General features: G+C 44.3%; 2 protein-coding genes and 3 pseudogenes across 2 annotated transcripts; 3 read left to right on the top strand and 2 right to left on the bottom strand.

The window, feature by feature from the left end:
- Positions 1-27581: 27581 nt before the first annotated feature.
- LOC134967175 (5S ribosomal RNA) lies at positions 27582-27699 on the bottom strand (annotated as a pseudogene).
- Positions 27700-187668: 159969 nt separating this feature from the next.
- Positions 187669-188031, top strand: LOC134965248 (uncharacterized). Its single transcript, XM_063941744.1, has one exon. It carries the CDS (start codon positions 187669-187671, stop codon positions 188029-188031), a length of 363 nt encoding a protein of 120 aa, XP_063797814.1.
- A 12482-nt stretch (positions 188032-200513) lies between these two features.
- On the top strand, positions 200514-428214 carry LOC134965131 (claudin-16-like). The gene is made up of 5 exons (XM_063941660.1): positions 200514-200671; positions 326734-326836; positions 349647-349811; positions 426798-426989; positions 428123-428214. The coding sequence occupies exons 1-5, from the start codon at positions 200558-200560 to the stop codon at positions 428212-428214; spliced, it is 666 nt and encodes a 221-aa protein (XP_063797730.1). The 5' UTR covers positions 200514-200557.
- A 6903-nt stretch (positions 428215-435117) lies between these two features.
- LOC134968161 (5S ribosomal RNA) lies at positions 435118-435235 on the bottom strand (annotated as a pseudogene).
- Positions 435236-438957: 3722 nt separating this feature from the next.
- On the top strand, positions 438958-439076 carry LOC134967056 (5S ribosomal RNA; annotated as a pseudogene).
- The last annotated feature ends 47797 nt before the right edge of the window (positions 439077-486873 follow it).

Below are 486873 nucleotides of genomic sequence, written 5' to 3'. Positions count from 1 at the left end.
TATTCCCTCTGACGTTGGGTGGGATGGTAGCGTTTGACTGCAATGATTTTTTCCCCCTCAGAATGAGTTATTCACTCTTACGCCTATTTTTGTAATGGCAGATTCATACGAACAATGTTCTGCTGTGAAGCTTTGTTACCTTTTGGGGAAAAATGCGGTGGAAATGGTTGTTATGCTACAAACAGCATAAAAACTGCCTCCAAAATTTGTGCCTAGCGTTCTCACCGCTGACCAGAGAGACAATCACCTGGCCATGTGCAGTACTTTGAATGAACACTTGGAAGCAGCCCCTGATATATTTTTTCCCCAAAATCATAACAGGAGAAGAATGTTGGTGCTACGGCTACGATCCAGAAACAAAACAGCAATCCAAGCAAAACTAAACAGCAGCACACTGTTCATGTGAATCGGCCATCACAAATATACAGTAGGCGAAAGAGTGAATAACTTGTTGGGGAAAAAATCACTGCAATCAAACACTACTGTCACATGCAATGTCAGCGGGGAGACTGGCTCAGAAGGGTTTTCACAAACATTCACCAAGCAGCAGAAGCCCGTACTACAAGGTCCCCGCCCTCTAGAACACAAATCTTTTGGGTACCCCCTCGTAGAAGAAACAAGAAATTGTCAAGGTAACAAATACCAATGTTTTGCTCAACATGAAAAGAACATACATAAAAGTAAAAATTTAAAACTTTAATTGCAAAGTAAAGTTTAAAACCTCTAATTCCACTGCAAATTATTAATTAAAAACACACATTTCACACACACACACACACACACACACACACACACACACACACACACACACACACACAGCACACACACACACACACACCTCACCCTGCCAGTGTGTGAAAGCGTAAGGTAAGAGGGAGGAGAGGGGCACACTATATGTATAATATGTGTTTAAGTGTGTGCTGATTGTACTGTGTGATTGTGGTATGTGTATATGTTTATGACTGTGTGTGAGAAATGTATGTATGTGTATAAGTGTGTGACTGTATGTTTGTGGATGTATGTGTGTGTATGTGGGACAATGTGTGTGACAGTAAGTACCGTATATACTCGAGTATAAGTCGACACGAATATAAGCCGAGGCACCTAATTTTACCACAAAAACCTGGGAAAACTTATTGACTCGAGTATAAGCCTAGGGTGGGAAATGCAGCTCTAGCCGTACACAGCCCTCAGTGCCAGATATGCCCTCATACTGCCAGATATGCCCGCACAGTACCAGATATGCCCTCATACTGCCAGATATGCCCCCACAGTGCCAGATATGCCCTCATACTGCCAGATATGCCCCCACAGTGCCAGATATGCCCTCATACTGCCAGATATGCCCCACAGTGCTTGATGTGCCAGATATGCCCTCATGCTGCCAAATATGCCCCACAGTGCCAGATGTGCAAGATATGCCCTCATGCTGCGAGATATGCCCTCATGCTGCTGCCAGATATACCCCTCATGCTGCTGCCAGATTTGCCCCTCATGCTGCTGCCAGATATGCTCCTCATGCTGCTGCCAGATATGCCCCTCATGCTGCTGCCAGATATGCCCCTCATGCTGCTGCCAGATATGCCCTCATGCTGCTGCCAGATATGTCCCTCATGCTGCTGCCAGATATGCCCCTCATGCTGCTGCCAGATATGCTCCTCATGCTGCTGCCAGATATGCCCCTCATGCTGCTGCCAGATATGCCCCTCATGCTGCTGCCAGATATGCCCCTGCTGCTGCCAGATATGCCCCTCATGCTGCTGTCAGATATGCTCCTCATGCTGCTGCCAGATATGCCCCTCATGCTGCTGCCAGATATGCCCCTCATGCTGCTGCCAGATATGCCCTTATGCTGCTGCCAGATATGCCCCTCATGCTGCTGCCAGATATGCCCCTCATGCTGCTGCCAGATATGCCCCTCATGCTGCTGCCAGATATGCTCCTCATGCTGCTGCCAGATATGCCCCTCATGCTGCTGCCAGATATGCCCCTCATGCTGCGGCCAGATATGCCCTCATGCTGCTGCCAGATATGCCCCTCATGCTGCTGCCAGATATGCCTTCATGCTGCGGCCAGATATGCCCCTCATGCTACTGCCAGATATGCTCCTCATGCTGCTGCCAGATATGCCCCTCATGCTGCTGCCAGATATGCTCCTCATGCTGCTGCCAGATATGCCCCTCATGCTGCTGCCAGATATGCCCCTCATGCTGCTGCCAGATATGCCCCTCATGCTGCTGCCAGATATGCCCCTCATGCTGCCAGATATGCCCCTCATGCTGCTGCCAGATATGCCCCTCATGCTGCGGCCAGATATGCCCCTCATGCTGCTGCAAGATATGCCCCTCATGCTGCTGCCAGATATGCTCCTCATGCTGCTGCCAGATATGCCCCTCATGCTGCTGCCAGCTATGCCCTTATGCTGCTGCCAAATATGCCCCTCATGCTGCTACCAGATATGCCCCTCATGCTGCTGCCAGATATGCCCCTCATGCTGCTGCCAGATATGCCCCTCATGCTGCCAGATATGCCCCTCATGCTGCTGCCAGATATGCCCCTCATGCTGCTGCCAGATATGCCCCTCATGCTGCCAGATATGCCCCTCATGCTGCTGCCAGATACGCCCCTCATGCTGCTGCCAGATATGCTCCTCATGCTGCTGCCAGATATGCCCCTCATGCTGCTGCCAGATATGCCCCTCATGCTGCGGCCAGATATGCCCCTCATGCTGCTGCCAGATATGCTCCTCATGCTGCTGCCAGATATGCCCTCATGCTGCTGCCAGATATGCCCCTCAGGCTGCTGCCAGATATGATCCTCATGCTGCTGCCAGATATGCCCCTCATGCTGCTGCCAGATATGCCCCTCATGCTGCTGCCAGATATGCCCCTCATGCTGCTGCCAGATATGCCCTCATGCTGCTGCCAGATATGCCCCTCATGCTGCTGCCAGATATGCCCTTATGCTGCTGCCAGATATGCCCCTCATGCTGCTGCCAGATATGCCCCTCATGCTGCTGCCAGATATGCCCCTCATGCTGCCAGATATGCCCCTCATGCTGCTGCCAGATATGCCCCTCATGCTGCTGCCAGATATGCCCCTCTTGCTGCTGCCAGATATGCCCCTCATGCTGCCAGATATGCCCCTCATGCTGCTGCCAGATATGCCCCTCATGCTGCCAGATATGCCCCTCATGGTGCTGCCAGATATGCCCCTCATGCTGCTGCCAGATATGCCCCTCATGCTGCTGCCAGATATGCCCCTCATGCTGCTTCCAGATATGCCCCTCATGGTGCTGCCAGATATGCCCCTCATGCTGCGGCCAGATATGCCCCTCATGCTGCTTCCAGATATGCCCCTCATGCTGCTGCCAGATATGCCCCTCATGCTGCTGCCAGATATGCCCCTCATGCTGCTGCCAGATATGCCCTTATGCTGCTGCCAGATATGCCCCTCATGCTGCTGCCAGATATGCCCCTCATGCTGCTGCCAGATATGCCCCTCATGCTGCTGCCAGATATGCCCCTCATGCTGCCAGATATGCCCCTCATGCTGCTGCCAGATATGCTCCTCATGCTGCTGCCAGATATGCCCCTCATGCTGCTGCCAGATATGCCCCTCATGCTGCTGCCAGATATGCCCCTCATGCTGCTGCCAGATATGCTCCTCATGCTGCTGCCAGATATGCCCTCATGCTGCTGCCAGATATGCCCCTCATGCTGCTGCCAGATATGCTCCTCATGCTGCTGCCAGATATGCCCCTCATGCTGCTGCCAGATATGCCCCTCATGCTGCTGCCAGATATGCCCCTCATGCTGCTGCCAGATATGCCCCTCATGCTGCTGCCAGATATGCCCCTCATGCTGCTGCCAGATATGCCCCTCATGCTGCCAGATATGCCCCTCATGCTGCTGCCAGATATGCCCCTCATGCTGCGGCCAGATATGCCCCTCATGCTGCTGCAAGATATGCCCCTCATGCTGCTGCCAGATATGCTCCTCATGCTGCTGCCAGATATGCCCCTCATGCTGCTGCCAGCTATGCCCTTATGCTGCTGCCAAATATGCCCCTCATGCTGCTGCCAGATATGCCCCTCATGCTGCTGCCAGATATGCCCCTCATGCTGCTGCCAGATATGCCCCTCATGCTGCTGCCAGATATGCCCCTCATGCTGCCAGATATGCCCCTCATGCTGCTGCCAGATACGCCCCTCATGCTGCTGCCAGATATGCTCCTCATGCTGCTGCCAGATATGCCCCTCATGCTGCTGCCAGATATGCCCCTCATGCTGCGGCCAGATATGCCCCTCATGCTGCTGCCAGATATGCTCCTCATGCTGCTGCCAGATATGCCCTCATGCTGCTGCCAGATATGCCCCTCAGGCTGCTGCCAGATATGATCCTCATGCTGCTGCCAGATATGCCCCTCATGCTGCTGCCAGATATGCCCCTCATGCTGCTGCCAGATATGCCCCTCATGCTGCTGCCAGATATGCCCTCATGCTGCTGCCAGATATGCCCCTCATGCTGCTGCCAGATATGCCCTTATGCTGCTGCCAGATATGCCCCTCATGCTGCTGCCAGATATGCCCCTCATGCTGCTGCCAGATATGCCCCTCATGCTGCCAGATATGCCCCTCATGCTGCTGCCAGATATGCCCCTCATGCTGCTGCCAGATATGCCCCTCTTGCTGCTGCCAGATATGCCCCTCATGCTGCCAGATATGCCCCTCATGCTGCTGCCAGATATGCCCCTCATGCTGCCAGATATGCCCCTCATGGTGCTGCCAGATATGCCCCTCATGCTGCTGCCAGATATGCCCCTCATGCTGCTGCCAGATATGCCCCTCATGCTGCTTCCAGATATGCCCCTCATGGTGCTGCCAGATATGCCCCTCATGCTGCGGCCAGATATGCCCCTCATGCTGCTTCCAGATATGCCCCTCATGCTGCTGCCAGATATGCCCCTCATGCTGCTGCCAGATATGCCCCTCATGCTGCTGCCAGATATGCCCCTCATGCTGCTGCCAGATATGCCCTTATGCTGCTGCCAGATATGCCCCTCATGCTGCTGCCAGATATGCCCCTCATGCTGCTGCCAGATATGCCCCTCATGCTGCTGCCAGATATGCCCCTCATGCTGCCAGATATGCCCCTCATGCTGCTGCCAGATATGCTCCTCATGCTGCTGCCAGATATGCCCCTCATGCTGCTGCCAGATATGCCCCTCATGCTGCTGCCAGATATGCCCCTCATGCTGCTGCCAGATATGCTCCTCATGCTGCTGCCAGATATGCCCTCATGCTGCTGCCAGATATGCCCCTCATGCTGCTGCCAGATATGCTCCTCATGCTGCTGCCAGATATGCCCCTCATGCTGCTGCCAGATATGCCCCTCATGCTGCTGCCAGATATGCCCCTCATGCTGCCAGATATGCCCCTCATGCTGCTGCCAGATATGCTCCTCATGCTGCTGCCAGATATGCCCCTCATGCTGCTGCCAGATATGCCCCTCATGCTGCTGCCAGATATGCCCCTCATGCTGCTGCCAGATATGCTCCTCATGCTGCTGCCAGATATGCCCTCATGCTGCTGCCAGATATGCCCCTCATGCTGCTGCCAGATATGCTCCTCATGCTGCTGCCAGATATGCCCCTCATGCTGCTGCCAGATATGCCCCTCATGCTGCTGCCAGATATGCCCCTCATGCAGCTGCCAGATATGCCCCTCATGCAGCTGCCAGATATGCCCCTCATGCGGTTGCCAGATATGCTCCTCATGCGGCTGCCAGATATGCCCCTCATGCTGCTGCCAGATATGCCCCTCATGCTGCTGCCAGATATGCCCCTGCTGCTGCCAGATATGCCCCTCATGCTGCTGTCAGATATGCTCCTCATGCTGCTGCCAGATATGCCCCTCATGCTGCGGCCAGATATGCCCCTCATGCTGCTGCCAGATATGCCCCTCATGCTGCTGCCAGATATGCCCCTCATGCTGCTGCCAGATATGCCCCTAATGCTGCTGCCAGATATGCTCCTCATGCTGCTGCCAGATATGCCCCTGCTGCTGCCAGATGTGCCCCTCATGCTGCTGCCAGATGTGCCCCTCATGCTGCTGCCAGATATGCTCCTCATGCTGCTGCTAGATATGCCCCTCATGCTGCTGCCAGATATGCCCCTTATGCTGCTGCCAGATATGCCCCTCATGCTGCGGCCAGATATGCCCCTCATGCTGCTGCCAGATATGCCCCTCATGCTGCTGCCAGATATGCCCTTATGCTGCTGCCAGATATGCCCCTCATGCTGCTGCCAGATATGCTCCTCATGCTGCCAGATATGCCCCTCATGCTGCTGCCAGATATGCCCCTCATGCTGCTGCCAGATATGCCCCTCATGCTGCTGCCAGATATGCTCCTCATGCTGCTGCCAGATATGCCCTTATGCTGCTGCCAGATATGCCCCTCATGCTGCTGCCAGATATGCCCCTCATGCTGCTGCCAGATATGCCCCTCATGCTGCTGCCAGATATGCCCCTCATGCTGCCAGATATGCCCCTCATGCTGCTGCCAGATATGCCCCTCATGCTGCCAGATATGCCCCTCATGCTGCGGCCAGATATGCCCCTCATGCTGCGGCCAGATATGCCCCTCATGCTGCTGCCAGATATGCCCCTCATGCTGCTGCCAGATATGCTCCTCATGCTGCTGCCAGATATGCCCCTCATGCTGCTGCCAGATATGCCCTTATGCTGCTGCCAGATATGCCCCTCATGCTGCTGCCAGATATGCCCCTCATGCTGCTGCCAGATATGCCCCTCATGCTGCCAGATATGCCCCTCATGCTGCTGCCAGATATGCCCCTCATGCTGCTGCCAGATATGCCCCTCATGCTGCCAGATATGCCCCTCATGCTGCTGCCAGATATGCCCCTCATGCTGCTGCAAGATATGCCCCTCATGCTGCTGCCAGATATGCTCCTCATGCTGCTGCCAGATATGCCCCTCATGCTGCTGCCAGATATGCCCCTCATGCTGCTGCCAGATATGCCCCTCATGCTGCTGCCAGATATGCCCCTCATGCTGCCAGATATGCCCCTCATGCTGCTGCCAGATATGCCCCTCATGCTGCCAGATATGCCCCTCATGCTGCGGCCAGATATGCCCCTCATGCTGCGGCCAGATATGCCCCTCATGCTGCTGCCAGATATGCCCCTCATGCTGCTGCCAGATATGCTCCTCATGCTGCTGCCAGATATGCCCCTCATGCTGCTGCCAGATATGCCCTTATACTGCTGCCAGATATGCCCCTCATGCTGCTGCCAGATATGCCCCTCATGCTGCTGCCAGATATGCCCCTCATGCTGCCAGATATGCCCCTCATGCTGCTGCCAGATATGCCCCTCATGCTGCTGCCAGATATGCCCCTCATGCTGCCAGATATGCCCCTCATGCTGCTGCCAGATATGCCCCTCATGCTGCTGCCAGATATGCCCCTCATGCTGCTGCCAGATATGCTCCTCATGCTGCTGCCAGATATGCCCCTCATGCTGCTGCCAGATATGCCCCTCATGCTGCTGCCAGATATGCCCCTCATGCTGCTGCCAGATATGCTCCTCATGCTGCTGCCAGATATGCCCTCATGCTGCTGCCAGATATGCCCCTCATGCTGCTGCCAGATATGCTCCTCATGCTGCTGCCAGATTTGCCCCTCATGCTGCTGCCAGATATGCCCCTCATGCTGCTGCCAGATATGCCCCTCATGCAGCTGCCAGATATGCCCCTCATGCTGCTGCCAGATATGCCCTCATGCTGCTGCCAGATATGCCCCTCATGCTGCTGCCAGATATGCCCCTGCCAGATATGCTCCTCATGCTGCTGCCAGATATGCCCCTCATGCTGCTGCCAGATATTCTCCTCATGCTGCTGCCAGATATGCCCCTGCCAGACTGGCCCCTCATGCTGCTGCCAGATATGCCCCTCATGCTGCTGTCAGATATGCCCCTCATGCTGCCAGATATGCCCCTCATGCTGCTGCCAGATATGCCCCTCATGCTGCTGCCAGATATGCCCCTCATGCTGCCAGATATGCCCCTCATGCTGCTGCCAGATATGCCCCTCATGCTGCTGCCAGATATGCCCCTCATGCTGCTGCCAGATATGCCCCTGCTGCTGCCAGATATGCCCCTCATGCTGCTGCCAGATATGCCCCTCATGCTGCTGCCAGATATGCCCCTCATGCTGCTGCCAGATATGCCCCTCATGCTGCTGCCAGATATGCCCCTCATTCTGGTGCCAGATATGCCCCTCATGCTGGTGCCAGATATGCCCCTCATGCTGCTGCCAGATATGCCCCTCATGCTGCTGCCAGATATGCCCCTCATGCTGCTGCCAGATATGCCCCTCATGCTGCTGCCAGATATGCCCCTCATGCTGCTGCCAGATATGCCCCGCATGCTGCTGCCAGATATGCCCTCATGCTGCTGCCAGATATGCCCCTCATGCTGCTGCCAGATATGCCCCTGCCAGATATGCTCCTCATGCTACTGCCAGATATGCCCTCATGCTGCTGCCAGATATGCCCTCATGCTGCTGCCAGATATGCCCCCTCCCCAAGTGCCAAATATGCTCCCCTAGTGCTGTTACTTACTCCTCCGTCGACCCCGCGCTGTCTTCTGAAGGAGGGACACGGAGCGCACAGCGCACACCTCTCCTGTGTCCCTCCTGCATCTCCGGCGGCTGCGGCGGGTCTATTAAAGGAAGTGCCGGTTCGTGATCAGAGGTCACGAACGGGTACTTCCTTTAATAGACCCGCCCCTACCACCGGAGATGCAGGAGGGACACAGGAGATCCGCGCGCTGTGCCCTCCGTGTCCCTCTTTCAAACTGCATTCCTGTCACTGCACTGACTCGAGTATAAGCCGAGGTGGCTTTTTCAGCACAAAAAAAAGTGCTGAAAAAGTCGGCTTATACTCGAGTATATACGGTATGTGTATAAGTGCATGACTGTATGTATGTAACAGTATACTTGCATGTGTACTGAATATGTGTGAGATTGTATGAACAGTATGTGTACGTGTGTGTGTGTGTGTGTGTGTGTGTGTGTGTGTGTGTGTGTGTGTGTGTGTGTGTGTGTGTGTGTGTGTTGAATATGAATGTATGCATTTCCCGCAAACCATCACATTTTGGTGGGACAGTACTGCTTTTCAGGTACTGTCCCACCTGTGGGCTGGAGAAAAGGTAGGTAGGGAACACTCTCATCTGCTGTGCACATGAGGCTGGGGCAGCACAGCGACTGGAAAAGCAATGTTTTAAGTCCCCAGCATGAAGTGAAATAATTGCATGATGTATGGCCATGCTCCCTGTTTATGTGCATGCAAGAGTCTTGGGCACTATGGCCCTCATTCAGATGTGGATGGAGTAGTACTTTGTGTATGGATGTGCAGCACGTGCAGTACGGGTCTTTGGTGGTGGACACAAGGCGGCATCAGACTGTCAGTGATTATCAGTCTGATGCCATTTGGGGGCAGTTATGGCCTCCATTTCTCTAAACAACAGCATGTCTCCTGGGAGAGAAGTGGCCAAGATCTCTGTTGGAGGACGGAGATTTACTGGCCTTTTGGTAGGTATTGTGGCTGCCAGCTTGTGCATTCCCATCGGTCATGAAGTCGGCCAATGTTTCCAGGGAAGATCAAATACTGCATACTTGGACATGGATCAGATCAGTAATGCAACAGGAGACATGACGCCTCCTACACCATTACCATATTAGTATTACTTCTATGTAAGCAGCAGCGATAGCAACTCTGTCCACATCAGAATGAGGGCCCATCCCTGTATCCCAAATATTGGTCTTTAGGGCCTCCCAGTCTTAAGTGCACAAGGCCCCCAAAGCCTTAATCCAGCTCTGCACACACATATAAAATGAAAGTGGTAAGGGAGTGCCCCATAATTCTTAAAAGTTTTATCTACCAATGGATAAAAAAAACAATAATGGTAAGATAGTGTTTGCACCAAATCTAAAACTGTGTGGGATGATTACCACATGAGACAAACACATGGTATAAACAGCATACTAATCCCTGCACGAAATCCCAGGCACACACACCACACCACCAGCCACTAACAGAAGATGTGTCAGAGCCACACTACTCTCGCTGCAAGAGGAGGTCCAAGACGGTGGAGAATAATGTCACAAGGCCACCTCCTAAAGTGGGTTCATCATCAACTTCATCAGAGGGCTGGTCCGTGTGATGTACAGTCCCTTATATCGGCACTTGTGGCTGGTCCATAATGAATTAACAGATTGTGTGCTACTATACAAATTAACACTTATCCTGTTCTCTTGTGGGGCTGAGCTTAACTGGGCATTCTTCTCTACAAATCCAGAAGCTATAACATTCCTTGTGAAAAGTATTTAAATAGTATATTTACATACTTCATTTTAAAGAAGAAAATTTCGTTCAGACCTGCTCAGCTCCGCAAGTTAATAGTTTATAAAATCAAAAGTATAGTAAATCTACATAATATATACAAGCAAATTAAATGCAGTAAAAATAAAGATTTTTTTTATCTAAAATATTAACGTCAGCATGTTTACTAATAATTGCCCAGATTACATAGAGACTACAACCTAATCTAATTATGCCTATTTTGAACTACTAAAAGTGTTCCATATTACTTTAAAGTCCTTTAATCCAAGTCTTATGTTCCTCACTGGCCAGAATTTAGCACAACTCTATCTATTTTATTACAAAGCTCGAGGCATATCTGCTAGATATACAGTATGGATAAAGTATAACAAGGTGTCCACCCAAGTTGATACATATTCTTAACTCATCCAGACAATGTAGCAATCTAAGCCCTCACCAATCCATGTAAATAGGAGTGTAGGTCAAAAATTATCCGCTCTACAGTTATATCAAGAAGAGCAGTGTTAAGTGATTTGTTTTTCATTGTCTGTGGTTGTGTCTGGTGCCGAGATTTATTGATGACTTAGTGCACAGTATGGAGAAAGTGTTTTGTCAGGAGGAAGTTTTTGTGAAATGAATGGATAGAAAAGTTCATAGAAGGTCGCACAAGTGATGAAGAAGGAGCCAGACGCCTATCCACATCCACGACTGATGAGACCATTGATTGTGAACTGATTCTGTTGGATCGGACTATCACCTGTTTGGTCCCCTGAAAGAAGCCCTAAGAGGATGAAGATTCATGTCTGATGAACAGGTGAGTCAGCAGTGCATTTGTGACTCGCAGATCAGCCTAAAACATTTTTAAATGAGGGATTTCGAAAGCTGGTTGACAAATGGACAAAGTGTATTGAAAAACAGGGAGATTATGTCTAAAAATAATGTATTTGTCTTTTCTGAAAGTTGATTAAATACATTCTACAGCCAGAGTATGGATAATTTTTTACTTACCCTCATACTTACATGCTCAAATGAACTATGTTGTATTACACTAATAATAAGTCCTTACTCCCTCCACACACTACATAGCTGTATTTCAAGTCAGATATTTTTCAAGCAGATTTCAGACCTAGTCTACCAAAGAGGACGTGATCTCAAACCTTTTGGGACTACAGTATCTATCCAGTAAGGCTCTCATTCTTTTCTCTATCTCTTCCTATTTTATTAACCACTACGGGGTAAATTTACTAAGATTCGTATTTTCCCGTTTCAGGTCAAAGTTCAATCACGAATGACATCGAAAGTGTAAAACTGCAACTTTTTGAATTTGTTACGATGGATTTACTAAGCTGTCGTATTCGGGTTTTTCTTTTCTTCCGATGTCGATGTCATTCGTGTTTTTTTTGTGTTTTTTACGGCAGTGATTAGCAAAACACTGCCGACTTTTTTACAATTAATCTCGGCCGGATCTGTGTGATCCGTGCTGGGGTTCTATTTTTTTTTTTTTTTTAATTAAACACTGTAAAATAAAAAAAAAAAATTGCGTGCGGTCCCCCCTCCTAAGCATAACCAGCCTCGGGCTCTTTGAGCCGATCCTGGTTGCAGAAATATGGGGAAAAAAATGACAGGGGTTCCCCCATATTTAAGCAACCAGCATCGGGCTCTGCGCCTGGTCCTGGTCCCAAAAATACGGGGGACAAAAAGAGTAGGGGTCCCCCGTATTTTTAAAACCAGCACCGGGCTCCACTAGCTGGACAGATAATGCCACAGCCGGGGGTCACTTTGATATAGTGCCCTGCGGCCGTGGCATCAAAAATCCAACTAGTCACTCCTGGCCGGGGTACCCTGGGGGAGTGGGGACCCCTTCAATCAAGGGGTCCCCCCCCCCAGCCACCCAAGGGCCAGGGGTGAAGCCCGAGGCTGTCCCCCCCCATCCAATGGGCTGCGGATGGGGAGGCTGATAGCCTTTGTTGTAAAAGAAAAGATATTGTTTTTAGTAGCAGTACTACAAGGCCCAGCAAGCCTCCCCCGCATGCTGGTACTTGGAGAACCACAAGCACCAGCATGCGACGGAAAAACGGGCCCGCTGGTACCTGTAGTACTACTACTAAAAAAATACCCAAAAAAAGACAAGACACACACACCGTGAAAGTATAATTTTATTACATACATACACACATACATACATACTTACCTTAAGTTCCCACGCAGGTCGGTCCTCTTCTCCAGTAGAATCCAAGGGGTACCTGTTGAAGAAATTATACTCACGAGATCCAGGGGTCCAGGCTCCTCGGGAAATCCAGGGGTAATCCACGTACTTGCATAAAATAAGAAAACGGAAAGCCGAGCCACGAACTGAAAGGGGCCCCATGTTTTCACATGGGACTCCTTTCCACGAATGCCAGAAACCCACTCTGACTGATGTCTAAGTGGGTTTCTTCAGCCAATCAGGGAGCGCCACGTTGTAGCACTCTCCTGATCAGCTGTGTGGTCCTGTCCTCACTGACAGGCAGCACACGGCAGTGTTACAATGTAGCGCCTATGCGCTCCATTGTAACCAATGCTGGGAACTTTCTGCCCTGCGGTTGACCTAAAGTGACGTCACCGCTGAGCAGAAAGTTCCCAGCATTGGTTACAATGGAGCGCATAGGCGCTACATTGTAACACTGCCGTGTGCTGCCTGTCACTCAGTACAGGAGCACACAGCCGATCAGGAGAGTGCTACAACGTGGCACTCCCTGATTGGCTGAAGAAACCCACTTAGACATCAGTCAGAGTGGGTTTCTGGCATTCGTGGAAAGGAGTCCCATGTGAAAACATGGGGCCCCTTTCAGTTCGTGGCTCGGCTTTCCGTTTTCTTATTTTATGCAAGTACGTGGATTACCCCTGGATTTCCCGAGGAGCCTGGACCCCTGGATCTCGTGAGTATAATTTCTTCAACAGGTACCCCTTGGATTCTACTGGAGAAGAGGACCGACCTGCGTGGGAACTTAAGGTAAGTATGTATGTATGTGTGTATGTATGTAATAAAATTATACTTTCACGGTGTGTGTGTCTTGTCTTTTTTTGGGTATTTTTTTAGTAGTAGTACTACAGGTACCAGCGGGCCCGTTTTTCCGTCGCATGCTGGTACTTGTGGTTCTCCAAGTACCAGCATGCGGGGGAGGCTTGCTGGGCCTTGTAGTACTGCTACTAAAAACAATATATTTTCTTTTACAACAAAGGCTATCAGCCTCCCCATCCGCAGCCCATTGGATGGGGGGGGACAGCCTCGGGCTTCACCCCTGGCCCTTGGGTGGCTGGGGGGGGGACCCCTTGATTGAAGGGGTCCCCACTCCCCCAGGGTACCCCGGCCAGGGGTGACTAGTTGGATTTTTGATGCCACGGCCGCAGGGCACTATATCAAAGTGACCCCCGGCTGTGGCATTATCTGTCCAGCTAGTGGAGCCCGGTGCTGGTTTTAAAAATACGGGGGACCCCTACTCTTTTTGTCCCCCGTATTTTTGGGACCAGGACCAGGCGCAGAGCCCGATGCTGGTTGCTTAAATATGGGGGAACCCCTGTCATTTTCCCCCCCATATTTTTGCAACCAGGATCGGCTCAAAGAGCCCGAGGCTGGTTATGCTTAGGAGGGGGGACCCCACGCAATTTTTATTGAAAAAATAAGCACTTTCCCACCCCTTCCAACTGATATACATGCACGGATCTCATGGATCCGTGCATGTCTATCCAATCACGGAAAAAAAAAGCAGGTCTGTTTTTTTTTAGCACTTTTTTACGAGTTGTAATTTTTCACGGCAGTGTTTTGTTTTTTTTTGCTTTGCACTTCTTAGTAAATGACCGAGATTCATACTTAAACAGCCGCGTTTTGACCGATGGTGTATTCATTCGTAATTTTTTACTTGGACTTGCAAAAAATTACGAATGCCCTCATCACTGCCGTGATTAGTGTTTAGTAAATTACCGAGATGACACTTTGATGAAAAAACGGCATCTCGGTCAAAATCGGGAGCTTAGTAAATTTCCCCCTACATGTTCAATCCCCATGAATTTCAAACCCTCAGGGTTACTATAGTATTATGGTATTGCTGAATGTTTAGTGGAAGGCTGATATTAGAACATATTTTTTTATATGTTCTAATATCTGAACTTTCAACACTCTATTAGTTTTTCCAATATAATGTAGTCCACATGGACAAGTTACCATACATGTAACCCACAAAAGTTGAAGTGTAGTTATGTTAAATAGTCTGATTGTTACCCTTGAAGGTTTTTGCTCCTTTCTCCATGTGTCTACATATTTTGCAACCTTCACACGGGAATCATCCATTCACTTCACCTAGAAAAAATATTCTTAATAGATCCCTGTGGATCTATAAAGGTGGTTGAGGTGGGAAGAGAGGAAAAAGAACTGCCAAAAAGAGAATAAAAATTAAGAAATCTGCAATAGCTAATCTCGAAATATGTACTTTTAACCTCTTAAAAGTTTCCTTGAAATCAAAAGAAAAAATAAAATATTGAAAAAGGGTTTACATTTTTCTCCTTATTGCCATGTTAATTTATGTAAATTATATATTGATCTTAGCATGTACTTTAGGAATTTAATCCGTAAGAAGCACTTTATTAGAAAAGGTGATGCATCCATGAGAAATTGGGAAACTACTGAAAAAGCAAACCATTTATCAGAATTAAAGCCTAAATCCACATATTATCCAGTGAAATCAAAATGACCTTAAATGGAGATGGTTAAAAAAGAGATAGTCCCACTAAGTACTACAAATAGCAATAATAATTTGACTTAGGCAAAATATCAGGCACTAAAAAGCCTGTCTGAGAATAAAAATATAGTAATCAAAAGGGGCAACAAAGGTGTAGGAGTTGTAGTACTAGATTGTGAATACTATATGAATGAGGCTTATTAAGTGATGTACAGTAACATCCTATAACAAGTTGGAAAATTATCCTCATAAGGGGGGCTACTGTCAGGGCCGGTTCAAGGGCGCATAGCGCCCCGGGCAGGAAAGGGGGCGTGGTCTAATACAGGGGGCGTGGTCAGTTACGCCCCCTGTACATTCTAGCGCCGCTTGATTGCTGAGCGATGCGCAATGACGTCATCGCGCACCGCACAGCAAAAGGTCCTCTCCACGAAGGGAAACTAGACGCTATGCGTCTAGTTCCCTTCGTGGAGAGGACCTTTGCTGTGCGGTGCGCGATGACGTCATCGCGCACTGCTCAGCAAAGTTACTCTCCACGAAGGGAAACTAGACGCATAGCGTCTAGTTCCCTTCCCAGGGGACGGCAGCGGGCATTTGAGGCGGACGGGGGACACAGCGGGCAGCAGTGGCGGATCTTGCCACGGTGCAGCGCCCTCCGGAGGGCGCCAGCGCCCTCCGGAAGGCGGCGCCCCGGGCAAAAGTCCTGCTTGCCCGTGGCAAGATCCGCTACTGGCTACTGTGTAAACTGATAGTCTTTTGTATCCAGGTTGCGGGTCAATCCTGGACAGTGTACAGCTCCCTTCCCCACCAAAAGGCAAAAACTTGTATGCCCTGTGTCCACATAAAAAATACACTTCAGAGGGTAATAGCAATTGGCCTATACAAGTAATTTCAGTGACCAAATATAACAAAAATTAGGCTCTTTGGGAATACAAGTACCATAGTAATGAGTAATGAAGGAACACCTTTTGCTCTTCGGTACAATTACAGATGTGTCCACTTACATCTTTGCTATTTTACACAATTTGGCACAATATGCAAAACATGGCTAAGCTGTTTTTCATGAGTAGCGAGTGGATGAATTTGAAAATTTTTGTTTGCCATCATAGAATATGTATAAAATAACATATTAAAGAAGAAAATTAAGAAAAATTACAAGGCATGGCTAAATCTCTGAGTCTATGGCATGCAAAACTGTGCCATTCATGGCAGGATAAAGCAAAGATAAATGTGGACACATCGTAGGTTCCTGCATCATCACATTGGTCAATATCCTTACTGCCATTAAGGTAATTATTCCATGGCTTAGTTGCATTCCACAGTAGGGAAGGATATGAAGCTGTGGTAGAACTATTAGTTAAATACCTTTTACCATCTCTAAAGGTAATATAATCTTTTCCCAAACAGTCCGGATTCACCTCAGTATTGTTAACCCATACTGATCTTACAAACTCTATAGGCTGTTGTCTCTCTGCTTTCCACCATGTGACTGCCACCCCACAATGATATAACTTAAAACACTCTGGTTATAACTGTCCCCTGTCATTGGCTGATTGCTTTAGAAGTGGAACTGAAATATTGTTAACTCAAAGTCTACCCAAGACACAGGCAAGGCAATATATGGTATAATTCTTGCAGAGATTGGAGAATGTGTGCAAATCCAGCAGCCAGTACTATTGATACCTTTAACCAGAAGATTATGCATCTGTATAAATGTATTATTCCATGGATCCTGTACATGTTTCTGAAGCTCAAGCTTACTACGATTATAGTGGAGAAATTACTGAAGATGGGCTGTGATTGGTTATAAGGATCTATGAGTAAAGCCCATACCATCACAGCCAACCCAGTACAAAACAATTGCCCATCATATTATACAGGCCCACAGACCTTTGCCTGGTTCGGAACCAATACATTGGTATCTATTAAGTGTCATGCTGTGAAACAATACTTCCCTTCTTGACTGAGATTGTGGTAGTGAGTAATCCTAAAGGGGCGAGTAAAGGGGTAATCCTTTTCTCATGTGTTTCTTTATGAGAACCCAGTCACCAGGCTACAGATCATAGGTTTCTCCTGAGAAATTGGGATCAGAAATACACATTTGTTGTGTATTCTGGTTAGTTCTTGTTGTAAGTGGGGTAAGTTTATGCTTCCCACTGGGACTGTGTCTGACTAAGAACAGGCCATGGGCAAGCATTCCAACCATTTCCTATGGGTTTCAACCATTAGGTTCTGCAATTTTCGTTTAAGTGTCTGATTCAGTCTCTCCATCTTGCCACTACTTTTGGGGCTGATATGGGGTGTGTAGGGCCTGTGTGATCCCCAGGTCTGCCAAAATGTGGTTTAAAATTTCCCCAGTAAAATATGTACTTCTATCACTCTCTATTACCTCAGGTACCCTATATCTGCAGACTACTTCAGCTATCAGTTTCTTTGCTAAAGTTTTTGTGTTTGCTGACCTGCAGGGCCAAATCAGCCAGCCAGAAAATATGTCCACGCACACCAAGACATACTTATATCCTGATACTTTGGGAAACTGTATAAAGTCAGTCTGTAATCTCTAAAATGGAAAGTATGTTTTAAGAGGCACAGAGACTGTTTTCCATGGGTTATGTAGGGCACAAATTGAACAGCCCATGGTATAGGCCTATGCTGCGTGCATGATCTGAGGAGCTACCCAATGTTTGTACAAGGTATTAATCATAATGTCTCTGGAATTATGCACTTTCCCATGAAGTGTCCAGGCCATGCCCGGGCACAGTGAGTGGGGCAGGTAAAGGCATTGGTCCATCATCCACCTCCCTTCTTTTTCCTCTGCTCCCAGTCTATTCAAGACTGCCATTTCCTTCTGTGGTGCCTGCACTTGCATTTTCTGCAGTAAGCTAGGGTTGTATAGTTATACTGATACCATTAACATGCTAACTGGGATTGGCTTCAGGGCAGCCTCTTTGCTGCCCTCTCTGCTAATGCAGTGTCTCTTACCTTCTGTGCTTTTACCTTTATAATCGCCACCTGCCTAGGCAACTGCAGAGCAGCAAAGACCAAATGCAGTCTGCATGTTTAATAGGCTTACCAGATGACCCCATAAAATCTCTACTGTTTCATATTGGGCTATTATCATGAGGGATCCCAAATGAATATCTTGAGTCAGTATGAATGTTCACTGTCTGCCCTGCTGCATAAAAACAGGTAGCTGCCAGGGGCCACAGCTCAGCTGCTTGTGCTTAGCTGGAAGTCAGTAGAGCCTCCTGTGTAAGAATATTAGTCTCTGTTGTTACTGCATAACCTGTGTTTGGCTCACCCCCACATAATAATGTGACCCATCAACAAACAGGTGACGATCTGCATTCTGAAGGGGCATATCACCCATGGTGGGATTGCCACTAGCCTCTAGTTTCATTAATTCAAGACAATCATGCTCATCAGAGAGAAAAGTTGGGGTATCTGACTCTCCCACCCCACAGCTATCTCCAAAACTATCTCCTTAACTGTCATCTGTATCAGCATCAATTGTCTCCTCTTTTGGACCCAGTGGCAGCACAGTAACTGGGTTCAAAACTGTATATCTTTTAATGATGATATTGGATGTTGTTAGTAATGCCACTTCATACTTGGTGAGTCTGGCTGCTGAGAGGTGTCTGGTTTGGGCCAGAATAAGTATTTCAGTGACTCCCTGTGGTACCTGTATTGAAAGTGGTTACCCTAAGATAATATCTGCCACTTTATCTATAAGTACTGCTGCAGAAACAACAGCGTAGAGGGTGTTGCTCTTCCTACAGGATCCAACTGTAAAAAGTATTATCCAAGAGGCCTTTGTTTTCCCCCCATGTTCCTATGTGAGTACTACCTGGGCATGGCCAGAAAAGTGTAAAGGGCGTACTTTAATCAGGGAGTGTCAAAGCTGGGGCATTACAAATATAATTCTTACATTGTTCAAAGGTTTGGCATTGGTTCTCTGTCAGATCTATGTGTCCTGGCTTAAAATCTCCTTTTAAAGCAAAATACTCTACTTGAAGCTACTGTGATGCATTTGGAATCCACTCCCTACAACAGGTTATGAGGCCTAGAAATGCCCTGAGTTGTTTTAATGTTGTTCTCATTAAAGCTGTAATGTGCTTGGAACTAGCTAATATACAATGGCCTAAGAACTGAACTCGAGTTTGTACCAACTGCAATTTGTTTTTGGATGCTTTGCATCTTTTGCTAGATAAAAATGTTAGCAATGAGATAGTGTCCTGTATACAGTCTTGTTTATTATTTGACTAAAAAAGGTAATCCACATATTGGATGAGCACTGTACTTGTATTACAAGGGTGCCATTCTTTAAGAACTAGTGATATGGTTTCTGAAAAGGCTAAGGGTGATGTAGCCCCTCCCTGTGGTAGTCTAGTTCAACAATACTGCTTGTCTGAATATGTAAAGGCCAATATAAATTGGATGCCCTCTGTCAGGGGAACTGAGAAGAAAGCATCTGCCTAATCAATGACTGTGAACCATTCTGAGTCAGTAGGAATTTGATTAAGCAGCTTGTGACGATTGGGCACGAGAGGGCTACCTATCACCATCCTTTTATTGACCTCTCTAAAGTCATGAACCATCCTGTAGGATAATGGTTTGCCTGGCTTTGTTTTCTTTTTTATTGGGAATGGGGGGGTGTTCCAAGGGGAGTGGCAAGATTTCAATACTCCAGCCTATACATATTCTTGTAGCTGCTTGCCAATTGCATTGATTTGATCTGAATTAAGAGTATACTGTTTCATATGCACAGGTTGGACATGGGTTTTGAGTTGAATAGGCACTGGTGAAATGGGAGAGAGTCCCACATGAATTTTACTTGTGGTGCAAGTCAGAACTTCAGCTACTCCGGAGTCTACCTGATTAATGTGTGCATCTAATGTCTGAGCATACATATAGACAGGGCTGGTTCTAGATCTTGTGGCACACAGGGCGAAAGATTCCTTTGGCGCACCCCCCCAAAGAAAAACAAAAGACCATAGGCAAAAAAGGGTTAGTGTGCACCACAGGTGCGCACCAAAGAATAGGGGTGTGGCTTCATAGGGAAGGGGTGTGTTAACAGTTATGCCCCCTGTAGTTGTCCTCCAAGTAGATTTGCCCACTGTAGTTTTGCCCCCTGTAGCTGTGCCCTCAGTAGTTGTGCCTTCAGTAATTTTACCCCCTGTTGCTGTACCCTCAGTAGTTGTGCCCCTGTAGTTTTTTCCCCTGTTGCTGTGCCCTTAGTAGTTGTGCCCTTGTAGTTTTGCCCCTGTTGCTGTGCCCTCAGTAGTTGTATGCCCTGTTGCTGTGCCCTCAGTGGTTGTGCCCCATTTTGCTGTGTCCTCAGTAGTTGTGCCCCTGTAGTTTTGCCCCCTGTTGCTGTGCCCTCAGTAATTATGCTCCCTGTTGCTGTGCCCTCAGTAGTTGTGCCCCTGTAGTTTTGCCCCTGTTGCTGTGCCCTCAGTAAATGTGCCCCCTGCTGCTGTGCCCTCAGTAGTTGTGTCCCTGTAGTTTTACCCCCTGTCGCTGTGCCCTCAGTAGTTGTGCCCCCTGTTGCTGTGCCCTGAGTAGTTGTGCCCCTGTAGTTTTTCCCCTGTTGCTGTGCCCTCAGTAGTGTTTCCCCCTGTTGCTGTGTCCTTAGTAGTTGTGCCCCTGTAGTTTTGCCCAGTTGCTGTACCCACAGTAGTTGAGCCCCTGTAGTTTTACCCCCTGTTGCTGTGCCCTCAGTAGTTGTGCCCCCTGTTGCTGTGCCCTCAGTAGTTGTGCCCCCTGTTGCTGTGCCCTCAGTAGTTGTGCCCCCGTAGTTTTGCTCCCTGTTTGCTGTGCCCTCAGTAGTTGTGCCCCTGTACTTTCCTCCCCTGTTGCTGTGCCCTCAGTAGTTGTGTCCCTGTAGTTTTGTCCCCTGTTGCTGTGCCCTCAGTAGTTGTGCCCCTGTTGCTGTGCCCTCAGTAGTTGTGTCCCTGTAGTTTTTCCCCCTGTTGCTGTGCCCTCAGTAGTTGTGCCCCCTGTTGCTGTGCCCTGAGTAGTTGTGCCCCTGTTGCTGTGCCCTGAGTAGTTGTGCCCCTGTAGCTTTTCCCCTGTTGCTGTGCCCTCAGTAGTTTTGCCCCCTGTTGCTGTGCCCTCAGTAGTTGTGCCCCTGTAGTTTTGGCCCCTGTTGCTGTGTCCTAAGTAGTTGTGCCCCCTGTTGCTGTGCCATCAGTAGTTGTGTCCCTGTAGTTTTGAAACCTGTTGCTGTGCCATCAGTAGTTGTGCCCCTGTAGTTTTGCCCCTGTTGCTGTGCCCTCAGTAGTTGTGCCCCTGTAGTTTTGCCCCTGTTGCTGTGCCCTCAGTAGTTGTGTCCCTGTAGTTTTGAAACCTGTTGCTGTGCCCTCAGTAGTTGTGCCCCCTGCTGCTGTGCCCTCAGTAGTTGTGCCCCTGTAGTTTTGCCCCCTGTTGCTGTGCCCTCATTAGTTGTGCCCCTGTAGTTTTGCCCCCTGTTGCTGTGTCCTAAGTAGTTGTGCCCCCTGTTGCTGTGCCATCAGTAGTTGTGCCCCTGTAGTTTTGCCCCTGTTGCTGTGCCCTCAGTAGTTGTGTCCCTGTAGTATTGACCCCTGTTGCTGTGCCCTCAGTAGTTGTGCCCCCTGCTGCTGTGCCCTCAGTAGTTGTGCCCCTGTAGTTTTGACCCCTGTTTCTGTACCCTCAGTAGTTGTGCGCCCTGTTGCTGTGCCCTCAGTAGTTGTGCCCCTGTAGTTTTTACCCCTGTTGCTGTGCCCTCAGTAGTTGTGCCCCTGTAGTTTTGCCCCCTGTTACTGTGTACTCAGTTGTTGTTCTGTATTGTTGTTGTTCTGTGTCCTCAGTTGCTGTAGATTCACCTGCACATATAACTTCATCGAAATCAATACACTGTATACATTGCATCCGAAAAGTATTCACAGCACTTCACTTTTTCCACATTTTGTTATGTTACAGCCTTATTCCAAAATGGAATACATTCATTTTTTCCCTCAAAATTCTACACACAATACCCCATAATGACAATGTGAAAAAAGTTTTGTGAGATTTTTGCAAATGTATTAAAAATAAAAAACTAAGAAATCACATGTACATAAGTATTCACAGCCTTATCTTAATACTTTGTTGATGCACCTTTGGCAGCAATTACAGCCTCAAGTCTTTTTAAATATAATTCCACAAGCTTGGCACACCTATCTTTGGGCAGTTCCACCCATTCCTCTTTGCAGCACCTCTCAAGCTCCATTAGGTTGCATGGGAAGTGTCAGTGCACAGTCATTTTCAGATCTCTCCAGGGATGTTCAATCAGATGCAAGTCTAGGCTTTGGCTGGGCCATTCAAGGACATTCACAGAGTTGTCCTGAAGCAACATTTAAGACAGAAACATTTACGACAGATTTCTTGACCCCAGGTGCCTCATGTGGGTTCCAACAGGACACTGCAGGAACTTCTTTCCAGAATTAATGGGCAGCTTTATGCATAGTTACTTAAGCCAATTGACCCAGGCAGTCCATCAAATTATTTTACCAAGGAGTTAAGGGCACTAAAGAACCTGCTGGATAAGACAGTCTATGAACTGTGTTATTCTTTGCTTCAAGGTTTCAAAGGAACAGACACTGATCAAATTTAGATCAAATTCCTGTGTGCTACATAAATCAATCAATCACTCATTTATACACCTAATTAAACAATAGTGGATAAAAGCACAAATCAGAGTCTAGATATTGAAACTTGTGAATTCCTGAGCTTTGCCCAGAAACAGACTGACTACCTGGACAAAGGAGGACAGAAATCTTTGTTCAGAGCTGACAATAATTCTACTCACTGTGGTTTTGCGATTCTGTCGTCCAGTGCTCACCAGACATGATATCCGTTCCTGACCAAGAACTGGGGATCTCGGTGGGACCTCCAGATGACAATGGCAAGTATTAGTAAACCAGGCTATCTGTAAAAGAAAGGGTTAATTTTGCCGCAGAGTAATGGACACACACCAATAGTGAATCAGACAGTACTCTGACATTTATTAGAACCACAGGGGTTTATAAAGCTTCTCAAACACGTATCAGATCATATTTTGAGCATGCGCAAACTATTGCCAAGACATTATTAAAATCACATACACAGTCAGTATTAGCAGCAGGGGGCAGTGTTGTCCTAATTATTAATGAGCAAATAATTATAATGTCTAGAATTTTCTAAGAGCTTAACAGATATTAAATGCAGCGCAAGTTTTCAGTTAAATTCCAACCCGCACCTTCTCGCATTTTGAGAGGGTATGAGTTGGCACCACAAATCACAAATTGTTACATTGTGAGATTAAAGTAAAAAAAAACCTTACCTGCATGTGAAAACTTGTGGTAATACAGACCAGGAAGCATGTGAGTTTTTAGACCAACCAGAATGCAAGTTTCACATTGTGATTTCAATCATTTGAAAGGGCCTCATTCTTGGCACACAAATGACCCATGACTGCTTCCTCACACACCTTATATAAACACCTAAGCCACCATTTTCTCTTTGATAGGTAGTGAGGCATTTTTGAGAGAAGGAGCTATTGAGAGAAAGAGCGATAGAGAGAGCTAGTGAAGTATGTCTGTCAGGACCCTTGGAAAGCAGAGGAGGATGGAGGAGGAGGTAATTGTGGGTGAGGCAGTAAGTGAAGGAGGGTGAGTTAGATAGTGTGGAGGAGGAGGTTGAGATGATTTCTGGTGATGAGATGGAGGAGGATGCTTCTGTCTTTAGGCCTGGCAAGACGCACACTGGGCACAATGTGAATTTCTCCTACCAAGATAATTGGGCATTAGCACATGTGATGGTGACAGTTTTTCACTGTCTATTAGGAGAGCATGTACACCACACCTCAGTGGATAGGAAGAAAGAGATGTGGGTGGGCATAACTAATGTAGTACATGAAGTAAGCACTTGTAGACATGATGTCTCCAATATTAAAAAGCGCTTCAATGACGTGAGACTTGTGCTTACGTATAAGATGGCAGATGAGGTCATACAGGCACACAGGACCAGTGGTGGGCATCAAATCCCAGTTCACAATACTTTCTATGAAGAGGAACTGAAGGAAGTGATCCCCCCAGAAGTGCTGCCTGGAGTCCACATTGAGGACACTGACAGGCCACCATCTCAGGCACCATCTGGGGAGTAACCAACAATTAACAGTCCCTTTTATAAGCCTAACATTTTAAAATTAAACATTTATTTTTCTATGTGTTTCAACATGGGTCAGCAACTTCTGTGGAACAGCACATCCCAGCATACCCTCACACACGTCATACAAATCTGTTACTTTTGCATTTTAATTTTATTCTGAAAGCTGTTGTCCCACAGTACATGGATACCTGCTAATTATAGTTTCCTGTGTAAATGTAAAATGTGTGTGTATGTCCATTTTACATTCCTTAATTGAAAAACAATTATGTTATGGTACAAATGTTTTATTATCTTCTTTGGCCTAGGCCACAAAATGAATTAGTAACATGACTATACTGTAATTGTGATTTTTACTAGAAAACAATCTTTGTAGCTTAAAGTATGCACATACAAATGAAGTATATTGTTTTATTTATGTCAATACATTGTATATTGTGCATGAAATTTTAATGTTTGTTTTTTTACTTTTAAAACAATGCAGCTCTAGCAGCCAGGCAGACGGTACCTGCTAAAATGAGATCTTAACGCCATCAACAGGATCTTGCTGGCAAGTCCTAGAAAGGGAGAATAAAAAATATTACTGTAATTACTATATGTGCTTTTTTGTGATCTATAAAACCTTTATTAATGTGTCACTTCATTTGTTACCCAATTTTGGTTTGTATTTGCAACATACGTTTTAAACAATATGATGTTGCTTCATATATGTGTTTTTTAAAATGACTACAAAAGTATTTTTTAATCACAAAGCAAAAAATATACACAGTAAATACTTAAGTGTCTTCTGCCATCATATAACATCAAAACCAGCTGCAGGTGTGTTATTGTAGTGGAGTGTAAATATGATGCAGTGGTGTAATGCCAACTGCCACAGAGCACCCACCACTGATGTTTTACATTGTTCCATTTTGCAGTTGTTGTCTCTACCAATGTTTACTTTTTACATGCAGTGTACCTCAAACTCTTTACCTCCTACTGTTATTTAGTAATGCAGGAAATTTGCCCCAATAGTGCACTTATGTAACATTTTTAGTTTTGAATTAAACAAACATGCTCTTTATTTAAAAATACCATATTCTGTGTTACATATATTTTCATGTTATTTTCCTTAGAAAACTTAGATTACTTACCTTTAAAGGGGAAGCAGTTAAAATACCGCCAGTCAGGATCTCGGCGTTCATAATACTGATGCCGGAATCCTGACATGCGGTGAAATGCCGCTGCCACAATACCGGCGACACAGGCTATTCTCCCTCTGTGGAGGGAGAATATAACCTGTGGCAAGCGCAGTGCAGTGAGCCCGCAAGGGGCTTTCTAGCATTTTCCCCGCTGCCGCATTCTGGTGGATGGGATCCCTGTCAAGATCATGACAGCTGGCATCCCATCCGCCGGCAAATCATATGTATCCCCTTTAATGTTTATGTTGTATTGCCATCACATCCATGACCACAGAGACCACCGGTTGTTGAGGGTGAAGATGCAGATGCCGACCAAGAGCTGGTGTTGACATCCATACGCATGCTTGACCTCCCAAATGTGGGTAATGTTGATACCCAATAGCAACACCAAACAGAAGGACCAAGCACACCTAGAAAACACTGCACTCCACTCCATCTGTGGAGGAATTTACACTGTCATTAGACTCAAATTGACTGCATGATGCGGCACATAAGGAAGAAAACTATCATTGCGCGAGCAACCCAGGGTACTATTATGTGGGCGGGCCATAATATAGAGTTACAAATAACGAGTTTTATGGTAAGAACTTACCTTTGTTAAAACTCTTTCTGCGAGGTACTGTACACTGGGCAACACAAGGAAAGACATAGGGGTGTAGAGTAGGATCTTGATCCGAGGCACCAACAGGCTGAAAAGCTTTGACTGTTCCCAGAATGCATAGCGCCGCTTCCTCTATAACCCCGCCTCCCTGCATAGGAGCTTAGTTTTTAGTTAACCAGCCGAATGCAGTAGCGGGAAAAGAGACGACAACGGTTAGTAGCCACATACACCACACTCTCACGACAGGAGAACTGTCAGCGGCTAATGCCATACCAACCCAAAGAAGCTAAGTGCGTCAGGGTGGGCGCCTTGTGGAGCCCAGTGTACCTCACAGAAAGAGTTTTAACAAAGGTAAGTTCTTACCATAAAACGCGTTTTCTGCTGCGGGGTACACTGGGCTCCACAAGGAAAGACATAGGGGATGTCCTAAAGCAGTTCCTTATGGGAGGGGATGCACTGTAGTGGGCACAAGAACCCGGTGTCCAAAGGAAGCATCCTGGGAAGCGGCAGTATCGAAGGCATAGAACCTTATAAATGTGTTCACGGAGGACCACGTAGCCGCCTTGCACAATTGTTCAAGGGTCGCACCACGGCGGGCCGCCCAAGAAGGTCCAACAGACCGAGTAGAATGGGCCGTAATGTGAGCAGGAGCTGAGAGACCAGCCCTCACATAAGCATGTGCAATCACCATTCTAATCCATCTGGCCAAAGTTTGCTTGTGAGCAGGCCAGCCCCGTTTGTGAATTTCAAACAGCACAAAGAGAGAATCAGATTTCCTAATAGAAGCAGTTCTCTTCACATAGATACGGAGAGACCGTACCACATCCAAAGACCGCTCTTTGGGAGACAGATCAGGAGAAACAAGTGCCGGAACCACAATCTGCTGGTTAAGGTGGAACGAAGAAAACACCTTAGGTAAATATCCGGGACGAGTCCTAAGAACCGCCTGGTCACAGTGAAATATCAGATATGGGGAACTACAGGACAAGGGAAAGTGTATGGTTCTTGTATAGTACAAGAGCCAAAAGGAGAAGAAAGACTACGAGTCTCTTCTGGGGCACACTTTTGTTTATGAAATATATGGTCTTGTAATATTTAAAATGTAACTTTTATTTGTATTCCTCTAAAAAAAGGGGAGCTATAAGGCGAAGGATAAAGAAATGATGAGGATAATATAAATTATCGAAAAGCTAATCCATCCAATTTGAACATAATTGATTGAATCTGGGTGATACAAATCAAACTTGATGGCTCTGTTGGGCGAAATTATATGTGTGTCTCTGATGTTAGAGAGAATAAATAATAATATAACAGTATGTATACTGTATTGGTCACCTTCTTCCGAAGAAATGAAATGTACTTATAATAAAAATAACAATATGCCGGAAGAAAGGGGTATTATTCTGTCTATCATACCGGGCTCCACCCTGATATTTAGTGAAATATAAATTTCCACAATCTGAGATAAATATAGTGATTAATAATAACAATAACAATACTTTGGCTCCAGGTCCTGTGTTCTAGGTTAGGATATAAATACCGGCAGTACCAAGTATTCTCTGGTGGTCTCCCAACCAGGTACTGACCTGGCCCACAGTGCTTGGCTTCCAAGATCAGACGAGGTTGGGCATACTCAGTGTGGTTTGACCGCAGGTGAATATATCCTGCTTGATGATATCTGGAACCAAGTATATTGTTCTGAGAGATCCCAAAAATTTTTGATGATGAGATACTTGGGTGCTCTTTAAATCCAGACACTGGCGTCACCTGATATTCCCTGATATTCCCTACAGGACAAGGCACACAAATCCGACACTCTTCTAGCTGAAGCAATAGCCAGCAGAAACACCACCTTAAGGGAAAGCCACTTAAGATCAGCTGAACCGGAGGTTCAAACGGAGACTCTTGTAACGCCTCCAAAACCACTGACAAATCACAAGGAGCCACAGGCGGGACATAGGGAGGTTGGATACGCAACACACCCTGAGTAAAGGTATGCATATCAGGTAAGGTCGCAATTTTTCTCTGAAACCACACCAACAAGGCAGATATTTGAACCTTGAGGGAGGCCAGACGCAGGCCTAAGTCCAGGCCCTGCTGAAGAAAAGCCAACAACTTGGCTATACTAAACTTGGAAGCGTCATAATCGTGAGATGCACACCAAAGTAAGAATGCCAGACACTATAGTAAATCCGAGTCGAAGCCGGTTTCCAGGCCAGCAACATAGTTTGAATGACCGCCTCAGAAAACCCTTTAGCCCTTAAGACGGAAGCTTCAAGAGCCATGCCGTCAAAGACAGCCGGGCTAGGTCCTGGTAGACACAGGGGCCCTGAACGAGGAGGTCTGGGCATTGTGGAAGTAGAATTGGACGCTCTGACGATAGGCCTTGCAGGTCTGAGAACCAGTGCCGTCTGGGCCACGCCGGAGCTATGAGAAGCAGATTTCCTTTTTCTTGCTTGAACTTCCGAATCACCCTGGGCAGGAGTGACACCGGAGGGAACACGTACGGCAGCCAAAACCTCCACGGCACCGCCAGCCTACCACGAATGCTGCTTGAGAATCCCTTGTCCTTGCTCCGAAGACCGGAACCTTGTGATTGTGTCGAGACGCCATCAGATCCACATTTGGAAGGCTCCACTTTTCCACGTGAAGTTGAAACACTTCTGGATGGAGTCCCCACTCGCCGGCATGTACATCCTGACGACTGAGAAAGTACGCTTCCCAATTCAGGACTCCCGGAATGAATATTGCCGATATGGCCGGTAGATGGCGTTCCGTCCATTGAAGAATCCGTGAGACTTCCTTCATTGCCAAGCGGCTTCGAGTACCACCTTGATGATTTATGTAAGCCACTGTGGTGGCGTTGGCCGACTGTACTTGAACAGGACGGTTCTGAATTAAATGCTGGGCCAGGTTCAATGCATTGAAGACCGCCCGCAATTCCAGAATGTTGATCGAGAGGAGAGACTCCTCCTTGGTCCACCGACCCTGAAGGGAGTATTGCTCCAGCACCGCGTCCCAACCTCTTAGACTGGCATCTGTTGTCAACAGGACCCAGTTGGATATCCAGAATGGACGGCCCCTGCACAATTGTCGGTCCTGGAGCCACCAGAGCAGCGACAGACTGACCTCCGTAGTCAATGAGATCATGTGAGACCTTATCCGGTGAGGCAGGCCGTCCCACTTGGCTAGAATCAGCTTCTGGAGGAGGCGAGAATAGAATTGAGCATACTCCACCATGTCGAATGCTGATGCCATGAGGCCCAGCACCTGCATCGCCGAATGTATCGACACTTGCGGACGAGAAAGGAAGCAATGAATCCTGTCCTGAAGCTTCAGGACTTTCTCCTGAGACAAGAACAACCCCTGGTTGTGAGTGTCCAATAGCGCTCCCAGGTGCACCATGCTCTGAGCAGGGACCAGGGAGGACTTCTTCCAGTTGATGAGCCACCCGTGGGCTTATAGAAACTGGACAGTCATATCCAGATGACGTAGGAGAAGTTCTTGGGAATTTGCCAGGATTAACAAGTCATCCAGATACGGCAGTATCCTGGCCCCTTGACGACGGAGTACCACCGTCATCACCGCCATAACTTTGGTGAAGACTCGCGGAGCCGTTGTTAAACCAAAAGGTAATGCCCGAAACTGGTAATGGAGGTTGCCAATCGCAAACCTCAGGTATTGCTGATGTGAAGCTGCTATAGGAATATGCAGGTAAGCATCCTGTATGTCCAGGGAGACCATGTAGTCCCCAGGTTCCAAGGCCAGAACTATAGAGCGAAGGGTTTCCATACGGAACTTGGAAACCTTCACAAACCTGTTCAATGCCTTGAGGTTGAGAATGGGTCGGGAGGACCCATTCGGTTTCGGGACTAGAAACAGCGGAGAATAGTACCCCTGGCCCCCCTGCGCAAAAGGCACCTGTACTACGACTCCTGTATCCAGGAGGGTCTGTACCACCGAATGTAGAGTGTTTGCCTTTGTCTGGTCCAACGGGATGTCTGTCCAGCAAAATCGATGAGGGGGTCGGTTTTTGAAGGCTATGGCGTAACCTCCAGTGACGATTTCCCGTACCCAGGCATCTGTAGTTGTCTTCAACCATTCCTGGGTATACCCTAGAAGCCGGCCCCCCACCCTGGGATACCCCAGAGGGAGGCTCGCCCTGTCATGCGGCAGGCTTATCGGTCTTGGAAGCTGGCTGACGGGCAGCCCAGGCTCTTTTGGGCTTCGGCTTACCAGGTTTGGAAGTGCCTGACCTTTTGCTTTACCTGAAGGACGAAAGGGGCGAAAGGAAGTACCTTTAGCCTTCGACACAGAAGGAGCGGTACTTGGCAGACAGGCAGTTTTGGCAGTGGCCAAGTCAGCCACTATCTTATTTAAGTCCTCCCCAAACAGAATATCTCCCTTGAAAGGGAGTACCTCCAGGGTTTTTCTAGAGTCCAGATCCACAGACCAGGATCTCAGCCACAATATCCGGCGAGCCAGGACTGATGTAGTAGAGGCCCTGGCTGCTAGGATACCGGCATCAGAAGCCGCCTCTTTAATATAGCGAGAAGCTGTGACAATATATGACAAGCATTGTCTAGCATGGTCAGATGAGATTTCAGCTTCTAACTCCAAGGGCCATGCTTCAATAGCCTCTGCAGACCATGTTGCTGCAATAGTGGTCCTTTGTGCAGCACCGTGAGGGTGTAAATCGCTTTCAGACAACCCTCCACACGTTTATCCGTAGGCTCTTTTAGAGATGTGACGGTAGTGACCGGTAGAGCTGAGGAAACCACTATCCTAGCCACATGTGAGTCTACTGGAGGAGGCGGTTCCCAATTTTTAGACAGCTCTGGCGCGAGGGAATAGCGAGCCAGCATCTTCTTTTGAGGTGCAAACTTCTTACCCGGGTTTCCCCAGGGCTCCTGACGTATATCCACTAGGTGGACCGAGTGAGGTAAAACTTGTTTAACCACCTTCTGATGCTTGAACCTTTCTGGTTTCTTAGGAGGGACGGATGGCTCGGGATCATCCGTAAACTGTAAAATTAATTTAATAGCCTCCAAAAGATCAGGAACACATGTGAACTACCCTCCCCATCAGCAGTATCTGAGTCAGAATCTGTGGGGTCAGTGTAAGTGCCATCTTCATCAGACGAGGTGTCAGGGACAGCAGTGGATTGTGAGGAGACAAGAGCTCGCTTAGAGGACCCCTTGAACTTAGGCGAGCGAGGGTCAGACTTTTTAGTAGTCAGGGACTGGTTCAACTTCTTCAATTGAGCAGATAAATCGTCCGCCCACGGCGGATTAGCTGCAGGGACCACATACGGTTGCACCGGCATAGGGGGTCCCATAGGGGGTGTTAGTTTATTAACTAGCGTATATAGAAGCGTGGAAAAAGCAGCCCACGGTGGGTCATTATGGACCTCCGTTGCCACAGTCCCACTGGGGGGCAAGGAGCCCCCAAAACCAGAGCCCACAGCTGCTATATTCTCCTCATATGGATCTGTGGCTTCAGCAACACCGGCAGTGTGTTCAGCCCCAGAACCTTTACCTTCAGAAGCAGACATGATATAACTTGCAGTATCAGGTAACAGTACAATTGGCAGCAGCACAATACCTCTTACCCAAACCCCTGCGCAGTGTAGTCAGCACAAGCAGAGATATAAAAGAGATATGGTGACTAAAATCACAGAGAAAAATACGTATCAGAGTATATCTTGTGAATATCCTATATTATTATAAAACCTGTTGCACCAAGCCTCCTCAGGTTATAGAATATAGGGATAGCAAGTTGAGTGAGAGACACGAATGGAAACTACTCAGCAAGCTAATGCACACACATACAGAATAGCCACAGTTGTACAATGCAGAGGTTATTACTAACAATAATACTGCACTGGACCAGCATATATAGCTATGTAGTCAATAGATATAACACTGCACAGTAAGAACTGGATGTATATCACAGGGTAATTGTACTAGAAAACCCTGACTAAATGCACTCTTTCTTAACTAACACTGTCTAAGTGAGAGGTAGAATACTTAAGTGTCATGTAAAGTCAAAGCGCTGACAACCAGGCGGCTTTACACAGGAGGATTTGCCCAAGCAGTCCCAGGAACAGTGTAGCTGAGAGAAATAGCGCCCAGACACTGACAGGGAGTGAGGAAGAGAAAGATATGCAGCTCCAGGGCAGGAACATTTGTAGGAAATGGCGCCCTGGGGCTGGGGAAGGGGCTCCAGGTCTAAGCCTTATCCCCCTGCTGGCAAAACCACCGGGTACTGTCGGCTACTATTAAAATGGTTTTAAGAGAAAACCTGACCTGCACCCATGCCCTGGTGATCTAGTGGGATCGCCTGTACTGCCACAGTGTCCACCGCCTGCGCGCGCGGCCTGCCTTCCACAGACCGCGCCGGATCGCGATAAAGCACGGGTCCCGCAAGCGGGACCCACTCACCACCTCCCGAAGCATGGCCACGGGATCCCGGAGAGCCCCCGTGGTGTATGCCTGACCATGGAAGAAAACCGGAGCCTCCTGCTGCAGTTACCCGGCAACCAGGGCTCGGGAGTGTACAGCGCTGCTGGGGAGAGATGGAGCCGCAGCAGTGAATGTCAAAAGACATATACACACTGCTGCTGCCCTTGAAGTCTTCACTTTTCTTCTAAAAAGCTCTTCTCAGGGCTGCCTAGCGGCGGGGTTATAGAGGAGGCGGCACTATTTATTCTGGGAACAGTCAAAGCTTTTCAGCCTGTTGGTACCTCGGATCAAGATCCTACTGTACACCCCTATGTCTTTCCTTGTGGAGCTAAGTGTACCCCGCAGCAGAAACAGAGTCTTAACCAAAATCTAATGGGCCAACTACAAAATCTGACTCAAGCTATTCATGCCCAAACTTATGCCCTGGTCAAAGTACACACTGAATTGGTGGCAAGGGCTTAGATCTGAGGCAGCTTCAAGTAATACAATTAGTAGTGTCCCAACATCATCTTCGTCAGTGTCATCAACTATTCCACCCCCCTCACCCTACTGTAGCCTACATACTTGTGGTGGGAAACTAAAAGGCCAGTATAGAGGCAGTGATAATGCAGGCCAAAGTGACTAATATCTTTTTTATATAAACTTAATTTTGTTTTTGTTAATTTTTATAAATGATGTAATGCTACAATGTTGTGTATTCCATACATATATCCAACAATTTGGAATACTTTTCTGCAGAAAATTAGATATTTCAGTAAAAATGTGTTTTGGTATTCTTTAATATCTATAAAACAAAGTGTAAAATTATTAGTTGGTGAAATGTTTGAAATTAAAGTTACATTTTTTTTAAAATAGCAAGATGGTCTATATAGGATTACACCAAATAATCATCTGTGGTTTATGAAAACACACAGCAGGTAATGTTTTCTGCATTATTTTCAAAACATTACAAACACTTACCAAAACAACAGAGAACAAAATATGTATGTCAGTCAATTTATGCCAGTATTTTCCAAGGCCATTACACCATTTCTGAAAATTTAAATTGACACATATCAATAGTGTAAATAATTTAGTCAATAGTGTTATATAAAACATTCAATTTAAGCACAGTTACAGTGCCTGAATAATACTGCCGTATAATTCTCTGACGAACCTCATTCCCTCCCTGTGTATTTATCACACCCCCTGGTGTTATTAGGTCTTTCTCCTCTACAACAGCTGCAGTGTCCCCAAAGTCAGTATCCTTGACCCAAGGCAATATTATGGAGGATGCAGCATGTCTGGATGACGTCAGCTACTGTACTTTTCTTGCATTGTAAAGTAGGGTTCCAGACATGCAGCGCAAACAACGATATCTGCTCTTCAGCATGCGAAATATACGCTCAATTACATTTTGGATGGCAGTGTGAGCGCTGTTGTACCAGTGTTGAGAAGGACCTTGAGGTTTTGACAGAGGTGTCATGAGCCAAGTCTAACCCCATATCCTTAATCACCTGTATTTACAGAAAGGGGAAAAGGTATGTCAATTCATGGTGTGAATTTTTAATGGGAATACTTTTTCAAACCCCCCAAAAAGTTTTGATATACACTTAAAGGAACAGTAGCATGTATAGATGCATACCATTTAAAGTTACAGTGCATGTTTGTTTACTGCTTAGTAATGTAAATGGCAAAATATACACATTCCAGCATCTCCTATATATTTGCCTACATCTGTGACTCTGTGCCTGCCCGTTACGCTGGGCGGAGTCACAGATCTGGGCGGAGTCACAGATCGAGGAGAGGATGCAGGGCAGAATCAGGAGATAGCTGCGCTGGATGCAGGGCAGGTAATAATTATTACACGTCCTGCCTGCGATTCCCCGTCCCGGCACGCTCCTCCTGGCTCCTGCACACGGTGGGTACTGGGGTGGGGGGCAGGGGCGTCGGAATGGGGGGGCAAGGGGGCAACTCGCTCCCCCCAAATCATGAAAGAGGCGCCATTCACCTGGACCCACAACCTGTGCCGAAGCCTCAGCGCTGCCTGCGCTGTATTAGCACTGCAGCGGTGAAGCTGCCTTCCCCGTGTGCTCTGGCCGGTACGACGCGTACGCGGGCTTTGCAAGCCGCGTAGAGCGCCGGTCAGTGGAGGGAACCGCTGCTCAGTGAGTGAGTCACCTTCACTCACTGTACAGCGCGCCGGCGCCCGCCCGCCAGATCCCGGCGGCTCAACCGTGATGTGCCTCCTCTGCCCAGCCCTCCTCTCCTGCCTGCCTGCCTGTATGTCTGGCCACACGCCGCGGCTCCCAGCAGCTCCATGATGACAGTCCCCCTCTGCCCGGCCCTCCACTCCCGTGGCTCACACTGACTAGACACAGGTTAGAGGGGTCTGGGGGAAGGGAACATGAGATGACCTGCTGTGGGACACAAATTCAAAGAGCTGCAGGAGGGACAGGGAGCTGGGACCATGCCAGAGAAGATCTCTCTCCCCTCTCTCTCACCCACCCCCCCTTCACTCTCTCACCCCCCCTCTCTCTCTCTCTCTCTCTCTCTCTACCCCCTCTCTCACTCCCCCCCTTCACTCTCTCACCCTCCTCTCTCTCTCCCCCACCCCCTTTTCTTTTTCTCTCTCCCCTCCTGTGTAACGTGACGGACGCTACTGTGCTGTGTAACGTGACGGACGCTACTGTGCGGTGTAATGTGACGGACGCTACTGTGCGGTGTAACGTGACGGACGCTACTGTGTGGTGTAACGTGACGGACGCTACTGTGCGGTGTAACGTGACGGACGCTACTGTGCGGTGTAACGTGACGGACGCTACTGTGCGGTGTAACGTGACTGACGGACGCTACTGTGCGGTGTAACGTGACGGACGCTACTGTGCGGTGTAACGTGACGGACGCTACTGTGCGGTGTAACGTGACGGACGCTACTGTGCGGTGTGACGTGACGGAAGCTACTGTGCGGTGTAACGTGACGGACGCTACTGTGCGGTGTAACGTGACGGACGCTACTGTGCAGTGTAACGTGACGGACGCTACTGTGCGGTGTAACGTGACGGACGCTACTGTGCGGTGTAACGTGACGGACGCTACTGTGCGGTGTAACGTGACGGACGCTACTGTGCAGTGTAACGTGACGGACGCTACTGTGCGGTGTAACGTGACGGACGCTACTGTGCGGTGTAATGTGATGGACGCTACTGTGCAGTGTAATGTGACTGACGGACGCTACTGTGCGGAGTAATGTGACGGACGCTACTGTGCAGTGTAATGTGACGGACGCTACTGTGCGGTGTAACGTGACGGACGCTACTGTGCGGTGTAATGTGACGGACGCTACTGTGACACCCTCCAACATCCACAGCCCACCTCTCCACCACACGCAGCACCTTGGACACCATCCGCAGCCGCTACCAGTGAGTCCCTGAATAAGGGGTGATCAGCTGCACGGAGAGGCACCTCCACCTCACTGCACCCACCCTCTTTTCAAGCCCCTCCATTCCCACACTGAACTTACACCTACATTCTGTACATCGTGCCCTGCAGCCACTGTTCACGCCGTCGCAAGGGGCTACGCCCTCTTCACCATCGCATGCCCTTTTGTTGTGCAATATTTAATCACTAACAAAACTAGGAATGCTGGTAATTCTCCATATAATACAAATATTGAACACCAGAAAGGCGTGCAGGGGTTAAGGGGGCGTAGCCCCTTGCGACGATGTGAAGAGCGCCCGTAGGGCGCGATGAATCACCCAGTATGGAGATATAACATCATAACAGCATTCAGTGTGTGTGATAGGCATTAAGATACATAGTTCAAATATGCAGTCAAGTAATTACAACTGTTGTTAAAAATACATGTATAAGGGTACATCAAATGACACATACCAAGTAACCACCTCTCCACTATGTTCCTTTCCCCAAACTTCTCCCACAAGGCTGACTGGTGCAGGATATAGGAATCATGACAAGATCCTGGGTAACCTGCAACCACACTGTGAATATGGAGGTTAGCATCGCAAACCACCTGCACATTGAGGGAGTGGTAGCCATGTCTATTTACTGTACTTAGACATAGCGCCTCAAGTGCATTGATTTGATCTCAATGTGGGTCCAATCTATAGCTCCCAGCATGGGTTGGGATTGGGTGACCAGTGGTGGTGATCCCGGTGGTCAGCATACCAACACCTGGATCCCATCTGCCAGACTGATGGCAAGGGAGGCAAGCATAACGAAACCCCTTGAAGGCCCACTGCCCTCGTCATGCAGTGGGCTCGGTGGCTCGCTGCACTTGCCACAGGTTCTATTCCCACTCTATGGGTGTCATGAACACCCATGAGTGGAAATAGTTCCTGTTAGTCGGCATTCCGACTGTCGGAATTTCTAGCGGTCGTGATTCCACCGTCGATATACTGACCGGCGGGATCCTGACCACCGGTGACATGATTACATGATGAGAGCCTATAGAAAGCTACCTTCAGGTCCTGACACTCAGACTCATGCATGGGAAATGAGATATATGTACTATCACAACTGCTTCAAGGCAGCTAACACTTGAGTTGAATGCCTAGAGAAAGTGGCTTGTGTAATCTCCAACACCAAAGAGCTCACAGACTGATAACAGCCTGTAGCAAAAAAAAAAAAAGCAGGGCAGACATTAATTTATGCAGCCCAGACACTGCTTTGCTGCTGCCAATCAAAGGATCCAAATCATCTCTCACCTGCTAACATAAGTTCAGGAGGTTTGTGTGGTTGAGCCTAAACAGCTGAACCACATCCTGATCTGAGATGGAATCCCTCTATTTATAGGTACGCCTGCCATGCATCCTTATGGGGACCTGGATCTGGTGTCACTCCTGTCAACACAGCACCCCTGGGGACGGACAACTTACAGTTGGAGTACCACCTACAGTGTCACAATACGTGTATGATTATAATACACTGGGTATAGAACAAAAATAAATAAATATATATATATATATATATATATACTATAATCACTCTTCACATCGTCGCAAGGGGCTACGCCCCCTTAACCCCTGCACGCCTTTCTGGTGTTCAATATTTGTATTATATGGAGAATTACCAGCATTCCTAGTTTTGTTAGTGATTAAATATTGCACAACAAAAGGGCATGCGATGGTGAAGAGGGCGTAGCCCCTTGCGACGGCGTGAACAGTGGCTGCAGGGCACGATGTACAGAATGTAGGTGTAAGTTCAGTGTGGGAATGGAGGGGCTTGAAAATAGGGTGGGTGCAGTGAGGTGGAGGTGCCTCTCCGTGCAGCTGATCACCCCTGATTCAGGGACTCACTGGTAGCGGCTGCGGATGGTGTCCAAGGTGCTGCGTGTGGTGGAGAGGTGGGCTGTGGATGTTGGAGGGTGTCACAGTAGCGTCCGTCACATTACACCGCACAGTAGCGTCCGTCACGTTACACCGCACAGTAGCGTCCGTCACATTACACCGCACAGTAGCGTCCGTCACATTACTCCGCACAGTAGCGTCCGTCAGTCACATTACACCGCACATTAGCGTCCATCACATTACACCGCACAGTAGCGTCCGTCACGTTACACCGCACAGTAGCGTCCGTCACGTTACACCGCACAGTAGCGTCCGTCACGTTACACCGCACAGTAGCGTCCGTCACGTTACACCGCACAGTAGCGTCCGTCACGTTACACCGCACAGTAGCGTCCGTCACGTTACACAGCACAGTAGCGTCCGTCACGTTTCACCGCACAGTAGCGTCCGTCACGTTTCACCGCACAGTAGCGTCCGTCACGTTACACCGCACAGTAGCGTCCGTCACGTTACACCGCACAGTAGCATCCGTCACGTTACACCGCACAGTAGCGTCCGTTACATTACACCGCACAGTAGCGTCCGTTACATTACACCGCACAGTAGCGTCCGTTACATTACACAGCACAGTAGCGTCCGTTACATTACACAGCACAGTAGCGTCCGTCACATTACACCGCACAGTAGCGTCCGTCACGTTACACCGCACAGTAGCGTCCATCACGTTACACCGCACAGTAGCGCCGGTCACGTTACACCGCACAGTAGCGTCCGTCACGTTACACCGCACAGTAGCGTCCGTTACATTACACCGCACAGTAGCGTCCGTCACATTACTCCGCACAGTAGCGTCCATCAGTCACATTACACCGCACAGTAGCGTCCGTCACATTACACCGCACAGTAGCGTCCATCACATTACACCGCACAGTATGTCCATCACATTACACCACACAGTAGCGTCCGTCACGTTACACCGCACAGTAGCGTCCGTCACGTTACACCGCACAGTAGCGTCCATCACGTTACACCGCACAGTAGCGTCTGTCACGTTACACCGCACAGTAGCGTCCGTCACATTACACAGCACAGTAGCGTCCGTCACGTTACACAGCACAGTAGCGTCCCTTACATTACACAGGAGGGGAGAGAGAAAAAGAGAAGGGGGTGGGAGAGAGAGAGAGAGAGGAGGGTGAGAGAGTGAAGGGGGGGAGTGAGAGAGGGGGTAGAGAGAGAGAGAGAGGGGGGTGAGAGAGTGAAGGGGGGGTGGGTGAGAGAGAGGGGAGAGAGATCTTCTCTGGCATGGTCCCAGCTCCCTGTCCCTCCTGAAGCTCTTTGAATTTATGTCCCACAGCAGGTCATCTTATGTTCCCTTCCCCCAGACCCCTCTAACCTGTGTCTAGTCAGTGTGAGCCACGGGAGTGGAGGGCCGGGCAGAGGGGGACTGTCATCATGGAGCTGCTGGGAGCCGCGGCGTGTGGCCAGACATACAGGCAGGCAGGCAGGAGAGGAGGGCTGGGCAGAGGAGGCACATCACGGTTGAGCCGCCGGGATCGGGCGGGCGCCGGCGCGCTGTACTGTGAGTGAAGGTGACTCACTCACTGAGCAGCGGTTCCCTCCACTGACCGGCGCTCTACGCGGCTTGCAAAGTCCGCGTACGCGTCGTGCCGGCCAGAGCACACGGGGAAGGCAGCTTCACCGCTGCAGTGCGCAGGCAGCGCTGAAGCTTCGGCACAGGTTGTGGGTCCAGGTGAATGGCGCCTCTCTCATGATTTGGGGGGAGCGAGTTGCCCCCTTGCCCCCCCATTCTGACGCCCCTGCCCCCCACCCCAGTACCCGCCGTGTGCAGGAGCCAGGAGGAGCGTGCCGGGACGGGGAATCGCAGGCAGGACGTGTAATAATTATTACCTGCCCTGCATCCAGCGCAGCTATCTCCTGATTCTGCCCTGCATCCTCTCCTCGATCTGTGACTCCGCCCATATCTGTGACTCCGCCCAGCGGTACGGGTAGGCACAGAGTCACAGATGTAGGCAAATATATAGGAGATCTATATCTATATCTATATATATCTATATCAGATCACTTCTTACAGCCTTTAATACAGAAACAGCCCAGATTTTTTAAGGACACTACGGCATTTATTTCTCATTTATTAGCAGCCACTCCTTTACCAACTAAATGCTTACTATGTACAGTTGACGTAGTCAACTTATTTACCAGTATCCCCCATGAGCGGGGATTGAATGCAGTGCATGACTTTTTAAGTTCACAGCCTGAGTATGAAGGTCCACAAATTGATCTTTTTTATCACTTTGCTTCGTATAACCTTATCCAGAAATTAGTTAATTTTGATGAAAAAAAATTCTTTTGTCAAAAAAACGGATGTGCGATGGGTTTTTGTGTATCACCTAACCTAGCGAATGTCTTTATGTGGAAGGTTGAAGAGGACCTATTTTTTTCTGATGAGTCAATACAACAATCTATCAAAATGTTCCATCCGTTCATAGATGATATTTTCATCTTATGGGAAGGCACACAAGAATCTTTTGAACAAACTATGCTTCGGGTTAATACCCATGATGATGCCATAAAGTTCACCTATCAGTGTCATCATCAAGAAATCCACTTCCTAGACGTTCTAGTAAAGTTGGATGAGGAGTGTATTATCACAACTTCACTGTATCATAAACCGACAGATAGGAACGCCATCTTGGAAGCTAGTAGCCACCACCCTCAGAGTACTAGATGGGGCTTACCCTATTCACAGTTTTTTACGTATTGTCCGTATTTGCAGCAATCCTGAAGACTCTAAAATACAAATGGACTTGATGTTCAAACAATTTCTGCGGAGAGAATACCACCCTAAACAACTATGCTTAGCTCTTAATAAAGCACAGACTGTGACGCAACAAGAAGCACTTATGCCTACAGAGAAAAAAACTCAAACTGATAGGATTGTATGGACTTAAGAATTTAATACTGCCAGTGTAGCATTTAACAAGAGACCCTACAAATCTGGCCCATTATTTCTAGGGATAAGGAAATTACATAAATGAGATCTGTATCTATTTTGTTCTTTTTTAAACGTGGTAAAAACATCAAGGACCATGCCATTCATAATGACATTTCTTATTTTAGACAGCCAGGACCTCAACATTTCCTTTCTAGGAAACCAGGCAACTATAAGTGCATTGGATGAAAAATGTGTAGTTGTTTGGAAGTGAGGGATAAGTTCTATCACCCCAGATCAGGAAAAGCATATTCCATCAAATTCCCTGTGACTTGCTCCACAACATATATAGTGTACTATATCAAATATCCTTGCGGCCTACTATATGTAGGCAAAAGTATTCGCCAACTTAAAGAGCATATAGCCTTACATAGGTCTAGCATAAGGGCAGCACTGGAAGGAAAGGGAGCAAAACAACCAGTTTCTCGCCACTTTAGAGATTTTCATCACAGTCTCGCTTTGATTAGGTACAAGATTATAGATTGGGTACCGCCGAAATTACGTGGAGGAGATAGGGCCAAAATTTGCTCCAAAAAGAAGCTATATGGATACATACCCTTTAGACTATCCATCCTTTTGGACTTAATGAAACTTTAAGTTTTAACTGTTTCTTATGAGATTCGGTTAGGTGCCTCCATTCTCTTTTGATAGCAGTTCCTTTAGATAATATTATGTTTTAACGCTTATACCTAGCTTATACTATACATTTAGTATACCTATCTGTGCATGTTGGTATTATATTTACAGAGTCAAACGATCTGCGTCTATAATGGTATTCATTGTATAATACTACAGAGTATACAGTTTTTGATAACTTCTTGGGAAGGAATTTTTATGTCTCCTGTTTCGTTCTGCACTGGTGAACTACATACGTAGTTCAGTTTGTTTATGTTGTTGCTAGGTAATGGTGATGGAATGGAAGCAGCCACACCTACCCGACCGTGCTGGAGCTCCACTGCAGAGTCGCATGTGAGACATGAAAGGTGCCGTACGGGCTAGTGGGTGGCGTCCTTCATGTGGTGGTAAGTCTATTTAATGTTTGTTCCTTATTGTACAATGTATGTCTTCATAAAAGGGACGGTAGTCCCTGAAACGTTAACCCGATATAGAAGGTGGTTTCTGTATGTGTATATATATATATATATAGCAATGGACAAAGACAGCGGCACTCCGGGACTTTGAAAAATCAAGTATCGTGTATTTACAGCATCAAAAGATACAGCTGAAACCGACGTTTCAGGGCGCGTAGCCCCTTCTTCAAGGTGTATGTGCTGTGCAGTGTGAAAATCTTACCTTAAGTACCGTGAAGAAACCCGCCATCCGAGTGAGGAGAGACGCGCCCTGGACTTACGGGGTCTGCTGCGTGTGACGTCACGCGTTGTTGCGTCGGGTTGCTATGGTAGCAGCCGGCCCTTCCAATCGCGCTGGCCGTGGCTGTCAAAATAGAAACAAAAGAAAGCAGTGCAAAGTGTCACCCAATGTGTATAGTCACTATACCAGAAAAGGCTAAGATTATATGGATCCAGAGAAAAGAACAATCAATTCAGAAATATGTAGTCTAATGACAAAGACTCCCACAGTGTGTGAATGAGGGCAGCAATAACGTCACCAAAAATAAACAAAAAATGCAGATAGACCACATGCACAATACCGTGATGGGATAGTATCAGGTGTGCATATAGGCTCATTGAGGATACAGGATATAATTATCATACAGCTGCCAGAGCTTTAGATGAGCATAGTGTCTCACATAAATGCATAAGGCAAACTGGTGGGGATCATTTCTGGTAATCAGTTAACAAATCACTGTAGTTTAGAGATAACGATCATGTAGTAATGGGATGAACTACAAGGGAAGACTGATTGAAAGAGGGTGAGTGGGAGGAGGACAAAAAGGAGGAGGTGTTAGGGGGGATAAAGGGAAAAAGACGAGAAAACAAGGGTAGTAGTTAGTCCCAGATATATGTTCAACAAAAGTCCAAACAATTGGGCATGACGCTCAATTGTCTAATGTAGAGAATTCCAAGAGATCTTCTCGTTGAGTCCAGCTGGATTAATCGTATTGAGTCTAAAAATCCATCTTGCTTCTAATTTGAGGAGTTTCGCTCCCCTGTCCCCACCACGGATGGACTCCGGTATGTGGTCTATGATGATATGTCTGAGGGAGCTCAGCGGATGTTTCGCCTCTACGAAGTGTCTGGCGACCGGCTGGTCCATTTTTTTTACCTATAAGTGCTTGATTGATGGCTGATCTGTGCAGAGCCATCCGCTCTCTAGCAGTTCTGGTGGTCTTGCCCACATACCCCTTGTCACAGGGGCACATTATTAGATAAATGATGAATTGAGAGGTACAGGTTAATACGTGCCTGATGCGGCCAACTTGGCCCGAACGAGGGAATTTGAACGTGGGACCCATTAGCATGTATGAGCACGTGGTGCATCCTAAACATCTGTAGCACCCAGGCGCTTTAGTGAGGAAAGTCTGTGGAGTGGTCCGGTTAAATCCCGTAATGTCCGCATGGACTATGCTGTCTTTTATGTTTCGTCTCCTGGTGAAACAAGGCATTGGTCTCTCAGAGCCGAGGCTCTTCAGATTGTCATCAGTAGTTACTATGGGCCACAAGGCCCTTACAGCAGTTGAATCACAGGACTAGACGTGGTGTATTCAGTTTTCCATGGGAGAATCTGTTGGTTGGTAGTTTTTGCTTTTGGGGTCAATAAGGATCGCCTCTCCATCGTCATCACCTCCGCTTTCTGTTGTTTCAACAAAACCATGTCATACCCTCTCTGGGCAAATCGGTTGATAACCAGGTCTAATTGATCACTTAAGGTGGACCGGTCGCTGCATATTCTGGCTGTTCTCAACATTTGAGATCTCGGGAGGCCTCTAATCAGTGATTTGGGTTGATGGCTGTTGGACCTCAACAGGTTGTTTCTGTCCGTCGGTTTAGCGTAAACCTTCGTCGAGATTTCTTGGTCTGTACAAAGAATCTGCACATCCAGATAGTTGGCAGATCTCTCATCGCAGGAATAAGTGAATTTAATTGGTGAGTTGGATGCATTGATGTAGTCCATCACTTGTATGAACTTTGGTAACCCACCTGTCCATAGCATGAAGATGTCATCGATAAATCTAGTGTACAGGAGTATATGCTCTGATATCTCGTTTTGGCTAAAGAAAAATTTCCTCTCCTCCTGGAACATAAAAATGTTCGCGTATGACGGGGCTACCGGGCTTCCCATCGCACATCCGGACTGTTGCTAAAAGAAATCTCCATTGAATAAGAAGTAGTTCCTCCGTAGAATAAGTTCAAGTAATTGCAGAAATAACGGATGGTCAATGCATCCTACATTCTCTTGTACCAAAAATGCCTCCATTGCTGCCAGTCCCTCTGCGTGGGGGATGCTTGTGTATACATTGCAAACGTCCATTACACATAATAAAGTGCCTGAAGGAATTGCTGATATGTTGTTGAGGGCCAGCAAAAAATCGGACGTATCTTTGATGAACGTTGGTTGTCTGTTCACCAATGGCTGCAAAATGGAGTCTAAAAACTGGGAGACGTGTTGATATAAGGAATCTCTAGCAGAGATTATAGGGCGTCCGGGAGGGTTGACAAGGTTTTTATGTATCTTGGGAGTGGTGAAAAGAATGGGTACCACCGGGAATTTCTGAGTAAGTGCCTGCAGGAGCTTGTTAGAATTATGACCAGCTTTTTTGGCTCTCTGTAATAATCCATCTAGTTCCGTCTTATATTTGCTAGTGGGATCTACATCCAATCTCTTGTAAGTGTTGACATCAGCCAGTTGGTTGTCTATCTCCTGGATGTAGTCTGATAAGTTTAAAATCACAATCCCCCCACCCTTGTCGGCTGAGCGGAAAACTACATCTGTGTAGCTACTGAGATCTTTCAGCGCCGCCTTCTCTGCTCTCGACATGTTGTGATGTATTACTTGGGGTGCATTTGAATATTTATCAACTGACGCATCCAAGAGTCGTGTGAAGGTCTTTATAGACGCGTTTGTGGAGGGGGGATCGAAGGAAGAGGTAGATCTTCGGTGTAAAAAAATCAGTGAAAACATCCGGTGTCGGTTCAGGTGGTTTGTTTTGGTAATATTCCTGGAGCCGCAATTTGTGTGAGAATCTATGTAATTCATAGTTCCATGTGAATTTGTCGTGTGTATTCGTAGGGATAAAGGAAAGACCTTTGTGGAGGACTGCCATTTCTGTATCACTAAAAATCCTTGATGAAAGATTGATAGTTACGTCTTGCTTTTTTTGAGATTTCTGTTGCCTCTTGTTTTGGCCGCTCCGACGAGTGGGGGTTTGTTTGGGTGGCTTGATGTAGATGCCACCTGATCTTGCTCTAAAGGGACATTGGTGGTTTTGGTGGAATCCTCCGAGTCACCTGCCGCAAATTCACTATCACTAGTGGTTGATGCTTTTCTCAATTGTTGACCTTCCCTTCGTCTCCTCCAACTTGGATTAAATCTGGGTGTTCGGTGCCCTGCAGCAGAGGGTTCACCGCCCACCAGCCACTTGTAGACCTTATTTTCATCGTAATCGGTTCTAACGATATCTTGTTTATTACGCTTGAACCGGATGAGCTCTCTTCTGTATGTATCACATTGGTTCTGCAATTTGGCTATCCAGTCTTGGGAGGGATCTTGCTGAAGGGTTGGTAAATTGATGCGTTCAAAGTTCTCAATCTTTTCTCGTGTGACTTTCAACTCTCGGCCCACCTCTTCCACCACCAGGAGTATGAGGTCCATACTACATTTATTAAGTATCCCCACCCATTTGGCGCAGAAATCTGGATTATAGCGTCCCAGCGTGGGAATGTTCTTAACCCTGAACCCTCTGGGGATCATATGGTCCCTATGATAATCGGACAGGGAAATTCCATGTAATAAAAAAATCAGTCTCTTTTTTCCGAAGTTTTAATAATTGCTGGAATGCGTCTTTGGGATCCAGTTTCATTTCCAGAGGAGGGAGGCTGTTTTTAAATAGTAGGCGTTGAGAATCCTCATTATTGAAACTGTGTTGGAATCCTTTGTCAATAACTATTCCTCTGCATCCCTTGGATTCCATTTTGGTATGGAGGATATTGGGTACAAAAGAATAATAAAGTGCACCGTGCAGTAATAAAGTGCTATAGTGTCCAGTGTTTTACTGGTTAATCGAAACAAATGCAGTGAGGTGCCTTGACTCAGGAGAAGCAAACTTTGCTTCTAAAGATACCATGTGATGTATAGTCTGGCACTCTGTCTTAGAGGGAGAACGGCCCAGGTGCCTTCCGCAGGAACAATTTGTATAGCAATGGACAAAGACAGCGGCACTCCGGGACTTTGAAAAATCAAGTATCGTGTATTTACAGCATCAAAGGATACAGCTGAAACCGACGTTTCGGGGCGCGTAGCCCCTTCTTCAAGGTATATGTGCTGTGCAGTGTGAAAATCTTACCTTAAGTACCGTGAAGAAACCCGCCATCCGAGTGAGGAGAGACGTGCCCGGCCACTCCGTCACCGCCGCGCGCCCTGGACTTACGGGATCTGCTGCGTGTGACGTCACGCGTTGTTGCGTCGGGTTGCTATGGTAGCAGCCGGCGGTTCCAATCGCGCTGGCCGTGGCTGTCAAAATAGAAACAAAAACAAGCAGTGCAAAGTGTCACCCAACGTGTATAGTCACTATACCAGAAAAGGCTAAGATAATATGGATCCAGAGGAAAGAACAATCAATTCAGAAATATGTAGTCTAATGACAAAGACTCCCACAGTGTGTGAATGGGTCTGGGACTCAGGGTCAACAGCAAAAAGGTCGACACACCTTAGGTCAATGCGAATTGGTCAACACACCTTAGGTTGACATGGACAAAAGGTCGACAGGAACAAGGTCGACATGGAAAAAGGTCGACATGAGTTTTTTATGTTTTTTTTGTGTCGTTTTCTTCGTAGAGTGACCGGGAACTCCAATTAGTGCACTGCGTCACCTCGCATGGCTCGCTTCGCTCGCCATGCTTCGGGCATGGTGCCTTCGTTCCGCTACCACTTCGCTCGGCACAGATTACCGTTCCAATCGTAGTCCACGTGGATCGTTAAGTATGAAAAGGTTCCAAAAAAGAAAAAAATCCTGAAAAACTCATGTCGACCTTTTTCCATGTCGACCTTGTTCCTGTCGACCTTTTGTCCATGTTGACCTAAGGTGTGTCGACCAATTGGCGTCGACCTAAGGTGTGTCGACCTTTTTGCTGTCGACCTGGAGTCCGGATACCGTGTGAATGAGGGCAGCAATAACATCACCAAAAATAAACAAAAAATGCAGATAGACCACATGCACAATACCGTGATGGGATAGTATCAGGTGTGCATATAGGCTCATTGAGGATACAGGATATAATTATCATACAGCCGCCAGAGCTTTAGATGAGCATAGTGTCTCACATAAATGTATAAGGCAAGCTGGTGGGGATCATTTCTGGTAGTCAGTTAACAAATCACTGTAGTTTAGAGATAACGATCATGTAGTAATGGGATGAACTACAAGGGAAGACTGGTTGAAAGAGGGTTTGCTTCTCCTGAGTCAAGGCACCTCACTGCATTTGTTTTGATTAACCAGTACAACAAGTGTTTCATTTTTATAACACTGGACACTATAGCACTTTATTACTGCACGGTGCACTTTATTATTCTTTTGTACCCAATATCCTCCATACCAAAATGGAATCCAAGGGATGCAGAGGAATAGTTATTGACAAAGGATTCCAACACAGTTTCAATAATGAGGATTCTCAACGCCTACTATTTAAAGAGATCCTCCCTCCTCTGGAAATGAAACTGGATCCCAAAGACGCATTCCAGCAATTATTAAAACTTCGGAAAAAAGAGACTGATTTTTTTATTACATGGAATTTCCCTGTCCGATTATCATAGGGACCATATGATCCCCAGAGGGTTCAGGGTTAAGAACATTCCCACGCTGGGACGCTATAATCCAGATTTCTGCGCCAAATGGGTGGGGATACTTAATAAATGTAGTATGGACCTCATACTCCTGGTGGTGGAAGAGGTGGGCCGAGAGTTGAAAGTCACACGAGAAAAGATTGAGAACTTTGAACGCATCAATTTACCAACCCATCAGCAAGATCCCTCCCAAGACTGGATAGCCAAATTGCAGAACTAATGTGATACATACAGAAGAGAGCTCATCCGGTTCAAGCAGCAAAGTTTGGATGGTGGCAAGCTGCGCTCAACTCTTCCTAGATGTTTGGTACAAAGTAGCTGCTATTGGAAATGTAGGGTTGTCAGGGGTACTCCTTCCCCTAAACAGTTTGTGCACTATAAAAAGAAGAGAATTTCCAGCGCTTTTCTTTGTATGAGCCCAATAAACAATTTTGTTATAACCAGATTTGTAAATATATTTCTTTTATTATCATAATTATAAACACTTTATCAGATAAAATAATTTAACTTTATGCTTGTGATCACAAGAAAGTATTAATTTGTAAAAATACTGGTACATCTATTTAATTCACATAGACAATACATATACACACACAAACATTTAGACACATGTATCTATTCTTGGTAATTGTTTCTGATTCTGAGGGAGTTGACACGCTTTGTAGCGATTTACTCTTCTCCTCTATCTTATTAAGGGTGTTTCCAGTTTCCAGTTGTCAATTAGCTAGGACTATTATTGCTGGTTTCTTTGATTTGATGTTAATATATTTTATTTGTAGTCTATTTAAAGACCAAGTTCGGGAAGATGTCCCGTGATGATATTAGTGTAAGTTTAAAGTTTCAAATGTCATTCCGCAATGCAAATTATCTTAGTCTGCCGGCAGACTTTTTCTTCCGCTTACCGCGTCCTCCTCCTTGGTCCTGGGCTCCCTGTTTTCGGTGTCCGGCGTCAGGCGGGGATCTGCGGGCTCGGCGGCGATCAGTGTTCTCTACAATCTACGCGTTTCGCCTTACGGCTTCGTCAGGATGGTCGAGATGGTCGATTGCATTACGGGGCTGCTTTTTATCTCTGATGTGGTCCGTCTTTAATTGACACAGCTGTCTCAGATGATTGATTTATTGTTCTCCACAGTGTCTCGTTGTTGTCTGTTAGATAGTTAGTGCTTTGTTGCATTGGTTTGTATTTAAATATTTAGATAGGTTCCGTGTTTAATTCCCATCAGTGTCTTTGATATTTAAATATTCAGCACGGTATCCCGTAGATGCTCCGGGAATGGTTAATTGTTAATTTATTGGCCTAACTCTACAATTAGATTAATTTAGTGTGGGGATTCAATGAAATTACAATTGTGATATAATTATATTACACTAAAAATTATTTTAATAAAAATTATTATATTAAAAATTCATAAGAATTCATCAAAACTAACAACACATAGACACACATATAACATAGACGCACATGTGGTTAGTTTTCTTGCAGGACGTGTGCAGCATGCAAAAAAGTGGGTACCAAATCCAACAATGCAATAACAACAATCACAGCTCATTCAAATAAAAAAGTTTATAGGATCAGAGATAAAATTACATGCCATACCAAAGGGGTAGTCTATATGCTATCCTGCCCATGTGGCCTTCAATATATAGGGAAGACCTCAAGAAAACTAACCACAAGAATCAAAGAACATCTGTGCAACATTAAAAACAAAAAAGAAGACCACAGTGTACCGGCGCATTTTTACAAATATCATGGAGGAGACCCTACACTAATACAATTCATAGGACTCAAACAGATCAAACAACCGTGGAGGGGAGGAAGTTTAGAAGATCTCCTGATAAAAGAAGAAACTAAACTCATTTATGAACTGGGAACATTAAGCCCAAATGGACTCAACTTGGATTTTGAATTAAAACCTTTTTTAAAGGATTGAGAAACTGCTGCATAATCTCTTCTCCAAAAGATTGAGAAATCATATATTATTTATTTATTACTATTTCATAAGTATTTTTTATTTAATTTATTATTTATATATTATTTTCATGATTGAAATAATATTATAATATTTGTAACATATATGATTTCCTAATAATTTTGTTATACCAAATCAGATATAAATAATTAATGAACAACATGATCTACGTTAAATGTGCGTCTATGTTATATGTGTGTCTATGTGTTGTTAGTTTTGATGAATTCTTATGAATTTTTAATATAATAATTTTTATTAAAATAATTTTTAGTGTAATATAATTATATCACAATTGTAATTTCATTGAATCCCCACACTAAATTAATCTAATTGTAGAGTTAGGCCAATAAATTAACAATTAACCATTCCCGGAGCATCTACGGGATACCGTGCTGAATATTTAAATATCAAAGACACTGATGGGAATTAAACACGGAACCTATCTAAATATTTAAATACAAACCAATGCAACAAAGCACTAACTATCTAACAGACAACAACGAGAAACAGTGGAGAACAATAAATCAATCATCTGAGACAGCTGTGTCAATTAAAGACGGACCACATCAGAGATAAAAAGCAGCCCCGTAATGCAATCGACCATCTCGACCATCCTGACGAAGCCGTAAGGCGAAACGCGTAGATTGTAGAGAACACTGATCGCCGCCGAGCCCGCAGATCCCCGCCTGACGCCGGACACCGAAAACAGGTAGCCCAGGACCAAGGAGGAGGACGCGGTAAGCGGAAGAAAAGTCTGCCGGCAGACTAAGATAATTTGCATTGCGGAATGACATTTGAAACTTTAAACTGACACTAATATCATCACGGGACATCTTCCCGAACTTGGTCTTTAAATAGACTACAAATAAAATATATTAACATCAAATCAAAGAAACCAGCAATAATAGTCCTAGCTAATTGAGAACTGGAAACTGGAAACACCCTTAATAAGATAGAGGAGAAGAGTAAATCGCTACAAAGCGTGTCAACTCCCTCAGAATCAGAAACAATTACCAAGAATAGATACATGTGTCTAAATGTTTGTGTGTGTATATGTATTGTCTATGTGAATTAAATAGATGTACCGGTATTTTTACAAATTAATACTTTCTTGTGATCACAAGCATAAAGTTAAATTATTTTATCTGATAAAGTGTTTATAATTTTGATAATAAAAGAAATATATTTACAAATCTGGTTATAACAAAATTGTTTATTGGGCTCATACAAAGAAAAGCGCTGGAAATTCTCTTCTCTTTATAGTGCACATCCGGTTCAAGCGTAATAAACAAGATATCGTTAGAACCGATTACGATGAAAATAAGGTCTACAAGTGGCTGGTGGGCGGTGAACCCTCTGCTGCAGGGCACCGAACACCCAGATTTAATCCAAGTTGGAGGAGACGAAGGGAAGGTCAACAATTGAGAAAAGCATCAACCACTAGTGATAGTGAATTTGCGGCAGGTGACTCGGAGGATTCCACCAAAACCACCAATGTCCCTTTAGAGCAAGATCAGGTGGCATCTGTTAGGTTCCTGGCGCTCAGAACAAGGGAGATGTTGCGTAGTGAGTCCAGAGCACCAGAACGTGACGCTGAAATAAGGTGTGGTGTGGAAATAGCCCCTAGCACCCTACCTCCATTGTTTCACCCGTGTGGTCAGTTCACGCCTGAGTGACTATGGTTTCTTGGGCCCACGGCAGCCGCGTTTGAAGGGCGGAATAGGTCTGCCCAACTCCGATGCCCCCAGGTCTTAGAGTGAGACAAGGCGTGAACCGAGACAGGATAATAACAAGGGGACCTCTAACTAAAGCAAAGAGAAGGCTAGGGGCTAGGGGCTACTAACAACCCTAAAACTAAATATATGTGCGGCACGCCGCCAAAGGAAAAGAACAACAAAGGAAATGCTGAAAAGAACAACAAAGGAAATGCTGTCCACTCGCCGACACAATACTGTTGTGTACCGGCGGTGACAGCATAAGCAGAACCCTCTGCAAAACACCAGTAACAAAATATAACCAAAGAATACTGCGGCCTAGGTCGACAGACGCGGCAAAGCCGCTATTCACGGAACCGGTACCAATACTGGCAAACGGACAGGAACCCCCAATGTAGCCGACACAGACTCTCAGAACCGGAGGACAGGCAGAATCCCAAACGACAGACCGGTGGACACCAAGAAGCCAGATACTCGACCAGGCACAGACAAAGCCACAGGACTTCTGGACAGGAACGCTTCACGGCAGGACACTGGAACCGACACTGGAACCGACACTGGAACCGACACTCGAAGCAGCTAGACAGACACTGCTAGACAGGAGCTCAGGAACTGGCAGGGACTAACTCAGAACTCAAGAACTCTGGAACTCTGGAAATATCACCAGCGTCTGTGAATTGCACTGAGCCAGAATATAACAGAGAGTCTTAATTAATTATGTCGTGCAGCTGCCCTGCTGCACAACTGAGAGGTGCAATCAACAGACAGGTGAGGCTGAACACATGGGAACAAGCTGCAATCACACAGACTCACCACCGGCAGCAAACAAGAGTCTTCTCAAACCAGAGCAACGGGAAATCCTGGCCTGCAAGACAACTATAAACATAGAATAGGAATGAACCACTACCTGTGGTTCATAACAGTACCCTCTCCTTAAGGGTGAGCTCTGAACACCCCATGACACCCACAGGGAACATAAACAGAAGTATAACATAAAATACATGACCAAAATGGAAAACAGGAATGAGCCACAGCCGTGGCTCATAACAGTACCCCCCCCCCCCTTAGGAGGGGTCAAAGGACCCCAAAATTCAGGTTTTCCAAAACAAGGTATACATTAATAAACCTGACACTGGAACGGGAAATCCTGGCCTGCAAGACAACTATAAACATAGAATAGGAATGAACCACTATCTGTGGTTCATAACAGTACCCTCTCCTTAAGGGTGAGCTCTGAACACCCCATGACACCCACGGGGAACATAAACAGAAGTATAACATAAAATACATGACCAAAATGCAAAACAGGAATGAGCCACAGCCGTGGCTCATAACAGTACCCCCCCCTCCTTGAGGAGGGGTCAAGGACCCCAAAATTCAGGTTTTCCAAAACAAGGTATACATTAATAAACCTGACACTGGAACAAACTGACAAAGACAAGAAACAGTAACAAGCTGTGGCAACAGCTTGTAACAGTGCCCCCCTCTTGACGGTGGCCACTGGACACAAGACAAGGAAAAAAAATCTTTTTTTTTTATATATGTCAAGGCAAGAGTCAATAATTATTTATTTTTCTTATTATTATTATTTTTACAAAGTTCTTGAGGTCTGACCAAGGTAATTCCCCAAACATTGCCTGAGCTGATGGTACCTCCCAGCAAGGCTGGGTTCAAATCAGAGATTGGTTTCTTAACCTTGGGAGCTGAACTTTCAGGCAAAGTACTACTATTAGAAGAAGACAGAAAAGCACATCCTGCAGTCAAAACAACGGGCTGAGACTCTTGTGCCGAGTTTACAGTATACGGTGAACTCTCAGCAGATAAGACGGGTGACCTAGAGGAACCTGAACCAATTTCTTTGGAACCATATCTTTTAATAACTGCATCACTGAATGCTGGGGGATCCTGAAGAATGGGATCTTCAGTTTTCATTAAATTGGATGCCCACTCAAAAGGCTCCCCTCTAAAGGAATATATCAGATATAGCACAAGGTTCTCTGAAGTGATGCCCAGAAATGGTCTAGACAACATAATGATGTAATAGTGTTTGTAAAGTGCCAGAAATTGGACTAAGTCCCCATCAAAGATTATAGATGTTGAGATATCAACAGAGTCAGGATCTGCTTCCTTCCCATCTGACTGACTAGAGTGCTTTGCTAGGACCTGGTCACTATTGACCTTACTCGAGGCAGAGACTTTCTGAACCCCACCTGGGGTAGTGACTTTCTGAACCCCACTTGGGGCAGTGACCTTCGGGAACCCCGCTGGGGGCAGCACCTCGGATTCTTTTACTGGGACCAGGCCGTCAGCCTCCCTCTCTGGAACCGGGCCGTCAGCCTCCCTCTCTGGGACCGGGCCGTCAGCCTCCCTCTCTGGGACCGGGCCGTCAGCCTCCCTCTCCGAGTCGATAATTATCGAAACTTCTCCCGGGACAACGACTTCCGGGACTTTTGCTGAAGCTATAACCTTCAGAACCTCCACTAACGCTATGCCTCGAGTCCTTTCCTGGGGAAGCGACTTCTAGACCCTTCTCTGGGACTGTGTCTCTCGAGACCCCACTTGGGGATATTACTTCAAAGATCCCTTCTGGGGTTTTGTTTCTCGAGTTCCCTTCTAGAACTATGGTTTTAGACACCTTCTCTGGAGTTGCGCTTTTCAAGTCTCTACTTGGGGTAACAGCTTCTGAGACCCCTTCTGGTATTGACACCTGAGCTATAATATTTGATGTCCCTCTATGACCCTGGGCATCGGGTACCGCTCCAGGACTCTGGGCATCGGGTACCGCTCCAGGACTCTGGGCATCGGGTACCGCTCCAGGACTCTGGGCATCGGGTACCGCTCCAGGACTCTGGGCATCGGGTACTGCTCCAGGACCCTGGGCATCGGGTACCGCTCCAGGACCCTGGGCATCGGGTACCGCTCCAGGACCCTGGGCATCGGGTACCGCTCCAGGACCCTGGGCATCGGGTACCGCTCCAGGACCCTGGGCATCGGGCACCGCTCCAGGACCCTGGGCATCGGGCACCGCTCCAGGACCCTGGGCATCGGGCACCACTCCAGGACCCTGGGTATCGGGCACCACTCCAGGACCCTGGGCATCGGGCACCACTCCAGGACCCCGGGCATCGGGCACCACTCCAGGACCCCGGGCATCGGGCACCGCTCCAGGGGTTTGCAACTCTGCTTCAACAGGAAAATCAAGAGAGGAGAGAAACATTCTCCTTTGGTTCCTGAATCTATAATGGGGCTCCCTAGCCCAAGGACCCCAATTATAGGACAGAGTGCTTTTTAGTGTGGGTTGTGTGACAAGTACCTCTGCCACAGTAGAGACAGGAGTAGGTCTTGTATCCTGACTCAACTTGGCCAGAGGGCAGGACTTGTCGCCACACTTTGGCTTGCGCAACTCACAGGTCTGCAGATAGTGGCCTAAACCCCCACAATATAGGCATAAATTTAAATTTCTGCGATGCAGACGCTCCTCTTCTGAGAGCCTGGGCCGCAGAAAACTTTTAAACTTTTTCTCTCCAACTGAACCTGAGGATTCTCTTGTCACCATATTGTGAGCAAGAGTCTCTTAAGAGGTAGATGAACTCGCAATGACTTCTGGCAAGATAAGCAAAATTTTAGTCAGGAGGTTTTGCAGTTGCTTTAAGGATTGCTGCAAAACTTCCAGTCACTCAGGTTTCAAAGCACTGAAAGCAGAGTTCAGGGCTGAGAGAGACGCCTGCAGGGCTTGCATAGTTGGCATAGGAGGATTTTAAACTAGACAAGACAAGACTAAACTAGACTAGACAAGACAAGACAAGACTGGATTTTTTTTTTTTTAAACTAGACAAGACAAGACTGGATTCTGCACACCGGACTGGATTCTGCACACCGGACTGGATTCTGCACACTGAATTCTAGACAGGACTGGATTCTAAACACCGGACTGGATTCTGCACACTGAATTCTAGACAGGACTTGATTCTAAACACCAGACTGGATTCTGCACACTGAATTCTAGACAGGACTGGATTCTGCACACTGAATTCTAGACAAGACACTGTACCTAAAAAGAAAATACTACTATTTAGCTTTGTTTCTTTTTTGTTGTATGGCTGGTGATAATGTTAGGTTCCTGGCGCTCAGAACAAGGGAGATGTTGCGTAGTGAGTCCAGAGCACCAGAACGTGATGCCGAAATAAGGTGTGGTGTGGAAATAGCCCCTAGCACCCTACCTCCATTGTTTCACCCGTGTGGTCAGTTCACGCCTGAGTGACTATGGTTTCTTGGGCCCACGGCAGCCGCGTTTGAAGGGCGGATTAGGTCTGCCCAACTCCGATGCCCCCAGGTCTTAGAGTGAGACAAGGCATGAACCGAGACAGAATAATAACAAGGGGACCTCTAACTAAAGCAAAGAGAAGGCTAGGGGCTACTAACAACCCTAAAACTAAATATATGTGCGGCACGCCGCCAAAGGAAAAGAACAACAAAGGAAATGCTGAAAAGAACAAAGGAAATGCTGTCCACTCGCCGACACAATACTGTGGTGTACCGGCGGTGACAGCATAAGCAGAACCCTCTGCAAAACACCAGTAACAAAATATAACCAAAGAATACTGCGGCCTAGGTCAGTAGAGAGAGCACCACTTTCCGTCAAACTCAAAAGTGACAGGTGGGCTACGCCTACAATTAGGCAAACCACGCCCTAACCACAACTCTAATTATGCAAATCACGCCCTAACTACGCCCCTTATCACTCCTCCGACACTCCCACTTTTCCTCCCCTTCTGATGTTGTTTTATAGGAAATAAGCTTACAAAAGGAGTTATAAGCGTAGTTTAATCATTGAAAAGCCTCCTGTTTATTAACTGTTAGATGATGCAGCAATGTATATTATTTCCAGTTGATTTGTGTGTTGTTAACTCTTAGTTGCACCAGTAAATGTTATATCGAATTGATTTATAAAATAAGCCTGCAAGCTATGAGCTTTGTGACAGATAGCTGACCTATTAATGGCAGGGCAAACAGACGTATGTGTGCATTAAGAGTTCACTATATGTGTATTTTAAGCTATGGTGTTTGTGACAGATTAGTAAACTAATGACCGGTACAAATAGACGTGTTATTTGTTTTAATTAGTAGTTGACATAGATGTCTAGGATGTCCTTACGTTGTTTACATTGTTACAGACAGATTAGCTAATACAATATTGTACAGTACACATAGACGTGTAATTTGTTTTAATTAAGCGTAGACACAGCGGTCTAGGTGGCCCTTATGTTTGTTTATATTTACAGCTATTTGACTGATGCAAGCAGACAAGAAAGTTGCAGGGGTAATTAAGTTCTGTTACTAGGGATATGATAATTTGTAAGACTGGGGAATTTGCTAGTGACCAAAGTTTGAACTAATAGGGCAAACAGACATGACCAGACTTGTCTGGTCATTAATTAAGGTCTATCAAGAGTGCTATGAGAACACGAGTTTGTAATTGACTGGTTGTCGGATGTAAAATGGCATACACGCTTTGGATAATGATATATTATCAATTAGCAGCGGTTGGTGGTTAAGAGATATAGAGAGAGAACCATTTTAACTGCGCTGCAGTAACACGACTGGTAATAAGCATAATACTTAATTGCCGGTTTATAGATGCTAACCAGTATTGATAGAGCCTAATGGTTAGCAACAAGTAGTACAAATTGGTAAAAGCATTCTGCGTCATATAGGAACTAAACTGTTTTTATCATTTGACGAGCGAGATATTTTAAACATATTAATGCCGTTTCACATTTGAAATGCTGTGGCTACAATAACAATACTTGACAGACATGTCTATTAAACCTACATGTTGCTAAAATATAGAAGCGAGATAGCGCTAATTGTGTATATATATATGTATATATATATATATATAACCTAATATCGCTTGTAAAAACATTGCGTGTTTATATTCAAAATGTTGGCAATGCTTTATGTAAGATAAAGCCTTATAAATTAATTGTATAACATAATCAGGTGTAAAATTATGTGTTTATTAATAAATAAGCTGTTTTTTGAAACCCTATTTGTACATGACCCCTATAGCTCCACCCGTAGGGTCTGAGTTTTGCATGTGTCAACAACATTTCAGCTTTATAAGGAGAGTCCTGTAACCATTCCATAACAGCGTTGAAATCTATCACACAGAAGATACTGAGTCATTGCAACTCAAAAAAGTGCACTTGTTCTGCATGCTGATGCTAATAATAATAATAATAATAATAATAATAATAATCAGTTTTATACATTGGTAAATGCACCACACTGCATTTGTCAGGAGGTATTAACAGTTCCATGCCTCAGTTGTGGGTTTTGGTGTCCCCGTCCTCCTCTAGGCTGGAGAATAGGCAGCTGGTAGAACGCGAGCATTATTGATTGTCTCGATGCGTAGGAATGGCACGGTATTGGTAGCTTTGGATAACCAGTTTCATCATACAGCGGGCTTAGTTATTATTCATGCATATTAGCATTTCCCTATGGCACGGTATTGGTAGCTTTGGATAACCAGTTTCATCATACAGCTGGTTTAGTTATTATTCATGCATATTAGCATTTCCCTATTTACTTTCAAAACACTTAATAAAAATAATAAACAATTAGGTCTAAAACATATTTGACTATCCCTTCCTCATTCTGCCAGAGACTACCTGAAATAGTAGCAATCTACATGATCCCCTGAATGGTTACTCAATCTACCTGACAAAAAAAAAAAAAAAAAGAAATCAGCGATACATACATTCAAAAGGGATCAACTGCGACATTTCCCTGTATTGGAATAAGGTAAAATGATCCCTAGGGCTACATGCATTTTAAATAAGGTGTTATCGTGCCCACTTACAGTATATGGAATATCATGTCATAAACAATACACAAAGAAATACTGCAAAATAGCAGTGTCTTTTCTTCAGCAAGTAGATCTTGCTAACTTTGGGTATTATTTACATTTGGATGTAAGTCATTTTCACGACACGACTCTCAGATGTAACAGTACGTGACCGCGCTGATATGTGTTAATTTTACAGTATCACTGAAATGCTTTTTCAAAAAGTAGGAAAGTATGATGTAAAATGAAATATTTGTTGTCTACACATGGCAGTGGTATCTACAGATCCCACACATCGCTGTGTTTAGCATTCTGGGATATTCCATGTTGATAGACCCCATGTTAATTTGCTAACAGTATTAGCATTGGAAGCCCTGGATTTTTTTTTTTTTTAAATAACAGTTGTCGCAGTAACGGGTTTACCAATAATCTGGCGATGGATAAGTATAGCTGGTGAAATGTAGTTCAAAGGGGGTTTGTATTCTAATCCTACCTTTTCAGATTTCATAAGGCATTAGTGGTTTATCTGAATGGGCATAAAATTAGTTCTTCTTGTTATACAAGGCAGTGTGACTGTATAATGATATAAACCCGCAATGATGTGGTTGCGGGGATAGGGGCAGAAGTTCAGCAGGAACAAGCTTTGCAATTGACATCACGTGCATCCTGAATACAGAATGCCTCATGAAAACATTATAGTGGTTGCTGAAATGTTCAGTTTTTACTTTCTAAACATTGTAAATGTTTTTTATTTCAGACGTTCAGTTATGCAGAGGTTTGCTGGGAATTTTTTTCTTTTTCTTTTATTTTTTTATTACCAAATGTTTTTAATAAAATAGTGTAATCTGTTGGCCTTGTCATCATGTCATTCAATTATTCTACAACGGGCCTTTCTGAGAATATAGATAAACATATAAAGATACTTAGACCACTTTTTAACACTACTATAACACGCAAGTCAAGTTAACCTATAAATTCCTGCGACTGACATCTGCATGTTATTCAGTGTAATTGTTGATGGCTTGTCGATATAGCGGCCACCATCATGAATAGTCATAGTTTCTGATCTGGACAATGCTTAAAATGTTTTTTTCTTAATTTATGAAATTATTTCACTGATCTCGGCCTGTATCCAGAAATAGTTATAAGAATTAATAATTAATCCAAGAAAAAAGATGCTCATACTACGTCCCATTGAGTACCAACAGAAGTAGACCATGGTAATAAGGACCTTCGCCATTCTCCGCTCTCGGCGCCACAGCTCATACTGTAACCCAATGAGTGCCATCAGAAGCAACATAACTGTAACTATGCATATAATTTGCAATAGTGTTTAAATAGATTTTAATCTGTGTTTCCCCAAGGATATGCACATATATATGGCTAATATTATTTATAGCACATTGAAAGTTATTGATTTATGATTATTTGTATATCTACATTTACTGTTATTTATAGATGATGAATCAGGGTCGTAGCCAGAATTTTGTGGGACCCGATAGCAACATTTGAAGGGTTCCTGTCCTAATGCATCTAGAAACACCTATCCACAGCAATTGTTAATTTTAAACCCATAATAATATATTTATTATTTATTTATTAATTACCAGTTTATTTATATAGCGCACACATATTCCGCAGCGCTGTACAGAGATCATTTTCCCATTTATTTCAGACCCAGCCCCAGTGGAGTTTACAATCTATATTACCTATCACATGTACACACAGACACATTCACGATAGGGTTAATTTTGTTGAGAGCCAATTAACCTACCAGTATATATTTGGATTCTGAGCCATACTGTTGCCATAGTAAATGTTATGCCCCATAGTAGTGTCCTAGTCTATTTTATGAACAACAGTAGTGCTCTAGTTCAAATTCATTGTAGGGCTAGCAGTACACATTATCCAACACTGTGACATCAATTCACATTATGACATACAGTGTGCCCAGTTCATATTATGCCACACTATATTGCCGCCACTTCATATTGTGCCACATTACAGATGCCAGTTCAGATTATGAAAAATTATAACGCACAACATTTCTTTTTATATCACATTACAGTGAACAAGTGAAGAGGCATAAATACATATATTGAAGGCCTGATGGCAATGGTTTGTAAGAGACCCTGCATAACAAACAAAGTGTGCCCCTCTTAGCTCTGGCTCCATAGCAGCTGCACTTAAGGCATCTATGGTAGCGATGCCCTTGTGATAAATCCATGTTATACACCTGGAAATAGTAAACTTTTCTTACATTTGTTATCAAAGGATGTATAGTGTAAAGGGCCTATCAAAACTTTCCTTAATATTTGCATTTAGTAATAATACTGTGCTGTGCTTTACTGCGGCAGTATGATAATATATCACCCCTACACTATGAAAGTGATGTTGAAACGTTTTATAAATTAGATTGCTTACATTTAAAAAGAGAGAATTTGTGAATTAATCCTCTCATTCATGGGACGGTTGTGTTTAATTTTTGCATAATGTTATTTTACAGATTTTTCCAGTAAAACTTAATGTTAGCGTTGTAAACATCTGCTGTCCAATAGGCACACAGACATCTGTCCTCAGGGTTTATCTTACCAGAGGTCCTCCACAGATGGTTGTATGACTTTCATTCATTATACTGTGTGTGTATTGATAAACTTATAACGACTGTGCTTGTATAGACTGTTACTATATTAATGGTTGTGTTAACATCAGTTTTTACTTAATCACAGGAGCAGCATGGGCATAATTGATGATGTATTACCTTTCTGTTTTATAGAATGGTACTGAAGAGCCCGATGCAGACCGTCATCACAAACATAGGGAATGCTTCAAGAATCCTTTTGTGATCAACAATGATTTAACAGGTAGGATTATCGAATTAGTCATACAGTCAATGGTGGGGGTGGAATCCTGGCAAGGTATTGGAAGTACCTCACACGCTTTGATTTTACTGTATAAACCGTTGATGCTTATTTACTGAGGATTATATACCACATCCTAACAATCAATAAACAGGCAAGAGTTACCTTTTAGAGCCACATTACAATGGGACATAAAGACAAATCCTCAAATTGAATGGGAAAAGACACCTTGAATCTCGCAGAATGTATTTTTAAGCGATTATGAGACACATAAAGATACTTTAGTTCTGTAAGCAATCCTGCAAAGTATAAATAATATAATTGAAATAAATGATAATAAGAATTTACTTACCGATAATTCTATTTCTCGGAGTCCGTAGTGGATGCTGGGGTTCCTGAAAGGACCATGGGGAATAGCGGCTCCGCAGGAGACAGGGCACAAAAAGTAAAGCTTTCCGATCAGGTGGTGTGCACTGGCTCCTCCCCCTATGACCCTCCTCCAGACTCCAGTTAGGTACTGTGCCCGGACGAGCGTACACAATAAGGGAGGAATTTTGAATCCCGGGTAAGACTCATACCAGCCACACCAATCACACTGTACAACCTGTGATCTGAACCCAGTTAACAGTATGATAACAGCGGAGCCTCTGAAAAGATGGCTCACAACAACAATAACCCGATTTAGTTAGCAATAACTATGTACAAGTATTGCAGATAATCCGCACTTGGGATGGGCGCCCAGCATCCACTACGGACTCCGAGAAATAGAATTATCGGTAAGTAAATTCTTATTTTCTCTATCGTCCTTGTGGATGCTGGGGTTCCTGAAAGGACCATGGGGATTATACCAAAGCTCCCAAACGGGCGGGAGAGTGCGGATGACTCTGCAGCACCGAATGAGAGAACTCCAGGTCCTCTTTTGCCAGGGTATCAAATTTGTAGAATTTTACAAACGTGTTCTCCCCCGACCACGTAGCTGCTCGGCAAAGTTGTAATGCCGAGACCCCTCGGGCAGCCGCCCCAGATGAGCCCACCTTCCTTGTGGAATGGGCCTTAACAGATTTAGACTGTGGCAGGCCTGCCACAGAATGTGCAAGTTGAATTGTGCTACCAATCCCACGAGCAATCGACTGCTTAGAAGCAGAAGCACCCAGCATTGTTGGGTGCATACAGGATAAACAGCAAGTCAGATTTCCTGACTCCAGCCAACCTGGAAACTATATTTTCAGGGCCCTGATAACATCCAGCAACTTGGAGTCCTCCAAGTCCCTAGTAGCCGCAGGTACCACAATAAGCTGGTTCAGGTGAAACGCTGACACCACCTTAAGGAGAAACTGGGGACGAGTCCGCAGCTTTGCTCTGTCCGAATGGACAATCAGATATGGCTTTGTGAGATAAAGCCGCCAATTCTGACACTCGCCTGGCCGAGGCCAGGACCAACAGCATGGTCATTTTCCATGTGAGATATATCAAATCCACAGATTTGAGTTGTTTAAACCAATGTGATTTTTTAGGAATCCCAAAACTACGTTGAGATCGCCCAGTGCCACTGGAGACATCAAAGGGGCTGTATATGCAGTACTCCCTTAACAACTTCTGGACTTCAGGAACTGAAGCCAATTTCTTTCTGGAAGAAAATCAACAGGCCGAAATTTGAACCTTAATGGACCCAATTTGAGACCCATAGACACTCCTGTTTGCAGGAAATGTAGAAATTAACCTAGTTGAAATTCTTCCGTGGAGCCTTCCTGGACTCACACCCTGGCACATATTTTCACCTAAGTGGTGATAATGTTGTGCGGTCACCTCCTTCCTGGCTCTGACCAGGGTAGGGATGACCTCTTCCGGAATGCCTCTTTCCCTTAGGATCCGGCGTTCACCCGCCTTGGCGTCAACGCAGCTGCGGTAAGTCCCGGAACAGACACGGTTCTTGCCGAATCAAGACCCTTCTTAGTATCTCTTGAAGTTCCGGGAACCAAGTCCTTCTTGGCCAAACCGGAGCCACGAGTATAGTTCTTACTCCTCTCCTTCCTATCATTTTCAATACATTGGGTATGAAAAGCAGAGGATGGAACACATACACCGACTGGTACACCGACGGTGTTACCAGAGCGTCCCAGCTATTGCCTGAGTGTCTCTTGACCTGGCGCTTCAGGTGGGACGCCATCATAACCACCTTTGGTCTTTCCCAACGGTTTACAATCATGTGGAAACTTCCAGATTAAGTTTCCACTTTTCCGGGTGGAATTCATTTATGCTGAGGAAATCTTCCCAGTTGCCCACTCCCGGAATGAACACTGCTGACAGTGTTATCACATGATTTTCCGCCCAGCGAAGAATCCTTGCTGTCATTGCCCTCCTGCTTCTTGTGTCGCCCCGTCTGATAACGTGGGCGACCGCCATGATGATGTCCTACTGGATCAGCACCGGTTGACTTTGAAGCAGGAGTCTTCCTAGGCTCAGAGCATTGTAAATTGCCCTTAGCTCCAGTATATTCATGTGGAGAGAAGTCTCCAGACTTGACCACACTTCCTTGGAAATTTTTTTCCCTGTGTGACTACTCCCCAGCCTCTCAGGCTGGTATCCGTGGTCCCCAGAACACAGTCCTGAATGCTGAGTGTGCTGCCCTCTAAAAGATGAGCACTCTGCAGCCCCCACAGAAGAGACACCCTTGTCCTTGGAGACAGGATTATCCGCTGATGCATCTGAAAATGCGATCCGGACCATTCGTCCAGCAAATCCCCTGAGATCTGCCGAATGGAATCGCTTCGTAAGAAGCCACCATTTTTCCCAGGACTCCTGTGCATTGATGCACTGATACTTGGCCTGGTTTTAGGAGGTTTCTGACTAGGTCGAATAACTCCTTGGCTTTTTCCTCCCTGAGGAACACCTTTTTCTGGACTATGCCCAGAATCATTCCTAGGAACAGCAGACGTATCGTCGGAAAACAGCTGCGATTCTTGGAATATTTAGAATCCAGTCGTGCTGTCGTAGAACTACTTTAGATAGTGCTCTTCCGACCTCCAACTGTTCTCTGGAACTTGCCCTTTTCAGGATATCGTCCAAGTAAGGGATAATTTAGATGCCTTTTTTCTTTGAAGAAACATCTTTTCGGCCATTACCTTGGTAAAAGGCCCGGGGTGCCGTGGATAATTCAAACGGCATCGTCTGAAACTGATATTGACAGTTCTGTACCACGAACCAGAGGTACCCTTGTTGAGAAGGGCAAATTTGGACATGGAGGTAATCCTTGATGTCCAGGGACACCATATAGTCCCCTTTTTTCCGGTTCGCTATCACTGCTCTGAGTGACTCCATCTCGATTTGAACCTTTTATGTAAGTGTTCAAAGATTTCAGTTTAGACTATGTCTCACCAAGCCGTCTGGCTTCAGTACCACAATATAGTGTGGAAAAATAATACCCTTTTCCTTGTTGTAGGAGGGGTACTTTGATTATCACCTGCTGGATATACAGCTTGTGAATTGTTTCCAATGCTGCCTCCCTGTCGGAGGGAGCCGTTGGTAAAGCAGACTTCAGAAACCTGCGAGGAGAAGATGTCTCGACTCTCCAATCTGTACCCCTGGGATAATACTTGTACTATCTAGGGGTCAACCTGCGAGTGATCCCACTGCGCGCTGAGACTCTTGAGACTACCCCCCCACCTTGAGTCCGCTTGCATGGCCCCAGCGTCATGCTGAGGACTTGGCAGACGCGGTGGAGGGCTTCTTTTCCTGGGAAGGGGCTGCCTGCTGCAGTCTACTTCCCTTACCTCTATGTCTGGGCAGATATGACTGGCCTTTTGCCTGCATGCCCTCATGGGAAAGGAAGGATTGAGGCTGAAAAGACGGTGTCTTTTTCAGCTGAGATGTAACTTGGGGTAAAAAGGTTGGATTTCCCAGCTGTTGCCGTGGTCCCCAGGTCCGATGGACCGACCCCAACTAACTCCTTCCCTTTATACGGCAATACTTCCATGTGCCGTATGGGATCTGTATCACCTGACCACTGTCGTGTCCATGACATCTTCTGGGTGATATGGACAACGTACTTATCTTGATGCCAGAGAGCAAATATCCCTCTGTGCATCTCACGTACATATATATAGAATGCATCCTATTAAATGCTCTATATGAATAAAATATTTTCAGTCAGGGAATCCGACCAAGCCAACCCAGCACTGCATCTCCAGGCTGATGGCGATCGCTGGTCGCAGTATAACCACCGTATGTGTGTATATACTTTTTAGGATATCTTTCCAGCTTCCTATCAGCTGGCTCCTTGAGGGCGGCCGTATCTGGAGACGGTAACGCCACTTGATAAGCGTGTGAGCGCCTTATCACCCTAAGGGGTGTTTCCCAACGCGCCCTAATTTCTGGCGGGAAAGGGTATAACGCCAATATTTGCTATCGGGGTAACCCCACGCATCATCACACACTTCATTTTATTTTATCTGATTCAGGAAAAACTACAGGTAGTTTTTTCACTCCCACATAATACCCTTTTTTGTGGTACTTGTAGTATCAGAAATATGCAACACCTCCTTCATTGCCCTTAACGTGTGGCCCTAATGAGAAATACGTTTGTTTATTCACCGTCGACACTGGATTCAGTGTCCGTGTCTGTGTCTGTGTCGACCGACTGAGGTAAATGGGCGTTTTTAACGCCCCTGACGGTGTTTCTGAGACGCCTGGACCGGTACTAATAGTTTGTCGGCCGTCTCACGTCGTCAACCGACCTTGCAGCGTGTTGACATTCTCACGTAATTCCCTAAATAAGCCATCCATTCCGGTGTCGACTCCCTAGAGAGTGACATCACCATTACAGGCAATTTCTCCGCCTCCTCACCAACATCGTCCTCATACATGTCGACACACACGTACCGACACACAGCACACACACCGGGAATGCTCTGACAGAGGACAGGACCCACACTAGCCCTTTGGGGAGACAGAGGGAGAGTTTGCCAGCACACACCAAAACGCTATAATTATATAGGGACAACCTTATATAAGTGTTTTCCCTTATAGCATCTTTATATATATCTCAATATCGCCAAAATCAGTGCCCCCCCTCTCTGTTTTAACCCTGTTTCTGTAGTGCAGTGCAGGGGAGAGCCTGGGAGCCTTCTCTCCAGGCTTTCTGTGAGAGAAAATGGCGCTGTGTGCTGAGGAGATAGGCCCCGCCCCTTTTTCGGCGGGCTCGTCTCCCGCTATTTAGTGAATCTTGGCAGGGGTTAAATATCTCCATATAGCCTCTGGGGGCTATATGTGAGGTATTTTTCGCCAAAAAAGGTTTTCATTTGCCTCCCAGGGCGCCCCCCTCCCAGCGCCCTGCACCCTCAGTGACTGCCGTGTGAAGTGTGCTGAGAGGAAAATGGCGCACAGCTGCAGTGCTGTGCGCTACCTTTAGAAGACTGCAGGAGTCTTCAGCCGCCGATTCTGGACCTCTTCTTACTTCAGCATCTGCAAGGGGGCCGGCGGCGCGGCTCCGGTGACCATCCAGGCTGTACCTGTGATCGTCCCTCTGGAGCTGATGTCCAGTAGCCAAGAAGCCAATCCATCCTGCACGCAGGTGAGTTCACTCCTTCTCCCCTAAGTCCCTCGTTGCAGTGATCCTGTTGCCAGCAGGACTCACTGTAAAATAAAAAACCTAAGCTAAACTTTCTCTAAGCAGCTCTTTAGGAGAGCCACCTAGATTGCACCCTTCTCGGCCGGGCACAAAAATCTAACTGGAGTCTGGAGGAGGGTCATAGGGGGAGGAGCCAGTGCACACCACCTGATCGGAAAGCTTTACTTTTTGTGCCCTGTCTCCTGCGGAGCCGCTATTCCCCATGGTCCTTTCAGGAACCCCAGCATCCACAAGGACGATAGAGAAATTATTTTACTTAACAAAATATTTACAGCATGATGCTTGTCATCTCATGTAGAGAAACCAGACATTGCTTGTCAAGGTGCTATATCTCCGTATTGTATGGTATCGGGCAGATCCAATGCTATAGCATATTTAATTGAGTTGCAGTTTCCTAGGTAACAATAAATGTTTTGTACAGGCTGCACATTGATAGATTCATACGCAGATAAGACATGCAACAGTAATCATACATGTGTAATGCTTCATTTAAGCTTCTTCTACTATTGCAGCACCACTTTTGGAACTTTTTTAAATCGGGAGGAATGGCGGTCATTGTTTATAGTCGAGAGAGAGGGAAACCTATACCACAGTAACACATAGGAAATCATTTTACTATGGGGCCTCTCCCTTAACCAGAGCATTTAGGACAGTATATAGCCGTATTTCCTGATAGTAGAGAGAGCACCACTTTCTGTCAAACTCAAGTGACAGGTCGACACACCCACAATTATGCAAATCAAACCTTAACCACGCCCACAATTAGGCAACCCACGCCTAACCACGCCCCTAATTATGCAAATCATACCCTAATCACGCCCCTAATTATGCAAATCACGCCCTAATCACGCCCCTAATCACTCCTCCGACACTCCCACTTTCCCTCCCCTTCTGATGTTGTTTTATAGGAAATAAGCTTACAAAAGGAGTTATAAGCGTCGTTTAACCATTGAAAACCCTCCTGTTTATTAACTCTTAGTTGCACCAGTAAATGTTATATCCGGATGATTTATAAAATAAGCGTACGAGCTACGAATGCTGTTTATTGGCTTCAGAGTGCTATCTATAAACTTGTATAAACCTTATAGCAGCCTTAATTTACCTTCTGTGACCAACAGTTGAACTCGATCTTTAAGTTTTGTTACAGATAGCTGACTTATTAATGGACACAGCTGTATGTGTGCATTAAGAGTTCACTATATGTGTATTTTAAGCTATGGTGTTTGTGACAGATTAGTAAACTAATGACCGGTACAAATAGACGTGTCATTTGTTTTAATTAGTAGTTGACATAGATGTCTAGGATGTCCTTACAATGTTTACGTTGTTACAGACGGATTGGTTAACTAATGACCAGTAAACATAGACGTGTCATTTGTTTTAATTACAGAGAAGTAATATATTATTGATATTAGGATTTGACATTGAGGTCTAGGTGGTCCTTATGCTTTTTATATTTAGAGCTATTTGACTGTTGCAAACAAGAAAGCTGCATGGTAATTAAGTTCTGTTATAGCTAATTGTCATGCAAACAGTACACATAGACAAACCTGTTTGCTTTAATTAGGATTTGACATTGAGGTCTAGGAGGTCCTTATGTTTTTTTATATTTAGAGCTATTTGACTGTTGCAAACAAGAAAGTTGCAGTGGTAATTAAGTTCTGTTACTAGGTATATGATAATTTGTAAGACTGGGGAATTTGCTAGTGACCGAAGGTTGAACTTTGATTGCAAGCAGACATGACCAGACTTGTCTGGTCATTAATTAAGGTCTATCAAGAGTGCTATGAGAACACAAGTTTGTAATTGACCGGTTGTCGGATGTAAAATGACATACAAGCTATGGATAATGATATATTATCAATTAGCAGCGGTTGGTGGTTAAGAGATATAGAGAGAGAACCATTTTAACTGCGCTGCAGTAACACGACTGGTAATAAGCATAATACTTAATTGACGGTTTATAGATGCTAACCAGTATTGATAGAGCCTAATGGGTATATAAAATAATACATACAGTATAACAAGTAGTACAAATCGGTAAAATCATTCTGCGTCATATAGGAACTAAACTGTTTTAATCATTTGACGAGCGAGATATTTTAAACATTAATGCCGTTTCACATTTGAAATGCTGTAGCTACATTAACAATACTTGACAGACATACGTATTAAACTAAATGTTGCTAAAATATAGCAGCAAGATGGCGCTAAGCAGGTATATATATATATATATATATATATATATATATATACTAATATCGTTTGTAAAAACACAGCATGTTTATATTCAAAATGTTTGCATTGCTTTATGGAAGATAAAGCCGTATAAATTAATTGTATAACATAATTAGGTGTAAAATGATGTGTTTATTAATAAATAAGCTGTTTTTTAAACCCTATTTGTACATGATTGTCTCGATGCGTAGGAATAGCACGGTATTGGTAGCTTTGGATAACCAGTTTCATCATACAGCGGGCTTAGTTATTATTCATGCATATTAGCATTTCCCTATTTACTTTCAAAACACTTACTAAAAATAATAAACAATTAGGTGTAAAACATATTTGATTCCCCCTTACTCATTCTGCCGGAGACTACCTGAAATAGTAGCAATTTACATGATCCCCTGAATAGTTACTCAATCTCCCTGACAAAAAATAAATAAAAAAATCAGCGATACATACATTCATTCTGCGTCATATAGGAACTAAACTGTTTTTATCATATGACGAGCGAAATATTTTAAACATTAATGCCGTTTCACATTTGAAATGCTGTGGCTACATTAACAATACTTGACAGACATACGTATTAAACCTAAATGTTGCTAAAATATAGCAGCAAGATGGCGCTAAGCATGTATATATATATATATATATATATACTAATATCGTTTGTAAAAACACAGCGTGTTTATATTCAAAATGTTGGCATTGCTTTATGGAAGATAAAGCCGTATAAATTAATTGTATAACATAATCAGGTGTAAAATTATGTGTTTATTAATAAATAAGCTGTTTTTTGAAAATCGATTTGTACATACCCTCTATAGCTCCACCCGAAGGGTCTGAGTTTTGCATGTGTCAACAACATTTCAGCTTTATAAGGAGAGTCCTGTAACCATTCCATAACAGCGTTGAAATCTATCACACAGAAGATACTGAGTCATTGCAACACAAAAAAGTGCACTTTTTCTTGCAAACTTGGTGTTTTTTAATGCAAACATCAGCAGCCATTTTCTCAGTCTGGATAAGGAGGGGTGGTACTGGCTTTGTTCTGCATGCTGATGCTAATAATAATAATAATAATAATAATAATAATAATCAGTTTTATACATTGATAAATGCACCACACTGCATTTGTCAGGAAGTATTAACAGTACCATGTCCCAGTTGGGGGTTTGGTGTCCCCGTCCTCCTCTAGGCTGGAGAATAGGCCGTTGGTAGAACGCGAGCATTATTGATTGTCTCGATGCATAGGAATGGCACGGTATTGGTAGCTTTGGATAACCAGTTTCATCATACAGCGGGCTTAGTTATTATTCATGCATATTAGCATTTCCCTATTTACTTTCAAAACACTTACTAAAAATAATAAACAATTAGGTGTAAAACATATTTGATTCCCCCTTACTCATTCTGCCGGGGACTACCTGAAATAGTAGCAATCTACATGATCCCCTGAATAGTTACTCAATCTCCCTGACAAAAAATAAATAAAAAAATCAGCGATACATGCATTCAAAAGGGATCAGCTGCGACATTTCCCTGTATTGGTTATAAGGTACAATGATCCCTATGGTTGGGATTCCGGCGTTGGTATTTCTACCGCCAGGATTCCGGCCGGCGGCATTTAGTACTGATCCCCCCCCCCCCCCCATTGGTACATGCATTTTAAATGAGGTTTTATCGTGCCCACTTACAGTATATGGAACATCATGTAATAAACAATACACAAAGAAATACTGCAAAATAGCAGTGTCTTTTCTTCAGCAAGTAGATCTTGCTAACTTTGGTTATTATTTACATTTGGATGTAAGTCATTTATATGACACGACTCTCAGATGTAACAGTACGCGCCCGCGTTGATATGTGTTAATTTCACAATATCACTGAAATGCTTTTTCAAAAGTAGGAAAGTATGATGTAAAATGAAATATTTGTTGTCTACACATGGCAGTGGTATCTACAGCTCCCACACACTGCTGTGTTTAGTATTCTGGGATATTCCGTGTTGATAGACCCCATTTGAATTTGCTAACAGTATTAGCATTGGAAGCCCTGAAAAAAAAAAAAAAATGTGTATATCGCTGCATACATACTACATATTACTGTGTATTACAAGGTGTATAAAAATGCTTACACCAACAATGTTGTCAGGCTGTGCTTAGTCAATCGGTAATACGTTGGCAGTTGTTTACTCTAACTCTATATCCCTAGCGCACTGTTACCAGCCTACCTCATGTTCCCTGCGCTGTTTGCGCTTTCTCAAACTGGTTAATATTGATACAGACTGTTACACCTTTACACGCCGGAATAAATGTGAGATTTTGTATGTTACACAGGTTTAATTCGTGGTTTTTTACAGACAATTCAATTTAAAACATGTTTCAAACGTAGCCGATTATGCCTAGTCATGGATCGGTTTTAATTATTTCTGCAAAATGATGTATGTTGGCTTTAATAAAAGCAGTTGTCTTAACTGACCGATCTATGTATTTTGGTAGGCCTTTCATATACGGCTCAACAACTTCTTTAATAATGTCATGTTTACATTTAGCACTGTGGCTCACACCTTTAATGGGTTTTAACAAATATCCGGTATTTACAACCCAATGTTCTCAACATCTTACCGTATCTTACCCCATCAACGCATAAAATTGTATTTCAGCGTATTGGTCTACTTGTTCTGTATTTTGAATTACAACAGCTATGTCGGTCGTCCGTGATAAAAATATTGGGTGTTGCTGCTACACAATCAACCGCTGTAGTATTACCGGGGATTCCTGCAACAAATATTAACATTTCACCAGAACTATTCTGCTGTTCTTGTGTCATTGTCTCTATTTTGCTGTTACAGCGGCCACGTTACTAACGCTTGATACAGTTTGTAACGCAATCCTAATCCGTTGAGGCGCATCATCTTCGGAATACGACAATTTCTTTTAAGATCGGTAAAATATTGAATTATAATCTTTGTCGTTCATTCTTGGTCGATGCGGTCTGTGTTTGTTCGGGTTGATACAGTCGTGATGTATCCCCATAACCAACGGCCTAGCATTTTTCTTTAGGCTATGTCCGATCGAGGGCGTTGCAAAATGTTCATTCGCCGTTTCAGCGACTATTGTGCGAATTGTTGTTTTGCCCAATTATGCCAGGACAGTGCATTAGCGCATCTGTAGCATTGCAACTTGGTAAGCTAATGTGATTGATTGATATATATGAATGGTATTGAATGTGAATTAAAAAAACAAAAACAAATCAACTCTAGGGAATAGGTTATATAATAGGTAGCATGTATCATCATATCAAGGTTGTTATAATCTCCAGGGCAATTCCACTGGATATTTATCCTATAATTTGGGTATAATTTTTAAACACATAATACTATGTGATCATGTGCAATCTGCCTATCTACACCAGTATTATGTGTTCCGGAATCATAATATATATGATAAATATATAGCGTTTAAATAAGATACAGTATTCTCACACTGACATACATATGAAAACCGATAATAAGCAGTTCCGGCTGCTGTAATCCTTTACATGATGATTTTGGTATGTACACATGTACTACAGGTCACTACAAAGATATGAATCATGATATATAAGATCGCTAAACAAAACAAAAGAGATCTGTAATGATTTTTGACTAACTAGTTAACTCAGTGTACAGTAATCATATAGGTCCCCGTTGTCATATAGATATGTGCTTGGCATAAATATTTCCAAACGTTCCTAAATCTAAGATGTTTCATGCATGTTGTACCACTAAATATTGTAAATAGAATATCAACATGACAGATGATATAACTGAATTTATCATGATGAATCTTATATATTCCTATATTTTACTAATGTAATACCATTATGGGGTATAATTTTTCAACAAATATTACTATGTGATCATGAGCAATCTTCCTATCTACACCAGTATTATGTGTTCCAGAGTCATAATATATTTGATAAATATATATCGTTTAAATAAGACACAGATGAGTTAAATTTAATAGTAACAATACTCATATGTTATGTTGGTAATAATGTAACGGGCTATTTTAACATAACAGATCGTATTTAGGAAAATTATGACATGATATGCCTAGTGACCCAATAGTTATTAAAACCTTTTACTGTAAATATAATGTTTGTGCATGCATACCCCATGAGATATGTACTACTATTAAGCACAAAAAAGCATATTGGCATTCTACTCTAACATTTAGAGTAAAAGATTAGAATGGATCAAGGTAGCATAGCTTAAGGACTGATATAGGTTCAGCGGCCTCTTTGACAATCCATGTTATGGATATGAAGTAAACCCACCATTAATAAGCATTAAAAAGGATACCAAGAATATGATTTTGACATATGGTCCCAGATTTTCAAATAAAGGCTGTGTAGTGTATCTCCTTATTTAATCCTAATGGAGTCATAGTATTCAACAGGCAAATGTATCTAGATTTTTTTTCTTTAGTAACTACTTAGTAATGTTACAAACACTTATCCCTAGCTCAACCTATTCTAGATCATACATTTTCACCTTTTTGGGATTACTAGCGTGGAATCGTTGAAAGTGTCTCGCCAAACTTGTAATTTTCTTCATGTTGCTTATATCTCTTTGTGTATTTTTAATGATATATACATGATCCAATATTCATTTTTAAAAAGCATCTTAGTCATGCCGTTATATTTATAAACACATGAGCCTATTAAACAGTAAATTACACCAAATGTGTGGAGCAGTTAATGAAGCTTTTTATTTCTGTTTTATTGTTATTTCTGTCAGAGAACTTCTGAGTGATATGAATATATTGGCATGCTTGACATTGTCCACAGGGATAACAGACAGATAATGGTGGATTTTTCCTCTGATGATTGGAAAAGTGACTTCTAAACAAATTATCCCGTAAATTTGTTGATATCTTCCAGATGATCTGTATGTTCTTATCAAATTCTTTCTTCAGATCATCATCCATGTTGAGTATATATCGGTATTTGTGTAATGACGCATTGATGTGTATCTATTCTTTACAGTATGTAACGCTGTATCTTATTTGGCATAAGGTGGGTTCTCTTGTCTTGGGTATAAGTAAGGATATACTTGAGGTTTTATTGGTGGCATTATAAGCTTTCTGTAGGTTCTGTTTTTCATAGACCATCTTAGTGTGTATCTTTAACTCCTATTGCTCTTTTTCTGTAAATTTCAACATCCGATCAATTTCTTCTGGTTTGGATATATTCTCCTTTTGGAATTGATCTCAGAGTGGCGGGATAATGGGAACTGATGTGATGTAAAATGCTGTTGGCGGACGTGGTCTTACGGAAAACATCGGTGCTGATTTATCCAACAGCTGTTTTGGAAATCTTCAAGTCATGAAAAGTATTACTATTGTGACTTATATCCGATGTAAGTTGCTATTATTAAGAAGTTGAATAATTTTTCTAGAAAGGATGCTATTAACACTCTACGGGATCGGGCAGAGGAAGGTGAGGAATCCACCTCAGATGTTATAGATTACTCCAGATCAATCCTACGAAAAAAATAAATCTGAAGGAGACATACAGTCAACTAGCTGACACCACTACGTACTAGAGACTCTGGTTTAATCCTACGTCCAAATTACTTATATTCTATGAAAAGCTCATTAAGTGAGCTTTTAATGGTGTAACTATAGCCAAGTCTGATTTTGATATCGTCAAAGTAATTGATCCTATGGTTTATACGCTGTGCTTATTGCCGAAAGTACATAAGTACTTTACATGTCCACTCCGGTAGACCCAATTGTCTTGGGTATTAAAATTATAACGGAAAAAGCCAGCATTTTTGTGGTTAAGCACTTACGAAAATTTGTATTAAATACTCCATCGTATGTGCACGATATCATGTACATACTGAATAACATGTATGGGATTACACTATCATCCAATAATTTGCTATGGTACCCTTTGTGCATCTTTTGCACTTTGTGTTGATTAAATAACATAATAATTATTGGTCTGTATCTACATTTTGCTTAATAATACAGTTATGCTATCTGCTACATATTTCATTTGTGTCTCTTTTGCACTCTGTGTAGATTAAATATCATATTAATTAATGCGCTGGTTGGAGAATAGTTCAGTGAATAGTTGTACTTGGGTTCATATTTGAGGGCTAGGGAAAAAGTTCGATTTTTTGTAGGATTGATCTGGATTAATCTATAACATCTGAGGTGGATTCCTCACCTTCCTCTGCCCGATCCCGTAGAGTGTTAATAGCATCCTTTCTAGAAAAATTATTCAACTTCTTAATAATAGCAACTTACATCGGATATAAGTCACAATAGTAATACTTTTCATGACTTGAAGATTTCCAAAACAGCTGTTGGATAAATCAGCACCGATGTTTTCCGTAAGACCACGTCCGCCAACAGCATTTTACATCACATCAGTTCCCATTATCCCGCCACTCTGAGATCAATTCCAAAAGGAGAATATATCCAAACCAGAAGAAATTGATCGGATGTTGAAATTTACAGAAAAAGAGCAATAGGAGTTAAAGATACACACTAAGATGGTCTATGAAAAACAGAACCTACAGAAAGCTTATAATGCCACCAATAAAACCTCAAGTATATCCTTACTTATACCCAAGACAAGAGAACCCACCTTATGCCAAATAAGATACAGCGTTACATACTGTAAAGAATAGATACACATCAATGCGTCATTACACAAATACCGATATATACTCAACATGGATGATGATCTGAAGAAAGAATTTGATAAGAACATACAGATCATCTGGAAGATATCAACAAATTTACGGGATAATTTGTTTAGAAGTCACTTTTCCAATCATCAGAGGAAAAATCCACCATTATCTGTCTGTTATCCCTGTGGACAATGTCAAGCATGCCAATATATTCATATCACTCAGAAGTTCTCTGACAGAAATAACAATAAAACAGAAATAAAAAGCTTCATTAACTGCTCCACACATTTGGTGTAATTTACTGTTTAATAGGCTCATGTGTTTATAAATATAACGGCATGACTAAGATGCTTTTTAAAAATGAATATTGGATCATGTATATATCATTAAAAATACACAAAGAGATATAAGCAACATGAAGAAAATTACAAGTTTGGCGAGACACTTTCAACGATTCCACGCTAGTAATCCCAAAAAGGTGAAAATGTATGATCTAGAATAGGTTGAGCTAGGGATAAGTGTTTGTAACATTACTAAGTAGTTACTAAAGAAAAAAAATCTAGATACATTTGCCTGTTGAATACTATGACTCCATTAGGATTAAATAAGGAGATACACTACACAGCCTTTATTTGAAAATCTGGGACCATATGTCAAAATCATATTCTTGGTATCCTTTTTAATGCTTATTAATGGTGGGTTTACTTCATATCCATAACATGGATTGTCAAAGAGGCCGCTGAACCTATATCAGTCCTTAAGCTATGCTACCTTGATCCATTCTAATCTTTTACTCTAAATGTTAGAGTAGAATGCCAATATGCTTTTTTGTGCTTAATAGTAGTACATATCTCATGGGGTATGCATGCACAAACATTATATTTACAGTAAAAGGTTTTAATAACTATTGGGTCACTAGGCATATCATGTCATAATTTTCCTAAATACGATCTGTTATGTTAAAATAGCCCGTTACATTATTACCAACATAACATATGAGTATTGTTACTATTAAATTTAACTCATCTGTGTCTTATTTAAACGATATATATTTATCAAATATATTATGACTCTGGAACACATAATACTGGTGTAGATAGGAAGATTGCTCATGATCACATAGTAATATTTGTTGAAAAATTATACCCCATAATGGTATTACATTAGTAAAATATAAGAATATATAAGATTCATCATGATAAATTCAGTTATATCATCTGTCATGTTGATATTCTATTTACAATATTTAGTGGTACAACATGCATGAAACATCTTAGATTTAGGAACGTTTGGAAATATTTATGCCAAGCACATATCTATATGACAACGGGGACCTATATGATTACTGTACACTGAGTTAACTAGTTAGTCAAAAATCATTACAGATCTCTTTTGTTTTGTTTAGCGATCTTATATATCATGATTCATATCTTTGTAGTGACCTGTAGTACATGTGTACATACCAAAATCATCATGTAAAGGATTACAGCAGCCGGAACTGCTTATTATCGGTTTTCATATGTATGTCAGTGTGAGAATACTGTATCTTATTTAAACGCTATATATTTATCATATATATTATGATTCCGGAACACATAATACTGGTGTAGATAGGCAGATTGCACATGATCACATAGTATTATGTGTTTAAAAATTATACCCAAATTATAGGATAAATATCCAGTGGAATTGCCCTGGAGATTATAACAACCTTGATATGGTGATACATGCTACCTATTATATAACCTGTTCCCTAGAGTTGATTTGTTTTTGTTTTTTTAATTCACATTCAATACCATTCATATATATCAATCAATCACATTAGCTTACCAAGTTGCAATGCTACAGATGCGCTAATGCACTGTCCTGGCATAATTGGGCAAAACAACAATTCGCACAATAGTCGCTGAAACGGCGAATGAACAATTTGCAACGCCCTCGATCGGACATAGCCTAAAGAAAAATGCTAGGCCGTTGGTTATGGGGATACATCACGACTGTATCAACCCGAACAAACACAGACCGCATCGACCAAGAATGAACGACAAAGATTATAATTCAATATTTTACCGATCTTAAAAGAAATTGTCGTATTCCGAAGATGATGCACCTCAACGGATTAGGATTGCGTTACAAACTGTATCAAGCGTTAGTAACGTGGCCGCTGTAACAGCAAAATAGAGACAATGACACAAGAACAGCAGAATAGTTCTGGTGAAATGTTAATATTTGTTGCAGGAATCCCCGGTAATACTACAGCGGTTGATTGTGTAGCAGCAACACCCAATATTTTTATCACGGACGACCGACATAGCTGTTGTAATTCAAAATACAGAACAAGTAGACCAATACGCTGAAATACAATTTTATGCGTTGATGGGGTAAGATACGGTAAGATGTTGAGAACATTGGGTTGTAAATACCGGATATTTGTTAAAACCCATTAAAGGTGTGAGCCACAGTGCTAAATGTAAACATGACATTATTAAAGAAGTTGTTGAGCCGTATATGAAAGGCCTACCAAAATACATAGATCGGTCAGTTAAGACAACTGCTTTTATTAAAGCCAACATACATCATTTTGCAGAAATAATTAAAACCGATCCATGACTAGGCATAATCGGCTACGTTTGAAACATGTTTTAAATTGAATTGTCTGTAAAAAAACACGAATTAAACCTGTGTAACATACAAAATCTCACATTTATTCCGGCGTGTAAAGGTGTAACAGTCTGTATCAATATTAACCAGTTTGAGAAAGCGCAAACAGCGCAGGGAACATGAGGTAGGCTGGTAACAGTGCGCTAGGGATATAGAGTTAGAGTAAACAACTGCCAACGTATTACCGATTGACTAAGCACAGCCTGACAACATTGTTGGTGTAAGCATTTTTATACACCTTGTAATACACAGTAATATGTAGTATGTATGCAGCGATATACACATTTTTTTTTTTTTTTTTCAGGGCTTCCAATGCTAATACTGTTAGCAAATTCAAATGGGGTCTATCAACACGGAATATCCCAGAATACTAAACACAGCAGTGTGTGGGAGCTGTAGATACCACTGCCATGTGTAGACAACAAATATTTCATTTTACATCATACTTTCCTACTTTTGAAAAAGCATTTCAGTGATATTGTGAAATTAACACATATCAACGCGGGCGCGTACTGTTACATCTGAGAGTCGTGTCATATAAATGACTTACATCCAAATGTAAATAATAACCAAAGTTAGCAAGATCTACTTGCTGAAGAAAAGACACTGCTATTTTGCAGTATTTCTTTGTGTATTGTTTATTACATGATGTTCCATATACTGTAAGTGGGCACGATAAAACCTCATTTAAAATGCATGTACCAATGGGGGGGGGGGGATCAGTACTAAATGCCGCCGGCCGGAATCCTGGCGGTAGAAATACCAACGCCGGAATCCCAACCATAGGGATCATTGTACCTTATAACCAATACAGGGAAATGTCGCAGCTGATCCCTTTTGAATGCATGTATCGCTGATTTTTTGTTTATTTTTTGTCAGGGAGATTGAGGGACTATGCTGAGAATCAGGAAGATTGCTACTATTTCAGGTAGTCCCCGGCAGAATGAGTAAGGGGGAATCAAATATGTTTTACACCTAATTGTTTATTATTTTTAGTAAGTGTTTTGAAAGTAAATAGGGAAATGCTAATATGCATGAATAATAACTAAGCCCGCTGTATGATGAAACTGGTTATCCAAAGCTACCAATACCGTGCCATTCCTATGCATCGAGACAATCAATAATGCTCGCGTTCTACCAACGGCCTATTCTCCAGCCTAGAGGAGGACGGGGACACCAAACCCCCAACTGGGACATGGTACTGTTAATACTTCCTGACAAATGCAGTGTGGTGCATTTATCAATGTATAAAACTGATTATTATTATTATTATTATTATTATTAGCATCAGCATGCAGAACAAAGCCAGTACCACCCCTCCTTATCCAGACTGAGAAAATGGCTGCTGATGTTTGCATTAAAAAACACCAAGTTTGCAAGAAAAAGTGCACTTTTTTGTGTTGCAATGACTCAGTATCTTCTGTGTGATAGATTTCAACGCTGTTATGGAATGGTTACAGGACTCTCCTTATAAAGCTGAAATGTTGTTGACACATGCAAAACTCAGACCCTTCGGGTGGAGCTATAGGGGGTATGTACAAATCGATTTTCAAAAAACAGCTTATTTATTAATAAACACATAATTTTACACCTGATTATGTTATACAATTAATTTATACGGCTTTATCTTCCATAAAGCAATGCCAACATTTTGAATATAAACACGCTGTGTTTTTACAAACGATATTAGTATATATATATATATATATATATATATATATACATGCTTAGCGCCATCTTGCTGCTATATTTTAGCAACATTTAGGTTTAATACGTATGTCTGTCAAGTATTGTTAATGTAGCCACAGCATTTCAAATGTGAAACGGCATTAATGTTTAAAATATTTCGCTCGTCATATGATAAAAACAGTTTAGTTCCTATATGACGCAGAATGAATGTATGTATCGCTGATTTTTTTATTTATTTTTTTGTCAGGGAGATTGAGTAACTATTCAGGGGATCATGTAGATTGCTACTATTTCAGGTAGTCTCCGGCAGAATGAGTAAGGGGGAATCAAATATGTTTTACACCTAATTGTTTATTATTTTTAGTAAGTGTTTTGAAAGTAAATAGGGAAATGCTAATATGCATGAATAATAACTAAGCCCGCTGTATGATGAAACTGGTTATCCAAAGCTACTAATGCCGTGCTATTCCTACGCATCGAGACAATCATGTACAAATAGGGTTTAAAAAACAGCTTATTTATTAATAAACACATCATTTTACACCTAATTATGTTATACAATTAATTTATACGGCTTTATCTTCCATAAAGCAATGCAAACATTTTGAATATAAACATGCTGTGTTTTTACAAACGATATTAGTATATATATATATATATATATATTGATAAAGCTGAATATTTATCGTATATAAATCACTTTAAGAGGTCTAGGAACACTGTACGCTATCTACGTAAGAAGTACCGTAAGGGTACGCAAGTTGTGTAGCGATCGCTCAACCGTAGTCGAGACGCTCAAGCGTCACGTTCGCTTACGGCCCAGTGATCACAGGCAGGGACGCTATTGGCTGCCGACTAACGTGATGATTCGCTATAGCGTAGCGTACGCTCGGGACCACGAGGAGATCACCAGCGGTGCAGACGCTTACAACGTTTAAACCTTTATATCTATACCTTTAATGATGAGATACACAGTATACCTTAGTGTAGAGACAGAGTGTAAGTGCAACCTGGTGTAACCTGATTAACTACAAAGCTGCTTGAGCGTCACCGACGCTCAGAGAATACTTAACACTATAAAGAATACACAGATACCTGGGCTAAGGGTCCGAAACCTATTATATGTATTATGACTATTATACTTGCAAAAAGAATCACAGTACAAAGCATACACTACAATATAACATAAACCAACTAACCAGATAAACTACACAGGAAATACAATACAATATAATTCAAGGAAAATACGAGAGAAAGAGTAGAGAGAGAGAGAGAGAGATGGCTCACAGTAAGACAATGTGATTACGGAGAAAACTTACGCACAAGGGGAACGATCGCATGCGCCTCGATATCCAGCTCCCGATTATCAGCAATGAGAACCGTTGAAGAGAGAGAACTGGATACGGTCGGCCTGCCTATTTATGCCCCACACACAATACAATTCAATGGTCCCTACAATCTCATTGTTCATTGGACATAGGAATTCGGCTTCGTATTATAACAAAAGGTCATAGGTTGATTCATACAGGTGGGCTGTGACTATTTCCAACTGCTCAGGTGGGAGGGAAACTGGGTTTCCCGCCGCATGGGTAATAAAGTGCAAATAAAGTAAATGTTCATAAACTTCTTATGTCCATAACTATTCGCACGAGCGATTGATCTGCTTCAAACCAACACCGGAATATTTCTAATTAAATATTCTTCCGATGGATACTAAACACCACTGTATTACTCCTGTCTGACCCTTCGTATCAAACAAAGAGGGATTCCTCTGTTCATAAACATTCTATATTAACCAAACTTTCAGAATCTATCAAAGGGACCATGATCTACAAAATACATTATTAGTGAAAATATGTAATGATTGAGTCGCACGCTACGATCGCATAAACTCTACCGTAAATACGCATACCATGCGCCTGCGGGTGCCCGCGACTGTGAGTATGCGCACGTACGGGAGAGCGTACGCATGCGCAGCACGGACCTGTGTGAGGTGCAAATATGGTAGTGTGCATAGAGATATTTTTCTGACTTTGACAATATATACATGCTTAGCGCCATCTTGCTGCTATATTTTAGCAACATTTAGTTTAATACGTATGTCTGTCAAGTATTGTTAATGTAGCTACAGCATTTCAAATGTGAAACGGCATTAATGTTTAAAATATCTCGCTCGTCAAATGATTAAAACAGTTTAGTTCCTATATGACGCAGAATGATTTTACCGATTTGTACTACTTGTTATACTGTATGTATTATTTTATATACCAATTAGGCTCTATCAATACTGGTTAGCATCTATAAACCGTCAATTAAGTATTATGCTTATTACCAGTCGTGTTACTGCAGCGCAGTTAAAATGGTTCTCTCTCTATATCTCTTAACCACCAACCGCTGCTAATTGATAATATATCATTATCCATAGCTTGTATGTCATTTTACATCCGACAACCGGTCAATTACAAACTTGTGTTCTCATAGCACTCTTGATAGACCTTAATTAATGACCAGACAAGTCTGGTCATGTCTGCTTGCAATCAAAGTTCAACCTTCGGTCACTAGCAAATTCCCCAGTCTTACAAATTATCATATACCTAGTAACAGAACTTAATTACCACTGCAACTTTCTTGTTTGCAACAGTCAAATAGCTCTAAATATAAAAAAACATAAGGACCACCTAGACCTCAATGTCAAATCCTAATTAAAGCAAACAGGTTTGTCTATGTGTACTGTTTGCATGACAATTAGCTATAACAGAACTTAATTACCATGCAGCTTTCTTGTTTGCAACAGTCAAATAGCTCTAAATATAAAAAACATAAGGACCACCTAGACCTCAATGTCAAATCCTAATATCAATAATATATTACTTCTCTGTAATTAAAACAAATGACACGTCTATGTTTACTGGTCATTAGTTAACCAATCCGTCTGTAACAACGTAAACATTGTAAGGACATCCTAGACATCTATGTCAACTACTAATTAAAACAAATGACACGTCTATTTGTACCGGTCATTAGTTTACTAATCTGTCACAAACACCATAGCTTAAAATACACATATAGTGAACTCTTAATGCACACATACAGCTGTGTCCATTAATAAGTCAGCTATCTGTAACAAAACTTAAAGATCGAGTTCAACTGTTGGTCACAGAAGGTAAATTAAGGCTGCTATAAGGTTTATACAAGTTTATAGATATCACTCTGCAGCCAATAAACAGCATTCGCAGCTCGTACGCTTATTCTATAAATCATCCGGATATAACATTTACTGGTGCAACTAAGAGTTAATAAACAGGAGGGTTTTCAATGGTTAAACGATGCTTATAACTCCTTTTGTAAGCTTATTTCCTATAAAACAACATCAGAAGGGGAGGGAAAGTGGGAGTGTCGGAGGAGTGATTAGGGACGTGATTAGGGCGTGATTTGCATAATTAGAGGCGTGATTGGGGCGTGATTTGCATAATTAGGGGCGTGATTAGGGCATGCGTTGCATAATTAGGGGCGTGGTTAGGCGTGGTCTGTCTAATTGTGGGCGTGGTTAAGGCTTGATTTGCATAATTGTGGGCGTGTCAACCTGTCACTTGAGTTTGACAGAAAGTGGTGCTCTCTCTACTCCTGATGCTGCATCCACTTGTAGCCTTAGATGAAACCCATGGGGACTGTCAGCGGGAGGACCAACCAAAACGTAGTTTGTACTTATTAGCACTGATCACTCATATCTTTTCCCTACGCCGACATATAAAGTTGGTAAAATAACTAGATTTGATGTAATTATAGAAATAATGCCATTCAAAATGTAAATCTGAATGTAGAAAGTTTTTGTTTACATTGCAAGTAACAGATATACCCCCATCAAACTCTCTAATGGTTTTGAAGGGCCTGCCCAGACCCTGACTGTTATATGAAAACATTATTTACAGTATATGGTACTGCCAATCACGTTAAAGGTTAACATCTTTCTGCATACGTTATGTTAACCGCTTCATTAAAGCAATCCTAGCAAGTGCCATTTTATTGCACAGTGCACTAGTTCCCAGCAAGGCAGAAAACTGTGGTATCACAATAGGTGCAAAAACAGCTGTAAGCCTGACACACTTAGTCTGCAAGTACACAAACCTGGCAACAGGCAGTACAGGCTTTTTAAGGATATACATATGGGGATTTCATTTATTTATTTTGTCATATATTGTGTCTGAGTAGGAGGGTAGCTATATGTTTCTGCAGGCAATGCCATAATTTAATGTGTGGTATGGTTGTTATCCCAGCTTTTGTAGAACTACAATGCCCAGCAAGCCCTTCCATTCATAGTGCTTTCAGTTTCACAAAAGTTGTAGAGCCACAAATCTACACTCTAGGGACTGGCTTTTTTATTATTATTGTTATCAGTTATATGGCGCCACAGGGTTTCTAAAGCGCCTAACAAAGAACATAAACAAATGAACACAGCAAGACAATGTAGGACAAATACATGTTATATAAACATTGCTGCATCAGGGGATAGGACACTGAAAATTATTTGTATCTCAGATGTAATAAATAGCTTTTGCAATCATTTTCTATACATGGATTTATGCATGTTGTGTCTTACACAGTGGGTAAATATATATATAAAAAAACAAATGTTTGTTTAGTAACAGGAACAATTTATTTAGTCTTTTTCCTATTACAGTCATAGTTACAGGTGGAATAGTGTATATAAGAATGTTATGCGTGCTGCACTCCGTACAGATATTTGTTCCTGGCAATCTCCTTCAACATTTCGATTTAATTCTCATGTTTCATTTTTTGTTTAAATATTACATTTACAAACACCCAAAGAACTTAAGACCATATACCAGGACTGTTTGACCAGCTTTTACACTGAAAAACCTAAATGTTTCTCATAGCATGTAACTGTAAGTCATTTTCTTGCTGTGTTCATTTGTTTATGTTCTTTGTTAGGCGCTTTAGAAACCCTGTGGCGCCATATAACTGATAACAATAATAATAAAAAAGCCAGTCCCTAGAGTGTAGATTTGTGGCTCTACAACTTTTGTGAAACTGAAAGCACTATGAATGGAAGGGCTTGCTGGGCATTGTAGTTCTACAAAAGCTGGGATAACAACCATACCACACATTAAACTATGGCATTGCCTGCAGAAACATATAGCTACCCTCCTACTCAGACACAATATATGACAAAATAAATAAATGAAATCCCCATATGTATATCCTTAAAAAGCCTGTACTGCCTGTTGCCAGGTTTGTGTACTTGCAGACTAAGTGTGTCAGGCTTACAGCTGTTTTTGCACCTATTGTGATACCACAGTTTTCTGCCTTGCTGGGAACTAGTGCACTGTGCAATAAAATGGCACTTGCTAGGATTGCTTTAATGAAGCGGTTAACATAACGTATGCAGAAAGATGTTAACCTTTAACGTGATTGGCAGTACCATATACTGTAAATAATGTTTTCATATAACAGTCAGGGTCTGGGCAGGCCCTTCAAAACCATTAGAGAGTTTGATGGGGGTATATCTGTTACTTGCAATGTAAACAAAAACTTTCTACATTCAGATTTACATTTTGAATGGCATTATTTCTATAATTACATCAAATCTAGTTATTTTACCAACTTTATATGTCGGCGTAGGGAAAAGATTTGAGTGATCAGTGCTAATAAGTACAAACTACGTTTTGGTTGGTCCTCCCGCTGACAGTCCCCATGGGTTTCATCTAAGGCTACAAGTGGATGCAGCATCAGGAAATACGGCTATATACTGTCCTATATGCTCTGGTTAAGGGAGAGGCCCAATAGTAAAATGATTTCCTATGTGTTACTGTGGTATAGGTTTCCCTCTCTCTCGACTATAAACAATGACCGCCATTCCTCCCGATTTAAAAAAGTTCCAAAAGTGGTGCTGCAATAGTAGAAGAAGCTTAAATGAAGCATTACACATGTATGATTACTGTTGCATGTCTTATCTGCGTATGAATCTATCAATGTGCAGCCTGTACAAAACATTATTGTTACCTAGGAAACTGCAATTCAATTAAATATGCTATAGCATTAGATCTGCCCGATACCATACAATACAGAGATATAGCACCTTGACAAGCAATGTCTGGTTTCTCTACATGAGATGACAAGCATCATGCTGTAAATATTTTGTTAAGTAAAATAATATCATTTATTTCAATTATATTATTTATACTTTGCAGGATTGCTTACAGAACTAAAGTATCTTTATGTGTCTCATAATCGCTTAAAATACATTCTGCGAGATTCAAGGTGTCTTTTCCCATTCAATTTGAGGATTTGTCTTTATGTCCCATTGTAATGTGGCTCTAAAAGGTAACTCTTGCCTGTTTATTGATTGTTAGGATGTGGTATATAATCCTCAGTAAATAAGCATCAACGGTTTATACAGTAAAATCAAAGCGTGTGAGGTACTTCCAATACCTTGCCAGGATTCCACCCCCACCATTGACTGTATGACTAATTCGATAATCCTACCTGTTAAATCATTGTTGATCACAAAAGGATTCTTGAAGCATTCCCTATGTTTGTGATGACGGTCTGCATCGGGCTCTTCAGTACCATTCTATAAAACAGAAAGGTAATACATCATCAATTATGCCCATGCTGCTCCTGTGATTAAGTAAAACCTGATGTTAACACAACCATTTATATAATAACAGTCTATACAAGCACAGTCATTATAAGTTCTCAATACACACACACAGTATAATGAATGAAAGTCATACAATCATCTGTGGAGGACCTCTTGTAAGATAAACCCTGAGGACAGATGTCTGTGTGCCTATTGGACAGCAGATGTTTACAACGCTAACATTAAGTTTTACTGGAAAAATCTGTAAAATAACATTATGCAAAAATTAAACACAACCGTTCCATGAATGAGTGGATTAATTCACAAATTCTCTCTTTTTAAATGTAAGCAATCTAATTTATAAAACGTTTCAACATCACTTTCATAGTGTAGGGGTGATATATTATCATACTGCCGCAGCAAAGCACAGCACAGTATTATTACTAAATGCAAATATTAAGGAAAGTTTTGATAGGCTTTACACTATACATCCTTTGATAACAAATGTAAGAAAAGTTTACTATTTCCAGGTGTATAACATGGATTTATCACAAGGGCATCGCTACCATAGATGCCTTTAGTACAGCTGCTATGGGCCCAGAGCTAAGAGGGGCACACTTTGTTTGTTATGCAGGGTCCCTTACAAACCATTGCCATCAGGCCTTCAATATATGTATTTATGCCTCTTCACTTGTTCACTGTAATGTGATATAAAAAGAAATGTTGTGCGTTATAATTTTTCATAATCTGAACTGGCATCTGTAATGTGGCACAATATGAAGTGGCGGCAATATAGTGTGGCATAATATGAACTGGGCACACTGTATGTCATAATGTGAATTGATGTCACAGTGTTGGATAATGTGTACTGCTAGCCCTACAATGAATTTGAACTAGAGCACTACTGTTGTTCATAAAATAGACTAGGACACTACTATGGGGCATAACATTTACTATGGCAACAGTATGGCTCAGAATCCAAATATATACTGGTAGGTTAATTGGCTCTCAACAAAATTAACCCTATCGTGAAAGTGTCTGTGTGTACATGTGATAGGTAATATAGATTGTAAGCTCCACTGGGGCTGGGGCTGAAATGAATGGGAAAATGATCTCTGTACAGCGCTGCGGAATATGTGTGCGCTATATAAATAAACTGGTAATTAATAAATAAATAATAAATATATTATTATGGGTTTAAAATTAACAATTGCTGTGGATAGGTGTTTCTAGATGCATTAGGACAGGAATCCTTCAAATGTTGCTATCGGGTCCCACAAAATTCTGGCTACGACCCTGATTCATCATCTATAAATAACAGTAAATGTAGATATACAAATAATCATAAATCAATAACTTTCAATGTGCTATAAATAATATTAGCCATATATATGTGCATATCCTTGGGGAAACACAGATTAAGATCTATTTAAACACTATTGCAAATGATATGCATAGTTACAGTTATGTTGTTTCTGATGGCACTCATTGGGTTACAGTATGAGCTGTGGCGCCGAGAGCGGAGAATGGAGAAGGTCCTAATTACCATGGTCTACTTCTGTTGGTACTCAATGGGACGTAGTATGAGCATATTTTTTCTTGGATTAATTATTAATTCTTATAACTATTTCTGGATACAGGCCGAGATCAGTGAAATAATTTCATAAATTAAGAAAAAAACATTTTAAGCATTGTCCAGATCAGAAACTATGACTATTCATGATGGTGGCCGCTATATCGACAAGCCATCAACAATTACACTGAATAACATGCAGATGTCAGTCGCAGGAATTTATAGGTTAACTTGACTTGCGTGTTATAGTAGTGTTAAAAAGTGGTCTAAGTATCTTTATATGTTTATCTATATTCTCAGAAAGGCCCGTTGTAGAATAATTGAATGACATGATGACAAGGCCAACAGATTACACTATTTTATTAAAAACATTTGGTAATAAAAAAATAAAAAAGAAAAAGATAAAAATTCCCAGCAAACCTCTGCATAACTGAACGTCTGAAATAAAAAACATTTACAATGTTTAGAAAGTAAAAACTGAACCTTTCAGCAACCACTATAATGTTTTCATGAGGCATTCTGTATTCAGGATGCACGTGATGTCAATTGCAAAGCTTGTTCCTGCTGAACTTCTGCCCCTATCCCCGCAACCACATCATTGCGGGTTTATATCATTATACAGTCACACTGCCTTGTATAACAAGAAGAACTAATTTTATGCCCATTCAGATAAACCACTAATGCCTTATGAAATCTGAAAAGGTAGGATTAGAATACAAACCCCCTTTGAACTGCATTTCACCAGCTATACCTATCCATCGCCAGATTATTGGTAAACCTGTTACTGCGACAACTGTTATTTAAAAAAAAAAAAAAAATCCAGGGCTTCCAATGCTAATACTGTTAGCAAATTCACATGGGGTCTATCAACATGGAATATCCCAGAATGCTAAACACAGCATTGTGTGGGAGCTGTAGATACCACTGCCATGTGTAGACAACAAATATTTCATTTTACATCATACTTTCCTACTTTTGAAAAAGCATTTCAGTGATACTGTAAAATTAACACATATCAGCGCGGTCACGTACTGTTACATTTGAGAGTTGTGTCGTGAAAATGACTTACATCCAAATGTAAATAATACCCAAAGTTAGCAAGATCTACTTGCTGAAGAAAAGACACTGCTATTTTGCAGTATTTCTTTGTGTATTGTTTATGACATGATATTCCATATACTGTAAGTGGGCACGATAACACCTTATTTAAAATGCATGTAGCCCTAGGGATCATTTTACCTTATTCCAATACAGGGAAATGTCGCAGTTGATCCCTTTTGAATGTATGTATCGCTGATTTCTTATTTTTTTTTTTGTCAGGTAGATTGAGTAACTATTCAGGGGATCATGTAGATTGCTACTATTTCAGGTAGTCTCCGGCAGAATGAGGAAGGGATAATCAAATATGTTTTACATCTAATTGTTTATTATTTTTATTAAGTGTTTTGAAAGTAAATAGGGAAATGCTAATATGCATGAATAATAACTAAACCAGCTGTATGATGAAACTGGTTATCCAAAGCTACCAATACCGTGCCATAGGGAAATGCTAATATGCATGAATAATAACTAAGCCCGCTGTATGATGAAACTGGTTATCCAAAGCTACCAATACCGTGCCATGTCTACGCATCGAGACAATCAATAATGCTCGCGTTCTACCAGCTGCCTATTCTCCAGCCTAGAGGAGGACAGGGACACCAAAACCCACAACTGAGGCATGGAACTGTTAATACCGCCTGACAAATGCAGTGTGGTGCATTTACCAATGTATAAAACTGATTATTATTATTATTATTATTAGCATCAGCATGCAGAACAAGTGCACTTTTTTGAGTTGCAATGACTCAGTATCTTCTGTGTGATAGATTTCAACGCTGTTATGGAATGGTTACAGGACTCTCCTTATAAAGCTGAAATGTTATTGATACATGCAAAACTCAGACCCTACGGGTGGAGCAATAGGGGTCATGTACAAATAGGGTTTCAAAAAACAGCTTATTTATTAATAAACACATAATTTTACACCTGATTATGTTATACAATTAATTTATAAGGCTTTAGCTTACATAAAGCATTGCCAACATTTTGAATATAAACACGCAATGTTTTTACAAGCGATATTAGGTTATATATATATATATATATACATATATATACTAGTGATGAGCGGATTCGGTTTTACTCGGTTTTACTCGGTTTTACTCGGTTCTCAAAACGGCATCTTATTGGCTCACGGATGTCACGTGTTTTGGATAGCCAATAAGATGCCGTTTTGAGAACCGAGTAAAACCGAGTAAAACCGAACCTCGCTCATCACTAATATATACACAATTAGCGCTATCTCGCTTCTATATTTTAGCAACATGTAGGTTTAATAGACATGTCTGTCAAGTATTGTTATTGTAGCCACAGCATTTCAAATGTGAAACGGCATTAATATGTTTAAAATATCTCGCTCGTCAAATAATAAAAACAGTTTAGTTCCTATATGACGCAGAATGCTGTTACCAATTTGTACTACTTGTTGCTAACCATTAGGCTCTATCAATACCGGTTAGCATCTATAAACCGGCAATTAAGTATTATGCTAATTACCAGTCGTGTTACTGCAGCGCAGTTAAAATGGTTCTCTCTCTATATCTCTTAACCACCAAACGCTGCTAATTGATAATATATCATTATCCAAAGCGTGTATGCCATTTTACATCCGACAACCAGTCAATTACAAACTCGTGTTCTCATAGCACTCTTGATAGACCTTAATTAATGACCAAACAAGTCTGGTCATGTCTGTTTGCCCTATTAGTTCAAACTTCGGTCACTAGCAAATTCCCCAGTCTTACAAATTATCATATCCCTAGTAACAGAACTTAATTACCCCTGCAACTTTCTTGTCTGCTTGCATCAGTCAAATAGCTGTAAATATAAACAAACATAAGGGCCACCTAGACCGCTGTGTCTACGCTTAATTAAAACAAATTACACGTCTATGTGTACTGTACAATATTGTATTAACTAATCTGTCTGTAACAATGTAAACAATGTAAGGACAACCTAGACATCTATGTCAACTACTAATTAAAACAAATAACACGTCTATTTGTACCGGTCATTAGTTTACTAATCTGTCACAAACACCATAGCTTAAAATACACATATAGTGAACTCTTAATGCACACATACGTCTGTTTGCCCTGCCATTAATAGGTCAGCTATCTGTCACAAAGCTCATAGCTTGCAGGCTTATTTTATAAATCAATTGGATATAACATTTACTGGTGCAACTAAGAGTTAACAACACACAAATCAACTGGAAATAATATACATTGCTGCATCATCTAACAGTTAATAAACAGGAGGCTTTTCAATGATTAAACTACGCTTATAACTCCTTTTGTAAGCTTATTTCCTATAAAACAACATCAGAAGGGGAGGAAAAGTGGGAGTGTCGGAGGAGTGATTAGGGGTGTGGTTAGGGCGTGATTTGCATAATTAGAGGTGTGGTTAGAGCGTGGTTTGCCTAATTGTAGGCGTAGCCCACCTGTCATTTTTGAGTTTGACGGAAAGTGGTGCTCTCTCTACTTAGGTCGACGGACGTGGCAAAGCCGCTACTCACGGAACCGGTACCAATACTGGCAAACGGACAGGAACCCCCAATGTAGCCGACACAGACTCTCAGAACCGGAGGACAGGCAGAATCCCAAACGACAGACCGGTGGACACCAAGAAGCTAGATACTCGACCAGGCACAGACAGAGCCACAGGACTTCTGGACAGGAATGCTTCACGGCAGGACACGGGATCAGACACTGGAACCGACACTGGAACCGACACTCGAAGCAGCTAGACAGACACTGCTAGACAGGAGCTCAGGAACTGGCAGGGACTAGCTCAGAACTCAAGAACTCTGGAAATATCACCAGCGTCTGTGAATTGCACTGAGCCAGAATATAACAGAGAGTCTTAATTAATTATGTCGTGCAGCTGCCCTGCTGCACAACTGAGAGGTGCAATCAACAGACAGGTGAGGCTGAACACATGGGAACAAGCTGCAATCACACAGACTCACCACCGGCAGCAAACAAGAGTCTTCTCAAACCAGAGCAACGGGAAATCCTGGCCTGCAAGACAACTATAAACATAGAATAGGAATGAACCACTACCTGTGGTTCATAACAGCATCTACATCAAGCCACCCAAACAAACCCCCACTCGCCGGAGCGGCCAAAGCAAGAGGCAACAGAAATCTCAAAAAAAGCAAGACGTAACTTTCAATCTTTCATCAAGGATTTTTAGTGATACAGAAATGGCAGGCCTCAACAAAGGTCTTTCCTTTATCCCTACGAATACACACGTCAAATTCACATGGAACTATGAATTACATAGATTCTCACGCAAATTGTGGCTCCAGGAATATTACCAAAACAAACCACCTGAACCGACACCAGATGTTTTCACTGATATTTTACACCGAAGATCTACCTCTTCCTTCGATCCCCCCTCCACAAACGCGTCTATAAAGACCTTCACACGACTCTTGGATGCGTCAGTTGATAAATATTCAAATGCACCCCAAGTAATACATCACAACATGTCGAGAGCAGAGAAGGCGGCGCTGAAAGATCTCAGTAGTTACACAGATGTAGTTTTCTGCTCAGCCGACAAGGCTGGGGGGATTGTGATTTTAAACTTATCAGACTACATCCAGGAGATAGACAACCAACTGGCTGATGTCAACACTTACAAGAGATTGGATGTAGATCCCACTAGCAAATATAAGACGGAACTAGATGGAGTATTACAGAGAGCCAAAGAAGCTGGTCATATTTCTAACATACTCCTGCAGGCACTTACTCAGAAATTCCCGGTGGTACCCATTCTTTTCACCACTCCCAAGATACATAAAAACCTTGTCAACCCTCCTGGACGCCCTATAATCTCCGCTAGAGATTCCTTATATCAACACGTCTCCCAGTTTTTAGACTCCATTTTGCAGCCATTGCTGAACAGACAACCAACGTTCATCAAAGATACGTCCGATTTTTTGCTTGCCCTCAACAACATACCAGCAATTCCTTCAGGCACTTTATTATGTGTAATGGATGTTTGCAATCTATACACAAGCATCCCCCACGCAGAGGGACTGGCGGCAATGGAGGCATTTTTGGTACAAGAGAATGTAGGATGCATTGACCATCCGTTATTTCTGCAATTACTGGAACTTATTCTATGGAGGAACTACTTCTTATTTAATGGAGATTTCTTTTAGCAACAGTCCGGATGTGCAATAGGAAGCCCGGTAGCCCCGTCATACGCGAACATTTTTATGTTCCAGGAGGAGAGGAAATTTTTCTTTAGCCAAAATGAGGTATCAGAGCATATACTCATGTACACTAGATTTATCGACGACAGCTTCATGCTATGGACAGGTTGGTTACCAAAGTTCATACAAGTGATGGACTACATCAATGCATCCAACTCACCAATTAAATTCACTTATTCCTGCGATGAGAGATCTGCCAACTATCTGGATGTGCAGATTCTTTTTACAGAACAAGAAATCTCGATGAAGGTTTACGCTAAACCGATGGACAGAAACAACCTGTTGAGGTCCAACAGCCATCATCCCAAATCACTGATTAGAGGCCTCCCGAGATCTCAAATGTTGAGAACAGCCAGAATATGCAGCGACCGGTCCACCTTAAGTGATCAATTAGACCTGGTTATCAACCGATTTGCCCAGAGAGGGTATGACATGGTTTTGTTGAAAAAACAGAAAGCGGAGGTGATGACGATGGAGAGGCGATCCTTATTGACCCCAAAAGCAAAAACTACCAACCAACAGATTCTCCCATGGAAAACTGAATACACCACGTCTAGTCCTGTGATTCAACGAGCTGTAAGGGCCTTGTGGCCCATAGTAACTACTGATGACAATCTGAAGAGCCTCGGCTCTAAGAGACCAATGCCTTGTTTCACCAGGGGACGAAACATAAAAGACAGCATAGTCCATGCGGACATTACGGGATTCAACCGGACCACTCCATAGACTTTCCTCACTAAAGCGCCTGGGTGCTACAGATGTTTAGGATGCATCACGTGCTCATACATGCTAACGGGTCCCACGTTCAAATTCCCTCGTTCGGACCAAGTCGGCCGCATCAGGCACGTATTAACCTGTACCTCTCAATTCATCATTTATCTAATAATGTGCCCCTGTGACAAGGGGTATGTGGGCAAGACCACCAGAACTGCTAGAGAGCGGATGGCTCTGCACAGATCAGCCATCAATCAAGCACTTATAGGTAAAAAAATGGACCAGCCAGTCGCCAGACACTTCGTAGAGGCGAAACATCCGCTGAGCTCCCTCAGACATATCATCATATACCACATACCGGAGTCCATCCGTGGTGGGGACAGGGGAGCGAAACTCCTCAAATTAGAAGCGAGATGGATTTTTAGACTCAATACGATTAATCCAGCTGGACTCAACGAGAAGATCTCTTGGAATTCTCTTCATTAGACAATTGAGCGTCATGCCCAATTGTTTGGACTTTTGTTGAACATATATCTGGGACTAACTATTACCCTTGTTTTCTCGTCTTTCTCCCTTTTTCCCTCCTAACACCTCCTCCCTTTTGTCCTCCTCCCACTCACCCTCTTTCAACCAGTCTTCCCTTGTAGTTCATCCCATTACTACATGATCGTTATCTTTAAATTACAGTGATTTGTTAACTGACTACCAGAAATGATCCCCACCAGCTTGCCTTATGCATTTATGTGAGACACTATGCTCATCTAAAGCTCTGGCAGCTGTATGATAATTATATCCTGTATCCTCAATGAGCCTATATGCACACCTGATACTATCCCATCACGGTATTGTGCATGTGGTCTATCTGCATTTTTTGTTTATTTTTGGTGACGTTATTGCTGCCCTCATTCACACACTGTGGGAGTCTTTGTCATTAGACTACATATTTCTGAATTGATTGTTCTTTCCTCTGGATCCATATTATCTTAGCCTTTTCTGGTATAGTGACTATACACATTGGGTGACACTTTGCACTGCTTGTTTTTGTTTCTATTTTGACAGCCACGGCCAGCGCGATTGGAACCGCCGGCTGCTACCATAGCAACCCGACGCAACAACGCGTGACGTCACACGCAGCAGATCCCGTAAGTCCAGGGCGCGCGGTGGTGACGGAGTGGCCGGGCACGTCTCTCCTCACTCGGATGGCGGGTTTCTTCACGGTACTTAAGGTAAGATTTTCACACTGCACAGCACATACACCTTGAAGAAGGGGCTACGCGCCCCGAAACGTCGGTTTCAGCTGTATCTTTTGATGCTGTAAATACACGATACTTGATTTTTCAAAGTCCCGGAGTGTCGCTGTCTTTGTCCATTGCTATACAAATTGTTCCTGCGGAAGGCACCTGGGCCGTTCTCCCTCTAAGACAGAGTGCCAGACTATACACTACATGGTATATATATATTATATTATATATATATATATTCAAAGTCAAATTGCATATTTTGATATTTAGATTATGCTATGGCATTTATTGATGGATGCATCTACGATGCCTGCGTCTATTCGGTAAGGCGTGAATGACCATAACGGCAAGTTACTGTGTGCATTACGGTAGAAGATGCATCTCCTATATATTTGCCTACATCTGTGACTCTGTGCCTGCCCGTTACGCTGGGCGGAGTCACAGATCTGGGCGGAGTCACAGATCAAGGAGAGGATGCAGGGCAGAATCAGGAGATAGCTGCGCTGGATGCAGGGCAGGTAATAATTATTACACGTCCTGCCTGCGATTCCCCATCCCGGCACGCTCCTCCTGGCTCCTGCACACGGCGGGTACTGGGGTGGGGGGCAGGGGCGTCGGAATGGGGGGGCAAGGGGGCAACTCGCTCCCCCCAAATCATGAGAGAGGCGCCATTCACCTGGACCCACAACCTGTGCCGAAGCCTCAGCGCTGCCTGCGCTGTATTAGCACTGCAGCGGTGAAGCTGCCTTCCCCGTGTGCTCTGGCCGGCACGACGCGTACGCGGACTTTGCAAGCCGCGTAGAGCGCCGGTCAGTGGAGGGAACCGCTGCTCAGTGAGTGAGTCACCTTCACTCATTGTACAGCGCGCCGGCGCCCGCCAGATCCCGGCGGCTCAACCGTGATGTGCCTCCTCTGCCCAGCCCTCCTCTCCTGCCTGCCTGTATGTCTGGCCACACGCCGCGGCTCCCAGCAGCTCCATGATGACAGTCCCCCTCTGCCCGGCCCTCCACTCCCGTGGCTCACACTGACTAGACACAGGTTAGAGGGGTCTGGGGGAAGGGAACATGAGATGACCTGCTGTGGGACACAAATTCAAAGAGCTGCAGGAGGGACAGGGAGCTGGGACCATGCCAGAGAAGATCTCTCTCCCCTCTCTCTCACCCACCCCCCCTTCACTCTCTCACCCCCTCTCTCTCTCTCTCTCTCTCTCTCTCTACCCCCTCTCTCACTCCCCCCCTTCACTCTCTCACCCTCCTCTCTCTCTCTCTCCCCCACCCCCTTCTCTTTTTCTCTCTCCCCTCCTGTGTAATGTGACGGACGCTACTGTTCGGTGTAACGTGACGGACGCTACTGTGCGGTGTAACGTGACGGACGCTTCTGTGCGGTGTAACGTGACGGACGCTACTGTGCGGTGTAACGTGACGGACACTACTGTGCGGTGTAACGTGACGGACGCTACTGTGCGGTGTAATGTGACTGACGGACGCTACTGTGCGGAGTAATGTGACGGACGCTACTGTGCGGTGTAATGTGACGGACGCTACAGTGCGGTGTAACGTGACGGACGCTACAGTGCGGTGTAACGTGACGGACGCTACTGTGCTGTGTAACGTGACGGACGCTACTGTGCGGTGTAACGTGACGGACGCTACTGTGCGGTGTAACGTGACGGACGCTACTGTGCGGTGTAACGTGACGGACGCTACTGTGCGGTGTAACGTGACGGACGCTACTGTGCTTTGTAACGTGACGGACGCTACTGTGCGGTGTAACGTGACGGACGCTACTGTGCGGTGTAACGTGACGGACGCTACTGTGCGGTGTAACGTGACGGACGCTACTGTGCGGTGTAACGTGACGGACGCTACTGTGCGGTTTAACGTGACGGACGCTACTGTGCAGTGTAACGTGACGGACGCTACTGTGCGGTGTAACGTGACGGACACTACTGTGACGGACGCTACTGTGCGGTGTAATGTGATGGACGCTACTGTGCGGTGTAATGTGACGGACGCTACTGTGCGGTGTAATGTGATGGACGCTACTGCACAGTGTTATGTGACTGACGGACGCTACTGTGCGGAGTAATGTGACGGACGCTACTGTGCGGTGTAATGTGACGGACGTTACTGTGCGGTGTAACGTGACGGACGCTACTGTGCGGTGTAATGTGACGGGCGCTACTGTGACACCCTCCAACATCCACAGCCCACCTCTCCACCACACGCAGCACCTTGGACACCATCCGCAGCCGCTACCAGTGAGTCCCTGAATCAGGGGTGATCAGCTGCACGGAGAGGCACCTCCACCTCACTGCACCCACCCTCTTTTCAAGCCCCTCCATTCCCACACTGAACTTACACCTACATTCTGAACATCGTGCCCTGCAGCCACTGTTCACGCCGTCGCAAGGGGCTACGCCCTTTTCACCATCGCATGCCCTTTTGTTGTGCAATATTTAATCACTAACAAAACTAGGAATGCTGGTAATTCTCCATATAATGCAAATATTGAACACCAGAAAGGCGTGCAGGGGTTAAGGGGGCGTAGCCCCTTGCGATGATGTGTAGAGCACCCGTAGGGCGCGATGAATCACCTAGTTTGTTAATAAATATCATAATGTCACAAAATAGCAAATCTCTCTTACACACACTCAAATATGGTATCTCCAGGAATACAAATACTCATAGGATTTCTTTGTTGGGAAAGTAAATACCTTATGTGTGCCTGACTGTAACCACGAACAATTGAGAGTAGTGTATTGAGTCAATAGATACTGGACTGTAATTGTTACACTAGAGGTCAGAACAAACAAGAACACAATATAACATACACAAACACAAGCCAGAACCTTGTTTGCCTAAAACCTTTAATGATCTAAAAAAGAACACCAAAAGGTGACATTCAATATAGTACAGGCTAGACATTGATGTATGATATATTAAATGTATAATATTTATATTCTCCTACACATAGTTTTAAACACATCTAACCCACGGTTTATATATATTTCATAACGTAATTGTAATACCAGAAAACTATATATATATATATATATATATATATATATATAGGTATTGTTCCATTAAATATCAAGGACACCATGTAAGGATACCGTGTGTGGGATGAAATTGTTCAGGGTCACATAAGTAATAATTTGGTGGTTGCGAGAATATTGTTACATATTGCGGCAACAAGTTATTAGCAATACCGGATTCATGTATATTACTGTATAATAATGTGTTGGGTTTGACTGGTCTTGTGGCGGGAACTCATAGGTAAACAACAGTAATCACATCTCAGGACTTAAGCGTCACCCACCGTTTGAGCCTACCAATGATCCTACAGTGTACTGGATATGTCCCACCCCCGGACCAATTGAAGAAAAGCATACATTCCCTATTGTGTACATTTTGAACTATTGTATAAAAGAGCACACTCCTGGCCCAGGGGAAAAAAAAAATCACTTTTTCTCAGAGGTCATCTTGTAAGATGACTGGAGGCCTGGATCCAGGAGCGCTCGAGATTTAAACGTATGTATTATTGGTTGTAGCTCTTCTCTGTATATTGTTGTACCTTTTACCTGTATATTCTCAAGTAAATACTTTTGATGCGTTGGACCACAACATTACATTTAACTACTGGTGTCGCATTCCATTCCTGTTTGGGGTAAAGGGTATTCAGCCACACATATCGCTATATTGGGCGCATAACGTGTCGGCGTGTATACGCAACTTATATACACAACTTAGCGGTTATATGTATATGATTAGCAGCCGCAGCGGCTCAAACCAATGTGTGCATATGTATTGCTTTCTCTTGTGATTTCATCGAATGTAACTATATATATATATATATATACATACATACATACATACATATATACATACATACATACATACACACACAATCAGCACAATACCCGGCACTCCAAGATGCAGACAACTAGTCCCGGTGCCGTCACAGAAGCAGCATATAAACAGTACAGAGGATGGATTAAGCATGGAGAGCACCCCTGAAGGACAAAAACAGCCCCAGCCCCTTGATGGATAACACTTCAGCATCCCTGGATGGACAACACTGCAGCAACCCTGGATGGACTCGGATCCAGTGGTGAATTTCTAATTAGGCAGTGCCTAGGTGCAGCACTTGTTGGATGCTTATTGTTTGTAATGTCAGCACAAAAAGTGCCAGTAACTGCAAAATATTTCCACTGTACCATATGCCATCTTGAATGGAGTGTAAACAGGTAGGACATGCACATAACTGTAAGCTGCCCTACTTAGTAAATATATATATATATATATATATATATATACATACATACACACACACACACACACACACACACACACACACACACATAGTTAAAATGTCATAGGTTGTAGCTTTTTGTTATTATCCTATTAAATTGGCTATCTTGAAATGAGGGCTTATAACCAATCAATAAAAATAAAAAATGTAAACAGGCAGGGGAGACCATTACTGTTGTGCCTGGGGGCGCCCTCACACCTAAGTCTGCCCCTGCTCGGATCGCAATGTTCTGGTGGGTCTGGTTCTCATCAGAACCAGACCTGTTCATCTCTAGAAATAATTGGCTTTGCAGTCTATGATATAGAAACTTGTTTGATACTGTATAATGCTGTTAAGATAATTTACTTATTATTCTAATAAAATGTTTATCAAAGTTAGACAGAACTACAGTATGATGGTGTACCAAAAGAAGTTCATAATGTGTTTCTGAAGGAAAAACAGAGCTATTCTGTCATAGAAAATAGCTCGGACAATATGAGAAAATATGTTTTGCTCCTTATAGTTGCAATTTAAACCCTTCAAAGTGTCTACAAAACTAATCCTGATTGTTTAAGTATTATGTACTTTCCTAATTGGAAAGCTTAGACAAAAGAAACACTGAATTTTAAGATGACTGAGTGTCCTCAGTGATCTACAACATTAATAAAATGAAACCATTTAAACGCCAGAGTCTTTCATTCCCCATGTGAAAATTCTGATTCATGTCTGCTCTTTTACTATCAGATGGAATACAGTTTGTGCTCTATACTATTTAAATCTGCCACAATAACATGAGATAGCAGCAATTACTGAGCCAGTTGTATGTCCCACAATAACAGTCTGTTCTGCAGCAAATGAAGGAAAGCTTTGCCCTGCATTAGCCAGAGACTGCTGCTGGGAATTCCAAAGGTGATATATTAACAAGGGAATGCTTGGCAGAGCAATGTTATTCCTTGTGATAGTGACTGAACTCTTAATTAGAGAGATCTAGTCCACACAAATCAAATATGCCTTTGTGCAGAACTTATTTTTTACACTTCACTGCTAATAGAGAATGTATTCAAGATACTTATTAACATAGTTCGAGAATACATTTTATGATATATATATATATATATATATATATCTCCTATATATTTGCCTACATCTGTGACTCTGTGCCTGCCCGTTACGCTGGGCGGAGTCACAGATCTGGGCGGAGTCACAGATCGAGGAGAGGATGCAGGGCAGAATCAGGAGATAGCTGCGCTGGATGCAGGGCAGGTAATAATTATTACATGTCCTGCCTGCGATTCCCCGTCCCGGCACGCTCCTCCTGGCTCCTGCACACGGCGGGTACTGGGGTGGGGGGCAGGGGCGTCGGAATGGGGGGGGGGGGCAAGGGGGCAACTCGCTCCCCCCAAATCATGAAAGAGGCGCCATTCACCTGGACCCACAACCTGTGCCGAAGCTTCAGCGCTGCCTGCGCTGTATTAGCACTGCAGCGGTGAAGCTGCCTTCCTCGTGTGCTCTGGCCGGTACGACGCGTACGCGGGCTTTGCAAGCCGCGTAGAGCGCCGGTCAGTGGAGGGAACCGCTGCTCAGTGAGTGAGTCACCTTCACTCACTGTACAGCGCGCCGGCGCCCGCCTGCCAGATCCCGGCGGCTCAACCGTGATGTGCCTCCTCTGCCCAGCCCTCCTCTCCTGCCTGCCTGTCTGTATGTCTGGCCACACGCCGCGGCTCCCAGCAGCTCCATGATGACAGTCCCCCTCTGCCCGGCCCTCCACTCCCGTGGCTCACACTGACTAGACACAGGTTAGAGGGGTCTGGGGGAAGGGAACATAAGATGACCTGCTGTGGCCACAAATTCAAAGGGCTGCAGGAGGGACAGGGAGCTGGGACCATGCCAGAGAAGATCTCTCTCCCCTCTCTCTCACCCACCCCCCTTCACTCTCTCACCCCCCTCTCTCTCTCTCTCTCTACCCCCTCTCTCACCCCCCCCCCTTCACTCTCTCACCCCCTCTCTCTCTCTCTCTCTTTCTCTCTCTACCCCCTCTCTCACTCCCCCCTTCACTCTCTCACCCTCCTCTCTCTCTCTCTCCCCCACCCCCTTCTCTTTTTCTCTCTCCCCTCCTGTGTAATGTGATGGACGCTACTGTGCGGTGTAACGTGACGGACACTACTGTGCGGTGTAACGTGACGGACGCTACTGTGCGGTGTAACGTGACGGACGCTACTGTGCTGTGTAACGTAACCGACGCTACTGTGCTGTGTAATGTAATGGACGCTACTGTGCGGTGTAAAGTAACAGACGCTACTGTGCGGTGTAACATGACGGACGCTACTGTGCGGTGTAACGTGACGGACGCTACTGTGCGGTGTAACGTGACGGACGCTACTGTGCGGTGTAACGTGACGGACGATACTGTGCGGTGTAACGTGACGGACGCTACTGTGCGGTGTAACGTGACGGACGCTACTGTGCGGTGTAATGTGATGGACGCTACTGTGCGGTGTAATGTGACTGACGGACGCTACTGTGCGGAGTAATGTGACGGACGCTACTGTGCGGTGTAATGTGACGGACGCTACTGTGCGGTGTAACGTGACGGACGCTACTGTGACACCCTCCAACATCCACAGCCCACCTCTCCACCACACGCAGCACCTTGGACACCATCCGCAGCTGCTACCAGTGAGTCCCTGAATCAGGGGTGATCAGCTGCACGGAGAGGCACCTCCACCTCACTGCACCCACCCTCTTTTCAAGCCCCTCCATTCCCACACTGAACTTACACCTACATTCTGTACATCGTGCCCTGCAGCCACTGTTCACGCCGTCGCAAGGGGCTACGCCCTCTTCACCATCGCATGCCCTTTTGTCGTGCAATATTTAATCACTAACAAAACTAGGAATGCTGGTAATTCTCCATATAATACAAATATTGAACACCAGAAAGGCGTGCAGGGGTTAAGGGGGCGTAGCCCCTTGCGACGATGTGAAGAGCGCCCGTAGGGCGCGATGAATCACCTAGTATATATATATATATATATACATACACACACACACACACTGTGTATATATATATATATATATATATATATACTGTATATATACTGTATATATAATATATAGCAGAAATATAATTGTCCAACCAAGATATTTCAATAGCACAATAGTGAAAGAACTTCACAACTTTTACTCCTCTTACACCAGATTAATAATCATGTACAAGACAAACATCTTTGATAAAAGGCACAATTTGCATGAATGTATACTTAAACACCAGCGCTAACCAGCTTCCTCAGTGGCCATGCTTTCAGGTCTCCTGATCGTACTTTCATTGGATTAAACTATCCACTGGTTCAAGCCTCGTCCAGGCATCGGGAAACTGCATGTGCCTCAATAAACTAAACCTCGGATCAGTTTCGTCATCAGAGACTTCATCGGGGAGTAGTACTCTGTCTCTTAGCATTGCAATAAATAGCCTACACATATCTCTAATTGCTCAAACTTCACATGAACCTTATTAAACTGATTAACTCTTTCCATATCAAGAAGAAAACAAGGGGGGGGAAAAAGGATAATCAATAACAATATTACTCAAACTAGTACAGTGCTCCATAAAACTTTTACATTTATTAACAATATTGTATATAATCTTTATCTATAGAAGGGGGATTTTCTAAAGATAAAAATTCTTTACTACAAATAAACCATTAAAATTACAGTAGTTTTGTGTTATACAGCACTCACATAGAAAACAAAGTGCAGCCTCCAAAGAAAAATAGAGAATACCAAAGTTCTCAAGTATACAAATACACACAAAAAAAGGTTCCTTCGGTTACAGCGCTCTCTATTGTCTATAAGTTCCTCAAAGAAAACTGAAAAATTCCATCATAGTGTAGACTTTTTTTCACAAAAATATATTTCACCATAAAAGATGTTTTAAAAAATATTTCACCATAAAATATTTCACCACAAAAGATGTGTATACAGGATAGCCTCCTCCAAACAGCAATATGAATGCACACCTTCCTTAACACCTTTTGGTATTCAGGTTACCTTAAAGATTTCCTCAATAATGAGCATGGGTCTTCAACCTGTGGCCCTCCAGCTGCTGTGGAACTACACATCCCAGCATTCCCTGCCTCAGTTTTAAGATGCCTTAATAGCAAAACTGTGGCAGGGCATGCTGTGATGTGTAGTTCCACATCAGCTGGAGGGCCACAGATTGAAGACCCATGATATAGAGAATATATCAGCATATGATCTTTTCGATCCAAGGCAATCAGCAGTGTATTTTCCACAAGATGTCAATCTTTATTGAACCTCCCAGGTGCAACTCTCAGATCAGAGGACAGGATGGTCTGAGTGAGTCAGACATGCACATATATAAGAGTCCCACTTACTCTCCTACAGGTCAGAGATAGTCAGTGCGGGACCTGATGTGGAGTGGTGCACGGCCTATCTCTGGGAGCGGTTTGCCTGTAGGAAAGTAACCAGGACTCATTTTTTTCGCATTAATGTTTTAATGAAAAAAAAAATGAATCCTGCTTATTATATTAATACTGTGAAACATTGTAATGTATTAGAAACTTTGATCAACCATGTTTTAATGCTTTCTAACATTAACAATCCAAAGTTATTAGGCTTTGATATGATTGATTTTTCCATAAAACCAATTTATTTACTGGCTATTATTCCTATTACATCTCAATATATGTAGATGACTAAACATATTGAAACATACAACGTACACTCAGAGGCATCTCAATGGGACTGAAGGTTTTGAATTGGAATGGACATAAAGATTAAACTATGGAGATGTTTCTGTGCATATTGCCTCTTTAAAAAACTATGGAGGTGTTTCTCTGCATATTGCCTCTTTAAAAAACTATGGAGGTGTTTCTCTGCATATTGCCTCTTTGTGTTGGAATTGTTCACCCTTTAAGATTGAGAATGTTAGTTGTGGTTTTCTCCTGTCCTATAGGATTGCTAGGGGAGCTGATGCTAGGCAGGTTTAGTACCTCTCTGATCTGGTTCACCCTCCAATCCTCTCCATTTCTCTGTTGGGTATGTGATTTTGTAAATTTACTGCATTCCCCTATAATAAGCTTTTTTAAAGAAATGATGGCACTATGCCTGTAGTCAAAGCATAATAAAAAAAAACCAGTGTATTTTTAAGGTTAGGAAACCCTGGTCTGGAGAAAGGTGCGGTATGAAAGGTGCGGTATATGGAAATCCTGCTGCCAGAAAAAGAATATCCCACTAAGGTAACTCTGACTTGTACCCACACCATATGATTTGCACCTTTATAATATCAGGGCATTACACTACTGGGAAAGTAGCACTACAAAATAACAATAACAAATGGTGTCCTGGCGAATCAAGTTCAGTATCAGGTTTTTGAGAGGCAACAGTGCACCACTTATCAATCACTTAGAACCCCCCCCCCCTCCCACACACACACACACACACACACACACACACACACACACACACACACACACACACACACACACACACACACACACACTTAATATAATATTAGGTATAAACTGTAGCTAGATTCCATAAGATTCTCAAAAGGGAGCAGAACATTTACATATTTTGGGAAGAATCAGATAAATATTTGTAATTATGACATTTGATCGATGTTTCCAGTTAGTTGTTTAGTTTAAAAGAAGGTTTAGGTTATTATAAAGCATTAAAGCTTGAAGTAGATGCAGGTTTAGGTCTAGTGCTATTATCAGGTCTGTGAAAGGGCTAGGATGACGATGATTAGGATAGTTTGGACAGGGCCGAAACTAGGATTTTTGGCACCCGGGGCAAGTCAGTAATTTGGCGCCCCACATGTACACACACACACACACACACACACACACACACACACACACACACACACACACTTTGGAAGTGTGTCAAAAACACAGTAATAAACAATTGGTAAAGTGACAACCAGCACCGTCAGGGTGCATCCAGCACACATTCCCTAGGAAAATGGGTAGGAACACAAGAAAACTAACATGCACCTCAGATACAGTATTGTGGGGGACTCTAACTGGCCAGCTTCTGTAGGACTACAAAGCCTAGCATGCCAGTCAGTACCTAGGACCATTTAAAGAGGAGTAATACCAACTTTCTGGGGAGGAGGGATACAAAATGTGGTTTATTGTGGCTGCAGAGAGGAGTCCCTAGGACTGGCTGGTGTTATGTACACGATGTGAGCCATGCAGTCACTGTATCACAATGGGGGAGGGGGAACAATGACTCCGGCTGGCTAACTGCTGTAGGACTACAAAGCCCTGCATGCCAGTTGGGACCTAGGACCACTCTTTGGGAGGCAGCAGCTGTCCTGGCGTATAAAGACCTCACCTCAGTGCCCAGACTAATTATTGGCTGCTTCTGCTTCCTCTCGCCCTTTCATCCTCTGGTAGAGCTGCCGTGCAGGAAGGGGGAGGCGCTAAGGAACAGAGCCAGGGGCAGACATAGTTTACACAGGCACAGGAGTGTGTGAACGGCCATAAGTGTTGTAGTTGCTGGGGAGGGGGGGGGGGTTTGAGTTTCCCAGGAGTCCACATTGGTGGTACTGAGGAGCTGGGACCTGCAGCGAGGGTTCTGTCTGGGACCTGGCAGTAGGTTGCCCTTAGGTCCCTGTCCTCCTCTGGTGAAGCTGCATGCGGGAAGGGTGAGGCACTGGGGAACAGGCCTGGGGGCAGACATTGCTTACACAGGCACAGGAGTGTATGAATGGCCATGGACCAGCCCGTGGGAAAATGAAAGGGGGCAGCTGGAGAGTCCATGGTCACCGCCCCTGCCCCATTCATTAGCATTCTAGTTGCTGGAGAGGGGGGAGTTTCCCAGAAGGTCACATTGGTGGTGCTGGGGAGCGGGTACCTGCAGCAAGGGTTCTTGGATCTGGCAGACGGTAGCCCCTTAGGTCTGAGAGGAAGGAGGGGAGGCAGAGTACCCATCTCTGCACCCTCTCAGATGCGGCCATGGTTTGGAAGATTTTATTTTTTTCTCTAATACATTTTTTTTTTCAAATTCAGCATAATCAAGCAATACAAACTTCATAAACTCAAAATTATTTACATACAGAATAGCAGAGCAAGAAAATAAGAAAATGTAACAGAGTTACTGAATTAATTTTGACATTCAATGGATGAGAGGAAGAGGAGTAGCACAGCAAAGCAAACTGTAATGGGAGGACAAGGTGAAGAAAAGAAAGGAGGTGACGGACATAGCCCAGGATGGCACAGGTGCACTATAAGCAGACTGTGCAGCAGGGTCATGCAGTCAGGGGAGGCAGGGAAGGCAGAGCCTCACCTGTCATGCTCACTATCATAGTTTTCGCTATAAAAATGATTGGGATAACACAAAGAAGATATTTATAACTTATAAGCATCTTCTTTGTATTAATGCAACCATCTTTAGAGATAAAATTTACCAGATTGCCTGTACAGTTGGGCAGGGTTACACAGCGGCCAATCAGACCGCATAGAACAGAAAAATGGGAGGCATGCCTCACAGTGGGGGCGTGCCTCAGCTCTAATGGACAGCTTAGATTGGTCATGTGACCAATCCAGGAAGTGCAGGAAGCCAGGAAGACCAAAGCTGAGCAGCATGGCAGGGGAGGAGGGAAATGGGGACCCACAGTGCCAGCAGCAGCCACACGTGCACAGTGACTGGAGTGAGTAGCAGCCAGAACCTGAACTGTATGTGTGTGTCAGGAATCTGTGTGTCTGGCATCTGTAGTGAGTGTGGGGACAGGACTGTGTGTGTGTGTGTGTGTGTGTGTGTGTGGCATCTGTAGTGAGTGTGGAGACAGAACTCTATGAGTGTGCGTGTGTGTGGGCATCGGCAGTGAATGTAGAGACAGGACTGTGTGTATGTGTGTGGCATCTGTAGTGAATGCGGGGACAGGTTTGTGTATGTGTGCAGTGGCAGAACTCTGGGAGGCAACGGAGTCAGCTGCCGCCGGGCTCCTGCTTTGAAGGGGGGTACCTCTCCTCCTGTTCCGTGTGTTCAGCAACATTAATCAATTAAGTTAATTGACAGCAGCCGGTATCTCTTCCGTAGCCGACTTCCCCACTAGTCACTACACCTTACAAATCACACCCTCTTTATTATAGATATACTGGAAGCAGACACCTTACTGATGAAACTATTTGCTCCTATAAAGGAAGCATGAGAACTCTAACTATATGCAGTTTTTTCTCTGACAATTGCACGTAACTTCATATAGTTAGAATTCTCATACTTCCTGTGCAAGAGCAGATATCTCCATCAGTAAGGTGCATGCTTCCAGTGTAATATGTTGTGGGTTCTAATCCTGGATATGACACTTGCAAATTAATTGTCAGAGAAATAATCAGCATTGTGAGTGACTGAGCAGATCTATGTAGTGTGTGGTTGGACCCCTACATAGATCTGCCTAGTTGCAACGATTTTGTAGTAGCTTCATATAGTTAGAATTAGAGATGAGCGGGTTTGGTTTTACTCAGTGTTACTCAGATCTCAAAATGGCATCTTATTGGCTCACGGATGATATATAAGGGGGGGACCGACCAATATTTTTCTTGCCTCTGGGCAACTGGGATAAACTTACGCCACTGTATGTGTGGCATCTGTAGTGAGTGTGTGGACAGGACTATGTGTGTGTGTGGCTACAGTAGTGAGACGTAGTGTACAGATATGTTCCTGCTCTCCCTCCCCAGGTGCTGCTGACTGTATCACTGATGACTGTATTGTCCTGTGTAACCTGCTGCACCAGGCCAGCGGTGTTCTGCAGGTGAAGGGGCAATGGGGGGGCATCTCACCCAGAAGTTAGTATGCACTAGTTTAACACTAGGGTGATGGCTGGGACCTGGCTATTATTGTATGTTCTCCCTGTGTTTGCATGGATGTAGTGCAGGGACATAAGAGTTACATTGTGTAGGTGGTGAGACAGGCTTGTAGCACTGAAAGCCACCACCATTTGTGCCTCCCCAGCCTCTGACCTCACCGCATGCCACTGCTGTGCAGTGAGGTAGTGAGGGCAGTGTAGACTGTGCTATCACCCAGCGTGCAATGCCGTGGGGGTAGCATGACCACTGTCCTGATTATAACCATGCCCCTAACCCTGTGTAATGAGAGCTGAGTGCTTAATGTTGCAATGATGAGATGCACTGAGCGCAGTCGACTGCTATGCTTTAATTGAAGCTGCAATGGAGGAGGCATGAGGACATTCCTTGACTCCTAGTCACTGTGCACTGAAATTGTAGGAGGTGGAGCAGCAGCGCAGACAGTGAAGAAAAGCCGTCCATGCATTGGGGAGGTGAAGATAAAGAAGAAATTTAACAAGAACCGAGAGGATCTAAAAATAAGAGAAAAAGCAAAAATGGCACTCTGTGACATCTGTACTGGTGGGGAGGGGGGCTGTCTGTCACATGTCCACTTCCCCTCTCCTACAAACTCTTCACTGGCTTCCCATCCCTTTCAGAATCCAATTCAAACTTCTCACACTCATTTACAAAGCCTTCACCCTCTCCCCTCCTATTTACATCTCTGACTTTATCTCCGAGAGGAGTCCTCACCCACTCCCCTCCCATTTACATCTCTGACTTTATCTCCCTCTACACTCCCACCCGTCCTCTTCGCTCAGCTAATGCATGCCACTTCTCCTGTCTACTGATTACTTCCTCCCACTCCTACCTTCAAGATTTATCACGTGCTGCTCCCTTTCTCTGGAATTCTCTACCTCTCCCACTCAGACTCTCCACCTCTCTACAAACCTTCAAAACAGGATTTGAAGACACACTTCTTCACCAAACCCAGCCAAATCTCATCCTAACCCTTTGTTTCATGTTCACTGTCTACCCCATCTTTGTCACCCCTGTCTGCCCTTCTCCTTTAGAATGTAAGCTCTCACAAGCAAAGGGACCTCAACCCTCATGTGCTTATTCTTCTCTCACTTTAACCATCTTCGACAGCACCAAATCCCACATTTTTCTGCCACCCTGATACTTATGGTGTTTTTGGAAAGTGGTCCAGACAACGCAGTCAAGGCCATAACTAGGTGTGTGCCTAAGGAGCCTTGCACACAGCACATATACAGTGCATATGCCCCGTGGGCAGATAACTGGTCAGCAGAAATCTCAGGGCCGTGCCTTTGTACATTCACGCCCTAAGCCAGACAGCCCTACTGACTCTGACGCTATCTGCAACGTTGCCCGCAGAAGGATTGCCTGGCTCATTCTTGCATGTTACATACAAGCTAGCCGGTCAGCACTGCATTGCAGTTGCCTGCCCGCAAGCTCCACCGCCTCCCATCTCCCCGCTCTCTGTCCGTGGTGCACTGATCACCCAGCTCACAGCCATGTGCCATGGTAACAGCGGCCAACACAGGAAGAAGAGCCAGAGTGATGAGCGCTGCAGTAGGTCAGATTTAAGAAACATAAATTGACTGCACTCCCTTGGGGGTGGGGTAAGAAAACATTGGTGGTGTATTGCAGGGTGTCCTATGTAAATGCGATGGGGGATACAGCGCAGTTTAGAGGAAGAGAAAGGGGGAAACTGGAGGTTGGGGAGAGGGGAGGACTAAACTAGAAGAAGCCCAATGAGCAGAATGGATAAAGTTGAAGAAAAGGAGAGATAGGGAAAACAGAGAAAGGGGGGAAGTAAGATGGGAGTATGAAAAGTCAGGGATGGGAGAGGGGATGGCATGAATGTGAAAATGTAAATGTGTATTGGATAGGTGTCTAAAATATTTTTACCCCACGTCCAGTTTCCCTCTTCCTCTGAGCTACACTGTGCTGCAGCAGGTCAGCTGGAACCCAGAAGGTGACAGGATGTGGGTCCCCTGTGTTGTGCAGAGCACATGTAGTGATGACCTGCAGGGTTGGTCACTGTGCTGTGCTTTGTGATGCGCTTCAGAGCTCATTCTCCCGCTAGTGGTGGCCTCATTTTCATGGCTGACCAGCAGGCCTGGAAGCCTTCCTGTGCTGCTTTTCTGTCACCTGTGATGCTTCTCTATCACCAGCCTTTCACACCCCTACTCCCTTGTCCACTCACTGATACCTGTCCCCAGTCATTCACACCCCTTTTTCAATGTCCCCTGACTAATACCTGTCCCCAGCCATACACATTTCCAAGTTCCAACCCATTCTCCCTTGTCCATTCAGTAATACCTGTACCCAGCTGCTCACATCCACACCTCCTTCCCTTATGTCCCCTCATTAATACCTGCTCCCAGCCACTCACATCCATACCCCCTTCCCCCATATCCTCTCATTAATACCTGTCTCCAGCCACTCACATTTACACCCTCTTCTCCCATGTCCCACCACTAATACCTTTCCTTAGCCACTTACATTCACACCCCCTTCCCCATGTCACCTCACTGATACCTGTCCCCAGCCACTTACACCCCTTTTTCCATGTCCCCTCACTAATACCTGTAGCCAGCTGCTCACATCCACACCCCCTTCCTCCAAGCCACTTGATTAATGCCCGTTCCCTGCCACTCACATCTACACACCCATCTCCCATGTCCCCTCATTATTACCTGTCTCCATCCATTCACATCCACACCCTCTTTCTCAATGTCCCCTCAATAATACCTGTATGGAACTCGTAGCAGCAATGTACCTCCCCAAACCCCATTTGTGTTTCTCCAACATCCTTCAGCAACAGAACCAACCACTCACTCACTCCCAACATAATCCCACTGCCATGACTCTTACAATATAGATTAGCGGAGAGCATTGGGACTTTATAGATGAAGAACCACAAGGGCCAGCATGCATTCAAAGTCAGCGATGAATGAGGAGGAGGAAGAATGAGATGGAGGTGCTCTACCTGGCATAATGTGTATAAGGGACTCTGCATGGCATAATTTGTAAAAGGGGCTCTGCCTGGCATAATGTGTATATGAGGCTCTACTGTGTGGTGTAATGTGTATAAGAGGTGCTACTGTGCAGTGTTATGGAAATAGAAGACTCTACTGTGCAGTACAATGTGAATAACAGACACTACTGTGTGGTATAATGTGACTTACATACACTATTGTGTGGTGTAATGTATATAAGAGGACTACTGTGTGGTTTAATGTGACTTATGGCCACTACTGTGTGGTGTAACGTGTAAAAGGGGACCAGAGCTATAAGTAGACATTTTGGTGCCCTGTGCCAGAAAGAGAATTTCCTAGTTGACCTGCTGGTGGTGATGCATGGCAGTCAGGGGCAAGTTTTGACATCTGGTCCAGACTGAAGGAGCTGCCAACAATTACTGACATGTCTACTGTCACTGCACATGATGCTGTCACCATTGAAAGAATGGTGGAGGATTAAATCGGTGACAACATCCAAGTAGGCATGTCTGACTGGCAGGAAAAAGAGGCAATTTGGAGGCCCTTGCACAAACTAACTTTATTTAACTAAGTTGCCCCCTCTCACCTCCAGTGTGTGCTTCGAAATAGTGTTTAGTGCAGCTGGTATCCGGTAACCTTGTCAACGATCGGCATAGGAGGTTACTTCCACAAAATGTGGAGAACATGATATTCCTCAAAATGAATTATAAATTCCTCCAGGAAGACCTTTATCAGCAATTGCCACCAGAAAGTACACAGGGACCTGTGATGGTGGATTCCAGCAGGGACGAATTAATAGTCTGTGAGGATGAGGATGTAAACACTGCTGAGGGTGAGAAATCAGAGACATCTTGCCTCTGTAGAGCAAGTTTGTGCAAGGAGAGATTAATTGCTTCTTTTTTTGTGGGGGCCCAAACAAACAAATAATTTCTTCCACAGTCATGTGGTAGACCCTGTCGCTGAAATGATTGGTTTGTTAAAGTGTTCATGTCCTGTTTATAAAACATAAGGGTGGGTGGGAGGGCCCAAGGACAATTCCATCTTGCACGTCTTTTCTTTGTCATATCATTCCAGGCGTGCTGTCCTATATGGCGTGCGGCCAACTGCCCTATAAGTCCAGGGGTGCTCTCCCTTTGCCATTTAAGTCTAGGGGTGCTTCTGACTGTCTGCTGTGTCTGTGTACCTAACTAGTAAGCTGGTTGAAGATGTACTGGAGTACAACCCGGACAATTGTGAGATAAGGGCAGAAGTCCGTAGTCCTGGAGCAAAACTAAAGGGACAGGGGTGCTGTCCTGGGGTGCTGTCCCTCTGCCCTATCAGTCCAGGGGTGCTGCCCCACTGCTGTTTAAGTGCAGGGGTGCTGCTACCTGTCTGTTGTACTGTGTAATTCTCCTGGGGTGCCCCTATCTGCTGTATAAGTCCGGAGGCGCTGCCGTCTAATTCCAGGGGTGCGGCTGTACTTGATCCTAGGTTTAAAATAAAGCCTAGAGCAGAATATGAACAAGCTTCAACATCACAACCAGATGTGTGAAAACATATAGCTGCAACGGTAGAAGTGGAAGTTCAAAGTTTGATAAAGTGTTTTCCAATAAACATACAACTCTGAGTACAAAATGGGGAGAGACCACAGCTGTGGCCAAAGTCAGTCAGAAAAGACAGAACCATAATCCAGTGTAACATGACATGGCAACATCTCTACTTCATTTTCTCTTATTAAGGTTCCACATTTTGGGATTATTTTGAAGATGCACATTTGTTGTACAGGGTTCTTTTCCTTTATGTTGTAAATGTTTTCTCCTTAATAATTGTACAATGTAAGGGCTGCGTAGGGTTATCGCAAGACCTTACAGTGTTAGAACGGAGTTTTAGTGATCTTTCCTTGCAAAATGAAATCTCATCTTTCCATTGCACTGCAGCATTAGATGGGCCAGAAGCTCCTGTGATCCACAAACAGTTACTGAATAAGGGCCCAGTATGGAGTCTCATGGTGGCTTACAGCCAGGAAGCTGTCTGGCTTGCCAGGCTGAGGAATGCTGGTGGCACAGAGGTTAGCATTGCTTCCTCCCACAGTCCTACTTGTAATATGAAATGAGTTTGGACTGTAGAGTGGTAAGCTCCACTAGGGCAGGGGCTGAATAACAAAAAAAATCACTGCACAGTCCTGCTTAGTACTATACTGAACACACCCAAACTCAACTTACCCATTAGGGCAGGGGCTGATTAACAAAAAAATCACTGCACGGTCCTGCTTAGTACTGTACGAACTCACCCAAACTCAACTTACCCACTAAGTGCAGGGGCTGAATAACAAAATATTCATTGCACAGTCCTGCTTAGTACTGTACCGAACCAACCCAAACTCAACTTACCTGATCCGGGGCTGCAGTGGGGGCTCACGAAGGGCTGCGAAAATATCTAAGGGGCTGCTTTATTTAAAAATAAAATATGTATAAAATAAACAAGACACACAGGTATGCTCACATGCGTACAACTGGGACACACAGGTATGCTAACATGCGTGTAACTGGGAGCTGTGAAAAATGAAAATAAGGCATCTGCCACAAAATATGTAAATAAAAATGCAATTTAAAAAAAATGGAAAAAAAGAAACCCACGAGATTTTCACAAAATAAGTCTCCAGACTCCGTGGAGGGGAAAATATCCAATCTAGATCCTGTGGTATAAACCAGTGTATTTGCATCCCAGCATTAAATCCGAGATTATCGTAATCCCTGAAAATGGAGAAGGGGGTACAAATTTGGAGGCTTTGGCCCCTAGTTTTTTAGTTTTTCCAGTAATGTGGTAATTATATATTTGCTTGGTTAAAGTCCTTTCTGTTCTACTCCAAGATAGGAGTGGAGGTGAAAGCCTGTGTGTTGTTCCTGATTGCGTGTGACTCTCTAATTTTTAATCACCTTCTTGACACTGTCCTCTTCCTCTTGCCTCTTTTCATAATGTGAAAAGTCATCAAATATGGAGGTGGTATGTGTGTAGCTAGCTATGATTCGGAGAACTTGGCAAGCTTTTTCCAGAGAGACCACCTGTCGTTGAAATGATGGGTTTATTAACCTGTGCATGTCCTGTTTAAACAACATAAGGGTGGGTGGGAGGGCCCAAGGACAATTCCATCTTGCGCCTCCTTTTTTTTCTTTGCATTATGTGCTCTTTGGGGCTTAAAACTGCCATCCTGTCTGCCACTGCAGTGCCACTCCTAGATGGGCATGTGTTTGTGCTGCCCACTTCTGTAGCTTAGCTTAGTCATCCAGCTACCTCAGTGAAACCTTTTGGCCTAAAAACAATATTGTGAGGTGTTCAAAATAGACTGGAAATGAGTGGAAATGAATGTTATAGCGGTTAATAATACTGTAGGAATAAAAAAAAAACATCCTGTGATTTTAGCTGTTTTATGGGTTTTTTCAAAATAAAATACAGGTCCAAAACCAAAACCAAAACCTGAAGGGGTGGTTTTGGCAAAACCAATTCAGATCCAAAACACGAAAGGAGATCCAGATCCAAAAACAAAACCCAAAAAGTGTCCCGTGCACATCTCTCAATAAGAGCTGTGTAATCTCCTGCTCCACTGCAAATCCAGGTGCACGGCAAAGTATGGCCCAAATATAATAGCCTACACTTTGCTTTTACCAGCGTCATTTTGGTGTAGATTTAAAAAGACACAAAATGTTAAAGGAAAAACAAATCTGGTTAGCCGTTTAAATTATTTAGCTTTAAATCTAATTTATAAATCAACAAAATTCTGCTTTTGGGGCTCTAGGTGCACCTGTGCAAATTCGGTATTTTTAGTACCACACCTCACTCATTTTGTTACATTGTTTCATTTGCTCTGGATATTGCTGCTATTTTAGACACACATTAGAAAAGTAATGATCATAAGTTGCATAACTAGTTCCTTCACAGAGTGTAAGTGGTATACATTCAATTTGCCGGCTATCAGGATCCTGGCGGTTAGATTACCGATGTCCAACAATGCCGCCAGCCGGAATCCTGGCAAAACAGGACTATTGCCACTCATTGATGTCCATGACATCCATACAGTTGGAATAGATCCTGTGGCTAATGCAGCGAGCCACCAAGCCCGCAAGGGGACTCTTTGCGCTCGCCCCACTGCCAGCATTCTAGTGGGTGGGATATTGCTGTCGGGATATGGACAACCGGTAACCCACCTGCCGGTAAATCATACTGATTCCGTGTAAGTATACTGTAGGTGTTGTGATTGATAAATATATATATATATATATATATATATATATCTACACTGTGCCGCAATAACACCAACATTTAATGCTGACCACACACGTCTTCTTAAATACTCTGCTCAATTTTAATTTAAATTTCAACCACATCACTGCGGTAATTAGAATAGAAATCACACTGTAAAAAGCAAGGTACTGTATATCTTTACATGACTTGGAGAGACTTAAAATAACACAAAGTATACTGGCTGCCACAGCTGCCAATCCGCACAATTTCTCTTTATTTCCAGCACTCAAAAGGTAATTTGTGCCCCACAGTTGGGTTTCCGGGATTAGTCTAATTTTTCTTTTTTGGTAATTTAACATTTTCGGAAACAAAGTCTGTTATTACGGTTCTCAAACCTTTGAGAGGTCAAACAGATTAGTTTTCTGCCATCTCACCCGCATGGAACAGCGACCCTAAGCCCTGCAAGGAGAAAGTGGAGGTAACCTCACACAATTGTTGCTTTAAAAAATTAATCTGGCAAAAATTTTTTTATAAAATAGAATAATTTAGGATGAAGGGGTAAAGAAAAACCCATTTGATATGCAAAAGTGATTTATTTTTAAGTCTAGTAACTGAGCAGGCAATTAAATGAATTATGAATGTTTTATATGGTTTATTAACTTGCATATTATAGTTTCAATATATGTGCCATTATTTAATTGCATTGCACATACAATTTTGTTGGTCTATTTAGAAGTCCATGTTTAATATTATGCTTGTGTGTATGACACGTAATAAAACTTTATCACAGAAAATGTTTATAATGTTAAATAGTAATTACTAAGGAAAAATATATCATTAAATCTAAGCACAAAGAAACTTTATTGCATAAAAACTAATACATCAATAGCATGGTCCATGTTTTAAGATTAGTTTTGTATATATGTATTTTGCTTAAATGTATTCTAATGATATTATTATATTATAAGACTGTAATATTATGTTTCTACTAAGAAAACTGTTTAAATAGTAGATCATCTTGCAAAACCTTTTCATACTGTATCTGCTGCTATGTCAACAAATGTAAGGAGGAACATTTACTCATGTACTGTCTCAAATACTCAGAGCACTTCATGTTTATCAGATTTATTAGCTATTAGTTTTATAACACCAACAAAAATGTCACAGTACTTTACAAGGAACATTTAATCATCTACATAAATAACTAACTCAGTGAACCTTCAATCACAGACTAGATTATATCCCACTTAAATACATTAATGCTAGAATTAAACTGAAAATATGTTTTTTGGACCTAAAATGTATGATAATATGTAAAGTGTATATAAGATCCTTCAATGTAATCTTATAGCAGCTTTTGTGTAGCCAATAATAAACTTTAGGTATTGTAGACAATTATTTGGTGTCAGTAAAATTGAAGTTACTGTAGAAAAAAATTAAAATATGCAAATTGGATTTGATACCCCGGGATTTAAAATAGTTTTCATGCTTTTATTTCTTTGCTAAGGCAAATACCTTAGTAATTAAAATCGGTCCTTTAAGCAAAACAAATTCGGAATTTGAAACATGACAAATCAAGGCTTACAAATTTGTGTTGTTTTTTAAATTTACTTTTTATGATTAACTTTCTTTTCACAATTTTATTGATAATTCATTTATGACTTGTGAATTTCATTATAGAAATCTCTATATAACTAAAGTTTTTTGTGAGCTTATTAACAAATCTATGAGAAAAAAATAGCAGAATCGTACTAATTTCATAGTGTTATCTGTAATGTCAATACACTGTATTAAATATTATTAGACATGCTTCGTGGTTCTGAATTAGCTCAGGAAATGTTTATATAATATAAATATACATCTTTATAATCCTTAGCATACATAGGGGCATATTTATCATTCAATATTTGTGGGATATTCCCTGAAAACAGCAGTTCATAGGGGGTACCTGCAAATATTAAGGATCCTCCAGATGTACCATGGAGGGATCGCAGCAGATATCTCCAATAACTGCCGCTGTCCCTCCATTTCCGACCACAAACATAGCCCACATAGGATTCAATGGGTGCTGCTTTCTTGCAGGATTTACCAAGCTCCAGAATGCAAAGCATTCAATGCTTGACCCTCATAGCTAAAGCCACCGGCAAATGGCTTTAACTTACAGTATCACATCAAACTAAAAATGGCGGATTTGGTTTTCAGAAAACCGAGCTCAACCAAATTTGCTGTTTCCAACTAGCTCCAAACCCAGACTCTGGTTTTCCCGCCAGGCTGAAGTTTTAAAATGAGGCAAAACATCATCTTCCCCGCATCAGATCTCACGTGTTTTGGATTAGATAAAAGTTCCTTTCTCATGATTCGGGTGTCATTTCACACAGGATGCCAGAGGCCAGGGTGTGGGGCTGTGGGCTGCAGCACTCTGACTACGTCAGTGAAGAACTATGGTCTGCTGCACTACTTTGGCACTATTGTGACTATGTCAGACTGTGAAGGACTGTGGGGTGCAGCACTGCTGTGACTGTCATACTGTCAGTGAAGAGCTGTGAGCTGCATCACTGCTGTGACTGTGTCCGTAAATGGCTGTGGCTGCAGCATTACTGTGACTGTGTTATACTGCCATTGAAGGACTGTGGGGCACAAAGGGATGGGTTAAGGCCAGTGGGGGCCCTGGGGCTACAAAAGTATTGGGGTCCCCACCAATTGACTCTGCCCCCTCCTCTGTCACTACTTTGCCCCACAGGGGAGCAAAAGAGAGAGGGGGAGTGAGACAAAGAAAGTGTCAGGGAGAGAGAGAAAGAAAAAGGGGAACAGATGGGAGAACAAGAGAGAGAGAGTATGAGGGAGAAAAAGAAAGAATCAAGACAGAAAGAGAGTGTCTGAGAGATAGGGTGTCTGGTGGAAAGAAAGAGATGGATAAGAGAGGCAAGAGAGAGAGAGAGAGAGAGAGAGAGAGAGGGTGTTGGGAGAGAGAAAGAGTAAAGGAGAGAGACGGGGGAGAGGGGAGAGAGATATATATAGAGAGAGGGAAGCAAGAGAGGGAGAGAGACAGGATGTCAGGGAGGGAGGGATAGGGAGGGGGAGCAAACAGGTAAGGGACATAGTGTGTCAGGATGAGTGAGACAGACAGGGAGAGAGAAAGGGGAGCAAGAGAGAGTGAGAGTGTCAGAGAGAGAGAGAGAGAGAGAGAGAGAGAGAGGAGAGACAGCAAGACAGGGAGATGGGAACGAGCGCGAGAGCTAGAGGGTGTCAGGGAGGGAGGAAGAAAGGGAGAGTCAGGGAGAGAAAGAGGGAAACACAAAGAAAGGGAGAGAGACAGAGAGAGCAAGAGAGAGAGAGGGAGATAGTGTCAGGGAGAGAAAAAGGGAGCTAGAGGGAGGGGAGCAAGAGAGGTAGAGAGAAAGTCAGAGAGAGAGGGGAGAGAAAGAATGAAATGGAGGGAGGTTAAGCGAGCGGTAGAGAAGTGTCAGTGTGCCACCTTCATTAGGTGTCAGTGTGCCACCATTTCTAGGAGTGATACGAGTTGCAGTGTGTAAGAATATAAAAATAAAATGTGTGTTCAGGTTCATTCATTGTGTTGTGAAATAGTAACATTCATGAGATGCCAGTATGCCACCATTACTAAAAGTGCTGTGAGTTGCAGTGTGTAAGAAAATAAAAATAAAGTGTGTGTTCGGGTTCAGGCATTGTGTTGTAAACCAATAAAATTCATTAGGTGCTAGTGTGACACCAAAACTAGAAGCGCTGTGAGCCACAGAGTGTAAAAAGTATAAAACATGTGCGGTGTTCAGGTTCAGGCTTTCTGTTGTAAAATAACAATGTTCATTAGGTGCCAGTGTGCCATCATTACTAGAAGTACTGTTAGTCGCAGTGTGCAAAAAAAACCAAAAAACAACTTCTATGTTTTTCTTCAGGATCAGGCATTACAATGGTGGAGGATTATTTTAATGACAATGTACAAACTAGCATGTCAGATAGTCCCTTTGACAGGGAAAGAGAGAGGGGAGCAGGAGTGAGAGAGTGTATCAGGGAGAGAGGGCAGGACAGTGAGAAGGAGGGGGAGTGAGAGGGAAAGAGAGAGACGGTGTCAAGGAGAGGGAGAGAACATGTCAAGGAGAGAGACAGAGAGAGGGGAGCAATAGAGAGAGTGGGTGTCTGGGAGAGAGATAGGGAGGGGAAGCAAGCAGGATAGAGAGAGGGTGTCAGGGAGGGAGGGAGAGAGACAGAGAGGGGAACAAGAGAGAGGGAGAGAGAGCGTCAGGGAGAGAAAGCAGGAAAGACTAAGAGGGAGAGAGAGCAAGAAGAGCAAAAGAGATAGAGGTTGTCAGGGAGAAAGAGAGACATGAAAGGGGAGAGAAAGAGGGGGTGTCAGGGTGAGAAGGAGCCCAGGAGAGAGAGGAAAAGAAAGAGGGGGAGAGAGATAGAGAGGGAAGCAAGAGAGGGAGAGAGACAGGGTGTCAGAGAGAGAGGGATAGGGATGGGGAGCGAGCAGGAGAGAGACATATGGTATCAGGGAGAGAGAGAGACAGACACGAGAGAGTGAGGGGAGCATGAGAGAGAGTGTTAAGGAGACAGTGAGAGGGGAAAGACAGTGAGACAGGGGAAGGGAGCAAGTGGGAGAGAGAGGGTGTCAGGGAGACCGTGAGAGCTTTTCAGGGAGAGAAAGCGGGAGAGACAAAAAGGGGGAGAGACAGAGAAAGAGGAGGAGCAAATGAGAGAGAATTTCAGGGAGAGACAGGAGAGAAAGAGAGATAAAGGGAGGTTGAGCAAGCGGGAGGGAGGTGCCAGTGTGCCACCTTCATTAGGTGCCAGTGTGCCACCATTACTAGAAGCGCTGTGAAGTCACAGTTTGTAAAAAAATAAAATGTGTATTGTTTAGGTTCAGGCATTGTGTTGTAAACTAATAACGTTCATTAAGTGCCAGTGTGCCACTATTACTAGAAGTGCTGTGAGTTGCAGAGTGTAAAAATAAAACTTGTGTGTGTTGTTCAGGTTCAGGCATTAGAATGGTGGATGATTATTTTAGTGACAGTGTACAAACTAACATGTCAGACAGTCCCTTTGAATACTGGGAGGCAAAATAGGCAATTTGGAGCCCCTTGTACAAAGTAACTTGACTTTACTTAAGCTGCCCTCTCTCCAGTGTATGCTCTGAAAGAGTGATTAGCATAGACAGGAACCTTGGCCCTCATTCCGAGTTGATCGCTCGCAAGGCGAATTTAGCAGAGTTGCTCAGGCTAAGCCTATGCCTACTGGGAGTGTATCTTAGCTTCTTAAAATTGCGACCGATGTATTCGTAATATTGCGATTACAAACTACTTAGCAGTTTCAGAGTAGCTTCAGACTTACTCGGCATCTGCGATTAGTTCAGTGCTTGTCGTTCCTGGTTTGACGTCATAAACACACCCAGCGTTCGCCCAGACAATCCCCCGTTTCTCCGGCCACTCCTGCGTTTTTTCCGGAAACGGTAGCGTTTTTATCCACACGCCCCGAAAACGCTGTGTTTCCGCCCAGTAACACCCATTTCCTGTCAATCACACTACGATCGCCGGAGCGATGAAAAAGCCGTGAGTAAAAATACTATCTCCATTGTAAAATTACTTGGCGCAGTCGCAGTGCGAATATTGCGCATGCGTACTAAGCGGAATTTCACTGCGATGCGATGAAAAATACCGAGCGAACGACTCGGAATGAGGGCCCTTGTGATCAGAGTCGGCCCTAACTAATATGATGCCATAGGCAAGATTTTGGCTAGTGCCCCCTAGCACTGCAGCTAGTTCCGCTTCCGTTCCTGCACCCCTTTCCAAGCACCATCACTGCTCACCCATAGCAGTCCTCATTTTGGTGTTCTTACCCCCTATTTTTTAAATAGGAACAGTGCAAACATTCAGCACACAGACGAAAAAGGGTGTGTTCCTGCTGGGAAGGGGAATGACCACACAATAGTACCCCCAATTCAAATTACGCCACACAGTAGTGCAACTTTATTCACATTTTATCAGGCGGTAGTGTCCCTTATTCACGTTAGATAACACAGTACTACCACTTGACCTTATATACGTTACCCCTCACAGCAGTGCCTCTTATTCACATTACATCACACTGAATTGCTCCTTATTCACATTACACCACACAGTAGTACCTTTCTATACATTACACCACACAGTAGTACCTTTCTATACATTACACCACACAGTAGAGCACCGTAGTAATGCATTTATACACATAATACCACACAGTAATGTCCCTCACATATATGACATTATCACTTACTAATTTCTTTAACACTATTTCTCCATTTCAATTACGTATCACTTCCTTTATAGCTTCGGTTTCCTAACACTAACTTATTAACACTACAGTTTTTTCACTGGTATGCTGCACTGGGCTTTCTGGCTTATGCTGATTTTTTGGGGTGCCACACCCTGCACCTAGATATAGCGCTAGGGACCCCAAATATACAGAGAGGCCTTGACGCGGCTTTGGGGCTTATTCATACATTTGCGCAAATGTATGTAACTGAAATCTCTGAATTCCAATATTGTGTGGGATTTAAATCTGGTTACTGTTATCATTCAGGGTGCTGGGGGAAACAAAATGCCTTACACAATATGCCAACCTTTATTAATGCCCTTATACACATAATGTCCCTTACACATATGACGCACATTATTATTGCCCTTATGCACATAATGACTCACATAATGTCCATTTCACGCATGCCGCACATTATTAGTGAATACCAGAAAATCTGATATATGGATCCACTGCGCCACCAATAGCAGCTGGTAAAGGGGTATCAATCCCTTCAGGTAAGTAGTACTACAAAAGCAGATAATGAACCAGCACTGATGCTTGGTTTATCTTAAAAAAAAATATATTCATAAATACAATTAAAAAAGACAGATAGGATTAAAAATTATAACATGGATTTATACAAATATGTGAACAATTAATAAAGCAAATGTGACTCTCTATTATTATTATTATTATTATTATCACCACCACTGACATACATAGTAACATCATTTTTGCTGCTGAAAAAGACAATTTGTCCATCGAGTTCAACCTATTTGTGGTCTCCTACACTGTATTATTTTTAGGACTAACGTTATTTGTTGTGAATGTCGGCCGTTGTGTTTATTCCTCTTTTGTTAACTATAGTGCGTGATCTACCCACCATAACCCTGTATATCCTTATCCATTAGGAATTTATTTAGCCCATTCTTAAAAGTATTGACCGAGTCTGCCATTACTACTCTCTCAGGCAGGGAATTCCAAACATGTATTGTCCTTACTGTGAAGAAACCTTTTCGCCGCTGTGTGCGAAATCGCCTCTCCTCTAACCTAAGCGGGTGTCCACGTGTCCTCTGTGTCGATCTTATCAAAAACAGATCCTCCGCAAGCTCTATATATTGTCCCCTTATATATATGAAAATATTAATTATATTCCCTCGTAATCTCCTCTTTTCTAAAGTAAACATGTCTAGCCTAGTAAGCCTTTCCTCGTATTTCAGCGTCTCCATCCCCTTACTCAATTTGATCGCTCGCCTCTGAACCTTTTCTAGCTCCAGGGTATCCTTTTTATAGTATGGTGCCCAAAATTGTGCACATTATTCAAGATGTGGCCTCACGAGGGATTTATATAATGGGAGTATAGCACTCTCACCCCTTGCATCAATTCCCCGCTTTATGCATGCTAATACCTTGTTTGCCTTTTTTGCTGCAATCTTACGTTGGGTACTGCTGCTAAGTTTGCTATCTATGTGAACTCCTAAGTCCTTTTCCAATACAGAATCCCCTAATTTTACCCCATTTAGTGTGTAGGTGGTATTTTTATCCTTGCTACCAAAGTGCATTACCTTACACCTGTCTGTGTTAAACCTCATTCTCCATTTTGCTGCCCATGCTTCCAGTTTAAATAAATCATTCTGAAGAGACTCAGCATCCCCCACTGAATTTATAACCTTACACAATTTGGTATCATCTGCCAAAATTGACACCATGCTCACTAGAGCTACTGCTAGATCATTTTTGAAATGTTAAACAATAGTGGTCCAAGTACAGACCCCTGAGGCACACCACTACTTCAGTCCAATTTGAAAAAGTTCCATTTACCACAACCCTTTTATCTAACCAATTTCTAACCCAAGTGCATATTGTGCTCCCTAGCCCCAGTTCTTGTAACTTATAGGTAAGTCTCATGTGTGGTACTGCGTCGAAAGCTTTAGCAATGTCTAAAAAGATTACATCCACCTTCTTACCCTGATCTAGGTTCACACTAACTGTTTTATAAAAGCCTAGTAAGTTTGTTTGACATGATCTATCCTTCACAAATCCATGTTGTTTCCTATAACCTTATTGGCTTCAAGGACCTTCTGTATACTATCCCTTAAAATACCTTCGGTACTTTCCCCACTGTAGATGTAAGACTAACTGGTCTATAGTTACCTGGTTCAGATTTACTTCCCTTCTTGAATATCGGCACTACTTCTGCTATACACCAATCTTTGGGAACCATGCCTGATGGAAGTAAGTCAATGAAAATCGAATATAGGGGTCCTGCTAATTCGGAGTGTAGGTCCATGAAAACCCTTGAGTGAATTCCGTCGGGACCAGGTGATTTGTTCATCTTAATTTTTTTTAGTCAGTCACTGACTACTTCCTCGTAGTGGGACATTATTGTTGTTGAGGTTATGTGATGATCCCGCCATCTGGTCCTCTATTGTGAATACTGATGAGAAAAACTAGTTTTTCCGCTATGTCTTTATCATTTTTGATTAAGATGCCCACCTTGTCCTTTAAAGGGCCTATACTTTCCTTCTTTAATCTTTTTGCTGTTGAATGTATTTAAAAAAAATTTGGGGTTTGATTTACTTTCCTTTGCTACTAGCTTTTCAGCTTCTATTTTAGCAGCTCTTATTTCTTTTTTTGCATATTGTGTTACAATCCTTATAGTACTGGAATGAATCCACTTTCCCGTCTGATTTATATTTTTTGAATGCTCGCCTCTTTTTGACCATTAATTCCTTGATCTTTTTGTTAAGCCACATTGGTATGGAATTGATACTCCTTTTTTTGCTGCCCAAGGGAATACATTTACGAGTATAATTATCGAGCAGCATTTTTAATACCTCCCATTTCTCCGTAGTATTTTTACCTTGAAACAATATTTCTCATTCAGTGTCCCTTAACCACTTAACTGACAATTTTTCCCTTCAAAACCATTCATAACATTGTTAATTTTTGGGGGGAGAAAGTTTAAAAAGTATTTTTTTTTAAATAGTTAAATTTTATATTATGCATATCTGCAGAACGCATCTCCTCATCAAAACGGGTGGGGGGAGGGGGCGGACAGTGGTTGGGCGTGGTCCCCTGTAATTTGACCATGCCAGTTAAGTGGTTAAAGCTTCCTTCATCATGTAAAAGTTGGCTTTGCTAAGGTTTAGAGTTCTAGTTGAGCCTATATAGGACTGTTTATGAAAATTGATATTGAATGTGACCATATTGTGGTCGCTGTTTCCCATGAGCTCCCCTATTATAATATTATAGCACGGTAATAATAGGACTTTCAAGACCTCCCAGTCACTATTTCAACCAGTTAATTCAGCAGGATATTACCCACATGTGGATAGTTCATGGCGATCCCTTGGCAGATATATGCAGATTTGCCATATGTTAAGGATTCCACTTTAATTATAGTATGTAAAGGCAAGCTGGTATAACTGGAGATATGGCTCAGTCCAAAGTACTGATAACATGGATTCCAAAGGGTAACTCCGGTGGTGGTGACTGGAGTCAACTTGCTGGCACAGGCTTGACATGTTTCTCCTGGCAGATAGACCCTCAGTTTCCTCAGAAGCATGATTTTTTATTTTAGATAAATCAAGCAACAGTGCAGGTTCATTATTTGCACATTATTAGTGCATAATGACACACATAGTGCCTCTTACACATTTGCCGCACATTATTAATGCATTTATACACATGACACACATAATGCCCCTTACACATATGCTGAACATTACTGCACAAACAACCCACAGCACTCACATGGCCGCTAACACTGTGACCTCTGCCTCTGCTTGGATACAGATGTGCCCTCATATATCTTGCCTCAAAACACCATGCAGCAGGAGATGCCTGGCGTGAACCAGCTGGCATCTCTGCTAACATCAGGCGCCTTTTTTGATGAAATGCATCCTATTTGCATTACCATGTGGCTAGTATGCACAAGCAGCTTCTGCTTATTAAAATGATATGCGGCATGCCTATATTCTGTGTACGATTGTGACTGTATCTGTATATGAATTGCTACATTACAGTGATATTCAGGAATACACTGTAACGTAGCATTTCATATGCAAATACAGCTGCAGTCACACAGAGAATATAGGCATGTGTCATATCATTTTAATCAGCAGAAGCTGCTCGTGTCCCTAGGCATTTGCCTAGTTTGCCCATGCCTAGGGCCGGCTCTGCTTGTGAGCAAACGTGGTAGGAGGCTACAGTAGTAATATGTGGAAAAGCTGATGTTCATAAAAATGAACTACAAATTCCACAAGGATGAACTTACATCAAAGTACAGAGACTTCTATAATGGTGGATTCCAGTGGAGATAAACTAATATTGCGTGGTGATGACGATAGTAACACCGATGAGGGTGATGAACCAGATGAAAATGACATGTTCCAACTGTAAAGAGGATTAACAACACTGTTAGCTGCCTTAAGCCCAATGGTAGCTTCGTTGTGGGGGCCCAAACAAACCAAGCACTTCAGAAACAAAAGTGGCAGTTTTCTGTCGCTGAAATGATTGTTTTGCTAAACTGTGCTTTTAATTTACAACATAAGGGTTGATGCGAAGGCCCAAGGACAAATCCATCAAGCACCACTTTTCATTATGGGCTGTATTTTTGGGTGGTACTAGTGATGGTCTTTTAAACATTTTTGTTGGTTATTGCTAATACATTACTAATTTGCAACATATTTTTAATAGAGATGAGCGGATTCGGTTCTCAGAGAACTGAACCCCCCCGAACTTGACCACCCGAGCCCGGATCCGAGTCAGGCTCGGGTTTTCCAGCCTGACTCAGAAACCAGAACGAGGTAAAATGTCTTCATCCCGCTGTCAGATTCTCACGGGGTTTGGATTCCATATAAGGAGCCGCACATTGCCACCATTTTCACTCCGGCATTGGAGAGTGTAGAGAGAGGACGTGTCTCCATCCTCAGTGTCCTCAGTGTCGTGTCTTGTGCTGCATCTGTCCAGTCACAGTGGTTGTGTCCTCTGCTGCCATATGTCCAGTGCTGCTGTATAAATCCAGTCCAGTGGTGCTGTGTTGTGCTGCATCAGTCCAGTGGTGGTGTGTTATGCTGCATCAGTCCAGTCACAGTGGTGGTGTCCTCTGCTGCCATACTGTATGTCCAGTGCTGCTGTAGAAGTCCAGTCCATTGCAGTGGTGCTGTGTTGTCCTGCATCAGTCCAGTGGTGCTGTCCCTGTGCTGCCGTATATCTCCAGTGGTACTACCGTATATATGTCCAGTGATCCTGCTGTATATGTCCATTGATACTGCCGTATATGTCCAGCGCTACTGCTGTATAAAGCCAGTGATCCTGCCGTATAATTCCAGTGATCCTGCCGTATAATTACTGTGATCCTGCCGTATAATTCCAGTGAACCTGCCGTATAAGTCCAGTGATCCTGCCGTATAAGTCCAGTGATCCTGCCGCATATGTCCATTGATACTGCCGCATATGTCCAGTGGTACTGCTGTATAAACCAAGTGATCCTGCCGTATAATTCCAGTGATCCTGCCGTATAATTTCAGTGGTACTGGCGTATAAGTCTAGTCCAGTGGATACTGTCGTATATGTCCAGTGATACTGCCGTATATGTCCATTGATACTGCCATATATGTCCAGTGGTACTGCCGTTTATGTCCAGCGGTACTGCCATATAAATTCAGAGATCCTGCCGTATAATTGCAGTGATCCTGCCGTATAAATCCAGTGATCCTGCCGTTTAACTCCAGTGATCCTGCCATATAATTCCAGTGGTACTGGCATATAAATCCAGTGATCCTGCCGTATATGTCCATTGATACTGCCGTATATGTCCAGCGGTACTGCCGCATAAATCCAGTGATCCTGATGTATAAGTCCAGTGATCCTGCCGTATATGTCCATTAATACTGCCGTATATGTCCATTAATACTGCCGTATATATGTCCAATGGTATTGCCGTATAAATCCAGTGATCCTGCCGTATAAATCCAGTGATTCTGGCGTATAATTCCATATAAATCCATATAATTCCGTATAAATCCAGTCCAGTGGTGCTGCCATATAAGTTCAGTGGTGCTGTCCTGTGCTGTATATTATTTACTCCAAATGAAGGGGTTATTAATATTTAATCCAAATAATTTTCACAGGGTTTGCCCTGTGTGGTGTAGAGGTACGCTCTCCTTTTCCGCATATTGTTATATAACTCCAGAAAAATAATGGAGAACAAAAATTTGGAGGATAAAATAGGGAAAGATCAAGAACCACTTCCTCCTAGTGCTGAAGCTGCTGCCACTAGTCATGACATCGATGATGAAATACCATCAACGTCGTCTGCCAAGGCCGATGCCCAATGTGATAGTAGAGGGCATGTAAAATCCAAAGAGCCAAAGTTCAGTAAAAAGACCCCAAAAAATAAATTTAAATGGTCTGAGGAGAAATGTAAACTTGCCAATATGCCATTTACGACACGGAGTGGCAAGGAATGGCTAAGGCCCTGGCCTATGTTCATGACTAGAGGTTCAGCTTCGCATGACGATGGAAGCCCTCATCCTCCCGCTAGAAAAATTATAAGAGTTAAGCTGGAAAAAGCACAGAAAAGAACTGTGCATTCTGAGATGGTATCACAAATCCCCAAGGAATGTCCAAGTGTGTCAGCGGTTGCGATGCCTGACCTTCCCAACACTGGACAGGAAGAGGTGACTCCTTCCACCATTTGCATGCCCCCTGCAAGTGCTGGAAGGAGCACCCACAGTCCAGTTTCTGATATTCAAATTGAAGATGTCACCGTTGAAGTACACCAGGATGAGGATATGGGTGTAGCTGGCGCTGAGGAGGAAGTTGACGATGAGGATTCTGATGGTGATGTGGTTTGTTTAAATCAGGCACCGGGGGAGAGACCTGTTGTCCGTGGGAAGAAGAAGCTCATTGTGATGTCTGGGCAAAATACCAAAAAAGCCACCTCTTCGGTGTGGAATTATTTCTCCACAAATCTGGACAACAGGTGTTAAGCCATGTGTTGCCTCTGTCAATCTGTAATAAGTAGGGGTAAGGATGTTAACCACCTAGGAACATCCTCCCTTATACGTCACCTGCTGTGCATTCATCAGAAGTCAGTGTCAAGTTGTGAAACTTTGGGTAAGAGCGTAAGCAGTCAACTGTCACCTAAATCCCTTCTTCCTCTTGCACCCAAGCTCCTGCAAGCCACACCACCAACTTCCTCAATGTCAACTTCCTCAGTCAGGAACATCAGTAGTCCTGCAGGCCATGTCACTGGCAAGACTGAGGAGTCCTCTTCTAACCGGGATTCCTCCGGAGGATCCTTGAGTGGTACGCCTGCTGTTGCTGCCGCTGCTGTTGTTGCTGCTGGGAGTCGATCGTCATCCCAGAGGGGAAGTCGGAAGACCACTTGTACTACTTCCAGTAAGCAATTGACTGTCCAACAGTACTCTGTGAGGAAGATGAAATATGACAGCAGTCATCCTTTTGCAAAGCGGATACCTGAGGCCTTGACAGCTATGTTGGTGTTAGACAAGCATCCAGTATTCGCCATTAGTTCAGTGGGACTTAAAGAATTGTTTGAGGTACTGTGTCCCCCTTATCAAATCCCATCTAGGATCCACTTCACTAGGCAGGCGATACCGAGAATGTACAGAGACGTCAGAAAAAGTGTCCTCAGTGTTCTAAAAAATGCAGTTGTACCCACTGTCCACTTAACCATGGACATGTTGACAAGTGGAACAGGGCAGCCTAAGGACTATATGAATGTGACAGCCCACTGGGTAGATGTATGGCCTCCCGCAGCAACAACAGCAGCGGCTCCAGTAGCAGCATCTCGCAAATGCCAACTCGTTCCTATGCAGGCTACGCTATGTATCACCGCTTTCCGTAAAAAGGCACACCGCTGGCAACCTCTTACGGAAACTGTTGGAAATCATTGCACAATGGCTTACCCCAAGTAGACTCTCCTGGTGATTTGTGATATCGGACAATGCCACCAATATTGTGCGTGCATTACATCTGGGAAAATTCCAGCACGTCCCATGTTTTGCACATACAAGTAATTTGGTGGTGTCGAATTTTTAAAAAAATGACAGGGGCATGCAGGAGATGCTGTCAGGCATTCAGCTACTGCGTGCCGAAGACTGGAACACCATCAAACACACCTGAGCAAGAAAAGTGGCTGTGCTGTGTGTCAGCAGCTATATAAAATAGAGAGCACAACGTATAAAATGTAAAGAATTTATTCTCTTAATCAATATAGTTATAAAACATGTAGGTTAATAATACACCTATATCTGTCTCAGGTGATATAAAGGTTCAGCCGTGTGATAAAAATGGCTATCCAATATATTAAATCCTAATTGTGCAATAGGGAGGGAACAGGAGAATTTGTAGATGTAGTTCCAGATAAATGTAAACATATACTACCTCTCCGGCAAGGGCTGGTATAAACTTGGCCGGGCGTCCCCGGCTAGTGAGTCCTGCGTTGCCCGATGTTCTGCACAGAGGAGAGGAGTATTGCGGTGCCCAGTGCCGAGCACCTCCCAATAGAAAGAGATGTATAATCGTCTCCTGTATTCCTGATCGCCAGCCGGCGATGAAGCAAGCTGCTGAAATGCACAATGGGATTGCACAGCGGAGCGGAAAGGTGGGTAACCCAATGCTGAGTACCTGCCGCCAGGAGGAAATGTGCGGTCGTCTCCTGTTCTCGTGATCGCTGGCCGGCGGTGATAGCAAGCTGCTGTCGAAGAGTCAAAGGCGGTTTCTTGCCGCGGTCAGTCGGTCAGCTGGATGGAAGAGAAGCGGTGTGGATTGCACAGGATTAATTCACCTGGACCAGGTGTATGGAAGGCGAGGTCCTGACGCGTTTCGTCACGATCACGTGACTTTATCTTACCTTTGATAAAGTCACGTGATCGTGACGAAACGCGTCAGGACCTCACCTTCCATACACCTGGTCCAGGTGAATTAATCCTGTGCAATCCACACCGCTTCTCTTCCATCCAGCTGACCGACTGACCGCGGCAAGAAACCGCCTTTGACTCTTCGACAGCAGCTTGCTATCACCGCCGGCCAGCGATCACGAGAACAGGAGACGACCGCACATTTCCTCCTGGCGGCAGGTACTCAGCATTGGGTTACCCACCTTTCCGCTCCGCTGTGTAATCCCATTGTGCATTTCAGCAGCTTGCTTCATCGCCGGCTGGCGATCAGGAATACAGGAGACGATTATACATCTCTTTCTATTGGGAGGTGCTCGGCACTGGGCACCGCAATACTCCTCTCCTCTGTGCAGAACATCGGGTAACGCAGGACTCACTAGCCGGGGACGCCCGGCCAAGTTTATACCAGCCCTTGCCGGAGAGGTAGTATATGTTTACATTTATCTGGAACTACATCTACAAATTCTCCTGTTCCCTCCCTATTGCACAATTAGGATTTAATATATTGGATAGCCATTTTTATCACACGGCTGAACCTTTATATCACCTGAGACAGATATAGGTGTATTATTAACCTACATGTTTTATAACTATATTGATTAAGAGAATAAATTCTTTACATTTTATACGTTGTGCTCTCTATTTTATATAGCTGCTGACACACAGCGCAGCCACTTTTCTTGCTCTATAGTCTTCCAATCCATTTCACATAGTGGTGTGGCAAGCGCAGTGTCTCAGGAGCCTGTTGTACCTTAATTTGTTGGTTTTATTTAAATTATTGATTTGTTTGAGGCGCTGAACAAGTAGTTTCTTTTGTTGTTCCATCAAACACACCTGAACCTGTCCTGAACCTGTCCTGCCATTACCCGAAGCAAGAGGTGGTAATGAGGTGGAATTCATCACTATATATGCTTCAGAGGATGGAGGAGCAGCAATAGGCCATTCAAGCCTATACATCCTCTGAAACTGAATTTGTTATCCTGCACCAGATTATTAATACTTAGTATCCAATATTAATCATTTTACAAAAACCAGCTAATGTTGATCCAATGGCAAATCCTATATAATCATTACCAAGCTGGAGGTGCTCCTGGAATTATGAAGAACTTCACATACATACGTTTTGTGGGGACTAGCCCCGAAGAAAAATTCCTTTTAGGAGCACTCTTTTAAAATATGTAATAATGTGTTATTAAAAGAAGTGATGAGTAGTTTTAAAACGTAACTTTTATTTCTTACCTATATAATATAAATGTGAGAGAAGGGAGAACAATAATTAAATGTTTACAACAATACACTGAGGTGGTTGTGACTGTTCAGTGAATGTCGCTGTCTCCCTTACATAGATTAAAATATTTCCTATTATGAAGTGAGAGCAATTCAATTCTTAATCCTGGCAGTGCACGCTTAGTGCGTGCTATCACAACTTTTAGGAAAGGTAATTGGTGGCTTAATATTCCAGGGTCTATAATTGTCTCCTGGCAATGCCAGTCCTGGAAATCATGTCCATATAGATTAATCTTAGCCAACAATATACTATATGGGTCTGGGACGATACCCAGATTGCAATGCTGACAAAATCCCCACAATTTATGATGTATAAATAATACACTATTGACCCTCTAAAATTGTATTGGGTTTTTCCTTTCCCTATTGAGTCACCCACGTTTTTTGGGGTATGACCTCTTCCTGTTCAAATAGGTGGCCCATGTTTTTCTACACAATCAGTTTATGTACTAGAATTCTCTCAATCGCCACAAGGTGAAACAATATTACTCTGTGGTATAACAATACAAGCAGAGTTTTACTTCATTGTTGTTTCCTTATAATTTGTAAATAAGATCACAAGCGATCTCCCAATTGGGCCACACACGAGTTTGGCACACATACCAGTTTATTTTTTATATCATCCACAGAAAACTTTAAATATATTATTCTCACTCAGAACATATATATAGCCAGTTGCAATTTAAAATATTTATAATATGAAATTAGGCAAATGTTACTGAGATAATCACAGATTCACCCATGTTAATAAGATGTTAATAGCCGTGCATTCAGACATGGCAGTTTATGCATACCGACCCCAGACACATATTCAAAATGGTTTTCATAACATTGGTACCTATTGACTAGAGGGACACACAGTATATCAATGCGCATATCATTAAGTTAAATTGCATAGGGCTTAAACCTCTTCCTTTTACAACATTGGCGCTTATCGCCTAATAAGGCACATAGTATAACCATGTACATATCATTATGTTAGGTTGCATTAAGCTTGAACCTCTTCCTAATAAAGTGATTTTTACATGGCAATTTTTTTTGTGTCATCCACAAGAAGCATTGAGTATAATTTTCACAACAATTTTTACAAGTCATCCACAAAAAGCATAGGATACCATTTTCACAACAAAACATATATATCACCATTTGATCATAAGTGTGAATAACATATTTATACTCATGAAATAGAGCACATGTTACAGCAAATTATCACGTTAGCCCATGTTATTGAAATAATCATCAATGGTGTGCGGTGAGGGACGAATCATCTCCTTTTTCATCACCGTCACACCCAGTATGATCAGTATTGTTATTTGTTAAAAATAGGACCATAGGTGCACCTCTATTAAATATTTTGTACAATTTATTCAGTTGTCACTGAAAAACATATCAGAGTTCATGTGGAATATTGAAGAGTAGTACAGTCCAATTTACAGTTACCCCCATCTGCTGCCCATCCTCATCATCAGAGCGGAAGAAGGGTTAGAGTAGGAGCACTGTTGGGCTGATGGAAAAATAGCCACATTATCCCTCCGTGTTTCCGTCTCTGGTGTTAGAGAAGCCCTGTAACCATAGGCATTGCAGGGCTGCAATGCGCCACAGGGACCGGAGGAATACCTGTGAAGAAAGATGGTGTATTGACAAGATAAAGAGCCACTTTCCGTGTTTTATGTGTGCTGCCAGGAAATTATAAACCCGATGTACATGGCACTCAATAAGAAAACACTTCAGAAATCAAACTCAGCAACTATCCGCGGTAACAGGTACTATTGGATATGCTGACAGACATCTTCTATATTCTCATGAACAGTTTCTAATAAGGAGCGGAAAGGGAGAGGTGACCATTTGTTGCCTGGTATGTTTTCAAAAGTAACATATATCGTGCTGCCAGTAAGACACTTATAAGTAAAGATGTCAAATCCAGCCGCTATCCTTGGTTGCAGAATACTTATTTGATGTGTATTTTTTAAATATATTGACCATCCCCCTATATATTCTCATGAGCAATTTCTAATGGAGAGCAGGAAGGAAGAGGTGACAGTTTGCTACCTGATGTGCTTTTAAACATGGTAAATACCGTGTTGCAAAATAGAAGAGAAAGATAGCCCAGTGGAAGTCATATTACCGGGCCAGGTTACCAATCATAATTATAGATTTTGATAAATATGGGTGTTAAACCCCCACACTTTACAAATACGGTTATTAGCAATAGAAATAATTAGAAGAGGGAAAGAGACAGGGGAAAGTGAAAGGGATTAGAGGTCATAATACCAAGCCGCCGCCCGCGGCTGGAGCACTGCCAGGTACGTTCCCCAGATCTCAAATCACAGTTCCCGTTCTCATAAGGGCTGACCTCCTCCTGTAGAGGGGAGTCTTGCAAGTCTCAGCGGCTTGATTGCCGGATCTCTGATAGCAATTTTACATGCCTTCAGATACAGCGTCCTCCTGCAGAGAGGAGCTGTTAGTGGATCACAACGACTCAACTGGACATACGTTTCACCGGACGGCTTGATCACCAGCCTGAGGGCTGTAACACACTGGCCGGTTTCTCCCGGATGGCAAAAGCCGGACAAACTTTGTCCGGCTTTTTGCCATCCGGGAGAAACCGGCAGAGTCTCGCACACAGGACGGCTTTGAGCCGTGTGTGATGCTGTGCGCATGTGCAGCATCAGACACGGCTTCAGAAAAAAACGTTGTGTGTGAAAGCTCCCCTTCACACACACGGTTCACTGGCTGCAAAGACGGCCCGGCGGCCGCCCGGCCGCCGGACCTTCCAGTGGTGAGACCCGGCTGCAACCCAGCAGCCGGGGCCGTGCAGTGTGAAGGGACCCTAGCCCTTACACTGTTAACTACAATGCCGGCACGGGAAAAAGCCGTCCGGCTTTTTCCCGGCCGGCAAAAGCCGGGTAGTGTGTTTTAGCCCTGACGTTGTATCTCTGTATCCACTGTTTTAAACATCACCACCCCACTCAGCTGTCAGTATTCCTGTTTAATTAAATTAAAGGCACCTGCGGTTTCCTGTAGATAATAGCAGTTGAGTGGATGTGAGTTGGGTGTGTGTTTTTATTAACACTAACTTAGTCAGTATTATACTGTGGTTTAGATAAGGTGAATTTATTTGAAAACAATTCAATTGTGGCCATCTGCACTATACATATCCCTAACAGCAGGATCACCACTTTTTACTTTCTTCTGAACTTTAGCATATATATTTAAGGACATTTATGACATCTTTTCTGAAATAACAGGTATTATCAGCATTGTGAATCTAGTGAGTGGGTCTTCCCTCACACTGACTGACCCAGCAGGGTATTATTAATACAAACTTACTTTGTACTGATCCAAGGCAGATGGAAGTAGTATGATATGTAGCTATCTTCCTATCTGCAATCACTTCTTGTGCTCACGGATCAGAACATTTTTTGTTTTTTTAGACTTGAAGTACTTTGGTTGCCTATTTTATCTTTTAGGTGAAGAAATAATAAAAGTTACGTTTAAATTTATTGTTTAATATCATCTTGTACTGCTACTACTATTAAGAGTGCGCCCAAATAAGAGTCTTCTTTTTCTCTTTTGTTTTGGCATTTGTACTCTCTGACTCAGGGCGCACCACCAAATGGACATATAGTATAAATTTATCTACAAATATTTATCGTCCACTTTTGGTGTCTTTACTGTTTGTACTTTAATTTATTCTAGGCCAGTGCAGAATCACAACCCCTTTTTTTCAACATTAGGTTTTATATAGTGCAGGTTGCATACAGTGCGGGTTGGCTATAGTGCAAGGTCAGATGCAGTGCGTGTTGGATACAGTACGAGATACACTGCAGGTCAGATACAACAATAGTGCTCTTACTGTGGCTGGGAGTGTCAGTGTCCTCAGTGAGGGGCTGTGCACAATGCGTGGGTGTCCTCAATGCAGAGGTGCCAGAGGTGTCGGCAGTGTGAGGGTGCCAGCGGTGTCCTCAATGTGGTTATGCCAGCGGTGTCAGCAGTGGTGGGTGAAGTCGGGGTCCTCAGTGTGGGGGTGTTGGTGGTGTCAGCATTGTGGGATTGCCAGCAGTGTGATGGTCCCAGTGGTGTCCTCAGTGTGGGTATTTCAGTGATGTTGGCAGGCATTGTCAGCAATGCAAGGGTGCCGGCTGTGTCCTCAGTGCAGGGGTGCCAATGGTGTCCTGACTGCAGGGGTGCCAGCAGTGTCAGCAGTGCGGGTGTCCGAGTGGTGTCCTATGTGCAGGGGTTCTGGCTGTGTTGGCAGTGCTGGGGTGCCAGTGGTGTCCTTTATGGGGGCTGCCAGCGGTGTTGGCAGTGTTGGGGTGCTGCTGGTGCCTTCTGTATGGTGGAATTTTGCGTCTTCTGTGTGGAGGTGATGGCAGTGTCAGCAATGCGGGACTACTGGAGGTGTCCTCAGTGCAGGAATGCCGGCAATGTCTTCACTACAGGGGTGCCAACAGTGTCGGCAATGTGAGAGTGCAGGAAGTGTCCTCAGTGAAGGGGTGCAAGCAGTGTCCTCATTGCAAGGGTGCCGGCAGTGTCGACAATGTGGGAGTGCCAGAGGTGTCCTCAGTGCAGGAGTGCTGGCAGCAAATATCCCCTGTCCCTTGGGCCTAAGCTGACTAGAGGGGGTTACTGAGAAAATACTCCCATGTCGGCAGAAAGGAAGTATATCAATCAGGGAGGGAATGGCATATTATAGAACTGTATGATGGATAGTCAGGTCCTGATGGTAACTGGATTCAGTGGAGTCTTGTATACTCTGGATAATGTAGAAATGCTCAGGCTTCTGGGAGAGGTACTGAACCAGGTACTGAACCTGTCACATATTGCATCCAGAGTCCAGGGGGTTTATTTACTAATATTCGTGTTTGTGCCTTTTTTAAGGGAGTTTGATCTCGAATTTTATCGGACGTAATTTACTGGAACTTTTTGAATCTATCTACGGTAATTTACTAAGCTGCCAAGTTTTCTAGTTTCCTTTTTTCCGATGTCGATGTGATTCGTATTGTCCGGCAGTGTTTTACGGGAGTGATTAGTAAAACACTGCCTGACATAACACAATGAATCCCGGCCGGATCTGTGAGATCCGTGCAGGGCTTCATTGTGTGCATGATGAGAAGTGATGAAAGGGTTAAAAAGCTAAAAAAATATTGTGCAGGGTCCCCCTCCTATGCGTAACCAGCCTCAGGCTCTTTGAGCCAGTCCTGGTTGTAAAAATACAGGGAAAAAATGGTGTAGGGTTCCCCATATTTAAACAACCAGCACCGGGCTCTGCGTCATAGTGTAAAAATAAAGAATATTGGTTTTTGTAGAAGAACTACAAGTCCCAGCCAGCCTCCCCGCAAGCTGGTACTTGGAGAACCACAAGTACCAGCATGCGGGGGGGGGGGGGGGGGGGCGCTGGTACCTGTAGTTCTACTACAAAAAAATACCCCCCCAAAAAATACACAAGACACACACCGTGACAGTACAACTTTAATTTACATACATGCACACTTACACACATACATACTTACCTATGTTGACACGGAGCCCCTCAGTCCTCTTCTCCAGTAGAATCCACAGGGTACCTGTAAATAAAATATATACTCACAAACAATCCTGTGTAGATCGGTCCTCTTCTTATAATCCAGGGACTTGTAGAAAAAAATAAAATGAAGAAACCGAACCACGAACTGAAAGGGGTCCCATGTTTACACATGGAACCTCTTTCCCCGACTGGCGGGACCCCCGTGACTCCTGTCAGTGAAGGTCCCGCCAGCCAATCAGGGAGTGCCACATCATACCCCAGCGGGCCGATCGGGGTGCGGGGCCGCCTGTCATAAGTGGCACCGCCCCCTCCATGTTACCTGCCAACTTGTGAGTGCCGCGGCCGCTGTCAGGAGAGCCAGCCGGCCCGCCCTCCACGTCACATGCTTATTAGTGAGCCAGGCAGCGGCCGCTGTCAGGAGAGCCGGCCATACCCCCTCCTCCCCGTCACCTGCTTACTGGTGACCGCTGCGACCAGCGGCTGCTATCTAGAGAGCCGGGTCCACCGTGTTGCAGGCGCAGCCACTCCTCCACTGGTCACAGGAGCTGTACTGCGGGGAGGATCACCGGGGAAGGCTTCCTGGATGCTGCATCCGCGCTGCTCTGGCGGTAAGTCCCGTCATGTGGGTGCATGACTGTGAGAGGCCTCCTGCCCCTCTTCCCAGCACCAGTGTGCCCCATATCCTCCCTGTCAGCATCAGTGTGCCCCCACCCCCCCTGACAGCGCCAGTGTGACCCCCTATCTCCCTCTGCCAGTGCCAGCTTGCCCCCGCCCCTATCTCCCCCTGACAGCATCGGAGTGTCCCCATCTCCCCTCCTGTCAGCAGCAGTGTGCCCCCTCATCCCTCCACCTGGCCAACAGTGTGCCGCCTCATCCCTCCCCCTGGCCAACAGTGTGCCCCCTCATCCCTTCACCTGGCCAACAGTGTGTCGCCTCATCCCTCCCCCTGGCCAGCAGTGTGCCCCCTCATCCCTCCCCCAGGCCAGCAGTGTGCACCCTCATCTCTCCCCCTGGCCAGCAGTGTGACCCCTCATCCCTCCCCCGGCATCAGTGTGCCCCCTCATCTCTCCCCCTGGCCAGCAGTGTGCCCCCTCACCCCTTCCCCCAGCAGCAGTGTGCCCCCTCATCCCTCCCCCCGGCATCAGTGTGCCCCCTCATCCCTCCCCCGGGCATCAGTGTGCCCCCTCATCCCTTCCCCTGGCCAGCAGCGTGCCCCCTAATCCCTCCCCCTGGCCCTGGGTGGTTGACACCCTTTACCTGGCTGGTTGGCACCCATTCCCTTTCTGCCCCAGGTGGATGGTTCTAGTCTGTCTTTGTTCTTCTAAAGACCAAATCACATCAAGCTTAGTACTGCATATAGCAGGTGTTTATGTGTGTAATGACGCTGACTACATATTTTTTGGTGGGGTTGTTTAATATATGTCTATGTGCTCTACCTGGTGCAATGTGTGTAACGCGCTCTACCTGGTGCAATGTGTATAACGTGCTTTACCTGGCGCAAAGTGTATAACGTGCTCTACCTGGTGTAATGTGTATAACGTGCTTTACCTGGCGCAAAGTGTATAACGTGCTCTACCTGGTGCAATGTGTATAACATGCTTTACCTGGCGCAAAGTGTATAACGTGCTCTACCTGGTGCAATGTGTATAACATGCTTTACCTGGCGCAAAGTGTATAACGTGCTTTACCTGGCGCAAAGTGTATAACGTGCTCTACCTGGTGTAATGTGTATAACGTGCTTTACCTGGCGCAAAGTGTATAACGTGCTCTACCTGGTGCAATGTGTATAACATGCTTTACCTGGTGCAAAGTGTATAACGTGCTCTACCTGGTGCAATGTGTATAAAATGCTTTACCTGGCGCAAAGTGTATAACGTGCTCTACCTGGTGCAATGTGTATAACGTGCTTTACCTGGCGCAAAGTGTATAACGTGCTCTACCTGGCGCAAAGTGTACAACGTGCTCTACCTGGCGCAAAGTATATAACATGCTCTACCTGGCGCAAAGTGTATAACGTGCTCTACCTGGCGCAGTGTATATAGGAGGTTCTACCTGGTGCAATGTGTATAAGTGGCACTACTGTGTGGTGTAATGTGAATTGGCACTATTATGTGGTCACGCCCCTTCCCCACAAAGCCACTCCCCTAAATTTTTTACTGTCCCTTCTTTTGGGTATAGGAGGTAGAACACCAATTCACTTTCTGCCAAAGGGTGCCAAAATGTCTAGTTACAGCTCTGGTGCAGGGTGTCCTGTATGCTGCACAGCCCAGCAACACTGTCACACCCCCCCCCCCCTCCCCTTGCAACACTTTTGTACTGTCCAAATCAACTCTGTGTTTTTATATTTGAATCATTAATAAGATTAATAAGAACCTTCATTCCGATGGGACCCAGAATAGGACAGGTAGGACCCCAATTTTTAAAAGTGAGGGGTCCCTGGGACCCACCTTCTTTTCGGCTCAGCGTGATCGCTGTGTTATGAGGTGTAATATTAATTTGAAGTATTAATCCCGCCTACTTTGGTATTGGCTCCGCCTACAGTTGGTTTGGTGCCACCCACATGAGGCCACTTTTAGAAATTATTCCAGGGCCACTTTTGTTTCCCAATCCTCCCCTGATCACTACAATTATCCTTCCACCTGAACTATAGGGGTCATTCCGAGTTGTTCGCTCGCAAGCTGCTTTTAGCAGCTTTGCACACGATAAGCCGCCGCCTACTGGGAGTGAATCTTAGCTTATCAAAATTGCGAACGAAAGATTGGCAAAATAGCGAATAGACACTTCTTAGCAGTTTCTGAGTAGCTCCACACTTACTCGGCATCTGCGATCAGTTCAGTGTTTGTCGTTCCTGGTTTGACGTCACAAACACACCCAGCGTTGGCCCAGACACTCCTCCGTTTCTCCAACCACTCCCGCGTTTTTCCCAGAAACGGTAGCGTTTTTTCGCACACACCCATAAAACGGCCTGTTTCCGCCCAGAAACACCCACTTCCTGTCAATCACATTAGGATCACCAGAACGAAGAAAAAACCTCGTAATGCCGTGAGTAAAATACCTAACTGCATAGCAAATTTACTTGGCGCAGTCGCACTGCGGACATTGCGCATGCGCATTAGCGACTAATCGCTCCGTTGCGAGAAAAAATACAGAGCGAACAACTCGGAATGACCCCCTATATACATAAAGGATCCAGTTTTAGAAATCACCTTACTTGCTTGCCATTTGTCTGCTCTGAAATTATGAACAAGCTTGTCTTGTCCAACAGCAAAATCTCGAGTGGGTTGTTTATAGACCTGTCGGAACTGTCTATTCTGTACATCTTTTCTCACATCCAGCTTCATTAAGTCCCACTAACACGTCAAGTTCTTCTGTAGAACAATATGGCAGGTGATTGCCCAGTAGTGGAGTGTATGCGTGTTGTGGTAGAGAAACAGAAAGTTATAAACCATAAGTACTGCTGTTTTTTTTGTAACCCTGAATTCAATGTCATACTAATGATCACTCAAAAAAAGGGACCATACTTATAACTGATTGTTGCTTTAAATTAAGCGGCAACTTCTCTGAAATCCAACCAGTTCCCTAAACATTGAATATATTACATTACATCCTTAAGGTTCTTTTGCTCTAATCATTACTAATTCAGGCAGAATATTCAAAACATGTATTAAACAAGGGTAGTTCAATAAGTAAGGTACAGTAACAAGACCTTTCACGTGCGCAATGTTTTCATTCTAATTTCCTGCCAAGTAGATCACTGTTGCCCCTCATGACAATTGTAGTGCACCGCAAATCAATTATACTGTCCCATAAGAACCTGGCACTCACTTGAAGTTGAGGCTCTTGGACTTGCTTAGAACGGTGGTTCTTGGACCTGATAAGGTGTTGAGATACTTGGACTTGATAAGTGTGCAAATACTTGGACTTGATAAGGTGAAGATACTTGGACTTGACATTCTGCTGTTCACTTAGTGCTTGTTGTGCACACTGGTGCTCAGGGGGTCCCTGGACTTGATACCTCCAGCAGTAGGAGCTCACCCAATAGACTGAGTTGCACTGGGTAACTGTTGAGAGTGAGGCATATGGCTGCCCAAAGTATGAGGCATGAGCTGGATAAACCTCTGTCTGGGCAGGTGTTTTAAGAGTGCAGATGGTATGCATGCTCCCATCCTGGTAGTTAGGGTTGGCAGATGGAGAGCACCACACCAAGCCTGGGTAATGGCAGGCAGAGCAGTTTACAGGATACTGACAGGCAGGGATAGCGGCAGATTATCTACAGGACAATGACCAATATAGATAACAGGGACCAGGGGTCTACACAGCAAGGGTAAACTATTACCAGCTCAGAGGGGGTGGCCAGCAAGGATTATAAAGTGTAGCTTGACCAATCAGCAGCTGAGGAGTGACTGGAGAGCATTTATCCCTAAAGAATGTGCAGCTGTATTTCTACATGTCCAGCACGTCCTGACTGTCAGCCTAGCAACCTGGAACAATGTCTGCATCCAGCGTCCCAGTTGCCAAGTGCACAACAGCTCCTAGTGGGCAATGTGGGCACCACATTGTTAGGTGCCGTGCGGGGACCATCAGCCCAGGCGGCTGGAAGAAATGCAGTGTCCCGACCACCTGCCAATGACCAGGACCTGTGTGTGACACATTAGTTGTAAAATGGTAGGGCTGGTGGACACATGCTTAAACATTGAGGTGAGTAGCGTGATCATACTTCTGCATCTCAAGGGCACATCAGCAGCTGAAATTTATCCCCAACAGGTGGAGGTGTGTGGTAATAACATCATATCAAGGAAAGAGGTTTGGGTTTGGTGTACTGCCTTTGATAACAGCAGGAAAGACATTCATTATGAGTAAGGAGTGCAGTTCCTGCAGCATGTTGTTACAGGCGATGAAACGTAGGTGCATTATGAGCCACAGCAGACGAAACAACCATCCATGCATGGAAACACACATGGGGGGGTAATTCAGACCTGATCGCTTCTGCAAATTTTTAGCAGTTGGGAAAAACCATGTGCACTGCAGGGGGGGGGGCAGATATAACATGAGCAGAGAGTTAGATTTGGGTGGGGTGTGTTCAAACTAAAATCTAAAATTGCAGAGTAAAAATAAAGCAGCCTGCACCGAAAAAAATAACCCACCCAAATCTAACTCTCTCTGCAAATGTTATATCTGCCCCCCATGCAGTGCACATGGGCCCTCATTCCGAGTTGTTCGCTCGCAAGCTGCTTTTAGCAGCATTGCACACGCTAAGCCTCCGCCTACTGGGAGTGAATCTTAGCTTAGCAAAATTTCGAACGAAAGATTCTCAAAATTGCGAATATAAATTTCTTAGCAGTTTCTGAGTAGCTCGGGACTTACTCTGCCACTGCGATCAGTTCAGACAGTTTCGTTCCTGGTTTGACGTCACAAACACACCCAGCGTTCGGCCAGACACTCCCCCGTTTCTCCAGACACTCCCGCGTTTTTCCAAGAAACGGTAGCGTTTTTTCGCACACACCCATAAAACGGCCAGTTTCTGCCCAGAAACACCCACTTCCTGTCAATCACACTCCGATCACCAGAACGAAGAAAAAAAAAAAAAAAAAACTTCTTAGCAAATTTACTTGGCGCAGTCGCAGTGCGAACATTGCGCATGCGCAATTAGCGGAAAATCGCTGCGATGCGAAGAAAATTAACGAGCAAAAAACTCGGAATGAGGGCCATGGTTTTGCCGAACTGCTAACAAATTTGCTGCTGCGATCAACTCTGAATTACCCCCATTGTTCCCACCTTCAAAAAAATTCAAAACAACTCCATTAGCAAAGAAGGTCAAGGCAACCATGTTTTGGGACCACAAGAGCATGTTTCTTTTTGATTACCTCACCAAGGGAGATACTGTGAAGGCTGACCACTATTATAACACATTGAGCCAGTTTCAGAGGGCAAGTCATCTAAAACGACCAGAATTGTAGCGAACAGGCATCGTACTACTGCACAATAATGTCTGGCCACACTCACAAACCACAAACATGAGTTGTTACGGCATTACCATTGGGAGGTTCTGGACCATCATCTTACCTGGCACAGAGTGATTTCCATCAGTTTGGACCATTGAAGAAGCACCTGGGTGGAAGGCGATTCACAACTGATCGTGAAGTTCAGCGAGCCGTTATATCCTGGCTTCAGGTGCTTGACACAGATATCTTCTATGCTGGGATAGATGCCTTTGTGTACTGTTGGAACAAATGTTTAGACAAGTACAGTATGGTGAATATGTGGAAAAATAATCTGTACCAAGGCCATACTATTGACTATGGTGGTCATTCCGAGTTGTTCGCTCATTGCCAATTTTCGCTATGCTGCGAATTGTTGCTAACTGCGCATGCGCATAGTACGCAGAGCGCATGCGCTAAGTTATTTAACACAAAACTTAGTAGATTTGCTGGTGTTCGAGCGACGATTTTCAGTCGCACTGCTGATCGGTAAATGGATTGACAGGAAAGGGGCGTTTCTGGGTGATAACTGAGCATTTTCCGGGAGAGTGCTAAAAAACGCAGGCGTGTCAGGGAAAAATGCGGGAGTGTCTGGAGAAACGGGGGAGTGGCTGGCCGAACGCAGGGCGTGTTTGTGACGTCAAACCAGGAACTAAACGGACTGAGCTGATCGCAATCTGTAAGTAGGTCTGGAGCTACTCAGAAACTGCAAAGAATAATTTAGTAGCAGTTCTGCTAATCTTTCGTTCGCAATTCTGCTAAGCTAAGATACACTCCCAGAGGGTGGTGGCCTAGCGTGTGCAATGCTGCTAAAAGCAGCTAGCGAGCGAACAACTTGGAATGAGGGCCCATATGTAGACGTATGAGTAAATAATACATTTTCACAATGAGAGGTCTTGTTACCTTATTTATTGAACTGCCCTCGTACATTATTATACTTGTGTATTTGTGTAAGAGGCAACGAAGGGAAACATAACAAAAATAATATAATTTTCCTATTTGAAAAAAATATTTATTTTGCTGATAATTTGCATACTGTATTTCCACTGAATTTTAACAAAACATGTTACAAAAAGCAATGTTGTTGCCCGCACAGTCAGTTAGTTATTCTTTGAGTGCTCAGGCTTTCTCTCATGTTCCGGAGACATACAGTACTTTGATTCTGTTGTATGTCTGTGATAGGTATAATAGTTTGTAAGCTCCACTGAAACAGGAACTACAACGTGCAAATACAGGGCCTAATTCAGTAAGGACAGCAAATTCTGCTAATTAGCAGAATTTGCAATCCTTTTGCTAGAATGCTAGGGGCGGATTGGGAACAAAAAGCGGCCCTGGAAAAATTTGTACTAGTGGCCCCACATGGGCAGCACCAGAGGTGTAAGGTCTAGCCATGGGCCATGGCAGCAGCACCCTCCCCCCAAGACTTTCCAGATAGTGGGCATGTTCAACATCAAGGGGGAAGTTAAAAGGAAATAAAATTAAATATTATGAGCACATTATATGATACACATTTAGAATTTAGGAAACTATATAATTCTTTAGAAAGATATATTTTCTTGCTTATTACACCAACCGCGTATCCCAATTACTATTCACTCAATCTTATATGTCAGCCAAGCAGGCAGACAGAGCATACACTAGATCAGTGATTTTCAACCTTTTTCAACTCGCGGCACACCTGCAAGACTTAAAAATTGCCAAGGCACACCATCAGTGCCCCACGGGATAAAAACCCCATACACACACATTGGCCTCCACGGCAATTAAACAAAAATGCAGGCCCCAACAGAAGTGCAAACACATTGGCCCCCGCAGTATTAAAACTAATTTATAATAATGCCACACACTGTCCTCCAGAGTAATTCAACCACACACTGCCTCCCCAACTAATTTCACCTGCAACTTAACCTGGTCACTATTTACTCCTTATTTATAACTATATAATGCAGAAGGAGTCATCAGGACCACGTCTAAAATTCCCCACCAGCAGTACAAAATTGGCACTTCATATATGCACAACTACATATTGCATAAACATTGTCCCCAACAGTAATGTCACACTGCCCCCCCAATAGAAATTCCACTCACTGCACCCCCCTAGTAATTCCACTCACTGCCCCCCCCCCCCCCATAGTAATTCCATGCAATGTCTGCCCCCACCCCACAGTAATTCCACACATACATAATGGAAAAAAAAAATATAAATAACCTATACCTGTTAATTCTGGGAGAAGTGAGGAGCATTGAGTGGATGGACCAGGCAGCGGCAGCAGCAGCACGGAGCAGCAGCAGTGGGTGGGCCGTGCGTGACCTATGACTCGGTGGGTGGGTAGCGGAAGTGCACAGCACTGCCGAACCGGCTACTGATTGCAGCGGCAGCTGTGCTGGCATCTCTGGCGGGCGGCGCAGGTCTCTGGCGGGCGGCAGCAGGTCTCTCTGGTGGGCGGCAGCAGGTCTCTCTCTGGCGGGCGGCACAGGTCTCTCTGGCGGGCGGCGCTGGTCTCTCTGGTGGGCGGCAGTAGCATCTCTGGCAGGCAGCAGCGGCATCTCTGGCAGACAGCGGCACACCTGGCAACCGCTCACAGCACACTAGTGTGCCGCGGCACAGCGGTTGAAAAACACTGCACTAGATCATCTGCAATCACAGGCTAAGTGGCAAAGTAATTTTCATATATTTTTTCATATATGCAAATTATTTTGCATCTTATTCATTATGTCTATAAATAGGACCACATGTCCTCAAACAAAACAGGCCTGGCGGGTGCAGCGGCCCACCGGGAATCTTCTCTGTAAGCCCTATGGCCAATCCGCCTCTGGGGCCGCCCATCGTAGGGAAAGGCCGCTTAGCATGCTGACTGCCGCCTCCCCCACTGCAACAAACAGAAATTGCGAATGCATACCAATTTCTGCTTGTTAGCAGAAATAGAGGATGCCTCCTATCGGCGCAGCCTGATCGCAGCGGCTGCATGTGATGTCATGCAGCCACCGCAATAATGCCCCTGACACGCTCACATTCACGGTGCACTGCCCCCCATTCGCACCACACCACCCCCGTAACGCTCTGTCTCCGCCCTGGAAACGGAGCGTTGCCACCCCGCGACCGCCTCTGTCTGATTGACAGGTAGAGGTGATTGCATTTTCTGCACTCCCCCGCAGAAAGTGCGGGTGCATACTCAGGACAAGTGATCGTAATAATTCCGGTTGGATCATGATTTGCAATCCAACCTGAATTATCCCCACAATCCACTATACAGTGCTACAGACAGGGGCGTAGACATAACTCTGTGGGTGACATAGCAACATTTTGAAGAGGCCCCTGTCCCAATGCATCTAGAGAGATCCCTGGCCCAGCAGTTGTTCATTATATACACCATAATAGTGCCCTTCTTCATTTCTGCCGCAAAGCAATACCCTAATTTATGTTATAAACCATAGTAGTGCCCTAGTTCACATTTCTATCACATTGTAGGGCTGCCAATATACAATGAGGCTCATTCAGGTATGGTTGTAAAGCGGCTATTGTGTGCATATCGGTCAATATTTTCATACTGCACATGCATCTGAGTGCAGTGCACATGCGCAGTGAGTGAATTGTGATTGCGGTCACGCCAAGGAATTAGTCACGAAGTGAGTGACAGGAAGACAGGGTTTGGGGTGGGAACGGGGCCACACACTTCATAATGTGCCACATTACAGTGCCCTGCCTCCTGCTGCATCACCATATTCTATGTAAGCAGCAGCGATAGCACCTCCAACCACATCTGCAAGAGGGCCAGTATGTTAGTGAATACCAGTACCAGCTGCCTCACTCATTCACAACCCAATGAGAACGTTCATGAGATGCGTATGCATTTGTTTTCTATCAAATGAACAGCAACCATTGACATTTTCTATAAATTAAATTATACTGAAACAAATGAACCTCTGAGTAAAATCCTAAGAGAAGAACAATACAGTCATTTTCTTGTCTGCCTTCTGCCTATGTGAATGTCAAAATTCGAATGATCAGATAATCTACTGTATTAATGTAATTGACTCTGAATGAAAGTTATTTGTACCAATAACAAGTGTATATTGTCAGATTCTATTTGTAGGTTTCCTGGGTCAGGAATGAGAAATTGGATTCAGATATCAGACAATCCATTAGAATAGTATGATAATTTATTGGCATGTCAACAGAATGGTAATAAACTAACACAGGTAACTAAAAAAGAGTGTATAAGCCTCGGTGCTTCACAAATTCCTAGAAATATAAATCTTTGAAAATACCTATCCTCCATGGTAAAAGTTCTTTATACACAATTTCCACATTTCAGTGCTCTATGTATCATGAAAAGAAAATATACAGTGTACTAATTCCTGCATTGTGCTCCTAAGTTGCACTTAAAATAATAAATGAAAGATCTGTATTTATATATTTTTCTTACTTCCAACACAATCCTTCAATTGTCTCTGTGATCTCCAGCGCTCAAGAAAACAAGAAACAATGCATTTGTAGATAGTCAAGTGACAACTTTGTGATGAAATCATGCTACTACCACATTAACTTACAGTTGCAAGATATCCATAAATATCAGACCAATCCAATGTCTTACTAAACCCAATCATTAAGTGCAAAAAAAACCAACGAGTTTTATGGTAAGAACTTACCCTTGTTAAAACTCTTTCTGCGAGGTACACTGGGCTCCACAAGTCTGGACAATGGGGTGTAGAGTAGGATCTTGATCCGAGGCACCAACAGGCTCAAAGCTTTGACTGTTCCCAGAATGCATAGCGCCGCCTCCTATATCACCCCGCCTCCCAGCACAGGAGCTCAGTTTAGTTAACCAGCCCAATGCAGTAGCAGGAAAAGAGACGACAACAGTTAGTAGCCACATACACCACACTCTCACGACAAGAGAAGTGTCGGCGGCTAATGCCATATCAACCCAAAGAAGCTAAGTGCGTCAGGGTGGGCGCCTTGTGGAGCCCAGTGTACCTCGCAGAAAGAGTTTTAACAAGGGTAAGTTCTCACCATGAAACTCGTTTTCTGCTGCGGGGTACACTGGGCTCCACAAGTCTGGACAATGGGGATGTCCTAAAGCAGTTCCTTATGGGAGGGGACGCACTGTAGCGGCCACAAGAACCCGGCGTCCAAAGGAAGCATCCTGGGAAGCGGCAGTATCGAAGGCATAGAACCTTATGAACGTGTTCCTGGAGGACCACGTAGCCGCCTTGCACAATTGATCAAGGGTCGTACCACGTTGCGCCGCCCAAGAAGGTCCAACAGACTGAGTAGAATGGGCCGTAATATGAACAGGAGCTGACAGACCAGCCTTCACATAAGCATGCGCAATCACCATTCTAATCCACCTGGCCAGGGTCTGCTTGTGAGCAGGCCAGCCACGTTTGTGAAATCCATACAAAACAAAGAGAGAATCAGACTTTCGAATAGAAGCAGTTCTCTTCACATAGATACGGAGAGCCCGTACCACATCCAAAGACCGCTCTTTGGGAGACAAATCAGGAAGACAAAAGCTAGAACCACAATCTCCTGATTAAGGTGGAACGAAGAAACCACCTTAGGTAAATATCCGGGACGAGTCCTAAGAACCGCCCGGTCACGGTGAAAAATCAGATATGGGGAACTACAAGACAAGGCACCCAAATCCGACACTCTTCTAGCAGAGGCAATAGCCAGCAAGAACACCACCTTAAGGGAAAGCCACTTAAGGTCAGCTAAACCAATAGGTTCAAATGGAGGCTCCTGCAACGCCTCCAAAACCACCGACAAGTCCCAAGGAGCCACAGGTGGGACATAGGGAGGTTGGATATGCAACACACCCTGAGTGAAAATATGAACATCAGGTAAAGTCGCAATTTTTCTCTGAAACCACACGACAAGGCAGAAATATGAACCTTGAGGGAGGCCAGACGCAGGTCTAAATCTAGGCCCTGCTGTAGAAAAGCCAAAAGTTTGGCTGTACTAAACTTGGAAGCGTCATAATGGTTAGTCAGCCGGAGGGGGCGGGGCGATGACGCAGCGAGCCGTGATTGGCTCGCGGCGGCCATCTTGAATTTAAAAAATTACGCTGAGGCGCCATTTTTGAAACTGGAACCGCTCCGCTGCCAAACTCTGCAGATAAAGGTAAATTTCCACCGCCGCCGCAACCCGCAACCCGCACCGCCGCCGCCCGCACCACCGCCGCATCCCGCCGCCCGAACCATCGCCCGCATCCAGCCGCCCGCACCTCCTCCGCCAGCGTCGCCGACACAGTGATTGACAGCGGATTCAGTGATGGATCCGCTGGCCAATCACTGTGGCCTCACTGACAAGGACGTGCTTTCATAGGTTGCTCTAATGGTGCCGCTTTCCCATATATTTTCAATGGGCTTTTACAGCCCATGGCTAGTCCCCGCCCGTGTTCGCCCCCCGCTCCCCATACTTTCCCCAGTGACAGCGGGAGGCACCACGATCGGTGCCTCCCAAACACATACAGAGGGGAGCAATGCAAAGAATAATATTAAGAAGATACATATGACACAGAATATGTGTCATATGCATCTTCTTTGTATTAACTTAATCATTAATGAACTTGGAAGCGTCATAATGGTTAGATGCGCACCAAACAAAGTAGGAATGCCAGACCCGATGGTAAATCCGAGCAGAGGCCAGTTTCCTGGCCCGCAACATAGTTTTAATGACCTCTTCAGAAAAACCCTTAGCTCTTAAGACGGAAGCTTCAAGAGCCACGCCGTCAAAGACAGCCGGGCTTGGTCCTGGTAGACACAGGGGCCCTGAACGAGGAGGTCTGGGCGTTGTGGAAGTAGAAGTGTACGCTCTGATGATAGGCCTTGCAGGTCTAAGAACCAGTGCCGTCTGGGCCACGCCGGAGCTATGAGAAGCAGATTTCCTTTTTCTTGCTTGAACTTCCGAATTACCCTGGGCAGGAGTGGCCCCGGAGGGAACGCGTATGGCAGCCAAAACCTCCACGGCACTGCCAGCGCATCCACGAATGCTGCTTGAGGATCCCTTGTCCTTCCCCCGAAGACCGAAACCTTGTGATTGTGTCGAGACGCCATCAAATCCACATCTGGAAGACCCCACCTTTCCACGAGGAGTTGAAACACTTCTGGATGGATGCCCCACTCGCCGGCATGCTCGTCCTGATGACTGAGAAAGTCCGCTTCCCAATTCAGGACTCCCGGAATGAATATTGCCGATATTGCCGGTAGATGGCGTTCTGCCCAACGTAGAATCCGTGAGGCTTCCTTCATTGCCAAACGGCTTCGAGTGCCGCCTTGATGATTTATGTAAGCCACTGTGGTGGCGTTGTCCGACTGTACTTGAACAGGATGGTTCTGAATCAAATGCTGGGCTAGGTTCAACGCATTGAAGACCGCCCGCAATTCCAGAATGTTGATCGAGAGGAGAGGTTCCTCCTTGGTCCACCGACCCTGCAAGGAGTGCTGCTCCAGCACCGCGCCCCAAACTCTTAGACTGGCATCTGTTGTCAACAGGACCCAGTTGGATATCCAGAAGGGACGGCCTCTGCACAATTGTCGGTCCTGGAGCCACCAGAGCAGCGACAGACGGACCTCCGGAGTCAAAGAGATCATTTGAGACCTGATCCGGTGAGGCTAGAATCAGCTTCTCGAGGGGGCGAGAATGGAATTGAGCATACTCCACCATGTCGAATGCTGATACCATGAGGCCCAGCACCTGCATTGCCGAATGTATCGACACTTGCGGACGAGAAAGTAAGCAACGAATACTGTCCTGAAGTTTCAGAACTTTCTCCTGAGACAAGAACAACCTCTGGTTGTGAGTGTCCAACAGCGCTCCCAGATGCACCATGCTCTGAGCAGGGACCAGGGAGGATTTCTTCCAGTTGATGAGCCACCCGCGGGCTTGTAGAAACCGGACCGTCATATCCAGATGACGCAGGAGAAGATCTGGGGAATTTGCCAGGATTAACAAGTCGTCCAGATACGGCAGTATCCTGGCCCCTTGACGGCGGAGTACCACCGTCATCACCGCCATAACTTTGGTGAAGACTCGCAGAGCCGTTGTTAAACCAAAAGGTAACGCCCGAAACTGGTAATGGAGGTTGCCAATAGCGAACCTCAGGTATTGTTGATGTGACACTGCTATAGGAATATGCAGGTAAGCATCCTGTATGTCCAGGGAGACCATGTAGTCCCCAGGTTCCAAGGCCAGAACTATAGAGCGAAGGGTTTCCATACGGAACTTGAAAACCTTCACAAACTTGTTCAGTGCCTTGAGGTTGAGAATGGGCCGGGAGGACCCATTCGGTTTCGGGACTAGAAACAGCGGAGAATAGTACCCCCGGCCCCTCTGAGCAAGAGGCACATGTACTAAGACTCCTGTATCCAGGAGGGTCTGTACCACCGAATGCAGAGTGTTTGCCTTTGTCTGGTCCGACGGGATGTCTGTCTGGCAAAATCGATGAGGGGGTTGGTTTTTGAAGGCTATGGCGTAACCTCGAGTGACGACTTCCCGTACCCAGGCATCTGAAGTGGTCTTCAACCATTCCTGGGTATACCCTAGAAGCCGGCCCCCCACCCTGGGATCCCCCAGGGGAGGCCCGCCCCATCATGCGGCAGGCTTATCGGTCTTGGCTGCTGGCTGACGGGCAGCCCAGGCTCTTTTGGGTTTCGGCTTACCAGGTTTGGAAGTGCGGGCCTGCTTATGGTACGCCTGACCTTTTGGTTTACCTGAAGGACGAAAGGGGCGAAAGGATGTGCCTTTGGCCTTCGACACAGAAGGAGCTGTATTAGGCAGACAGGCAGTTTTGTCAGTAGCCAAGTCAGCCACTATCTTATTTAAGTCCTCCCCAAACAGAATATCCCCCTTGAAAGGGAGTACCTCCAGGGTTTTTCTAGAGTCCAGATCCACAGACCAGGACCTCAGCCACAATATCCTGCGAGCCAGGGCTGACGGAGTAGAGGCCTTGGCTGCTAGGATACCGGCATTAGAAGCCGCCTCTTTAATATAGCGAGAAGCTGTGACAATATATGACAATCATTGTCTAGCATGGTCAGAGGAGATTTCAGCTTCTAACTCCAAGGCCATTGCTTCAATAGCCTCTGCCGCCCATGTAGCTGCAATAGTGGGCCTTTGAGCAGCACCCGTGAGGGTGTAAATTGCTTTTAGACAACCCTCGACACGTTTATCCATAGGCTCTTTTAGAGACGTGACGGTAGTGACAGGTAGTGCTGAGGAAACCACCATCCTAGCCACATGTGAGTCTACTGGAGGAGGCGTTTCCCAATTCTTAGACAGCTCTGGCGCAAGGGGATAGTGAGCCAGCATCTTCTTTTGAGGCACAAACTTCGTACCCGGGTTTTGCCAGGGTTTCTGACGTATATCCACTAGGTGGTCAGAGTGAGGTAAAACTTGTTTAATCACCTTCTGACGCTTGAACCTATCTGGTTTCTTAGGAGGAACGGATGGCTCAGGATCATCCGTAATCTGCAGAATTAACTTAATAGCCTCCAAAAGATCAGGAACATCCACATGTGAACTACCCTCCCCATCAGCCATATCTGAGTCAGAACCTGTGGGGTCAGTGTATGTGCTGTCTTCATCAGACGAGGTGTCAGTGACAGCAGTGGATTGTGAGGAGACAAGCACATTATATGATACACATTTAGAATTTAGGAAACTATATAATTCTTTAGAAAGATATATTTTCTTGCTTATTACACCAACCGCGTATCCCAATTACTATTCACTCAATCTTATATGTCAGCCAAGCAGGCAGACAGAGCATACACTAGATCATCTGCAATCACAGGCTAAGTGGCAAAGTAATTTTCATATATTTTTTCATATATGCAAATTATTTTGCATCTTATTCATTATGTCTATAAATAGGACCACATGTCCTCAAACAAAACAGGCCTGGCGGGTGCAGCGGCCCACCGGGAATCTTCACTGTAAGCCCTATGGCCAATCCGCCTCTGGGGCCGCCCATCGTATGGCAAGGCCGCCCAGCATGCTGACTGCCGCCTCCCCCACTGCAACAAACAGAAATTGCGAACGCATACCAATTTCTGCTTGTTAGCAGAAATAGAGGATGCCTCCTATCGGCGCAGCCTGATCGCAGCGGCTGCATGTGATGTCATGCAGCCACCGCGATAATGCCCCTGACACGCTCATATTCACGGTGCACTGCCCCCCATTCGCACCACACCACCCCCGTAACGCTCTGTCTCCGCCCTGGAAACGGAGCGTTGCCACCCCGCGACCGCCTCTGTCTGATTGACAGGTAGAGGTGATTGCATTTTCTGCACTCCCCCGCAGAAAGTGCGGGCGCATGCTCAGGACAAGTGATTGTAATAATTCCGGTTGGATCATGATTTGCAATCCAACCTGAATTAGCCCCACAATCCACTATACAGTGCTACAAACAGGGGCGTAGACATAACTCTGTGGGCGACATAGCAACATTTTGAAGAGGCCCCTGTCCCAATGCATCTAGAGAGATCCCTGGCCCAGCAGTTGTTCATTATATACCCCATAATAGTGCCCTTCTTCATTTCTGCCGCAAAGTAATACCCTATTTTATGTTATAAACCATAGTAGTGCCCTAGTTCACATTTCTATCACATTGTAGGGCTGCCAATATACAATGAGGCTCATTCAGGTATGGTTGTAAAGCGGCTATTGTGTGCATATCGGTCAATATTTTCATACTGCGCATGCATCTGAGTGCAGTGCACATGCGCAGTGAGTGAATTGTGATTGAGGTCACGCCAAGGAATTAGTCACGAAGTGAGTGACAGGAAGACAGGGTTTGGGGTGGGAACGGGGCCACACACTTCATAATGTGCCACATTACAGTGCCCTGCCTCCTGCTGCATCACCATATTCTATGTAAGCAGCAGCGATAGCACCTCCAACCACATCTGCAAGAGGGCCAGTATGTTAGTGAATACCAGTACCAGCTGCCTCACACATTCACAACTCAATGAGAACGTTCATGAGATGCGTATGCATTTGTTTTCTATCAAATGAACAGCAACCATTGACATTTTCTATAAATTAAATTATACTGAAACAAATAAACCTCTGAGTAAAATCCTAAGAGAAGAACAATACAGTCATTTTCTTGTCTGCCTTCTGCCTATGTGAATGTCAAAATTCGAATGATCAGATAATCTACTATATTAATGTAATTGACTCTGAATGAAAGTTATTTGTACCAATAACAAGTGTATATTGTCAGATTCTATTTGTAGGTTTCCTGGGTCAGGAATGAGAATTTGGATTCAGATATCAGACAATCCATTAGAATAGTATGATAATTTATTGGCATGTCAACAGAATGGTAATAAACTAACACAGGTAACTAAAAAAGAGTGTATAAGCCTCGGTGCTTCACAAATTCCTAGAAATATAAATCTTTGAAAATACCTATCCTCCATGGTAAAAGTTCTTTATACACAATTTCCACATTTCAGTGCTCTATGTATCATGAAAAGAAAATATACAGTGTACTAATTCCTGCAATGTGCTCCTAAGTTGCACTTAAAATAATAAATGAAAGATCTGTATTTATATATTTTTCTTACTTCCAACACAATCCTTCAATTGTCTCTGTGATCTCCAGCGCTCAAGAAAACAAGAAACAATGCATTTGTAGATAGTCAAGTGACAACTTTGTGATGAAATCATGCTACTACCACATTAACTTACAGTTGCAAGATATCCATAAATATCAGACCAATCCAATGTCTTACTAAACCCAATCATTAAGTGCAAAAAAAAACAACGAGTTTTATGGTAAGAACTTACCCTTGTTAAAACTCTTTCTGCGAGGTACACTGGGCTCCACAAGTCTGGACAATGGGGTGTAGAGTAGGATCTTGATCCGAGGCACCAACAGGCTCAAAGCTTTGACTGTTCCCAGAATGCATAGCGCCGCCTCCTATATCACCCCGCCTCCCAGCACAGGAGCTCAGTTTAGTTAACCAGCCCAATGCAGTAGCAGGAAAAGAGACGACAGCGGTTAGTAGCCACATACACGACACTCTCACGACAAGAGAAGTGTCGGCGGCTAATGCCATATCAACCCAAAGAAGCTAAGTGCGTCAGGGTGGGCGCCTTGTGGAGCCCAGTGTACCTCGCAGAAAGAGTTTTAACAAGGGTAAGTTCTCACCATAAAACTCGTTTTCTGCTGCGGGGTACACTGGGCTCCACAAGTCTGGTCAATGGGGATGTCCTAAAGCAGTTCCTTATGGGAGGGGATGCACTGTAGCGGCCACAAGAACCCGGCGTCCAAAGGAAGCATCCTGGGAAGCGGCAGTATCGAAGGCATAGAACCTTATGAACGTGTTCCTGGAGGACCACGTAGCCGCCTTGCACAATTGATCAAGGGTCGTACCACGTTGGGCCGCCCAAGAAGGTCCAACAAACTGAGTAGAATGGGCCGTAATATGAACAGGAGCTGACAGACCAGCCTTCACATAAGCATGCGCAATCACCATTCTAATCCACCTGGCCAGGGTCTGCTTGTGAGCAGGCCAGCCACGTTTGTGAAATCCATACAAAACAAAGAGAGAATCAGACTTTCGAATAGAAGCAGTTCTCTTCACAAAGATACGGAGAGCCCGTACCACATCCAAAGACCGCTCTTTGGGAGACAAATCAGAAGAGACAAAAGCTAGAACCACAATCTCCTGATTAAGGTGGAACGAAGAAACCACCTTAGGTAAATATCCGGGACGAGTCCTAAGAACCGCCCGGTCACGGTGAAAAATCAGATATGGGGAACTACAAGACAAGGCACCCAAATCCGACACTCTTCTAGCAGAGGCAATAGCCAGCAAGAACACCACCTTAAGGGAAAGCCACTTAAGGTCAGCTAAACCAATAGGTTCAAATGGAGGCTCCTGCAACGCCTCCAAAACCACCGACAAGTCCCAAGGAGCCACAGGTGGGACATAGGGAGGTTGGATATGCAACACACCCTGAATGAAAATATGAACATCAGGTAAAGTCGCAATTTTTCTCTGAAACCACACCGACAAGGCAGAAATATGAACCTTGAGGGAGGCCAGACGCAGGCCTAAATCTAGGCCCTGCTGTAGAAAAGCCAAAAGTTTGGCTCAGTGACGTGCGGTGAGGTCACTGGTTGGGGTGGCACTGGCAGCTAACAAGCCCTCCCCCTCCCCCCCCCCCCCGAAAAAAAAAAGTGTGGTGCCCCAACACATCAGTAAAACCAGCACTAGGCAGAACCAGCCAGGGGGAGTAATGCCATAGCAGGGGAGACACTCAGTGTGGTGTCCCCCTGCCATAACATTAATCTGCCCCCCCAGCCAGTCAGCCCAGGGTTGGAATTCCCCGGAAAGTGGGAACCCCAAAAAATAAAAATGGGGTCCCCCCTCCCGAGCAATAACCAGCACTGGGCTGATAGCCCAGTGCTATGCCCCGCACCCCTGGTGGCGGTGGGTGCGGGGTTCATTGTGTGTTAATATTGTTCTTTACAGGTGGCCTACAGGTCCCAGCAAGCCTGCCCCAGCATGCTGGCACTTGGAAAACCACAAGTGCCAGCATGCCCGGACATAAAGGGCCTGCTGGCACCTGTAGTCCACCTGCAAAGAATAGTAATATTGTTCTTTACAGGTAGCCTACAGGTCCCAGCAAGCCTGCCCCAGCATGCTGGCACTTGGAGAACCACAAGTGCCAGCATGCCCGGACATAAAGGGCCCGCTGGCACCTGTAGTCCACCTGTAAAGAAAATATTAAAATAAAACACCACACAAAAATAAGCTTTATTAAACTGGGTCTTCACCTGGGGGCGGCGGCCTTTAAGCTCTTTTGCGTGGCCACTGCCTTCCCAGGGCTTCCGGCGTCTTCACCTGGGGGGCGCCACCCCCCCCAGGGCTTCCAGCGTCTTCACCTGGTGGGCGGCGGCTGCTAAGCTCTTTTGCATAGCCGACGCCCAGCCAGGACTTCCGGCGTCTTCTTTCTTCAGGAGCTCTTCACTGCTCCTCCTCCGCCGTCGGACTGACTCTCCTCCGCCTCTCGCTGACTTATATAAGTCAGCCGGAGGGGGCGGGGCGATGACGCAGCGAGCCGTGATTGGCTCGCGGCGGCCATCTTGAATTTCAAAAATTACGCTGAGGCGCCATTTTTGAAACTGGAACCGCTCCGCTGCCAAACTCTGCAGATAAAGGTAAATTTCCACCGCCGCCGCAACCCGCCACCCGCACCGCCGCCGCCCGCACCACCGCCGCATCCCGCCGCCCGAACCATCGCCGCATCCAGCCGCCCGCACCTTCTCCGCCAGCGTCGCCGACACAGTGATTGACAGCGGATCCAGTGATGGATCCGCTGGGCAATCACTGTGGCCTCACTGACAAGGACGTGCTTTCATAGGTTGAAAGCACGTCCCTGTAGGAAAGCGGCACCTCTAATGGTGCCGCTTTCCCATATATTTTCAATGGGCTTTTACAGCCCATGGCTAGTCCCCGCCCGTGTTCGCCCCCCGCTCCCCATACTTTCCTCAGTGACAGCGGGAGGCACCACGATCGGTGCCTCCCAAACACATACAGAGGGGAGCAATGCAAAGAATAATATTAAGAAGATACATATGACACAGAATATGTGTCATATGCATCTTCTTTGTATTAACTTAATCATTAATGAACTTGGAAGCGTCATAATGGTTAGATGCGCACCAAACAAAGTAGGAATGCCAGACCCGATGGTAAATCCGAGCAGAGGCCGGTTTCCGGGCCCGCAACATAGTTTTAATGACCTCTTCAGAAAAACCCTTAGCTCTTAAGACGGAAGCTTCAAGAGCCACGCCGTCAAAGACAGCCGGGCTTGGTCCTGGTAGACACAGGGGCCCTGAACGAGGAGGTCTGGGCGTTGTGGAAGTAGAAGTGTACGCTCTGATGATAGGCCTTGCAGGTCTAAGAACCAGTGCCAAAAAGTGGTGTAGAGAAGTCCTGCGTGGCGCTTCTAGTATGACGGTGGCTGCCCGCAAAGTACACTGGTACCCTATCCCAAAGGGTGTAAATGATAGAAAGATCTGTGGTTATGTGGACTAGATGGCGCTACCGTTCAAGTGGTGAAGGTGGAAAGAGCGAAAAAAAGCTTAAACTTAGCTTATAGTTGAGGTCTGAGATGTTCTGCTCCTGGTGACAAAACAGGATGCTCCAGTATACGTGTAGAGAAAAAATTTGAAAAAACAATGTGTAGTAGGGTTTTTTTTAGAACAAATGGTAAATATTGAATATATTGTAAAAAGTTTGTTCACTTCTATCGTGAATGGTTAACCCAGGGAATGTATATTACGAATAATAGGAGGCTGATGAAAACACACCTTACTTACACAAGCAAAGGTGTGAGAAAACCTATAAAGGTTTCTTTCTTGGTATCCTCCCAAATATATAGACCAATACAGTGGAAGCGTCGATAGGTCAATTATGTACCTGGCACTCACAGTTAAAGCTGTTATGATCCTCATATAACGGTTTCTTTGACCGGCGATCGGGGCACGTAGATTCTCTCTCCCTGATGCGATGATTTGATTGGACGCTCAGATATATGCGAAAGAATATAAAACACGATATGTGTAGTACTGTTATGATTTCATAAAATATTTCTGTGGAACGATATTTACGCTCACTTGCAGTGGTGCCGGTGAGCAAAATATGGTGTCTTTAAGTTAAGTGGGACACACCTGACTTACACAGAAAAAGGTGTTTTATAGGCTTATAAAGGTATCTTTTTCAACCGTCACAGCTCTGGTTGAGCCGGTTGATATCAGCGAATGTGAAGATGGACATCACTTCCTTCAGAGTGCCGCACCCAGATCCCCCAGTATAGTATCCCCTCTTGTCCAACGCGTTTCGGGTCTCTGAGGACCCTTTTTCAAGGCATGCCTTGAAAAAGGGTCCTCAGAGACCCGAAACGCGTTGGCCAAGAGGGGATACTATACTGGTGGATCTGGGTGCGGCACTCTGAAGGAAGTGATGTCCAAAAGAAACCGCTATGGGAGGATCTGAGCCATTCGAATTGTGAGTATCAGGTACGCTGATACCCCTCTTACCTCACTTGGTCCATCTTCTCACACCTTTCTCACACCTTTGCTTGTGTAAGTAAGGTGTGTTTTCATCAGCCTCCTATTATTCGTAATATACATACCCTGGGTTAACCATTCACGATAGAAGTGAACAAACTTTTTACAATATATTCAATATTTACCATTTGTTCTAAAAAAACCCTACTACACATTGTTTTTTTCCAATTTTTTTTCCAATTTTTTCTCTACACGTATACTGGAGCATCCTGTTTTGTCACCAGGAGCAGAACATCTCAGACCTCAACTATAAGCTAAGTTTAAGCTTTTTTTCGCTCTTTCCACCTTCACCACTTGAACGGTAGCGCCATCTAGTCCACATAACCACAGATCTTTCTAAGAACCAGTGCCGTCTGGGCCACGCCGGAGCTATGAGAAGCAGATTTCCTTTTTCTTACTTGAACTTCCGAATTACTCTGGGCAGGAGTGACACCGGAGGGAACGCGTACGGCAGCCAAAACCTCCACGGCACTGCCAGCGCATCCACGAATGCTGCTTGAGGATCCCTTGTCCTTGCTCCGAAGACCGGAACCTTGTGATTGTGTCGAGACGCCATCAAATCCACATCTGGAAGACCCCACCTTTCCACGAGGAGTTGAAACACTTCTGGATGGATGCCCCACTCGCCGGCATGCTCGTCCTGATGACTGAATAAGTCCGCTTCCCAATTCAGGACTCCCGGAATGAATATTGCCGATATTGCCGGTAGATGGCGTTCTGCCCAACGTAGAATCCATGAGGCTTCCTTCATTGCCAAACGGCTTCGAGTGCCGCCTTGATGATTTATGTAAGCCACTGTGGTGGCGTTGTCCGACTGTACTTGAACAGGATGGTTCTGAATCAAATGCTGGGCTAGGTTCAACGCATTGAAGACCGCCCGCAATTCCAGAATGTTGATCGAGAGGAGAGATCCTCCTTGGTCCACCGACCCTGCAAGGAGTGCTGCTCCAGCACCGCGCCCCAAACTCTTAGACTGGCATCTGTTGTCAACAGGACCCAGTTGGATATCCAGAAGGGACGGCCTCTGCACAATTGTCGGTCCTGGAGCCACCAGAGCAGCGACAGACGGACCTCCGGAGTCAAAGAGATCATTTGAGACCTGATCCGGTGAGGCTAGAATCAGCTTCTCGAGGGGGCGAGAATGGAATTGAGCATACTCCACCATGTCGAATGCTGATACCATGAGGCCCAGCACCTGCATTGCCGAATGTATCGACACTTGCGGACGAGAAAGTAAGCAACGAATACTGTCCTGAAGTTTCAGAACTTTCTCCTGAGACAAGAACAACCTCTGGTTGTGAGTGTCCAACAGCGCTCCCAGATGCACCATGCTCTGAGCAGGGACCAGGGAGGATTTCTTCCAGTTGATGAGCCACCCGTGGGCTTGTAGAAACCGAACCGTCATATCCAGATGACGCAGGAGAAGATCTGGGGAATTTGCCAGGATTAACAAGTCGTCCAGATACGGCAGTATCCTGGCCCCTTGAAGGCGGAGTACCACCGTCATCACCGCCATAACTTTGGTGAAGACTCGCAGAGCTGTTGTTAAACCAAAAGGTAACGCCCGAAACTGGTAATGGAGGTTGCCAATAGCGAACCTCAGGTATTGTTGATGTGACACTGCTATAGGAATATGCAGGTAAGCATCCTGTATGTCCAGGGAGACCATGTAGTCCCGAGGTTCCAAGGCCAGAACTATAGAGCGAAGGGTTTCCATACGGAACTTGAAAACCTTCACAAACTTGTTCAGTGCCTTGAGGTTGAGAATGGGCCGGGAGGACCCATTCGGTTTCGGGACTAGAAACAGCGGAGAATAGTACCCCCGGCCCCTCTGAGCAAGAGGCACCTGTACTAAGACTACTGTATCCAGGAGGGTCTGTACCACCGAATGCAGAGTGTTTGCCTTTGTCTGGTCCGACGGGATGTCTGTCTGGTAAAATCGATGAGGGGGTCGGTTTTTGAAGGCTATGGCGTAACCTCGAGTGACGACTTCCCGTACCCAGGCATCTGAAGTGGTCTTCAACCATTCCTGGGTATACCCTAGAAGCCGGCCCCCCACCCTGGGATCCCCCAGGGGAGGCCCGCCCCATCATGCGGCAGGCTTATCGGTCTTGGCTGCTGGCTGACGGGCAGCCCAGGCTCTTTTGGGCTTCGGCTTACCAGGTTTGGAAGTGCGGGCCTGCTTATGGTATGCCTGACCTTTCGGTTTACCTGAAGGACGAAAGGGGCGAAAGGATGTGCCTTTGGCCTTCGACACAGAAGGAGCTGTATTAGGCAGACAGGCAGTTTTGGCAGTAGCCAAGTCAGCCACTATCTTATTTAAGTCCTCCCCAAACAGAATATCCCCCTTGAAAGGGAGTACCTCCAGCGTTTTTCTAGAGTCCAGATCCACAGACCAGGATCTCAGCCACAATATCCTGCGAGCCAGGACTGACGGAGTAGAGGCCTTGGCTGCTAGGATACCGGCATTAGAAGCCGCCTCTTTAATATAGCGAGAAGCTGTGACAATATATGACAAGCATTGTCTAGCATGGTCAGAGGAGATTTCAGCTTCTAACTCCAAGGCCATTGCTTCAATAGCCTCTGCCGCCCATGTAGCTGCAATAGTGGGCCTTTGAGCAGCACCCGTGAGGGTGTAAATCACTTTTAGACAACCCTTGACACGTTTATCCGTAGGCTCTTTTAGAGACGTGACGGTAGTGACAGGTAGAGCTGAGGAAACCACCATCCTAGCCACATGTGAGTCTACTGGAGGAGGCGTTTCCCAATTCTTAGACAGCTCTGGCGCAAGGGGATAGTGAGCCAGCATCTTCTTTTGAGGCACAAACTTCATACCCGGGCTTTGCCAGGGTTCCTGACGTATATCCACTAGGTGGTCAGAGTGAGGTAAAACTTGTTTAATCACCTTCTGACGCTTGAACCTATCTGGTTTCTTAGGAGGAACGGATGGCTCGGGATCATCCGTAATCTGCAGAATTAACTTAATAGCCTCCAAAAGATCAGGAACATCCACATGTGAACTACCCTCCCCATCACCATCAGCCGTATCTGAGTCAGAACCTGAGGGGTCAGTGTACGTGCCGTCTTCATCAGACGAGGTGTCAGTGACAGCAGTGGATTGTGAGGAGACGAGCGCTCTCATAGAGGACCTCTTGGACTTAGGCGAGCGATAGTCAGACTTTTTAGTAGTCAGGGGCTGGTTCAACTTCTTTAATTGAGCAGATAAATCGTCCGCCCACGGCAGGTTAGCTGCAGGGACCACATACGGTTGTACCGGCATTGGGGGTCCCATAGGGGGTGTTAGTTTATGAACTAGCGTATGCAGAAGCGTGGAAAAAGCGGCCCATGGAGGGTCAGTATGTGCCTCCGTTGCCACAGTCGCACTGGGGGGCAAGGAGCCCCCAGAACCAGAGCCCACAGCTGCTATATTCTCCCCATATGTGCCTGTGGCTTCAGCAACACCAGCAGTGTGTTCCGCCCCAGAACTGTTACCCTCAGAAGCAGACATGATATAACTTGCAGTATGAGGTAACACAGTACAATTATTAGCAGCACCATATCCCTAAACCCAAACCCCTACTCAGTGTAGTCAGCACCAGCAGAGATAAAGGAGAGATATGGTGACTAAATCACAGAGAAAAATACGTAATACAGTATATCTTTGTGAAAATCCTATATTAAATAACACCTGACGCACCAAGCCCCCTCAGGTTATAGAATATAGGGATAGCAAGTTGAGTGAAAGACACGAGATGGACACCACTCAGCTATATCAATGCACACACAAATAGTCACAGTTTGTACAATGCAGAGGTTATTACAGACAATAATACTGCACTGGACTAGCTTACACAGCTATATAGCCAATAGATATAACACTACACAGTAAGAAACTGGATGTATATCACAGGGTAATTGTACTATAAACCCCTGACTAAATGCACTCTTTCTTACTAACACTGACTAAAAAGGCAGGTAGAATACTTAAGTGTCATGTAAAGGCACAGCGCTGACAACCAGGCGGCTTTACATAGGAGGATTTGCCCAAGCAGTCCCAGGAACAGTGAGCTGAGGAGTAATGGCGCCGCAGACACTGACAGGGAGTGAGGAAAAGACAGAGATGCAGCTCCAGGGCGGAAACACTTGCTGGAAATGGCGCCCTGGGGCTGTAGGAGGGGCTTCAGGTCTAAGCCTTATCCCCCTTGCTGGCAAAACCACCGGGTACTGTGGGTGATATTAAAATTGGTTTTAAGAGAAAACCTGACCTGCGCCCATGCCCTGGTGATCTAGTGGGATCGCCTGTATCCACAGTGTCCACCGCCAGCACGCGCGGCCCGCCTCCCACTGACTGCGCCGGATCGCGATAAAGACTGGGTCCCGCGAGCGGGACCCACTTACCACCCCCCGAAGCGCGGCCACGCGATCCTGGAGAGCCCCAGCCGTGTGTGTCTAACATGAAGAAAACCGGAGCCTCCGCTGTAGGTACCTGGCAACCAGGGCTCGGGAGTGTACAGCGCCACTGGGGAGAGCTGGAGCTGCAGCAGTGAATGTCACAAGACATTTACCACCGCTGCTGCCCTTTAAGTCTTCACTTTTTACCTCATAAAACGCTTTTCTCAGGGCTGCTTGGAGCAGCCCCTCTGTTAAGTGCCTGCTTACTGCAGCACTAACTGACAAACTGAGCTCCTGTGCTGGGAGGCGGGGTGATATAGGAGGCGGCGCTGTGCATTCTGGGAACAGTCAAAGCTTTGAGCCTGTTGGTGCCTCGGATCAAGATCCTACTCTACACCCAATTGTCCAGACTTGTGGAGCCCAGTGTACCCAGCAGCAGAAATAAGCATATTGCAATGTCCCTCTAAGAGCCAGATTAAAGTGGGAAGTGGGGGGGGGGGGTCCCTGATGGTAAGCACCCCAGTCCCGGCCCCACCACAGATCGGATTTGTCTTCCAATCTAGGTGGTGCTGCACTACCAGCTCCTGATCCAATTGTATGTATGTATGAGCAAATGCCGGCTATGCAGCGATAACTCAGCTGTCCAATCAAGGGCGTAGCTACCATAGGTGCAGGGAGTGCAGCTGCCATAGGTCTTACGGCTGAGAGGGGCCCATCTTTACTTTCAAAGTTACATGTGTTATAGAAATTTTTCACCATTTGGTGATACAATGGGGCCCTTGCAAACTTTTGCCAAGGGGACTACAATATATCTAGTTATGCCCCTGGACTCATTGTAATGTGGTATAAAATTCACTGGAGGGCATTATAATGTTAAATAATATGCACTGGGCACTGTAATGTGGTACAATATAAAGTGGAGGTACTATAGGGTGTCATAATAAGAGCTGTGGCACAATACAAAGCTGAGGTACTATAGTGTGACATAGTATGAACTGGGGTACAGTAATGTGGCACAGTAAGAAGTGGGGGCACTGCTGCAGAGAGGTGTCTCTCTAGAAGCATTAAGACAGGGGCCCACAGGAATTTTGTTATGGGGCCCACAAATTTCTGACTATGCCCCTGTGTCCAATATTGTATTAAGAAGCAGCCTATGGCTTAGTCATTGGCTGCATAGGGGGGATGCAGAGCATACTGTACCCCAGGCCCCACTTTGTCAGCCCCCCCCCCCCAACCAGAGCACACTGACATCACTAGCATTCCCTCTTAAGCAGCAGTAGAACCAGCAGCCAGAATGCAAGCAGGACATTATGCAGAGCAGGCAAATACACAGGAATATCATGTTTCATGAGCTACCGAGAGAGTATTCTGACCAGAGGAGTGAAAGGAGGGTGGAGAGAGCTGTAAGTGACACATGGATCCCAGCTTCTCCTTCTCCCCGCCTGGGTGTATCTGAGTCCTGTGTAAAACTGTTATGCAACTAAACCATTTGGGTCTAGCTGTAGAGACACACACAGAGAGTCCTCCTGAGTTCTATCCCAGTGTGTAAGTAGTACATAGGCTGCTGCTATTCTTGCATGTGACAAGATAAATTATTTTATTTTTCTATGTGTATTTTAAGGTTAAGTTGTCTTTGTTCCACTACAAGAAAAGTGTATAAAGTAGTTATCATTCAATTAGGTGTAGCTATGAACAGTACCCAGGCATTATTAAACTATTATTGAAAACTAATATATACCATTGCTTTAAATTTAATATACACAATCTATACCTCCCACCATCACCCATTCTAGGACGGACAAATTGCTCTCTACCAGGACTTCCGTCTTAATTTATGATTGTAATCACCTGTGTTGAACAGTGACGTGCGGTGAGGTCAGGGCCTGGGGAGGCACTGCAGCTAAACACCCCCCCCCCCACACACACACCGAAAAAAAAAAATGCAGTCCCCCCCACACCACTAAAACCAGCACCAGGCAGAACCAGCCAGGGGGGATAATGCCATAGCAGGGGAGACACTCAGTGTGGGGTCCCCCTGCCATGCCATTAAACACCCCCCAAACCAGTCAGCCCAGGGCTGGAATTCCTCGGAAAGTGGGGCCCCCAAAAAATCAAAATGGGGTCCCCCCTCCCGAGCAACAACCAGCACTGGGCTGATAGCCCAGTGCTATGCCCCGCACCCCTGGTGGCGGTGGGTGCGGGGTTCATCGAATGCTAATACTGTTCTTTACAGGTGGCCTACAGATCACAGCAAGCCTGCCCCAGCATGCTGGCACTTGGAGAACCACAAGTGCCAGCATGCCCGAACATAAAGGGCCCGCTGGCACCTGTAGTCCACCTGCAAAGAATAGTAATATTGTTCTTTACAGGTGGCCTACAGGTCCCAGCAAGCCTGCCCCAGCATGCTGGCACTTGGAGAACCACAAGTGTCAGCATGCCCGGACATAAAGGGCCCGCTGGCACCTGTAGTCCACCTGTAAAGAAAATATTGAAAAAAAAACACGACACATTCTTTAAAAAATCCTTTATTAAACTGGGTCTTCACCTGGGGGCGGCGGCCTTTAAGCTCTTTTGCATGGCCGCCGCCTTCCCAGGGCTTCCGGCGTCTTCACCTGGGGGGGCGCCACCTCCCCAGGGCTTCTGGGGTCTTCCTCCGGCGTCTTCACCTGGTGGGCGGCGGCTGCTAAGCTCTTTTGCATAGCCGCCGCCCATCCAGGACTTCCACGACGTCTTCACCTGGGAGGCGGCGGCCTTTAAGCTCTTTTGCATGGCCGCCGCCTTCCCAGGACTTCCAGCATCTTCACCTGGTGGGCGGCGGCTGCTAAGCTCTTTTGCATAGCCGCCGCCCATCCAGGACTTCCACGGCGTCTTCAGTCTTTAGGAGCTCTTCTCCGCTCCTCCTCCGCCGTCGGACTGACAGCCGCTGCCTCGCGCTGACTTATATAAGTCAGCGGGAGGGGGAGGGGCGATGACGCAGCGAGCCATGATTGGCTCGCGGCGGCCATCTTGAATTTAAAAAATGACGCTGAGGCGCCATTTTTGAAATGGGTACCGCTTCCGCTGCCAAACTCTGCACAAGGAGCCTTAAAGCCGCGTCCCGCCGCCGCTACCGCCGCCCGCCTCTCCGGCGCCAGCACCTCCGCCGCCCGGCCCGCCGCATCCCGCACCTCCGCCGCCCGCACCTCCGCTGGTACCGACGCCCACACAGTGATTGACAGCGGATCCAGTGACGGATCCGCTGGCCAATCACTGTGGCTTCACTCACAGGGACGTGCTTTCATAGGTTGAAAGCACATCCCTGTAGGAAAGCGGCAGAGGTGTCACTCACCTCTGTGACACCCGGTGCGGCAGCGAGTATAAAAGAGGCGGGGCTTCTCGGGAATGGGTGGGGCTTAAATAGAGGGGCGGGGCTTCGCGGGCGGAACCCGTTTTTAAACCATTGCAGGCCAGCAAAGGGGGCGGGGCTTTGTGGAGGGGCGGGGCTTCGCGTCACGACACCCGGGTTTTTTTTCACTGGGGGGTGTGGGAGGTGAGGGCTGACTCTCGGGAGGTGCTGTCCCTGCAGTGCTGGCTCCTACAAAGTGACAGGAGCCGAGTGCTGCACATAATATAACAGTGCAGCACTCGGCTTCTGTCACTCTGCAGGAGCCGGCATTTTGGTGTCACCCCTCGGCGGGTGACACCCGGGAGCGGGCCGCACCCCCCGCACCCCCCTTGTGACGCCACTGGAAAGCGGCACCACTAATGTTGCCGCTTTCCCATGTTATTTCAATGGGCTTTTCCAGCCCATTGCTAGGCCCCGCCTGCGCCCGCCCCCCGCTCCCCATACCTTTCCCAATCACTACGGGAGGCACCACGATCGGTGCCTCCCAAACTGATTTTAACACATATAATGATAGGTAAAATAATAAAGAAGATACTTATGTGTCATAAGTATCTTCTTTGTATTATTTTACTCATTAATGACAGGGGAGGCACTGCCTCCCCTGACTGCACGTCCCTGGTGTTGAAGTATCTTTCTTAACAATTAAATAGTTCAACACAGGTGATGCCAATCATATATTAAGTGTGAAGTCCAAGTAGAGAGCATTTTGTCCCTCCTGGAATGGGACATGTTGGGAGGTATGCACAATTTAATATACATCCCCCACCTTCCATCGGGGACCCCCTATCTTAAGCACCCCGGGCACCCCCAAGGCTTAATCTGGCCCTGATTGGCTGGCGGCAGGCTGCAGGGAAGTAGGAGGGATTCCGCTCTGTGAGTGGAGCCAGAGGCCAGCAGAGAGAGACAGAGGGGAAGGAGCTCTCGCTCTCCTATTGTATTGTCACAGGCACAGCTTGAATGCCAGTACATTTATATGGATATCCTATTAACTTGGATTTATGGGGATATATATGGCTATATAGGCGAGACACCTACATTTTCCCTAAAATGAACCCTCACTTCTCACTAGCCGGCACAGTGCAGCTGAAAGCTGAAAAGGTTAACAGCTTCCCCTTGCTTAGGTTGCTAGGCAACGCCAGCAACCAAAGGACAGCAACTTGTAGACAGCTAGGAACCAGGTGGAGACCTGCAGAGCAGGAGGAATCGAAGCTGCTGATTGGGTGGTGCAGAGCGGGAAGAGTAGGAGGCGGAGTTTCCACTGAGCATTCCCTGAGGTGATCTGAGGAGACAGCAGGGAGGAACGTTGCTCGTGTGCCCCGCTGTGAGGAGGACTGTGCCCTGAGGAGAGGGCAGTCAGTCCATTATGCGCAGTGGTGTGAGAGAGCCTGGTTGTGAGAAAGAGCACTGTGGAGAGAAATCATTGCACCCACTTGACAGAGCATCCCCGCAGACACTGGAGGATGGTGAGGAGTGAGAGCTGCGGAATACAAGACAGGGAATTGGAACAAAGGGGCAATGTTTAACTTGTGTCCACCGGTCAGCGTGAGTAGTCTAACACCTGACTTGGGGCATTGCAGACTGTCAGTCACTGGGAGAGTTTGTGAGAAAGCTAAGTACCAGAGACAGAGAGGGGAAAGAGAGGGGTACTCACACAGTCAGTAACAACCAGGGCATGTACTAGCCAGCTTCAATTACCCTTATCAGACAGCTAAACACAGGTTTACAATAAGAGAGAGACTTCATGCAGCCACCCAGCTAATGCTTCTAAGTTTCCCAGTTAGAGAAACATTTCCTGTCAGTATATGGCTTTTACACACACAGGGCTGTATTCAGGGTCGGACTGGCCCACAGGGGTACCAGGGAAACCACCGGTAGACCCCACTGCCTGAGGGCCCACTCATTCCTCTAGGGATCAGGTTCCAGACTGTGCACTTGTATTATACATGGTAGATATGTTGCATTACACTGCACTAAACTATTGTGTATTTCAAGCCTCTGTGAAGGCTGACCACACCCCCTTTGAAGGCTGGCCACACCCCTAAGTATGGGCCCCTATAACTGCATTCCCCCGGTGGGCCCTTCATGCCCCAGTCCGACACTGGCTGTATTGAACTGCCACTACCCTTCCATCCACACAGCCAGTCAGTGTGTCCCCATGAGGAGAGACATCTCAGCTGTATTGTAACAAGGTACTAGAGACTTATCAGTCACAGTTAGGGACCCAGGCACAGCTACAATGGTGAGCATTATAGCTCCAAGGCAACACGCCTGTGTTCTGTACCTCACAGCCCCAGCCTTAGGAACAGAGTCATACATACATACTACTTTCACTTATACAATTGGAATCTGATAAAAGCCTCTGTTGAGGAAATCTCTCCTGCAGTTATTTCTGCTACAGCTTGTGCTTCTCCCCCTTTACTGCTTAACCACACAGCTTCAGGAATTGCAGCCTCTCCTACACTTAATGCTAAAGTATTACTCTACTACAACAAATCTGAACTTTCACCTACATACTGTTCTCTGCTACAGGATTTACACTGCTTATCCCTGCATGCTGCTTTCTACTGCAATAGAACTGAACTGTACTGTATAACTGTCACACTTATAAAGAGCTGCACTACATTATTCTGCCTCTTAATCTGCTTTGCCTTCGATACGGACCTGCTGAAAGATCAGTTATCCCCTTAAGTCGCAGACTACAGCCAATTGGAACATTTAAATATTTAAGAGTTTTATTCTTACTGGCTAAAGGGCCTATAGTGGACGGAGCAGACTTTTATCTGGAAGGGCCCCAGATATAGGAACTGAGCTATAAAGAGCTCTAGACCCCACCCGGTGGGCATTTAGAACATTTCAAAGAACAATTCATTAACAGTGCTTAGTGTGCCACTCTGTGAACAGTTTAGGGTACTACAGCATCATTCTTATTGAAAGTATATCTTGCCTGCATTGTTGTGATTATTGTTATGTAATGTTATATCAACAATTCTTGCAAAGCTTGATCAAGTTAAACTCACAGTGGAGACCAGTTATTCTGCCTATCAAACAAATCTTTCTGTCACCGTTCTAACGCGTGGTGACTATTGTGTTGGGTCCTCTGCGGTTGGGGTTACTCATCCCTCTGCCTAGGGTTCCTGCAGTGAGATCCGGTCCAGGAACTGATCCCGGGTGTAGGATCCAGGTACGTCCACCTGCACCTGCACAACACATCCACAGTACTTACCTGTTACATGTGTATACGTAAATATAAATAAATTAAAAAATAAATAAAATATATATATATATATATATATATATACAAATAGAGAGAGGAAATGCAGCGCCACTTGTGAAATTAATACTCCAGATAAATTTTATATAACACTCTCAATTATCATGGGCGTCAGCTGTCCCTTAAATATACAGTAATGGTAAGTTACTGAGAAATGTGTATAGCGATGTAGTATAAGGGTTCAAGCGGCCAATGGTGTCACAGTGTAGAGTATCCAAATTGTAAAATTATATATATATATATATATATATATATATAAACCATGTACGTATAAATAAAATTAACAATATTTTATTTTTAACACAAAATATTTTTAACACAACCTCTACAAATAGTAGTTTAATATATATAAAATTACATAAAAAGGAGAAATATTAAAAACTCCACACAGGTATTATATTTCAAAATAGCATTCAGGATAGTCTATATATGTAGATAAGGTATATCTTCATATATAGAACCCTCTAACACCCCCTCCACAGCTGCAGCCTAACCGTTCCCCCACAGCCTAAACCAAACCTCCCCTCAGTCTGGCACAGCATACTTATGATCAAGATGCTGGTAGTCGGGATTCCAGCACCAGCATTTTGAGCTATGTCGCAGTTCTGGCGCCAGTCTTCTGACTAGTGTATGAATTCTGGTTACTGGCATCCTGATCGTCGGTAAGGTGACCCGATCCCATTCCAGTAGTATTATCACATACTTCAATGTGATTTTTGCACCCAGATTGCACTGGAAATGTGACTATTCATAAGGCCCTGAAGGGATAACAGAGAGGTTTATATTTTCACCTCAGGGTTTTTGATTCTCTTTTGTCTGTTGCACAAAATAATATTTTTAATCTTTCACCCACTCCACCAAGGCCAGGGGCCAGTACTCATAAGAGTGGTAGGGCCCATCCATCTTATGTGCTCCAAGCATTTCAGGGAGGCAGTTTCACTTGCTAATATCAGCAGCTTCATAGCCTAGAAAATTGCAATTGCATTTGTGTACAAACATGAACTAAGCCCATAGTATACAACACAAAAACATTATAGAAAGTGGCAGGAAAGTATAAATAAGAAGTGCCCAAATCACTTGAAGCCTATGAGATGCACTTGCAACAAGAATCGAATATAAAATGTAGACCTTTTTTAAAGTCCTCACTAACAAATTTATTTTCAACCTTCCCCTTCCCAAAAAGAGGGATTGATGTATCAAGCAGTAGTGGAGTAATGAACCAGTGGAGAAGATGCCTATAGCAAGCAATCAGCTTATCATTTTATAGAAACCTGGGGGTAATTCCAAGTTGATCGCAGCAGGATTTTTGATAGCAACTGGGCAAAACCATGTGCACTGCAGGGGAGGCAGATATAACATGTGCAGAGAGAGTTAGATTTGGGTGTGGTGTGTTCAATCTGCAATCTAATTTGCAGTGTAAAAATAAAGCAGCCAGTATTTACCCTGCACAGAAACAATATAACCCACCCAAATCTAACTCTTTCTGCACATGTTATATCTGCCTCCCATGCAGTGCACATGGTTTTGCCCAGTTGCTATCAAAAATCCTGCTGCGATCAACTTGGAATTACCCCCCCCCCCTATCATTATCACTATAGAATGTACTTGATAAATGCTACCTAAAATGTGATTGATTACGACTGATAGGAAATATGCCAATCAGCCATTTTGGATGTCCATCTTGGGCACATTTTGTACCAAAATTATACTTTGGCTGCATTCACACACCGCCTACAATCCAGGTCTTGGCCTGTTGGTATAGGGAGCTTTAAGTGTAAAATGTGCCTGTGTTTCCAGGGCAAGGTATGCAGATCACAAAAAAGTCGTACATGCAAAATAATAAAAACAAAAAAAGAGCAAGTTGGGAGAGGATGGGGTAGCCATTGTGTTTATGTAAAGCTCTGAAGCAAGTCCAATGTCTTCACCGAACATAGAAATATGGAACCCCTCTGATATTGTCATACAAAGGCCAGTATTCAGGCAAGGTATGGAACTCCACATGCTGTGCCACAGTTTATCATGTCATAACAACAAAGCTGTGAAAGGGATGTGTACTAGTTTTACAGCAGCAGTTGGAGTGACTGTCCCTGCCAAAATGCATTGTCTAAAATGTTGAAGTGACAATGAACACATAGGGGCCAATTCATCTGTTTTGTTGGCGCCTAAATGTATTGTTTGCTCATTAGTACTGGGTTTATCCGAGCAAAGCGGCTAAATCCATCGAGAGTACAGGTTAGGGCACTCAAACTCACGTTTTACTGCCTAAACCTTGGAGTTTACGCACACCTCAGAAGTCTGCGAGCTGAAATGTGTCTTCCCGTCTACATGTGCACCCGAACGGAGCAACAATTGATATGCTCCAGTGGGCGCCATCTAGTGGTGGTCGGGGAGACCAACAATTGAATTCACCCTGTAGTCTTCAAAGTTAAACTTTTAATATTTAAACATATCCCCACTTACAGTTCTTAAAGTTCCCTAACAGACTCAGGAGTCCATAAAAGGGGTGGGGATTGTTGGGTCAACAGTAACTAGGTCAACAGGGTCATTGAGTCGACATGGAAAAGGTTGACATTTAAAATAGTCTACATGAGCTTTTTTTTAAATGTGGATGCCGTTTTCTCCGTAAAGTAACCGGGAACCCCAATTAGTGCACCATGTCCCCTTCAGGTTACTATTCCCAATCGTAGTCCTCGTGGATCGTAAAGTATGAAAAAGTTTTAAAAAATGAGTTGTTTTTTTAAACTCATGTCGACTTTTTCATGTATTGACCTTTGCCATGTCGACCTAGTGACCATGATGACCTAATGACCATGTCAACCTAATGCATGTCGACCAATAGTGGTCAATCTAATGAGTGTAGACCTAAGTGTTGTCGACCTAAAGACCGGATACCCTTAAAAGTCCTCTAAAATAAAATTCCCTGCAATGTACTTTATATCTGGAGATTATCCCTCAATTAGCCTGTCACATTCTCTGGAGCACTTGAGGGCCCTCCACCAATGCGATTTAACAGTGTGTCTTTCTCAAGGCCTTGAAAAAGATGTATTTTTGAAACATGTCAACCATACTTGCCAAAGTTTTATAATGAAAGTGAGTACCATGGAGGAATGGAGAGGGAAAATCAAGTGAATTAACCCCACCACTATAATGCAGTGTGATGCAGCGGCTAGCAGATTGAACAGGGCTATGAAAACATGATTCACAAAAAGTCATCATGCTCCCTAGGAATTGGATGGGATGCAGTAGGGTGAAATACTGTACAATTAGTTTGTGGGACTCTCCAAACATTCGGTAATGTCTCAGTAAAGAGTGGGTGGGTATTGCATCTCAGGAGGGATCCAGAACAGTGCGATGGCTCTTGTTGGAGCAAGAACTGGAGTAGGTGGGAGTGGCGCATGTGCAGTGATGTGCCAAACAGTGTTAAAACATTTAAGTGTCAACAACAGGAACCAAAAATCCGAGCACCAACCCTGAATATGAATATACATTCCTGGCCTTCTTCCATCTTGGGAAGGGGTTACCACTAATTATACTTGCAAAAAGGAGTGAGAAGAATATTGGTTTTATGTTGAGTTGCCATTTGAAAAGCAAATAAAATACATTTAGAAACAAGCCAGGTCCTCGTGTTCCTGACATGCCAAGTTGTTAAGAAAAAAGTGTCACTTATAAATCACAAAAATGCTGACCCAATTACAGAAATACCTCTAATAGTGCCTCTCTGTGGGTCTACTTGTCTGCCTAGCACTTACAAACATCCACTTTGCTGTCCCTGGATCTGCAAGTTCCCCAGCCCATGTTGTTTGCTTTGCACTGTGCATATGTTTTACAGAGGCTCTGCAATATGTTTATGATTAAAATGGAATAAACATCATATCATAGTCCAATCTACTGTACATCCAATTTATTTATTTAAACTTTTATATTTTTTTCCTAAAACACTGCTGGTTTCTTCTTCATTTATGATTTCAATTATTCATGAGAGTGAGGACATGTAGTTCATAAGGGCTGTGTTATGTTGGGAGATATACTAGTTTTAGGTGCCCCAAACACTTATAATTGTCTGAATATGGTGACCACACATGCACACACATTTATGTATAAAAACAGCATAGAGGATACTATGGGGAAAGCACATAGGGGGTCATTCAGAGTTGATCGCTAGCTGCAGTTCGATCAGGCTAAAAATCGGCACTTCTGCGCATGCGTAGGCCCCGCAATGCGCACGCGTGACATAATGGTACAAAGCCCATTGTGGTTGTGCACAGGTTCTAGCGAAGTTTTCATTCGCACTGACGGCCGCAAGAAGATTGACAAGAAGGGGGCGTTTCTGGGTGTCAATTGACCGTTTTCATGGAGTGCTTGCAAAAATGCAGGCGTGTCTGAAAAAATGCAGGCGTGGCTGGGCGTTCGCTGGGCGGGTGTATGACGTCAAATCCGGACACGAATAGGCTGAAGTGATTGCAAGCGCTGAGTAGGTTCAGAGCTACTCAGAAACTGCACAAACTGTTTTTGCAGAGCTCGGCTGCACATGCGTTCGCACTTCTGCTAAGCTAAAATACACTCCCCAGTGGGCGGCGGCATAGCGTTTGCACGGCTGCTAAAACTAGCTAGCGAGCGATCAACTCGGAATGAGGGCCATAATTGGGTATTAGAAGAAAAATACAACATTTAAGGGCCCATTTACCACTTATTGAGGTTTAGGCTCCATAAATAAAAATGTCTTATTGCTGCTATTCAGCAATAAGAAATTGATTTCTGCCCAGATATATAGTATTAAAAATCACATCCAGGGACAGGCGCTCCAATAGGAGCCTATTTCAGCATTGTGTAAACTAAAGCAATCGCATCAGTGATCACATTACTTTATGTTGAAGGCCTACTGTACATGTGCAGTCATTAGGCAGCGCACGTGTAAGAGGCATGCGGTGTGGTGCCTGCTGCCTTGCAGATGTAGACTTGCTTTTTACCTGGCATTGCACCCTCTCACTTTCAGGCTAGAAGATGAACCAACTGTCCTGGTACATAGACTTGGCACAGACATGATGATCTAGGAGGAAGGAGATGAAGTGAGTGTCGTCCTTCCTTAGAGCAGACCGATGTGCACACTGAACCCATTTTTTTCTGAAATACGGATTTTGGGCCTAAGTGATGGCTATCATCAGCACTCTTGGCCTCAGGCCACAAATTTTCACCTTCAGGTACTCATGCACCAGGTGAATATTCAACCTTGCACTGGAGTGCAAAGTTACATGGACTAACAAAGAGATATGATTCTCACCATCATAAGTTTTGTACTCCGACTGCTTCTCCACTTACCAGTCCCTGTAAGTAAACAAAGACACAACCACCATGTAGTGCCTAACTCTAGCTTAGTGTAACACCAATACACTATCTTCAACAGCAGAGCCTTCAAACTAACTTTGTGTGTATGGTGTGACTATCTCTAAACACACCTGCCTTGCACGGAAATGACAAACACCATAATAACACAATATAAGAATACACAATGGTCCTGTCTCTTAAATTCCTGCTTACCTACAGCTGTTCCATAAACCCCTACCTATCTAGAGCTTGCCAGTCCTATCCCTAGCTGTTATGTAAGACTTCTATCAATGGACTATGGCTACGTGTGTGAAGCTGGACCGCTTCCTCACACAGGAAAATTACCTAATTTACTGGGGAGTGGGAACAGCACAGCTTGCTCGCCTCCCCACACTAATCAACTGGGCCTGTTGCCCAGGATTACTTTGCGGGTCTCAGGCAATTGCCTGGATAAATGAGGTTGAGTGATCTGGGCCTTATGCCCAGATCACTTTATCTCTATAAATAGGCTCAGGCCCTTTTGGCCTGCCTAATTGGGGCCAATTGGAGTAACCTGAGCCTAGTGCCCAGATCACTCTTATCATGCCGCTCAGGATTAAAGCCTGCCCACTAGGGGCACTTCTTAGTGACCTGGGCCTAGTGTCCAGGCTCAGCTGATTCACCTGGGGCGGTCACATTTAAACTAACACTGCCTAGTGCCCCCTTCTGAGCCCACGGGCCTAAGGTCTGAAGTTTAGCCACAGGCCTAGTGCCTGCCTACTGCACCCTGGGCCAAGGGGTCCACCTTTTGTGCCTCAGGCCTAGTGCTTGACTGTCCCCATGGGCCTAGTGCCTGATCCCTGATGGTTGGGGGGGGGGGGGGTAGGAGACAGATGGACCTCACAGAGGGCCTACCTATACATAGGAAGAGGATACAGGGAGGAGCTTATTTAGCACTTTTACTTTCCACCCATGTAAGCCTTTCCAGTCTTTCTTCTTCCGCTGGCCCATCCTTGGCCAATGGCGCCACTGTTTGCATTTGTCGATGGATTTACCATAGGTGTGCAGTGGAGTTCTCATACATAAAAGACCACAGTAGTTACCTTACAATCAGACTTGATGAGTCTTGTAAAGGTATATCTTATTTATATAACACTGTAACAGGATCAATATAAATGTGACAAACATCAGCTTTTCAGTAACAGCTTCTCAAACAACATACCTCTTATCATGTGCTCAGTTCTCTCTCTAGAAGACACATGGGAAAGACACCAACAAGTACTTGAACATACAGCAGACAAATAATACACATTAGAAATGAGCGGGTTCAGATTTAACACCAGAATTAATGCCAGTTCAGTTTTATACAGATTTTTTGTTATTGGCTATCCAAAACAAGTGACATCCGTGAACCAATAAAATGCCATTTTGAGATCCCAGTAAATCCAAGTAAAACCGAACCTGCTCATCTCTAATACACATGCATTTGTATATATATCGCCATCTGCTGACCTCTCTTTCAGGTCTGTCCGTATTTATGATCTCCCATAAATCATCTCTGGTTAATAGCATTTCTATTTGAAACTTCCATATCTGACAGTTTTCATTAGAAAGCCCGCTTGCAGCTAATCTGAGGTCTGTGTAATTAGCCATATCCCCTTTCTGTATGAATCTTTATTCTTTTGTAGTAATAAACTTGTTTTACTCACAGTTTTCTCTCAGAGGTTCTCTTGGGTGATTCTTGTGTATATTACACAGTCTGCTGTAAGCACCTGCTGGGACTTGCAGTGCATGTTGTCTCTGGCATGTGATCTAGATGCTGCTTGGGATACTTTCTGGATTTCTTTTTATCCTGTATGGACTCCAGTCGAGGCCCATAACCTGTAGGCATTTAGCGATGGATTTACCATAGGTGTGCAGTGGAGTTCTCATACATAAAAGATCATCACAGGAGTTACCTTACAACCAGACATGGACATTGACCAAACTACAAGCAGATGAAAAGGCCATACAATGTAAATGGACTTTTAAGGTCAAATATGATACTGAAGGAAAAGTAGAAAGATACAAGGAAAGATTAGTTGCTAAAGACTATTCACAGAAATTTGGAGTAGATTGTGATGAAATGTTTGCTCCAGTTGTGAAGCACACCATCATAAAAACCTTACTTCTAAAAGCAGCCATAAAAGATATGCAGGTGAAACATTTCGACATGAAGATGGCTTTCTTACATGGCGAACTAAAGGAAGACATATACATGGAACAACCACCAGGTTTTGTGAATTCTGAAGAACCAGATCGTGTATGTAAGCTTAACAAAAGGATATACGGTTTAAAGCAAGCAGCAAGAGCATGGAATACAAAGATAAATGAAGTCTTGATGGAGAAGGGGTTCATCAGAAATAAAGCAGAACCCTGTCTTTATACAAAGTTAATAGAAGAAAGATGGATCTATGTATTAATTTACGTGAATGATTTACTAGTTTGTTTCAAACAAGAAGGGGATGAAATTGAACTACAGTACTACAAGAACTAAACAGTCAATTTGAAACAAAAGTCCTAGGTCACGTAACACATTATTTGGGAATGCAAATCTCAGAAATGCAAGATTCAGGAAACCATTGAGGAGTTTGGTATGCAAGAAGCAAAGATATTAAGCACTCCTATGGAGACAAGTCATGTAAAGGAATCAAATGATCAGAGAGAACTGTTACAAGATAATCCTTCTTTACAGAAAAGCTATAGGTAAATTGTTATACATTGTCACTGTCACCAGACCAGATATTTCCACAGCAGTTGGGATCCTAAGCAGAAAGGTTTCCAAACCAACACAGATGGACTGGAACGCAGTTAAGAGAGTAATTTGTTATTTAAAAGGAACGATTAACAAGAAGCTTAAACTCTCAGCAAGCACAAGTCACAAGTTAACAGGACATGTTGACTCAAATGATAGAAAATCCACAAGTGGATATTTATTCTCAATTGGAGAAGAAATAATCAGCTGGATAAGAAAGAAACAGTCTTCCATAGCACTGTCATCTACAGAGGCTGGCTGAATATATATATCGTGGCAGCTCACACCAGTCAAGAAGTGATATGGTTAATGCAACTACTATCAGACCTAGGAATGCATCAAGAAGAACCTATCAAGATATATGAGGAAAATCAAGGATGCCTTGCGTTAGCACAGAGAGAGTAAATCCAAGAACCAGGCATATTGATGTCAAGCATCATTTTCTGAGGGATCTACAAGAACAAGGTCTTATAGAGTTGAACTATTGCCCAACAGAGGATATAACTGCTGATATCCTGACTAAGGGACCTTTTACTAAAATAATGTGAAAAAGGGTGTTTGTCACACCATCTTCACATTATTTTAGTATCACCTGAATGTATTAAAGGGCATTTGGAGCAGTTTTCATGAAAAACTGCTCCAAACCCTTTAATTGTCATTCTTTTAGTAAGCCACATCGCATTCCCCATACTTATAATGGGAAATGCGATGTGTCCGAATTTACTACAAAAAAAAGTAAGAAAATACCGCAGAGTGCCCTAGGATAATCTCGCCAGCTCTGGCTGGCGAATCATAGGGCAGCACTGCGATCTGCACCCTTTGCCCAGCTTTCTCTTCCCCCTGGCTCCAGTGATCAGCTATGTTTGTCCGATGGACACACAAGCTGAGCACAGTGTAAAAAAAAGTAAAAAAACCCAAAACATACTTACCAGTCCAGGAGCCAGTGTCCGCTGTTCCAGTGAGTGCTACCGGGCGCCAGGTCCCCCATGTGCTGTGCTGTGACCCCGTTGCGATAAAGTAATGCTGCAAATTGGCAGCTCACTTTACAGCACTGCGGGTCACAGTGCTGAAGAAGGACCCGGCGCCCAGCATCACTCACTGTAGCAGCAGACACCGGCTCCTGGGACTGGTAAGTATGAATCTGGGGGAGAGCTTTATACAGCTCAGGGGTAGTCGCAATGGGGGGGACCCAGCGGCGGCAGTTGCAATGGGCAGCGGCGCATGCGCAGCAGGCCATTGGGGTCATTTTACCCAAAAATACCCCAATGATGCTGCGAAGAGGCGATGTACTCAATTATCGCAGTGCGTGTTTGGTCTAGTTTATCACCTGTCATCCGCATTATCAGATGCGTATGGTGATAAATAGAAGTTTTTAGCTTGCAAATATGTACGCATTTCAGAATGAGTTTGTGATGGCGGCGGTGAGCGTCTCTTTTCATTTCAGGGAGGCAGCTTCACTTGCTAATATCAGCAGCTTCATAGCCTAGAAAATTGCAATTGCATTTGTGTACAAACATGAACTAAGCCCATAGTATACAACACAAATACATTATAGAAAGTGGCAGGAAAGTATAAATAAGAAGTGCCCAAATCACTTGAAGCCTATGAGATGCACTTGCAACAAGAATCGAATATAAAATGTAGACCTTTTTTAAAGTCCTCACTAACAAATTTATTTTCAACCTTCCCCTTCCCAAAAAGAGGGATTGATGTATCAAGCAGTAGTGGAGTAATGAACCAGTGGAGAAGATGCCTATAGCAAGCAATCAGCTTATCATTTTATAGAAACCTTGGGGTAATTCCAAGTTGATCGCAGCAGGATTTTTGATAGCAACTGGGCAAAACCATGTGCACTGCAGGGGAGGCAGATATAACATGTGCAGAGAGAGTTAGATTTGGGTGTGGTGTGTTCAATCTGCAATCTAATTTGCAGTGTAAAAATAAAGCAGCCAGTATTTACCCTGCACAGAAACAATATAACCCACCCAAATCTAACTCTTTCTGCACATGTTATATCTGCCTCCCCTGCAGTGCACATGGTTTTGTCCAGTTGCTATCAAAAATCCTGCTGCGATCAACTTGGAATTACCCCCCCCCCCCCCTATCATTATCACTATAGAATGTACTTGATAAATGCTACCTAAAAGGTGATTGATTACGACTGATAGGAAATATGCCAATCAGCCATTTTTTATGTCCATCTTGGGCACATTTTGTACCAAAATTATACTTTGGCTGCATTCACACACCGCCTACAATCCAGGTCTTGGCCCGTTGGTATAGGGAGCTTTTAGTGTAAAATGTGCCTGTGTTGCCAGGGCAAGATATGCAGATCACAAAAAAGTCGAACATGCAAAATAATAAAAACAAAAAAAAGAGCAAGTTGGGAGAGGATGGGGTAGCCATTGTGTTTATGTAAAGCTCTGAAGCAAGTCCAATGTCTTCACCGAACATAGAAATATGGAACCCCTCTGATATTGTCATACAAAGGCCAGTATTCAGGCAAGGTATGGAACTCCACATGCTGTGCCACAGTTTATCATGTCATAACAACAAAGCTGTGAAAGGGATGTGTACTAGTTTTACAGCAGCAGTTGGAGTGACTGTCCCTGCCAAAATGCATTGTCTAAAATGTTGAAGTGACAATGAACACATAGGGGCCAATTCATCTGTTTTGTGGGCGCCTAAATGTATTGTTTGCTCATTAGTACTGGGTTTATCCGAGCAAAGCGGCTAAATCCATCTAGAGTACAGGTTAGGGCACTCAAACTCACGTTTTACTGCCTAAACCTTGGAGTTTACGCACATTAAAGCTCACACCTCAGAAGTCTGCGAGCTGAAATGTGTCTTCCCGTCTACATGTGCACCCGAACGGAGCAACAATTGATATGCTCCAGTGGGCGCCATCTAGTGGTGGTCGGGGAGACCAACAATTGAATTCACCCTGTAGTCTTCAAAGTTAAACTTTTAATATTTAAACCTATCCCCACTTACAGTTCTTAAAGTTCCCTAACAGACTCAGGAGTCCATAAAAGGGGTGGGGATCGTTGGGTCAACAGTAACTAGGTCAACAGGGTCATTAAGTCGACATGGAAAAGGTTGACATTTAAAATAGTCTACATGAGTTTTTTTTTTAAATGTGGATGCAGTTTTCTCCGTAAAGTGACCGGGAACCCCAATTAGTGCACCATGTCCCCTTCAGGTTACTATTCCCAATCGTAGTCCTCGTGGATCGTAAAGTATGAAAAAGTTTTAAAAAATGAGTTGTTGTTTTTTTAAACTCATGTCGACCTTTTCATGTATTGACCTTTGCCATGTCGACCTAGTGACCATGATGACCTAATGACCATGTCAACCTAATGCATGTCGACCAATAGTGGTCAATCTAATGAGTGTAGACCTAAGTGTTGTCGACCTAAAGACCGGATACCCTTAAAAGTCCTCTAAAATAAAATTCCCTGCAATGTACTTTATATCTGGAGATTATCCCTCAATTAGCCTGTCACATTCTCTGGAGCACTTGAGGGCCCTCCACCAATGCGATTTAACAGTGTGTCTTTCTCAAGGCCTTGAAAAAGATGTATTTTTGAAACATGTCAACCATACTTGCCAAAGTTTCATAATGAAAGTGAGTACCATGGAGGAATGAAGAGGGAAAATCAAGTGAATTAACCCCACCACTATAATGCAGTGTGATGCAGCGGCTAGCAGATTGAACAGGGCTATGAAAACATGATTCACAAAAAGTCATCATGCTCCCTAGGAATTGGATGGGATGCAGTAGGGTGAAATACTGTACAATTAGTTTGTGGGACTCTCCAAACATTCGGTAATGTCTCAGTAAAGAGTGGGTGGGTATTGCATCTCAGGAGGGAGGCAGAACAGTGCGATGGCTCTTGTTGGAGCAAGAACTGGAGTAGGTGGGAGTGGCGCATGTGCAGTGATGTGCCAAACAGTGTTAAAACATTTAAGTGTCGACAACAGGAACCAAAAAGCAGAGCACCAACCCTGAATATGAATATACATTCCTGGCCTTCTTCCATCTTGGGAAGGGGTTACCACTAATTATACTTACAAAAAGGAGTGAGAAGAATATTGGTTTTATGTTGAGTTGCCATTTGAAAAGCAAATAAAATACATTTAGAAACAAGCCAGGTCCTCATGTTCCTGACATGCCAAGTTGTTAAGAAAAAAGTGTCACTTATAAATCACAAAAATGCTGACCCAATTACAGAAATACCTCTAATAGTGCTTCTCTGTGGGTCTACTTGTCTGCCTAGCACTTACAAACATCCACTTTGCTGTCCCTGGATCTGCAAGTTCCCCAGCCCATGTTGTTTGCTTTGCACTGTGCATATGTTTTACAGAGGCTCTGCAATATGTTTATGATTAAAATGGAATAAACATGATATCATAGTCCAGTCTACTGTACATCCAATTTATTTATTTAAACTTTTACATTTTTTTCCTAAAACACTGCTGGTTTCTTCTTCATTATGATTTCAATTATTCATGAGAGTGAGGACATGTAGTTCATAAGGGCTGTGTTATGTTGGGAGATATACTAGGTTTAGGTGCCCCAAACACCTATAAATGTCTGAATATGGTGACCACACGTGCACACACATTTATGTAAAAAAACAGCATAGAGGATACTATGGGGAAAGCACATAGGGGGTCATTCCGAGTTGATCGCTAGCTGCAGTTGTTCGCAGCGCAGCGATCAAGCTAAAAATCGGCACTTCTGCGCATGCGTATGCCCCGCAATGCGCATGCGCGACATATGGGTACAAAGCCCATTGTGGTTGTGCACAGGTTCTAGCGAAGTTTTCATTCGCACTGACGGCCGCAAGAAGATTGACAAGAAGGGGGCGTTTCTGGGTGTCAACTGACCGTTTTCATGGAGTGTTTGCAAAAATGCAGGCGAGTCTGAAAAAACGCAGGCGTGGCTGTGCGTTCGCTGGGCGGGAGTATGACGTCAAATCCGGACACGAATAGGCTGAAGTGATCGCAAGCGCTGAGTAGGTTCAGAGCTACTCAGAAACTGCACAAACTGTTTTTGCAGAGCTTGACTGCACATGCGTTCGCACTTCTGCTAAGCTAAAATACACTCCCCAGTGGGCGGCGGCATAGCGTTTGCACGGCTGCTAAAACTAGCTAGCGAGCGATCAACTCGGAATGAGGGCCATAATTGGGTATTAGAAGAAAAATACAACATTTAAGGGCCCATTTACCACTTATTGAGGTTTAGGCTCCATAAATAAAAATGTCTTATTGCTGCTATTCAGCAATAAGAAATTGATTTCTGCCCAGATATATAGTATTAAAAATCACATCCAGGGACAGGCGCTCCAATAGGAGCCTATTTCAGCATTGTGTAAACTAAAGCAATCGCATCAGTGATCACGTTACTTTATGTTGAAGGCCTATTGTACATGTGCAGTCATTAGGCAGCGCACGTGTAAGAGGCATGCGGTGTGGTGCCTGCTGCCTTGCAGATGTAGACTTGCTTTTTACCTGGCATTGCACCCTCTCACTTTCAGGCTAGAAGATGAACCAACTGTCCTGGTACATAGACTTGGCACAGACATGATGATCTAGGAGGAAGGAGATGAAGTGAGTGTCGTCCTTCCTTAGAGCAGACCGATGTGCACACTGAACCCAGTTTTTTCTGAAATACGGATTTTGGGCCTAAGTGATGGCTATCATCAGCACTCTTGGCCTCAGGCCACAAATTTTCACCTTCAGGTACTCATGCACCAGGTGAATATTCAACCTTGCACTGGAGTGCAAAGTTACATGGACTAACAAAGAGATATGATTCTCACCATCATAAGTTTTGTACTCCGACTGCTTCTCCACTTACCAGTCCCTGTAAGTAAACAAAGACACAACCACCATGCAGGGCCTGACTCTAGCTTAGTGTAACACCAATACACTATCTTCAACAGCAGAGCCTTCAAACTAACTATGTGTGTATGGTGTGACTATCTCTAAATACAAACAGTTTTAGCACACCTGCCTTGCACGGAAATGACAAACACCATAATAACACAATATAAGAATACACAATGGTCCTGTCTCTTAAATTCCTGCTTACCTACAGCTGTTCCATAAACCCCTACCTATCTAGAGCTTGCCAGTCCTATCCCTAGCTGTTATGTAAGACTTCTATCAATGGACTATGGCTACGTGTGTGAAGCTGGACCGCTTTTTCACACAGGAAAATTACCTAATTTACTGGGGAGTGGGAACAGCACAGCTTGCTCGCCTCCCCACACTAATCAACTGGGCCTGTTGCCCAGGATTACTTTGCGGGTCTCAGGCAATTGCCTGACTAAATGAGGTTGAGTGATCTGGGCCTTATGCCCAGATCACTTTATCTCTATAAATAGGCTCAGGCCCTTTTGGCCTGCCTAATTGGGGCCAATTGGAGTAACATGAGCCTAGTGCCCAGATCACTCTTATCATGCCGCTCAGGATTAAAGCCTGCCCACTAGGGGCACTTCTTAGTGACCTGGGCCTAGTGTCCAGGCTCAGCTGATTCACCTGGGGGGGTCACATTTAAACTAACACTGCCTAGTGCCCCCTTCTGAGCCCACGGGCCTAAGGTCTGAAGTTTAGCCACAGGCCTAGTGCCTGCCTACTGCACCCTGGGCCAAGGGGTCCACCTTTTGTGCCTCAGGCCTAGTGCTTGACTGTCCCCATGGGCCTAGTGCCTGATCCCTGATGGTTGGGGGGGGGGTAGGAGACACATGGACCTCACAGAGGGCTTACCTATACATAGGAAGAGGACACAGGGAGGAGCTTATTTAGCACTTTTACTTTCCACCCATTTAAGCCTCTCAAGTCTTTCTTCTTCCGCTGGCCATCCTTGGCCAATGGCGCCACTGTTGGCATTTGGCGATGGATTTACCATAGGTGTGCAGTGGAGTTCTCATACATAAAAGACCACTGTAGTTACCTTACAATCAGACTTGATGGGTCTTGTAAAGGTATATCTTCTTTATATAACACTGTAACAGGATCAATATAAATGTGACAAACATCAGCTTTTCAGTAACAGCTTCTCAAACAACATGTCTCTTATCATGTGCTCAGTTCTCTCTCTAGAAGACACATGGGAAAGAAACCAACAAGTACTTGAACATACAGCAGACAAATAATACACATTAGAGATGAGCGGGTTCGGATTTAACACCAGAATTAATGCCAGTTCAGTTTTATACAGATTTTTTATTGGCTATCCAAAACAAGTGACATCCGTGAACCAATAAAATGCCATTTTGAGATCCCAGTAAATCCAAGTAAAACCGAACCTGCTTATCTCTAATACACATGCATTTGTATATATATCGCCATCTACTGTCCTCTCTTTCAGGTCTGTCCGTATTTATGATCTCCCATAAATCATCTCTGGTTAATAGCATTTCTATTTGAAACTTCCATATCTGATAGTTTTCATTAGAAAGCAGCTAATCTGAGATCTGTGTAATTAGCCATATCCCCTTTCTGTTTGAATCTTTATTCTTTTGTAGTAATAAACTTGTTTTACTCACAGTTTTCTCTCAGAGGTTCTCTTGGGTGACTCTTGTGTATATTACACAGTCTGCTGTAAGCGCCTGCTGGGACTTGCAGTGCATGTTGTCTTTGGCATGTGATCTAGATGCTGCTTGGGATACACTCTGGATTTCTTTTTATCCTGTATGGACTCCAGTCGAGGCCCATAACCTGTAGGCATTTAGCGATGGATTTACCATAGGTGTGCAGTGGAGTTCTCATACATAAAAGATCATCACAGGAGTTACCTTATAACCAGACATGGATATTGACCAAACTACAAGCAGATGAAAAGGCCATACAATGTAAATGGACTTTTAAGGTCAAATATGATACTGAAGGAAAAGTAGAAAGATACAAGGCAAGATTAGTTGCTAAAGACTATTCACAGAAATTTGGAGTAGATTGTGATGAAATGTTTGCTCCAGTTGTGAAGCACACCATCATTAGAACCTTACTTCTAAAAGCAGCCATAAAAGATATGCAGGTGAAACATTTCGACACGAAGATGGCTTTCTTACATGGCGAACTAAAGGAAGACATATACATGGAACAACCACCAGGTTTTGTGAATTCTGAAGAACCAGATCGTGTATGTAAGCTTAACAAAAGGATATACGGTTTAAAGCAAGCAGCAAGAGCATGGAATACAAAGATAAATGAAGTTTTGATGGAGAAGGGGTTCATCAGAAATAAAGCAGAACCCTGTCTTTATACAAAGTTAATAGAAGAAAGATGGATCTATGTATTAATTTACGTGAATGATTTACTAGTTTGTTTCAAACAAGAAGGGGATGAAATTGAACTACAGTACTACAAGAACTAAACAGTCAATTTGAAACAAAAGTCATAGGTCACGTAACACATTATTTGGGAATGCAAATCTCAGAAATGCAAGATTCAGGAAACCATTGAGGAGTTTGGTATGCAAGAAGCAAAGATATTAAGCACTCCTATGGAGACAAGTCATGTAAAGGAATCAAATGATCAGAGAGAACTGTTACAAGATAATCCTTCTTTACAGAAAAGCTATAGGTAAATTGTTATACATTGTCACTGTCACCAGACCAGATATTTCCACAGCAGTTGGGATCCTAAGCAGAAAGGTTTCCAAACCAACACAGATGGACTGGAACGCAGTTAAGAGAGTAATTTGTTATTTAAAAGGAACGATTAACAAGAAGCTTAAACTCTCAGCAAGCACAAGTCACAAGTTAACAGGACATGTTGACTCAAATGATAGAAAATCCACAAGTGGATATTTATTCTCAATTGGAGAAGAAATAATCAGCTGGATAAGAAAGAAACAGTCTTCCATAGCACTGTCATCTACAGAGGCTGGCTGAATATATATATCGTGGCAGCTCACACCAGTCAAGAAGTGATATGGTTAATGCAACTACTATCAGACCTAGGAATGCATCAAGAAGAACCTATCAAGATATATGAGGAAAATCAAGGATGCCTTGCGTTAGCACAGAGAGAGTAAATCCAAGAACCAGGCATATTGATGTCAAGCATCATTTTCTGAGGGATCTACAAGAACAAGGTCTTATAGAGTTGAACTATTGCCCAACAGAGGATATAACTGCTGATATCCTGACTAAGGGACCTTTTACTAAAATAATGTGAAAAAGGGTGTTTGTCACACCATCTTCACATTATTTTAGTATCACCTGAATGTATTAAAGGGCATTTGGAGCAGTTTTCATGAAAAACTGCTCCAAACCCTTTAATTGTCATTCTTTTAGTAAGCCACATCGCATTCCCCATACTTATAATGGGAAATGCGATGTGTCCGAATTCACTACAAAAAAAAGTAAGAAAATACTGCAGAGTGCCCTAGGATAATCTCGCAAGCTCTGGCTGGCGAAATCATAGGGCAGCACTGCGATCTGCACCCTTTGCCCAGCTTTCTCTTCCCCCTGGCTCCAGTGATCAGCTATGTTTGTCCGATGGACACACAAGCTGAGCACAGTGTAAAAAAAAGTAAAAAAAACCAAAACATACTTACCAGTCCAGGAGCCAGTGTCCGCTGTTCCAGTGAGTGCTACCGGGCGCCAGGTCCCCCATGTGCTGTGCTGTGACCCCGGTGCGATAAAGTGATGCTGCAAATTGGCAGCTCACTTTACAGCACTGCGGGTCACAGTGCTGAAGAAGGACCCGGCGCCCAGCATCACTCACTGTAGCAGCGGACACTGGCTCCTGGGACTGGTAAGTATGAATCTGGGGGAGAGCTTTATCCAGCTCAGGGGTAGCCGCAATGGGGGGGACCCAGCGGTGGCAGTTGCGATGGGCAGCGGCGCATGCGCAGCAGGCCATTGGGGTAATTTTACCCAAAAATACCCCAATGATGCTGCGAAGAGGCGATGTACTCAATTATCGCATTGCGAGTTTGGTCTAGTTTATCACCTGTCATCCGCATTATCAGATGCGTATGGTGATAAATAGAAGTATAAGCCTCTTGTCAGGGAGAGACATTGGAGACTTACAGCAAAGATGGGTTAAATTGTAGAAACCTAGTCTGTTGAGAAGGGGTGTTCATATATGCAACCGAATGAAGGTTTATTCATATGCATGTACTTACATTGGAGGGACAGCAGATGGCGATATATATAAGTGCATGTGTATTATTTGCCTGCTGTATATTCAAGTACAGTACTTGTTTGTTTCTTTCCCATGTGTCTTCTAGAGAGAGAACTGATACCTTTACAAGACTCATCCTGTCTGATTGTAAGGTAACTCCTGTGATAATTTTTTACATATGAGAACTCCGCTGCACACCTATGGTAAAATCTATCGCCAAACACCAACAGCCACCTCTTCCTTTATGCCTCCAGCTGGTGCCTGGCATCTTCTTTCTTGATCCCGGTGCCTTCTGGCCTCTTCCACAGCTTCTGGAGCTCTTCACATGACATCCGCTTCCTTCTTCTGCCGCACAGCTCTTCTCTCCACTTCCTGGTGGCATCAGTCACTGGGGGTGGGCAAGCTATGGGTTGGTAAGCTCTGATGATCTGCGACTGGCTCAAGGATGGTCCCAAATTCAAAAGCATGCTGGTGAATTGGTGCCAAGTTTGAAGTGCTGCACTTCCCATTGCCGCTGTAAGCCAGCAGGTGGTCCCAGCACCGAACATCTGCTGCTGCTGTACTACCAAAGCTGAGATCGGACACTTGATCCCAGTGCTGTTCCACTGGAGACAGAGCTCTCCGCAGCCTGCTACTTTTCCTGGTGCTGGGAATAGACATGCTGTCCCAGCACTGGTCTCTGATGTGCCCGATGTGGAACAGATCTCCACACATGCACCAGTGACTATTACTGAGGAGGAATCCGAGACAATCCCTTTTCTGGTAAATTGTGTGATATGTAGCCTATAGACTACAATGGCTAACGCTATCACTATTGTGATGGGAAACAGGGAAATCAAAGCAGATGTCTTTGATATCTGCTGTAGAACCCCTGTAATAATTTCAGGAGTGTCTGAGTTTGGTATTTTGATGACTCTGAACCTGTGACAGAGGTACTGATGCTTGGGGCTGTACTGTGACAAAGCTTGATGGTTTGATATAGTTCTTGCTCATGAAGTCAGAGAGAGACTTGAGGCTAGGGAAGAGTCAGATGATTCACTAGAACTTGCATTAGGTTAACTGAACCCAGAACAGGGCTGCGGAGCCTTACCCCACTGATGGTCTTCTCAAGGGATACCCACAAAGGTATTTGTGTTTCACCACACCTGGCAAGGCGGTCGTGGCCCCTGACTGGGTCACCTGGGCTGGAACTGGAATAATATCACTGGAGATATAGATCTTAAATTGGACTTGAGTGCTGACCGGGCTGCAACTGGAATGATGACACTTCTTGAATAGAACTGGCACCAGACTGGACTCGATCCAGACTGAAGGAGTGAAAACCTGATATCTCCATAACTGTTGACAATGCAACTATCCACCCTACCCCACAAGCTCACTGCTTAGGTGTCATCCTTGAGTCTGAACTGTCCTGTGTTCCACACATTTAATCTGTCTCTAAATCATTAATATTACATGCACCTAAAAAACATATCCAAAGACACTGCAAAAACTCTAATCCATGCACTCATTGATTATTGCAATAGTCTCCTTTCTGGTCTTGCCAAACATAGGCTCTCACCACTACAATCCATTTTAAATGCAGCTGCAAGGCTAATCTGAGCTTACTGAGTTTCAAAGCATTACATGACCAAGGCCCAAGGTACCTGAAGCAGCTTCTGACCCCATACTGCCCCACACGATTACTGCGATCTGTAGATGAAGGACTTTTAGCAGTACCTAGAATCTACCGTAATTCATCTGGGGGTCGAGCTTTTAGTCATGCGGCTCCGACTCTATGGAACTGACTTCCCCGCACAGTGTGAGGCCCCAACTATAGATTCCTTCAAAAGTAGACTCAAGACTTTCCTGTTTACTCAAGCATTTCCATTATGTACCTTTTAGTATCTTCATGCTTCTGTATTTTATAAAAAATGTACTTCATTATTTTCTGTACTATATTATGCTATGTATCTGTTACGCGCCTTGAGTCCTATTGGAGAAAGAGCACTATATAAATAAAATTATTATTATTATTATTAATCTTCCTCGCTAGACGTTCATCGTCTGCTGATCTGCTCTGTCAGTCCCTCCATTCGTTACCGGTATTTAACCGTGTTAAATATAAAATACTTTTACTTACATACAAGGCTATTAACCAAACTGCACCATCATACATCTCTTCACTCATCTCAAAATATCTCCCTACCAGACCTCTCCGCTCTGCGTCTCTCATCCACACGTATTACTTGTTCCCACTCAAAACTACAGGACTTTATCTGGGCTTCCCCATGCACAATAAGACTCACCTCTAGTCTCCAAACCTTTAAACGTTCCCTGAAAACTCACCTCTTCAGACAAGCCTATCAAATTCCAGACCCACCCTCATAACCTTTAATGCTTCACTATCTAATTACATCTTCTCTGTACAGTCCACATAACCTCCCATATTTTGTCTTCCAACATTGCTGGGTGATCATATCATACAACCCATTAAGAACCTAGCAATCTGGCGGACCATTATGCAATAGGAAGCATCTATCCTTGTGTATCAATGCCTATTACCCTAAAGATTGTAAGCTTGCGAGCAGGGCCTTCCTACCTCTATGTCTGTCTGTTTTTGCCCAGTTATGTTCTATTACTGTTGTTATAATTGTAAAGCGCAATGGAATATGCTGTACTATATAAGAAACTGTTATTAATAATAATGAGTGCTGACCAGTCTGGAACAGGAATAATGACACTTCTGGACAAGAGTCAGATTTGAGTGAAACCGGACAGGAGTGCTGACTGGACTAGATCCCAAATGATGACACTTCTGGACTAGAACCATACTGAAACTGCATTGGAGTGGAACCGGACATGAATTGTGCTGGACTGGAGCCGGACTGGAATGCTGAGACACAAAGGATTGCAGATTCTAAGGCAATACCTATGATCACTGTGTGACTTATGGAACTGGCTACCTGTGCACTGGAAAGCAGGAAGCTTTATACCCCTGGGTTATTCTAGATTGGCTGTTAGTGTCATCTGTGCATTAGGCCTGGACAGAAGAGAGTCAGCTGACTGATACCAAGATGGCGACATACATGACTGGTTTTGGAGGTAACTTTGGTGTAGGCCCAAACATCAGGAAGTGGGGCACTATGGAGGATCACACTGAGAATTACACACGGAATACTGAGCACATTGTATAAAAGCAGCATGTATAGATTTCACTGAGAACAAAGCACAAGGAGCAGAGAGATCAGCTGCCAATCATAGAATCCTCAAACTACTCTCACAGTAGAATTCTCATGCATTTGACTAATCAAGAGTTATCAGCAGCAGGAAACACATACTACAGCTTGTGTGCTGAACTGCAGGAGTGATAGCAGAGGTAAGATATCTAACAAGAAAAATTTAGTCAGGGTTGTGACAAGGGGATACCTACATTTTAAGAGTATACTGATTTTTTTGGGTGATATACCATAAAATTTTAATAATAAATATGCATGCCCCAAAAACATAACTGTAACATGTGAGTGACTTTATGTAGAAGATGATGAGACAAGAAACACTCATTGTTCAGATCCTGGCTGAGGTTATGCATGGAAGGTAATGAGAATTCACTGGGTATATTTGCAGCTGAACCTGGTTGAAAATGGTGGGAGGTCAGGGGGTGCCGCAAGGGAAAGGACAAAGGGAAGCTGAGGGGGAAGAGGTGAGAAACAGATGATGTAGGGGTTGAGAAGGGCACAGGGCTGTGCCCTGCAGGAGCATAACTCACAGAGACAACGGAGATACCTGCCTCCTGGCCCCAAGCCCTGAAGGGGCACCTGTATGTACAGCAGCATCTGTGTGGTTTATAGCGGAATCCAAGTGTAATTGCTGCTCTTCCAATGGAGCTGTCAATCAGGCAGAGCCAGTCACAGCCCTCAGATGTTGTTAGCATCTCATTGGGTTCCCGGGGTGCACACGCACAGTGCGCCCGCTGCATGAGTGCCCTCCGCAAAGGGCTTCAGACTGAGAATGCTGCCGCTGCAGCGATCCAGTCTGAATTAGGCCCATAATCAGTTGTTGGTGAAAAAAAACCTCTGCCTGTTCCCTGTTTATTGCATAATCTGGGGTAGTGGTTTATTTAATGCACGATTATACAATAGACAGCAACATAGCACAATATCAAAAATTTTGGCCAGATGATATAATAATGTCTTCCGAATATTTTTTTTTTTTTAAATAAACCAAAGGTGCATTCTGTCACAGTTTGGGTGGCTATATGTAGCTCTTTATACTTATGCTCAGCAGGAGTTTGTGGATTTGACAATAGAGTCGTAAACCAGGACCAACCGCCATAGCCTAAAAAACCTTTTTTGGTGGAAGGGGAACAAATTAGAACAATAAAGTAACAATTACTATTAGCTGCTTTATGAGCACATACTGGTATCTTACACATCAACCATCCGTTTGGCATTTGTCCCACAAGAATGTTTGCAGACAGGGACGAATTGCTGAGGCATCATGGAACGAACCAGGATAGCCAGTACAACAACACTCATTATTTTAAAATTCATTATGTCATCCAGCCAAATTGCCCAATATTGTGCTCTTGTGCTCTCTATTGCACATTCATGGAATAAGTATAATGTCTATAAGTATAAATATGTGCACTATTCAACTTATGATGCTGTTGATGGTGCTCTGATTGATCCTCTAGGGTTATCTCAGTCAGGTGGTGATTTGCATTGTGCAGGTAGGTGCACAACATACCATAACCTTGGTCATCTATTATTACCTCGTCCACATTGCCCCACATGCTTTTGGGTACTTAAAAAGTCATCACTATCAATTTCCTACCATTAGAGTGGTGTTTAGAAGCCAAAAGTGAATGTCTAACATCATTCTAAACATTTGGGGATTTGAGGTTCGATTTTGAGATCAATTTCAAATGGATTTATAAATTGAATTTTAGTAAATGAGGGCTATGGGAAAACATTGATGTTCTTCAGACATTCAATTTCTATTGGGATGTGAGTAGAATTTGACTTTAGAATCGATTTGACATACGATTTGGTCTTTAGTAAATCTCTTCTTTCCAAATCGAATGCCAAATCCCTTGCAACTCCAAAGTCATATTTTAGTAAATATACCCCCAGGTCTGTATACCAATTAAGCAAACCAGAAAGGTATTTTAGGCAACAATGTTCAAGGTAAAGCAGGTGAATATCTCTATCCTGTGTTGTTTTTGTCTATCTTATGTTATACTCATTAACAACTACTTCTCCCAGTAAAGATAATATAGTATTTGTATACTAATGCCCATTTCTCTGATGTCCTAGTGGATGCTGGGAACTCCGTAAGGACCATGGGGAATAGCAGGCTCCGAAGGAGGCTGGGCACTCTAGAAAGATTTATGACTACCTGGTGTGCACTGGCTCCTCCCACTATGACCCTCCTCCAAGCCTCAGTTAGTTAGATTTTGTGCCCGGCCGAGGTTGGATGCACACTAGGGGCTCTCCTGAGCCTTTAGAAAGAAAGTATAGAAATTAGGTTTTTTATTTTCAGTGAGACCTGCTGGCAACAGGCTCACTGCAGCGAGGGACTAAGGGGAGAAGAAGCGAACCTGCCTGCTTGCAGCCAGCTTGGGCTTCTTAGGCTACTGGACACCATTAGCTCCAGAGGGATCGACCGCAGGCCCAGCCTTGGTGTTCGGTCCCGGAGCCACGCCGCCGTCCCCCTTACAGAGCCAGAAGCAAGAAGAGGTCCGGAAAATCGGCGGCAGAAGACATCAGTCTTCACCAAGGTAGCGCACAGCACTGCAGCTGTGCGCCATTGCTCCTCACACACACTTCACACTCCGGTCACTGAGGGTGCAGGGCGCTGGGGGGGGGGGGGGCGCCCTGAGAAGCAATAATAACACTTTGGCTGGCAAAAATACCACAATATATAGCCCCAGAGGCTATATATGTGGAAAATACCCCTGCCAGAATATAGGAAAAAGCGGGAGAATAGTCCGCGGAAAAGGGGCGGAGCTATCTCCCTCAGTACACTGGCGCCATTTTCCCTCACAGCTCCGCTGGAAGGAAGCTCCCTGGCTCTCCCCTGCAGTCTACACTACAGAAAAGGGTAAAAAAGAGAGGGGGGGCACTAAATTTAGGCGCAGTATACATTTATATAGAAAAAGCAGCTATAGGGGACATAACTCAGTTAGTCCCTGCATTATATAGCGCTCTGGTGTGTGCTGGCATACTCTCACTCTGTCCCCCCAAAGGGCTTTTGTGGGTCCTGTCCTCTGTTGTAGCATTCCCTGTGTGTGTGCGGTGTGTCGGTACGGCTGTGTCGACATGTTTGATGAGGATAATGATGTGGAGACGGAGCAGATGCCTTTAGAAGGGATGTCACCACCTGCGGGGCAGACACCTGAGTGGTTGAGCTTATGGAAAGAAATGAGTGCACGTATAGACTCCTTACATAAGAAATTTGACGACATGCCAAATGTGGGACAGCCGACTTCTCAGCTCGTGCCTGTCCAGGCGTCTCACAGGTCATCAGGGGCTCTAAAACGCCCGCTACCTCAGACCGCAGACCCAGATGTCGACACTGATACTGACACCAGTGTCGACGACGATGAGTCTTACCTGATGCCCACTAAGGCCATTCACTGCATGATTGAGGCAATGAAAGAGGTGTTACACATTTCTGATATAAATACAGGTACCACTAAAAAGGGTATTATGTTTGGGGAGAAAAAACTACCCGTAGTTTTTCCCCCATCAGATGAATTAAATGAAGTGTGTGAAGAAGCGTGGGCTTTCCCTGTTAAAAAATTGGTAATTCCTAAGAAGGTACTAATGGCGTTCCCTTTCCCGCCAGAGGATAGGTCACGTTGGGAAACACCTCCTAAGGTGGATAAAGCGCTCACACGTTTGTCTAAAAAGGTGGCACTACCGTCTCCGGATACGGCCGCCCTCAAGGAACCTGCTGATAGAAAGCAGGAGGCGATCCTGAAGTCTGTATACACACACTCAGGCATTATACTTAGGCCAGCTATTGCGTCAGCATGGATGTGCAGTGCTGCCGCTGCGTGGTCAGATAAACTGTCAGAAAATATTGACACATTAGACAGAGACACGATCCTGCTAACCATAGACCATATCAAAGACTCAGTCTTATATATGAGAGATGCACAGAGGGAAATCTGCCGGCTGGCATCTAAAGTAAGTGCATTGTCCATTTCTGCTAGGAGAGGCTTATGGACTCGCCAGTGGACAGGAGATGCAGATTCTAAAAGGCACATGGAAGTTTTGCCATATAAGGGTGAGGAATTATTTGGGGATGGTCTCTCGGACCTAGTTTCCACAGCAACGTCTGGGAAGTCAGCATTTTTACCCCATGTCCCCTCACAGCCTAAGAAGGCGCCGTTTTATCAGGTTCAGTCCTTTCGGACCCAGAAAAACAAGCGTGGAAAAGGTGGGTCTTTTCTGTCCAGAGGCAGAGGTAGGGGAAAAAGGCTGCAACAAACAGCAGGTTCCCAGGAGCAAAAGTCCTCCCCCGCTTCTTCTTCCAAGTCCGCCGCATGACGGTGGGGCTCCACAGGCGGAGCCAGGTACGGTGGGGGGCCGCCTCAAGAATTTCAGCGATCAGTGGGCTCGCTGACAGGTGGATCCCTGGATCCTTCAAATAGTATCTCAGGGGTACAAACTGGAATTCGAGGCGTCTCCACCCCACCGGTTCCTAAAATCTGCCTTGCCGATTGCTCCCTCAGACAGGGAGGCGGTGCTAGCGGCAATTCACAAGCTGTATTCCCAGCAGGTGATAATCAAGGTACCCCTACTTCAACAAGGCCGGGGTTACTATTCCACACTATTTGTGGTGCCGAAACCGGACGGTTCGGTGAGACCCATTTTAAATTTGAAATCCTTGAACACATACATAAAAAAATTCAAGTTCAAGATGGAATCGCTCAGGGCGGTTATTGCAAGCCTGGACGAGGGGGATTACATGGTATCCCTGGACATCAAGGATGCTTACTTGCATGTCCCCATTTACCATCCTCACCAGGAGTACCTCAGATTTGTGGTACAGGATTGCCATTACCAATTCCAGACGCTGCCGTTTGGACTGTCCACGGCACCGAGGGTATTTACCAAGGTTATGGCGGAAATGATGATACTCCTTCGAAAAAAGGGAGTTTTAATTATCCCGTACTTGGACGATCTCCTAATAAAGGCGAGGTCCAAGGAACAGTTGTTGGTGGGAGTAGCACTATCTCAGGAAGTGCTGCACCAGCACGGCTGGATTCTGAATATCCCAAAGTCACAGCTGGTTCCGACGACACGGCTACTGTTCCTGGGTATGATTCTGGATACAGTCCAGAAAAAAGTGTTTCTCCCGGAGGAGAAAGCCAGGGAGTTGTCATCTCTAGTCAGAGACCTCCTGAAACCAAAACAGGTATCAGTGCATCACTGCACGCGGGTCCTGGGAAAGATGGTAGCTTCTTACGAAGCAATTCCCTTCGGCAGGTTCCATGCCAGAATCTTTCAGTGGGACCTGTTGGACCAATGGTCCGGATCGCATCTTCAGATGCATCGCTTAATAACCCTGTCTCCAAGAACCAGGGTGTCTCTACTGTGGTGGCTGCAGAGTGCCCATCTTCTAGAGGGCCGCAGGTTCGGCATACAGGACTGGGTCCTGGTGACCACGGATGCCAGCCTTCGAGGCTGGAGGGCAGTCACACAGGGAAGAAACTTCCAAGGACTATGGTCGAGTCAGGAGACTTCCCTTCACATAAATATTCTGGAACTAAGGGCCATTTACAATGCCCTAAGTCAAGCAAAATCCCTGCTCCTACACCAGCAGGTGCTGATCCAGTCAGACAACATCACGGCAGTCGCCCATGTAAATCGACAGGGAGGCACAAGAAGCAGGATGGCGATGGCAGAAGCCACAAGAATTCTCCGATGGGCGGAGAATCATGTTCTAGCACTGTCAGCAGTGTTCATTCCGGGAGTGGACAACTGGGAAGCAGACTTCCTCAGCAGACACGACCTCCACCCGGGAGAGTGGGGACTTCATCCAGAAGTTTTCCAGATGCTGGTAAACCGTCGGGAAAAACCACAGGTGGACATGATGGCGTCCCGCCTCAACAAAAAGTTAAAAAGATATTGCGCCAGGTCAAGGGACCCTCAGGCGATAGCTGTGGACGCTCTAGTGACACCGTGGGTGTACCAGTCGGTTTATGTGTTCCCTCCTCTGCCTCTCATACCAAAGGTATTGAGAATAATAAGAAAGCGAGGAGTAAACACAATTCTCGTGGTTCCGGATTGGCCAAGACGAGCGTGGTACCCGGAACTTCAAGAGATGCTCTCAGAGGACCCGTGGCCTCTACCGCTCAGTCAGGACCTGCTACAGCAGGGGCCCTGTCTGTTCCAAGACTTACCGCGGCTGCATTTGACGGCATGGCGGTTGAACGCCGGATCCTGAAGGAAAAGGGTATTCCGGAAGAAGTCATTCCTACGCTTATTAAAGCCAGGAAAGATGTTACGGCAAAGCATTATCACCGCATATGGCGGAAATATGTTGCATGGTGCGAGGCAAAAAAGGCCCCAACAGAGGAATTTCAGCTGGGTCGATTTCTGCATTTCCTGCAAGCAGGAGTGAATATGGGCCTAAAACTAGGCTCCATTAAAGTACAGATCTCGGCTCTGTCGATTTTCTTTCAAAAAGAACTAGCTTCAGTACCTGAAGTTCAGACATTTGTGAAAGGAGTGCTGCATATTCAGCCCCCGTTTGTGCCTCCTGTGGCACCTTGGGATCTCAACGTGGTGTTGAGTTTCTTAAAATCACATTGGTTTGAGCCACTAAAAACCGTGGATCTAAAATATCTCACGTGGAAAGTGGTCATGTTATTGGCCTTGGCTTCAGCCAGGCGAGTGTCAGAATTGGCGGCTTTATCATGTAAAAGCCCTTATCTGATTTTCCATATGGATAGGGCAGAATTGAGGACTCGTCCCCAGTTTCTCCCTAAGGTGGTATCAGCGTTTCACCTGAACCAGCCTATTGTGGTGCCTGCGGCTACTAGGGATTTGGAGGACTCCAAGTTGCTAGACGTTGTCAGGGCCCTGAAAATATATGTTTCCAGGACGGCTGGAGTCAGAAAATCTGACTCGCTGTTTATCCTGTATGCACCCAACAAGCTGGGTGCTCCTGCTTCTAAGCAGACTATTGCTCGCTGGATTTGTAGTACAATTCAGCTTGCACATTCTGTGGCAGGCCTGCCACAGCCAAAATCTGTAAATGCCCATTCCACAAGGAAGGTGGGCTCATCTTGGGCGGCTGCCCGAGGGGTCTCGGCTTTACAACTTTGCCGAGCAGCTACTTGGTCAGGGGCAAACACGTTTGCAAAATTCTACAAATTTGATACCCTGGCTGAGGAGGACCTAGAGTTCTCTCATTCGGTGCTGCAGAGTCATCCGCACTCTCCCGCCCGTTTGGGAGCTTTGGTATAATCCCCATGGTCCTTACGGAGTTCCCAGCATCCACTAGGACGTCAGAGAAAATAAGAATTTACTCACCGGTAATTCTATTTCTCGTAGTCCGTAGTGGATGCTGGGCGCCCATCCCAAGTGCGGATTGTCTGCAATACTTGTAAATAGTTATTGCTAACTAAAGGGTTATTGTTGAGCCATCTGTTGAGAGGCTCAGTTGTTTTCATACTGTCAAACTGGATATAGTATCACGAGTTGTACGGTGTGATTGGTGTGGCTGGTATGAGTCTTACCCGGGATTCAAAATCCTTCCTTATTATGTCAGCTCGTCCGGGCACAGTGTCCTAACTGAGGCTTGGAGGAGGGTCATAGTGGGAGGAGCCAGTGCACACCAGGTAGTCATAAATCTTTCTAGAGTGCCCAGCCTCCTTCGGAGCCTGCTATTCCCCATGGTCCTTACGGAGTTCCCAGCATCCACTACGGACTACGAGAAATAGAATTACCGGTGAGTAAATTCTTATTTTGTGGTTTTCTTTTGCTTTAAAAAAAGTTGTTTTAAAGATGTAAACCTTTTTATACTGTCTCACCACAAGAAGAGTGCACAACTCATTAATCCACTCACTTCCACACTGTCATTTTGTTTCCCTCTCTCAGATTCCAAGAGACTGGTCACGTTATAGAATGAATTGAATTACAAGAGACTGGTCACGTTATAGAATGAATTGAAAGTAATGACCTGTTTGGACTCAGCTGCAACTTTCTATCTATCAACCAGTCTAAGATATTTGTTTCTTGATATGCACAGAGTTTATTTGTGTTTTGGAGACCTACAGACTTAAGAATGATCGTGATGCTGCAGTTATTGTCCCTCTGTCTGGCTTTTGTCTCAATGGTGTTTCTAGTTGTATCCACGTGGACTGACTGCTGGATGGTGAATGCCGATGACAGCTTAGAGGTGAGTAAAATAAATAATCGATAATAAAGTGACAAGAACCATTCACATGCTGGAATCTAAGCAAGAGCTTGCTTGGCCTATTTCTAGGGCTATCTTAACATATAGGCACACTAGGCAGCCTCCGAACAGAGGCAGATAGGGGTAAAACAATCAGAGTAGCAAGACAAACATTCTTTGCCTGCCTCCCAGCTTGCAACAAGACAGTGAATGGCTGTTAGCATGATGATTGGTGGATGGCTGGAGCTATCCACCAATCGGAGTGCTGACACCATTCACTATGTGGAAGCATGTGGAGAGATGGTACAGAACAGTAGGAGGACCATGTTATGATTTTTCTATAATTGGTTCCTATGAATGGGAGTGTAGGGGCACCAGTGCACTCTTTTGCCCAGGGCCTGCAATGCTGTTAAGATGGCTGTGCCTACTTTTTTTTTAGATGGTAATTGGAGCAATTGTGTGTGACCAATCCCTTCTGAAAAAGAGCAGCACTATAATAGTTGTGAAATTATGTGGAAATAAAGAGCGATGCTCTGCATTTCACTGTGGAACTCAAGCATGTGTCTGGTTACAACCTGCAAGTCTATGACAGTACCGTAACTAGACATTTTAGCACTGTATGCAAGAAACAGCATCGGCGGCCCCCCATATTTAAAATAGGGCAAGTGCGTGCTGAAGGCCAGTGCACTAAAAATATAGGGGCATGGCTTCATGGGGAAGGGGCGTGGCCACAAATAATACCAATTCATATTACGCTGTACAATAGTCTCCAGTATTCATATGATGCCACACAGTAGCACCACTTACACACATTACACCAGGTAGAGCCCCTTTTACACATTATGCCAGGTAGAACCCCTGTCACACATTATGCCAGGTGTAGCCCCTTTCACCCATTATGCCAGATAGAGCCCGGGTCACACATTACTCCACATAGAGCCCCATTTTATACATTACTCCAGGTAGAGCCCCTATCACACATTACTCCAGGTAGAGTCCCCTTTTACACATTGCAGCAGCAGAGTCCCCTTTTTACACATTACAGCAGCGGAGTCCCCTTTTTACACATTATGCAGGCAGAGTCCCCTTTTACAAAGGGAGAGAGAGAAAAAGAGAGAGAGAGAGAGAGAGAGAGAGAGAGAGAGAGAGAGGGAGAGAGTGTTATACTTACATCTGCTCCAGGCCAGCACTAAGAGCACAGTAGGCTATATACCCACATAGAGAAATGCAAACAGCGCACTCCCTCTCACACACATGCCCACACTTATTCCCTAGTACTGATGTCTCTGTGCTCCCCTCACAGGGGTCAGGAAGCCGCATTGTCCATCAGCGGATACTCTGGCTGCACTTCTTTGTAAATCCCCATCTTATGAAGATGAGCAGCGGGGAGCGCGTCACTTACCATAAGCATAGCCTGTCCCCCTGACCAGCCACCCTCTTCTGGCTGCCACATTGCTCTGCACAGAGCCGGCTACATTGCACACACTCTGTGCACAGGAGACAAGCGTGCACAGAGTGCAGACACGGGTCGGCACCCGGTAGATGTGTAATCACTGCACGGCCAGCTGCCAAGGCCAGAAGTATTAAACCAGGTAGCTGGGCACCACAATACCTGTGCGCCCGGCCACATGTGTGTGCCAGCGGATGCTGTTTTTTACTGGTGCATGTGCATCGATATGGGTTTTGGTTATGTGTGACTATAGCTCAGGACCAGAGTTTTTCCCGGGATCGACCCGGGTTGCCTGTTCTGTGAGCGCATCTGACATCTGACAGGGGAGCACATGGAGCAGAGTGGCAGCTGTACCTGCAGCACTAGTGCACAATTGAAGGAGACACAGTGGCCAGACTCAGCAGTACCATTGGGCTGGTGAAGCAGGAGTTACAGTCGAAAGCAGTGAGGCAGCTGCAGCACCAGTAGGCAGGTGCAGAAGACACAGTGGGCCAGCAGCAGAATCAGTGGGGCAGCCGCAGCACCAGTGGCCAGACACAGGAGACACATTTGGGGTATATTTACTAAAGGCCTGGTTTTTAGAAGTGGAGATGTTGCCCATAGCAACCAATCAGGTTCTAGCTATAGAATAGCAGGAGCTATAACCAAAACAAGTGTCCCCTATAAATGACACACCAAATCCTAGGATGGACCCAGTTTCACTGTGAACACATCTGAGTCTGACTCTGGAATTTTCCAGGTTTTTGGTGTAGTGTGAATTGATAGACCCCGAGTCTGAAGGCTCGTACACACTGGTCGATATATCGGCCGTTCTCTTGAACGGCCGATATATCGCGGGACCGTTGGCCAGTGTGTACGGCCGATACGTCTGTGAACTCCGTCGTTCACAGACGTATCGCGTTGGCCGCGCAGCACAGCCGACGGCCAATATATCTACCGATATATTGGCACGTCGCTGTGTGTGTACGGGGCGGTCGCCCGACCGCCTGTACACATGCTGCGGCTGCCGGCGGTGATTGACAGCTGAACTGGGCGGGCGTGTGTACACGCCCGCCCAGTTCATGACGTCAGTCCCCGACGGATCGGGCAGTGTGTATGCACAACACACTGCCCGATCCGTCCATAGATATATCTGCAGATCAATTGATCTGCAGATATATCTATTAGTGTGTACCCACCTATAGTCATGTACTTCCTAGGTCTTATGGGGGTCATTCCGAGTTGATCGCTCGCTGACGATTTATGCAATGCAGCAATCAGGTGAAACAATGGCATTTATGCGCATGCGTATGCCCCGCAAAGCGCACGCGCGACGTACGGGTACAAAGCCCTTTGTGGTTGTGCTCAGGTTCTAGCAAAGTTTTTCTTCGCACTGGCGGCCGCTAGAAGATTGACAGGAAGGGGGTGTTACTGGGTGTCAACTGACCGTTTTCAGGGAGTGCTTGCAAAAACGCAGGCGTGTCTGAAAAATGCAGGCGTGGCTGGGCGTTCGCTGGGCGGGTGTATGACGTCAAATCCAGACACAAATAGGCTGAAGTGATCGCAAGCTCTGAGTAGGTTCAGAGCTACTCAGAAACTGCACAAACTGTTTTTGCAGAGCTCGGCTGAACATTCTGCTAAGCTAAAATACACTCCACAGTGGGCGGCGGCATAGCGTTTGCACGGCTGCTAAAACTAGCTAGCGAGCGATCAACTCGGAATGATCCCCTATGTGTGAAAGGAGTATTACTCTCATCAACATTTATAGAAGTGGAGAATTTGCCCATAGCAACCAATCAGATTCTGATTATTATTTAATTAGCACCTTCTAGAAGATAATGGCTGGAATCTGATTGGTTGCTATGTGCAACATATCCACTTCTATAAACCCACACCTTAGTAAATATACCCTAAACTCTCTGGCCCAAAATGTTCTTAGAAAGTAGTTATAGCTGAGCATCTCTAGAGGGAATGCAGTACTTGTTAAATAGTAACCTGTTCAAGAAACAATTGGCAGCTGGGACGAATATAATAAATGATCTTGCAAAAAAAATGATACGGAAAGGGGAAGTAGTTAGTGGTGACAGGCATACAGTAATTGTGTGCACCGAAGGCGCAAGCACTCCCAGAAAATGGGTGTGGTCTGGCTACAAGGAGTGTGGCCTTCCAGGATATGCCGTTCTGACGCTATATAGGTGGCTTGACTAAGCATACTAGTGTGGACATTCCCACTTGGAAAAAAATCCACCAAGAAGATTTTGTGCACCTTCCGCAATACAGTGGCGTTCAGGAAAGTGTTCATATGCCTCCATGGCTGGCATGGGTCCCCCCAAACGGTAGACCCACAGTTCACGTTATGCCAAATAGTAGTGCCCACGGTTAATACATTATGACGAAGAACACTGGGGTTCATTCAGATCTGATCGCTGCTGTGTGTTTTCGCACAGCGGGCGATCAGATCCGAACTGCACATGTGTATGCACCGAAATGCGTGGGCGCATCATACAACAGCAACAGGCATCGGCAATTAATGATGGATGGTGTGAAAAATCAAAATGCACGGGCGTTCGCAAAGTGATTGACAGGAAGAGGCCGTTTGTGGGTGGCAAATTACCGTTTCCCGGGAGTGGCTGGAAAAACACAGGCGGGATCAGGCGTTTTCAGCGAGGGTGTCTGACCTCAGTGTCAGGTCTCTAGGTTTGTCTGTCCCCGGCGGGGGCGCTAGTGGGTCAGTGTTGGTCTGGTGGATAAAACGTGGAGGCAATATAAATGTCCTGCGCATAGGCGCTGATGTTTTATTGTTACTGAGCAGATCGGATAACACAGTATAAACAGAAAACCGGTAATGGAATGACAATGGTTGATAACTGGATTTAAATAGCTGAGGTCTCTTGCAAATGAAATGTAAAACAACAAAACTGAAGGCTGATGATATAACTAAAGTCCAATAGTACTTGATAGCACACAGTCTCGGTATAACGTAAGATAAAGTAACTTGAAAGGCAGAACTCCGGTATGTATAGGAAACACTCAGTCTCTATAAAGCACCCAAGTCCAGATAGTTTTACTAGGCTCAAGCAGGAAACAGTCTCTAGGCCATCAATAGTAATGCTGCTGAAATGCACAGATGGAATACAGATAGCCAGTGTACAAGTGAGATGGTAATACGAACACCTGAGGAGAGTATCTGCTGCTGGTGATTGTGGCTGGATGGAATTGAAGTCCGGAGTTAACAGGAGAGCTGTGAGAATGAAGACTGGAACAAATGGAAGTAACCACGGGGATCGCTGGAAACAGGAACCAGAAGAACTTAGGCTCACGGTGTGTCACTTGTTGTCCGAGGCAATGTGAGAGAGCCACAAGCTGGAAGTTATACCTCCTGCCCAGCAGTGATTGGACACAAACTGCAGGCGGAGATACAGAGCTGGATTGAACATCAGAATCAGCTGCGTGCAGGTGTCATGGTAACGTCCACACAGGCTGGACATCGGCACCCCGCAAAACCCACACAGGACCAGACTCAGGAGTACTCAGCAACGTGAAATAGAACGCTCGCGGTTACTACACCCATGCAGCCACAACTGGGGCCAAAACCTCCGGAGGCCCGCACACCAGCGCGCTGGTAAGTGAGACGTAGCAGAGCGCCGATTCCTGACACTCAGCTCCGACCTCGATCAGCAAGAATCAGTTGCTTGGGAAGAGTAAGTCCTGGGCTGCGCAAAGACTGCACAAAATCAGTGTGTGCAGCTCTGCTACACATGCGATCGCAGACATGCGATCGCACACTTGCACAGCAAAAATGCTCTTCCCCTGTAGGCGGTGGCTATCTGATCACAGGACAGCAAAAAATGCAGCCCAGAGATCAGATTTGAATTAGGCCCACTGACCCTTTTATATTATACCGGACAGTACTATTTCAAACAATAGTGCCAACTGCTCACATAACACAAACAGTAATACATACTGTATGCACACAGCTGGAAAGCAAATCCATTAGCATGTCCACTCTGTTCACTGGTGTCTGTTCCCCCTGGCAACTGCACACCCTTTTATACTGGGGGAGGGATATGCTCTGCTCTCCAGTCTGATGCGTCCGAAAGTCAAACTGCAGTGATGTTTCATATAGAAAAGTGCAGCGAACTTATTGGCCGCATCACAGTGATGGGCAGCAGGGGAATTTTACCTGCAGATTAAGTGTAAGAAGTACACTGCCCATACTATGCCCCTATGGACACCTGGGGTTTGCAGAGGTATAAGGGACACACACACACACACACACACACACACACACACACACACACACACAATGACAGCCCCCCTTAAATCCTCCACACTGCCCATTACTCTTATAATAGTTACCATGCTGTATGCTGCTGCTGACTCCCCTCTCTGCAGGGTCTCAGGAGTCATGCTGTGTTTAAGGGACAGTCTGCAAACTGCTTCCCACTATAAAAGTGTAGTCAGCAGTGTTTGATTACACATGATATCTCAGCTCACGGGACTCGGGAGACTGAAGAGAGGACCCGGAGCTCAGTTACCGCCTACTGCTGCACTCTGATTAAAAAAAAAATATGCCAGAAATGACAGGGGGGGGGGGGGGGCACGGGGCCGTGTGCCCCCTACCTGAATCCGCCGCTGAATATAGCTTTTATGCACACACTTTTCCATGGTGTTCTAGACTCTGTTAAACTGTTCAGCCTATTGCAAATACTCATTAACTGTCGCAATTCAACTAAGCCAAACTCTGTGTGACAGGCATCCTATTTACTATTAATGATACTGATCTATGTCGAAACTAGAGATGTGCGGCGGGCACTTTTCGTGTTTTGGTTTTGGTTCTGGTTCCATGCTTGTGTTTTGGATCTGGATTGGTTTTGCCTAAACCACCCTTTCGTGTTTTGGTTTGGATCTGGATGATTTTTGAAAAAAACTTAAAAACAGCTAAAATCATAGAATTTGGGGGTAATTTTGATCCTACAGTATTATTAACCTCAATAATATTAATTTCCACTCATTTCCAGTATATTCTGAACAAATCACACCTCACAATATTGTTTTTAGGCCAAAGGGTTGCACCGAGGTGGCTGGATGACTAAACTAAGTGACACAAGTGTGCAGCACAAACACCTGACCCATCTAGGAGTGGCACTGCAGTGGCAGACAGGATGGCATATTTAAAAAAAATAGGTCCCAAACAGCAGATAATGCAAAGAAGAAAAAGAGGTGCAATTAGGTAGCTGGATGTCTAAGCTAAGCGACACAAGTGTGCGGCACAAACACCTGGCACATCTAAGAGTGGCACTACAATGGTAGACAGGATTGCACTTAAAAAAAAACTAGGCCCCAAACAGCACATCATGCAAAGAAGAAAAAGAGGTGCAATGAGGCAGCTGTATGACTAAGCTAAGCGACACAAGTGTGCGGCACAAACACCTGGCCTATCTAGGAGTGGCACTGCAGTTGCAGACAGGATGGCATTTAAAAAAACTAGGCCCCAAACAGCACATCATGCAAAGAAGAAAAAGAGGTGCAATGAGGCAGCTGTATGACTCAATCCTGTATGACTAAGCTAAGCGAAACAAGTGTGGGCACAAACACCTGGCCTATCTAGGAGTGGCACTGCAGTTGCAGACAGGATGGCATTTAAAAAAACTAGGCCCCAAACAGCACATCATGCAAAGAAGAAAAAGAGGTGCAATGAGGTTACATAGTTACATAGTTACATAGTCAGTGAGGTTGAAAAGAGGCAAAATGGCCATCGGGTTCAACCTGTATTCTGCGTTAATCTGTTCATATTATAATGTGCCTGCTGAATTAATGGTTTAGTACCGATTGACAGCAATGATTCCTACCACTCCCAGATAATTTTAATGTCAATATACTAACTGCTAAAGCCCTGGATACGTTTTCCAGTTAGAAATGTGTCAAATCCGTTTTTAAATGCATTTACAGAGTCTGCCATTATTACCTTCTCTGGCAGTGAGTTCCAAATCTTTATTGCTCTTACCGCGAAGAACCCTTTCCTACGTTGTGTATGGAATTTTCTCTCTTCCAGCCTCAGCGAGCGCCCACGCGTACTATACAGAGTTCTTTTAATTAACAAATCCGCTGCTAGCTCCTTGAAATGACCCTTTACATATTTGAAGATATTAATAATGTCTCCTCTTAGTCTCCTCTTTTCTAGTGTGTACATATTTAGCCTAGTAGGACTCTCCTCGTATTCCAGCGACTCTAACCCTTTAATCAATTTAGTGGCTCACCTTTGACTCTTTCTAGTTCCCTGATATATTATTTATAATATGGTGCCCAGAACTGAACACAATATTCCAGCTGTGGACGTACCAATGATTTATACAGTGGTAGGATTACATCCTCGTCCTTTGTCTCAATGTCCCCTTTAATGCACGCAAGCACTTTACTTGCCTTCTTTACTGCAGTTTGGCATTGTGTACTCAGGGCCGGTTCTTGCCCTTGCGGCGCCCCGGGCAAAAGTTAGGGGCATGGCTTAACATGGGGGCGTGGTCAGCCACGCCCCCCATTTGTAGCGCCGCTGAAAAAAAAAAAAGTATACTTACTGTACCCCGCTCCTGTTTCCAGACCCTGCAGACCGGCGCCGCTCTTCTCCTCGGATCTATGGGAGAGACGTCAGTCATGACGTCTCTCCCATAGCACAGCATAAGCGCTAGAGGTCAATTATGACCCCTAGCGTCTATGCCACAATGCTGTGCGGTGCGCGATGACGTCATCGCGCACCGCACACCAAAGGTCCTCTCCATGAAGGGAAACTAGACACTTAGCGTCTGATTCCCTTCAGAGCGGGGGAGGACCAGCGCCACGAAGGGAAACCAGATGCATAGTGTCTGGTTCCCTTCTCACAGCGGGAGGGGGGGCACAGCGGGGGGACACTGCTGGGGCGCACACTGACAGTGGAGGATCTTGCCATGGTGCGGCGCCCTCCGGATGGCCCCGGGCAAAAGTCCTGCTTGCCCGTGGCAAGATCCGCCACTGTGTGTACTGTTATTAAGCCTATTATCTATGAGCACCCCAAAATCTTTTTCGGCCATAGTTACCACTATATTTTCTACATCTAGAGTGTAGGATGCAAGTGTGTTTTTTGTCCCAAAATGCGTAACTTTGCATTTTCTATATTGAACCTCATTTTCCATTTAGACGCCCAGATTTCAAGTTTAACTAAGTCATTCTGTAGAGACTCCTCATTGGTTTCTGAATTAATTACCTTACACATTTTAGTACCGTCTGCAAAGATTGACACTGTGCTTTCCAGGCCTATTCCTAGATTATTGATAAATATAGTGATCAGCAGTGGGCCAAGTACGGACCCTTGTGGTATTCCGCTGACTACTGGTGCCCAGCTGGAGAACATCCCATTGACCACTACTCTTTGTACCCTGTTATCCAGCCAATTACCTATCCATGTACAAATAGTATTTCCTAGGCCAAGTTCCCTTAATTTGTTGATCAGTCTCCTATGAGGCACTGTATCGAAGGCTTTTGCAAAGTCTAAGTAAACCATGTCCACTGCTTTTCCCTGATCAAGATTCTCGTTCACTTCCTCGTAGAAGCTACTTAAGTTGGTTTGACATGATCTATTCCTTACAAACCCATGCTGACTTTTGATAATAAACTTAGTTGCCTGTAGATGATCCTACATGCTATCCCTCAAAATGCCTTCTAATATTTTACGCACTATAGAGGTTAAACTAACTGGTCTATAGTTTCCAGGATTATTTTTAGTTCCCTTTTTAAATAAAGGCACTACCTCAGCTATGCGCCAATCCTTTGGTACCATGCCTGATCTAATTGAACTAATGAAAATCAAGTATAGGGGTTTTGCTAGCTGTGTCCTGAGCTCCATAATAACCCTCGGATGAAAACCGTCTGGGCTTGGTGATTTATTAATCTTTATTTAGCTTAGTCTCTCCAGGACTACTTCCTCACTTAAACAAGTATCTAGCCAAGAGTCATTACCTTCACTGTCGTTAAGCACAACTGTCACCTGCACATCCTCCCTGGTGAATACTGAGGAAAAAAATTTGTTCAATATTTCCGCTTTTAATTTGTAATCGTTTGTCAAAGCTCCCAATTCATCTTTTAATGGGCCCACATTCTCCTTCTTCAACCTTTTACTGTTTATATATTAATAAAACTTTTTAGGATTGGTTTTACTCTCTATAGCGATTTGCTTTTCGTTTGCAATTTTAGCTTCTCATTACTTTTTTGCATCTTTTATTGCATTCCTTGTAATACCGGAATGACTCCTCCCCTCCATTATATTTAAATGTTTTGAAAGCACGCCTCTTATTAGCCATTGCTTCTTTGACCTCCTTATTAAGCCACATTGGTTTGTGTTTAGTATTCCTGCTTTTACTGCTCATTGGAATGAATTTGAGAATATTGCTTTCAAGCAACCCTTTTAAAGCATTCCACATTTCCAAAGTGTCCTTGCCATGAAACAACTCTTCCCAGTCAATGCCGTTTAGTGCCCGTCTCAGCATATTGAAGTTAGCTTTTCTAAAGTTTAATGTTTTGGTTGCTCCCTTATACCTATGTTTCCTTAAACTGATGTCGAATGAGATCATATAGTGATCACTGTTTCCCAAGGTTTCCCCAACTTTAGTGTTCGATATAATGTCCACATTATTGGTAATAACTAGGTCCAGGATAGTTTTACCTCTAGATGGGTCCTCAACTAATTGAGTCAAGAATTAATCCTTCAATGTGTTTAAAAACATGCTGCTCCTAGTTTTTAAACATGAATCATTCCTCCAATTTGTATCAGGAGAGTTAAAGTCTCCTAACACTGGGATGTCCCCCATTCCTGCTGCTTTTTCAATTTGCTGTAAGAGTTGTTCCTCCTCATGTGTGCTAATATCCGGTTGCTTGTAGCATGTGCCAATGATTAGTTTCTTTCTGCTTCAGTGCCCTCACTTGTGATCTCAATCCATAGCGACTGCAAGTTATCTCCAATCCCCTTGTAAATAGCATCTATTAAGCATGGTTTAAGAGATGGTTTAACAAAGAGATGTACCCCTCCTTCCCTTTTGGTAGCCCTATCCCTCCAAAAAAGAGAATAACCCTTCAAAAACGCAATCCAGTCATAAGACTCGTCCCACCATGTTTCCGTAATACCTATAATATTGTATTGAAACTTTGCTACAAGACAGTCCAATTCTCCCATTTTACCTGATAGGCTTCTTGCATTCGCAAGCATACATTTTAGCTTAGTATTTCCCTTGACCGTTTGCTTTAATGGTATCTTATCTATATTTACAAGTGTCTTTCTAGAATTACTCTTACCAATTGTTAATCTCCTCCCTACATTTCCACCCCCATCATACGTAATACCGCCTTCCTCACTACTGTCACTCTTTGACGTAATAAGTCTTTCTATATCCCGCCCCCTGATGTTAGTATCTTCCCTTAATGCTATGGACATCCTTTTCTATATACCATATTGTTGTGCAATACTCATCAGTAGGTAATAAATTTGGAATATCTTGGGCAATACCTGTGTCAGTAATTCCAGTGTCAGTACCCATGCAGATACCCTTGCCTGCTGATCTTTCGCTCCCCCCTTTCTCCTCCCCCAAATTGTTCACTACCCCAATCTTTACAGTTCTCTCTGTTTGTCTCATAGATTCTAGCTAAACCCTCCCCCAGGCTCCTAGTTTAAACACTCCTCCAACCTTCTAACCATCCTACTCCCCCTCCTCCTTAAGGTGCAATCCATCATTGCCTGAATGAGGGCGCCTGACTGAGAAGTCGGCCCAGTGTTCCAAGAACACAAACCCCTCCTTCCTACACCAGTCTCTAAGCCACACATTTACCTCTCTGATCTCCCTCTGCCTTCCTGGGCTAGCGCGTGGCACTGGTAATATTTCAGAGAATATTACCTTAGATGTCCTTGCCTTAATTTTCTTGCCTAATTCATTACAGTCTTTCTTAAGGACATCCCACCTACCACTAACTTTGTCATTGATGCCAACATGCACCAAGACCGCTGGGTCTTTACCAGCCACTCCTCACAGTCTATCTAACTGGTCCGCGATATGCCTTACCCGAGCAATCGGGAGACAACAGACTGTACGGTGATCACGGTCCCAGTAGCAGATTGCCCTGTCTGTCCTCCTGATGATAGAATCCCCTACCACTACAATCTGACTAGGTACCTCACAATCTTTTTCCCCATCTATACCGGGGGAACTGCTCCACTGGTTGCTAGAAGGAGCAGTCTCCTCCGGTTCCATCATTTCCTCAATGTCATCCCCAGAATCTTCATCCAATCGGACAAATTTGTTGGGGTTTGGCAGATCGGAGATGTCCTGTCTCCCCCTCCCCCTCTTCTTCTTCCTTCTAACCATGACCCAGCTGGCTACCTGATCATCCTCATCTACCAGTGCTCCCCCCTGCAACTCCTACACCGTTCTATCTAAACTTTGCTCAAGATTGTGAATGTCCCTCAGTCACTTAATGGTCTGCTCTAGATCAGTTACCTGGGCTTCCAGGGCAGCCGCTCGCTCACATTTCGCACAGATGTACCCGCACTCGGACTGTTGTGCCAGGTACACATACATCATGCACGACACGCACTGAGTGAGATCCTCAATCTCGGCTGCACCGATTTTTAATATGTGCTAACTCCCTGTTATCTTCTGAAAATGTAAAAATAAACAAAAAACAAAAGGGACATTCTATATATAAGTACAATAAATAAGGGACAAAAGGACAATAAATAAACAAAAGGAAAAATATAGGATAAATTAAGTACAAATTAAATAAATAAAATAAAATAAAATACAGTAAGGGACAGGTGAAAAAATAAAAATAAAAAGAGAGGGGCAATCTATATGTAAAGGACAATATATAAGTACCAGGGGTCAATAAATAAACATCTGATAAATACAGGATAAATTAATACAAGTTTTTACAGTAAAATACAGTAAAATACAGTAAAGGACAAAGGGAGACAATTAATTATACAGAAAAGTTGGGAAAGTTAAAACTTATCTGCTCCCTTTTTTCCGATCTGCTCTCAGGCTCCTGGCACAGCTCCCTGCTCAAATCTCCCCCTGGTCTCTGCTCGCGGCCTGCGGCTCCCCGGCTCAATGCGAGGCCCTTCCCTACTCACCGCACCGCTCCTCCCCCCCGCGCGCTGCTCTCTGCACGGTACGGCTGGTGCGGCCGCTCCATTCCATTCCCACCTGCTTGTGCGCACGCTCCCGCCCAACCGCTTGTCACTTCCGGTTCCTGTTTCCCCAGCTTCTCAGCGTCTCACAGTCACAGTTGTTCAGGACTAAGCGAAGTGACACAAGTGTGCGGCACAAACAACATGGGTCATGCTGGAATTTGCCCAGATGTAATACACGCACAATATTGGTGGCACAGAAGAGCATACCCCTAAACCACACACACACACACACACACACACACACACACACACACACACACACACACACACACAGCAAAGCCTGTAAAATTAATTTGGATAATAGTAACACTTTTATTTAGAGCTATTATAATAATATGCAGCACAGGTGAAATTACCCCTACACCACACAGGGCAAACCCTGTAAAAATTATTTGGATAATAATATAAATAATGTATATAATCCTTTTATTTGGAGTAAATAATATACAGCACAGGATACCACCACTGGACTTATGGCAGTACAGGACACCACCACTGGACTAATGCAGCACAAGACAGCACCACTGGACTGGACTTATACGGCAGTACCCCTAGACTTATACGGCAGTACCCCTGGAGTTGTACGGCAGTGTCAGACAGGATGGCACATTAAAAAACTAGTCCCCAAACAGCACATGATGCAAAGAAGAAAAAGAGGTGCAAGATGGAATTGTCCTAGGGCTCTCCCACCCATCCTTATGTTGTGTAATCAGGACATGCACACTTTAACAAACCAATCATTTCAGCGAGTTCTGCCACATGACTGTGGCTGAAATGACTGGTTTGTTTGGGCCCCCCCAAAAAAGAAGCAATCAATCTCTCCTTGCACAAACTGGCTCTACAGAGGCAAGATGTCGACTTCATTTTGATGAACATCATCTTCTCCACATTTTGTGGAAGTAACCTCCTACGCCGATCGCTGACAAGGTTACCGGCTGCACTAAACACTTTCAGAGTAAACACTGGAGGGGGGGCAACTTAGGTAAAATAAAGCCAGTTTGTGTAAGGGCATCCAAATTGCCTCTTTTTCCTGCCAATATACATATGGACTGTCTGACATGCCTACTTGGATGCTGTCACTCATATAATCCTCCACCATTCTTTCAATGGTGACAGAATCATATGCAGTTACAGTAGACATGTCAGTAATCGTTGGCAGGTCCTTCAGTCTGGACCAGATGTCAGCACTCGCTCTTGACTGCCCTGCATCCCCGCCAGCGGGTGGGCTAGAAAAGAGAGATACAAAGTATGCTTTAAACCTAGGATCGAGCACGGTGGCCAAAATGTAGTGCTCTGAATTCAACAGATTGACCGCCCTTGAATCCTGGCAAAGCGAATGAAGGGCTCCATCCACAAGTCCCACATACTTTGCGGAATCGCTCCATCTTAGCTCCTCCTTCAATTTATCCAGCTGATTCTGCAAAAGCCTGATGAGGGGAATGACCTGACTCAAGCTGGCAGTGTCTGAACTGACTTCACATTTGGCAAGTTCGAAGGGTTGGAGAACCTTGCACAAGACGGAAATCATTCTCCACTGCGCTTGAGTCAGGTGCATTCCCCCTCCTTTGCCTATATCGTAGGTGGATGTATAGGCTTCAATGGCCTTTTGCTGCTCCTGCATCCTCTGAAGCATATAGAGTGTTGAATTCCACCTCGTTACCACCTCTTGCTTCAGTGTTTGCTGGTGCTCCAGTCTTCGGCATGCAGTGGCAGAATGCCGAAAGTGGCCCGCAATTTTTCGGGGCCACCGACAGCATCTCCTGCACACCCCTCTCATTTTTCAAAAAATTCTGCACCACCAAATTAATTGTATGTGCAAAACATGGGACATGCTGGAATTTGCCCAGATGTAATGCACGTACAATATTGGTGGCGTTGTCCGATATCACAAATTCCCAGGAGAGTCCAATTGGGGTAAGCCATTCTGCGATGATGTTCCTCAGTTTCCGAAAGAGGTTGTCATCTTGCAAACGCCAACTCATTCCTAGGCAGGCTATGGTATGTATGACCGCTTTCAATAAGAGGCACACAGCTGTGCCTCTTATTGAAAGCGGTGATACATACCGTGGCCTGCCTAGGAATGAGTTGGCGTTTGCAAGATGCTGCTACTGGTGCAGCTGATGTTGTTGCTGCGGGAGGCAATACATCTAACCAGTGGGCTGTCACAGTCATATAGTCCTTAGTCTGCCCTGTTCCACTTGTCCACATGTCCGTAGTTAAGTGGACAGTGGGTAAAACTGCATTTTTTAAGACATTGAAGACACTTTTTCTGACATCTCTGTACATTCTCTGTATCGCTTGCCTAGTGAAGTGGAACCTAGATGGGATTTGGTATCGGGGAGGGGGGGGGGCACTACCTCTATCGATTCCCTAAGTCCCGCTGAACTAATTGCGGATACCGGACGCACGCCTAACACCAACATAGCTGTCAAGGCCTCAGTTATTCACTTTGCAACAGGATGACTGCTGTCATATTTTATCTTCCTCACAAATGACTGTTGGACAGTCAATTGCTTACTGGAAGTAGTACAAATGGTCTTCCGACATCCCCTCTGGGATGACGATCGACTCCCAGCAGCTACCACTGAAGGATCCTCCAGAGGAATTCCGATTAGGAGAGGACTCCTCAGTCTTGCCATTGACATGGCCTGCAGGACTACTGATGTTCCTGACTGAGGAGGAAGTTGACGTTGAGGGAGTTGGTGATGTGGCTTGCCGGAGCTTGGGTACAAGAGGAAGAAGGGATTTAGGTGTCAGTGGACTACTTATGCTCTTACCCAAAGTTTCACAACTTGACACTGACTTCTGATGAATGCACAGCAGGTGACGTATAAGGGAGGATGTTCCTAGGTGGTTAACACCCTTACCCCTACTTATTACAGATTGACAGAGGCAACACACGGCTTGACACCTTTGTCCGGATTTGTGGAGAAATAATTCCACACCGAAGAGGTGGATTTTTTGGTATTTTGCCCAGGCATTACAATGGGCTTATTCATCCCACGGACAACAGGTGTCTCCCCAGTGCCTGATTTAAACAAACCACATCATCAGAATCCTCATCATCAACTTCCTCCTCAGGACCAGCAACACCCATATCTTCATCCTGATGTACTTCAGCAGTGACATCTTCAATTTAGATATCAGAAACTGGACTGTGGGTGCTACTTCCAGCATTTGCAGAGGGCTTGCACTTGCAGAGGGCGTGCAAATGATGGAAGGAGCCACCTCTTCCCATCCAGTGTTGGGAAGGTCAGGCATCACAACCGCCGACACACTTGGACTCTACTTGGGGATTTGTGATACCATCTTATAACGTACTGTTCTTTGCTGTGCTTTTGCCAGCTTTACTCTTATCCTATTTCTAGCGGGAGGATGAGGCTTCCATCGTCATGTGAAGCTGAACCACTAGTCATGAAAATAGGCCAGGGCCTTAGCCGTTCCTTGCCACATCTTGTCGTGATTGGCAAGTTTAAATTTCTCCTCAGACCATTTAAATTTCTTTTTTGGGTCTTTTTACTGAACTTTGGCTTTTTGGATTTTACATGCCCTCTACTATCACATTGGTGTCTTTGTCATGACTAGTGGCAGCAGCTTCAGCGCTAGGAGGAAGTGGTTCTTGATCTTTCTCTATTTTATCCTCCAAATTTTTGTTCTCCATTATTTTTCTGGAGTTATATAACAATGGGGGTCATTCTGACCCGTTTGCACGCAGCGGATGTTCGCTGTGGTGCATACGGGTCAGAATTGCGCATGCGCAGCGTGCACATTGTGCACACGCGCCATTGCCCGGCTATAGACGTCACCATGCAACGTAGCGCCTAGCGTGAGGAAAAGACACAGCGCTTGACGTAGAGAAGATTGACAGCGGAGAGGCGGTCCGGGGCGGATACTTACCGTTGGAGGCCATTTTTGGGGAGTGGTAAGAAGAACGCAGGCATGTCCAGGTGAACGGAGGCTGGATGTCTGACGTCAGGACCAGTACCTTCATCGCTGGATCCGTCGCACTGGGTAAGGGCTGGTCTTGTTTTGCAGAAAAATTTTTAGGCATTGCAGGGCTGCACAAACGATCGCAGCCGTGCTATACTAAAATACACTCTCCCATAGGCGGTGATTAGTTGATAGCAGCAGCACCAAAAAGTTGCTGGCTGCGATCAACTCGGAATGACCCCCAATCTGCGGTACAGGAGAGCGAACCTCTACACTACACAGGGCAACCCCTGTGAAAATTATTTGGATTAAATATTATTAACCACTTTATTTGGAGTAAATAATATACAGCACAGGACAGCACAACTGAACTTATATGGCAGCACCACTGGACTGGATTTATATGGCAGTACCACTGGAATTATATGGAGGTATCAAAGGAATTATACGGCAGTATCACTGGAATTATATAGCAGTACCACTGGACTTATATGGCAGTACCACTGGACTGGATTTATATGCAGGAACACTGGATTTATATGCCAGTACCACTGTAATTTTACGGCAGTATCACTGGAATTATAAGGCAGTACCACTGGATTTATATGGCAGTACCACTCGACTGGATTTATATGGCAGTACCACTCGACTGGATTTATATGGCAGTATAACTGGATTTATACACCAGTACCACTGTAATTATACGGCAGTATCACTGTAATTATACGGCAGTATCAATGGAATTATATGGCAGTACCACTTGACTTATACACCAGTACCACTGGACTGGATTTATACGGCAGTATCACTGGACTTTTACGCCAATACCACTGGAATTATATGGCAGTATCGCTGGAATTATATTGCAGTATCACTGGAATGATACGGCAGTACCACTGGACATATATGGCAGTATCACTGTACTGGATTTATATGGCAGTACCACTGGATTTATACGGCAGTACCACTGGACATATACGGCAGTATCACTATACTGAATTTATACACCAGTACCACTGGATATATACGGCAGTACCAGTGGACATATACAGCAGTATCACTGGACATATACGGCAGTATCGCTTAACATAAGCGTCAGTATCACTGGGTTTATACGGCAGTACCGCTGGGCATATACAGCAGTATCACTGGACATATACGGCAGTATCACTGGACTAGATTTATCCGCCAGTACCACTGGACATATACGGCAGTATCACTGGAATTATACGGCAGTACCACTGGAATTATACGGCAGTATCTATGGAATTATACGGCAGTACCACTGGAATTATACGGCAGTACCATTGGACATATACGGCAGTACCATTGGACATATACGGCAGTCTCACTGGACTGGATTTATACGCCAATACCGCTGGAATTATACGCCAGTACCACTGGAATTATATGGCAGTATCACTGGAATTATATGGCAGTACCAATGGAATTATACGGCAGTACCACTGGACATATACGGCAGTATCACTGGACATATATGGCAGTATCACTGGACTGGATTTATACACCAGTACCGCTGGAATTATATGGCAGTACCACTGGACATATACGGCAGTATCACTGGATTTATACGGCAGTACCGCTGGACATATATGGCAGTATCACTGGACATATACGGCAGTATCACTGTATATATACGGCAGTACCACTGCACATATACAGCAGCACAGGGACACCTCCACTGGACTGATGCAGGATAACACAGCACCACTGCAATGGACTGGACTTATACAACAGCACTGGACATATGGCAGCAGAGGACACCACCACTGTGACTGGACTGATGCACCACAAGACACTACCACTGTACTAATGCAGGACAACACAGCACCACTGCAATGGACTGGACTTATACAGCAGCACTGGACATTTGGCAGCAGAGGACACCGCCACTGTGACTGGACTGATGCAGCACAACACAGCAACACTGGACTGGATTTATACAGCAGCACTGGACAAATGGCAGCAGAGGACACCACCACTGTTACTGGACTGATGCAGCAGAAGATACCACCACTGGACTGATGCAGCACAACAGAGCACCACTGGACTGGACTTATACAGCAGCACTGGACATATATCAGCAGAGGACACCACCACTGTGACTGGACTTATGCAGCACAAGACACTACCACTGGACTGATGCAGGAAACTGAGGACGGAGACACGTCCTCTCTCTACACTCTCCAATGCCGGAGTGAAAATGGTGGCGATGCGCAACTCCTTATATGGAATCCAAACCCAGCGAGATTCCAACAGCGGGATGATGACATTTTGCCTCGTTCTGGTTTCCGAGTCAGGCGGGAAAATCTGAGCCGGACTCGGATCCGGGCTCGGGTAGTGAAGTTCAGGGGGGTTCGGTTCTCAGGGAACCGAACCCGCTCATCTCTAGTCATAACATAATAAGATGAAGAATACTGAATGCTAATTTATCTATATATGTAAAAGGAGCTACAACAAAATATAATACCACTGCAACTTTAAGGGACATGTCACACACAGCATTTTAAATGCTGCACTTAAAGTGCTGTGTTAATTACTCTAAATGTAAATCATTGTTTTATATGAATAATACAGAGTGTCACTTGAGCACTTTATTGTTCAAGCAACTTTTAAAACACTGACAACCGCCTTTTGGATAGGTGTGCAATGCACACAATATAAAACTCTCCAAGTGAAATTATAATAATGTATTATCCAGTATTTGAGCAGACCCTGCCATATAGAGCATTTTTTATTATTATTTCCAATGTGTCATACCTCCTAAAGAGGACAAATGGAAAAATTGCCCAAAACAACCAATCAGATTCTAGCTATCATTTATCAAGTACATTCTCTAAAATGATAGCTAGAATTAATTGGTTAATATGGACAACTTCACTTGTCATCTTTAGACGGTTTTATACATCAGCAACTTAATCACTAATTACAAGCTGTTATTTGAAAAAATTTCCATCATGAAAGTGCATTTGACACTTATGCTAGAGTGAAAAGCTGTACTTGTATGACACTACCTTCTAAATAGAACATGTGCAGGGCCAGACTGGCCCACATAGGAACACGGGAAACCCCCAGTTGGCCCCCCTGCCTGTAGGCCCAGCTCCTCTCTAGGGATACGGTTGGGGTTCTATTTACTAAGCCTTGGATGGAGATAAAGTATGTGGAGATAAAGTACCAGCCAATCAGTGTCTAACTGCCATGTCACAGGCTGTGTTTGAAAAATGACAGTTAGGAGCTGATTGGCTCCATCCCCTTTATCTCCATCCCCTTTATCCTAGTGCACTTGAATTATACATTATACATATGTTACATTATACTGCACATGACTATGGTGTATTTTCCACAGTGCATTGCTGATATTAATGTGTACATTTTCATTCACTTTATCTCCATCCCCTTTATCCTTGTGCACTTGAATTATACATTATACCAGGTGCTGTGTTGCGGAGTCAGGGCCTCTGGGGATCTGGGCACGGCTGCGGCGCGGAGGCACTTCTGTGACATCACGCGCAGAGGAGGCTCTGGGGCTCAGAGAGTATATAGCGCAGAGAGGGCTATGAAAGCCTTCTGCTGCACCGCTTTCATACACATCTATGCCAGTGGCCGCAGCAGCTTTTGTTCCACCTGCACCGTGACTATGGAGTGGGGATTGTTGATGCAGGAGGGGGCAGGTGGACTGGCAGCAGGACATAGGACGCTGCAGAAAAAGGATTTTTTCCCCCTATCTACACTGCAGAGACTTGCTACAGATGCAGTGGCATACCCTCCAACTGTACCTTTTTGGCAGGTACAGTACCTTTTTTTATGGTCTGTACCGATTTTTGGCTCTTCAAACTTCCATTGAAAGTATAGGAAAAGGGGCATGGCCACGCCACTTTACCCATGGCCACGCCTCCTTTTCGAATTTGTACTGATTTTTATGTGTAGATTGTTGGCGGATATGTTGTTGCAGATGCAGAGGGCCTATTTTGGGGTGTGGACCTGGAGCTGCAACTCCATTAGCCCCATTGTTAATCCTGCTCTGGGAACACACAGCAGCCAAAGGGCAGAGCCTCCCATTGGATGTAACCTATGTGGGAGGGCGCTTCTCGCCCAATTAGCTGTGGACTGGGTGTGATAGACCAGCTGCTAACCCAAATAGAGCTCCTAGCCACGCCCAACGTTATACACACACAGTCATTCTGGGCTATTATATAGGAGATATACATATCTTCTGCTCTTGACTGCACCAACCACTATTCACCCTCGCAAATTAACACCTCAACCCGCACACCAAATGCACCAGATATCTGCTCACGTACTGCTGAGCGACACTGGAGGAAATCACGCTCTATGGCAGACTTCCTCCATTTCAAACTTATGCTCTCATCCTTCAGTGCTGCCCCTTCTCTTGCTAAACAGTCATACTTTACACACACACACACACACACACACACACACACACACACACACACACACACACACACACACACACACACACATATATTTACAGTCAGCATTTCAACAGCACACCAAACAGTAGCCATCAAACATAGAGACCAGCACACCACTTACATATTTAAATGCTTTAGTATTCAAGACGTTTTTCAAAGTATCCATAAAAAAACAGTTTCATATAGAAAAATTTCAATCCAGGTAAAACTGTAGCCAAGCTTAAAACAAGTTACTTATCATGTCAGCTTCGGAAATGTCTTAGTAATTCCTCCAGCCCGACAGCTGTTTTGGTGTATAATCACTTCCTCAAGGACTCAGCAACTAATGTCCACAGAGCTGCCTTTTAAGTAGCTGGGCGCCTGTCATTATCAATATGATCACCCACACCTGTGTCCCCAAACTCACCTGTCCCGTCACTCCAGATAGATTCTCATTCCCCACACACTGCTGTGAACCACATGCCAGCCGCCGCTGGAACGCACGTCCGGTTCCGGTCTGTGCAGCGGCTCAGAGCGGACACAATGCGGAAGTCACTGCTGAACCGCATATCACTCGTCAATGGAATGCACTGTCAGTTCCAGTCTCTATGGCGGTTAAGTGATCACTGCGGACAGGATGTGAAATTCAGTGCTAGTACGCACTATGAAAAATGGACCATAAAGGGATTCATAACCTGACGTCCTCTTAAAGGCATAGTGTCACCCATTATATATAATGTCTTATGTTGGCTCAGGATGGCCTCACAACCAAATAATGTGTGGTGAACTGTATCACTAATTAAATATTAACTATTGCTTCAACCTAAGGGAGTTGGTTCCACTATAGCAGAGGTTCTCAAACTCGGTCCTCAGGACCCCACACAGTGCATGTTTTGCAGGTCTCCTCACAGAATCACAAGTAACATAATTAGCTCCACCTGTGGACCTTTTAAAATGTGTCAGTGAGTTATTAATACACCTGTGCACTTACTGGGTTACCTGCAAAACATGCACTGTGTGGGGTCCTGAGGACCGAGTTTGAGAACCACTGCACTATAGGGTTCCCAATGTACTCCCTAATATCACCACATCATAATACATATAAACTATAATTAATATCACAAACATATTCAATTACAGGTTGAGTATCCCTTATTCAAAATGTTTGGGACCAGAGGTATTTTGGATATCGGATTTTTCCGTATTTTGGAATAATTGCATACCATAATGAGATATCATGGTGATGGGACCTAAGTCTAAGCACAGAATGCATTTATGTTTCATATACACATTATACACACAGCCTGAAGGTCATTTTAGCCAATATTTTTTTTATAACTTTGTACATTAAACAAAGTGTGTGTACATTCACACAATTCATTTATGTTTCATATACACCTTATACACACAGCCTGAAGGTCATTTAATACAATATTTTTAATAACTTTGTGTAGTAAACAAAGTTTGTGTATATTGAGTCATCAAATAACAAAGGATTCACTATCTCACTCTCACTCAAAAAAGTCTGTATTGCGGAATATTCCGTATTTCGGAATATTTGGATATGGGATACTCAACCTGTATATACAACTTAATAATTCATATATCATATTTCCTGAAACAAGATAATTGGCACATAGATAAACACAGAGGAAGTTCATTCATCTGCTCATCTATCTATTATTCAACCTTGCACAAGCAGCCTCCTCATAGATACACCTTATAAAAAGACATTCAAATTCAATTCCTCATTTAAGCCACCTGGATAAACTGAATTAAATTTGTATATCAGTTCACATTCCTGCTGTAAAAATATCTTGTGGCGGTCTCCTCCAATTTTAAAGGGTTTAATCTGGTCATGGGGCATGTATTTAAAGTCTTTGATAGTATGTCCGGCTTCAATAAAATGTTTGGCTACTGGTGGTGTGCTGTAATCAGTTTTCAACATGGCTTTTTTGATCGAAGACCGGTGCATTCCGATCCTTTCCTTAAGCATCTGTATAGTCTTCCCGATATATACCAGTTGACAAGGACAAATTATGAGATAGATAATGTATTTACTATCAGATGTCATGTGTTGATTTAGTATATGTCTCACTCCTGTCCCCGGATGCGTGAAGACTTCACCAATCATCAAATGCTGACAAATAACACATCCACTGCAATGATATGAGCCATTTTTGAGGGATAGCCAGTTGTTTTTATTAGCTGTCGCACTAATACCAGAGAAAGTTAGTTGGTCTTTCAAATTACTACTTCTATTGTATGCAAACAAAGGTTTATTCTGGCAATAGTCACCCATGACTGGTTCTGTTTCCAAAATATGCCAATGTCTAAGGACAGAGTCTCTTAAATAATGTGAGGTGATAGAAAATGTACGGTTTCTCGATCCAATGTTAGACAGTGGGAAATCACCTCATCTATATCATTCTTGTTGTAGCCTCATTGAATAAAGTCATTTCCCATCTTATGTAAGGCTTCCTTTAAGTCAGTCTCATTGGAAGTAATTCTTACTACTCGTAATAGTTGGGAAAGTTGAACACCCTGCTTCAATGGTTTAGGATGAAAACTAGGAGCTAATAAAACAGTGTTCTTATCAGTAGATTTTTTAAAGATGGATGTCTCAAAAATGCCTTTGTTAAATGAAATAGAAACATCAAGAAAATCTATATTCGAGGGGCTATTTGCACAAGTTAGTCTAATGGTGCTTGTAAGACTATTTAAGGATTCTATAAAGTCATTGAGGCTTTCCACACTTCCAGTACAAATCCTAAAAATATCATCAATAAAGCAGGAGTAAAATGCTATATAGGATGAATATCTGGCATTCTTCCAAAAATTAATAATTTCGTACTCATACATTAATAAATTTGTGTATGTGGGGGCCATGTTCGACCCCATCGTGGTCCCACGCAATTGCAAATAAAAATAATTCTCAAATAAAAAATAATTGTTATGTAGGATTTGAATCAATAACAAAAAAATTCAACTGTGGGACCCATGTAATAGGGACTGGAAGTAATGGATTTTTTAATTGCCTCAATACCTTCAACATGTCCTATGTTTGTGTATAAGCTTGTAATATCACACGTCACTAAAAGGCATCCAGGAGGACGATTAACATAATTTCTCAATTTCATCAAATAATCAGTAGTGTTTTTCAAAACAGTGGGAGTGTTCCAGACAATAGCCTGCAAAAAAAGTGAACATACTGTTCATGTCAAATTACTTTCTAACAAATATTTAAAATGCCAGCTCTAATATATACTGTGGATGCCTGCACATCTTATTACCATGTGCTATGAATGTGCGCTATACATCGCAAAACACTACATCCCATAAAAGAAAACAATACACCCACACATTATCTGAGTTCCAAAGCTCATTGGTGTATATATTTGTTGTTAAAAGGATATGTATTCAATATATCACAATGTACAATATATATATATAGTTACATGGTTACAATTTACACAGGAAGCAGTTATTACAAACTAATTCATTACAGACACGGCCAGCAATACATCACCATATTTTGCTCAAATGCACTCTCCGCTCCATATCACTCTCGCTCTCAGTAAAATCATACAGCCATTGAACAGATAGCATCTCGACCATCTCATGGGACAAAACAGGAAGCTCTTCTGTGTGGGATCAGCTATACACTGAGTCTGTTGGGCGTGTACAGATCTCTTGTTATTAGTCTAGGGGAGGGAACTTTCTCATTCATGATGAGTCATTGGTCAGTTCATATGCAAGCCTTTAAGACATCAAAAGGGGTGGCCTCTGGTTTCCTGTCCACATGCTTTAAATGGAATGTCCTTTGTTCTCAGTTGAATTGTGGCTTAATATTCATACATTCAATCATAACTAATTGTTGCAATGAGCTATAACTTAATCACAGGCATCAAATGAATCCACACATTAATCTGGTTACTTTGATACCAAGCCTGACATGTCCATCTTGCTCCGCTCCAATAATACACATACATGATGTTTCTCCATTATATAATTTGAAACCTGATGTCTGGTGCTTGATATGTTTAATTTTATGTGCTGTATGAAATATGTGTTGAATCTATCTTTATGGCATGTCTGTTTAAATGCGTATGTTACCATATATTACTGTGCACACTGTGCGTCTTCGCAAGCATAGGGACTTACAATGTGTGGAGTCTGTATGTTCTCTCTATGTAATATTTTTTACTTCGACAGTCCACCCTTTGGCAGTAAACAATAACTGCCATAAATTATTAACATAAAAAAATATTTCAAACAATAATCGGTGACCTAGACACACGTATATGTATTCATTTTGCAAATCAGACACTTGACTATATTTGGGGAAGGCAGGGAGGAGGATGAGACATCCTCTATATGCACTCAGCGGTCACGGGACCACTGGTTGGGTGTGGGACAGCATTCAACCTATAGAGTATGCTGGGACAGTGCTATGGCCTATGATGTCTGATTTGAACGAACATTTCACACATACATGTACCTACGTCTTTGTACATTGATTTTCAGATTCGATTGAGGTTCTGCTGGGTAGAGGGAGAAAACACAAACAAATCGTGAAAGAGACATATAAAATTTTTATGGTTTACATTCCTATCATTCCCTAAACATTGTTTCCATTTCTGGAAAGTATGCTAGGTCTGTTTCATCATTGAACAAGGGTTATAAGTAGTGTCCTTCCTAGATAACATAAACCTTCGGAGTTCGGGGAGAGCCACTCATAAACCTTTCTTCCACATATATTAATGAGCTCTTTATCGGCTATGTGGGAATAGCCATTGTCTGATTGTTCCTGATTACCTCCCAATTTCCTGATTTCCTGAAATTGGTGAGATTTAAACATACCAAGGATTTATCTATGGTAATGGTGGATCTTAAGACTAGGGGGTCTAGTTATATTATATTCCTTGTCCACCGGTCCCCACCCCCTTCCGTGTAATTCAAGTACCTCAGCTAACTCTAAAAAAAAATGGCACTAATCCTGCATCTTTTCGTCTTAGAGGTACCTGTGAGCACATTCAATATTCCGTTTGGTTTAAGACCTTACCCACTAGTGATTGGTAATCACTCAAGGGATGTCTGTCAAATGCTGCCTTATTGCTAGACTGACATCTCTAGATGCACTCATCTTCAATTATGGGGTCACAATAACTACAAAATATAGTATTCCTCAGACAATAGCCTATCACGTTACCTCCGAACTCCGTAACTACTAGACCTTTGATTTTTCTCTGGCTTTAACAAACTGATAGGCTAATCCTGGGATCCTATAAAGAAATCACTCCTTCCTCCAGAACCAGTTGCAGTCCCCATGAAAAACCTCGCAAAAATAGAATGTCCTGAAAAAAATATGTTTGTCAGCGGGAAAAAGAAAAAAAAATAGAACAAAACAAATCTTGTCCATAGCAAATTAATTACAACGACTGGTCTTTCTGCAATCCTTTAGTACGCTCAGGTAGTGTTCAACAGTGCCGCCTCTCAGTCTTCACGGAACAGACTCTCTGATGATACTTTTGCGATCTCACTCCATTTACGAGTTCCTTCCGGACTACCGACTTTCCTGCAATGGGAATCGTGGACCCAAGTCTCTCTCTCGGCTACTTTCACTGGGATAGTGCTGTCAACAAAACTTGGTATGGTCCTTCCCACCTGTCTATTAGGCAACCTGAGCGTAAGAACAATCACACAGTCTCTTGGTTCACAATTAAGATAGTTAGTATTTGGCATACCAGGAATCAACAGTTTCAAGTTCTTCTTTTGTCAAGTTCTCAAATGCTGGCTCATCTAGATAAGGTACTGACTGTCACCTCATTGGTGTATTTCTGATCATTGTGTGGATCAATCATGAAATGAGGTTGTCTTACAAAAACAACAAAAAACAAAAACAAAAATTTCAAAGAGGGTGATTCGTTAAGTGAAGATCTTGGAGTGGTTCCGATGCTACATAATACTAGTGGCAGTGTCTATGACCACAATAGTCCAATTTCACTTTGCTCCTACTTCTAGGGGTACCATATCTACACACAAATTTCTGCACAATTTTTCTTTGCGGTAAACACAGCAGCATCCGTGGTGGCAGGAAATGCCTCTACCCAGTTTGAGATAACATCAGTGCACACCAATACATAACAATAACTCCTAAAGGGTGTTAACTGTATGAAGTCGATTTGTATTACCTGAAAAGGTCCGTCTGCAGGAGGGATATGGGATGGCTCTGTTAGTACTGCCTTACCAAATGTTCTTCCTCATGCAAGTAAGACAGGTCATTGCTTTCCTGCCTGCCTGAGAAGAGAACCCTGGTACACGCCAGTAAGCTCTTACCAATTTGCACATACCTTCCTTACCCTAGGTGAGTCAGACCATATGCCGCCTCAGCTAGGCTGGGGAGATACATCCTGGGGGCCACTGGCTTACCTTGTCCATCTCTCCAGAGTCCTGGGGACTCCTAACCATACCCCTTCGACTTCCAGACCTCCTTTTCCTGTAGGGAGCACAAATTTGTATCTTCATTTAACTGTTGTGTGTTTGCAATGTAGAGTACCATGAGCATAACTCAAAAAAAAGAAAAAAACATCTCTAGAGGAGAGAAAGAAGAAGAAAATATCAGGTCTGCGTTCACCAACGGGCTGTCACTTATGCCTATACAAAAATTTCCCTTCACCAGTATTCTCATCCTTCTTCCACCCTTTGTGCATGACAAGGCACACTGCAGTAATACTGGTGTCATCGTGCTGGTGAGATATACTTGGTTCGGGCAGAACTCTGAAGGACCAATTATGCATGTAGTGTTTGAACTGTAATCGGGTCCATGTATTGTACCACCCTGTGTGAACGCAAAAGATGAAGAGGAAACTGTGGAGAAACAGAATAGAGGTTGGTGACAGATAAGTTTGTAGAGGTGGAGGGGATTTTATTAAAATGACAACTGGATTGGGCACTACGGGGAATTGATTAACTACTTGGTCTACCCCCCCTTAAAGCTTGTGCATGCTGTGTCACTACTGGGACTACTTCAGTCATCAATCCAGTGTCCTGTCCATCCTAAGTTCATAGGGAACCTGGTATCTGTGAGATAATTTCCTCTACCTGTGATGGACATGAATCTAGAACAGTGTAATGCAACATTAGTCTTTGAGGGTATCTAACATACCTTGTACTTCCTGAGCGGGAGTACAATATATGTATTTCACATTTAACAAAATCTCTGTCAATTAAGTTAGTCAGGGGCAACTGCTGTTAGGAAAAAGAAGGAAAGGAAAGGGTTTAGCATCGTAGAGGCCCAATCGTAACTTCAGCAGGTTTTTGTCAAAGGGTAATGTTGCACTTCTTTCGTTCCTCCCATTTGCCGAATTAGTGTTTACCAGTAATCTTATCCAGATGGAGAATTTTCTAGTACTGCAAAAGACAAAAAAAAAAAAATCAACAAGCTTCTAGGTCATGCGAAGTATTCATTCAATCCTTCTCATCCCGTCTTAAGGGTCTGTACATGGTCCAACAAACATTTCTGAGCTCATCTTGACTAGAGGCATTACTAGGAATGAATACTTCTTATATGGTATCTCTGTATGCTTTCCTACTGGCAAATATTAATGTGCGGACAGGTTTTTCTCCATTTCTGATGTTACTTTCTTGATTTTTATTTGATTTTTGGGTTATACCATATATGTACATGAATGACTCCATACTTACCAGTTCCACTGGTCTCAGCCACTTCCCCTGCAGGCTACTGCTCTTCTTTTACTGGTTGGATACTCCTCTAAGTGCATGAGAAATGGCTGAAACCAGTCAGGTCGCCTTCTCCTCCTAAATAAACTTCGACATTCATTAGTACATATATAGGTTACATTCATATTTTTCATATTTTTATTATTTTCTATAGTTTGTATGCTGGCTGTAACTGCTTTCACATCTACATATGGCGGTGTACTTGCTTTCTCTTTTTTCAACTTGTTTATTGTTGCTACAAGTTCAAACAGTTCTTACATTTCTGTTCTTGTCTTATATGACTTTGGTTAGACATACTACCTGCAATACCTCAGGATCAAACTCACCAACCCTAGGGAATGATGCCCTATCCCCCACAGTTATACATACCCATTCATTGCAAAAAACCTCTGCATGTGGACCATATTTCTCACACATTATCAACCTTGCTGACCCCTTTGGCTGCACCTCTTCAGCCTGAACCCCTGGCTGCCAAACGCTTTCCGCTTGTGCAATTGGATCCCATTGCGGACTTTTTAAACACAATACTCAACTTCACCACGAACAGACGGTGTAAGTTTTCCAAGCGTTTTACACCCACTCCTCCTCTGCTGACGTACCACGACTCACTCCAATAGTGACCACCGCGTACCCAGTGAGGACCCTAACAGCAACTGGCTTCTATTTACTGGAATTTGTGTAGGGAGTGAAACATACTATCGATCCCCTTTTCCAGTAAACGTCTCACCTGGGACAATTTCTTCCTGAGAGAGACAGCGAAAAAACTTCCTTTTACAATACACAAATCACGCTTGTGTATGCTCTACATGACAGGTATGATAACGTAATTTACGCAAAAGCACGCAAACTGTTATCATGTTGCGCCATGTATCATATGCACAAACGTGCGGTCCAATCGCACAGCGTATAGATACTTGTTATCTATCCGCCCTGCGATCAATGGAGTCGAATTCACAAGCTGCGCTCCTCAGCCGGAGCGTAACACAAAACCTTAACTTCAATTCACAATTCTATACTCTATTCACAATTCTATATCACGCTCCTGTGCAAGTCTCCTCACAACTTGCGTACTTATCTATATATTCACGTGAGGTAGCGGACCTCACGCCACCGAGCCTCTACTATCTCAGTGTCCCCACGGTATACCGATTTCCAGGTTCAATTCATCCACTCCTACTTTCACTCACTCAAATGCAAAGTGTATTTCTTTTCTGTACAGAAAATATCACTCCCTTTGATTGATGGTTTTAACCTAGAGGCAGTATAGTTTAAACAAAGTATTGTAATAATCTGTTTTTGTAAAATCGGATAGTTATGTGCTATAGTATGAATGTATTCTATCCTGCCTTAAATTGAACTGCTATTGTGCGGTTATAATTTGCACTCGCAACTCTACGCAACCTTGTGTAAACACGCGACCGTGCATGTCTCTACGCCACGTGCGCGACCCTGCGCCACGTGGGCACCTCTGTACGCTGTCCTCGCGTACCGAACCACATGTATAAACGTGCGTTCGCAATTCAATAAACCTCACTATCTTGATAAATGTTAGAAATAAAACTACTATCGCTCACTAACACAACACACAATTGTGTTTTACAATTACTCCCTTAACACACTATTTCAAATATATATATATAGCAAATAAATGTATCCAATTTCACACAGATCTGCAATAATCTATCATTTAAATGCTATGATTCAGCTTGGATAGCTATCTTGCAGAACATACACTGATATAAATATACACATAATTACAATAATATTATATATATATATATATATATATATACACACACACACACACACACACACACACACACACACACACACTATATACTGCACTTCTATGAAACACATTCATATGTATTCGTGGGCACACTGAATGACTGTAGCTTCTATCAGGGCCTCTGTGATTTGCATATCAAAGATATTTGTCTTGCTTGTACAAGAAAGTAGTTACACAAGTTAATTAACATTTCAATGCCTAGCCTACCCTAGTAGAGGGTTAACAAATCCTGGGAAAGAAGAAAAAAATCTTTTTTTTATATCTGTGTGTAATTACCTTACATCACGTATTCATTTATCTCACCATTAACTCTCACTAGGCCCAATTTAAACTATTTGTAATTGACTATGGCATGGGTTAAATAAATTCATTGGTAACTTATAAATGGTGCTGGATTTGTAGATATGTGGAAACTTTGTGACAAAGGAAACTGATTGTTTTAACCAGACTGAAAGTCAGCTATTTAGAAAGTGACCTTCCTAAAATGGCCACTGCTCCTCCCCCTTTTACATCCATGTGGCTTGAACAAGATGGTGGCCAAGTGGCTAGCCCAAAATGGAGGACAGACCATGCGGCTCTTTTGTCACAAATAAATCACATTCTATACAAGCACCAAAAGTTACTTTTGGCCTGTGTTTAAAAATATATGAATTTGCCTCAGCATGCTAACACAGCTATATTATGGCTATGCACCAACTTTTAAATGTTCTTTAAATTTACTTAACAGATAAACAATCCAATCTGAATCAAACACGATATGACTTATTTGAACTTTGTTTTGCAACAATAAAAATACGCTGTAGCATTTTAAATATTGTGAGAAACACATTATCCCTTGAATTTCATATCAGCGCCTTACTGATAACACAAAAAAAAACAACACAGCACGTGATTCAGCAGCATATCGCGATGCGTCCATTGTTAGCTGGTAGACAGCGGCGCTTGTACAGTTCATCATTAAGAACGTGATATCGCGGACCCGCCCCCATCTGTTCATGTCAAATTACTTTCTAACAAATATTTAAAATGCCAGCTTTAATATATACTATGGATGCCTGCGCATCTTATTACCATGTGCCATGTGCCATGAATGTGCACTATACATCGCAAAACACTACATCCCATAAGAGAAAACAATACACCCACACATTATCTGAGTTCCAAAGCTCATGGATGTATATATTTGTTATTAAAAGAATATGTATTCAACATATCACAATGTACAGTATATATATATATATATATATATATAGCAGTCAGCGGCACTCACGGCTTCCAGGTAGGGAAAAGAAGACTGAGTGTCTTCTTTTCCCTACCTGGGAGCCGTGAGTGCCGCTGACTGCTATATGTATCTATGGACATCTCATTTGGGGTAGTTACTTGGAGGGCACCGGCTTACTGAATTTATTACATTTCTGGATGGAGTGCTGCTGATCTCTATGCATATATATATATATATATATATATATCCAGATAAGTCCACACTCACTGCTACAGTCCACAACATAGGCGGTGCTCCATAAAGGGCTCCAGAGAAGTCCAAAATATATCCAAAAAGAGTACAGGCACTCACCACTTTTCCTTGGGAATAGAAAAATTTATTGCCACTCACAGGTGTGTCTCACATGGAGACAGTCAGCATAACAGCATATAGTGTCGACGTTTCGGCTCCCATCGAGCCTTCTTCAAGACAGACAGAAAAACAACAGGTGTATACCCAGCAGCCCATACCACACACTGCACCCAGGATTGCTTATGTAGCAAAGGACCACACACAGGTCCCGCCCATCAATTAGCCAACAGGAAATGACCATACTGATAAAATAAACTTGGCAAACAACCTAATGAACTGAATAGCAGACAGCCTTGTTACTCAAATGAATGAGCCATAGTCGAATGTGGTGTGGAGGAGAAAAACTACAACCTCATAATACAAACAGCGGCTAATCGCGGCAAATTGCAGCGAAACCGGAAGTAGCATGCGTTCCATTGGCCGTGGAACGCACGCCCAGCAGGTACAATACCGGAAGCGCTGTGCGCTCCACCGCCGTGGAGCGCAACCACGTGACCGGAACTTCGGGAAAGCGCAGTGCGCTGTTAGCCGTCACTAAGATACCAAACTAAAACCAAACTAAAACATAGAGAGTTGTCATGAGGGCTGTGTGTTTTAAAAGGTTATTTAGTAATTACTAAATAACCTTTTAAAACACACAGTGAACTCTTTTCGAGTTCACTGTGAAATATTATGTGATGTTATTAATGTCTGTTTTTTTTGTTTTATTTGTTTATGTGTTGGTTAGCACCCCGGATTGCTATTTGTGACATGGGTCCCACTGTAGGTCCCAATATGAGCCACTTTGTGTCCTAGGGTACATTTACACTATTATTGTTGTTCCCCTTCCCCTGTTGTTGCCCTGTTGGGCGTGTCTATTCAGGGGATGGTGGTTGGGCCATCCGGTTAGTGCCCGATGGCCTTACAGCCTCTATAAACCATTTGTTGTCTATATTCTATATTTTATTTTTTATTATGTTTTTTCAGTCATTTATACAACTGAATTTAGATCTTAGATCTATATTCATCTTTCCATTTATTAATATTTATTATTTGTATACCATGTCCCGGGGATTACCATGTGAGTTTATTCCATCATATGTTAGCTTTAAGTTGTTACATTCGCGCAGGGCTTTGATTATAAACAGCCCTCATGACAACTCTCTATGTTTTAGTTTGGTATCTTAGTGACGGCTAACAGCGCACTGCGCTTTCCCGAAGTTCCGGTCACGTGGTTGCGCTCCACGGCGGTGGAGCGTACAGCGCTTCCGGTATTGTACCTGCTGGGCGTGCGTTCCACGGCCAATGGAACGCATGCTACTTCCGGTTTCGCGGCAATTTGCCGCGATTAGCCGCTGTTTGTATTATGAGGTTGTAGTTTTTCTCCTCCACACCACATTCGACTATGGCTCATTCATTTGAGTAACAAGGCTGTCTGCTATTCAGTTCATTAGGTTGTTTGCCAAGTTTATTTTATCAGTATGGTCATTTCCTGTTGGCTAATTGATGGGCGGGACCTGTGTGTGGTCCTTTGCTACATAAGCAATCCTGGGTGCAGTGTGTGGTATGGGCTGCTGGGTATACACCTGTTGTTTTTCTGTCTGTCTTGAAGAAGGCTCGATGGGAGCCGAAACGTCGACACTATATGCTGTTATGCTGACTGTCTCCATGTGAGACACACCTGTGAGTGGCAATAAATTTTTCTATTCCCAAGGAAAAGTGGTGAGTGCCTGTACTCTTTTTGGATATATATATATATATATATATATATAGTTACATGGTTACAATTTACACAGGAAGCAGTTATTACAAACTAATTCATTACAGACACGGCCAGCAATACATCACCATATTTTGCTCAAATGCACTCTCTGCTCCATATCACTCTCTCTCTCTCTCAGTAAAATCATACAGCCATTGAACAGATAGCATCTCGACCATCTCATGGGACAAAACAGGAAGCTCTTCTGTGTGGGATCAGCTATACACTGAGTCTGTTGGGCGTGTACAGATCTCTTGTTATTAGTCTAGGGGAGGGAACTTTCTCATTCATGATGAGCCATTGGTCAGTTCATATGCAAGCCTTTAAGACATCAAAAGGGGTGGCCTCTGGTTTCCTGTACACATGCTTTTAATGGAATTTCCTTTGTACTCAGTTGAATTGTGGCTTAATATTCATACATTCAATCATAACTAATTGTTGCAATGAGCTACAACTTAATCACAGGCATCAAATGAATCCACACATTAATCTGGTTACTTTGATACCAAGCCTGACATGTCCATCTTGCTCCGCTCCAATAATACACATAAAATGACGTTACTCCATTATATAATTTGAAACCTTATGATGTCTGGTGCTTGATATGTTTAATTTTATGTGCTGTATGAAATATGTGTTGAATCTATCTTTGTGGCATGTCTGTGTAAATGCGTATTGTTAAAGCCTAATTATTTTAAAAGAATTGGGGAGTCTCCATTGTGATGATATTCAGCATATAGAATTTATTATCAAAGAAGAGGTCATGCCCATATTTTCTGCGCAGGGAGACGTGACCCAAGACAGACTTCATCAATGATGCCCGTCCCTTCAGGGGATTTCAGGCTTACATATATAGTACATAATTATACAATAATTCATAATTGATTAATCAATGGGGCGTGTATTCAGATAACAAGGGGATCATTGATTGGCTGATGGTCACAAACAGGAAATCCCAAATTTGGTCAGCTGGGCTAGATGAAATGGCTGATCTTCTCCTGAAGATGGCAGACTGGTTCCATGAGTCTTGAAACTCCCATTCAAGCCAATAGAGTCTTTTAATAAGCTTTGTCAGCAAAGAGGTTATTCCTGTTCATGTGTCATGGTGCTCTTTTCAAAGCCGAAGGTTCATCTGATATTTACTTATCAAAACCCATAAAATGTCATTAAGTTCTGGTTATCTAAATACGAGGGTCTTTATCTAAGCACGTATGCTCTTAGTCACAAGCTAGGACAAAGGTTGACAGAAAATTCCACTGTAAGAAAGACTAACCATTATTGGAATTAAAGAGCCAGTTACAGATATCTAACTATAAGTTTATAAGCACAATTTCTGAGGTAATACAGATGTATATTTGATTTTTCCTCCATCATTCCTATCTTTTGTTTAATCTCTAAACACAACATATAGTAAATCAAATATTCATCATATTCAAATTATTTTTTTTTTCAAATGAGTGTGATGTGAGATGTGAGATAGTAAAAGGAAAATCTATTCTCTGGATGCAATCACTGGCACGAGTCCATTGAGTATCGATGCGATAAGTCTCAACCCTCCAGAAAACTTGGATAGATAAGGGAAATGAAAGGGTGGCGACAGGATGTATTCTTGTCTCCTTCAACCTGCCTATAGGTTGAGGTTCCTTCTTACTAAGTGTACATATATGATGCATGAGCGTGTAAGCACCTATTAGGGTATATTTCTGATAATCTGACTATGTGTAATAATACTACTGATTCACTATGTGTGGGCTACTGCAGTGTAGGTAACGGGAGTCATTACCATAAGCTTGGTTCTTGGCTTCCTTTCAGGCCATGTGAGTACTTTCCCACATGATCGCCCAAGAATAGGCAGGCATTTGATTGTTACATAAATTATAAAAATTATAAGTATTATTATCATAACATTGTGTAGTATGTGGTAAAGCCATTTTGAAATTCCGGCTCCCATCCATCCAAAGGGGTCCCAATCAGCCGATTGGGTCATATGTTCTTGTATATCCTGCAACAACTTAACCTTTTGTTCCATGGGATTATAATTATCTGAGATGTTAAAACAACACATTTCTTTGAATTGTTCACAACCACTTCCTGCTTTAAGTAACAGGTAATCAATGGCTACTCTATTTAGTATCATACCATCTCTTACTTTTCTGAGTTCTTCATTTATCAGAGCTATAGCTGTACTTGGTGCATTGATAATTGTAGCTAGTCTAAAAAAGTTAAACTTCCCAGGTCTATCACAAGTCTATATAACAAGCCAAAAGGCATATCAGTACGGGTATGGTTTTATAGTAGTTTAATTGTAAATATTTTTATTTTAGCTCTATAAACACGGGATATAAACACTTTTGATAAGCATGTCTCAATTGATAGGTGATTATATTGATCAGTATCTTATTTTTACATCATTTAGTACATATTTCTAGCGTTGTTCATTATATTTTCATATGCCATGGTCAGTGTGGGGAACATACTCTATGTTATTTTCCTTAAACCATTATGGACCATGATGTAGGGAAAAATGTTGTCAGTCACATAGAACCCACAAGTGAATTGTTACCTTACTTGCCACATCACCAGGAACCTGGTTCCACTCCACATCCTGTTTCCCCCCTCGTTCGATCTTGTATGAAATATACTGTATATTACCTGCCATCCAATCTATCATGGGCAGGTCTATTCCTAAACTTAATACACTTTATAGGGATTTGTGATTCCTTTTATTTATCAGGTTCAGAGCTGCAGGACATTCTCATCTGTCCCACATTCTTTCATTTTACCATCCTTACCAAACAAGGCATTAAACTATTTACTGTCCTTTGAACAGTTCCTCCAAACCTAGGGTGAGATCAGCCCCCCTCATTGGTGCCTTTAGCTTCTCCAGGTGGGTTTCTCTCAGCAACTTTCCTAGGTGGAGGTAGTCCTTGACCTGGTCCTTCCCCAGTGATCTGCTGTATAAGGAGACCTGAAAAGAGAATTGCGGACCATTCCTAAACTCACCAGGCTTCATATCATGCCAGCTGGTCCCAGCACTGCTGTTTGTCTGTGAGGAGACTGCGCTTTGGTGTATCTGTTTTCTTTAAGGCATGGATATAATTTGTGGTGCTGTTTTTTAATTCAGCGTGATCTTCTTTTGGGTTTACTCTAGAATCTGAGCATGTGCCAATGAAAATCTAATATGGAAAACAGGTTCTTGGGAACAGGGTTAGTGGAGCAATAGCCATCAACTGGTGTGTATGCAAGACTACGCCAACTCCACACTGTGTTCCCTGTGACTGTTGACAACAAAATTATTACCATGGTGGGACTCTCTGAGGCCAAAAACCTATAGGGCAGTGTGCTTGTGGATTAGACTCTTATGATCAAATATACATATTTGTCTATCAAAATGTGGCCAACCAGTGTTTCTGGCTGCCCACTAAACACTTTACAATATACTAAAACATATTTCTTATAAGGTGGATAGAGTTATTCTGTATTGCCTGGGAAATGTCCTTGTGTAGAGCGGGGTATTCTCTCCCATTACATTACATTCATAGGAAAAGAAAACTAAACTGTTATTTGTTATCTGTACAGATCTCTACAGATACTGTTATTATCTGGTTCACATCCATTTTCCCTTCCACAAGGAAGGAATTTTTCATAGGTTTAACATTTCATGTACAGTTTCCTTTGACACTGCAATATCATTGTCGTGTGTGGGATGACTAGGTGGTATCTCATTATCTTGCTTACTACAATAGTCTCTTTCTTTTGTCCTTCTGAAGACTGACCCTTCTTCTAGTCTTTAAACTTTCACGCAGCATTCATATTGCTCCATCTATTATACTACATACTTTTCCTTTTTTCACTTTTATATCTTTTCTAATATAAAACTTACTGAAATATGCACCATACAGCTATTGATAGTAACAATATATTTTCCTATACCAAATATGTTCTACTCTCCCCGCTTTGGGACAACCTTGTCACAAAACCAAACCTGTGTTGTTTTATAATGCTTGTACCACTTTGTTGACTTCCACATCACAATAATAAAACTCTTGTATTGTTATATGGTCAAATAACTGTTACATCAGAATGGAGAGCTTCCTTTGGAATTCAGTGGTGCTTTGGTCTTCAAGCAGTGACCCCTGTACACCTGGGATTGAGACTCATAGAACACACTCAGCAGGTCTTCTTGCCTATAAGAGCCGCTTTTCCCATAAGACTCTATATGTCTACTGGTACTGGGATGCCAACCAGGACTTACGCCACTGGCGGTAGTGTGAGCTCAACCCCTAGGTGACCTGGATCAAAGCTGGCAGGAACTGAACCCTAAGAGAACTACATGGGCAGTGAGGATCAGTGGGGAGAAGGGAAGGCAAACAATTGCATTGCATAATAACTAAAACTAAAGTATTGAGGGGATGAGGGACTCTCCGGGAGAGGTTAATACTGAGGAGAGCTTAACTGAGATAACCTCCTTGCTGGGAGGAATAGTACTATATGTAGCATCTAGTGCTTACCTAATACTAAAGAAAAAAATAAAGATACATAATACAGCAAGGTAATTTTATAGAAGGCTGGTACGGAGCAAAAGCTGGACACTAGAGCTGACACTGTCGATGGATGCTGAGAGGCAGGTGAGAATTCTAAAGCCTGAGATTGGAACAGAGTGAGGCTCCTGCAGCAACTAGGAACTATGACCAGCATGGAATGAGAGTAGGGGAACACATATACAGGAGATAATACCCAATCAGAGCAGCCAGGGAGACTAGGCCCTCTGATGAGGAGACTTAATGCACCTGTTCAGCTATAAACACAGAAAAAAAAACTCCTCATTATTTTGCAGCTGAAGCTGAACACAAAGAAACATGCAGAAATCTAATGATCTGGAAATGTAAAAGCATGGCAAGCTGATACAATAGAAATAGATTATAACAATAGCCCTAGGGTAACTACAGGTAAATTAAATTAAGGGTTATGACCATTAAAGTTTGAAAATATTATATTTAGAGGGGAAAAACAGCAATATGAAGGAAATGAGGTAGAGAAAAAATTAAATTATGTCATTAGATACGTTACTTGTTTGTGGTATGTCCTCGGCGTTATTTAGAAGGGGATGTCTGAAATAACAGGTGACTCAGTTAAGCGGGCGGTAGCCAAAAGAAAGGAACAAGTTTAAAAAATTCACCACATGTATTTGGTAATAAAAAATACACCCAGGGTTGAATGTGTAGGTGGAAAAAATATATAAATATTTAATCATCGTCCAAACTATGGCCCTCATTCCGAGTTGTTCGCTCGTTGCCGAGTTTCACTATATTGCGATTAGTCGCTTACTGCGCATGCGCAAGGTTCGCAGAGCGCATGCGCTTAGTTATTTTACTCAAAAGTTAGGTATTTTACTCACGGCATAACGAGGATTTCTCTGACGTCCTAAGTGGATGCTGGGCCTCCGTAAGGACCATGGGGAATAGCGGCTCCGCAGGAGACTGGGCACAACTAAAGAAAGCTTTAGGACTACCTGGTGTGCACTGGCTCCTCCCACTATGACCCTCCTCCAGACCTCAGTTAGAATCTTGTGCCCGGCTGAGCTGGATGCACACTAGGGGCTCTCCTGAGTTCCTAGAAAGAAAGTATATTTTAGGTTTTTTATTTTACAGTGAGATCTGCTGGCAACAGACTCACTGCAACGAGGGACTAAGGGGAGAAGAAGCGAACCTACCTAACTGGTGGTAGCTTGGGCTTCTTAGGCTACTGGACACCATTAGCTCCAGAGGGATCGACCACAGGACCCGACCTCGATGATCGGTCCCGGAGCCGCGCCGCCGGCCCCCTTACAGAGCCAGAAGCAAGAAGTGTTCCGGAAAATCGGCGGCAGAAGACTTCTGTCTTCAACAAGGTAGCGCACAGCACTGCAGCTGTGCGCCATTGCTCCTCATGCCCACCTCACACTCCGGTCACTGATGGGTGCAGGGCGCTGGGGGGGGGGGCGCTCTGAGGCCAATATAATACACCTTGGCTGGCAAATCATCACAATATATAGTCCCAGGGCTATATATGTGATAAAATACCCCTGCCAGAATCCATAAAAAAAGCGGGAGAAAAGTCAGCCGAAAAAGGGGCGGGGCTATCTCCCTCAGCACACTGGCGCCATTTTTTCTTCACAGTGCAGCTGGAAGACAGCTCTCCAGGCTCTCCCCTGTAGTTTTCAGGCTCAAAGGGTTAAAAAGAGAGGGGGGGCACCAAATTTAGGCGCAATATGTGTATACAAGCAGCTATTGGGGGGAAAATCACTCAGTTATAGTGTTAATCCCTGCATTATATAGCGCTCTGGTGTGTGCTGGCATACTCTCTCTCTGTCTCCCCAAAGGACTTTGTGGGGTCCTGTCCTCAGTCAGAGCATTCCCTGTGTGTGTGCGGTGTGTCAGTACGGCTGTGTCGACATGTTGGATGAGGAAGGTTACGTGGAGGCGGAGCAGAGGCCGATAAATGGGATGTCACCCCCTGTGGGGCCGACACCAGAGTGGATGGATAGGTGGAAGGTATTAACCGACAATGTCAACTCCTTACATAAAAGGCTGGATGACGTAACAGCTGTGGGACAGCCGGCTTCTCAGCCCGCGCCTGCCCAGGCGTCTCAAAGGCCATCAGGGACTCAAAAAAACAAAAACGCCCGTTACCTCAGATGGCAGACACAGATGTCGGCACGGAGTCTGACTCCAGTGTCGACGAGGTTGAGACATATACACAATCCACTAGGAACATCCGTTGCATGATCTCGGCAATAAAATATGTGTGACACATTCTGACATGAACCCATGTACCACATAAAAGGGGTTTTATGTTTGGGGAGAAAAAGCAGCCAGTGTTTTATTTAGTGATGAGCGGGTTCGGATCCTCGGGATCCGACCCGCCCGAACTTCACCTTTTTTTTACACGGGTCCGAGAGACTCGGATCCTCCCGCCTTGCTCGGTTAACCCGAGCGCGCCCGAACGTCATCATCCCGCTGTCGGATTCTCGCGAGATTCGGATTCTATATAAGGAGCCGCGCGTCGCCGCCATTTTCACACGTGCATTGAGATTGATAGGGAGAGGACGTGGCTGGCGTCCTCTCCGTTATATTAGAAAAGAACAGAGTAAACTGAGTGACTTAGTTATGTGGGGAGGATTGGGGATGGGGAGCAGCTGTTAGGGAGTACAGTGCAGGGTTTACCACCAGTGAGTTAGTTTAATCCTTTGTTTCTCTGCCTTAAAAAAACGCTCCACCATATCTGTGCTCAGTGTGCTGCACTGCTGCATGATATATCTGTGCTGAGTGCACTGCTCACACTGCCTAATTGTGGGGACTGGGGAGCAGTTATAGCAGGAGTACAGTGCACAGTTTTGCTGACAGTGACCACCAGTCCAGTATACGTTTGTCTGCCTGAAAAACACTCCTGTGGTGTTTTTTTTTCTTCTTCATACTAGTTTAGCAGTCTGCTGACAGTGTCCACCAGGTCCGTTATATACAGTATATTATATATGTAAGCAGTACGGTAGGCCACGGCTGTACCTACCTCTGTGTCATCAGTGCACTCGTTGTCCATAAGTAATATAATACTATACTTACTATCCATCCATCTACATTGTATTGTATACCTACCTGTGGTGTTTTTTTTTTCTTCATACTAGTTTAGCAGTCTGCTGACAGTGTCCACCAGGTCCGTTATATACAGTATATTATATATATAAGCAGTACGGTAGGCCACGGCTGTACCTACCTCTGTGTCGTCAGTGCACTCGTCGTCCATAAGTAATATAATACTATACTATCCATCCATCTACATTGTATACCTACCTGTGGTGGTGTTTTTTTTCTTCATACTAGTTTAGCAGTCTGCTGACAGTGTCCACCAGATCCGTTATATACAGTATATTATATATATAAGCAGTACGGTAGGCCACGGCTGTACCTACCTCTGTGTCGTCAGTGCACTCGTCGTCCATAAGTAATATAATACTATACTTACTATCCATCCATCTACATTGTATAACTACCTGTGGTGGTTTTTTTTTTTCTTCATACTAGTTTAGCAGTCTGCTGACAGTGTCCACCAGGTCCGTTATATACAGTATATTATATATATAAGCAGTACGGTAGGCCACGGCTGTACCTACCTCTGTATCGTCAGTGCACTCGTCGTCCATAAGTAATATAATACTATACTTACTATCCATCCATCTACATTGTATAACTACCTGTGGTGGTTTTTTTTTTCTTCATACTAGTTTAGCAGTCTGCTGACAGTGTCCACCAGGTCCGTTATATACAGTATATTATATATATAAGCAGTACGGTAGGCCACGGCTGTACCTACCTCTGTGTAGTCAGTGCACTCGTCGTCCATAAGTAATATAATACTATACTTACTATCCATCCATCTACATTGTATTGTATACCTACCTGTGGTGTTTTTTTTTTTCTTCAAACTAGTTTAGCAGTCTGCTGACAGTGTCCACCAGGTCCGTTATATACAGTATATTATATATATAAGCAGTACGGTAGGCCACGGCTGTACCTACCTCTGTGTCGTCAGTGCACTCGTCGTCCATAAGTAATATAATACTATACTATCCATCCATCCACATTGTATACCTACCTGTGGTGGTTTTTTTTTTCCTTCATACTAGTTTAGCAGTCTGCTGACAGTGTCCACCAGATCCGTTATATACAGTATATTATATATATAAGCAGTACGGTAGGCCACGGCTGTACCTACCTCTGTGTCGTCAGTGCACTCGTCGTCCATAAGTAATATAATACTATACTTACTATCCATCCATCTACATTGTATTGTATACCTACCTGTGGTGTTTTTTTTTTTCTTCATACTAGTTTAGCAGTCTGCTGACAGTGTCCACCAGGTCCGTTATATACAGTATATTATATATATAAGCAGTACGGTAGGCCACGGCTGTACCTACCTCTGTGTCGTCAGTGCACTCGTCATCCATAAGTAATATAATACTATACTATCCATCCATCTACATTGTATACCTACCTGTGGTGGGTTTTTTTTTCTTCATACTAGTTTAGCAGTCTGCTGACAGTGTCCACCAGGTCCGTTATATACAGTATATTATATATATAAGCAGTATGGTAGGGCACGGCTGTACCTACCTCTGTGTCATCAGTGCACTCGTCGTCCATAAGTAATATAATACTATACTTTCCATCCATCCATTCACATTGTATACCTACCTGTGGTGGGTTTTTTTTCTTCATACTAGTTTAGCAGTCTGCTGACAGTGTCCACCAGGTCCGTTATATACAGTATATTATATATATAAGCAGTACGGTAGGCCACGGCTGTACCTACCTCTGTGTCGTCAGTGCACTCGTCATCCATAAGTAATATAATACTATACTTACTATCCATCCATCTACATTGTATTGTATACCTACCTGTGGTGGGTTTTTTTTTCTTCATACTAGTTTAGCAGTCTGCTGACAGTGTCCACCAGATCCGTTATATACAGTATATTATATATATAAGCAGTACGGTAGGCCACGGCTGTACCTACCTCTGTGTCGTCAGTGCACTCGTCGTCCATAAGTAATATAATACTATACTATCCATCCATCTACATTGTATACCTACCTGTGGTGGTTTTTTTTTTCTTCATACTAGTTTAGCAGTCTGCTGACAGTGTCCACCAGGTCCGTTATTATTATACAGTATATTTTATATATATATAGCAGTATGGTAGGCCACGGCTGTACCTACCTCTGTGTCGTCAGTCACTCGTCCTCCATAAGTAATATAATACTATACTATCCATCCATCTACATTGTATACCTGTGGTGGCTTTTAGTTGTGCGCATTAAAATATGGAGAACAAAAATGTGGAGGTTAAAAAAATAGGGAAAGATCAAGATCCACTTCCACCTCGTGCTGAAGCTGCTGCCACTAGTCATGGCCGAGACGATGAAATGCCATCAACGTCGTCTGCCAAGGCCGATGCCCAATGTCATAGTACAGAGCATGTAAAATCCAAAACACAAAAGATCAGTAAAAAAATGACCCAAAAATCAAAATTAAAAGCGTCTGAGGAGAAGCGTAAACTTGCCAATATGCCATTTACGACACGGAGTGGCAAGGAACGGCTGAGGCCCTGGCCTATGTTCATGGCTAGTGGTTCAGCTTCACATGAGGATGGAAGCACTCATCCTCTCGCTAGAAAAAAGAAAAGACTTGCGGCAAAAGCACAGCAAAGAACTGTGCGCTCTTCGAAATCACAAATCCCAAAGGAGAGTCCAATTGTGTCGGTTGCAATGCCTGACCTTCCCAACACTGGACGGGAAGAGCTTGCGCCTTCCACCATTTGCACGCCCCCTGCAAGTGCTGGAAGGAGCACCCGCAGTCCAGTTCCTGATAGTCAAATTGAAGATGTCACTGTTGAAGTACACCAGGATGAGGATATGGGTGTTGCTGGCGCTGGGGAGGAAATTGACAAGGAGGATTCTGATGGTGAGGTGGTTTGTTTAAGTCAGGCACCCGGGGAGACACCTGTTGTCCGTGGGAGGAATATGGCCATTGACATGCCTGGTCAAAATACAAAAAAAATCAGCTCTTCAGTGTGGAATTATTTCAACAGAAATGCGGACAACTGGTGTCAAGCCGTGTGTTGCCTTTGTCAAGCTGTAATAAGTAGGGATAAGGACGTTAACCACCTCGGAACATCCTCCCTTATACGTCACCTGCAGCGCATTCATAATAAGTCAGTGACAAGTTCAAAAACTTTGGGCGACAGCGGAAGCAGTCCACTGACCAGTAAATCCCTTCCTCTTGTAACCAAGCTCGCGCAAACCACACCACCAACTTCCTCAGTGTCAATTTCCTCCTTACCCAGGAAAGCCAATAGTCCTGCAGGCCATGTCACTGGCAAGTCTGACGAGTCCTCTCCTGCCTGGGATTCCTCCGATGCATCCTTGAGTGTAACGCCTACTGCTGCTGGCGCTGCTGTTGTTGCTGCTGGGAGTCGATCGTCATCCCAGAGGGGAAGTCGGAAGACCACTTGTACTACTTCCAGTAAGCAATTGACTGTCCAACAGTCCTTTGCGAGGAAGATGAAATATCACAGCAGTCATCCTGTTGCAAAGCGGATAACTGAGGCCTTGACAACTATGTTGGTATTAGACGTGCGTCCAGTATCCGCCGTTAGTTCACAGGGAACTAGACAATTGCTTGAGGTAGTGTGCCCCCGTTACCAAATACCATCTAGGTTCCACTTCTCTAGGCAGGCGATACCGAGAATGTACACGGACGTCAGAAAAAGACTCACCAGTGTCCTAAAAAATGCAGTTGTACCCAATGTCCACTTAACCACGGACATGTGGACAAGTGGAGCAGGGCAGACTCAGGACTACATGACTGTGACAGCCCACTGGTTAGATGTATTGCCTCCCGCTGCAAGAACAGCAGCGGCGGCACCAGTAGCAGCATCTCGCAAACGCCAACTCGTTCCTAGGCAGGCTACGCTTTGTATCACCGCTTTCCAGAATACGCCCACAGCTGAAAACCTCTTACGGCAACTGAGGTAGATGATCGCAGAATGGCTTACCCCAATTGGACTCTCCTGGGGATTTGTGGCATCGGACAATGCCAGCAATATTGTGCGTGCATTACATCTGGGCAAATTCCAGCACATCCCATGTTTTGCACATACCTTGAATTTGGTGGTGCAGAATTATTTAAAAAACGACAGGGGCGTGCAAGAGATGCTGTCGGTGGCCAGAAGAATTGCGGGCCACTTTCGGCGTACAGGCACCGCGTACAGAAGACTGGAGCACCACCAAAAACACCTGTACCTGCCCTGCCATCATCTGAAGCAAGAGGTGGTAACGAGGTGGAATTCAACCCTCTATATGCTTCAGAGGATGGAGGAGCAGCAAAAGGCCATTCAAGCCTATACATCTGGCCACGATATAGGCAAAGGAGGTGGAATGCACCTGTCTCAAGCGCAGTGGAGAATGATTTCAACGTTGTGCAAGGTTCTGCAACCTTTTGAACTTGCCACACGTGAAGTCAGTTCAGACACTGCCAGCCTGAGTCAGGTCATTCCCCTCATCAGGCTTTTGCAGAAGAAGCTGGAGGCATTGAAGGAGGAGCTAAAACAGAGCGATTCCGCTAGGCATGTGGGACTTGTGGATGGAGCCCTTCATTCGCTTAACCAGGATTCACGGGTGGTCAATCTGTTGAAATCAGAGCACTACATTTTGGCCACCGTGCTCGATCCTAGATTTAAAACCTACGTTGGATCTCTCTTTCCGGCAGACACAAGTCTGCAGAGGTTCAAAGAACTGCTGGTGAGAAAATTGTCAAGTCAAGCGGAACGCGACCCGTCAACATCTCCTCCTTCACATTCTCCCGCAACTGGGGGTGCGAGGAAAAGGCTACGAATTCCGAGCCCACCCGCTGGCGGTGATACAGGGCAGTCTGGAGCGACTGCTGATGCTGACATCTGGTCCGGACTGAAGGACCTGCCAACGATTACTGACATGTCGTCTACTGTCACTGCATATGATTCTCTCACCATTGAAAGAATGGTGGAGGATTATATGAGTGACCGCATCCAAGTAGGCACGTCAGACAGTCCGTACGTATACTGGCAGGAAAAAGAGGCAATTTGGAGGCCCTTGCACAAACTGGATTTATTCTACCTAAGTTGCCCTCCCTCTAGTGTGTACTCCGAAAGAGTGTTTAGTGCCGCCGCTCACCTTGTCAGCAATCGGCGTACGAGGTTACTTCCAGAAAATGTGGAGAAGATGATGTTCATTAAAATGAATTATAATCAATTCCTCCATGGAGACATTCACCAGCAGCAATTGCCTCCAGAAAGTACACGGGGACCTGAGATGGTGGATTCCAGTGGGGATGAATTAATAATCTGTGAGGAGGGGGATGTACACAGTGAAAGGGGTGATGAATCAGACGATGATGATGAGGTGGACATCTTGCCTCTGTAGAGCCAGTTTGTGCAAGGAGAGATTGATTGCTTCTTTTTTGGTGGGGGCCCAAACCAACCAGTCATTTCAGTCGCAGTCGTGTGGCAGACCCTGTCGCTGAAATGATGGGTTCGTTAAAGTGTGCATGTCCTGTTTTTACAACATAAGGGTGGGTGGGAGGGCCCAAGGACAATTCCATCTTGCACCTCTTTTTTCTTTCATTTTTCTTTGCGTCATGTGCTGTTTGGGGAGTATTTTTTTAAGTGCCATCCTGTCTGACACTGCAGTGCCACTCCTAGATGGGCCAGGTGTTTGTGTCGGCCACTAGGGTCGCTTAGCTTAGTCGTCACACAGCTACCTCATTGCGCCTCTTTTTTTCTTTGCGTCATGTGCTGTTTGGGGAGTATTTTTTTGAAGGGCCATCCTGCGTGACACTGCAGTGCCACTCCTAGATGGGCCAGGTGTTTGTGTCGGCCACTTGGGTCGCTTAGCTTAGTCACACAACGACTTTGGTGCAGCTCTTTTTTTCTTTGCATCATGTGCTGTTTGGGGACTATTTTTTTAAGTGCCATCCTGTCTGACACTGCAGTGCCACTCCTAGATGGGCCATGTGTTTGTGTCGGCCACTTGGGTCGCTTAGCTTAGTCACACAACGACTTTGGTGCAGCTCTTTTTTTCTTTGCATCATGTGCTGTTTGGGGACTATTTTTTTAAGTGCCATCCTGTCTGACACTGCAGTGCCACTCCTAGATGGGCCAGATGTTTGTGTCGGCCACTAGGGTCGCTTAGCTTAGTCGTCACACAGCTACCTCATTGCGCCTCTTTTTTTTCTTTGCATCATGTGCTGTTTGGGGAGTATTTTTTGGATGGGCCATCCTGCGTGACACTGCAGTGCCACTCCTAGATGGGCCAGGTGTTTGTGTCGGCCACTTGGGTCGCTTAGCTTAGTCACACAACGACTTTGGTGCAGCTCTTTTTTTCTTTGCATAATGTGCTGTTTGTGGACTATTTTTTTAAGTGCCATCCTGTCTGACACTGCAGTGCCACTCCTAGATGGGCCAGGTGTTTGTGTCGGCCACTTGTGTCGCTTAGCTTAGTCACACAGCGACCTTGGTGCGCCTCTTTTTTTCTTTGCATCATGTGCTGTTTGGGGACTATTTTTTTGAAGTGCCATCCTGCCTGACACTGCAGTGCCACTCCTAGATGGGCCAGGTGTTTGTGTCGGCCACTTGTGTCGCTTAACTTAGCCATCCAGCGACCTCGGTGCAAATTTTAGGACTAAAAATAATATTGTGAGGTGTGAGGTGTTCAGAATAGACTGAAAATGAGTGGAAATTATGGTTATTGAGGTTAATAATACTATGGGATCAAAATGACCCCCAAATTCTATGATTGAAGCTGTTTTTTAGGGTTTTTTGAAAAAAACACCCGAATCCAAAACACACCCGAATCCGACAAAAAAAATTCGGTGAGGTTTTGCCAAAACGCGTTCGAACCCAAAACACGGCCACGGAACCGAACCCAAAACCAAAACACAAAACCCGAAAAATTTCAGGTGCACATCACTAGTTTTATTCCCCCATCAGATGAGTGAATGAAGTGTGTAAAGAGCGTGGGTTCCCCCGATAAGAAAATGGTAATTTCTAAAAAGTTACTGCTGGCGTACCCTTTCCCGCCAGAGGATAGGTCACGTTGGGAGATATCCCCTAGGGTGGATAAGGCGCTCACACGTTTGTCAAAAAAGGTGGCACTGCCGTCTTGGGATACGGCCACTTTGAAGGAGCCTGCTGATAAAAAGCAGGAGGCTATCCTGAAGTCTGTATATACACACTCAGGTACTATACTGAGACCTGCATTTGCCTCAGCATAAATAGTGCTGCTGCAGCGTGGTCTGATACCCTGTCAGATAATATTAATACCCTAGACAGGGATACTATTTTGCTAACATAGAGCATATTAAAGACTTCGTCTTATATATGAAGGATGCACAGAGGGATATTTGCCGGCTGGCATCCAGAATTAATGCAATGTCCATTCTGCCAGGAGGGTATTAGAGACCCGGCAGTGGACAGGTGATGCTGCCTTTAAAAGGCACATGGAGATTCTGCCTTATAAGGGTGAGGAATTGTTTGGGGATGGTCTCTGGGACCTCGTATCCACAGCAACAGCTGGGAAGAAATTTTTTTTACCTCAGGTTTCCTCACAGCCTAAGAAAGCACCGTATTTTCAGGTACAGTCCTTTCGGCTTCAGAAAAGCAAGCGGGTCAAAGGCGCTTCCTTTCTGCACAGAGACAAGGGAAGAAGGAAAAAGCTGCACCAGACAGCCAGTTCCCAGGATCAAAAATCTTCCCCCGCTTCCTCTGAGTCCACCGCATGATGCTGGGGCTCCACAGGTGGAGACAGGTGCGGTGGGGGGCGCGTCTCGGGAACTTCAGGGACCAGTGGGCTTGCCCACAGGTGGATCCCTAGGTTCTGCAAGTAGTATCACAGGGATACAGGCTGGAGTTCGAGGCGACTCCCCCTCGCCGTTACCTCACATCAGCCTTGCCTGCTGCCCTCGGAGAAAGGGAGGTAGTACTGGCGGCAATTCACAAGCTGTACTTCCAGCAGGTGAAATCAAGGTACCCCTCCTTCAACAAGGCCGGGGTTACTATTCCAAAATGTTGTGGTACCGAAACCAGACGGTTCGGTGAGACCCATTCTAAAATTTAAATCCTTGAACACTTATATACGAAGGTTCAAGTTCAAAATGGAATCGCTCAGGGCGATTATTGCAAGCCTGGAGAATTTCATGGTATCACTGGACATCAAGGATGCTTACCTGCATGTCCCTATTTACCCTCTTCACCAGGAGTACCTCAAAATTGTGGTACAGGATTGTCATTACCAATTCCAGACGTTGCCGTTGGTCTGTCCCCGGCACCGAGGGTATTTACCAAGGTAATGGCCGAAATAATTATCCCGTACTTGGACGATCTCCTTATAAAGGCGAGGTCCAGGGAGCAGTTGTTCGTCGGAGTAGCACTATCTCGGGAAGTGCTACAACAGCACGGCTGGATTCTGAATATTCCAAAGTCGCAGCTGGTTCCTACGACGCGTCTACTGTTCCTGGGTATGGTTCTGGACACAGAACAGGATAAAAAGGGTTTCTCCCGGAGGAGAAGACCAAGGAGTTGTCGTCTCTAGACAGAGACCTCCTAATACAAATACAGGTGTCGGTGCATCAATGCACGCGAGCCCTGGGAAAGATGGTAGCTTCTTACGAAGAAATTCCATTCACCAGGTCCCATGCAAGGAGCTTCCAGTGGGATCTGTTGGACAAGTGGTCCGGGTCGCATCTTCAGATGCATCGGCGGATAACCCTGTCTCCAAGGGCCAGGGTGTCGCTGTTGTGGTGGCTGCAGAGTGCTCATCTTCTAGGGGGCCGCAGATTCGGCATACAGGACTGGGTCCTGGTTACCACGGATGCCAGCCTTCGAGGCTGGGGGGCAGTCACACAGGGAAGAAACTTCCAAGGACTATGGAAAGACTTCCCTACACATAAATATTCTGGAACTAAGGGCCATTTACAATGCCCTAAGTCAGGCTAGACCCTGCTTCAACACCGGCCGGTGCTGATCCAGTCAGACAACATCACGGCGGTCGCTCATGTAAACCGACAGGGCGGCACAAGAAGCAGGATGGCGATGGCAGAAGCCACAAGGATTCTCCGATGGGCGGAAAATCATGTGTTAGCACTGTCAGCAGTGTTCATTCCCGGAGTGGACAACTGGGAAGCAGACTTTCTCAGCAGACACGACCTCCACCCGGGAGAGCGGGGACTTCATCCAGAAGTCTTCCAAATGATTGTACACCGTTGGGAAAGGCCACAGGTGGACATGATGGCGTCCCGCCTCAACAAAAAGCTACACAGATATTGCCCCAGGTCAAGGGACACTCAGGCGATAGCTGTGGACGCTCTGGTAACACCGTGGGTGTACCAGTCGGTGTATGTGTTCCCTTCTCTGCCTCTCTTACCCAGGGTAATGAGAATAATAAGAAGGAGAGGAGTAAGAACTATACTCATTGTTCCGGATTGGCCAAGAAGAGCTTGGTACCCAGAACTCCAAGAAATTATCTCAGAGGACCCATGGCCTCTGCCGCTCAGACAGGACCTGCTGCAGCAGGGGGCCTGTCTGTTCCAAGACGTACCGTGGCTGAGTTTGACGGCATGGCGGTTGAACGCCGGATCCTGAAGGAAAAGGGCATTCCGGAGGAAGTTATCCCTACGCTAATTAAAGCTAGGAAAGAAGTGAACGCAAACCATTATCACTGCATATGGCGGAAATATGTTGCGTGCTGTGAGGTCAGGAAGGCCCCAAAGGAGGAATTTCAGCTAGGTCGATTTCTGCACTTCCTACAGTCAGGGGTGACTATGGGCCTAAAATTGGGTTCCATTAAGGTCCAGATTTCGGCTCTATCGATTTTCTTCCAAAATAGAACTGGCTTCACTGCCTGAAGTTCAGACTTTTGTTAAGGGAGTGCTGCATAGTCAGCCCCCGTTTGTGCCTCCAGTGGCACCGTGGGATCTCAACGTGGTGTTGGATTTCCTGAAGTCGCATTGGGTTGAGCCACTTAAATCCGTGGAGCTACAATACCTCACGTGGAAAGTGGTCATGCTGTTTGCCTTGGCGTCGGCCAGGCGTGTATCAGAATTGGCGGCTTTGTTATGCAAAAGCCCTTATCTGATTTTTTATATGGATAAGGCGGAATTGAGGACTCGTTCCCAATTCCTTCCTAAGGTGGTATCAGTTTTTCATGTGAACCAACCTATTGTGGTGCCTGCGGCTACTGGGGACTTGGAGGATTCCAGGTTACTGGACGTAGTCAGGGCCCTGAAAAGTATATGTTTCCAGGACGGCTGGAGTCAGGAAAACTGACTCGCTATTTATCCTGTATGCACCCAACAAGCTGGGTGCTCCTGCTTCTAAGCAGACTATTGCTTGCTGGATCTGTAGCACGATTCAACTTGCACATTCTGCGGCTGGACTGCCGCACCCTAAATCTGTAAAAGCCCATTCCACGAGGAAAGTGGGCTCTTCTTGGGCGGCTGCCCGAGGGGTCTCGGCTTTACAAATTTGCCGAGCTGTTACTTGGTCGGGTTCAAACATTTTTGCAAGAGTCTACAAGTTTGATACCCTGGCTGAGGAGGACCTAGAGTTTGCTCATTCGGTGCTGCAGAGTCATCCGCACTCTCCCGCCCGTTTGGGAGCTTTGGTATAATCCCCATGGTCCTTACGGAGTCACAGCATCCACTTAGGACGTCAGAGAAAATAAGATTTTACTCACCGGTAAATCTATTTCTCGTAGTCCGTAGTGGATGCTGGGCGCCCATCCCAAGTGCGGATTGTCTGCAATACTTGTTTATAGTTATTGCCTAACTAAAGGGTTATTGTTGAGCCATCTGTTGAGAGGCTCAGTTATATTTCATACTGTTAACTGGGTATAGTATCACGAGTTATACGGTGTGATTGGTGTGGCTGGTATGAGTCTTACCCGGGATTCAAAATCCTTCCTTATTGTGTCAGCTCTTCCGGGCACAGTATCCTAACTGAGGTCTGGAGGAGGGTCATAGTGGGAGGAGCCAGTGCACACCAGGTAGTCCTAAAGCTTTCTTTAGTTGTGCCCAGTCTCCTGCGGAGCCGCTATTCCCCATGGTCCTTACGGAGGCCCAGCATCCACTACGGACTTCGAGAAATAGATTTACCGGTGAGTAAAATCTTATTTTTTCATCGTTCTGGTGATCGGAGTGTGATTGACAGGAAGTGGGTGTTTCTGGGCGGAAACTGTCCGTTTTCTGGGAGTGTGCGAAAAAACGCTGCCGTTTCTGGGAAAAACACGGGAGTGGCTGGAGAAACGGGGGAGCGGCTGGAGAAACGGGGGAGTGTCTGGGCGAACACTGGGTGTGTTTGTGACGTCAAACCAGGAACGAAACTGACTGAACTGATCGCAGTGGCAGAGTAAGTCCCGAGCTACTCAGAAACTGCAAAGAAATTTCTATTCACAATTATGCAAATCTTTCGTTCGCAATTCTGCAAAGCTAAGATTCACTCCCAGTAGGTGGCGGCTTAGCGTGTGCAAAGCTGCTAAAAGCAGCTAGCGAGCGAACAACTCGGAATGAGGGACCATATACGCTTAAACACTGTGGAAATAAATAGTAATGTTAATATCATTCTTTAAAATTCATAGTAACAAGAAACATAAATGTTTTTTCCATAAATACATTCACATATACCGTATATACACATGCATACACATACATACACATACATACACATAGGAAAAAAATAATGTTACGACGAGTTAATACTTTGTACTTTAGTGTAAACGCTGCGCCAAAAAACAAAACATTTAACTTGCATATAAAGTTATGACAAATATATTTATGAAATAAGGTTTTGAAGTACATGTTTAAGGAGTTACATAGCTTCCAGTCAATGACTGAAGGGAAGATGTCTATAAGTAATATGATCTGTTGTTCATCTAGGGCAGGGGCGTCAGAACGTTTTTATGTTGGGGGGGCAAGCTATAATCTCATTTTGGCGCCCCTAAATTGCTGAATCGCTGCGTCTTATGTCCCTACTGGAAAAATGGAGAGGGGGGGGGGCGCTAATTCTCTTTCTGGCACAGGGCACCAAAAAGTCTAGTTGTGGCTCTACGCTACTGGGCATGCGTCTTGCACAAAGGGATAATGTACAATGGGGTTCATTCCGACCTGATCGCACGCTGCCATTTTTCGCAGCGCAGCGATCAGGTCTGTACTGCGCATGCGTATGCACCGCAATGCGCAGGCGCGTCATACGACTGCAAAGCGGGTCAGCGCCCAGCGATGGATTCTATGACGTGTCCGGCACTGTTAAAGTGGTAACCGGTGGCAGAAGCATGCAGTAGGTGTCAAACTAGTCTGCGCTGGTAGCCTCTGCTCCCTATATAAGATCTAATTTATCTAATTAACTCCATGTAACACATCGCACACAGTAATCTCATACCCCACAGGGGGAGAGCAGGTGAGAAGCACACAGGGGGAGAGCAAGGGAGACAGCAAGTCAGAGGCAAACGGAGGAGAGGGAGCAGGGGAGAGGCAGACAGGAGGAGAGATAGGGAGATAGCAAGTGAGAGGCAGACAGGGGGAGAGAGATAGGGAGAAAGCAGGAGAGGCACACAGGGGTAGAGATAGGGAGAGAGCAGGAAAGGCACACAGGGTGAGTGATAGGGAGAGATCAGGAGGGGTACACAGTGGGAGAGAGCAGGAGAGGCACACACGGTGAGTGATAGGGAGAGAGCAGGAGAGGCACACAGGGGCAGAGGTAGGGAGAGAGCAGGAGAGGCACACAGGGTGAGTGACAGGGAAAGAGCAGGAGAGGCACACAGGGTGAGTGATAGGGAGAGAGCAGGAGAGGCGCACAGGGTGAGGGATAGGGAGAGAGCTGGAGAGGCACACAGGGTGAGTGATAGGGCGAGAGCAGGATAGGCACACTATGGGAGAGAGCAGGAGAGGCACACAGGGTGAGTGATAGGGAGAGAGCAGGATAGGCACACAGTGGGAGAGAGCGGGAGAGGCACACAGGGTGAGTGGTAGGGAGAGAGCGGGAGAGGCGCACAGGATGAGTGATAGGGAGTGAGCAGGATAGGCACGCAGTGGGAGAGAGCAGGAGAGGCACACAGCGTGAGTGATAGGGAGAGAGCTGGAGAGGCACACAGGGTGAGTGATAGGGAGAGAGCAGGATAGGCACACTATGGGAGAGAGCAGGAGAGGCACACAGGGCGAGTGATAGGGAGAGAGCAGGATAGGCACACTGTGGGAGAGAGCAGGAGAGGCACACAGGGTGAGTGATAGGGAGAGAGCAGGAGAGACACACAGGGGCAGAGGTAGGGACAGAGCAGGAGAGGCACACAGGGTGAGTGACAAGGAGAGAGCAGGAGAGGCACATGGGGAGAGCAGGAGAGGCACACAGGGTGAGTGACAGGGGGAGAGGCACATGGGGAGAGCAGGAGAGGCACACAGGGTGAGTGATAGGGAGAGAGCAGGATAGGCACACTGTGGGAGAGAGCAGGAGAGGCACACAGGGTGAGTGATAGGGAGAGAGCAGGATAGGCACACAGTCGAGAGAGCGGGAGAGGCACACAGGGTGAGTAGTAGGGAGAGAGCGGGAGAGGCGCACAGGATGAGTGATAGGGAGAGAGCAGGATAGGCACACAGTGGGAGAGAGCAGGAGAGGCACACAGCGTGAGTGATAGGGAGAGAGCTGGAGAGGCACACAGGGTGAGTGATAGGGAGAGAGCAGGATAGGCACACTGTGGGAGAGAGCAGGAGAGGCACACAGGGCGAGTGATAGGGAGAGAGCAGGATAGGCACACTGTGGGAGAGAGCAGGAGAGGCACATAGGGTGAGTGATAGGGAGAGAGCAGGAGAGACACACAGGGGCAGAGGTAGGGACAGAGCAGGAGAGGCACACAGGGTGAGTGACAAGGAGAGAGCAGGAGAGGCACATGGGGAGAGCAGGAGAGGCACACAGGGTGAGTGATAGGGAGAGAGCAGGAGAGGCACATAGGGTGAGTGATAGGGAGAGAGGAGAGGCACACTGTGGGAGAGAGCAGGAGAGGCACACAGGGTGAGTAATAGGGAGAGATCAGGAGAGGCACACAGGGGCAAAGGTAGGGAAAGAGCAGGAGAGGTACACAGGGTGAGTGACAGGGAGAGAGCAGGAGAGGCAAATTGCTGAATCGCTGCGTCTTATGTCCCTACTGGAAAAATGGAGAGGGGGGGGGGGCGCTAATTCTCTTTCTGGCACAGGGCACCAAAAAGTCTAGTTGTGGCTCTACGCTACTGGGCATGCGTCTTGCACAAAGGGATAATGTACAATGGGGTTCATTCCGACCTGATCGCACGCTGCCATTTTTCACAGCGCAGCGATCAGGTCTGTACTGCGCATGCGTATGCACCGCAATGCGCAGGCGCGTCATACAACTGCAAAGCGGGTCAGCGCCCAGCGATGGATTCTATGACGTGTCCGGCACTGTTAAAGTGGTAACCGGTGGCAGAAGCATGCAGTAGGTGTCAAACTAGTCTGCGCTGGTAGCCTCTGCTCCCTATATAAGATCTAATTTATCTAATTAACTCCATGTAACACATCGCACACAGTAATCTCATACCCCACAGGGGGAGAGCAGGTGAGAAGCACACAGGGGGAGAGCAAGGGAGACAGCAAGTCAGAGGCAAACGGAGGAGAGAGAGCAGGGGAGAGGCAGACAGGAGGAGAGATAGGGCGATAGCAAGTGAGAGGCAGACAGGGGGAGAGAGATAGGGAGAAAGCAGGAGAGGCACACAGGGGTAGAGATAGGGAGAGAGCAGGAATGGCACACAGGGTGAGTGATAGGGAGAGATCAGGAGGGGTACACAGTGGGAGAGAGCAGGAGAGGCACACACGGTGAGTGATAGGGAGAGAGCAGGAGAGGCACACAGGGGCAGAGGTAGGGAGAGAGCAGGAGAGGCACACAGGGTGAGTGACAGGGAAAGAGCAGGAGAGGCACACAGGGTGAGTGATAGGGAGAGAGCAGGAGAGGCGCACAGGGTGAGGGATAGGGAGAGAGCTGGAGAGGCACACAGGGTGAGTGATAGGGCGAGAGCAGGATAGACACACTATGGGAGAGAGCAGGAGAGGCACACAGGGTGAGTGATAGGGAGAGAGCAGGATAGGCACACAGTGGGAGAGAGCGGGAGAGGCACACAGGGTGAGTGGTAGGGAGAGAGCGGGAGAGGCGCACAGGATGAGTGATAGGGAGTGAGCAGGATAGGCACACAGTGGGAGAGAGCAGGAGAGGCACACAGCGTGAGTGATAGGGAGAGAGCTGGAGAGGCACACAGGGTGAGTGATAGGGAGAGAGCAGGATAGGCACACTGTGGGAGAGAGCAGGAGAGGCACACAGGGCGAGTGATAGGGAGAGAGCAGGATAGGCACACTGTGGGAGAGAGCAGGAGAGGCACACAGGGTGAGTGATAGGGAGAGAGCAGGAGAGACACACAGGGGCAGAGGTAGGGACAGAGCAGGAGAGGCACACAGGGTGAGTGACAAGGAGAGAGCAGGAGAGGCACATGGGGAGAGCAGGAGAGGCACACAGGGTGAGTGACAGGGGGAGAGGCACATGGGCAGAGCAGGAGAGGCACACAGGGTGAGTGATAGGGAGAGAGCAGGATAGGCACACTGTGGGAGAGAGCAGGAGAGGCACACAGGGTGAGTGATAGGGAGAGGCACATGGGGAGAGCAGGAGAGGCACACAGGGTGAGTGATAGGGAGAGAGCAGGATAGGCACACTGTGGGAGAGAGCAGAAGAGGCACACAGGGTGAGTGATAGGGAGAGGCACATGGGGAGAGCAGGAGAGGCACACAGGGTGATTGATAGGGAGAGAGCAGGAGAGGCACATAGGGTGAGTGATAGGGAGAGAGGAGAGGCACACAGGGTGAGTGATAGGGAGAGAGCAGGAGAGGAACACAGGGTGAGTGATAGGGAGAGAGCAGGAGAGGCACACAGGGTGAGTAATAGGGAGAGAACAGGATAGGCACACTGTGGGGGAGAGCAGGAGAGGCACACAGGGTGAGTAATAGGGAGAGATCAGGAGAGGCACACAGGGGCAAAGGTAGGGAAAGAGCAGGAGAGGTACACAGGGTGAGTGACAGGGAGAGAGCAGGAGAGGCACACAGGGGGAGTGACAGGGAGAGAGCAGGAGAGGCACACAGGGGGAGTGACAGGGAGAGAGCAGGAGAGGCACACAGGGTGAGTGACAGGGAGAGAGCAGGAGAGGCACATGGGGAGAGCAGGAGAGGCACACAGGGTGAGTGATAGGGAGAGGCACATAGGGGGAGTTGGAGACAAGGGGTGTCGGACTCATGCTGCAGCAGCCTGCACTGGTTAAAATTAGACAGGCTGAAGTGTGGAGCCCATGGATTCATTAATAAGATTCTCATCACCAACACAAAACCAATTAATAATTAAAAACAGCTTCATGATCCTAAACAAAAGCCGTGGCTCAGCAGCACCAGCATACCTAAATAGCTGTCCCTTGTGTTAGGAATGGATGGCGCCGGCGGGTGGGCACGCGGGCAGGGAGGACCAACAACTCAAACATTGCTCCTCCACTCTGCAGTAGCACCTGCTCCAACACAGTTTCTGCATATTGTAATGAGCGGCGTGACGACATGACGCCCTGTCTTTCATTACATATGCACTGCACAAGAATGAGCAGCGGCCGCAGCAGCACTGATCAGTGAGTGCTTGGCTGCTGACTCGGCTCTGTTGAGGCTAGAGCGCCCTCTGTGTCCGGCGCCTTACTCGCCTGCATAGTTTGCGTTATTAAAGGGCCGGCCCTGGCTACATTTACTGCACGGAGCGGAGGTGCGGTATTTCTCCTGACCGCACCTCCGCTCCGTGCAGTGAATGTAGGCGCCTGCAGGAGCATTGTTCACACCTGATCGGCGCCTCTCTATGTTCTGGGGGGGGCGAACTGCCCCCTTACCCCCCCCCTCCCCCCAGTTCCTACGCCCCTGATCTAGGGGTATATTGGGTTTTCTACATACAGGTGATGTCATTGATATAAGTTCTTTTATTCCATATTGCCACTCTGGTTCATTTCCTACTGTAGAAACTGTTTGCTCTGTGGTAAGGCTATGTGATTTAGAAGTAGGAGTGTGTCTGTTGGGTGATAACTGTGACAGGTGTGTCTAACAGCGCATGTGCATTGCTTTCTAGTGATTTTGGAATATCTAAATAAATGCCATCCGCTGTGCAGTAAATGGTGCCTTTAAGTTTGCATAGTAGGCCACGACCTAGCAAGTTTGCTGGTGCATTGGATGCTTGCAAGAAAGCATGTGTATCATTTAATGGACCTATCTGTATATTACTATCAACTAGTATTGGCAGGTGTTGTATTTGCCCTGAGACTCCTACCGTTGACATCTGATTGCGTGGGCCACTGTGTGGGGCATGATTGCCCACCTGGGGTCCTTGGTTATCATCCTGGTGGTAGGGAGTCTGTGTGGGGCCGCTGGGTGTCCCCGCATTTCCATGCGCGTATAATCTGTGCTGTGAGGCTACTTGACTCCTGCAATATTTAGCTGTATGGCCGTACTTACCACATGTAAAGCATGCCATTAGGTCTGGGTGTCTAGGGCCCTGGTATACTGGACCTATGTTTCTAGGTGTGTACTTACCTCCCTGCAGTCCCTGCTATGAGTTTCTCTTCTGCTGACTATGTCTTAGCTGTCTGGGGTCCGAATGGCTTTGTGCAGGTGGTCCCTGACTGTTTTGAACTGTCTGTGGGTTTGTTATATTTGTCTGTTGCTGAATTTGTGCAGGAGGAATGTGATCTACAACTCTTGCTTCCCCCACTACAGTGTTTATGCTCCCCTCACTACAGTGAGGGAATGCACTCCATGCTAATTTAGTGGTTTTGAGTGCTGTCATTACTGCAGGCTTTAGACCTTCATCAAAACATGTGACCAGCATGGTGGAAGCCCCATTTGGTTTAACCATACCTCCCAACATGACCCTCTCCAGGAGGGACACAATGCTCTGCTCCTGGACTTTTCTCTTCATTTATGATTGCCGGCACCTGTGCTGAACAGGTTAATAGATAAGAAAGGTGTTTTCCCACAGGTGAGGGCAATCCTACATTAGGTGGAAGTCCAGAAGCAGAGCATTCTGTCCCTCCTGGAGAGGGTCATGTTGGGAGATATGGTTTAACTATTATTTCACCTGCAGTAAAAGTTGCTACCATTAACTTAAATCTGTCAAAATACTCATCCACTGTTTCATTATCTGCCTGTCTGATTGTAAACAAATCGTCCCATTTGGGGACTGGTGGGCAGTGGTATATCTACCCATTGGCCAGGATTGCACTCGCCAGGGGCGCCAGTAAAGGAGGGGGCGCCGCCTGGCGATGCCACCCGCAGCCAAAGGGTAGAAGAGTAGTACTGTCAGATTGTACCTGGTGAGAGTCTGTTACTGCCGGCATGGTGCCAGTGTACGTCAGCACCACACTGCACTAGTGATCAGACTAGTGTCCGGCAGCACCGCACTTGTAATCAGACTCAAAATAAACTACAGCTCCCAGCAGCCTTTGTGGGGGAAGGGGGTAATGACACTGCTATGTGGGAGTGGGAGACCTATGGGGAGTGGGGGAAGAGGGGTAATGACACTGCTATGTGGGAGTGGGAGACCTATGGGGAGTGGGGGAAGAGGGGTAATGACACTGCTATGTGGGAGTGGGAGACCTATGGGGAGTGGGGGAAGAGGGGTAATGACACTGCTATGTGGGAGTGGGAGACCTATGGGGAGTGAGGGAAGAGGGGTAATGACACTGCTATCTGGGAGTGGGAGACCTATGGGGAGTCGGGGAAGGGGGTAATAACACTGCTATGTGGGAGTAGGAGACCTATGGGGAGTGGGGGAAGAGGGGTAATGACACTGCTATGTGGGCGTGGGAGACCTATGGGGAGTGGGGGAAGAGGGGTAATGATACTGCTATGTGGGAGTGGGAGACCTATGGGGAGTGGGGGTAGAGGGGTAATGACTGCTATGTGGGAGTGGGAGACCTATGGGGAGTTGGGGAAGGGGGTAATGACACTGCTATGTTGTAGTGGGAGACGTATGGGGAGTGGGGGAAGAGGGGTAATGATACTGCTATGTGGGAGACCTATGGGGAGTGGGGGAAGAGGGGTAATGACACTGCTATGTGGGAGAGGGAGACCTATGGGGAGTGGGGGTAGAGGGGTAATGACACTGCTATGTGGGAGTGGGAGACCTATGGAGAGTTGGGGAAGGGGGTAATGACACTGCTACGTGGGAGTGGGAGACCTATGGGGAGTGAGGGAAGTGGGGTAATGACACTGCTATGTAGGAGTGGGAGACCTATGGGGAGTGGGAGAAGAGGGGTAATGACACTGCTATGTGGGAGTGGGAGACCTATGGGGAGTGGGGGAAGGGGGTAATGGCACTGCTACGTGGGAGCGGAAGACCTATGGGGAGTGAGGGAATAGGGGTAATGACACTGCTATGTAGGAGTGGGAGACCTATGGGGAGTGGGGGAGGAGGGGTAATGACACTGCTATGTGGGAGTGGGAGACCTATGGGGAGTGGGGGAAGAGGGGTAATGACACTGCTATGTGGGAGTGGGAGACCTATGGGGAGTGGGGGAAGAGAGGTAATGACACTGCTATGTGGGAGACCTATGGGGAGTGGGGGAAGGGGGTAATAACACTGCTATGTGGGAGTAGGAGACCTATGGGGAGTGGGTGAACAGTGGTAATGACACTGCTATGTGGGAGTGAGAGACCTATGGGAAGTGGGGGAAGAGGGGTAATGACACTGCTATGGGAGTGGGAGACCTATGGGGAGTGGGGGAAGAGGGGTAATGACACTGCTATGTGGGAGTGGGAGAACTATGGGGAGTGGGGGAAGGGGGTAATGACACTGCTATGTGGGAGACCTATGGGGAGTGAGGGAAGAGGGGTAATGACACTGCTACGTGGGAGTGGGAGACCGATAGGGAGTGGGGGAAGGGGGTAATAACACTGCTATGTGGGAGTGGGAGACCTATGGGGAGTGGGGGAAGAGGGGTAATGACACTGCTATGTGGGAGTGGGAGACCTATGGGGAGTGGGGGAAGGGGGTAATGACACTGCTACGTGGGAGTGGGAGACCGATAGGGAGTGGGGGAAGGGGGTAATAACACTGCTATGTGGGAGTGGGAGACCTATGGGGAGTGGGGGAAGAGGGGTAATGACACTGCTATGTGGGAGACCTATGGGGAGTGGGGGAAGAGGGGTAATGACACTGCTATGTGGGAGTGGGAGACCCATGGGGAGTGGGGGAAGAGGGGTAATGACACTGCTATGTGGGAGTGGGAGACCTATGGGGAGTGGGGGAAGGCGGTAATGACACTTCTGTGTGGGAGTGGGAGACCTATGGGGAGTGGGGGAAGAGGGGTAATGACACTGCTATGTGGGAGTGGGAGACCTATGGGGAGTGAGGGAAGAGGGTTAATGACACTGCTATGTGGGAGTGGGAGACCTATGGGGAGTGGGGGAAGAGGGGTAATGACACTGCTATTTGGGAGTGGGAGACCTATGGGGAGTGGGGGAAGGTGGTAATGACACTGCTATGTGTGAGTGGGAGACCTATGGGGAGTGGGGGAAGAGGGGTAATGACACTGCTATGTGGGAGTGGGAGACCAATGAGGAGTGGGGAAAGGGGGTAATGACACTGCTATGAGGGGGAGACCTATGGAAAGTGGGGGAAGGGGGGTAATGACACTGTCATGGGGGAGTGGGAGACCTATGGGGAGTGGGGGAAGAGGGGTAATGACACTGCTATGTGGGAGTGGGAGACCAATGAGGAGTGGGGAAAGGGGGTAATGACACTGCTATGAGGGGGAGACCTATGGAAAGTGGGGGAAGGGGGGTAATGACACTGTCATGGGGGGTGGGAGACCTATGGGGAGTTGGGGAAGGGGGATATTGACACTGCTATGGGGGAGACCTATGAGGAGTGGGGGAAGGGGGATAATTACACTGGTATGTGGGAGTTGGAGACCTATGGGTAGTGGGGGGAGGGAGGTAATGACACTGCTATGAGGGGGAGAACTATGGAAAGTGGGGGCACAGGGGAATATGACACTGTTATTGTGGGAGGCATGGGGGTGTAGGAGCAGCTGATAACACTGCTATTAGGGGTAGGGCATGAGGCAGAGACACATGGGGAGGGGGGGCTCGGGGGGCTAATTGCTCTGCTATGGGGGAGGGGGCATAGGCATGCACACGGTGGGTGGCATGTGTGCACAGGCACACCCTGATTTTGGGCACCCCTACACAGGCCCGGCGCTACCCGCTCAGCGAAGGGATGCAGTGCAGGGAGGCGCTGGGACGGATAGGCGCTCCCCCTGCTCTGCATTCCTTCCCTGCTGCGCCGTCCTGTCCCCCCTGCTGCTGGTGCAGCTGCCAGTGCTGTGTCTGTCACTGTATGACAGGCACTGGCAGCGGGCACCTGCAGCATGAAAAGCGCCGAGTACGGGACAGAAGGGGGCGGAGCTACATGGGACGGAAGGGGCGTGGCTAAACGGGTCAGAAGGGGCAGGGCTACACGGACCAGGCTGCTCATGTACAGAGGGAGACTGGCTTAGGTAAGTGGAGGGTGAGAGAGAAGTGTGTGTATATGGTGGGTGTGTATGTGTGTGTATAAATGTGTGAATTGTGTGTGTGTGTGTGTGTGTGTGTGTGTGTGTGTGTGTGTGTGTGTGTGTGTGAGGTATGTCTGTGCGCGCGCTTTATGGACGCTACTATTGGGGGGGCATTACGTATAACGACGCTACTACTGGGGGGGGCATTACATGTAAGAACGCTACTACTACTGGGGGGGTCATTACGTATAAGGACGTTACTGCTATTGGGGGGGGCATTACGTATAAGGACGCTACTGCTACTGGGGGGGGCATTACGTATAAGGACGCTACTACTACTGGGGGGGCATTACATGTAAGAACGCTACTACTACTGGGGGGGGGCATTACGTATAAGGATCCTACTACTACTGGGGGGGGGCATTACGTATAAGGACGATACTACTACTGGGGTGCACTACGTATAAGGACGCTACTACTACTGGGGGGCATTACGTATAAGGACGATACTACTACTGGGGGTGGGGGCATTACGTATAAGGACGATACTACTACTGGGGGGGGCATTACGTATAAGGACGCTACTACTACTTATTACGTATAAGGATGCTATTACTACAGGGGGGGCATTACGTGTAGCAACGCTACTACTGGGTGGGCCATTACGTGTAAGGACGCTACTACTACTGGGGCTGGGGGCATTACGTATAAGGACGATACTACTACTGGGGTGCACTACGTATAAGCACGCTACTACTACTGGGGGGGGCATTACGTATAAGGACGATACTACTACTTGGGGGCATTATGTATAAGGACGCTACTATTACTGGGAGGGCATTACGTATAACAATGCTACTACTGGGGGGAGGGCATTACGTATAAGGATGCTACTAGTGCGCAGAGCATTACGTATAAGGACGGTACCACTACTGGGAGGGCATTACGTATAAGGACGCTACTACTACTGGGGGTGCACTACGTATAAGGACGCTACTACTACTGGGGGGGCATTACGTATAAGGACGCTACTACTTCTAGGGGGGAATTACGTATAAGGACGCTTCTACTACTGAGGGTGCACTACGTATAAGGACGCTACTACTACTGGGGGGTATTACGTGTAAGGACGCGTCTACTACTGGGGGTGCACTACGTATAAGGACGCTACTACTACTGGGGGGCATTATGTATAAGGATGCTACTACTACTGGGGGGGCATTATGTATAAGGACGCTACTACTACGGGGGGGGCATTATGTATAAGGATGCTACTACTACGGGGGGGATTATGTGTAAGGATGCTACTACTACTGGGGGGGGCATTATGTATAAGGACACTACTACTACTGGGGGGCATTATGTATAAGGATGCTACTACTACTGGGGGGCATTATGTATAAGGATGCTACTACTACTGGGGGGGCATTATGTATAAGGACACTACTACTACTGGGGGGCATTATGTATAAGGATGCTACTATTACTGGGATGCATTACATATAAGGACGCTACTACTACGGGTGGGGCATTACGTATAAGATTAATAAGATTGTGCTACATTGTGGCGTAATTTTAAATGGGGGTACTATTGTGTGGCCATGCCCCTTACTTGTGAGGCCACACCCCTTTTCCCGGCGCGCGCCAAAGGAATATGGGAGGGCGCAAATTTATAGTTTGCAGGGGGGCGCCGAACACCCTAGCACCGGCCCTGCCCCCACATGCCTAGTCAGACACTGCACACATTTTTTATATAGAACCAGCCCTGGCCAGCACTTGCTGACTAATTACACATAATACACACTATGCAGTCACAATGTGCGGGAACCATCTCTTCCCAGCTCCCATTGTGACACTGTCCGCCGTGATTCCTAACCTGCCAATGGAGCGGACACCGCATACCAGGAGAAGGTTCTGTGTGTGAACTGTACTGGCTGATAGGGGGAGATCTGTCTCAGGGGGATAGGGGATTCTTCTATATTGGGAGGAGGGGCCTTTTCTGTGCTAAGGGAGATAATGTGTCTGAGAGGAAGGGGGATCCCTGTACTAGGGGGTAATAATCTGAGGGAGCAAGGTGCAGGTGTGAGAGATGGAAGGTGGGAGTGAGGTGTAGGGAAGATGGAAGGTGGGAGCGAGGTGCAGGGGAGACAGAAGGTGGGAGTGAAAACGAGGTTTGAGAAATGGAAGGTGGGAGCGAGGTTCAGGGGAGATGGAAGGTGGGAGCGAGGTGCAGGGGAGATGGAAGGTGGGAGTGAGGTGCAGGGGAGATGGAAGGTGGGAGCGAGGTGCAGGGGAGATGGAAGGTGGGAGTGAGGTGCAGGGGAGATGGAAGGTGGGAGTGAGGTGCAGGGGAGATGGAAGGTGGGAGCGAGGTGCAGGGGAGATGGAAGGTGGGAGTGAGGTGCAGGGGAGATGGAAGGTGGGAGCGAGGTGCAGGGGAGATGGAAGGTGGGAGTGAGGTGCAGGGGAGATGGAAGGTGGGAGTGAAGAAGAGGTGTGGGAGATGGAAGGTGGGAGTGAGGTACAGGTGTGATGTGAGAGACGGTAGGAGAGAGCGAGGTACATGGGTGATAGAGGGAGGGAGTGAGAGGTGCGAGGGGTGAGACTGAGAGATGGAATGAGGGACTGAAAAATACAGGGCTAAAGAGGAACAGGGGGCATGAGAGGTGCAAGGGGGTAAGTAAGGGAAGGAGGAAGTTCAGGCAGGGGTGACATATGAGACATTAAGGCGTTTGGCATCCTGGCGATCGAAAAGCTGACTCCAGCATCCAGAAACTGCTCGGAATGCTGATGCTGGCATCCCAACATAGATAGCGATGCAGAAAGCCAAAATCCGGATCGAGTTGGTGTCAAAGTCTCCACTGGCAAGCCATGTGGGATGGTTAGGGTTAGGCTGTGAGGGTGGGAGGGTTAGGGTTAGGCTGCAGGGAGGGAGATTAGGAAGGGTGGGTTAGGCTTAGGCACCACTGAAGAGGCTGGAAGGGGGGGGTGTTAGGGTCAGGCTGTCGGAAAGGTGGGTTAGGGGGGAGGGATGGTGTAACGTGAATACGAGACACTACTGTGCGGTGTAATGTGAATAAGTGACACTACTGTGTGGCATAATTTGAATTGGAAGTACTATTGTGTCCACACCCTTCTCCCACAAGACCATGCCCCATTTCCAATACTCGCACCTTATTTCAAATGTGTGTAGGGGGTGGGGGAGCCAGACCCTTACTTTGCCAGGGGCGCTCGGACCCCTAGATACACCCCTGCTGGTGGGTATAATTCCCGCAGTCTAGTATTTAGTGCATCTATTTTGGCCTTAGTTGGGTCGCTGTAATCATTTGCAGCAAGATCAATGCTTGCAGCAAGGGATTGTGCTAAGTCTTCTGGTAAACAAGTATACAATATCTGCTCTAGATCCCTGCAAGTAAACGTATGTACATAATACTCCTGCGAAAGGTACTTGCATACCACATATTGCTGTGCGTCTTCGCAAGCATAGAGACTCACAATGTGTGGAGTCTGTATGTTCTCTCTATGTAATATTTTTGACTTCGACAATACTGACAGAGGCTCTGACAGAGAGACCCTCCTGATGAAATTATAGGCCTCCCTGGTGGCTATGACAAAGACTTGTGTATCTTAGGTAATATGTATAACAGAGGGGTAACTGGATGGTCTTGCGTCAAGAATTTCGATGTTGCTTCATCAATCCATCCATTAACTAACCCAAAATTAATTACAGAGTCTATTTCTTTCTTAGACCCAAAGGTTGGATCACAACAGAGTTTTTTTTATAACAAGCAGAGTCGTTAAGATGTCTGTATACTTCTGAGATATAATCCTCTCTATTTAAGACCACCACCCCTCCTCCCATGTCCGCAGCGTGTATAATAATGGAGTTGTGGTTTCTTAAACTCAATATAGATTGTTGTTCAATTTTTGAAATATTACAGTAAGAACATTTTTGTTTTTTAATATACGGGATGGTGTCCTGTTTAACTAATCTCATAAATGTACTGATGGATGGATTAGTACATGGAGGATCAAAGGTACTTTTGGTGTGAAATGGAGAAATTTGAACATTGCTCTGATCTTGTTTGGCAAAAAAAATCTTTCGTTTCAATTGTCTGTGAAATTTATGTAACTCCACTTCACACTCAAAGGCCCTTTGTTTATAGGTTTGCACGAATGATAAACCTTTTGACAAAACATTTGATTCAGCCTCAGTAATTATATGATTGGACAAATTAAAGACTGTTATTTCATCTGATTTTTGCTTGTGGGTTCCCTGGCGGTTCCTATTTTTGTGCCCGCCCTTCCTGCAATGTTTTGATATTTTTTGTTTCTGGTTCTGGCCAGTGCGCCATCTCTTAAAAAAGGTTCACTATTAAAGGTGGACTGGTCAGAGTCAGATGTCTGTGATTCAATATCCATATAAGGTCTGTCCGGACGTCTCCTCCCATCGGGTCTAGACTTCAATTGGCGCGTGTTACCATGATGAAAGACCCAGGTGTATACGCGCAATTCTCTGTAATCTTCACTTACTTTTTTGTATTTATTTTTTTAAAGGTTAACAAGTCTGCTCTAAATGCTGAAATATTGGCCCTCATTCCGAGTTGTTCGCTCGGTATTTTTCATCGCATCGCAGTGAGAATTCTCTTAGTGCGCATGCGTAATGTTCGCACTGCGCATGCGCCAAGTAACTTTACTATGAAGAAAGTAATTTTACTCACGGCTTTTTCATCGCTCCGGCGATCGCATTGTGATTGACAGGAAATGGGTGTTACTGGGCGGATGTATGGCGTTTTATGGGCGTGTGGCTGAAAACGCTACCGTTTCCGGAAAAAACGCAGGCGTGTCTGGAGAAACGGTGGGAGTGCTTGGCCGAACGCTGGGTGTGTTTCTGACGTCAGCCGGGACCGAAAAGCACTGAACTGATCGCACAGGCAGAGTAAGTCTGGAGTTACTCAGAAACTGCTAACTCGTTTTTGATCGCAAAAATGCGCATACATCGGTCGCACATTTAAGAAGTTTAGATTCACTCCCAGTAGGCGGCGGCTTAGCGTGTGTAACTCTGCTGAAATCGCCTTGCGAGCGAACAACTCGGAATGAGGGCCATTGCTTTCTAATTTAGTGAGACAATCAAATGAAGTATCAGCCCTTAACACCTCCAAACCAACTGTTTCACAATTCAAAATCTCTTTTTCCAGGATCTGTATGTCAGTGTTAACTTGTTGTATTACAAGGACCATTAGGTCTAGACTGCACTGATTGAGGATATGACACCACTGCTTACAAAATTCTTAGTTGTTCCTCCCTATAGTCGGCTGATTTTTTTATCCTAAATCCAGGAAGAATGCACTTCTCTTTATGGTATTGTGACAAGGTGAGACCATGAAGGTCTAACTCAACTTGCCTCTTCTTCATTTTCAACAAGTCAGAATAGATTTCAGCAGGACTGTCTATATCAAAATTTAAGGAATCAGTGTTAGAGAACAAAATTTTAGAAATGTCCTTTTCTAAAACCCTTTTAGTGGCCGCCAGTTCACTGGCATCCAGATCCATCTTGTGTATGATATTTAAAAAAAAAAATGTTTTAAAATATGTCAATATTGCACAAATATTCCAAGGTAAGTATCTTCAACATGAATAATATGGTGCGGGTTTCACATAATATATTGCATAAAAGACAGACCAAAAACGGCATACATTTCCAAATGTATTCACTTCAGGTGCTGTAGTCCAATAATATATAGTCAGCATTTCAACAGCACATCAAACAGTAGCCATCAAAAATAGAGACCAGCACACCACTTATATATTTAAATGCTTTACTATTCAAAATGTGTTTCAAAGTATCCATAAAAAACAGCTTCATATAGAAAAATTTCCAAACAGGTAAAACTGTAGCCAAGCTTAAAACAAGTTACTTATCATGTCAGCTTCAGAAATGGCTTAGTAATTCCTCCAACCCGACAGCTGTTTCGGTGAATAACCACCTTCCTCAAAGGCTCAGCAACTAATATCCACAGAGCTGCCTTTTAAGTAGCTGGGCGCCTGTCATTATCAATATGATCACCCACACCTGTGTCCCCAAACTCACCTGATCCGTCACTCCAGATAGATCCTCATTCCCAACACACTGCTGTGAACCGCACGCCGGCCGCCGCTGGAACGCACTTCCGGTTCCGGTCTGTGCGGCGGCTCAGAGCGGACACAATGCGGAAGTCACTGCTGAAACGCATATCACTCGCCGCTGGAACAAACTGTCAGTTCCAGTCTCTGCGGTGGTTAAGTGATCACTGCGGACAGGATGTGAAATTCAGTGCTAGCACGCACTATGAATAATGGACCATAACGGGATTCATACCTGACGTCCTCTTAACGGCATAGTGTCAACCGTTAAATATAATGTCCTACTGTATGTTGACTCAGGACCAGCCTCACAACCAAATAATGTGTGGTGAACTATATCACTAATATATATAAGTGGTGTGCTGGTCTCTAGTTTTTTATGGCTACTGTTTGGTGTGCTGTTGAAATGCTGACTGTATATTATATTATGGGACTACAGCACCTGAAGTGAATACATTTGGAAATGGTTGAGGCTAGATCCAAGTGGCCTAAGGGACTTTTTCCGTCAGGGGAGGAGCCACGACACAAGGGGGTGGAGCTACGCCAGCGGTACAGTTGGTCTAGTATCCACACCACCAACTATTACCTTTAGTAATTAGGTGGCGAGCGAAGCGAGCCACCGTGCCCGAAGCGTGGCGAGCGAAGCGAGCCCGCGAGGGTACTTTTCGGGTACCTTGTTCGGCCGCAACTCCTCCCCCTGGTGACGGGTCTCCTCCCCTAGGTACGTCAGAAGGTCCCTTCTCCCACTCCAATATAGAACCAACCATTTGGAAATGTGTGCAGTTTTTCTTTGTCTTTTATGCAATATATTATGTGAAACCAGCACCATATGATTCGTGTTGAAGATACTTACCTTGGAATATTTGTGCAATATTGACGTTTTTTTTTTTATTGTTTAATATGTCATACACAAAATGGATCTGGATGCCAGTGATCTGGTGGGCACTAAAACGAGATTTATGGTAAGAACTTACCGTTGTCAAATCTCTTTCTGCGAGGTACACTGGGCTCCACAGGGAATGACATTGGGGTGTAGAGTAGGATCTTGATCTGAGGCACCAACAGGCTCAAAGCTTTGACATTCTTCCCAGAATGCCTAGCTCCACCTCCTCTATAACCCCGCCTCCGTGCACAGGAGCTCAGTTTTTGTTAACCAGTCCAATGCAGTAGTAGGCAAAAGAGACATAAACTGTTAGTAGCCACATACAACACATTCTCATGACAGGAGAAAGTGTCAGCGGCTAATGCCATACCAACCCATAGAAGCTAAGTGCGTCAGGATGAGCGCCCTGTGGAGCCCAGTGTACCTCGCAGAAAGAGATTTAACAATGGTAAGTTCGTACCATAAATCTTGTTTTCTGCTGCGGGGTACACTGGGCTCCACAGGGAATGACATTGGGGATGTCCTATAGCGGGCACAAGAACCCCGCATCCAAAGGAAGCATCCTTTGAGGCGTGTCACACGCCAGAGGCGGCGTTCACCACGCTTACCCCTGCGTGCCTGCTGGTCTGTGTTGCGGCCTCCGCCTTCGGTGGGCCACGGGCTCCGGCATCTGGCTGGCGCGGCTCCCGGCGGTTCTCCAGGGCAGGGGCGCCGCCATGACACCCGGCTTCACGTGGGCGGGGAGCAGGTGACGTCATCAGACTGCTCCGCCAATCCAGCGGTGGCGGGAGATTCAAAGTCAGACGCCGGACAGAGCCTCGGCGCCTGAGTATTGTCTTTTCCGAAGTGGATGCCAGCACTCTTGTTCCCGGCGAGAATCTCTGAAGTTGTACTCCAGTGTCTCCGGCACTTCCAGGTGCCAGTTCGCTGCACCGGTTCCAGCGTTCCCAGCAGCTGGTGTGTCTCTCTGCGGTCGAGTCACCAGTGCTCCTAGGAATCAGCGTGGGCTGCGGGCCCTAATCACCGCTCTCAAGTTCTGCGAATCATCAGCATCCTAAACCACTGCACTTAAGTTTTCAAATCATCAGCGTCTCAGTCACCGTTCACAAGTTCTACAAATCATCAGCGTCTCAGTCACCGTTCACAAGTTCTACAAATCATCAGTGTCTCAGTCACCGTTCACAAGTTCTACAAATCATCAGCGTCTCAGTCACCGTTCACAAGTTCTACAAATCATAAGCGTCTTAAACCACTGCACTTAAGCTCTTCAAATCATCAGCGTCACAGTCACCGTTCTCAAGTTCTTCAAATCATCAGCGTCACAGTCATGGTTCTCAAGTTCTACAAATCATCAGCGTCTCAAACCACTGCACTTAAGCTCTTCAAATCATCAGCGTCACAGTCACCGTTCTCAAGTTCTACAAATCATCAGCGTCCCAAACCACTGCACTTAGTTCTTCAAATCACCAGCGTCCTAATCTCCGTTCACAAGTTCTTCAAGTCATCTGTGTCTTTAACCATCGTTACAAGTTCTTCAAATCACCAGTATCTTTAACATTGCTCACAAACCCTTCAATGGGCCTGGACATTCCCTCATAAGTTCCCTTTATATTATATGACTTTAAGTTGTTCTTTCCCAGCAATAAAGCTCTTCAATATTTCACTAAACCTTACTGTCAGAGTCCTGTATGAGGAAATCCTATATCAGGTCACCCCTGTTCCGGCCCAGTTGTGGTTCCTCTTCCCAGCCATCGGAAGAATCCCCGAGTTCACAACACCCTCAATCTAGGCCAGTGACAGTATACTCAGGCCACATGGACCCGGGGAATCGGAACCCAGAGGCAAGCACCATGCAGTACTTGGTTTCCCGAGTACAGAGTCAGGAAGCAGCACAGAATCAGGTGGTGCATTACCTCCAGGAATTATCTGGCCGGCTGGATCAAATCCAGACTTCTCTGGCTTCAGTGGTTTCAGCTCCAGTTCCAGTCTCCGCTCCAGTGGTTGTCTCTAGCAATGTTCCGTCCATGTCCGGAACCAGGTCACGCCTTCAGCTTCCTGCTTCTCCTCGTTATAACGGGAATCCAAAGAATTGCCGTGGTTTCCTCAATCAGTGTGAGGTACATTTCGAACTCCTTTCACATAACTTTCCTACTGATCGGTCTAAAGTGGCATACATTATCTCTTTGCTTGAGGGTTCAGCGTTGGAGTGGGTGTCACCGTTATGGGAGCGATCAGATCTGTTGGTTTCTAGTTATACCAACTTCATCACGTCATTCCTAAGGATCTTCGATGAGCCCGGCAGGACGACCGCTGCCTCTGCTGACTTGCTCCGTGTTCGACAAGGCTCTCGTTCAGTGGGACAGTATGTGATTCATTTTCAAACCATAGGTTCAGAACTGTGCTGGAATAATGATGCCCTTCGGGTTGCTTTTTGGAATGGGCTCTCTGATCGTTTAAAGGACGAGTTGATCAGTAGAAAACTGCCAGATTCCTTGGAACAGTTGATCTCACTCTGTGTAAAGGTGGATCTTCACATGCAGGAACGAGGTGGTGGACTGTTTACTCTCCGTGTCTCTGTTTTCTGAGTCAGTAGTCAAAACCGTTAAGGCACTGTTGGACTCAGGGGCTGCGGGGAATTTTATTTCCCTTTCCTGTGCCCAGAATCTGGGCTTACAGTTACGGTCGGTCGAACGACCTATTACGATAACTGCTATTAATGGTACCCAAATTTCTAATGGTCTGATTTCAAGTTGTACAATGCCAATCAAGCTGCAAGTGGGAGCTTTGCACCAAGAACATCTGGAGTTCCTTGTGATTCGGGAGATGCCTCACGATCTCGTTCTTGGTCTTCCTTGGCTCAAGCTTCACAACCCTCACGTCGACTGGAGGTCGACACAGATAATTTCTTGGAGTCCATTTTGTCATTCAAATTGTCTCACTCCTGTCTACCCGCTCCGTGTATCTTCCAAGTCGTATGAAGGGCTTATTCCAGAGGCTTATCGGGAGTTTTCAGATGTGTTCTCGGAATAGGCGGCCGATCAGTTACCACCGCATAGACCCTGGGACTGTCCTATTGAGCTGATTCCGGGGGAAATGCCACCTCGGGGTCGCACTTATCCTTTATCAGTACCCGAGACTCAAGCTATTTCGGAAACATCAAGTCTAATCTGCAGAAGGGATTCATTCGCCCCTCTACTTCCCCGGCGGGAGCAGGTTTCTTTTTTGTGAAGAAAAAGGACGGAGGCCTGAGGCCATGTATCGACTATCGTGGTCTAAATGATGTCACAATTAAGAATAAGTATCCTTTGCCGCTCATCACGGAGCTTTTTGATAGAGTTCGCGTAGCCCGAGTCTTCACCAAGCTCGATTTAAGGGGAGTTTATAATTTGATACGTATCCGACAGGGGGACGAATGGAAGACGGCCTTCAATACTAGGGACGGCCATTATGAGTATATGGTAATGCCGTTCGGCCTCAGCAACGCCCCCGCCGTCTTCCAGGGATTCATTAATGAAATCTTTCGGGATATGTTATACCTAAATGTAGTGGTATATTTGGATGACATTCTGATATTTTCTAAGAATCTCACTGAGCACAGAGTACAGGTTAAAGAGGTACTTCTTCGATTGCGAGAGAACCATCTATACAGCAAGATTTCCAAGTGTACCTTTGAGGTCCCCTCTATTCCATTTCTGGGTTACATCATTTCAGGCACGGAGCTGCGTATGGATCCGGAGAAACTCTCTGCCATTCGGGACTGGACTCAGCCTCTTTCCTTGAAAGCGGTGCAACGATTTCTGGGGTTTGCAAATTACTACCGGAAATTCATAAGGGGTTTCCCTACCATTGTGGCGCCTATTACTGTCCTAACCAAGAAGGGGACTGACCCAAGCCGTTGGTCATCTGAAGCTGTAGCAGCGTTCGCTCAGTTGAAGGCAGCCTTTATGACCGCTCCGGTACTTCAGCAACCAGACTTTTTAAAACCATTCTTTTTGGAGGTTGATGCTTCTACGGTAGGCATTGGTGCCGTGCTTTCGCAGTACGCTCCAGATGGGAAGTTACATCCATGTGGTTTCCATTCTCACAAGTTCTCTCCTGCTGAACTAAATTACACCATTGGAGACAAAGAGCTTTTGGCAATAAAATCTGCCTTGGAAGAATGGAGATATCTTTTGGAAGGTGCTAAACACCTAATTACAATTTTCACTGATCACAAGAATTTGCTGTATCTCAAGACGGCCCAGTGCTTGAATCCCCGTCAAGCTAGATGGGCGCTCTTCTTTGCCCGATTTTCGTTTGTCATTAAGTACCGGGCTGGAACTTTAACACCAAGGCTCATGCCCTATCACGTTCCTTAGCGGCTTCGAATGAGGAGAATTCCGTTGAAAAGGCTTTGATTCTCAGTCCAGTTTCTATTTCAGCGGCTCCCACCGCGTTGGGTCCTCCTCCTGGAAGAATGTCTGTGCCAGCTAAATTTCGACCAAGATTTTTGCAGTGGGCTCACATTTCCAAGTTTTCCGGTCATCCTGGAGTTCAAAAGATGTGGGAATTTCTACGAAGATCTTACTGGTGGAACACTATGAAGAAGGATGTTCAAGATTATGTTAACTCGTGTCCTCAATGTGCTCTGCACAAAATTCCTTGTCTGCCTCCTGCGGGGTTGCTGCACCCATTGTCTATTCCTAAGAGGCCTTGGACCCATATCTCTATGGACTTTGTTACTGAACTGCCCCTTTCTAAGGGTCATAACACCATCTGGGTGATTATTGACCGTTTCTCTAAGATGGCACATGTTGTTCCGTTGACTGGGTTACCATCAGCTTCTAAGTTGGCTTTGGTATTTATCCGGGAGCACTTTCGCCTGCACGGGTTACCTCTGGAAATAGTCTCTGACCGGGGGATACAGTTTACAGCAAGATTCTGGAGAGCCCTCTATACGGCCTTACAAATAAAACTCAAGTTTTCATCCGCTTACCATCCACAAACCAATGGGCAAACTGAACGCATCAATCAAGATTTAGAGACTTTTCTCCGTGTCTATCTCTCCCCCTCGCAAGATAATTGGGTGGAGCTGTTGCCTTGGGCCGAGTTTGCCCATAATCATCTATACCACTCTTCAACTGGTGAGTCTCCATTTTTTATTAATTATGGATTTCATTCCCAAGTTCCAGAATTACCCATTTGTCCTCTGGAAGAAGTTCCTGCTGCAGCCTCTACTCTCCGGCACTTCAGTCAAATCTGGAGTCGAGTCCATGCTAACCTCAAGAGAGTCTCCGGCCGCTATAAGTTCTTTGCAGATAGGAAGCGACGGGCAGCTCCTCAATACAAGGTTGGTGACAGGGTATGGCTCTCTGCCCGCAATCTCCGTTTAAAGGTGCCCACTATGAAATTCGCTCCGAGGTTCATTGGTCCTTACCCCGTGTTACAAGTCCTGAATCCGGTTGTTTGCAAATTGGGATTGCCTTCCCATCTCCGGATACCAAATTCCTTTCATGTTTCTCTTCTGCGACCTCTTGTTTTGAACCGGTTTCATTCCAAGTCCCCAAGGCCAACCTCTGCAGAGGCTAAAGATGGTACAGACTTTGAAACCAAAGCTATTCTTGACTCTCGCTATCTTCACAATAATCTACAGTATTTGGTGGAGTGGAAAGGTTTTGGCCCCGAGGAAAGGAGCTGGGTCAAGGCTACTGAAGTTACGGCTCCCCGACTGGTGCGGATCTTCCATTCCAGACATCCAACAAAACTTGGTAAGTGTCCAGGGGCCACTCCTGGAGGAGGGGGTACTGTCACACGCCAGAGGCGGCGTTCGCCGCGCTTACCCCTGCGTGCCTGCTGGTCTGTGCTGCGGCCTCCGCCTTCGGTGGGCCACGGGCTCCGGCGTCTGGCTGGCGCGGTTCCCGGCGGTTCTCCAGGGCAGGGGTGCCGCCATGACACCCGGCATCACATTCGCGGGGAGCAGGTGAAGTCATCAGACTGCTCCGCCAATCCAGCGGTGGCGGGAGATTCAAAGTCAGACGCCGGACAGAGCCTCGGCGCGTGAGTATCGTCTTTTCCGAAGTGGATGCCAGCGCTCTTATTCCCGGCGAGAATCTCTGAAGTTGTACTCCAGTGTCTCCGACACTTCCAGGTGCCAGTTCGCTGCACTGGTTCCAGCGTTCCCAGCGGCTGGTGTATCTCTCTGCGGTCGAGTCACCAGTGCTCCTAGGAATCAGTGTGGGCTGTGGGCCCTAATCACCGCTCTCAAGTTCTGCGAATCATCAGCGTCCTAAACCACTGCACTTAAGTTTTCAAATCATCAGCGTCTCAGTCACCGTTTACAAGTTCTACAAATCATCAGTGTCTCAGTCACCGTTCACAAGTTCTACAAATCATCAGCGTCTCAGTCACCGTTCACAAGTTCTACAAATCATCAGCGTCTTAAACCACTGCACTTAAGCTCTTCAAATCATCAGCGTCACAGTCACCGTTCTCAAGTTCTTCAAATCATCAGCGTCACAGTCACCGTTCTCAAGTTCTACAAATCATCAGCGTCTCAAACCACTGCTCTTAAGCTCTTCAAATCATCAGCGTCACAGTCACCGTTCTCAAGTTCTACAAATCATCAGCGTCCCAAACCACTGCACTTAGTTCTTCAAATCACCAGCGTCCTAATCTCCGTTCACAAGTTCTTCAAGTCATCTGTGTCTTTAACAACCGTTACAAGTTCTTCAAATCACCAGTATCTTTAACATTGCTCACAAACCCTTCAGTGGGCCTGGACATTCCCTCATAAGTTCCCTTTATGTTATATGACTTTGAGTTGTTCTTTCCCAGCAATAAAGGTCTTCAATATTTCACCAAACCTTACTGTCAGAGTCCTGTATGAGGAAATCCTATATCAGGTCACCCCTGTTCCGGCCCAGTTGTGGTTCCCCTTCCCAGCCATCGGGAGAATCCCCGAGTTCACAACACCCTCAATCTAGGCCAGTGACAAGGCGGATGTATCGAAGGCATAGATCCTTATGAGCGTGTTCACTAAGGACCACATAGCCACCTTGCACAATTGTTCAAGGGTCGCACCACTGCAGGCTGCCCAAGAAGGTCCAACAGACCGAGTAGAATGGGCCTTTATAGTAGCAGGAGCTGGACGACCAGCCTGTACATAAGCATGTGCAATCAACATTCTAATCCATCTGGCCAGTGTCTGCTTGTGAGCAGGCCAGCCACGTTTGTGAAAACCAAACAGCACAAAGAGAGAATCAGACTTCCTGACAGGAGCTGCCCTCTTCACGTAGATACGGAGAGCCCGTATCACATCCAAAGACAGCTCTTTGGAAGACAGTTCAGGAGAAGCAAAGGCCGGAACCTCAATCTCCTGATTAAAGTGGAAGCAGACACCACCTTAGGTAACTATCCCGGGACGTGTTCTAAGAACCGCCCGGTCACGGTGAAAAATCAGATAAGGTGACCTACAGGACAAGGCACCCAAATCCGACACTCGTCTAGCAGAGGCAATAGCAAGCAGAAACAACACCTTAAGAGAAAGCCACTTAAGGTTTGCTGATTCAAGGGGTTCAAAGGGAGACCTTTGCAGCGCCTCCAGAACCACCGACAAGTCCCAAGGAGCCACAGGTGGGACATAGGGAAGTTGAATACGCAACACACCCTGAGTGAACGTATGAACATCAGGTAAAGTCGTAATTTTTCTCTGGAACCAAACCGACAAGGCAGAAATATGAACCTTGACAGAGGCCAGACGAAGGCCCAAGTCCAGGCCTTGTTGTAAAAAGGTCAAAAGTTTGGCCGTACTAAACTTGGAAAAGTCATAATTGTTAGAGGCGCACCAAGCAAAGTAAGAATTCCAGACCCTATGATAAATCCAAGCAGAAGCCGGTTTTCAGGCCTTCAACATGGTTTGAATAACCGCCTCAGAAAATCCTTTGGCCCTTAAGACGGAAGCTTCAAGAGCCACGCCGTCAAAGCCAGCCAGGCTAAATCCTGATATACACAGGGGCCCTGAATGAGGAGATCTGGGTGTTGCGGAAGTAGAAGGGGACGCTCTATCGAGAGACCCTGAAGGTCTGAGAACCAATGCCAACTGGGCCACGCGGGAGTGATCAGAAGTAGGATTTCTCCTTCTTGCTTGAACTTCCTTATCACTCTGGGCAGGAGTGACACCAGAGGGAACACGTATGGCAGCCGAAAGTTCCATGGAATTGCCAGCACGTCCACGAATGCTGCTTGAGGATCCCTTGTCCTTGCTCCGAAGATCGGAACCTAGTGATTGTGTCGAGATGCCATCAGGTCCACATCTGGAAGGCCCCACTTGTCCACGAGGAGTTGAAACACTTCTGGATGGAGGCTCCACTCTCCGGCATGTACGTCCTGACGACTGAGAAAGTCCGCTTCCCAGTTTTCGGAATGAACATTGCCGATATGGCTGGCAGATGGCGCTCTGCCCACTGATGCCCACTGAAGAATTCTTGATACTTCCCTCATTGCCATGCGGCTTCGAGTGCCGTCTTGATTATTTATGTACGCCACTGTGGTTGCGTTGTCCGACTGTACTTGAATGGGTCTGTTCTGTATTAAATGCTGGGCCAGGTTCAGAGCATTGAACACCGCCCGCAGTTCCAGAATGTTTATCGGGAGGAGAGATTCCATTCCTGGTCCACCAACCCTGAAGGGAGTGTTGCTCCAACACCGCGCCCCAACCTCTCAGACTGGCATCTGTCATCAGAAGTCCCAGTTGGAGATCCGGAAAGGACGACCCCTGCTCAATCGTTGGTCCTGAAGCCACCAGCTCAGTGACAGAGACAAGGAGATCATTTGAGACCTGATCCGGTGTGGCAGTCCATCCCATTTGGCAAGAATCAGCTTCTGCAGAGAGCGGGAATGGAATTGAGCATACTCCACCATGTCGAAAGCTGACACCATTAGACCTAGCACTTGCATCGCCGAGTGTATCGACACTAGCGGACGAGATAGGAAATATTGAATCCTGTCCTGCAGTTTCAGAACCTTCTCCTGAGACAAGAACAACCGCTGGTTGTGAGTGTCCAACAATGCCCCCAGGTGCACCATGCTCTTAGCAGGGACCAGGGAAGACTTTTTTCAGTTGATGAGCCGCCCGTGGGTTTGCAGAAACTGGGTAATCAGATCCAGATGGCGTAGGAGAATTTCTGGGGAATTCGCCAGGTTCAATAAGTCGTCCAGATACGGTAGGATCCTGATCCCTCGACGGCGGAGTATAGCAGTCAGTAACGCCATGACCTTGGTAAAGACTCGCGGAGCCTTGGTCAAACCAAACGGTAACGCCCAAAATTGGTAATGGAGGTTGCCAACCGCAAACCTCAGGTACTGCTGATATGGCATTGCAATAGGTATGTGCAGGTAAACATCCTGTATGTCCAGGGAGACCATATAGTCCCCAGGTTCCTAGGCCAGAACAATAGAGCGAAGAGTTTCCATAAGAAACTTGGAGACCCTCACAAATTTGTTCAAGGACTTGAGATTGAGAATGTGTCAGGAAGACACATTCGGTTTCGGGACTAGGAACAGCGGTGAACAGTACCCCTTGCCTCTCTGAGCCAGAGACACCTGTACTACCACTCCTGTGTCTAGGAGGGACTGTACCACCGAATAAAGAGTTTCTGCCTTCACCTGATCCGAAGGGACATCTGTCAGCCAAAATCGATTAGGGGGACGATTTTTGAAGCATGTGGCGTAACCTTGAGTGACAACTTACCGTACCCAGACATCGGAAGTTGTCTTCAACCATTCCTGGGTATACCCTAGAAGTCGGCCTCCCACCCTGGGATCCCCCAGAAGGAGGCCCACCCCATCATGCGGCAGGCTTGTCAGTTTTGGAAGCAGGCTGACGGGCAGCCCAGGCCCGTTTGGGTTTGGTCTTATTGGGCTTGGAAGTGCAAACCTGTTTCGGGTACGCCTGACCTTTTTGCTTTCCCTGAAGGACGAAAGGAGCGAAAGGAAGTACTCTTAGCCTTCGGCACCAAAGGAGCAGTATTAGGCAGACATGCTGTTTAAGCCAAAGCAAAGTCAGCCACTATCTTGTTGAGGTCTTCTCCAAAAAGAATGTCTCCCTTAAAAGGGAGTACCTCCAGGGTTTCTTAGAGTCCTGATCCACAGACCAGGACAGCATCCAGAGAATCCGGCGGGCCAATATGGAAGTAGTAGAAGCCTTGGCCGCCAGAATACAGGCATCAGAAGCCGCCTCCTTAATGTAATGAGAAGCTGTGACAATATAAGACAGACATTGTCTGGCATGATCAGAAGCGTTGGAAGGCAGCTCCGCTTCCAGCTCCTGAGCCCATGCTTCAACAGCCTCTGCAGCCCATGTCGCTGCAATGGTGGGTGGTGGGCCTATGCACAGCACCAGTTAGGATGTAAATCGCCTTTAAACAACCCTCCACGTGCTTATCCGTTGGTTTCTTCAGCGAGGTGACGGTAGTGACTGGCAGAGCTGAGGATACCACCAGCCGCGCCACTTGTGAATCCACTGGCCGGGGTGTCTCCCAATTTTTACTTATCTTCACTGCAAAGGGGTAGCAAGCCAGCAACTTCTTGCGTAAATTTCTTTCCTGTTTTTTCCCAGGATTCCTGACGTATGTCAACTAGATGGTCAGAATGAGGTAAAACCTGTTTAACCACTTTTTGACGTTTAACCTGTCCGGTTTCTTAGGGGCAACATCAGGCTCAGGTTCATCAGTAATTTGGAGAATTAGCCTAATAGCCTCCAGCAAGTCAGAAACATCCACCTGTGAGACAGACTCCCATCAGAAGCATCAGGGTCAGAATCTGTGGGGTCAGTATATACGTCATCCTCATCAGACGAGGTGTCTGGGACGTTGGTGGATTGTGAGGAAGTAATGGCCCGCTTAGAGGACCTCTTGGTCTTAGGCGGGCGAGGGTTAGACTTCTGTGTAGTCAGTGATTGGTTCAATTGCTGTAACTGAGTGGACAGCTAATCTGCCCATGGTGGGTTACCCGCAGGGACCATAAGCGGTTGTACCAGCACAGGAGGTCCCATAGGGGGGTGCAAGTATAGTTACTAGCATATTCAAAAGCATGGAGAAAGTTGCCCAAGGTGGGTCATTGTGAACCCCTGTTGCAACTGTCCCACTGGGTGGTAGGGAACCCCTGGAACCAGAACCCTCAAGTGCTATGTTTTCCTCAAATGTGTCTGCAGCGTCACCACCACGCAATGTGGGATCAGCACCAGCCCCGTCGCCCCTTGTAGCTGACATATCTGAAAGCTCAATACAAGGCGACCTAGTACAATATCAGCAGCACTGTACCTGACAAGCCCCCCCTGTGCAGTGTATTAGCACAAACAGGGAATTCAAGAGGTATATGTGACTGAAATTCACAGAGAAAAATACCCAAAAAGTATATCTTGTGAAACACCTATATCATAGAATAAACCTGATGCACTTAGCCCCCTCAGGTTATAGAATATAGGGATAGCAATCTGAGTGAGAGTCACAAAATGGAGGTCACACAGTAGCTATATGCACACACACTTAGTCACAGTTTACAATGCAGAAATTATGACATGCAATAAAACTGCACTGGACTAGCAATACAGAGTAATACTAAGTATAGCTATACAGTCAATAGATATAACAATGCACAGTAAAGACTGGATGTATATCACAGGGTATTTGTACTAAATAACCCTGACTAAATGCACTCTTTCTTAACTAACACTGTCAGTAGACATGTAGAATACTTATTGTCCTGTAAAATGCACAGCGCTAACATGCAGGTGGCGTTACAGAGGAGGATTTGCCCAAGCAGTCCTAGAATCAGCTCAGCTTGTCCTAATGGCACCCAAATGCTGACAGGGAGTGAGGAAGAGAGAGAGATGCAGCTCCAGGGTGTGAACATTTACTATAAATGGCGCCCTGGGGGAGGGGCTACAGGTCAAAGCCTTATCCCCTTGCTGGACTTCACCACCGGTTACTATGGGCTTAGAATAAACGGTTTTTAGGAGAAACTGATCTGTACCCTTGCCCTGGTGGACTAGTGGGGTCACTGTACTGCCACAGTGTCCATGCCAGCACGCGCAGCCCGCCTCCCACCGGCCGTGCGGGATCGTGATTTAAAGGACCCACTTACCTCCTCCCTGGAGTGCGGCCACGCAATCCAGGAGAACAGTGGCGGTGTGTGTGTGACTAACAGGAAGAAACCGGAGCCTCCGCTGTACCCGGCAACCAGGGCACGGGAGTATACAGCGCCACTGAAGGAGGTGATGGCGCTGCAGCAGGAGATGTCTGATGTCTGACTGACATCTAACACAGACAGTGCCTCTGCTGCAGCCATTGAAGTCTTCATTTTTCTTAAAAAGCTTCATCTCAGGGCTGCTGGAGCAGCCCCCTGTTGTATGCCTGCTTACTGCATGGCACCAACTACAAAACTGAGCTCCTGTGCACGAAGGTGGGGTTATAAAAGAGGCGGCGCTAAGCATTCTGGGAAGAAGGTCAAAGCTTTGAGCCTGTTGGTGCCTCGGATCAAGAGCCTACTGTACACCCCAATGTCATTCCCTGTGGAGCCCAGTGTACCGTGCAGCAGAAAAGGTTTTTTAGAAAAGGTCATTTCTCAAATTTTGTTCTCTAACACTGATTCCTTAAATTTTGATATAGACAGTCCTGCTGAAATCTATTCTGACTTGTTGAAAATGAAGAAGAGGCAAGTTGAGTTAGACCTTCATGGTCTCACCTTGTCACAATACCATAAAGAGAAGTGCATTCCTCGTAGATTTAGGATAAATAATCAGCTGACTATAGGGAGGAACAACAAAGAATTTTGTAAGCAGTGTTGTCATATCCTCAATCAGTGCAGTCTAGACCTAATGGTCCTTGTAATACAACAAGTTAACACTGACATACAGATCCTGGAAAAAGAGATTTTGAATTGTGAAACAGTTGGTTTGGAGGTGTTAAGGGCTGATACTTCATTTGGTTGTCTCACTAAATTAGAAAGCAATATTTCAGCATTTAGAGCAGACTTGTTAACCTTTAAATAATCCATCCATCAGTACATTTATGAGATTAGTTAAACAGGACACCATCCCGTATATTAAAAAAACAAAAACGTTCTTACTGTAATATTTAAAAAATTGAACAATTTATATTGAGTTTAAGAAACCACAACTCCATTATTATCCATGCTGCGGAGAAGGGGGGAGGAGTGGTGGTCCTAAATAGAGAGGATTATATCTCAGAAGTATACAGACAACTTAGCGACTCTGCTTGTTATAAAAACTCTGTTATGATCCAACCTTTGGGTATAAGAAAGAAATAGAATTTGTCATTAATTTTGGGTTAGTTAACAAATGGATTGATGAAGCGACATCAAAATTCTTGACGCAAGACCATCCAGTTACCCCTCTGTTATACATATTACCTAAGATACACAAGTCTTTGTCATAGCCACCAGGGAGGCCTATAATTTCATCAGGAGGGTCTCTCTGTCAGAGCCTCTCTCAGTATGTTGACTTTTTTTGCAGGTTATTGTCTTAAACAATCCCACTGTTTTTAAAGACACTACTGGTTTTTTGATGAAATTGAGAAATTATGTTAATCCTCCTCCTGGATGCCTTTAGTGACGTGTGATATTACAAGCTTTTACACAAATATAGGACACGTTGAAGGTATTGAGGCAATTAAAAAATCCATTACTTCCAGTCCCTATTACATGGTTCCCACAGTTTAATTTTTTTTGTTATTGATTAATATCCTACATAAAAATTATTTTTTATTTGAGAATTATTTTTATTTGCAATTGCGTGGGAACACGATGGGGTTAAACATGTTCCCCGCATATGCAAATTTATTAATGTATGAGTACGAAATGATTAATTTTTTGAAGAATGCCAGATATTCATCCTATATAGCATTTTACTCCCGCTTTATTGATGATATTTTTAGGATTTGGACTGGAAGTGTAGAAAGCCTCAATGACTTATTAGAATCCTTAAATAGTCTTACAAGCACCATTAGACTAACTAGTGCAAATAGCCCCTCGAATATAGATTTTCTTGATGTTTCGATTTCAATTAACAAAGGCATTTTTGAGACATCCATCTTTAAATAATCTACTGATAAGAACACTGTTTTATTAGCTCCTAATTTTCATCCTAAACCATTGAAGCAGGGTTTACCCCTTTCCCAACTATTACGAGTAGTAAGAATTACTTCCAATGAGACTGACTTAAAGGAAGCCTTACATAACATGGGAAATAACTTTATTCAACAAGGCTACAACAAGAATGATATAGATGAGGTCAATTTCCCACTGTCTAACATTGGATCGAGAAACCTTATTGGTAGGTGATAAGAAAGACAAAGAACTGAACCGGTTAATTTTTCCAATTGCATTTTCTATCACCTCACATTACTTAAGAGACTCTGTCCTTAGACATTGGCATATTTTGGAAACAGAACCGGTCATGGGTGACTATTGCCAGAATAAACCTTTGTTTGCATACAATAGAAGTAGTCATTTGAAAGACCAACTAACTTTCTCTGGTATTAGTCCGACAGCTAATAAAAACAACTGGCTATCCCTCAAAAATGGCTCATATCATTGCAATGGATGTGTTAATTGTCAGCATTTGATGATTGGTGAAGTCTTCAGGCATCTGGGGACAGGAGTGAGACATATACTAAATCAACACATGACATGTGATAGTAAATACGTTATCTATCTCATAATTGTCCTTGTCAACTGGTATATATCGGGAAGACTATACAGATGCTTAAGGAAAGGATCGGAATGCACCGGTCTTCGATCAAAAAAGCCATGTTGAAAATTGATTACAGCACACCACCAGTAGCCAAACATTTTAATGAAGCCGGACATACTATCAAAGACTTTAAATACATGCCCTTGGACCAGACTAAACCCCTTAAAATTGGTAGAGACCGCCACAAGATATTATTACAGCAGGAATGTGAACTGATATACAAATTTAATTCAGTTTATCCAGGTGGCTTAAATGAGGAATTGAAATTGTATGTCTTTTTATAAGTTGTATCTATGAGGAGGCTGCTTGTGCAAGGTTGAATAATAGATAGATGAGCAGATGAATGAACTTCCTCTGGGTTTATCCATGCGTCAATTATCTTGTTTCAGGAAATATGATATATGAATTATTAAGTTGTATATACAGGTTGAGTATCCCATATCCAAATATTCCAAAATACGGAATATTCCGAAATACAGACTTTTTTGAGTGAGAGTGAGATAGTGAAACCTTTGTTTTTTGATGGCTCAATGTACACAAACTTTGTTTAATACACAAAGTTATTAAAAATATTGTATTAAATGACCTTCAGGCTGTGTGTATAAGGTGTATATGAAACATAAATGAATTGTGTGAATGTACACACACTTTGTTTAATGTACAAAGTTATAAAAAATATTGGCTAAAATGACCTTCTGGCTGTGTGTATAAGGTGTATATGAAACATAAATGCATTCTGTGCTTAGATTTAGGTCCCATCACCATGATATCTCATTGTGTTATGCATTTATTCCAAAATACGGAAAAATCCGATATCCAAAATACCTCTGGTCCCAAGCATTTTAGATAAGGGATACTCAACCTGTAATTAAATATGTTTGTGATATTAATTATAGTTATATGTATTGTCAATTTTGGTATTTTTCTCTTTTTTTACTTTGGGTTTTGTAATATGATATAATAGTAGTTTTGAGGCGCCTGTCAGACTCGAGTGATGCTCTCACTTAGTGTTCCCCATTTCACTTGTAACTGTCCAGTAAGCTAGTATATTTACAGTCACTATTTGTGAGTGCTAATATGGGATCTGGCCAGTATTATGATGTAATATTTAATATTTAATTAGTGATATACAGTAGTTCATCACACATTATTTGGTTGTGAGGCCAGTCCAGAGCCAACATAGGACATTATATGTAACGGGTGACACTACTGTAAGCCTTTAAGAGGATGTCAGGTTATGAATGCCATTATGGTCTATTATTCATAATGTATGCTAGCACTGAATTTCACATCCTGTCCGCAGTGATCACTTATCTGCCGCAGAGACTGGAACTGACAGTGCGTTCCAACGAGTGATATGCGGTACAGCAGTGACTTCCGCATTGTGTCCGCTCTGAGCCGCTGCACAGACCGGAACCGAAAGTGCGTTCCAGCAGCAGCCATCTTGCGGTTCACAGCAGTGTGTGGGGAATGAGGATCTATCTGGAGTGACGGGACAGGTGAGTTTGGGGACACACGTGTGGGTGATCATATTGATAATGACAGGCGCCCAGCTACTTAAAAGGCAGCTCTGTGGACATTAGTTGCTGAGTCCTTGAGGAAGTGATTATACACCAAAACAGCTGTCGGGTTGGAGGGATTACTAAGACATTTCTGAAGCTGACATGATAAGCAACTTGATTTAAGCTTGGCTACAGTTTTACCTGGATGGAAATTTTTCTATATGAAGCTGTTTTTTATGGATACTTTGAAACACATTTTGAATACTAAAGCATTTAAACATAGAAGTGGTGTGCTGATCTCTATTTTTGATGGCTACTGTTTGGTGTGCTGTTGAAATGCTGACTATATATTATTGGACTACAGCACCTGAAGTGAATACATCTGGAAATGTGTGCGTTTTTTCTACTGTCTTTTATATATCATGGCTCAAGGGCTCCGCCACATTGACCCCCTCGTGTTTGATGAAAATATCGCTGACAGATGGGTGCAATTCAGGAGAGAATGGGCTGTCTATCGCATTGTGGGACTGTCTGACAAAATTATATGAGTTGCAAGAGGCAGTTATTAAAGTGGACACATTTACATATGCAGAGGGGTAAAACAAGAAGGACCCATATGTATTGCTTGCAAAGTTTGAAGAGATTTGTATGCCTGTTAAAAATTTCAGAATGGACAGACACACATTCAATTCCATGAATCAGAAAACTATATAATATACAATCATATGTGTCCACTCTGAGACTGTTGGCAAAAAAATGCAGTTTTGGAGCCATTACCAACGAGCTGATCAGAGGAGTTGGGATTGATATGCTGGTGTTTGGGATGCCAGCAGTCAGAATACCGACAGCAGCATCCCGATGTTGAGAATCCGAGTAAGAATCCTCGGTAAGCATACGTACCTTCCCCCTATGGCCCACTGACCTTTACCGTCCCTTCTAGCAGCCTAAACCTCACCTCCCTCCCGCTACCTAGCCTTTATTCTCCCTGGTGGTAGCCTAAACCTAAACATCCCCCCCACCACAGCCTAGACCCTTCCCCCCCGCAGACTAACCTTAACCCTCACTGGGGGCGCCTAAACCTAACCCCCCCCCCCCCCGGCGGCTTACCTGTCAGTCAGTCTGGCACATCCTCATATGGGATCTCTGTGCTTGGGATTCTGGCACTGGGCTTGTGACTCTATTCGTGATGCTGGTGTCAACATTCCGAGTAGTGGCGGGATTCAGGTGTTATCATTTCAACTGCTGGGATTTCAATCACCGGGATCCTGGCCAAATCCTGTTCAGAGACCGCATTTCATGTGGCACCCGCAGTGACAAAGTATGTGTACACTTACTACAAGAAAAGATCTGATCTTAGGGCCTAATTCAGACCTGGTTGCACGCAGGCGGTGTTTTGCACTGCTGCGACCAGGTAATCGCTGCCTACAGGGGGAGGGGGTAATCGCTGTGCCGGGTTGCGATCAGCTGTGCAGCGAGCTGCACAAACAAAAGTTTATGCAGTTTATGCACAGCCCAGGACTTACTCAGACGCTGCGATGATCTGGGCCGGTGCTGACGTCAGGAATCCTCCTCCCGAACGGCTGGCCACACCTATGTTTTTCCAGACACTCCCTGGAAACGGTGAGTTGCCGCCCACGAACGACTTCTGCCTGTCAATCTTCTTGCGATTGCCTTTGCTATCACTTTCTTCGTTAGTTCTGTTGCTACCCGGCGATCCCTGTCGCCGGCGGCCGACACGCCTGCGCATTGCAGTTCATATACATGCGCTGTTCAGACCCGATCACACGGCTGCGAAAAAAGGCAGCGTGCGATCGGGTCCCTTAGACTCCACCATTCGCATCTGCATGCTGCACATACAACGATAACATGATGATGTCACTAAGGAGTTATGAAGGGAGGCTGAAATATGCAGTGTACAGTGCACACAAATGCAATAGAGGCCATGCTATAACTATGGGGGACACTATGAATTTGCACAGGAGACATGCCCTGCTTTTAACACTGAAACCACTGCAACAAGCGCAACCACTTTGCAATGTGTTGCACATCCAGGCTTACCCTGTCACACATTGAGCCACATGCAAGGCAGGAAGAAAGACAAATACATAAAGTCAATAACGCGGACAGGAATCTGAGAACATATATTGTGAAAGCATAGATATGATTGCAAAACAAGGAGAGATTTTCACTGACCTATGGGGGTAATTCTAAGTTGATCGCAGCAGGAAATTTTTTAGCAGTTGGGCAAAACCATGTGCACTGCAGGGGGGGCAGATATAACATTTGCAGAGAGAGATAGATTTGGGTGTGGTGAGTTCAATCTGCAATCTAAATTGCAGTGTAAAAATAAAGCAGCCAGTATTTACCCTGCACAGAAACAAAATAACCCACCCAAATCTTACTCTCTCTGCAAATGTTATATTTGCCCCCCTGCAGTACACATGGTTTTGCCCAACTGCTAAAAAATGTCCTGCTGCGATCAACTTGGAATTACCCCCCATGTGATAAAAGTAGTAGCAATACATTGAAGATTAAAATTGACACCTGTGCGAAATGCAATGTAATGTCCAGGACCCTGCTGCACCAAACCAGGCAATAATAGACCACACAGACACTGTAAACTTAGTGGTATATGGGGGTTAAATTATTAAGACAATAGGCACCGCCACCATTGAATACATATGTGCACCATTGCTTTTCCTCTCAGCAAATAGTGACCTTAGACCATTGCTGGGACTGCTTGACAGCGTGCGCCTTGGATTGATACATCTGGGGCCTGAAGTACACATCATACAGCAAGACACTCCAGAGTTCCGTGACATTAAGGATTTATTCACTTGTGGCACCATTGGCAAACTACCTGTCATCTACCATATGCACTTGGATGAATCAATTACCCCTACAGTCAGGGGCTGGCTGGCAACTGTCAGCCTGGGGGGCAGACTCAAGCAAGTGGCCCAGATTTTCACAGGGAATGCAATGCAAAAATGGCCCTGGAACACTTACATTGCACTGGCCCGGGGGGCAGATGGCACATGGGTCACCTCCTCTTGGACCAAGGTGTTAAACCCGATGCTGACAAAACAGTGGCCATCCAGCACATGCCCCTTCCAGTGGACAAAGTTAGTCTCCAATGCTTCTTAGGGATGATTAATTACCTGTCAAAATTAATCCCCAATTATAGTGAGATCACTGCACCCCAGCGACAACTTCTGCACCAAGACACAGAGTGGTGTTGGTTGGAACCACACCATGCCGCAGTGTCGAGTTTGAAATGCATGCTCACCAGCACTTCTGTACTGCAATACTTCAATGTACACTTACCAGTGGCGATCTCTGCTAATGCCTCACAGCATGGGCTGGGTGCAGTCTGCCTCCACATGAATAGACCAATTGCTTTTCATTCTAGGACACTGATGGAAACAGAATCCCATTATGTGTAGATCCAAAAAGAGCTGCTGGCATTGGTGTTTGCTTGCTAAGAATTCCATGATCTCACCTATGGATGGCCAGTCACCATCGAAACTGACCATCAACCAATTATCACCATCATGAGAAAGACCCTGCTCAATGCATCTGCCCATATTCAAAGGATGGTAAACAAATTACAGAGGTACCACCTAGACATCGTCTACAAATGTGCAAAGGAATGTTCATGGCGGATGCCCTCTCCAGAGCATTCCTCCCTCATTCTGCACCTCTATAGGTTGATGATAACTATGATGTGATGACAGTGCAAATCCTGTCCTCTGTCCGCATGGAGGAGCTGTGAAGAAAATCTCTTGCAGATGATTTGTGTCAACATCGATCTCAGGTTGTCCTGCAAGGATGGCCCCATTCCTCCAAAGAACTTCCCTAAGACTTACACCCATTATTTGTCATGCGAGATGAGTTATCTCTGTCGGACAGGATCATCTTGAGAGGTCAGAGATATGTTATACGCTACACCTTACAAAACTACTATACCAAGCAATTGCACCAAGGACCCCCTAGCCTTGAGGTCACAAAGTGCATGAGCCAGAGAACTGCTCTATTGGTCCACCATGGTTAATGACATTGAGAGGGAGGTCTCTATTTGTAGCCCATATGCAGCCCTTCATGTACACCAACCAAAAGAGCCTCTGCAGTCACATGACATCCAGGATCTTCCGTGGTCCATCACTGCTGCTGATGTTTTTTTATGGAGGGGTAAGGAGTTTTTGGTTCTCATAGCCTCTTAGGGTGGTTCAAGATCGCTCATTTACCCACCCTTACCAGCACCATTGTCATTACCAAGCTCAAAGCACACTTTGCTACACATGGAATACCTCAGAAACTTTTCACAGACAATGCCACACAGTTCACGAGCAGTAAGTTCAAGATGTTTGCTCGTATTTGGGATTTTACACACATCACCAGCAGTTCACTGTATCCAACATATACAATATACAATCAAAGAAAGTGCAGTTTGCTCAGCCAAGCATCTATTGGAGAAATGCACACAAGACGAGACTGACATTTTTTTTAGCACTCTTAAACCTATGCAACACACCACGGAATGGAATACCATTGCCTGCCCAGCGGTTATTATCACGTCGCAACTGAACCCAAATCCCAATTGCTAAACATCAATTACCACATTTATTACTGAAACAAGTGCAGATAGAACTTACCTCTAAGCGCATGTCTAATAAAAAGAATTATGACCATACAGCCCACGCTGTCCCTCAGTTGGTTCCAGGACAAGCTGTTCGAATACAGACCACTCGAGGATATGACAAGCCTGCCATCATTTTAAAGGAAGCCAGTTGGCTATGTTGTTCAGGCAGATGGAACTGTGTATGAGCATAATCATCGCCACCTGTTGAGTCTACCTGAGGAGACTTTTACTGTGCCCAGTGTAACAGTGGACGATGCAGACCCGCCTTGCGTCACACCACACTCTAGGTTGTCAAAACGGGATACAGTTATGATCCCGGTGGACAGGATCCTGGTGGTCAGCAAACCGACACTGGGATCCCGGTTGCCAGAATGTCGGTACTGGGCCCAGGACTATTCCCCCTCATGGCGAGTGTAGTGAGCCACCTAGCCTGCAGCATGACAAGTGCAGTGAGCCTGCAAGGGGCTTCCTTGTTCTTGCCCCCCTGCCAGCATTCTGGCAGCCAGGATCACAGCATCGGTATGCTGACTGTCAGGATCCAATCCCAACCCGTCAGAACCTACGTCTTCCTCAGTCGATAGTGAATAACCATCTGACTCAATGGCTCCTTCAGCTATTACTCTCATTGACCAGCCACCCATGATGCACCTGTATACTACCAAGTCAAGACATTTATGCAAGCCTAATACCTGATTTCATAACTGTGTTACATAAATCCCCCCCCATCCATTCTCTCCCTCTTCGTTCTTCACCTTACACTCTGTTACCCCTATTACTATGTTCTTGAAGAGAAGGATGTAGATTTGTATCCTGCTAGGACCCTGCAGGATAGGACTGTCTCTGGGGCTTTGTATGCTGAAAGGGAGCTTCCTGTTTGATAGTTAATTCAGGTCCTCAAGTGAAACAAAGTAAAGTTGTTCTTCAGCACTCCAGAGTCATTGGGGGAAATTCTATGGTAGGTGAATCCCTTTACCCAGCCAAATCTGCTTTGTTGCCGCAGCAGTCTATGGAGGTGGGATCTTGTACAAAAGTGTTCGCTGCCCGAAAGGGTAACATGCACTTTTGTGTGAATAAGGCATTCAGCCGGCCATGCAAAGGAAGAGGTGCCATTTACAGCGATTAAATTTGCACCCTTTCGCCCAGAATTGAATTCCCCCCATTGAGTCTTACCTGATTCACTGAACATCTACAGAATAGGTGCACATTCATCTCCTGTGATCTGTGATCAGTGAAATGATGGGTGAATTTCCTCTATAGCTTTTCCTTGCCCTTAAAAAGTTCTGCCATGAATCCTGTATCCATAGTGCCTCTTCCTATACAAAGATGGAGCAGCTCAGCACCCATTTCCTAATACACTACTGCTGCAATACACAATGGCCCTCATTCCGAGTTGTTCGCTCGCAAGCTGCTTTTAGCAGCATTGCACACGCTAAGCCGCCGCCTACTGGGAGTGAATCTTAGCTTAGCAGAATTGCGAACGAAAGATTCTCAAAATTGCGAATAAAATTTTTTTAGCAGTTTTTGAGTAGCTCGACACTTACTCTGCCACTGCGATCAGTTCAGTCAGTTTCGTTCCTGGTTTGACGTCACAAACACACCCAGCGTTCGCCCAGACACTCCCCCGTTTCTCCAGCCACTCCCGCGTTTTTCCCAGAAACGGCAGCGTTTTTTCACACACACCCATAAAACGGCCAGTTTCCGCCCAGAAACACCCACTTCCTGTCAATCACACTCCGATCACCAGAACGAAGAAAAATCCTCGTAATGCCGTGAGTAAAATACCTAACTGTTGAGTAAAATAACTAAGCGCATGCGCTCTGCGAACATTGCGCATGCGCAGTAAGCGGCAAATCACAAAATAGAGAAAATCGGCAACGAGCCAACAACTCGGAATGAGGGCCAATATGCATTAATAGACTGATCATTGGTTTCCCCAACATTACAGAGATGTAAACTTTGTGGTCTGCACCTGCCATGTTACATTGGGCTTATCTGATATATCAGCAACATGTAGTGCTAATAATATATGTAGCCCTCTGTATAAATATATGGATTGAGAAAAATGGCCTTTCACACTGGAAAAAGGGAGGTCTTAGAGTATTAATAGTTATAATGTATTAGTATTTATTCTGATAATCGTTCATGGTTATATACTATTGTAATATCTATAGCCTATTATAGTCATATTAAAGGTATTAGAGTGGTGCGCGGTATTCTCATGAAGTGGTGAGGGAGAGCGTGAACCCGATAGAAGCTTTGAGGGGGAGCACGAGGGAGACTGGAAAAGAACGGTTGGTGAGCTCGTGAGGAGAGGGGAGGAAGAACTACGCCACGGAGAGAGAGAGGAGAGATACTCCGGGTTCCGGAGCGGCAGCTACACTAGACCCCACCGCCGGTAATGTGCTGGATCCCCCGGAGGACAGATCTGAACTGAGGACAGGACTTGCGGGAGAGGAGGCGGTATCACTGAAAGGGAAAAGCCTGGCCAAGGGTAGAGATCGTACCTGAACTGGAGTAGCTGCGGTGAGAGCCAAAGCGGTGAGTGACGGCAGGCTTTTCTTCATCACTCCCCAAAGCCTCTAACCCTCCCACCAGTGACACACACTAATCCACCGCAACACACAACGCTGACTCCGGAGGAGTGGGGTGGTACAAACAGCTGCCGGGACGGGTCCCTCTACTGCTTAGGGGCCGGCAAGGACTCCAGGTCATCTTAGTGACAGCAGTAGAAAGGTGAAACGGGGAGCAGTGACGCACTTCAGGACCTCGACGCACTTCAGGACCTCCCTCATGGAAATCCCTCTCTTATGGTAATTCAGCCGGGTACTGAAGGGTGGGAGCAATGACGCACTTCAGTACCACCCTCATGGAGATCCCTCCCTTATCGTAATTCAGTCAGGTACTGCAGGGTGGGATCACTAAGGACAGAGTAGTCAAATGTCCCTATACTCTATAGGGCCAATTGAGAATAATTATACTGTGGGATGAGACAAGCTTTTCGATTATTGAAAAGACAAAATACTGAACTATCCTATAGGGTAACCCATTTCTCGGATATATATATATATGCAGAGTATCACCCAGGAGGGAGATAAAGTGTACAAGGATTCCGCCTAGACACCTTATTGGAGTCAACCATCCTTTATATACTAACCTTAGAGTTGGGGGAGTTTTGCTGAAGCAAGATATATTGACATCCAGGAACTGAGGAATTATATATTTGACTACGAGTTCTTCAGAAAAGAAACACAGGATAACTAAGTTGTTGCATAGCACCCATCTTAATATAATCCATTTTCAGGATTATGCCGCTGTACTACATCCCCTAGCGGGTTATATAAATCTACCTCAAGGGCCCCAACAGTGCACCAACGACTAATTCATCATACTAATGGGAAACTCCACTATGAGATACCACTCAAAAAGATAGGGTCGGTACTTTAATTCGAACTTATGTAAATCGATTGGTTGGTATAGTGTATCAGTTAGAACCGGTTCTAAAATACATTCTTATAGGCCTGTAATTTATTGTGTAAGAACAAGAAGGTATTAATTGTATTAATTTATTTCTATGTCCTTAATTGTAACCTGTTATGTGATCTTATGAAATGTTCCAATGATCTAACGTTGATTCTATATATATGGCTATGGTATTGGAGCATTAATAAAATATCTAATTATTTACTTACCTGTATATGGAAGTCCAGAGGAGAAGTCTTTGATATATCTGAAATACAAAAGGTTGGTAAAACTTTTATTAATTGTTTAAGGGTAATTACTATTGCCTGAAGGGCTTTCCCAAGCAAGCCCTGGAATCTTACTGCTTGGGAGGCACTCCTATTTAATAATACAGTAATCTAAACCCTTTCCGAAGAATAGCGGAAGGGAGGGTTACAAGTGGAGGCACTGCTGAGATCCCTATACTACGGTTGTCTCCTATTTACCAAAATTAGTGTCAGTATGGAAGTTATTACAGAAGTTGACATGGGGCGATGGTGCCAAGAGAAAGGGGTGGATCCTATATACTGTTTTGGGTTACGAGGAAACCTGGTCACTGTAACTGATGACGGTATGTTAAAGACCGTGGGGAATTTATGTGGTGTAATGCAACCCTGTATAGTTGATAAATGGACAGGCCCATATGGAAATGTTTGTGCTGTTCTCCTTAAGAATGGACAACCATTGGACAGAACACTGATTCCAAGTATGGTATTATTAGAAGGCACTATGGGAAGGAAAGTACATATAATGTGGCCTGACGAAAGGAGTGAAGAGGACGCAGCTGAAGTCGCTCAAGGAGAAGCCTTAGATGGTCCCGGAATGGGGGAACCAATGTCTGGGGGTTGTTTTCCGACTACGAGTAGAGGAGTGGATCCTTCTATCTCTAACCCGAAGGGTCCCTCTGACACTCCAGTAGATAATGTAGTGGATAAAGTGGTAAGCCACCTTGAAAGGTGGCATTATGAAGGAGGATACCGACGATTAAGAATCTTTTCCGGAATTATCCCTGTTCCAGCTGGAGAAGAAACTTATGAGATGTGGCGTGAAGCGGCAATTCAACATTCTGAGGAATGGCAATGTCCTGAACACATAAGGCGACAAAGGGTGGTTGAGAGTTTACGTGGACCTGCCATGGGAGTGATCGAGGTTACTCGCCGCAGTAACCCTACCGCCACCCTGAGGGATTATATTGAAGCATTGGATTTTTCTTTTGGGACATTGGAAGATGTGGGAGATCTGATGGCCCGATTGAACTGTACGTATCAAGACTATGGAGAGACCTTGACACATTATATATACCGGGTCGACCGATTAATATATAAGATCGTGGATAAAGGCGGACTTAGTCCCGAGATAGTTAATGAAAAAAGGTTAAAACAAGTATTAAAAGGGGCACTGACTAATAACCCGGTAGCTCAAAGGTTAAGATGCACCATGGCTAGTGCAACACCTCCTACTTTGACAGATTTAGTCAAGGAAGTAAAATTGGAAGAGGTCCAAATTGAAAACCGGGAAAAGTCTGTGAGAAAAGTTAAAGTGGTGTTACCATTGGCTGACACTACTCCTCCTACTATAGATGACCGACTGTTAAAATTAATGGAGGAGCAAAACAAGAAAATCGATCAACTGATTGCTTTACAGACTCAGCAACAACCCCTGGCAACTACTCGAACATCTGGATGGGGTCGAGGACTCAATCGAAGGGGAGGACCTCGAACAAATATAGAATGTTATAGCTGCGGACAGATCGGGCATCGGTCATTTGAATGCCCTCTAAATAGGTATGACACCCGAGGAAGCAACCCCAATCGGAGGAGGGAGGCTCTGGAGGAAAACGAGAACGGGAGCCCTGTGGACCCCTCACAGGCTCCCCGATCATAAAGGTTCAAGCCATGGGGAGTGCACAGTGGTCTCATAATCTTCCGGACAATTTATTGGGACATGCACCGTTAACTAGGGCTATTATTAATGGAAAAGACTGCACTATTCTAATGGATAGTGGGTCGCAAGTATCTATTGTCTTTGCGTCCTGGTATAATGATCATCTTTCAGATATCCCCATTCCCCATTCACCCTCTCAGTGGACTTACCATCTGGGGATTGAGTGAGCAGCGGTATCCCTATCTAGGGTATATTATCACACAAATTACGTTTGAACCAGGCTTGGGATCCCCCAATGAGACTGTTCCGTTGATAGCTCTAGTTTGTCCGGATTCTCCAGGAGACAATGGAAATTTACCCGTTATTGTGGGCACTAATACTATCATGTACAGGAATCTCATTAAGTGGTGTGAAAAACAAGAGATTGAACTCAGAGTCCATCGGGGAACGGAGGAGATGGAAGGAAAATGTATGTACCTAATAAGAGATAAATGTTTATCTGGGGGAACCAGTGCCACCGAACCCGGTGATAAGGGGCATGTTAACTCAAGACTTAAATTAGAATCTTGTTTCGAGGGGAGTGACATCCATGAGGACTGTAAACAACTCTTGATGGAACAATTATTACAGAGGGAGGCAGTTTTCTCCAAAGATGAATGGGATCTAGGGTCCGCGATGGGAGTGGAACACCATATTAAATTGACTGATGAAACGCCTTTCCGGGAAAGGTCAAGGAGGCTGGCGCCCACTGATTTTGAGGATGTACGGAATCACCTAAAGGGGCTACTGGAGAATCAAGTAATTGCGGATTCCGAAAGTCAATATGCCTCCCCTATAGTGGTGGCAAGAAAGAAAAATGGGGAGATTAGACTGTGCATAGACTACCGCACGTTGAACAGCCGAACTGTTCCTGACCAATACACAGTCCCTAAGGTCGATGAAGCACTAGATTGTCTGCAAGGCAGCCAGTGGTTTTCGGTGTTGGACCTCCGCTGTGGGTATTACCAGATTCCCATGAGTCCAACTGATAGATCCAAGACTGCATTCATATGTCCTATTGGTTTTTTCGAATTTCTGAAGATGCCTCAAGGTATAACCGGAGCTCCAGCCACCTTCCAGAGGACTATGGAAAGAACCGTGGGAGATATGTGTTATCGTGAAGTTTTGGTTTACTTGGATGACATCATTGTATTTGGTAAGACTCTTCAAGAACACAATGAGAGATTGATGAAAGTATTAGATCGTTTACAATCCCGAGGACTTAAACTGTCGATTGACAAGTGCAAATTCTGTCGTTCATCAGTCAAATATTTAGGGCATATCGTAAGTCGACAGGGGATAGCAACTGACCCTGATAAAGTAAACACCGTACAGAATTGGCCACGACCAGAAAATCTCAAGGATTTGCGATCATTTTTGTGTTTTTGCGGGTATTATCGCAAATTCGTCCCTCAATATTCTCAAATCGCCCGACCACTCACAGATCTTACTCGAGGATATCCGACAAGGAAGGGGGAGTACCACCACCCCAGGCAGAATAGAGATTATTTTAAACCTAAAGAACCTTTCGGAAGTCGATGGAATCCAGCATGTGAAGAAGCTTTTGAAAAATTAAAAGATCGATTAACGCACTCTACAGTATTAGCGTATGCAAACCCTGAGCTTCCTTATGAAGTCCACATAGATGCATCATTTGATGGTTTGGGAGGTGTGTTATATCAAAAGCAAGATCAGCAACTCAGACCAGTGGCGTATGTTAGTCGGGGACTATCTCAAAGTGAGAAGAAATATCCTGTGCATAAATTGGAGTTCCTCGCCCTTAAGTGGGCATTAACTGAGAAGTTTCATGACTATCTTTATGGCGCTAGGTTTGTAGTCCAAACCGATAACAACCCCTTAACATATATCCAGACCACCGCCAAACTTGATGCGACAGGACACCGATGGTTGGCCGCTTTGAGTAATTATAATTTCACCATAAAATACCGACCCGGGAACAGCAATCAGGATGCAGATGCTCTATCCAGAATGCCCCGTAGACAAGTTAATGCAGATCCCCAGGAATGGGTAGAAGTTCCTGCATCGGATGTAAAGGTGCTCTGTCATCAGATTAGTATTACCCGGACTGCAATGGTAGCGGCCATTACATTGATCGGAGCCTCTGAAAAAGCTATACCGTCTCATTATTGTAGGCTGAATCGAGCCGAAGTAGAGGGAATGGAAATAATCAGCTCGGCACAGATGGCAATGGAACAGAAAGCAGATGATGATATTTCCCCAATAGTTCGTATTTTAGAGGGGAGTACTGTACCTGTTCAAGAGGAGAATCTTACGGTGAAATCCCGAATGTTGATTCGTCAATTAAAGCGACTCATATTACAAGATGGACTAGTTTATTGGAGCAGCATACGGCCAGATGGCAGCAAAAGATTACAATTGGTATTACCTAGTAACTATACCCCATTGGTCCTATCCGAGTTGCATGATAGGCATGGCCATTTGGGATACGACAAAACTCAAGGGTTAATTGCTGACCACTTCTTCTGGCCTTTCATGAACAAAGACATTGACCATTACTGCAAGACCTGTGGGAACTGTATACTGAGGAAAACACTTCCAGCCAGAGCAGCTCCATTAGTCAACATTCAAAGCTCTGGGCCCATGGACTTGGTATGCATCGGCTTTTTAAGCTTGGAAGAGCCTGGAGGGAAGGATGGACACATCTTAGTGATTACAGACCATTTCACTAGGTATGCGCAGGCCTATGTGACCCCAAATCAGAAAGCCGTTACAGTGGCTAAAACCCTATGGGAAAAGTTTTTTCAGCATTACGGGTTACCTGCAAGAATACACTCAGATCAAGGATGAGACTTCGAAAGTCGACTAATTAGGGAACTCTGCCTATGTTGTGGAATAAGAAAGTCCCAGACGACTCCCTACCACCCACAAGGGGATCCTCAACCGGAAAGGTTCAATCGGACTTTGTTAAATATGCTAGGAACCTTGAGTCCAACCCAGAAATACAAGTGGAAGCAACATGTATCCTCTTTAGTGCATGCATATAACTGCACTAAGAATGGATCTACAGGATATACACCGTATTTCTTAATGTTTGGAAGAGAAGCTAGACTACCCATTGATGTTTGTTTGGGGACACCGTCACATACCAACGCTTCCTCCAATAATCAATATGTAAAACGCCTTCAGAATCAGCTAAAGAACGCCTATCAATTAGCTCAAGCAGCTTCAAAACGCTCAGGAGAAAAGAACAAGACTCAATATGATCGCCATGTAAGAGAACATCGGTTGCTTCCTGGAGATAGAGTTTTGCTGCGAATATTTGGGGTTCCAAGGAGTCGGAAGCTTACTAATAGGTGGCGACCCTATCCATATATTATCCTCAGACAACTTCCAGATCTTCCCGTCTATCAATTAGTACCTGAAGATGGAATAGGTCCTCAAGTAACTTATCACCGGCAGCATCTATTACCTATATCCCAAGATACCCGATGGAGAAGTAGTAATAGTGATACAGAAAAAGGCACTTCCCCCCCTGGAACGAGGTCTTTGGGTGCTGAACCCAAGAAACGAGACAAATCAGTAGAGGAAGCTGAAGAGGATGATGACTATTATAGTGGAAGGTACTATAAAGAGGAGGAGCCTTCGGAGCAGAGTGGAGGAACAGCAGAGGATACCACCCAGCGGAATATTTGGAATAATGTATCTACCATGTATGGTAATGATTGGGGCCTGGAATACAGCAGTAGGATTGATGAAGGAACTGACGAAAGATGTATCGATGTACCGGTCATTGATGAAGCTATGGGGGAGAACAGCCCTGAATCAGAAACGGGTTCTCTTCAATTACCTAGGCCTCAAAGAATGCGGAAGCCCCCTAGGGTACTCACCTATGACCAATTGGGGATTCCTACAGAAGTACCTTTGGTAGTACAATCCAAGCCCGTGTTACCCTGGCCCTATTTTGAACAAATAGACTATATGGGGTGGTGATTTCCTAATTCCCTTCATTCGAATCACCAGGGGGAGAATGTAGCCCTCTGTATAACTATATGGATTGAGAAAAATGGCCTTTCACACTGGAAAAAGGGAGGTCTTAGAGTATTAATAGTTATAATGTATTAGTATTTATTCTGATAATCGTTCATGGTTATATACTATTGTAATATCTATAGCCTATTATAGTCGTATTAAAGGTATTAGAGTGGTGCGTGGTATTCTCATGAAGTGGTGAGGGAGAGCGTGAACCCGATAGAAGCTCTGAGGGGGAGCACGAGGGAGACTGGAAAAGAACGGTTGGTGAGCTCGTGAGGAGAGGGGAGGAAGAACTACGCCACGGAGAGAGAGAGGAGAGATACTCCGGGTTCCGGAGCGGCAGCTACACTAGACCCCACCGCCGGTAATGCGCTGGATCCCCCGGAGGACAGATCTGAACTGAGGACAGGACTTGCGGGAGAGGAGGCGGTATCACTGAAAGGGAAAAACCCGGCCAAGGGTAGAGATCGTACCTGAACTGGAGTAGCTGCGGTGAGAGCCAAAGCGGTGAGTGACGGCAGGCTGTTCTTCATCACTCCCCAAAGCCTCTAACCCTCCCACCAGTGACACACACTAATCCACCGCAACACACAACGCTGACTCCGGAGGAGTGGGGTGGTACAAACAGCTGCCGGGACGGGTCCCTCTACTGCTTAGGGGCCGGCAAGGACTCCAGGTCATCTTAGTGACAGCAGTAGAAAGGTGAAACGGGGAGCAGTGACGCACTTCAGGACCTCGACGCACTTCAGGACCTCCCTCATGGAAATCCCTCTCTTATGGTAATTCAGCCGGGTACTGAAGGGTGGGAGCAATGACGCACTTCAGTACCACCCTCATGGAGATCCCTCCCTTATCGTAATTCAGTCAGGTACTGCAGGGTGGGATCACTAAGGACAGAGTAGTCAAATGTCCCTATACTCTATAGGGCCAATTGAGAATAATTATACTGTGGGATGAGACAAGCTTTTCGATTATTGAAAAGACAAAATACTGAACTATCCTATAGGGTAACCCATTTCTCGGATATATATATATATGCAGAGTATCACCCAGGAGGGAGATAAAGTGTACAAGGATTCCGCCTAGACACCTTATTGGAGTCAACCATCCTTTATATACTAACCTTAGAGTTGGGGGAGTTTTGCTGAAGCAAGATATATTGACATCCAGGAACTGAGGAATTATATATTTGACTACGAGTTCTTCAGAAAAGAAACACAGGATAACTAAGTTGTTGCATAGCACCCATCTTAATATAATCCATTTTCAGGATTATGCCGCTGTACTACATCCCCTAGCGGGTTATATAAATCTACCTCAAGGGCCCCAACAGTGCACCAACGACTAATTCATCATACTAATGGGAAACTCCACTATGAGATACCACTCAAAAAGATAGGGTCGGTACTTTAATTCGAACTTATGTAAATCGATTGGTTGGTATAGTGTATCAGTTAGAACCGGTTCTAAAATACATTCTTATAGGCCTGTAATTTATTGTGTAAGAACAAGAAGGTATTAATTGTATTAATTTATTTCTATGTCCTTAATTGTAACCTGTTATGTGATCTTATGAAATGTTCCAATGATCTAACGTTGATTCTATATATATGGCTATGGTATTGGAGCATTAATAAAATATCTAATTATTTACTTACCTGTATATGGAAGTCCAGAGGAGAAGTCTTTGATATATCTGAAATACAAAAGGTTGGTAAAACTTTTATTAATTGTTTAAGGGTAATTACTATTGCCTGAAGGGCTTTCCCAAGCAAGCCCTGGAATCTTACTGCTTGGGAGGCACTCCTATTTAATAATACAGTAATCTAAACCCTTTCCGAAGAATAGCGGAAGGGAGGGTTACAAGTGGAGGCACTGCTGAGATCCCTATACTACGGTTGTCTCCTATTTACCAAAATTAGTGTCAGTATGGAAGTTATTACAGAAGTTGACATGGGGCGATGGTGCCAAGAGAAAGGGGTGGATCCTATATACTGTTTTGGGTTACGAGGAAACCTGGTCACTGTAACTGATGACGGTATGTTAAAGACCGTGGGGAATTTATGTGGTGTAATGCAACCCTGTATAGTTGATAAATGGACAGGCCCATATGGAAATGTTTGTGCTGTTCTCCTTAAGAATGGACAACCATTGGACAGAACACTGATTCCAAGTATGGTATTATTAGAAGGCACTATGGGAAGGAAAGTACATATAATGTGGCCTGACGAAAGGAGTGAAGAGGACGCAGCTGAAGTCGCTCAAGGAGAAGCCTTAGATGGTCCCGGAATGGGGGAACCAATGTCTGGGGGTTGTTTTCCGACTACGAGTAGAGGAGTGGATCCTTCTATCTCTAACCCGAAGGGTCCCTCTGACACTCCAGTAGATAATGTAGTGGATAAAGTGGTAAGCCACCTTGAAAGGTGGCATTATGAAGGAGGATACCGACGATTAAGAATCTTTTCCGGAATTATCCCTGTTCCAGCTGGAGAAGAAACTTATGAGATGTGGCGTGAAGCGGCAATTCAACATTCTGAGGAATGGCAATGTCCTGAACACATAAGGCGACAAAGGGTGGTTGAGAGTTTACGTGGACCTGCCATGGGAGTGATCGAGGTTACTCGCCGCAGTAACCCTACCGCCACCCTGAGGGATTATATTGAAGCATTGGATTTTTCTTTTGGGACATTGGAAGATGTGGGAGATCTGATGGCCCGATTGAACTGTACGTATCAAGACTATGGAGAGACCTTGACACATTATATATACCGGGTCGACCGATTAATATATAAGATCGTGGATAAAGGCGGACTTAGTCCCGAGATAGTTAATGAAAAAAGGTTAAAACAAGTATTAAAAGGGGCACTGACTAATAACCCGGTAGCTCAAAGGTTAAGATGCACCATGGCTAGTGCAACACCTCCTACTTTGACAGATTTAGTCAAGGAAGTAAAATTGGAAGAGGTCCAAATTGAAAACCGGGAAAAGTCTGTGAGAAAAGTTAAAGTGGTGTTACCATTGGCTGACACTACTCCTCCTACTATAGATGACCGACTGTTAAAATTAATGGAGGAGCAAAACAAGAAAATCGATCAACTGATTGCTTTACAGACTCAGCAACAACCCCTGGCAACTACTCGAACATCTGGATGGGGTCGAGGACTCAATCGAAGGGGAGGACCTCGAACAAATATAGAATGTTATAGCTGCGGACAGATCGGGCATCGGTCATTTGAATGCCCTCTAAATAGGTATGACACCCGAGGAAGCAACCCCAATCGGAGGAGGGAGGCTCTGGAGGAAAACGAGAACGGGAGCCCTGTGGACCCCTCACAGGCTCCCCGATCATAAAGGTTCAAGCCATGGGGAGTGCACAGTGGTCTCATAATCTTCCGGACAATTTATTGGGACATGCACCGTTAACTAGGGCTATTATTAATGGAAAAGACTGCACTATTCTAATGGATAGTGGGTCGCAAGTATCTATTGTCTTTGCGTCCTGGTATAATGATCATCTTTCAGATATCCCCATTCCCCATTCACCCTCTCAGTGGACTTACCATCTGGGGATTGAGTGAGCAGCGGTATCCCTATCTAGGGTATATTATCACACAAATTACGTTTGAACCAGGCTTGGGATCCCCCAATGAGACTGTTCCGTTGATAGCTCTAGTTTGTCCGGATTCTCCAGGAGACAATGGAAATTTACCCGTTATTGTGGGCACTAATACTATCATGTACAGGAATCTCATTAAGTGGTGTGAAAAACAAGAGATTGAACTCAGAGTCCATCGGGGAACGGAGGAGATGGAAGGAAAATGTATGTACCTAATAAGAGATAAATGTTTATCTGGGGGAACCAGTGCCACCGAACCCGGTGATAAGGGGCATGTTAACTCAAGACTTAAATTAGAATCTTGTTTCGAGGGGAGTGACATCCATGAGGACTGTAAACAACTCTTGATGGAACAATTATTACAGAGGGAGGCAGTTTTCTCCAAAGATGAATGGGATCTAGGGTCCGCGATGGGAGTGGAACACCATATTAAATTGACTGATGAAACGCCTTTCCGGGAAAGGTCAAGGAGGCTGGCGCCCACTGATTTTGAGGATGTACGGAATCACCTAAAGGGGCTACTGGAGAATCAAGTAATTGCGGATTCCGAAAGTCAATATGCCTCCCCTATAGTGGTGGCAAGAAAGAAAAATGGGGAGATTAGACTGTGCATAGACTACCGCACGTTGAACAGCCGAACTGTTCCTGACCAATACACAGTCCCTAAGGTCGATGAAGCACTAGATTGTCTGCAAGGCAGCCAGTGGTTTTCGGTGTTGGACCTCCGCTGTGGGTATTACCAGATTCCCATGAGTCCAACTGATAGATCCAAGACTGCATTCATATGTCCTATTGGTTTTTTCGAATTTCTGAAGATGCCTCAAGGTATAACCGGAGCTCCAGCCACCTTCCAGAGGACTATGGAAAGAACCGTGGGAGATATGTGTTATCGTGAAGTTTTGGTTTACTTGGATGACATCATTGTATTTGGTAAGACTCTTCAAGAACACAATGAGAGATTGATGAAAGTATTAGATCGTTTACAATCCCGAGGACTTAAACTGTCGATTGACAAGTGCAAATTCTGTCGTTCATCAGTCAAATATTTAGGGCATATCGTAAGTCGACAGGGGATAGCAACTGACCCTGATAAAGTAAACACCGTACAGAATTGGCCACGACCAGAAAATCTCAAGGATTTGCGATCATTTTTGTGTTTTTGCGGGTATTATCGCAAATTCGTCCCTCAATATTCTCAAATCGCCCGACCACTCACAGATCTTACTCGAGGATATCCGACAAGGAAGGGGGAGTACCACCACCCCAGGCAGAATAGAGATTATTTTAAACCTAAAGAACCTTTCGGAAGTCGATGGAATCCAGCATGTGAAGAAGCTTTTGAAAAATTAAAAGATCGATTAACGCACTCTACAGTATTAGCGTATGCAAACCCTGAGCTTCCTTATGAAGTCCACATAGATGCATCATTTGATGGTTTGGGAGGTGTGTTATATCAAAAGCAAGATCAGCAACTCAGACCAGTGGCGTATGTTAGTCGGGGACTATCTCAAAGTGAGAAGAAATATCCTGTGCATAAATTGGAGTTCCTCGCCCTTAAGTGGGCATTAACTGAGAAGTTTCATGACTATCTTTATGGCGCTAGGTTTGTAGTCCAAACCGATAACAACCCCTTAACATATATCCAGACCACCGCCAAACTTGATGCGACAGGACACCGATGGTTGGCCGCTTTGAGTAATTATAATTTCACCATAAAATACCGACCCGGGAACAGCAATCAGGATGCAGATGCTCTATCCAGAATGCCCCGTAGACAAGTTAATGCAGATCCCCAGGAATGGGTAGAAGTTCCTGCATCGGATGTAAAGGTGCTCTGTCATCAGATTAGTATTACCCGGACTGCAATGGTAGCGGCCATTACATTGATCGGAGCCTCTGAAAAAGCTATACCGTCTCATTATTGTAGGCTGAATCGAGCCGAAGTAGAGGGAATGGAAATAATCAGCTCGGCACAGATGGCAATGGAACAGAAAGCAGATGATGATATTTCCCCAATAGTTCGTATTTTAGAGGGGAGTACTGTACCTGTTCAAGAGGAGAATCTTACGGTGAAATCCCGAATGTTGATTCGTCAATTAAAGCGACTCATATTACAAGATGGACTAGTTTATTGGAGCAGCATACGGCCAGATGGCAGCAAAAGATTACAATTGGTATTACCTAGTAACTATACCCCATTGGTCCTATCCGAGTTGCATGATAGGCATGGCCATTTGGGATACGACAAAACTCAAGGGTTAATTGCTGACCACTTCTTCTGGCCTTTCATGAACAAAGACATTGACCATTACTGCAAGACCTGTGGGAACTGTATACTGAGGAAAACACTTCCAGCCAGAGCAGCTCCATTAGTCAACATTCAAAGCTCTGGGCCCATGGACTTGGTATGCATCGGCTTTTTAAGCTTGGAAGAGCCTGGAGGGAAGGATGGACACATCTTAGTGATTACAGACCATTTCACTAGGTATGCGCAGGCCTATGTGACCCCAAATCAGAAAGCCGTTACAGTGGCTAAAACCCTATGGGAAAAGTTTTTTCAGCATTACGGGTTACCTGCAAGAATACACTCAGATCAAGGATGAGACTTCGAAAGTCGACTAATTAGGGAACTCTGCCTATGTTGTGGAATAAGAAAGTCCCAGACGACTCCCTACCACCCACAAGGGGATCCTCAACCGGAAAGGTTCAATCGGACTTTGTTAAATATGCTAGGAACCTTGAGTCCAACCCAGAAATACAAGTGGAAGCAACATGTATCCTCTTTAGTGCATGCATATAACTGCACTAAGAATGGATCTACAGGATATACACCGTATTTCTTAATGTTTGGAAGAGAAGCTAGACTACCCATTGATGTTTGTTTGGGGACACCGTCACATACCAACGCTTCCTCCAATAATCAATATGTAAAACGCCTTCAGAATCAGCTAAAGAACGCCTATCAATTAGCTCAAGCAGCTTCAAAACGCTCAGGAGAAAAGAACAAGACTCAATATGATCGCCATGTAAGAGAACATCGGTTGCTTCCTGGAGATAGAGTTTTGCTGCGAATATTTGGGGTTCCAAGGAGTCGGAAGCTTACTAATAGGTGGCGACCCTATCCATATATTATCCTCAGACAACTTCCAGATCTTCCCGTCTATCAATTAGTACCTGAAGATGGAATAGGTCCTCAAGTAACTTATCACCGGCAGCATCTATTACCTATATCCCAAGATACCCGATGGAGAAGTAGTAATAGTGATACAGAAAAAGGCACTTCCCCCCCTGGAACGAGGTCTTTGGGTGCTGAACCCAAGAAACGAGACAAATCAGTAGAGGAAGCTGAAGAGGATGATGACTATTATAGTGGAAGGTACTATAAAGAGGAGGAGCCTTCGGAGCAGAGTGGAGGAACAGCAGAGGATACCACCCAGCGGAATATTTGGAATAATGTATCTACCATGTATGGTAATGATTGGGGCCTGGAATACAGCAGTAGGATTGATGAAGGAACTGACGAAAGATGTATCGATGTACCGGTCATTGATGAAGCTATGGGGGAGAACAGCCCTGAATCAGAAACGGGTTCTCTTCAATTACCTAGGCCTCAAAGAATGCGGAAGCCCCCTAGGGTACTCACCTATGACCAATTGGGGATTCCTACAGAAGTACCTTTGGTAGTACAATCCAAGCCCGTGTTACCCTGGCCCTATTTTGAACAAATAGACTATATGGGGTGGTGATTTCCTAATTCCCTTCATTCGAATCACCAGGGGGAGAATGTAGCCCTCTGTATAACTATATGGATTGAGAAAAATGGCCTTTCACACTGGAAAAAGGGAGGTCTTAGAGTATTAATAGTTATAATGTATTAGTATTTATTCTGATAATCGTTCATGGTTATATACTATTGTAATATCTATAGCCTATTATAGTCGTATTAAAGGTATTAGAGTGGTGCGTGGTATTCTCATGAAGTGGTGAGGGAGAGCGTGAACCCGATAGAAGCTCTGAGGGGGAGCACGAGGGAGACTGGAAAAGAACGGTTGGTGAGCTCGTGAGGAGAGGGGAGGAAGAACTACGCCACGGAGAGAGAGAGGAGAGATACTCCGGGTTCCGGAGCGGCAGCTACACTAGACCCCACCGCCGGTAATGCGCTGGATCCCCCGGAGGACAGATCTGAACTGAGGACAGGACTTGCGGGAGAGGAGGCGGTATCACTGAAAGGGAAAAACCCGGCCAAGGGTAGAGATCGTACCTGAACTGGAGTAGCTGCGGTGAGAGCCAAAGCGGTGAGTGACGGCAGGCTGTTCTTCATCACTCCCCAAAGCCTCTAACCCTCCCACCAGTGACACACACTAATCCACCGCAACACACAACGCTGACTCCGGAGGAGTGGGGTGGTACAAACAGCTGCCGGGACGGGTCCCTCTACTGCTTAGGGGCCGGCAAGGACTCCAGGTCATCTTAGTGACAGCAGTAGAAAGGTGAAACGGGGAGCAGTGACGCACTTCAGGACCTCGACGCACTTCAGGACCTCCCTCATGGAAATCCCTCTCTTATGGTAATTCAGCCGGGTACTGAAGGGTGGGAGCAATGACGCACTTCAGTACCACCCTCATGGAGATCCCTCCCTTATCATAATTCAGTCAGGTACTGCAGGGTGGGATCACTAAGGACAGAGTAGTCAAATGTCCCTATACTCTATAGGGCCAATTGAGAATAATTATACTGTGGGATGAGACAAGCATTTCGATTATTGAAAAGACAAAATACTGAACTATCCTATAGGGTAACCCATTTCTCGGATATATATATATATATATATATATGCAGAGTATCACCCAGGAGGGAGATAAAGTGTACAAGGATTCCGCCTAGACACCTTATTGGAGTCAACCATCCTTTATATAATAACCTTAGAGTTGGGGGAGTTTTGCTGAAGCAAGATATATTGACATCCAGGAACTGAGGAATTATATATTTGACTACGAGTTCTTCAGAAAAGAAACACAGGATAGATAGATATATATATATATATATATATGCAGAGTATCACCCAGGAGGGAGATAAAGTGTACAAGGATTCCGCCTAGACACCTTATTGGAGTCAACCATCCTTTATATACTAACCTTAGAGTTGGGGGAGTTTTGCTGAAGCAAGATATATTGACATCCAGGAACTGAGGAATTATATATTTGACTACGAGTTCTTCAGAAAAGAAACACAGGATAACTAAGTTGTTGCATAGCACCCATCTTAATATAATCCATTTTCAGGATTATGCCGCTGTACTACATCCCCTAGCGGGTTATATAAATCTATCTCAAGGGCCCCAACAGTGCACCAACGACTAATTCATCATACTAATGGGAAACTCCACTATGAGATACCACTCAAAAAGATAGGGTCGGTACTTTAATTCGAACTTATGTAAATCGATTGGTTGGTATAGTGTATCAGTTAGAACCGGTTCTAAAATACATTCTTATAGGCCTGTAATTTATTGCGTAAGAACAAGAAGGTATTAATTGTATTAATTTATTTCTATGTCCTTAATTGTAACCTGTTATGTGATCTTATGAAATGTTCCAATGATCTAACATTGATTCTATATATATGGCTATGGTATTGGAGCATTAATAAAATATCTAATTATTTACTTACCTGTATATGGAAGTCCAGAGGAGAAGTCTTTGATATATCTGAAATACAAAAGGTTGGTAAAACTTTTATTAATTGTTTAAGGGTAATTACTATTGCCTGAAGGGCTTTCCCAAGCAAGCCCTGGAATCTTACTGCTTGGGTGGAGGCACTCCTATTTAATAATACAGTATCTAAACCCTTTCCGAAGAATAGCGGAAGGGAGGGTTACATATACTATACAGTACAAGAGAGTCAATAAGGGAAATTTACTAAGCTTCCAATTTGATTTGAGTTTGCATTTTCATACGAAAATGTAACTCGGTAATTTACTAAACAGCAATCACGGCAGAGTTCTTCCAATTTGTATTGAGATCACTGCCATCCACACAAATAGAAATTACTAGACCATCTGACAAACACGGTTGGATTTTCACATACAACTCATTCAACACGGGAATTTACTAAGAATTCATGTTCTCAATCACTGCCAACTATAGCCATACACTGCCGGAAATGGATGGAATTCGTACACAAATAGTACTTTCAACTAGACCTGCTTCTGGCTGGCGTGTTTGGAGAATCATGCATGGATCAGTGAGATCCATGCATGCATCTCTATTTAAAAGTATAGTAAAGAGTTAAACATAAAAAAAATGTGTGGGGTCCCCCCTCCTGAATATAACCAGCCCCGGGCTCTTGAGCTGGTCCTGTTTGTTAAAATACCAGGGAAAAATTGTGCAGGGGTTCCCGTATTTTAAAAACCAGCACCGGGCTCTTGGACCAATCCTGGTTCCAAAAATTACATGGGAAAAGGAGGTAGGGGTCCGCCATATTTTTTAAACCAGCACCAGGCTCCACTAGTCAAGGAGATAATGCCACATCCGGGGGACACTTTTATACTGGTCCTTGCAGCCGTGGCATTACCCCCCTAACTAGTCCCCCCTGGGCTGTGGGGGGAGGGGGGGGGGATGCCACGAGTGGGGACCTCCCCCAATAAAGAGTCCCCTCCTCCAGGCACCCAAGGGCCAGGGATGAAGCCCAGGGCTATGGGCGCCAACCCTGGGCTGTGGGTAGTGACTTCAGAGCTTTTGTGTAAAAAATAGAATAAAAAATTGTCTTTTGCTGTGGAACTACAATTCCCAGCAAGCCTCCCCCACAAGTACCAGCATGTGGGGCATCAAAGGGCCCACTAATACCTGTAGTTCCACAACAAAATAAATATTCCATTAAAGACATTACACACACACATCGTGACAGTACAACTTTATTAAAACATACTTGCACACTCACATACAAACACACACTTATACATACTTACCTACATCCCATGCCGCATTCACATCTGTGACAACCGGATATGATGACAGAGTATTTTTCTCTACAGCAGACTTGGGTAAGTTCTCTGCTACATCTCCAAGATGATTTTAGAAATGTGAATCAAATATTAATCTTCCAATAAGCAGCATAAATTGCAGATTTAAAAAAGTTTTTTATTTTTCTAATAAAATCACACATAAAAATTCATGATGTACATCATATATTACCTAAATCATTTCTCTATAGCCGATTCTTTGATTTCTAATAGGCCATTTAACTTAAATGATCTCTATAAAAGAATATTTCTCTTAAAATATGCAATGAAAAAGAAACAAATTATATGAAAAAGTCACAATAGTCTCTCAATGAGGTGCCGGCACCCTATGCGGTTTTCCAATCTGTTAGTTAATATCCCAGTAAGAGTTTTTTTAGCTGGTAAATAGCAGATTAATATTTGATTCACATTTCTAAAATTCCCAGCCGCGCCACCATTTGGTTGTTGTATTGTTTTTGTCTATTGGAGGAGGTTTGTGCAAATATCTCCTTTGGAGGCAGCGGCAGGGTATTTGGAATAGTGGATTTTTACTACATATGAAAGAAAAATAGGAAATTGTTAGTAACACCATCAGCAGGTCAGCGCAAAACCTTATATTTGGGTGTGTTTTGTAGAGATGAGCGCCTGAAATTTTTCGGGTTTTGTGTTTTGGTTTTGGGTTCGGTTCCGCGGCCGTGTTTTGGGTTCGAACACGTTTTGGCAAAACCTCACCGAATTTTTTTTGTCGGATTCGGGTGTGTTTTGGATTCGGGTGTTTTTTTCAAAAAACACTAAAAAACAGCTTAAATCATAGAATTTGGGGGTCATTTTGATCCCAAAGTATTATTAACCTCAAAAACCATAATTTACACTCATTTTCAGTCTATTCTGAATACCTCACACCTCACAATATTATTTTTAGTCCTAAAATTTGCACCGAGGTCGCTGTGTGAGTAAGATAAGCGACCCTAGTGGCCGACACAAACACCGGGCCCATCTAGGAGTGGCACTGCAGTGTCACTCAGGATGTCCCTTCCAAAAAACCCTCCCCAAACAGCACATGACGCAAAGAAAAAAAGAGGCGCAATGAGGTAGCTGTGTGAGTAAGATTAGCGACCCTAGTGGCCGACACAAACACCGGGCCCATCTAGGAGTGGCACTGCAGTGTCATGCAGGATGTCCCTTCCAAAAAACCCTCCCCAAACAGCACATGACGCAAAGAAAAAAAGAGGCGCAATGAGGTAGCTGACTGTGTGAGTAAGATTAGCGACCCTAGTGGCCGACACAAACACCGGGCCCATCTAGGAGTGGCACTGCAGTGTCACGCAGGATGTCCCTTCCAAAAAACCCTCCCCAATCAGCACATGATGCAAAGAAAAAGAAAAGAAAAAAGAGGTGCAAGATGGAATTGTCCTTGGGCCCTCCCACCCACCCTTATGTTGTATAAACAAAACAGGACATGCACACTTTAACCAACCCATCATTTCAGTGACAGGGTCTGCCACACGACTGTGACTGATATGACGGGTTGGTTTGGACCCCCCCCAAAAAAGAAGCAATTAATCTCTCCTTGCACAAACTGGCTCTACAGAGGCAAGATGTCCACCTCATCTTCACCCTCCGATATATCACCGTGTACATCCCCCTCCTCACAGATTATCAATTCGTCCCCACTGGAATCCACCATCTCAGCTCCCTGTGTACTTTGTGGAGGCAATTGCTGCTGGTCAATGTCTCCGCGGAGGAATTGATTATAATTCATTTTAATGAACATCATCTTCTCCACATTTTCTGGATGTAACCTCGTACGCCGATTGCTGACAAGGTGAGCGGCGGCACTAAACACTCTTTCGGAGTACACACTTGTGGGAGGGCAACTTAGGTAGAATAAAGCCAGTTTGTGCAAGGGCCTCCAAATTGCCTCTTTTTCCTGCCAGTATAAGTACGGACTGTGTGACGTGCCTACTTGGATGCGGTCACTCATATAATCCTCCACCATTCTATCAATGTTGAGAGAATCATATGCAGTGACAGTAGACGACATGTCCGTAATCGTTGTCAGGTCCTTCAGTCCGGACCAGATGTCAGCATCAGCAGTCGCTCAAGACTGCCCTGCATCACCGCCAGCGGGTGGGCTCGGAATTCTGAGCCTTTTCCTCGCACCCCCAGTTGCGGGAGAATGTGAAGGAGGAGATGTTGACAGGTCGCGTTCCGCTTGACTTGACAATTTTGTCACCAGCAGGTCTTTCAACCCCAGCAGACCTGTGTCTGCCGGAAAGAGAGATCCAAGGTAGGCTTTAAATCTAGGATCGAGCACGGTGGCCAAAATGTAGTGCTCTGATTTCAACAGATTGACCACCCGTGAATCCTTGTTAAGCGAATTAAGGGCTGCATCCACAAGTCCCACATGCCTAGCGGAATCGCTCCCTTTTAGCTCCTTCTTCAATGCCTCCAGCTTCTTCTGCAAAAGCCTGATGAGGGGAATGACCTGACTCAGGCTGGCAGTGTCTGAACTGACTTCACGTGTGGCAAGTTCAAAGGGCATCAGAACCTTGCACAACGTTGAAATCATTCTCCACTGCACTTGAGACAGGTGCATTCCACCTACTATATCGTGCTCAATTGTATAGGCTTGAATGGCCTTTTGCTGCTCCTCCAACCTCTGAAGCATATAGAGGGTTGAATTCCACCTCGTTACCACTTCTTGCTTCAGATGATGGCAGGGCAGGTTCAGTAGTTTTTGGTGGTGCTCCAGTCTTCTGTACGTGGTGCCTGTACGCCGAAAGTGTCCCGCAATTTTTCTGGCCACCGACAGCATCTCTTGCACGCCCCTGTCGTTTTTTAAAAAATTCTGCACCACCAAATTCAAGGTATGTGCAAAACATGGGACGTGCTGGAATTTGCCCATATTTAATGCACACACAATATTGCTGGCGTTGTCCGATGCCACAAATCCACAGGAGAGTCCAATTGGGGTAAGCCATTCCGCGATGATCTTCCTCAGTTGCCGTAAGAGGTTTTCAGCTGTGTGCGTATTCTGGAAAGCGGTGATACAAAGCGTAGCCTGCCTAGGAAAGAGTTGGCGTTTGCGAGATGCTGCTACTGGTGCCGCCGCTGCTGTTCTTGCGGCGGGAGTCCATACATCTACCCAGTGGGCTGTCACAGTCATATAGTCCTGACCCTGCCCTGCTCCACTTGTCCACATGTCCGTGGTTAAGTGGACATTGGGTACAACTGCATTTTTTAGGACACTGGTGAGTCTTTTTCTGACGTCCGTGTACATTCTCGGTATCGCCTGCCTAGAGAAGTGGAACCTAGATGGTATTTGGTAACGGGGGCACACTGCCTCAATAAATTGTCTAGTTCCCTGTGAACTAACGGCGGAAACCGGACGCACGTCTAACACCAACATAGTTGTCAAGGACTCAGTTATCCGCTTTGCAGTAGGATGACTGCTGTGATATTTCATCTTCCTCGCAAAGGACTGTTGAACAGTCAATTGCTTACTGGAAGTAGTACAAGTGGGCTTACGACTTCCCCTCTGGGATGACCATCGACTCCCAGCGGCAACAACAGCAGCGCCAGCAGCAGTAGGCGTTACACGCAAGGATGCATCGGAGGAATCCCAGGCAGGAGAGGACTCGTCAGAATTGCCAGTGACATGGCCTGCAGGACTATTGGCATTCCTGGGGAAGGAGGAAATTGACACTGAGGGAGTTGGTGGGGTGGTTTGCGTGAGCTTGGTTACAAGAGGAAGGGATTTACTGGTCAGTGGACTGCTTCCGCTGTCACCCAAAGTTTTTGAACTTGTCACTGACTTATTATGAATGCGCTGCAGGTGACGTATAAGGGAGGATGTTCCGAGGTGGTTAACATCCTTACCCCTACTTATTACAGCTTGACAAAGGGAACACACGGCTTGACACCTGTTGTCCGCATTTCTGGTGAAATACCTCCACACCGAAGAGCTGATTTTTTTGGTATTTTCACCTGGCATGTCAACGGCCATATTCCTCCCACGGACAACAGGTGTCTCCCCGGGTGCCTGACTTAAACAAACCACCTCACCATCAGAATCCTCCTGGTCAATTTCCTCCCCAGCGCCAGCAACACCCATATCCTCCTCATCCTGGTGTACTTCAACACTGACATCTTCAATCTGACTATCAGGAACTGGACTGCGGGTGCTCCTTCCAGCACTTGCAGGGGGCGTGCAAATGGTGGAAGGCGCATGCTCTTCACGTCCAGTGTTGGGAAGGTCAGGCATCGCAACCGACACAATTGGACTCTCCTTGTGGATTTGGGATTTCGAAGAATGCACAGTTCTTTGCTGTGCTGCTTTTGCCAGCTTGAGTCTTTTCATTTTTCTAGCGAGAGGCTGAGTGCTTCCATCCTCATGTGAAGCTGAACCACTAGCCATGAACATAGGCCAGGGCCTCAGCCGTTCCTTGCCACTCCGTGTGGTAAATGGCATATTGGCAAGTTTACGCTTCTCCTCCGACAATTTTATTTTAGGTTTTGGAGTCCTTTTTTTACTGATATTTGGTGTTTTGGATTTGACATGCTCTGTACTATGACATTGGGCATCGGCCTTGGCAGACGACGTTGCTGGCATTTCATCGTCTCGGCCATGACTAGTGGCAGCAGCTTCAGCACGAGGTGGAAGTGGATCTTGATCTTTCCCTAATTTTGGAACCTCAACATTTTTGTTCTCCATATTTTAATAGGCACAACTAAAAGGCACCTCAGGTAAACAATGGAGATGGATGGATTGGATACTAGTATACAATTATGGACGGGCTGCCGAGTGCCGACACAGAGGTAGCCACAGCCGTGAACTACCGCACTGTACTGTGTCTGCTGCTAATATATAGACTGGTTGATAAAGAGATAGTATACTCGTAACTAGTATGTATGTATAAAGAAAGAAAAAAAAACCACGGTTAGGTGGTATATACAATTATGGACGGGCTGCCGAGTGCCGACACAGAGGTAGCCACAGCCGTGAACTACCGCACTGTACTGTGTCTGCTGCTAATATAGACTGGTTGATAAAGAGATAGTATACTCGTAACTAGTATGTATGTATAAAGAAAGAAAAAAAAACCACGGTTAGGTCACTGGTATATACAATTATGGACGGGCTGCCGAGTGCCGACACAGAGGTAGCCACAGCCGTGAACTACCGCACTGTACTGTGTCTGCTGCTAATATATAGACTGGTTGATAAACAGATAGTATACTCGTAACTAGTATGTATGTATAAAGAAAGAAAAAAAAACCACGGTTAGGTGGTATATACAATTATGGACGGGCTGCCGAGTGCCGACACAGAGGTAGCCACAGCCGTGAACTACCGCACTGTACTGTGTCTGCTGCTAATATATAGACTGGTTGATAAAGAGATAGTATACTCGTAACTAGTATGTATGTATAAAGAAAGAAAAAAAAACCACGGTTAGGTGGTATATACAATTATGGACGGGCTGCCGAGTGCCGACACAGAGGTAGCCACAGCCGTGAACTACCGCACTGTACTGTGTCTGCTGCTAATATATAGACTGGTTGATAAAGAGATAGTATACTCGTAACTAGTATGTATGTATAAAGAAAGAAAAAAAAACCACGGTTAGGTGGTATATACAATTATGGACGGGCTGCCGAGTGCCGACACAGAGGTAGCCACAGCCGTGAACTACCGCACTGTACTGTGTCTGCTGCTAATATATAGACTGGTTGATAAAGAGATAGTATACTCGTAACTAGTATGTATGTATAAAGAAAGAAAAAAAAACCACGGTTAGGTGGTATATACAATTATGGACGGGCTGCCGAGTGCCGACACAGAGGTAGCCACAGCCGTGAACTACCGCACTGTACTGTGTCTGCTGCTAATATATAGACTGGTTGATAAAGAGATAGTATACTCGTAACTAGTATGTATGTATAAAGAAAGAAAAAAAAACCACGGTTAGGTGGTATATACAATTATGGACGGGCTGCCGAGTGCCGACACAGAGGTAGCCACAGCCGTGAACTACCGCACTGTACTGTGTCTGCTGCTAATATAGACTGGTTGATAAAGAGATAGTATACTCGTAACTAGTATGTATGTATAAAGAAAGAAAAAAAAACCACGGTTAGGTGGTATATACAATTATGGACGGGCTGCCGAGTGCCGACACAGAGGTAGCCACAGCCGTGAACTACCGCACTGTACTGTGTCTGCTGCTAATATAGACTGGTTGATAAAGAGATAGTATACTACTAATATTATATATACTGGTGGTCAGGTCACTGGTCACTAGTCACACTGGCAGTGGCACTCCTGCAGCAAAAGTGTGCACTGTTTAATTTTAATATAATATTATGTACTCCTGGCTCCTGCTATAACCTATAACTGGCACTGCAGTAGTGCTCCCCAGTCTCCCCCACAATTATAAGCTGTGTGAGCTGAGCAGTCAGACAGATATATAATATATATAGATGATGCAGCACACTGGCCTGAGCCTGAGCAGTGCACACAGATATGGTATGTGACTGACTGAGTCACTGTGTGTATCGCTTTTTTCAGGCAGAGAACGGATATATTAAATAAACTGCACTGTGTGTCTGGTGGTCACTCACTATATAATATATTATGTACTCCTGGCTCCTGCTATAACCTATAACTGGCACTGCAGTAGTGCTCCCCAGTCTCCCCCACAATTATAAGCTGTGTGAGCTGAGCAGTCAGACAGATATATATAATATTATATATAGATAATAGATGATGCAGCACACTGGCCTGAGCCTGAGCAGTGCACACAGATATGGTATGTGACTGAGTCACTGTGTGCTGTGTATCGCTTTTTTCAGGCAGAGAACGGATTATAAATAAAACTGGTGGTCACTATCAGCAAAACTCTGCACTGTACTGAGTACTCCTAATGCTCCCCAAAATTAGTAAATCAAGTGTCTCTCTAATCTATTCTAAACGGAGAGGACGCCAGCCACGTCCTCTCCCTATCAATCTCAATGCACGTGTGAAAATGGCGGCGACGCGCGGCTCCTTATATAGAATCCGAGTCTCGCGATAGAATCCGAGCCTCGCGAGAATCCGACAGCGTCATGATGACGTTCGGGCGCGCTCGGGTTAACCGAGCAAGGCGGGAAGATCCGAGTCGCTCGGACCCGTGAAAAAAAACATGAAGTTCTGGCGGGTTCGGATTCAGAGAAACCGAACCCGCTCATCTCTAGTGTTTTGTTGTGTACATCTCCAAGATCAATGAGATGGAAAAGCGAACTCAATTTCAAAGTAATACCAATAGTTTCAAATGAGGTTTCAATTTATTAACTAAAGGGGGGTACACACCTAGAGATGTGTGCTGAGCGATCTATCACAGACTGCTCAGCACACATCTCTCTCCCTGCCCATCTCTCCCCCCGCTCAGCACGAGTCAGCACGATGTGTGCTGAGCAAGGGGTGGCAGGGGCAGGGGGGCGCTCACTTCACACAGCGCTGAAGTGAGCGACCTGCTAGATTGAGCCTGCATGCAGGATCAATCTAGCCCCATGCATCGCTGTTGCTGGGGGGCATACACACGAGAGATCCGTGCTTAATTTCTAAGCAATCTAGTCAGATTGCTCAGATTTTAAGCACAAATCTCTCCATGTGCACCCCCCTTAATACATTTAAGTTAACTCAATAAATGTTCTCGGTGAGTACTATATGGGTACACACAATAAGTATACAAGCATACGAAACTAACTTAAAAGATTTTTACATAAACATTAACATTAACTATGCAATTAGCTGAAATGACACCATGAATTTGATCTTACTTGTTTACAAATACGATATTAGATAATAATCACATACAATACTCCACCTGATAGCATACATGCAACCTATTAGTGATATCTGGCCTCGAGTTCCTTAGAGTTCGTGCATGTATAAATGAATGTTAATGAGAGCTCTTTTTCTATTCGTTGCCCTGGTTAAGTAGATGCAAGGAAATTAACTGTCACTGAATGGTATTCCTCAGTAGTACAGTCTATATAAATCAGCGCTGCTCCTGGGAAAATTGGCTCCAATAAGTCTGACAACATTCTGCTTCTGAATGGTAATAGTTTCCGAGACAAAGCTCCAGATGATTATGCACAGTCTCTGATCTGTAGCTGGAATGTAGCTAACTTCACAATGGACACTTTGTAGCTCCTCCCCTGTATATGCTTGAGCTAGGAACGTTTAATTACTTTCAGTATTGTCACACATGTATACTTTTAAAGCTGCACACATAGGCGTGCGCACAGGGGGTGCCTGGTGCGCACAGGCACCCCCTAATATCCGGCACCCCCCCACACGCTACGCCTGCAGCTCAGTGATCGCTGCTCGTTCCTGTGCCCCCCTCCCACCACCCAGTCAGGACGGACTAATATTTACCTCTCCCCCCTCCCGTCCACGCTCTCTCTCCCTCTCTCGTCCGCACTCTCTCTCCCCCCTCCCGTACGCGCTCTCTCCTCCCTTTAGTCCGCACTCTCTCTCCTCTCCCATTTGCGCTCTCTCTCCCCCCTCTGCGCTCTCTCTCCTTCCTCCCATCCACGCTCTCTTCCCCCCTCCCGTCCGTGCTCTCTCCCCCTCCCGTCCGCACTCTTTCTCCCCTCTCCCGTACGCACTCTCTCTCCCCCTTCAGTCCACACTCTCTCCCCCCTCCCATTTGCGCTCTCTCTCCCCCCTCTGCGCTCTCTCTCCTCCTTTCCAGCCATGCTCTCTTCCCCCCTCCCGCCCGTGCTCTATCCCCCCTCCCCGCCCGTGCTCTATCCCCCCTCCCGTCTATGCTCTCTCTCCCCTGTCCCGGCCACGCTCTCTCCACCTTAGTCCGCGCTCTCTCTCCCTCTCCCGTACATGCTCTCTCCCCTCCCATACATGCTCTCTCTCCCCGTCCCATCCACGCTCTCACCCCCCTCTTGTACGCACTCTCTCTCCCCCCTCCCATACGCTCTCTCTCTCCTCCCTTCAGTCCGTGCACTCTCCCCCTCCCATTCGTGCTCTCTCCCCCCTCCATGCCCTCTCTCCTCCCTCCCATCCACGCTCTCTCTCTCCCCTCCCATCCACGCTCTCTCTCTCCCCCCTTCCGTCCATGCTCTCTCCCACCTTCGGTACTTGCTCTTTCTCCTCCCTTCAGTTCACGCTCTCTTCCCCCACTCCACGCTCTCTCCTCCCTCCCATCCACGCTCCCCCCCCGCCCCGGGTATCTGGCACTGCTAAGGGCATACTCTGTGGCATAATGTGAATTTGGCCCATACTGTGTGGTGTAATGTGAATATCAGCTCATACTGTGTGACGTAATGTGAATATCAGCTCATACTGTGGCATAATGTGAATATCAGCTCATACTGTGTGGTGTAATGTTAATATCAGCTCATACTGTGTGGCTTAATGTGAATGTGGCTCATACTGTGTGGCGTAATGTGAATATCAGCTCATACTGTGTGGCGTAATGTGAATTTGGCTCATACTTTGTGGCGTAATGTAAATTTCAGCTCATACTGTGTGGGGTAATGTGAATTTGGCTCATACTTTGTGGCGTAATGTAAATTTCAGCTCATACTGTGTGGTGTAGTGTGAATTTCGGCTCATACTGTGTGGGGTAATGTGAATTTCGGCTCATACCATGTGGCATAATGTGAATTTTGTCTCATACTGTGTGGTGTAATGTGAATTTCAGCTCATACTGTGTGGTATAATGTGAATTTCGGCTCAAATTGTGTGGGGTAATGTGAATTTCGTCTCATACCGTGTGGCGCAATGTGAATTTCGCCTCATACCGTGTGGCGTAATGTGAATTTCGGCTCATATTGTTTGACGTAATGTGAATTTCGTCTCATACCGTGTGGTGTAATGTGAATTTCAGCTCATATTGTGTGGCGTAATGTGAATTTCGGCTCATACTGTGTGGCGCAATGTGAATTTGGCTCATACGGTGTGGCGTAATGTGTATTTCGGCTCATACTGTGTGGCGTAATGTGAATTTCAGCTCATACGGTGTGGCTTAATGTGAATTTCGGCTCATACCGTGTGGCATAATGTGAATGTGGCTCATACTGTGTATTATAATGTGAATGTGGCTCATACCGTGTGGCGTAATGTGAATTTCGTCTTATACCGTGTGGTGTAATGTGAATTCCGTCTCACACTGTATGGCATAATGGGAATAAGGGGCACCACTGTCAGTAGCTGGTGATTATGGGGACATGTGTGACAAATGCTGCTGTCCTGCGTAGGAGAAGGCTGTCGTCATAGAAAGAGGCAGATGTGGCTCTAGTGGCACATGTGTAAATTATAAACCTTACTTGTATTATATTAAAACTGAAATGTTTGGCCCCCTAAATCTGCCATATTTTTCAGAGTGGTCCACTCAAAATCAGGGTGTAGGTGCTGGGGGATGCAAGGGGTTAGGTGTGTGTGGTGGGTTAGGGGAATGCATATGCACCTAGGCCCACCACTCTCTAGTTCCGCCACTGGGTCAGGGATAGGTTGGAGAAGTGTAAGCAGCGATAGGGTGCAGCGGCAGCTAGGGCTCAGGGGTATGCTGTAGCAGACAGTCAGTACTGGCCGGCGGTCGCATCATCATGTTTCATTTTAATTCTCTGGGGCATATTATATCTACATTATTATTAGGAACTAGGGAGAAATTAGATTAAGCCGTGTGGTTTTACTACAAGAATGTAAAATAGTTCTATGCATGTCCCTGTGTGCTGTTAGACACGCCCAAAAGGTGGTGCTAGACACACCTCTCCAGCGGTGCACCCCCTAATACAATTAGCTGCGCACGCCTATGGCTGCACACATCAGGTAATACCCTGCTCTTGTACAATCTAAGGGGTCTATTTACTAAGCTTTGGATGGAGATAAAGTCTCTGGAGATAAAGTACCAGCCAATCAGCTCCTAACTGCTATTCCACAGGTTGTTTTGAAAAATGATAGTTAGGAGCCGATTGGCTGGTATTTTATCTCCAGCAACTTTATCTCCATCCAAGGCTTAGTAAATAGACCCTTAAGTCTCTCCATATGATGTCAGGGGAATATCGGTACACTAGGTAGCGTTGTAGATTAAGGTGTCAAGCAGTTATCCGCTATAGCTGTATGCTATCCCCTCAAGCTTACTGTTTGCAGAGGTCCTTAATTAGCAGTTAATCCTACTTGCCTTGCAGGGTTGGGAATCCATCTCGCAGCCCACCTCTACCTGCCTTAGCTGTTTGTGATGAACTGAATCACCTCAGTCCATTACTTGCCAGCCACTGCCACTGGACGCTGTGGGTGTGCTATGGAGTCTCAGACTATTCTCCAGTTGCTGTTTTCTAACCCTTGCCACCGTAAACAGTGACTTCGACAGATCAGTTGAGCAGCGTCTCCTCACACACCCTCTCCATCAACTCTACCTTAAGATGGCTGCCGCGCAACTGCTAATGGGTCCCAGCACCCAGCTGTTAACTGTCCCAGCGCATGCCAGATACAGCACAGGAAAATTACTTTAACTCTTTCACTGCTGCCAGGCACAAAGCATTCAGTGAGGCTGTATTATGGTGGGGGGGGGGGGGGGGGGGGGGAGGTGCACAGCAGTAAGTTAAAAGACCGTGGCAGCTCTGATGGGGTGACACACATCCACTTATCCAATAGAATCCAACGTAGGTCCTCTTCAGTCCATATAGGCATCCAGGAGTTAAAAAATAAAAAAGTGCAGTAAAAACGGTCCACCGCACTTAAGGGGATCCATGTGTACAGGACCTCAATTAACCTTGCGGGAAAAGGAGATCCATGTGTACACATGGATCGGCAGCAACACGAATCTTAGTAAATTTACCCCAATGTCTGCAATACAGGTTGAGTATCCCATATCCAAATATACCGAAATACGGAATATTCCGAAATACGGACTTTTTTGAGTGAGAGTGAGATAGTGAAACCTTTGTTTTCTGATGGCTCAATGTGCACAAACTTTGTTTAATACACAAAGTTATTAAAAATATTGTATTAAATGACCTTCAGGCTGTGTGTATAAGGTGTATATGAAACATAAATGAATTGTGTGAATGTAGACACACTTTGTTTAATGCACAAAGTTATAAAAAATATTGGCTAAAATGACCTTCAGGCTGTGTGTATAATGTGTTATGTAACATAAATGTATTCTGTGCTTAGATTTAGGTCCCATCACCATGATATCTCATTATGGTATGCAATTATTCCAAAATACGGAAAAATCCCATATCCAAAATACCTCTGGTCCCAAGCATTTTGGATAAGGGATACTCAACCTGTATAACAATAGCTTAATATTCACACATTTCCTAGTATTACTTACTGAGCAATTATCTCAATTATGACATAAAGGTCAGCAACACAATTTTCACAAAATAAATCAAAATTCTACATACTGTATATACAGTAAAAATATAATAGAAAACCCTAATATGATATGTAGTGTTAATTCCTCTCTGTGGCTTATTAGTGCAATTTTTGCATATTCACATAATGATCTTTGATCATAAACAAAAAAGTCTATATATTGTTTTATAATAAAAAAATATATATACAGTATACACTAAAGCCCTTGGACTGTTCACCAGTTCTCAGACTGTCACTAGTCATGGTAGGCATCATACTTGCAGCACCCACACTCTCTCAAATACCCTAATCCACACCAGAATGGGTTGGGTATATGTCTGTCAAAGTCGAAAAATATTGTAATGCATACATCATGTACAAACCACACACACATGCCCGCTGCGCGTGCACTTGTTCCGCCGTGCGTGCACATATCCGCAATTTGCGTATGATCGCTCCCGCGGACCTGCGCGTGGTATGTGTATTTACTGTGGAGTTTGTGAGCGCATAGAGGGTTATCAGAACATTACATATTTAACCCAAATAGTGCACATTGTACACATAGCCCCCTGCACCACATCAGAAAGAAATAGCTGTTTAAAATGGTTACAGAACAAAGGGATTCACCTTTACAGGATAGGAGGGGACAGAACAAGGTTACAAGGTGGTGTTTGGTATCCAGCTGTAGGGTATTTTAAGGGAAACATTCTGGTGTTGGTTTGAGGAAGATCGCATGTTCTTGAGGATAGTTAGATGCAGAAGCAGAATATAGGTTTAAACTGTATTTACTGTATATTATGTATGCGGGGGGAATCCAGAGGAGACCACCCACAAGAGCAGTTAAGAAATGACCTCTCCTGTACTGTAAATGACCATCCCTGTGTCCAATGAACAAAGAGATTACAGTATCCATTGTGTTATGTTTTGGATGAAGTGAATAAAGAGAGCTTGCAGCAGGCTTGGTCACACAAGACTCTGAATGCTTTCTACCTGATAAGCGGAGGACCGGCCGGGTTGCACAAGCGAACATTCTCTCGTATGTACATTGACTGTAGCCATTATTCTGTTTTAGATTCATCTTGTTAGCTCTGTAGTGTATAACTTGTACTGTTACCCCCTTTCAAATAATCCACTGTGGCCTTTGAACCCAGCGGTGAACTACATATCGGTGTTGTGTCCTCACTTCCTTGCTAGGGTTTAAAGCGTATTTAACTGTATAAGGTTTAAAGTGTATTGATAAGGTGTGTGCGCATAGCGGGTACTTTATACCTTCAGCGCTGCGTAAAGGTTTAAGGTGTACCATCATTACAGTGCTTTTCGGCACAAGGTTTAGAGTGTAAGAATAACGTTGCATTGCATCACGAATAAGGTTTACAGTTCATTAAAAGGTTTACAGTTCATTATTTGTACGCTAAGTACGAACGCGGTACGGGACTCTGTACGCAAATAGCGTACGAAGTGCGTAGCATGTATATTGAGTATAGCGGCCGCAGCGGCTCAATGGTAAGAGTGTGTTTAGAGGTATAGCTTTATGGTTTAAGGTAATATTGACATTATCATGTTGAAACTCATAAAGTTGACATTCATCATATTGACATGAGAATATCAACATGATCATAACATGACCAGTCTGACATTTATCATGTAAACAGTTATGAAATGTTAGAATGTGGACATATTGACCCTGGTGGCCCAACAGTAACTTACCTTCTCCTGGCAGCTGCAGTGGCATCTTCCAGGTCCTAGCAGTCATGTGATCACTTCCGGGTCAGACCTCCGATCCCACTGCATTTTGGAAAGTACTTCTCCACTATCCCTAACCCTAATCCCACCCCTAACCATTCCTCTACTGCCTAACCCCCCCCCCCCCCTCCATCAGCAGCATAACCATAACTTCCCACGTTACCCTCCTGCCTGCAGCCTAATCCAAATGTCGACATTCTGACAATGTCAATATTTCACCTGTGGACATTCTAACTATGTCGATACGTTGCCTGTCAATATTAAACAAAGTCAACATAACAACTGTTGGCATTGCAGTGTCAACATTATGAATGTCGGCAGTGTGATTGTCAACTTTTAAATACATCCTGTTTTAAAACTGCCCATAATCATGAACAACACCAGAGGTGCACTTGGAGACTGGAGTCAGTAAAAATTTTTGGAAAGCACATAGGCATCTGACAGTTCTTAGCAGGTCTTAAGATGCATACACACTGGGCGTTTTTTTTTCCGATTTCCACGGGACAGTCCCGCTATTCGGACACTGTCTTGCTGTCCCTCCCACGGGTCACAGTGTCCCGCGGGTGGGGAGGGGGAGCAGTTGGGGGAGGCTTAGACTACCCGCTGCTCTGCTCTGCAAAGCAGTGAGTGATCTCTGAATAGATGCTGTGCACACGCGCACAGCATCTATTCAGTGCAGGGAATGACCCGGGGGCTGCTCAGCTGCTCAGGGAGCGCTGGGCACGCCCCCAAAATGACAGAAAATGGGTCCTCGGCGCGTGGCCATGCCCACTCTATCGTAGCCACGCCCCTCTCACCCGAGGCCACACCCCTCTTTGGGACGCACATGGCTACGCCACGCGAGTGCCCCGACTGAGAAGGATTCAAAGTTGGGAGGTATGTATATATACACATGTATGAGACACAGTGCCGTATTATTTCTCATCAAATCAAAATGTTTTGTATCAAATTATTTTCTCTCTGTCAGGTCAGTCAGAAATGCCGTGGGCTCTGGTGGGAATGTGTAACCAACACTCAGGATGGAATCAAAACATGTGATCAATATGATTCCATATTAGCAGATCATCCATGTGAGTAAAAATGTTATAAAGCTTTCCTGTATTTCTAGTTGTCATTTGTTATACCCCTTACCTCTGGTCTGTCCTCCTAGCCAAAATACACCAATTACATTGGAATGGGGATTACAGGTTCCTAGAATTACCCCTTTAGGGCCAGAGTATCTGACTAAAATGATTACACTGCCATTTCTAGCATTGCTATTGACTCCTGAATGAAACCTCTGTCTGATTTCATTAGAAAGACGCCTCCTACATGTAGCTGCGATCTCAGCACTGTGGGAACCAAAATTGCGACTAATGGAGATGGCCATCTGAGTAAGCTTCAGCTTACGCAGCTGCCCAGCAGAAGCAGGGAGGGGGTTGTGATGGCAGAAAGTTGGACACCCCATCCCAGAAAATGGGGGCCACCATTTTTAGGAGTGCAGGTCCACCAACTCCCCCTGCCTATCTCCTCAATGTACAGAACAAGCCTTGCACAGCTGTAGATTCCCTCACCTGTATCCATCTCTGTCCCTATATGTGCAAAAATTATTTCTCTGACGTCCTAATGGATGCTGGGTACTCTGTAAGGACCATGGGGTATAGACGGGCTCCGCAGGAGACTGGGCACTCTTAAAAGAAAGATTAGGTACTATATCTGGTGTGCACTGGCTCCTCCCTCTATGCCCCTCCTCCAGACCTCAGTTAGTATCTGTGCCCGGCCAGAGCTGGTTGCACACTAGGGGCTCTCCTGAGCTTCCTAGAAAAGAAAGTATTTGTTAGGTTTTTTATTTTCAGTGAGATCTGCTGGCAACAGACTCACTGCTACGTGGGACTGAGGGGAGAGAAGCGAACCTACCTGCTTGCAGCTAGCTTGGGCTTCTAAGGCTACTGGACACCATTAGCTCCAGACAGTGGCGGAACAAGCAAGCGGTGGGCCCAGGTGCGACAAAATGCTTTGGGCCCCCCCCATCCAAGTCCACCCCGGGGGCAGTGCGCGCCGTAGGCGCGCGCAAAAATACATAGTGGCGTGGCTTCGTGGGGAAGGGGTGTGGCCACAAAATAATACCAACACAGTAGTCTCCATTATTCAAATTACGCCGCACAGTAGCACCACTACACCAGGTAGAGACCCTTTTACACCTTACAGCGAACAGATTCCTCTTTTTACACATTACAGCAGACAGCGTGCCCTTTTTACACATAACGGCAGACAGCGTGCCCTTTTTACACATAACGGCAGACCGCGTGCCCTTGTTACACATTACGGCAGACAGCGTGCCCTTTTTACACATTACGGTAGACAGCGTGCCCTTGTTACACATTACGGCAGACAGCGTCCCCATTTTTACACATTACGGCAGGCAGATTCCCCTTTTTACACATAGTGGCAGGCAGTCCCCCCTTTTTACACATTGCGGCAGGTAGTCCCCCCTTTTTACACAGTGCGGCAGGCAGTCCCCCCTTTTTACACATTGCGGCAGGTAGTCCCCCCTTTTTACACATTGCGGCAGGCAGGCACAAGAAAGAAAGAAGGAAAGAAAAAGAAAGAAAGAAAGAAAGAAAGAAAGAAAGAAAGAAAGAAAGAAAGAAAGAAAGAAAGAAAGAAAGAAGAATTATACTTACCCTCAGGCTCCTCGGTGCAGCTGCGTCAGACGACGATTCCCGGGCAGTAGAGAATGAGGAGGAGGGAGCCGGAGGACGGAGCCGCAGCAGCGCTTTGTTACTGGTGGAGGCGCTGCTGCTGCTGCCCCTCTGCTTCCCTATAGGCTGTTCTCGGAAGACAGCCTATAGGGAAGCAGAGGAGCAGCAGCAGCAGCGCCTCCACCAGTAACAAAGCGCTGCTGCGGCTCCGTCCTCCGGCTCCCTCCTCCTTCCCCCGTCTGTACCGCTGCTCAGCTCCTATCTCCGGGCGGCTGTGCGCTGCGGGCAGCGGTTGCCTGCAGCGCACAGCGGCATGTAATGAGTCAGTTTGACTCATTACATGCTTGGGCCCCTGGACAGAGGCGGGCCCCAGTGCAGTGCACTGCCTGCACTGCCGGTAGTTCCGCCTCTGGCTCCAGAGGGATCGAACACAGGCCCAGTCCTCGGTCGTCAGGTCCCGGAGCCGCGCCGCCGTCCCCCTTGCAGAGCCAGAAGAACGAAGAGAAGTTGAAAATCGGCGGCTGAAGACTCCGGTCTTCATTAAGGTAGCGCACAGCACTGCAGCTGTGCGCCATTGCTCCCTTAGCACACCACACACTCCGGTCACTGATGGGTGCAGGGCGCTGGGGGGGGGGGGGGCGCCCTGGGCAGCAATTAGATTACCTTACTTGGCGAAAAGCACATAATACAGTCTGATAAACTGTATATGTGCATTAACCCCCGCCATTAAAGTACATAAAAGGACAGAAGCCCGCCGCTGAGGGGGCCAGGCCTTCTTCCTCAGCACACCGGCGCCATTTTCTCTTCACAGCTCAGCTGGAAGGAGGCTCCCCAGGCTCTCCCCTGCAGTATCCTGGTACACAAAGGGTAAAAAAGAGAGGGGGGGGCACATAAATTTAGGCGCAAAACAGTGTATATAAGCTGCTATAGGGGAAAAATCACTCAGTATAGTGTACATCCCTGTATTATATAGCGCTGGGGTGTGTGCTGGCATACTCTCTCTCTGTCTCTCCAAAGGGCCTGGTGGGGAAACTGTCTTCAAATAGAGCATCCCCTGTGTGTGTAGTGTATCGGTACGCGTGTGTCGACATGTCTGAGGTAAAAGGCTCCTCTAAGGAGGTGATAGAGCGGATAAGTGTGTGGGAGGGTGTCTCCGTCAACAACGCCGACACCTGTTTGGATATGTGTAAGTGCTGAGGTAAAATTATTGCACAAAAGGTTAGGGAACAGAAAGGAAATCTACCCTGGTCTGTCCCTATGTCACAGAGTCCTTCAGAGTCTCTCTATGTTCACTATCCAAAATAACAAAGTATCGACACGGAGTTTAACTCCACTGTCGACTACGATAATGCAAAGTTACAGCCAAGAGGGCTAAAAGATATTCAATATATGATTATTGGAATAAAAGATGATTTGCATATCACTGATGACTCATCTGTCCCTGACACGAGAGTACACATGTTAAGGGGAAGAATGCTGAGGTAAATTTCCCTCCTCTCATGAGGAAAAAGAGCGGGAATCTCCAGACAAGAGACGGCAGCTTCCCACAAAGAATTCTCAGGCTGTATCCTTTCCCCACTAGGGCCAGGATGTGTTGAGAATCTTCCCCTGGGGTGTCCTGTTTGCACAGAAGGTAGCCTTAGCTATTCTCAGGGATCCTGCAGATAGTGTGCACATTCTAGTATACTACCCAGACCGGCAATTGTGTCGGCATGGGTTTATAGCGCTGTGGCAGCGTGGACAGGTACCTTATCAGCAGAGATTGAGACCCTAGTATGCATATAAATATTTTAAGATGCTGTCTTAAGTTATAGATATATAATTATAAAGCATGCTGACAATGCTAAATTCCTTTGTCGTATAAACAACCCTTTATGAAGCTAAGAACACTGTTCGCTGTTTACTTAAGAAGTACCGTAATGGTACGCTATCTGCGTAGCGATCGCTCAGCCGTAGGCGAGACGCTCAAGCGTCACGTTCGCTCACGGCCCAGTGATCACAGGACACGTTATTGGTTATGTCTAGGGGAATGATTCGCTGTAGCGTAGCATACGCTCGAGACCACGAGGAGGTCACCAGCGATGCAGACGCTTACAACACTATACCTTTATGTTAAAACCTTATACCAATGAAATACACTGAATACCTTAATGTGAGTACAGGGTGTAAGTGCAACCTTGTGTAACCTGACTATCTACAAAGCTGCATGAGCGTCACCGACGCTCAAATGAACACTTATCACTATAGAAAATACACAGATGCTGGTTTAGGTTCCAAGGCCTATTATCTGTATTATATCTAATATACTTGTAAAAGGGGATAACAGTACAAATGATACACTACAATATAACAAAGACTTCCTAACCACAGAACTAAACAATAAATACAAAAAGACAATACTACACTGACCTAAATGCAATACAATACAATACTATAATACTATGAGAGATATAAGAGAAAAGAGGAGAGAGAGAGAGAGAGAGAGAGAGAGAGAGAGAGAGAGAGAGAGAGAGAGAGAGAGACGGAGAGAGATGAGAGAAATTGGCTCACAGTAAGACAATGATAACATTAAATAAGAGACAACATGGTTGCAGATAAAACTACACATGTGAGAGACAATCGCTGCGCAGTTAGTCAATGCTGAATACAGCATGGGATGGAAGCTAGACTCCATTTTGAGAAACCTCCCATAATTCTAAAGACTGCACCACATGCCTGAAAGGGGGAGGGGAAGACATCCAGCAGCAGCCATTTTAGATTTGCAGGTCCAAACACATGGCACTCTATACTAAACCACAATCACATAGCAGAAAACACAAGACTCCATTTTCTTCCAAAATGTCCAAGCCTCTAAACAATGCATATGTTCTGATTTTACAATTCCAAACCATCTAAAACACCTTTCACAATGTAATCCAACTTCCTAGAACCATCTCATAATTTCACATCCCAAACAACTCCAGTATCTCAATAACCAGAGCATATTCATCACAAGACCAGATCACAATGTAATTAACACAAACGTAACTGCATGGTGGTATTTATGATTAACAGGATATATATATTATAACTAACCAGCACAACCTATTTTAAATCTCCATAGGCAAACAAATACCACAAATACTATACTACAGATTGTATACTGTTCCAATTCATCACGGACTTCACAGAGTATCCACAAACACCCAACAATCACACAACCAAGTTACAATATCCTATTTAAACCAGAAAGCAATCTATCTGTTTCCTTATCTAGCCATGTGAGGTTCAATACTTAGCCTTTAGTTTGGAGGATGTCCTGGGGATTCAGCCGCCATGCTGCTGGGTGCTAGGTAGCTGTGTGTGTGTGTGAGTGTAGCTACATTACATCTGTTCTCTGAGGCCACACCTGACCACTACCTTCCTGTTTGACCAGTACCTGGGGGAGGGGTCTTTCTTTCTCCTTTGTATTGAGTCACCATTCTCTTTGTATATGCTAATCAGGTTCAGCCCTGAAAACTTAGTAAAAGGTTGTCTTGAGCATCCATTGTTCTAACAATATGATCTTAGCTTTTATTCATATAATCATATCTATCCGCTGCAATGTCCCACAACAACACAACAGGCCTCAAACTAACCCACACCTCATTCTGCTTGCTTCAATACCAAACATGATGTGTTTATCTGGTTCGGTTCGAATGATACACATCCATGACATTAATTCATTAGCCAATTCTAAATCTCCATGATGTCTGGTGCTGTTCATTATTATAACCATGTACTGTATGAAACAAGTGCCGAATCCATCTCAGTGCCATGTCCGAGCAAATGCGTGTGTTTCCATATATTGCTGTGCTCGCTGCGCATATTTGCAAGTATAGCGACTTATATGTGTGCAGTTTATATGGTCTCTCTATGTAATATTTTTGACTTTGACAGTCCACCCTTTGGCAGTCACCAATAACTGCCACTTCCTAAAACATTTCAAAAAGAGAAAAATATATGTCAGGGGTTAATACATTTCCATGGTTGGGTAAGGGAGGAGAGAGGAGAAGGTGTGAAGAGGGTATGACCTAGTGAGAAAGCAGAAGCATGTGTGTATGAATCCATGTTTGGGGGGTCATGTATCATCGTGCCGTACGTGTTGTACATCAAGCTTCGAGGTATTGCGAAGTATACATTTGAATTCCTTCTTATCCCGTACTAAGGGTCTGTGGATGGGCTGTCAAACTTTACCGAGCTCATTTCGGCTGTGGTTGTAACAAAATGGGGGAGCACATTTTAGTTGATGATACATGAATGGGGGAGGTATGTGGTTGCTGATATCTGTGCCTGTATTCCCTATCGACTATGTGTGTCATTACCTGAGGGTTGTAGAGATGAAGATAAAGAACACTTATGGAAAATGCAATGATATTCTATGTCAGGGAAATGTACATCTGTCGTCGAAGTTGTTTTCGGTATCTGTTGAGAGTCGTCTTCTTTGCGCTGTATTGCTCCTTAGGCATGAGCAAATAGCTTTGTCTGAGCCATCAGATTTACAAAAATGTTGGGCTAGCGTGAGTTTAAAGATACTAGGGAAACTGGGGATCTATGGCAAAGTTCATCAAGTGTCCATATTTAAAGTTGTCAAATCTTCTTCTTTGGTCAATCCGTTGTCTGTATACATCTCGTCTCGTCAGCTTCCTCGTCCAAGGGGGTCTTTGTATCTTGGAGAAAAGCAGAAAAACAGGTGAAAGAAACGGACCGTATAATCGCATTTTCATCACATTCTGGTTTCTATCATTGGGTCATAAATCAAATCCAGGTTAATTACAGTTTCCTCACTCCTCAAGCTCATCACTTTTGTACTTTGTTTGCACCTCATTAAAGCCTGCCCGCATCTAAATATCAATCCAATCGATATAACGACACCTAAGATACATAGTAGAAACTTTCCAACATCCATTATGACTCCTTGAGCCCAGTCTCCCAAACCGGAGAACCAATTTCGCGGGTTCAACCATGACACCCAACCAGTCAGCTCATTACCTACAGCAGCAAGGGTGAGATTGTGTTTTCGACGAAATTCCCACTTCAATTGGAGAATATCGTCCATCTTTTGGTCTATGACCTCTACCGGATCCTCGGTGCTATTTGTGATATACGTGCAACACTTTATGCCGTACTGTGTTGCCAATGTAACACAATATCCGCCTGTTACTGCTGTAAGATAATTAAGAACCATCCTATGCTGAACTAGTTCTGTTTTATAAGCTTGAAGTTCTCTTCCAGTGTATCTAAACGTGTCATCATACATTTCAGTGATATTATCTAACAAATTGGCGAGTGCGGAAATGTATCTATAATTCATCACTCCCCGAGCGGTACGAGTGAAATCTAACGCTACCAGAACCTGAATCCCGGTGGATTCATGGATAAGATCAGAGGCCGGATGCTCTAACCTTTCTGACAGTTGTCTTTTAACCCGGTGCTCGTAGTGAGTGTGAGTATAAGGAGCTTGGGCACCACGGTGTATGTCCTTCATTTTGTCATGTGTAACAGTCATCACTTCAGGCAATACTTTTCCAATATAACACAATCCTTCAGAGTTTGGGGCTAGCCACTTGTACGCCTTTCTCCCGCATATGAAATATGCATCATCGGGGAGAACATAAGGGACGGAGAAGGACATGACCATGTTACAAACCTTCCAGGTGAAATCTCCTGACCCTAATTCTTCCAACTGCTTAATGCACGTATCGGTTTGTACGATATGAGCACAGTATCCTGGTGATACCTCTCCAACTCTAGTAATCCTATTCCCTAAGGTATATCGATACCGGAAAGATTTTCCTCTACTGGCTATGTGGCGTACGAGCTCTGTATCTGTAGGCATTCTATCTGCTCTGTGTGAAAAGGTCATGGTAAGGTTGCTCCATGACACTTCCCAATTTCCCGGTTTTCTAGGATTGGAGATGTTAAAACATAAGAGGGACCTATCCACATGGTATTGGTGGAGCTTCAAACTAGGAGGGCTGGAGATGTTAAACCTCCGGTCCACCGGTCTCCCACCCTTTAGCTCAAGTACCTCCCCTACCGTTAAAGGAAATGGTACTAGCCCTGATTTACTGTGACCCTGAGGTACTTGAGAGCATACCCAACAATCTGTTTTATTTAACACGTTACCCACTAAGGAGTGATGGTCACTCAATGGATGCTGGTCCATATGGATATTAAGACTGGATTGGCATTTCTTTATGCATCCATCTTCAACCATTGTCACAGAGCCTACAGATACAGTTTTTCTTTTTTTGAACTAACAATCCTTCAAAGAAAATGTTTACAGATAACATGGTTGTTAGATCGTGCCCGGTACTCGCCTTTGCTTGGTGATTGGGTTGCTATTGGAATTTTACACCTCCGTCTCAGTCATCAGGACCTTTCTGGATCCTTTCTCGACCTCACTGGTACTCTCACCGAAACAGACTGCTCTGGTCAACATCATGGTTAACGGGAAAAATCCATATCACAGTCTCTTGGGGCAAGTCCATCTTACAGGAGGAGAAAAGAAGAAATTTGTAAATGGGGTATAAGAAAACAGTTTGAGGGGGAGAGAACTTGTTACGATAATAAGTTCTCTCGTCTTGTTGTTCTTCTTGTTCTGCTGTCCTCTCAAAGGTGCTGTCTCTCAGTCTTCCAAACGAACATTCTGGTGATGCAATATTCCTTCCCAACCGACGATCTTTCTGTAAGGAGCAAAAATCTGGCATTACCATTGGTCCAACTGAGTGGTGACATAGCATCTTTAAACCATGGAAACATGAGTGGGAAGAGAGAGACAACAAAAAAAAAACAAAAGAGATAGAGAACAATTCATGTGCATATATACATTACATAACTCGACAATAACCACCAATAAGAGAAGAGAAACAAAGCATTTTTAAACATTGTCAACATTAAGAAAACATTGTCAGACTATTTGGCTGTCGTATCTACGTGTCTAATGGTTTCCTTGAGCAGTCCCTCCCCACCAGCACTTGCATTATTCCACTGTCTGTATCTGGCCAGAATACATTGTGGTGGATAGGTCATGCTGGGGTTTGGTAGACGTCTGCAAGGACCAAGCGAATATGCAATGTTTGAATTCTTACCAATAATCGTCAGAGATGGGGATAGAGAGAGGGAGAGAAAAACATTTTTCACAAATACATTTACAACTTTTCACCTGGTCATTCCTGTGTCTTTAGTGAATGACCTCCCACTTCATTAACCGTTACTTCAGGCTTGCCTCCATTCCTAATAATCACCTTTCCTAACTATATATTATGGGTGTGGCCCAAAATTCTTCCTATATGATCCCTGCTTGTAATTTGGTGTGTCATAACTTTTGCTCATTTTCATGTCTAGGGGGTCTGATTTTATGTGGGCTGTTGCAGTTACTGGCATAATGCCCTTCTCTTTTGCACAGATCACAAATCCTTAAGTTCCTCCATGTGCCAATGGCCTGGGGTTTTGGTTGATTTGATGCCTCCTCAAACGCTCGGATGTTCATCATCATCAACCGCTTTCCCTGTACCTACCTGATTCCTTGGATACCATGATTATGTCGTTGTCTAGGGAGTTGATATACCTTCTGTGAATCTTTGATCATACAGTTAGATCTTTCCTAGGATCTGGGTAATCAGACATGATTGATCTCAATTCTGTCCGGGACCAGGGATGGCGCATTGCACTGTCCTTGACGGGAATGGTTCCCTGATCGTCAGTCTTCCCATTGGGGACTGTGATCACCCTGACAGGACTAAACTCAATTACATCACCTTGTTTTGGTCTTATAATATGGGGTACATTTGTTTGTGCGTGATATAAAACATTGTACGTACCTGTGGACACGACCTCACCTGACCCTCCATTAGGGGGTTTGATTATTGCCTTTACCAATTTGGTCGTGTCCACCTGGATGTCTTGTAGGATGGCTTCTGGAAGAGGTGCCGACATCGTTCTGGGCTCACTTTCTTGTTTGTATTCCTGAGGGAGGTTTGACATGGGGTGCAGCTTGCACAGGTTAATAGTTGTACATTCAACAGTATTACAATAATCATTGTTACATTTATTACACTTATTCTTATAATCTATATTACAGTTGCTAAGAGCGTTTTTATTGTTCCACCTTTGTGCTTTTCTCTCCGCAATCAACTCCTCTCCTGCTGCCATATCTCTCCTCTCAAGATAAGAGTCAGAAAAGTCAATAGACTCTTTTTGTAATTCACTTTCCTGTTGCCATAACTGTAAATATTCATAATGTTTATTTTGTCTCTTCGTTGGTTCAATGAGACTTATCCTCCTCCTTAAATTTTGTAACACTACTGGACTGAAGCTACCTATTCTTGGGAATTTGTCCCTGTCTTGTACAGTCATTCTCTCCCATTCATCACATATCGTGCCGACCCGATGGATCGGTTCTCTGAATCAACCCGAACCGAGGTTGATCGCCCCCTACCTGAACAAATGGCCCCCATAATCTGCAGGCGTTGCCTATTCCTCCTTGAATATCAAGGCTTTCAGCGAACCCTTACAAACAAACCAAGATGTCCTTGGGCAGGCCGGCGGTGGTGGTTTATCAAGTACCCCACTTACTTCTCGCCCACGTTGGCCTGTGCTGCAATCACTGTAGCCAGAGCTGCTGGACCCAACCTAGGGCCCCTGTGAACCTTTAGTTTACTGGAACATATGAGGGTTACCCGCAGGACACTTACTCTTTCCAGTAAAGTTGGGGTTGTTAGATAGTTCCTGAGTGACCAGCGAACTTCCCTTCCAAAAATAAAAAATTACACAAATCACGTCAGAATGTACAGATAGCGTTTGTGACCACTTTACTCTAATGGTATTAGGTCAGATTACTAACTACTGCACACAATAACGTGCGGTCCAATCGTTCAGTATACGAGCACTACTTGTCATGTACTGAAAGATCAATGGAATCTATGTTTCCGGCTGCGATTCCTTCAGCCAGAGCTTGTATGGCCTATATGGGTTCTGCACCAACACCCCAGGCGTTGTGCCACTGGACTTTTATAGCGGACCTTTTACCTTACGACCTCCTGGTCTTGTTACCTTATGACCTCCTGGTCTTGTTACCTTATGGTCCGCTATACTCTAATGCTCAAATATTATTTAACCAGGGATGCCTCCCTGGCCACCGTATATGTCACTTACACGTATGTCCCTTGACGAGTACCCGGCTTTCCTTTTGGTTCCACCTTAAAGTTATATAAACTTTTGTATACAAAACACACTCACTCAACACATGTACACTTTTGTTTCTATATCTATTTCTGCGCAGAAATTGTCTTTAGGCCAAAAGTGTTACCAATTAGGAGCAGGATCTGTTAAACTAAATTTCAGATTTTCCAAAAATAGATTTGTGTTATTTACCGCTTCGCGTTATCTACCGCTGTGCGTTAATTATCGCCTTTGCGTTACTTCACTTTATCACAACTTGAGCTACGTGGGCGTAACCGGACGCTACGTTGCGTAATGAACGCTGCGTGCGTCTGCCTTTTGGATTGCGTACGTTAGTCTTTGTTAGCGACACGTGTACGCAATGCAAAGGATCCACCGTAACACAATATATTTTTATCAATGTAAATGATCCCTGATCATCTACCGCAATCCACACTGACTGCCTTGTATCTCAGACAAACCGTGTGTTTGTTCTATACTTTAACTATTACCTCTACTATGAAATAACAGCAAATCTCTTTTTAGCACTTTCTATCAACTATAAAATTGGCAAACAGGAATAGTGATATACGAAAAATGAAACAGAAATGCAGATATATGCGTGCGTACGCAAGACAAAAGAAAAATAAACAGTTTTAAAAGGACACAAGCGTTTTGTTCTTACTTCCGGTTACCGGGTTCCTTCAGCACTCTTTATCTAAGCGAAGCAGACGCTTATCCCGTCAGCACTGTGAGACAACCTCCCACCCTTTGCTGGAGGGATAATGTCTGCTGATCTACCTAGTGCAGATATGAGAAGTATAGGACGAGCCCGCAATTGACAATGCTAAATTCCTTTGTCGTATAAACAACCCTTTATGAAGCTAAGAACACTGTACGCTGTTTACTTAAGAAGTACCGTAATGGTACGCTATCTGCGTAGCGATCGCTCAGCCGTAGGCGAGACGCTCAAGCGTCACGTTCGCTCACGGCCCAGTGATCACAGGACACGTTATTGGTTATGTCTAGGGGAATGATTCGCTGTAGCGTAGCATACGCTCGAGACCACGAGGAGGTCACCAGCGATGCAGACGCTTACAACACTATACCTTTATGTTAAAACCTTATACCAATGAAATACACTGAATACCTTAATGTGAGTACAGGGTGTAAGTGCAACCTTGTGTAACCTGACTATCTACAAAGCTGCATGAGCGTCACCGACGCTCAAATGAACACTTATCACTATAGAAAATACACAGATGCTGGTTTAGGTTCCAAGGCCTATTATCTGTATTATATCTAATATACTTGTAAAAGGGGATAACAGTACAAATGATACACTACAATATAACAAAGACTTCCTAACCACAGAACTAAACAATAAATACAAAAAGACAATACTACACTGACCTAAATGCAATACAATACAATACTATAATACTATGAGAGATATAAGAGAAAAGAGGAGAGAGAGAGAGAGAGAGAGAGAGAGAGAGAGAGAGAGAGAGAGAGAGAGACGGAGAGAGATGAGAGAAATTGGCTCACAGTAAGACAATGATAACATTAAATAAGAGACAACATGGTTGCAGATAAAACTACACATGTGAGAGACAATCGCTGCGCAGTTAGTCAATGCTGAATACAGCATGGGATGGAAGCTAGACTCCATTTTGAGAAACCTCCCATAATTCTAAAGACTGCACCACATGCCTGAAAGGGGGAGGGGAAGACATCCAGCAGCAGCCATTTTAGATTTGCAGGTCCAAACACATGGCACTCTATACTAAACCACAATCACATAGCAGAAAACACAAGACTCCATTTTCTTCCAAAATGTCCAAGCCTCTAAACAATGCATATGTTCTGATTTTACAATTCCAAACCATCTAAAACACCTTTCACAATGTAATCCAACTTCCTAGAACCATCTCATAATTTCACATCCCAAACAACTCCAGTATCTCAATAACCAGAGCATATTCATCACAAGACCAGATCACAATGTAATTAACACAAACGTAACTGCATGGTGGTATTTATGATTAACAGGATATATATATTATAACTAACCAGCACAACCTATTTTAAATCTCCATAGGCAAACAAATACCACAAATACTATACTACAGATTGTATACTGTTCCAATTCATCACGGACTTCACAGAGTATCCACAAACACCCAACAATCACACAACCAAGTTACAATATCCTATTTAAACCAGAAAGCAATCTATCTGTTTCCTTATCTAGCCATGTGAGGTTCAATACTTAGCCTTTAGTTTGGAGGATGTCCTGGGGATTCAGCCGCCATGCTGCTGGGTGCTAGGTAGCTGTGTGTGTGTGTGAGTGTAGCTACATTACATCTGTTCTCTGAGGCCACACCTGACCACTACCTTCCTGTTTGACCAGTACCTGGGGGAGGGGTCTTTCTTTCTCCTTTGTATTGAGTCACCATTCTCTTTGTATATGCTAATCAGGTTCAGCCCTGAAAACTTAGTAAAAGGTTGTCTTGAGCATCCATTGTTCTAACAATATGATCTTAGCTTTTATTCATATAATCATATCTATCCGCTGCAATGTCCCACAACAACACAACAGGCCTCAAACTAACCCACACCTCATTCTGCTTGCTTCAATACCAAACATGATGTGTTTATCTGGTTCGGTTCGAATGATACACATCCATGACATTAATTCATTAGCCAATTCTAAATCTCCATGATGTCTGGTGCTGTTCATTATTATAACCATGTACTGTATGAAACAAGTGCCGAATCCATCTCAGTGCCATGTCCGAGCAAATGCGTGTGTTTCCATATATTGCTGTGCTCGCTGCGCATATTTGCAAGTATAGCGACTTATATGTGTGCAGTTTATATGGTCTCTCTATGTAATATTTTTGACTTTGACAATGCCCAAAGGGACATGAGTATACTGGGTCCTAGAGACAAAAGCTATGTCGATTTCTGCTTGACGTGTCCTGTAGAATATACATTGGACAGATGATGCCGACTTAAGAGGCGTTTGGAAGGCTGAGGATTGTGTGGAGAAAGGTTCTCGGGCCTGGTCTCCACAGCTATAGCTGGTAATTCTGATATTTTGCCTTATATTCCTGCACAGCCTAGGAAAGCACGACATTATTAAATGCAGCTTTTCGAATAAAGAAACAAGAAAGTCTGAGGTGCGTCCTTTCTTGTCAGAGCCGGGGGCAGAGGAAGGAAGCTGTACAACACAGCTAGTCCCCAGGAACAGAAGTCCTCCCCGGCCTCTACAAAAATCCACTGCATGTCGCTGGGGCTCCACAGGCGGAGCTAGGCCCGGTGGGGACACGCCTTCGTAAGTTCAGCCACAAGTGGGTTCACTCCCTGTTAGATCCCTGGGCAATAGAAATTGTATCGCAGGGATACAGGCTGGACTGTGAGAAGATGCCCCCTCACCGAGGACCCGGCGGGCTTCCCCCCAAGAGAGGGAGCCAGTGTTAACTGCAATTCGTAAATTGTGTCTTCAACAGGTGGTGGTCAAGGGTCCCCTCCTTCAACAAGAGGGTGTTATTATTCGACCATGTTATAATCCCGAAACCAGACGGTTCGGTTAGACCCATATTGAATTAAAATCCCTGAACATATACCTGAAAAGGTTCAGGTTCAAGATGGAATCGCTAAGAGCGGTCATTGCAAGCCTGAAATTAATCGGGACATAAGGGATGCATACCTTCGTGTCCCCATTTATCCACCTCATCAGGCGTACCTCAGAATTGCGGTACGGGATTGTTATTACCAATTTCACCAAGGTAATGGCGGATATAATGGTGCTCCTGCGGAAGCAAGGTGTCACTATTATCACATACTTGGATGATCTGCTCATAAAGGCGAGATCAAGAGAGCAGTTGCTGGACAGCGTATCACCTTCTCTGGAAGTGAAACGGCAACACGACTGGATTCTATATATTCCGAAGTCGCAGTTGGTTCCTACAGCTCATCTGCCTCGCCTAGGCATGATCCTAGACACAGACCAGAAGAGGGTTTATCTCCCGATAGAGAGAGCTCAGGAGCTCATGACACTGGTCAGGAATCTATTGAAAACCAAAACAGGTGTCAGTGCTTCACTGCACTCGAGTCCTGGGAAGGATGATGGCATCATATGAAGCCATCCCCTTCGGCTGGTTCCATGCAAGGACAATGGAACTTACTGGACAAGTGGTCCGGATCACATCTTCAGATGCATCGGTTAATCACCCTATCCCCCAGGGCCAGGGTGTCTCTCCTGTGGTGGCTGCGGAGTGCTCACCTTCTCGAGGGCCGCAGATTCGGCATTCAGGACTGGGTCCTGGTGACCACGGATGCAAGCCTCCAAGGGTGGGGGGCAGTTACACAGGGAAGAAAATTCCAAGGTTTGTGGTCAAGCCAACAGACTTGCCTTCACATCAATATCCTGGAACTAAGGGCCATATACAACGCCCTAAGTCAAGCGGAGTTCCTGCTTCACGACCAACCGGTTCTGATCCAGTCAGACCGCAGGGGCTCATGTAAGCCGCCAGGGCGGCACAAGGAGCAGGGTGGCGAGGGTAGAAGCCACCAGAATTCTTCGCTGGGCGGAGAATCAAGTAAGCGCACTGTCAGCAGTGTTCATTCCGGGAGTGGACACAACCTCCACCCGGGAAAGTGGTGACTTCATCAGGAAGTCTTCACGCAGTTTTGCAAATTGATGGAAACTGCCTCAGGTGGACTACATGGCGTCCCACCTCAATAAAAAGATAAAAAAGGTTTAACGCTGGGTCAAGGGACTCTCAGGCGATAGCTGTGGTCGCACTAGTAACACCGTGGGTGTTCCAGTCGGTCTATATATTCCCTCCTCTTCCTCTCAGACTCAAGGGCTGAGAAATGTAATAAACGGAGGAGTGTGAACAATATTCTTTGCTCCGGATTGGCCAAGTAGGACTCGGTACCCGGAACTGCAAGAAATGCTCTCAGAGGACCCATGGCCTCTGCCTCTCAGTCAGGACATGTTGCAACAGGGACCCTGTCTGATCCAAGACTTACCGCGGCTGCGTTGGACAGCATGGCGGTTGAACGCCGGATCCTAGCGGAAAAGGGCATTCCGGATGCAGTTATTCCTTCGCTGATAAAGGCTAGGAAAGACGTGACAGCAAGACTTTTTCACTGTATATGGCGAAAATAGGTTGCTTGGTGTGTGGCCGGGAAGGCCCTACGGAGGAATTCCAGGGGGGTCGATTCCTGCACTTCCTACAGTCAGGAGTGACTATGGGCCCCCTTTTTCTCTCAAAAAGAACTGTCTTCACTGCCTGAATTTCAGACGTTGTTACAGGGGTGCTGCATATTCAGCCCCTTTTGTGCCTCCAGTGGCACCTTGGGATCTTAACGTGTGTTGGATTCCTAAAATCCCACTGGTTTGAGCCACTTAAGACCGTGGAGCTAAAATATCTCACGTGGAAAGTGATCATGCTTTTGGCCTTAGCTTGGACTAGGCGTGTGTCAGAATTGGCGGCTTTGTCATGTAAAAGCCCATATCTGATCTTCCATATGGAAAGGGCAGAATGGAGGACTCGTCCCCAATTTCTCCCTAAGGTGGTATCATCGTTTCATTTGAACCAACCTATTGTGGTGCCTGCGACTACTAGGGACTTGGAGGATTCCAAGTTGCTGGATGTAGTCCGGGCCCTGAAACTTTATGTTTCCAGGATGGCTAGAGTCCGAAAAACTGACTCGCTATTTAGCCTGCATGCACCCAACAAGCTGGGTGCTCCTGCTTCAAAGCAGACTATTGCTCGCTGGATCTGTAGCACGATTCAGCTTGCACATTCTGCGGCTGGACTGCCGCATCCTAAATCAGTAAAAGCCCATTCTACGAGGAAGCTGGGCTCTTCTTGGGCGGCTGCCCGAGGGGTCTCGGCTTTACAACTTTGTCGAGCTGCTACTTGGTCGGGTTCAAACACTTTTGCAAAATTCTACAAGTTTGATACCCTGGCTGAGGAGGACCTTGAGTTTGCTCATTCGGTGCTGCAGAGTCATCCGCACTCTCCCGCCCGTTTGGGAGCTTTGGTATAATCCCCATGGTCCTTACGGAGTACCCAGCATCCACTAGGACGTCAGAGAAAATAAGAATTTACTCACCGGTAATTCTATTTCTCGTAGTCCGTAGTGGATGCTGGGAGCCCGTCCCAAGTGCGGACTCTCTGCAATACATGTATATAGTTATTGCTTAACTAAAGGGTTATTGTATGAGCCATCTGTTGAGAGAGGCTCAGTTATTGTTCATACTGTTAACTGGGTATAGTTATCACGAGTTGTACGGTGTGATTGGTGTGGCTGGTATGAGTCTTACCCTGGATTCCAAATCCTTTCCTAGTAATGTCAGCTCTTCCGGGCACAGTTTTCCTAACTGAGGTCTGGAGGAGGGGCATAGAGGGAGGAGCCAGTGCACACCAGATATAGTGCCTAATCTTTCTTTTAAGAGTGCCCAGTCTCCTGCGGAGCCCGTCTATACCCCATGGTCCTTACGGAGTACCCAGCATCCACTACGGACTACGAGAAATAGAATTACCGGTGAGTAAACTCTTATTTTTGCAATCAAAGCAATGTGTGAATGCATATACAGTATAAAGATACACACAACTTAAAAACAAGCATTTCTTTATCATCTGTACAAATGTGTGTACTTAGCAGGCATGTCCAAACTGCGGCCCTCCAGCTGTTGAGAAACTACACATCCCAGCATGCCCTGACACAGCTTTAGCATTCTCTGGCAGCAAAACTGTGTCAGGGCATGCTGGGATATGTAGTTTCACAACAGCTGGAGGGCCACAATTTGGACATGCCTGACTTAGAGTATATGCTGTATAATATATAAATATATATGGCTGTACGTTCCATGGGGTTCCACAGTTCTAAGGATAACTACATATGGCGGTGCGTTCCACCAGCTAAAATGGCAGTGTGTTCCACCACCAAAACACCATTGACGATTTGCTTCACTTTATAATCCACTTCACATTTCACTTATCTTTTTGTACTTCCAATTCCCCCTTTGTTGCACAAATGTTCATTTACACCTTTTTATTCCTGGAGTCACAGTGTCGCCGTAACATGCTAATAATGCGGAGGTCCACAGTGGAAGTGATGCATACAAACATTGCGGTGCATTTCGTATGTGCTCCACCACCAGTACAGACGGCGGTGCGTTCCAAATTGCGTTCCACCGCCATCATTTCCGGCCTTTACCGTTTATTTTCTTGTCCTAACACTTTTTAGACCTTGGTCTTCATTTAAACCTTAGCAGTTTAGCCCATTCCTCCAGACCATTATTTCCTTTGTAAATCAGCCTAAAATTGTTTTTCAAAAACCTGTTATTGAACCAGAGGAAATGATGTCACAGGAAGTGACCTAAAATGTAATTTCTACAATTGATGGTTAGTCAGGTATAAATAGAGCTTCCATGCTCAGTCTGTTAAGTCCAGACATCTGTGGACGAAACGCTTTGGGTCTGTTTCCTGATATCTCCTTTTATGGACAGATAAGCATTTTATGTTTTTAATCTTGTATGTGTGTTATCCAGCCGTCTTTTATGTCAGTGTCTAATTAAACAGTTGTTTTTTATTTTTACAATAACTGATGTGGATCATTTAAATGGGAATAGCTCGTTCCCTAAAAAGTTGGATGCAAATGCACATGGGAAATTTATTGTGCTTTTAAGCTGATGCACACTATGTTGTTCCTCCCTTTCTTGTTTTGCCATGTCTCCAATGATGATCGATTGCTTGAAGAAGTGTGTGTGTGTGTGTGTGTGTGTGTGTGTGTGTGTGTGTGTGTGTGTGTGTGTGTAAAAAAACAAACATATAAGTAGTAGTTCACATCACTGTTAAATTTACTAAGCACTTCATATTATAAGCCATACACTATTAGGCACTTTTTATCTCCATTTCCTATATTTGATTTTAGATGTGCCTACCATCACATCACCTATTGTATAAGAGCTGCCACTCACAAACGTTATGAGGAGTGCATATTTGACTTAACCACTCTGCTTATGGGCACCTGGCTATAAACCAGTTCACTATATACTATACTGTATCTATACATTATCATATTCACACCTGAGCACCTTGGTCTCTATTATTCTATATGTATATACACTGATCAAAAAAATAAAGGGAACACTTAAACAACACATCCTAGATTTGAATGAATGAAATATTCTTATTAAATACTTTGTTCTTTACATAGTTGAATGTGCTGACAACAAAATCACACAAAAATTATCAATGGAAATCAAATTTATTAACCCATGGAGGTCTGGATTTGGAGTCACACTCAAAATTAAAGTGGAAAAACACACTACAGGCTGATCCAACTTTGATGTAATGTCCTTAAAACAAGTCAAAATGAGGCTCCGTAGTGTCTGTGGCCTCCACGTGCCTGTATGACCTCCCTACAACGCCTGGGCATGCTCCTGATGAGGTGGCGGATGGTCTCCTGAGGGATCTCCTCCCAGACCTGGACTAAAGCATCCACCAACTCCTGGACAGTCTGTGGTGCAACATGGCGTTGGTGGATGGAGCGAGACATGATGTCCCAGATGTGCTCAATTGGATTCAGGTCTGGGGAACGGGCGGGCCAGTCCAAAGCATCAATGCCTTTGTCTTGCAGGAACTGCTGACACACTCCAGCCACATGAGGTCTAGCATTGTCTTGCATTAGGAGGAACCCAGGGCCAACCGCACCAGCATATGGTCTCACAAGGGGTCTGAGGATCTCATCTCGGTACCTAATGGCAGTCAGGCTACCTCTGGCGAGCACATGGAGGGCTGTGCGGCCCCCCAAAGAAATGCCACCCCACACCATTACTGACCCACTGCCAAACCGGTCATGCTGGAGGATGTTGCAAGCAGCAGAACGTTCGCCTTGGCGTCTCCAGACTCGGTCACGTCTGTCACATGTGCTCAGTGAGAACCTGCTTTCATCTGTGAAGAGCACAGGGTGCCAGAGGCGAATTTGACAATCTTGGTGTTCTCTGGCAAATGCCAAACGTCCTGCACGGTGTTGGGCTGTAAGCACAACCCCCACCTGTGGACGTCGGGCCCTTATACCACCCTCATGGAGTCTGTTTCTGATTGTTTGAGTAGACACATGCACATTTGTGGCTTGCTGGAGGTCATTTTGCAGGGCTCTGGCAGTGCTCCTCCTGTTCCTCCTTGCACAAAGGCGGAGGTAGGGGTCCTGCTGCTGGGATGTTGCCCTCCTACGGCCTCCTCCACGTCTCCTGATGTACTGGCCTGTCTCCTGGTAGCGCCTCCATGCTCTGGACACTACGCTGACAGACACAGCAAACCTTCTTGCCACAGCTCGCATTGATGTGCCATCCTGGATGAGCTGCACTACCTGAGCCACTTGTGTGGGTTGTAGACTCCGTCTCATGCTACCACTAGAGTGAAAGCACCGCCAGCTTTCAAAAGTGATCAAAACATCAGTCAGAAAGCATAGGAGCTGAGAAGTGGTCTGTGGTCACCACCTGCAGAACAACTCCTTTATTGGGGGTGTCTTGCTAATTGCCTATAATTTCCACCTGTTGTCTATTCCATTTGCACAACAGCATGTGAAATTGATTGTCAATCAGTGTTGCTTCCTAAGTGGACAGTTTGATTTCACAAAAGTGTGATTGACGTGGAGTTACATTGTGTTGTTTCAGTGTTCCCTTTATTTTTTGGAGCAGTGTATATGTGTGTGTGTGTGAGTGTGAGTGTGTGTGTGTGTGTGTGTGTGTGTGTGTGTGTGTGTGTGTGTGTGTGTGTGTGTGTGTGTGTGTGTGCTAAAGGGGGGATATGGGCATCCGCGACCAACGGTGTCAGGTGTAAAGGAACTAGAACAGTATTCACTTCTCACAACTTTCATATACAAGGTGAATATAAAAAAGAATAAAAAGTATGTATATAAAAGTTAGATATTTACTCTATATAAAAACAGATTCTTATAGATATGAACTATTTTATATATGGAACACCCGAATGGTAAACCATTCAGATGAACACAGTAAAAGACAAATTAAAAAGGCAGAAAGGACAATTGTTTAAAAAATGGAAAGTGCATGGAAAGGTGCTTATCTTTTGTATGGAGGTCAGTATAGGGAGCAGTCATAAAGCAACCAATGCGTTTCATCTGTTCAAGACTTCATTAAGGGTCGTTGGTTGCTTTATGACTGCTCCCTATACCGACCTCCATACAAAAGATTTTTTTATTTGTTTTTTACTGTGTTCATCTGAATGGTTTACCATTCGGGTGTTCCATATATAAATTGTTCATATCTATAAGAATCTGTTTTTATATAGAATAAATATCTAATTTTTATATACATACTTTTTATTCTTTTTTATATTCACCTTGTATATAAAATTGTGAGAAGTGAATACTATTCTAGTTCCCTTACACCTGACACCGTTGGTCGCAAATGCCCATATCCCCCCTTTAGCACACATTAATTATTCAGCAGCTTACCACTGCTGATTTATTTAAGTGCCTGCAGACACCTTTTGTACTAAGGGTGTGTCAATTATTGGACACTTTTTTAGACTTATAATCTAGTGAGTCAATAGCGCCCGAAGCCCCCACAGTGGCTTGAGAGTGCAGGGTGCTGCGGAGGTGCTTCCGCCAGTAGCAGATTCAAATAACCCTCTAAAAATGGTTGCCGTCAGAGGAGATAGACACTAGAGGTCAAGTAGGACCTCTAGTGTTTCTCTCCTCCTTGGCGGCAGACATTTTTAGAGTACTATTTTAAACTGCTACCAGTGGAAGCACCCCTGCAGCTCTCAAACCACTGCAAGTGCTGTGGGGACTATTGTTATGCTTACTCAAACCTGCACCCACCCTCATCCGTGGCATCGAGCAGGAGACCCCTGGCAATGAGCATGAGACCCCTGACAATGAGCATGAGACCCCTGACAATGACTAAGAAACCCCTGGCAATGAGCAGTAAACCCCTGGCAATGAGCATGAGACCCCAGACACAAGCATGAAGCACCTGACAATGAGCAGGAGACCCCTGACAATGAGCATGAGACCCCTGCTAATGAGCAGGAAATCCCTGACAATGAGCATGAACTGCCTGGCAATGAGCATGATACCTAGAGCATGAAACCCCCGACAACAAGCATGAGGCCCCTGACAACAAGCAGGTAACTTAAAAGTAATTAGAAGCCTTACAGTGTGGCATAATTTGTAAGGGGCATTTTTGTGTGTGGAGCATAAAATGGTGTCAGGGCCATAACTGTGTGTGGCATAATGTGTAATGGGAATTATGGTGTGAGGCATAATGTGTCATGGGCATTATGGTGTTTGGCATATTGTGTAATGGGCATTACAGTGTGCGGCATAATGTGTAATGGGTATTTCGGTATGTGGCATAATGTGTAATGGGTATTACGGTATGTAGCATATTGTGTAATAGGCATTATGGTGTGTGGCATAATGTGTAATGGGCATTTTGGTGTGTTGCATAATGCGTAATGGGCATTACAGTGTGTAGCATATTGTGTTATAAGGCAGAAAAATTACAAATAATGTAAGGGGCATGAATTAGGCTTTTTTTTCCCTGTGGTGGGCAATCTCTTGGCATGCAGGGTGCAAAACTGGGTTATAAGGTAGTCTTTTACTGCAGAGCCATGTCCCTTGCAGCAATGCCACACCCCTTACAGTGAGGCCTCACCTCCTTTTTAGGGATGAGCACCTACAGCGTGTGCAATTTTTTTATTCTTGTAGAGGATAATTCTTTATTTTAATAAAAGTGGCCACCACACTGTAGCTCCTCCCACATTACTCACAGCTACGCACAACACTGCCCACACCACTGCACCAAAACCTGGGAGTTCCTGAACCTATTTTTCTACAAAAATAGCACAGACAGTAGTTCCTTATTGAAGGACCCAGACATAGATTTTGCACTGTGCTCCTGAAAGTTAAAGTCCTTTTGGTTTCATATAGTAAAAGAATATTATTTTATCCACAGTGAAAATAGTCCTCACCAGAGCCCTTATGATCACAGCTGATATCTTGGCCAGTTTTGCACTTATTATATTGGTGTTTGGAATGGATACAGTAAAGTTTCTGAGGGAAGAGAGTCATACGAAGCTACGCATGTGTTACATTGCTGGATTTATATTCGGGATTGGAGGTATGAGATTAATCTTTTTTATACATAGCAGGGACAGAAATAGAAATGGATATAGCTCCAGTAAGAATCAAACTGCAGGATTGTCCAAAATAGCCTATGGGCGGTATCCTATTAGCAGCGGTACTTTCCCACTGCTAATAGGATCGCCGTGGGCCAGAGGCGTCACCGGTTGTGGTGACACCCGGAGCGCACTCTGTATTATCACACACACGTACGTACACACACACACACACACACACACACACACACACACCCACGGGAGCAGCGGGCATCCAAAAGGGGTGTGGCCTAATAAAAAGGGGACGTGGCCTCATATATATTTTTTGCCCCTCCAGGGGCATATCCAGCTTCCCTGAAGATGCTGGCTGCCCCCGAAGACTGCTCATTGTGCAGTGTCGGCTCTTATCTGTGACAGGAGCCGAGTACTGCAGGGGTTTATCTCACTGCAGCACTCGGCACCTGTCACTACAGAAGAGCTGGCACTTTGGTGTCACCCCTTCGGAGGGGTACACCTGGGTGAGGCCCCCCCCCCCCGCACCTGCCTTCTGACGCCACTGCCTTGGGCTATACTATTGTAACCCTTTGGTAATTATTCCCTTGCTTGGCTATTACTGTGTGTCTCTACCCAAGTTTTTATTATAATGACCCTGGGGGTAACTAAATTAGGTTAGTTTGGGATAACCTCTGGCAATATTTGTAATAAGGTAATGGATATGATGCAAATGTATCTCTCAATATATGTATATATGCATACTTTATACCCTTACCATTTATGCCTTATTAATACTCAACACCAATTGTAAGGTAAGTAGTTCTTTATATTACCTTTGATATAGTTCATGCAATAACAATTCTCATACATTACTGTAGGATGAAAGATAAATGCATACCTCCCAACATGACCCTCTCCAGGAGGGACACAATGCTCTGCTTCTGGACTTTTCTCTTAATTTATGATTACCGCCACCTGTGTTGAACAGGTTAATGGATAAGAAAGGTGTTACAGCACAGGTGGTGGCAATCATACATTAAGAGGGAAGTCCAGGAGCAGAGCATTCTGTCCCTCCTGGAGAGGGTCATGTTGGGAGGTATGTAATTGTACTGTATATACCTATACTACAGACTACTTGCATGCAGTACAATTTTTTTTTTAGAAAATAGTTAACTTGTCTTATATACCCATCCCAGATATAGGGGTATATGCAATTGCGGTCGAATTCCCAAAATTGTCGAATTTCGGGACTTTTTCGCCAACAAAAAAAAATCGTCAATGCAATTCAGTACTTTCCGTCAAAAAAACGGACTTTCAAAATTCGACTTTTTGATATTCGACTTTTGTCAAATTCGACTTTTCTGCAATGATACAAGTGCTGCAATTCGACCAAAGTATATTCAATTGAAGTTTGGAAATTCGACAACAGTGCTTTTAGACAGTAAATTCGACATTTTCAATCCGCCACACTTTGGTGGGTGAAACTAATAAAAAAAAATTAAAACATGTTTTTTGTGTGTTTTTTTTTATTGATAATAGCATATCTATTTATATTAGAAGGGATTAGGTACTTGGTTTGTCTTTTTTGGAGGCACAAGTATTATTTATATATTTTTTAAAATAATATATATATATATTTTTTAGATGGAATGGTAAAATTCAGAAAAAAAAATGGCGTGGGGTCCCCCCTCCAAAGCATAACCAGCCTCGGGCTCTTCGAGCTGGTCCTGGTTCTAAAAATCCGGGGGGGAAATTGACAGGGATCCCCCGTATTTTTAAAACCAGCACCGGGCTCTGCGCCTGGTGCTGGTGCAAAAAATACGGGGGACAAAAAGAGTAGGGGTCCCCCGTATTTTATACACCAGCATCGGGCTCCACTAGCTGGACAGATAATGCCACAGCCGGGGGTCACTTTTATACAGCACCCTGCGGCCGTGGCATTAAATATCCAACTAGTCACCCCTGGCCGGGGTACCCTGGGGGAGTGGGGACCCCTTCAATCAAGGGGTCCCCCCTCCAGCCACCCAAGGGCCAGGGGTAATGCCCGAGGCTGTCCCCCCCATCCAAGGGCGGCGGATGGGGGGCTGATAGCCTTGTTGAAAAAATGTGAATATTGTTTTTAGTAGCAGTACTACAAGTCCCAGCAAGCCTCCCCTGCATGCTGGTACTTGGAGAACCACAAGTACCAGCATGCAGTGGAAAACCGGGCCCGCTGGCACCTGTAGTACTACTACTAAAAAAATACCCCAATAAAAACAGGAGACACACACCTTGAAAGTATAAGTTTATTACATACATGCACACCTCCAAACATACATACTTACCTATGTTCACACGAGGGTCGGTCCTCTTCTCCAAGTAGAATCCATGGGGTACCTGTGGAAAAAATGATACTCACACAATCCAGTGTAGATCGGTCCTCTTCTGTTCTCTGTATAATCCACGTACTTGTCAAAAAAATAAAACGCAAACCCGACCACGCACTGAAAGGGGCCCCATGTTTTCACATGGGACCCCTTTCCCCGACTGCCAGGATCCCCCCCCTGACTCCTGTCTAAGAGGGTTCCTTCAGCCAATCAGGGAGCGCCACGTCGTGGCACCCTCCTGATTGGCTGTGTGCTCCTGTAGTGTCTGTCAGGCAGCACACGGCAGTGATACAATGTAGCGCCTATGCGCTCCATTGTAACCAATGGTGGGAACTTTGTGGTCAGCGGTTGACCGAAGGTAACCTCACCGCTGACCACAAAGTTCCCACCATTGGTTACAATGGAGCGCATAGGCGCTACATTGTATCACTGCCATGTGCTGCCTGACAGACACTACAGGAGCACACAGCCAATCAGGAGGGTGCCACGACGTGGTGCTCCCTGATTGGCTGAAGGAACCCTCTTAGACAGGAGTCAGGGGGGGTCCTGGCAGTCGGGGAAAAGGGTCCCATGTGAAAACATGGGGCCCCTTTCAGTGCGTGGTCGGGTTTGCATTTTATTTTTTTGACATTATACAGAGAACAGAAGAGGACCGATCTACACTGGATTGTGTGAGTATAATTTTTTCCGCAGGTACCCCATGGATTCTACATGGAGAAGAGGACCGACCCTCGTGTGAACATAGGTAAGTATGTATGTTTGGAGGTGTGCATGTATGTAATAAACTTATACTTTCAAGGTGTGTGTCTCCTGTTTTTATTGGGGTATTATTTTAGTAGTAGTACTACAGGTGCCAGCGGGCCCAGTTTTCCTCCGCATGCTGGTACTTGTGGTTCTCCAAGTACCAGCTTGCGGGGGAGGCTTGCTGGGACTTGTAGTACTGCTACTAAAAACAATATTCACATTTTTTCAACAAGGCTATCAGCCCCCCATCCGCCGCCCTTGGATGGGGGGGACAGCCTCGGGCATCACCCCTGGCCCTTGGGTGGCTGGAGGGGGGGGAAACCCTTGATTGAAGGGGTCCCCACTCCTCCAGGGTACCCCGGCCAGGGGTGACTAGTTGGGGTTTTAATGGCACGGCCGCAGGGACCGATATCAAAGTGTCCCCCGGCTGTGGCATTATCTCCTCAGCTAGTGGAGCCCGGTGCTGGTTTCAGAAATACGGGGAACCCCTACGCTGTTTGTCCCCCGTATTTTTGGAACCAGGACCAGGCGCAGAGCCCAGTGCTGGTTGTTTAAATATGGGGGAACCCCTGTCATTTTTTTCCACATATTTTTTCAACCAGGATCGGCTCAAAGAGCCCGAGGCTGGTTATGATTAGGAGGGGGAACCCCACGCAATTTTTTTTTCAGATTTTAAACTAAACAGACCCTTTCCCATAGATAACCATGCACAGATCTCACTGATCCGTGCATGGTTATCCAAACTCGACTGGAAAAAGCAGGTCTATTTTTTTGCTGCTTTTTTTAACGATTCGAAAAAAAACAGACCCGCACTTGAGCACTCAGAAACTAACACCCAAATACGAATGAATAGTGAATGGCCGTATTCTATGAAATAACAGCCGCGTTTGACTGATGGTCTATTCATTCTTATTTCGGGACGTTGTCATTCAAACCATTACGAATAGACCAGACACTGCCGAGATTGGTGCTTAGTAAATTCCCGGATTGGGACTTAGAAAAAAAACACAAATCGACCAAACTCGGATTTTTAGTAAATACTGGCCATTGACGGGTTGAGCTGCATGTCAGCTCAATATTGGAGAATGCTGAAAAAGGTGCAGGAACGCTCATCGTTCATCGTTTACCAGTATCATCCCCATACACACTGGACGCTTTCAGGCTAAAAAAAACAAAAACGATAACGACACGTTGTTATTGTTTATTTTGTAAGCAGATAATACTGCGCAAACAGTTTTTATGATCTCGGAGTTTTTTATAACCATCCAAATGCAGCTTCAATCCACGCCACTGGAGTATAGTGAGAAACTGAAGAATAAACAGAGAGCACACTTGTAAATGATTTCAAATGCACAATCTTTGCTGAAAACATATGGTCACATGCATCTAGATTTAAAATTAACACCATGAATGACAGCAGTAACTTAGACGTTCAGTAGCAATGTTACGGCTTGCTTCTAGGCCAGCTCTGATCCTGGCGGGTGACGTCACAGCATCCACGTACTTAGCCACACCCCCAATGTGTTTCGTCCAATAGGGACTTCGTCGGGGGGTATGGTTTACCTCCAAAGATGATCCTGTATATACCCACTTCGGGCAGTCCTTTTACTCATATGATTGTTATCACTTCATTAGAGATACTCCTTCCAAACTTGTTTTGTTTAGAAAACACATTCATTGGAATAGGCTGGGATCTCCCTGAAGGTCGGCTTTCCAATTTACCAAGATTCTGTTACTATATTTGGCCTAATTAACCTTTTAAAAACCAATTCCGCAGCTTCCACTTTAGTTAATATAGATTTGGATGAAATATGTAACAAACAAACAAAATTTAGAGACAATTTGAGCCCCGGAGAGACAGCTGCATTGAAGTCATTTGAATGTAACCCTGAATTGGTCATTAAAACATCGAAACATAGAAAAATAGAATTTGACGGCAGATAAGAACCACTTGGCCCATCTAGTCTGCCCCTTTTTTATTTTATCCTTTAGGCAATCTCATCCCTTTTTTAACCTTTAATTATTTGTAAGGATATTCATATGCCTGTCCCAAGCATGTTTAAATTGCTCTACAGTCTTAGCCTCTACCACCTCTGATGGGAGGCTATTCCACTTATCCACTACCCTTTCTGTGAAGTAATTATTCCTTAAATTTCCCCTGAACCTCCCCCCCTCCGGTCTCAATGTATGCCCTTGAGCTCTAATACTTCTTTTCCTTCGAAGAATGTTTCCCTCCTGAAAAGGGCCTATTAGGGTGGAGGATTAGTGGTTGTTGACAGAAAAGATTATATAGAGGAATGTAATAGACTACTGAGTGACACCAATACATATACTAAATTAAAAGTAGACCCCACAGAATGAATAGCGGAGGAAGTTAGGTTGTTACTACAGAAAGGTGTTGACGATCAGAGCATCATTCAGGAAGAATGTGTTTTTATTTGTCTACAACCAAGAATACTGATTTTTTACAGTTTGCCAAAGATATATAAATGGTTAAATAATTCGCCGGGCCACCCAATCATATCAGGGATAGGGTCAGCAAGTTCACACATATCTGAATTTGTTGACGCACACATTAAGCAATATGTTGTAACATTAAAATCATACATTAAAGACTCCACACAAGTTTTGAATGATCTGAGTAATTTGAAATGGAGTATGGATCTTTCATGGGTAACAATAAATGTGGAAGCATTATATACATGTATACCCCAGACAGAGGGTTTAGAAGCGGTGAGGGCGTTTCTAGATCAGGATGATAATATAAGCTTGGATATAAAGTTTTATTTTAGAATGCATTGAATACATACTGAAGAATAATTCTTTTAGATTTCAGGATGTATTCTTTAACCAAGAATGTGGGGTAGCGATGGGAACACAGTATACACAGAGTCTAGCAAATCTATATTTAGGAAAGTGGGGGAAAAACACCATAGAGAATAACAATCCGTTTGTATCCAATATACACCTATGTAAAGGATTTATAGATGATATATTGATCGTATGGTCAGGTGATGAATTGAGGTTTAATGAATTTATGCAGTATCTGAATAACCAATTCTTTTAACTTACGTTTTACTTCAAATTTTCAGAAGAACAACATTGAATTTTTGGATCTAGTTTTGGATAGTACAGGATGGAAGGATGGGGTTGATATAAAAACATATACACATATTAAGAAAAAAGATTGAAATAGTTATGTACAGTACCAAAGTTGCCATTATAGAGAATGGTTGAATAATATACCATATTCCCAGTTTGTTCTTTTGAGACGTAATAGTACCGATTTAAAAAGGTTTGAAGAACAAGCATATGTTTTTAAACAAAGGATTAAAAATAAACAGCACCCTGTACAGATAATTGAAGAATGAAATTAAAGCAAAGAAAAGAGATAGATCAGAATTGGTTGTATATAACAAAAAGAGAGAGGGGGTATGAAAAATACTAAAATTCCATTTGTTACGATATTTAGTGTGAAAGGTGGGGAAATAAAAAAAAGTCCTGCAGAAACACTGGCGAATTCTGTGTCTTGATCTGCTATTAAAAGATGTAATTCCTAAACAACCAAAGTAGTATATAGAAAATCCTGCTATTTGAAAAATAAATTAGCACCAAGTAACCTCAAAATGCTTAAGAATGCTGAACAGCATTATAGATAAGAGGGGTTTTATGCCTGTGTGAAGTGCAAAGTTTGTCAATTCGTGAGTAAGGATAACAAGCAATTTTATAATTTTAACAATAAGAAACCATGGAAAATCAAAGGGAAATTGAGCTGTTTAAGCACACATGGAATATATATAGTAACATAGTATCTAAGGTTGAAAAAAGACAATTGTCCATCGAGTTCAACCTATTTGTGGTCTCCTATAAAGGATTATTTTGTATAAAATTTTGACTGATGTTGATGACTGCCATTACGTTTTACCCCTCTTTTTTATAATAACCATAGTGCGTGACTATGCCCCGTAACCCTGGATATCCTTATCCATTCGGAATTTATCTAACCCATTCTTAAAGGTGTTGACTGAGTCGGCCATTACAACTCCCTCAGGCAGGGAATTCCAAACACGTATCGTCCTTACCGTAAAAAAGCCTTTACGCCGTATTGTGCGGAATCTCCTCTCCTCTAACCTGAGCGTGTGTCCACGAGTTCTCTGTGTTGATCTAACCAAAAACAGGTCCTGCGCAAGATCTGTATATTTTCCCCTTATATATTTGTAGATCTTGATCATGTCCCCTCTTAATCTCCTTTTTTCCAGTGTAAACATGCCTAGTCTTGCAAGCCTTTCCTCGTATTCCAGCGTCTCCATACCCTTAATTAGTTTGGTCGTCCGCCTCTGAACATTTTCTAGCTCCAGGATATCCTTTTTGTAGTATGGTGCCCAGAATTGTACACAGTATTCAAGGTGTGGCCTCACAAGTGATTTATATAACGGGAGTATAATTCTCTCGTCCCTAGCATCAATTCCCCATTTTATACATGCTAATATCTTATTAGCCTTCTTTGCTACAGTCCTACTTTGGGTACTACTGCTTAGTTTGCTATCTATGAGGACACCTAAGTCCTTTTCCAGTACAGAATCCCCTAATTTTACCCCATTTAATAGGTAGGTGTTATTTTTGTTCTTGTTACCACAGTGCATTACCTTACACTTGTCTGTATTGAAGCGCATTCTCCATTTCGCTGCCCAAGCTGCTAATTTAACTAAGTCATTCTGAAGCAACTCAGCATCCCCCTCCGCATTTATAACTTTACACAATTTGGTATCATCTGAAAAAAATTTACACCATGCTCTCTAGACCTTCTGTTAGGTCATTAATGAAAATAATGAACAATAGCGGTCCTAAAACTGAGCCTTGCGTCACACCACTTAGCACTTCAGTCAAATTTGAAAAAGATTCATTAACCACAATGCGCTGCTCCCTCTTATCTAACCAGTTTTTGACCCAAGTGCATATTGTGCTTCCTAGCCCTATTTCTTGTAGCTTGTAGATAAGTCTCATGTGTGGTACAGTGTCGAATGCTTTGGCAAAATCTAAAAAGATTACATCCACCTCTTTACCCTGATCTAGGATTGCGCTTACTGTTTCATAAAAGCCAAGTAAGTTGGTTTGACAGGATCTGTCCTTCATAAACCCATGTTGATTCATTTTAATGACCTTATTAACTTCAAGAAACTTCTGAATACTACCTCTTAGAATACCTTCCAATACTTTCCCCACTATAGATGTAAGACTAACTGGTCTATAATTACCTGGTTAAGCTTTACTTCCCTTTTTGAATATAGGCACTACTTCCGCTATACACCAGTCTTTGGGAACCATACCTGATATTACTGAATCCTTAAAGATCAAAAAGTTTTGCAAGTTCAGAGTGAAGCTCCATTAGAACCCTTGGGTGAATACCATCGGGACCTGGTGACTCTGCTTCCCCGTCAGATTTGTATTTTTTAAATGCTCGCCTTTTCTTGCCCATAAGTTCCTTTATCTTTTTGTTAAGCCACATCGGTTTATGATTTTTATTCCTTTTTTTGCTGCTCGTAGGAATAAATTTGAGAGTATTTTTAGCTAGCATGAATTTTAGTACCTCCCATTTCTCCGTAGTATTTTTTCCTAAAAACAAACCTTCCCATTCAATATCCCTGAAAAATACCCTCATCTTTTCAAAATTCGCTTTGCTAAAGTTTAGAGTCCTAGTTGAGGCTATGTAGGGCTGCTTATGAAAACTGATATTGAATCTGACCATATTGTGGTCGCTGTTTCCTATGGGTTCCCCTACTATAATCGATTATAAAAAAACAAATCTAGACAAATGTCACAGACTTGTTAATATCTGGCGCTAATAGTAGAAAATAATAGTCAACTTAAATGAAGAGTGTTAATTGGCAGCTGAGTAGAAGCAACTTGCCAGGTTGCTTGTGATTACAACTAATAGACAAGAAAAGAGATTACTCTGCGCCAAGAGACACTAAATAAAACCACAGTGTGCAGTCTGTCATGTGTAGTAATTGACTCAGTAAGACTTCAGATATATGTAACCACTTTTATATTTGGTCTGTTAAAAATAACAAAATTGGACACACAAATAACATATACTTTGTAACAATTGGCTATTCTCTATGAAAGCAATATAAATAGTATACAATATATTTAAAACTAACTTGTTGGCTCTGTTTGGTTGGAATTATATTACTTAGCACTGGCGTCCCAGTGTCAAATTAAGTGTAAAAGTCCCGCAATGTAATAACGCAGTCTCTTGATAAATAGCTTACAGAAATTGCAGTGTATAATTACCCATGTGCTGGTTCCTGGAATAATTAAATGCAGGGTCCGTTTTGTAGAATGATGCACATATGCAGGTAATCAGTATGGTATGGAATTACCGTTCAAAAGGCAAAGCACACACTGGTTGTTTAATTTATCAGGAAGCCTCCAGGATTATTTCTACGTCGCGGGCAATGGACCCCACAGCGGAGGACAATGGTAAGCAGGTGGAATCCTGGATGTAATTGAGGCAACTATAGACAGCCGTGAGCGGTGATCAGCGGGTGCCCACCGGCTTTGATGACGGTAGAAAGCCGTAGACGGTAGACGTTGCGGGAGACCGCCGGCTGTGAACACCTGCCAGAAGCCGCAAGCGGTGATGTCAGCGGGTAGTCGCCGGCTGGAGCGCCCGGCGTGCAGCGTGTAGAGGTTTGCTGAGACTGTAAGGAGCAGTAAGTAGGCTCGATGGGCAGATTGAACCAAACAGAAAACCAACGTGGAGTGGGCTTCAACGCGTTTCGTCTCCTAGGCAACCGGAGACTTCCTCAAGACGGATACCTCCCCTCTCATTGATCCCGAATTTATACTTGTCTAATAACTCTATTCACAACAGCTGTGTCAATTTAGTAAATACTATCATTCAAGGTGTGTGTATAAATAATAAAAGAAATATATATACATCAACATGACTGATTATAAAGACCAAATTTGCGTACAATTAAGCACATACTGAGTCAATCCACCAGAGTTGTTTTACACTTTAAAACATTTTACTGCTGATTAATAAAGCTTAATTAACTTGTTTTATCTCTTAATCAGACAAAGTGCTTATGCTGCACTCCTGAATTGTCTACTTACTTTGGTGTTAAACATAATTTGCTAGGCATAAGTTGGTTCATAAAAAGAGAAACCTTTTAGGTGATGTACTATTTTAAACATAACACCAATTACTAATACTATATAAATTCATTCCGATCTTTTACATTTTTCTCTAAAAAATAATTTATTCATAAATTATAAGGCTAACAGCTATAGTATCTTACATACATAAAATAAAATAAAGAAAAAGAGAATATAGCAATCTGAAAAGGTTAACAGCCTGTAGCTTATTAACTATCTATTTGCTTTGCACCATTATTACAACCAAAAAGGTTTTAATGTATATATGAACAAGAAAACATATATGAATAAAATAAGAAAAAAATGAAGTATAAATAATACACTAACATAAATTAAAATATATACTTATACTTATGAATAAATACATACACAAATACAAACAAAAAACATATTGATCTCTAGATTTATAAATTTTGGCGAGTTATTTATAAATGACTTCGTTCCTTATAATTCTAACACCCAACTTTTGTTGGGTGATAGATGATTATTGTGATATTTAACTAATTTAAATTTGTAATAGACCATACATTATTAGTCAATGATCTAATATGTTGTTAACAAATCCAATGACCTATATATATATGTCAAATGTAGAACTATCTATAAATTTTATCAAATTATTAGGATACAGAGTGTCTAATTTGAAAATCCATGAGGATTCCCCTAAACATAATTTCCGAAACCTATCTCCTCCTCTCTTTGTACAGGAAAATCTTCTTGGTCCCTAAACCATTTCTTTTTTTTTCCCATATATCAAATCTTTCTCAAACCTTTCCACTCTGTTGTTTATTTGTTCATCTCTCTCTTTAAAAATTGGTTGTTCTTTAAATTTTAAAAGATCATCCTTTACCTTTTCAATCTTACTGACTGTAAGGTCCACTTTTTCATTTCTATAGTTAACAAGAAGATTACAAAACCGATAGAGTTAGATCGTACAACAAACAAAAAAGTAAGATAGAGAGTTCTAATACCGTAAATTATTCCAATGAACCTTTCTCCAGACCCACTAGGCCTAAAACACAGCTAAAATCGGAAGTTGACACATATTCACCAAAAAGAAATTTCTCACAGAAAAAGTTTAACACCTCTAGAACAACAAATAGATATCGTGGTGACTACCAGGATAGAAATAGGGCTGGGGAAAACCAAAGTGTACCCTCAGGGGATTTTCCCAGGCAGAACACCTTCCACCATCCAAACCCTTACAAGACTCTCTCAAATCATACTCCAAAAAGGTACAGAGAAAACGAGGATGCAGAGGTGGCGGAAAGGGATCTAAGAAAAGCGAGATACAGATAGACAGTAAAGGAATCTATAATCTTACATCTAAGGATTTAACTAAAGATCAGATTCAACTTCTAAAAAAAGGTTTGAGTTTTGTCCCAAGTAAGGAACCTAACATTTTCGAGTTATTTGTCGATCTGAATAAATTCATGAGAGATCTTTGTAGGAAGTGTTATTTCGCTATCAAAAGGTTAACTAAAAGCCATCCAAATGAAGAAATTTCTCCTGTTATTTTGGATGAATCTGATAATACAAGCCTCCATACGATGGAGGAATTATTTAGAGAGGGTAATACAGCTAATGACACAGAATTAATGCTGTTTGATATCTCAACCAATAATTCTGATTCACCATGCCCCAAGTTCAAAAGGAAATAATTTTTTTTTCCTTTGGAACATAAAAGTGCTGCCATTACTGTTTTTTATAATAAAACTCTGCAAGATTTTAAGACATTATGTAAGAAAACAGAACGAAATAAAAGAAGGTCGTCTGTTTATCATATGCAAAATTTGACCAAAACAGAGAGAAAAGCAATTAAAACTTTCAAAGACGATCCCCTACTGGTTATAAAACAGGCAGATAAAGGGGGAGGGATAGTCCTACAGTCCAGGGATGATTATGTAGCAGAAGCACATAGGCAGCTTAATGATACAGAATACTATACACTTCTGAAATCCAATCCAAGTACCCCCTTTCTGATAGAATTAAAAACGATGTTACAAACAGCTAAGAGCGACAACGTGATCTCAGAAGATGAGTTTTATTTTTTATTACCCTCACACCCCATCACTCCAATTTTTTATCACTTACCTAAAGTTCATAAAGATTTGTCACACCCACCTGGGAGACCTATTATTTCGGGAGTAGATTCACTTTCTTCTAAAATATCTCACTTTGTAGACTTCCATTTGCAGGGTCACGTCGCTACTTTAGATTCACATATTAAGGATACTTATCATATATTACAACAAACCGTTGGTAAAGGCTGGACTGAAGGTTGGGGTTTTTTAACCCTGGACGTCCAATCGCTTTATACCAACATACCACACCAAAAAGGTATTGACTCTGCCAAATATTATTTAGACAGAGATCCTAATATGAAATCAGGGCGACGTGACTTTGTACTGGAAGCCATTATTTTTATTTTGAATCACAATTATTTTCTGTTTGATGAACGTTATTATTTTCAGCGTCTTGGAACGGCCATGGGGACAAGGTTTGCACCTAGTTTGGCCAACCTCTATATGGGCCGCTTCGAAGAAGAATACATCTGGAGCGGCCCATATAGAGAGAACCTGGGCCTCTGTGGCCGTTACATAGACGATCTATTTATCATTTGGAATGGAGGTGCTCAATTAGCTCTTGATTTTGTTAAATTTCTGAATAATAACACTTATAATTTGAAATTCACTCACAATTTTAATTTACAAACCACTCACTTTCTAGATATCACGTTCTCGATCTGTGAAGATAAGATCATATCAACCAACTATATTAAACCAGTAGGGGCTGGTAATTATTTGCACTATTCAAGTGGACATTATAAGCCATGGATAAAAAATATTATAAAGTATCAAATTACCAGAATTAGACGGAATTGCTCGGAAGATCCAGCATTCTAGTTACAGGTTGAGATACTCTTACAGCAGTTTCGTGAGAGGGGATATCCTCCACATATATTAGAGGACTCCAAGCGGTTTTCAAATTCGCTTATGAGAAATAATTTAGAAGGATTAGATAATTATAAAGATCTCCCCCTTTAAACACAAAAATGTCAAACTAAGACAAGAATCACACCTACAGTAGACTCCATGAAATGTATTTCTAAATTTAATAATAGATCAAACGATATAAAAAAGATCGTTTTGACAAACTATGAGATAATTAAACAAGACTCTGTTTTAAATAAGTGTCTACCGTAGAAACCAATGATTATCTTTAAGAGAAACACTAACCTCAAAGAGATGTTGGCACCTAGCTATTTAAAACCAGTAGATCTAGATGTAAATTCTACATGGTTACCAAAAAGACCAGTAGGTAGCTTTAGATGTAATAAACAAGTCTGTTTGACATGCAAATACATGACGAATAAAACCTCATGTGTTACGTCCAAAATTAATGGCAACACTTTTCCGATTAAACAATTTATTAATTGTGACTCAGTTTACTGTGTTTACATGTTACAATGCCCTTGCTCCCTCCAATACGTAGGGAGAACTACAAGGTCAATAAAATCCAGATTCAGGGAACACAGATTAAATATCATTAAGAAACTTCAAACCCACAGTGTATCCCGCCATTTCTGTAGAGTACACAATAGTGACCCATCATCTCTTCGTATTGTGGGACTGGAGCAATTTTCCTGTACAAAGAGAGGAGGAGATAGGTTTCGAAAATTATGTTTAGGTGAATCCTCATGGATTTTCAAGTTAGACACTCTGTATCCTAATGGCCTTAATGAAGCTTTGGACTATTCGTGTTAAGACTAAATAAATAGCCGATTCTGTCCATTTAAAATCCCTTTCCTTTATCTGTATATTAAATTAGGTATTTAGTTTATTTAGCCCAGCCATATCCTTAATAATTTGATAAAATTTATAGATAGTTCTACATTTGACATATATATATAGGTCATTGGATTTGTTAATAACATATTAGATCATTGACTAATAATGTATGGCCTATTACAAATTCAAATTAGTTAAATATCACAATAATCATCTATCACCCAACAAAAGTTGGGTGTTAGAATTATAAGAACGAAGTCATTTATAAATAACTCGCCAAAATTTATAAATCTAGAGATCAATATGTTTTTTGTTTGTATTTGTGTATGTATTTATTCATAAGTATAAGTATATATTTTAATTTATGTTAATGTATTATGTATACTTAATTTTTTTCTTATTTTATTCATATATGTTTTCTTGTTCATATATACATTAAAACCTTTTTGGTTGTAATAATGGTGCAAAGCAAATAGATAGTTAATAAGCTACAGGCTGTTAACCTTTTCAGATTGCTATATTCTCTTTTTCTTTTTCTGTTTCTTTATTTTATTTTATGTATGTAAGATACTATGGGGTATATGCAATTGCGGTCAAATTCCCGAAATTGTCGAAAAACTGGACTTTTTCGCCCAAAAAAAAAATTCGACAATGCAATTCAGTACTTTCCGTCAAAAAAACGGACTTTCCAAATTCAACTTTTTGAAATTCGACATTTATCAAATTTGACATTTTTGCAATGGTACAAATGCGGCAATTCGACAAAAGTATATTCAATTGAAGTTTGGAAATTCGACAACAGTGCTTTTAGACAGTAAATTCGTCATTTTCAATCCGCCACACTTTGGTGGGTGAATCTATTAAAAAAAAATTAAAACATGTTTTTTTTTGTGTTTTTTTTATTGGTAATAGCATATCTATTTATATTACAAGGGATTAGGTACTTGGTTTGTCTTTTTGGGAGGCACAAGTATTATTTATATATTTTTAAAAATATTTTTATTTTTATTTTTTAGATGGAATGGTAAAATCCCGGAAAAAATGGCGTGGGGTCCCCCCTCCAAAGCATAACCAGCCTTGGGCTCTTCGAGCCGGTCCTGGTTCTAAAAATCCGGGGGGAAAAATGACAGGGGATCCCCCGTATTTTTAAAACCAGCACCGTGCTCTGCGCCTGGTGCTGGTGCAAAAAATACAGGGGACAAAAAGAGTAGGGGTCCCCCGTATTTTTTACACCAGCATCGGGCTCCACTAGCTGGACAGATAATGCCACAGCCGGGGGCCCTGCGGCCGTGGCATTAAATATCCAACTAGTCACCCCTGGCCGGGGTACCCTGGGGGAGTGGGGACCCCTTCAATCAAGGGGTCCCCCCCAGCCACCCAAGGGCCAGGGGTGAAGCCCGAGGCTGTCTCCCCCATCCAAGAGCTGCGGATGGGGGGCTGATAGCCTTGAGAAAATGACAAGAATAGCGCTTCCTGATTGGCTGAAGGGACCTCTGTGACAGGAGTCATGTGGGGTCCCGGCATTCGGGGAAAGGGGTCCCATGTGTAAATATGGGACCCCTTTCAGTCCGCTGGTCTGGGTGTTCGTTTATTTTTTTTGCCAAGTACGAGGATTTATATCTGGACACTGGATTGAGGTGAGTATAATTTTATTCACAGGTACCCCAGATCGTCGGATCAGGAGACGTGGCAGTCGGCGGGTCAACATAGGTAAGTATGTGTGTGTCTGCAGGTGTGAAATAAAGTTTTACTCTCAAGGTGTGTCTCCTGTTTTTATTTGGGTATTTTTTTTCCAGTAGTAGTACAGGTACCAGCGGGCCCGTTTTTCTCCTTCATGCTGGTACTTGTGGTACTCCAAGTACCAGCTTGTGGGGGAGGCTTGCTGGGACTTGTAGTATTACAGGAAAAAACAATATTCTTGTCATTTTCTCAAGGCTATCAGCCCCCAATCCGCCGCCCTTGGATGGGGGGGACAGCCTCGGGCTTCACCCCTGGCCCTTGGATGGCTGGGGGGGACCCCTTGATTGAAGGGGTCCCCACTCCCCCAGGGTACCCCGGCCAGGGGTGACAAGTTGGATATTTAATGCCACGGCCGCAGGGCGCTGTATAAAAGTGACCCCCGGCTGTGGCATTATCTGTCCAGCTAGTGGAGCCCGATGCTGGTGTAAAAAATACGGGGGATCCCCTGTCCATTTTTGCCCTGGATTTTTAGAACCAGGGCCAGCTCGAAGAGCCCGAGGCTGGTTATGCTTTGGAGGGGGGACCCCACGCAATTTTTTTCCGGGTTTTCTCCCGTTTTTTCCCGTTTTTTAAAAATCGGAAACAAAATTAGACGGTCGAATTGTGTCGAATTAAAAAACGGCCGAAAAATTGCCGCGATTCGCCGCTAATTGCATATACCCCTATAGCTGTTAGCCTTATAATTTATGAATAAATTATTTTTTAGAGAAAAATGTAAAAGATCGGAATGAATTTATATAGTATTAGTAATTGGTGTTATGTTTAAAATAGTACATCACCTAAAAGGTCTCTCTTTTTATGAACCAACTTATGCCTGTGTTTAACACCAAAGTAACTAGACAATTCAGGAGTGCAGAATAAGCACTTTGTCTGATTAAGAGATAAAACAAGTTAATTAAGCTTAATTAATCAGCAGTAAAATGTTTTAAAGTGTAAAACAACTCTGGTGGATTGACTCAGTATGTGCTTAATTGTACGCAAATTTGGTCTTTATAATCAGTCATGTTGATGTATATATATTTATTTTATTATTTATACAAACACCTTGAATGATAGTATTTACTAAATTGACACAGCTGTTGTGAATAGAGTTATTAGACAAGTATAAATTCGGGATCAATGAGAGGGGAGGTATCCGTCTTGAGGAAGTGTCCGGTTGCCTAGGAGACGAAACGCGTTGACGCCCACTCCACGTTGGTTTTCTGTTTAGTTCAATCTGCCCATAGAGCCTACTTACTGCTCCTTACAGTCTCAGCAAACCTCTACACGCTGCACGCCGGGCACTCCAGCCGGCGACTACCCGCTGACATCACCGCTTGCGGCTTCTGGCAGGTGTTCACAGCCGGCGGTCTCCCGCAACGTCTACCGTCTACGGCTTTCTACTGTCATCAAAGCCGGCGGGCACCCGCTGATCACCGCTCACGGCTGTCTATAGTTGCCTCAATTACATCCAGGATTCCACCTGCTTACATCGGAAACTTACCATTGTCCTCCGCTGTGGGGTCCATTGCCCGCGATGTGGAAATAATCCTGGAGGCTTCCTGATAAATTAAACAACCAGTGTGTGCTTTGCCTTTTGAACGGTAATTCCATACCATACTGATTACCTGCATATGTGCATCATTCTACAAAACGGACCCTGCATTTAATTATTCCAGGAACCAGCACATGGGTAATTATACACTGCAATTTCTGTAAGCTATTTATCAAGAGACTGCGTTATTACATTGCGGGACTTTTTCACTCAATTTGACACTGGGACGCCAGTGCTAAGTAATATAATTCCAACCAAACAGAGCCAACAAGTTAGTTTTAAATATATTGTATACTATTTATATTGCTTTCATAGAGAATAGCCAATTGTTACAAAGTATATGTTATTTGTGTGTCCAATTTTGTTATTTTTAACAGACCATATATAAAAGTGGTTACATATATCTGAAGGCTTACTGAGTCAATTACTACACATGACAGACTGCACACTGTGGTTTTATTTAGTGTCTCTTGGCGCAGAGTAATCTCTTTTCCCCTACTATAATACCTGATACCAAATCCCCATTGTTTGTTAATACCAGGTCTAAGATTGCATTGTACCTAGTTGGTTCCTCAATTAGTTGGACTAAGTAGTTATCATTAAGTGTGTTTAAAAACATATTGCCCCTAGCAGTATCACATGAATCGTTTTTCCAGTTTACCACTGGATAGTTAAAATCTCCCATCACTACTATGTCTCCTACTCCTGCTGCTCTTTCAATTTGCTAGAGTGCAGTGACGTGCGGTGAGGTCAGAGGCTGAGGAGGCACAAATGGTGGTGGGTCTCAGTGACAGGAGCCTGTCTTACCCCCTACACAATGTCTTATGTCTCTGCACTGCATCCATGCAAACATCGGGAAAACATACATACAGTAATGGCCAGGTCATAGCCATCACCCTAGTTTTGTGACTAAACTGGTGGATACTAACTTCTGGGTGAGGTGCCCCCCATTGCACCTTCATCTACAGATCATCGCTGGCCTGGCGAAGTAGGTTACACAGGGCAAAACAGTTGTCAGTGATACAGTCAACAGCACCTGGGGAGGGAGAGCAGGAACATATATGTACACTACGTGTCACTACTGTAGACACACACAGAGTCCTGTCCCCGTACTCACTACATATGCCATACACACACACACACACACACACACCTGTACCCACACTCACTACATATGTCACACACGCCTGTCCCCACACTCACTACATATGCCATACACACACACACACACACACACACACACACACACACACACACACACACACACACCTGTACCCACACTCACTACAGATGTCACACACGTCGGTCCCCACATTCACTGCAGATGCCACACACACCTGTCCCCACACTCACTACAGATGCCACACACACACCTGTCCCCACACTCACTACAGATGCCACACACACACACACAAACACACACACACACACACACAGCTGTCCCCACACTCATTACAGATGCCACATTCACCTGTTCCCACACTCACTGCAGATGACACACATTCACCTGTCCCCACACTCACTGCAGATGCCACACACACCTGTCCCCACACTCACTGCAGATGCCACACACACCTGTCCCCACACTCACTACAGATGACACACACACCTGTCCCCACACTCACTACAGATGACACACACCTGTCCCCACACTCACTACAGATGCCACATCCACCTGTCCCCACACTCACTGCAGATGCCACACACACCTGTCCCCACACTCATTACAGATGACACACACACCTGTCCCCACACTCACTACAGATGACACACACACCTGTCCCCACACTCACTACAGATGCAGGGCCGTCTTAACAGCAGTGTGGGCCCCTGGGCACAGCAATACACTGGGGTCCCTACCCATCCTCCATGGGTGGGGGTGCTATCAGCGGCAGCTTTGATGTCCCGTGGGAGGTAGGGGGTGTTCTATATTCCGCTCAGCATGTAGGACCTGGAGCAGTAATTTCTGCTAATTACTCCTTTACTGCACAGATGGTGGGAGATGGGCCGGGAGGGAGAACACTAAACTGTAGAAGGGGGCATTGGGCTGAATGAAGGGGCCCTGGTACATGACTTCCAGGGTGGTAGGGGGTGTTTAATACGCAGGGGAGGGGTAGATAGTGGAGTGGGCTTAATATTCATCATTTTCTGGTAGGAGGGCAGCTTGCTTGACTGCAGATATCTCAAGTTCCTGGAAAAAGAATTCTCAGCTTTGAATGGGATAAAAAATTAGAGTGTCTCACCTGTCAGGAGGTTCTGGGGACTTGAGTATCAGAGTTCAGGAGCCAGAGCAATCCACCAATAATATATAAAACTTGATATTAGGTGTGTGGAGCTTGAGCAGGTACCAGCTGCATAAAGGCTGATATCTCTTGTTCTGGGCATAGTAGAGACAAGCTGCTAGTGTCTACCGAAAGTGGAGAGTCCCAGCTTTTGGAGTATACCCTCAGAAAAACTCTAAGTCATACAGAGCCTGAGATATCTGGCTGGGAAGAGCAATTAACAGGCTTGGATGGGGACCACAGCTTTGAAGTCAGATATCTCTGGTTCCCTAGGACCGATTTTCAAAAATCTGGTACCCCTGGAAAGAGGGGACCCTCAGCTATCAGCCTAGGGCCCTTACACTCCTGGGGCCCTTGGGCAAGAGCCCATTGAGCCAATACGAAAAGACGGCCCTGTACAGATGCCACACACCTGTCCCCACACTCACTACAGATGACACACACACCTGTCCCCACACTCACTACAGATGACACACACACCTGTCCCCACACTCACTACAGATGACACCCACACACACATAGTCCATTCCCAACTCTCACTACAGATGACACACACACACACACACACACACACACACACACACACACACAGTCCTGTCCCCACACTCACTACAGATGACACACACACTGAGTCCTGTCCCTGCACTCACTATAGATGCCACACACACTCCAGTCCCTGCACTTACTACAGATGACACACACACACACACACACACACACACACACACACCCACACACACCCACATGCAGAGTCCTGTCCCCACACTGGCTGCTACTCACCCCAGTCACTGTGCACGGGTGGCTGCAGCTGACACTTCAGGTCTTCGTTTTCCCTCCTCCCATGCCACACTGCTCAGCTCCGATCTTCCTGCACTTCTTGAATCCGAGCCGTCCATCAGAGCTCAAGAACGCGCCCACTGTGGGGCATGCCTCCCATTACCCTGTTCTATGCAGTTTGATTGGCCACTGTGTAGCCCAGCCCCACTGCACAGACAGTGGCTGACAGTGTGAGAGATGAGGCTGAGCTGCCGCTGCCTCATATCTGTCTCTGCCTGCAGTTCAAGGAGCCCTACAAATCTGGCCAGTTTTAGCTATAAAAATGATTGCAATAATACATAGAATATGCTTATGAGTTATAAATATCTGCTTTGTGTTATCCCAATTATTTTTATAGTGAGAATTCTGAGTATGATAGGGAGCATGACAGGTGAGGCTCTGCCTTCCCTGCCTTCCCTGCCTCCCCTGACTGCACGTCCCTGCTAGAGTGTAGATGCGGTAATCTTTACATCAGGAAAAACAAAATGCCCCTTAAAACTACGGATTTTAGAACACACACGCAATATCACAAATAAAGTAGAAAATCACAGTGTTCCACGTCATTTCGCGGAGTGCTGTAAATCAAATTTTCAAGGTTTCTCGTTTAAGCTATTGAAAAAATTCAGGTGGATGAGAAAAAGAGATATATTAAAATATCTGTCGCGATGTGAAACATTTTGGATGTATACATTAAATACATTTGCACCATTTGGATTGAACAAAGGATGTGATATTGTACCCTTTTTGTATGAGTAACATTCCCGTGTACAGTGTGCTGTATATTGGTGGCAACGGCGTTGTCCCGACCAGTATACCTAAATATGCTGTATACGAGTGTGGTGGAATCAGAACCAGGTATCCCTGATCAAAATGTTTCTTTGTTTATTGTTTGTATGTTGTTTGATTTTTTATGTAATGATGAATTGTATAAAATGTAATGTAGAACTTTGTATACAGTACATACACTGTATTATTTGTAAAGGTTGGGACCTATGCTGAGGATCCGCTATATTAAACCTACTGTAGGAGATGATATAGTTGAAAGCTATGGAATTAGTTTTTAAAAGGTTAATTGGGCCAAATATAGTAACAGAAACTTTGTAAATTAGAAAGCGGACCTTCAGGGAGATCCCAGCCTATTCCAATGAATAGTGTATTTTGTGTTTTCTAAATGAAACAAGTTTGGAAGGAGTATCTCTAATAAAGTGATAACAATCAGTTGAGTTAAGGGTGGTACTCACGGGAGAGATGTGTGCTGAGCGATCTTAACACAGACCGCTCAGCACACATCTCTCTCCCCGCTCAGCACAGCGCGATGTGCTGAGCGAGGGAGAAAGCCGACGGGGGGCCGCTCACTTCACACAACGGTGAAGTGAGCGACTCGCTAGATTGAGCCTGCATGCAGGCTCAATCTAGCAGGTCGCTCACTTCAGCGCTGTGTGAAGTGAGCGCCCCCCTGCCCCTGCCACCCCTTGCTCAGCACACATCGTGCTGAGTGCTGAGCGGGGGGAGAGATGGGCAGGGAGAGAGATGTGTGCTGAGCAGTCTGTGATAGATCGCTCAGCACACATCTCTAGGTGTGTACCCCCCTTTAGTTAATAAATTGAAACCTCATTTGAAACTATTGGTATTACTCTGAAATTGAGTTCGCTTTTCCATCTCATTGATCTTGGAGATGTACACAACAAAACACACCCAAATATAAGGTTTTGCGCTGACCTGCTGATGGTGACGGGGCCACGCATCGCTATCGCTGGGGGGCATACACACGGCAGATCCGTGCTTAAAATCTAAGCAATCTAGCAAGATTGCTTAGATTTTAAGCACGGATCTCTCCGTGTGTACCCCCCTTAAAAGTGGGTATATAGGGACTTCCAGTGGGCAGGGCACCTCGTGTGGCTGCATTTTAACATCTCTCCAGACAAGGACCATATGAATCTGCCTCCATCTACCACTACCAAGCTACTTTTGGAGATTTTGATCACACCTTCGGATGGCTGATGTGTGGTGGATTCCCTAGATACCAAAATTAAGTCTGGAGCTTGTAGATATCCCCCGGAGTCTGGCCCCTGATGGTGGCCTATAAGTGCGCCTCTCCTTTGGCGCGAAAGCTGGCGTGATGGAACGCTCACCTTCACTACAGATTGCCGGCTACTATTCCTACCCGACTCCACTGCCTCTCTCGACCCCCCTCTGGTTGCTGGCTCCTGGAGTGGACCCGCTGACGGTTGCCCGCGGGGAGTGCACCCTTGCCCGCGGGTTACCCTATACCCGATGGCCTGCCCTTTCCCCCGGCTGTGAGTGCTCGGGCTGTAGTGGATGCCCCCCTTCGCCGCGGGACACGCTGTGGCACTCGGTCCGCTCCTGTCCGTTTGACCGCTGAGGATTGGCCAGCGGGAGCTGCCTCTGTGACCAAGGGAGACCCTGTGCCCGCTTACCAGACCCTCTCCCTCCGACTCTTGGTGGCAGCCGCCGGGTCGCGGGGGGTCCCGCTGTGGAGAGCCTGCTGAGCGGAGCTGCTGCGCTGCCCGGGACGGAGGGGCGCACCTGGCTGGTGATTTCTTCCCTGAGCTGCCTGCTCCTCTCCTCCCTGCGTTGATCCTGATCTTGCTGCTCCAGGCGGCGCTTCACTGGGGGCCCTGTCTTGCTTCACCACCACTGCGGGGTGCGGGTGGACTCCCTGCTACACGGCCACGCTCTCTCCCTGCGAGCTGAGACACCGTGACCTGAGGGGCGGACATCGTCTGAAGTGACCCTGGCTGGCGGGGTTTGTTGCCGCGGATGGACCTTGGTGTGACGGCGAGCCCAGCGGAGACCGGAGACCTCTAACTGGCGGGTCGCTAATGGACGGCGGTCCTAACCTCTGGGGGCCCCGTCTCTCTGCAGGCTCCACAGCTGCCCTGATCCTCGGGCCGCTCGGCTACACTGTTCCCTGGCAGCTGTATCACGGAGGCTCTGCTTACTGCCGGACCTGCGTTCCATCCCCCTGCTGCACCACATTGATCATCTCCTTACCTGGTGCGTCTGTGGAAGCCTGCGGCGGTTCGAGCATTGCTGGTTTCCCTGGACTGGGGGGCAGTCTGGCGGCATCTCCCCGGTATTTGACCACCTATGTACCTGGGCTCCTCTAAAAACACCCTGAGCTGCCTGATCCTCTCTAACTGGGCCTACACTTGTTAATTTGGACGCCTGGACTCATCTCCCCCCAGGTACTAATATTGTTTGTGTTCCTCACTATTCTCTACTAACATCCTCCATATCCCTATGTTTTGAACCATTCCCTCCCTGTGTGTTATCCGTATCCCCCCTACACACCTCCTTTCCTTACCCACTCAGTGATCCCCTCTGGTACCCCCCTTTCTACTGCTCTTCTTCTACAATAATAGTCTGAGGGTATAATTCGGAGCACCATTTTCCCTCCCGAAGCATCTGTGGGTCGCCTGAGTGGATACTTTGGGACCCTGTTTGAACTACCCTTGCATTGGCTCAGGGCACATTATAACTATACTGTATCCGCTTTCTGAACTAGTCTGTGCAGCACCCACTCACTAGAAGGTTGTTCTGTGTGTATTTTTATTTGATTTATTTATTTTTTCTTTTATTTTTATTTATTTATTTTTTCTTTTCTATTTCTTTCTTTTTCTTATTATATATATTCGGCTGTATTTCAACTGGTAATTTTCTATGCGATACTGCCCTCATGTGGTGTTCTTGTAATACACTGTAATCTATAATATTCATATGGCAAATGCTACAGTTAATATCTTAACACTCTACAGTGCCATTATTTATCTGACACCGAGCTTAGCGCTGAGTTTAACAATTACACTTCTTGCGTTTGGTTGCCAATACTTAGACCAAATCTGTATCATTAACTGACCGCGTCTTATCGCTGAGTGTGGTGATCAATACGCTATTGCCTCTATCGTGCATGGTTTCTCACTGTAGGTTTTGTTGACCATTTGATTTGATTTAAGCGGTGCTCTGCCTGGAGTGATGCCCTAATACGCTCTGCTGCCGGTGTTATTACTGATAAAGTTGCCTTTCATTGACATATATCTATTGCATATTTTATTTTATTTTATTTATTTTCTGTGTTTATTTTACTGCTACTCCTATTTAGGCGGTGATTCCATTGCTATATATGGGACCTACTGAGTGTTCCTTACAAGCTAGCTCCTTCTCTACGGGAAGCTATCTCGAACCACAGTTTCAATGTAATTGTTTAATGTTCTAACTCTGACCCCTACCCGATATAATCAAACGGATATATTTTTTCACTATCGACTCCCTCTCTTTACAACCTTCATAACTGTCCTCCCCTACAGGGGCATGGACAAATTTGTCGATAAAGTCATGCCTCCCAAACAACAGAATAATGCAAACAAAGCCCCAAAAGCGAAACCCAACGCTCAAAACTCTGGGCCACCTTCCCCATCCTTCTCTGAAAATGATAGCCTGGATTCTCCGGGAACTACTGCCACCTCCTTGACGGCAAAAGAAATCGCAGATTTCATGATGCCACTTATGGATAAACATTTTGAAGACCTCCAAACGCGTCCAGAGGCAGGCCTTACTCATATAGATTCCCACGCCTCTCGTATAACTGCTCTAGAAACCAGAGTTAGTGATGTGGAGGATCGCCTACACTCTTGTCAGGAAGGTGGAGACAGCAATGACAGGGCTATCATACAACTACAAGAAAAGGTAGACGAGTTAGAAAATAGGTCCCGACGGACAATTTGAGATTCATAGGTGTTCCGGAATCTATAGTGGGCCATACTTTAACAACTTTTCTCACTGTTGACCTACCCAAAGCGTCGGGGGTTCTGACTGACTTAGAAATCCCCCATATTGAAAGAGCCCACAGAATTGGCATAGAACAAGAGGATCCTAGACGAAGGCCTCGCCCAGTCATAGCCCGCTACCTGGACTATAGAGCGAAAGAAAAGATCTTGGCGTCCTATTGTAGGTCTCAGGGTCTAGTGGTAGGAGGGACTAAAATACTGATCTTCCAAGATTTCTCAGCGTCAGTCACACAGAAACGTAAAGAATTTTCTGAGATATGCACCTTTCTTCATGGTGAAAAAAATTAGGTTTTCCTTGCTATATCCGGCAAAATTGAGGGTGATGGAGGATGGTAAGCCGATTTACTTCTCTAACCCACTGGAGGCTAAATCATACTTTAAGCCTCCTCAGCTGTCCCCTCGCTCCCCTCGTAGATGACTTACAGACACAAAGGGTCGATCACAGGGTAGGGGAATCATGATTTCTATTGGTTCCCTGAGGTAGGGTTACTATGCTATTGATGAAACACTCTCTCTGTTACTGGATTTGTTTTATTTTTGCTTGTTTGTTTTATATTTCTATTTTGGGTTTCAGGTGCGCACATCTAATTTTAGATGATGGCCACCACTGTACTGGTTTGGTTGAAAATTTGAAAATTTGGTGTATAGAGGTAACTTGGATTATACTTATTGGTTGTATATTGTTCACTGCGAGTCCTGAGATGCTGCTGTGGTTTTTTATTGTCTCTCTATTTCCTGCCTTCCATACCACGGTGGGATATAGCTGTTCCTTTGCCAAATGGGTGGTGTGCCATCTCCGGGATCCCCTGCCTGATGACACCCTCTTACTGATACTTGACCCCTGCTGGGGGGATGGGTAGCCATGTCGTCTCCACATTTAGGTATTGACACCCCCCCACACCTAAACCGTTACATATGGTATCATGGAACGTCGGCGGACTTAATACTCCGGTAAAACGAAAGAGAGTTATTACCCACCTTAAACGGTTTACTCCGGATATCATATTTTTGCAAGAAACACATTGGGTCACCACAGAGGAAAACATACTTAAGGCCCCTTGGTTAGGCTCTTGTATATCTGCTCCTTACCATCGTAAGGCGAGAGGAGTGGCGATAGTATTTCACAAAAACTTTCCGGTCACTATCGTGTCACAGATTGTCGACCCGGAGGGCCGTAATGTCATATTGGACATCGACCTGTACCATACCCAATATACTCTAGTCAACCTTTATGCCCCTAATATAAATCCACATGTATTTATCCGAGATCTTGGCCACGTCCTTCAGGGCAGAACGAATCATTCCCTTATCATAGGGGGAGATTTTAATATGGTAGAAGACCCCTCTTTAGACAAAAGGCCACCAGGGCACAGACCTTCTAACTTGGCGCCTTTTGAACCCTACAGACAAAACTCATACACACCTATCAATGGTCCATGGGTCTCTCTCACGTATCGATAGGATCCTTATTTCAGATACTCTACTCAATAATATAACTCACACAGATATTCACGATATAATGGTGTCGGATCATGCTCCAATTTCCATATCTCTGACTCATTCACACATGCACACTCATAGCCGCATATGGAGATTTCCACATTACTTAGCACACTCTGACGATTTTAAGACCTACTTGATTGGTCATTGGACTAATTATGTCGATGACAATCTTGAACACTGGGAGGACCCCGTTCTTTTCTGGAGTGCCTCTAAGGCGGTTATGAGGGGTCACATAATCAGTTACGTCTCACAGAAAAACAAACACTCTAGGAAGGAATATGAAGCACTTCGTGCTGAAATGCAAACTTCCTTTGCTCAATACACTAATGCACCTTCGGACGATACCAAAACTTCGTAAAAACAAGCACGTCAATTACTGGAGACATACCTTACCACTAAGGCAAAACAGTCGATTGACTTTACACGAAACAAATATTATCGCTGGGGTAATAAAGCAGGGAAACTCTTAGCAACAATGTCTAGGCCATTCAGGAAACGCCATATTATTACCACTTTGAAACACCCTGATACGGGAGCTTTACTGACCAAATCTTCAGATATAAATGCACAATTCCGTCACTACTTTGAAAATGCGTTTCGCTCAACCCCTATTAACCTGTCTGACCTGACGACTATCCTTTCAGACTCAGTGCTCCCTAAATTGACCTCTGATCAGAGAGAAGCGCTTGCAGGCCCAATAACTATGGCTGAAATCAATAGAACCATATCTAACCTTCCTAATGGAAAGTCTCCGGGACCCGATGGTCTGTCGGGCGACTACTACTGAATCTTGCAAGCCCACCTTGCCCCGACCTTGCTAGAATTATTTAGGTCTATACACAAAAAGAAAGCTCCCTACCCGTCTTTTAATGATGCTTTCATGACCCTACTTCCTAAGCCAGATAAGGTTCCCAGTTTGTTGACATCTTACAGACCTATAAGCCTGTTAAATGTCGATTACAAAATACTGGCCAAAATCATGGCAACACGCCCACAGACAATATTACCATCCATCCTCTCGGACCATCAAATGGGATTCGTACAGGGACGTCATGCAGTTAAGGCCATTAGGACGGCTATAGCGGCTGTTGTGGCGGCCCAAAACCCGGCACCCACTCAAAATATACTAGTCAGCTTAGATATCCATAGGGCCTTTGACTCTATACTCTGGTCGCACCTCTATACTGTATTAGAAAAAAAAGGCTTCGATGATACCTTTGTAAATTTTATAAAATACATATACCATGATCCGAATACCTCCCTGTTGGTAAATGGCCACTTAAGCCCAAGCTTTACACAAGAAAGAGGCACCCGCCAGGGTTGCCCCCTATCGCCCCTCCTCTTTAACATAGCACTAGATCCTTTATTACGCACTCTTCAGCAATGGCATACCTTTCAGGGTGTTAGGATTGGGTGCAGAGAAATAAAGATCTCTGCATTCGCAGACGACATATTGTTATATATATCCAATCCAGAACACTCCTTAGATCAAATTCTACACACGATTAACTTATATGGTTCCATATCGGGCTTACAACTTAACATGGACAAGTCTGTGGCAAAGCTCCTCAAGGGCACATTAACTCAACCCCGCTGGGCTTCCCATTTATCTCTGCAATGGGCCAGAACATTTATCCCTTACTTGGGAATAATACTGCCCCGAAATCCGGCCAACCTATACCAGTTTAATATTAAAAAGGTAATACATACTCTTATGGAAGATGTGAAGCGTTGGGAAGGCCTGCCACTCTCTTTCCTGGGACGAGCAGGTCTCTTAAAAATGGTAGCAATACCTAGAATATTATATCCACTACAAAATCTTCCAGTACTTTTGACTAAAGCGGACACGGTTAAATTAAACGCTTTAATTAGGAAATTTATATGGAAAGGAGGGCGCGCGCATAGCCCTACGGAAGCTACACCAACCAAAATTGAATGGTGGTATTAACTTCCCTGATGTCACTGGGTATAATCACTCAGCTCTCTTGCGACATTTAAGAAATTAGTTACAGAGGACATCGATTTATACTTATGTCTCTTTGGAACAATAATTTTTGAGGGACACTGCATTAATAGGCTTATTACACCAACAGGATCGGGAAGTGGAGGAACATATCAAATTGAATCCTTTGCTTTGGTCAATGCGGAGGCTTTGGAACATCCTGCATCACAAGGCAGGACTCAATGGTTTTTATTCTTTACATCTGCCCCTGGTCAAAAATCCTCAATTCCTAGATGGCATGGCTGCCCATCCCTTCACCCTATGGAGGCTTGCGGGAATAGAAAATATTGGGACTCTGGTGTCAAAGGAGAAACGCCCTCTCAATTTTACAGAACTATCCACTAACTACGCCATGGTTAGACCATATCCTTTGGCTTTTCTACAGGCACGCTTCTATATAAACCACGTTCTACCACACTTTTCTGACAAAGACTGGGATAACCCCCTAGACACCCTCTTGAAAAATGCAGTCCCTCAACGTAAAGCTATTTCGGTCCATTATACGTTTCTCAGAGATGTTATGGATCATACTAAAGTGTCGGGAGGAGTGGCGAGGTGGTTGTCTCACTTTCCTGAACTAACAGTACTAGATCTGGAAAAGGTCCTTCTATATTCTCGCAAAACACTTCCTTCCAGCATGTATACTGAACTATTTCTAAACATATTTCATAATGCATACCTTTCCCCGCTACGTAGATTTCACATAGGAACCTCCACGACTCATAACTGTCCCAGGTGTCATCAGGAGGAGGCAGATAACTACCACTGCCTGTGGGCTTGCCCTATTGTAAAATATTTCTGGCACTTAATACGCAGATATACAGAATTAAAATTGACAAATTTTGTCCAATTTACCCCGGAGTGGGCAATTTTTGGAATGGTTAATCCTATGCTACGAATCACCCCGGGTAGTAAGAAATTGCTACTGGCTATTAGCGCAGCGGGTAAAAAAACTATATTACAAAGCTGGCTTGATAATTCGCCGCCTCAATTACCTTTGTTTTTTAATAAATTATACTTTCTCTTAAGAATGGACTGGATGGAGACACTCCTGCATAAAGAAAAGGAAGTGGAACGCTTTTTTTTAACTCTGGGAATCATATATAGACACCCTCCCACTCACAATTAGAAATCAGATTCATTATAGTCTTAAAGATACCACCTGGTATCTTACCAGGCTAATAACACAAGATCCTCCGATTGCCTTAGCGTAGGAGGAGGGGGAGGGGGGCTCTCACTTGTTACCTGTTGGCCTTTGTTGTGTCTCGGGACTCGCAGTCTTAATTAATTAATTAATTGATTATTAATCTCTATATGTCTAAATATTATGTCTGGGACTTTGCTATAGACGGTTATTGATTTCTACTGTATACAATAAGTATTACTCGAAACTGAAAGACCTGTACTATGGACACTAAATGCTATACTAGAGTTACGCATTTCTATGACTATCTTCCATATACCAGAGTTTGTATCATTATGCGACATTTACTTTGCTCACACTTTGCGTCTAGATTTAACAAAGTAACATTGTAACTATTGTGATTTAGTTGTATTAATTCCTTGTTGCCTCAATAAAAAAATAAATTCAAAAAAAAAAAGTGGGTATATATAGGATCATCTTTGGAGGTAAACCACACCCCCTGATGAAGTCCCTACTGGACGAAATGCTTTGGGGGAGTGGCTAAGGATGTGGATGCTGTGACATCACCTGCTGGGATCAGAGCTGGCCTAGAAGCAAGCCGTAACATTGCTACTGAACGCCTAAGTAACTGCTGTCATTAAATGGTGTTAGTTTTAAATCTAGATGTACATGAGCATATGTTTTAAGTAAAGATTATGCATTTGAAATAATTTACAAGTGCGCTCTCCGTTTATTCTTCAATATATATATATATATATATATATATATATATACTAGGTGATTCATCGCGCCCTACGGGCACTCTTCATCACGTCATAAGGCGCTATACCCCCTTAACCCTTGCACGCCTTTGTGGCATGCAATATTTGTATTATATGGAGTATTACCTCCAATCATAATTGTGTGAGTGGTTAAATTTTGCACGGACAAAAATCGTGCAATGGTTAAGGGGTCAAAGCCCCTTGCAATGCGTGAACAGCACATGCAGGGCCTGATGAATCACATAATAGGTGCTGTGGTTGGGGGTGGGGCTGGTGTGGTGGTAACGCGGGTGGGTGAGGGCAGGGGAGGGAGCGTGGGTGCCGCAGGTGGTGGTCCAGAGCCACTGCAGTTGTGGGGGTGCCATGGGTGGGGGAGAGAGGGGTGCGGTGGTGCAGAGGGTGGGGGAGGGTCGGTTGCGGGGGTGCTGCAGGTGGGGGAAGGGGTCTGGAGCCACTGCCGGTGGTGGAGAGGGGTGTGTGGGGCTGCCGCGGATGGGGCCCGGAGGTACTGCGAGTGGGGGAGGTGTGGGTAAGGCTTCTCCTGCTTCTCCTCCTGGAAGCAGCTAAGCTGCTGTCCTCCCTTTGGCAGTGGCTCTCCCGGAGACTTGCACAGCAGCCAAGCAGCCAGTCACTATTGTTAGCGCCGGTGTCCCAAAGCGCCGCATTACAGGGAAGAGGAGGCACTCAATAAACTACAGCTCCCAGCAGGCTCAATGTAAAAGATGAGAGTGCTGTGCAGTGTCAGTGACACTGCACACCCACAGCACTGCACAGCACTGTCACCTTTTACATTGATTCAGCGTCCATACATTACCCTGCGTGATATCACCCACTCTATCCATTACATTAGCCATCTCGGGGCTTCCAGGCCGGCAGCCCAGGTGCTGTGTTGCAGAGTCAGGGCCTCTGGGGATCTGGGCGCAGCTGTGGTGGGGAGGCACTTCTGTGACATCATGCGCAGAGGAGGCTATGGGGCGCAGAGAGTATGTGGCATAGGGAGGGCTATGAAAGCCTCAGCTGTTCTACTTCATACACATCTATGCCGGTGGCCACAGCAGCTTTTGTTCCACCTGCACCGCGGATAGGAAGTGGGGATTGCTGATGCTGGAGGGGGCAGGCGGACTGGCAGCAGGACATAGGACGCTACAATAAAAGGATTTATTTTTTTCCTTATCTACAGTGCAGAGACTTGCTGCAGATGCAGTGGCAAACCCTCCAACTGTACCTTTTTGGCAGGTACAGTACCTTTTTTTTATGGTCTGTACCGATTTTTGGTTCTCCAAACTTCCATTTAAAGTATAGGAAAAGGGGCGTGGTCGTACCACTTTACCCGTGGCTACGCCACCTTTTCAAATTTGTACCGATTTTTATGTGTACATTGTTGGAGGGTATGTTGCTGCAGATGCAGTGGGCCTATTTTGGGGTGTGGAACTGGAGCTGAAGCTCCATCAGCCCCATTGTTAATCCTGCTCTGGGAACACACAGCAGCCAAAGGGTAGAGCCTCCCATTGGATGTAACCTGGGTGGGAGGTCGTTTCTCACCCAATCAGCTATGGACTGGGTGTGATAGACCTGTTGCTAACCCTAGCCACGCCCAGCATTATCCACACAGTCACAGAGTGACAGATCTGTGCTATTATATGGGAGATATTTTATATATATATATATATGGGTGTAGTACTGCTGATCGCCGGTCAGCTTACCGATGCCGGGATCCCGGCAGCATACCGACACCGGGATCCCGGCGGGGAGGGGCGAGTGCAGCGGTCGCCACGGGTTCTATTCCCACTCTATGGGTGTCGTGGACACCCACGAGTGGAAATAGTCCCTATTGTCGGCATGCCGACCATCGGGATAGTGACCCGTCAGGCTGGTGGAGGAGGTCAAGTGACTGTCGGTCAGCTGACCTGCGGTCACATGAATACCACCCATATATATATATGTATATATAGATAGATACACACACAAGTATATATAGATACACACAAATAAATATATATATATATATATATATATATATATGAAAAACAAAGGGTGAGAATAGGCACCTCCTAGTGTAGTATTATGTAAAATAGTGTGCCCAACACCTTCGGTATCACCCCTACAAATTTAAGGTGTACCGTATATGGTGGAATTCCAACCACCTTTCTTAATGGCAAAAATGTCACTCTTTCAATATGCAGTGAAATTAGATGTCATCTGTGGTATCCTGGTGGTAATTCTACCTTGTTTTTACCTCATGTAAGGGAGATAAGAGCAGAAAAGGACCAATGGTGCAATACGTTTTTAAAAATAAAAACACATTTATTCAGAACTAGTCCAATGATAAAAAAATTGCCCGTACAATGTAAAAGATTAAAAACAGCTTATCTGTCATTGGTCGTTCATACGAGTAAAACACTCAATGCGTTTCGTCCGTTGCCCACGGCCTGGACTTCCTCAGGAGTGTGATAGTGTGATCATCTAGTACGATTGCCAGCTACAGTAGGATGGATAGCCATGTGTCTGTGTCCATGTGTGAATATAAAATGGCAACTCACAGCTCCCTTTACCCTAATCTCACTGTGTGTATGGACCTTAAGGCTGGGTACACACTATCCAATGTTCAGCCGATATAAATCGTATGAGCTGCCAGCTCGCACGATATTGCGGAAACACCAGATAGTGTGTACAGACTATATCGGCTCCAATGCACGCTCCTGGGGGTCTCACTGGACGTCCTGCATCTTTTAGGCTCCTTCCCCTTCACATCATATAGTGCCCATTTAATACATATACATTGTGTTAATACATTAATTTAACAGGACGCATTATTGCCGATGCGCATTTCACTTGTTACAAGCTTCCTCAGGGCTCATAGGAAGCTTGTAACAAGTGAAATGCGCATCGGCAATGATGCGTCCTGTTAAATTAATGTATTAACACAATGTATATTCACTGCAATGATACTACTGGGGACTACAAACGAAATGTTATTTATAACAAACCATTATCGTGTATTGCAGGGAGGGGACGCTCACCCTGCTTATAGAAATACCATACGAGGAAAGCACTTTTTGTTCATGATATAAAATATATCATTGGTATAATAAAGGACCACTAATATATAGGGTCCCTCTTATCAGAGAGGATTATTAATTATTGTGCACTAATATTGCAGGATACAGTGCAATCATAACAATTCCTCTTCAGGATATAATCATTCTGACTCCATCTAGCCAGATGATTTTGAACTTGTTACATATGTTGTGCTAAACCCCAGCTCACATCAATAGAGCAAGTGGAAACAGCATTAGTAGCCCATTAAGATACATTTGGGCAACAAGCAACATTTCCCCAGTGTATCCTTTTTCCCTTCCTTCATAATCATTTGTAGGCAAAACTGTGAAACTACAGTGGCAAAAGCCAAATCACTAGAGATAAACACAGTTTACAAAAACAAATTGGACAGTTATTAAGATACTTAATACATTTCAATAAAATTGTAATAAAGACAGGATGCATCTAACAATTAAAAAAAAATATATATATTCACACAACACAAAAAAAAATTGTTTTGTTTTTTTTGGTTCTCACTTTATATCACACCTTCACACTTAATTCTTATTTCACTCTAGTTAGCCCCTTAGCAGGCTTTTTTGTAAATATTTCAAACATCATACCAGATCATACTTGCCTACCTGACCCTCTCCATGAGGGAGAAAATGCTCTGTTCCTGGACTTTCCTGGTAATGTATGATTGCCATCACCTGTGGTGAGCTAGTTCATTGATAAGAAAGGTGTTTCACCACAGGTGATGGCAATCATACATTACCAGGAAAGTCCAGGAACAGAGCATTTTCTCCCCCATGGAGAGGGTCAGGTAGGCAAGTATGTACCAGCCAGAAGGCTGAGAATATGTAGCGGCTGAATACATTTTAATATTAAAGACATTAAAAGTCATATTTTATACTAATAATAGAAAAATGTGCACCCAATAAATCCAATCTTTCTCTCCTCTTCATACATTTGATATATACATATATATATATATATATATATATATATTCTATGTATAATGTATGTATTTTCATGATTAATAAGCAGCAGCAGCAGCACACTCACTATTCACTGCTCCGTGACACCATCCCTTTGGTCACGCCTACACACAGCCTCTAGCAGAGCCTTCTGTGTGCAGAAGAGGACTCCCGGTGCAGGGCAGCGGCTGCAGCATCATTAACCGCTCCCCCACACCTCTGGGTGCCACTGGGAGAGGGACAAGGAGCGGCCAGGATTGGGTAAGCATGCCGATCCTGTGTACACACTGGACGTAGCACTTGAAATCATAACAGACATCTTGTGATTTAATGTCCTGCACAAAAGATGCAGGACGTCCAGTGAGACCCCCAGGAGTGTGCATCGGAGCCGATATAGTCTGTACACACTATCTGGTGTTTCCGCAATATCGTGCGAGCTGGCAGCTATTACGATTTATATCGGCTGAACATTGGATAGTGTGTACCCAGCCTTAAGGTCCATACACACGGTGAGATTAGGGCTATGCCCAATTCTCACTATGCAACATGGACTTTGGTTGGTATCGCAAGCAAAGATGACTGTGCTTGCGATACCGATTTTGGCTAAGTGACAATTTTGACTATCTTTTACATGAGATAGTCAAAATTGACTTGCCTGCACAATCAATTTTTGCTTGCGATGCCGATCCCGCGGGACCGCACATCGGTATTGCAAGTTGTGTACACACGGTGTGATATGCACTAACTTTCCTTACGATTTTGACTATATAGTCAAAATCGTAAGAAAAGTTAAGTGCATATTGCACCGTGTGTACACACCTTTAGTCACCTCGCAGATCTGTCTGACAGGGACAGGGCCAGCTCCAGGCCTACTAGCACCCTGAGCGAGAAAATTTCGAAGCGCCCTTCCTCCCCATGCGCCTAAGGCGTGCGCTCTCCTGGAAAAGTGGGTGTGGCCCGCAACTTTATGTTGTAAAACTAAAAATACATATATTTTCACACCCCCTCTACATACACAATTAGAAGACTTACACATAGCGCCCACAGAAGTGTTCCTTATAGTGTCAGATACACATAATGATCCCAGTAGTACAGTGCCAGCTACACATACACCTCCAATAGTGCCAGATACATATACGCCTCCAATAGTGCTAGATACACATATGCCCCCAGCAGTGCAGTGCCAGATACACATTATATGCCATCAGCAGTGCCAGATACATATTATATACCCCCAGCAGTGCCAGATACATATTATATGCCCCCAGCAGTGCCAGATACACATTATATGCCCCCAGCAGTGCCAGATACACATAATATACCCCCACAGTGTCAGATACACATGTTCCCCCACAGTTTTAGACACACATAATGTGCCCCCACAGTGCCAGATACACATACAACCCCTGTACTGGTGCTCTCCACTGTCAGCCTCTCCTGCTGCTTCTGCAGCTGCTGTGTGAGGGGAAGAGAGCACAGTGCGCGCCTCAGTCTCCAGAGGCCCCCTGTCCTGCATCTGAAATCGGCCGCTGGTCCGTCAGTCAAAGCTCACGGTTGGGCAAGAGTTGCCGCTGCTGGTCTGCGAGCACTGATTGGCTGACGGACCGGTGGCTGATATAAAATTGCAGCCGAATACCGGCCGCCCTTAGGAGTTGGCGCCCACTACAACACCCAGACATGCCCTGCCCACTACAACACCCAGACACATCCCCTCATGCACTACAATGCCCAGACCCCCCATACACTACAACGCTCAGACACATCCCCTCATACACTATAACGCCAAGATCTCCCCATCCACTACAATGCCCAGACCCCACTACAACACCCAGACACCCTCCTGATGCACTACAACTTCCCCCACACCCTTCATACACTACAACACACACCCCTCGTACACTAGAACACCCAGGCCACCCCCTTTACCAGAATTCACCAGTTGTTGCTGAATATGGAGCAGGCATTCCCTGGCTGCAGTTTTTAGCTCCATACAGTTTGTGTACACCCTGCTCCCGCCGTCCAGAGCAGAGAGCACAGGTCCCGCCTTGTGTGTGAGAGGGTTAGTGGGAGGGGGAGCAGATAGAGGAGCTACGACAGAGTGTGTGCTGAAGTCAGTGACATGTTCCCTGCCCCTTTTGAGCATCAGCTGCACCTGGCACTGGCAGCATGGACCAGGAAGGGAGTAGGAGTTGCAGGACGGGACAGGGGCTGGGTCAGATGGAGCGAGACAGACAGCTCCTGCTGCAGAATCAAACTTAGAGCACACAGCACAGACAGAACAGAGGAGGAGGAGGGGGCATTGTACGTGCGGCCTACCTTCTAGCCTCTGTCTTGAGTCCTAGCAGTGGCTGTGCTGACGCCGCACAGCAAACACACAGTTTAGCTTTGGCCCACCCACAGCACCCCCCCTCCTCATCACACAGCCACTGCTAGGAGGCCAGGAGGCGGGCCTCAGGACGGATGATGCTGCTGTAGGGACCTGGCTCCAGGCTCCATATAGCAGCGAGAGCTAGCGGCGCCCATTAAGTGTGGTGCCCTGTTCGGCTGCTCTATTGGAACGTGCCTGGAGCCGGCCCTGGGCAGGGATATCTGTAAATAAATTAGAATATCTTCCTTAGGCAGCTACTTAATATAATTTGCTAGTGCTTTAGATAGATCTGCAATCTCCCAATTGTATTGAGTCTTGCATGCTGGACTGTCAAAATATAAGAAGTTCTCTTACTTGAAGCTGTCAGTGACAATGTTGGTTATAGTCTCTGGGTTAACACTTCAGTTGAGATTAGCAGCACTCCATGTTCTACAGAGATAGCTTTTCTGATAATGCTGCATTTGATTACACATATACAGTACTTTAATAGCTCCAATGTATGAACATTTAACTTTATGCTGCCTTGCCTCCATTAAAGACAGAGTGCTCCTCAGTTACTTTAGATGTAATAGAGGCTAAAGGCTTAGTAGTTTTAGGATTTTGGATATGTACAAATCTATTGAGTGTATGCTGAGTGCAGTGTATTTTACATCTCACCGCATGCAGGTTATACTGTACTGTCACGACGTCTCTCCCATAGAGAGGAGCCGCGGGAGGCAAGAGATGGAGCAGCAGCAGCAGCAGCGGCGGCTGCGGCGGACGGGAAGCAGTGGTAAGTATTGTTTGTTTTTTGTGTGTGTGGTTTTTTTTCAGCGGCAGGGGGCACAGCAGCAGAGGGCACAACTCCAGGGGGCACAGCAGCAGAGGGCACAACTCCAGGGGGGCATGCAGCAGAGGGCACAAATACAGGGGGCACAGCAGCAGGGGGCACAAATACAGGGGGCACAGCAGTAGAGGGCACAACTCCAGGGGGCACAGCGGCAGAGGGCACAAATACAGGGGGCACAGCAGCAGAGGGCACTAATACAGGGGGCACAGCAGCAGAGGGCACAAATACAGGGGGCACAACTCCAGGGGGCACAGCAGCAGAGGGCACAACTACAGGGGAAACAACTACTGGGGCACAGCTACTGGGGGGAAAAGCAACAAGCGACGGGGCGCAACTCATGGGGCACAGCTACTGCGGGCACAGCTACAGGGGGCAAATCTACTGGGGGGCACAATTACTTGGGGCAAATCTGGGGGCATAACTGTGGGCACGCCCCTATTTTTGGGTGCGCGCTTCCGGCGCACACAAACTTTTTTACCGCGGGGGGCGCCAGTGGAAACTTTCGCACTGGGCGCCACAAGGTGTAGAACCGGCCCTGTGTACTGGCTGCTTGATCCTTTCCCTTCTGCTGTAGCTTGGCTATTCCCCCGATCTCCTGCTGACTAAGGGACCTATATATCACCACCATGATCACCATGGTAAGTGATAAAATCACTTAAACACGCACTGCGATAATTGATTACATCGCAGGGATGTACCAATTATCGCATGCAGGAACTGAGCAAGCTCTGTCCCTGCGATGACACTCCACAGCATCATCAGGGTATTTTTTGTAAATATGCCAAGATGGTGAGCGCTGTGGGAAAAGGGGGCTGTAGCACGGGTCGCAGCTGTGTATATATATATTAGAGATGAGCGGGTTCGGTTCACCGAGATCCGAACCCCCCCCCCCCCCCCCCCGAACTTCACCTGTTTTACACGGGTCCGAGGCAGCCTTGGATCTTCCCGCCTTGCTCGGTTAACCCGAACGCAGCCGAACGTCATCACCAAGCTGTCGGATTCTCGCGAGATTCGTATTCTATATAAAGAGCCGCGCGTCGCCGCCATTTTCACTCGTGCATTGGAGATTGAACGGAGAGGACGTGGCTACATTCTCTGCCTGAATAGCTCCATATCTGTGCTCAGTGTGCTGCAAATATCTGTGTTCAGTGTGCTGCAAATATCTACGTTCTCTGCCTGAAAAGCTCCATATCTGTGCTCAGTGTGCTGCAAATATCTGTGCTCAGTGTGCTGCATTTTGGTGACCAACAGTATATAGTTGTACAGTAGGCCATTGCTGTATCTTGCAGCTCTGTGTCACTGCAAGTATCCATTCCATATCTGTGCTGCATTTTTGTGAGCAGTATATATACTATAGTAGTACAGTGCAGCATTTTGGTGACCAACAGTATATAGTTGTACAGTACAGTAGGCCATTGCTGTATCTTGCAGCTCCGTGTCACTGCAAGTATCCATTCCATATCTGTGCTGCATTTTTGTGAGCAGTATATATAGTATTACAGTGCAGCATTTTGGTGACCAACAGTATATAGTTGTACAGTACAGTAGGCCATTGCTGTATCTTGCAGCTCTGTGTCACTGCAAGTATTCATTCCATATCTGTGCTGTATTTTTGTGAGCAGTATATATAGTATTATAGTGAAGCATTTTGGTGACCAACAGTATATAGTTGTACAGTACAGTAGGCCATTGCTGTATCTTGCAGCTCTGTGTCACTGCAAGTATCCATTCCATATCTGTGCTGCATTTTTGTGAGCAGTATATATAGTAGTACAGTGCAACATTTTGGTGACCAACAGTATATAGTTGTACAGTACAGTAGGCCATTGCTATTGATATAATAATATTACTGGCATATAATTCCACACATTAAAAAAGGGAGAACAAAAATGTGGAGGGTGAAATAGGGAAAGATCAAGATCCACTTCCAACTAGTGCTGAAGCTACTGCCACTAGTCATGGCAGAGATGATTCAATGCCATCAACGTCGTCTGCCAAGGCCAATGCCCAATGTCATAGTAGAGAGCATGTAAAATCCAAAAAACTAAAGTTCAGTAAAATGACCCAAAAATCTAAATTAAAAGCGTCTGAGGAGAAGCGTAAACTTGCCAATATGCCATTTACGACACGGAGTGGCAAGGAACGGCTGAGGCCCTGGCCTATGTTCATGGCTAGTGGTTCAGCTTCACATGAGGATGGAAGCACTCATCCTCCCGCTAGAAAACTGAAAAGAGTTAAGATGGCAAAAGCACAGCAAAGAACTGTGCGTTCTTCTAAATCACAAATCCCCAAGGAGAGTCCAATTGTGTCGGTTGCGATGCCTGACCTTTACAACACTGGACGGGAAGAGGTGGCTCCTTCCACCATTTTGCACGCCCCCTGGAAGTGCTGGAAGGAGCACCCACAGTCCAGTTCCTGATAGTCAAAGTGAAGATGTCACTGTTGAAGTACACCAGGATGAGGATATGGGTGTTGCTGGCGCTGAGGAGGAAATTGAAAAGGAGGATTCTGATGGTGAGGTGGTTTGTTTAAGTCAGGCACCCGGGGAGACACCTGTTGTCCATGGGATGAATATGGCCATTGACATGCCTGATCAAATTACAAAAAAAAATCACCTCTTCGGTGTGGAATTATTTGAACAGAAATGCAGACAACAGGTGTCAAGCCGTGTGTTGCCTATGTCAAGCTGTAATAAGCAGGGGTAAGGACGTTAACCACCTAGGAGCATCCTCCCTTATACGTCACCTGGAGCGCATTCATCAGAAGTCATTGACAAGTTCAAAAACTTTGGGTGACAGCGGAAGCAGTCCACTGACAACTAAATCCCTTCCTCTTGCTTCTGCAAACCACACCACCAACTCCCTCAGTGTCAATTTCCTCCTTCCCCAGGAAAGCCAATAGTCCTGCAGGCCATGTCACTGGCAAGTCTGACGAGTCCTCTCCTGACTCGGATTCCTCCGATGGATCCTTGAGTGTAACGTCTACTGCTGCTGGCGCTGCTGTTGTTGCTGCTTGGAGTCGATCATCATCCCAGAGGGGAAGTCGGAAAGACCACTTGTACTACTTCCAGTAAGCAATTGACTGTCCAACAGTCCTTTGCGAGGAAGATGAAATATCACAGCAGTCATCCTGTTGCAAAGTGGAAACTCAGGCCTTGGCAGCTGTGTTGGTGTTAGACGTGCGTCCGGTATCCAGTGTTAGTTCACAAGGACTTAGAGAATTTCTTGTGGTAATGTGTCCCCGGTACCAAATACTATCTAGGTTCCACTTCTCTAGGCAGGCGATACCGAGTATGTACACAGACGTCAGAAAAAGACTCACCAGTGTCCTAAAAAATGCAGTTGTACCCAATGTCCACTTAATCATGGACATGTGGACAAGTGGAGCAGTTTGGAGGTTGTTTTGCAATGAAGCAAAAGAAAGACTGTTTGGTATGTCTCTCTGGGGCACACTTTATTTAAATTGACTGAATAATGAAATTATGAAACCATAGATTATATATGAAACATTAAAACTTAACTTTTAATATATTCTATAGACGAAAAAAAAATATATATAATAATGTAAGGAAAAAATGAATTAATTAGCAATGTAAAGAAAAAAGTGTCGCTGTATAAATCAGCAAAATATGTTAAAACAAGTATTAAATAGCATATGTAGATAACGATATAGTGATATGTCACTCGCTATGTTAAAAGTGGGTGGCAGAAGGTTTGTCTATACACCCACTGGATTTTAAGCGAGTATTACTGTTAGACATTTGTCCAGTGCGAAAATAGAAATTCTTGTTATCTCTATCAATTTATGATTGGATATACACATGTATATTTCATATGAGAGATACAAGAAAAAGCCGGCTTATTATATCACCGGACTCCTATTAAAGTGGTCAGCTGTAATGCGTATTCTGCAATGTTAACATTGCAGAATACGCATTACAACTGACCACTTTAATAGGAGTCCGGTGATATAATAAGCCGGCTTTTTCTTGTATCTCTCATATGAAATATACATGTGTATATCCAATCATAAATTGATAGAGATAACAAGAATTTCTATTTTCGCACTGGACAAATGTCTAACAGTAATACTCGCTTAAAATCCAGTGGGTGTATAGACAAACCTTCTGCCACCCACTTTTAACATAGCGAGTGACATATCACTATATCGTTATCTACATATGCTATTTAATACTTGTTTTAATCTATTTTGCTGATTTATACAGCGACACTTTTTTCTTTACATTGCTAATTAATTCATTTTTTCCTTACATTATTATATATATATTTTTTTTTTTCGTCTGTAGAATATATTAAAAGTTAAGTTTTAATGTTTCATATATAATCTATGGTTTCATAATTTCATTATTCAGTCAATTTAAATAAAGTGTGCCCCAGAGAGACATACCAAACAGTCTTTCTTTTGCTTCCTTGCAAAACAACCTCCAAATAGTTTCTTCTGAAATAATGCCCGGGAGCACTGCCAACCCTGTTCTGCCCCAAAAGCTTTTTTAGGCAAAGTTGGCAGCTATATGTTGGTCAAAATTCTTACTTTAATGGAAATTTAATTTTGTATCAAGTAATGTACAATCTGGTCCAGTGCAGACTCCAAAAACCCCATCCAGTATAATGACAAGTGGAGCAGGGCAAACTCAGGACTATATGACTGTGACAGCCCACTGGGTAGATGTATTGCCTCCCGCAGCAACAACAGCAGCGGCGGCACCAGTAGAAGCACCTCGCAAACGCCAACTCGTTCCTAGGCAGGCTACGCTTTGTATCACCGCTTTCCATAAGAGGCACACAGCTGACAACCTCTTACGCAGTGCTTAAAGTGGTCCTAGAGAGGTGGTGGAACTCACCCCCCTCCCCACAGTGCCCATGTAATAAAGGTATTGCGTGCGCCGTAGGCGCGCGCAGCAAAAAGGGGGGGTGGCCTCAAAAAGAAAGGAGCGTGGTCACACAATAGTAATAATGCCCACAGTAGTAGTACCCAAGTGGAAATTTTGAAGTGGGGGTATGGAAAAGTGAAGTGTGCAATTATGTGCGCGCCGAAGGCGCGCGCACTCCTGACAAGGGGGCGTGGCCACGCAAAAGGGGGCATGTCCTTCAGTGTAGTTTACCACACCATATACCCCTTATACACATTATGCACCACAATAGTAGGACCCCTTTCCCATTATACCTCACAGTATGAGCCGAAATTCACATTTATACCACACAGTATGAGCCACATTCATATTACACCACACAGTATGAGCCAAATTCACATTACACCACACAGTATGAGCCAAATTCACATTACACCACACGGTATGAGCCGAAATTCACATTACACCACACGGTATGAGTCGAAATTCACATTACACCACACAGTATGAGCCGAAATTTACATGGTAGCACACGGTATGAGCCGAAATTCACATTTATACCACACAGTATGAGCCACATTCATATTACACCACACAGTATGAGCCGAAATTCACATTATAGCACACGGTATGAGACGAAATTCACATTATAGCACACGGTATGAGCCGAAATTCACATTATAGAGTGACAGGGAGAGTGACAGCAGGGACATGGAAAGTGACAGCAGGGACATGGAAAGTGACAGCAAGGGAATACAGTAGGGACTAGGGAGAGAGAAAGGCAGCAGGTTAGATTACCTGTTTAGCAGCGGCGGTGGTCTGCGGTGCAGTGGATGAGTAGGCTGTGGTAGGCGTGACGTGGAGGAGGCTGTGGGCCTCGGAGATAGTGCGGAGGAGGAGGCTGTGGGTGCGCAGAAGTCCGAGGGCGGGGCGGCAGAAGAGGCTGAGGGCGGCTGCAGTGGATCTGGAACCAGGCTGGCTTTATTATCCCTGCCGCCGCATCGAGCTCCTGTGACCACGGCGCTAATATTTCAAAACTGCTGCGGACCGGCAGCCAATCAGCGACAGATTTGAACTAGTAGCGCCGCGGTCACAGGAGCTCGATGCAGCGGCAGGGATAATAAAGCCGGCCTGGTCCCAGATCCGCTGCAGCTGGGAGTCTGGAACCTGGGCTTCAAGTGCGGCGGCGATGGTAGGGGTGGAGCGACGGAGGGTGGACCGGGAACGCAGCTTCTTTGTCGGCCCATACAGTAATGCCCCCAGCAGTAGCACCCCTTATACAATGCCCACAGTAGTAGTTCCCCTTATGCAATGCCCCCAACAGTAGTGCCCCCTTTACAATGCCCTCATTAGCTGTGCACCCCATCAGTAATGCCCTTAATGGTAATGCCCCTGTGTAGTATTGCCCCTAGTCGTTTAGCCCCTGTAGTTTAGCCCCAGTAGTCATGCCCATACTGGTAATGCCCCTGCAGTTATGACCCCAGCAATATACTCCCCCCTCCCTTTAGTTTAGCCGCTCTGAGTGGTAATGCCCCCAGTAGTTTTGCCCTCATGTAGTTTGCCCCATGTAGTTTATCCCCCAGTGGTAATGCCCCCTGCAGTTGTGCCCCCAGTTGTTTAGCCCCTATGTAGTTTGCCAACGTTAGTAATGTCCCCAGTAGTTTGCCCCCTTGTAGTTATACCCCCAGTAGTAAGGCTCCTGTAATTATGCCCCCTTGTAGTTTAGCCCCCAGTAGTAATACTGCCAGTAGTTTGCCCCTTTGTAGCTTGCCCCCTTATAGTAATGCCCCCAGTAGTTTGCCCCTTGTAGTTTGCCCCAGCAGTAAAGCCCCCCAGTAGTTTGCCCCCAGTACTACAGCCCCTCAGTAGTTTGCCCCTCTGTAGTTTGCCCCAGTAGTAAAGCCCCCAAGTAGTTTGCCCCAGTAGTAAAGCCCCCCAGTAGTTTTGCCCCTCTGTAGTTTGCCCCAGTAGTAAAGCCCCCCAGTAGTAAAAGCCCCCCAGTAGAAACGCCGCTAGTGGTACACATATAGAAGGGATGGGGGGGAGCACCATACTTACCAAGCCCCGCTCCCGCCGCAGTCCTCTCTCGCCGCCCGCTCCTCGGCACTATGGGAGAGACGTCATGACGTCTCTCCCATAGCGCGCACTGAAAGAGCCGGAAGCCGGAGCTCAGTACTGAGCTCCGCCTCCGGCTGCCGCTGCGGAGAGGGAGACGGGCGCCCGCTGGTAACACGATCTCAGCGGGCGTCCGGCATCTCCCTGCAGCGCCGCCCGGGACATCGGGTTAGGTGAGCCGGGGGGAGGCGGAACTGCGTTCCGTCTCCTGGTGGAACTGACGGAAGGCAGTTCCGCCCCGTTCCGGCTCACTTTAACCCCTGCTCTTACGGAAACTGAGGAACATCATCGCAGAATGGCTTACCCCAATTGGACTCTCCTGGGGATTTGTGACATTGGACAATGTCACCAATATTGTGCATGCATTACATGTGGGCAAATTCCAGCACGTCCCATGTTTTGCACATACATTGAATTTGGTGGCGCAGAATTTTTTTAAAAACGACAGGGGCGTGCAAGAGATGCTGTTGGTGGCCCGAAGAATTGCGGGCCACCTTCGGCATTCAGCCACTGCGTGCCAAAGACTGGAGCACCAGCAAACACTCCTGAACCTGCCCCACCATCATCTGAAGCAAGAGGTGGTAATGAGGTAGAATTCAACCCTCTATATGCTTCAGAGGATAAAGGAGCAGCAAAAGGCCATTCAAGCCTATACATCTGACTACGATATAGGCAAAGGAGGGGGAATGCACCTGACTCAAGCACAGTGGAGAATGATTTCAACGTTGTGCAAGGTTCTGCAACCCTTTGAACTTGCCACCCGTGAAGTCAGTTCAGACACTGCCAGCCTGAGTCAAGTCATTCCCCTCATCAGGCTTTTGCAGAAGAGGCTGGAGAGATTGAAGGAGGAGCTAAAACGGAGCAATTCCGCTAGGCATGTGGGACTTGTGGATGGAGCCCTTCATTCGCTTAACCAGGATTCACGGGTGGTCAATCTGTTAAAATCAGAGCACTACATTTTGGCAACCGTGCTCGATCCTAGGTTTAAAGCCTACGTTGTATCTCTCTTTCCAGCAGACACAAGTCTGCACATGTTCAAAGACCTGCTGGTGAGACACTTGTCAAGTCAAGCGGAACGTGACCCGCCAATAGCACCTCCTTAATTTTCTCCCGCCACTGGAGCTGACAGGAAAAGGATCAGATTTCCAAAACCATACGCTGGCGGTGATGCAGGGCAGTCAGGAGCGAAAACTGACATCTGGTCTTGACTGAAGGACCTGCCAACGATTACTGACATGTCGTCTACTGTCACTGCATATGATTCTGTCACCATTGAAAGAATGGTGGAGGATTATATGAGTGACAGCATCCAAGTAGGCACGTCAGACAGTCCGTACATATACTGGCAGGAAAAAGAGGCAATTTGGAGGCCCTTGCACAAACTGGCTTTATTTTATCTAAGTTGCCCCCCCTCCAGTGTGTACTCCGAAAGAGTGTTTAGTGCAGCCGGTCACCTTGTCAGCGATCGGCGTACGAGGTTACTTCCACAAAATGTGGAGAAGATGATGTTCATCAAAATTAATTATAATCAATTCCTCCGTGGAGACATTCACCAGCAGCAATTGCCTCCAGAAAGTACACAGGGACCTGAGATGGTGGATTCCAGTGGGGACGAATTAATACTCTGTGAGGAGGGGGATGTACACAGTGAAAGGGGTGAGAAATCGGGGGATGAGGATGAGGTGGACATCTTGCCTCTGTAGAGCCAGTTTGAGCAAGGAGAGATTGATTGCTTCTTTTTTTGGTGTGGCCCCAACCCAACCAGTCTTTTCAGCCACAGTCGTGTGGCAGACCCTGTCGCTGAAATGATGGGTTTGTTAAAGTGTGCATGTCCTGTTTATACAACATAAGGGTGGGTGGGAGGGCCCAAGGACAATTCCATCTTGCACCTCTTTATTTATTTATTTATCTTTGCATCATGTGATGTTTGTGGCCAGTTTTTTTAAGTTCCATCCTGTCTGACACTGCAGTGCCACTCCTAGATGGGCCAGGTGTTTGTGCTGCCCACTTGTGTCGCTTAGCTTAGCCATCCAGCGATCACAGTGCACCTCTTTTTCTCTTTTCTTTGCATCGTGCTGTTTGGGGCCAATTTTTTTAAGTGCCATCCTGTCTGACACTGCAGTGCCACTCCTAGATGGGCCAGGTGTTTGTGCCGCCCACTTGGGTCGCTTAGCTTAGTCATCCAGCAACCTCAGTGCAAATTTTTAGACTAAAAATAATATTGTGAGGTGTTCAGAATAGACTGGAAATGAGTGGAAATTATGGTTTATTGAGGTTAATAATACTATAGGATCAAAATTACCCCCAAATTCTATGATTTAAGCTGTTTTTGAAGGGGTTTTAAAAAAAAAAACACCTGAATCCGACAAAAAATTTCAGGGAGGATTTGCCAAAACGCGTCCGAATCCAAAACACGCCCGCGGAACCGAATCCAAAACCAAAACACAAAACCCGAAAATTTTCCGGTGCACATCTCTAATATATATATATATATATATATATATATATATATATATATAGTAGTACATGTATATTCTGCACTCACTCTCCTGTAGAGCTGTATAGATGCTTTGTTGCCTTCTTCCAAAGCATATAGAAATCCAATATCTCAGCAGAGACAAGGCGGCACTCGAAGTCTTATTCAAGCAAAGTTTACTGTTCTCTAAGTTTCAGGGGACGGACCCCAGAAATGTAGAGAATAAGCTTCATTTACATAAGACTTTGAGTACCGCCTTGTCTTTGCTGAGATAATGGATTTCTCTCTATCTCCATACACACACACACATATATACGCACACATACTTCCATGCGCGGGGGGGGCGCCAAGTTAATGCCTTGCCCCGGGTGATATAAATCCTAGTTTTGGCCCTGATGCATGTCCCCTGCTTTCAAGGGGAAAGTAGTATATTGATAGGTGAAGTTACGCCACTCACGGGTCTAAGCTTATAATATAAAGTACTGGTGCCTAGTACATTTGTGTCTAATTAAAGGTTGATTCCAAAACAACATTTTCCTCTAATGGGCAAAACCATGGGCCTAATTCAGACCTGATCGCTGCAATCAGGTCTGAACTGCGCCGGCGCATGCCAGAGATGCGATCGGCATCTCAGCCTAGCAATCGCCTCTGCCAGATTGACAGGCAGAGGTGTCTGCTGGGCAGGAGGGGGCGGGCCAGTGGCATTTGGCCGCCGTTTTGGGGTCGCAGTCTGGACAACGCAGGCATGCCCGGACCGTGCGAGGGGGGCGGGCTGTGGCGGCTGCATGATGTCACACGCAGCCACTGTGACCTGGAGAGTGACAATTAGCTCCCTGCCAGCACGCAGGAGCTGCGCAGGTAGGCAGCTGCTTGTCAAGTATAAAAGCATCGCCGTTGTGTGATGCTTTTGTACTTGTGTATGGGGGGGGACTCACATGCGGGGCGGACTAGCCCCGTGCCGGGTGTCCCCCCGCATATCAGAGTAAATGATTGTAGATGTGCTAAATTTAGCACATCTACGGTCAACTTTGAATTAGGCCCCATGTGCACTGCAGGTGGGGCAGATGTAACATGTGCAGAGAGCGTTAGATTTGGGTGGGTTATATTGTTTCTGTGCAGGATAAATACTGGCTGCTTTATTTTTACACTGCAATTTAGATTTCAGTTTGAACACACCCCACCCAAATCTAACTCTCTCTGTATATGTTATATCTGCCCCACCTGCAGTGCACATGGTTTTGCCCATTAGAGTAAAATGTTGTTTTGCAATCAACCTTGAATTAGGCCCTTAGACCAAATGCTGTCAACGTTTCATTTCTAATAAATTGAAAAAAAAAACATTGAAAAATGAAACAATGACCATACATGGACTAAGGCGGTAGGCACCAGTACTTTGTATAAGTGTATAAAGTAAGATCCTTTAGTGCCCCAACTTCACTTATCGTAACTATATACTGTATACTGTACTGTATATAGATAGACCCTTTGGTGTATGTACATTATCACTCTATATGTCACCAGGAATATGAAATTACCTCATTAAAAAAAATGCATGGACTGAAATGTAAAATCCAATATAGCTAAGATTAGTTCCTACAAGACTGCTGATATTTTTTCAGGTGCCCGGGTCACAGCCACTGCTTGCAAGACAAATGCTTCCAGTGTCGGACTGGGTGATGAAGGGCATAAGGGGAATGTAGTGGTAGGTGCCCATGTTTAGGGGTGTGACCAGTTTCCAGAGGTGGTGTGGCCAGCTGCCACAGAGGCTTGGTTAAGAGAGTGCATGGTCCAGGCCCCTTAATAAATATATATGTATAATAAATACTGCTAGTGCATGCATGGTAATGTACCAGATTAATAACAGCAATGCACTGTAGAAAATACACATTAGTGCATGCAACCAGAGCCGATGCAACCTGCTTAACAAGGGTATGCAAAGCAGAGAGGTGCCAGGCTGAAGAGGCGCTCTTCCAGCTATGCTACCCTGCTGGGGAGCAGCACGGTACTCTCCTGATGGAGCGGCGCCACGCAGCTGTCAAGGAAGGCAGAGAGCGCTCTGCTCTGGGAGGAGGGGTAGTGTGGATGGAGCAGGAGGATTGGTGGTGCCAATAGCGTCAGTGCAGGGGTTGTGACTGGGAGGGGAGCTGCTTGCAGGGCTTCCAGAGGCATGCTGAATTGCTGATCCGGATAACACAGAGGGGAGTTGGAGCGATTGTATCCACGCCGCTCAGTGAGTGGTGACAAGTGGGAGACCTCTAAGGATGGCCGGCCATCATAGACACCGAAGGGGCACAGCTACATCTGGTCTAATTGATCAGGTAAGCAAATCACTTCAAAAGACTTGGGGGAATTGGGGGGGAGGGTGATGGAGTGTTTTGATGACACATTGGCTGTGATAGAACACAGGGGTTGGGGGTGACAGTGGCTGTGAAAGAACATGGGTTGGGGGGGTGACACTGGGTGGGAGATAGAACTGGTGTGGGGAATGTGTCACAGTGGCTGGGAGAGAACACAGTTGGGGTGACACAGTTGCAGGGAGAGTACGTGGGTGGAAGGAGACACAATGGCTGGGGAAGAATGCAGAGGTAGGGGGTGATAGTGGCTGAGAGGGAACACAGGGGTGGGGGGTGACACAGTGACTAGGAGAGAACACAGGGGTGGGGGTGACACTGACTGTGAGAGAACATGCGTGGGGGGGTGACACTGGTTGGGAGAGAACACTGGGGTGGTGGGTGACAGTGGCTGAGAGAGAACATGGGTGGGGGTGACACTGTGTGGGAGAGAACAGTGGGGTGGGGGGGGTGACACAGTGGCTAAGAGAGAACACAGGGGTGGGGGGTGACAGTGGCTGTGAGACAACATGGGTGGCTGTGACACTGGCTGGGAGAGAACACTGGGGTGGTGACAGTGGCTGGAAGAGAACACAGGGGTGGGGGGTGACAGTAGCTGTGAGAGAACATGGGTAGGGGGATGACACTGTGTGGGAAAGAACACTGGGGTGGGGGTGACACAGTGGCTGGGAGAGAACACAGGGGTGGGGGGTGATAGAGTGGCTGGGAGAGAATACAGCGACTCAGTGGCTGGAAGAGAATATGGGTTGGGGGTGACACAGTGGCTGGGAGAGAATGCAGGGGTAGGGCGTGACACAGTGGCTGGGGAAGAATGCAGGGGTAGGTGGTGACACAGTGGCTGGGAGTGACCATGGGTAGGGGGTGACAATGGCTGTAAGAGAACACTGGTGGGAGATGACAGTGGCTGTGAGAGAACACTGGGGTGCGGGGTGACACAGTGACTGGGAGAGAACACATGGGTGGGGGTGACACAGTGGCTTGGAGAGAAAACAGATGGGGTAACTGTGGCTGGGATAGAGCACAGGGGTAGTGGGTGACACAGTGGCTGGGAGAGAACGAAGAGGTAAGGGGTGACACAGTGTCTGGGAGAAAACCTAGAGGTAGGGGGTGACACAGTGGCTAGGAGGGAACGCAGGTGGTGAAATAAATAGCGTAGAAAGGAAAAAATGTCAGAAAGAGGGTAAAGTTAGAGGCACAGAGAGGCAGTAGGGGGTAACGATTGAGGGAGAATGGGGCACAGAGAGCAAAAAAGTGATACAGAGAAGCAGAAGGTGGCACAGAGGCAGTAGGTGGTACAGATAGAGACAGAATGGTGCCTAGGTAGAAAGGGGTACAGAGAGGCAGAAGGGGGCACAGATAGAGACACACAGAGGCAGCAAAAGGTAAAAGGAGGCAGAAGCAAAGAGGCAGAAAAGGAGCACTACTACTGTGGGCACTATGTCTATGTGCTGGATTCAGACCTGACCGCTGCTGTGTGTTTTCGTACCACGGGCGATTATCAAACTACTGCTCATGCGTATGCACCACAATGCGCACAGAATGGTGTGAAAATTTCGATCGCACTGGGCTTTCGCAAGGTGATTGACAGGAAGAGAACATTTGTGGGTGGTAACTGGATGTTTTCTGGGTGTCTGGAAAATAGCAGGCATTCCCAAGCGTTTTCAGGGTGGGTGTGTGACGTCAGCTCCGGACCCAATCAGCCTGATTTCTTCACACTGGAGGAGTAAGTATTGAGCTACGCACAGACTGCACACACTGCACAGAATGGGAAAAACATGCAATGGTGAGTGTGATGCGAACGGTTTTGCAGCTGTCCGCTGACTGAGGGGAATTTTTCGCACAGCCTACACATGCAATTGCACACTTGCATGGGGTGAATTTTCACTCCCCTGGGTGGTGACTATCTGATCACAGGACAGTGTGATTTGCAGCACAGTGATCAGGTCTGAATTAGGCCCTATATGCGGACTACTACACTACTACTGTGGACATTATGTGTAAGGGACACTGCTACTGTGGTTATTATGTGTATATGTGGCACTTCTACTTTAGGCACTCTGTGTAAGGGGCACTACTACTGTGGGCATTATGTGTATAAGAGGCACTACTACTGTGGGCATTATGTGTATATACAACACTATTACACTACTACTGTGGGCATTATGTGTAAGGGGCACTACTACTGTTGGCATTATGTGTATATGGGGCACTACTACTGTGGGCATTATGTTTATAGGCAACATCACTGCTCTGGGCATTATGTGTAAGGGGCATTACTACTGTGGGCATTATGTGTATAAGAGGCACTACTACTGTGGGCATTATGTGTATAGACAACACTATTACACTACTACTGTGGGCATTATGTGTAAGGGGCACTACTACTGTTGGCATTATGTGTATATGGGGCACTACTACTGTGGGCATTATGTTTATAGGCAACATCACTGCTCTGGGCATTATGTGTAAGGGGCATTACTACTGTGGGCATTATGTATAAGGCACACTGCTATGGGCATTGTGTATTGGGGCAAAACTGTAGACATTGTGTATAAGGGGCACTATTGTGTGTCATAACATGTACTACTGTGATGTAGCGTAATGTGAATAAGGGAAACTAGTATGTGATGTAATATGAATCAGGGGCAGTACGTGTGGTGTAGTGTGAATAAGATTTTGTTGCCACTTCCCATCCTTGTGAGACCAAACCCCATTATGGGAGGGAAGGTGCAAATTTATAGTTCTCAGGGGTGCGCCAAACACCCTAGCACTGGCCTTGTGTGCAGCATAATGTAACATAGGTATAATGTATACTTCAAGTGTACAGTCTGGAACCTGATTCTTAGAGTAGGGGGTGAGGGGGGCAGGCCGTGGAGCCCACCGGGGGATTCCCCTGTAACCCTGTGGGCCAGTCCAACCCTGCCTGCTTACTTCTTGGTTTTGTTGTCCCCACATGCACCGTCACCTGAATTTGCTTCTGCATCAGCTGCCCTGCCCTCACTGTGACTTGGCTCCTCAGTCAGGGTCACGGACGGATGATACGTCACGCCTGCAGCCAGTCACTAGAGCACCAAAATGTCCAGGTTACGGACAGTGCCAAATTAAGGTCCACATGGGCTTGGAGCTGACATTTATGAAGAGCCTATTGTGTGCTATGTAGGGGATGTAACCAGCACTGTGGAATTGTGACTAGTGATGTGGGGGTGAGGTCTTCATAGGTCATGTGGCCTGCACCGTGGAGTGTGAATACCTTCAAAAATCTCAATCTACCTCCCCTCTTCACTTATATCAATAGAGTAATGTGAGAATCTACAAATGAACAAATGAAAACACCCCTTTTTAATGTGACTGTAATATGAAAAAAATAAATGTGGTAGTTTAGAGACCTTGCCTTATTAACAGCTTTACTGAAAAAATATTAGATTGGGGGATGGTGGGAAAGAGCAGCAGAGAAGGGGCTGGGGCAGAGTCGTAACTAGACTTTTTGGTGCCCTGTGCCAGAGAGAGAATTGGCGCACAAGATTGATCACAGAGAAAGCCCATGCTATGATGATCTTTCCCACATTATATATACATACATACAAACATTTATAGACCACTGCAAGTAAATGGATTTGGACACAAAGTCTCTTTATACCACATTCATGCACTTAACTTGAGAGCTTGTTGTTATTCAGTTACAATACCCTTTAATAAATAACACATTTCAATCTACTGTCATACCCAGGATTCAAACCTAAAACCTGTTCAATTCTAATCAAACGCCCTACTCATTGAGCTACTTAATCCTATATAAAAACTATGAACACTATATGAAGCTACTAGTACTTTGTAAAAAAATAATAATCAGCAATGCAATTGAGAAGATCTATGTAGTGTACAGCCACACATCCAATCCCTTGCAGCCACACTACATAGATCTGCTCAGCCGCAATGCCGATCATTTTTTCACAAAGTACAAGGTAAGCTTCAAATAGTTAGAGTTCTCTAACTTTGAATTCTCTATCTTTATATGCAAGGGCAGATAGCTCAATTAATAGATTTTCTGACTGTAATGCCACAGGCAATGGGTTCGAATCCCGGGTATGACAGCATCTTGAAATGTAATAAAGGACAATGTGGCTGAATAACAAAGATATCTCAAGTTGAGTTCATGAATGCTGTATAGGTATTAGCGACAGAAGGGGTCAGGGTAGGAGACAGGGACAGTCAGGAGATGCTGGGCTTTAAAAAGGGGGGAAGCTGCTAGTGGAAGTAATTAAAACAGATAATTGACAAGTGCCGCCAACAGCACTCCCTACCCTGCAGCGCTATGTGCGGTACCCCTTCCGCACACACCTAGTTACGGCCCTGGGCTGGAGTGGGAATGGACAGAGCAGTGAGATGGGACAGGGTGGAACAGGGGAAATTAACGTGACCTGGCATATACTAGTGTGTATGTGTGTATACAGTACATACTTATACAAATATACAGATGCGATTTCCAGGCACCCTTCACTTTAAAAATGTGTGTCCTACTGCACTATTTCCATGTCCTACAGGAATATAAGGTTGAGTGAATTATTTAAAACAGTTTGAGTCCTTAATTCACCTTAGATTCCGTCACATGGCATAAGACCTGCCACACAAAGCCCTTAAATGCACCTCTGAACGCACCGCATCTATGGCATTAGCAAACCTCCCAACTGTATTCTTGACAGCAGCGGGACACACATGCGGCAAAGCCGTGCACGCTCCCAAAAGGGGTGTGGTCTAAAAAAGGGGCATGACTTTGCAGTGATGCCGCTATTGTAAGCCACGCCTCCCTTGTCTATCACTGAAGGGGGCATGCCCAGCACTCTGTGAGCTGCTGGCATGCCCCCTCTCCCTCTGTCACTCATGAATAGATGCTGTGCGCATGCAGTGAGTGACAGGAGCCTCCCAACTGCCCCCCCCTTCCCCGCGGGTCACTGCAGCCCGTGAGTGGGACAGTCCCAAAAAAAAAGGGCCATAGTCTGAGGGAGATTCTGCACCTAGCATGAAGTGGGATTACAGCATTTAAAGATGCTCAAAGTGGGTGTCTCAGACCTTGCGCATTCAGACACACAGCTGTACACCAGGGAGGGGCTTGTATTGGTATTAAACTAGCAGTAGCTGCAGTGGCAATAGACGCGCACATGGACGTGACTAATTTTGTGTCAGGTCCAAAGTGCTATATTTTTTTTCAATATATTTTCAATACTGTAAATGATATATAGCGAATTAAGAGGACTGTCTGTGAATTATTTTCTGGTGCTATAAGCAAAACAGCATTGAAGCATGCTTGTGAAAACACAGGGACCTAATTCAGACCTGATCGCTGTGCTGCAAATTACACTGTCCTGCGATCAGATAGTCACCGCCCAGGGGGAGTGAAAATTGCATATGTACGCTGTGTGAAAATTCCCCTCAGTCAGCGGACAGCTGCAAACCCGTTCGCATCACACTCACCATCAAATGTTTTTCCCATTCTCTGCAGTGTGTGCAGTCTGTGTGTAGCTCAATATTTACTCCTCCAGTGCAAAGAAATCAGGCTGATTCAGGCTGGAGCTGACGTCACACACCTGTCCTGAAAACGCTTGGGAACGCTTGCGTTTGTCCTGACACTCCCTTAAAACGTCCAGTTGCCACCCACAAATGCCCTCTTCCTGTCACTCACATTGCGAATGCCCGTGCAATCGAAATTTTCGTACCATCCTGTCACTGTCTGGCGACGTGCCTGTGTATTGCGATGCATACGCATGCGCAGTAGTTCGATAATCGCCCGCTGTGTGAAAATTCATAGCAGCGAACAGGCCTGAATCAGGCCCACAGGCTGAACAGTGATTAGAGGGAACTGTTGTATCTCCCTCTCCATTTGTACCTGTGAAACTGAGGGAGTTTTATCCCACATTGCTCACAGCATGAATAGGCACGTAACTGACAATCTTATTTTCCCAAAAACCAATCAGAAATTGTCTTTTTTTTCTTTTTTTAATGAGTGAATTAGGTGAAGAACATGTATTTAAGCTTATCCAAAATGATTTTAGTAATATATATATATATATATATATATATACTGTATATAACCCTTTTGTTTGGAGTAAATAATATACAGCACAGGACACCACTACTGGACATAAGGCAGCACAAGACAGCACCACTGGACTGGACTTATATGGCAGTACTCCTGGACTTATAATACGGCAGTACCGCTGGACATGTACGGAAGTGTCAGACAGGATGGCTCGTTACAAAACTAGTCCCCAAACAGTACATGATGCAAAGAAGAAAAAGACGTGCAAGATGGAATTGTCCTTGGACCCACCCACCCACCCTTTTGTTGTGTAAACAGGACATGCACACTTTAACAAACCCATCATTACAGCGACAGGGTCTGCCACACGACTGTGGCTGAAATGACTGGTTTGTTTGGGCCCCCATCAAAAAGAAGCAATCAATCTCTCCTTGCACAAACTGGCTCTACAGAGGCAAGATGTTGACCTCATCCTCCAATTCCTCACCCCTTTCAGTGTGTATATCCTCCTCCTCACAGAGTATTAATTTGTCCCCACTGGAATCCACCATCTCAGGTCCCTGTGTACTTTCTGGAGGCAATTGCTGGTAAAGGTCTTCCCGGAGGAATTTATAATTAATTTTGATGAACATCATCTTCTCCACATTTTGTGGAAGTAACCTCCTATGCCGATCGCTGATAAGGCTACCAGCTGCACTAAACACTCTTTCAGAGTACACACTGGAGGGGGGCAACTTAGGTCAAATAAAGCCAGTTTGTGCAAGGGCCTCTAAATTGCCTCTTTTTCCTGCCAGTATACATACGGACTGTTTGACATACCTACTTGGATGCTGTCACTCATATAATCCTCCACCATTCTTTCAATGGTGATAGCATCATATGCAGCAACAGTAGACATGTTAGTAATTGTTGGCAGGTCCTTCAGTCCGGACCAGATGTAAGCACTCGCTTCTCACTGCCCTGCATCACCGCCAGCGGGTGGGCTAGGAAATCGCAGCCCCAGTTGCAGGAGAGAATAAAGGAGGAGCTGTTGACAGGTCACGTTCCGCTTGAATTGACAATTTTCTCACCAGCAGGTCTTTGAACCTCTGCAGACTTGTGTCTGCTGGAAAGAGAGTTACAATGTAGGCTTTAAACCTAGGATCGAGCACGGTGGCCAAAATGTAGTGCTCTGATTTCAACAGATTGACCACCATTGAATCCTGGCAAAGCGAATGAAGGGCTCCATCCACAAGTCCCTCATACTTTGCGGAATCACTCCAATCTTAGCCCCTCCTTCAATTTCTCCAGCTGCTTCTGCAAAGCCTGATGAGGGGAATGACCTGACTCAAGCTGGCAGTGTCTGAACTGACTTCACGTGTGGCAAGTTTGAATGGTTGGAGAACCTTGCACAACACGGAAATCATTCTCCACTGTGCCTGAGTCAGGTGCATTCCCCCTCCTTGGCCTATATCGGAGGATGTAAAGCCTTGAATGGCCTTTTGCTGCTCCTCCATCCTCTGAAGCATATAGAGTGTTGAATTTTACCTCGTTACCACCTCTTGCTTCAGGTGATGGAAGGGCAGGTTCAGGAGTGTTTGCTGGCGCTCCAGTCTTCGGCACGCGGTGGCTAAATGTCGAAAGTGGCCCGCAATTTTTCGGACCACCGACAGCTTCTCCCTCATGCCTCTGTCATTTTTCTAAAAATTCTGCACCACCAAATTAACTGTATGTGCAAAACATGGGACGTGCTGGAATTTGCCCAGATGTAATGCATGCACAATATTGGTGGCGTTGTCCGATATCGCAAATCCCCAGGAGAGTCTAATTGGGGTAAGCCATTGTGCGATGATGTCCCTCAGTTTCCGTAAGAGGTTGTCAGTGGTGTGCCTCTTAAGGAAAGTGGTCAGTGGCGGAACTACCGGCAGTGCAAGCTGTGCCTTGCACTGGGGCCCACCACTGTCAAGGAGACCAAAGCAGAGCAGCATGTAATGAGTCAAACTGACTCATTACATGCCCTGTGTGCTGCAGGCCACTGCCGCCTGCAGCACACAGCCACCCGCCGAGGAGAGGAGTGCAGCGGCCACGGGGGAAGGAAGAAGGAAGAGGAGGGAGGGGGACTCGGGAGCCGCAGCAACGCTATGTAATTGGTGGAGGCACTGCTGCTGCTGTCCCTCTCCTTCATCATAGGCTGTTCTTCACGCTGTGAATGCTGGGATGCGCTTCCCTCATCAGAGTGGCGGAGTACAGCCTATAGTGAAGGAGACGGACAGCTGCAGCATGACCTCCACCAATTACATTGCGCTGCTGCAGCTCCCGAGTCCCCCTCCCTCCTCCTTCTTCTCCCCTGCCCAGGAATCGGATCATCATCTGCCAGAAGCTGCTGCACTGAGGAGCCTGACTGCCAGCGAAGACAGTAAGTATAATCTATTTTCTTTCTTTCTTTTTCTTTCTTTCTTTCTTTCTTTCTTTCTTTCTTTCTTTCTATTCTGTCTGTCTGCCTTAATGTGTGAATAGGGAGACGCTGTCTGCGGTAATGTGTAAAAAGGGGGACGCTGTCTGCCATAATGTGTAAAAAGGGGACGCTGTCTGCCGTAATGTGTAAAAAGGGGACGCTGTCTACCGTAATGTGTTAAAAGGGGACGCTGTCTGCAGTAATGTGTAAAAAGGGGACCCTGTCTGCCGTAATGTGTAAAAAGGGGGACGCTGTCTGCCATAATGTGTAAAAAGGGGGACGCTGTCTGCCACAATGTGTAAAAAGTGGACGCTGTCTGTCGTTATGTGTAAAAAAGGGGATGCTGTCTGCTGTTATGTGTTGCAAGGGGGCACTGTCTGCCGTAATGTGTAAAAAGGGGATACTGTCTATTGTAATGTGTTAAAAGGGGATGCTGTCTGCAGTAATGTGTAAAAAGGGACGCTGTCTGCTGTAATGTGTTAAAAGGGGACGCTGTCTGTAGTAATGTGTAAAAAGGGGATGCTGTCTGCCGTAATGTGTTAAAAGGGGACGCTGGCTGCAGTAATGTGTAAAAAGGGGACGCTGTCTGCAGTAATGTGTAAAAAGGGGGATGCTGTCTGGCGTAATGTGTAAAAAGGGGGATGCTGTCTGCCGTAATGTGTAACAAGGGGGACGCTGTCTGCCGTAATGTGTAAAAAGGGGACGCTGTCTTCCGTAATGTGTTAAAAGGGGACGCTGTCTGCAGTAATGTGTAAAAAGGGGGACGCTGTCTGCCGTAATGTGTAAAAAGGGGGACGCTGTCTACCGTAATGTGTAAACAGTGGGCGCTGTCTGTCGGTATGTGTAAAAAAGGGGACGCTGTCTGCTGTTATGTGTAAAAAGGGGACGCTGTCTGCTGTAATGTGTAAAAAGGGGACGCTGTCTGCCGTAATGTGTAAAAAAAGGGATGCTGTTTGCCGTTATGTGTAAAAAGGGGACGCTGTCTGCCGTAATGTGTAAAAAGGGGGACGCTGTCTGCCGTAATGTGTAAAAAGGGGGACTGTCTGCCGTAATGTGTAAAAGGGGGTCTACCTGGTGTAGTGGTGCTACTGTGCAGCATAATTTGAATAATGGAGACTACTGTGCACCGTAGTATGAATTGGTATTATTTTGTGGCCACGCCCCTTCCCCGTGAAGCCACGGTTCTATATATTTTTGTGTGCCTACGGCATGGGGGAGGCACCAATGCTATTTCTTGCACACAGCGCTAAAATGCCTAGTTACAGCACTGGTGTATAACTACACCTGAGAGGCGTGTCATTAAAATTACTTACATCCACATGTGAGAGTGAGGGAGACACACCTCTGTCTCTCTGTGGGTGGTGGCGTCAGGTGGGGTCAGTGTGTGCTCTTTAGGGGTGCTGTCCTGTGTGCTATTAGGGGTGCTGTACATGGGTGCTGTCCTGTGGTGTCCTGTGCTGTTAGGGGTGCTGTACAGTGTTGCTGTCCTGGTATGTCCTGTTCTGTTTGGGGTGTTGTACAGGGGTGTTGCTGTTTTCTGCTGTCCTGTGCTGTACAGGGGTGCTGTCCTATGGTGTCCTGTGCTGTTTGGGGTGCTATACAGGCGTGCTGTCCTGTGCTGTTAGCGGCGCTGTCCTGTGTGCTGTAAAAACAAAGGGGCACTGTCCTGTGTGCTGTAAAAATGTAGGGATGCAGTAAAATTAAAGGAATTCTGTGGCCCTGTCCTGTATGCTGTCAAAATATAGGGGTGCTGTAAAAAATAAAGGAATGCTGTGGCCCTGTCGGGTGCTGTAAAAATAAAGGAATGCTGTGGCCCTGTTGGGTGCTGTAAAAATAAAGAAACGCTGTGGCCCTGTACTGTATGCTGTCAAAATATAGGGGCTTCAACATACTGTACATCCGCAGGAAACTTCTTAGGGATCCGCAGAGGTTAAGCAACTACCATTCAGAAATCCTTAGAATAATAAGGAGGATCGCCAAAGGTCAGCAGCAAAGGTAGCTCCCAGCAGTACAAAACCGTGGACCAAGAATCCAGCAAGCACAAGGAAAGACGGTCAGTGTCATACGCACATGCAGGGGGGTTTCCATTGCGCAGCTGACCAATATTTTTTTCTATTTTTTAATGGAGGAGCTCCGCAGGCTGTCTCTAAAATCCGATAGCTGCCTCCTCAATTACACTGAGAGCCTGGCTGAATGGACAGTAAAGGGACCTGCAGCGTGCAGCTCCTCTCAGACTCAGGAAGTTGCCATGGGATTTTGATGCAGAGAACTGGCCGGGTGAGGCTGCACCGACTCAGCAGCAAGCCACCAGGTGTGTGTCTCATAAGTTGGGGGGTGCTTGGGGATCCCGAGAAGGAGGAGTGGGAGGGTGTCTGATGCTGGCTGAGTCAGCGCTCAGACACTGTAGTCCACACATGCCTAGGGATGTGGGCAAGCGGGGGTTTGGGGTTTCCTGCGGGGTTAGTTTAATAAATAATGGTGGCTTATTTATTTGCTCAAAATGATGGTGGCTGTATTTTATTGTGGAAGAGGAGTGTGTGTGGGTACCCCACCAAAGAGAACATAGAAAGAAGGCAGCAGAAGCCCAGGTCTCCAGATACAGCTGACGGGCGATCGTCTGAGCAGCAGCTGGTCCCAGCAGTCTACCACAGGAGGGAAGCCTTAAAGGGAGACTACACAGCAAACCAATGTCAGAAGTAGAAGAGGGCCCTTGGAGAGAGCCAGGCAGGACCGCAAATCTTAATGATGCTGGAGGCTGCAGGTCTGACTCTGGTGTAAATTAGCTTGCAGGCACAATAATCACAGCAATAGACTCCTGATAATCTCAGGAGTCTGTCCCAGAAGGGTAAAATGTAATTAGGTTGCAGAAAATAGGCAGGTGATAAAGGATAAAGAAAGCCAAATGCCGCACTCTGTTAAAACATGGCCACTGAAAGTCGTCACAAGATATTTAATGTACAGTGCCACAGGATATAGGGCCCGACTGACATCTGTGTTGACATATGCTGGTTGGATGTTTTATGATATGAAGCATCATTGACTACTGTTGTTGGATTGACAGGCCTAACCCTATGATCAACTCTGTATAAACTAGGGATGTGCGCTGGCCATTTTCACGGGTTTTGGTTTTGGATCTGTATCTCCTTTATGTTTTGGATCTATATTGGTTTTGCTAAAACTACCTATGTGAGTTTTGGTTTTGGATCTGTATATTTTTTTTTAAAAATCATAAAAACAGCTAGAATCACAGATTTTTGTCCTGTTTTTGTTCCTACAGTTTCATTAACCTCAATATCATTCATTTCCACTCATTTCCAACAATTTTGACAACCTCCCACCTCACAATATTGTTTTTATCTACTTTAGGCCTAAAGGTTGCACCGTGGTAGCTGGATGACTAAGCTAAGCGACAGCAGTGGGCGGCACAACATGTGGTGCTTAAACTTCCAACACGGCACATCTAGGAGTGAGACTGCAGTGGCAGACAGGTTGGCAGATTAATGAACTATGCAAAAAAGAAAGCAGCAATGCAAAGAAAAATACGTAAGAGGGAGTTGTCCTTGGGCCCTGCCATGCATAGTTTAACAAATCAATCATTTCAGCAACAGGGACTGTCACTTGTGGCTGAAATTATTGTTTTGTTTTGGCCCCCACAAAACAAGCTGTAATGGGCAGTGCACAAACTGGCTCTATATAGGCAAGATGTCGTCATCAGCATCCGATTCCTCTATTTCAATCAATATTAATTTGTCCTCACTGGAATACACCATTACAGGCAGTGCCGTAACTAGACATTTTAGCGCTGTGTGCAAGAAATAGCATCGGTGCCCCCCGCCCAATCAATCACACACCGCTAGTTACGGGCATCAAAAATAGGGGTGTGGCTTCATGGAGCACCCTTTACTCACACTACACCGCTCAGTAGCGTCTGTTACTCACATCACTCTGCACGGTAGCGTCCATTAGTCACATTACACCACACGGTAGCATCCATTAGTCACATTACACCACACGGTAGCGTCCATTAGTCACATTACACCACATGGTAGCGTCCATTAGTCACATTACACCACATGGTAGCGTCCATTATTCACTTTACACCACACGGTGGCGCCCATTAGTCACATTACACCACACGGTAGCGTTCATTAGTCACGTTACGCAGCATGGTAGTGTCCATTAGTCACATTACACTACACGGTAGCGTCCATTAGTCACATTACACTACACAGTACTGTCCATTATTCACATTACAAGACACAGTAGTAGCCGTTAGTCACATTACACCGCACAGTAGTGTCCATTAGTCACATTACACCACACGGTAGCGTCCATTAGTCACATTACACCACACGGTGGTGCCCATTAGTCACATTACACCACACGGTAGCGTCCATTAGTCACATTACACCACATGGTAGCGTCCATTATTCACATTACACCACATGGTGGCGCCCATTAGTCACATTACACCACACAGTAGCGTCCATTAGTCACATTACGCAGCATGGTAGTGTCCATTAGTCGCAATACACAGCGCGATAGCTTCGGTCAATCACATTACACAGCGCGGTAGCGTCCATCAGTCACATTACACAGCACGGCAGCGTCCGTCGGGCACATTACACAGCACGGTAGCCGGGTAGCGTCCATCGGCCACATTATACAGCATGGCAGCATCAGTCAGTCACATTACACAGCACGGTAGCGTCAGTCGGTCACATTACACAGCACGGTAGCGTCAGTCGGCCACATTACACAGCACGGTAGTGTCCATCAGTCACATTACACAGCATGGCAGCGTCCGATTGTCACAGACAGTAGTACTTTATATATATATATATATATATATATATATATACACACACACATACAAACACAGATTAATGTATGTGCAGTTTTTGGAGGTTTTTTTTTTTTTACAAATCTTTACACTGTATTTTACACAGTGATTTGTTTTTAAAATCGCTGATATACAGTCCAGGATGAGCAACCACAAGGCCAGTCTATCTTAATCTTGTTTAGTTTACTGCCCAGAACATTAATATACACATACTGGTGTACAGTACCTACATGTCATGGAGTCTGCAGGAGGGGAGGGAGAGGAGAGAGAAACTTACTTCACTCGTGTGAAGGCAGCAGCAGCTGTCTAGGAGTCATCTCCAGAACCCGGAAGTGTGTGCACACACAGTGCTGAGAAGAGCAGGAGGAGGGGGGCGGACTGAGCAGAGGGGGAATGATCATGGGGAGAGAGTCTACATTCACAGACAGCGCGCCGCTGCCTGCTGTGACTGTAATGTAATGTTTATTAGCAGCGCTGCTTCCGGGGAAGGTGCCGGGCACAGCGCTACAAATATTACACTACACTACAGCAGGCAGCGCTGCAGCTGGTGGGGAGCAATCAGTGTGTGCGGATGGTGCGACCACAGCCTAACTGCGCTGTGTGCAATGCCCACTTTGCACACACCTAGTTACGGCACTGATTACAGGTGCCCTTTATATTTTGTGTACGTAATTGTTGGTAAAGGTCTTCCTCGTGGATTTGGTAATTCACATTTTGGAGAAGTAACCTCCTACGCCGATCACTGACAAGGTGCCTGGCTGCACTGAAAACTCTCTCTGAGTACACACTGAAGGGTGGGCAACTTAAGTTAAGCAAAGCCAGTTTGTGCAAGGGCCTCCAAATTGCCTTTTTTCGTGCCAGTATTGAAATGGACTGTCTATCACTGAAATAATCATCAACCATTCTTTAAATGGTGATCGTATTATATGCAGTCATGGTAGACATGTCACTAAGTGTAGGCAGTTCCTTCACTCCGGACCAGAAGTCAAAAGTTGTTCCTGACTAATCTGCATCACCACCGGTGGGTCTCTTAGGAAAATGTATATTTTTTCCGTCAGCTGCAGTTGCCAGAGAAACTGGAGGAGGAGATGTTGCCATGCCCCTTCAGCGGCCAGCTCTTTGCATCTCTTCAGATTTGGGTCCATCGGAAAGAAAGATACAAGATAGGACTTAAATCTAGGATTAAGTTTGGTCGCCAAAATATAGTGATCTGATTTCAAGAGGTTGACGACCCTTGAATCCTGGCAAAGCCAATGAAGGGCTTGATCTACAAGTCCGATATGCTTAGTGGAATTGCTTCCTTTCAGCTCTTCCTTCACTTGACTAAGGTGCATTCCTGCTCCTTTCCCTATGTCATAGGTCAATGTGTTGCTTTGGATGGCCTTTTTGCTGCTCTTCATCCTCTGTAGCATATAGAGGGTTGCATTCCACCTTGTTACTACCTCTTGCTTCAGCTGATGGCAATGCTAATTCAAAAGTTCTTGCATGTGCTGCAATATTCTACATGCATGTGCATGCACCCACTTTTATTTTACATGCTCTCTGTGCCATTGGGCATCGGCCTTAGCAGATGACGTTGATGGAATTGCATTGTCAGCACTGTTGGCAGCAGCTTCAGTACTAGTACCTGGCTCATGATCTCCTCTCAATTGTTTGTCTTCTGTTTCTATCAACAAACGTGAAGTGGGGTACAGCACACACCACAATTTGTACCAAAAATGTACCACCTCCAGTGTCACACAATACGTGTATGAGTATGAAAATATATTACTGTGGTACCACCTTCACCCACAGTGTTGAACAATATGTGTATGAGTATGAAATAATAATACACTGCGGTCTGACCGGCAGTGTCACAGTACTTATGAAAATAAAATAAAAACTGTATAGTACATAAAAAAACTAAAAATATATATTTTTATAATTATATTTTTAGGCTTTTTGTTTTTAGCTTTTATTATTTTAATTTTACAATGGGGAAGAGCCCCTAGATGGATGGACAGGTCACCCCTTTCAGATGCAGCAGACAGAGCACGCCTGGACTGATATTGATAGGACACACCAGACCCTGGATGATATAATGGGTTAATTTAATTAACACTGGGGCAGAGCCCCCTGGATGTATGTACAGAGCAGCCCTTTCAGATACAGCAGACAGAGCGTCCGTGGACTGCTACTGAAAGGACATACTAGCCCCTGGATGTTATAACTGGTTCATTTAATTAACACTGCAGCAGATCCCCCTGGATGTATGGACAAAGCATCCCTTTCAGATACAGCAGACAGAGCACCCCTGGACTGATACTGATAGGGCACACCAGCCCCTGGGTGTTGTAATTGGTTAATTTAATTAACACTGGGGCAGAGCCCCTTGAATGTATGGACAAAGCATCCCTGGACAGATAAGCAGACAGAGCACCCCTTTCAGATACAGCAGACAGAGCACCCCTGGACTGATATAGCAGAAAGAGATGAGAAAAAAAAGATGTCCGAATCTGGAAAAAAGATTTCTTAAAATGTAACTTTTATTAATTCATATTAAAATTGTGAATGTTTGTAGAAAAAGGCAAACAGCGAAATATTGGTTACAAATGTAAGAATTGTGCAAATGTTTAAAGTTGGTGAATTAAAAAGCCTCTGCTGTGTACCTTTTAATGTGTCTTGCTTATTATTGTTTTGTTATTGTTCTACCATCCAATAGCTGTTTTGTTTTATCACCAGTGATACGTAACAATGGATCATTGGAGCAGAAGATCACTACTATGATGGGGCAGTACCTGATTGATGTGCACCGGTGATATAGGGAGAATGGGTTCCGGAAGCTCGGGTTCAGCCTTTCAAAGCACCAGCGAAGAGCGCGTCAACGTTCCTCGCCCTGTACCGAGTGTCACTTACAAACAAATGTGTATTTGATCTACCATCAATGGGGGTAATTCACACCTGATCGTAGCAGCAAATTTGTTAGCAGTTGGGCAAAACCATGTGCACTGCAGGGGGGAAGGGGGGAGGCAGAGATAACATGTACAGAGAGAGTTAGATTTAGGTGTGTTATTTTGTTTCTATGCAGGGTATGTTTCTATGCAGTTTGAACACACCCCACCCAAATCTACCTCTCTCTGCACATGTTATATCTGCCCCCCCTGCAGTGCACATGGTTTTGCCCAACTGCTAACAAATTTGCTGCTGAGATCAACTCTGAATTAGGCCCTTGGGGGGGGTCATTCAGAGTTAATCGCTCACTAGCTATCTTTTTGCAGCACTGCGATCAGATAGTCGCCGCCTATGGGGGAGTATATTTTAGCTTTGCAAATGTGCGAACGCTTGTGCAGCCGAGCGGTACAAAAACAGTTTGTGCAGTTTCTGAGTAGGTCTGAACTTACTCAGCTGCTGCGATCACTTCAGCCTGTCCGGTCCCGGAATTGACGTCAGACACCCACCCTACAAACGCTTGGACACACCTGCGTTTTTCCAACTACTCCCTGAAAACGGTCAGTTGACACCCATAAATGCCTCCTTCCTGTCAATCTTCTTGTGATCGGCTGTGTGAATGGATTCTTTGTTAAATCCATTGCCCAGCATCAATCCACTTTGTACCCGTACGAAGCGCCTGCGCATTGCGGTGCATTTGCATGCACAGTTTTGCCAAGTCTTGACCTGATCGCAGCGCTGCAAAAAATAGCTAGCATGCGATCAGGTCGGAATGGCCCCCTTGGTTTTGCCCAACTGCTAACAAATTTGCTGCTACGATCAGGTCTGAATTAGGCCCATTGTCCTTTAGAATTAATGAATGTACAGTGTGATGCTCGCTGATGGTTCTGCCTAAAGGCAATGTATGTTTAGACACAATGCATAACACATTACAGGCACGGGAATAGTGAGTGGTCACTGTGCCAGGAAAGCAATATCACTATAAAATACAAAGATAGCAGGGAAGCAACTGTCTTCACGATAGGATTATTACCTGTGTACTAAGTATACTTATATATTACAATGGTTTTCAATGGATATATTTATAATATAGATAAATCAATCCCATTGTGGATAAAGTGATGTAAGAAGTGCTAACATACTGAGATTTTACACTGATGAGACCTATGACAATTGAATGATTAGGACTCAAGTATATGTGAACCAACATTTATAGGATTAAATAAACAATGCAGTATAATAATTAGAGGTAAAATCAAAATGTGTTGTTGAAAGCTTGTATCCAGTGTCCGTCCTAACACCTGTTGATACATGTCACAATACTGCAAATAGTTATTATGACTTTCACTGCACATACATAAACACACAGTCTGAGAGCTGCATGAAGTGGTAACATTGAGAATTACCTATCTGATACAAATAACATTCTTACAAACAGCAACAGTTGCTAAATTGTACCAGAGTGTAAAGGGCAGTACACACGGAGAGATTTTTGCTCAATTTCTAAGCAATATGACTGGATGGCTTAGAAATTAAGCACACATCGCTCCGTGTGCAGGGGTGCCGGCGACAGGGCCGCGGATCGCTATCACTGGCTCTAGATGTGGAAGCATGCATGCCAGATCTAGTCAAATCGCTCACTTTACCGCTGGGTGAAGTGAGCGTTATCTTTTCCCCCCCTCGCTCATCAGCGTCCAGAGATGTGTGCTGAGCGATCTGTGCTAGATCGCACAGCACATATCTCTGGGAGAAATCTCTAAGTGTGAACTCTCAGCAGACATACAAATATTGAAATATAAATTCCAGTGTCTATTTAGATATATATTTTTCCTAAAATTATCAGATGCAGCAAAATACAAACTTTAAGCTGTGTAAAGTCCTTACTGGGTAAAGACAGAAAAGGATACAAGATAGAGAGCAAGCTTCAATATTTGGGATTATTAAAATATCACCACGTGCAATACAACATAATGTTCACCACTCTCAACCCTTGATTGGATTAGAGGGTTATCTCAAAATCGTATGACGCTACAATAGTATATCTCCGGTATAAAAAATAAGGGATATCACTCAAAACACTTAACGTGTTCTGATGACCATATTGGAAATGATAGATATACAAATAATCAACAATACACATTGACATTCCATTAAAGGTTCCTCAATAATACCAAAGGCCCACACACACTAGGAGATTTCCATTTCAAAAGACTTCAGGGGGGTACACACAAAGAGATCCGTGCCTAATATCTAAGCAATCTGTCAAGATTGCTTAGAAATTAAGTACAGATCTCTTGGTGTGTATGCCCCATAGCGATAGAGATGTGCGTCCCTGTGCGTCACTTTCGCCAGTACTAGATTGCCACAATCTAGTAAATCGCTCATTTCACAACTGTGTGCTGAGCGAGGGGAGAGATGTGTGCTGAGCGGTCTGTGCTAGATTGCTCAGCACACATCTCCCCATTTGTACCCCCTATACCGCACTGTGTGCTGAGCGGGGGGAGAGATGGGGAAGAGATGTGCTGAGTGGTCTATGCTAGATTGCTCAGCACACATCTCCCCATGTGTACCCCCCTATATCACACTGTGCGCTGAGCAGGGGGAGAGATGGGGAAGAGATGTGCTGAGTGGTCTGTGCTAGATTGCTCAGCACACATCTCCCCATGTGTACCCCCCTATATCACACTGTGTGCTGAGCAGGAGGAGAGATGGGGAAGAGATGTGCTGAGTGGTCTGTGCTAGATTGCTCAGCACACATCTCCCCATGTGTACCCCCCTATATCACACTGTGCGCTGAGCGGGGGGAGAGATGGGGAAGAGATGTGCTGAGTGGTCTGTGCTAGATTGCTCAGCACACATCTCCCCATGTGTACCCCCCTATATCACACTGTGCGCTGAGCGGGGGGAGAGATGAGGAAGAGATGTGCTGAGTGGTCTGTGCTAGATTGCTCAGCACACATCTCCCCATGTGTACCCCCCTATATCACACTATGCGCTGAGCAGGGGGAGAGCTGGGGAAGAGATGTGTGCTGAGTGGTCTGTGCTAGATTGCTCAGCACACATCTCCCCATGTGTACCCCCCTATATCACACTGTGTGCTGAGCGGGGGGAGAGATGGGGAAGAGATGTGCTGAGTGGTCTGTGCTAGATTGCTCAGCACACATCTCCCCATGTGTACCCCCCTATATCACACTAGATTGCTCAGCACACATCTCCCCATGTGTACCCCCCTATATCACACTGTGCTCTGAGCGGGGGGAGAGATGGGGAAGAGATGTGTGCTGAGCGGTCTGTGCTAGATTGCTCAGCACACATCTCCCCATGTGTACCCCCTATATCACACTGTGTGCTGAGCGGGGGGAGAGTTGCGGAAGAGATGTGTACTGAGCGGTCTATGCTAGATTGCTCAGCACACATCTCCCCACGTGTACCCCCCTATATCACACTGTGCACTGAGCGGGGGAAGAGATGGGGAAGAGATGTGCTGAGTGGTCTGTGCTAGATTGCTCAGCACACATCTCCCCATGTGTACCCCCCTATATCACACTAGATTGCTCAGCACACATCTCCCCATGTGTACCCCCCTATATCACACTAGATTGCTCAGCACACATCTCCCCACGTGTACCCCCCTATATCACACTGTGCGCTGAGCGGGGGGAGAGATGGGGAAGAGATGTGCTGAGTGGTCTGTGCTAGATTGCTCAGCACACATCTCCCCATGTGTACCCCCCTATATTACACTAGATTGCTCAGCACACATCTCCCCATTTGTACCCCCCTATATCACACTAGATTGCTCAGCACACATCTCCCCATGTGTACCCCCCTATAGACAACATCTCTGAAAGATATATCTTTCACCAAAGTAGTGCATACACACACACTGATCTATTTTCCCAAAGAGCAAGAGGTTTTCAGGAGGCAAAACACTTTGCTGAAAATCTTTAATTAGAAAGGTTATTTACATAATGGGCTGGGCCAGCAATGTATATGTTACTAGCTTATTCATATATATTGGTGGGCAGTGGTGCCAGTAACGTATACATTGCTGGACTGTGCCAGCAATGTATATATTTACTGGGAGCGCGCATCATCACCCATCGTTCATCGCTGGGCCATACATAATGGACAACTTCAACCTCAAAATCGCTCAAAACAGCCAAAATGAGCGATTTTTATGCCAAAGTCGCCTCGTGTGTATGGGCCTTAAAACAGCTATTGGATGGTAAAAAAAATAACAAAACAATAATAAGCAAGACACATTAAAAGGTACACAGCAGAGGCTTTTTAATTCACCAACTTTAAACTTTTGCAGAATTCTTACATTTTTAACCCATATTTCGCTGTTTGCCTTTCTCTACAAACATTCACAATTTTAATATGAATTAATAAAAGGTACATTTTAAGAAATCTTTTTCCTTGTGTGCCAGACTCAGACATCTTTCTTTCTTATCTTTATATAATATATAATAGAAACATAGAAACATAGAATTTGACGGCAGATAAGAACCACTTGGCCCATCTAGTCTGCCCCTTTTTTATTTTATCCTTTAGGCAATCTCAACCCTTTTTTAACCTTATTTTTTTGTAAGGATATTCATATGCCTGTCCCAAGCATGTTTAAATTGCCCTACAGTCTTAGCCTCTACCACCTCTGATGGGAGGCTATTCCACTTATCCACTACCCTTTCTGTGAAGTAATTTTTCCTTAAATTTCCCCTGAACCTCCCCCCCTCCAGTCTCAATGTATGCCCTCGAGTTCTAATACTTATTTTCCTTTGAATAATGTTTCCCTCCTGAACTTTGTTAAGACCCTTGATATATTTGAAAGTTTCTATCATGTCCGCCCTTTCCCTTCTCTCCTCCAAACTATACATGTTAAGATCTTTTAGCCTTTCCGGGTAAGTTTTGTGATGTAGGCCATGCACCATTTTAGTTGCCCTTCTTTGTACACTCTCTAATGTATTTATATCCTTCTGGAGATAGGGTCTCCAGAACTGGACACAGTATTCCAGATGGGGCCGTACCAATGACCTATACAGTGGCATTATCACTTCTTTTTTCCTGCTACTGATTCCTCTCCCTATGCAACCAAGCATCTGACTTGCCTTTCTCATTGCTTTGTTGCATTGCTTTCCTGCCTTCAAGTCTCTTGAAATAGTGACTCCTAAATCTCTTTCCTCCTCAGTAGTTTCCATTATAGTACCCTTGATACTATACTTAGCCTTTGGGTTTTTGAGACCCAAGTGCATGATTTTGCATTTTTTAGCATTAAACTGTAGTTGCCACGTTCTTGACCATTTCTCAAGCCTACCTAGGTCATTAATCATTTGTTTGACCCCTCCCAGTGTGTCTACCCTGTTGCATATCTTTGTATCATATGCAAAAAGGCATATCTTCCCTTCAATACCATCTGCAATGTCACCAACAAAGATATTAAAGAGAACTGGACCAAGTACAGATCCCTGGGGTACTCCACTGGTAACATTTCCCTCCATAGATTGCACTCCATTAACTACGACTGTCTGTTTCCTATCCTGCAACCAGGTTCTTATCCATTTAACCGATTTATAATCCACCCCCAGGCTTTCAAGTTTATTTAGCAGTCTGCGATGTGGGACAGTGTCAAATGCCTTACTAAAGTCTAGATATGCTACATCTACAGCTCCCCCTTGATCTATTATTTTCATCACAGAGTCAAAAAAGTCAATAAGATTTGTTTGGCATGATCTCCCACCAGTAAATCCATGCTGTTTTGGATCCTGTAAGTTGTTTGATTTAAGATATTCCACTACTCTTTCTTTTAATAGTTTTTCCATTACTTTCCCTACTACTGATGTAAGGCTTACTGGTCTGTAGTTACTTGCTTCTTCCTTGCTTCCACTTTTGTGCAGTGGAACTACATTTGCTCTTTTCCAGTCCTCTGGAATAGCACCTGTATTTAGTGACTGGTTAAATAATTCTGTTAAAGGTGTAACCAGCACATCTTTTAGCTCTTTGAGTATCCTTGGGTGTATCCCATCTGGTCCCATTGATTTATCCACTTTTAGTTTTGAAAGTTCTGTTAGGACCTTCTCCTCTGTAAATGTATTTTCATCTACCTTATTTTTATGAATGTCCTTGCAACTTAACTGTGGCCCCATCCCTTCTTCTGTAGTAAATACTGAGCAAAAATAATTATTTAGGTGATCTGCTATTGCCTTGTCTCCCTCCACCAAATGCCCACTCTCTGTCTTAAGTCTTAAGTCTTATTATTCCTCCATTTGATTTTCTCCTTTCACTTATATACTTAAAAAAAGTTTTGCCCCCTTTATCTACTGACTGGGCCATTTTCTCCTCAGCTTCTGCCTTTGCACGTCTGATCACTTTCTTAGCAATAGTCTGAGGCAGTACCCCCTGAGATGTATTTAGATGGGAATATATTGAATTCCATTATAGGGGTACAGTCCTATTCAACAGAATAAGTCCTGGTGCAATAGAACTTGCTTTTTTCTTTTCATACAGCAGAAAGAGCACTCCTTTCCGATACAGCAGACAGAGCACTCCTTTCAGATACAGCAGACAGAGCACTCCTTTCAGATACAGCAGACAGAGCACTCCTTTCAGATACAGCAGACAGAGCACTCCTTTCAGATACAGCAGAAAGAGCACTCCTTTCAGATACAGCAGAAAGAGCACTCCTTTCAGATACAGCAGAAAGAGCACTCCTTTCAGATACAGCAGACAGAGCACTCCTTTCATATACAGCAGACAGAGCACTCCTTTCAGATACAGCAGAAAGAGCACTCCTTTCAGATACTCCTTTCAGATACAGCAGAAAGAGCACTCCTTTCAGATACAGCAGAAAGAGCACTCCTTTCAGATACAGCAGAAAGAGCACTCCTTTCAGATACAGCAGAAAGAGCACTCCTTTCAGATACAGCAGACAGAGCACTCCTTTCAGATACAGCAGACAGAGCACTCCTTTCAGATACAGAAGACAGAGCACTCCTTTCAGATACAGCAGACAGAGCACTCCTTTCAGATACAGCAGAAAGAGCACTCCTTTCAGATACAGCAGACAGAGCACTCCTTTCAGATACAGCAGACAGAGCACTCCTTTCAGATACAGCAGACAGAGCACTCCTTTCAGATACAGCAGAAAGAGCACTCCTTTCAGATACAGCAGACAGAGCACTCCTTTCAGATACAGCAGACAGAGCACTCCTTTCAGATACAGCAGACAGAGCACTCCTTTCAGATACAGCAGAAAGAGCACTCCTTTCAGATACAGCAGAAAGAGCACTCCTTTCAGATACAGCAGAAAGAGCACTCCTTTCAGATACAGCATACAGAGCACTCCTTTCAGATACAGCAGACAGAGCACTCCTTTCAGACACAGCAGACAGAGCACTCCTTTCAGATACAGAAGACAGAGCACTCCTTTCAGATACAGCAGACAGAGCACTCCTTTCAGATACAGCAGAAAGAGCACTCCTTTCAGATACAGCAGACAGAGCACTCCTTTCAGATACAGCAGACAGAGCACTCCTTTCAGATACAGCAGACAGAGCACTCCTTTCAGATACAGCAGAAAGAGCACTCCTTTCAGATACAGCAGACAGAGCACTCCTTTCAGATACAGCAGACAGAGCACTCCTTTCAGATACAGCAGACAGAGCACTCCTTTCAGATACAGCAGAAAGAGCACTCCTTTCAGATACAGCAGAAAGAGCACTCCTTTCAGATACAGCAGAAAGAGCACTCCTTTCAGATACAGCATACAGAGCACTCCTTTCAGATACAGCAGACAGAGCACTCCTTTCAGATACAGCAGACAGAGCACTCCTTTCAGATACAGCAGAAAGAGCACTCCTTTCAGATACAGCAGAAAGAGCACTCCTTTCAGATACAGCATACAGAGCACTCCTTTCAGATACAACATAAAGAGCACTCCTTTCAGATACAGCAGACAGAGCACTCCTTTCATATACAGCAGACAGAGCACTCCTTTCAGATACAGCAGACAGAGCACTCCTTTCAGATACAGCAGACAGAGCACTCCTTTCAGATACAGCAGACAGAGCACTCCTTTCAGATACAACATAAAGAGCACTCCTTTCAGATACAGCAGAAAGAGCACTCCTTTCAGATACAGCAGACAGAGCACTCCTTTCAGATACAGCAGACAGAGCACTCCTTTCAGATACAGCAGAAAGAGCACTCCTTTCAGATACAGCAGAAAGAGCACTCCTTTCAGATACAGCAGACGGAGCACTCCTTTCAGATACAGCAGACGGAGCACTCCTTTCAGATACAGCAGACGGAGCACTCCTTTCAGATACAGCAGACGGAGCACTCCTTTCAGATACAGCAGAAAGAGCACTCCTTTCAGATACAGCAGACGGAGCACTCCTTTCAGATACAGCAGACGGAGCACTCCTTTCAGATACAGCAGACGGAGCACTCCTTTCAGATACAGCAGACAGAGCACTCCTTTTCAGATACAGCAGACAGAGCACTCCTTTTCAGATACAGCAGACAGAGCACTCCTTTCAGATACAGCAGACAGAGCACTCATTTCAGATACAGCAGACAGAGCACTCCTTTCAAATACAGCAGAAAGAGCACTCCTTTCAGATACAGCAGAAAGAGCACTCCTTTCAGATACAGCAGACAGAGCACTCCTTTCAGATACAGCAGACAGAGCACTCCTTTCAGATACAACAGAAAGAGCACTCCTTTCAGATACAGCAGACAGAGCACTCCTTTCAGATACAGCAGACAGAGCACTCCTTTCAGATACAGCAGAAAGAGCACTCCTTTCAGATACAGCAGAAAGAGCACTCCTTTCAGATACAGCAGAAAGAGCACTCCTTTCAGATACAGCAGAAAGAGCACTCCTTTCAGATACAGCAGAAAGAGCACTCCTTTCAGATACAGCAGACAGAGCACTCCTTTCAGATACAGCAGACAGAGCACTCCTTTCAGATACAGCAGCCCCATGCCAGTCAGTCAACACAGTACTGAGACGGACGGAGTGAAGGTGTCGCAGATCACCAGGGAGTGGGACCTTTATAGAGTCCAAAACCCGCGAGAATCCGACAGCGGGATAATGAAGTTTTGCCTCAATTTGGGATCCGAGTAAGGCAGGAAACCCCAAGGCGGACTCAGATGCGGACTCGGATCCCAAAGTTTGGGTGGGTCCAGTTCTCTGAAGACTGGACCCGCTCATCTCTACTACAAACTGTTTGCAGAATGCTTAACATGGTGTCACATGATGTTGTCTGTAGAATGTCATATGATGTAAAGCACTATTGATATTTTCATTGACACATGCCAGTCGGAATAGCTTAGATAGAAACCTTAATCAGTGTATCCAGAACACTGTTATGTAGACACATTGGGGTAAATTTACTAAAGCTTCTAAAATGGAGAACTGGTTATGTTGCCCAAATCAACCAAGCAGATGCTGTCCATCCTTATTGGTGCCTAATATACATACCAGAAACAATTCTGTTTGCTAGCGTTTAAGCAGACCTCCAATAGATTGGTTAGTAAATGGTTGTATCTTCGATCTGGTGAAGAGTGTTTAAACCACAAAATTAGGTTTATTACCTGATGACTAGAAGTACTTTACTTGCCTTCAGCCTTTGGGTCTTGATTTTATTTTGGCAAACTGATGTCAGTCTGGTATTTTGTCTTTCTAATATATATTTTAATAATAATTATAATTATTATTATTATTATTATTATTATTATTGTTGTTGTTGTTGATTTGTAAGGCAGAAAACAGAAGCCCTCAAAACATTTCACTGGTCACAGCCTGCTTCTTCAGATAAGAAACTTCTAAATGGTGTTCAGGGATGCAAGTAGGTGACCTGCAGTGGTATGAAATCCACATCCAGTAATATGATGTGTGGTGATATGGGAAATGTTTGACTGGCTCACACAAATGAGCAGTCACAGATGGTCCTTGTAGCACCACACCATGTATTATGTAGATCTTACATTCTGGGTTAGGTACTTCTATTCCTAAATATTTAGAAGTTTCATAACTGATGAAGCAGGTACGATGTGTAAAACCCATCATCTTTGTTATGGGAAACTATTATTGCCTTTATGCAGATGGTGATCATGTAAAGTTTTGCAAAAATAAAAGAGAATTAAATGAACCAAAGTGTAGGATTATTTGAACCCAGAAAGACTCCTACAGTGATTCTATTGACACACCTACACTTACTGTATGGTATTTATTTCACTAAGCATATTAGCTGTGTAAATGTATGTTTACCTATACAGTCCCATTCCAATTGCATCATGTGACAAATTTCAAAAAGTATTGAGATTTACTTATACATTTGTATTAGTATTTCATTGGATTACCAACCATCTTTACCCTCTGCTCCTGTAAAAGTTAACTATCATTGGATTCGTAGCCCCAAGTCACAAATAGACAAAAAGATTTTGGAAATCCATAGCCCCTACACCCATTGCCAGAATCAATAGCAAAATATCACTTGATGTCATGGATACAATGTACAAATTATTATATAAAAAATACCAGAACTAGAAAAGCACACTTTGGTCTCTATTTAAGAATGAGCCATAACTCCATTATCACTTGCTGTTCAATATTTAGCATATAGCAGTAAACTCAGCTCTCTGTTTCTGACTGTACCACTTATGCCATCTATGATGTGTTAGCGGAACAGTCTTCATTGCTGGCTGTAGGGACCCAGCAAAGCTTTTCCACATTCAGTGAAGCATTGGAAGCTTTGCTGAGTCTCTGCTAGGTTGAAGCACACTGCGCATGCTCAGAAGGACACCTTGCATGCTTATTACTCACCAAGCCATTAAATGATGCCATAGAGGAGGGGGATAGCACTGGATCTCAGCAGACTGGTAAGATATATTAAATACCAGCAGCATATTCATAAGTATCATAGTGTTACCAAAGTATATGTTATCATTGTTAAATGGATCCCTTTGACCATAGCTCCTGTTGTTACTACCGCTCATATACTGTAGCACTTTGTTTTGTTTTTTTGCATTGCCCAAGCAATTATTTTCCAACTTTCTGTATATTGTAGGTATCCTTGGGATGATTGGCTCAGTGTGGTATGCAGTGGATGTCTATGTGGAGAGAACCTCGCTGGTACTACAGAATGTGTTCTTGGGAATTCACTATGAGTTTGGATGGTCTTGTTGGCTGGGAATGGCAGGTTCTACTGGCTGCTTTGTGGTGTCTATTGTTCTTACATGTTGTCAGCACATATTCAGAGGTAATATGACTACCACTAAGTTATTCCAGCTAATATCCAATTTTACCAATTACTACTTTAAATGTTCTCAGTTATGGACATATATATCACAATCCATACCTCAGATGCGGATGGGATGTGATAAATACAACCAAATCCGCAATGTGATAATTGAATACATTGTAGGGATGCATCAATTATCACATGCAGGGACAGAGCTTGTGAGAAAGCTCTGACCATGTGAATCCACTTACCGCAATTCTCAGGGTGTTTGTTTGTGGAAAATACCCTGATATTGTATATACGAATGCTCTGATGTGGAATCCCCCATGCAACATCCCCCACCATGCCTCCAGGTACTCCCCCCTCACGAACCCCCTCCGATTACACTTGCCTGCAACTAGGACCGCTGATTGGTGATCTGTGATGGCAGCTAGTAATCAGATTCTGTGCTCTGCTGTGACCCCTGGTCCTATAAAGTGAGATGTTAGCATCACTTTACTGCACTGGGGGTCACAGCAAGAGCACAGCAATCTGATGACTGGCTGCCCTCATCAGATCACTGATCTACAGTTCCTGGGTGCAGGTAAGTATTACTTTTATTTTTGTTATCATGCACATATGGCTGATCACATGAATTCAGGGGAACCAGAGGGAAGCCCAGATAACAATAGCTCAATATAGCATTATTATCACAGGGCTCCCTCCAGTATTTTTTTATTTTTTTATTCTTTAATTAGCAATTTCACAGATCGCATTTCCCATTACTAATTCTGCTCCAAACCTGAATTTAAGGGCTTGGAAAAGAGAATTTTGCTAATTCTCCTTCAATTGCCCTTTAGTACATTCTGGTAATACTAAAATAATCTGTGAAAACACCCATTTTCACATTATTTTAGTAAAAATAATTTTGCTAAATATGACCGTTAGATGTTATAGCTACGAATTATATTTAGTACATGCACAAAATAATATATTCATAGAGAATAATGATGATGATGATGATGATGATGATGATGATAATAATAATATTAATAATACTACACTTCTTTTTTTCTGTGTGGAGAGACCACTAAAAAATAATAAATACATTTGTAGGTAAAAAAAATATATTCTGTAAAATGTTCATTTACTGTGGTATTATGTTCTTCTAGATACGGGATCTTCCCCTAGACACCAGCAATTTGTATATGAATATGGAAGAACTGCTACTGGGAAGATGTATGCCATGGATTCTAGAGTGTGACTGATGATATTATCTTCATTTTAGATCTGTATAAGTAAAATAGTGTAAATATATCATTTATTGTTTGTATAGTTCTCTTTTATATAGACTTGTTAATAAGAAATGTAATATTGCATCCAGTGTGATGGGAACACACTGATAACCATGCATGCACTTAATTATGTTTCTATGAATATGAAAAAAGTAACCACAAGGTTTAAATTGAAAAACAAATACAGTTAATCACTATTATAAGATTTTCAAGTAGCTTAAAAAAACTGTCATCGAATCCAATATTGGGTCAAACAATTCCATTAATTCTTAAAGGTGTATTTTTTATTTTGGTGACAAACAAAGGGCCTAATTCAGACCTGATCGCAGCAGCAAATTTGTTAGCTAATGGGCAAAACCATGGGGGTAATTCAGACCTGATCGCTCACTAGCATTTTTTGCAGCGCTGCGATCAGGTCAGAACTGCGTATGCACCGCAATGCGCAGGTGCGTCACACAGGTACAAAGCGAATTGCCGCTCATCGATAGGTTTATGTGAAGAATCCATTTGCACAGGCGACCGCAAGGGCATAAACAGGAAGAAGCCGTTTGCTAACTGACCGTTTTTTGGGAGTGGTTGGAAAAACGCAGGCATGTCCATGCGTTTGCAGGGAGGGTTCCTGATGTCAATTCCTGTCCCAGACAGGCTGAAGTGTTCGCAGCGGCTGAGTAAGTCCTGGGCTACTCAGAGACTGCACAAGATCTGTTCGTACAACCCTGCTACACATGTTCCCACACTGCAAAGCTATAATACACTCCCCTATGGGCCGCGACTATCTGTTCGCAGCAGTGCAAAAAAACCCTAGCCAGCGATCAGGTCTGAATTAGGCCCCATGTGCACAGCAGGTGGGGCAGATATAACATGTGCAGAGAGAGTTAGATTTGGGTGGGTTATTTTGTTTGTGTGCAGAGTAAATACTGTCTTCTTTATTTTTACACTGCAATTTAGATTTCAGTTTAAACACACCACACCCAAATCTAACTCTCTCTGCACATGTTACATCTGCCCCCCCTGCAGTGCACATGGTTTTGCCCATTAGCTAACAAATTTGCTGCTGCAATCTGAATTAGGCCCAAAGTTGGAAGAAGTCTACTATCGACTTATTAGTAGGATATGCCCATTATCACTATCAGCTATGCCTCCAAAGTATCACTATCAGCTATGGTGAAAAAGTAGGTTGAAAAATGACCATTATCAACCTGGTCCCAAATTTTCCTCAATGTCAGACAATAATTTGATTTAAATTGGTGGGTAATTGTATCAGCAAATGTCAGAAAGCCCAGTCAGAAGATGGCCACTATCGATGTGTTTTGAGGGTAGCTTCCAACCTTGCAAAATCAGCCACAGTGATGAGGGTATCCCGTTGATAGATAGACAGTGCATAGACAGTCAATAGATAGACCCCATATGTTAGACAGACATTAGGTCGACAGGGTCAGAAGGTTACATGGTCAATAGGTCGACATGAAAAGGGTAAACAGTACAAAAGGTAGACAGGGTCAAAATGTCGACAGGGTCAAAAGGTCGACATGAAAATGGTCGACAAAAAAAAGATAGACAAATGTTTTTTTTTATTTAACATGTTTTTGAACTATTTCCTACCTTCTCTGTCCATGTCGGCATAGAGTTGGTTATAAACCTTGTGGCAAGCGCAGCGAGCCACCAAGCCCGAAGCGTAGCGAGCCCCGAGAGGGTATGCCTTTCTACAATTGGGGGTCCCAGATGACAAAACTATCCACACAAACCACAAAAATGCAAAAAACATGTTGTTTACCTTTTTCATGTCGACCTTTTGACCCTGTCAACAAAATGTCTGTCTAACATATGGTGTCTATCTATTGATTGTCTAACTAGACACTGTCTATCTTTTATACCATACCCATGATGAGACTCACTGAAGGGCAGTGGACCACCACCGAAGGTGCTGAAATATGTGTGTACATCTGACTGTGGTATGACAGAATAATAGTACAAACCAGTGGGTGACCTGAGACAACAAACAGCCGAGACACTTATCCAGTGGGGAGGTTTATTCAGCAGTAATGTGACTGTACAGCAGTACTTACAATTATGCATACACTGCAGTCTGCACATAGTTATGCATACTCTGCACATACTCTGAGTCAATATGAAGTATGCACAGTAGCAAGCTCCAGGTTCAACAGAAGAGACGGGGTATATGCAATTGCGGTTGAATTGCCGCAAATGTCGAAAAACGGGGCATTTTTGACAAAAAAACCTGTCGAATTGGATTCGACAATGCAATACAGTACTTTCCGACAAAAAAAACTGCCGTTTCAGATTCGACTTTTTGCAATCCGACATTTGTCAAATTCGACATGTCTGCAATGGTAAAAATGCGGCTTTTCGACAAAAGTATATTCAATTGAAGAATGTCGATTCGACAACAGTGCTTTTCGACAGTCATTTCGTCAATTTCATTCCGCCTCATTTTGCTGTCGTGATCTAATAAAAAATTTTAAAAACATTTTTTTGGGTGTTTTTTTGATTGCTAATAGCATATCTATTTATATTAGAAGGGATTATCTACTTGGTTTGTCTATTTATGAGCCACAAGTATTATTTAATAGATTTTTTTTAAGAATATTTTTTTTTACTGACTAAAGTAATATGGAGAGATCAGTGCATGTTTTTCAGTGGGAAGGGGTGGGAATGGGTTAAAATTTCAGAAAAAAATGCGTGGGGTCCCCCCTCCTAAGCATAACCAGCCTCGGGCTCTTTGAGCCGGTCCTGGTTGTAAAAATACGGCGGGGGGGGGGGGGGGATGACAGGGGATCCCCCGTATTTTAACAACCAGCACCGGGCTCTGCGCCTGGTCCTGGTGCCAAAAATATGGGGGTATTTCAGGATGAGGAGGGAGGATTTCCTTAAGAATAGGATCCATGAGCAGTATTCTCCAGTGGTTCCTAAATGATTCTCGGATGGATTTTTCGTGCCGGTTAAAAGTTGTTACAAAAGCCGTGGAATCTTTTGTTTTCTCCCTTGTTTTATATTCTAGCAATTTGGGTCTTTCAACCAAATTGGTTCTGGTGATGGCTTCTTTCAAGATGGTATCTGGATATTCTTTTTGCTTGAATCTGCTATTATACAGCTCCAGCTGTGCTTGACAGTCCTCTGGTTTGCTGCAATTTCTTTTGATTCTACTAATTTGGGAAAATGGAATGTTATTCTTCCAACTCTTCAAATGATTGCTCTTGTAGTGGAGATAACTGTTAGTATCCACATGTTTAATATAATTTTTTGTGGTAATTCTTCACTTTTCTCCTGTGAGAATCAAGTCCAGGAACTCGATGTGCTCTTTGTTCACATTGGATGTAAAAGCAAGATTCATCTCATTGGTGCAAATGTGTTTAAAAAATTAGTTAAAACGTTCAATATCTCCATCCCAGATTATTAAAATGTTGTCAATATATCTCCAATAAAAAACTAGGTGGCTTTTAAAATCCTGATGATCATATATATAAGCTTTCTCCCAACATCCCATACAAAGATTTGCGAAACTGTGCGCAAAAATAATACCCATTGCTGTGCCGCACTGCTGCAGATAAATCTGATCCAGGAACTTAAACTAATTGTGATGAAGAATAAAACGCATGATGTCACAAATGAATTTTTTATGGTTAGTTGTTAATGTGTCATCTTTATCCAAAAATTCCTTACAAGCTGTAACTCCCTTCTCATGTTCAATACATGTGTAGAGTGATTGTACGTCTATTGTGACCCACATGTATGAATTCTTCCACTCAATATCCTACACAAGGCCCAGTACCGATGTAGTATCTTTGAGATATGATGGGAGATCCTTTACATAAGGTTTTAAAAAAACATCAGCGTATTCAGACAAATTAGAAGTAAGTGAGTCTATGCCCGACACAATCGGTCTACCGGGCGAGTTGTCCAAGCTTTTATGAATTTTGGGTAAAAAATAAAATATGGGGGTAGTGGGGTCTGATCTCATTAAGAATTGATACTCCTCCTTAGTAATAATTTCTGTTCTTAAACCGTGCAATAAAAGTGTCCTCAATTCTTCAATGTAATCATCCTTCGGATCTTTAGCAAGCTTTTTATAAGACTCTCCATCTGATAATAGTATTTCTGCCCCCGCAATGTATTAGAGCCAATCCATGATGACCAGCCCCCCCTCTCCCTCTTTGTCAGCTTGTTTTATAATTATCCCTTTATTTTTCTGTAGATTTTTCAGGGCCTCACTTTCTCTGTTGTTTAGATTCTTCTCTTTAATTTTCTCCTGGTCCATGTCACACAGGTCCTTTTTTACCAATTCGTAAAAAAACATACTTATGTTGCTACCTTTGGACTCTAAAGGGTAGAATTTTGAGGTTGGTTTTAGGCCTGATTTGGGGCGGCTTTCATAATTCGCTATGACTGCATCCTCTTTTTTTAGGAAGTGTCTTTTCAGCGTTAATATCCTGACAAATTTGTTCAGATCTATGAATGTATCAAACTTGTTAAGACCTTCTGTTGGTGCAAATGTTAGTCCTTTGTCTAAAAGGGATATTTCTGGTTCTGTTAAAACATGTTGGGAAAGGTTGAATATACCTTTTTCGCTCGGATTGGTTGTTCTTTTTTTGTGTTTCCTGCCTCCTCGGGATCCTCTTCTTCTGCATACCTTCTTTTGAGGGGCGATGCATGATGTATGTCTTCCCTCATCGTATTTCTTATGTTGTGCTTCGGTCTTGCACCCGTTCTTTGAGATAAAAAATCCTGGTCGCTATTTGAGCCATATCTCTGCAAGATTGAAAATCTGTTAGATGTCTTCAGACTACTGTTTGGAGTGTTTTTGTTGTTATTCTGTATGGCGTTGGTCCTTGTAGTAACAGATTTCCAACTTCCTCTGTCTGTCCTTTGATTCAAATGTCTGTTGGAGTTGAACCTGCTCCAATTCTTTACTCTCCCTTGTTTGTAATCGTTCTTGTCCCTTAAAAACTTTTTTCTTTTCCTTTGATAACCTCTGCCTCAATATGCTCCATTTTCTTGTTCAATACTGTTTCGTTAATTTTGCAGTCCTCCTTATCTTTGAAAGGTTCAAGCTCTCTCTCCTTCAGTTTAATATCCGTCTCTAGGGATGAGAGGGATTTTTTCTTTTCATCGATGAGGAGTTTCATTAAGTCTATGGAACAGGTGTGCAATATATTGTCCCATTTCTCCATAAATGTTCCCTCCTGGTTGCCAAATGTAGGTTGTTTGAGTAGTCTTAGGCCCCTTGGAACTCTGTCCATTGATATGTAATGCTCTTAGCCCTTAACATCCCACCATGTTTTAACCTCTTTTGTGAGAAGTCTCTCAATTCCCCAAAATAAATCATCTAAATCACAAGATTGGGTTGGTTCGTTAACAGTAAAACTCTCATTAAATATTTTTTGGCACCAAACATTTCTTTTACTAGTACGATCTGTATTCCTCAACATTTAGTTGGGTGTACCCCTCCACCAGGCCGCAATAAAAAATTATCACCAGAGACAATTATGGAACAAGGTTTAATATTGCCCCACTTGTGATAAGAACAGATATGTTGTAAAAGGATAAACGGCAAGCTTATGTGACACTCCCCTATGCTGCTACTGGGGCATCAACTGAATCCCTCAAAAATGTACAGGGATGGTGATTCCCTGGATAGGATTTGGGAATAAAAAGGGGGAATGAGGGATATATAGCGACCACGGTGTCAATACAGCAAGTATAAAATTGCCAATAATATTAAATTAAAAGGTATTTATTAACGTACAGTTATACATAAAAGAAACATGTATAAAAAATGGGACAATAATAAAAGCACAGCTGAACTAAAAGCACTTAAATGATTATATAAAAACTACAATAAGAACAAGTATTAAGGTTTTTTCCTTATCTTAAATGAGGTAGGTAAAGGTTCCAACGCGTTTCGTCTCATAAGACTTCTTCAAGGGATAGAGATACAAAGGACCTGCAAGTCTATTTATAGCCAATATGGCTTGGTGGTAAGGTCCTAACTTCACAGGGAGTCATGTGATACAATTATTTAATAAATGCTTCCAATCTACTACATAGTGCAATCTAAGAGGTGTCAGGTTATTGGGAGCTGCTATTAAGTAAAAACGAGTGAGTTTTAAAGTTTTAAAAGGACTTAAAAGCATTGAAATCCGTCTCAAACATCATAATTGCGGCACTTCTGCCACACTTCCGGTTGCGTCTGCCATGCGCCTGCGGCGGCGCGATGTTGTTATATAGTCCTCAGTATATCCTCCTAATGTCTGTAATCCAGGGGGGGAAAAGAGAGTCTCTAATTGTGTTCTTTCCCGGTGGCCATATTTGGTAGGATTTTGTCCATAGGTTTTCAGGCTGCGGTGGCCATTTTCTAGTGTATCATGTGTGTCAATGCTCCGGTATCCATGGTGACCATTCCACATAGAAATAAAGATAAATGACATCAGAGGTGCATGAGTCTCAGTTCAAATTCATATATTAGCAGCTTCAGATGAATAGTGAAATAATATATTATTAATCTCATAATAATATTTATTAAAGGACAATCGACTTAAAAGGACTAATAAAAGGTGCAAGTGCTTATTCATATTATGTAAGTGACTCAGATTTGTTTATGTACATAATGTGACTCAGGATTATTTATTATAAAAATAAAAATAAATACAAATAAAATGCTGAGATTCCCTTATCTTTATAAGGTGCTCGTGCATTAATAATTTAAGTAGTGGGTGTGTTAAATAAATATGGTGTATATATCTACTGGTGCTTATATACCACGTGCTGTTTACTCATATATCTAAGTATAGTGTATCAATTAAATTTATATTCTATAGAGTGTGTACCTTTCTCAGGCCACTGTTAATTTACGTACTATACAGTACCTGATCTTCCCAGATGGTCCCCCCACTGGTACTGATCAGGCCCAACGCTGCTTGGCTTCCAAGATCAGATGCGTTTGGACATTTCCAGCGTGGTGTGACTGTAACGACGTTGTGCCTTATGGATTCACACTCCAAACCTTGGGATACTTACTACAGTGTTTATTCTACTCTGAAATGGTGATTATTAGTAATTGTGAGCTGACACGGGGGGATGGGGGGGAGGGGGGAAGGGGGGACGAAAGCTTGCACTTAGGAACGGAATGACGGGGCCGGGCGGGGTGAGGTGAGGGGGATGGAATAGAAATAATGGGAGATAAATGAGGTTTTAATACCATATTTTATAAAAAGGGAGCGATCTCGTAATTGTCGTTGAATAGTCGTTGAATCCTTTTGGCTGTAATGTCTGTAATTGGAATATCCAAAACATCTCGCGACGTGACTGCCTAAGACTACTCAAACAACCTACATTTGGCAACCAGGAGGGAACATTTATGGAAAAATGGGACAAGATATTGCACACCTGTTCCATAGACTTAATGAAACGCCTCATCGATGAAAAGAAAAAATCCCTCTCATCCCTAGAGACTTATATTAAACTGAAGGAGAGAGAGCTTGAACCTTTCAAAGATAAGGATGACTACAAAATTAACAAAACAGTATTGAACAAGAAAATGGAGCATATTGAGGCAGAGGTTATCAAAGGAAAAGAAAAAAGTTTTTAAGGGACAAGAACGATTACGAACAAGGGAGAGTAAAGAATTGGAGCAGGTTCAACTCCAACGGACATTTGAATCAAAGGACAGACAGAGGAAGTTGGAAATCCATTACTACAAGGACCAACGCCATACAGAATACAAATAATTTTTCCCAGCGCAAAGAACCAGAATATTAAAAAAGATTATTTGGAAAATAAGTAAAAAATATAAACGCTTTATTTCAAAAAGTCTTGCTCTTTTATTGTTTTCTTATTTAAAAGATATTGAGTTGATAATGGTATAAAAATCAAAGACAGTAAAATTATATAGTGTGACTGCCTATTACCGGTAAACGGAGACACAATACACACACAAACAAACATATAACATGTAGGGATACAGAATAACAACAAAAACACTCCAAACAGTAGTCTGAAGACATCTAACAGATTTTCAATCTTGCAGAGATATGGCTCAAATAGCGACCAGGATTTTTTATCTCAAAGAACGGGTGCAAGACCGAAGCACAACATAAGAAATATGATGAGGGAAGACATACATCATGCATCGCCCCTCAAAAGAAGGTATACAGAAGAAGAGGATCCCAAGGAAGCAGGAGGGAGGGAACACAAAAAAAGAACAGTATAACAACCAATCTGAGCGAAAAGGGTATATTCAACCTTTCCCAACATGTTTTAAGAGAACCAGAAATATCCCTTTTAGACAAAGGACTAACATTTGCACCAACAGGAGGTCTTAACAAGTTTGATACATTCATAGATCTGAACAAATTTGTCAGGAAATTAACGCTGAAAAGACACTTCCTAAAAAAAGAGGATGCAGTCATAGCGAATTATGAAAGCCGCCCCAAATCAGGCCTAAAACCAACCTCAAAATTCTACCCTTTAGAGTCCAAAGGTAGCAACATAAGTATGTTTTACGAATTGGTAAAAAAGGACCTGTGTGACATGGACCAGGAGAAAATTAAAGAGAAGAATCTAAACAACAGAGAAAGTGAGGCCCTGAAAAATCTACAGAAAAATAAAGGGATATTTATAAAACAAGCTGACAAGGGGGGGGGGGGGGCTGGTCATCATGGATCGGATCAAATACATTGCGGAGGCAGAAATACTATTATCAGATGGAGAGTCTTATAAAAAGCTTACTAAAGATCCAAAGGATGATTACATTGAAGAATTGAGGACACTTTTATTGTACGGTTTAAGAACAGAAATTATTACTAAGGAGGAGTATGAATTCTTAATGAGATCAGACCCCACTACCCTCATATTTTATTTTTTACCCAAAATTCATAAAAGCTTGGACAATCCGCCCGGTAGACCGATTGTGGCGGGCATAGACTCACTTACTTCTAATTTGTCTGAATACGCTGATGTTTTTTTAAAACCTTATGTAAAGGATCTCCCATCATATCTCAAAGATACCCCATCGGTACTGGGCCTTCTGAAGGATATTGAGTGGAAGGATTCATACATGTGAGTCACAATAGACATACAATCACTCTATACATGTATCGAACATGAGAAGGGAGTTACAGCTTGTAAGGAATTTTTGGATAAAGATGACACATTAACAACTAACCATAAAAATTTCATTTGTGACATCATGCTTTTTATTCTTCATCACAATTATTTTAAGTTCCTGGATCAGTTTTATCTGCAGCAGTGCGGCACTGCAATGGGTACTATTTTCGCGCCCAGTTTCGCAAATCTTTTTATGGGATGTTGGGAGAAAGCTTTTATATATGATCATCAGTATTTTAAAAGCCACCTTTTTTATTGGAGATATATTGACGACATTTTAATAATCTGGGATGGAGATATTGAACGTTTTAACCAATTTTTTAAACACATTTGCACCAATGAGATGAATCTTGCTTTTACATCCAATGTGAACAAAGAGCACATTGAGTTCCTGGACTTGATTCTCACAGGAGAAAATGGAAGAATTACCACAAAAAATTATATTAAACATGTGGATACTAACAGTTATCGCCACTACAAGAGCAATCATTTGAAGAGTTGGAAGAATAACATTCCATTTTCCCAATTTAGTAGAATCAAAAGAAATTGCAGCAAACCAGAGGACTGTCAAGCACAGCTGGAGCTGTATAATAGCAGATTCAAGCAAAAAGAATATCCAGATACCATCTTGAAAGAAGCCATCACCAGAACCAATTTGGTTGAAAGATCCAAATTGCTAGAATATAAAACAAGGGAGAAAACAAAAGATTCCACGGCTTTTGTAACAACTTTTAACCAGCACGAAAAATCTATCTGAGAATCATTTAGGAACCACTGGAGAATACTGCTCATGGATCCTATTCTTAAGGAAATCCTCCCTCCTCATCCTGAAATAGTTTTAAAAAAATCACGGAACCTTAAGGATATCTTAGCCCCAAGTATGTTGAGGACTGACCAAAAAAATGACCACACCTGGCCCAAATGTGTGTGCTCCTACAAATGCGGGCGATGCAATGTATGTAGATACCTACACCCCAACAGGAAAACCTTTATGGACATGGAGAAGAAAAAGGAATACAGAATTAAGGAATATATGAATTGTAATACTCAATCGGTCATATACCTCCTAGAATGTGACTGTTGAAAACAATACATCGGGAAGACAAAGAGACCGCTGAAGTTGAGGATACAGGAACACGTGAGGAACATTAGGAACAAAGTGGAGAGCCACGCTGTCTCCAAACATTTTACCTCAACACATAACTCCAATCCAGAAGCCTTGACATTTAAAGCCATTGAACTGGTGAAATTGGGAGAGAGAGGAGGAGATCTCGCCAATAAACTGTCACGTCGTGGGATGTTTTGGATATTCCAATTACAGACATTACAGCCAAAAGGATTCAAAGACAATTACGAGATCGCTCCCTTTTTATAAATACAGTATTAAAACCTCATTTATCTCCCATTATTTCTATTCCATCCCCTTCATCTCACCCCGCCCGGCCCCGTCATTCCGTTCCTAAGTGCAAGCTTTCCTCCCCCCTCCCCTCGTGTCAGCTCACAATTACTAATGTTCACCATTTCAGAGTAGAATAAACACTGTAGTAAGTATCCCAAGGTTTGGAGTGTGAATCCATAAGGCACAACGTCGTTACAGTCACACCACGTTGGAAATGTCCAAACACGTCTGATCTTGGAAGCCAAGCAGCGTTGGGCCTGATCAGTACCAGTAGGGGATGCCATCTGGGAAGATCAGGTACTGTATAGTACGTAAATTAATAGTGGCCTGAGAAAGGTACACACTCTATAGAATATAAATTTAATTGATACACTATACTTAGAAATATGAGTAAACAGCACGTGGTATATAAGCACCAGTAGATATATACACCTTATTTATTTAACACACCCACTACTTAAATTATTAATCCACAAGCACCTTATAAAGATAAGGGAATCTCAGCATTTTATTTATATTTATTTTTATTTTTACAATAAATAATCCTGAGTCACTTTATGTACATAAACAATTCTGAGTACTTACATAATATGAATAAGCACTTGCACCTTTTATTAGTCCTTTTAAGTCGATTGTCGTTTAATAAATATTATTATGAGATTAATAATATATTATTTCACTATTCATCTGAAGCTGCTAATATATGAATTTGAACTGAGAATCATGCACCTCTGATGTAATTTATCTTTATTTCTATGTGGAATGGTCACCATGGATACCGGAGCATTGACACACATGATACACTAGAAAATGGCCACCGCAGCCTGAAAACCTATGGACAAAATCCTACCAAATATGGCCACCGGGAAAGAACAAAATAAGAGACTCTCTTTTTTCCCCCTGGATTACAGACATTAGGAGGATATACTGAGGACTATATAACAACATCGCGCCGCCACGGGCGCATGCGCAGACGCAACCGGAAGTGGGGCGGAAGTGACGATTCGTGTCTTCCGTCACGGGAAGTGTGGCGGAAGGGCCGCAATTATGATGTTTGAGACGGATTTCAATGCTTTTAAGTCCTTTTAAAACTTTAAAACTCACTCGTTTTTACTTAATAGCAGCTCCCAATAACCTGACACCTCTTAGATTGCACTATGTAGTAGATTGGAAGCATTTATTAAATAATTGTATCACATGACTCCCTGTGAAGTTAGGACCCTCCCACCAAGCCATATTGGCTATAAATAGACTTGCAGGTCCATTGTATCCCTACCCCTTGAAGAAGTCTTATGAGACGAAACGCGTTGGAACCTTTACCTACCTCATTAAGATAAGGAAAAAACCTTAATACTTGTTCTTATTGTAGTTTTTATACAATCATTTAAGTGCTTTTAGTTCAGCTGTGCTTTTATTATTGTCCCATTTTTTATACATGTTTCTTTTATGTATAACTGTACGTTAATAAATACCTTTTAATTTAATATTATTGGCAATTTTATACTTGCTGTATTGACACCGTGATCGCTATATATCCCTCATCCCCCCTTTTTATTCACAAATTCTATCCAGGGAATCACCATCCCTGTACATTTTTGATGGATTCAGCTGACGCTCCAGTAGCAGCATAGGGGAGTGTCACATTAGCTTGCCGTTTATCCTTTTACAACATATTTGTTCTTATCACAAGTGGTGCAATATTAATCCTTGTTCCATATATATATATATATATATAGTATTTCATGTCTTGTTACAGGTACATCTTAGTATGCTGGGGGACACCGGGGGGTTAATCCCCAATGTATTACTAGCTTAGACTACCACCTCCCTTTCACACACCTGAATTATATTTTCTAAGTGATATGAGCAATTTAAATTTTGTTCTGTCCTAAATAGAGTACAGGACCTAAACCCATAGGATAGGACCTAAACCCATGATAGAAGCATGCTGTGCATTAAAAATGCAATATTTTTGAAAGTCAGTGTAGGGATTGACCAATAAGGAACAGCAGTGAAGGGGCTGATCAGCTTAACAAACCACTGCAAAATCTGTGAACAAACATTCCCTGAATTTAGATGAATTACAGTTTTAAGTGTTATTAGGTTACTGCTGAAATTGTATATATAGTGCCAGCCTTATTCTGAAGCACAGATCTAAACATTCCTGGCTGCAGTCCTGCTCCTTGTCAAATGGCTATCACATGTACAACTGGCGCCTCAGCACTGATTAGCCCATGCAAACATGAAGCAGAAGCAAGAGGATTAACTCTCTCAGTGCCATGGCCAATATCTTGGCTATGTGGGCCTGGTCTCTGCCCACATTCCACCCCCCCCCCCCCCAGTCCATACAGAACACTGGTGTGCCATGTCCCAGCGATTTGTAACATACATAGTAACATATTGTAGTAACATAGTTTTTGAGGTTGAAAAAAGACAAATTGTCCATCGAGTTCAACCTGTTAGTCTTAAAAAATATTACAGTTAAAGATCACTAATTTTAACTTTGGTGAATGGTCCCACAGTTTCTTAGGGTTTTAGGGAAGCTACCTGGGGGCTTTAGCTCTGGCCTAGACAGTTCATCCATATTGCAGTGATACATTTCCTTTGGGTAAAAAATGTTCAAATAGTCACCATGAAGTGAAAGTCCAACACATCATCACAATAGACTGTCAGTGTGCCCAAGTTATGTTGAAGCCAATCGAAAGGTGAGTGGTAAGTCACCACTGTGGGGGGCCAGTTGCACAGTTGCTGGAAATGGTCCAGTGCACACACAATTGTCAAACAATGCATCCCAATTGCGGTATACCCCACCTCCCCCATAGCAGTATCCTGCTTGAACAGGCCACAGGGTGCTCCTGCCCTATGGCTCCTCCTGGCTCAGTACTCCTTCCAGTCTGTACAGTGATGCATTAGTTTGTACCACAATGTCCTGGTCTTGAATTTGCGCCATCAGCACTGGAGCTGGTACCAGAACCTCCTTTATTGACTAGACTGCCAACTCACTGACTTGGGAAACCCTTACTAGTCAAATCTGTAAGGGATATCAATACAGAATATAAGTTAGGTACAACTCCTCTGTAAGGCCATGCCATTTCTAAGGTCAGTACCTGTCTGGGTGTTGTGGTCCGGGGACACCTCTGTTTGTCTCTACCTCTGCTGGTTTGGGCCTACCCCTGCCTCCTCCCACATTACACCCCAGGCACTACACCTCTGTCATTTCTACCTGGCATCTGTCTGCACTAACTGTCAGACCTGTCCTTTATTTCTCCTCTAACGACCTATGAATCAGGGAACCTACCCTGTACCATGTCAGCTAGGTCTACTCTTACTACCTCATCTGCCACCTGTTCCACAGTGATGGTGGACAGAGTGCCAGCCTCTGGATCCTGTGTGGCATCCACCATGGGGAGGCTGCATGTCTTCCCCTAATTTCCTAGGTATAAAAGGGGACCAGCTATGTTCACAGCAATTTGCTTTAAGGACTCAACTATGGGCAGAGACCTGGAAGAATCACAAACACTGCCCAAGCTGCCAACACATGACACAGGACTTACAGTTGGTCTGGGTGTCATATGACATTCCAGAACAAACTCTGTGTCCGGCTCTTCAGTATATTGGCCATCTCCAAGTGACTGTCCAAAGGGGTTTTGTGGGCAACCAAAACCAGTTGCTCAGGAATGCTCACTGGGTGCACCAGTTGGACATGTTCCCTGTCTGGTCTATCTACTTCTACCTTCTTGGCTACCCTGTACATTAACCTTTCCTGCTAGGTCACACTCCCTCCCCCCATTCTGGAAAGGTCACTGCCAACTTGGCATTTTATGCCTTCCAGGGATGGGTCAGAGCATTGAGGTCCCTAAACTCTTGCCTGTGGCCCTCACCTTCTCCTAAGTTGGGAAACTCTACAAGGGACTCTAGGTTGGGATTGCTAGGGTCAGTCTGGTTGGGGGCAGTCAAAGAAAGGTCAGTGTGCTCACTCATACTCACCACAGAAGTTGGCAAACCACTAGGGACAGGAGCATCCTTGGGCGCCCCCACAGTATCCAACAAGCTGTAACCCATATCCTCTGTATTCCTAGGGAACATAGGCCTACCAGAGGCAATAGGCATGCTGGGTAGATGCTCTAATCTAGCAACTGTAATCCTTTCCTTTGAGCTGTTTGATGCTGTGGTTGGCTGTGATGGCAGGTGACTAGCTGCTGTGGTCTTTCCCTCTGGGCTGCACTGGTGTAGATGGTGATGATTGTGCTCTGGCCACTTGGCGTTAGCAAAAGTGGTAATGATTCCACCAGCAAAATTATTCCCCAGGACTACATCTGTTGGGAGGCAATCCATGATGGCAATATCGCGCAACTCTTGGCTAGATCCCCAGTCTAGGTAAATTCTTGAAATGGGCACTTCACGCTCCATTCCTTCTGCCAAGTTCACTTTGACAGGGCGACCCTGCAATACTGCAGCAGGATCAATAAGGTAACGGATCACTACAGTGAATGAGGCCCCAGAGTCTCTTAGGCCTTCTCCATGCAGGGGCCCCACTTGGACCGACTGCAGGTGCCACCAAATATTTTGTAGGGGGCTCATGGCCATGCAGATGACTCTCTCCACAAAGTACACCTGTTTCTCACCAAACTCCATTGGACTGACTGGAGTGGGAACAGTCTCTTTTGGCTCACCTCCACATGTTAAACAAGTAAGCTGGGCTCCAGCACTCAGATATGGGGAACGAGTCTGCAGTACTTGGGGTGTAGAGCAGTTCATCCTCAGATGTCTAATTGTCCCACAGCTGTAGTACTTTTTGACCAGAAGGAGCTCTAGTGGGCTCTGATTACTTGCAGAGACATGGTTGCTTGCAAAAAGCACCCATGTATGAAGCTCACTGGTCATCCACTGGTCACTGATCATTGACCAGGCCCTGCATTAGTAGCTGGCATAGGGTATAGCTTGGAGATTCTGGACATAACATGAAAGGCAGTTATCTTGAATGCAAAAAGTTAATGCACAAATGGTCTTAAAGAAGACATATCCCTCTTTCAAGGGGATACATCACACAAGATGTTACAGCTATTCAACCTTTTTGATATCACAGAAAGTATATACTCTCTTCTCAGTCAGAAGAGATTTCTCTCAGGGCTCTCAGGCTCTGTATATATGTAGTCAGAAGACACAAGAGAATTGTGAAATCCTCCTCCATATACCTTTAAGGATTCATATATCAATCGGACCAGTTATCTTAAAACACATTAATTAATACAGATTACATTTGAAGAGAGGGCAACCCAATTTCCTTCTTCCCTTCATGCAGTATATTTGTAAAAAAAATGTTCAGGACAGTAGAGAGCAAGGCTAGGCCCATGTATATTGCAGGGGGTGTGGCCTAATCACAGAAGGCATGGCCATACACCCTTAGAAAAAAATACAGAAAAAATAGTACTTTAAGTACCTCCATGGCCACACTGCAGCACAGCACACAGCAACTTGTGCTGTGATGTGGAGAATAGCAGCAGCACCTCCATCAAACCTGGGCCTGGGTAATTAGTAGAGATGAGCGGGTTCGGATCCTCGGAATCCGAACCCGCCCGAACTTCAGGGTTTTTTACACGGGGCCGAGCGACTCGGACCTTCCCGCCTTGCTCGGTTAACCCGAGCGCGCCCGAACGTCATCATCCCGCTGGAGGATTCTCGCGAGGCTCGTATTCTATCGCGAGACTCGGATTCTATATAAGGAGCCGCGCGTCGCCGCCATTTTCACACGTGCATTGAGATTCATAGGGAGAGGACGTGGCTGGCGTCCTCTCCGTTTAGACTAGAGTACTAGAGAGAGACACAAATTTTGGGGAGCATATTATTAGGAGGAGTACTACTTGCTGCTGATAGTGTGACCAGTGACCACCAGTTTAATTAATCCGTTCTCTGCCTGAAAAAAAACGATACACAGTGTGACACAGTCACATACCATATCTGTGCTCAGCCCAGTGTGCTGCATCATATGTAATACTGTATATCATTATCTGACTGTGCTGAGTGCTCACTGCTCACACAGCTTAATTGTGGGGGAGACTGGGGAGCAGTTATAGCAGGAGTACATATTTTAAGTACAGTGCACACTTTTGCTGCCAGAGTGCCACTGCCAGTGTGACTGACCAGTGACCACTGACCACCAGTATTGTGATTGTCTGCTGACCACCAGTATATTGTGATTGTCTGCCTGAAAAAGTTAAACACTCGTCGTGTGGTGTTTTTATAAACGCATTCTGCAGACAGTGTCCAGCAGGTCCGTCATTACATAATATATACCTGTCCGGCTGCAGTACTATATATATATTTTAATTTTATCTCATTATCATCCAGTCTATATTAGCAGCAGACACAGTACGGTAGTCCACGGCTGTAGCTACCTCTGTGTCGGCAGTCGCTCGTCCATCCATAATTGTATACCACCTACCCGTGTTTTTTTTTTTTTCTATCTTCTTGATACTAGTAGCTTACTTTAGGAGTCTACAGTGCTGAGTCTGACAGACAGTGTCCAGCAGGTCCGTCATTACATAATATATACCTGTCCGGCTGCAGTACTAGTGTGATATATATATATATTTTAATTTTATCTCATTATCATCCAGTCTATATTAGCAGCAGACACAGTACGGTAGTCCACGGCTGTAGCTACCTCTGTGTCGGCAGTCGCTCGTCATCCATAAGTATACTAGTATCCATCCATCTCCATTGTTTACCTGAGGTGCCTTTTAGTTGTGCCTATTAAAATATGGAGAACAAAAATGTTGAGGTTCCAAAAATAGGGAAAGATCAAGATCGACTTCCACCTCGTGCTGAAGCTGCTGCCACTAGTCATGGCCGAGACGATGAAATGCCAGCAACGTCGTCTGCCAAGGCCGATGCCCAATGTCATAGTACAGAGCATGTAAAATCCAAAACACCAAATATCAGTAAAAAAAGGACTCAAAAATCTAAAATAAAATTGTCGGAGGAGAAGCGTAAACTTGCCAATATGCCATTTACCACACGGAGTGTTAAGAAACGGCTGAGGCCCTGGCCTATGTTCATGGCTAGTGGTTCAGCTTCACAAGAGGATGGAAGCACTCAGCCTCTCGCTAGAAAAATGAAAAGACTCAAGCTGGCAAAAGCACAGCAAAGAACTGTGCGTTCTTCGAAATCCCAAATCCACAAGGAGAGTCCAATTGTGTTGGTTGCGATGCCTGACCTTCCCAACACTGGACGTGAAGAGCATGCGCCTTCCACCATTTGCACGCCCCCTGCAAGTGCTGGAAGGAGCACCCGCAGTCCAGTTCCTGATAGTCAGATTGAAGATGTCAGTGTTGAAGTACACCAGGATGAGGAGGACATGGGTGTTGCTGGCGCTGGGGAGGAAATTGACAAGGAGGATTCTGATGGTGAGGTGGTTTGTTTAAGTCAGGCACCCGGGGAGACACCTGTTGTCCGTGGGAGGAATATGGCCATTGACATGCCTGGTGAAAATACCAAAAAAATCAGCTCTTCGGTGTGGAAGTATTTCAACAGAAATGCGGACAACATTTATCAAGCCGTGTGTTGCCTTTGTCAAGCTGTAATAAGTAGGGGTAAGGACGTTAACCACCTCGGAACATCCTCCCTTATACGTCACCTGCAGCGCATTCATCATAAGTCAGTGACAAGTTCAAAAACTTTGGGCGACAGCGGAAGCAGTCCACTGACCAGTAAATCCCTTCCTCTTGTAACCAAGCTCACGCAAACCACCCCACCAACTCCCTCAGTGTCAATTTCCTCCTTCCCCAGGAATGCCAATAGTCCTGCAGGCCATGTCACTGGCAATTCTGACGAGTCCTCTCCTGCCTGGGATTCCTCCGATGCATCCTTGCGTGTAACGCCTACTGCTGCTGGCGCTGCTGTTGTTGCTGCTGGGAGTCGATGGTCATCCCAGAGGGGAAGTCGTAAGCCCACTTTTACTACTTCCACCAAGCAATTGACTGTCCAACAGTCCTTTGCGAGGAAGATGAAATATCACAGCAGTCATCCTGTTGCAAAGCGGATAACTGAGGCCTTGACAACTATGTTGGTGTTAGACGTGCGTCCGGTATCCGCCGTTAGTTCACAGGGAACTAGACAATTTCTTGAGGTAGTGTGCCCCCGTTACCAAATACCATCTAGGTTCCACTTCTCTAGGCAGGCGATACCGAGAATGTACACGGACGTCAGAAAAAGACTCACCAGTGTCCTAAAAAATGCAGTTGTACCCAATGTCCACTTAACCACGGACATGTGGACAAGTGGAGCAGGGCAGGGTCAGGACTATATGACTGTGACAGCCCACTGGGTAGATGTATGGACTCCCGCCGCAAGAACAGCAGCGGCGGCACCAGTAGCAGCATCTCGCAAACGCCAACTCTTTCCTAGGCAGGCTACGCTTTGTATCACCGGTTTCCAGAATACGCACACAGCTGAAAACCTCTTACGGCAACTGAGGAAGATCATCGCGGAATGGCTTACCCCAATTGGACTCTCCTGTGGATTTGTGGCATCGGACAACGCCAGCAATATTGTGTGTGCATTAAATATGGGCAAATTTCAGCACGTCCCATGTTTTGCACATACCTTGAATTTGGTGGTGCAGAATTATTTAAAAAACGAGAGGGGCGTGCAAGAGATGCTGTCGGTGGCCAGAAGAATTGCGGGACGCTTTCGGCGTACAGGCACCACGTACAGAAGACTGGAGCACCACCAAAAACGCCTGAACCTGCCCTGCCATCATCTGAAGCAAGAAGTGGTAACGAGGTGGAATTCAACCCTATATATGCTTCAGAGGTTGGAGGAGCAGCAAAAGGCCATGCAAGCCTATACAATTGAGCACGATATAGGAGGTGGAATGCACCTGTCTCAAGCGCAGTGGAGAATGATTTCAACGTGTGCAAGGTTCTGCTGCCCTTTGAACTTGCCACACGTGAAGTCAGTTCAGACACTGCCAGCCTGAGTCAGGTCATTCCCCTCATCAGGCTTTTGCAGAAGAAGCTGGAGACATTGAAGGAGGAGCTAACACAGAGCGATTCCGCTAGGCATGTGGGACTTGTGGATGGAGCCCTTAATTCGCTTAACAAGGATTCACGGGTGGTCAATCTGTTGAAATCAGAGCACTACATTTTGGCCACCGTGCTCGATCCTAGATTTAAAACCTACCTTGGATCTCTCTTTCCGGCACACACAAGTCTGCTGGGGTTCAAAGACCTGCTGGTGAGAAAATTGTCAAGTCAAGCGGAACGCGACCTGTCAACATCTCCTCCTTCACATTCTCCCGCAACTGGGGGTGCGAGGAAAAGGCTCAGAATTCCGAGCCCACCCGCTGGCGGTGATGCAGGGCAGTCTGGAGCGACTGCTGATGCTGACATCTGGTCCGGACTGAAGGACCTGCCAACGATTACGGACATGTCGTCTACTGGCACTGCATATGATTCTCTCCCCATTGAAAGAATGGTGGAGGATTATATGAGTGACCGCATCCAAGTAGGCACGTCAGACAGTCCGTACTTATACTGGCAGGAAAAAGAGGCAATTTGGAGGCCCTTGCACAAACTGGCTTTATTCTACCTAAGTCGCCCTCCCACAAGTGTGTACTCCGAAAGAGTGTTTAGTGCCGCCGCTCACCTTGTCAGCAATCGGCGTACAAGGTTACTTCCAGAAAATGTGGAGAAGATGATGTTCATTAAAATGAATTATAATCAATTCCTCCGTGGAGACATTGACCAGCAGCAATTGCCTCCACAAAGTACACAGGGAGCTGAGATGGTGGATTCCAGTGGGGACGAATTGATAATCTGTGAGGAGGGGGATGTACACGGTGATATATCGGAGGATGATGATGAGGAGGACATCTTGCCTCTGTAGAGCCAGTTTGTGCAAGGAGAGATTAATTGCTTCTTTTTTGGTGGGGGTCCAAACCAACCCGTCATTTCAGTCACAGTCGTGTGGCAGACCCTGTCACTGAAATGATGGGTTGGTTAAAGTGTGCATGTCCTGTTTATACAACATAAGGGTGGGTGGGAGGGCCCAAGGACAATTCCATCTTGCACCTCTTTTTTCTTTCATTTTTCTTTGCGTCATGTGCTGTTTGGGGAGTATTTTTTTGAAGGGCCATCCTGCGTGACACTGCAGTGCCACTCCTAGATGGGCCAGGTGTTTGTGTCGGCCACTAGGGTCGCTCATCTTACTCACACAGCTACCTCATTGCGCCTCTTTTTTTCTTTGCGTCATGTGCTGTTTGGGGAGTGTTTTTTGGAAGGGCCATCCTGCGTGACACTGCAGTGCCACTCCTAGATGGGCCAGGTGTTTGTGTCGGCCACTAGGGTCGCTTATCTTACTCACACAGCTACCTCATTGCGCCTCTTTTTTTCTTTGCGTCATGTGCTGTTTGGGGAGTGTTTTTTGGAAGGGCCATCCTGCGTGACACTGCAGTGCCACTCCTAGATGGGCCAGGTGTTTGTGTCGGCCACTAGGGTCGCTTAGCTTAGTCATCCAGCGACCTCGGTGCAAATTTTAGGACTAAAAATAATATTGTGAGGTGTGAGGTGTTCAGAATAGACTGAAAATGAGTGGAAATTATGGTTTTTGAGGTTAATAATACTTTGGGATCAAAATGACCCCCAAATTCTATGATTTAAGCTGTTTTTTAGTGTTTTTTTAAAAAAACACCCGAATCCAAAACACACCCGAATCCGACAAAAAAAATTCGGTGAGGTTTTGCCAAAACGCGGTCGAACCCAAAACACGGCCGCGGAATCGAACCCAAAACCAAAACACAAAACCCGAAAAATTTCAAGTGCACATCACTAGTAATTAGTGCCCCTCCCCATCTGCACCACGCCAAATGTACAAAAAATCATGGATTTCAAACCTTCTTTACACTTTACTTAGAAGATACAGGAGAGCTCTTAGTTTGCTTTTCAAAGAAAGTGCTTGTCCACAAAAGGACTTAACTAATTGAATCCAATCACATTGCTAGCGCTAGGTCAATTACCGTATTATTTGCAGTGTAAGATTGTCCCAGGGGAATATTTACTAAAAGTCGATTTGGGTAAATTTTTGTTTGATTTTGTATTTCAGGGTCTAGATTCCATTTTTTTTTAAAAGGATGACAAAAATCATCTGTTAGTAAATGTGTGTTTTAGAACCTGAAACACAAAATCAATCAAAACTTGACCAAAAATTTATAAAAATAGACCCAAATCAACTTTTAGTACATACAGTGCATCCGGAAAGTATTCACAGTGCTTCACTTTTTCCATATTTTGGTATGTTGCAGCCTTTTTCCAAAATGGAATAAATTCATTTTTCCCTCAAAATTCTACACACAATACCTCATAATGACAATGTGAAATTTTTTTTTAGATTTTTGCAAATTTATTAAAAATAAAAAAAACTAAGAAATCACATGTACATAAGTATTCACAGCCTTTGCTCAATACTTTGTTGATGCACCTTTGGCAGCAATTACAGCCTCAAGTCTTATTTAATATGATGCCACAAGCTTGGCACACCTATCCTTGGGCAGTTTTGCCTATTCCTCTTTGCAGCAGCTCTCAAGCTCCATTAGGTTAGATAGGAAGCGTTGGTGAACAGCCATTTTTGAGATATCTCCAGAGACGTTCAATCGGATTCAAGTCTGGTCCCTGGCTGGGCCACTCAAGGACATTCACAGAGTTGTCCTGAAGCCACTCCTTTGATATCCTGGCTGTGTGTTTAGGGTCGTTGTCATGCTGAGAGATGAACCGTCGCCCCAGTCTAAGGTCAAGAGCGCTCTGGAGCAGATTTTCATCCAGGATGTCTCTGTACATTGCTGCATTCATCTTTCCCTCTTTTCTGGCTAGACTCCCAGATCCTGCCGCTGAAAAACATCCCCACAGCATGATGCTTCCACCACCATGCTTCACTGTAGGGATGGTATTGGCCTGGTGATGAGCAGTGCCTGGTTTCCTCCAAACATGACACCTGGTGTCTGAGAGTCCTTCAGGTGCATTTTGGCAAACTCCAGGTGTGCTGCCATGTGCTTTTTACTAAGGAGTGGCTTCTGTCTGGCCACTCTACCATACAGGCCTGATTGGTGGATTGCTGGAGATATGGTTGTCCTTCTGGAAGGTTCTCCTCTCTCCACAGAGGAATGCTGTAGCTCTGACAGAGTGACCATCAGGTTTTTGGTCACCTCCCTGATTAGGGCCCTTCTCCCCTGATCGCTCAGTTTAGATGGACGGCCAGCTCTAGGAAGAGTCCTTGTGGTTCCGAACTTCTTCCATTTACGGATGATGGAGGCCACTGTGCTCACTGGGACCTTCAAAGCAGCAGATATTTTTCTGTACCCTTCTCCAAATTTGTGCCTCGAGACAATCCTTTCTCGGAGGTCTACAGACAATTCCTTTGACTTCATGCTTGGTTTGTGCTCAGAAATGCACTGTCAAGTGTGGGACCTTATATAGACAGGCGTGTGCCTTTCCAAATCATGTCCAATCAACTGAATTTACCACAGGTGGACTCCAATTAAGCTGTAGGAACATCTCAAGGATGATCAGTGGAAACAAGATGCACCTGAGCTCAATTTTGAGCTTCATGGTAAAGGCTGTGAATAGTTATGTACATGTGATTTCTTAGTTTTTTTTTTTTTTTATTAATTTGGAATAAGGCTGTAGCATAACAAAATGTGTAAAAAGTTAAGCGCTGTGAATACTTTTCAGATGCACTGTATACCCCCAAATGTCACTACCTAAGTGCATATTTTACCTATAATATATATTTAAACACTTCTTAAATATAAATACATTTAAACATGTCACAGACTATTAAATATACTCTGCTTTCTAAGGGGGTCATTCCGAGTTGTTCGCTCGCTAGCTGCTTTTAGCAGCATTGCAAACGCTAGGCCGCCGCCCTCTGGGAGTGTATCTTAGCTTTGCAGAATAGCGAACGAAAGATTATCAGAACTGCTACTAAATATTTTCTTGCAGTTTCTGAGTAGCTCCAGACCTACTCCTAGATTTGCGATCAGCTCGGTCAGTTTAGTTCCTGGTTTGAAGTCACAAACACGCCCTGCGTTCGGCCAGCCACTCCCCCGTTTCTCCAGACACTCCCGCATTTTTCCCTGACACGCCTGCGTTTTTTAGCACACTCCTGGAAAATGCTCAGTTACCACCCAGAAACGCCCCTTTCCTGTCAATCACTCACCGATCAGCAGTGCGACTGAAAAGCGCCGCACGAACACCAGCAAATATACTAAGTTTTGCGTAAAATAACTTAGCGCATGCGCTCTGCGTACCATGCGCATGCGCATTTAGCAACAAATCGCACCATAGCAAAAATCGGCAATGAGCGAACATTGACCCCCTAAATTAATTAATAAGCCTGTGTATGCTATTTTCAATGTCTGATGCCAATAAATACACTGGGGTAAATCTACCAAGGTGGTAGTTTTTTTTAGAACTGGTGATGTTGCCCATAGCAACCAATCAGATTGTGGGCCTAATTCAGACCTGATCGCAGCAGCAAATTTGTTAGCTAATGGGCAAAACCATGTGCATAGCAGGAGGGGCAGATATAACAGGCAGAGAGTTAGATTTGGGTGGGGTGTGTTCAAACTGAAATGTAAATTGCAGTGTAAAACACACCCCACCCAAATCTAACTCTCTGCACATGTTGTATCTGCCTTCCCTGCAGTGCACATGGTTTTGCCCATTAACTAACAAATTTGTTGCTGCGGTCAGATCTGAATTACCCCCTCTATCTATTATCTTCTAGAAGTAGCTGGATAAATGTTAACTAGAATCTGATTGGTTGCTATGAGCAACATCACCAATTCTAAATAAAATTCCCATCTTAGTAAATTTACCCCAGTGTACTTATTGGCATCAGACAATGAACATAGCATACACAAGCTTGGGCCTGGTCACACAGGTACATAACTTAAAATGAACAAGTGAAAGGCAAATGTCTTAGCACTCCCTGTGCTCAACAGTCATTCTGCTGAAATGACCTGCAGCCACCATCCGCCATATTCTTCCTGGCACAGCCAACATACACAATCCCTGGCACTACAAAACTATAAACTAACTACTAATTGGCCTTTAGCAGGCATCAGTGCACAGTGCAGTGAGTGTATGGGAGTTTTAAACCCCTCTCCTACTTCTGGCTTCCTAACGGATCTGGGTGAGCTGGAAAACCCAGAAGTTCAACTTGAACTGTGCAACCCCGAAACCCCGAAGTTCCAAATTACTACTGAAGGTGCAAAATGTGTTGGTCATGTTTTTCTCTCTCTTGGAGAGAGCTGGGGAGCTGATCCCACTGAAATGTAGGCAATTGTGGTGAGAGACAGAAAACGCCAGAATACTGGTGTTTTCTGGAAGAAGGGGCAGACACTCCGAAACGTCAATACAATATACCAGTTTGTTTGTTCTAAGTACACCCTATGAGTGCCGTTTATTTCCACCATTGGACACATATGTTACAGAGGATTCAGGCATCGGGGAAAGCTGTATCTAGAGAAACTGAGTGCCGACTGAGTTAGAAGGCTATATATATATATAATTTATTAGAAATGTGCGGCGGACACTTTTCGGGTTTTGTGATTTGGTTTTGGATCTGGATCTCCACTCGTGTTTTGGATCTGAATTGGTTTTGCCAAAACCACCCTTTCAGGTTTTGGTTTTGGATCTGGATGTTTTTTGAAAAAAACATATAAAACAGCAAAAATCACAGAATTTAGGGGTAATTTTGATCCTACGGTATTATTAACCTCAATAACATTAATTTCCACTCATTTCTAGTCTATTCTGAACACCTCACAATATTGTTTTTAGCCCAAAAGGTTGCACCAAGGTCGCCGGATGACTAAGCTAAGCGACACAAGTGGGTGGTACAAACACCTGGCCCATCTAGATGTGGCACTGCAGTGGCAGACAGTATGGAAGTTTTATAAACTAGGCCACAAAGAGCACACATTGCAAAGAAAAAAAGAGGTGTAAGATAGAATTGTCCTTGGGCCCTCCCACCCTCCCTTATGTTGTATAAATGTGACACTCTGACATGGATATCCTATTACCTTGGATTTATGGGGATATATGTGGCTATATATGTACCATCACCCATATACTGGAGACAACCTGGGTGACACACCTAAACTTTCCCTAAAAGGAACCTTCTCTTCTCACTAGCTGGCACAGTGCAGCTGAAAGGGTTAACAGCTTCCCCTTGGTTAGGTTGCTAGGCAATGCCAGTGACCAAAGGAAAGCAACTTGTGGAGCACTAGGACCCAGGTGCAGACCAGCACAGCATGGGGAATCAAAGCCTCTGATTGGCTGCCGATGGGCGGGAAAAGGTGGAGGCGAAGTTACCACTCTGTGAGAGAGAGAGTCTTCGGAGGTAACAGGGAGGATGCGCACAGTGCGTGTCCCGGAGGAGAGCCCGGGAGGAGGCACGGCTAACGAGCTCTGTAAGTGGCACAGTGTGTTAAGCCGCGCTGAGGACTTGGCGAGAGGTCCCGGAGATGCTGATGAGCGTAAACAGGAGAACTGTAGTGGTCAGCGCTGAGGGAGTGTGGAAAGGTAGCTGAACAGCATATGACATGTGAGTAAAACCAACCACATATAGCTGATGCATATTGATTTTATTGTATTTTATTACTGTATTGTATTTTTTTGGTAATGTCTATTTAATTTATATGTTTTTTAATAAATTCATTATTAAACCAGCAGCCTATAACAAAAGATATAAATTTCTTTCTGTGCGCTAATACTGAAAATATTTCTTTTGGGTTTAGATTTGTCTATTCAGGATATCCAGATCCTCTTTGTGTGAGCAGCCATTGTAGCAATAAATGCTATATTAGTTATCACTTAATCTAATTTTTAGCACCCACTTTTTATTGTTTTCATGTGAGTAAAAGCCTGATACAGACTTGTGTCAGAAAAAGAAGTATCCTCAGATTTCCCTGTCAGATAGCCTCAGCAGACATTAGTTTCCCTGTCAGATAGCCTCAGCAGACATTAGCCTGCCAGCCCAGTACCAGGCATCAGTAAACAAAGGTAGCCAGAGCCATAACTAGCCCTAGTCTGATGATGCCAGAGACTGTTACTCTGTTTTGACCCCTGCCGCTTAGTGTAATTCCTCAGAAGGGGAACAGACAACTTCCTTTTTGTTTACTCCATGCCAGGGATGAGCACAGTGTTATAGTTTAAAGACTGCAGTGAAGAGCCCACAACTCCAGTTAGCCAAGAAGCCATACTGCTTTCGCACTGCTTTTTGTGATACTTGAGAGACTCAGGCACCTTGTTATTTGCTGGAGTGTAGGACACAGAACGAGAAAGTGAGTTATTAGGAAGAGACACTAGCATATTGTCTTCAGAACAGCAGCCGCATTACTCTACACCTAACTGTGAGTGACAGAAAGCTGTGTGTGTAGAGAATTACAGCCAGACTAACAAGGATAGTACCAGGGAGAGACTATCCCTACTACCTTCCTCATCAACACAGGAATGGGTTGCAATGCTTTTATCCACCTGCCGTGTTTAACCTGCCTCTGCATGCTTGCTTATTTGCCAGAAAGACTGAACTGCACCATTTATTGCTCTTGTTGTGGATATACACCCCTCATCTGTTTGCCTAACTGCATGATTCATTGCTCTGCTATACCTGCAATATAATCTTCACTACATGCTTGCCTTATCCATCAGGACTGCAGCTTTTGCAATGACTTACTACCTTGGCTTGTTTTACTACTAAATGGACAACCAAATTCTGCACTAAGTGTGGACAGTGTACTGACTTGTGTGTAATCAGCCACCAGTTCAGTAATTGAGCTTTAGAGAGGAGTAGACTGGTTACATAGGGGACACTGAAGGTTAATGCTAAGAGACACTGTTACAGTTTAGAGTGAATTGTATATCGGTATACTGAGAGTAACTTACCTGTGGTGTAGACTAAATACTGTGACATTTTACTTGTAAATATTTGTATATTTATGTTATGCATAATTGACCATTGTCATGTGATGCTTGTTCTACCCAGTGAATGTTCTTTTGAGTACAAAATTTGTATTTCCATTTACCCTTGCCATTTCATTACATTGAGTTTTCAGCAGTGACCTGTAAACTTGCCTGCTAAATAAAACTTTTTGTCACCGACCTAACGCGTAGTGACTATTGTGTTGGGTCCTCTGGGGTTGGGGTTTCTCACTTTTCAGCCTAGGGTTCTGAGAGTGAGATCCGGTTGAAGAGGTGATTCCAAGCGAAGAAACCAGGTACGTCCACTGACACCTGCACTGACATTCCCACCTATACTTACCTGTTGCATAAACAGGACATACACATTTTAACAAACCAATCATTTCAGCGTCAGGGTCTGCCACACAACTGTGGCTGAAATTATTGGTTTGTTTGGGCCCCCACAAAAAAGAAGCAATTAATCCCCACACCAAAAAATAAGTAATTAATCTCTCCTTGCACTAAGTGGCTCTACAGAGGCAATATGTCGATCTCATCCTCCGATTCCTCACCCATTTCAGTGTGTACATCCTCCTCACAGAGTATTAATTCGTCCCCACTGGAATCCACCATCACAGGTCCCTGCGTACTTTCTGGAGGCAATTGCTGGTAAATGTCTTCCTGGAGGAATTTATAATTCATTTTGATGAACATCATCTAATCCACATTTTGTGGAAGTAACCGCCTACGCCGATCGATGACAAGTTTACCGGCTGCACTAAACACTCTTTTGGAGTACACACTGGAGGGGGGGGGGGCAATTTAGGTAAAACAAAGCCAGTTTGTGCAAGGGCCTCCAAATTGCCTCTTTTTCCTGCCAGTATACAGCATCCTACTTGGATGCCATCACCCATATAATCCTCCACCATCCTTTCAATGGTGATAGCATCATATGCAATGACAGTAGACATGTCAGTAATTGTTGGTAGCTCCTTCAGTCTGGACCAGACTTCAACACTTGCTCCTGACTGCCCTGCATCACCGCCAGTGGTTGGGCTCAGAAATGTTATCCTTTTTTTCACTGCCCCAGTTGTAGGAGAAAATGAAGGAGGAGCTGTTGATGGGTCACGTTCCGCTTGAGTTGACAATTTTCTTACCAGCAGGTCTTTGAACCTCTGTAGACTTGTGTCTGCCAGAAAGAGAGATACAACATAGGCTTTAAACCTAGGATCGAGCATGGTGGCCAAAATGTAGTGCTCTGATTTCAACAGATTGACCACCCTTGAATCCTGGCAAAGCGAATGAAGGTCTCCATCCACAAGTCCCACATACTTAGTGGAATCACTCTGTCTTAGCTCCTCCTTCAATTTCTCCAGATGCATCTGCAAATGCCTGATGAGGGGAATGACCTGACTCAAGCTGGCAGTGTCTGAACTGACTTCACATGTGGCAAGTTCGAAGTGTTGGAGAACCTTGCACAATACAGAAATCATTCTCCACTGCGCCTGAGTCAGGTACATTCCCCTTCCTTTGCCTATATCATAGGTGGATATATAGGCTTGAATGGCCTTTTCCCACTCCTCCATCCTTTGAAGCATATAAAGTGTTGAATTCCACCTCGTTACCATCTCTTGCTTCAGATGATGGCAGGGCAGGTTCAGGAGTGTTTGCTGGCGCCCCAGTCTTCGGCATGCAGTAGCTGAATGTTGAAAGTGGCCCGCAATTTTTCGGGCCACCGACAGCATCTCCTGCATGCCCCTGTCATTTAAAAAAAAATTCTGCACCACCAAATTAAATTGTATGTGCAAAACATGGGACATGCTGGAATTTGCCCAGATGTAACGCACGTAAAATATTGATGGCTTTGTTCATATCACAAATCCCCAGGAGAGTGTAATTGGGGTAAGCCATTAAATGATGATGTCCCTCAGTTTCCGTAATAGGTTGTCAGCGGTGTGCCTTTTTACAGAAACGTAGTGTAGCCTGCCTAGGAACAAGTTGGCGTTTGTGAGATGCTGCTACTGGTGCCACTGCTGCTGTTGTTGCTGCATGAGGCAATACATCTACCCAGTGGGCTGTCACAGTCATGTAGTCCTTAGTTTGCCCTGCTCCACTTGTCCACATGTCCGTGGTTAAGTGAACAGTGGGTAGAACCGCATTTTTCAGGACACTGAGGACACTTTTCTTAATGTCCCTGTACAGTCTGGGAATCGCTTTCCTAGTGAAGTGGAATCTAGATGGGATTTGGGACCAGGGACACAGTATGTCCATCAACAGTCTAAATCCCACTGCACTAATGGCGGATACCTGTAAATTTCCATTATTTTAAACATTTAAATACCAGCGTTAATATATACTGCGAAAGCAAGGTGCATATTATTACCATATACGATAATAGTGCGCTGAACGTCGCAGCACTATGTCCCTTAAGAGAAAGCAAGTAGTCACACACATGGTATTACTGAGGTCCAACACTCAGAGATATATATGTATTTGATATTAAAATGTATGCATACAAAACATGTACAATATATGATTCAGTATAATATGTATAAGCCTAGGTAAGTGGTACAGAGTTATAATTATATAAGAAGCAGGTACAGCCAACTTACGTCACCCTGTCCCATAGAACTTTTCTCCATCTCAGCAACAGCAACTAACTATTTCTTAGAAACTGCCTATATCAAACAGTGGGAGTTAACAGTCTGTTGGTTTCGGTCTCCTTCCATTGGTCCAGGAGAGGGAGGTCTCTCATTCCTTGTGTGTTATTGGTCAGTTCATATGCAAGTAATGTCCAGTTTCAAGATGCAGTTATAGGGGTTAACCACTGGTTCTCTGCTCACATGCTTTCTCAAGAATGTCCTTTGTTCTCATAAGAATTACTTTATATTCATACATTTGGTCATAACTAATCATTGCAATGTGCTACAATTTACCCATAGCTATCAAATTAATCCACACAGTCTCCTGATCATTTTGACACTAAGCATGATATAATTAACTTGTTCCATCCAAATAATACATATATATCCGGTTTTACACTCTATTATATAAATACAATTATAATACAAGTCTGGTGCTAAACATGTTCTGCCTATGTGTAATCTATGTGTTCAATATGTCTTTGTGGCTTCTCTGTGCGAATGCGTATGCTACCGTATATCCTGTGCACGCTGCGTGTATTTGCACGCACGGTGGTAACACACACGAACAGAGGCCACTCTGTTTGGCGTTTATATGTGTGTCTAATATTTTTGACTTTGACAGTCCACCCTTTGACAGTAAACAATAACTGTCATAACTGTCACACTAAACATAATATAAAAAAATATTTCAAACAATAATTGGTGACCTAGACACACGTATGTATCTATTTTGCAAATCAGACATTGACTATAGTTGGGGAAGACAGGGAAGAGGACGGGACATCCTCTATATGCACTCGGCGGTCGTGAGAACACTGGTTGGATGTGAGATGACATTCAACCTATAGAGTATGCTGGGACCGTGCTATAGCCTATGATGTCTGATCAGAACGATCGTTGCATACATAGATGTACCTACGTCTTTGTACACTGATGTTCGGATTCAATAGAGGTTTTGCTGTGTAGAGGAAGAAAACACAAACAAGTCGTGAAAGAGACATATAAAATTTTCATAGTATATATTCCTATTAATCCCTGAACATTGTTTCAATTTCTGGGTCGTATACCAAATCTGTTTCATCATTGAACAAGGGTTATTATTTCAGGTAGTGTCCTTCCTAGATAACATAAACCTTCGGAGTTCGGGAAGAGATACTCAGAAATTTTTCTTCCACATAAAACAATCTTTTGTACAGTTATGGTATTAATGAGCTCTTTATCTGCTATGTGTGAATAGGCCATTGTATGATTGTTCCTGATTACCTCCCAATTTCCTGGTTTCCTGAAATTGGTGAGATTTAAACATACCAGGGCCTTATCTATGGTACTGGTGGATCTTAAGACTAAGGGGTCTAGTTATATTATATTCCTTGTCCACCAGTAGTCCCCTCTGTGTAATTCAAGTAACTCAGCTAACTCTAAAGAATGTGGCACTAATCCTGCATTATTTTGTCTTAGAGGTACCTGTGAGCACATCCAACATTGCGTTTGGTTTAAGACCTTACCCACTAGTGAGTGGTAATCACTCAAGGGATGTCTGTCAAATGCTGCCTTATTGCTAGACTGACATCTCTGGATGCACTCATCTTCAATTATAGGGTCACAATAACTACAAAATACAGTATTCCACAAACAATAGCCCATCATGTTGCCTCCGAACTCCATAACTACTAGACTTTTGATTTACTCTGGCTTTAAACAAAGTGATATGCTGATCCTGGGATCCTATAAAGACATCACTCCTTTCTCCAGAACCAGTTCCAGTCCCACACTCGACTCCTCAGAAAACCTCACAAAAATAGAATGTCCTGGAAAAAAATGTTTGTCAAAAGTAAAAGAAAGATAGAACAAAACAAATCTTGCTTATAGCAAATCCATTACTATGACTGGTCTTTTTGTAATCCTTTAGTATGCTCAGGTAGTGTTCAACAGTGCCGCCTCTCAGTCCTCACGGAACAGATTCTCGAGTGATATTTCTGCGATTTCACTCCCCTTATGAGTTCCTTCTGGACTAACGATTTTCTTGCGATGGCTACTTTCACTGAAATTGTGCTGTCAACAAAACTTGATACGGTCCTTCCCACCTGTCTATTAGGCAACCTGAGCATAAGAATAATCACACAGTCTCTTGGTTCACAATCAAGACAGTAGTTGGCATATGAGGAATCAACAGTTTCAAGTTCTTTTGCTAAATTCTCAAATGCTGGCTCATCTCGATAAGGTACTGTACTGTCACCTCATTGGTGTATTTCTGACCATGGTGTGGATCGATCATGACATGAGGTTGTCTTCCAAAAAAAAAAAAAAATGTCAAAGAGGGTGATTCGTTAAGTGGGGATCTGGGAGTAGTTCCGATGCTACATAACACTAGTGGCAGTGTCTATTACCACAATAGTCCAGTTTCATCCATCACTTTGCTTCTAAATCCTAGGAATACCATATCTACACACAAATTCCTGCACAATTTTCTTTGCGGTAAACACAGCAGTATTTGTAAGGCAGGAAATGCCTCTACCCAGTTTGAGAAAACATCAGTGCACATCAATACATAGTTCAAATTCCTACAGGGTGTTAACTGTACTAAGTCAATTTGTATTACCTGAAAAGGGCCATCTGCAGGAGGAGTATGGGATGGCTCTGTCGGTATTGTCTTACCAATGTTCTTCCTCATGCTTTCCTGCTTGCCTGAGAAGAGTTTCCTGGTACACGCCAGTAAGCTCTTACCAATTTGCACATACCTTCCTTAACCAGATGAGTCAGACCATGTGCCGCCTCAGCTAGGCTTGGGAGATAAGCCCTGGGGGCTACTGGCTTACCTTGTCCATCTCTCCAGAGTCCTGAGGACTCCTGACCATACCCCTTCGCCTTCCAGACCTCCTTTTCCTGTAGGGAATACAAATTTGCATCTCAATTTAATTGTTGTGTGTTTGCAATGTAGAGTACCATGAGCATCACTCCAAAATCATCTCTAGAGTCGGTATATATATTGGCTGACGTATCTTCTGCCAACTCGCATGCCCTGGTCAGTGAGACCAGCTCAGCAACCAGTGCTACATGCGGTCTGCCCAAAGGTTTCAGCTTCTATAATACCTCGGTCATCTACAACAGCATATCCTGTGACATGTTTATCTGTCTGTGGTAACTACTGTCAGTCTGGGGGGGGGGAATATCAGGTCTGCGTTCACTAATGGGCTGTCACTTATGTCTGGTCTTGTAGTAAAGGTCTGATTCAGATATTCCATACAATCATGTGCATCAGTGTCCATACAAAATTTTCCTTCACCAGTATTCTCATCCTCCACACTTTGTGCATTACAAGGCACATGCCGTAGTATACTGGTGTCATTCAGTGACAGCTCCCTCGTGCTGATGATACATACAGAGTTTGGGCAGAACTTTGAAGGACCGATACGGCATGTGGTGCATGAACTGTGAAATCATGTACCAGTACTACGTTTTAAGTATTTGACCCTTGTCCTACACAACTGCAGTTTATCCTTTGAGACCTTGTGTCCTGTCTGGAAGAGATGAAACAAAAGTTTTTTAGTATCCGCCAGTGAAGACACAAATGTATCAGAGCACAGTAATAAATTAATATCAATACCGATCTCCTATCGGGCTGAAAGGATAGTAAGCAGCTATGCAAGGCCTGGGAGAAAATACTCAGGCTGTCAATGAAACCTTGGTAGAGTCGGGTCCATGTATTGTACCTCCTTTGTGAACACAAAGATGAAGAGGAAACAGTAAAGAAAACAGAATAGAGGTTGGTGACAGTAAAGTTGGTAGAGGTGGAGAGGATTTTATAAAAAATGACAGCTGGATTGGGCACTACGGGGAATTGACTAACTACTTGGAGGTAAATTTACTAAGATGGTAGTTCTGTTTAAGAAGGGATGTTGCCCATAGCAACCAATCAGATTCTACTTCTCATTTATCTAGCAGCTTCTAGAAGATAATACCGGGAATCTGATTGGTTGCTATAGGCAACATCCCATCTTAAATAGAACTCCCATCTTAGTAAATGTACCCCTTGGTCTACCCCCCTTAAATCTTGTGCTTCCTGTGTCACTACTGGGACTATCTCAGCCATCAATCCAGTGTCCTGTCCATCCTAAGTTAATAGGGAACCTGGTATCTGTGAGATAATTTCCTCTACCTACGACATGAATCTAGAACAGTGGAATGCAACATTAGTCTTTGAGGAGTATCTAACATACCTTGTACTTCATGAGTGGGAGTACAATATATGTATTTGACATTTCAATTTACACAACAAAATCTCTGTCGATTAAGTTAGTCAGGGGCCACTGCTGCTAGGAGAAAATAAAAGGTTTAGCATCATAGAGGCCCAATTGTAACTTCAGCAGGTTTTGTCAAAGGGTATTGTTGCACTTCTCTCATTACTCACATTTGCCGAATTAGTGTTTACCTGTGATATTCAATCCTAACAGAGGATTTTCTAGTACTACAAAAAAAAGCTTCTATGTCATGCGAAGTATTCATTTAATACTCGGCTCATTATAAGGGCTTGTATTTTAAAGTGTTGCTTGGATTTGTAAGTGTATGTGAGTTGAAATCAGCAGAAGGAGCTGGAAGCCGAGTGAAAAGGAGGTGCAGTGAGCTGGAACAACTGCAACTGCTAAGTGGAGTATCGGTGCCGCAGGAGAGGTCCCACTCAGAAGGGGCACTGGAGTACTACGGCTGCATAAAAGCGAAGGACCAAGAACCGCACAAAGATAGAAAAGTATAAGTCAGCTTATTTATTGTATAAGTGAGTGTTTGCCCAGATTGTTTGTCTTCTACTTTTTCTTTTTGCTTCTTTTTCTTTGAGAGTAACAGGGAGTTAGACCTTACAAACAATATGGGAGAGACTGTGATTGTGGACCTCACTCAGTGCATGTCGTGCAAGATGTATGCACACCTGGAGCTACAGGCCCAGTGTGATTACATCTGCATGAGGTGTGTGAACGGTTGCCCTGGAAGCCCAGGTAACTGATCTAGAGCAAACCGTTATGCGACTGAGGGAGATTCACAATCTCGAGTGAAGTTTAGACAGAACGGTGGAGGAGTTGCGGGAGGGGTCACTGGTAGAAGAGGATGATGATCAGGTAGCCAGATGGGTCACAGTTAGAAGGAAGAAAAAGAGGGGGAGGCTCGACATCTCCGAACTATCAAACCCGAACAAATTTGTCCGACTGGATGAGGAATCGGAGGATGATAGTGAAGAAATGACGGTGCCGGAGGAGACTGCTCCCTCTAGCATCCAGAGGAGTGGTCCCTCTGGCGCAGTTGGGATAAAAGATAGTGAGGTACCTAGTCAGATGGTGGTGGTAGGGGATTCTATCATCAGGAAGGCAGATAGGGCAATCTGCTACCGGGACGATGATCGCCGTACAGTCTGTTGTCTCCCGGGCGCTCTGGTTCGGCACATCACGGACCGGGTAGATAGATTGTTGGGAGGGGCTAGGAAAGACCCGGCGGTCTTGGTGCATGTTGGCACCAATGACAAAGTTAGCGGAAGGTGGGATGTCCTTAAGAAAGACTATAGGGACTTAGGAAAGAAACTTAAGGCAAGGACATCTAAGGTAATATTCTCAGAAATATTACCCATGCCACGCGCTAGTCCAGGGAGGCAGAGGGAGATTAGGGAGGTAAATGTGTGGCTTAGGGATTGGTGCAGGAAAGAGGGGTTTGTGTTTCTGGAACACTGGGCGGACTTCTCAGTCAGGCGCCATCTCTTTTGTCATTTCGGATTGCACCTGACTGAGGAGGGGGCAGCGGTGCTGGGGGGAAGGATGGTTAGAAGGTTGGAGGAGATTTTAAACTAGGAGTCTGGGGGGAGGGTTTAGCTAGAATCTACGGGTCATGCAGTGAGAATAGTGGGGATGGCGGTAGTAAACGAAATGGGGAGAAGTTGGGGGGAGGGTAAGAGCAGGCGGTAACGTTACTAACATGGGTACTAAAAAAGATTTTACCAAAGCACTAACCAATGACGATTACAGGTCATCATTGCTACATAAGGTGAAAGATGTCCCTAATGCAAGGGAAAATAATTTTCTTAGTTGTATGTATGTAAACGCTAGAAGCATTACTGGTAAAAAGGGTGAACTAGAAATACTTGCCGCAAGCAAACAGTATGATATTATAGGCATTACTGAAACTTGGTGGGACGAATCTCATGATTGGACAGTCAATCTAGAGGGCTATACACTGTTTAGGAGAGACAGACTAAATAAAAAGAGTGGAGGGGTGTGTCTTTTTTTAAAACCTGATATACGGGAAGATATTCAGGAGGGGACTGTAGACACTGTCGAGACATTATGGGTAGAAATTGCATGCGGGGAAAAAGGAATAAAAAAGTTAGTATTGGGTGTATGCTATAGGCCGTCTGATATCAACGTATCTGATGAGGAATTGTTACTAAAGCAAATTGAAAGAGCAGCAGGAGTAGGAGACATAGTAGTGATGGGAGATTTTAACTATCCAGAGATTAACTGGAAAAACGATTCATGTGATACTGCTAGAGGCAATATGTTTTTAATAGTGATGAGCGGGTTCGATTCCTTCACCCATTTTACACGGTACCGAGGCAGACTCGGATCCTCCCGCCTTGCTCGGTTATCCCGAGCGTGCCCGAATTGGCATCATCCCGCTGTCGGATTCTCGCGAGATTCGTATTCTATATAAGGAGCCGCGCGTCACCGCCATTTTCACTCGTGCATTGGAGATGATAGGGAGAGGACGTGTGCAGCATTCTCTCAGTTGTGTTCAGTGTGCTGCAAATATCTGTGCTCAGTGTGCTGCAAAAATCTGTGCTCAGTGTGCTTGCAAATATCTGTGCTCAGTGTGCTGAAAATATCTACGTTCTCTGCCTGAAAAACGCTCCATGCTGCATTGTAGTATAAAGTAGGAGGACAGTGCAGAATTTTGCTGACCAGTGACCACCAGTATTATATCAGTACGGTACAGTAGTCCACTGCTCTACCTACCTCTGTGTCGTCAAGTATACTATCCATCCATACCTGTGGTGCATTTAAGTTTTGCACAGTATATATATAGTAGGAGGACAGTGCATCATTTTGCTGACCACCAGTATATAATTAATATATAGCAGTACAGTACAGTAGTTCACTGCTCTACCTACCTCTGTGTCATCAAGTATTATACTCCCATTATATAAATCACTTGTGAGGCCACACCTTGAATACTGTGTACAATTCTGGGCACCTTACTACAAAAAGGATATCCTGGAGCTAGAAAAGGTTCAGAGGCGGGCGACCAAACTAATTAAGGGTATGGAGATGCTGCAATACGAGGAAAGGCTTGCAAGACTAGGCATGTTTACACTGGAAAAGAGGAGATTAAGAGAGGACATGATCAACATTTACAAATATATAAGGGGACAATATACAGATCTTGCGCAGGACATGTTTTTGGTTAGATCAACACAGAGAACTCGTGGACACTCGCTCAGGTTAGAGGAGAGGAGAATCCGCACAATACGGCGTAAAGGCTTTTTTACGGTAAGGACGATACGTGTTTGGAATTCCCTGCCTGAGGGAGTTGGCCGACTCAGTCAACACCTTTAAGAATGGGTTAGATAAATTCCTAATGGATAAGGATATCCAAGGTTACGGGGCATAGTCATGCACTATGGTTATTATAAAAAAGAGGGGTAAAACGTAACGGCAGTCATCAACTTCAGTCAAAATTTTATACAAAATAATCGTGCACAGGAGACCACAAATAGGTTGAACTCGATGGACAATTGTCTTTTTTCAACCTTAGAAACTATGTTAATCCTTCTTATCCCGTATTAAGGGTCTGACATGGTCCAACAAACATTTATCGAGCTCTTCTAGACTAGGGCATTCCTAGAAATTAATGCTTCTTATGTGGTAGTTAAAAGATGTACCCTGGGGGTTACTTCTTCTCTGTCCACTTTCCTACTGGCCATTTGTTTCCCCCAGCACCCTGAATGATAACCGTAACCAGATTTAAATTCCACATAATAATAGAATTCAGAGATCTTCGTTACACATATTTGCGCAAATGTGTGAATAAGCCCCAAAGCCGCATCAAGGCGTCTCTGTATATTTGGGGTCCCTAGCGCTATATCTAGGTGCAGGGTGTGGCACCCCAAAACTCCAGCATAAGCCAGAAAGCCCAGCGTAGCATACCAGTGAAAAAACTATGGCTTTTTTTCTTGCTTAGAAATACCCCTCCCTTTCGAGCACCTGAATGATATCACTAAGCTAATTGAGCATCTACCAATATATATGTTTGTTGTGAGAGGCAGAGAGGTTCCTGCATTAGGAGGAGGTGCTGGCCCTGACATGCCACATGAAGCATTATGGGGTTGCTCCAAGGTAGGTAGCTCTTAGCTTAGACATATTGTAGTAAGGAGCCATTATCATGTGGCTCCTTGCTGGTTAATCTTAGACCCAGATTGGGGTAATGGAGGTGTGAGGTGTGGTGCCTCTGGACTGGCTGAGCTGGATGGCCTTAGTGTGGCCTACCCTTACATTCTATTAACACTTTTCACTTATTCATTTTTTAACACTATTTCTCTATTTTAATTGCATTTCATTTTTGGATCACTTTCTCTATAGCTTCGGCTTCCTAAATACTAATTTATGAACACTATAGTTTTTTCACTGGTATGCTACGCTGGGCTTTCTGGCTTATGCTGGTGTTTTGGGGTGCCACACCCTGCACCTAGATATAGCGCTAGGGACCCCAAATATACAGAGACGCCTTGATGCGGCTTTGGGGCTTATTCACACATTTGCGCAAATATGTGTAACGAAGATCTCTGAATTCTATTATTATGTGGAATTTAAATCTGGTTATGGTTATCATTCAGGGTGCTGGGGGAAACAAATTGCTTTTTTTCTTGCTTAGAAATACCCCTCCCTTTCGAGCACCTGAATGATATCACTAAGCTAATTGAGCATCTACCAATATATATGTTTGTTGTGAGAGGCAGAGAGGTTCCTGCATTAGGAGGAGGTGCAGGCCCTGACATGCCACATGGAGCATTATGGGGTTGCTCCAAGGTAGGTAGCTCTTAGCTTAGACATATTGTAGTAAGGAGCCATTATCATGTGGCTCCTTGCTGGTTAATCTTAGACCCAGATTGGGGTAATGGAGGTGTGAGGTGTGGTGCCTCTGGACTGGCTGAGCTGGATGGCCTTAGTGTGGCCTACCCTTACATTCTATTAACACTTTTCACTTATTAATTTTTTAACACTATTTCTCTATTTTAATTGCATTTCATTTTTGTATCACTTTCTCTATAGCTTCGGCTTCCTAAATACTAATTTTTTAACACTATCGTTTTTTCACTGGTATGCTACGCTGGGCTTTCTGGCTTATGCTGGTGTTTTGGGGTGCCACACCCTGCACCTAGATATAGCGCTAGGGACCCCAAATATACAGAGACGCCTTGATGCGGCTTTGGGGCTTATTCACACATTTGCGCAAATATGTGTAACGAAGATCTCTGAATTCTATTATTATGTGGAATTTAAATCTGGTTACGGTTATCATTCAGGGTGCTGGGGGAAACAAATGGCTTTTTTTCTTGCTTAGAAATACCCCTCCCTTTTGAGCACCTGAATGATATCACTAAGCTAATTGAGCATCTACCAATATATACACTTTCATACTGGGAAATACTAATGTGCGCACAGGATGTTCTCCATTTGTGTTATTACTGTCCTGATTTTTATTTTTTGGGGGTCTTACTATGTATGTACTTGAAAGGCCCCACTGGTCTCAGCCACTTCCCTTGCGGGCTACAGCTCCTCTTTTACCTGTTGGATATTACTCCTCTGAGTGCCTGAAAAATGGCCGAAACTAGAGTCGGGTCACCATCTTCTTCTGAATACAACTTTTGACATTCATTAGAACATATTATAGGTTACATTCATATTTTACTTTTTTTTTTTATAGTTCGTATACTGGCTGTAACTGCTTCCGCATCCACTATGGCGGTGATGATGTACTTGCTTTCTCTTTTTACTTACTTCTCCCCATTGTTGCTACGAGTTCAAACAGTTATTATGTTTTCGTTCTTATATGACTTTGGTTAAACATATTTGTTTTCATACTACCTGCAATACCTAAGGATCAAAACCTCCAATTACTGGAACATGACATTCATTCATTCATCGTCATTTTTTACCCAATTATTACAAAAAGCCTCTGCGTATGGAACCATGTTTCCTACACATTATATAGTCAGCAGACCCTTTTCGCACCTGCTCCTCAGACTGAACCCTGGCTCCTGAAAGTCTCTCGCGTGCTGTTAACTTCTTCTGGATTAACTAAATTAACCATCTTGTTGCTGTTTGGGTTGTTAGGTAAAATTAATGAATTGAAAATGGATTTATAAAAATCAATTATTATTTATTCAAAGGGCCACGCCCGTATACAGGGGAGAGGTAGCATTCTCTCGTCCTGTGTCAAATCATTTAACAACAACCTACACGTATCAACAATGAGTTTTATATAATACACAGTTACGCCCCTTTTGTATATCCCTCCCATATGATTTCATACTTCTGGAATACAATGTTAGGCAATATTGGGACAATTGTCAAGAATACTAACAAGATACTCGTGAGCTTCAACTGTGTCCATATTAGGAATTACATCTGTACTCTATGAGCTTTTAGAAAGTGCGTATGTGGAAACAATACTTAGCCAACAAAGTTGTTTTTCTCTCAGGGTGTGTATAAAGTTCAAGATGAATTTGCTATATCATCTAGCTAGAATCAAAATGGATTCTCTTATGCTTCTACACTATACTAATGAATATGAGAACCCTCTGCTGCTGTGATTATTGGGTGTATACATAATATACGTACTATCCCGTAGTGCATACACATAACTGTTAGGCCTTCAGCAGGTTGTCTCTGTCACAGTATTCGACAGCTCCACCCTTTGATCAGGGACATTATCCATGTGCCCTGTCATCTCAGGAGAATTTCTGGGAACGTATAGTTCACTAATAATCTTTTCATGTAGTATTGCTATTCTGCGTTTGACAGTAGTCTTCTAAATACAACATAGGCCACACCTGTATGCGGTGAACATCAAATGAATGTCTATAATCACATCGGGGTCACCAAAGAATAAACCTCATCACAGAATACATCATCACATACAATCACATACAATATACTTAAAAAACATTTTCCTAATCCTGAAATTGAATACTAGGATTTAAACATTTATCTTTTCCAGTCCATATCATAATGCCTTGGTTAAAGTTCTTTTATATCATGGACCTCCTTTATATACTTGGCATTACACGTATCAGGATCCGTAATGTCTTTGGTCAAATAAGCACAGCAGTGAGCTCAAAGTGCTGTTTCTGGACATCAACAATATCCTCCAATTTGTGGTATTAAAAAAAACTGTAGAACAATATGGTATCGTAATAGTTCATGTCCAATGTCCTGGAATCATCATAAATGTCCACAGTTCTGGAATATCCTATCATAAAGATCAATCATGTTATCAATAATTTAATTGAAATAAAAAAAATGTCAACTTCCAGTTGATTAATCACACGACTTCATTAGCCATAGGAGAACTTATTAGCCACCTTTACCACTTCGAGGTTTTATTGATGCTCTGGTGGCAGGAACATGTTTCCTGATTACTGAGTCAATTACTCTTTTTAGGAATAGTTCATCCTGCAAGAAAACTTTTCTCAAGTTATTATATGTTTTTGTATAAAATTGCTAAATCAATCTTCTTAAATAACAAACATTTTTAGAATTAATAGGTAACCAATTATATATCATATCCTAAGGACATGGTGACAACTACCATTCCCCGTTATGTATGATATCTTCTTTTAACCTTTGAATCTACTCCTAGTAAAATACATATTACATCATAAACTTTAATGAACATCATATGTAACCATTACTATATATATACCTAACTCATTATATCTAGCACATCTAGAAACCTTAGGTTAGTATATTGTAACAATCCTTTCACATTCCCTTAAATCAACCTTTTCTATCTACATAAGATAATTTTTTTTCTGTATTCTTGACCTATTTTATTTCCACTAACTGAAATACACCCGATATGTGTAGCTAATATTATCACCAGTGGTTCTTTCCTGAGATACTGTTGTATCTATACACATGTACCGTGTTTCACTATTATCACGAGTCACGACTCTATAAAGTTTTGGTAATCACATCAAATGTAAATTGCATAGAGAACTTTGGCCTGCTATTATAGTCTTAAATAATGATTAGCAATACAATTTATATAGCAGCAGTACTTAAAATCTTTCCAACAATTAATGGTATTGCTGGACTGGATACTTCTCAGAATAATATCCTAAATTATTTAAATTATCCATGCATTAATCTATACATCTGTCTTCAAGTGGAGTATAATACTCACAACCACGTTTTTCAAAGTGTGTGTTCGTTACACCAGTCATAAATCCCTCTGGATTTCCTGCTTAGAAAAGAAAAGAGGAAGGAAGGGTCTTATTGAAATAATTCCCATCCACAATAATGGATGAGTACTCATACCTACACCACACGTTTGCTCGCTCTCTCTTCAAAGAAAAATAAATAAATTAAGTCCTAATGCTGTTATAAATAACGTCGCTCTCGTATACTTTCAGACATGTTAAAAGTTCTGTAGGATATTAGCTTATAAGCACATAGTCTATTATCACTGATCATAATCATCTCTATCTTGATTGAAGGGTTCATTCAAATACAATTCTGTGGTAGTAACAGTAGTAACAGTCTCTGTATTGTATCTCCATACAATTGTTTTTAGTGTTAGGTTCCTTTAAGCTCTGGTCTCTGACCTTTTCATTTCATTGCAAGCTCATGGATCTAGGTGTCCTTCTTCTGCAGCCTTTGCAACGGCTGTATCAGTAGTCAGCGGTACTTGCCCAGGACCATCCTATGCGATCTGTAATGGAACCAAAACATAAGCAACTTCTCACCATAACACCATCTTCACTCTCTTTAGTGATTGTCCTGTGCCGGACTGTGTGTTTTCGTGTTGGTTAAATATCTTTCCAAGGTTCTTGCAGCTTTTGATATTCTTGTAACTGTTTAAATAATTTGTGTGACACATTTGAATCGTCAAATCATTTTGTAGTTTTGAATCAGTCTCTGGATAATATATCTTTGCTGGATAACATATCTTTGCTGGATTCCAAAAAGAATAACAAAAAAATGATATAGAAGAGAGACAAAGCAGAGGCTTAGGTGTAATTCTACCACTATTGAACCAACGATTGGACCATGCCATGATTCAAATTCTGCCTTTCCTGTCTCTTTTGTAGATTAATAATGCTTAATTCTTTAACAACATTACACATATTAAACACAAAATATTCTTCAAACTCCTATAAACTCTTTCTATCAGTAAAGAAACTTTACTGTCTTTGAAACAATAGCTCACACCTCTGGCCTTATTATTCATTTCTCAAATAACCCCTTAACACCTGTTACACATACTATAGTTCCTTTTTTAGCATTAAACTATGTTGTATTAAAACAATGTTGTTTTTAATCAACCCAATCATCTGCAGTAAACATGCTATAGCTTTCTTTATCACCATCACGATCCCTCTTATTATCACATAATTTGTTATTTTGGTCCCATGCCAAAACACAATTTACACTTCTCCATTAAACTTCATCCCACTATAGAAAGCTTGTGAATCTATTTCATGTAAGTTACCCTTAGATTTGCATAACTCATGACATTTCCCCTTAATGAAAATTGGCAACAACACTTTCTTATTAATAATACTAATTCACTAATTCACCATCCCATTATCCCCTATGGATGCTCGAGAAATTATTCTCCTGTTAATCAGTTTTTTTCAATTCCTTTACATGCAATGTAAAATGCGATGTAATCATTATAATTGTCTTACTCATCCACATTATATTCCTTATACTCCCCACTTTTGGGGGTGAGGAAGACAAGTATGCAGCTGTATCTAAGTTGTGGTGGATCCTGTGAATCATCAGCAGGAAACACTCTGAGCTGGTCATCACTGTGCCACCAGAGGAAACCCTACCAGGATAGGTTCTTGGACAGGGGAATCGGGTGACGAGGGTCTGTGAAGCAAGTAATAGAGACTGATACGCTGAATAAACCATCTGCGGTGGTGCCTAGGCTATTTTCAGCCTCGGACCCATGTTGCTTCTTTAAGCTAGCCCACCGCAATCCCATTATATGGTGAGAGATTTACATCTATTGCACGGTCACTTTAACTGTTCCAGATTCACCCATGCACTTTATGTATGTAGTATGTCAATGAGTTTATGTGTCCTAATAAACACATTTTTCATGGAACAAATCATTTGTCACAATTTCCCTGTTGGTTCATATATCCCCTATTGAATGAAGGGATATATCTTTAAATCTGAAATCCTTCTGTAAGCTACACTATTGCTATATTATATCTAAGTTGTATACTGTCAGAGGTAAAATGTACACATCATATAAAATCTACTGCTTAACCTCAGTATTAAACCTATATACTCAGTATTAAACATATATGTTCTTGCTTATGCATAAGTGGATGGTTTGGCTCTGACTGTGTATCTATAATGTTTTATTCATCATAAAGTGTAATATTGTATTACCTTCTATAATTTCTTTGGTTATGAACTTAAATGTATGCATATAGCATTTCCAAAAAAAAAAATTACTGTATCTAGAGATTTATCATTTGGTCATACATATCTATCTATCAATAAATGTATACCAAGGCTCCACCCTCTAAGGGTTTTAACTATCTTTGGCCTGGCGCCAAATAATGATCTAGGTAGTTAACTATGTCAGCACCCCGTTGACTTTTGTCTTGCGACACCTTGTGTCCTTTTTCTGCAAGAAAACACAACTGTTTAGTATCTGACACCAATACTTCAAATAATTTATAGCACAAAGGTATATCATCCACATACTGGTTATATTTCTTTACTTATCTCAACATATCATTCAGACTGGCCAGTCCACACAAACAATAAGTTTTTTCATGCACACCCATTACTTCCTGTGCTTCCAAGCAAACTTTTCTTGGACTGTGTCCATCCTATGGAATGCCTTGGCACATATACATATTCACTGAAAAATCACTTACAAACTTAACAACGCTCCTATTTTCTGTATAACTATTCTATACAATCATATCCCCACACTTCCTGGCTACGGAACCTGGCTCATCACTGCATATTGTGCAGTCCACTAAGAACTTTTGCAACGTATTATATCGATGCCTATACAATGAGATGGATTTTAGCAAGCATATTTTTTTTACCTCACGAACCCAGGGTAAGTGATATATAGATATGCTATGCATCCAACTTAATCTGTTCCTACTTTATTCTTCCTGGAATCTTTAGAAATACCTAATCCGTGATGTAGTATGATTTTACACTGTAACTTTTACATTAGGTTTCTTCCAAATAACTTTGAAGAATTGTCTAACAGTATGTTAATACTGGAATCGTAGTGATTAATTGCTTGTCGCAATCTTTGATTTACAGCATATACATTAAAGAATGCGTATTCCTTTATCTTTCCCTATGATTTTAGCTGCTGCTTCGAAAACTCTTTTTCCCCCATATAGCTCACCAGAGTTAGGGCGTTGTCTTCTTGACTGTCTGCCAGATGCAGATCTGTTAGCTTTAACGCTGTTAGCGTATCTCTAGCCCATATCTGTTGCTGGGATTTTTTTTTTTTTTTTTTTCTGATAACAATTATGCTGTAGAAAGAAATTGGCAGCATTTTCTACAGGTTATCTGGTAAAGATATTAGTTTTTATATTAAAACTAGAGTAGATAGTTTGTATAACAAACATTTCTAGAGTATTGCTTATGCAGAGGTTCCCAAACTGTGTGCCGTAGCTACCTGGGGTGCCTAGGACACTTGTAGGGGTGCCCTGGGTTGATGATACAGGACCAATTCAAATTATCTAGTGCTGGTGGCTGCCAGTCATAAAATATGTGGCCAAACAGAAGCAAATATCCCTCACCACACAACTGACTCTAAGGATGACATATAAACGCCATCTACTTAATGTAATATCTATTTTTACATTTCTCAATAATACATTTTTTTCCTAGGGGTGCTGTGAAAAAAATTCTGATATTCTAGGGCCACATGATTAAAAAAATTTGGAAACCACTGACTTATGCTTATTATGATCCATCTTATTAGATGAAAAAAATCAAAGCTCACTGAACACTTTTTTTTTTTTTCTGGCAGACCTTCTCACAATATATTGCATTAAAGAATATTTGCGTATTAAACAATACCATATGGAAACTTCACTTCATAGTTAGATAGTAACATTAGATAAACACATATTGTTAACTACAGATCTGCCAAAAGCCATTTGAACACGGACATCAACTTTTGTTTCCTCCGTTCACAAATATATATATATATAAACTTTATTTCAAAACTTGTAACCATGCCAATCACAGACAGAAGGTTTCTATTAGACACAGATCTGAGAATATACTTAACTGAACATTATGTTCCACACACAAAACCATAACACAAAAATTTAAATACAGTTTGCAAACTTCAATTTCTTGCAGATTCAACAGTTTTGCCGATTTCAAAATACGCTTAGTATTGGTTGATCAGGCCAATATTATACAGCATGATTGAAATGCAAAACATAGACTGTACCCTTTGTCACAGTACTATGCAAAATTTGTGCTTCTATGGAATATTTCTTCCATACATGATATGCACACTTAGGGTTAATCCTCCCTGCCCTTCCCATACGCTGGAAAAATTCGCAATCCCTGCAATTTTTCACACACGCGACACGTCTGTCAACTGGGAAGCTGCAGTAGATCCTCTTATCACAGACTACTATCACAAAGTAACATGCCATGTTATGGTTGCTTAAAACAACCAGCAGCTCTTAGCAGCTCAGTATTGCAATATATAGTTACACTCAAATACATATAATCCCTATAACCTCGGGTTGTTCACTCTATTTATTTAAAGTACTCTTCTTACACATGTGTAGCTGACTAACAAGGGGAGGTGGTCTATGTGCTTTTTACTTTATTTGGCACTTGGTCCAAAGCACTTATTCACGCAATCATTCATAGAGTGAAAAAATCACGGTTACTGTTTCTTTGCCCAAATACAAACTTTGAATTAATTTTGGTATTCTTATTTACATGCAACAGCATCTGTCAATCATCATTTCCGAGTTACTTGGTCCTTCAACCGATTTGGACATAATTTTGGTATTAATTTTACAAACAAGCAACAACAAACAGGTCCCTGAGTTATTTTACTAGTTTTTTGTCAATCTCTCCACTAATTCTCATATTATAAAAAATACAGTCACACAGACAGCTGGCAGGTACAGAAACAGCATGTACTGGAATACAGCACATACCATGGTATTCCACACTTACCAGTGCTGTAATGATTTGGGATGTTCCTTCCATCATCAGCTGCTGGCTGGCTGGCAGACCCCTTTGAGAATTTGATGAAGAGATCGAGATCTATAGTTCCAACGATTACGAGCCCCCATCTGTTAACTTCTTCTGGATTAACTAAATTAACCATCTTGTTGCTGTTTGGGTTGTTAGGTAAAATTAATGAATTGAAAATGGATTTATAAAAATCAATTATTATTTATTCAAAGGGCCACGCCCGTATACAGGGGAGAGGTAGCATTCTCTCGTCCTGTGTCAAATCATTTAACAACAACCTACACGTATCAACAATGAGTTTTATATAATACACAGTTACGCCCCTTTTGTATATCCCTCCCATATGATTTCATACTTCTGGAATACAATGTTAGGCAATATTGGGACAATTGTCAAGAATACTAACAAGATACTCGTGAGCTTCAACTGTGTCCATATTAGGAATTACATCTGTACTCTATGAGCTTTTAGAAAGTGCGTATGTGGAAACAATACTTAGCCAACAAAGTTGTTTTTCTCTCAGGGTGTGTATAAAGTTCAAGATGAATTTGCTATATCATCTAGCTAGAATCAAAATGGATTCTCTTATGCTTCTACACTATACTAATGAATATGAGAACCCTCTGCTGCTGTGATTATTGGGTGTATACATAATATACGTACTATCCCGTAGTGCACACACATAACTGTTAGGCCTTCAGCAGGTTGTCTCTGTCACAGTATTCGACACGTGCACACTTGGCTCCCATTGTGGACTTTTTAAACACAAACACCAAATGGCCAACACAAGACGATGGTGAAAAGTCCTTTGAGTGCTTTCCACCCGCTCCTTCTCCGTTGGAAAGTACCACGGTCCACTTCTGTAGTTACTGCTGCGCACCCAGTGAGAATTTCTTGGGTGAGAAACAACTCATCGATCACCCTATCCAATGAATGTCCACTAAGAATATTTCCTGAGCGAGTCAGCGAAAATTCCTTCTCTTTACACAAATCACGTCTGCATATGCTAACACAGCACGTATGATGCCGCAATTGCAAAAAAATTATGCAAATGGTATCATGTTGCGCCGCGTATCACATACACACGTGTGGTCCAATCGCACAGCTTATAGATCCTTGTTATCTATACGCCCTATGATCACGGGAGTCGAATTCACAAGCTGCGCTCCACAACTGGAGCGTAACACCAAAAATCACGCTCCTCCACACGTTTTACCTTTAAAAACACACACTATGTGCCTCAATACCAATAAATACGTGAGGTCGCTAACCTCCACGCCACCAAGCCACTACTTACTCAGTGCCTTCCTACGGGATCCCGAATTTCCGGTGTTCAATCCACTCACACTTACTTTCAACCCACACAAATTCACACTATTTTTCTGTACAGAAAAAAAAGAATAATTTTACCGGTGATTAATAACATCCTCCTAGAGGTATTACACTTCAATTCATATGGCTATTGACTATAATTTAAATGCTATGATTCAGATTGGATAGATATCTTGCAGAACCTACAATGATATAAATATACATATATCCATATATTAATAATATAAAATATATATATATACACACACACATATATATATATATATATATATATATATATGTGTGAAACGAAATAGAGGAGATGGCGCCAAGGGGGTAATATCAACACCCTATTTGAAATGGACCCTTATAGTAATCTCAAGGCAAATTACGTCCGATAGCATATACTGACATAAAAATTTATTAAAACACAGTTCAATCAAGGAAACAAGTTGATTGAACGTATTATGAATAAACACTGGCACCTTTTGCTTAAAGATCCAGTCTTAGGGCCTCATCTACCCAGTAGACCAAGTATTGTCTTTAGGAGATCCAAGAACCTCAAAAGTATTCTTGCTCCCAGTCAATTACAGACAGAACATCGAAGAGAAGAAGATAATTCCAACCAACATCCACTCATGAAGAGAGCAGGGTTGTTTCCCTGCAATAAGTGCAATTGTTGCCGCTTTATCGAAAAAAAGAGATTCTGCTGGAAGGATGAGATGAAAAGGGTTTTCAGACTAAAGACCATTGTTACGTGTAACACCAATTACGTCATTTATAAGATAGATTGCAGCTGCAAGCTCTCTTATATCGGTAAAACAAAGAGGTGTCTCAAAATTAGAATACAGGAGCATTTACGAAACATCAAAAACAAGGTTCAGAATCATAGCCTCCCTAGACACTTCCAGGAAAAACATGGGTCTGATACTCAAGGCTTAACATTTAATGTGGTAGAACATGTTCCAGAAGATAAGAGGGGAGGGGATAGAGACCTCCAGTTAGCTCGAAGGGAATCTTTCTGGATTTACACTTTAAATACGCTTATACCAAAAGGGCTTAATGAGAATATCGATATGATAGATTTCCTTTGAAGTAGATAAAGTACACCTAGCTTTAAAGATGGAGTCACTTGTATGAAGGTTAATAGCCAGTATATAGTTCTTATATCAGTGTTATGTTGTTCCATCATATATCATATGTATGTTGAGGAGTTGAGTGTTAGATCTTTTTAAACTATAAGATTTCCTCAATGTATTTATCACTGGTTATTGAATGTAGATGTGTACAAGTGGGGCCATTTTCAGGTTGATAGTTCGTCAACTTATACATTTATATATATCATATATTCATTATATATACACACATTTTTATTATTCAACTTTTATTTAATATTTTTTTATTTATATTTTATTTATATATTCGAATTTATCATTTTTGTTTTTGTTTATTTAATTATTATTATTATTTTTTTATTTTTGTTTTTTTTAATTTATCATTAACCATTTTTATTTTATTTTTATTTTTTTATTTTATTATTTTATTTATTTATTTATTTTAGTAATTTTTAGTATTTTTTATAATTTATTTATTTTTATTTTATTTTTGTTTTTATTTTTATTTTATTTACTTTATTGATTAATAATTTTTCATTCATGTTTCACTATTATTAATATTGTTCACATATATTAGATTGTCTATACACTAGATGCGGATATATTTTGTACATCCTTTATATAGAATATATAGTGACACTGATATGCTTTTTCACAGTACTTATGGCCAGATAGAAGGCACCCTAATTAGCACTTAAGTAGTGTTAGAATTTTACCCAACTGAAGTTCAGTAAGTATCTGAAAGTCAGCGGTACCGGCCTTAATAGGGGATCGAAGCTCCGAGCACGTACTTAAGATCACGTGATCGGGATGGACCAATAGATGGCACTTCCGGGTATATGGAACGCAGACCAGCAAGTAGCTGGAACACAAGCGTTCCACGTCACCGCGCCTGAAGGGGACTTAACAGCTCCGATCACGTGTTAAGATCACGTGATCGGGATGGACCAATAGACGGCACTTCCGGGTATGTGGAACGCAGACCAGCAAGTAGCTGGAACACAAGCGTTCTACGTCACCGCGCCGGAATGGGACTCAACAGCTCCGATCATGTGTCCCCGCTAATAGTAATGTTAGTCTGTGGAACGCAATTGACATGGCGCTGGAGCGCAAACGGTCCCGCTCCAGCGTCATGTTATATGATTAGGGGAATCTGATTTTGGTGATCGGCACAATATTTAGGACAGATTAGATTAGAGTGAGCTCATTAAATGATATGGGGTAAGCGTGACATCATTCTTGACACTTAGCCAGGTTTGGTCTCTTTTTTGCCTTATGTAATGGACTGTAACCATAGAAACAGAGAAAAGCATTATGGGGAACATTAATTAATTAGGTATTTTCTCCTAAGGAGTTATTCTCATAATAATACCGGTAATATACCTGGTATAAGTGTTTGGTAATTATTAATCCATGCACTTTTGGTTAAGCTAATTCCACTCTAATATAATAAATAGAGCACATAATTTGAGCACCAATCACATTGTAAGGGAAGTGATGTAATCACTTTCTCCCTATAAAAGGGTAGTCATCAGATCCAATGTCTCATTATGCAGAGACTTGGCTGCTAGCACTGCACCACTAGAAGGTAAAGGATTATCTATATAATAATTTACTTGTTGTTGAAATATCAATTTTGAAAGTGGTCCCATTTATCAGTATATATTAGAAAAAGAGCAAACGGCTGCGCTGAATATCAGGAACGAAACATAATGTACAGAGAGCCAACGTAAAAAATAACAATGTTTATTAATAAAACATATAAAAAGATTAATTATCAAATAACCGGTGAATAATATATATAAATATATATAAGAACAATCACTAGACGTGAATTAGTGGTATATTGTAATAACTCAGCTTATTGGGGTGAAAAGTTCCGTGATTCACTTGTTAGATAGTTGATAAATACCAGGTGTGTTGGTAGGATCCTAATGAATTAAAAGTCCCTCAGTTGAAAATGATATTCAATACCTTTCCAAAATGGGCTGGTAAGAGCCGAGCGTCCTCGGCTTCAATGTCCTGCAATGCCCATATACGCTGTGCAGCGGAAAGGAATGGACCGTCTCTCTCACAACCCGGTCATGGCGACGTGTGCGCTGAAGCCGCTGATGTCGGATGCTGTAGACGGAGGGTGCAGCGGGGACCAAGGAACACCTGGAAGATTTCACCTGAGCTGAGTGTGGATAGGAGCGGCTTCAGCGCACACGTCGCCATGACCGGGTTGTGAGAGAGACGGTCCATTCCTTTCCGCTGCACAGCGTATATGGGCATTGCAGGACATTGAAGCCGAGGACGCTCGGCTCTTACCAGCCCATTTTGGAAAGGTATTGAATATCATTTTCAACTGAGGGACTTTTAATTCATTAGGATCCTACCAACACACCTGGTATTTATCAACTATCTAACAAGTGAATCACGGAACTTTTCACCCCAATAAGCTGAGTTATTACAATATACCACTAATTCACGTCTAGTGATTGTTCTTATATATATTTATATATATTATTCACCGGTTATTTGATAATTAATCTTTTTATATGTTTTATTAATAAACATTGTTATTTTTTACGTTGGCTCTCTGTACATTATGTTTCGTTCCTGATATTCAGCGCAGCCGTTTGCTCTTTTTCTATGCTATCACCACAATACTACACATAGTATTCCGGCAAGCGCAGACTATCAGGAACATAAAATTGTGATTATTTAATGAAACACGTATTGGTTTTCACTTTTTATTTTGATGATTAGGCGCTCGTTTGTTGCAGTTTTTTGTTTTGGTCATCAGTATATATTGTGTACCAACCACATGTATTTGATTGATGTATTAATTACCATTTATAGATGTAATAAATGAATATAAAATATACACTTTTCACTGATATTCACCATAGGTATATGACACTTTTTTTTAAAAAATATGAAATTAAGACATATGAGTTATACACTCACTTTTTTTAGTTAATAGATCCTCCCCGTATTAGGTGAAAGGAATATTTATATCCCCCATGGGGTGGGAATTTTCTGTACTCACAGGCACTTTGATTGTATAATTGACGTCAATTTAATTAATTTACCAGGTCTGTTACGTGTTCTGAACTGGTTAGATAATAGACCCATTCGAATTGCCTTCACTCCTGAGTCTTTGAGTGTCAGGTTTAAGCTGTTGACCGATGAGGTATGTGCTGTATTATAGCGATTTTTCATTAATGATTATTACTATTGTATTAAACCCTTTATGGGTAGCACTATGAATAATTTATTTATTTGATCATAGATTAATGATATCGCCCATATAGAAAGGGTTTTTCTAATAAGGATACCATGTTGGTTCACTGCACTAATAGCCATTATAATTAGCCCTGGGAGTTTTTCAAATCTCAGCAAAGGGTCGGTTGATATCATTTACAAATAATTAAATAATTAAGTTCATTCAGTAGAGGCATGATGTAGAATGTTAGCATTTATGGCGGTTATATCTAATTTGGTAACTTTGTCCTGTACTATATATGGAAACCATATTGGATAATCTTGTGATCTGTTCATTGTTGGTCAGATATTAATGATATCAGATTTCCATAATTTTGGTTGTCTAACTAAATAGGGGTACATTTATGAATTTATAGGTGTTCTGATAACTATTAATTCAATAAATCAATTCATTAGGTCCCTTATGCTTGTGAGCCTGTTAGATTCTATACACATATGAATCTTCCTCATATTCGATTATCTGATTGTCAGATTCAAGCCGATGACATATGAGGTATGTGCAGCACCATCGGAATAATCCTAATTTTTTGTCTGTGTGAACAAGAAGTGTTCCTTATTTAATAAAGGTTATTAAACATTTTTTAATTAGGGTTGGTCCTTGCCATATCAATCAAGTCCCATTGAAATATTATTCATACATCTTTGATTGACCTTGTTTGTGCAGACAATATGTTCTGAAATGAAGAGGTATGTCCTTTACAACTTGTGCTTTTTTAGTTCTCTTTTTTCCTCTTTTTCGTGTTATTTATTCTGTTTTCCTCCTCATGTTGCCATGTCATGTTCTTCAGATACCAATATGTCATGTTATATGTGAGTTTAAGATGCTTATTGCTGTATATTTGTTTTGACTTATTGTTCTACAATTGTAGATTTCACCCCTGATGAAGTCTTGGAACAAGACGAAACGCTTGGGTTATTTGTCTATCTTTTATCTGATGTTACCTCCAAATCTTCAATAAGGAGAAGGAGGAAACTGTAGTGACAGATCTACATTTTTCCTCATTACCACAAGCAGATTGTTCAAACTTTACGATAAATGTAAATGTATCAACTCTGTATATGCATGGATATTGGTGTTGTGTTTTAATAAATTTTTATGTCAGTATATGCTATCGGACATAATTTGCCTTGAGATTACTATAAGGGTCTGTTTCAAATAGGGTGTTGATATTACCCCCTTGGCGCCATCTCCTCTATTTCGTTTCACATTCTCACATATTTAGTTCCTCCTAACAGGGAACTTAGAGGACACAGGCAGCCTTATAATAAGTAGATTTAATTTTAGTGTTTTATTTAAATTAGCGCAGTGGGAGAGTAATTTTTGTCACATATATATATATATATATATATATATATAAAAGCACAATGAAGCGTCACTCCAGGACTTAATTCAAATAAACGTGTCCAGTCTCCTATATGGACCCATTTATTTGAATTAAGTCCCGGAGTGCCACTTCATTGTGCTTATATCTTCAACCTGCAAAGTTGATTTAGAGGGCACCGGGCAAGATGACTGTGATTTTTACTTCATGAGTGCCGAATACAAATAATATATATATATATATATATATATATATATATATATATATTATTTATTACATTCTATGAACCCCTCACACAGCATATATTTATATACACATATACTGAATGAATGTAGTTTCCACAGCAGCTCTAATTTGCATCTCAACAGATGTCTCACTAGGTCATGTCCTGTTCCAGAGTGGTTGAACAAGTTCATTAACATTTCAATTATCTAGGTCTTGTAACAAGCAGAGGGTCATCTTACACACTCAGTATCTAAAACAAATCATGGAAAAACTTTCTCATCTGTGTGTATTACATCAAGCTAAGTATTAATCTCACTATTAATCTCACTAGGCCTAATTGAAACACTATTTATAATTGACTATGGCATGGGTTAGTTAAATTCATTGGTAGCTTTTAAATGGTGATGAACTTGTACATATATATTGTTCACCTGTGGCATTGTTTAACAATGGCTTTCAGGAACAGCTCAGTAATATTTGCTATTCATTACTGTACCTTACACTAGAGCTAAAATGGCCACTGCTCCTCCCCCTTCCAAGCCATGTGCTTGGACACAAAATGGTGTCCATGCCATGCGGACAGAATACAAACACTAGCTCTATCCTTTGTCACAAATAAATCCCAATTTATACAAGCACCGGAAGTCGCCCTGATTATCCATTTTTATTTGCTTCAACACTGTTTGCTTGACTAACATCATGAATTTTTTGCATGTGGACCTACTAATGACTTACCAACTGATTATGCATGCTAAACATATGGTATTGAAAGTCTAGGAAGTTTTCCAATAAGAGCTTTGCTGAGACTGTGATAAAGCTGCACTGCATACACGTGCTAATTCAGTGGTATCAATGTGGATTATATACATTCCTAATGTGGAGTTGTTTTAAACTTATTATTTGTATATTTTAGACTAATTGATACTGGCCGGTATCTTAGTGTGATAATTGTCATATAAGTAAATACATTTTTTATGGTATATATAAAAGTAAAAAGATTTTATACAAAGTGAGAAGCGCTGTCTTATTTCTTGTTTGGCTGTTTTGTATTTTGGGATAACTGGGATCAGTTCCCTGAGATCAGCTGCTCTCACTTTGTGGGTGACAGCGCCAAGTGTATATCTCTGTATTGCATGGTAACAAAGTTTCCACATGCTGCTTTTTCAGCGCGAACGAAGCTTTGTTACTTCAGGCCTGTGTTAGCACTATGCGAATAGGATGCAGCGTGCTAAACAAGCTATATACGTACTATGCGAATTAGATGCATGCACCAATTTTTAAACGCTCTTTAAATTTACTTGACAGATAAACAATCCAATCTGAATCAAACACAATATGACTTATTGAACTCCGTTAGCAACAATAAAAGTACTCTAAAAATAAGTATTTCTAATATTGTGTGTTTTTGTCACACTCACAGGCAACAAAGAAATTTATTGTCCCTTGATTCATATCAGCGCCTTACTGATAGCGACAAAAATGGATGTGGTTCATCGACATTAGATGCGCCCACCCTTAGTCGGTAGACCACAGCGCATCTGTACTGTGCATCATTAAGTACGTGATATCCTGGCTGCGAGCTCCCAACTGTGAATTTACATTATTTTAAATAAACATTTAAATACCAGTGTTTATATATACTGCGGACGCAAGGTGCATCTTATTACCATATACAATAATAGTGCGCTGAACATCGCAGCACTATGTCCCTTTAGAGAAAGCAAGTAGTCGCACACATAATATTACTGAGGTACCAATGCTCAGAGATATATATGTATTTGATATTAAAAGTTATGCATACAAAATAACATATGTACAATATATGATTCAGTTTAACATGTATAAGCCTAGGTAAGTTGTACAGAGTTATAGTTACATAAGACGCAGATACAGCCAACATACGTCACCCTGTCCAATACATTGTGTTCTACCAATGGGTTGGGTTCACATGACCTTGGTATATTCATGGTTGGAGGGACACAACCCTGTAACTGATTAGACATTTAGAGATATCATTTTTGACTTCCTCGAGTTCTTACATGAATGTAATTCTATGAATACATACTCCAGATCCTGTTCATCTACCAGAACCATATCAGTGTCTGATATTCCACCTTCTTTCAGGTTATAGAATTGTTATATAAATATTGTTCCTCAGGCATCATTACCAAAAGCCATATATGTATTTAAACTAATGAAATATTTGTGCCATCTGTTAGGGTTTGAAAAAAATACACACTTTGGTGTATCATCCACAAACATATGAAATGGTAGAATGCTTTAACTGCACACCTTCAATCAGACAATAAGGTGGGCAGTATCTCAGGATAAGGGAGATTGGGACCTGCCAAACTAATAGTTGTGGTGTGGGAATTACCCTAATCATCTACAGGGTTTTGACCATCAATCTCCTTTATGTTATACAATCCAGAGATATCTTATACCTCTTAAAAGAAGTGTGTGACCAACAACCATCCCAAGAGTCAGACATTGTTTAATTTGTGTCACAATTAAGACAAATTGAGCCACTTGTAAAGGAACATATGAAAGTGTGTCATAGAAATGGTAGAGGCAAAGTATCTGGGGTATGTTGTGGGAAGTTTACAGATTAAAACAAAACCCAATAAATTAGAGGCAGGGGCAACCTGACCTAAGCCTGAATAAAGGCATAATGTGTATAATGGGCATATAATGTATAATGTAGCATAACATGTACTTGGGGTACTAGTTATGTGTAGCGTAATATGTACATGGGGTACTACTACTGTGTGGCATTTTTATAATTTCTAAAAAGCCACCCTGGGGCCATCTCTTGCTTAAATTAAAAAAAGAAAGAAAAAGCTTTAAGCCTTTTTATTTTCCACAGCTATCATTGTCATGGAGGAGGAGGAGCATGAGCAGATGCCTCCATCTGGCAGCACCCTGCTCCTACACAGTAAGTACTGTACTGTACAATTTGGAAATATAAATACTGTACACAGTGTAAACAATGTGCAATGTACTGTACAGTACTGTAGGTATATTTAATCTTTTTGAAGGCTGTTGTGTCTTTTTAATTTTTAGTCCATTGGGTTTTATTTAGTAACAGTATGTACAGCACATAATTATTATTTTATTAAATGTACTGTACTTTACAGTATGCACTGTAGTGCCACAAATTCTGTTGTGCTTTTCAAATACTGTACGACATCAGTGTTAAAAAATGTATGCTCACACAGCAATGTGGGCCAGGGGGTCAAGAGGATGTGAAAGTGAACAACGCAAAAATGCGGGGATGCAATTGAAAGATTCATGTACAGTACTGTACTGTATTGTGTCAAAAAGAGTTTTTCATTGATTGAACCTTTTTTGTAATTCAATTTTGTTTTCACATGCACTGAACTGCCACAGGTGGAGGAGGAGCAGCAGCAGCCAAGGCTCCTGATGCCTCTGCCCCCCCCACCCACACACACACACACACACACACACACACACACACACACACACACACACACACACACACACACCGCTCCCAACCTGTAAGTACTGTATTGAATAATTTGGAAATAGAAACAATGTGCTACAGTATATACTGTACTGTACCATAAGTACTGTATACTGTATTTTATCTTTATGGGGTTCTATTGTGTGTGATTAATTTTTGCTCCGTAATTTTTTTTGTAACGGTATATACTGTACACTATTAAGTTTTTTTACTGTACTTTATGCACTGTAGTGTAGCGAATTTTGTTGTGCTTTTAAATTACAACATCAGTGTTAACAAAT

Source organism: Pseudophryne corroboree, chromosome 10 (assembly GCF_028390025.1).
Source record: "Pseudophryne corroboree isolate aPseCor3 chromosome 10, aPseCor3.hap2, whole genome shotgun sequence".
NCBI classification, from domain to species: Eukaryota; Metazoa; Chordata; class Amphibia; order Anura; family Myobatrachidae; genus Pseudophryne; species Pseudophryne corroboree.
This window is presented reverse-complemented; position numbering and strand designations above follow the sequence as displayed.

Coding starts and splice junctions, on each gene's coding strand:
- LOC134965248 (XM_063941744.1), top strand. CDS start 187,669: ATGATCAGAGAGAACTGTTACAAGATAATCCTTCTTTACAGAAAAGCT.
- LOC134965131 (XM_063941660.1), top strand. CDS start 200,558: ATGATCGTGATGCTGCAGTTATTGTCCCTCTGTCTGGCTTTTGTCTCA. Junction 200,672..326,733: donor ATGCCGATGACAGCTTAGAG/GTGAGTAAAATA, acceptor TCTCTCTGTCAG/GTCAGTCAGAAATGCCGTGG. Junction 349,812..426,797: donor ATTTATATTCGGGATTGGAG/GTATGAGATTAA, acceptor TGTATATTGTAG/GTATCCTTGGGATGATTGGC.